At 42.3% G+C, this 505875-nt stretch overlaps 22 protein-coding genes and 3 long non-coding RNA genes across 46 annotated transcripts; 12 read left to right on the top strand and 13 right to left on the bottom strand.

Moving 5' to 3' along the window:
• Window positions 1-10953: 10953 nt before the first annotated feature.
• On the bottom strand, window positions 10954-11273 carry LOC114840969. The gene is made up of 2 exons (XR_003782959.2): window positions 11226-11273; window positions 10954-11062 (listed from the first exon to the last, which is right to left on the bottom strand). It is a non-coding gene; the product is annotated as an uncharacterized LOC114840969 (long non-coding RNA).
• Window positions 11274-15682: 4409 nt separating this feature from the next.
• Window positions 15683-16440, bottom strand: LOC114840970. Its single transcript, XR_003782960.2, has 3 exons — window positions 16329-16440; window positions 16089-16186; window positions 15683-15993 (listed from the first exon to the last, which is right to left on the bottom strand). It is a non-coding gene; the product is annotated as an uncharacterized LOC114840970 (long non-coding RNA).
• A 141-nt stretch (window positions 16441-16581) lies between these two features.
• LOC114840957 lies at window positions 16582-19035 on the bottom strand. The gene is made up of 5 exons (XR_003782945.2): window positions 18855-19035; window positions 17446-17510; window positions 17250-17355; window positions 17023-17062; window positions 16582-16682 (listed from the first exon to the last, which is right to left on the bottom strand). It is a non-coding gene; the product is annotated as an uncharacterized LOC114840957 (long non-coding RNA).
• Window positions 19036-20591: 1556 nt separating this feature from the next.
• LOC105008717 (galectin-3-like) lies at window positions 20592-23900 on the bottom strand. Of its 2 annotated transcripts, XM_029125637.2 has the most exons (6): window positions 23807-23855; window positions 22725-22782; window positions 22461-22472; window positions 22158-22246; window positions 21089-21257; window positions 20592-20988 (listed from the first exon to the last, which is right to left on the bottom strand). In XM_029125637.2, the coding sequence occupies exons 3-6, from the start codon at window positions 22464-22466 to the stop codon at window positions 20833-20835; spliced, it is 420 nt and encodes a 139-aa protein (XP_028981470.1). In that variant the 5' UTR covers window positions 22467-22472; window positions 22725-22782; window positions 23807-23855; the 3' UTR covers window positions 20592-20832. The 2 variants fall into 2 exon arrangements, with proteins under 2 accessions (XP_028981470.1, XP_028981469.1); XM_029125636.2 differs by lacking the exon at window positions 22725-22782 and having other exon boundaries at window positions 22461-22471; window positions 23807-23900.
• Window positions 23901-71109: 47209 nt separating this feature from the next.
• On the bottom strand, window positions 71110-78481 carry dact1 (dishevelled-binding antagonist of beta-catenin 1). The gene is made up of 4 exons (XM_010868072.4): window positions 77719-78481; window positions 75510-75639; window positions 74587-74742; window positions 71110-73808 (listed from the first exon to the last, which is right to left on the bottom strand). Exons 1-4 carry the CDS (start codon window positions 78064-78066, stop codon window positions 71749-71751), a joined length of 2694 nt encoding a protein of 897 aa, XP_010866374.3. The 5' UTR covers window positions 78067-78481; the 3' UTR covers window positions 71110-71748.
• Window positions 78482-98275: 19794 nt separating this feature from the next.
• kiaa0586 (KIAA0586 ortholog) lies at window positions 98276-190070 on the bottom strand. Of its 3 annotated transcripts, none has more exons than XM_010904956.3 (31): window positions 188942-190070; window positions 188781-188839; window positions 188488-188554; window positions 188307-188376; window positions 187067-187238; window positions 186721-186921; window positions 186377-186509; window positions 185961-186119; window positions 176470-176602; window positions 149982-150204; window positions 148551-148703; window positions 145828-146051; window positions 140727-140799; window positions 137567-137800; window positions 136368-136545; window positions 136063-136245; window positions 130071-130249; window positions 129843-129929; window positions 127263-127361; window positions 125207-125397; window positions 124937-125058; window positions 123681-123862; window positions 123414-123582; window positions 123015-123171; window positions 122183-122457; window positions 120602-120678; window positions 120328-120453; window positions 119743-119938; window positions 117853-117995; window positions 117656-117749; window positions 98276-98702 (listed from the first exon to the last, which is right to left on the bottom strand). In XM_010904956.3, exons 1-31 carry the CDS (start codon window positions 189249-189251, stop codon window positions 98551-98553), a joined length of 4821 nt encoding a protein of 1606 aa, XP_010903258.2. In that variant the 5' UTR covers window positions 189252-190070; the 3' UTR covers window positions 98276-98550. The 3 variants fall into 3 exon arrangements, with proteins under 3 accessions (XP_010903258.2, XP_010903257.2, XP_019909611.2); XM_010904955.3 differs by having other exon boundaries at window positions 145828-146054; XM_020054052.2 differs by lacking the exons at window positions 117656-117749; window positions 117853-117995 and having other exon boundaries at window positions 145828-146054.
• Window positions 168266-170914, bottom strand: irf2bpl (interferon regulatory factor 2 binding protein-like). The gene has a single exon (XM_010904954.4). The coding sequence runs from the start codon at window positions 170606-170608 to the stop codon at window positions 168599-168601; it is 2010 nt and encodes a 669-aa protein (XP_010903256.1). The 5' UTR covers window positions 170609-170914; the 3' UTR covers window positions 168266-168598.
• A 113-nt stretch (window positions 190071-190183) lies between the features above and the next one.
• Window positions 190184-191837, top strand: timm9 (translocase of inner mitochondrial membrane 9 homolog). 2 transcript variants are annotated; one of them, XM_010904953.4, is made up of 4 exons: window positions 190184-190308; window positions 190766-190823; window positions 190917-191012; window positions 191204-191837. In XM_010904953.4, the coding sequence occupies exons 2-4, from the start codon at window positions 190785-190787 to the stop codon at window positions 191333-191335; spliced, it is 267 nt and encodes an 88-aa protein (XP_010903255.1). In that variant the 5' UTR covers window positions 190184-190308; window positions 190766-190784; the 3' UTR covers window positions 191336-191837. The 2 variants fall into 2 exon arrangements, with proteins under 2 accessions (XP_010903255.1, XP_010903254.1); XM_010904952.3 differs by having other exon boundaries at window positions 190191-190283.
• Window positions 191838-192629: 792 nt separating this feature from the next.
• arid4a (AT rich interactive domain 4A (RBP1-like)) lies at window positions 192630-226512 on the bottom strand. 3 transcript variants are annotated; one of them, XM_029125365.2, is made up of 24 exons: window positions 226425-226511; window positions 225328-225377; window positions 224876-224986; window positions 222508-222573; window positions 221727-221817; window positions 218418-218497; window positions 218229-218326; window positions 217098-217230; window positions 216691-216770; window positions 216431-216507; window positions 216124-216302; window positions 209453-209525; window positions 204773-204867; window positions 204215-204312; window positions 202833-203109; window positions 202405-202697; window positions 201480-201650; window positions 201067-201335; window positions 200857-200925; window positions 197787-199448; window positions 197101-197205; window positions 196761-196970; window positions 195443-195589; window positions 192630-194708 (listed from the first exon to the last, which is right to left on the bottom strand). In XM_029125365.2, the coding sequence occupies exons 2-24, from the start codon at window positions 225331-225333 to the stop codon at window positions 194605-194607; spliced, it is 4494 nt and encodes a 1497-aa protein (XP_028981198.2). In that variant the 5' UTR covers window positions 225334-225377; window positions 226425-226511; the 3' UTR covers window positions 192630-194604. The 3 variants fall into 3 exon arrangements, with proteins under 3 accessions (XP_028981198.2, XP_028981200.2, XP_028981199.2); XM_029125367.2 differs by having other exon boundaries at window positions 194605-194708; window positions 218244-218326; window positions 226425-226512; XM_029125366.2 differs by lacking the exon at window positions 226425-226511 and adding an exon at window positions 225496-225944 and having other exon boundaries at window positions 194605-194708.
• A 1229-nt stretch (window positions 226513-227741) lies between these two features.
• Window positions 227742-241525, bottom strand: psma3 (proteasome 20S subunit alpha 3). Of its 2 annotated transcripts, none has more exons than XM_020054056.2 (10): window positions 241425-241525; window positions 237199-237281; window positions 236296-236419; window positions 233554-233655; window positions 232201-232347; window positions 231844-231909; window positions 231705-231751; window positions 231522-231589; window positions 228317-228381; window positions 227742-227962 (listed from the first exon to the last, which is right to left on the bottom strand). In XM_020054056.2, exons 1-10 carry the CDS (start codon window positions 241461-241463, stop codon window positions 227918-227920), a joined length of 786 nt encoding a protein of 261 aa, XP_019909615.1. In that variant the 5' UTR covers window positions 241464-241525; the 3' UTR covers window positions 227742-227917. The 2 variants fall into 2 exon arrangements, with proteins under 2 accessions (XP_019909615.1, XP_010903253.1); XM_010904951.4 differs by lacking the exon at window positions 241425-241525 and adding an exon at window positions 238036-238169.
• Window positions 240561-295634, top strand: mipol1 (mirror-image polydactyly 1). 9 transcript variants are annotated; one of them, XM_034297610.1, is made up of 16 exons: window positions 240561-240667; window positions 242907-242998; window positions 260524-260614; window positions 261461-261540; window positions 261672-261746; window positions 263231-263394; window positions 263665-263903; window positions 264658-264798; window positions 266601-266706; window positions 269030-269159; window positions 272090-272123; window positions 272431-272601; window positions 276709-276816; window positions 281569-281663; window positions 289818-290072; window positions 294354-295634. In XM_034297610.1, exons 9-16 carry the CDS (start codon window positions 266664-266666, stop codon window positions 294418-294420), a joined length of 903 nt encoding a protein of 300 aa, XP_034153501.1. In that variant the 5' UTR covers window positions 240561-240667; window positions 242907-242998; window positions 260524-260614; window positions 261461-261540; window positions 261672-261746; window positions 263231-263394; window positions 263665-263903; window positions 264658-264798; window positions 266601-266663; the 3' UTR covers window positions 294421-295634. The 9 variants fall into 9 exon arrangements, with proteins under 9 accessions (XP_034153501.1, XP_034153502.1, XP_034153505.1 ...); XM_034297611.1 differs by having other exon boundaries at window positions 263324-263394; XM_034297614.1 differs by lacking the exons at window positions 261672-261746; window positions 263231-263394 and adding an exon at window positions 245891-246131.
• A 4892-nt stretch (window positions 295635-300526) lies between these two features.
• On the bottom strand, window positions 300527-303527 carry foxa1 (forkhead box A1). Its single transcript, XM_010904945.4, has 2 exons — window positions 303331-303527; window positions 300527-302364 (listed from the first exon to the last, which is right to left on the bottom strand). Exons 1-2 carry the CDS (start codon window positions 303400-303402, stop codon window positions 301123-301125), a joined length of 1314 nt encoding a protein of 437 aa, XP_010903247.1. The 5' UTR covers window positions 303403-303527; the 3' UTR covers window positions 300527-301122.
• A 3674-nt stretch (window positions 303528-307201) lies between these two features.
• ttc6 (tetratricopeptide repeat domain 6) lies at window positions 307202-345613 on the top strand. The gene is made up of 31 exons (XM_013137340.3): window positions 307202-307836; window positions 309299-309373; window positions 309516-309689; window positions 309812-309942; window positions 311532-311711; window positions 313558-313711; window positions 314036-314140; window positions 314641-314736; window positions 314827-314913; window positions 315036-315430; window positions 315603-316281; window positions 316527-316656; window positions 316948-317123; window positions 317386-317522; window positions 320667-320836; window positions 321143-321263; window positions 324780-324927; window positions 325012-325094; window positions 325746-325822; window positions 325992-326149; window positions 326443-326577; window positions 327000-327149; window positions 327932-328072; window positions 328711-328824; window positions 328977-329096; window positions 329270-329343; window positions 330330-330540; window positions 333204-333356; window positions 336996-337169; window positions 337589-337814; window positions 342644-345613. Exons 1-31 carry the CDS (start codon window positions 307228-307230, stop codon window positions 342775-342777), a joined length of 5517 nt encoding a protein of 1838 aa, XP_012992794.3. The 5' UTR covers window positions 307202-307227; the 3' UTR covers window positions 342778-345613.
• Window positions 345614-346216: 603 nt separating this feature from the next.
• On the top strand, window positions 346217-347668 carry sstr1a (somatostatin receptor 1a). The gene has a single exon (XM_010892972.2). The coding sequence runs from the start codon at window positions 346409-346411 to the stop codon at window positions 347513-347515; it is 1107 nt and encodes a 368-aa protein (XP_010891274.1). The 5' UTR covers window positions 346217-346408; the 3' UTR covers window positions 347516-347668.
• Window positions 347669-352629: 4961 nt separating this feature from the next.
• On the bottom strand, window positions 352630-354958 carry clec14a (C-type lectin domain containing 14A). The gene has a single exon (XM_010892970.4). The coding sequence runs from the start codon at window positions 354576-354578 to the stop codon at window positions 353319-353321; it is 1260 nt and encodes a 419-aa protein (XP_010891272.2). The 5' UTR covers window positions 354579-354958; the 3' UTR covers window positions 352630-353318.
• A 38741-nt stretch (window positions 354959-393699) lies between these two features.
• On the bottom strand, window positions 393700-420729 carry sec23a (Sec23 homolog A, coat complex II component). The gene is made up of 18 exons (XM_013137426.3): window positions 420622-420729; window positions 418777-419012; window positions 418465-418609; window positions 417309-417625; window positions 416740-416884; window positions 414489-414647; window positions 414160-414275; window positions 413751-413874; window positions 413342-413422; window positions 410842-410931; window positions 402364-402470; window positions 401570-401723; window positions 401134-401211; window positions 400796-400957; window positions 399365-399451; window positions 397363-397518; window positions 397218-397283; window positions 393700-395972 (listed from the first exon to the last, which is right to left on the bottom strand). The coding sequence occupies exons 2-18, from the start codon at window positions 418995-418997 to the stop codon at window positions 395883-395885; spliced, it is 2298 nt and encodes a 765-aa protein (XP_012992880.1). The 5' UTR covers window positions 418998-419012; window positions 420622-420729; the 3' UTR covers window positions 393700-395882.
• LOC105023620 (histamine H2 receptor) lies at window positions 404357-406644 on the top strand. Its single transcript, XM_034297475.1, has 2 exons — window positions 404357-405928; window positions 406348-406644. The coding sequence occupies exons 1-2, from the start codon at window positions 405235-405237 to the stop codon at window positions 406503-406505; spliced, it is 852 nt and encodes a 283-aa protein (XP_034153366.1). The 5' UTR covers window positions 404357-405234; the 3' UTR covers window positions 406506-406644.
• A 429-nt stretch (window positions 420730-421158) lies between the features above and the next one.
• Window positions 421159-429615, bottom strand: srp54 (signal recognition particle 54). 6 transcript variants are annotated; one of them, XM_010892966.3, is made up of 17 exons: window positions 429523-429615; window positions 428919-429032; window positions 428708-428805; window positions 428275-428366; window positions 428103-428187; window positions 427399-427503; window positions 427236-427302; window positions 427087-427144; window positions 426836-426986; window positions 426488-426636; window positions 426127-426227; window positions 423587-423673; window positions 423422-423495; window positions 422822-422930; window positions 422538-422708; window positions 422189-422284; window positions 421159-421703 (listed from the first exon to the last, which is right to left on the bottom strand). In XM_010892966.3, exons 3-17 carry the CDS (start codon window positions 428783-428785, stop codon window positions 421612-421614), a joined length of 1515 nt encoding a protein of 504 aa, XP_010891268.1. In that variant the 5' UTR covers window positions 428786-428805; window positions 428919-429032; window positions 429523-429615; the 3' UTR covers window positions 421159-421611. The 6 variants fall into 6 exon arrangements, with proteins under 6 accessions (XP_010891268.1, XP_019909367.1, XP_010891266.1 ...); XM_020053808.2 differs by having other exon boundaries at window positions 428708-428821; XM_010892964.3 differs by having other exon boundaries at window positions 428915-429032.
• Window positions 429616-429851: 236 nt separating this feature from the next.
• zgc:109986 (uncharacterized protein LOC553566 homolog) lies at window positions 429852-432726 on the top strand. Its single transcript, XM_010892963.5, has 8 exons — window positions 429852-430014; window positions 430553-430674; window positions 430838-430976; window positions 431128-431249; window positions 431618-431728; window positions 431826-431932; window positions 432170-432260; window positions 432376-432726. The coding sequence occupies exons 1-8, from the start codon at window positions 429918-429920 to the stop codon at window positions 432490-432492; spliced, it is 906 nt and encodes a 301-aa protein (XP_010891265.1). The 5' UTR covers window positions 429852-429917; the 3' UTR covers window positions 432493-432726.
• A 939-nt stretch (window positions 432727-433665) lies between these two features.
• Window positions 433666-452403, top strand: baz1a (bromodomain adjacent to zinc finger domain, 1A). 2 transcript variants are annotated; one of them, XM_010892960.4, is made up of 27 exons: window positions 433666-433811; window positions 434147-434296; window positions 435501-435779; window positions 436905-437054; window positions 437267-437365; window positions 437520-437607; window positions 437855-437989; window positions 438235-438310; window positions 438467-438633; window positions 439306-439401; window positions 440272-440410; window positions 440522-440668; window positions 441004-441099; window positions 441310-441534; window positions 441668-442012; window positions 442251-442832; window positions 443090-443262; window positions 445725-445852; window positions 446021-446071; window positions 446247-446416; window positions 447362-447436; window positions 448740-448987; window positions 449221-449420; window positions 449534-449868; window positions 450141-450322; window positions 450712-450799; window positions 451451-452403. In XM_010892960.4, exons 2-27 carry the CDS (start codon window positions 434184-434186, stop codon window positions 451621-451623), a joined length of 4560 nt encoding a protein of 1519 aa, XP_010891262.2. In that variant the 5' UTR covers window positions 433666-433811; window positions 434147-434183; the 3' UTR covers window positions 451624-452403. The 2 variants fall into 2 exon arrangements, with proteins under 2 accessions (XP_010891262.2, XP_010891264.2); XM_010892962.4 differs by having other exon boundaries at window positions 450144-450322.
• A 368-nt stretch (window positions 452404-452771) lies between these two features.
• Window positions 452772-456678, top strand: cfl2 (cofilin 2 (muscle)). The gene is made up of 4 exons (XM_010892959.5): window positions 452772-452939; window positions 454550-454857; window positions 455139-455215; window positions 455529-456678. Exons 1-4 carry the CDS (start codon window positions 452937-452939, stop codon window positions 455639-455641), a joined length of 501 nt encoding a protein of 166 aa, XP_010891261.1. The 5' UTR covers window positions 452772-452936; the 3' UTR covers window positions 455642-456678.
• A 9726-nt stretch (window positions 456679-466404) lies between these two features.
• snx6 (sorting nexin 6) lies at window positions 466405-472801 on the top strand. The gene is made up of 14 exons (XM_010892957.5): window positions 466405-466530; window positions 466683-466733; window positions 467451-467555; window positions 468248-468358; window positions 468600-468721; window positions 469107-469230; window positions 469596-469691; window positions 469874-469979; window positions 470741-470816; window positions 470941-470980; window positions 471173-471259; window positions 471433-471592; window positions 471769-471854; window positions 471945-472801. The coding sequence occupies exons 1-14, from the start codon at window positions 466420-466422 to the stop codon at window positions 471996-471998; spliced, it is 1329 nt and encodes a 442-aa protein (XP_010891259.1). The 5' UTR covers window positions 466405-466419; the 3' UTR covers window positions 471999-472801.
• Window positions 472802-473253: 452 nt separating this feature from the next.
• On the top strand, window positions 473254-475711 carry eapp (e2f-associated phosphoprotein). The gene is given in 6 exon segments (NM_001303941.1): window positions 473254-473422; window positions 473663-473847; window positions 474055-474159; window positions 474535-474652; window positions 474864-474989; window positions 475149-475711. Coding segments are annotated over 6 exon segments (918 nt in total). The 5' UTR covers window positions 473254-473351; the 3' UTR covers window positions 475462-475711.
• Window positions 475712-485899: 10188 nt separating this feature from the next.
• Window positions 485900-488872, top strand: sptssa (serine palmitoyltransferase, small subunit A). Its single transcript, XM_010892955.4, has 2 exons — window positions 485900-486286; window positions 487849-488872. Exons 1-2 carry the CDS (start codon window positions 486184-486186, stop codon window positions 487950-487952), a joined length of 207 nt encoding a protein of 68 aa, XP_010891257.1. The 5' UTR covers window positions 485900-486183; the 3' UTR covers window positions 487953-488872.
• A 3196-nt stretch (window positions 488873-492068) lies between these two features.
• egln3 (egl-9 family hypoxia-inducible factor 3) lies at window positions 492069-499167 on the top strand. The gene is made up of 5 exons (XM_010892954.4): window positions 492069-492745; window positions 496014-496133; window positions 497186-497322; window positions 497506-497579; window positions 498015-499167. The coding sequence occupies exons 1-5, from the start codon at window positions 492380-492382 to the stop codon at window positions 498047-498049; spliced, it is 732 nt and encodes a 243-aa protein (XP_010891256.2). The 5' UTR covers window positions 492069-492379; the 3' UTR covers window positions 498050-499167.
• Window positions 499168-505875: the final 6708 nt, after the last annotated feature.

Below are 505875 nucleotides of genomic sequence, written 5' to 3' on the forward strand. Positions count from 1 at the left end.
TGTAAGGACTTAGATATAATGACAGTAACACTATATAATAATAACTATAAATCAACCGCAGTCTTCCAACGTCAGCTCCCTCTTCCTGGTTTTCTTGAAACTGAACTTAAACCATCTTCCTCAGCGAAAAGCCGAGCGCAGTGGCGCTCCTGATTGGCCAATTCTAAAACAGCCAATTTACCTGCCTACAAGGGTCGTCCTTCGTAACAATAAGGGGGAAAAAAATCTATATTCGTAAAATTACTTTCATGAAATATTTTCATTCTAACGATTATGCTAGATTAATACACTGCTCCAAAAAAATAATGGAACACTTAAATCACACATCCGGTCTCGATGAGCGAAATATATTTAAGATCAAAATCTTCAAGTGTCTTAACTGGAGCCCAGTGGTTGCAATAAGGTATATCTGGAGACCGCAATTCGGGGGCGTTACTTAATATGGGGGTTCCTGAATATTAAGTTACACCCACTAGATATTAAGTTGCGCCCACTGATGCTCGCAGTTGGCCAGTTTAAATGGGGGTTCCCGAATATTAAGTTATGCCCACTGATGCTCGCCATTGCCCAGGGACATTCTGGTTTGACAGACGTTTCAACGCTAGGTGTCATGTATGGGTATGACGTCATTACGCTAATGGAGGAAGAAGAGTTAACTAAAGTTACAACTTAATCTCAGATTTCATACAATATCTTTTGTCAAGATATAACACTAGGTTCAAGCGGTTCAAGCATTGATATAGAAAACAAAAGTGTATTTGCTTTGATTACATGTTGAAAAAGCACTCTAGACTGATTGTGCTTGTACCAATTCTGTTAAATTAAATGGTATTTTCCAATGCCCCACCTGCCCATAATGACCAGTCGCCCCTGACAGTATAGTATACATCCCCAAATTTCTGCTTTGGCAGGGATGTCTCTCATCTTCATCCGCTTATCCGTATCGGGTTGCATGGGCAGCAGCTCCAGCAGGGGACCCCAAACTTCCCTTTCCCGAGCCACATTTGCCCTCTCTGACTGGGGGATCCCGAGGCGTTCCCAGGCCAGTGTTGAAATATAATCTCTCCACCTACTCCTGGTCCTACCCCAAGGTCTCCTCCCAGCTGGATGTACCTGGAACACCTCCCTAGGGAGATGTCCTGGGGGCATCCTTATCATATGCCCGAACCACCTCAACTGGCTCCTTTCGACGCAAAGGAGCAGCGGCTCTACTCCGAGTTCCTCACGGATGGCTGAGCTTCTCACCCTATCCCTAAGGGAGAAGCCAGCCACCCTTGTGAGAAAACCCATTTCAGCCTGCTTGTACTCACAATCTTGTTCTTTCGGTCATGACTGAACCTTCATGACCATAGGTGAGGGTAGGAAGGAAGATTTACCAGTATATCGAGAGCTTTACCTTCCGGCTCAGCTCTCTTTTCATCACAACGGTGTGGTAAAGCGAATGCAATACCGCCCCTGCTGCTCCAATTCACCAGCCAATCTCCCGCTCCATTGTTCCCTCACTCGTGAACAAGACCCCGAGATACTTGAAATCCTTTACTTGGGGTAACGCCTCATTCCCTACCCGGAGAAGGCACTCCATCGGTTTCCTGCTGAGAACCATGGCCTCAGATTTAGAGGTGCTAATCCTCATCCCAACCGCTTCGCACTCGGCTGCGAACCGGTCCAGTGAGTGCTGAAGGTCACAGACCGTTGATGCCATCAGGACCACATCATCCGCAAAAAGCAGTGATGAGATCCCCAGGACACCGGACTGCAACCCCTCCCCACCCCGACTACGCCTCGATATCCTGTCCATAAAAGTTACAAACAGGATTGATGACAAAGCGCAGCCCTGGCGGAGGCCAACACCCACCTGGAACGAGTCCGACTTACTACAGAGAACCCGAACACAGCCCTCACTTTGGACGTACAGGGATTGGATAACCCTCAAAAGGGACCTCCTCACCCCATACTCCCGCAGCACCTCCCACAGTATCTCCAGGGGGACCCGGTCATACGCCTTCTCCAGATCCACAAAACACATGTAGACAGGATGGGCATATTCCCAGGCCCCCTCCAGGATCCTTGCAAGAATAAAGAGCTGGTCGGTTGTTCCGCGACCAGGACGGAATCTGCATTGTTCCTCTTCAATCTGAGGTTCGACTATCTGCCGAACCCTCCTTTCCAGTATCTTTAAATAGACTTTCCCAGGGAGGCTGAGTAGTGTGATACCCCTGTAATTGGCACACACCCTCTGGTCCCTCTTTTTGAACGGGGAACCACCACCCCGGTCCGCCACTCCTTACTTTCCCCGACTTCCACGCAATGTTGAAGAGGCGTGTCATCCAAGACATCCCCTCCACACCCAAAGCTTTCAACATTTCGAGACGGATCTCGTCAATCCCCGGAGCTTTGCCACTCTGGAGTTGTTTGACTACCTCAGTGACTTCTGCCATGGAGATTGACGATGCTTCCCCATCAGCCTCCAGCTCTGCCTCCACTATAGAGGGCGTGTTAGTGGGATTTAGGAGTTCCTCAAAGTGTTCCTTCCATCGCCCAATTACCTCCTCAGTTGAGGTCAACAGAGTCCCATCCTTACTGTACACAGCTTGGATAGTTCCCTGTTTTCCCCTCCTGAGGTGGCGGACGGTTTTCCAGAAACATCTTGGTGCCGACCGAAAGTCCTTCTCCATGGCTTCCCCAAACTCCTCCCACACCCGCTGTTTTGCCTCTTTCACAGCAGAGGTCGCAGCCCTTTGGGTCTGTCGGTACACTGCAACCGTCTCCGGAGTCCTCCGGGATAACATATCCCGGAAGGCCTCCTTCTTCAGTCGGACGGCTTCCCTGACCACCGGTGTCCACCAAGGTGTTCGAGGGTTACCGCCCCTTGATGCACCTAAGACCTTTAGACCACAGCTCCCCGCCGCAGCTTCGGCAATGGAGGTTTTGAACATCGACCACTCTGGTTCAATGCCCTCAACCTCCACAGGGATGCCAGAAAAGCTCTGACAGCCTGCCAGGCTTTCAGAGCAATCATGTGAGGGCTGGATTCAAACTGCAAATCAAAGTAAACAATTGGAATCACAGGCACTTGCCTGAATTTCATCACGACAACTCATAATGGGACTTAGAAGTGTGTAAGGCCCCACGTGCCTGTATGCACTCCTGACATTGTCGGTGCATGCTCCTGATTAGACGGTGGATGGTGTCCTAGGGGTTCTCCTCCCGGACTTGGATCAGGGCATCAGTGAGCTCCTGGACAGTCTGTGGGGCTACTTGGTAGCATCGGATGCACAATACATAACGTCCCAGAGGTTCTCAATTGTATTGAGGTCTGAGGAACGTGAGGGCCCGTCAATGGCATCAATGCCTTCATCATCCAGGAGCAGCCTAAACACACTGGCTCCATAAGGCTGGGCATTGTCCTGCACCAGGAGGAACCCAGGGCCCATTGCACCAGCGTAAGATCTGATGATGTGTCTGAGGATTTCATCCCGGTACCTAACAGCAGTCAGGGTACCGTTAGCTAGCATGTGGAGGTCTGTGCTATCCTCCAAGGATATGCCTCCCCAGACTATCACTGACCTACCACCAAACCAGTCATGTTGGATGATGTTGCAGACAGCATAACAACTGCATGGTGCTGGGCTGTGAACACAGGTCCCACTAGAGGACATCGGGCCTTCATGACACCGTCATGGAGTCAGTTTCTGACAGTTTGCTCTGAAACATGCACACCAGTAGCCTGCTGGAGGTCATTTTGTAGGGCTCTGGCAGTGCTCCTCCTGTTCCTCCTTGCACAAAAGAGCGGATACCGGTCCTGCTGCTGAGTTGATGCCCTTTTATGGCCCTGTCCAGCTGTCCTTGTGTAACGTCCCATCTCCTGGCATCTCCTCCATCCTCTTGAGATTGTTCTGGGAGACACAGCAAACGATCTTACCATGACACATATGGATGTGCCATCCTGGAGGAGCTGGACTGACTGTGCAACCTGAATGGGCTGCAGGTACCGCCTCATGCTACCAGTAGTGACAAGGACACTAGCAAAACACAGAACTATAAAAGAATCAGTCAGGAAGGATAAGGAGAGAGGAATTGTCTGTGGCCACCACTTGCAAAACCATTCCCTTTTTGGGGGTTGTCTTTCTGTTGCCTCTCCAGTGCATCTGTTGTTACTTTCATTTGCACCAAAACAGGTAACATTGTTTCACAATCACTTATGCTTCCTAACTGGAAGGATCGATATCCCTGAAGTTTAATGGACTTGGTGTTATACTGTGATGATTAAGTGTTATGTTAATGTATTTGAGCAGTGTATAATATAATTTATAATATAATTATTATTTTGCATAAGGCTTAGGGATAGGGTGAGAAGCTCAGCCATCTGTGAGGAACTCAGAGTAGAGCCGCTGCTCCTTTGCATCGAAAGGAGCCAGTTGAGGTGGTTCGGGCATCTGGTAAGGATGCCCCCAGGACGTCTCCCTAGGTGTTCCCTAGGTGTTCCAGGCACGCCCAGTTGGGAGGAGACCTCAGGGTAGGCCCAGGACTAGGTGGAGAGATTATATTTGGGAACGCCTCGGGATCCCCCAGTCAGAGCTGGCAAATTTGGCTCGGGAAAGGGAAGTTTGGGGTCCCCCGCTGGAGCTGCTGGAGTTGCTGGAGCTGCTGGAGCTGCTGTACCTGCGACCCGATACGGGATAAGCGGATGAAGATGAGATGAGAGATGAGACTATTGTTTTGTACCATTTTTATTACACTGAGTAGCAACACAAATGAAGGTAACCACTCGTACACTTCAGCAGTGTCAATTAGCTTGTCCCCAGTATATTCCATAATCCATACAAATAAATTGTTTGCAGTATAGAGAACCTAACTACATTATTGAGTTACAGAAGATTGGGAATCTATTATTTATCTTTTTTTATATGTTTTTATATGTCAAGGGAAATTTTTTTACCTCCACATTTAGAGAATAACCCTACAAAGACGTCACAATTGGATAATGAAGTGTGTGGTTGTATATTAGTTATTGAATGATCAGGAAAACCTTCCCATGGAAAGTGCAGGAGGGTGTGTTTTGTTTGCAGACAACTGCAACCACAAAGATGTAATATTGCACAGCAAAAAACACAGTCAGTATCTATGGCTTATGGGTGTGGGTGTGGGTGTAGGTGTGGCAGAAATCTTGTCTAGCGGTTATGTTAATGTCAAAGGACAACACACTTGGAATGACAGCTCTGGTTACCACAGGGTAAAGGTTTGTCACAGGGATGAGCTTTTTTTTCATCCAACCATTCTAATTGTAGATTTGGAGTCTTTTTATAAGGTTCTCAATGATTGTTGAGGAATCTAGTCAATTCACGAACTGCGAAAGTGCCTGGAAAATATTTCTCCAGGCACTTTTACAGTGTGTAGATAACAAAAACAGAAAATACACCAAGATTTGTCTTACGTTCTGCTACCCCTTCTCATATAACATTTGAGAATGAGCCAGGTGATGAGTCATACATCATATTATTCAGGACCCCACCCTGCAGCATACATACCATGTGCGTGAAAAAATTAGCCAAGAGCATATAGCATAAATAAGAAAATTACAGACAGCTAACACATTTTTCCAGTAAACATACAGTAATTTTCATTGGACCACTTTTGAGTTTCATGCGCTAACATTTGAAATAAAGTCTTGCTGAAAAACAATTAGAACTAATATTGACAATGACACTAATTTAGGTAGCCTGAATATAAAACATGAAACACAGACAATGAAACTATAACAAATAGGCTTAGACAAGGTAATCCAGTGCCCACTGGAAACCCAAAGTAGGCTTTATGACACTGCACATACATTCAAGAGTTCTGAATCCCTACAAGCCATAAAGCAGGTGCCAATAAGATTGAGAATAATAGAAAATGTTAACCTTAATGAAGTTCACAGCAGTTTATTTGTGGGCATCGAACCGTTTTTGCATAATGTATATTTTATTCCTTCTGTTTCCATGAGACTCGGTCGGTAGGGTAGTTGGTTTCCATCGTGAAAAGATTTTCAGTGACCTGACCAAATTATTCTTTAGTTATGTTGAAAGTTGCATCCTATCAACTTTTTGTTGCACTTGTTTTCATCGGGCACGTATATAAAAGAAGTGCACTATGGGGATCCACTTGCAATGCATACAAAAACATGCATTTTCCGACCTCTCATGAATCTAGTCAGTTTTATGTAGCCAGTTTAAGTAAATGTTTATTGGAAGATAATAGATTAATTGTCGTGACCATTTTACTACCGTTAGCTACCGGAACCTCATGTCAGTTGGGCTACCGGCTAACAGGTACATTTACCTCAAATTGTAATGAATTTTGCTTTTATGAAGTTTATAATTAGTCAATGTCTCAATTCAATACTGAGATCATAGTTAAAGGTGATGTTACACTACATTGTATTATTTAAAAAAAAAAAAAAATTAGAAACACATCTGGATATAAAGCAAAAAGTACAACAGCCCCCCCACAAAATTTGACCTCAATAGTTTTTTACACCGAATCTAACCTCTATGACATCATAGGCTGCGTTTACACTTGGCATTAACATGCAATCACCTAGATCTGATCAAGCAGATCGGATCATTAGCCAATCAATTTACATTTGTTCATATTAAGTAGCCTCTTACTGTATCTGGATAACTGATATAATTTCTGTTTTTGCATATTTAAATTAGGTCTGTAGCACGACACCAAATTAAGAGTAAAGATGATACAAATTAAGCAATTGCTTTAACTCACTCACTTTACTTTATGCAATCTCTAGTCTTAGATCAAATTACGTTTTTTGAATTAAGGAAAAGCTGATCATACAAAAATAACTGGGTTGATAATGTTAAACAAGTCACATCTTCGATCATCGGGGATAAGCTGAAACAATAAAAACATTCAAAACATTCAAAAATAAAAAGATTATTCCTCTGGCAAAGCAGCTCACATTCTTCATAAATAACTGTTTCACATTTTTGTATTTATTGTAAGGGATTTATATGATGTCCACCTGTGAATGCATACGCTATGGCTGGATTGTGTTTACATTACACTAAGATCCAATCACAATGCGTCCTTGACTACCTCCAAACCTAGACACAATGATTGGATAACATTCCGATCAGAAGTGCATTTACACTTGTCTTCAAAGTGTATGTGGACAACATCCAGATACAGGTCGCATGTTAATGCCAAGTGTAAAAGCAGCCATAGAAAATCCAGAACATTATAGAAACATAAAAGCAGAATGTTTGGCTTAGTTTTGTATATGGTATAATTATGTAATAAAAAATATTTATTTCCCTTATTTGTATAGTTTCTTGTGAAATTATCATTCAGCTTCTTCCATAATGTTATTGTGTAAGAATACCAATTTAAATAATAGCTATTTGTAAATGTATATATTTGTTGTTATATTTCAAATTCTGTACTGCAGTACAGAGCCAAAATAACAAATCATGAAAAATTTTCAATTAGGTATACTGTAGGTATATACTCTCACTTCTGTAATCTCAACCTTGTGAAAATGTAGGCTTTCAATGTGTATTTAAAGTGCCCTTCAAATGTATTAACTTTAACTTTTTTTTACCACTCCCAGTTCTATCCAGCAGCAACAAGACCCGGTCTCCTCTGGGTCCTCTGACACGCTCTGCTTCTGGCAGGGGAACGCTCTCACCCAAATATCCAAGTAACTATAGCATTACTTATAGCTTGGTGTTTGAATACTTATCAATGTATAGATAAGCATTTGACTGATTCTTGATTCTCCAGCAGGTCTCCAGATCATCCTACTGCTTGAATGCAATTGGTTGCCACGTAATTATATTTGTAAATGGTTGCCACGTATTTATATTTGTAATTGGTTGCCACATATTTATATTTGTAATTGGTTGCCACGTATGTGTGTATATATATTTGCAATTGGTTGCCACGCGTGTATATATTTGCAATTGGTTGCCACCTGTGGGTATATATATATATATAGATATTCATTCATTTGCAATTGGTTGCCACGTGTATAAATATATTTGCAATTGTTTGCCGTGTGTGTGTATATATACATAAATATATATACACGTGGCAACCAATTGTTGGCAACCAACACACACACACACACACACACAGTATGTGTATATATATTTGCAATTGTTTGCCACGTGTATATATATTTGCCTTGTATATATTTTACTATTGACTAAACTTCTTTCTTGATTTAAACTAAGCAGCTTCTGGCATTCATTGATATTATTCACTTGATCTGCATGTTTATGTGAATTGTTTTTTTTAACATATAACAATAGGATATTGGTAATTATGACCATAGAAGCACGAGAAAAATATATACAGTACATACTGTAAATGTATTATACCTTTGGGAGCAGTCCCCCTTCCCTACAAAATTAAACACACAAAATAATTTATTCAATTCAAAGGGCTTTAATGGCATGAAAGTTTCAAGAATAATGTTTTCAAAAGAATCAAATTATGATTTGTCAATATAAACACAATATGAACATTAACAAAACACTAGTACAACTGGGTGAGGAACAGCCAAACTCGGCTAACAACATTGGATAAGACAATTAACTGTCAAAAGTTATACTGAGCACTACAAAAAAGGCAGACAGCCGTTTTCAGATGTGCTGTCCAAGCTCTTTTAAAGAAGCACAAATAAACTGACAATGTTGAGGACCGTAGTGATTATCCAAAGAAAAACTTGCTGCAGCAGATGAAAGACACATTATGCCACAAACAGCATCATCCCTTGTTTTTGGAAGATGTTTAGCAGTGCCATCAGGTCAGAGCTGCAGAAAACCGTTGAACCCTGGTACACACATCTATTGTCTGGAGAAGTCTGGTCAGAAGTGGCTGTCATTGAAGATTTGGGGCAAAAAGATGTACCTCCGACATAGAAAATAGGCCAAGAGACCTGGATATGCAGGAAAATGAGAGCAGGTGCTCTGGACTTTATGTATGTAAATGTATATGTGTGTGTGTGTATATATATATATACAATTAATATATTATGGGTTAGGGTTAGTTGTGTACATATTTATACTTAAGAGTAGGCCTATACTAGTCTGTACAATGTGTACATCATATTGTATGGATGTATTATTCATTTCTTTGTGTGTGTGTGTTTTCTGATACATGGTTTAGTCTATGATTAAGGAAGGATGAATGGGTACATACTGAAATCAATCCCATTAACAGTTATGGGTCGTATTTAGGAACATAGTTAATTCACTCAGTAATTATATCTCCGATTTCATTTAATGAAGTTAATATTTACCGATCATTGCTGCAAATATAGTCGTTGCTGTAAATGTATTCTACATTATGGGAGTCCATTTCCCTCCAAAATTAAACACAAAAACTTATTAATGCTGTTTCTGTCACTCTCCCCCCCAAAAAAGTATATTGTATGCATTTAATGTTAGTGTAAACATAATAATCAATGTACATTATGCGTCAATATTTACCTATAATTGCTGCAAATATAGCTGCTGCTGTCTGTCCCGCTTAAACTCATTCAAACTGGTTGACAGCGCAGCTCTGTTTGGAACTAAGGAGAGCTACATAAACCACGTGACTGCGTGGCGGCGAGATCATAGTGTGTCGCAACCATAGACATCATATATAAAGGCTAGATACCTTGTCCGCGCTAAAGGCTAATGGAGGTCGACGTCCGCACATGGCGGCCATCTTGCCACAGGCCGCTCGCTCACTTGTAACATTGGGTTTTATGGTGCATGTACTTTTAAATAACCATAACTTGCTATTTTTTTTAACGATTTTCAAACGGTTTGGTTTGTTATAAACGTCAGAGATAAAGTTATGACACTGCATACATATGAACAATTAAAACCATGGACTTCCATATGAAAATATCATTGAACAGAACCAGATAGGTGTAATGAATATACAAACAAGGTATGTATGTTAAATCAATAAATAGGCTACAGAATGGCAACAAGACATATACACTTTTGTACAATTATAAAATTACTATTATAAAATAATTTTAATACTACATGTTTTTTCTTTATGCCGGATAACAAGAATCTCTGAACTGACCACATTTCAGCCCTCTAGGTCACTTGATATGACTTTAGAAACAACTGAGCCTAGCACCAGGTCTTGTGAAGCTGTGTGCAAAAGCAGATCAAAATAGAATGAAATTGAGTACTTTAGACCATTATTTGCCAAGGTATGGTCATGCGTATTGTAAAATGCCCTATGGAAACTCCCCATAGGACTTTGTCAGACAAAATGCTGACAATAAAATGCTTACTGTGGGGCAACCTCTTCGTGTAGAAGCATAATGAAATCAAATCAAATGAAAGGTAACACTGATGTTACTTGTAGACTATTTGGATTGTATGTCAGGTGTTCTGATATAGAATGACTACAAAAAATATGGAATAATTACACAAGTCTCTATTTTTAAACTATTATAAGAGTGACATTTGCACACAAAAAATAGGTACATGATTCCCCTTTACAAATATAAATAAATCATTTATATATACAAATAAATAAATGCTGTAGAGAGCACTACACTACTGTTGAAGTAAAAGAGGACAGTACCTTGAAACACACATACCTTGGGCTAATGCCCTTTGAAAAGGAAAGTTTTATTAAGTTTTTGTTGCATGTTGTTGCTCTGTAAGCTGAGGATTGTAATTCTGGCGATGTGGTGCAGCCTTAACTTAAAAAACAGGGACAGAATTATTTTTAACAGCCTATGGTGGTGGATGTCTATCCCAACACAAACATCCTCTGAACCGATCCTTTTTCAGACAATGTAAACAACCTCAAGCAGTTTAATGGGCTGTGATCGTCTGGTACTGCCTGATGACTGCCGAATGACCCACTCTGCTGCCCTGACGACACTCACGGTTCCCTCTGATGGAATCACCAGACCTCCATTGTTTTTTAAATTCAGCAGGTGGTAGCTCTGGTCCTTGATGGCAGATGCAGCATGTCACCAGGCTGGCACGGCTGACATCACACGAAAGCTTCTTCAGAGACCGTCGCACAACAAATCCTGAAATTTTAGTTAGCAATATAACTAATAACAATAATCATTAATAAGCATGGGGAAATTAAGGAAACACTTCCCTTTTTGGACAATCGTGAGATTGTTTTTCCCCAGATTGTGACTATTGGCACTGAAAGTTAGTGAAGGCTAACTTTCAGTTAGCCTTCACCTGAAATGTACATGAGAGAGTTGTCCACAAGACCATCGAAGTGGACGGGAAGGTAGCTGTGATCATGTACTAGGGCAGGAATGTCAGCAAACGGGGATGGAAGATCTTCTCCTCCTGCTGCAGAGGACACATCTACAGCTGACAGGCTTGTAGAGGTGTCGATGACAGCTGGTAGGGACTCTGTGTCATCCTGTGCCGTCACATTGCCTCTGCATGGTTTAACAACCCCACACTGGGCCATCAGCTTTACATCCTAATGATGTACTTGAACTGGCTGGCATTAGGGTTTTTATTCTTTTAATGAAAAAAAAGATATACAAGAATAGTACACAGATATTCAATACATGCTTTAAAATGTTTTATGCTGAAATTTTTTTTACAAAAAAAGACTAATTAGAAATAGCCACCCCTGAATGATCTTTCCACATAAAATAGTTTGAATGACATTATCATACAATTCAGACTGTATCAGTGAAGATAAGTTCTGCAAACAAATAGTCAAACACAGGCATTTTTCTAAATACTCAAAATGGTTTGTGACACTTCCAGATATTGTGTGTCTTAGGGTTAAGGTGTGTCTGCAGAAAACACATGTTACCAAAAGTAAAAAAACATATGGACCGACAAACTGAAAACAATACAAGTCACTTAGTGTTGCGGCTGGTAAATATAAATTATGAACCCTACCAGATACTCTGATGGAGTTGAAGAGAAGCTCCAAGTGGTCCTGGCTGAACCTGTAGGTCAGGACATATTGCTGTCCTTCAAGCAACACAGGAACCAACCGGATTGAAAAGCATGTGCAACTTTGCTGGTTAGCAGCTAAACTGTAACGTTAGCTGCCATAGGTCTCACTCAAAGCTTATTGTTATTAGCCAGCAAATAACTACAACCACATCCACAAATATTGTAATTTAGACAAAAGACTAGTTGTCATAAAATCGTTATTGGTGTCAGTAAAACCTCTATAATCGAACAGCTCGTTTGTGATATCTGCCTTGATAACTTGCGCAAGTAGCCGTGATCCAACTATGCTGCACGATTTAGACGTTTTTAGAAAAGAAAAGCTGCAATTTCAACATTTTCAAGCATTCAGAATTATAGCCACGTTAATAACGTTTGTAAGAAACCAAACTGTTTGGAAATCCGTCAAGGTTTCAGCGAGATAAGAGTATTTGTGTTAGTGCTGATCACTCACCTTATATTAGGTACCACAGAGCCCGACAGGAAGCCTGCATCTGCGTCTTGTGAGCAACATTAAAGAAACACTTCCGGGTCACGAAAATCTGGAATTTTTCAAAATAAAAGAGACCAACGAATTACTTAAAAACTGAGATAAATTGAGTGTATTAATTGTTTGAGAACACGTACCTCTCAAAACATTGACAACAATTGAAATATGATCATATTTAAGAGTAATTTCGATAAAAAAGTGGGTGTTAGTGGGTGTTAAAACACGTTCCAAGGGTAAAATTCAGACAATGCCAATGACAGAATATGGAATACATATTGCCTCATAACTAATAAACTATTGAATATTCCACAGAGAAAGCAGTGTAGGAAATGTCCAGGAGAATGTGTAGAGTAAGACAAACCTGTCTAATCATGGGGAACAGTGTGCTACATCTAGCAACACAATATTTCCACACCCTCTTTTTCCACAATGTAACTTAATGGCCAATGGGGTGGGCGGAGTAAAACACCAGCAACAATTGCAAATACAGAGTGCCCCTTGATTTATTTGCATATAATCATTCTATAGAGTGTCCTGAACATTTCCTACAATACATTCACCACGGCGTGTAGAATAGTTTTTTTTTATAGGCCAATATGTATTTCATATCCATTGAGTTACATTGTGGCCAATAGGATCTAGGATGGGTGGAGTAAAATGCCAGCAACAATTGCAAATACATAGTGCCCCTTGATTTCTTTGCATATAATTATTCTATAGAGTCTCCTGAACATTTCCTAGAGTACATTTTTACAATATACACTAAGCAAAGTGTCAAAACTGATACATTTAATATTATTACAGTTTTTTACAATCGCTATGACAGTTTTTTCAATACATTTAACAAGTTTGCTAAACTCTTAACGCACCAACACACCTAAAACACACAATTGGCAAAACGGTTAATTTCATGCTCAAAATCACACATTGTAAACTAAACTCCAAAACTAATTTACAAAATACAATAATACACTAACACAATACACTATGTCTAACAAAACACTGCAAACATGTTTCAAAATCAAATAATTATTCAAAACACTAACACATGTTCTCTTCCAACAGGAACATTTAGTCAATCATAACACAATGACAAAAAAAACACTGTCATCAGCTGAAATTACAGAAACTGCATTATTTTATGCATCAGGTCTGCCCTTATACAATAGACAGTATATTGTATTGATCATAGATTGTGTTTTGCACTGCAGTTTCTTTTGATGCCTCTCTACATTTTTGTTTTGTTGGGTTTAGTAAATGCATGCATTTTGTTTCTTTTGCTGCAGAAATTCAATACAAAAAATGAATGACCATCTTAGAGTAGCTTTATAGAATGTACAGTTTATGAAAAAAAAAAGACAGAGACAGAATTGCTGCAGTAAAGACTTTATTTGTAAAAGGACATTGCTGCAAGATATACAAACAGAAAAAGCACTGGAAAAATAATAACAAAAACAAAGTAATCTTCTAATCTGCCCGGTCTTCTGCATTTGGCCACATGTTCTCATCCTCTACCTTGCCCCACTCCTCTCCCTTGTCCTTGCCCCACTCCTCTCCCTTGTCCTTGCCCCACTCCTCTCCCTTGTCCTTGCCCCACTCCTCTCCCTTGTCCTTGTCCCACTCCTCTCCCTTGTCCTTGTCCTTGTCCCACTCCTCTCCCTTGTCCTTGTCCTTGTCCCACTCCTCTCCCTTGTCCTTGTCCCACTCCTCTCCCTTGTCCTTGTCCTTGTCCCACTCCTCTCCCTTGTCCTTGTCCCACTTCTCTCCCTTGTCCTTGTCCTTGTCCCACTCCTCTCCCTTGTCCTTGTCCCACTCCTCTCCCTTGTCCTTGTCCCAGTCCTCTCCCTTGTCCTGGTACTCGTCTTCCTCTCCGTCGTGCAGGCATTTTTTTCTTTCTTTCTTTCTTTCTTTCTTTCTTTCTTTCTTTGTGTTGCTCCATATTGTTCCTTTTCCACACAATATCAGCCCAAAGAGTACTCTTTTAGAACATATGATCATGCGATTGAAAGAACCTCAACACCTGAGTGTGCTTCCTAGATGGGAATCAGCTGTGATTTATATATTTGCATAACTTCAATAAGCTGTTTCTCATTAGCAATGGAATAAGATACAGGGAATATATTTGTGTTTCAATTCACAATATAAACAGCTGTTTACCTTGACTTTAGCCTGTAAGGTTAGGTTTAGAACATGGTGTTATCTGTTCTGACATACAGTGTGAAAGCATTTGTAAATTTGACTGTAAAATTACATTGTTTTGGTCTTGGTTGAGCTTGTGTGTAAAAGAAGTTCAAGCATTTTAAATTTGTGTTAACTGTATGCATTTTGTGTCAAAGCAACAAGAAATGTGTTAATTGTATAGCCTACAAAGATGGATGTTGTGCTAGCCATGTTAAGAGTTTAGGAAACTTGTTAAATGTATTGAAAAAACTGTCATAGCGATTGTAAAAAACTGTAAAATCGCGTTTTACCGCGGACTACTATTTTGAAGGCAAAATCCGAAAACCGGAAGTCTTATTGTTGCTACGGAATCTCTAATATTGCCAATAGGGTCTAACTGCAGCTTGCACCAGTCGCTCAGGCCGCGCCCCCCGCTCACGCCGCGCCCCCCGCTCACGCCGCGCCCCCCGCTCACGCCGCGCCCCTTTGTTTTCTTTTCCTTCAAAATAAAAGCCCCCTTCTTTTTTTGGTTGTACAAAAAATTTATTTATAATTGTGTTTTTCTGGGATGGAACTACAGAATGCAATTAAAAAAACAAACAGTTCATGTTGTATTGGATTAGTTTTTGTATTTGCTAATGTATAATAAATTGAACTGCAAACAACAAAACTATTTATTTAGAAGTAAGCAAAAACACATGACAATAAATAATAAGTCTTAATAAGTGGATGTGGATGTAAGTTATGTACTATGTGACAGTACTGTCACAGTGGGCTGGTCACAAGAGGACTAGAAGGCTCTCTCTGGGTCGAAGCACTGAAAGAAAAATCCTCTACTGCAGTTTACATGTGATTCCAAAGGACTTTATGCTGATCAGTATCTGTACGTAGATGTAGGCCCTTTAATCCTGTGGGTATGGAAATGTCAGACTGTCTGTCTTATTATATTAACAAATGATAAATGTACAGCACTGGGTAGAAATCATATTGGTGCAATGCATTCAATAAACCGGATCACCAGTTGTACACACGATCTCCCCAGTGTTCAGAAATGGACTCAATATTCAGAGGATTTGAATTTTATTCCACATTGAACAGGATGTTATTAAAACCAAAAAAGCATAAAGTAGACTCTCAATAGATGTTAGTTTTAACATTTTTAAAATTATACAAAAAGTTCACCCAAAGGTTGTTTAAACATATGACATCTCTTTTTTGCCATAACCAATTAATTAACAGTCTGTAATAACACTGGAGAATTCAAAATTCAATCCCAAGTTTCCAGCCACAAATTGTCACGGGGGCCTGCAGCTTGAAAAACACCCAGCTGGCTCAGGGTTGTCTGCCAACAGTTAGTATACGTGTCCGTTCTCACTGAAAGAGAAAATAAGTAAATAAATGTAGCAAATACATATTCAATTATTTTTTCCCCCACACCCCTTTGTTACACACAAACACCTTATTTTTACCTATTGCATTTGGCGGCTAAAGTGATCGCAGTAACCTGGATGTGGGTCTTCTGAGTAAACTGCTTCAAGTACACCCCTTTGTCCTGTTCTAACATATCCTGTAAAAGAAAAAGAAAAAACAGAATGATGATTATACTGACCAGTGACCACTAGACTCAGGATGTGGTCTAAGCGTAGTTATGACATCAATACTGAGTATAATGACATAGATTCAAATCCATCCAGTGTTAAGATGTTTACCAGGTGTGCAGTTTTTGAAAAGCATTCCACATTCACGACAGGTGTCCATGGAGTACATGGTGTAGAATTATTTTCTTTAGGACTCAGAAAACCTGCTCCATGTAGCGACACCTGTGAAAAACAAATTATCAATCAAAAGTGAACATTTCTAAAAGGTTAGTGAAAACACACGTGAGGTACTCAAGTATTGTATACCACAGCACCCTTTATTTAAACACTTAGTGTCAAGCCACTGAAAATGTGCCCGTCTCCTGAAGGAGTCAGTGGACCCACAAGAGCCAATCTTAAGTATGCCTTATCTCCTTCCTGTAGTACCACTTCATTTAGGATTACAGAAAGCACACATGTTGGTAACTGTAAAATACAGGTCAGGCAAAATCAAGCATAGTAAAGACAACACACTGACTACACTATTGCCTGTACAAATGGCAACAATCATAGCATAGCAGAAATATGAAAATTAACAATTATTGGTGAGAACATCTATCATAACGCATTGCCCTGATATTGATATGACTGTACTAAGGGATGTATAAGCATGTGACAGGGCAATTATTGTGCATAAGGTGCTCTATAGTGTGTGTCATGGTGGTAGTGCAAATAAGTCCAATAGTGCAAGGATAAAGGGAGGTGTTGTGCCATGTTTATTGGCTAATATAGCCAGTAAAAAGTGTAAGCAGTAAGTAAACATTACCTCCAATATGATGCACCTGTCATCCTTTTCTAATCGAAACCTTTTGAGGAAAATGATATTATATAAAAAAAGAAAATTATATAATAAAAAAAAAACGTAAGGTTGTTTTATATATATAAAACAACCTTACGTTTTTTTTTATATATAAAACAACCTTACGTTTTTTTTTATGAATTAATCAAGACCGGATAAGGCCACTGGGTGTCCTCTGCCATCATCATGCTCACCTCATGTTCCCTCTTGCTGACCTTTGGGACCCTGTATATCGGCTGCAGTGAACCTTGGAGCAATGCTCTGGCCTCATTAGTCCAGTATGCAAACCTCTGTCCATGGCTTTTGAGTAAGATATTAGTAAAATAATAAAAAAAGTAAACTAATGTAGAAGCAATGTATTGTAGGAAGTAACATCTAGAGTTGTCTTACCCGTCAATCTGGAACCGTTCCATTAGACTAATGCACCACCATTTTCGGATGCTTGCCATGTCCCTCTAAAAGAAATAGAATATTTAAGTTGAGGAGGAATGTTCATGTTCGGTCACAAATCACTATTTGTCTGCAAACCATTGGCATGTCAATTACAGCAGAGTACAAAAAGTTATAGAGCCATGTTAAATAGTCCCACAAACAGTTCTTTGATGTGTGGTTAATACTGTAGTGCAAAGTACTTTATAGATCATGCTTAGTTAGACTTCTGGAAATTGTAAACAATTAACCAAAGTCAATGTCATGTTAGGGTGGATTTAAGTTCCTCTTATACTTGCTCCTATGTGAGAAGAACAATAATGAACCAAAATGGAGCCTCTGTGCTCAGGCTGAGTGCATACTGTAAAGTGTAAAAGGCAAAGATCTGTGAGGTTATATCATTTTCAGATAATAAAAAAAAAAATAACCCAAAAACCTTTAATCAGAGACTAAAAAGCAATTTACCATCAACATTAAGATGCCACAAGAATTTACAGTAGTTTGATGAGGGAAACCCTGCAACAATTGGGCAAAGTGTTAAATAAGCAATATAAAAGTTTTTGGGTCAAATCAGAAATATAGACATGTGCATCCAGGTACATAAGTTGTTGGAGAGATGCACCTCAATGTCTTTGCCAAATTTAGTTGTCCACTGGCCCAGTGCAATGTGATGAGCTAAGTCACTGTCAAAATCAATCAAAATTACAAATTACACACCTTATACTTGTAATAGTATCAAAAAACTGAAGACAATTCATATTACTCGATTCCCTTATATTCAAAATACCACTGTATGCTATTGAAATAGAAGAGTTACAATAGCCACCCACAGGGCTTAAACAAAATAAACTAACTTATATAGCCATTGAACAAGGCTAAACATTAAAACAGCCTTTGAACAAGGCTTTACTTTCATGCTTATGGAATCCAAATACAAATCATAGTACCCTGTTGCAGACCTGTTGGTTGTGAATTTTGTTATTGGCCAAATCTGGACAATCTGTACCTGCATTTTTGGAGTACTATGAATTCTATAGGATTTCAATACTGAACAAGCCCCAGAACAGGGCTGATTTTTGTCATGTTACGAAACCTAAAGATGGTATGGTAACAACGGTTGCAAAAGCCAAAAATATCATGCGAAGTACCTCACTCAAACTAACACACACACACACACACACACACTACGCTAGCATACATGTGCATACACATAGGTATTTTAAGCTGACGTTAGCATACTTTTAAAACACCCTTTTAACTATAAGCAATCGTCAACCTGAAATCAATAGCTATCGGTAGTAGCCTAATATAAATTTTAAACAAACCGTAACGGGCTAAATAACTCCATATTGCTATTATCAGTAACTTACCAGGTGCTTCCCGGGAGTTGTTGCCGCCATGACTCAATATGGCAATATGGTCCATCTGCGTCTTGTAAACAAACCGTACATGTCTGAAAGTCGGAAGTTGCGTGCCAGCGGGGGCGCGGCGTGAGCGGGCGCGGCGTGAGCAGGGGGACTGGCGTGAGCGACTGCTGCAAGCTGCAGTTGGACCCTTCTCAATGTTGCCAGCATGACGCTAATGAAGCCTGCCTGTGACAAGATGGCCACCGGTGATGCCGGAAGTGACTGCGCCTTGAGACGTCTAGCCTTTAAATAAGATGTCTATGGTCGCAACTCTCTTTTTCAATGGCTCTGGCCCCACCTAGCCCCGGTGTAGCCGTGCCTGCACAACCAGTCGTGTAAACATGGGCCAGTCTGCAGCTTATAACATTTAAAATAAAAAATCTTATATGTAATAAAACTACAAACCATATTTGCGCATGGGTTTGATACGCGCTTGTAGAGTCCTAAACCAATGATAAATAGCAGAGAATCGCAGTTCAATGCTATTTAGCTGTTACGAAAATACACCTGATACCCATTTTCATAAGCGTGGGAATAACTGGGGTACGTACGGAAATAATAATCAATCAGTGCAGCCAGGCCTGATTTCAAGCAATACCTTGACACATGGTTTACGTTATGAATTAGTTAGACTACTCTATATTAATAGTCAACAGTCACACACAAATGTCACTTCAACCCGTGAATGGCAATCAGAGTAAGTTTAAGCTTTACCCATTTAACTGTTGGTCTGACGGCCAAAAACGATTTTTATATGCAACCTCACCTGTAAATCGACCCACCCAAACACATTTTTGCCCGCACACGTTCATTAAAAATAGCCCAATTGATCTAGAAAATACCCCATTTGGGCGTGGCCACAGGCGGTGGGGATGTATTCTGTACCTCAATAAAGGCATGCCCACTGTGAAGCATTTTCAATTGTTAACCCTGGTTCCTTAGTTGTCTAAATCTACCTTTACGTGGTATCTGACAAACTTGTTTTAAGGTTCAGCTGCTACTGTTGTATTTACATGTAGACTGGCCATTATTTGTTTTTCCTGCTCTATCCAAGTAATTGAGGCATTTTCATTCTGCAAAAACAAAAAATATTTAGTTGTACCTGCATTTGTACAATATAAACTATTTGACAAAACGTAAAACAGTCACTATTTCGTAAAACAGCTAAATAGGGAGGCCCCTACCAGAATTTTGCCAATACGAACTCTGTTTGACAAAAAGTTGAATATCTAGGCTACAGTACCCAATGGCATCAGTCGTTTTCTTGTGGTTCTTAAACATTTGCAAGTCTTATCTCTACCACCTAGTGGAAAAGATTATACAAGCACCCAAAGCCCATACTGGGAGAGAAAAAACATACCCCTATGGGTGAATATGTAACAATGATGTCATTTTCTGATGTACTTTACTAAGCCCATGTTTCCTGGACCTCAAGTAATCAAGTTTTTCTTTTTGACCTAGCACTCACCCACTTGATTTACTAATCAACCTATCAAGTCTTTAATTTGAATCAGGTGTGTGTTTTTCTTTTTGCCCTACCACTCACACACCTGATTCAAAATAAAGACTTGCTAAGTTGATTAGTCAATCAAGTGGGTGAGTGCTCAGGCAAAAACAAAAACCTGCACCCCTTGGGGTCCCCAGGAACAGGATTGGGAAACATATTACTTGAAGAAAAAAAAAACACCACAAAGTTAATTAGTCACTTCAAAATGTTGGGAAACTCCTTTATTCGAAGATTGTAATCATTTTATGCATTTCCACACAAAGAATTGATTGGTCTGGTCTAGTAGAAGTACAGAATATGATAGTCATAGATAAGAGCAGAGGACCCAATCTTCTGTATGTTTCTGTTTAATCTCTAGGTTGCGGGACTCATTCATATAACCTGATAGAAATGACTAGAATGGTCAAGCCTATGACTGGAACCAACAGTTAGATATTAGATAGAGATGATATCCACAGATGTTAGGGTGATATCACAGTGGACATCCAGCATCTTGATCGACGCGAGGTCATGAATGCGATTTTTGAAATCGATGAATTGAATGTTGTTCACTGCCACCTTAAACTCCATGTCAGTGCACATGATCTTCATCTGTAAAAACACCGGACCACAAATATAGAGAGAATAAGATCTTGAAAGCCATTGTTCTTTCAAATCCCTGATTGTCTGAACAGGTAGATATATTACTCACCTCAAAAGGATTTCCCTGAATAAATGGGAAGTAGGTGTTGTGTCTCTCCTCTTTGCCCCAGCGACCTCCTATCATACTGTTACACACAATCGTTTTCTTGCCCATTTCATCGAAGCGGGGGTTGACATGTAGGGCAATGTCATTTCCTTTGGACAAGTTCAATGCGAACCTACAGGAAGATAATAAGTGTTTGTTACAGATGCAAATAACATGACAGCTCAAGTGCCAATCTGTTTGTCCCATCATGCCACCTTCTTGCCAGTCATTTTCATACTAAATAATTTGTTTGGCATGAGAATGAGCAATGGTGTTGGCACAAACAGATCTGGGCCCAGGCTAATAACATGGTGGTAAACCTAGGACTTTGTGAGGTTTGCATCAATACTGCACTTAAATGGTAGTTTGGACTCAAGTCTGACAACAGAAGCATGTTTTGTGAGGAACTAGTGTTGTGCGAGCCCTCATAAGCCCAGGGAGGTTTCCATGGGGGTCTTTGAGATTGTGGCCATATTTACTGTACGTTGGTTAGTAGTTCTTATAATTTCCATTGTACTGAACGTCACAGGTATTTTGTTATTTACTCATCCATTGTCCTTACGAGTGAAAATGTAATCACTCTTTTGGGATTACAGTATACATTCCTCTGTCCAAGAGGGCCCCCATTGATTTCAATTTAACAGCAGCCTAGTTTTTTTTAACTATCCACATGTAATTATGCTTACATTTTCTGGTCAAATATCCATTAGTCTTTGTTCACCCAGCAAGCAGGGTTCATTCTAAAGACCAGTGGACCATTATACAACCTCCAGACATTCAAAGGGCCGTCCTAGTGACAGTTGTTTTGTTTGCACAGTAAATCCTGGAGGAGATACTAACGGATCACAAATTCTGAAGAACAAAAGGGCCAACCGCACTTTGATTAGTCATTATACTCGAAGAACTAGCCTGGTCACAGATCTGTTAGTGTTATCAACCCAACACATTATCATGCTAGACATTATTCACAACAGAATAGATCTTCACAATTTACCACAAACCCCGTAAACAATATTATGCAGTGAAAACTGACTTTTTGGCATTCGGCTTAACCATTCCTTTAACGGTGATGGTCATCCCATTGTAGCAGCCCCTAGGCAGGTAATGTTTCTGTGGGACACTCTGTTGGGGAAATAAAAATGAGTTTGATAAAAATAGTTAATTTTGGTCCACCCAGAGCATCAGCAAGCTACAGGAGAAAGATCATGGGGATGAGAGAGACATGGTTGCTCCTGTGTACACATTGAATGCATCCACATTTCTCCTTTATGTTAGATGAATGGATAGTCTTTGCACCAAAATAATATGATAGATTATTAAGAAGATTTCCACTTACATTCATTTTATCTGAAAAAGATTAAGAGATTTTGATTAGAATAAATGTTTTGTAATTTATTTACAACTACAGTTTATTATAAACTATTGCAGTGGTATTAGGGCCTACAGGATAGTTTCACAATAACAGAAGGATGCAGAGACTAAATGGAAGGCATGACTTGATTTTGACTGAGTAGGCCAGGAGATGCTGCAATGAAGTAAGGCCTTATCCAAAATTGGACATTCGGGAGGAAAAACGCTGACTTGGGCCATCTGCCAGTACAGGTCGACTTACTCATGGAGACAGACCAGTCAAAACACGAATGTTACTCACCTGAATTCTAAAAACAAACACAACATGCATCCGGACCAGATTAATTAAGTAGTCAAGCCCAGGGAAGCGGCAGGCCACCCAAAAGGCAAAAAAAACTCAACAGCAATTGATTTATGGGCAGGAGGGACAAGCAAGAAGGGACTCTGGTCTGCATATTGACCAAACAAATTAAATGCTGCGCAATATTTTTATTCTTCAGAACTGGATGAAAGATTTAGGAAATTACAAAGGAATAAATAAAATCTGTGAATCTTCCAAAACAGAGATTTACAGGAATTTCGCAACCCTATACCCTCACCCCACCCATTTAGAATTTCTACATCTAGACCAGCACACATTAATAGCTTCAAAAGTAGACTAGTCAAGGTATTCATGTCAGTATACATTTGAACATTTGCATAGTTCCTAGACGTAACTAACAATTATAATGATCATAATTAGGAAAAAGAAGATTCCCCATTTTAGCTCTATTTACATTTGTAAATCTGCAAATCGTCGAGTAAAATTACAGAGACATGTTAAAACTGAGGAACTGCAATAAAAGCATGAAGAAAATATCGAACAAGAAATTACACAGGGCAACAGGTAGGCAGAGGATCGTTTGACGTGTCTAGAATGTCTGTCGTGCCTGGAGGAAACACGCAGTATATTACTGCAAAGAGAGTTTGTAAGAATGTTCACAGCCTCGTGGAAAGTTAGGGATAATATGAATGGCAGGTCTGTATTTTCTGTAAAACCTCTAGTGTCCTGTTTTGCGCTTACACTGATTACATGAGCAAGCAATTATTCATTCAGATCTTTGATATGACATTGAAATGTAGCCTAGTTGTAGTGAATGTTGACATACGTTTGGAAAACAATATGGCAAAAAAAGTGTTTCCTGGTATAAGGAACGTCCTTTTTTGCTCTCCTACATGAAAGCAACCGTCAATGTGCCCATTCCTGCAAATCAATCGTATTGCAATGAATGCATGAATACATATAAACAGCTGCAAAATGTATTAACCAACCAACTGTATTTATTGACGTACCTTGTGAATCAATAACCCTTGTTACAACTGCATAGGTAAGCTCCAGTTGACAGAGGGATGTGTATCAGGGCATTTATAGACTAACAATGTTTTCCCACAAGGCAACAGGTGATTTCTTTCACCCCCTAGTTCCTTTACAGGAGACACACCTAAAGTTCCGAGCTTAGAGGTAGCTTTTACACCAGAGGTCTCAAACCGGTTCCACGGAGGGCCGAGTGTCTGCAGGTTTTCGCTCTCACCTTGTACTTGATTGACTAATTAGGTCACTAATTGATTCGTTTGTACCCCCACCTGGTTGTTTAGGTCTGAACTGGGAACCAATTTAAAGGAAAACCCAAAAACCTGCAGACACATGGCCCTCCGTGGAACCGGTTTGTGACCTCTGTTTTACAGGGTCGTTCTTGATTTACCATTGGATTTTTGTAAATAATCTATAAAGTAAAAAAATCTATATTCGTAAAATTACTTTAATGAAATATATTTACATTCTAACGATTATGCTAGATTAATACACTGCTCCAAAAAAATAAGGGAACACTTAAATCACACATCCGGTCTCGATGAGCAAAATATATTTAAGATCAAAATCTTCAAGTGTCTTAAGCAAACTGGAGGCCAGCGGTTGGGATAGAACTCCACGGGCAGCCGTTCAAATTAACGAAACAACCGTTCAATTGAACAATAAAAAGTATTTTTAACTTAGGCAAAGGCTCATTGTACGATTTCATTTTTGTTTATCATTACAATCAAAAATCAACTATTACATGAATTATTTTAGACGTACCATGTTTACAGGTATCTGTTACAAACATCTTTATAATGCTATTGTCTTGGTCTATTTTTCTGCACATTTTAGAGTGGCCTTTTATTGTGGCCAGCCTAAGGCACACCTGTGCAATAACCACGCTGTCTGATTAGCATCTTGATATGTGACACCTGTGACATGGATGGATTAGCAAAGGAGAAGTGCTCATTAACACAGATTTGTGAATGATATTTGAGAGAAATAGGCCTTTTGTATACATAGAGAACGTCTTAGATATTTGAGTTCAGCTCATGATAAATGGAGGCAAAAACAAAAGTGTTGCGTTTATAATTTTGTTCAGTGTACATAATCATTGTAATGAATGACATGGTCTGTTTTCATCTGCACCAATGAAGCCAACTCCAATGGTCTAGCTAAATTTAGTTAGGCTAGCAAAACCTCTCTTGTTAAACATATATCATTAGCTAAATTAATAACAAAGTTAAGGAGAAGATCACACCCATCAAACCTTCTCCACAGCAACCCAGGCTGTCAATGGTGGATCCTTTAAACAGTAGGAATGGTTTGCCTGGCATTGGGAAAAAGATTATACAGCTCTGGACAAAATTAAGAGACCGCTGCACCTTTTTCTTTCCTTTCCAAAAAAAAGTTGAAAAGGAAGGTTTTGAGTGAGGAACAGAAGGGTTAAAATGAAGAGACAACAGCAAATTGAACGCTTCTGTTCCTCACTCAAAACTTTCCTTCTCAACTTTTTTGGAAAGGAAAGAAAAAGGTGCAGTAGTCTCTTAATTTTTTATTACATTTATTATTATTACATTTGTCACAAGATTCTGTGTTATACTGACGTCACTACGTTACACTGACCACCCATACAACCAATGATAATTTAGGTCAATTAGCACTCAACTTCGCTTTGACAATGAATAATTTCTTCTCCTTCACCTGCCAAACATTTTCATTATTAACCTGTAACCTAATCTAATATACAGATAGCTGTCTGTACATTTGTACGCTTTCGTTTTGGTAGCAGTGTGTGTAAGGGGATGTATTCTTCATAAAGTATACTGCATAGTACACATCCCCAATGTTCTGCTTTTGGAAGGGATGTCGCTGTTTTAAATTATGTAAATAACACAGCAAGTCCTGTATATGGGTCACAAGTGCCTAAGACTTGCAGTTGTTTGCATACCTTTGTTTTCCATGTTTTGTGAGGTGATCTAAACACTCATGGGCTGTGAAAGTAGAAAATGTAATCGACTTGTCCTTGCTCCATAGAATTCCCAGTGTTAGCTGCCATGTTTTAACAATATTTTACCTGCCAGGCTTTCAGAGCAATCATGTGAGGGTTGGATTCAAACGGAAAATCAAAGTAAACAATTGGAATCACAGGCACTTGCCTGAATTTCATCACAGCAAGGATATCTCCCCAGACCATCAATGACCTACCACCAAACCAGTCATGTTGGATGATGTTGCAGACAGCATAACAGCTGCATGGTGCTGGGCTGTGAACACAGGTCCCACTAGAGGACATCGGGCCTTCATGACACCGTCATGGAGTCAGTTTCTGACAGTTTGCTCAGAAACATGCACACCAGTAGCTGGAGGTCATTTTGTAGGGTTCTGGTAGTGCTCCTCCTGTTCCTCCTTGCACAAAAGAGCAGATACTGGTCCTGCTGCTATGGCTTATGGGTGTGGGTGTAGGTATGGTAGGAATGTTGTCTAACAGTTATGTTAATGTTAAAGGGCAACACATTTGGAATGACAGCTCTGGTTACCATGGACACAGGGTAAAGGTTTGTTACAGGGATTAGCTTTTTTTTCTACTAATTGTATATTTGGAGTCTTTTTATAAGGCTCTCAACGATTGTTGAGGAATCTAGTCAATTCGTGAACTGCAAAAGTGCCTGGAAAATATTGCTCCAGGCACTTTTACAGTGTGTAGATAACAAAAACAGAAAATACACCAGGATTTGTCTTACGTTCTGCTACCCCTTCTCATATAACATCTGAGAATGAGCCAGGTGATGAGTCATCATATCATTCAGGCCCCCACCCTGCTTTTCTTCCCAGCGCAGTGCCAGGCACAACTAACACATACCCACTATGTATACACAAACATATTTCATGAAGCTTTACATTAACACACGTTACACCCTAGTATTTCAGCTGTATTCGTTGCACCTTGTTGACCATCAGAGTATGTGTTCGATCATATGTCAGAGTATGTGTATGATGCATATCAGACTCAGAACCACCTTTTATTGCCAAGTTAATTCACACTCCAAGTGGTAGACACTATTGAGAAACAAAATACACTACACTGATACAGTGTAGATTTTGTGCATCTATTTGCAGGGCGATGAGCACAAGTTTTGAGTGCAGATTTTTGGGTAACAGTTTAACGTGGCTTAACGCGGTGACCATAGCCTAATTAGTCTGTAAGTCTTGCTGAGGACCTCAGCATAGTGAAAGAAACAATTCCAAATATATTATTTTTGTCATGTTTGAAAAAACTTGGGTGACCAGGTTACTACAGGAGTAGTGGGTGATTATCTTTTCTGGACTGCAGTTACACTGTGTTATGAAAGACCTATAGAAAATAGGTGCCAGTGACACTTTCTGCAGACTGTACAATACATTCCAGTTTCCCTCTGCAGCAGGTCGATGCAGACCAAGACTAGATGTTGAGGAAGGAGGTGACGAGGGACTCTACAATTGATTCTTATATCTAGATGTTTTGTTTTTTCACCTTCTGTAAAATTGCCTTAACAGTTAATGAGATATCGTCCTCGCCATTGGCAGTTTATTGATATATTGCATAGCAGACAGAGTGGTCAGCACACTTCAGAGCTGTATTACCTTTCTGTTGCTAGTCCCTGCCATGACCTGTCTATCACTTCATTATTGACTCCAGGCATATTTTTTCTGAGGATTTCAATTACAGATCCTAAAAATAACTGTAATAGGATTAAGATAAAATCACATCCACTTTAAGGTTGATTTACTCAGAATTTATTCTTGAACTTACACCATTTCTAGGAATGGGACCAGTGTTGGACAAGAGCTAAAAGAAACAGCCATGCTCTGGTTCCTGTAGTATAAAACACAGTATCAAATCCCATCTGGAGCTGTCGATAGAGTAGAAAGGCTTAGTAGCTACAATGTTTACAATGTCTTTATCATTTTAGAAACTGTCAACTTAGCCTATTATCTCAATTTGTCATAGGTCTCGGTTTTTCTGCATATTGCCTCCTGATTTAAAAAATGGTGTCCTTTTCTGGAAAACCCTGACATTTTGGGATAATTATTCTCTCCTAGGGAGAATCCTTTAGATGTCCTTGCTAGTAGGCCCACTACTACCAGCTGTGGAAAACCATGGCCAAATCAAGACCCACCACCAGAACAATTTTATTTTTATTTTTAAGTGTCTTTTAAGATTGTGAAAAGCTCTATATTATATATAGAGAATTTATTATGAATAAATGTATTATTAGTGAAGTACAGATGGCATAAATTCATGAAGGAATGTCATGATATAAGAATAACAGGGATGGTAAACAGTTTAAACACTAGATGGCACTATAATCCTTCAAATGACTTTAAGATGACACTTGAGCAATTAGCGGAATACTTTTCCCACTCAAATTCCTTTTGCATTGAAATTTGGATCTATGTAACTTCACAGTGATTCGATGCTGCTCAGTGTTTGTCGTTATTATCTTCACCGTCTTTATAATGTAAGAACATCCTGCATTAATACCCTCTGTATGTACAGTAAATTGCAATGTCCTGCACACGACAGAGGTACAACCACAGATTAGGGTGCATTGTAACAACAACATACTCAAACAAACATTTCCTTCCCACCCAATGACAACATTGTGGACACCAAACCTCCTCCCATGATGTATTGACCACCCTTACCTATTGTTGAGTGACTCACTGTATCACTCCTCTGTGCTCTCAATTTATTAAAACAAAGTCCATGTTTTAACATAACAGTGCAAGTACGCCATTTTACAGCATGTGCAATAGGATTCATGCATGTCTGTACCGACACATGCAGAACGGTTCAAGGTATTTCTGCAACCTGGGAATGATTCACCATGAATGTCATCTTTGGATGCTACTTTCAGACCGGTTGTCAAAGCAGAACATGTACAGAAAGAGGATGGCTGCGTCTGGAATGACTCACTATTATCTAGGGCACTATGTCGGACCAAAACCCTATGGGCCCTGGTAAAAGTAGTGCGCTACATAGGGAGTAGGTTGTCGTTTAAGACGCCAACACCGTAGGAGTGGTTCACCAAGAAAAGCAGCAACATTGCCTAAATAGAGGACTGTCTTGTCTTGTCTGTACCATAATAGAAACACGGTTATTGCCGTGAAACCTCCTTCGGCCCTTTAAACTGAAAGAGCCAGTGTCTGTTAGCTTCCTCCCAACACCGGAAGAAAACACACTGCGTTCCAAGATATAGATCACATCTAGACACATCATTTCCGTCTGTCTATTAAACTAATGATGGGAATAGCATGTTTGTTTAAAGCTGTTTTAGTGCCCCTTTGGCCATGGGCATCCCACCTGGCACCCTGTCACCTATTTTAGGCACTGGAATAAAGAATACGGAGGGCACTAAATAAAGAATAGGGTGCCATTTGTGGCTCAGCCAGTGTGTGACCACAAAAGGCCCCTAACAAGCCCCGTCTAATTGCTTGGCTGAGATCTCGCTTCCATCTACACGACAGGAATCTACACAGAAAACGTTGCTTCGTTTCCATTCTCCTGCCATAGCCGGCTGATGATAAGCATCAGGTCCTCCAGAGTGGAAGACAGAGACAGAAATAGAGGGGGGGTGAGAGAGAAAGAAGAACGCGCGTGAGTGCGTGCCTGTGCCCGTTCTAGAGTGCTTGCGTGTGACTTGGCAGGGGGTGGAATACGCCAGGAGTTCGGTTGGCCATTTCCACGGCACAGAAAGGTCCTTGTATACATACGGCCCCAACTCCTGTAAATACAGCGAGCGGTCTCTCTCACTGCTGGCCGCATGCGCCCCCTGGAATTCCTCTTTGTTTTACTTGGAGGTTATTCAAGGGAGTCATGTGTCCTTGCAGTCAGTCAGTCAGTCCGTCAGTTATCCCAACAGTGTGATTCCCCCTGGTTTCTCAGTTCAGTCTATCCAGCCAGGCAGCTGGGAAAAGCGTCCTGACCCCACAGTGCGACCCAAGACAAAGCGTTTTTATTTGGTTTTTGCAGAACCTAACTCTTAGCTTTGCTGCGCTCGGATCAATAACCCCCTGACACACTGTTCTCTCTATATCCGCTGTCTAGTAGCACAGTAGCCTACATGTTTGTCCCAGTTGCCAGTGTGTGCTTTTGTGCAAATTCATTGTCAGATGAAGCTGTAACATTTTGCTGGCTTGACAATGACACCAATTGACAAGAACAAGCAACAGAGCTGGGGTCAGGCTGGTAGAGCGACTGGGGAGTTTAGGAGGGCAGTGTGGTAGGGGAACAATAGCAGTGCGGTCCCTAAACAAAAATGGCCTGCAACCAAAGACTGAGCCTTGTGATTCTGCTGCACAGAACATTATTACATGTTCCGTCAGGAATTGGGATGAGGGGTTCTACTAAATGCTGGTTTAATCTAATGCTCAGCTACTCTGCTTCACTGTTGGCAAAATGTGGACTAATGACAAAAGCAGAGCTCTGGTTCTTTCAGCGAGGAGGCAAGAGGGGGAACCCGCAAAATAAAGGGAACGATCATTGTAACTGCAAACTGGGGACCGGACAAATACCAAGGTCGAATGGTACAGTCATCAAACACATTAGTTTGGCTTTTGTCTGGGCCAGTACTCACAGTGCATTATTCATTTGCATAGCATCTAACCTAAAACCAGAATGAGCCTCCACTGCTCATATTATCTCTATGCTTTTGCACAGTCTGCAAGTCACTTAATCACACAGGCCGCTTTAATAGAGGGGAGAACAGTCAAGTCAGCCTACTCTTCCTGGCCCAAGCGTTGCATCAGGAGCTGCCTCATCAGAACATGGCTGTATGTAATGAATGTTATTGCCGTGGTGTTCTCCACTTGGCCCCAGAGGTAATGAACGGCTCCCAACACACACTGGGTGCCGCAGTCAACTCAATTATACATGCTGTGCGGTCTCTGTCGGCGTGGAAACGTAGACCGCACCTCAGGTTTTGGTTATTGCTGCGTGTTGTTGAAACAGGTAGAAGAGCTCCAGGAGGGATGGACTCCAGTTTGAATGGCCCGTGAAGCTCACCTGACATTTCCATTGGACAATTGTGGAGAAACAGTGACAAACTGCCCAGGCATCTGCGGAGACATGTTAAGGTTTAGGTGATATGTCAGCACAATCCTGTGCTAGCTAAACCTTCCTGAGTTTCGCAGTGATTTCAAGACTGAAGGATTTAATTGTGTTTTTTTCATGACACTCGGCAAAAAACTATACAGGCACCATTTATGGTCTTACACATGCTTATTATGTATTTAATTAGCATTTGGTGGATGTAACAGAGATGTGTCTCAAGGGAAGAACCACAGATCGTTCAAAACAGTATCATTAGCGCTGTTGAAAAAATAATTGATTGCAATTATTTGTATTTACAAAAAATTATTTAAGGGTATTTGGAAAGTCTTCATCTTTAATACTTTCATTGATAATAGATTTGGTTTGATTCAAGTGGAAAAACATTGGGGTTGACTTGTTTTCATGAGACTAGACATTTATTTAACAGATGTGAAGTTCTGCTCGGTTATTCAACCAACTGCTGACATCAAAGGAAATCTAACGTTACCATATTTTGACTATTTGTGTGCTAATTTTTATCCATTTTAAATACCCTGTACTTAAAGTTACTGCTTAAAAATAGAACCACATTTTTCCTGAAGAAAAATATCAAAGAGTTTTTTTTTTTAAGTTAAAGATGTTTTGGAAGATTTACTTTTTGGCATCTGATTAAGGTAATATTTCTATTAGAAACAATATCAGATCAACTATCAAACATGGTATGTCTAGGATTTTGTCACACTCTCCTGTGTTTAAAACCTTTTGTTTTAACAAGCGCTGAATGATAAAACTACCACCACAATCATTTATTCCTGAGCTTCACTACTCTCCATATGAATGGGTGATATTTACGCATCGCCGCACAAACACACAGAAAGCAAGCTGTCCGGCAAAAACAATGAGGACAACCACAGCATAACACATAAACACACAAGAACAGAAATAAATCGGACCTGATTAAGCTGGTCTGGACTGAGATCAAATCCTAATTTATTAGTACTATATGCCCCAAGCTTGCACAATGCAACACTCATTGAGCATTTATATGTTTGAATTAAAACCATCTTAACCTAATATGGCTGGGACAGCGGACAGGGGTGTATCAATGCAAGCCCAGAATCTAGACCACTATAATTATGATGTCATATTCTTGATTTCAATCCTGCTGGATCTTTCTCAGTGTTCACCAGTGCCAGACGTTAGCTGTCAGAGGCACATTTAACCCAATGCTGCCTGGAGAAAAAAATACAATGAGGCTTGTGTGTGTGTGTGTGTGTGTGTGTGTGTTTGTGCCTGCGCGGTTTCATGTGCGATGGACACAGAGAGAGGGAGCGACCCAGCAGATCCAAGCCTGACTAATGTCAAGACGGTTGATTGTAGTGTCACTCAGGAGGGCAGGCAGCTCTGACATTGGCCCACTGTGTGTCTTGCAAATGAAGGGAAAAAAACACGGAACAAGCGCTTCTCCTGAATCGTGGGCATATCAATGGGAATGTGACTTTGCAAGGTCAACTATTCCACAAAGTAATACTGTCTTGGACAGATTAGAGATAAATATATGTTTGCAGTGTTTATTATATTTTCATAAACATAATGGTTTTATTATTGTTATCAAATTTCTCTGTGTATTTTGTTTATACCTAAGCAGATGAATAGATAAATCCCTCATCTAACACGAAAGGTTTCTATAATATAACAACCTGATGGATGTCAGTTTAATGTTACCACACCAGTCTCTTATAAAAGTTGCAAAAAAATATTATATTGCCAATATACCATGGCTAAGAGCTGTTCTTGGGCATAGTTCATTGTGGAGTGCCTGAACACTGCTCTTAGCTGTGGTGTATTGGAAATATATTGGAAAGATACTACAAACCAAAAGTAATGCCTTATATACTGGTTACCAACACAATTAGAAAAGTTATACAGTCTCATATACCACATCTATCAGTCAATCAGCATTCAGAATCCAAACCACCCAGTTTATAAAATAGTATAATAGTGTTCAATCCAGTTACCATAGCTACCTCACAGCGTGGCCCTGGGCTGTCTTTATATGGGCTCTGAGCACTAGCATAATCGATTGAATTATATATCCGTGTATCGCATCAACCGACTCACTGCTGTGCAAAAGACCCCACATTGTCTTAAGAAATCACGTTTCTATTGACTGAGGCCTGTCCCAGAAATGAACCCTAATCCCCAAACTGCGAAGGCGACCAAATGTTCACCCATCAGTCTCTGCCTCGCTGCTCCGTTCTGAGAGATTATGCCCCCGACGCAGGGGCCTTGTGAGCGGGAGGGAGGCTGCGATGCGACACAGAAACATAGTGTCCAACCCGCTTCATGTCCCTGCTAGTGTAGGGCTTCAGTAACAGAGTGATAGGCCCTTGTTTCCTCTGCTCTGGGTAGTGTGTGTCTCTTGTCTGTATGTGTCTCCTGTTTGTGTGCATGCCTCACTGCAGGGGATGTGTGTATTTACGAAGTGTGCATGTGTGTATTTTACGCATTGTTTCTTTGTACCATACATTGTGTTCATGTGGTTGAGGAGTTGGCTGTATGTCTGGATTTGCATTGCAGCAATGTGCGCATGTTCCTTTAAGCTGTGGACCTGAACAAGGTCATTGTTCCTTTAAGCTGAGGATGCATGACTGCACTGCCCACTCATCTGATCTAGCAGCCCCTCATAGATATGCTGAACAAACTCCCCCACAATCTATTCATTCTGATAGGCCTGCCTCTGGCTCTTTATGGAGAAAAACCCCAAAATAAAATAACTGTCATTGCTAGCTTTTCGCTGTAGCCTTAAAAGGCTACTGATCCGCCATTTTATGGCAGCGCTCACAGAAATTGATAACGGGCCTCATTATCACTCATTGCCAGTAATATCGCTGGGATGTACCGCATACACAGGAATCCTTACCTCAGTGTGTGTGTGTCTGTGTGTGATTAGCTGGGTACATGTGTTTGTGTGTGTTTTTCATCCAGCGTAGGGTCAGTCGACAAGTTCACTCCCTGGGTATGATGAGTCACCCGGGCTGTTGTTCGCCCGTCCTTGGAAGACGGGAGTCCAATTTAATTACTCACAGAAGACTGGCTGCTCCCCTCTCGTCTCCACAACAGAAACATGTAGGCACTAATTGCAATCAAACTCGCAACAGACTAATAATAAAACCATGACCGTGGTATAATGCATCTGAACATGAGAGGAGCTCTCCGGTGCACTGATTAGTACGGGTATAAAAGGGAAAAGCAGAGGTAATTAGTATTGGATTAGTTATTCTAGTATGGTGAGTAGTGATTGGATAAAACGTCAGTATAGTATCTGGTGATTGGCCAACACATTGATCAAGACAGATATTGTGGAAGCACTGGTCCAAATAATCAGCCTGTAGCAGGGAATCATTTAATTGTTTAATCCATACCGATACAATGTTCTGGTTGGCTAACCCGTTTTCATGCTGATTTGAATCAAGGCCTATCTCTAGTTGACTTCAGGGCCTTTTTTCTCCGTGGAGGGCCTAAACTAGGAACATTTGGATTCTAATCCTATAGTCTGTGATCATTCAAGGTTATCTTTGAATGATTCACCAAATTAATAAACATAGGCTTTTTATTCCATGTTCTCACAAGGCCAGTGATGTGTACAGCTGTTGATATTGTCTTTATCATCATCATCTCAAGATGTGGTTTGCTTGGTTGTATGCTTGGTATGAAAACTTACCCACAATGCAATCCCTGAACACCATCAATAAATACCCAGTGGCTGAGGAATCTGATTTTTTCCTGTATATTTAGTCCTTCAAACCCAAGATTCAAAGGTTCCCAAAGCATTTGCACATGTGGATTATGTTAAACAGCACACTGAATTTTGCATTTGTGTAACAACCTATGTCCTGCTCCCGTCCTGTCTATTTGTATTTAATAAAATCTATCTGATTAACACCAACTGCTCTGAACTTTTGAACACTGTCAGAAGTCAGAAGGAAAGGAATTCAATTTTTTTTTATTTCACATTATTATTCATGACTCAATGTGGTCCCTTTGATCAGTTGTGACCCGACTCTATTAACTTGTTCTCTACAAGTAGGACAAAAACAATGGCCGTATTTGAGAGGATAATATATAATGGGAAAAGAAAATGTTTGTGATCTGTCAGCCAGTAGTTGTCTGCAGCCAGTTTGATCCCCTGAAACATTGAATATATGTAGTGAATAAAGATCAGCTCCCAAGACAGAATAAAGACTGCGTAAAAAGTTTGCAGCCACGGCTTAAAAAATATTGCTTGATTCGTCACCTGAAGCTTCCTGTTGATTTTTTATTTTACACATATGCAAAGAGAAGCTCCTTTAAAATCCATCATACATCTTCAGGAGATCCTCTTCCTCTAATGTTGTTTTATCTCGGTGCTAGCACTTTGTCTGAGCTCTCAGACAGACCAGCCTTACGATAACAGTTGCAAGTCTCATCAGTGCTAGTGATGTAGTCTGCTGATTGCACCTCGATGCCAGGTCAAGAAATCAAAAAGAAATAGGCTTGGCTATCTCGAGCAACTTGACCCTGTCTGTCTGCAGCAGTTTAAAAGGGTTTTAATCTTTAGGACTGAAGACGGGGCAGGTTTGACGTTTGGAATTCCTGGGGAGCTTGAATTTGTGCGACCTCAGAGACATTGGATGTAATACAATGATACTTTTTTGGTGGTTCACAAGCGTTTTTCTTGATCCTGATCCTGTCATTTCTTTGAAAGACCTCTTTCTCACATACATTCCTAACCTTTCCTTCTGCACTCAGCTTGCCTTGCATGGGAGCATATTTCTAAATTGAAGTCAGATCATTATCGTTAAAGTGAAGAGGTAAGATGTATTCCCCATCTCCTTCTCCCATGCCATTGTTTATGAGTTGGTGATTATTTGATTATACGTTTAAGACCAAAAGGAAAAGAAAACGCCTGTAGTTCAACTTCATCATAGTATAACTGTTAAGGAATTAAACATGATTGAATGTGTCACAAAGAAAACATTTACTGTACCAAAAAAAAAAACAGTCTTAATACTTTCCCCACAGTATTTCTCTGTTTCAGTGTTCAGGGGTACTTTGAGTAGAAATCCAACTGTTAAATGACTGTCAACTTTGTTATGACTTGGATACAAACTCAATGTGGGAGACAGTTAACATCTGTTCTTATCGACTTCTTATCGTCTTAAGGGTTGGCATTTACACCACCGCTTCACGTGTTAGCCCACCTTCCGCAGGACTTTCTCTTTACCAGATCGATATACTTTGCCTCCCTACTGGTACATTTTGGCCCATGGTTTGGTAACATCCACATGAGAATGCCAAATTCATTGTTTGATCTGATTTGAGGCTTTTCCAAATACGTTTGTTGTATTACCCTTTACATCAGGGCTGCTCGACCCTGTTCCTGGAGATCTGCCGTCCGGTAGGTTCTCTCTCCAACCCCAGGCGTGACTAACCTGATTTAGCTTTTCATCCAGCTCGCTATTCAAATCAGGTGCGCAGAATTAGGTTTGGAGTGAAAACACACAGGATTGTAGCCCTTCAGGACCAGGATTCAGCAGCTCTGCACTGCATCATTTGGAGAATTCAAAATGTTGGGATTTTATACCAGCATTGTACTCCTTTGTTTCCTGTCGCGATATAGACAGCTTGCTAACACTGTTGCCTATGGCATTATTCCGAGAGACTCCGTTTAGCATTGGTTACTGTCCATACCTGACCTAAGGCCTACTCCTGCATTGTCCAGGGGCCACGCGTCTGCCGACGGGGCTTCATATCCCACACAGACCGTGGCAACGTTTGTTGGTCGGCTTATCTGGCACCCAGATCTGTGCAGCCGGGTTATCTACTTCCCCGGAACCTCAGGTAATGGTGGACACAGCAGACGGCATGGCACCAGCAGACCCTGTTAACCTTGCAGTCTCATAAAGCACCTCTGTTGGTGCTGCAGCATGTGTGTGTGTGTGTGTGTGTGTGTGTGTGGAGGGGGGTGGGTAATATGGAACGAAATGATCTGGAACCACTACCCCCCCGCTCCACTCTCACTTCCTCACAACCTGCTCTTGGCTGCCAACCCTGCCAGAGCAGGAGTGAAGAGAAAGCACCCAATGAACTATATGAATCGTCCTTATTCTTAGTCTTACCTTTGGACTGTCAGCTCTGAAAGGACTCACTGGAGACGAGTTGGGCTCGTCTAAAAAACGCACGATCCTATCCTGACGGCGGATATGTGTTTTGGTTTGTTGTTGTTGTGCTTACGCCTTTATGTAAATTAAATTAGATGGCAAATGGAGGCTGTCACGTGCTGAAGTGAACTCAGACGAAGTGTAACCAAGTGTCTCTTACTGCTACAAGGTTAGTTCATTCCACTGTTGCACTGAATGGCCCGACTGTATAAATAGCAGACTTCAGAAAAGGAAACCATTGATAATGAGTCACATTAATCTTTATTTGAAATCCTCAAGCGCCAGATTGCTCTACCGATGTTTGTGTTCACAGTGGATATTCCATTTACGTCATAGCTCATATTCTCCAATTACACTGTTTCCCAAATGACACGGTATAATCTTTATTGTGCCCTCGTTTTTGACAGGTTCTGGTCAAAGCCTATGCACTTGAAAGGGAATATGCCATTTGGGACAAACCCTGTGTGCTATCCAAATGTGTGCTCTGCATTCCATGACGTTCTGCGGGTGAAAACGGGCTGAAGATATTTTAGTTTTCATTTTTTCCAGCTGGGCGAAGCCAAGGATCTGCATTGAGTTCATCTGTAAAGATCTTATCATCCGCAATGTTTGTTTTAGCGTTCGTGGCAGCTGCAAGAATTTACCCCTGCAGGAGTGTGCATCAAAGTTGTTCTCATTGTCAAAACATCTGTTTTCCTTGCAGTCGTGCTCATGGGGTGTTGGGAGGAATTGCAGATTCATTTGAAAGGGAACAAGTTCACCTTCAGTGGTACAATTCTACATTCTTTTTAACTGCCATCCTGCAAAGGCATATTTTTAAAGACTGTACACTTTTACTTTTAGTTATCATTTAGAAGCTCTTCCCCAGAGCTGTAATATAGCTAGATGGGACAACCATTTAATTTTTCCTTGTGAAAGACTTACAATCAAATATAGTCTGGCATCCCTTGCTCTCCGACCCACCCAGAGTGACCTGCGTGTGAAGATACCGTCTAATGTCCACACGTCTGAAAGCAGTGACATCCACATGGTCATCTCAGATCCCTCTGATTCTGGAGGAGAAAAGAAGACAGCGAGAGACAGCTCCCCCTTTCATTCATCAACAACAAGACCGCAGGAGACCTGTTGCCGCTGGTGAACTTCAGACAACTGTCATATTGTGCCAGGCAGAAAGCCATTGTCTTTGTAGAAGAGGAGCAGATTCTATGTGCTTGTCAATCACTTGACTTTTAACCAACAGCACAGTCGGTCGTCCCCGTGAGAGTCTGAGAGGAGAATATCCAGATGGTTTGCGTGCAGGGAAAAGTAAGTTCCCACATCACTCAACTCAAGTCTGTCAGTGTGTCAAAAAACCTCAAGTGGAAATAAAAGTATTTTTTGTTTGTTAATGTATACGGTTTACGGAACATGCATTATTCTGTTGACATGTTTGAGTTTTTGGAAATGTGAGTGGATTGAATTAGAGGTATAGCAGGAGGCCCTGACAGGCCGTTTTAATGGACGGTTCCCGTTGACTGAATATGTTGATGCTCAGCTTAAATGAAGCTTGAAGTGGGACAAAGTGGCGCTGCTATCTTCCCTGTCGTTTTGTCCGAAAGAACAGAAGGCCACATCTTTCAGCGCAACCCTTGAACATTTCACAGAGAAGGCTTTGTTGAACTGCATGGTTGGTTTGAAGAAATTCATTAAGTATAGGTCCATGTCAAGGAAAACAGAGTTTATGCTGACTTCTCTTTCTAATATTGACAAAAACAACAAAACCTTTAACACATTGGTGATGTAGCCGTAAATGAATTACTGGCCAGTCCAGTGGTGTCGATGTGGAACCAGTTAGTGCTGATTGAAGGTTATTCTCACATCCGTGCCAACAGCAGCAGCTGAATCAGTCCCATTTACAGATGTAGATTGTAAACTGAATAAACAAAGTGGACTGCAGGCCTTTGTGTTATATAACTTGGCTCCTGGGCTTTGAATTATCCAGTTGCGTAAGTACCTCACCATTTGTCTTCCAGGGAAATGTGTAATTGTGTCAACATTCTTATATTTAGGAAGAAATTAAACAATGAGAACCACGGTTTAGAATTTATCAACTGGTGTAGTCAATCATTCTGTAGTTATCTAGCAGTCTGTCATGACTAAGAAGAATGGAGATAATCCATTAGACTAGCTTGTCCAAGGAAGATCCAGTGTGTCTGGTATCTACATAACACTTTTATACTTAATAGCAATGTCCACTTAATTGGAAATTGCGTTTACATTTTGATCTTCCAATGTACAGATTGAATTGAATCAGTAGTCATTTAATTGTGCCTCAATACAGATGATTGCCATTGCTTCATTCCAGATAATTTCAATCCATTCTTCCCAGAGCCGCTGTGAAGGATTTGGATAAAATCACCCTGTATAATGGTCTTCTACAGTAATCAGCCCAGATTGATGAAAACCAAGTAAACTGATGTTATAGATCTCAGCTGACCACATTTAATTACATTTACCAATAAATACAGCAGCCAGTAAAACTAAAATAGAACAGTTTGATGAGAGCATGTTTACATTCCAAATGGTAGCCAGTTCCCTTTTCAGTTCACTACTTGTATCCATGCCCATAATGTGCTGTTGGGAATAGGGTGCCATTTGGGACAGATGCAATATAGAGATGAGTTGAGATGAGTTGGATGCAGAAGTCCTCCAGTATTCCTATCTGCTCTCTGTTTACACTGAGAAGTGTCCTCCCATGATCAATTACTGGGCTATCTGGAAGACATCGTTATAGCATGTCAGTGACTGATGTCTGTGGTCACAAAGCTGCCATCTCATTGACAGACCTACGTTAATGACAGGAGTATGGCTGTGGTGGAGCTAAATTATTTGGAAGTGCTGATGTATTCAAGACATAATGGCAACATTTTATTTATTCCAGTAGGTACATGGAAAGGCTGACCCAAAGGATTCAACCATTTTTATAACATCGTTCAACTGTTTGCATCATATCCTTACATTCTAACCCCACTCGCCAACAGATGTTCTTGGTACCACCTAGCTACAAATTTTGACACCTGGTGTTAATGCTAATTCCTGTAGGACTATGAAAATCCTCTGGGGAATTTTCATTTGGTTAATGGCTTTCAAATCCAACAGAAGAAAGAGCTCACTGATAAGGTAAGTGTTTAATCCCATGATCCAACTCCCAAGATCCCTTTGTCCTACAGACAGAAATGTTGGTTGTCTTGCATTTGACTGGAATGAAGGAATGTTTTAGAGCCGGAGGGTGGTGCTTGGTGAGTTTGTCATCCAACCAAGGACAGCAGACTGTCTGGACTCTGGAGGTCTGGCTGAAGGACAGTTGTCTTCCCTCAACTGGGAGTACAACCAAACCTCAGACCTCCCTAAGCGCAGATGCTAGACTGACAGACCAACTAGACAGACAGACAGACAGTAATTAACAGTAATTCCTTGCCAGGCTGATTGCAATAATCCTAGCCTTTGGTTACTTGCTCATTGTCATAAAACATAACATTTGCAAAATAAGGAATAGGTTTTTCAAAAAGAAAGAAAAGAACAGTAAAATGTTCCTTTTCCCTGGAATCAGACAGAAAATACGAACAATATAAGCTACCACTGCATTTTAAAATGAAGGCACACACAACATTGTGGTTGAAATCGGCTTTATCATTATCACTAAATAGAAACATCCTGCGAGAGACACAGGACAGATTCCCACTGAATAATTCTCTGACCCTTGACCTCATTTTCTACATTGGGAAGACCACCTCTGCTACAGCCTAAGACAAGGGGCCAAATTGTATTGAATTTAGATCAATCATTGACTCAGTGTCTTAAAAAGAGGTGTTTTGGATGTTTTGATATGTGCGGATATTCCTCAAGGCAAATTAATTATAGTTAAAATTTGTCCCCAAATTGGCAGGGGGTGTCATTCATTTCCATTTACAGCGTTGGTGTTGGTAAACTTGTGAATACTCGCGCAGGCGAAACACCTCTGTCCAACCCCATCCCCCTACACATTTACGGGTACTCTGTAGCAGCGACCCTTCCAAGAGCTTTATCCATGCGTGTGTACGTGTGTGTGTGTGTGTGTGTGTTATGTTGTCCATGGTGCTCAGGTGCTGATGAGCATGCGGTATCTGAATGCTGCAGTGAGGCGATCTGCCTGGGAGACAAATGACTGCAGCAGAGACTACGATAACATCTCAGTGCTTGGAACAGCAGACATCGACTCTCTGCTGTCCACACACACACACACACACACACACTCACACAACGTTGACAGAATATGGTAGAGATGGGCTATTAATGTGAAAGCTCTTGATACAGTCCTCGACTAGTGTGGTTGTGTTGGTTACCATAGCTGAATGCACTGACTGGAAATAAGTCCTGAATCACATACTACTCCTTCCACTAACCACGGCCAACCACCCTAAAGCTTATCATTTATTTATTTGGGTTACATAATGTGTTATAATCCGTTATACCTAGTATTCATTAAGAAATTACATTGTACTGTGTATTTACATCACTGTTATGTAGGCCTAAGGATTTATATTGGGTAAAATTGGGATTTATTCACATTAGAACAAGTCCTGTGTTTTGTACCATTTTGTACCACGTATTTATCAATTGTGTTGAATTACTGTTACTTCAAAGGAATTATTTAAATCCTGGCAAGGGGCTAACAGTACCATTTTGGTTACATCATTCCCAGTAAATACCAGGCCAATGCCAGCTCCAACAGCACTGTAGTACAAGACAATAAGATATTTTAGAAGTATTGTTCTTGTTGGATAAAATACCAGATAGCTAATATAGATATTGCGGAAAGATCTCTCCTATGCCTTTAATAGATTGTATCTGAAAGCTAATTTAGACCATGACACTTCTTGCTCAAGGAGCTATATTAGAAATGCCATTAAAAATGCAATCTATGAATTAAAAAACATTGTTTGATTTATTCTTGCATTTCATTTGCTTGCTAGCCCCAGCAGATTTGGGAACAGCCTGAAGAAATAGAAAAAATATATATTGATTGAGAAAGGCTTTACTGTGACAAAGACATAAATCCAACGGGCCAGGGAAAATAGGGTCAGCGCAGAATCATTCAGATGATGTCATCCAGAAGAAAGATAATAAAACTCTCATCTGCAAATGTCATAGAAAGAAAAAACACCTGTCAATCATTACCGCAGTAAGGAGCAATCTAATAATGTTATATACACTACTGAATATCAAAGACAAATCTGACACATTATGCAATAGTGAATATCACTGGAATCAGATGTATTGTTTCCAACTTACCACCCCCAACAATTCACACTAGCCAGTATCATTCAGCTAATGGAAGTTGAGTCATTCTGAGATTTAGGCTGCAATTCTGTCTAACCCACAATTGCAATGATTACTGTTTTTCTACAGTACCCAAAGCCAGTGGCATAAATTTGCCAAGAGTTTCTGCATCAATACTGCAATGCAGGTTTGATTAAGCCTTTATATAAAACGCACGCACGCACTCCACACACACACACACACACACACACACACTAATGCACACACAAAAAATCATCAAGGTCTGTCATCTGTTGAGGGCATTCTCATATTCCCTGTCTGTTCCTAATGGCCGGTGTTACTTCTCTCCAGGATCCCATAAGAACCCTTTGTGACACATAAAGAAGAAAGCTTAGCGCACGGCACAGCTCTGCTTTGATCGTCCACTGCACTGTCTGAAGAGCAAATGGTTTAATTAGTCCTTTATTGACTATGGCTTTTCTCTTAGGCCTTGTCTCACTTACTATGGCTGCCATCGGCCTCATTCTTTGTGGATTAACCCTGTTTTGTGCAGTTTAACTCGCCATTGTCCTTGAGTAATGGGAACAGTTCTTAAGAAGACCAAAGGCCCCCCCCCCCCGGCCCGACAATGCCCCCCTCAGTGCATTCGCCTGCAGATGCTGGAGGAACCTCAAAGGGAGACCTTCCTCTCCTCCAGGTCTTCAAAGGCCTCTTCGTCATTCAACATCACTTTCCTACAACCCCACCCCACACACACACACACACACACACACCGGTTCCCCCTTCCAATCGCACTCTAACCCCCGAATTTCAGATCGCCACCTCAGCTACCCCTCTCCTGCTCCCGCGACCCCCCACCTCCTCATCCCCTAGAGCCCATGGGACAGGAGGGAGCTCATCAAGCTCTCAAACCAGGCTCTGGAGACTGATAATGAGTTTGCAGCTCTAGGAAGCAGGGAGGGGGGTGGAAAGGTGGGGGAGACCTAGAGAGGAAGACATATAGACCTAGAGAGGAAGACATATAGACCTAGAGAGACAGACATATAGACCTAGAGAGACAGACATATAGACCTAGAGAGGAAGACATATAGACCTAGTGAGGAAAACATATAGACCTAGAGAGACAGACATATAGACCTAGAGAGACAGACATATAGACCTAGAGAGGAAGACATATAGACCTAGAGAGGAAGACATATAGACCTAGAGAGGAAGACATATAGACCTAGTGAGGAAGACATATAGACCTAGAGAGACAGACATATAGACATAGAGAGGAAGACATATAGACCTAGAGAGGAAGACATATAGACCTAGAGAGGAAGACATATAGACCTAGAGAGAAAGACATATAGACCTAGAGAGACAGAGGAGGGAGGGGGGGGTGTACAGAGCATGACAGGGCATTGTGTGTCATCTAGTCATTCTGAGGAGAGTGGAAGTGAGAGAGGACAGGACTGAAGAGAACATCTTGCTCCCTGCCTCGATCACTCGCTTAGCGACTTGTCTTTCCTTATCTCACTCCCTCCGTCCCCTCAAAATCAGCACCCTGCCTTTTACAAAATGGTCACCTCCTAATGTGGAATCCAGTCAATCTGGCTGGCCTTTCATCTCCTGAAACCTCTAATGATCCCCTTTAATGAGGGGACCTTTGCCATGGTAATGAGGTCTCAATTGCCAGTCTCACATTGCTTTTCCATCAGCAGGGGCAGTAGTATCATGAGTAACCATCGGCACAGTTTTCACTACTCAGTATCAAAATGAGCACACTTTGTAGGGCATAGGGCTGAATTTGGGATGTATTGTGGTGTTGGGCAGAAGGCACGACTGGTGTCCTTGCCTCCCCTATCCTCTGATCTGCCTGATCACAATGCAGATGATGACATGAAGACTTATTTAGGACTCCAAGGCTAGAAGTGGGTTCTTCATAGATTTCATCTTTACAGTACAAATGTATCCTTATAAGGAGTTTCTGTGCTCACATTTTTAAGCCCCAGTTTTTTATGATTGTTAAGTGGTCTGGTTTGGGCCGTCTCTCTGATTCTTTCAATCAATCTAATACAGTGCTACAGCGAGCCGTAATATTAAAAAAATATATGTTTTGTTTTTGTTTTGAATGCCTCGCTATTTCTGTTCTCAATCCCACTTGTTAGACAACCTCTGGTTCTGACGGTCCCTGTATGTTTGAGTCTGGGTCTGTCTGTGGTTAATCAAAGTCTGTGTGTGTGTGTGTGTGAAACAGTGAAAGATTTACACAGCTGGCCAGGCCTGTAGGTATGGACACAGCATGCACACACACACCCAACCTACTGGAGAATGCATACATACAACTCCCACAGCAGGAACACACAACTATTCAGCTCTTGGCCGTTATTATGGGGTGGATTTCCATGCATTGGACAATCCTGTTTTTTGGCCTGCGTGGATGGCACACGTTGATTAACGTGTTGATTAACACGCATTTAAGGTAACATTCTTATTAGGACAACAAAACCGCAGATTCAATTCGGACAAATAGGTATTTTGTTCAGGCAAAACAAGTATTTTAATCAGTCAATCCCTGAGGTATTGTTGTAATCTACGACCTGGCTTACAGAATAAGAGATGGAGATACATGGGATTTATTTCTAGCACACCCAAGTAGAATCTTTAAATCCACCCAGTGTTGTTTATAATACAACACCAAAAAAACGGACCATAAAGATCTCAGGAAACAAGCCGGGGAAACAGCCAGTGTCCCTCCTAACCCAGTCAGATCATAAAATCACTGGGTTCTCGTTGGATGGTTTCCCCCCTAAACAACTCTAGTGTCTTGCTGGAGGAGTTGGGGGAGCCTGCGTACAACAAGCAGCTGCATCTCCTGTGAATCCCTGAAAAGAAAACAGAGCCCCCCTACCCGTCTCCCAGGGAGAGAGCTTCGACAGGCAGGCAGGGTCAGAACCCAGGCAACACCTGAGCCCATCATGGAGATTATCAAAACAGACCCGGTCTCTAGAGCCTGTTTGTTTACATTATCTGGGGTGGGCCCTCTTCCTCTCTACACAACCCCAAAATTGGTCCAGTTCTCTCCTGCAGGCTGTGTACACACAGACACTCACGGTCAGCACTGAGGTACGCCGTCACACACACGTTGCCATGGGCACGCTTTCCTTTTCCTGTGACTGACAGGGTGTTTCTTCACTTTGTCTGGCTCCTTGGTCTCTCGTGTGCCTACAAGTCTGCTCGCTAGGACGCCAGTCACCCAGGGAAGACCTGTGTTTTAAACACTTAATGTTGATTTAACGATTCAGTTATAAATGGATTTGACAGTTTTCTTACAAAGCAGGTCAAATCAGAAAGGGAGTATGTTTGTGAACTGTTCTCAGTCGTTGTGGTTGTATTTTTCAAGTAAAAAACAAAAATCGTCAAACTTTAGATTGCCAAGAGGTAAGGGATTGAGAGATAACGGAGCGTAGTAGCTCAGGTGGGGAGAACCTTGACTCACCTGGCTGAGACCTGAGGACAGGCTTTAAATCAAACAGCTATTAGTTGGTAAGGTGGAGTTTATAATTTATCGAATCCCACTGACATCATACTTTATGCAAGTTTTATTGGTGGGCTAATGTTCTATTTTATACTGTCTGTGGGGTTATTCAAATTGTCATCCTATTCCCTATAGTCTTTTTTTGATTGAAACCCTATGTGATGCAAACTGGATCTGCTTGTTTTCAGCTCCAGATTGGACTACTTATCTGTGTGTTGCTGGTCTCCACCTCAGCTCAGCTCCCTGAATTTCCTGGGTTTTGCCATGCTGTATCTGATGAAGACCCCCCTTTCCCAGTCTGTCCTGACGTAGCATTTCTGTAGAAACGATCAGTAGGATTGCGTGTCGTTCAGGTCTACACTTGTGTTGGAGCTATTGCTTTTCTGTGTGTGACTGAGGCTGTGAATGTTTCTCCTTACTGATTTATACCTGTGTTAGCAAACCCCTCCCGCGCTCTGTCCATGTACTGATGTAGTGATCAAACCCGCCCCTTCTCTACCTCAGGAGAGAAGCAAAAGGAAGAGCCCAGATCACCTGGATCTATTCTTTTATTTCATGTTGATTTGGAACTCATATTAATTTTTTTAGCAATGACATGGTAGCAATCAGTCTAATCGTATTTTTCAGGGACAGAACATCAGCCTTGCCTTCTTGGGGATTTGATCTAGCAAACATCTGGTTATTGGTCAGATGCTCCAACCCCTCAAACTAAACTCTGGACCTCAAAGCAGGTTCCACTCCTCGTATTTTGGCCTGGGACTATTTAGACCTGGGACACCAGGCGGGTGCAATTAAAAGATGAGGTAGAACAGAAGAGCAGCAGGATCTGGGCCTCACAGGGTAAGTGTTGGATACCCCTGCAGTGTAACCTTATTAACTGCTAGGCAAAATGCTGCCTTTGATAACAGGCCAATTATAAAAACCTCTACAATTATCTGACAATCCCATGTGTAGGTGACTGGTAACCTAGTTGTTAGAGCATCTGACCAGAAATCAAAAGATCGCTAGATCAGATTGCAGAGCCACTAAGCAGGAAAAGTATCAGTGCTTCTGTCCCTGAACAAGGCAGTTCATCCTAATTCATTTCAGCTTGTTGCTGTAAATGAGAATATGTTCACAGACAACTTGCCTTGTGAAGAAAAAGAAAAGAGTTATTAAATGACTGACCCTCATTAGTAATTTATTTTGTGTAACTAGTTATAAGTGAAAAAACTATTTTTGTCATTTTTACCCACCATAGCAAGCATAATCTAGCATGCATAATGCTCTAGCTAGCAGTAGCTGGAGGTAGTCTCTGTGCTACATTCTAATTTTTTAAAGGGAAAACTGGCTTTGTCTAATAATGCAACGCTGATTTGCCAAACCGTTTTGATATTTGACACAATATCAAGTAAGACTAATTCATTTTAGATAGATAAATATTAAATAAATATAACTTATCAAAACATACTAATTTTATATTAGCAGAATACAAGTAAGTACAGTTACATGAACTCATTAACCTAATATTTGGAGACAGTGTTTAAAAACATTAAGTGATGTGAAATATTAACATATGAGTTTGTACAACTATTATGATTTGCATTCTACTGACGTTTGTCAATGTCAATCAGTTACACAGGTAACAAATGCACAGCATTGAAGACACACAAACATCTGCTTTTACAATGATCTCAGCTCGCCCAGAAACACCCACACATTCAGTCCTATTGATCATTCCACCATGCTGGGGAATTGGTCTCTTTGTGCAGTTTGCCAATTACTGTCTATCTTTGGGAGGTGGCTTTTAAGATCCCTGATAACAAGTAGAACCTTCTTTGTCATGCGAATGCCATTTCCATGCTCCGAGTGGCCTTTTCTCTCCTGTGGGTATAAACCTCATGGAGTCCTAACGCAGCAGCATTCTGTCCAGAGTGTTCCCTCTGAGCAGGCGAGAGTGCACTGACACCGCACTGCATAGGGAAAAGGGTGTCATTTGGAACACTAGCTGGCTGTTTGTCTCTGGCCTTTCTCCAGACCTGTCACCTTCACCTCGTTGAGCTCGATGGGACCACAGCTGTGGCTGGCGGCTTTCGACTGCTGTTATCCCACTGAAACTTTCCTGTGTACTCATAACCTCTGATTGTTAATTTACTTTTTGTGATTTTTTGGGGGACTTTTTGTTTTGTACTTCCATGCCATGCTTTTTGTATTTCCATGCCAGTAAAGGCCCTTTTGAATTGAGAGAAACGGAGAGGGCGGGAGAGGCAGGCAGGCAGGAATGTTGTCTATTTTGGGGATGTTTGTGATGAAAGCTCCGACAGCATGCAGGTCCTGGATCATGTCAGCACTTCCCTCAGAGTGCTAATAAGAAACATGCCGGGTGTAAAGCTGAAAGCCTGCCCTGCCCCGTCCTGTCCAGCCCTGCCAAGTCTCTGTGTACCCCATGTGAGGCGAGCCATGGTCTGTTGGTGTGCCTGTGTGTGTGTGCGCGCATGTGAGTGTGTGTGGCAGAGGTATTGAAAACTAAATCAATGGTAATCTACACAAACCTTTCAACATCCAAGGTCTGTCTGTCTCTCCACTGCCAATCTATGGACCTGCTGTTGCTATGGCTCTGATCACTGAAACATCCACCCACTGCCTGGGAGAAACCATGGTTACACTTCAATGTTGGAAGAAAACGGGTGAGGAGATACACTTAAAATGGTCTGTTTGAATAAGCACATTCTACTGAATAAATGAAAAACCAACTTTCTTGATATTCAGTTCTTGATTTAAAGGCGATTTTTTAATTATTCATTCATTCAGAGCAGCCAGTAATTGCTCCACTGTGAATTCTCCCAGTAAATTGTGCCCCAATAATGATGAATAATTTACATCCTTCACCAACGTTGACTAAATCCCATTACTTTTCTTTTACCAATTATATGTTTAACATGATTGCATTTTTTTGTCAGATGTTTCCATAACTTTCGGGTTGTTGTACTGAACGCATGGCATGAAGCACGTTGAAGGAATTTTCCACTGTGGCCTCATAAATCACCAGCGCCGGCGATTCCAATTACAGGAGGGTTTCTGAAGACCCTGATGAAGATGAACATCTTATTGTGAAACACATATGGGGCAGCTAGGTAGCTTAGCTTTTAGAACATCTGACCGGGAACACAAAACATTACTTGATGGAACACAAGGTAAAAAAACTAAAAATGGTATCTGTCATTCTGTACCTGAGCAAGGCAGTTAACAATAATTGCCGAAAACACGAATGTGTTCTGCAGTGTCCTTACCTGGTGAAAACATAAAAAAAACCTGTGAGCAATTATGGAGCAAATGAAAGCCCAGGATTTCGTGGGAAATGCAAATGTTCGAACAAAGTCATTGCATCCACACAGCCACGCCTCAATACCTAACATGTTATAGTCAATCTTGACTAAAATGGCAGCCAAATATTATGGCTCTGGCAAAACCCATTCATAAGCAGCCATGGACTCATGTTAAGGGCATTGTAGTCCACCGACCTGGAACCTGTTAAGTCAATAGCAGTCATCACCACACACCCTTTACCACATGTCAACCTTTAACCCTGAGCAGAACTCTTGAGTTGCGCTAACCGAAACCTGTCCTATGACTTCCATTTAAAGTCTGCTAATATGCTCCATAGATCTACTCACCACAGCCCTAAACGGGATTATTCATGCCAGCCCACTGTCACCCTACTACTTGTCCACCCCCCCCTCCCTCCCTCCCTCCCTCCCACTCTCTATGTCTTGCGACATCTGTCCCTGGGCTTGTTCGTTCGTCCCACCTCCCCCCCCTGCCTCTGTCCGAAACCAACTCGCTGACCCCGCCCAGCCCTCAACCTAACAAGCAGGGGGACTCCCGAGGGGGTAACTACCTAACCTGGTTGGGGGTCACCCAACACTCTTGAAAGGGTTCACTCGCCCCTCCCCTTCCCCCTGAGTGGGCTCTAAACAGCAGGCCAGGCCCAGCTTGTCGTCACCCTACGCCTGCATCAGACGACACGTAAACGGCCAGTGCTCTTTAATGTCTTAGCCTCTGCTCGCCTCCGCTCTCCAGAACCGACACCTCCACCTCCACATTACGCACCGAGTTCAGGAAGTGCCGGGTGTTAAAGACAAATATTATTGCAGGCAAGGGCCTCTCAGTCATCTGCCTTTGTCTGCGTCTCAAATGGCCCTTTACTCCCTGGATAGTGTTCTGCTAAGGCCGGAGCCCTGTGGGTCCGGGTGACCAGTGGCACACCATCTAGGGAATAGGCGGTCACTAGGGATGTAGGCTTGCAGCTCGTCTGCAGGCTGGTGTGTCGCTGGTTACAAGCTGGAGGACATCACTCAGAGGTGGCCGGGACAACGGAGCACCATCTGTCCAACGGTGGACCAGCAGCACTTCATTTGGTCAAGCGCTCCCCTCCTCTGAGATATTGATGATGAAATATGGCCACGCCAAACACCATGAATAATATATCGGAGAAGATGGCCACTGAATGGCACGGTCAGGTTTATAATGGTAAATAGGCATTACCCCACATCTACCATCCACTGTAACAGGGCCACCTACTCATTTGAGACTGTCTATTGGGTCTCAGATTTGTACAGTGCAGCTTCTTCTGGTTTACGACTTATTTACATCATGTAACCCGTAAGATAGTACTCAGCTTTACATCATTTCTGGGGCACAGACAGGTCACTCAATTATGGTTGTCATAGTTTCTGGCGGTCTCTATACATAATGAAGCTCGTTCCCCCCAAGACAATATGTGAGTGCCTCTGACAGGGAGGGGTCTCTCCATTACATACAGAGAATAAAGTCTTCCTTAAACAGCCTGATGATCAATTGCTCTGGTCTTGGTGTGTCAGTGTGAAATGAGAGGTTATTGCAGTTAAAAGTCTGTGTGCCTCATTCCCACTTTTTGACCTTAGACAGCACTTATTAATATTTCAGGGGGGTGAAACTGTCTCGTAGGTCCTCAAGCAGCTGCAAGGCAATCGGTTCCACTGGTGTGAATATGTCTGTTGTCTTTCCAGAAGATAGGTGTGGACGTCAAGTCCCAGGGCTCAGCAAATAGCTGGGATTACTGGGCTCCCCACCCAAACAGCAACCTATCCCCTTTGTAGCGCACTACTTTTGACCACATGGCTCTGGTGCAAAGTAGCGCAATATACGGGGTGCCGTTTAGGACGGAGTGTGGGGCTCTATTACGGATGGCTGGAATTACACCAGCATTAATTAGAGTCAGGACCCATGGTACACTTAATCTTCATATGAAACTGAATTAATCAGCAAACGTCCTCATATCCTGATACCTCTAGCCCTGTCTGGCTGTCTGTTCACATCCATTCACCCGTTACATACATAACCCTGTGGGCCTTGGAACTAGCAGGCTTGCTGGGTTCAAACACTACTTAAAATCTTTCAAATACTCTGAGTGTTTTCTCCAGTCTGTCTGGAAAGCCAGATGGACGTGGTTGACACCCATTCTACTGGTCTGTTGAGCCAGAGTAGCTCAGTAAAGAACTGGCAGTGTGTTTGAAATAGTTTCTGATATTAGTTGAACCTCACCACTGGAAAAGAGAGAAGTATTGAGCATGTGATTTACTGAGTGGAGAGGAATTGAGCATCATATCATCTGGTCTAATCTTTGCCGAATTAAAAGAATATGCCCTAACCTCCGCAGGCAGATGATTTCAAGAGGAGCTGGGGAGCAGAAGAGGGGGAGACCAGGAGGAGAAGAGCTGGGGGAGGTGTAGGAGAAGGAAGAGGAAGGGAGGAGAGCTTGAGAAGGACAGAAAGGAGAGGAGCTAGGGAAAGGAGAAGGGGAGGAGTGGAGCTGGGAGAGGTGAGGAGTAGGAGGGAGGGGAGGATTATTATACACACATGGTTTTATGTCTGTCTTAACATCCTCTCCTGCAGGCAGCAATCACTTTTCATCTTTCTGTTAAGGCTTTGTGTGTGTGTGTGTGTGTGTGTGTGTGGTTTTGAGCTAGTCCAGAGAACCCAGTCAGTCGTATGGCCCAACGTTGTCACAACAGCCAGGTCGGCCTCTCTGGCTAATACGGTTAATACGGTGATTTAAAGCCTTTACTGTTTAAGGTTACAGAGCAGAGCAGGACATTTAAGATAATTATTCATTTCTGCTCAATACTGTTGTGTAAGGCTGGAGTCGTGTGTGTGTGTGTGTGTGTGTGTGTGAGGTTTGGGTTTAAACTCTCCCCAGATACCAGAGGACACTGTTCTAAATGGAACCCTATTCCATATATATTGGTAGAACAGTGCCATTGAGAAGACAGTGTAGGAGTATGAAGTCAGTGAAGGGACATGCTGACTTGACTCTTTAAAGGTCGGGAAGTTGGAAGCCATCAGGTCTGGGATTCATTTTCCAGGACCTGGAAGGAAATATGGACCCATCTACTGACTGCCCTGGGCCGGGTCTACAGGAACAAAATGGACCAACACTTGTTTTCGATTTCCGTTACTAAACCTCCCGCTATGTTTTTCTATTGTGTGCTCTATTGACTGACCATGGCCTGGTCTGCTGGCTTGGTTTGCCTGTATGTCTACTTTCCTGTCTGTATGTGCAATCTCTCCCATGCAATCTGTGGGTTTCCAAGTGAGCTTGTGAAACTAGATTCGGACGAAGTGGTTGGGAGATTAGATGGATTAGCTGCTAATAACACAGTGCTCCTTGGACTCCCCGAACCATTCCCAAACCCCAGATGGTGGAGTTGAGCTAGTCTGTTAAATCACTTGAATTACGCTAATGGCCTCTATCCTTTATCTGAGACTGTTCCGTCAGTGACGACCAAAGTCAAAGGCCTCACAGAAAACGTGTGCCACAATAGAAGGAAGTTGTTTTTGGGCACTGAAATCTTGCTGTCTGTTGCTGTCCCCTGAGAATTTAGTTGATGTTCTCTTCCCTCTCTACCCCCCCCCCCCTCACCACCAGTCCCCCACTGTCTCCCCAGACAGACCTCCACCCCCCCCCACCCCCCACCTCCCGCCACCAACCATGTCAATGAAAACAGCAGCGTCAGCTCCAACAGCAAATACACTAAACCAACAGTTCAGTTCATGTTGACCTGTTCACTGGACACTTCTGGACTGTTACAGTCTGAATGGGGCTTAGTCTCCAACCCGGTCTCATCCACTGTGTCTGGATGTGTGTGTGCTTGTGCACATGTTTGAATGCGCGTGTGTGTGTGTGTGTGTGTGTGTGTGCGTTTTTGAATGTGTGTCACTGTCACTGTTCCAGCAGTTGCTTCCAGCATGGCGTCTGTGGCGACCAGATAAAGCAGGTGAGGGTGGTGTTGAATCGACTCCTGCCCGCTGAAATAATCACAGAGTGGGTCACCTTGAGTCTGCAGAGCATCCTGGCGAGGAACTGATTGGTGGAGCCCAATGTATGGCTATAAATACTGGCAGTCAGGAGGAATCCTCCCCTCTCTGGGAGACTTATGGGAAACGGGCCGGCACTGATGAGACGACAGTCCCTTGACTGAGAAGACAGACAACTCTGTGTGTTATGCAGGGCTGGGGAGAAAATATAACGGGATTTAAAATGAACGGGGGGGGGGGGGGTGCGCTGGCAGACACATTCACGTATCTGTCCCGGTTGTCCGTCTCATGCTCTGGCACGGGTGTCCATCACGATGGTGCTTCTGTCATTTAGTCATTTAATTCCTGGTGATTTGGAGGCAGCCTCACAACACACTGCCTAGGGGGCCTGTCAGCGCTCACCCAGGAGCCAAAAACAGATCTCCTTCATTAACCACCAGGCAATAGGATCATCAAATATGCATAGAGTCATTTTCCCTGCAAATAGCAAAGACAGACAGACAGACACATACATGAGATGAGAATGTATGGGCCGAAGCCTGGAGACTTCTCTCCTGTCTTTGGCACTGTGTTACTTCGGGAGACAGACAGCTAATTTAGGTCTGCTTGGTGAGACAGACAGGTAGTTTAGGTCTGCTTTGGGAAACACAGGTACTTTAGGTCTGCTTGGTGAGACAGACAGGTAGTTTAGGTCTGCTTTGGGAAAAACAGGTACTTTAGGGCTGCTTGGTGAGACAGACAAGTAGTTTAGGTCTGCTTTGGGAAACACAGGTACTGTAGGGCTGCTTGGTGAGAGACAGATACTTCAGGTCTGCTTTGGGAAACACAGGTACTTTAGGGCTGCTTGGTGAGACAGACAGGTTATTTAGGTCTGCTTGGTGAGACAGACAGGTAGTTTAGTTTTGCTTTGGGAAACACAGGTACTTTAGGGCTGCTTGCCATCTGGAGTGGCTGGCACTCTGATGCATACTTACCCATACAAATCCCATGGGGAGATTCATCCAACCCTTTACCAAATTACCATTCACACCTGATACCCAAGGTAAGTCCAGCAACTAAATTCTCCAGGAAGAAGCTGTATAACTGGTTGAATACCATTTGTTTCCTAGTTGAAATAATACACGTCTATATGAGATCAGATCCTTTATTTTTTTTAAATAAGCTGCAGCGGAATTATTCATGGTTGGTCGCTGTGTGTATCTAGATGGAGGCTGTATGTATCTGGTTGATGTGGACCTGACAGGTAGATACTTAATTTAAAAACAAAGGAATAACTAATCCCTGTCCTCTGACTGACCCCAACTCTGCCCCTGGGAAAGAAATCCCTCAAAAGAGAAGGTCCTCCCCCTTCTTCCTTCACTCCACCCTGCCTTCTCCCTCTCCTGGGCTGACTATCACCAGACACAGATAGAGCCATTGCCAAAGTCTTCACTGAGATTATACACATTTGCTGTTAAACCGATTCAGAGCACTGGTCTGCCGGTTAGATATGAAGGAACTATAGAGAGATCCTGCTGGATTCCAGTTCAGCTGCCCCATAGCCAGACAGTCACGAGAACCAACCTGCAAGACCAGAGATCACAGATGAGTGGCTGAGAGAAGTCAGATGGTTTTGATAAAGAAACCCTTGAACTGATAACCCCTTGGATGATTACCACTGAAGGGCTGTGAGGGATAGCCAACAGACAGAGGTTAGGTTACTGACCCGGCTAATAATGAAACCAGGGCTTCTTATCTCCCTCTCTGGCCCCCAAACCAAAGCAAATTCATCTAAAAAGAGGAAGTGAATGTGAACCCCAGACCGCATGCCAATCCTCACATATGTAGGGGTTTGTCCTTTCAGTCCAGAATCTGGGGTGCATTTTTAAAGCAACAAATGGAAGAAAATGGACTCCGTACTTTAATGAACACAACAGGACGAAAACTGTGAAGGTTTGGAAGGAATAAGATGTTAAAAAATACTTATCACAAACATTTAATCACCCAATGGGGAAAAGCATTTGTTTAATTTAAGTACTCAAAAAAATATGAAAGTGCTTTAAGTAACATTATTTTAATGACTGTGTGGACTCCATCCAATATCAATATTACATTTCTTCACTTCTTTACTTTATGAACATGTGTAAAGGGACTTTCCCTCCAGGCTTATATCATCAAAAGTTAGATGTAGGTTTAAGGCAATACTCCATCTTAACTTCTTCTCCAGATCTCTTGAAGGTTTCCAACTTTAAATGTGGGGCGCCCCAAGAAATGCAAACAGTGTCTCTTTCTCTCATGAGTAGCCAAATCTTTACTGGCCACTTCAAAGCTACTCAGTATCTGATTCCTGCTTCTTCACTCATACTCACTGTTTCTCCTCGACAAAGCAATCTTTTCATCATAACCCAACCCCAAACCTCTGCAAATCCTCCCAATAAAGAACTAACCACATTCAGACATGGAATAGGCACGAAAGGCTAGTTGCATGTGTTTTTGATTGATCCTCTCGATGGGAAGAAATCTTTGATATTCTTAAGTCAGTTGAATTAAATAGTTTGTTAGGCAGCTGTAGTGCAATCTACTTTGCGCTTTATTTTTTGGGACCACTTCCCGTGAAAAATCAGGCAGTCCCAAACAGCACCCTGTAACCTTTACAATGCACTACGTTCCCTCAGTGGACTATAGAGTCCTATGTCCCAGAGTAAAACAAGCATTTTATAGGACATTGGGTGCCATTTGGCAAGTAATCTTTTGCATGTATGATTCCTGTTACCGTCAGACCCATTTCCCAAGAGTCGAAGAGCCAGTTCAAAGGAGTGGTCAGTTGAGAGCTCCCCTTCCTCCCTCATGTCTTCAATCCCTCCCTCTTTCCCAGCAGTCTCTTCCTGGCCACCTCTGTTTTGTCACTCCTCCTATCCTCCTCCTCCCATCCTCACAGTTAATCAACAATGGCTTTCCCCGTCCCAGGCTTCCACTCACATCACCCCCTGCTAAGACCTCACAGTAGGCAGGCCAGCACTGCCCCGTGTGCTACCTCCAGGACACACAGGCTTCCAGAGGACTTCCGAATAATCCCCAACTGAGTTCTGAGGTTGAGATAATAGCACTTTTTAAAAGGCCGTAATCCGAAGTGAAGAGCATATTGTTCGAATAGCAAGGGTCATATGGTGAGAAACCCTTATGGGAAAAGGTTGTGTTAAGAGTGCTGTTCAATTATATTGATCTGATCTTGTTTTTAAGTGTGAACCATGTTTGAGTGTCACACCACTGGTAGAAATCAATAAACCAGCAGGACTAGATCTGAAGGGGGCTACAATACCGGGCACTTTTTTGTGTTAAGCCTTATAAAATTAGTAGCAACATTTTACATTTCTAATATGTTCCTTTTGCTGCCACTCTTGTCCAAAGAAACGTGCAGTGACTACTTAAAAAAAGCCAAAGAAATATGCAAACCTTAAACATTTCTGTTATTTAATGGTCTCAGAACAAGTAATTTAACTACCCTTATTGATACTTAACCACCTCTAAAGATGGTTTCTAAAAAAATGTCATCTTCTCTGTGGCATCTATTTATTTTGCCAACAGGTGGATTGAACCATGTACAACTGTAAAGTAACAATGCCCCCCACCCCCTTCAGTCACAGTGTTAAACCATATACAACTGTACAGTAACAATGCCCCCCACCCCCTTCAGTCACAGTGTCAAACCATATAAAACTGTACAGTAACAATGCCCCCCACCCCCTTCAGTCACAGTGTTAAACCATATACAACTGTACAGTAACAATGCCCCCCACCCCCTTCAGTCACAGTGTTAAACCATATACAACTGTACAGTAACAATGCCCCCCACCCCCTTCAGTCACAGTGTTAAACCATATACAACTGTACAGTAACAATGCCCCCCCACCCCCTTCAGTCACAGTGTTAAACCATATACAACTGTACAGTAACAATGCCCCCCACCCCCTTCAGTCACAGTGTTAAACCATATACAACTGTACAGTAACAATGCCCCTCACCCCCTTCAGTCACAGTGTTAAACCATATAAAACTGTACAGTAACAATGCCCCCCACCCCCTTCAGTCACAGTGTTAAACCATATACAACTGTACAGTAACAATGCCCCCCACCCCCTTCAGTCACAGTGTTAAACCATATACAACTGTACAGTAACAATGCCCCCTTCATTCACAGTGTTAAACCATATACAACTGTACAGTAACAATGCCCCCCACCCCCTTCAGTCACAGTAGTAAACCATATACAACTGTAAAGTAACAATGCCCCCCACCCCCTTGAGTCACAGTGTTAAACCATATACAACTGGACAGTAACAATGCCCCCCACCCCCTTCAGTCACAGTAGTAAACCATATACAACTGTAAAGTAACAATGCCCCCCACCCCCTTCAGTCACAGTGTTAAACCATATACAACTGGACAGTAACAATGCCCCCCACCCCCTTCAGTCACAGTAGTAAACCATATACAACTGTACAGTAACAATGCCCCCCACCCCCTTCAGTCACAGTGTTAAACCATATACAACTGTACAGTAACAATGCCCCCTTCAGTCACAGTGTTAAACCATATACAACTGTACAGTAACAATGCCCCCCACTCCCTTCAGTCACAGTGTTAAACCATATACAACTGTACAGTAACAATGCCCCCCACCCCCTTCAGTCACAGTGTTAAACCATATACAACTGTACAGTAACAATGCCCCCCACCCCCTTCAGTCACAGTGTTAAACCATTTACAACTGTACAGTAACAATGCCCCCCACCCCCTTCAGTCACAGTGTTAAACCATTTACAACTGTACAGTAACAATGCCCCCCCACCCCCTTCAGTCACAGTGTTAAACCATATACAACTGTACAGTAACAATGCCCCCCACCCCCTTCAGTCACAGTGTTAAACCATATACAACTGTACAGTAATAATGCCCCACACCCCCTTCAGTCACAGTGTTAAACCATATAAAACTGTACAGTAACAATGCCCCCCACCCCCTTCAGTCACAGTAGTAAACCATATACAACTGTACAGTAACAATGCCCCCCACCCCCTTCAGTCACAGTATTAAACCATATACTACTGTACAGTAACAATGCCCCCCACCCCCTTCAGTCACAGTGTTAAACCATATACAACTGTACAGTAACAATGCCCCCCACCCCCTTCAGTCACAGTGTTAAACCATATACAACTGTACAGTAACAATGCCGCCCACCCCCTTCAGTCACAGTGTTAAACCATTTACAACTGTACAGTAACAATGCCCCCCACCCCCTTCAGTCACAGTGTTAAACCATATACAACTGTACAGTAACAATGCCCCCTTCAGTCACAGTGTTAAACCATATACAACTGTACAGTAACAATGCCCCCCACCCCCTTCAGTCACAGTGTTAAACCATATACAACTGTACAGTAACAATGCCCCCCACCCCCTTCAGTCACAGTGTTAAACCATATACAACTGTACAGTAACAATGCCGCCCACCCCCTTCAGTCACAGTGTTAAACCATTTACAACTGTACAGTAACAATGCCCCCCACCCCCTTCAGTCACAGTGTTAAACCATATACAACTGTACAGTAACAATGCCCCCTTCAGTCACAGTGTTAAACCATATACAACTGTACAGTAACAATGCCCCCCACTCTCTTCAGTCACAGTGTTAAACCATATACAACTGTACAGTAACAATGCCCCCCACCCCCTTCAGTCACAGTGTTAAACCATATACAACTGTACAGTAACAATGCCCCCCACCCCCTTCAGTACCAGTGTTAAACCATATACAACTGTACAGTAACAATGCCCCCCACCCCCTTCAGTCACAGTGTTCAAACCATATACAACTGTACAGTAACAATGCCGCCCCACCCCCTTCAGTCACAGTGTTAAACCATATACAACTGTACAGTAACAATGCCCCCCACCCCCTTCAACCCGCAGAAATAAACGATTGAATTCTTGTTCACAGGGAATGAAGAACACCTTGAGCGTCTGCCCTTTCCTGAACAGTTCAATCATCTCTGCACCCTCCACCTCCTCTTCCACCTCCCACCCCACTTGATCCGCAGTCGAGCATTTATACGTTATTTTTAGCTCCCTTTGGAGCGAGCCTGAATGGCGCAGAGAGAACATGGAATCACTTTCACTGTTCATCTGAAACATTCAGAAATGTGATTATCCAGTAATGAAAGAATCACCTCTGTGAAGAGGTTAAGGCATTAGCTTGGGAAGTCTGCAGCTCTTTGGTGTGGCATTAGGACCACCATGGCCAACTGTAGGAGTGACCACCATTCTGCTTGGCTCATGACAATTTGACGAACCCCGACAATTATATTAAGACAGCAAGAGAGTAATTTATGATTTTCATAGATTTTCTTTTTTAAGTCCTCCGAAGCACATACAGCCAAGCAGGTCTGCTTGTCACAGTGCTTGCTCAACCAGGAAGTAGGCCATAGAGTGCTAGAATGGGACATTGTAAGACAACACTGTCCGACCATCCTTCCCCCAAACCCGAACAGAGCTAGTCTTTCGGAACATCCAGGTGTAGTTATTATGCCATGACCTGGATATGGACCCGGGTTACAGTGTCACCGCTGCACTGCCTTGCAGTGTCTTCAACCTTTGCATCACCATGAACTGAATAAGTTCTGAAAGGACGAAAACTATCCTCAGTATTTCCAAACAAACACTGTAGGAAAAGGAGCAGTATAGGATAGCCAGGGCTTTCCAATCTAATTCCTGGAGGGACGAAACAGTTCTAGTATTTGTTTCTACCTGGTAGTTAATAGCACTCACCCAGATTACTGGATCCTCATTAGTCCCAGATTAAAAGGAGAGGATGAAAACCAGAAGTGTTGATTGAGATTGGGCAGCCCTGGCCGCTAGACTTTAAATTCCTAACCTACCTAATTTTAGTTCAGTCAACTTTAACACGGGAAATTCAAAAGCCAATCATTCTGTCTGAGAGAATGATATGCTAAGACCAGAGAAAGGAGAGTGGAGCAGCATAAAGTCACCCACGGCTGTAATGTAAAAACCGGAGCCGAGATTTGAAAAAAAAAGAAAAATCTTTCTCCCCAGTTTGCTTGCTTGCATAACTGCTCCATGAGTGCCTGATTTAGAGAAGAGAAGAAGGCAGAAAACTGCAGGAGGCCCAGTCTCAGGCCCCAGCCAGGCTGGAAACCTCTAGCAAGGCTTGATCGAATGTTCTCTGCACAATGGAACCAGTAGAATGGTAGCAAAATTCTAAGCCCCGCCCATTTGGCACTGGCCAATGTTAACAGTGTGCTATTTTTTCAAATAGTGTTGGAATCCAGCTCTCCTATTTCCTGCCAGGCTACTCAGGGAACTTCCATTCAAACAAAAGAGTGAAACATTTTTTTTTACTTAAGAGAACAACTGTCATAAATAAATCATAATAACTGAAAATGATCTCCTGAGAAAAGCCTGTTATTATAGTGACGTCTGTGCTAAAGGATGGAAGGGGCATATGCTGGAAAACATGGTTGAATTATAATTAAACTAATTGTTAGGGACCAATTGAGGAAATACCCGAACCTCTCTGGCAGGCTTCATTGGGAAGGAGGAAGGTAATGATATATATTTGTACTGTACACACCTACATATACATAGAACAGTCCCAAGTCTGCAGTTGTCCTGGAATGCCTTTTCTTCTATTACTTGTATTGTTGTAATAAAGTGCAACACTTCAAGCATATCCCGTCAAACTGACACAGAAAACAGAAGAAGCTCCTGGAGGTCCCGAGGAGTGCATCAAAGAGCATGTTTACAAAGCAAAAGGGAATATGGGAACTAAACATTGAATTAAATGGGGCTGTTGAATTGGAACATTTACACATGTTCAGATGAAGAGAAACTCAGACAAGGTATAAAGGAACAGAGAAAACAACTCAGAATAATTTGACAAAAATATGGAAAAGAAGCTTTTGTAGTATTTGGACACACTATCCATACTTACAAACATGTATTATTTAGAATGGTAATGACTATTGTTAATCTGACCCACTATCAAACATGGACACACATTTGCACCATATATAATACCTCTACTATTTACAATTGATCCTGCTGCTAAGTCAGTACACCTGTCTACTTACCTTTATCTCTGTGCCCCTTCAAATGATTGTGGTGAGTTTTATTTCTAGGCTGGGAACATTCATCGTATTCATTCTGGTTTAATTTGGCCTGGATCCATTAACGTGCCAGGAACCGTGTGCTGCCAATCCAAGCCCTGATACCAGGATGAGAGATCCACTCTCGTGTCCACTTCAATCAGTTCTCCACCAAGATAACAGCCCTAATAACATCCTTCACATATTTCTCTAACGATTCACTTTGACTGAATTCATTCTTGCTGTGAACTAACCAGTTCAGTGGTGGAAATCTGACTGGTGTATTTAAAGAAACACCTAAAGACATATTCCAGTGTTACACGCTCTCACACCAAACTAAGTTCCTAAAACAGAGATGGATGATATTAAAGAAATGTAGGCCAACATAAGTGAAAAATGATCCATACCGGTAATTTATTCCGACTTCAGTGTAGAGCATTATTGTTCTCCCAGCGTTAATAAATAGAAAGCAGCCCAGCCCAGCCATATTGAGGATGTGAATACCAGTCATTAATTCACATTAGGGACAGATGGGACAACTTCCATTGAACTGCTTCTAGTCCAGCAGAAGGGAAGGGCACTCAAGATCCTAGGTTGCAGAGCCAAATCAGTGTCTCAAATGGCACCCTGTTCCCGTATAGCGCTCTACTACAGTCCAAGAAGGGCAGGATTGAGGGAATAGGGTGCAATTTGGGCCAAAGGCCATCCATGTTAGCGGGCTGTTCCTAAGGGCAGCACCATCATTAGTCATCATCTGCGGCAGTCTGATTATCATAATGAGTGGGTCCCTGTTGACAGGCAGACTCAGAACACAGGAGATAAGGCCTGAAGTGGACCCTCCAACCACCCTTCACAGGAGGAGTACTGCTCCCATGCACCTCTCCAACCTCCACTCAACCACCAACCAAGTCTGTTTATGGGGGTGAGTGCAGTGCTCTCAGTCCACCACCGTTTCGGCTAATTACGGCACTGAAAATAGGCGGTCATTACCAAGCTGAAATATGTAATTATAGCTATTAGGTCTGTCCCATGACCAGTGACTGACCACAGATCCTGCATCATTTTTAAAGGTTCAGTTTTCAGGAAATAAGATCTGCCACATTAGATCACCAATAACCATAGAAAAGCAATACATGGGTTTCTCCTTGCAAACCAAACCTGCCCAAATAATGGAAATGTTGTTGGCTAAAACTTTCTTCTTCCTGAATAACCTCTGGAGGGAATTTTGTCTGCAGTAGAGGACCGGAAACTGGAGAATGAACTTCTCCTCCTGTAGACCCCAGGTAAAGACATGATGTAGATTGGTCTGCATTCATTGGTAAACAATCATTCGAGTAAGCTGCAGCCTTAAAGGAGGTCGGGGAGAGGCTGTGCCAGAGGATCTCCTCTGCTGCTGACTGACCTCACCTTTGATGTTGACCGACTGTCACTCCTAACTGGCCTACGGTCAACGGAGCTCTCCATTCACCCCACCTGGTTTCAGCTACTATTTGAAATCTTTCAATTAATTTGAGTTAGCTTCAAGTTAAAAGCTGGCGTCAGCCGTCTCTGGAGTGCAGGGTATGTTTATCACTTTTAGGCTCTTTCTGTTGAATGAAACATGCATTTTACATTATTTTGAAGTCATAGAACCCTGGTCTGACACGCACAAACACTCACGCCACACACACACACACACACACACACACACACAGTCAATACGCACAGGTGATGTTGCCACTGTCAAACAGATGAAACGCTGCTGCTGCATTCCTCCTCTCAAACTAACAGGATTAGTGTATCTATTCAACACTGAGGGGCCAGTCTAACCCGACACCTTTGATCCTTCATGCCATGCTGGCCACATAGGAAAATCAACTGGATTGAGGTCACTGGGTTTTGAGACATTATGGGATTGGTTCTATTATTTTTTTTCCCGATGTGAAGTGAAAAGACAGCTGAGGAGAGGAGGTCAAACCATGGCTCATGACATCATCACCCGGAGAGAGAGAGACATCTGTGATAGGAACGTTAGTACATCTCGCCTGGCTGGAATGAGAAGGGCTTTTAACAAGACTCTGAAGTTCTGTCCCAAATGGCACCCCATGCCCTAAGTAGAGCTCTGTGGAAGGAGCGGCTGGCCCTTGGGGATGGAGCGCAGAGTGACCGCAGGCTACAGACCAGTCTGCCAACACTAATGGCTCTCTGTAGTCTTCTTATCTCAAAAGACATCAGTAGTTGAGCGTTTTGCTGTTCACGGTCCACTTACTTCCCATAAATGGCATTGTTCAGACAAGTTGAACCAGGTGAACACGTCAGTGGAACATTGAACTAGGTAAACCCAGGTCAGTAGAACATTGAACCAGATATACCCAGGTCAGTAGAACACTGAACCAGGTAAACCCAGGTCATTAGAACATTGAACCAGATATACCCAGGTCAGTAGAACACTGAACCAGGTAAACCCAGGTCAGTAAAACATTGAACCATATAAACCCAGGTCAGTAGAACACTGAACCAGATAAACCCCAGGTCAGTAAAACATTGAACCAGGTAAACCCAGGTCAGTAGAACATTGAACCATATAAACCCAGGTCAGTAGAACATTGAACCATATAAACCCAGGTCAGTAGAACACTGAACCAGATATACCCAGGTCAGTAGAACATCAAACCAGATATACCCAGGTCAGTAGAACATTGAACCATATAAACCCAGGTCAGTAGAACACTAAACCAGATATACCCAGGTCAGTAGAACATTGAACCAGATATACCCAGGTCAGTAGAACATTAAACCATATAAACCCAGGTCAGTAGAACATTGAACCAGGTAAACCCAGATCAGCAGAACATTGAACCATATAAACCCAGGTCAGTAGAACATCGAACCAGATATACCCAGGTCAGTAGAACATCGAACCAGATATACCCAGGTCAGTAGAACATTGAACTAGATATACACAGGTCAGTAGAACATTGAACCAGATATACCCAGGTCAGTAGAACATTGAACCAGATATACCCAGGTCTGTAGAACATTGAACCAGATTTCAGACCCATTTCAGTAAAACATTACATAAGCCAAGTGGCATTTAAACCACAGTGCTGTAAATCACCACCAATTTGTGCAATTTGACTCACCTACATTTTTGTGAAATAATCACGTTTCATGTTTCACACATCCTCTTGTCCTCATAGTGGAAACTTTGATCACGTTGCTGGTGGTTGGATTTTTACTACCATAACGGCACTAAGCTTCCTACCCCGAGCCGAGCCTTCTTCAGTCACACCACAACGTCCATTAGGCATGGCCTCTAATTAAGAAGTTATAAAGACGTCTAAAACGCACTGCAGAGCAGAACAGTGTCCCCCTAAACCGACAACATCAGGTGGAGCCACGGGCAAAAGCATCCTCAGATGTGGCCGAAGCCAACCGGTTCTTCTCATCTGCATGTGGAGAAGAGTCCTGTTGAGAGACCAGTCCTCCCTCCCTCTACCACCTCACCCCCAGAGGTCTAGCTGACCTCTCGGAGGCCCCATCTCCCCTCCAGGGTGCAGACAACCCCTCCCACGGTGTCCACGGCACGACCCTCAGCCTCCTGATGACACACCAGGGAGAGACCGGAGAAAAGTCTATTAAAAAGACAATGCGCTTCACCATAATCACCTACGACCCCCACCGTCCTTCATCCACCCCCCTCCCCCCTGCCTCCACTCCTCTGTCTCAGACAACAGGCCTGGAGCAGCATTCTAGCCAGAGGTCAGCCAGGGTGCTCATTTAAATAGAGATGCATTAATCCATTTTCTAGAGTTATGACCTGTCTCAAGAGCTTTCACTTCCTAGTGCTAGTTCCACCTAAATAACTGGCCCCATGAATCGAGACACGACAGGAAAAATAAAGCCCTGCTCTCCCTCCCAGCTACTGAGAAACCACTGATGAGCATGATGATAGAGAATAAACACAGAAAACAAAGACAGAGAATAAAAACGAAGGAAGATCCCAGTGTGCAGCAGTTCTCGTTAGTTCTGACAAGAACAACTACTGAGAAGGCTTACAAAGAATGTTCCAGTTCTGGCTAAGCACACTTTCTTAGTTTTCCAGAGCGACTTAAGTTCCACCATTGTTTTGGGAAATGCAAATAAACAACGGATAGTTCATAAAAAATTACAAATTTGTCATAAAATTCCATTTGATGTCTTCATCTAATAGCTCATCTGGCGGGTAGTTAAAGACCGTAAAGACATGTCAGTGGATGTTGTGGTTTTTGCAGAAGGGAAGTTGTTCATCTGGGGTTTTAGTTTTGTGATCCATTCCTTCCTGTGATTTATAGACTCAATCTCTCCATCATATCTTTCCTCCATTTCCTCCCATTTAGTTTATGGCTGCTGAGACTGTTTGAAGATCAATGGGGAAAAGGCAGACTGCTTTAGGCCCAGGGAACGACGGAGGAGCCTACTGACAGGGCCAGAGCTGCCCCAGGTTGTCTATTTCCCTCTGTATTTCTGTCTCTTCCTTTCTCTCTGTGTGTGTACCTAGAGCTAGGTCTATTCCTATCCTTCTGAGGCAAACCATTGAAGGCAGGCAGACAGGGAAAACCGTCCGCTAAGCCCATGTTGAGCAAACACAGGGCTGAAATGAGTGACAGACGTGCCCAGGCACCCGGCAGGGAAGCTGTGAGGGGCTGGAGAGAAAGACCAACGGAGCTGAACCGCTAGATGAGCAGTGCAATCAAGAGGGCTTGCTGGAGAGGGACAGCCACCCACCAGAAGACTAGGAGAGAGAGAGAGAGACTGGCTGTCAGAAGGTTCATTCCAGCAGAAATAACATCCTCCAGAGACAGTCGTTTAACATGCATGTTTTACCGCCCAGGTCCATTTTCCCAGGACAGACACAACACCACACATCTGCTCAACGTAACATCAGCGTTGTCGAGGACACTCCAGATTTGTATTGAGTTTCCAGGGTTCCAGGATCCTTGGTTGTCTTTCATATTCTTAACAACGGAATGGCTACTACATAGGGAACAGGAGGAGACACATATGACTTCAGGGGGTGACCTCACCCCTCACCTGCCAGTCTTGCTTCCAGACAGACGATGCTCCTGATGTGACCTGTTGACTGGGAGGTAATGGAAAAATCTCCAGCAGCAGGCAAAGCTTCACAAAATAGCATACACATCCTCCACAGACACTGACACCTACAGGGTGGTTGGATGTGGAATAATTGGAGTACGTCCCAAGCCCCACCCTATTCCCTACATTGTGCACTTCTTTACCCAGATACCTGGTCGAAAGTGGGGCACAACCTAGTGTGCACTTTTGGACTCAGCTTATGCAGGCTACTGGATCCAGATGTGGATTAATAATATTTCTTCGATAAGAGATAGGGGTAGATGGGTGGTAGCGTCCCAGGGACTCCTGCCTGCTGTGGCTTTGACATGTGTTTTATTACATGCCTGTCAGGCATTTGCTACCTACCTAACAATTAAACGGTAACAGTAGCTAGAGATCCTGACAAGGCAGTCTCATTGAGGCTTATCAGAAACTGGGTCTTTCATTAAGAATATTACATACGCTTTGGCTATATGTTTTCCAAAATATCTTGAAATGGGAAGAAGGGCAATCACATTGATCATTCATTTAAAATCCTCTTCAATCTGAGATGGCCGATAAATAATCGGTTTAGAAGACTAAATAAGAGTTCCAAGGGTATTGAGGAAGAAGTTCAGCAGGGTGACATTTGTTTTTTTCCATTGACTGCAATGTGTTGACAAAAATGTCAGCACTGTGAGTCGTCGTTTCTCGTTGAAAGCAATGTATTGTAAGATAGGACAAAACTGTGACATTTACCTTTTTTCAATTGACTGCATCGCAGTCCTAGAGACCAGACAAATGTCACATGGCTGACATTTTACTTAAGAAAACAATTAACTGACAATCCTCTTTGCCCAACTGGCTGCAAAGCATTGAGAAAAATGAGAACCATACTTCAAATTCTTTTGCCAATGGAACCAGACAATTTTACTATTTTTGAGGAGAATTTTGCTTGAAATAAGTGAAATAAACAGCCAATGGAACAAGACAAATTACACAATATTCAAGGTTTATTTTCTAGAAATAAGCGGAATATTCAAGCTTGTTAAGAAAAATATGCCTTATTTAAGGATGGTAGGGTTTCTAACATGAAAATAAGATAAAAATACTTGATAAGCCATATAATCTTTGCAGTGCATGAGACATCTTTGTCATTTTGGACTGTGGTTCCCCTTTAAGTTGTTTTTGTTGACAAACCAGTGGCCAAGGGAACGTGTGATAGTGACATGATCAAAGACAAAGAATATTCTGGGGCTTTTCTGGAAGGCAGCAGCAGCAATGAGAACTTGGCCAGTGTGATTATAGACAGACATTGGAAGACAGATTAAAAGAGATTCCATTTCATTGCCACGGAGCATCTGAACTTTTGCGAACCAGAGCTATAAATAGACTATAAAGCCCTGTCCCACCAAGGACATAATAAAACCTTGATTGATACTAATGAAAACACAGGCTCTCCACTCCAATTTACTTTTACACTAAAGGCTCCTCTTAATGACAGTGTAGAAAGCTTTACAATACTGACTGGACTGGCCATAAAAAAGCAGGCCCCGGATCACCACATCTGAGCCCTTGGCTTTGGGAGCCTCGTCTTTTCAGTTGGAAGGTCACCAATTCAACCGACGAAGATGGAAGGACGTTCCTCTTAGCTGTAATTTCCAAATCATTCGACAACAATAGCCTCTCATTACAGGACAGCGATAGAGAGTAGACAGAGATGTCCCTTCCTTCACAACAGCTGGTCCCCAGAAGTCAGCATACACTACATGCCAATCAATAACCATCTCTTTTTCTGTCTCTACCATCTCACCCCCTCCCTAGGAAAGTTAACAACAAAACCCTGCTTGGACCCTGTCGCTTCAAATATGTGCAGTGTGTGTTTGTGTGAGTGTGCATGCGCGAGTTGCCCCAACCAGTTGTCTAAGTATTATGTTTTCCAATATGGCAGTGCTGTGAACTAAGAGACAAGCCCATGTCTAAAAGGGTAGCGTTCTACCTGCGTTCCAAATGACACCCAATTCCTTATATAGTGCACTACTTTTGACCACAGGCCATGGTAATGGACTGCAGAGGGACTAGAAGGCTATTCGGGATACCAAATTGTATCCAAAATCTCTCTTATAGCCTGAGAGTCACTGGACCCTGGAGGGTCAACGGAGACCATGTCTAAATCAACAGCCAGATGCCACACATAGTCCACCACCTCAAACCCCCCACCCCACCCCCAATCTCCCTTTTTTCAGTTCTGTTGACCTTGAGCTATGGCTACTTATCTAAATATACCACACCACCAAAATGCTACCCACTGAGCAAGGAACATTGAAAAGATGTTGAAAAGACGTCTTTCAAATGACATTGCTCAGGGAGTATTGAAGTAGACAGGCCCAACCAGGTACTGAGAATGACAGAAATGTGCTAACTTCTACTGTGAGAACTAAAAGTGAATATAACATACTCACTTAGGTCAAAAATGGATGCTGAATAAAGTCCACAGTTGCCTGCAAAACCAGGAAATGCTTTGTGGGTTCTTGTCAGCCATCTTTACAGGTTGTGGTGATGGTCGCCTGACAGGGAGGACATGTTGTTTCTGAGCATTTAACCCAATGGCATTATTTGATATACTCCAATTTAAGAGTTCCAAACACTTGGTATTCAAAAAACAGAAAAGGTCAAATCATCTCTCACAAACAACCACAACGACCTGGTTTTGATAAAGCTGTCTGATAATAAAATAGGACAACGGAAACATCCAGCTGTGTCTGATGTAGAGCTGTAGTCATTAAAACAGTAGGTATTTACCATACATTCATTCTGTCAGTCCTGTGGATCCAGTCTCATGATATCTGTTTTTATGGTAAGTGTGTCAGGATGATTGCGGTCTAAACAACAAAGTTAATTGGGATTACATTTTTGTGTTTGCGACCGAATTGTTCATGATGCTGTTACAGGAAATGTCATGATTCAGTATGTGGTTCAGACTAATTGTACACTCACTACGTTCAGAAAACACAACTCTCCAGGATTGCCTGTAAATGACTTATTTTACAGCCTGGTTAGACCATGAAGACATAATGAGAAGGATGTCTGAAACCATACTTACACAGATTAGTCCAAGATGTTAGCTTCCATGCTAGTTTGGACATGGGTAAATGTTTGTGACATCAGGTGTTAGGCCTCTAAACCAAGTACAAATTAATTATTATACATATGTAATGTGTAACAAAGAAAATTCGACACATTTAACATTATATCTTGTCAGAAACCTCAATGTAGCCCAATCCTTGGATTACATTTTTTTGCAGATGCTCTTATGCAGAGTGACTTACCAGAGCAATTTTGGTTAACCGTCTCATTCAGAACAAGTTGTTTTTTTATCTGGCCGACTTGAGGATTCAGTCTGTTAACCTTTCTTTTACTGAGCAAGTGCTCTACATACCAGGCCATTGTCTAAATGAGCACTCCACGTAGTCAACAAAACAGAGTCTGGAGATACAGTCCAACTCTTCATTACAATCTTTAGGCCTCTGATCAAAATAAGTGCACAATATTGGTAATAGGATGCCATTGGTTTCATAACTCCATAACTTGCCTCCATCAAAAATGACCTTTCAGCCAGAAACAAAACAATAATTCTTCATGAGAGGCATGTGTTGTTGGCTTGGCAGGGATTTCATAAGAGATTTGAAGTCTAAACAAAGTTACCATGTGACTGGGATCAAAGCTAAACCAGTGAGAACTGAAGGAAAAAAAACAGAAAATCTGGGTCAAATGTTTTGATTAGTTTACTGGTTCCTAACAGACACTACTACATTCTTGCAGGGAACAACGCATACAGGCAGACTCCCACAGACTCTACCTTGGCTTCCATCTCTACTGGAGCCAAGGTTACCCCATGTAATATATAGATACTCAATATGTAAACTGGATATTTGCCCGGGGGACCTGATGCCAACATTTATCTGAGGGTCAAACAGGAATGCCTGATGTAGATCAGTACTGTTGACACATATCTCCATTCCCTATAAATATACTTCACAATATTTTGTAGATAATTAATTCCCAGAGAGCAGCTTAAAGTTCACTTCTTTCTCTCTCTTTCCTCCAAACTCTCACAGCCGAGAGAAGTTGTGGATTGGAATCCTGAAAACAGAGCCTGAGCGGGCTGACTTTCGAAGACATGGAGACGGTGTTGTATTAACGCTGTGATGTGATCAGTGAGCTTAACGTTTGAGCGACAGATTGACACAACAAAGACAGAGAGCATCATGAAACAAACACAGACAGGACTGTTTAAAGGTATTATATCTAGTTGTTTTAAACACTATTTAGTTGCTTATTATGGAATTCTTCAGCATTGCAGATTCTACAATGATCAATGAAAGGTGGACGAGGTTCTGGAATATGCTTCAAATAAATAAACGAATAAATAGGTAGAATTGGGATGTACTGTATTTCAGTGCGCTAATAAGCTTTTATTAATAGGCTATGAAGGTGTATAAGGTTCTAGAATATCCGAAAGGAGGGATTATTATTTACTGAGACAAAATAAAAAGTCACAATCCTAGCTGCAAGACTTGATTTAGAAAACGATAAAGAACCACATGCTACCTCCATTCACAATTCAGAAGGGAAGATGACCAAATACTGATCTTAAAGCAGACATTTAATAAAGCATAAAAAGGTTAAGCACCAGTATTAACATACATAGACATTATGTACAACAATTGGCAATGTACAGTTTAGTATCAACAACAGATGGTAAGGTAAAGAAGTTGTTCATGCATATTGTATTTGTACATACATCAAATCATTACCTTTGTATTACGAGCATTTGAAGTTGGAACGTCTGTTTTTGAAAGACTGTCTATGCAGCCAAGAATATTCCTTACAGCCACTTAATACCGTGTTTTTTTCAGAACTTTCACATGTATCCCAGAAGTACCAACCAAATATATTACACTTTAAATAGCTTTAATCCAAAAAGTAAATCAGGACCATTAAAAGGCTTTACAGATATTTTGCCATGTACTAGAGCAAGTAATAAATACAAAAATGGCTACAATGGGGCTACTCAGATTTTACCCCTGTCCAACGTTAGTCAGAAAGTGCAGGGAGAGAGACTTTGCTGGACATTGTATACAAATCCTCATATCCCAATTAAACGAGTCTTTAAACGTCTCTCAGACTGATTTTAGCGCAGTCTAGGCACTTGTTGTTGGGCAGAGAGAGGGGCCAATTTGATTGGCTGTCACTTCTTTATGCCTGACACCCTAAAGTCCCTCCCTCATACAGTCGTCATAAGTTTCAGCGAACCCGCAGATCGGAAGCGAAGGATCTTCTTCTTCAAGTTGTGAGAGGCCTTAATCTTGACAAAGGCCTTAGCCTGGGTGGCGGTTACCTCCTGAGGCCCAGTGCCGTGCCCCGCAAACTGGGGCCAGTTCACCCCGGCGCTCTCCTCAGAGTCACTGCTGGTGGTGCTCTCACCTACAAAGTCCCCCTCACTCAGGCTGGACTCGCTGTCTCCAAAGCAGTTGGTGGTGTAGTTACTACGCTCATCTTCACTAGTGTCCATGACGGTTGAGTGGAAGAGCGAGGCACACTCGGCGGAATACTCAGAGTCGCTGCCAGCCACGTAGGTGTACGGGCTGGTGAACTGCACGCTGGAAGGCAGGTACATGGTGGTGGTGGTGGTCGTGGACACTTGGCCGATGAGCTCCCTCTTTTGCCGGCGGTGGGCTCTCCGAAAGGCCTCGTCGTAAGGCACCTCGGCGACGGCCCTCAGTCGTCCTCGGTTGTATTCCGCTTGTCCGCTTGTCCGCTTGTACTTGGGTTTGGCCACCACCACTTCCCTTCCGTGGTGGCCTGGATGCCTGGACACCGTGGACCTGGCTGTGGACAACGTGGCCACGTGTTTCTCCAGGACGCGGCCCTCTGGGATGGAGGCTGGCACGGTGCGCCTGGCCCGGGAGGACGCCCCCCTCTTGGAGGATGGTCTGTGTACGTGTTGCGCGTCCTCCGGCTGATGCGATTTCCTCGACCCTCCAGACCGGTGACCCTTCTCCCTCCCCCCGGCCGCCTCGGATGAAACGGGCTCGGCATGGGCGTGCGTACCCCTGTGTGGTTTCAGGGAGGCGCCCTTCACCTTGACGATCTTGATGTTCTTGCCCCCCTTGCGGAGCTTGACGGTCTGCCTCTGGGACGGGATGTATTGAGCGCTGACCATGTGACTGTGTCCTTCGTCCTGGCTCTGAGAGGAAGACCCCACACTGCCTAACTCCAGCATGGGCCTCTCTTTCTTAGTGTGCTGGACGGTCTGGACCGAGACCGGGACACTTTTAAGGCTTTTCTTAGGAGTGCCTGCTTTGGTGAGCTCTCTAGGAAGTGTCTGGGAGTGTTTAATAGGGATGTCTTCTGAAGTAGCAGGGTGACAAGGATGCTTGCTCTCTTTCGGGGAGGAATTGGCATTAGGGGCTCCCAGGCCCTGGTTGTCTTTAGACTGAGGAGCGGTCGATGCTGAAAGTACTTTATTGGCTGACAACTCTGATCCCTTCTTTTTAACCTGGTTGTTGGTCACCAGGCTGGTTTGACTGTCACTGCCGTTGATCGGGCCACATGCGTTCTGAGGATGGCCCAAAGACTGGGACGCCGTCCCATTGTCCGACACTCCTTTGCTCTCCACCGACCACTGTCTATGCGGAGAGCCTGTTCGTGGATCAGTAGTACTGGCGCCTCCCGCTTGTAAACACGTCTGCCAGGCTGGTTTGAGGTCAGGAACCGGAGCGGTCCACAGTCCATGTGGCGCTGGCTGCTGTTGCTGACAAACACTGGCCTGTCTCACGCACAAGCTGCCCTGCCTCAGGATGCTCTTGGACGGGTCGGTGCTGATGCTTGTTCGTGGTTTGTTGGTCCTCATGGGCAGAGCCCGCCTCTGAAGCAGGCCCAATATATAACTGTCCAGTCTTTTACCCGCGGGCATTTGGGTCGCAGGCCATGAAGTGCTCTGAGGCACCAGAATAGGCTGCTGGTCGAGTTTGTGACAGTCGACGAATCCCTCGCCGCCGCTGCCACTCTTTGACAAACCCCCATCCTCTCGGAGTTGGCCGACCAGAGACTGGAAGAAGATGGGGCTCTGCACAGCCACGGCGTGGAGGGGGCTGGGGTAACGGTACACGTCATTGCCGTTCTTGCCGATCAGGTCGCAGTGGTACTTGGACTGGAGGTCTTGACTGGAGGAGGCGTCCAGAGGGGGTGGGAAGGGAGTGGCGGAGAGTGACGTCTTAACCGCACCCGCGATCTGCTGCTCCTCACAACGGCCCTCGCACTCCGCACAGCTGCCCAGCTCGTCTGGAAACCCAGGAGACCCAAGATTACAATCTACCGTAGAACAACGATTACAGTAGTAACTACAACCCCTAGTAGTCCCTATGGGAACCAGAGGGAAAATACTACAGTATAAAACGGCAAGCGCCACCCGTTTCCATAACATTTACTAATTTCGACAATAATGTCACTCAGATAACGTAGGCGCGTGGTGTTGACAGGGTAAGCACAGCAAAGCATGTGACCTCTTACTATGATAATGAAGGGAGCAGTTGGTTTAGACGTGTTAATTTGCCTTTTGTTTGGGTCTTATCATCATAGGTGTGGCTGGTTAGAGCCATCTGCCTGGCTGGGAGACTGGCTTAACACAAATGGCACCCTATTCCTTACACAGAGGGTCAAAAATGCACTAGGTAGGGAAAATAGTATTATTTGGAACATAGTGGTTTTTTTTTTTCTACTGCACGTTTGAAACACATGCGTTGCCATGGTAAACTACACCGAAGAAGGTACTGGAATAAAAGACGACACTGAGCCTGGAGTTATGCGGACGGTGAAGGGGGTGCTCGGGGTCTATGGAGAACAAAGCAAAGAGTGTGTTGTTTACACAGCAAAGGACAACAAAAGGATTTAACCAAGCTTGTTGCTCCCAAGACAGACCACGTGTGACATCAAACAGTCCACAGGTGCTGAGCAGGGCTGGGGTCAATTCTCCACCAATTCGGCCAGTGAGCGGAAAACGTAATTGCTCTCAAGCCTGTTGGGGCCGTGCCGGACTTGGCGGTGAGGGTTTCTCTCTCACCTGCAGATTTCAGCCTTCCCTCTGAGGCACACAGCGATGTGTCAAGAGGGCTGCAGAAACAGGTGCTGGAGCGACAGCTGGACAAACACTCGCTGAACACGGAGTTGGAGGAGTTGGAGAGGGACCCTGAAGCTCCGTCGCTCAGCTCATAAAATCCTAGAGTGAGAATAGAGAGAGAATAGAGAGAGAGAGAGAGCGCGAAACAGAAGGGAACATTTTAACACATTTATTTTACACACCGCAGGCAGGGAGCTGTCATCCAACAATTTATTACATGACAGGCTGCAGCTATTAAAAGAATTAAGGCAGAAAATTTCAAGCACTTAAAAAAACAAGGCTTTTGTGTAAACAGGGTTTAGACTAGTCTTGAATAATGTTCCTTCAATTTGCAGCATATCCTACCCTACATCCGCTCTGTAATTTCCTGGCACGCTTTATGATATGAAGTAGACTGTTGGAATGCTAATTCCATAGAAGCCCTATCTGAAGTTTGATGAGACTAGTTTGCATTAATATCCTAAAATCCACAGTCTCCTTTGAACAGCATGACATTTCGCGCTAAGATTCAGCGCATCCACACTTCCCAAACTGACCTTCTACATAAGGAATGCGGAATGTATACAACTCATCAGGGAATACAGTACCAGGCAGAGTGTTCACACTCCGTATTACCATATTAGTACTCCGGGCAATGAGGAGGAGAAAACTGTTAGCCCATTCCAAACCAGTGATGGTTGCATTGTCAGTTACTACGAAGTCCTCCGGCCTTCAAAGGATTAGATCTAGAGTATAGAGTTCTAGAGTATTCTCAATGACCCAAGTTGAACTGGTTCTAAATTGGCAGAGTTTACAGATTATTTCCAGTTTCCACAGGGTGACATCCTGCGGGAGAATCTATGACTGTTTTGCAGGACCAGACTAACCTGAGCTCGGACGGCTGTCAGTCTCCATCTGGTCATGTGACGCCTCAGTGTCCAACCGGAGGTCACAGATCTGCCGGTCTAGCTCCTGCAGCTGATTGATCAAACCGGCATCTCGTCTTCTTAAGCAGTTCTGGGGGGAAATGGACAAAGACAATGCAGTTAGTCTCAGCGGTAACATAAGCTGGGTTCCTGGATGGAAGTCTATGTCTGTTAGCCTGAGTCTTTTTGTGCTACCATGCCAACTCCTTGGCATTTTAGTGTTATCCCCAAACAAATACGTCACATTTGCACTAGACAGTAAGCAAATGAGTCGGCAAGAGAACAGTGCAACTTGGGACCAGGCAGATATATAAAGCTCCATCCAATGTGATTTTATATTGTCCTGGACCAGTAGGAGCATGTCCACCCTGACACTTTTGGCACCATTTTTTAAAATTAATTCCATAGCATTGAATGTTGATCACTGAAAGCAGGCCTGTAGATACTGCACTGCATGTCTTCAACATCTTGACTAAACCATGTCGATCAGAAGCCATTAGTCTCCCAAACTAAATTAGAAGCAGGTCCTGTGGGAGAAAAACAATTCCTGCCTCAAACATGCGGGATATGTGGAACAGGCCTGGGTCACACCTCACAGCAACCAGATCATACGGTGCTGTTTCCATTCCGCTTTATGGAATGTTTTTAATGTAAAGAAAACACTTCAGGTTCAGTTAAAAAAAATCACATTGACTGAATTTAGGAAAATTATGTGGCTTGCCAACAACAGACTAAGGCCGCATTCTGAATTTCCCTTCCCAGGTAGCTGCTAGCCTTGTCGGTAAGCCAGCTATCCTCTGTGCAATTTAACTACCATTTGCTCTATGACTGAGGCCAGTAATGTGACACATACAAATCCACACACACAGATTCCAGGCTATATTGAGCTGCAGGACTTCCTCATTCTATAGAGCAGGGCAGCAGTAGACTGGCAGACCATAAACTAGGCCTCTGACAGGAGGCAGTGGGGGATTTATGTGCTCTGAACATGGTATGGCTTCAGAGACCATTTCCACACAAAATAACATTTGGGAAGGCCAGAGGTAGACCAACAGTTGTTTAGCAGATCATCAATACCATCAGACTGATTTCCCAAGCTGATTGGACAAACCATTAAAGGTTAATCAGTATCTTGATTTTTTAAGAATGTGTGACAGTACAATGGTAGGCTATAAGACTAATAATACATTATTTAATGAAGCCCGACATTCATTAAATTCTACAGGTAAGGAAATAATACAACCATTTCCAAAATCGTTCACTATTTTTGTCCGTTTCTGCCTTTCAGCTAAATTGAAGCCAGGTGTGTTTTGGTCTGTTAAATGGCCTAATTTCAAACAACCAGCCCATAACTCCCAAGCATCCTTTAACAGCAGCGGGGGGTGGGAGATCGGCTTGTAAAAGTTAATTTCAGTCTCCTCATTCATTGTAACTCATCAGTAAATCTCATTCATGAGGGTGGACCCCCTCGCAGACCACATTAGTACATAAGGAATGTCCTTCTCTCTTCAGGAAGTTTGATTTAAATAACACTCATTCCTGAATAATAGCCATCCTGCTATTCTTTCCATCATTTAATCTCTGAGAACCAACTCTGCTCCGTTTGACCATCAATTGCCTGAGTTGATTCTAGTAAGATGAAAAATTGAAAGACTTATTGGAATCCTTAATTTATAAAAATGGAGAGACTTTTTTTCTCTTTATAAACATCTTGATAAACCTTTCCTAAATGTTAAACATGATAAAACAGTGAAACACGGCTATGTCGCAGCACATTCTACTAAGTACTAAAACAGAAAAGCTGGAAAGCTAATTTAGAGGCCTCTTTTCACAGACGCCTTATTTGTCGTTTGACAGTCTTCGCACCTATCTGGCTGGCACTTGCGTCGAGAAGCACGAACTCAACGTCGCCAACTTATATTATTGTCTTGGCAATGTTCCGCTATGTTGTCATTTTCCCTCGAAGTGCGTCCATGTAGCCGCAACTCCGTGAGAAAATTGACCTCCGGTTAAACAATTTGGATGGACTTGATCCAACAATACATGAACAGTGACTTTGGTAGGCAATTTCACCACAGCTTTTTAAATCGACCAAAATAAAACTCGAATAACCTAGCCTAATGATTTTATAACATATGCTATACATAATTGTGTAGAATAGACTACATACCAATTGTTTTCTTAATAATAAAATGTTTTCTTCCAGAAGTTTTTCCTCGGAGTTCAAATAATTCTCCTCATGCGTAAAGCTCAGTGGACCTTCCCCAGTTGGTAGAGCGTCCTCCTGATGATTCAACAAATTTCTGACCAGTAATTCCTGTCGTTGTCTCAAGTATTCCAGCTCTCCAATACCCGCTAGAGCAGCTTCCAATCTCTCCCGAGTTCGCAACCGATCCATTTCTCCCTCTATTCTTTCCCTGGAACGGGTATCGCATTCTCTCCTATCCCGCATCTGTAATATGCAGTCCTTAGAGCCCAGCATCTCAGCAACAACAGCAGTTTGCTTCACTGTATCCATCCAAGAAACGAGGGTGATTTACAACATGTAGCTTAACTGGCAACAGTGGGCACGTACATTCAATGCGAAATGCCTAAAAAATCAGGATCCACATTGAAAACGCTGAACATTAAAAAACATGTCCAAAACTTTGTTGAAGTCTGTATAAGCAGCTATATCAACAAATCCGCTTAAACTCAAAGTAAATCGTGTGCGTAAAATCGGCGCTTTTGTTATCCAAACTGTAACGGGGGTCTTCACACTTCAATATAAATCTGAGTTTTTCAGCTTGCAACAACAGGGAATAGTTGCATGATTAAAACGACAAAATTGACAATGTAAAGTCAAATATAGAGTGTAGCAATTTTCCTGCCAAGCAGCTCGCAGCGTTCTGAGGATAGTGGTGGGTAAGGTTGGATCACATCTCTCTTTGGAGACCAATCTACTTTTACCGTGGTAGCAACATGTCCTAGTGCCCGCCCGACGTACATTTCTCACCTTCTATCTTCAACCGATCTCCCTTTCCGTGACACAAAAATACAAGAATGACTTGAAATTTTACAATTTTGCTATATGATTGTATTTATTTTCTCACAGTTTCGAAATGTTTAATTAAAAATGCTTTTAATTAGCCTAACTACAAGAACGGAGATTCTGTAGTGAGCTCTGTAAGTCATTGCATCTGTAGCTTATTACATACAGTATACATTGCATATTTACAATATCAAACATTTTAATGAATTTAATAATGGCAAAGTATTAATTGAACAACCAACTGTCTCTTGGAGTAAGTGTGAGAGGTAATTAGACTAGGCCTACTGAAAACTCTAATTTACAATTAAAATGGATTCACATGAGTAGGACTATGCGTGCATGTTACACCTCTTAATAGCATTTGATTAACAATTCGTTATGAAATTACGTAATGTTTATTAAAGTAATTATGTGAAAAGGGTGTGCCTTCTTTCAGTGTTAATTAGGTTTTGTTTCTAGAGAAGAGGGCGCCCTCCTCTGTTAAGAAACCACGAAATAGAACAGAGAGCTTCTACATTGTACCTCTAGCCACTGCACTAAACCTCTGGTTCTTTATAATATATTATAATTATAATTATAAGTAGCCTGCTGTTGCAACGAAATATATAATACATTCAGGCATTTTTATGCATTCAATTGAAAGAGTGGAGGGGGGGGGGGTTCCTATCACTCCGAAAAATACTGAGGTCTTGAGTGGCAGTGCTCACTTGAATTAATTACAATAGACTGTCAATTTGGGAGGCAAGTCAAAAAAGGCAGGCTATACACTCTTTGCCAACTGTCGGCCCCTTTCTCCTCTCCAATTAGCCCTGCCTGGTTTGTATTAAAATTATTAACACGTTTTGTTATATATGTGAGATTGTATAACTTTTTAAACAAAGAAATGTTTCAGGTAGAGTATGTATAGCTATGTAATTAACATCTGTTTAATACCAACATTGCTGTGAACACACATGTATGCTGATATTTTACATCTATGGAACACTTTCTACTTTGCTCTTTTCCACAAATTCCAACACTATCGTACCTTTATTAACATTTAAAAGCAGTTCCTACCAAACAAGATCATTGTATTTGTTAAACCTAGTGGTCCCTTCAATTTCCACCAAGATTCCTTGACAATATCTACTATTTCTCTCTCCTCCATCACCTCACCTTCTCTCTTTCTATATCTATTATTTCTTTGCTTCCCAAAGTTTGGGTGTAAGTCAAAAAAGGAAACTCAGAGTCAGTCGCTGTATTTATATATAGGAAAATCTTTCTAAAAATATCATTATTGTATTTACTGGTATCCTGTCAAGGGTGTAGAAGTAGGGGGACCAATTTTGTAGGTAAACTGATCACCACAAATAATAATAAAAAAAAATATATATATAAAAATGTCATCCCGCAATATCAATTTCCTAACCTGCATACAGTCAACAGCCAATAATTTGATTGAGGCATTTGTAGTTACACTTAAATGTAGCTAGTTATTAGCACTACAGTCAACTCTAGCTAGGTCTGTGTGGCTTAGATATTAGCCAAAGTCCTAATAATTTTGATATTAGGAAATTAAACATTAACACATTAGCTGATGTGTGTTCAAAGAACCACACTGGATTGAAAGTGTTACATTAGGCATGTTAGCTACCCAGCAAAACCAGCAAAATCATTGCTTTTCTGCCTGGCTTCATTCACTTCATAACACACAGTCATGATGACGGGAATCATACAAGCAGACAGAAATCTAGAATTCTACAAAATCTTGGCTTTAGAATGTATTTTTCTATTATTTCACTGCATTTAAATCTCCTTGTTTTCAATGGAAGATATGGGCCTGGCCCTGATACGAATGCAGGTTGCACCCCTGCACCACACTAAGCCTCTGATTTTATTTGACTCTTTTTAATAGTTGACATACTAGTAACATCAATGACAGTATGAGTAATTGTAAACAGTAAGCCTATGGCGTCTGTGTAATGGCTGTATTCCAGAGGATGAAAAACACATTATAAACAGATTGGTTTAAACCCTGATGGTAGACCATATACCACGGGATGACTCACTGTTCTATTTGCATTGGTAATCAGTTTATAATGGCAATAAGGCATCTCAGGGGTTTGTGGTGTATGGTTTATATACTACGGCTAAGTGCTGTATCCAGGCACTTCACTGTGCGTCGTGCCTATGAACTCTTAGGTGTGGTATATTGGCCATGTACCACATCCCCCTGAGCATTATTGCTAAAACGTGGATTGGAACTGACCAGTTGACCAAAATGATAATAATGATGAATAATCCTAATGATTTATTTATGATGCAAGCTGATTTGTAGATCTGTCAATCTGTAGTTGCCTGCAGTGGTATGAAACATTTCGAACACAGCCTATTGTCTTCTTGTCACAACCAGAGGAGCTTACATAGCCAAGATAACCTAGCAGATGATATTACCCCTCCATGAACAACAAGCCTTCCTTTCAAACCTTTTCATCTAAGGAGTTTGCATGGAAAGAAAGCATATAGGATTTCAACACAGGCCTCCATCACTTTGTGGTGCCTATTCTTCATACTAATGACGTCTGTATTTACCCAGGGATGGTCTCAATACCATCCTATCACAAAGGCCAGGAAATCATGCCTGAGGATCTTTTGTATAGACATTTTAAACATACAATCAACAGTCAAGCCCAGAATATATCTTTAGGTATATAACCATTGTAAGTATCTGCCTATCCCCACAAACAACTTATCTCTAACCTGTATTTTTCAACATGGTTCACAGTGTGGGTTGATCCAGGCATAAACACAATATGTTAAGAATTGTTCAAGAGAACATGAAATCATGGTAGGCCTATCCGTTTTCTGTATGTGAAAAGAATAATAATGAAGTAAAGCCATGATGGAAAACCCCTCTGGCTGACTCTTCTCTAAATTGGAATCATGATTTGCATAGCTGATGGATTAGCTCAGATATTTAGAAGCCAGCCTTTCCCATGCAGGCTAATTAAAACCACAGAAACCCATCTCTAACCTGGTCTAGTCAGTAGACATCACAAAAGCTTCCCCTCACAAAAACACTTTGAAATTAGTTGAAGTGATTTTCTGCTTGTGGAGTCAGGAGGATAGAGAGGGGAAAAATAGAGACTAAGACATACACACATACACACACACACACACACATACATACACCTGTGGGAGGAGTTTTTAGAGAAACTAAAAGCTAATCCTTTTCTTTAAACATGACAGGGGATTTAGGAAATGGGATTCAAGGATTGCTCCATGAGAACCAGATGTTTGACACTTGTGACCTAAACAAACATCCTCTGGACGACATGTCATCATCCAGCTAGCAGTCCGACATGGAATCCAACAAACAAATGAAACAGTCTGAAAAACCGAGAAACAGACAGAGTGAGACAGACAGACATGCAGACACACAGAGGGGAGAAAAGGAGAATCAATTTAAAATTGGCAACAATGAACCATAAATTCAGTTTGTCTCTAGAGTGGGTTATTACCATATAAGGAAAGAGGGTACAGGAAGTGCCTGGGGATAAACACAGCCACCTTAATGAGATCTGTCAGTGAACTGTGGGTCTTTGTGCTACTCTTTAATCAAATCCCATTGCCAAACAGCTAGAAGAACCCAAGATTCACCATGGAGCACCAGGTCAGATTACACACAGTGCTTAAAGTCCATGGAGCAGCATCATATGGCTCATGCATGGTGTGTTTGGTTTACCGTGCTGCATATCAGACCCTTTATGACAAACTAAGTTATTTGTTTCAGTACTAGATTTCACTGGCTTTCAGTTAGCTGCGTAATCACAAGCCAAGGGTTTGAATCCTGCTTGTGGTTTAGTGCCGTGTTCATGCGAAGGGCAGTGCGATTCCTTGAGTCGCTCTGGCCACCTGCGATTTCCACCTTTGTTCCTTCTGGCACATAAATATTCCAGTACAAACCTGCTGGTCGAGCAGGGAATGCGATGAAAAATGAATGGCATCCGATGTACTTCAGATTATGTATAATCTCGACATTGACTGTCTCGGGTCAGTTGCTGCAATGAAGTGGGACCTTCATCACAAATAAAGGGATATAGGCAGGAGTGTCTGAACTCCCACTGGTATGAAATGAGGCCATGCAGGACCAATGCTCAACTCCAACTAGTGGTGGCATATATGTAGGGCAGTCAACATTCAATGTGGCACCTCATTGACAGCATCATCATTTTCATTATCATGACTGTCAAAATGCCCCATGTCATACTGGCTAATTGCAGATGTACAGACAAACGCAAGCATGCATGTGCGTGTGTGCGTGCGTGCGTGCACACACACACACACACACACAAACATTTCTCCACACACAGTTTACATTTCTCCTTTAATCACAGTGGTGGATAGCCTAATGTATTTTTTAAGGACCATTTAACGAGAATAAGAGAGGCATTTATGTAGCACTGGCCAGAAAACACAACAATACAAGTAAATGCATCAAAGGCTAGCTGTTAAAATCAGGGGTCCTGCTACAAATGTATCTAGAACAGCACAGTACACATAGAAAGTTTATTTGCAGGAGTCTTACTGTTACTGTACTGCAGACTCTTTGTTATTCCTTTAAATCCACTGAAATGAACACTGTAATTGATGATTCATTTATAAATAAAATGTTTAGAAACAAATATGTCTGCTTACACATTTTTACTATGATTACATTCCAAAGTCCATAATGTGTTTGTTTACATTCTAAAGTCAGTAATGTGTTTTGATTACATTCTAAAATCCATAATGTGTCTTAATTACATTTTAAACACCATCATTTGTGATAATTACCTTCTAAAGTCCATAATGTGTGTTATGTACATTCTAAAGACCATAATTTGTCTTGACATTGTTTTTCACTGAAAGTTTGACTCCTGGCAGTCAATATCAGACTGTCTCTCTAATGCTGACTGGACAAATAGAGTGACTCAAGGCTGTGAAGGCTCAGCCATGTTGTCTGACCACAGTGAGACACAGATCACACTGAATAGAGAAACTGAACAGAAAGTCTTCCTCTGTACAGTTGTTCTATTATTGATCAAGAACTCACACCAATGCCATAGAATGCATTGTCAGATAGATACGACAACACAAAGCCAGTGTCAATGATAGAATGCATTGTGAGATAGATACGACAACAAAGCCAGTGTCAATGATAGAATGCATTGTGAGATAGATACGACAACACGAAGCCAGTGTCAATGATAGAATGCATTGTGAGATAGATACGACAACACAAAGCCAGTGTCAATGATAGAATGCATTGTGAGATAGATACGACAACACAAAGCCAGTGTCAATGATAGAATGCATTGTGAGATAGATACGACAACACAAAGCCAGTGTCAATGATAGAATGCATTGTGAGATAGATACGACAACACAAAGCCAGTGTCAATGATAGAATGCATTGTGAGATAGATACGACAACACAAAGCCAGTGTCAATGACAGAATGCATTGTGAGATAGATACGACAACACAAAGCCAGTGTCAATGATAGAATGCATTGTGAGATAGATACGACAACACAAAGCCAGTGTCAATGACAGAATGCATTGTGAGATAGATACGACAACACAAAGCCAGTGTCAATGATAGAATGCATTGTGAGATAGATACGACAACACAAAACCAGTGTCAATGATAGAATGCATTGTGAGATAGATACGACAACACAAAGCCAGTGTCAATGATAGAATGCATTGTGAGATACATACGACAACACAAAGACAGTGTCAATGATAGAATGCATTGTGAGATACATACGACAACACAAAGCCAGTGTCAATGATAGAATGCATTGTGAGATAGATACGACAACACAAAGCCAGTGTCAATGATAGAATGCATTGTGAGATAGATACGACAACACAAAGCCAGTGTCAATGATAGAATGTATTGTGAGATAGATACGACAACACAAAGCCAGTGTCAATGATATAATGCATTGTGAGATAGATACGACAACACAAAGCCAGTGTCAATGATAGAATGCATTGTGAGATAGATACGACAACACAAAGCCAGTGTCAATGATATAATGCATTGTGAGATAGATACGACAACACAAAGCCAGTGTCAATGATAGAATGCATTGTGAGATAGATACGACAACACAAAGCCAGTGTCAATGATAGAATGCATTGTGAGATAGATACGACAACACAAAGACAGTGTCAATGATAGAATGCATTGTGAGATAGATACGACAACACAAAGCCAGTGTCAATGATAGAATGCATTGTGAGATAGATACGACAACACAAAGCCAGTGTCAATGATAGAATGCATTGTGAGATAGATACGACAACACAAAGCCAGTGTCAATGATAGAATGCATTGTCAGATAGATACAACAACACAAAACCAGTGTCAATGATAGAATGCATTGTGAGATAGATACGACAACACAAAGCCAGTGTCAATGATAGAATGCATTGTCAGATAGATACGACAACACAAAGCCAGTGTCAATGATAGGCAAGGTTAAACATGTTGGTTAAAGTCTAATAGAAAGGGACCCCTAAACAGAGAGACAAACAGAGACAATCCCAAAATACATTATTTATGTTATGATTATGATTTTAAGTTCTGATTAATATTTTAAATGAAGTGGCTGTCACTTTCTCTGATTGTTTAAGGTGTGTATGTTTGGTAGTTTTAAGCAATGTTTGGTGTGTATGTTTGGCAGTTTTAAGCAGTGTTTGATGTATATGTTTGGTAGTTTTAAGGAATGTTTGGTGTGTATGTTTGGTAGTTTTAAACAGTGTTTGGTGTGTATGTTTGGTAGTTTTAAGCAGTGTTTGGTGTGTATGTTTTGGTAGCTGAAGGCAGAATTTGGTGAGTATGTTTGTAGTTGTAGTCAGTGTTTGGTAGTCACAGGCAGTGCTTGGTGGGCATGATCCAACCTTTTAACATAGGGGCAGAAGAAAAAGTATATATATCAAATGTCAACTGATGTTTATACAATTTAAATATTAAAATGTAAAAATAACTAAAGGGTTGAAGGGTGCTGGGAGGGAGAAATAGTTGAATCAAACATTTCACATGAGTCCAATTATAAACCCAAAATCCACAGTGCCCTATAGATTTAAGCAGCAATCAGCAGTTGAAACAATAACAAAGGGTACTCCCTACCCCTGTTTCTGTAAAACGTTGAGGGGTGATGCTAGGTAAATGCAACCACTTGAAAATGAATTAAAAGAGCTGTCAATACAAGAACTGGACTGAATCAAGTTTTGAAGATTTTAAGTGTTTGTTCACATTGTCTTTGTTTACAAAAAATGTAGTTAAACAAGCTGAAATGTTGTGTCCTGGTGGGGGACACCAGTTTGAGACACACTTAAAGTAATATTGTTCAAGAATCAATAGATAGATACCAGTAAGTAATGTGTCCAAAATGTGATGTAGCATCTCTCCAGATGGTCTCTCTAAAATAACACTGTGGAAATAGATGTGAGCCAGCTAAGCTGATTGTGGCCAACAGAAGTTATTTCTATGATTATTAAACTTGGTCCACGTCTTTTTCCTCTTACCACACAAATGCTTACTAATCAAAATGTTTCCAGTTACTGTATGAATCAACGTCCGGCTGACAAGCGGTCGCATCCCAAAACCAAACTAAACAAAAAGACAGAAAAGTAAACATGACTGTTGTCATATTACCTCATGAATAGTTTTCCTTCCAGAAAGCATTGTGCAGGCAGCTCATTGTTCTGGACAGAAAACCCATCCACGTACACACACACACACACACACACACACACACACAAGTTTGTACAGCTATCCTCATGGGGACCAGAAAATAGAAATGGCATGCTCCCTTGCCCTAATCCTAACCCTAAACCTAACCCTAAACCTAACCCTAACCCTAATCAAACCCTAAACCTAATCCTAACCTTAACCTCAATAAACATATAATTTATGCCTAAAATTGACCTAGATGTAATGCCTAACCTTAACCATAAACTTAACCAAAAACACCTGGACCTTAAAGAAACCCCAATTCTAACTAGAAAATAAACTGTAAGTTTTACCCTAAAACTAAACCCTGAACCGGCAAAAGGTCCCAATGAGTCAAATTTGTTCTGGTTTTACCATACTCATTGGGACATTTGGTCCCCATGAATTTAGTAAGACCCAAAACACACATACACACGCACACACACGCACACACACACTGTGGTGAGCGAGCCAGTTAAGCAATTCTCCAGCACCTTTTAACTGTCAGCCTCCCCACCATTAAGATTATTAATGGCTAGGTAGTGGTGTGTGTGTTAGGATGTGTGTCTGTGTGTGTAAGTGTGTTAGGGTGTGTGTGTGTGTCTGCATACGTGCGGTGTGTGTGTGCTCTCCGGGCTGTTTGGCATTTAGCCTGAGGGGGGCCATTCCATACAACAGAGCCTGGAGTAGTCCCTCAGGGGTCCCTGCTCACTATCACTCTCACTCCCTCTCTGAGAGTGAGATGGGTCCTAATCTGGGCTGCATTTCAAAGCATCTCTCTGTGGAATGGTAGCCTTTCCCAGATAATCAGTTCAAAAAGCAGAGGGAAAAGAGAAGCTTTCTGCAGGGAGATGGATGGAAAAAAGGCAATGTGAGTCTTTGGATGGTGTACTGACAGTATTGTGCCTGACTGGAGTGTTACAGTGGTTGCCTGGTTGTAGCGTAAAACAAAGACCCTAGTCCCAGCCTGGCGGAGAGATTAGGCCCTCTTCTGAAATCTCTCTCTTTTTTTGCTTGTCCTTGTCTTTCTTTTTCTCTTATGCCCTGTTTGCCTCTCATTTTACTCGCAATTAGCCATGGTACAGTGGATATAAAAAGTCTACACACCCCTGTTAAAATGCCAGGTTCTTGTGACGTAAAAGAATGAGACAAAGACAAATCATGTCAGAAAGTTTTTCACATTTAATATGACCTATAATCTGAACAATTCATTTGAAAAACAAACTGAAATCTTTGAGGGGGAAAAATAAAAAAATAACCTGGTTGCATTAGTGTGCACACACAAACTAATACTTTGTTGAAGCACTTTTTGATTCTTCAGCTTTATAACAGACGCCTGAAGGTTTTGTTCCAAAATTGCCAGGTATTTGGAACTGTTCATAATTCCCTCCACTCTGACTAAGGCCTCTGTTCCGGCTGAAGAAAAACAGCCCCAAAGCATGATGCTGCCACCATCATGCTTCACTGTGGGTATGGTGTTCTTTGGGTGATGGGCAGTGTTGTTTTTGTGCCAAACATACACTTTGGAATTATGGCCAAAAAGTTCAACCTTGGTTTCATCATACCATAAGACATTTTCCCACATGCTTTTGAGAGACTTGGTGTTAGTTTTTGCAAACTTCAGCGGGGCTTGGATGTTTTTCTTTGTAAGAAAAGGCTTCCGTCTTGCCACCTTACCCCATAGCCCATTCTTATGAAGAATACGAGAGATTGTTGTCACATGTAGCACACAGCGAGTACTTGCCAGAAATTCCTGCAGTTCCTTTAATGTTGCTGTAGGCCCCTTGGAAGCCTCCTTGACCAGTTTTCTTCTCGTCTTTTCATACATTTTGGAGGGACATCCAGTTCTTGGTATTGTCTTTGTTGTGCCATATTTTCTCCACTCCACTGTGTTCCATGGTGTATCTAATGCTTTGGATTTTCTTTTTTACCCTTCTCCTGACTGATATCTTTCAACAATGAGATCCCTCTAATGCTTTGGAAGTTCTCTGTGGACCATGGTTTTGGTCTGAGATGCACCTAAGAAAATGTCAGGAAAATTCCTACTGGAACAGCTGAACTTTATTTGAGTCTTTAAATTATGGCAGGTGTGTAATGACTTCTATTTAACATGAGTTTGAATGTGATTAGTTAATTCTGAACACAGCCACATCCCCAGTTATAAGAGAGTGTGCAAACTTATGCAACCAGGTTATTGTAACGTTTTTATTTTTCCCCCTCAAAGATTTCAGTTTGTTTTTTAGTTCAAGTGTTCACATTATAGGTCACATTAAAAGTGGAAAAAGTTCTGACATGATTTGTCTTTGTCTCATTCTTTTACATCACAAAAACCTGGCATTTTAACAGGGTTGTGTAGACTTTTTACATCCACTGTAGCAGTTTCATCTGAACAAAGACAAGTGAAGATAAAGGTTTTACAAACTGCTAACCAGAAAATCTATGGTAATGTTTAATTAATAAAACCACTTGGGGCCTTCCTCTACAGATCTACAGAAATCAGTAGAAAGGTGTATAGAGTTAGGGTGTAAAGAAGTGGAAAACTAAGGTGTATAGATTTAGGGTGTAAAGAAGTACAAATCTAAGGTGTATATATTGAGGGTGAAAAGAAATAGAAAACTATGGTGCATTGATTCAGTGTGTTAAGAAGTAGTAAAAAAGGGGTATAGACTTAGGATGTAAAGGAGTAGAAAACAAAGGTGCATAGATTTAGGGTGTAAAGAAGTAGAAACTAAAGTGTATATGGTTAGGGTGTAAAGCAGTATAGAACTAAGGTTTACAGCACTTGACACTTTATTCTCTACATAGTGCATTACCTTAGATTAGAGCTTGTGGGGCTCTGGTGAAAATCTATTCTTTATAGGGGAATAACAGCTCAGACAAAATATATGTAAACTTTGTGATTAATAGGGTTTTCACCCATAATAAAAAGTCAAAATATGGAATTGTTTTAAGATGGCCATACCACGGATCATTCAGCAATTTAATTAATAATTTTAGGACCTACTGTATTTCAGTTTGTGGAGGCCAGACCAAATATTTGTATAACTAAACCAATATAGCTCAGAAGCTGCCAATTCCAATTGAGGGTTAGTGAAGCCTTGTGGGCGGAACAAAGGAAAGAAGGTGGGCATAGCCAATCACAAGCTAGTGAGATCCTATTAGCTAAACAATATTGGCAGGTTCTAGCATGTTTCAAAGGTAAATGCCAACTCTGTGATGTTTGCATGCATAATAACTGAATTTGTCTTGTACTCTGATATAGGATAAAGTCTAAAAACACACCATCTATAAAAAAATGTATAAGAAATAATAGTTCCATCAATGTTAAAAAACTGTCCCAGTTCTGCTCTTAATCACCTACATAACTATCCTTATTTTAGGCTGAACATTTACACCCTAGGATTATATGCAATGACTGTGAAAACAATGATCTTGACCGAGAATAGTAAAAAAACGATTGGTCTTCCTTTAAAGTCTAGCTAGCTACAAATCCATTTGTTGCTGCTCAGACTTGCATGCCAAATTGCCCCCTTCACCATTAACTGGAATTTTAATTCAATCAGAATACATGCTAAAGTCAATAAGTAAGTAGGTCTGTTGAAGGTGACTATATACAAGGTCAATTGAGCCCCAATTGAGAACAGGATCACAGCTTTAAGAGTCAAAATTCATAGCACCCACATTTCCAGTTGTCTAACAGATTCAGTTATTCCCATTCAAAATCAAAGCAAACATATGTATAATTATGATCTTATGGATCAATGTTGGTTTTTTTATGGTTTCTCTGAGAAATGAAAAGCAATCGAGATCCCGAAATTGATGTCGGTTTTTAGAAACTGATGTTATTTTTTAGAAAGTCTGATCCTTCAATATGTCTTTATATATCTCTTAGGCAGAGATAGCAATAATCAACTTCGTCCTTAACATCCAGGCCACTGAGCCAAGCTGGGTGTGAAGGGGTTAAGTCTTTCTGTTCTCCTAATCCTCCCGGCGTTTCCACTGTTAGGTTACACAGCCGCCGACGCCATCGTCATGGCAACACAACCTCACCAGCCTCCCTTCCTCCCACGCTCTCTCCCCCTCCGAGTTTCCCGTCCTGGTCGTTTGTTTACAATCCAAAGGCAGGGAAGGGGCTGAGAACAGGTAGATGAACAAATCCCTCAGAGGCATTTGGCTGCTCATCAGTAACTCCTCCTGCTACTACCGCTGGCTGAATCAGACAGCATCCTTCATCATGGGGCCAGACTTGGCAATCAGGTGCTAAAATGGAGGAGGAGAAGAAGCTTGCCAGGAGCCAGAAGACTGGTTCAGCGATGACTCGTAGTTCCAGGAATGGGGGCCGGATTGGCGTCCGGTCTGGCTCCTGAAAACATATTTTAAAATCACCTCTACGAAAGGACGGGTAGTGGGCTGTGTGAGGTCGCACAGTGAAGTAGTGGACGTTGTCAGTGGGGTTTAGGACATGCAGAAGGACTGCTGTCCACAGATGTACCACAGAACACCTGCATTATCAAGCCATTTGTGCCATGACCACCTAAGCATTTCATGTTTCCAAACATTTTAACATTGGATGCCTGGTATTATGATCATAAAGGTTTCAGTGTGAGGAGGGTCTATGTGCTGGTCTTCAGTGAAGTAAATCATGACAGCGCGTTGGAGATTGCATAAAAGTCTAATAGGGTCTAGCTCCCGTCTTTATGCGTGACATTCAGCATATCAATCAGCATGTTGCATAAAGACACATTCAACATGATCCCACGGAGAGATGTAGAAAACCAGTTAGAAAAACATGAAAAACATTCCTCTGAAGCAAGAATATAAAGGTTATGCTTGCTTGACATTCATTATGTTAATCTATATACAGCTTTGGAAACCACTCCTAAGATGTTTTCAGCTAGTTAAATATTATCAAAAAATTTTATGTAAAGAATTGTTTTTTTTGCTGTGTTAAATATTTTGCAGAGTGAGTTGTCTTTTGTGTCCTTGATGTAAATCCTTTCTAAAGTCATGAAAGATTCAAGCTGGAACGCTGTTATATATGTTTTAAAGTATTGATTACTTCTCCAGGAATAGCAGAGAGAATGCAGCATTGTTCTTTAAACCCGTTGTGTCTACCTAGAGAGTAGAAAGAGCATCTAATATTAATTCTATTTGAGACAGGATCTCCAGAGATGGGTGAAAATAGGTTATTAACTCCTAAAGGGCCTCTACAAAATTTGAACAAAAACAAAGTAGTTATTTAGTTTAAGCCATTTTATTTTTAACATCTACATCCATTGTTAGAGTGCTATGATATAAGCTGGCTAATATTCAACACACAGTTTTCATTAGCCGGTTTCTAGTGCAAGGATTTCTGTTGTTTTATTTAGAGTCCAAAACCTCTAAACCATAAAATAAATGTATTCTTTTAAATTCTAAATCTTAAAACTACTCTTGAATTGTCTCAGATACAAAACTATCTCAGATAATGTCCAAATTGTGCCTTCAGATATCTCAATTTCCTCAGCCAATCTCATACTTTAGACGTTTCCATGAGGACTAACCTGCCTCAACATGCCTTATGTTACTGACGGTCACATCTACAACATGTGGAGTCATGCAAGACACAGAAAACATGGCCCCCGTGGAGTATAGGTGTGAAAACATCCCTCTTCCTTCCAACTCTCTGACACATGGAGCAATGAATTACCAATATAATCAGCAAAAAAACAAGTGAAGGCTCCTTTTAAGAAATGTTTTAATTGATTTATGCTAATAGGATGCAGAATTGATTTACATACACAGCACAAAGCATGTTTCACACGAGTAAGTTGTCATCTCATGGGACAACACCACAGTCAGATAAATGAATATTGCCTATTCTTGAAGTAGTATTCTGTAGTTCTGTATCCTATTTATACAACCAACAGTTCATTTTGTGAGTAGAATATTATAGAGAGACACAAAAGCATTTCCACTAAAAGGTTAAAGGTTCAGCAGCACAGGCTGATATGGGTTAAAGGTTCAACAGCACAGGCTGATATGGGTTAAAGGTTCAACAGCACAGGCTGATATGGGTTAAAGGTTCAACAGCACAGGCTGATAAAGGTTAAAGGTTCCGCAGCACAGGCTGATAAAGGTTAAAGGTTCAGCAGCACAGGCTGATTTGGGTTTACTGCCTAGCGGATTCTGATTCTACAGTCGGGGCCAACTAGTAGGACCATTTCTATTCATTCTCTATATTCATTTCATAAAGCTTATTTTTGGTTCCTCTATGTTAGGTTATGATGTTAAGTTCCATTCCACATTGGTGCGTTCATCACTCAGCCTCTGCCATCCATTTGTCTGTCCCCCCCTCTGGCTCCCCCACACCTCCAACACTGTAATTAAGAAAGCTGTATGCTGGTCCTGCAGTAGCAGATTGGAAGCAGTTCAGTGGGTGATACAGACACAGGAGAGGGCGATTAACGATTAATACAATTAAGCACAGCAAATCTCCAGCACACACATTAAATAAATTAAGAGCAACCGGTAATCACTTAAGACCAAACATTTGTGAAAGCTTGCAAAGAACAGTGAACAGCATGTGAACAGCTTTCACAAATGTAAAGGGGAGCTAAAATTCAAAAACGGCTGGGGCTGACTGAGAATGCATTTATTGTCGTAATGATGTTCCAAATTATTACAACAACAATGTGATTTGACAAATGACTCCAGCAAATTCTAGATATTCAAAAGCAGCAACTACAGTACTGTACTTCCCTTGTGAATGTACGTTTTTATTTGAAGAGGCCTCCAGACACTTAAAGCACAAACGTTCTACACATGCCATACAAACAGAGGCTTCTTTGTATGTATTCTGTGGATAGCCAACATCCAGGAGTCACTACAGCTGTAGAAAACAGCTGCCTGTTTAGGGGTTGGGTTGAACCAAGGCAGGAGGCAGGGGAGTGGTGGAGAAGAACATGAAGGCCCTGACTGTTTTCTGGCTTCCTCTCCTCTCAGCTGGTCTTCCGTTTTCCCTGTGTCTTCCTCTCTTTCCGGACAAAGAGAATCCTTTCTTCCAGAGAAAAGGGGCAGCGATTGAGCGCCTACTGACACGCATGTGGAACGGTTCCCTCGCAACGGTTCAGCGTTACCGTGAGCTCACCAGGAAGCCGAGGACCACTAGAGGGGAACATCCACAGGCGCTGGTGTTGTTTTACGGTTAGGATCACTATGGACACGTATCTTTACAATCTCTCATTGACAGACCCGATGTCTTTCACACACCAGGAACCCGCCAATGAAATCACAGACACAGAGGCGTTGTGGAGACACGCCACAGGAGACACTAACCCCCAGTGCTAGTTATTCTGTACGTTGCATTAAACACAACGTAGTTCTTCCAGTGTACCGTGGATTTCATTAATGGAAGACGAGATAACCGGTGAGTCGCATGTGTCACACTGCACAGGCAAAACTAACGTGGCGCAAACTAGGTCCGGCTTCACACCTTCCAGTCAAGCGGCTATGGATCCAGTCCAGTAGCTCTGGCCCTCCTGCTGGCTTCATCCCCATTAAAACACAGCCATAGCCAAAATGACAAGGGCACTAATTCAAGTGAGCTCTCCACAAAAAAGCGCTCTATTCCCCATGTAGTGCATTACTTTTTACACAGGGCCAAGAGAGCACAGTTTAAAACAGGCAGAGAATAGAATGGCATGAGACGCAAGCATCAAATCCTAATTCCAAATGACTCTTTAAATGAAGTCCACTTAATAGACCATTTACTTGCTATTGCGAGAATCATCAGAGTTTGAAATGTTTGAAAAAAGAAAAATGTTTCCATACATGATTAAATAAAAAACATTTTTTAAGTACCACAACAGATTGTTTCCAGTGTAATTCGACATTCGAATGCAACAATGATGACATGATTACTGTGACCGTCGGTTTAACAGGGCCTGCAGAGAATGGTCTTGCTGTGTGGTCTCATCTGTTGAGAGAGCCGCCTGCAGCAGTGTGGTGGATATGTTCAGATGCAACACTCCTTCATTTGTTCATGTAAGCCAAAAGGAATTGTTATAAATATAAAGACTGTTGTACTTTATAGGCCAGCCCACCCACAAACAAACACCAACACAAACACTCCGACAAACAAACACACAAAATATTGGAAGGCTTCTTCATCTCAAAGGAGGATAATCTTTGTTACAACATCTTCAAACTAAACACAGAGCCTCCTCCAAGGCTTAAAGCTCTCTATCCCACCTCAAGTATGAATCTTTAATGTCCTGAGGAAATTGAACCTTCATTTAGTCCAATTAACCGTCTCACAGTGGGATTCTGCGGGTGAAATATAAATGAATAAAAAGCTTCAAAGCTAACAAAACACTCCAAAAATCTTCTAGCAACCAGAAATGGAACTTCCTGTGGGAAAAGAAGTTGTTTTAAGTGTAAATGCGAGTCTAATTAAACACAGATTCTACTGTAAGGGTCTTATCTGTAAGGATGCCAGGGACTGTGTCTAACATTTCTTGCATAGCGCACAAAAAAATTTATATATATATATATATATAGTTTGAGGTCACAAGGAAATGTCTTTGTTTTCAAAAGAAAAGCTTTTTTTTTTTGTCCATTAAAATAACATAAAAATGATTAGAAGTACAGTGTAGACATTGTTAAGGTTGTAAATGACTCTTGTAGCTGGCAGATTTTATATGAAATATCCACAGGTGTACAGAGGCCCGTTATCAACAACCATCCCTCCTGAGTTCCATTGGCACGTTGTGTTTGCTAATCCAAGTTTATCATTTTCAAAGGGTCATTGAAAACCCTTTTGCAATTATAGCACAGCTAAAAACTGTTGTGCTGATTCAATAAATCTGACCTTCTTTAGACCTCTTGAGTGTCTGCAGCATCAGCAATTGTGGGTTCGATTACAGACTCAAAATGGCCAAAAACAAAGAACTTTCTTCTGAAACTCGTCTGTCTATTCTTGTTCTATTGCAACTGAAACTCTTGACGTGTACTACTCCCTACACAGAACCAACCAGTTGATAGAAAGAGGACTGGGAGGCTCCGGTGCACAACTCAGCAAGAAGACAAATACATTAGTGTCTAGTTTGAGAAACAGATGCTTCACAGGTCTTCAACTGGCAGCTTCATTAAATAGTGCCCACAAAACACCAGACTCAACGTCAACAGTGAAGAGGCAACTCTGAAATGCTGGCCTTGTAGGCAGAGTTGCAAAGACAAAGACTCAGACTGGCCAATAAAAAGAAAAGATTAAGATGGGTTAAAGAACACAGACACCGGACAGAGGAAGATTAGATTTTTTTTTTTATAGACAGACAAATAAAAGTTAGAGATCACAAAGAAAAACCTTTATGTGCTTGATGCCATCTGTCTATGATGGTGAAGGCAATGTTATGATCCGGTTGGTGCTTTGGTGGTGGTAAAGTGGGAGATTTGTACAGGGTAAAAGGAATCTAGAGGAAGAAAGGCTATCACTCCATTTTTGAACACCATGCCATACCCTGTGGTCAGTGCTTGATTGGAGCCAATTTCCTCCTACAACAGGACAATGACCCAAAGCACAGCTCCAAACTATGCAAGAGCTATTTAGGGAAGAAGCAGTCAGCTGGTGTTCTGTATATAATGGAGTGTCCAGCACAGTCAATGGATCTCAAACCTTTTGAACTGTTGTGGGAGCAGCTTGACCGTATGGTACGTAAGAAGTGTCCAATCCACCTTGTGGGAGGTGCTTCAGGAAGCATGGGGTGACATCTCTTCAGACTACCTCAAAAAATTGACAGCTAGAATGCCAAAGGTCAAACAAGGCTATACTTGCAACAAATGGAGGTTTCTTTAATGAAAGGAAATATTATTTAAATATAAAATCATTATTTCTAACCTTGCCCATGACTATATTTCCTATATATTTTATTATATTTCTTATTCAAACTCATTTCATGTATGTTTTCATGGAAAACAATGACATTTCTAAGTGACCCCAAACTTGAACAGTGGTGTACATTGAAGATTTTTTTCAGGATGGAGACAGAGGTAAAAGATAAAGAGTTCATTTTCTGAAAGAGCAGTGAGCTGGATTCGAACCCATGCAGTAGCTGTATGTGTGCACTGTTGGCAGTGCACTGTATAGAGAACTGTGTACCCGTGGTTTATGTCAGGGTCAGAAACCTCCATGTTTTCACTGTCAACGAACATCTGAAACTGACATGCTTCTTCCACTAAGGGAGACTTCTGGCGAAAAGCTCAGATTAATAAATGATTGGGTGACATGTCTGATGTGATACAGTGACAACTCTGGGCTGGGAACTGTCCAGTTGTCTCAACTGGCCTGCAGTGAGGTTACTTGGCTCCGGCTCTGCTTGGGCTGCTACGGTCATTGTCACATCCAATATACGAAGGAGCTGTTGAGACAGCATGAGGCTGGGTTCGCTGGACCTTGGTGGGTAAAGAGAAGTGCCGTCTTGTCCCGGGTTGCAGTGCTTTCTGGTGAGCGAGTGTGAGAGGCAAGTGGTCAATGTCACGCTCAATTCCTTTATGCTTCCCTCGTCCTGCCCCTCACATCTGGATTTGATAAACAGCTGGGCTGGCTCAGAGAAAGCTGAAGGCCCTGGGATGGGGGTGGGGAGAGAGAATGCGAAGCAACTGCTCTGTGCTGAACCCTTGGCCCTCAACCTCTGGTCTTCACAAAAACATTTACAGTTAGAGCTTCTGGGATGTACAAATATACACTGTGTAGTTCTCTGTGCTGTGCCACGCTATTCATGTCCTGTATTGTCATGTTTAATGTTTTTTTGTGTACCCCTAAAAGAGTAGCTGCTGATTTTGGTATTAGCTAATGGGGATGCTTATTCAAATAAAACAATGAAATAATGCGAGCTCAGAGATTGGCTGTAGTTTGCAATTTTGCTTGCTAGCTTCTGCGGTACTGTACTGTAACGGGACACCACTCAGCACAAACTTCTGTCACGGTCCCAGATGTTTCCTTATTCCCCTATTTAGTTAACTAATTTTGACTGGAGTCAACAAGAGAATAGGGTGCCATTTTAAACACATGCTTTGACTTTCTGTAATAAAAGCTCTTCTCAACAGAACAAAAAAAAACTTGCATGAAATATAACTACAACTTCAAAGAAGACAAGAAAAAGAGGAAGAGGGATTGCTGGAGAGAGAAAAAAGGGAGAGTGAATACGAGCGAGATTGCTGTTACTGAGGTGCAGTTTCCTGGTCAGTGTCATTCCAGACCATCTGCCGTTCTGTCTTTAATCTCATTTCCTCCTCCTCTTTATCAATGTGACTTATCACCCCTGGCCTGACAGGAAGCCACTTTTAACCCCAGTCCGCTCTGCTTCAACCTGGACATTGCTCAGTTTCACTCTACTTAATCATTCAGAGATGGAGTGATCCTCAGTTTGGATTGCAGGCTACTTCAGAGACAGTAAGCAAATTATATCACAGTTTGGCAGGGACCAACTAAAACCAATATCACCATTTGGCAGGGACCAATTAAAACTCTTACCACTATTTTTATTTGGTGGCACTAGCGTCAAACGCACATTTATTGTCAGTTTAGACCTGTTTAAGTTAGCACCACTTTCAAACGGTAGCAAGGATTGGTTGTTTATATTTGTGTTAGATGTGCATAAAATCCCCAATTGTATATTCAATCGCGAAAGAAAAGAAAACTGAATACTGGTAAACCTCAAATGTTGTTATTGTTTTGTACCAATAGGATACCCTTATCCTTGACCAATAATGCAATCCAATGTCTTTCGTATTCTGCCGATGTTCTGACTTTTTCCGGAAGCATTTTATAATGATTCATATCCCTGGAGTGTGAAGTATTAGAATTAAAATGTTGGAATGTAAAATGTCATTTACATGAGGCAAGAACGAAGTTAAGATATTCAACAGATGTTTTTTTTCAAAACAAAAAAGTATCAACTTTATTGGTATTAGAAAACAGTAAAAAAGACACTAAATAATTGGTTATTTCTATTTAAAATACATTGATTATCTGAAAGGTAATTTGGTCCAAACACATCACTTGTTACAGAAGTGAATATTTCATCAGTCAGAGGATTTCTTGGTGCCCAACACTCTTCAGATCTGGTAATGAGGCTTTAGTAGGGCCACCATCGATCCTCTGATGGGAAGGAGATGGAGGTGGTGGGACGTTTTAATGGAACCTCTGTGATGCCTCAATAATGACTACAGCAGCTCGGCTGCACTAGAACACATCATTCCCTGACGAGTCTGTGTCTCCGGTTTCTCCTCCTTTGGTGCTGAGCCCCAGACTGATAGAGACCTCCTCTTCCTCCTCCGGGCCGCTGGAGGGCAGGCGGACAGCCACCGCTCTGGAACACAGCTGGGCCTGCTCCCCTGAAACACAAACACACATCACATGATCCCCGGAGTCATTCACTCTCACCGGCCCAGTGATCACCAGCTACAAGCACCAGCCCTGGCCGAGCAATAAGAGCTGCTCAGCACCCCGTGGCGCAATGCACCACCTACTGAGTCACTCAGAGCTGGGCAGGTGCCAGCAGTGTTGGGCAGGGTCAGCGGTGTTGGGCAGGGCACAGCGGTGTTGGGCAGGGCACAGCGGTGTTGGGCAGGGCACAGCGGTGTTGGGCAGGGCACAGCGGTGTTGGGCAGGGCACAGCCAGAAGAGGAATGGTAACCCCTCTGAGCCTCTCTAGGTGTCGTCCAAAAATGTTGGCATTCTTAGGGAGTTTTTCCTAGCCACTGAAAATCAACACTACTGTTGTTTGCTCCTTGGGATTAAGGCCAGGTGTTTTGTAGAAGCACTTTGTGACAACTGCTGATGTAAAAAGGGCTTTATAAATACATTTGATTGATTTTGATTGAGGGTCAGAGGTGTTGGGCAGGGTCAGCGGTGTTGGTACTGAGAGACCAGGGGGGCCGGCAGGGTGTCAGATGAGCCTGAGCTGGGGGACCAAGCCGTCTCACTAACACCACCGACTGGTGGCAGTTTTCACAGGGTTCATTCCATTGGTTCACTAAGGTTAGTCGATAATAATTCTACTAGTTAGTAAATTGCATGTCTGCATGCCACTAATCCGTTGGTACAGTTTCTGGGTCTGTGAATAACCAACTGTGAGGTTGAGACGGTAGACTGGTGCTTGAGACGTGCAGATGGGGGGTTGATACCCACCGTGGACACCCATGAGAAAATAGATTATGGCAAGGTTGTCATCCGCTTTGGTTTAAAGAGTCCGCTAAATGGCGTATATTATTATCATATAATAACAACCAAGGACCACATGTTATTACGCTATCTGAGGGAAATATTCCAAACCAAAAGCCTTTCACGGCCACTCAGATCAAACACAGCCACATCACAGTTGGCCCCCATCTGCTCAATTCATGAAGTACATTATGAGGTTTGGCCTTGACATTTAAAGCCTTACAGTTGACTTACAACTCGCTGACATGAGACTCTGCTACATGTAGAAAAACCTTGGATGAATAAGAACGAAGCTGCAGAACATTCTGACATGACCATATTATTCACTGTCTTAATCTCTTTTCATATCACAAGGTTCTGCAAAGTGGTACTGAAGTGAACTGAGTCGTTCACAGTCCAGAATCTAAATAAGCATCAGTCTCATATAGGTTTTATAGTGTCTCTCAGGGGTATCACTCAGTTAGACGGTCTATTAACATAACATACACAATCAAACAATACTTATATTGATACCTCAAATACGCCAACTAATTTCTCTTGGCAGAATATACCAAGAAATGTTTTTTAAGGTCTTACTGATTTGAATGGGGTCTTGCTTTTCTAAAGTTGAAACACAATCCGTCCCTGGAGCAGCATAAACCTTAAACGCATCAAGAGGGTCAAGCTAAGCCAATCAATACGATGACAGAAGTGTTCAGTCCCAAAGCTGTGCAGGCAGCTCTCACCGAAGCCACCCATGTTTTGGCCCAGCCATCAGACCAGCCAGGGAAGAAACAACAGCCGGGCGATATGAAAGACATCACTGTTTCTAGACTCGGTGGACCTCGTGGGTCGGTAAAACCCTCCAAGGCCTAGATTCTCGTATTGACAGTGGATTTGCAAAACACCATTTGGAATGGCCCGAACACAAGGATATCTGTCTCGCCTGGGCCGACGGGCCAAAGTTCAGGCTGCTTTCATTTCCTCTATGAGGGGGATGATAGGAAAAGTAAGGGAGATATAAATAGAGAGAGGTAAAGACAGAGGGAGAGCCCTGTGGATACCTAACACAACAGACCCCACCCTACCGCAGTATGAAGAAGACAGTGGGAGTTGGAGAATCAGGAGGACCAGAGGACAAAACACAAATAAACAGGGCAAAGCTGAAAACTGCCAACATTTACTAGTCAGCCTTGGTATGATCAAATAAACAGCTTATCATAAAAAAATATAAATAGATATGATGGCTTTTTAAAATTATAATTGGGACTCAAAAGAGGTGGAGTAAGTGATTTGAAAGGAAAAGAAAAGGGGTTTTGATAATATTTTCCAGCATCATGGCCTCCTCAGAGAGACCGGTCCCTCCCCTGATTGAATGTGGACTGAAACACCAATGGCACCCTGACCCCTACATAGCACACTACTTCTGACAGAGTCAGACCCCAAGAAGTGAACTACATTCAATTGGTGCCATTTGGGAAACAGACTAGCTCTGGCCTTTCTACTGCTGGGTCCTCCAGAGACCCACCACAGTCTCCTGGATCCCAGAGCACTGCCAAGTGTTTGAAGTGCGAGCAGGAAAAGGGAATGATTTCACTTTCAGTGTGGGCCTTCTTAACAAATATTCACAGCTGCGTGAAAGATCCAAATTTCACTGCCAAAACAATCAAGACACATGGATAGAGGCAGGCAGGCAATCATACAGGGCAGAAAGCCAGACAGACAGGGCAGAAAGCCAGACAGACAGGGCAGAAAGCCAGACAGGCAGGGCAGAAAGACGGACAGGCAGGACAAAGACAGAGAAGACAGAAAGACAAACAGGCAGGTCTGAAAGACAGACAGGCAGGACAGAAAGACAAACAGGCAGGTCTGAAAGACAGACAGGCAGGACAGAAAGACAGACAGGTAGGCAGGGGAAAAAGACATTGCTATCAGAAGAGGAGCTCATCTGTCCTCAGCTTCCAAGCACATGGGAGAGTTTGGGTCTTGGTGAAACATTTGGATTGTGATTACACGGCCCTGACTTCTCCCCTATTTTCCAGTTATAAAATGCTTGTAGGGCCGTGAAGAACTGATCGGATGTCACTACAAATATTACTCTGCAATGTTTCGGTGTTGTTGATTCAAGTCATCTTTCCGAAAAAGTTTCGCTGAGGTTTCTTCTCACATACTTGATGGCTGTGGTTGGTCATACGACATTTAGACAGAGAACACTTTTTAGAGGTTGCTTTGGGTCTTCTATTCATCAAATAGCTAGGCAAGAGCCAGCACTCTGTTCCCTTTATAGTGCACTACCACAGAACTATGGCTTTACCCCAAAACAAGGTAACATTTAAAGGAAAAAGAGTGTATTTTGAGACACAGAAATCTTGAGTTGAACACTGTTATAGTGAAGTAGAGTTATCATTACCGACGACATTCTGATAAAAAGGAAATCATTCCATTGAAGGTTAACCTTGAGAACCCGCATTGCAACACAAATGTCATTCATAGAAGTGGGTTTTCACAACAACCTTGAGGCTTACTAAGAGTGGCAATGGGAAGTAAATCGCAAGCGGCCTGAATGCATCTCTGTACAAGTCAATGGGGAGTTACCCTTCACCTAGCAGGGAGAAGAATATGACAGGAGGCTGATAGTCTTGAGGCAACAACACATCAGCCACAGCTAGCGAGTGTGTGCAGAAAGAAAACATGCTAGCGGGGAACGCTAGTCTTCCACTCCCTCTTGGCCTTGAGCAAACCGAGCAAGAAATGAAATATTCATTCGGATCCTGTATTGGTTTTACCCTTTTGTCTTAGACACTTACATATGTAGAAGACAATGTGGTGTCAGATACCACAGATCCATTAAAGCCCATATTTGGACAGGTCTTTACAGGTAGCCAGCTCTACAGGAGTAAAAGCACTATGTTTTATTGATGCGGTGAGTAGCCGGTTTTTCATGGTCTTATGCAAGATGAGTTTAGTGTATCCAAGCCCTCTCTGCCGCTCTTCCTTATCCCCTTTGAACTACGAGTGTGAGATAAGAAAAAGGATATCCTCTCTGTGAATGAGTGCCAAGACAAAAGGAGCGGGATTCATCCCAAATGGCACCACCCTATTCCCTACGCAAGGCACTTGTTTTCACCAGACCCTACGGGGCCTTCGTCCTAAGTAGTGTACTAGAAAGGTATCAGGGTGCAACCTGGGAAACACTTGCTTTCTGTGAAATGAACTATTTCTCATACTATCTACCAGACACTGCCTGCTCGGAGCTTCCTGTAGCGGTAGCAGTAAGAGTAGTAGCACTTATCAGCAGGAGTTGGTTTCTGCTGATATGAAAAATGGCCCAGCAGCGGATATGCCCTCGAGTTGACGAAGAGGGAGATTTCCCCTTCACTTAGAATGTGAAGGACATCTTTGAAGTCCATGTAATGAATGTGTCAGAATTCTAATGATTTCTGCTAACTGAGAGCTGAAAGCTAAATGGGCAGTCCTCCAAGTAATAAATGACCGCAAACCACACTGACTTACGATCAGAAATGTCAGCGAAGGTCTCATGTATTTATAGGTGTTCAGAAGCATGACAGGGACACTGTCAACTTATCAAATGTTAATTCCTGTGATGGATTCCTCCACTGATCTATCAGATATGACGCTAGCTAGCAGGTGTTGACTTTCGGCGCAGGGTTAAAAGTCTGGTTGCTGTTTCATGTTGCTGTCAACGTAACATTCAGCTCTCCTTTTTCTACAACCGACCACAGGTGCATAAAAGGTGAATCCTGTGACCTAAGCTTAGCACGGAGCACATTTTCTTCTTCTTAGACACTACAACAACAGTCTAATTATAAAGCAGTCATTCCTGAAGAAACAATTGGTGTCGAAGAAAATTGATGCTGCCTTGTACTGACCTACATTTCTCATCAGAGCTTGACATATAATTGAGGAGTTTTTAATCAGTGACGGCTTTGGAAAAACAAACACCTGATACCCAACGAGCGTGACAACTTATGACTGGTGGTGACCAAAGGTGGCTCAGGTGCAGACAGGTCAAAGTTCAGCGTATAATAGGCCACCTGTATCCTAGATGGTGCAGTTTGTTGGACCAAGTCCCATAGGATGAAGACATTCAGATCAGAACCCAGGACAAGAAGAGCACCAGGATTAGGAATGTCTAAGTCAAGTCCGTCTGAATGGTAGTTCAGCGGTGAAGGTAGAAAACGGGATTGTAAAAAGAGATGCACGCAGGCACAGGACACCTGGAAATACTTACGGGGTGTTCTCCACCCTCCACTCCGTGACCCAGAGCTGACATATGAGACACTGATGATCGCCTGCCTACCTCTCCAAGGAACTGACCGGAGAGGGTGCGGGACACTGAGGCGTTACGAAAAGTTCTTCCTCTTTGTTTTCTGATGTCCCAGTTTAATAGGTCTTGGAACCGATGATGTGCATTGTTGAAAGAGAGCCTTCGATGATAAACTGGACAGTAAAACTGAAAAAAACCCTCACTGTTTCAATCTGCCATGTTTTTTTGGCCTGAATATCTGAGAACAGTAAATTTATGGGGAAGGGCTGACAAGAGTTTCTGCACTTAAGTCATTACATCTTTCATCAAAATTCCATTGCTCAGTGATATCTGCCACCAGTGTGAACCACATCAATGCGAATGGGAAGTTTTCCACGATCAAAATGTAAAAAGAAAACCAGAATAAATCCCGCAGCCTAGAAAAAAAACCTCTGTCATTCTAGTCAACTATGTTTGGTGTCATGAAGCTAATCTAAGTTGGCATTACACAAACATGAAAATGGATAACCACAGCCCCACAAGATACAGGAGAAGCACACAGCAGATATTGTCAGAACGAAGGCCATCCTGAGACTGAACGAAGGTACAGACTGGGCTCCAGCTGTCTCTGTGTCTGGGCTGGAGGGAGAGAGAGCCATGGAAACCGGTGAACCCCTGACCTGGCCTACAGGCATGGCTGTCTAAAAAGGCAAACATATCCAGCGACTACAACCGACAACACACACCGCCACCCGCCCACACGCATGTTATCCTCTACCCTGGACAACAACAACCTGGAGCCCAGGAGGCGCCCGCCTAGCGTCACTCCCAAATGAAAGGAGGGTAACACAAGGGTATTCATCTGTAAGGGTGGAAACTGACTAAACCAGCGGAGACGAGTGGAGAGCCCAACCCTGGAGGTGCAGCACAGCTGGGGGAGGACAGTCAAGGAGTAAAACGACTCCCAGCCGGGGTACAGCAAGGGGATTCGGCGTTGGGGAATGAAGCCATCTGGCTGACGGTGATAGCGCTCCGCTAGCGCTCCCATTTAAACCTCGGGTCCGGAAAATCCACGGATCCTTATGGCCTAGAAAAGCTAAATGTGGCGTAATGTAACAATGCACTGCGGCAGAGCTGCTGCAGTCCCCTCCAACAATACCACCACACTCCCCGCTAATCCAGCGTCTGACAGAGACCCGGATTAGTGCCGTGTGGCAGGGCTGGGAATAGGACTTAAAGGTGCACAGAGAGGGGAGAGCCCGGTCTAGTATAGTATTGGTTGCTGACTCTATAACCAACCTTGGCAAGTCTAATTGAGATCCTGCCTTTCATTGTAGGCTACAGCGCATGGAGGACAGCTCTTTCCTGGACAGACTAGGTAAATATGAATGGTATAGAAGATTTAACATGAATAAATGGCATTTGCGGGATAACGAGAAGCGTCGGACAAACGGCAATGTTCAAATGTTAGGACACCTAATCCAACATCTCCACATGGGAGGCTTAATGTAGATTTAACAGGCCTCCTGGTGAGGTTCTGAGATACATATTAACTACTTAATCTACCTGGAGTTTAGGAGGGAATGTGCCAAATGTCACCCTATTCACTACAAAGTACACTGCTTTGGTCCTTTGGGCAACAATGTTAATTCCAATTGGAGACGCTTTAGGGTCACTGCATCTGTCCTAAAGAAAAAAAAGTATAGCTCATTCTCATTCAGGCCAGGTCACCCCTGGTGTAAGAGGAGAACCCCATTAAGTCCCCTTTCCCCTCAAGACAAATCAAGTCAATCAAAAGACTTCAATGGCTCTTTTAACCAACCCTTTTCTCCCCGGCTTGTTTACACCAGTGAACAGGGAAACTGTATGTGCTGTTGATTGAGTCATTGTGTTGTAAAGAAGGGCAGCCAAACCCCCCCGGCCTAAGACCGAAGCCCCATCAGCCTCCACACCAAACCCTACCTTCACGACACAGAGAGCACAATGAGAGCCACGCTAATTGAAAGTCAGAGGTCACGACCTCCGTCATGGGCCAATGAGCCCCTCTCTTGGGCCGCCACACACAGTTTGGGTTGACTGGTCAGGGTGCGGGCACGGTTGGCGAAGGGGGTCTCGTGGTAAGTCCCCATGGTCGCATGGCACACATCTCCTGCAGTCACCGGGCTGAAAGAACAGGCAGCTGTGTGGTTATAAGAGCCTCGCAGCAGGGGAAAGATGAAGAGATCTGCATTCTCCCCAAGGCTTTAACCCCCCCTGCCTCAGCTCTATGGCTATGGAGCAGGCATGAGTACAAGGCATGAGTACAGGAGAGACACTTATTCAACGGGCCTTTTGGTCATGTCCCTGTGTTAAGATACTCAAAGGAAGAACTGTGAGAGAGAGAGAGAGAGAGAGACACAGATGTCCTGTGCAGCAGCCCAGTCCTTACACTCAGTCAGAGGTCAAGGAGAGTGGAAGAGTCCCCCGTGTGGAGGCCAATGGGTTGGGGGTGGGGGGGGTGGGGGGGGGGGGTCACTGAACTGGGTCAGCCACAGGGAGCAGAGACATGGATAATCCCTCTTCATTCATAGAGCCCCTGCAGGCCGGTCCAAACCAAACCTACAGTACATCCATCTTCCTCTGACACACACCGAGACACATTCTCTACATACCATTACCAATATACCAGCCACACAGTACCAATCAATCAACAAGACAAACAAATGTGATGACCTGGGCTGTTTTCAGCGAGACATTTAGGGGGAAAAAATCTCAAGAATACAAATAACTGACAAACTTGTGACAATAATTTATGATACAAATGGTACAATACTGTATGTGGAAACAGGCAAGTGGTCAGTCAACTCCTCACAGGCTGAGAGAAGGCCAGAGAACTGCTTTAAGTAGGGCTTTGTTCTAACATCTTTATACTTCAGAAAGGTGGTCCAAAACCAGATCTAAAGAGATCCCCCACTCCAAACCCCCCCAGTTCCACAGCAGACCCCAGCCAAAGAGTGTCAGTTATTTTTAAACCTGTTTTAAGTGGGTTGGTCTGTCCCAAGAGACACCACAAGGTCCTTCAGAACACATGACTTGAGAAAAGAAGAAACCTCAACAAGGGCTAACCCAGTTAAAAGGTAGCCAGCTAAATGAAAATTTAGTGGCTCAGGATCTGTCTTCTCTTTGACCGTTAAAAAAAACAAATCTTGTTCACTAAACATCCAGAGGGTTCTGCACATGTACGCATCACGATCTACACATATTCATTCTCTGTAACCTCTTTATGTAGTAGACTAGCTGCAGCTTGTCCCCTCTAACTTTTGTTATCTGCTGAAGAATTCCTTCAAGTTTCTCACACGCTTCTCTTATTTCGTCAACATCATAATATGTCCCTCTTCTCTGCCTCATATTTTTTGATGAAACTCTCCCAGAAAAGAGAACATTAAAAGATTACCCTAGCCAGTGGCCTAAGGAGAAAGACAAGCCATTCAGAGAAGTGTTCTTTAATTGGAGCAAGGATAAAACAAACAGTAATCGGTAGAAGGGATTTGCCTAAGCTAGAGATATTTGTAGCTTCAAAATGTTTTCATGGGCAGACTTACCTATATTGTATATTGATTGCTAATCGTGTTATTTGTTTGTTTTACAGCTCGGCCATTTGAACTGAGGGCCCTACTTGGCCACTATGAAGGGAGAAGTGTGCCATTCGGGACGTATCCAGGGTTCGGTAACATCAGTGCAAAGGAAACCTGATCCGGTGTCAGTTTGACAGCCTGACAGATGGAGGGTGAACTGGGAGTTATGGTGGCGGTGACGTCCAGGTAGGTACGACAAGCTGGGCCGGGCCCCGTAGAGAGACAGCCTGTCCATCCGTCCATCTGGGCTCATATCCCAGCATATGGTGTCTGTCCATGATAACCACACTGCAGCGGCGCAGTAACCAATGCCTGCCGTGTTATGGACCGCAAAGACTGACTGAACACTGGTGTATCATGTTAAGTGGTGAGCCAGTGTGGAGCGCGCTGCGTATCTGGAGAACAGGGCTTTCCTGGGCCTGTGGGCGGGGAGCCCAGTTCTCCCCCACAACGTCTGCCATCAGGACCAGGAAACGGGGAGAGAGACATCTGTCTGGTCTGTACACATCCACTTTAATGATCTCAGATGGGAAATGAACAAAAGTAGCAGTATGACTCTCCAATTGGGTCTCAGACGAAGCCCTATTCTCCATACAGGTCAAAGAAATCCCATCAAATAAGCCCCTTGGGGAATAGGGTGTTGTTTAGGACACATGCCTAATTTATACCTGGTGCTGTAAAGACTTTATAACTTCTACCATTGTAGAGAGAGAAAGCCCTGCTCAGTCAGTAAGTGACAGCTTCATAAAGTGAACCGCAGCGAATTTCCATTATGTGGATCTAGACCAGCTAGTTCAGAGACTGATGTATTCCTCATAAAGGGAACAGTGACATGCTGTTTAAATAGAGAGAATATAGAGACATTTATTAATTATTCCAATTGGACTCTTAATATCTCACCCAGCACAGCCAGAAGAGGACTGGTCACCCCTCTGAGCCTGGGTCCTCTCTAGGTTTCTTCCTAAAAATTCAGCCTTCTTAGGGGTTTTTTCCTAGCCACTGAAATTCAACACTACTGTTGTTTGCTCCTTGGGGTTTAAGGCCGGGTGTCTCTGTAAAGCACTTTGTGACAACTGCTGTTGTAAAAAGGGCTTAATAAATACATTTGATTGATTGATTGAAATAAAGGAGGACATCGCTGTGTGTGTCTGTGTGTTATTATTGGTCTAAAATCCAATTCACACTGCTGGTAACCTAACCTGGGAGCCTCTCATTGTATGAGTCAGTCTTGGCCATAGAACTTTTTGTTTTATTACAATTGCGAATAGCATAAAATCCCTGCACAGATACTTAATAAAAAAACACAAGCTTAGCACGTCATTTTGCTGGTCTCCATGAGTTACAGGGCTATGCATGGCTCAGGGTTAGACTAAAACGCAGAACTGGAGTTAGGTTCAGAATCAGGGTTTGGGGTTCATGTTTACAGATACAGTTAGGGTTAAGTTCAGGGAAAACAGGATTTTGAAACCCTATACATTGCCCCTGTTTTGAGTAGCCCAGTGATTGGCATTTAAAAAAAAAAATATATATATATATATATATATTATAAAGCCCTTTTTACAATAGCTGTTGTCACAATGGGACAGTGGCCCAGCTCGGAGTGGGCCTGTGTTTCAGCAGTGGTGACAGTACAGGACAGGAAAGACAACGATGATAGATTCAAGATGCTGCCTGAGCTGGGGAGGTGGTGGTAGAGGAGGTGCTGGTGGAGGAGGTGATGGTGGAGTACGTGGTGGTGGTGGTGGAGGAGGCGGCGGTGGAGGAGGTGACGGTGGAGGACGTGGCGGTGTTGGTGGTGGAGAAGGCGCCGGTGGTGGAGGAGGCGGTGGAGGAGGCGGTGGAGGAGGTGGCAGTTGAGGAGGCGGTGGAGGAGGAGGCGGTGGTGGAGGAGGCGGTGGAGGAGGAGGCGGTGGAGGAGGAGGCGGTGGCGGAGGACATGGCGGTGGAGGAGGTGACAGTGGAGAAGGTGGAAGAGGTGGTGGAGGTGGTTGTGGAGGAGGAGGTGGTTGTGGAGGAGGTGGTGGTTGTGGAGGTGGTTGTGGAGGAGGTGGTTGTGGAGGAGGAGGTGGTGGGGAAAGACAGAGAGGCTCTCACAGAGAGGGCTGCCTGCAGGGAAACGAAGAGAGCGGGGGGGAGCTTGATATAAACCAGATGAGGAGAGGAACAGGGTTGTTCAGGACAAAGGAAAACACCCTGTCCGGCCCTTTAAACAAAAGCCAGTCCAGAGCTCAGCCAGGCGGTCAGACAGGGCAGTAGCCACCCCCCACCGCACCAACACCTACTAATCTCCAACTTATCCAGGCTGACGTTCAGCAAAGTAAGGCTAAGGAGGTCTGAAGAGTTTCTGGTTAGACCCGGATATGTCTCTCATTTCAAGGGGAAATGATTGGCTTCTAACTGATCCAGTTAGCTAACAAAAGTCATGCTGCTACTGGCGTGGCTAACTCCCTAACTATTCAAACACACCAGACGGGTCCTAAATGGTGCCCTATTTGTTTTATAGTGCACACTGCTTTTGGATGCAACCTGGTTGTAAGTAGTGTACTACCTGTGGAACAGGCTTCCACTGGAGAGGCCTCCCTGGATTCCCATGAGAGAGAGCTGCCATATTGCCTGATGGTAATCCTGATGGCCCACCACATCTGGCTCTGCCTGGACTTTCTCCTGGCCCACATCAAAAAGGGGGGGGGGGGGGGGGGTTAGGGGTGCCAACTCATCAGACATGGCTGAACTGAAAGAGGAGCTCTTCCATTAAACCTGGCCGCTCCTCCACCTGCCGGTGAAAGCAGAGCCCCTATCCTTCTGGCGCGTGGCTTAGCACCCAGGGGCCTGGAGGGTTCTGGCCGGTCTGGGGCCCCGCTGATCAAAGCCCGCGGCCGGGGGGGGGATTGGGAAGTGTCCCATCTCCGGAGCTTAGATGAAGGGCCAGGGGTGAAGGGGTGAGGTCTATCAGCGGGAACACACGGCCCGGGACCGCTCTATAAAAGCGGCTTGGGTTTCACCGATGCCTCCGACTCCATCTGTGAGGAGGAACATTATCTACACCCCCCCCCCCGTCCTGCGCTCCACGTACCACGCCACAGAGGATGAGAAAGCTGCGTGGATAAGGTTCAGGCATTACACAGAAGCATGGCCAATCTTCAAAAAACCTTAATGCAAATACCACACTCTCCTAGGTCACCCACTGTCAATTTAGGTTGTCGTTTCACAATGCTGATGTGTTTTTGTATTTTTAAGAAACCCTTTTAAGTTGATGGGCATCAGGATGAAATAGATTGCGTGTCTTGTGAAATGCATTTTTCAGAGTCTGTCGGCTAACAGCTATTAAAACACAGGTGTGTGAGTGTGTGTGTTCGCTGCCTAGGCAGCTGTTCTGTATGTAAGGATCCATCATCCCGACAACACCAGAGAATCAAGGTAATTAACAGTGCTTCTGGCACGCAATTCCTCAGTTCCTGAACTCTTATTCAGGCTCTGCTTTAGCAATTAACACAACTTCCACTGTCCAGAGGTGAGAAGAAGCTATTTGACACGCAGTCGGTCTGCGCCCCGAATGGCAATCCATCCCCTACCGAATGGTCTCTTCTCTTTCACCAGGACCTGTTGATGAGGACCCTGGCTGCTTGGATCTGAACTTCACGCCCGTGACGGAATCCTTGGCTTGGCACAATGAAAGGATATGCCAGGGCTGGTCAAGCCAGGCGGAATGCCTACCGCTCCCTCGGCTTAAACCAGCCACATTCCGCCTGCATGCTATTCTATACACTGCACTAATTGTGGCTGGAGACTGTTGGGCCGTGGTGAAGAGTACTGCTCTAGAGTGGGAATAGGGCGCTGTTTGGGACGCAGATTTCTCTCCCTCTGATTCTCTCACATACCCTGCAAACTGCAGCTGTTGCCTGTTAGACATAACAGTGCAGCTGTGGAGGACGGACGATGCGACCAGGCCTGGATACATGTGTGTTCGAAGTGGAAACCTATTCCCTACAAAGTGCACTATTTTTGACCAGGCTCACATGAGAAGCAGTGCACCATGTAGGGAGTATGGTGCCATTTGGTACACGTCCCTGTTCTCCTCAGTTAAGACCAGACAGCTAGCAGAGCAGACATGATAAACGGACTGAGTACATCGAAACAACAGACAAAAGCACGTCTCTGATGATTAGCTGAGCCACGCCACGGTTGTCGAGCCACAAGACTAACTGCTCAGGCTTATTAAAGATTTCTCCAGAGCTTTAGATCCTTTTAAGACAGCTTGTTTCAATGGTGTCTGCGACTGGGGAGTAAGCTGACGCAGAATACTGTTGGTCACAAGCATGAGTCAAAGTGGTGAGGGAAACGTGTCAACTGATTCCGTGGAGGATCTGTGGAAAGTTTTCACTCCTATAATTTATACAACATAAGCCGTCGGCTGGAGCCTATAACTGCAATCGAAGCAAATGGCTAAGTGGCGGTTTTGCAGACACACACTAAGTCTAAAAAGGTATTTATAAGAGAAATCCACACAGAGAAGGCTTCTTAGTTCTCCTCGATCATTGTTGGAACAGGCTCGGGATGAGAAAAAGCCATCGCTTGAATAATCAGATTGAGTCTGAATAACAATCTATCCAGCTACAGAAGACAGAGAAAAAAGGTTTTGGGCAATGTTGCTTTACCTGGAAATGACTCCAGCACTGTCAACAGGTTAAATTGAGCAATGCAGCAACATCAACAACGGAGCAAAAGCGTTCTAACACCACTAACCCTCAGGACATCCTTCCCATTACACAGAACACACAGATGACAAGAGTCAACAGGTTCAGCGGTCCGCGCGATTATACAATCATTTTCCAGAGTCGTCCGGGTCTCTGCTAGTGCTGTGCCCAGGGAGGGCAGTCGTGAGGCACTTGGTCTCTGCAGGACAGAGGACGGGAAAGGAACCCAGCCGCCCGTGACGATAAACACACGACTGGAGCGCTGATGTCACACCTGATAACCTCGGGTGAACGACTCATCCCGCTGCCACGCAATTTGTGGTACACACACACAGACGAGGGCATGTCAAAACAACCGTTTAACGGGAGAGCAATCAGAAGACGAGGCGGTTGTGGCTGGCGAGCGAGGCAGCGGAACGTCAAACAGCGTTTGGCCTTTCCGCTGTTGACGGGTCGCCATCCAGATACCCGTTCATTGCCTGCCTCAGGTCCTGCCATCGGGACGAGCAACTCTGTCTGACAACTTTCCATCTCTCTCTCTCTCCAAATGTCTCCAACTTTGTCCTCAAACGCTCTCATTTTCTCCAGCTCAAACCTAATCTCTTGCAAACTCGCTCTCCAGCCTGCCCCCTCTTCCCTTCATCTCTAACTCCAACGCCTCTCTTAGGGCATTGGTTTTGTGCTGGAGTTGGACTCATGTGGACCAGGTTCTGGGCTGGTGCATTTGTTTAGAGACTTCCAGAGCTGACATGACTCCTTAATTAAGCCGTCACGAGCGTTGTGACTTGCAGCGGTGCTTCGTGTAACCATCGGCCTGGCTTCGAGACAGTGGAACAACCTCCTCAATGGCGCAGCTGCTCGCTGGCGTCCCAAGCGGTACCCTAATCCCCATCACAGTGCACAAGTCTTGATCGGGGCCCGTAGGGGATAGGGCGCCATTTGGGACACGAGTCTTGACTCAACTAGGTCAGTTTCAATGCGACAGTCAAAGGGAATCAAGTGCGCTGAACGAGGACAGATACTGTATATCCCTTCAAGGACTTCAGTAAAACGAAAGGGTTTATGTTTTCCACAGTCAGTAGAGGCCTGGCTATTGGCAGGCGGAGTCAGTCTCTGGTGGGGGAAGGGGATGCGACAGATATTAGGAGCGAGGGGGGACAAGGGGAGTCTGGCTGGGGTGGGGGGGGGGCTGCCGGGCTTAGGGGCATGACTCTGTTTATTCAGAGTGTTATTGCAGATCTTTGCATTTGGCCCGGCTGGACCTAGCGCCAACCGCAGCTCAGCGTGAGATGGGGTGGGGGGCCCAAGAGAGCCTGGCTTGTCTTTTGTTGGTTCCGCAGTGGATTTCATTATGGTCACTGGACTTCCTGTTCCAAAACACACCGGAGCAGCACTGTCCATCCTGTCTGGCCCGGCCTGTGCTCCATTTTAAAGTGCAGGCGATTAATGCGCTTGTGCAAACCATGTGAAAGTCTGAGCTTTCGGCTAGAAATGCCAACACGAGAGTGGCCGATAAAGCACATTTCACTGCAGAGTCTGTCTGCTTCAACGTCAAAAGGTTATTTTGTCTGGGCTATTGGCCGGGGAAGAGAGTTGTTTAAAAGAATGCACTTAACTTGTATGTTTTTCACCTCAAAGCAGAGGGCAGACATCTACTCAGCTACAGGGTAAATAATCAGTCCTCAGCTCTCCCTGGGAGACTGCGAAGAGCCATACACACTGTCTAATTTCCCAAACGGCACACTATTCCCTTCAAAGTGCACTAAAAATAGTACTCCACATTGACAATAGGGTGACACTAGGGTCATTTGGAAAGCAGGAACGGTCTGTCAAAATATTTACTGTTTGTTTGCTTTTACCAAAGACTGCTCCCTGGCCGGGAAGAGAAAATACCAGCAGTCAGACTAATCTCTGAGCAAGCAAAAATACTAATAACCAAACAGACAGGAAGATCAGTGAGGGGAGTTAGGTCAGTTTACTCAAAGCCAAGAGTAAACACGATGGAAAAGTAACAAGGCACAGTCTGATTGGGTAAACACTGCTACATGTACACAAAAGGAAATCAGGGTGGTGCCTCAATAAAGCCTAATATCCTAGAAACATTACACTGAGCATTGTATGCAAATGACTCCTCTAATAGTTATCTTTCAACAAGTGACTTATGGCAACCTGTAACTCAATTGGATAACGTCTGTGCGTAATTCGTCTTCAAGTACAGATCACATCTCCGTAGCAGATCGCCTAATTGAGTCGGAGGGCTCTTTGAAAGTCGAACCTCCTCGAGATAGCCGGTGTGGACGTCTTTGATCTGGACCAGGAAAAACGAGCGCAGCTTGAAAACCGCTCAGGTTCTACAGGCGTATGGGTGCTCTCCAAAAAGGCCTGTACAATTCAAAACGCTACACTTTACTGGCTGCCAATGACAGGCTGCGGTAGGGAAGGGCCAAGCGCCAGGGAGCTGAACCACACTCCAATCGTCGCACCGTCCCAAACCCACATGATGTACTGTAGGTTCAAGTGTTCAGCCAAGAGCCAGCCTGCATTCAGGGCTTCAGACCGGGCTCGGCCTGACTAGTAAAACACCCTATCAAAATGGCCACTGTACAGTTCATGCCCAAATATAATTAAGAAAACGTACATCATTTGGCGCCAGGGAGCCAGCGGGACACAGCGTTTCTCAACAAACGGTCCAGTAACAGCGCGTACGGACGGCAATGAGTTTGTAGCACGGATCATTATGCGTGAAAAGGAACTTGAAATAAAAATATACAACATCCTGGAGGTTTTCATTACGTTTTTTCAGAAATAATTACTTTCACGTCCATTCTTGATTGCGCGAACGATGATCAGTAGCAGAGTTCGGAAAGCCTCTGGACTATAGGATGGTTCTGTCAGATAGAGAGCCAACACTGATTTAACACTAATCCATTCTTAAGTGTTCCTCTTAATTATGGTCGAAGGAAAGTAAGAACAATTCCATGCAGGCAAAAAAAAGGGCTGCTGTTACAGTCATAATTGTAAACAAATGCTGCTGAACATTAAATCCACATCATCCATATTGTACAGCCTGAGCAATGACATGGAATCACTGCGGGGAAATAGAAGATCGGTTGTAGGGTTATCTTCTCAGTGAACTCCTAATGAAGCTTGGAGCAGCAGACGTTACCCATACATAACAACCATTGTGGATGTATCCTCTCAGACGACTGCAGGCCGTGGTTAAATTAAGTCTCATTAACTACTGTCTCGTTTACGTTTAGTGCCTGGAGTGATCACTAAATTGAGGCCAGGAGGCACTCTGCTTGTTGAATTCCGGTCTTGTAAACAGGACCTGTGTCCCAAATGGCGCTCTATATACCCATGTGGCCGTGATCTGTAGTAGTACACTACATAAGGAATAGGGGCCATTTGGGAATCAAGCCAAAGTTACAGCGATGAGAGAAACCAGACAGACAGCGTTCACTGTGCCATGCCCAGTCTCAGGGTCACGTTAGGATGTGACGACAGTGAACCACGCGGCAACTAGAAAATCAAACCTCAGATTCAATAATTCCTCCAAACTAATGCTAAACAGGCCCACACCCTGTTTAACTCATCCAGGTTCAAGCTCAGAACGCACACAGAGAAACGGGCCTAAACTGTGAGTGAAGTTCAATGTAAGCGTGTCTTACTCAGTGGGAAATACGGCCTACAGCACGAAGGGAGGCCAGTCAGGAGGCGCCAACTCACTGGTCTTGAGGAGTACTGCACTTCCTAGACCACACCCCAAAATGACACCCCACTGGGTACACTTCCTGTGACCCCTCAAGTAGAGCATTAGACATGGAATGGGGGGGGGGGGTCATTTGACGCAAGCCAACTGTATCGCCTTGAAAGTACCTTCATGGGCTGTTCCTTATTGAACCCAGGAGGGGTGGTTTTATTTGACCACCCAAATGAAAGCCCTCTGTTGTGTTGACAGTCAAGCACAGTTAATGCTCAACATACAGGGTCAGATTAAATTACAGAGTGGTGACATAGTCATAACATAATTATATTACCAGAAAATGAGTCTGTTAAGATTTCATTTTTCATTCAGTCTCATGTTTAATCCCCTAACAGAAAGAACTTGTCCTCTCCTGGCAGAGTCCGGCTCCTCTCTAGGTTTCTTTCTGGAGTTTTTCCAAGCCACTGTGCATCAATTTGTGTTTGTTTGCTCTTTGGGGTTTTAGGCTGGATATCTTAATAAACACTTTGTGACAACTGCTGATGTTAGAAGGGCTTCATACAATTAATCTGATTCATTTACAGCTCCAACAACAACACAGCTGGGTTGAGTAGAAAATGAGGCGTCAAAGCGATTAAAAAGATCTAAACGGGAAACATAAAAATGCAGGTGGACACTTTTCTCCTTTTCCCAGACGCCTCACTGGTGCAGCAAATTGCAGCAGAAACCAAATCCTTACAGCAGAGTAGTAACACAAAACACACACTGACAGAAATATCCAAACACACGGACTGAATTACTTTAACAGATTCAGCCATGGGTTTAGGCTGGCCTTCATCGCAAAATACACAACATGGCTAGGAGTTATCATCACAGACTTAGAGGCTTACAGAACAGGCCGGGAGAGGGTTTCATCTGAGAGAAAGCCAGATAAGGATAAACTAATCCAACTGATGAACCAGATCAGGTTTCATGCATGTTCTGAGGGATTCACAGCCTGCTAAGCAAGACAGATACGTTGTATGGTTATTTAAAAATGTTCTAACTTCTCAGCAGACTCTCCCACATGCGGTAGGTTGTGTCTAACTAGTTTTAACACAGTGACACAGTTTCACTCCCAGTCTCTCTACCAGTGACATCCCACAAACTTAGAGGACCCCGGCTCCAATCACCACCACCGGCTTGTCCAAGTGGCACCTTATTCCTTATTCGCTGAGCGACATTTCAACAGAGATCCTTATTCCACCGCACAGAGAATAGGTGCTGTTTGAGATGCAGCATATGTCATCCAGTCCCTGTGTCACTGGGCTCCCTCCCACCCTCCACGCTGAATGACTAATGCCGTCTGCCCTCTTCTCAAGCCCAGTTGTGGAGCCACTGAGGTGTGTCCGGCCCAGCGTTTACATTATTGAGTTGTAAAGCGCTGACTCAGGCAGTTCCCAACCCCTGAGGTTTAGCTGTAGCCAGGGAGGACAGGACAAGGCAGTGATGTAAGACAAAAGGGTTTACACTCTCTGGGGGGAAAACAACTGCAGTGGCCTGACTGGGAGACAAAGGAGAGGAGAGAGGAGAGTGGAGAGCGGTGCATGCCGAGGCACAGCGCAGACACACCACTGCCCTCTGGTGGTCAGAGGAGAACGGAGGGAGAGGCGGCGCTCTGCCAAAGTCCCTTTACGTTGGCTTCACAAATGCACCGCTTGTTTCTAAGCTCTACTCATTTGCACCCACGTTTTCCTTTCAGGTTTATTGCCACTGAGTTATTACCCAGGCAATGTGGTCCCTGCCAGCGACCCCGACGCCACGACGCTCCCCTTCACAAGACCCAACTAGTTCGTACAATTAAACGGGCCAGGGGCCACCCTACCTGGTATATCTGCCGGCTCTCCGTTGGTCTCTTGAAACCTTCGGACCAGGATAGGAGCGGGTCTGCGGGAGGGAAGCCTGGACAACCCGGCTGACTGAACACCGAAGAGAGGCGTGTTATTCTCATCTGTGCGCCCGCCAAGAAAAACACATACTGCGCGTATGAATATTCGGTGTGCATAAACGTGCGACGCTTGCCTTTGGTGTGCTCTGGGAGATGGATTCCCGTGGCGGCGGAGGTGATACTGAGGGGTCCGGGTGAGGGGGGGCTGGCATCTCTTGCTCCACATCCAGGGCTCCTATACGAACCGGCCGTTGGGTGTCCTGGTAGCTTGTCGAGGCTGTGACATCGGCAGAGACGTTGCGCCAAAATCAGGACACATTCCTCACGCTCAAAAGCACACACCTTACCCAGTCTAGCTAGAACCTCCCCCGCTAATTAAGACGTGGTGTATCATTTCCAGTGTGGTGAAGTATTGTGTGAATATCGGGTGCCCGTGCAGCGCGTCTCGCAGAGATGGAGCCCTGCAATTCAAAATGCGCTCGCACGGTTACAGGCACGTGTGACTGTTACCAGATTATGAAGGGCCACACAAACAACCGTTCATGGAGCCAAAACAAGGGGACGCTTCTCAGAACCAACCATAACATAGAGCTTGTCGGGAGTGTTTCATGGCCTGTGTGCGAGTCAGCTCAGGGATATTCAATCACCAGACCGCTGGTGTCAAGAGCTGCCCTAAAGTGTCTCCCAAATGAAACCCTAACTCCTATAGCGTCCACTGCTTCTGATCAGAATGCCAGAAGTGAACAGAAGTGCACTAAAAAGGGAATAGGGCGCCTTTTGACATTGACTTCTTCCTCTGTTATTAATACAGTCCAGTCTTTGCTACTTAGACAGCCCCCCCCCCACCCCCGCCCCCCGGCCGCCCCCACCGCTCCCAGTCTCCAAGCAACATTTGGGTCTCTCTTTACCGTGAGTCAGGCAGATTTTGAGTTGGGTAAATATTGGTTTTGGCCAACACAGGAAATAGCTAGGAATCTGCTATGATGGTGTTCTGTCTGAGTGGACTCATAACTTCGACCCAGTGTCTGTAGAACCATGTGAACACAGAGTAGCATTCAGAACATGAGACCGACGCCCGAAACAGAACCCCTCGTTGCTTTTCATGCCACTAGGTAAATATTAGAGTGTTCATTTCACACTTTCCCAGCCAGATTTCAACTTCGTATGAGCTGAAACATCAGTACCCAGTTTTTTAACCACTGATCAGTGCTGTGCTGTGTTTTTAAGAGACATTCTGAGGGTTAAGTGTGCACATCATGTTAGAACAGTACTGGGAAAATGAACGGACGTCATTCTAGTACACGGTCATAATCTACCCCTTTCTGTTGGATCTTAACTGTCACTTATAGTTCTGTGTTGTAAGAGTGCTGTAAGGGGTTGCTGGCTGGTCAGTGTATAATCATTAGTAAATATATGCAGGGCTGAAGAAGTACAGATGTGGTTTCCACTGGCCTGGCGCCTCCGAGCTCTCAGCCCCTGATGGAGAATCCAGCCTGTCTGATGTCCCCCATGACTCAGAGCACAGAGATCATTCTCTCAGCACCGTGGCTCTGCCGTGACAACATCTCTAGTTCTCGTCACCTCTTCTCTCCCCCTTTGTCCAGGAAACACTGCGTACACCCTCAGAGCTGTACCGTAAAACGCCACAGAACAGCAATCATCGACGGGTGAGAGCAGGAGAACATCCTCCAAAATTACCCTGAGAAGTGGTTTCCATTGACAAATAAGACAGTCTTTTTAACCACGTGTTTCCAACTAAAACTGATTGGAGCTCCATGACTGGAGCTAATATTTATTAGTCTTGGGGGGACGCATGACAGTAGCAGTTGGACTCCCAACGCGTTCATATCATAAAAGCGTCAACCGATTTACGGAGGAAAATCATGCACATATCCTTTTTGACCATTGAGACGGTTCGGCCATAAGCCTGTCACCTGAGGGCGGAAAAGACAACGTGCGCGGCATAACCCGAAACTGTGAGAGAAACAGCTGAGAAGGAAAGACTGTAGGGGTTCCAGTCCTACCTCCAGACTGCAGGGTGAGCCGTCCTGAGGAGATGTGTCCCTGCCTGGAGCTGGGCTGGGGCTCTCCCACGCTCCCTGTCCTGGGCTGGGCCGTAAGGGAGCGTCCTTTCTGCTGCCTCTGCCCTGCTGGGCGCAGTCTGGGTCTCTGGCCCTCGCTGACCTCCCCCTCCTCCTCCTCCTCCTCCTCCCAGGACCCCTGGGGTTTGGGGAGCACAGCAGGTCAGACAGTCACACTTTATGGACAACCTCCCAAGGTCTGATAATTTCAGCAGGACCCTCCAGGGCAAGGGCTTTCTGTCTAATCTGTCTGCATGCTAATAGTCTGTGATGACATAAAAGTATTGCGAAATGCAACAGATGTGTATGACTGAATTTCTCTTTCAGAAATGCAACAAGGTCATTTTGACAAGAGATGTAGACAGTATACTATCAAAAACGGTAAACCCCTGCCACCTAGAGGCGTAACTGTGTCACAACAGAGAGATCAGATGTGCCTGTCAGAGCTGCGACAGGACAAGTAGAAACTACAGGAGTGACACCAGAAGCCTCCAGTAGGTGTAGAGAGCAGTGGGGTTTAACAGCTACCTCCGGGTCAGGGCGGGCCTGGTTGACGACACCCTGGTCCATCTTAGCCAATAGCGCGAGGAAGGGGTCGTGGTGGGTGGGAATCACATTCATCCTGACCTGACCTTCACTCGGTGGGTCATAGTCCTTAGTAAGACGAAATGAACAGTTAGTGCGTTTGACACGTGCAAGACCCCTTTAAACATTCGATTTCACATGGCATGATGATTTCTAGGGTTAAGTGGCAGGGTTTGGCTTGTGAACGAAAAGCACCGGCGCCTGTTGAGTCACTCACCATGTCCTGAACCTCATGCAGTGAACTGCAGAAGCTGTTGACGCCATAGGGAACATAGCAGCCCTCCTCCTCAAACACTAAAGGGGCAAACAGAGGAAAGGCCGCTGAATCAACTCGGCAGACCCTGGGCTTCTGATTCAGATGAGCCCGTCCGGGGAAACTGTTAGACAGGGGTCCTCAGAAAGGGGTTTGGGTGTACTGTACTGTTCTAGGCCTGGCTTGTGTGGGTGTTTCAGCTGGTGTTATCTAACCGTAGAGTCACGCTAATTGACCTCATCAAACTTCCATGTGAGGCTGTAGTCTGTACTCCACCCTTAGCCAAGAGAGGCTGGCATGCTATTAATATTAGCCCTCCTCCTGTCAATGTTAGCACAGCGTTTGTTGTTAAGTACAAAGCGTGCCGCTTATTGGTTTGGCAAGATAATAGTCCCAGTATAATGAATGTGGACTTCAAAGTGACCTGTGAGCCTAGAGTGAAAAGGAATACAATAGCGAATGAACATACGCTAGCGTTCTCTTTGGGGTTGCTTAGAAATGTCCTTGTATTTTTTTTGTCCATTAAGATAACATCAAATTGGTCATAAATACAGTGTAGACACTGTAGATGTTGTAAATTATTGCTGTAGCTGGAAACGGCAGATTTCCTAAGGAATATCTAAAGGCCTTCAAGGCAGAGTTCAACAGAGTACAACCGTTTCTGTGTTCTTTCGCCAATCTTAATCTTTTCTTTTTATAGGCCAGTCTGAGATGTGGCTTTTTCTTTGCAACTCCTAGAAAGCCAGCATCCCGGAGTTGCCTCTTCACTGATGATGTTGACACTGGTCTTTTGTGGGCACTATTTAATGAAGTTGCCAGTTGAGGACCTGTGAGGCGTCTGTTTTTCAAACTAACGTATTTGTCCTCTTGCTCAGTTCAACACCGAGCCCTCCCACTCCTCTTTCTATCCAGGTTAGAGCCAGTTTGTGCTGTTCTGTGAAGGGAGTAGTACATAATTTTGCACGAGATCTTTCTTGGTAATTACTCGCATGGAAAATAAAATTTCTCAGAACAAGAATAGACTGATGACTTTCAGAAGAAAGTTCTTTGTTTCGAGCCATTTTGAGACTTGAAATGCTGAAGATACTAAACTAGTCTTAAGAAGGCCAGTTTTCTAATGATCTGTTAGCCTTTTAAAATTATAAACTTGGAATAGCCAACACAACGTGTCATTGGAACACAGGAGTGATGGTTGCTGATAAAGTGCCTCTGTATACCTATGCAGATATTCCAGTAAAAATCAGCCGTTTCCAGCTACAATAGTCATTTACAGCATTAACAATGTCTACACTGTATTTCTGATCAGTTTGATGTTATTTTAATGGACCAAAAAAATAAAAGGCTTTTCTTTTGAAAACAAAGACTAAGTGACCTCAAACTTTTGAACGGTAGTGGACATGCTGGTCCCCTGCGAGGACCCAACCCACAACCAGAGCACCAACGACTGACCGACACGGGAATGTATAAAGAATGGGTGGCATTATACCGACGCTCTTATTTCTGGGTGTGTGTGTGTGTGTGTGTGTCACGGCGGTGTGATCTCACATCGTGCGGCTGCCACCTGGCTGTAACTCAGCAGGAGCTCTCCCTCTGAGATGTGTCTATGCGCCGTGTCCGTCTCAGTCACTGTGGAACTACCGCTGCTGCTCTCCTCCGATGAAGAGGAGGAGGAGGAGGAGGAGGAGGAGGGGGTCTGGGGCCCAGGTGGGTGTGGGGGTGGTGGGGTAGGTTGGGGTTGGTGTAAGGTCTGGGGGCCGGAGGGAACAGGTGGAACTGGGGAGGCCACGCAATCAGGCTCCTCCTCAGCCACTGACATCACTCTGAAGAGGGAGAAGAGGTCAAGAGAAAGAGAGAGATGTAATAACAAGTTAAGTTTAAAACCAACTACCATCTAGCCTACATTTCAAACAGGCTTGTGTGGTGTTTGGTCTTTGTCATTTTGACTGCACTGTAATCTCCAGACAGCAGGGGGAGCTGTGACACCATGCAGGGCACAATACACTCTTCACTGAGGAGAGGTCCCAATGTGGTTCCACCTTCCAGAAGGACAGACAGACATGCATGCAGACATACAGGCAGGCAGACAGACATAAAGGGCAGGCAGACATGCAGACAGACATACAGGCAGGCAGACAGACAGACATACAGGCAGGCAGACAGACAGACATGCAGGCAGTCAGACATACAGGCAGGCAGACAGACAGACATACAGGCAGGCAGACAGACATGCAGGCAGGCAGACATGCAGGCACTCAGACATGCAGACAGACAGTCAGACATATAGGTAGACAGACAGACATTCAGGCCAACAGACATGCAGGCAGACATACAGGCAGGCAGAAAGACTGAGATTCAGCCAGACAGTGGATTTACTCACAGTGGCTTGTCGTGCTCCTTCTGCTCCAATGCAGGGCTGTGGGGCTGCTCTTCAGCCAGGGGCAGTGAGGATTGTCCCCAGGGGTCAGGAGGCTCAGAGGACGGGGAAACCGCCAGGTTGGTGGGGACTGGAGTGGAGACGGGGGTTGTTACTGGCTCTGAGATGGAAGAACACATGTACAACATCACATTGGCTTGGTTAGACATGTGTTAGTGCTTTCTGACTGTGTGACCGGCCCAGGAAAACTCTAGGTCCTATCCTATGACCAGGGCCCAGAGTTTTACCTCATGAGGATATGAAAAGCTCTGGGCTGAAGCAATTTACCACTTTGTTACGATTGTAGATGATATAATCTACCGAGCGTGATACGTCATGGAAATACAGGATGTTTGATTAGACCTGGAGGAGTGGAGGTGTGGGTGTCAGGTGGCTGGGTCTCTCTGGGAGACTGCTCTGGGGTTCCCCACTCTGAGGTCTGCGGCGTGGCCAGTGGGGACAGTCCTCGGCTGGGGGACCCTGGGCTGACACTGGGTTCTGGGGTTGGCACCGGGGTTGGCACCAAGGGCTCCTAGAACAGCACATTATGGAAAACCAAAAAGACAAATTCAATTCAAAAGCGCTGTCTACGTTCAGGGGTTTTTGACTGGCTGACCAGCTGTACATTACCTGGCATGGTGTTGGATCCTGAGAGCTGGCTGGAGGTACAGGTGGATCCGCTCCTCTTTCCCCCAGCATCAGGGCCACAGTCTCTGCCAGGGCCTCGTTCACGTAGCGTCGGATCAGCTCCGAGTCCACAGGAACGCCGGCGTCCACAAACAGCTGCAGGCCCTCTCCACCCGCGGCCTCCACTGGAACCACACGGGTGGTGTTCAGCAGGGCACATTGTAGCAGACGCTTTTACAAAAGTATACCATCATCCGTTCTCTTTGGACGGAGGCAAGTTCCTATTTGCCTCCCAACAGCCTCAGTACTTAACACCTACCATTCCGGGACACATACGTTTTGATACTTGTTTTACGTTGCCCAGAAAACAAACAGTATTTTCCACTTATTCTTCTCACTGTTGCGTCTAAGTGGAATTAGTGGACTCAGTGGAAAAAGTGCTGACAACACTCCAGTGACCACCGACTGGAAGCCTCATCTGCAGATGTGATACATCATTGATCTTTCTATTAGAAGAGAGTGGGAGCCTTGGGTTCCAAATGGCCCCCTACTCCCTATTTAGGGCACCAGTGGGCCCTTGGCAAAAGTAGTGCACTATAAAGGCAATAGGGTGCTATATGTGACAAACTTTGAATCAATGGCCCGCTAACTTTGCTGGCAGTCCCTCGGTTAAGTATTCTGACGGCAATCTGTACTAACGCCAGGCGAGGAGAGGAGTAATCAATGTTAGAAGAAGAAGATAGAATATTATATTGGGGCTTTGACATGCACTCAAAGAAACCATGAGGACCAGCTTTAGATGAGGCAAAGAAGTACAGACAGCAGAGCTTCAGTACATTGCTATTGATCTGGACAAAATCTAAAGGGCGGTCATGCACTCGAACCAAGGGCATGAGTTCTAGGTCCCCTGTTCCGTTTAAAGGTCAGTACATTTTAAAGCACAGATAACCCCATTTGAAATCAGTTTTAAAAGCCCCGGGAGGGAAGTCTTGTGACTCCTGAACAGGAGCATTGTGGTTGGTGGCTAGACGAAGCCCCCGGGTCTCAATGCGCGCACGCATGCACGTCCTTCTGGAGACGACATGACCTGGACCAGTCATCGTGTAGTGAAACCTGGCTCTCCCACACCAGCGCAGGACAAAGCTTCGGTTAGGTTTCGTTGCGTGGGCCGAGTCTCCTCCTTCTGTACGGGCGGTTGGGTGGCAGAGGTCATGCGGGTTGACGCAGAGTACAGTGTATGCCGTGTAAACAACCCTCACCTATGTCTGAGGTAACGCTGCCGTGCGTCTCGGAGTGGGCGGGGCTTGGGTCCTGGGCGGGGTCAGAAACGGGGGGGCGGTACATCTCTAAGATCATCCTGGCCATCAGCTGCTGCTCCACCCTGCACAAACAAACCAATAACCGCCTCTTCATAACCTCCCTGAACCCGGCCGAACTCAGCTCACCCGCGGGGCTGACCTCAAATGACACTATCTTCAAGAAGAGCCACAAAGTATGTTACACTATGTATAATGGATGAAGGTCCTGACCAGTCAACCAGCCTGTTCTCCAGGGTGGCTCTGTGCTGGATGGAGCTGAGGACCGGGTCTTGGGGGGGTAGGGAGTCCACTGGGTAGAAGGGGAATGCGGGACCGTGGTACATGGCAGCTGGAGGAGAGGCCCGACCGTTCAGCTCTATTGGACCCTCTAACACCTCCTCAGCTTCAACGTCCTTGGGATCCTGACGGTAAACAATGCAAATAATACATGTCCATTTTAAAGGGGTGGGGGCGGGCAGGGATCGCTAAATGAATTCAGTAGCACAGGGGTTCCCCACTGTTCCCCCCAGGGCCCCCACTTTTCACGTCAGAAAATCGAACAGAAAGCAACCGTCAGAAACATGACGGAGGGTCATGATGAAAATGAGATTTGGGGTTTTGGATTGCTTTCTGTGGTTTTAATGGCGCTCGTTTAAAATATTTGGTCACTGGTTTGGATTACTGGCAGATTCTTCTAGCTGTAATGATAGGTAAGGCTGGGTCAAGTTGGCTCTCCTATCCAATTTCCCATGGCTCCACTCCAGAGGGGGGGGGGGGGGGGTGAGAGGGAAAGTGGGTTGCCTAGAAAGGAGGCTGTGTGACCGTTTGAAGTTTACTGCTTCATTAAAACGTTGAAATGAATAAACACTGCTAGGGCTGAGGCATTCGGAGTTGGGGACACAGAGCAGGATTGTATAACTCGACCGCCCATGTTCACTGATGTCTCCATCATTTTTGGACTGAAGGATGTGTTTTGAATGGTCTTTATTAGGTTGTTGGGAAAAGTTTAAGAGTGGTTGCAGGGAAAGAACACAATTGAATAAGGGCTTAATTGCGGACAATTGTTCCAGACCCAAATTAAAATGTTTACAGCTTCAACAGTTTTGGAAATGTGCGTGTTGCTGGAACAATATTTCTCAATCTAAATGACCACAGTCGAAACCATTGGGAGGACTGAGTAACCAGCAGTGATTCAACACAGTGGTTGGCAGCTGAACTCATGCGTTCCAAATGACACCACATTCACTATCTAGGGTACTCCTAAGACTAAAACCTTCCCTGTGTTATGTTTAGTGCATTATGTAGAGAAAACTGTTCTGTTGGGGACACATGCTGCATTTCAACTGGACGTCCAAATTCTCGTTTGCCTCGACTTTCATTATTTCTATTGCATATCAATGCCGCAAAAAAGCTACATTTCATTCGGCCATGACTGAGTGTAGTTCACATCCTGGCCAAAAGAGGGCACTGTGGAAACGCACAGATATTCCTCGCTTTCTCTTCTGTCTGACAGCCATGAATTCTGTTGTTCTCCTAAGTCTTCATCCACACTAATGACGGCGGGAGCATTTCCTATGTTAACTAAGTGCTTGCCCTTGTATGACCGTGTGGTTCCTGCCTTAATGTCCAATTTGCTGCAGTGCTGTTTTGACTGCCTGTTAGAAATGAATATGGAGAGCGTATGGCATTGTGTGGAATCCCGCATTGAGGGATGGCAGATCTACATAACATACAACTTCCCAGCAAAGCTTCTGGAGTTCTGCTGGACAATATAAGTGCATCACACAAAGAGAAAATGCACAACAACCGTTTCAATTGGCGGTGAAAAACGTATTAAGTGTGTTATTGACCAGAGATCCTAATGAAATCCACCTCCATTTACGATTCCTTTCCATTTGAGAAAATTAATTTGACTGTGTATCTGACAACGAGTAGTCGTGAGGAGAATTATAAGCTACACCGCGCCAGTGCTCTGAATTTTAAATCTCGACGGCACGCAGAACTGACTGTAGTAACAATAATATAAGAATCCGTTCCTTCTACGATATCTCAGCGAGCCTACCCAGGAGGTTAATGTCTGTGCAGATTGAAAGGGGTTAAAAGCATTGGAAGCGGTGGACCTGATTTCTAGACGCCCTTGAGCTGGTGACTCAGATGTCACGTCCATACACTGTGGCAAGCTCTGCCAACACTAAAGCTCATGAGCACACAGAAACACACACACACACACACACACACAAAAACACATATACACACACAAATGGATTTTCAAATGGACCATTTATACCTGGGTAATGTCAGCAACCTCCAGGAAATGTGTTCCGGGGAAACCATTGTCCTCTGCCTCATCATCGCCCCACTGTTCTTCATGCTTCCCCTCCACAGGCTGCAATAAGACCATGGATTGATTACGCTACTTTATTTAGCTACTTTCTATCTACTGGGAAAACAAGAAATAATTAGCACTCCTTCCCTCAGCTATGGTACACTTGCAGTTCACGCTATAGGGTTGACAAATGCCTGGAAAACCAATTATTATTGACAGGGTTGTGTTGACAGTGGAAGATTTGTGTGCGGCTATTGACCGTAAACAATAAAGAACTACACCCTGGGAGAGAGGCGATCATTCATCCTGCTTTTCATTTAGAAAGTACAAACCAATCAATCCGACGCAATAGGCCAATCTGAATGAATGCTAGCCTCTCGCTAAGTCTCGCCTGTCTCAACGCTGAATCTACAGTAGAGAGTATTAACACCAAGTTCCAAAGATTTATATCAGATGACTGCAAGAGGCCACAGCAAGAGCACCATTCAGCTGTCTCCCTGATAGGCCAACCTAGTATGGGAACCATTCAGCGGTGTCCCTGATTGGTCAATACAGTATGGGAAACATTCAGCGGTGTCGCTGATAGGTCCATACAGTCTGAGCACTGTTCAGTGAGGCTCTGAAGGGCCAAGAATCAACATTGTTTATTATGTTTAAATGACCTCACCACGGCTCAGGTTGTGCCACAGAAACCTCTGAGACGGCCAGGCTTCATTGACACACCGTCACACCGCAGAGGCGAGAGAGTCAAGCCGAAAACACGGCATTATGGCAGCCGGAGCGGCCAGGGGCATCGCAGTGAAAAGTGCTAGGCTCATACACGCGACACGGAACGCACAGCCAGGGTGTGAGAAGCCACATCGGCAGTGTCCACCCTGGACCGCGACCACAGCCATCTGCAGCCATATTGGCTCCCAGACACGACGGTCTGAGTGCTGCAGAGAAAGGCTCAGAACCAAGCCGACACATTATTCAGCTCACAGTCAGCAGAGGGGGTGGGGGGAGAGATAGGTGGCGACGGACGGGCCAATGGAGTGAGAGACACGGAGCAGGTCAATATCGGCCCGGTGATTCACCATCTCAGAGGCATGGCGGGAGAACATGCCTAAATGGGTAACAACACATACCTCAAAACACTTCACCCACAGGCTGAAGACCGCTGTTTCTCAGTAAGTAATTCATGTCTACAGTGTTCCAAACAGAACCAAAGTACGCCGGCGCGAAACATACATTTTTAATCTGGAGAATGTAACCCAGTCAGGGTGGACTGGTAAAACATTGAGTACATAGTAAAAACATGACTCAACCGAAAGAGTTATGACAAAGCACTATCTGCCGGCAGGGAGAGAGCTGAGAACACGTTCAGACCTCCAGCGAGTACCAGACGTCAGACCCCAGGAATCGTTAAGCGATGCTCCTGGCCTTAACCAAAGCTGAAATCAGCAGAAGTAGATCGGGCCTCTATTTTGGTTCCGAGTAGGAGGATGGATGTCGGCTGGGTATGACGCTCACTGCAGCAGGCAGGCGTCAGACCCGGCTCCACGGCGCTCCTCTTTGTCCCCGCGTCGACTCACTCCCACTGCAAAACGGGGGAGAAGCCGCATCGGTTGCCAGGCAACCAGATGTGTCTGCCCGACTGGGGCCGAGCTGAGCGCGTGAGAAGAGGGGCTGTCTCCTTCAGCGGGAGCAGCACTGCAGCGTATCCTGCCCCCACGACCTCATTCCGAATTCACGTCCACGCGCTCACGCTTCCCAGCAAAAAACACAGCGGGAATCTTAATAATCTTAATGTGGGCGCAACGGCGCGCAAGCGCAATGCAGCGCGGCCGCGAATCAATATCTCCGATCAGCGTCCCCCAGGGCCTGGAGCGCGGCCAAACAGCCGCCTGTATCCACCTCAGTGGGCTGACAGCAGCTGCTAGAAGGGAGACGTTACGGGCCCTCTGCCAGCCGCACATCACAGCCAGGCCAGCACGGAACCATTACTGGGGAAGCCAGCGGCGTTGTAGATCACGCAGAGAGGTGGGAGACTAGGAGCGTATACCAACCCCCCCCCACCATCCAATTTCCTACACAGTGTGGTCATTTCGACCAGGGCCCACCAGGCGTTGTTTGGGACTCACGGCGCGTGGAAACGCTGGCAGGGGAGTGGCCCCGGTGTCTCCAGGGCAGACATGGCGACAGGCGCGAAGAGCCCCGCACGTGGGCCCTCCCCACGCTCCCCACACGGATACTACCACACCTCTCAGTCAAAGTGCCTTTTGTAGCCCGGGTCTGCGAACTCAGCAAGAAGGGAGACCCGCTCTGGGAGGGGGGCGGGCGTGTGATGGGCTTGTCCAGAACACTAGCCATGCTACAACCGCTTGGGTCACCGGAACGCTCCAACAGCCGGTTGACGGATGTTCTCTGGAGCCGGGGACCATTACTGTACAACGTTACATTATGGTTCTGCATAACGCCGGGCCCTCACGTCGCTGGGGGCTGGGTCATTTCAGTCTGAGGGCTGATATGTCACCCAGGGTTTATATGACAGCACCGTACCTGTGTGTCTGGAGGCGGGTCAGCAGGGGCAACAGGACTCGGGCTGGAGCTCGGGGATGATGGTTGGATGCTCACACTGGGCTGGACCTGGCGTGGTCAGACGTCGGCAGATTAGCATATAGAATACACAGCAAACACAACTGGCCAGTACATACGGGATGATGCGGACGTGCCGGACGATATCAGGGCGCCGTGACGCCAGTGCCCCGCTGATGGGATGACCCTTACTTGGATTTGGAGCTGAGGTCGTCTCCTCACCCGGTCGGACTTCACCTCTAGGAGGGCCGCGTTGGGTTCCCAGGAGGCACGGGCCGGTCTGGGTGGGTCGGAGGGGGTCACCACCAACGGACGGTCACTGACTAAGACACAGGAAGGCTGGGGGGCAAAACCATCCACTCTGGGCTGGCCTGGGGGGAGGGGTACATTTTAAACACTACTGACTCATCAAGACAAACAAAACACATTATTCACTCGACTCGACTAAAGAACAGTAAAAGGATGAACAAAGCCCAAACCCAGATATTTATCGGTAGGTGTGCAGGCATTCGTATCACGCCGGAGGTCGGATGAACATGGCACTGACCATTAGCAAAAAAGGAAACGGAAGTTGTTTTATCTTTAAGGCACCAGCCCATGTGAACAGGTGCCACAGCACAGCAGCCAGATGCACTCGAAGAGAGAGGGGGACGTCTACAATTCTAACCCTCTCACGTACCCTCTCCCATATCTCGCCTCCAGCTCTCACAGTTTCTCCCTTTGGTGCAGAGCAGATAATATCCCAGGCCTATTTACACAACGGGGGTGGTGGTGGTGGCGGGGGGGGGTGATGGTGGTGGTACTGAACAGTGAAGAGCAGTACGTGCTGGGCGTCCTAACAGGAGAGAGAGAGAGAGAGCTGCTCTCCTCCCACGGCTGGCTCCATGGAAACACACCAAAGCACGTCTGTCTCTCACTTCTCCTGAACAGCTCCGGGGTTTTGTTAGGGAAGGAGGTTGCGAAGGACATCCTAACGAAGGGCCCGCGTGGCCCGCCACTGCTTGAACCTGGGACACCACCCGCAAACGCCGGATCCGAGTGGGGTGGCGGAGTTCAGGAAAAACAGCTATTGAGTTCAGCCGGAGTTACGTTGTGTGATATGTGCTTGGACTGGTTGGTGAAGGCTTCTCGAGGAGTTCCTACTGTTAACATACACTTGTGGCCACAGAGCCCAGCCCAAGCCTTAATAACCACCACCCTGACCACCGTAATATAAACACACAGGACCCCATTAACAGAAGACTGCAGAGAGCAGAGCGGACTAGAGTTAAAGCAGTTGTTCCATCTGTCAGTCTGAGGCTGGGGAAACATAAGCTTTATGATTTCCAGAATTACGCTGAAGGGCATCCAATGCAAACAGTAGCTTCTTTAATTTATTTATTCGTTTGTAGCAAGCACACAGATTCCAAGCACACAGATTCCAAGCACACAGATTCCAAGCACACAGATGTGTCCAAACAACCGCTCCAAAAAAAAATTCTCTAGCATATCCACTAAAGCGCGAGATGGGGCCACTTAATTTAAGCATTGACTGCAAAAAAAATTGAATAAGAGACAGAAACGTCTTCCTGTACAACTTCCTAAAAGAGGTTTGCGGGAAGGGGCAAACTGCCCTGCAGTGTTGAAAGAAAGAGAGCCAGTCAGTGAGTGAGCTGAGCCACTGTGTGTCTGGGTCTCAGGGAATAGAAGCGAGTCGGAACATATACAGCAGATGAAAGGGTTGGCAGGCCCCTGGAGGACTTCTCCATTCCCAGCCTCCCTCCCTGGGGATTAACAGCCAGAGAAGAAGAATTAGGTCAGCTCTAATCTGTACCCCCGCATCGTGACACAATGTCTCTGACTGGTTAATTCACACACAGACTGCCTGCTCTGTTCTTCGCTGTCCAAGCCGCTTCCAGCTATACTAAGTTACCATCCTCATCAGATATTAATGGGAGAGACAGAAACTTTCAGCTGAGGCATAGTTATTTAGGAATGGCAGAATCAAGTACAGCAGCAGCACTGCCAACTCTGTATTACATCTCTATTCCACTACTTTCTGTATGCCTGACAACTTAAACTGAATTCTACTGCTGCTCCGTTATTCACATCATACTTCAGTCAGAGACTGCCACTGTTGAAGTTGTTACTGAATATTCCAAAACATTTGGAATAAGTTAACAGGGATGGGATTGTCTCTATCCAACAAAAACCACCAATAGCGCGTTTGTAGGTAACTGGTTTAAAGCTAGATAGCATAAGGTTATTATTTGTGTATTTTCATTTGGCTTGACAGGTTGGCTTCACACAGACTTATTCTGTGTGAAAAGCTTAAAATGTCCAGTGGAAAAGTGGTAAACCTTCCTGACAGAGGACTCAAGTGCATCTTGCGCCCACAGTCAATGAGGAAGATGGTTTAGGATGCAAAGCAGAATCGAAGCGCCACAGTAGGAGAACTTATTGGCATTGTGGAGAGGCGTCTGCAAACCTACAATTAGATCCCACCTCCGTGTCAAGAGCCTACTTGGAAGGGTTGCCAGAAGAAAGCCTTTACTGAGAGCAACAAACAAATATACAGTATCTCACAAAAGTGAGTACATCCCTCACATTTATGTAAATATTTGATTATATCTTTTCATGTGACAAAACTGAAATGACACTTTCCTACAATGTAAAGTAGTGAGTGTAAAGCTGGTATAACAGTGTACATTTGCTGTCCCCTCAAAATAACACAACACACAGCCATTAATGTCTAAACCGCTGCCAACAAAGTACACCCCTAAGTGAAAATGGGCCCAAAGTGTCAATATTTTGTGTGGCCACCATCATTTTCCAGCACTGCCTTAACCCTCTTGGGCATGGAGGTTACCAGAGCTTCACAGGTTGCCACTGGAGTCCTCTTCCACTCCTCCATGACCACATCACGGAGCTGGTGGATGTTAGAGACCTTGCGCTCCTCCACCTTCCGTTTGAGGATGCCCCACAGATGCTCAATAGGGTTTAGGTCTGGAGACATGCTTGGTCAGTTCATCACCTTTACCCTCAGCTTCTTTAGCAAGGCAGTGGTCGTTTTGGAGGTGTGTTTGGGGTCGTTATCATTTTGGAATACTGCTCTGCGGCCCAGTCTCCGAAGGGAAGGGATCATGCGCTGCTTCAGTATGTCACAGTACATGTTGGCATTCATGGTTCCCTCAATGAACTGTAGCTCCCCAGTGCCGGCAGCACTCATGCAGCCCCAGATCATGACACTCCCACCACAATGCTTAGTCTGCTTGTCTTCAGCAAACTGTTTGCAGGCTTTCTTGTGCATCATCTTTAGAAGAGGCTTCCTTCTGGGACAACAGCCATGCAGACCAATTTGATGCAGTGTGCGGCATATGGTCTGAGCACTGAGAGGCTGACCCCCCACCCCTTCAACCTCTGCAGCAATGCTGGCAGCACTCATACGTCTATTTCCCAAAGAGTTCTGAGTGGAACCTGTCCTGTAAAACCGCTGTATGGTCTTGGCCACCGTGCTGCAGCTCAGTTTCAGGGTATTGGCAATCTTCTTATAGCCTAGGCCATCTTTATGTAGAGCAACAACTATTTTTTTTCTTTGCCATGAGGTGCCATGTTGAACTTCCAGTGACCAGTATGAGGGAGTGTGAGAGCGATAACACCAATTTTAACACACCTGCTTCCCATTCACACCTGAGACCTTGTAACACTAACAAGTCACATGACACCGGGGAGGGAAAATGGCTAAGTGGGCCTAATTTGGACATTTTCACTTAGGGGTGTACTCACTTTTGTTGCCAGCGGTTTAGACATTAATGCCTGTGTGTTTAGTTATTTTGAGGGGACAGCAAATTTACACTGTTATACAAGCTGTACACTCACTACTTTACATTGTAGCAAAGTGTCATTTCTTCAGTGTTGTCACATGAAAAGATATAATCAAATATTTACAACAATGTGAGGGGTGTACTTTGTTTTGCTAAATGACATGGCATTGCTAAATGACATGGGCACTGAAACAGAAATATATCTCTGGTCAATCACACCAGCACTGACACAAGGAAAACCTCATAACTACCGTCAGTCCCTTGTTAAGGTAATCAGGAACTCCCCCAACCACCAGGACATTTTATCCAAAACATCCGGATGATTCCAAAACTCATGCAGGGAATTTTATAACTTGGCTAGTGAATATTCCATCTATTTAAAACCTACTATTAAATGGGGAAGGTAGTCCATCTCCTTGGCAGAGGAGTGTGCACCAAAAACGTAATTGATTAAAAATACATTTACGAATGAAGATGTGTAATATTGGTTGATTCTCTTGAATCATCAATGACTTCAAATATATTCCACATGATGGAAAGTTACAATATACCTCACTGCTTGTGTTAATTTAATACAAGCTTTTCCTTGGCTCATCTTTATTTAGGGCGCCAATAATTTTGGAGGTAATTGTATTTCTCTCTGACTTGACACTGTAGGGAATAGGCTGGTGGTAACCATTTACCACCATTATTATCTTCTAAATTGTGATGGTATGTAATAACATTAAAAAAGTACGGTCTAACTCTACACAGGGAGGTTACGTTAAACGCTATCTACCCATTAACCAGGGAGGTGAAAGCAGTGCACAGATAATAACATTGATTATGTGCTGCTATCAGAGGAAGTTATTGTCCGCTATTAAGACACTTGCTGAAAACAGATGATTCAGACTAAAATGGCTATTTAATTTGCAGAAAGAAATCTCTTGTACTGGACAACCTCAGACAGCTTCACTGTGGGACAGCATTATAATGCCGGGTTGGTTGAAATCAGGTGCGCCCCATTCAGACAGGCCTTTATTAAATAAAGAATGAATCAGCCTTTATTGCCGTTGAAAGGGAATTATCAGGACGCTCCCCAATAAGTCTGCCACGCTAAGTCTGTGTGTGTGTGTGTGTGTGTGCAAACCACTAATGAATGTGTAAGTCTATAATAGGGAGTACAGGAACTTAATCTCAATCTCCCCAACACACTAATGAGAGAAAGACACTGCATTGCAGATGCTACCTGACGTCGTTTGTTCTCTCAAGCTGGAAAAAACTACCAACACAAGAGGTCAACAATGCAGAGAAGATGCAAATTGCCCACCGCAGCTTGAATCAAAATATTTGATATTCCCTTTCAGATACAATGCATCATTAATTTAACTCCGCTGCTGGTGCGTTACCGACCAGCTCATATCAGAAATGCTCATTTCTCATTTTCCGTTAGCAGGTGCGGATATTTCACACAGGATAATTATCAGATATTAGCAGATGTTACGAAACAAAGATTTTATTTTTTCTCTAAATAGTAATATATTTTATTTTTTATTGAACAGAAAAACTTATCATCCAAGAAAACAAACGTATTATCCAAACCTTGATTATAATTTAAAAACTGTCTCCGAAAGGTTTCCATAGTCCTAAACTTAATTACATTAGTGAACGTATACGAAATTAAATGAAACCTGTGATAACATTTTCTATATTTGCTAGACTTAATAAGCAAAAATACTACTGTTGGAGTAGATAGTCTATCAGACTCAGCCATTAAAAAAAATTAGAGCCATAGAATGCATTCATTTCCAGGTTATTCTTTAGTTTATAATGTGATTAAAATAGAATAGAGGCTTGGAATTAGACAGAAGGAGAGAAGCTATAATTAAGCTAATACTAATTAAGTGCTTTAGTTTTCTTCTCTTCCCTCACTATTACTTTCTGCCAGTGTATTTGTGTGGGTGAGAGAGTGTGTCATCCAGTGACATTTGAGCTGATCGAGGACTGAGATGAACAGAGTGGCCCACAAAGCAGGACAATCCAATAATAGGTCCGTCCAGTAGTCATGTCATTGTGATAAAGGCGCTACATATCCTGTGAGACACAGCCAACTAACAGCAGGGAGTCGGTTATTAACTAAATCAAAGGTATTCCAGCCCTTTCCTCTGGCCTACCCAGACAATTCCTGTGACTGTTTTAACCTTAAACCACGGCACACATGATTAAATCAGTCAAAAGCACAAGGATTGGTGAAAACAAATTAAATCAGGTGCAATGGCTCATGGTTATAACGAAAACATGTTCGGAAAACCCTCAAGTAAAGGGATACTTTATGTCAGCACAGTGGGGCTTGTCCGGGTGGCGTGAACAGGGCATGTTACCCCCTGGTGTCGACGTCTTACCCAGCGGGATGGCCACAGGCATGAGGTAGCCCTTTAGCAGGGTCCCGGGGTGGTCCGGGGCTCCCCCACGGGTCGGGCTGAAGATGTACTGAGGTTCAGCAGGCGCTGCGGCGCACATGGGGGTTGAGACTGACCGCCCAGCCGGGAGAGAGGTCTGCGTCTTAGATGACTTCATCTTCACCCCTGGAGGTCGGGGGGGGGGGGGGGTAGAGAGAGTGATAAGGTGTTGAAGAAAGGGATGTGGCCGTCATAGGAACGCTGGCGCGAAAACGTTAGCCTGTCCGAGTATCTGGTGAGTAACTCACCTCGCACACTCTCAACCACCCTCGGCCGCGGAGCTTTGGACTTGGGGGAGGGAGAGGTGTAACGAAGGTAGGGCCCTTTCTTTAGTGTCCTCCTACGGCCTTCGTATAAAGCCTTGCCGTAGAGAGTCACCAAATAACTTTCAGCGTCCTGTCCAGATTTGATCTCTCCACACCAACTCTGTAATAAGAACAGATCGTAACAAGCACAAAGCTTGACCGGATTAACGTTCTTTTATGATTGACGGACACTTTGCTCAGACAAAAGCAGTTTTCAGTCGGACGTCTCAAGTGCCGTCTGTGGCTTTGTCTTTTGGTGTCCTGGCAATAAAGGGAGAAGCCGACAGGTTTGTACACAAAGGAACGGCCATCTAGACAACCAGGCCACAAGGTAAACTAAACACTACCGGTTGCTAGGTTATGTATGTTGTTACGGCACTAATGGCAACAGGGCAGCCATTAAGCAACCCACAAAGGCATGTGACGTGGAGATAAGCAGCCTTGTCCTCGTTCTGGTTTAGGTTTTATTCTTCTTATTTCAACTAATCAATGCGGGTGGAAACATATGGGCAGTTATAACAGCTCATTTGGTTAAATAGCCGTGGCGGACGCTTCAGAAACGCCGTGTTCATATCCAGATGGGGAGATTAGCCAGACAGGCCCACAGACTGGTGTGACCACTTTGTTGTTCAGGCCCCATCGATGAGTCAGTCAACACTAAAAGGACAAATAAATTACAAAGGCAAATACAGGGTTTTAGAAAGGAAATGGAAGAAAGCAGGGACAAAAGATGTGTTCAGAGAGAGACAGAGAGAGGGACTGGGGTACCAGGTCGTTTGCTAATTGTGACAGGATGAGTGAAAGGGGATGTTCAGTGCTGCACCGCTTCAGAACCACCCAAAATGGCACACTACTTTTAACCAGTGCCCTGGTCAATGGTAATCAGGCCTGGTTTCCTCAGGGCGGCACCGGCGCTGTGTTCAACAGTCATTGTTTGGGGCAGAATAGTGGGAAGTGTGGTTGGAGGGGAGTTTCGCTCCGTTTGGCTTGGAAAATGCTGCCCTCGTCAATCCCAAATCCTGCTTAATGGGCGAGCTGGACCTGCAAGTAGTGCACTAAACAAGGGAGCAAAGTGAATGCGGTCCATGTGAGTGTGTCATGTCGCTCACCACCTGCTGTGATGGAGATGGTCTCAGACTCACATTGCGATCAGGGGTGTGTTCCTTGTCCAACCCCTCAGTGTTCACCGTCTGTCCTCTGGATGCTCCCGGACTGGGTGGCCCACCAGTCTGGATCCTGCCCTTCACCCCTCTGTGCTTGAAGGTGGTGGAGTCTTTCTTGGTCCCTCTTTCTTTGGCTAATGGTATGGCAGCAGCCGTAGACCCTTTGACTTTAGCTCTCCTCTGGGAAACAAGGTCTTCCATTGCAATATCGACCTGGAAGTGATGACATATAGTATTGACATACATATGTATCGACATATAGTACACAGTATCGACATACATATGCATCGACATATAGTACACAGTATCGACAAACATATGTATCGACATACACTCACCTAAAGGATTATTAGGAACACCATACTAATACTGTGTTTGACCCCCTTTCGCCTTCAGAACTGCCTTAATTCTACGTGGCATTGATTCAACAAGGTGCTGAAAGCATTCTTTAGAAATGTTGGCCCATATTGATAGGATAACATCTTGCAGTTGATGGAGATTTGTGGGATGCACATCCAGGGCACGAAGCTCCCGTTCCAACCACAAAGATGCTCTATTGGGTTGAGATCTGGTGACTGCGGGGGCCATTTCAGTACAGGGAACTCACTGTCATGTTCAAGAAACCAATTTGAAATGATTCGAGCTTTGTGACATGGTGCATTATCCTGCTGGAAGTAGCCATCAGAGGATGGGTACATGGTGGTCATAAAGTGATGGACATGGTCAGAAACAATGCTCAGGTAGGCCGTGGCATTTAAACGATGCCCAATTGGCACTAAGTGGCCTAAAGTGTGCCAAGAAAACATCCCCCACACCATTACACCACCACCAGCCTGCACAGTGGTAACAAGGCATGATGGATCCATGTTCTCATTCTGTTTACGCCTAATTCTGACTCAACCATCTGAATGTCTCAACAGAAATCGAGACTCATCAGACCAGGCAACATTCTTTCAGTCTTCAACTGTCCAATTTTGGTGAGCTTGTGCAAATTGTAGCCTCTTTTTCCTATTTGTAGTGGAGATGAGTGGTACCCGGTGGGGTCTTCTGCTGTTGTAGCCCATCCGCCTCAAGGTTGTGCGTGTTGTGGCTTCACAAATGCTTTGCTGCATACCTCGGTTGTAACGAGTGGTTATTTCAGTCAAAGTTGCTCTTCTATCAGCTTGAATCAGTCGGCCCATTCTCCTCTGACCTCTAGCATCAACAAGGCATTTTCGCCCACAGGACTGCCGCATACTGGATGTTTTTCCCTTTTCACACCATTCTTTGTAAACCCTAGAAATGGTTGTGCGTGAAAAACCCAGTAACTGAGCAGATTGTGAAATACTCAGACCGGCTCGTCTGGCACCAATAACCATGCCACGCTCAAAATTGCTTAAATCACCTTTCTTTCCCATTCTGCCTTAGGGTGTCAGGTTTGGGGACCTCACGATTTCGTCTCTACTCTTTGCGGATGATGTTGTTGTGTTGGCCCCTTCAAACCAGGACCTTCAGCATGCACTGGGACGGTTTTCAGCCGAGTGTGAAGCAGTGTGGATGAGAATCAGTACCTCCAAATCCGAGGCCATGGTCCTCAATCGGAAAAGGGTGGCTTGTCCACTTCAGGTTGGTGGAGAGTGCCTGCCTCAAGTGGAGGAGTTTAAGTATCTAGGGGTCTTGTTCACGAGTGAGGGAAGGATGGAACGGGAGATTGACAGACGGATCGGTGCAGCTTCTGCAGTAATGCAGTCGATGTATCGGTCTGTCGTGGTGAAGAAAGAGCTGAGCCGCAAGGCGAAGCTCTCGATTTACCGGTCAATCTACCTTCCTGCTCTCACCTATGGTCATGAGCTTTGGGTCATGACCGAAAGGACAAGATCCCGGACACAGGCGGCCAAAATGGATACAGACTGGGCGATCCCTTAGAGATAGGGTGAGAAGCTCGGTCACCCGGGAGGAGCTCAGATTAGAGCCGCTGCTCCTCCACATCGAGAGGGGTCAGCTGAGGTGGCTTGGGCATCTGTTTCGGATGCCTCCGGAACGCCTTCCGGCCCCGGATAATCGGAAGATGATGATGATGATGAGAAATTGAACAGGTGTTCCTATTAATCCTTTAGGTGAGTGTACATATGTATCGACATACATATTTTTCATCCAAATATATTCCCCTTTAGATTTGTATTAGATGACATTTTTCCCTGGTTTTTCCACCCTTGGCATTGTCAAAGGTCAAGACTTGTTTTCCAAAGCAAATCTTCCCAAGTTGTTAGCGTCTAATCACATGGCTCATTCAAACAGGAAGTACTCACCAACCTACGCCCTTTGAGGAGAACGCATTCACCAGCCAACACCTACGGTTGACCATGGAGGCACAAGACCAACCACAAGGAGTTGCTAGAGCATGACAAGGCAAGGCAAACGCTCCAGCTAACGTGTACGGCTCCACGCGACGCCCTCTGGCATTTTTGGTATGACGCAAACAGGATTTGAACTCCTGGCCGCGATGACGCAGCTGAACTGCGAGGCACTGACTTTACTGCTGAGCCATTCAGGAGCAAGAACATTATGACTTTAATTTAAACACATTTCTTCAGTTTCAGCAGATTAATTATATATATTTGGACTTAAGGACCTGAAAGCCTGGGGATATTCAATTGATCACTGTGCTGCAAAGTCTGGAAGTAAAATAAATAGCCTGTGTGGCTGCTCAAACTCTGCTTTTTTTAGGGAGCATTACTCTTCGTCTACCACAGTGAATTTGTGAACCTACGATCGCCTCCAAGTTTGAGTCAATCCTCAGATGTGCCAGAATGCAATTTTGAAAATGAAAAAAAAATAAGTTTGAATTCTCTCTGCTGCAAAGCCTAGGAAAAAAAAAAGGCCGTCTGAACTCAGTCCCTCCAGGCTATTGTGGCCGAGAGACTTCCTTTCAAACAGCACGTAGCATCCACGCCAAATTGCATGGATTCCTTCGGTTTCTCAGAAGACTAAGGGTTGAAAATAAGTTGAAATACTTACCTAGTTTTCCAGATCACAATAAAACTCTGGCAAACTACTGATATCGGTGAAACGTTATATTAAAGCCTGGTGTTGTAATACGACCCACCATTATGGAACCAACCAAATTAAACGATTCATAATGATCTTGTGAACGACTCACCTGGATATCCTCACTCAGAGCATTGATCCATGCATCCACGGTCTTCTTAATCCTGACCTCTTTTGTAGTGTCCCTGAAAAACACAGGAACACAGAGGCTTTAGCATGCGGAGCAGCAGCCAATCTTCCTACTCACCAACGGAACGCACGCTACACACCCCTTATCCCCAACCTGCGTAACATGAATCACACATAAATGCTCTTCCTCAGGACTGGAAATCATACCAACCTCAACCCATATAACAAAGTACCTCATTTCTCCTGTAAGAGGAAACACTATGCGTCTTAATGACATGAGTGCGTGGGCCATTGTTCGCTCGACCTGTAATCCCATATCCAGTAGACAAGATCCCTGACGGTCTACCTCTTTGAACACACAGTCGGAACATGCATTTAGGACAGTTTAACCCCAGCAAAGAAGGCATCCTCTATCTTGACTACACTACCTGGTAATCCTATATCATCGTGATTGATGAAAGCAGCACATCAATGTAATCAGAGGAAACGTCTCAAGAGCTACATGAATATAGAAGCAGAATAGAAGCTACTGTGCTGTAAGTAATGTCTGTTAAAATCCTCAGATATACAACTCCAGAAAAAATCAAGAGACCACTGCACCTTTTTCTTTCCTTTCCAAAAAAGTTTTGAGTGAGGAACAGAAGCGTTCAATTTGCAGTGGTCTCTTAATTTTAACCCTTCTGGTCCTCACTCAAAACCTTCCTTTTTGGCATTTTTTGCACTGGTCTCTTAATTGTTTCCGGAGCTGTATTTTAAAGAATTCAGATTCTCTCTCCTGGTCTTTAGAGTGATACAGCACCAGGCCAAAAGCCTAGCCAGCCAGCTATCCAGACAGAATAAGAGGCTATTGACAGATGCATCCCAGAATCAATGCAGCAACTCACTGAGGAAAGCCCACCAGGGCTGCTGCTGTGTGTGTGTGTGTGTGTGTGTGTGTGTGTGTGTACACGTGTCTGTACACACGCGTGTCGGTATATGCCACGCAAGGCACGGAAGAAGCTAGCTCTCTGCGGACGCTGGGGAGAGTCGCTGTCTCTGGGCAGACAAACGGTGTCTCCATTTCCCTCAGATCCTGAGGAGTGAAATGGAGAGGTCGGCTCTCTGCAGTGAAGTGAACAGCTGGCAGGAGCGGGAGGGCAGAGGACGCTTGACTAGAGGAGGAGGTAGGGATCATTTTACCTTCCATTTCAAACATTTAGCAGACTCCCTAATATGGAGCAATTTACAGGAGCGGGTGCATATATTTTTACATATTTATCCTCATCCCCCGTGGGACTTAAACCCACAACCCTGGGGTTGCAAGCACCAGGATCTACCCACTGAGCATCGCCGGTAGAGAAGAGCAGAGAAAACAAGAGAGATGGTAAAGGAGTGCAGGGCCTCACACACAGAAGCAGACCTCATTAGCCCAACCCAGATGAAAGCTCTGTGCCCTGCTGAGTGCCTCTCTGATTGTGTGTGTTCTGGGATGGATCTACGCACCCAATCAGGTGATGCCTGCAGACTCTCCAGTGGCATCAGGGAAACATGTGACCTTCAGTAAATTAGTGGCAGTGAAAACACACCTGCATTATATTACGGCAAAATGCCGAAAGCCTCCTGCCAACCTTTATTGTGATAGGCTAGTCCTCTAAGACCTATCTTGCACGTCTACCTCGGATACAATAGCTCTCTTTACAAGACGAAATGTAAAACAAATGGAAATCATAGCTGAATGTGGAGGCTTGAGAATCATACGGCCAACATGCTATGACTCTTACAGATAGGAAGTTACAGGAGCTGATGATCCTTATCTTCATGTCTGCAGGCATAACATGCTCATCGGAACAGCATCAGGAAATTCTCTGGAAATATGAAAACTAGAAACAGTGTTTCATTGTCTAAGAGCGGTAAGGCAGACAGCACAGACCATTCAACTGTTCTGTAACCCAACACACGAAAAACTACCCACAGACAAGGCTGCCTGAACCCCTAAAAATTCCAACATCTGTCTCTGCCAACTGCCAATGCTTGTGGATGACTGACCGTCTGCTTCCAATTTCCAGACAAGGGAAATCAGGATTAAACTTTAGGCCAGAGACAACATGTGTCCAGCAGTGAAACACTGAAGAAGCCAAACACAAGAAAGTACGAGGGTGGCAATCAGTGTATTTTAGCTCATGATTGCGAACGGCTGCCATTTTGTCGGCGATTAGCATACAAGCTGACATTTCAGCTCCTGTTTTTTGGGTTGTTATAATGAGGCGTTGAGAGTGGCATCCCCCGGAGCGGGCGTTAAAACCTGCCAACATGGCGTTAGACGCGGGCCTTGTGTGGCCGTCGGCCGTGTGTCGGCGCCGCGGAAACGTGTTCACACTACCTCCTGTTTTCCTTCTCTGCCTGTGCTCGGCACCGTTAGCATTCACGGCATGTATAGAATCCATAGAGTTGGAATTTGAATACCATCTTGGCCTTACTGAGAGAACGTCGCGTGACTCAATCAGTGAAACGGCTGCCAGGCTCAACATGATGATATTGCTGACTGCTACCTCAGAAGCAGCCTGTTTTTGGACCCGAGGCAGCCCGGCCTTCTCCATTTCAATTTTAAACCACCACTTCTGCACTCTGGAGAGACCGAGAACGGCGGAAAGGGAGAGAACAGAACGACAGAGAGAAAGTGCTCAGCCTTGGGTGCTGTATCACGAGTCATTAGGCAATCTCACCCAGCCGGAACCCTCTAAATGTCACACTGAAACTACAGGCAGGAAAATAAAACCACTCCACCACCACTATATGGATCTTAGGAGGACTAGAACCTCTGGACCAAGCCTCAGGACTACCTGGCCTGATGACCCCCAACTGACCCAGCCCAAAGTCCTCCTGGTCGTCTAGCAGATCTTGTTTCTGCCTAACGATTGTCAGTGCCCACCTGGTCGTCCCTGTCCTTGTCCGCTTGGTTGTGCTGCTGATCTGGATTTTTTCTAAACACTCAGGACACAGTCCACCTGTATTGAGTGAACTGCTGGTCATCTGAACATGACAGATATAGTTGGGGAGCAAAAAGTTAATGTACTCTTACAGACTTCACACGACACAACCAGAAGAAGACCGGCCACCTAGGTTTATGGATGCCACTGAGCATCGTGTTGTTGCTGTTGTTGTTGCTCTTGAGCTTTTAGGCTGTGAATCTTTAAAAGCACAGTTACAATTGGTGATGTAAAATGACTGATTCAATATATGAGGAGAAATGGGTATGTATGATTAGATTATTTTTTTGAAGGGCAGTACATCGGTCTTTGCATTGTCCAATTTGCTCTGTTTTGTTGTTGTTTGTTTTGTACTTGTTATAAAGCGTCTTTACATGTGCGAGAAAAGCACTATATAAGTTTAATGCATTATTATTAGTAGTAATCAAACACAGAAATCAGACATCTTCTGAGTTCTATTTGAGATCATCAACGGTCTCCACATAATGTTTGCATGATCCCACCCCCGGTCAGTTCTCCAGACAGAGACGATGTGTCAGGTTGACCTTCTGGATGTTACTATTGGGAAAAGGAAAACAATCCTTCACGAACGAAAGGAATTACATTAATCTCCCTTCCCGTTAATGAGGTGCACCATTTCTCAGGGAAAAAGCCCTCCAAAGTCCGCCAACAGTCTCTCCGGCACACTGAGGACGTCTTGAGCTTTTCCCCCGCAAGTCCTGCATCAGCTGCTGTGCAGTGGCTCGCCACTTACCGCAACAGCGTGGCGATTTATGCAAGGTGCCGTCGACCTCCAGAGGCTCAGCCACGGAGGAGCCCTCCGAGCTCCTAGTCACTTCAGAGTATGCATATCACATTGAATTTATTGGGTTGAGCGGAGTGGCTGAGAGCTGGCAGGGCAGCAGTCATCACCAGCCCTGAATGGCATCCTACCGCCTATGTAGTGCGCAGGTAGCGGAGACGTAGGGCGCAGTATTCAGGGGATAGTGTGTCACTTGGGATGCGGTCGTCCTCTCCTCCCGACCGACAGCTGCCTGTCACTGTGATTGTTCTGTTTGGCTTAGCCCTGCGCAGCCTCCAGTGTGCTCTGAGGCCAGCTGTCAATCAGGCAGGAGATACGCAGCTCTCAGCTCGCTACAATGGAGCTCGGCACAGGCAGCCAGTGCCCTGAATTCTCCCAGTTTGCCCTCTGCACATTTCAACAACAACCCAAACTATTGTGAGGGTATATATTATATTCAGCGAGTCTCACCAGGAATAGATTTGCTGAAATGAACATGCTGTACTGCTGTGAGTCTTCTTGATCTTTAAAATTGCTATCTGCGTTTTGCGGGCGCTACAAACTAGTGGAGCAGTTACTTCATAAAAATTGTTTAAGAAAAGTGCCAGTAAGGACATTTCTTCACCCCACCATTTTCATCATATCCAATTGTATCTACATCAATGTCTCATCGCAACCTCTCCAACTCCATCAGCACTAAGCCAGTATGCTATTTTTCCACACTTATCTTCTAACCAGGAGGCCCCTAGAGGAAATTATCATAAGCTTAATCAATACCTGTTATCAACACATACAATGCCCTCCAGAATTATTGGCCCCTTCAGCAAAGATAGGAAAAAAGGCTATGAAAAGTAATTGATCTTTATCAACTTGATCTCACACTTAAAATGTGAGAGAAATGTAATCTTTGGTAAGGTAAAATTGTTCAAAGAAATCCTAAAAATATAATTGACACCACTGCATTTAGTAATGTAACACCCTCCCCTTGCCAAGGGCAACACAGGGTCTTCATTTATATTTGACATGGTAAAACACACAACCAGGCATTTGAGAAATAGTTGAAACTGCCAACAAGATTTTGTGTTCTTTGAGCTTCCCATATTGATAGATGAGTTTGACATGTCACCTGGTATTTAAATCCCGGTAAAACCAGAAGTTATGGATGACCTATTAAGCTCCTAATAACTCAGAGTAATTCAAGGAGTCAGAGGTAAACTTCAGCATGTTTGCCAACCCTGAATAGGTGGCAGTATCTTTTCCTCCTGGGCTCCAGGTGGATGTTGGTTAAGATTATAGGAGTGCATGTATGGACATGTTACAGGGTGCCTCTGTGTTACCTGTTGCAGGAGAGAGCCTCAAACTGGGAGTGCAGAGTCTCTCCATCTTTAGCCCTCAGCATGGCTTGCAGATTTTCCTCCAGCGTCTTCTTGTGCAGTCTGACCTGCCGGAGGACCCTCTCAGCATCCTCAAACATGGATGGGCACGGCTGGCTCTTCTGCTGCAGGGTGAGGGAGTGCCGGGAAGGAGCAAGGCCAGGACGGAGGACCACATCTTCCTGAGACTGCTGGTTGGAAAATGTAAGATTTTGACAACAAATACACAGGTCGGTACAGAGATAGCCAGTAGACAGAGTACACCAAAGTACAGCAGCACGGTAGAGAAAATGGATGGCTGCACATGGCCATAGCTTTCTTTATAAATTAGGCAGACAGATGTCTAATAATTGTTTGATTCATCATTAGAAGGGGTAAAATCTATTTCCATGGTGGTATGATTGTTAGTGCCAGGCACGCCAGTTCCAGTGACTCAGAAACACATTTCCTCCTGGGCTTTTAACGCACTGAAGTGTCTAGGGTTTACAGAGAATAGTGCAACAAACAAAAACATCCAACCAGCCGCAGTCCTGTGGGCAAAAAAAACTTCCTGATAAGAGAGGTCAAAGAGAATGACAAGTCAGGCAAGACTAGCTTCAAAACAGGAGCACTAATAATAATTAGAACGCAATCTAACGGTGCGTGCAGAACGGCATCTAAGAATGTGTGCAGCAGACTACCACATTATCTGCCAAAAAAGAAACTACTCTAGTTGGTATTCAGTCAGAAAAAGGGAACATTTCAGGAATGGAAAAACATTGCCCGGTTCCATCAGCCTCACGCTGTTGACAGAATCAGGATCTGGGGTGAGTAGCATCACTCAATGGACCCATCCTGCCTGGTGGCGTATTGGTTAGATTTTAATCGCATGCTCCGCAACTCTCTCCTAAAATCCCATTGGATTAGAATGCCACCGGTCCCACCCCACTGCCATTCTCCTCCAACTAGTTTTGAGAAGGAGACGAGGTGGGAGAAAACAGGAGAATGCCGTTGAGTTCTTCCCTATGTCTGTATTCTTTCACAAGTTAGTTTCAGCTGACTTGATTAGTCGAGTGCTGCTAGCTGAGGGTGGTGGTCCAGGACATCATCTGTGACACACCAGTTTATCCCTCACAGATATATTTCCTATCGTCTCACAAACATCAGGTTTGCGCAAGACTGACTTTATACCCGAAATTATCCTATTTACACAGTGTAGACTACTTTGACATTTTAATAAATGTTTCTGACTCATATCAATGTAACGTGCCATTTTAAAGTACAACATTCAGTTTTCTCCACCCATAAACGATATTTAAATAAATATCCCAGGGACCATTAAAATATCTGAATATGTAGCTCCGACTGGTTCCACACATTGGTTTATAAAACCGTCACAAGCACAAACAGGTCAAAACGTTTGTTTGAAAGAAACTCTTCCACTCCCGTTGGATCATATAATACAGTAGCTATAATAATTGTCACCGTAAGACAGGCAACGGTGAGAGACAATATAAGCCAGGCTATCTGTTGCATCCAGTCCCAATCCTCACTACAAATCCCTCGTTCTGCGCTGATGCGAGAGAGACCGGGAAAGATAGGGACCTGGCTGGTTTAACGGTTATCTATCTCAATATTCCTCTCTGGTTGCGGTTCCCTTCATCTCTCTCTCTCACTCTCTCTCTCTCTCTCTCTCTCTCTCACCCTATCACGAAGCATCCCTTTCTTCCCCGGCCCAGGCAGGCAGATACAGCGAGCAGACCTTGGCTGTTTCTTTCATCTTCCCCTCAGCGCGTTCTCGTCTAGTATATAGATATATATATATATTGTATAAATGTATCAGTGTGCCCTGCCTGGCTGTGTGGGGGACGAACAGACGACAGCCTGCCTGCCTGCCATCGTTACCCAGCAGAGGCTTGTTTGTTGTCGCCCGTTGCTGTCAAAAATAATGCAATATAAAAACCATTTACACTGTTATCAGACACCAATAAACTCCTTTAGTGTGGGAGGTATTTGTCACATTCTTTTCAGTGAGAATGGCATTTTCACAGCAGCTGTGCGCTGCGGTGAAGGGATGACGTTCATTAATGCCTCCTCACATCTCCACTACTGACAGCAGTTCTGTCTTTCCGTCCGAAATGTATGTGGCAAACTGAAATAGTCTAGCATGCTACAGCGCATTTCCTACGCGCCACGGACATCCCAGAACCTCTTCAGGACTGCATTGTGGCAACACCAGAATGGCCAAAGTCTCAACGAGACACATCCAATAGAGTACCTGTTGGTTGTACCATCACACGACGGTCAGCTATCAACCAACCAATGGACATTATTACGCTTTCTCACTACAGAAAAATCCAATAAAGGTAAAAAAAATTAAAATAAACACCTAGAAATGGGCTTGGAAGAATCTCTTTGTGCTGTAGCTATAGACTCTTCTCCATTTTCTCATCTGGTCCATGTGTACAACAGAGATAACAACAGCACTCATTTATCGGTTTCAGTCCATAAAATGGTGCCACAGGTGAAATTGCTGGGATACAAGGGGTGGCATTGTGTCTGTCCACTGTTCGGCAGTGGCTCACTCTGGATGGATGTGCAGCAGAGCGTACAGCACAGAATGCAGGGGGAGGGGGGGGGGGGGTCCTCCCTAACTCATGAAGCAAGCACTGCAGAGGCAGGCAGGAGGGGTTGCTATGGGAACCTACCATGGAGACGCAGGGAAGAGGCGGGTGCGTGGTGGGCGGCTTGCTGTTGTGGATGCCTCTGCCGGCGCCAGCGCTCGTGGCGTTGCTGGTCTGGGCTGATGCTTTCTCTCTGAACGTCTCTCTGCTGTCCACGGCAGGAAGGGCAACGCCAGCCTTGAGAAGAACCACGGAGGAGGAACAAGAAAAGGGCTGTCTGTCATTTTAGAGGACCAGATCTGGCTGGATGACATCAGACCGTCTGTGAGGTGCCGGCTATAAGTACCGATGTTTCCATCAGGACCAAGACATCACACATAAACGTTATACACACACAGTAATAGAAAACGATGTGACCGTCTGGCCATGTTGCAACAGTGAACGACCACCAATGAACGATCATGCCTGCCATTAAACCCCACAGAAAAGGAGTGCAGACCCAAACGGCCCACTGCTGCTGTCATTTGATCCACAGACAGAGCCAGGAGACCTGGATGAGACTGCGTCCTGAGAGCAGACAGAAAGACAGACAGGGAAACACTGGCAGGCCAGAGACCATTCACACCCTACATCCTCAATCATATGCTAATGTGTCATTTGCCGTGTGCTACATTGTTCTAAGCTGATGGAATTTTTCAGCGCCGGCAGACGCGTGCTCGGAAACTCAATGCCTGGTTGCCGCGTCGACAGGGCTCAGAGTGTAATAGATGGGAACAGGCAGGCGCCGTGGCTACGCGTTCGTGGGCAAGGATGAAGAAGTGCTGTAATTTATTAAGGGGAGAGGCGGGGGGTGAGGAGAGGGGGGAGAAACAATTGGAAATTGCTGTCTTGATCATTGGAATACCAGACACACTCGTGTCTTGGCTTAATTTCATCAGTGGTAAAGGTCCCAATTAGATTAGCACATTCCCACAGATGAACATAGACGGGAGGATGACATTGGCCCATTTAGGGAAACAGGAAACATCCCCATCTAGGGTGTGTGTGTGTGTGCGTATGTATGCGTGTGTGTGTGTCTGGGCACTTTCCGTCACTCTGAGCAATACGTGGGTAGAGGGATAATCTCCTTCTCCAGTCTGAATGTCTCCAATATGCCAATAATAGGTTTAGGGGGAACTGAGCAGCGCCAGCCGCTTATAGACTCTCTGCATTAAAATAAAAAGGAACGAATTGGAAAAGGCCACACACAACTACCGTAATGAAAAAATCTTTGTGAGACGCCACGGCAGTAGACCAATTTTTCTCCTGACCTTGATTATCCTTGAAACTGTTTGACAGTAGTTTGGAGTTCCTCAGGGCTCTGTTCTCCAACCACTCCAAACACTTGTTCTCATTATATATGTTACGGTTACGGTTATCCAAGGAGACTAAAAAAGTGGAGGGACAAAAGGTGTATAGCCTGACTGCCAGTATATTTTGGTTAACCATTCCTCTCAGTCAGTCAGTTCATCTCACCTGCAGCAGGGTCTGCATCTCTGTTCTGAATCGTCCCAGGTCCTGAAGCATATCATTGGCTCGCTTTACGGCTGAGCTGGGTGGTTCAGGAACGCCAGAGGATGGTGTGAGGCCAGGCTGGTGTCCTTGGTGCTTTGTGTTACAGTGCTTCACCAATTCGGCAGTGACCAGCTCTCTGACTCCAGAGGGAACATCTGAGACCTGCTGCTGATGTTGGCCTTCCCTGACAGCAAAAGAAAGCACGGTTGTTAGTGGGTGCCACTGTTTCTTAAGATAATGCAAATAATATATTTGTGGGCAAGTTCGGCTACCCTAGTGTTACTCTGACTTCATTTCAACCAGAAAATGGTTTTAGTGACATCATTATGACTAGAATTTGTACATTAGGCTTGATCAGCTTCCTGCATTAGGAAAGTGGAGAAGCAAGCCAGCCTTCCTGCAACCCAGCCGGGAGAAATGTTTGCCCTTCAGGAAAGACAGCCAGAGTGGTGGCACAGCACCAACACGTCTCACACACAGGACAGCATCCAAGCACCCACGTAATGGCACGCCACTACGAATGAACTCAACTGTGTGGAGAATGTTTTGCTCATTCAGAGGGCGATCGGGCCAGGTGTCTTATTATGCCACGCTTGGTCGGGAATCTGCTACGCCGCGAAATCCAAATGTATTAGGCTGTTATTAGTCCGGAAAAATATATTTATAATAGATGGAGTTTCAGCCCTTTTCCTGTACAGTGGGCCCCATTGTTTATATATCAGTTTTATATGACTGGCAATGGCCATAACATGTAATCTGTCTAATATTGGAGTGGTGGCCACTATTTACACTGGCACGGATGGAGACGATAATGAGCGGACTCTAAGGATCTGAGAGAGAGGTTCACGGAAATGCAGTCAGGAGCCACTCTCCTACTCAGGGTGTGTGCATTTCAAATGAACTGTTTTTCTAGCGTCCGGTTGCTAAACGCTTGTGTGTTACGAACACTGAAAGCAATTGCTCAAACACTGCATACTTTGTCCCCTTTTCTTCTGATGGCCGATAGCATAGCATCTGACCGGTAACCAGAAGGTCAGTAGATCGAATCCCTGAGCAGATAAGGTGAAAAATCGGTCATTCTGCCTTTGAGCAAGACAGTTATCCTTAATCGTAACAGCTCCCCACCCTTCTCCAATTTTCTACAGGCAGGCACAGTGCTGGATTGAAAAAAAACTCTAAAGTACAGCATTTAAATCACAATAAGCCCAAAGATTTATTTTGTCGGGTAGAGAAGAAACCTTCGTCCTTAATTTCCAGTTTCCACAACAGGCAACGTACATTTTCTTGTTGCTTGAAAAGGGCACCTCCCAATAGCACCCTAACCAGAGCCCATTCCTACAAACAACCATACGTTGACTAGACCAGAGCCCATTCCTACGAACAACCATACGTTGACTAGACCAGAGCCCATTCCTACGAACAACCATACGTTGACTAGACCAGAGCCCATTCCTACGAACAACCATACGTTGACTAGACCAGAGCCCATTCCTACAAACAACCATACGTTGACTAGACCAGAGCCCATTCCTACAAACAACCATACGTTGACTAGACCAGAGCCCATTCCTACAAACAACCATACGTTGACTAGACCAGAGCCCATTCCTACAAACAACCATACGTTGACTAGACCAGAGCCCATTCCTACAAACAACCATACGTTGACTAGACCAGAGCCCATTCCTACAAACAACCATACGTTGACTAGACCAGAGCCCATTCCTACAAACAACCATACGTTGACTAGACCAGAGCCCATTCCTACGAACAACCATACGTTGACTAGACCAGAACCCATTTCTACATACGGAATAGGGAGACATATAGAACGCATGGTCCCCTATTTGTGGCTCAGACAGATTCCAATTCCTTGACCCAATGAATCCCTCTTCATCAGTAAAGGTGAAACTGCACCAACTGGGACAAGTCTTAACAGCTGAAGGAAAGAGGAAGAGAACACAACACTGTATCTCACAAAGAGAGACTAGCTGACCAGTGTGGCTCATACTGAGCTGTGCTAACAATGAAAAGGTTAACCGAGACAGGCAAAGGCAGCAGCCATCCTCTGGGCAGGTTGTGTGTTTATGTTTGCCAACAGAGCTCAGGACTGCTGTGTGGGTTCCAATCAGCGAATGAAATAAACTGCAGCCATCCCCCAAATGCGGGTGTGTTTTGCTATTGGCAGGGGCAGTGTTCACTGTTGCAGTTTCCTAATTGTCTGAGGAAAAATAGCACAGTTTCACTCGACAGTGTGGTCAGGTCATGCACCCAATTCCATGGATTCGCTAACAAATGAGATAAAGTAGGAGTTGTATACAGCGATGTATTGACTAATCGATTGGTGCATAAAAGAAAATAGGTGTATTTTTCCTAGAAAGACACCGCCGCACATCCCTGCAAACTGCTTATTTAGTTAGATAAACCATTTCCTGAACCGTAAAAAAAAGTTTCAGTTGCTCGATTTAGCATGACACACAACAGGTTAATAAGAATGAATATGTTAATCTGGGCACAATCTGTATTTGTGTACATGTATAAGAAAGTAAGGCAGAGCATAGTATGTGTGAGAGATAGACAGGGTGGGTGTATGACAGAGAATGTGTACATGAGAAAGAGGGAGTTGGTATCACTCTGAGGCAGGGAGAGTATGTGTCAAGTTATATGGAAACTAATGGATGTTTTTTTGTTTTCCCATTTACTGCCACAATGACATGCAAATCATTACGGGTTCATTTCTGCCAGGGCTTTGGATATGAGCAAATACAAATTTGTTAACAGTAGCCTACTCTGTATACCAGTGTGAAGTAGAATTCCATGTTAGTATCAGGGACATGTTGTGTAGCACCTGCACAGTACGTATCAAACATGACAACAGGTGTCCAGGGAGACGGGGCAAACAGAATGCTAATGACACTAGGTATAATGACAGTTGGCGGATTTCCAATAGGAAATTATTTATCATGACAAAAATACCCTGAAAATAAACACTTTTTGTGTGCCTAAGCACAGTTGTGCATTTGTTGTGTGATTCATGCCATCCTTTCGTTGGAAAACATAATTTGGCTCATAAAAAATTCTAAGTGGCTGAATTTAATTTCATCACCTGGTTTAAATACTGCAGCCAATGGTCGGCACAGAAAAGGCTCTACACCAGATCTAGCAACCCTGGACTTCTTTCTTATCACCTAGCACAGTAGCACCATGTCCAATAACCAGTGCCCCTAAACAACACTGGCCTTCAACAGGGGCTGAGGCTTTTGTTTATGCAACTCAAAACGAAGAACCTTTTAGAATGACGCTCAACCTGTCAAAGGACAGAGACTACTGGGGTGTGTATTGCGTACTTTAAATTCCACTAGTGTAGAACACACACTGGGTATCCAGGCTAAAACTGATAGGTATTACTCAGAACGGCAACTTCTCTACTCAGTAGAAGTCCTCCACAGAGGTAGAACAGCTGGCTTTAACAACAACGGATCATTAAGCATTCATGCCTGTAAAGTGGGATGGGAACATGACACACATTTACATTTATGTAAGCAACTGAGGGGGGAAAAAAATCATGCATAAATGATACAGCGCACACTTCAAAGAGAACGAAAATCCAACCTCAGACCATCATAGGACTATTAGATTAATTGGTCTAACAAATTACTGGACTAACACGGAACATGTTCTAAATGTCAATCACACTCGTCCTCATGTCTGTTCCGCCCTCGGAGGGAAGTGCGGCCGGGAATAAGTAGTAGCTCGGGTTCCTTCCTTTCCCTTTCGGGGGTATTCTGTTCCAATAAATAAACATGAAGGCAGAATGTCACGCGGCGTCTCGGGTAGCACTGATGTATTCCACTCAGCGAGACGTCTTCAATCAGCCTTAAGATGCCTCAAAAGGAGCTAATCCATTTGAAGAACGGCAGTGTGGCTTGTTGATGGCAGCCTTTTTGATCTTGCTCAAATTGATTAGGGTGGAGATACCGGGATGTAGAGACAAAGTGTCCCTTTAGAGGTCACCATATGCAAATGACTCTGCTCTTGCACTCTCTCTCTCCCTGCGTTTATAGGAAGTGTGTTCACATAGAACAGATTATTCAGTTCAATCGGGCTGTCTGAAAAGAAACACCAATGCACTGTTTAAATACGGTGGCGCCTCCTATATAATGAATTGGTGCCTGTTTCAGAACAAACCATTACCTAATAGCTGATGTTGTTGACAGGTCTGTATGTAGCCATGTTTAGGTGAGTGTTAAAAAGGGTTAGAGAAACAATGTCGTGATAGCTTGAGTAATGGGAAATGTACATATGTAGTGGCACTGGTTTGTAAATTCAATACGGTCACTAGATCAATAATAGCTCATCTTATCACACAATACACCATGTTAAGTTGCAGACAGGGATTTTCATACTAATTGATCCACTAATTACAGCATGGTCCTTATTAAACTTATTAAACCAGCATTCACCTCATTGTTATTATTTTTGGTAACATGGCAAAACCCTTAGGCCAGTGTGCACAGAGAAAAGCCTAGTCTGACTAGCCATCTTCTGGGGCAGAAGAGGACACAGATTGATGCAAGTTATTACACTGGTATCTGGTGGACAAAAAGAGGGAAACTCCCTCGAGCCAAAAGGGCTGAAAAAGGTGTTTCTGAAGGAGAGAGGACAGTGTGAGATGTGAAGGATGACAGACTTCCCGCTGGTTTCCCTGCTTCTAAAAAGGGGGAAGATCCGTTGCCATGGTGAAGAGACGGTTTCAGACATCTCTCCTCGCGAGTGCTGCAGAGAGGTGTCGACATTCCGTAACCCATTCATAAGCCAGATATTTACAGACACGCCTGTACACATGCAGAGCGAGGTTGAGGTGAGTGACCTGGAAAAATTATCAATGACGTCAACTACTATATACGCTGGGCCAGCTTTGAGAACGTCTGCCCTTTCAGGGCCACGCATCCTCCAGCCAGCTCTGCTTTCCCCGACCAACACTGCAATTATTTTTGGCCTCTTCCGAAATCTATCCCCATCCCGTCTCCCGTTTCTTCAACGCTCATTACTGCCACCGCTACCGGAACAGTTGCTATTATCTTCTTTCTGGAGCCTCGCCCGTGGCCCCACTGTCCCCCCTCTCTGCTCTGAGGTTTCCTGTGTATCTGGCGGCAGGCTGCACCATCCCCCATCCATCACCCCGTGGCGACCCATCCCCTGGCCTGCCTGCCTGCCGCCAGCACCCCAACCACACACGCCCCAATCTCGCGTAAATGTCAGCGTCAAGCAGTGCCCATTTGAATTCCAAGCCCTCTAAGTCCATATAAACCTGAGTTGAGCAGATGTGACTTCCTCTCCGTAGTTTGCCTTGGCCACCTGATGCCCTGGTGGCTATTCTTGGACGGGGCCACTCCTCCGGCTAGGTGCCGTTCTCTCAAGGCCTGCGTCATCGGGCGACGTTCGGCTTGTTGAGCCTGGATGTCTGCAGCGGCAACTGCCTTTGTAGTCCAAGCCGCCCCCCGCCCCCCGACATGGGTTTCATTAAGACCTACAAAAGCATGGGTTTAGTTTTCCTCATTTGTGCTGTGAAATGTGGAGCCTGAACTATAAAGACCACACTCTGACCACACACACACACACATTATTCATCCATTTCATTCACCCACAGAGCTTTGGGCACCTGATTATGGCTATTATGGGACCCGCGGCCGGCTGTAGAAGTACATCAGACCCAATTAGGGCATCACTGATTTGAATGGGAATACCGATTCTAGGGATCATATTTCTATGCAACCGCCAACGCTTAATGTTGGTCCCTGAAGGGCCAGGTGGGTGGAGAGGTGATGTCATTCATTCCCACTGACTAGTCGCATTGCCTTTCTCAGCCGGTTGAAGCCTGATGCCACCCTCACTTTGTTGCCCATTTTTACCAGTGCATTCTGGAATAAAAATACCGTACTTTGGCCACACCTGTTAGAGCACATTTCACTCAACCTCAGCACTCAGGGCAATATGAAATGGGATATCATGAATGGTTATACAGTCATTTATTGTACTGTACTGATAAAAGTAAGGGTTTTCTGAGAAGCACCCACTCAAAGTAATTTAAAAGCAATTTCCCATGGACATGTCTGTGCTGTCGGACCTCGAGGGTCCCGAGCACGGCGGAACTGACTGAATCCAATAACCATCGTCAAAAAAATTGATCTTTCAATCACCGCCCTCAATCCTACATCCAACATGTAGGACTCCCGAAACGACAACCTAGGGCAAGCCGAAGTCGATTCCTTTCACTTCCTCGGAAAATGAAAATCTGAACGTGCGTATTACACACACAAAACACAGTAAGCAGACCTAAGTCCCAAGACACTCGGTGGTGGGAAACTGCCGAGCAGGTTTGTGCGAGGAATAATGAATGAGGAATAATGAATAATGCCCGTATAGCGGTTCCATCCTGTGTGCAGAAAACCTTCACTGGGAGTAAATGGAGCCAGTATTTTTAGTGATAAAGATGAAAAGGGGGGAAGTAAAATCAATGCTGTTGTCAAGGTCACTGTATAAATTAAGCAGGCTCAACATAGAAACTGCATCTCAGGGGAACAACGCAGCATGCAGGATCTCTAGGCTGCTGCGCACGCACACACGCACACACGCACGCACGCACGCACACACGCACGCACACACACCCCCACACACACACACACACACACAGAGCTCACACACACACAGAGCTCACACACACACAGAGCTCACACACACACAGAGCTCACACACACACAGAGCTCACACACACACAGAGCTCACACACACACACAGCTCACATGCACGCAAGCACACACACACACTTCACACACAGCTCACACACAGACAGATAGATAGACAGAAACCCGGTTCAATCAATGCAGCCATCTCAGTTATTCGTTTTCATCAGTAATTCATGGTAATAACAGTGTAGAACAGTATTCCATTATTCTACTGAGATAACAAAAACGAAATATTTACTTGACCTGGCCACATTTAGAAGTCAAGCCTAAATGAGGGTGTGTGTGTGTGTGTGAGAGAGAGAGAGAGAGAAAGACAGCGTGAGGATGTAGGGTTGGTGTGAGGCACTGAGGGAAAGACTGAGAACAAAAAGGTATTTGGGTGCATTAGTATTCCACTCACTGCTGCGTTCTGTCCACACAGCCCTCCCCTCATCCTAGCCCAGTGCTCAGCAGCTCATAGCGCGCACACGCATCCGCGCACACACACGTTATTAAAGCGCATCCGTCCGTCAGTCTGCCCGATGGACGCTTCCTCATTAATATTTATCTGTGTTAATACAAAGCTCATGCATTTTTTTTATTAATATAAAGGTCCTTTTCTAATAACAATGGGAACACGCGGTCCAATAGATGCTTGCCATACATATTTATGTTTGTAGAGGACTGTTTTTCGAGGGCGTGTTTTTTTCTAGTGGCAGGCGGGCGGGCAGTAATTTGGACATGGCGCCTGTCATTTCCTCAGCCTCCCTCCCTCAGAGCCTGGCTGTCCCCTTGGCACACTGCTACTTATTCAAAGGAAATGTGGATTTCGTTTTTCTCTCCCCATGCAGAAAGTCATAAGTAAGCATTCCGCCGTGGCGCAGGATAAAGAGGCTGGAATTATGCAGCGGGCCTAACGGGTACGTCCTAAATATAAACCCATTCAGCAGACGCATCACAATGGGGATTCACTGCCCATACCCCATCTCCGAATAAGAACCCGTTCCATTCCGTCCCTCCACATTGTGCCTCTGGTTCCTTCTTTTTTAGGCGCAATCTTTAGAAATTACGGTAGCTCGACAATTTGAAAATGTACTCCTGACACATACTCAACCCGCATCCCTCCCTCTCCAAGTCATCTGCTCCCAATTCAAATGGATGAATAATTTAAATGCACTCTCCTCAAAGCTGATAGCTATTAACAGGGATGACTGTCTTTAAGCACTACAACAGCACTGACTGTCTGCTGAGCCAGTGTGTTTACCTACACTAATATGAGATGGATGGAGTTAGATAGGCCAAAGGACAATTGTGTATTTGCATTTCTAAATGCCTAAAAAGCGCAATTCATTAACCCCTAACACACAGAATTGCGGAATTCCAAAATGGTAAAATCCTAACAGCATCCACATCTGCCCATGGTGAGGGAGCCATGTGTTTTGACTATGAACAGAACAGTACAAGCTTATTTAATAGCTGCAGAGCGGTTTAATGGGGCAAGCAGGCAGGGAGGGTACGGCCTAATATAGTGAGTGAGAGGGCTGCCTGCTTATTTAACAAGCTGTCTGGGAATGAAACTGACTGGTTGGGTATGGCAGGCAGGCAGACAGAGTTATATCACCAGATTGCAGGAAGAGGACCTGAAATCAGGCCGGAGGGCTGCAGAGCCCCTCTTCAACATATCAGATCTAATGCAAACTGGAAAACGCACTCCTCAATGAACGTCTTCACAGCCCTGTGCACCCAGCCCCCAATGCTCTGCTGGGCTGGTCAAACACAACCACCAGTCTATCCAAAGGTGTCTGTCCTATCATCAAGAGCTGTGGTGATTCATTCGTTGGTCATGAACTTCGGAGGATGAAAAGGTCAGTTTTTTTCCACCTTCTCCGATTCCATTTTCACTCCGTCTGTCATTCCTTGTTTTTCTCCACCTCGGCATGTCATCCTCTCTCCTGAATTTCAATTTCCTCTCCTCCCCTCGCGGAAAGACAAACAAGCGTATTTTCCATGTAAGAGGCATCTCCTAGTCCTCCCCATCACCGACGGGATGCAGCCGCGGCAGCAGCGTATTAGCATAGCTCGATGGCGAGGCTAGGGAGCCATTACCTAGCAACAGAGTTGGCTGCGATTGGCTAGGAAGACGTAAACAGGCTAAGTGAGTTTGGGGCAGACTGGGACCAAGCGGCGAAATGAGGAAGCAGGGGGCTATTTCTGCCCGTGTCATCCTTGATCGTCACATCAAAATGACATTGGCTGGCCGCTCCTCCCCCACACCAAGAACAGAGCAGACACAGAGGAGCAGCTCACAGCACTGACTGTAGCCGAGGGGGTTAGCCGAGTGGAACGACATGCACAAGTACCACCGACAGCCGAGGCAACTCGCTGACTGAGTCTATCCTTGAACGGCTAAAACGGATAAAAGTGAACAGAAAAAAAAACATAAGCCGCATTATACCAAACTACCCGGGCGATTTCAGAGCCACACTATCTCTAATTTATTCCCCCTCAGCCATCATCATCACAACACACCTAGCTAATATCTTCAGAAAGCTGTGCCTGAGTTCCCTCTTTCCACTTGGGTAACCTAAGAGTGTGTTAACCAAACAAGCCCAAACAGACTGGCCCTGTCTGGGCCATATTAGGCAGACTCCTCTGGTCTGTCTAACAGAATTGGGCCAAAATTTGCTAAAACTGCAGCTCCGTTAACAATACTGGCAGTAAGGACAGGCACCCGGGTGAGTAATGTGTCAGGGTTTTTCCTCCTACTAGCACCAACACAAGCAGATGATGGTGATGCATGCACACACACACACACACAATCCAGGCAGCCAGTAGAGCTGTTTGACAATCCACTATTTACTAAACTAGCCCCTCAATCTGTCAGTATTCTGCAGGTGTCCAAGACACATGGGGTATATTGACAGCCAAAACAGGTGAGAATACAGTCGGTATTCCAGAAAGGCTTAAAACTTGGAAAGTTCACAGAGGTGCCTGTCCGTTGCCTAGTAATGCCGGAGAGTGAGGGCCACTGTCTTCAGGTAAACAGAACACAGTCTGTTGGGGTTGAGAGGGGGGTGAGAGGAGAGGCAGGCAGAGCGGGAGAGAACAAAGCTCCATTAATCATGGTGGGGGGAGGGAGGCTGCTTTACACTGGCTGGATGGTGGGCTCACTACCACAGAATGGCCAGTAGGAGTCCTCCTGGCAGTACACACAAGCCGCTCTGCATTGACAGCGTATGAGACGTTCTGAATGCTCAGTACACTGGCTGGCAGCGCTCTACAGAAAAATGGGCCTCATGAATCTGAAACATGACCTCAGATGAGCAATGACTATTTCACCTCAGGAAATAACTAACTAAGCCACATGTTGTCAGTGCCCCAAATGGCAGGCTACTCTCTTTGTGAGGCACTACTCCTGACAAGGGCCCACTGGCACTTTATAAGGAACATAATTGGATGTGGAACATACACCGTTTCGACTGCCGCAAACAATGGGAGGACCGTGTTCGGTTCGTCTGTAATGTCTTTTACGCCTGGCTTGTGCTGGAGGAGCTAGATACATGGACGTGTTTGACAATGAAGGGGGCATCCCTGTGCATTGAGACCCATACATTGTATTAATATGATTAAAAAAATAGGCCAACAGTCGCATTACAGAACATAGGCAGCATTATCATCTCCCTCCTTCCAGGCTAGAGCAGCACAGAAAAAAACTAAAAATAACCGATTCATCTTTCATATTCAGAAACCATCACAAAACCCCTCATTATAATCAGATGCTGTGGTAATCTGAAAGATGGCAGGGATCACAGGATGTAGGCTATCATTCACATTCTCAACCGAATACATTGTGGAGGGAGAAAACTGCCAGCAGACAACTACTATCCTTTTGAGGGTACTGAGGTGTCAAAAAAAACATCCACGCCGTCCAATCAGAGCGGCCCGATGGCTACGTCGCCACGGTAACAGGCACCTAGCGGTGGCTCCATTAGGTTAGTGTGCAACAGTTCATGACAGAGACAACGCTGTACTCCCTTTACTGCAGGTAGCCATGGGTGCCAGCTACCTGTTGTTGTGATTTAGAATTGTGCGTGTGAGCGTGCGTGCGTGTTTGCATGTGCGTACGAAAAAACAATAAGTAATAGCTTAATGCTTTCAATCAGGAAATTGAATTCAATAATAGCCTGCTGCTTGAAAAGTAATCCCTCCCTTGCAATCAAAATAACCACATGCAGTATACAGACGGTATTACTTGGCAGTTAGGTAACTAGTTATACAGGCACATTAGTTAGCTAACTGCCAAGCATTCCTGTGATAGACGGCAACTGGCACTTCCATCATTCGTCAATGACCGTTACGAGTTAAAAATACAGTTCTGTCCAAATTAGCGCAGTACTACAACATTGTGTCACCAATACAGCAAATCACAGATTCACCTAGCATGAAATCACTACGTTGTGATGGACATATTTCAGTTGTTAGCCAACCAGGTTTTTGGTACAAAAGGTTCAGAATCAGCAAATAGCAGCGTACAGTATATCACATTTGAGGTGAAGCTTTAAGTCAAAACTAACCACCATCTCATTTCCTTAGGAGTGTGGGGTTGAAGCAAGTATTTGACCAAACTGCTGACTGCTGCGGGACCGAACAGGCTACAGTCTTTAACTAGACAGGGAAGGTATGGCGTTTTGTCTCTCAGGTAAAAGGCCATATGCGTCTGGGAGTGAGGGGGAAACCCTACTATGTTCAAGTCTAAATCTCTACTTGAACACACTGACAGTCTTTCTGAATACATCATGGGCTTAAAGATCAATGTTATCGCCATAGCAGCCAGCCACAAAATTCTAAATTCTGCAAGAGAATTTAAATAGGATATATCTACTATTTAGTACCCCGCAGCATCTCCCGAAATTCAACAGGAAATAGCAATGTTTATTGGATGATGACAGAAACCCCACGGGGATCATTGAAACTCTCCCTTTCAAATGCTTTTGTCAGCTGTATGAGGATGTGTGAGAGGAAGTCTGACACATCTGCCGTTTGACAGCAAAGAGACAAGACAGGCAGCTAGCTATAGCACCTCTTAATTAGCATCAGCCATCACAGGCCCATTCATTCACACAACAGCTGGGTGGAGGACTGGAGGAGGCAGAGAGATGGAACAGTTCACCCTTGACCCAGGTGACGAGGGACTCGGAGGGAGGTGACTGCAGCTGTGCGACCGCACTCATCCACGGACAACGCAGCGGGGGGTGGGGTCCGTGGACTACTGGCTCGGAGAGGGCAGGAAGGTGTCAATAGAATGAGGCAACATGCTGCTACCCACCACGCGTCAAAACATTTCTCATTGGACTAGAACGGAAGGTGGTAAAGGGCCTGGCTGGCCATTGCTGGGCGGGGGTGTAACGCGGGCACAATCCTATTCAATATTCAATCCCTAATCTGGGTGTGGAACATTCTGGAAACAGTGCACTAACACTTTCTATGACAGGCCGTTTGTTTGGGAAAGGGCTCTCACACCGTATCGGGAGCTTAGTTCAATCCATTCCAAGGACTGAAAGCCAAATGAAATTCAGTCAGTCGGGGTGGATGTTTTTTTTTTTTTTTGGGGGGGGGGGGGGTTGTCATTTCCCTCTGAAGGCTGTTTCTTTTACGGGAAGGTGTGCTCCATTAACAATTCACAGCAAACAGAGAAAGGGAAATTTCAGGAGAGTGTCAGAGTAAACTTCTCTGAGGGGGGGTTCTAAATGTCAACAAGAAGCCACTGAGGCCTGGCCTTAAATATGGAAATGCTGCCATGCCTGAGAAGAGACACAAAGCTGTTAGCTTCCCTTCTTCAGCTGTTGCAAATCCTTTGGAAGATAATAGGGTGCTGACATTTACCTACTGGATGCGAAAGAAACTATGCATAGGCTACATCCGAGTTACCTTGAGGTTTGGTGCGGCTATAGGACGGGAAGCGCTTGACACCATTGATTTCATTAACAATAAAGGCGTTAAAGTTCTCTTAAACTAGGAAATGGTGTGCTCTTTGTTTAAAATATTTTCATTTTGTGGTTATCACAGTGATAGACCAGTCAAGGCGAGAGACAAAGGATACTCTGATACATAATCAACTGACTCCCCTGATTGGAGCATGTGCTTTCAGTTGCATGCAAGCCTTTCTAAATATGGATTACCTAAAGACAAAAGGAGAGCCTTACATTCAAATAAGTCTGTGCGGAGAAACATAATGAAGGAATAGAAGACATGAGCTGAGAAAAAAAACAAGCAAAGAGGGAAAGGGGGGGTAATGGAATAAGCCAGACACAACCAGTATTATTGAAGGACGAAAGCAGAAAACATTCTCCTGTGTGAGGTGAACGCTGAAGGGAACAGTGGGCTCCAGTAGTATACAATGTTCATGGCAGTCTGCCGTATGAACTCTGTGCTCCTGGGGGTTGGGGAGAAACCCGGGCAGCACGTGGATCAGTGCCCCTTCCCTTGCTTGTGGCAACAGCCTAAGATGGCTGCCAGAGCCTGGTGTAAACAAGGCAGAGAGTGAAAGCAACATTTCTCAAGCCTGCATTCCGGGAGCTGCAGGGGCAATACAGTGTTGAAGAGAGACTTAACCCGTTCCCTTCCCCAGCTTCGACACGCTCAACACAGGAGAACTATTACAGACACTTTGAAAAACACAAGGAAATGCTGCACTGAGCAAATAATAGCAGTAATTGAGTTCAGGCAGGCCAGAGAGGAAAAAAACTAAACTGAAAGGGCTAGCAGTATCGGCAATAACACAGAAACCATCTGGCCTTTTTATCAGTATCTGGATGTCCAAAATCAACACCCCTTGATTTGTACCCCAATAAACCCCGGTCCCCTCTGCTTTTGGTTAGAAACTTTTGATTGGCGGAAGTGGACTGAAAATGAAACATCTTGAGCACAATGGTTATCAGCAATGCACAGTTTACAAAGCCAGAGTAGATTATGAACCGTTTCTGACAATCAGTCAGGTGAAAACCAAATTGTACTGAGATGAATAAACACACATTCAATTCAAATATTAAAGAAAAAATATGTAATTATAGGCATACATTGCAAAACATTTTTGATATTCAGATAAGCGATCGAAGGTGATTAAAAACAAGGAAAATCCCCATTCAACGTCAATTTATTTGTCCAGCCAACCATCAAAAAGAGTGTGAAGACAAGACACCAGCTAAAACAAAATGACAGAGAGAAAAAAACTCAGCCATTCCTGCTCCGTTTTCGGTCAGGAGAGATAAGTGGGAGGACGAATGCAGAAAAAAAGTGGGGATGAAAAAAATTAAAACAGTCAAATAAATTCCTCTCTGCGCTGCGGCTTTGCTTCTGCACAAAGGGGCGAGAGGGAGGCACACGCTTGCTGCTCCCGGCAGCTCATTCGCCACAGAGGAATGTTTCAGATTGCATACATTAACTGCGAAGGGGCCCAGGGCTGTGAAAGATAGTGCTGACATCATCGTCTATAAATGGCTGGGCTTTGAGACACAGGGAGGGAAAACAAAACAGGAAAAACCACGCACCCCCCCCTCCCTAAAAAAAGAGCATGCTTGAGTCTCAATGAGACTCAAGCAAATACAGTGTTTGGTCATTTTCTAGGAGTATAAATGTAGAGGAGATTTTAAAGCTGACCTTTTTAAAGCATTTTAAACAACCTGCAAGACGTTACGCACGTCGATTATATGCACGGAGTACCGACATGCGTGGCATGTGCCGCTTAGTTGTCGCCATTTGTATAATGCAGAATTACCGCCACTAATACACGGTAACAAAAACATGCAAAATTGTATTAGAAACAAAAGAGCAACAGCGTTGAATGAAGACACATGCAAAATGACCCAACGTGAGAGAGAATAAGTGTTTTGGGGAAAACATCGACCAACCAGCATACGGAGGGTTAACCTCCAGTCTGCCGCCTCCCTCCCTCACTCACTCACTCACTCACACCCCCTTTGTGTCCGCAGCACATTCCTGAATAAATGATGTTTTGAACAAGGCTGGTAACCCATGGCAACAGCAGAGCTGCACAGTGGTACTGCAGAGTAACCTTTGGGAAGGCAGTATTTTTAACCGCTGGAAACTTCTCCTGACTGGGGGGAGGGGGAGACTGGCTTCCCTGGCTGGCCAACAGAAGGAAGGCAGACTGCAGTGATTTGAGAATGTAAACTGAAAAAGCCCAGTTTAAAAGCCCAAATTACCCCAGACTAGGTTTGTTTGAGAAGAAAAAAATAACATTTGAATGATATGTCTGGTACAAGGTCACGGAAGGGCTTATTCATAATAAATCAAACCCAGCCAGTATCCTGAAGCCTTTTTAACCCATGTACTGTTGTGCACGTTACAATGTGCCACATGAGGTCACATGATAAGCCGGAATAGACTGAATAACCATTCATTATTTTCATTTTTTTTATGTGAATACATTTTATAATACCTAGGCTAAAGAAACCAAGGGTACGTAACACTGAATGAATGTGGAACAGAGGGGTCCGTCTGTAGCACCAGCAGGACCTCTTTCGCTTGGCCTCCCCTCTAGCCTAGCCTGTGTGATGAAGCAGAAACCCCCTGCCATTTCATCTCTCCATCCCATCCTCCACTTTCCCCTTGCTGCGGACCCCACCGACAACAGCCTGCTTTCCTGCCACTCCCCATGACACCGCAACTGCTCTGCTCACACCAACATCCATGGTCACAGTGCTAATACTTTCAGACGTGACCAGTGCAAATCCAATAAACAGCAAAGAAAGAGGGCATGTATACACAGAAATATAAGAAAAGGTGGTTTGCTTTCTCTTCACATCGATCATCAGCTGACACAAACTATAGAATGTGTTTATTGAATAAAGTGGGATGTTTTAAATCTTGCACACAAGCTCATTCTATACTGCAACCAAGCCTCTCGTTCGTTACATCAGCCGAATTCAAAGGTCTACAGGAGAGGGAAAGACAGATGTTTCACAGACAGATTTAAGACAGTGGTGGTGAGAGTGTGTGTGAAGCTGCATTTGAATGTAATGGGTGAGGAGTCTAGTGAATTCTAAACAGGTCAAGAGAGAGAGAGAGACCCCTCCCTAAGGGGTGCTGGAGTGAGTGGAGTGCCTCCCTGCTCTCTCCTTTGCATGCATGCTGCAACCCGAAACCCAAATGAGTGTTGAGACAGCCAAGGGCACCTTAACCATGGAAGGCCTGCCCAGCTCTGTTCTCTTCTAGCATGACAATAGAGACATGCTCTGTCCCAAACCAGGTGCTTGGCTGCCTCACAGCCACCTGGTATAGACAGGCCGTCCGAGGCTGAATTACTGCAATGCACCATAAGTTGGCTTGCTACAGTTCAACACGAAAATCCTAGCCCACGGTGTCTATAGGCCTGTTCAGTTCGGGGGGTATGTGCATGTTGGTGAAGGGAGAGATTGTTATGGAGGTTGGACGATATCGTCTGGGAGATCAGAAGGGAAAGACAGAGTGAGAAACGGAGCGTGAGATGGTAAAATGTGTTTTTAAGTCACACTTGTCGAAAGGGCGGGGGAGTGTGGGGCTGGCGCTCACTCTCTCCCTCAGACAGCTGCATTCTTCACTGCCGTTTGAGCTGATGAACCAATTTCTGTGAACTACATTCGATAAACCCAAGACTTGAGCAACCATGTCTTCCTCTGGCGTTAAACCAATTATTTTGACCATATAGAAGTATTCCCTAAGTGGTTAGAATCCTACTTTTAAACAGGGACAGTAACCAGGATACAGAGTATCTAAATATAACGATGACAGTTGGGTCAAACCAGGAACTACGCCTGGAAGACAGGAGTCTCTGAGGAGAAGTCATTCTAACCTCTCTACAGAACTGCCTGATAAGTACTCCATGGGCAGGGATGGCCCATGATATTTTACAGCACCTAAAATAATCCCAGACTGGAGCACAAACTCCCTAGAAACTGTAACAAAAATCAGGCTAATGTTTAGGCCTGGGTTACGTCGGGGCTGCTGCCTTCACACTGCCAGTCAAATAGTCCACAACAGGCGTCTAAAAGCGCCTCATCTCTATTTCCAGTATAGTATGTACATCTGTTGTTGTGCTCGGGAAAAGGATACTGGTTTGTACTTTTTTTCCCAGGACATATATAGAAGCCATTGTCTCTTGCATGGAAGGCTCCAACTGGGTTTGGTTGGTATGTATGGGGTAATATGACCCCCCCCCATCTGTGCACTAGACTGGGAACCATGCTGCCGGCGGCTGGAAACTGACGTGGACATATGACCATTTGTCCCCATAACCCGGAGCGGCGCTTGGCTGTAAGAATTTACTCACGACTACATAAGAGGCACGCATCAGCAGTGATCAGTACATCGGTGTTATCAATGGCAAAAATGAGGGAACCGTGTCACATGAACGCCTGCATTGCAAATGAGGAATGTCTTCCCTTGGGCTACAGTCACACACATGCACACACCCACACACGCATTAAACATGAAGAAGTCATAGTACCATCTGAGCATCCACCAATACTAACATCAGCAAGAGCCGGCCTTAATGAGAAGCATGTCTCAACAGCTGAGTTCTGTAAGCACAGGGAGAAGAGCAACATGACAGCCAACGCCAACTTCTTGTTGCCTTGATGAGAAGCAGTTGTTCAAATCGCGGGCATTACCAGTGTAAGCAAAACAATCTCTAAATCCCATAGATGCATCTCGGGCAGCCTAACCAAGATACTGACACAGTAGGAAAGGGAAACACTTAAAACAGATGCATTTAAAATAGCTTTGGACATGTTGGAACATTTTGCTGAATAGAAGGTAATGGGTTGTCTGTAAAGCATCTACAGATGCCCTATAAGGTGTCTCCAAGTAAATGTTTACCATAACGTTACTTTAATATACTGACAATTGTTATGATAAGCATGAAAGAAATGGTCAGAGCTTTATATGAGTTCAATGCTAAGGTGGGTTTGCAGCATGTGTGAGATAAAAACTATGATGAAATAATGGAGGGACCATATCACCAATTAAAGCCAATCTTAGATAATGTAAATTGTTACAATGCTTTGATTGAGCAGTATAAAGCCCTTTATAACACAACTAAAAGATTTATTTATCACAGCGACCCAGTGATTGTAAGAGTCTAAACTTGTTAAATAAACTGACATTTCACCAAGGGTTAATATCAATGGAATTTATTACAATTTACTCAGCTTCAAGGCACGTTACAAGTCTTCTGTAACTACAGAAATGTATAAACAAAGTTTACGTTCATGTACAGCATTTAGCTCTACCTTTTAAGCATCCGTGCATCATCAAAGCAAACGGAAAAAGAAATGAATTACACGTAGTAAAATATTTTCCATCACACTAAGAGATATTTGCTGTAAAAAACATAAAAATGAAAAATATCAAAGAAACAAAGAAAAAAAAAAAGTCCTCAGAATGATTGGTACCCAATATAGGAATTAAGCAAATTTTCTAAAAATGTAACCTGTTATTGAATATTTACTTTGAGTAGTTTAATTTACTTTACAGACATATATTCATTGGAAGTTTAAACTGGCCTTTTATAATGAGAAGTGCATGAGTTCAAGGAAATAAAACTGCAGCAATTATTACAAAGTTGAAGTGCATTGACTTGTCACTGCCATCCAAATACAACACACCCGTCAAAACACCCTCCATAAAATTAGGTGACATGACATCACATACTGCACAGTTCCTTTGTTTTAAAAACAGAAATAGGAGGGGAAGAAAGTCTCTGTACATCGGTTATTTTTGTCAGTTTTGAGTATTCACACGTGTATACTGTATTCGACTAAAATTCACGTTTCTACGGGAAACCATAGGACACATCTATGGGTCTCTTTCCTTTTTTACTTTAACGTCTCCAGCTAATATTGTTGCTATCTCACCTTGCATGAACGCCCAGGGCACGTTAGAACCTACCAGGGGGCATTTCTCTCCGCTAGGACAATACACCTCGCCAGTTGCTCCCTGCGCTTTGATGCTCTCTCGAGAACAAGGGAAACAGAATTTATGGTTGGGAACGGAGGGACACTGAACGAAATGTGTATCCTCTAAACGTTCGTGGCAAATGGTACAACACAGAGGTCCGTTGTTTGCCATGGGCGAATCGGGAATGTTTTGCGCGTGGACCTGATCCATGGCAGAATGTGTACTAGACTGAGAGGGAGCCCCGGACAGATTGAGCTCTCCGTTGCGAGAAGCCAAACGCCTCTGACCAGAAACAGAGGCCGGGGAGACCGGGCTGCTGCTGTTATGCCTGGTCGATGTGGTGGAGTGAACGGAGTTGTTGTCCTTCGGGGAGTGCGCATTTCCCAACGTGTCTGCGACAGACATAAGGGCGGCCATTGGAGACTGTCCATTTTGGGGTGCTGATTCAGGGGGTGTGGCGCGACTTGAATGAACAGAATGGCCAGGTCCGAGCGGCGGGGGTCCCCCGTGTGAGGCACCGAATGATCCGGATGCCATGGTTAGTTTTAACGCCTCGCTCTGACTAGCCATCCACTGCTGCCTCTGTTGTTCCTGTTCAGATAGTTTCAGCGCGCTCTCTGCAGAGTCAGGTTCTGGGGATGCTTTACGTTTACGAACGCCAGTCCTCGGGGCACTCGCAGATGGCAAAGCACGAGGGATGTTAACCAAAGCAGTGGGCAGCAAAGGACAGCTGGCATCGATGTAGGGCTGAGGCAACATTTCAACACCCAACCCCTCTTTAAAGAATCGGACCGACTCCGGGAGCAAATCACCTAGGAGGCGCCAGTCCCCAGAACCATGTTTTTTCTCATATTCCAAATATTTAAAGCCAGAGGAGAGCCCTCTGCCAAAGTCCTTCATGCAGTCCTGATACATTTGTTTGGCCACCCCCGACGCGCTTGAAAATACATTACCAGATCCACTTGGGTACTCGACAAATATTTTTAATTCATAGTCCATTCCAGGCTTTGACACAGCATCGAAAGCAAACACCCTTCCCACCAGTGAATGGTCCTTTTTAAATCTCACATCAAATGGCGAGCTGTTTGAAAGAGTAACCAAAGTGTCCCGTACTATTTTTGGTTTGTTTGCCCAGTCTTCGTTTCGGTTTCTTAAACTTTCACTAAGCTCAGCCAAAGCCTCAGCGTTACGCTGTTTTTCTTTCAGATCTCTCTCTTGGTCAGTGCTGGACACCGAGCCTGGACGTTTACCTTGTTCTGACATGGACTGGGATGCCATGGACAATGAGGGACCCACAATGGATGGAGGAGGGGGGCGACTGGACAGGCTATGCGGGGCTATGGCTGTTGCCGATGAGGGTCCATTCAGCATGGTCTGTGGGAGAAGGTTTGGGGGAACATTCATTTGGCCTGGGACCGCAACGAGACCGTGGCTTCGACGGGAGTTCGGGCTCTGTCGGTTCAGTTCCGGGGGACCATCGTCCGGTTTGGGGAACCCATTTGGACCACTCAATCCATTGGGAAGTCGGCTAGCATGGGCGCCAATACTTGAGTAGTCAAAGCGAGGTCTTTCTGCGCTCAGAGAGTAGCGATCCATCGCTGATTGTTGTTGTTTAGAGGGTCCGTCCACATGGTTTATCTGCACCGTTTCCTTGGCTGATATTGCCGCCTGTGTTTTTATTGTGGGTGGTGGTGGAGGACCGGGGGATCTCCCTTCTTGGAAACCATGAGCTCGTTTCAGGTGGCGTGCAGTTTCGATAACAAACTCGATCCGATCCGCACCTTCATAATTCACACAACCTCTACACACTGCCTCCGTAAAATCCCAAATCATAGCCCATGGCATACGGGGTAAATCGCACAGGTAACACGACTGTCTCCGAGATGAAGATACTTGTGCAGAAGACATGTTGAATGTCCCTTGGCTTGGTTCTTTTTCTCCAGATTATTTGTTTGCAGTTCTTTTCAGTCCGTGAATTTGTCCCACAAAAGGAACCAAATGTTTCTCCTCCTCTTCTGGTGCCAGTGAACAGCGGTGTTGTGTTGTAGGACTGAAATTTGCTTTACACGCGCCTCACATCCTGACTTGGTTTGTGATTTGGAATTTTGATTGTGCCTCCACGTCTCCTCTCCCCACTTGGAATGCCACCTGGCTGGAGCAGTGACGTAAGCACCACGTTCCGCAGTTCCTTGGAACAAATGACATGCCACTTGTTGCTTTCCTAACGCGCACACTCAAACCACTCCCTCCTAATCTTCTGAATGGACTGGGAGCTAGGCAATGGGCTACACGAGAGCACGTTGCTGACCAAATTACACGCAGCTGAATAAGGGTTTGTACAACATTGACATTTTAATGTACGCTACTGGAAAATGATGAGTATCAATTTTAGTCTGCATTTGATTTAATATGAATGTATCCATCCGTATTATTCAAACGTAAATGTCGTGTTTCAAACATGTTACTTTTGCTTATGTCAGCAAAACCAAACCATGAATACGATTCAGAATTTGCGTTATATGATACAATCACTTTATGTAGGAGTCGTGTTTGTTTACAATTCAGGGATAGAATGAAAAAATACAAATAGAAGAAAAAAATAGTGCACGAAAACCGCCTGGATTTAATCGACGTCCATGGAGTGAAAGACTATAACTTCATATATATTGAACTTCTGTGCAAAATATGTTGCTTATCTATTCCTTGCAATGGATATGCGTGCTTACAATAATTGTTTCAAATAAAATAAGAACAGTCTGTTAGCTCAAATAAATATAGCGTCTAGGCTGTCGTGTAATATCATCTGTAATAATTACACTTAGTTAGCTCGAGCTAGGGGTTCCCCGCATTTTAGTTGTTTACCCACTGTATATGCACTGACGAGTAGTCTGCTCTGCGCCCCTCCCGCTCCATCCCTTCCTCCCCAACCCCCGTCTCCCTGCCTGATAAACAAAACCCAGTAGGCAGGCAGAGCAGAATTTCCCCGTGTTATACAACTGGGAGAGAGAGGGAAGAAAAACAGGGTAACGCAGCAGCAGGAGGGAGAAAAGAAAATCCTTTATTGCGGTCTCCACATACCGCTGGCACCAAGCTGCATGGTGGGGGCGGTTCCAACCAGCCAAGGGACCAAGTATGGGCTTCGTTAAAGTCGGTGCCATGCTCCCACTTTCCCAAAACAAAGTTGCTTTAACCGCACCAATAGCGTGCCATGCTGTTGGGCTAAATGGGTACCGTGTGCACTGTCCGGGACATTCGGATGTAGTCGTACATACGATGTTTTGAGTAAATGTTAGGCAAAAAAAAAAAAAGAATATGAATGTATGAGATGTTACATATGCGAAGTAAGACAAATAAAATGTATGTATTTCAAAGTATCGACTGCCATTTTCTTGGCCATCCCATGTAAAGGTTTTATCTCCGGGCCCATACAGTGGCGGGGGAAGCTAGAAACAACAACAGAGCCAGAAGAGAAGATAGATTTGTGTTTTTCTTCTGAGTCCGTGCCAGACCGAGCAGGCTGAATGACTAGCAGCAGCAGCCAGGTTATGTGGACAACTCTTCCTCTGTGCTCCAGGGATTGTGACAGACAGCCAAATGAAAGAGACAGCCCTCATCAGTCAACAGAATTGGAGCAGAAAAAGACGTGGGCCAGTGAAGAAAGTGTATTTCTTCCATTTACTCCAGCACTAGGCCCATGTGCCAGATGTCTGGGCTCAATACTATTTCAACATTATCAATAGTCTGAGAGTGGAGAACAGTACAGATAACTGCATTGAGCCCAATCTCACATTTCTAAAAGGTCTGAATGATCCAAAAACAATGTGGAAAAATAGTGCTCTCTGTTTTGGACATTTGGACAGAATTAAAACATACTGAAACAAAGACTATGCTACGTAAAGTAATGTGAAAAGGTAAAGCCCTTGGATAGTTGTATTTTTTAAATATAGAATCAGGAAACATGGACATTGAGGTTAATTGCAACCACATTCATTGATAAAGGATCACACATGGAGACAATTCCATAGCACTGGCAATTTACATAGGACAGGTCATCCCTCACGATTCACCCCAAGAGCTGACCGAAAGATGCTTCTAAAAATCTGTAATATCCCCAGGGTAACATCATGGGATCTACAACCCATTTAGCCACAATCGATGTCGAAGAGCAGGAGTCAAATGACTGAGACTGCATAAACCTGGCCCACCTGGGAGGTCAGGAAGGAAGAAGCCTCTGCTCAAAAAAGGATATCAAAACACATCTGACATTTGCCAGACTACACCTAGGTAACAACCACAAATACTATAAGTGCGCTGTGGACAGATGAGTCGAAGGTGGAGTTGTTTGGCCGCAATTGCCAGACGCCATGTGAAGCGGGCCATGCAAGCAAGAACACCCTTGAACATGACACAGCTGAAGCAGTACTGTGAAGAGCGAGCATAAATTCCTCCCAGTCAATGTAAGAGAGTGATATTTACAAGAAACAGCTACATTAAATTATTTCAGCCAATGGGGGCAGTACCGGCTTTTGAAGCTAGGGGTGTCCTTACTTCCACATTATGACATTGCATTTCTGTTGATTTTTGATGAATAAATGATTTGAAAGTATAACATGTGTTCGGTTTTTGTCAATGTTTAGTGGATTCTGGATTCTTTGCAGTGATAAATGGTTATTTTGGTTTTCTCATGATATGTGTAGCTTTCCTGAGGCACTGAGGTCTGGTTTTGAACACTGCAGGACCACCAGACAGGGAACTCTTCCTGAGACCTACCTGACAGTATTTAAACTGACAGTATTCAGGGTCAGTCGGTAGGCACACCAAATTAAGCCACTGCAATAGATAAAAACTCAGAGGTGGAAGAGGTTGAAAGCAGACCTTGTGTAATGATCTGTTTTCAGTCTATCCCCCAGTCGGCAAGTATTTTGGTGATACATGTACCTTTGTATACGGTTCAGCCTACATGTGCCTGGACCGTTTCTTAAGCATAGATGCAGAGCGACAGCCATCCTTCCATTGTTTAAAATGACAATGATTAATGAGCATCCTCTCTGTGAAACTTTTTGAATGGTGATGCAGGACCTTAACGTCACAGTACTTAAGAGCACTTTGGCAGTCACGTTGATTCTAAGGTGGAACTTTACCAAATCAATTCCTGAAAGGAAATGTATCTGCTTGGTTACCAACATGCCATTTGGATACCTTTAATACAAAATACAGTATGTAAATAATTTACGGCATGGACAAATTCGCAGGGTTGACCAGACATGTCGCACATGTGAGCACAGCAAAATACATGGATCATTAAAAGATGAACAAAGAGTAATTATTCCAAATATATTTATGAAAAACAGCCTTTGTTTACCATATTTGTGCATTCATCCTCCATCAAGGCACAACTTTGCATAAGTTAACAATACAAAAACAGCAATATGGTAGAAAACAACAACCTCATGTTCTAGTAACATCAAGCTATCTTAATGTCAATGAATGTTGAACACGTGTTTCCTCCTGTCCCTAAATATATTTGGCTCACGTTTTATTTTAGTATATGGCCACTGTCATGATTGCATGTGACAAGGAGAGACAAAATCAATTTGTGGTGCAATGGTGGATGAACACATGCTCAGTTTAGCCAAGGTGTTAGTATACAAAGGCTTTAAGGGTGGGATTTGTTTTGAAAAGTTGCTTTCCTTTAGGAGGTTGTGGAATGTACTAGATCTTTACTGAATAAATTAGTGGATATAGTCATAACTCTGCTCTGCATTCATTATTTTGCACTGTACTCTGCAGATAATCAGATAATCAGTTGGTAATAATCAGTTGGTAACGAGCTGAGATTAGGAGTACACTCTTAAAGGGAGTGCTCCTAATCTCAGTTTGTTACCTGTATAAAAGACACCTGTCCACAGAAGCAATCAATCAGATTCCAAACTCTCCACCATGGCCAAGACCAAAGAGCTCTCCAAGCATGTCAAGATTGTAGACCTACACAAGGCTGGAATGGGCTACAAGACCATCGCCAAGCAGCTTGGTGAGAAGGTGACAACAGTTGGTGTGATTATTCGCAAATGGAAGAAACACAAAATAACTCTCATTCTCCCTCGGTCTGGGGCTCCATGCAAGATCTCACCTCGTGGAGTTGTAATGATCATGAGAATGGTGAAGAATCAGCCCAAAACTACACGGGAGGATCCTGTCAATGATCTCATGGCAGCTGGGACCATAGTCACCAAGAAAACAATTGGTAACATACTACGCCGTGAAGGACTGAAATCCAGCAGCACCCGTAAGGTCCCCCTGCTCAAGAAAGCACATGTCCAGGGCCAAAATCGAGCTCTTTGGCATCAACTCAACTTACCGTGTTTGGAGGAGGAGGAATGCTGCCTATGACCCCAAGAACACCATGCCCCCACCGTCAAACATGGAGGTGGAAACATTATGCTCTGGGGGTCTTTTTCTGCTAATGGGACAAGACAACTTCACTGCATCAAAGATGGACGGGGCCATGTACTGTCAAATCTTTCCCTCAGCCAGGGCATTGAAAATGGGTCGAATACTTATTTCACTCATTAAAATGCAAATCAATTAATAACATTTTTGACATGTGTTTTTCTGGATTTTTTTATTGTTATTCTGTTGTTATTTCTCACTTTTCAGATAAACCTACCATTAAAATGATGGACTGATAATTTCTTTGTCAGTGGGCAAACGTACAAAACCAGCAGGGCATCAAATAATTGTTTCCCTCAGTGTAGACCTGAAAACCATAGAGGTTCTGTTCTATAACTGACTGGAGTCAATTAAGACCCTGATTGGGAAACATTTTATGTTCTTCACAATGTCGTAGAATTGTCTATGTAGTAACCATACCTACCATTTAATAAATATCACTTTCAATATTCAACATACAATTATAAATTAGCAAATTCTTGGAAGACTTCAAAACAACCTCCACAACTCTGCACATAGCAAAGCAAAGGCTTTGCCCCCCCTTTCCTGAAAGGAAACTGTGCTTTCACCATAGCCCCTCATGCATACAGAGAGTCATTCACACACCAACTTGATACCACTCTCTCGCTTGCTCTCTCTCCCACACTATGTGGAAAATTTTGTGCGGCAGCCAAACAGTCAAGCGCAGGGGTTAATTTTTAGCTTCCTCCAAGCGCCTGGCGCATTGCCAGACCAATGAATTCTGGGAAAAGGCGAGTCTTGCCAAGTACAAACTGCCAACATTAAGCAGGCCTGACAGCGCCTCTCCTCCTCCAAACTTGGCAGCAGTTCAAAGTGCTCTTTCATTTGAGACTTTGGCAGCCTGCCAGCAGCATGCAGATTTACTTTACCTACTCTCTCTTCTTGCTTTCAGATGGAGCTGATAAATGCTGCTGTTGTTGTTGCCATGGGAATAATTCGGAGCTAGGCGACAGAGTGGTCCCGTGAATAACCACCTCTCATTTTCTCTCTTCGTGGCTCTTTCCTTTATGCAAATATTCTTTACAATTGAACCCACACACAACTTGTTAACCTATGGTGTTCTTATGGTTGGGAAAACAAAGCCTTTGTTCCATCAATGCAGAGATTGGTTTTCAGGGACCTTCACACAAGTCCTATTGTCCTTTGTCTTGTTTTGAACAGAATATATACTGTAATAATCAAAGATTATGAGTCAAAGATGGATCGTCAAAATTCCAAGCAACACTTCACAGACAAAAGATCCAATGATTCTTTAACGTTTTGAAAACACAGCAACCCCTCCCGCTCCCTTCTCTTACCTGGATCGCGCCAGTCGCTGGCAGCCGTCGGCTGGCGTTGCTATAGCAACCCCAGTAAGAGATTGCTGCGTGCTTCTGGTTGCCAAGCTGCTGCTGCTGTTGTCAGGGATGGCCGTCGGAAGTCTGCCATTTCCTGCAGAGACGGAGAGACGGCAGTAATCAGCCACTCGGTCTCCGACACCTGCCTCAGTCCAGTCAGCACTTTCCCTCCCCGCTCCCAGTATTCCACACGGGGACAGGGCCTTTCACAACACATAATGAGCCAGGGGCTCCGCGGGGCCTCGTGGGTTTCTAATGACATTTTAAGCACAATTCCCTTTCTTCTGTGGATATTTTACTAGTGTTAGTTTAAAACGCTGATTGCTGTAAATTATGGACAATATATGGATGAAGCTTTGAAACAGTAAAATGTCAGCCAGCCAGGAGGTCCAGGGTTAAGAATTTCCTCAAAAGGTTCACAAGATAAATGTCTCTTCTTGAAAACATTATGACGCTACATATACTATCACAACACTACTGGTGTGCTGACTCTACGCTGGAGAGGCATTGAATTCTTAACGTGCATCAGTGTTTTTCTACAGCGCAGCGCCGTCTATTCCATGCCCAACGCTTGCTGATATTTTCAAACAAATTCCAACCCACTTTCACAGCTGCTTAGCCTAATGACGGTAGACAGACACAGTGTTTATAGATGCTTAACCTTAATGGCGTTAGACAGACACAGTGTTTACAGATGGGAAATATCACATGTATTGTAGGAGGCTGTGGAAACAAACAGCCTTCACCACTGCAATAAATAGAGAGAGGCGAGTGCCTATTACATAGATACAAACAAAGCAACATACTTGCAGAACGTCTGGAAAAACTCTGCCGACACAAAGTAGTGCTCTGTACGCATGTCTAGTGCTCCCACACTGAGCAAAAAAGGTGCATTTAGTACGGTAAAATAATTAAATATTTGGCCTCGAGGGGGCAAATCTAATTCTGTCACTTTTGATGTTTCTGTAAATATACTGCTTGTTTTCCTACCAGACGACATGCACATTCCTTTCAGCCTACATTTAAGGCTGGCTTTTATTTTGAATGTTACCGCCCACCAGCCTGACAATGTTGATTTATCCCAAACACCTGGCTTCTTCCTTTGTGAGTTGCGAATGACAGGGAGGTTTTCGTTGTAGGCTGCTCTTGCCCACTATGCCATGATGGACCCAACTGACATAGTATATAGCGGCTGCAAACGTATGCTTTTGCAGCACCACTTTTCTTAGATTGAAATATCATAAACCATTGGATCATTTGTCATGATTCACTTCATTGTTTTCATGACTTTGACCTCTTGCAGATTTACTCCCACTCCCATTATGCAAATACAGATTTGCAACCTTCAGAGGGACAGCCAACTGTGAATTTCCCATCTAGGATGGAACGAAGGCAGAACGGAGGTGGGATAGGCCACTGGTGGGCAACTGTAAGTGCTGGAAAAAAAACCTGGGTTGTGGAGAAAAAAACAGCGGTTGGAAAAGATAACAGCAGCACGGTCTGAATGACAGGAATGGTAGCGTGGTTGGCACCCTGTAAGATAGCAACACAGGCCCCACCTCACCCCCTGTTGACCAGGCTGTCAGAGAAGGACATCACACTTATTATACAGTCTGCCATTTCTGCTGAAAAGGGCATCTCTGCAGGGGCCGGACACCACTAGAAGGCAGGGGTAGGAAAGTAGATTTTGCAGGGGGACGATATTTGTCAGATGGTCAGGTGGCCAGGAGAATAGAGAATAGTTTGTCATTTGTACACTGTAAATTGACAACTGTGCTGGAAAAGAGATGAAAAAATGTCAAGTTATAACATTGAGACACAATCAACACTTACATTGTCTCATATTACATATGGGAATATTTAGGAACAGAATTCCTGAATTGAAAAAAAAGCTGAATAATTGATTTTGCAGTCTTTTCAAAGTATGTGTAGCTGTAGCCCAAAATGGTGGCTGGAGTACTGGTAGCAAGAGCTTTGGGCCAGTAAATGAAAGCTTACCGGTTCTAAACTGATGAGGTAAATATATCTACCATTGTGCCCTTGAGCAAGTATCCTAACTCCAATAGCTCCTGTAAATTATTCTAATTTAGGGCTTCAGTTAAATGGCTAAAACACAAAATTAAAGAGTAAAAGGGAGTGAGAGTGTCAAAAGAGTGACTGGGTTTCTTTGCCATAAGAAGTCTCAATTACTTGAAGTCCACTTGTGTGAAATAAACGAGTCCCACAATCTCAGATTAAATCCACCTGGTTGTAACCAAAAGCATATCCAAAAACCAAGTCATGATGTAAAAAAAGAGTAAGCCACACTTAGAAAGTTCCCTGGAACACAGTTAAATCCCTTAGATGTTTTTTTGTTGTTGAAAGAATGTGGTACAAACATGGCTATGCCTGAAGCAGTCTGTCCACTGAAACAGATCGAGCAGACAGGGACGTTGGTAGCCAACTGTCTGTATATTGAAGAGGGTCATGGACAATGCCCTTGCTGAAAAACTGTCATCTATTGACCTCTGAGCAGAGAACAAAACGTAACATTTTGGCTTCAAGGCAAAACCTTTTGTGGTGCAAAGGAAACACTTCTCATCTCTTTGAGAACACCATCCTCACAGGAAATCATGGTGGTGGAAGCATCATGTTATGGAGATGATTTTCATCGGCAGAGACTGGGAAATGTTTCAGATCTGGGGGCAAGATGGATGAACCCAATAATAGGAAAATCCTAGAGGGAAAAACAGTATCAGTCTGCAACAGACCTTGGATATAACAGTGATCCTGAACACACAGTCAAGGATAAACTGGTTTAATTTTTTTAAGTGCTAGTTACCTTTTGTTTGACAATGAAACCATATTTTGCACATTTAAAATGATGTTCCTCAAATAAACCCCTTTTCATTCCAGACTGTAATGCAACAAATGAGAATGCTTATGCAATCCAGTGTAGGCGTTTTACATCGGGTTAAAGTTGATTACCGTCGTACTGGAACTGAGCCAGATGGCCCGTTCAAAGCCCACAGACAAATCGTCACTAAACAAAAACAGTGTCATAAGCGTGGTAATAGATCCTTTGTTTTCACAAGCTAAAGTGAGCGCTTTGGATAAAAACGCTTTATCTGCCTTCCACAAGAAAAACAAGCGTGAAAATTCTAATTCATTTAATTGAAAACAGTATGCGTCAGGTTGCTTAGTCGACAACTTAATGGCGTGGTGAAGGGCTTCCGCCCGATGCCAGATCACAGGGTACCTGGAACAAGCTTAATAAAACTACCTCACTGGTTGTATGGAGGTTCTTCGGGCACATTGGTTCAAGTAGCCGATGAATAGCTGCAGAGATGGTGTATACACTGCCACGTGAAATACTGGCCAGGTTGGCTAACGGCGACACTTGACAGAGACACCCAGTAACAAGCCCCTGAAGTCGGCAGGCCCCTCGATACAATTAGGGTTCACTGGTCACCATGTTAACTACAAGCTTCAACACTGTAACACAGATGCCCAGTAACAAGCAGCTCTGTCTCTTTAGTTTCCATTCCATTCCCTCTACTATCCGTCACGTACCAACCCTTTGACATTGATAAGAAGTGTCAAGGACTGGAACTTTAGCCAAAGAGACTGGTACTCAGACTACCTTTGGTAGGCAACATAAAGCAAAGGCCGCGGGATATAATTCTATCAAGGAGACGCGGTTAGCAGTACTCGCGCTAGTGAAGGCCACTCAGTCAGGCTCAAGCGAGGCAGAGAAAATGTGCGCTCACAGTTCTGAAGTGGTGGCATTGTTGTTGACCAACCACAGTAGAAAAGAAATGTGATGGAGATGGATCAACATATAACTCTCAACAGCTGGACCAGGGAGCTAGCTATTTGTTGTACCTGAAAAGGCCTTTAGTCTTATACCTCAGGGGCTGTAATCAGAGATCGGTATCCAAGTAATCAGAGATCGGAGTTGAGTCATAAAACCCAATTCGAAAGCCTTGAATCAAAGTAATTATACTATAAAACACTTAACTTCTATGTAATTCAATGGAATGTTTTCGGTCATCTGGAAGAAATGTTAAAACATGAATGACAGATTGTCTTCGCTTCATTATGAGTCTACCAAAGTTTATAAAAGCTATCCAAATGAAGACCCTGGTGAGGATAACATTAGGCTGATATATTTAAATGCAGATCAGAAAAGCAATTACATCGTCCTGTGTCCCAACTGGCACCATATTCCCCAAATAGTGCACTCTTCTTCAGCATAGGTTTATGGACCCCGGGCAAAAGGGGCGCACTACGACAAGGTATTTTGGAGGTAATTACCTCATGTGCTCTGGCTCTGTAACGGACGGGGAGGAAATACCCCTCAAAGGACATGATTAGACCAGAGTCTGTGTCATTCATCAGAATTAGACCCAGGCGAATAGATGAATGCTATAACTGTGTGTATGTGTGTGTGTGTGAATCCAGGTGACTGACGATGAAATACTTGAAGATTACCTCACTTTTTATGAAGAGAATATTACCGACCCTCCCGAGGACACATGTATGTAGTGCAGTTGTATTCAAGTCAGATTTGTGAACATGAATCGATTACGGGAGGAAGAGAAGAGAAAAGCAACTACAATGTGAGATGGCGTAACACAAGTCATTAGTGAGCTGGAGTTTAACTACATCAAGCAAGTCGCTCTACAAAATTACTATGGCTTTCTGGGTCCAAAATGTATACCATGGTCATCATGAATTACAATGGAACAGTCCGCAGCTATGTTTGCTGATTTCCATAGTGAGATATACCAAAATATGAGAAATGATTGATTCTGAAAAGTAATCTCATTATGCCAAAAGTTCACATCAAATAAGGCTCCGTCCTGTGCATCGACAAACGTAAGCAAGAGCATCCAATAACAAGTGGCCCGAACCATGTCATTTCAGGGCATGGGTGGTTTTTACATACGGTTTGATGATGTGTTTGAAACACAAAGACACAATCTAAAAATAGCCACTTCCAAAAGAGAGAGCAGCCTGGCAGCTGGAGGGGAATGAGAGAGAGGGGAAAAATTACAAGCACAATGAGTAGAAATAGCATGGTTGCCATGACAACTGGTTTGAAGATACTACCAGCAACAAAATGGTGCCACTTCAGACATCTTAAGTTATAACATCCTCTCTCTCCCACTCAGACATGGGCTAATCATCTCAATATCACACCAGTCACACCAGGTACAGAGCACAGGGTGGAACACCAGGTACAGAGCACAGGGTGGAACACCAGGTACAGAGCACAGGGTGGAACACCAGGTACAGAGCACAGGGTGGAACACCAGGTACAGAGCACAGGGTGGAACACCATGCACAGAACACAGGGTGGAACACCATGCACAGAACACAGGGTGGAACACCATGCACAGAACACAGGGTGGAACACCATGCACAGAACACAGGGTGGAACACCATGCACAGAACACAGGGTGGAACACCATGCACAGAACACAGGGTGGAACACCAGGTACAGAACACAGGGTGGAACACCAGGTACAGAACACAGGGTGGAACACCAGGTACAGAACACAGGGTGGAACACCAGGTACAGAACACAGGGTGGAACACCAGGTACAGAACACAGGGTGGAACACGATGTTGTGCTGCAATAGTGATGATGAATCGGCAACAATTTTACTGTAGAGACTAGTGATTGCGGGCAAAAAGAAATCAATACCGTTGCATATCGGAAATGTTACTTTTAACAACATCTTCCTCTTTAGCTTTCGACTATAACGGCAGCAGAACTCAGTTCTCTTCCCCTCAAGGCTTGTTGTTTATATTTTCTTAGGGAAAACCAACTAGTGCTTTTATTTCAATGATTGGTCACAGATTTTACTTAACGGTTCTAGCTTGTCGTCCTGCGGCAGACGTATGGTGAGTAACATGGTGACAACATGTTGGGAACAGCAAATCACACAAAAAAAGACATAAAATGGAATTGCTCTAGAAATGGCACCGAAGTGGGTATATCGTGTTGTGGAGTCCCTGGCAATTCCAAGACTACCCGAATGACCTGACAGTCCATTAAACAAAAAGTCACAAACAGGAATGTACTGAATACAAATGCCAAAAGCTTGTAACCAATTCAGAGAATTCCCTCCAACAGTATTGCTGGCTCCGTGCTGGCCAAATAAAACCTGTCAGTTGGCCAAACAAAGCACGCATATCTACCAGTCAATCTAACAAGACTAATGCATTACCCAATTCTATGGCATTCTCTCTTATACGCCCACACGCTCCCACACTCACCGATACATACACTGATGCTGTCTATGCCATAATTAACTCTCCATTCACTGCCACACATCCATCACCATGGTCACAGGCCGCACAGCTTCACTCCCGAGAAAGCAATTCCACGTTGTTGTTGTGTGGGTGTGTGTGTGTGTGTGTGTGTGTGTGTGTGTGTGAGAGATTGGCGAGCACCATCCTAGAGAGGGGGGGCCGATTAGATTGAAAGGAAGATTGTGTGAGGCTTTCGGAGCGCAGCGTCTAGGCTGTAGAAGAACCCAGCAGTGACCTTTCCTAAACAACGTGTAGCTTGCTGCCAGCACACAAATTAAAAGTTGAACTGAGGACAAAGGAGGACAAGCCAGTACCAGCCTGCTCCTGGAGGTTAAACGATACAATGGACAGTAGTACTTCTATCACCTTTCTGAAGGTACTTCTTTAAAGACACCATTGCCTGTGTCTCCTATAGGAAATGGCTGAGGGCGGAGAAACCACTTTCTTCAACCTTTGTGCTCTTCGTACAGATTTCTTAACATGAAACACATCAAGAATAACCTTTGCATCAAAGAAAATGATATATATTTGGGATATGACACTCCTAGTTGGCTATCGATAAACCAAACTCGGCTGTAATTCTGCAAAGCACTGAAGGGAGCAGTCTGTCTTTTTGCCTGTCTACATATGCACAGCCATGCAGGAATCAGTGACATTGTATTCACCTGAATGCTTTCGCCCTAATTGAGTTTTACACCAGCAGAGAGGAGCAAAGCTAATCTTCCCATCCAACTGAATGGGTACTGGCAGGCCACATAGTTCATCAGCATTACTGAGATAATTTATTCATTCAGTGCATTGTGTCAACCTTTTAAGACCACCACCCTTTTACCTATACGGTAAAAACAACACCCTTTTACCTATACGGTAAAAACAACACCCTTTTACCTATACGGTAAAAACAACACCCTTTTACCTATACGGTAAAAACAACACCCTTTTACCTATACGGTAAAAACAACACCCTTTTACCTATATGGTAAAAACAACACCTAATCTACTATATTGTGAAAACACCACTCTTTCCCCTATACTGTAAAAAACAACACTGTTTCTACCATAACGTGAAAACACCACTCTTTCCCCTATACTGTAAAAGAACAGTCAGGGGTGTTTTTTATGGATCTCATTAGCATGTCCAGTGTTCAGGAAACGACTACATTCTGAGGTTTGTGTCTGGGGAGAACAGAGGGAGAACAGGAGGAGAACCGGGGGAGAACCAGCAGGACCCACTGGCCATTGCAATAATCCCAACGTCTTGATGCTCGTCCAACGGAGCCAAACACTGGAAGGTTGTGTGTGATTACCACCAAAATGAGACCGAGATGTGACTGACGGCCAAAACGTCAGCTGCATTTATGGCATTATGCATTTATCGTTGTCCCCCACAAACAGCACAAACAACATGTTATTCGCAGGCCTTCTCGCAACTAATGCAATTATACACAGACAGAGAATAATTCCAAACACACCTTTGACTTAGTATGCAGTGCAGCCAGGGCTGTTGAATAATGCAGGATTTTAATCCAGTGGGTAACATTTGAGGTGTTACCAGTAATGCAGATCCTGACAGTACAACGCCCGCTGACCTGACTGCAGTATGTGTTGACAATGGTCCAATGGAAATGTGTGCCGTTGGCATCGACATAGAATGACTAATGACTTAGATTTAAATGATGTGATGATTTCAAAGAGGGGAGTGCAGAAGGCAAATAGCTGTTAGTTCCAAGAAGCGAGGTGGTAATGTATGTGTTTTGTATTCCATGGTGTCACGAAGGTGAGAGAGAAATATAAAGGTTCCAAATCAACAATAAAATAACTATGTGAAATTAGAGACAATTTTAAACCTGTTTTCTATTATTTTGAATAAACACTACCGTTTTATAAAATCATCAGCAAAACGACCTGCCTCCTGCAAAGCCAGAATATTTGACACTACTGCCCTCAAGTGGTGTAAATACAAAATTCACATACAATACCATTCGAAAGGGGTCACTAAGAAATGCCTTTGTTTTCAAAAGAAAAGCTATTTATTTTCCATTAAAATAACATCAAACTGATCAGAAATACAGTGTAGACATTGTTAATGTTGTAAATTACTATTGTAGCTGGAAAGAGCTGATTTTCAATGGAATATCTACAAAGGTGTACAGGGGCCCATTATCAGAAACCATCAGTCTTGTGTTCCAAAGGCACGTTATGTTTGCTAATCCAAGCTAATCATTTAAAATGGCTATGTGATCAGTAGAAAACCCTTTTGCAATTATGTTAGCACAGCTGAAAACTGTTGTGCTGATAAAAGAAGCAATAAAACTGATCTCCTTTAGACTAGTTGAGAAACTAAATCAGCATTAATTGTGGGTTTGACTACAGGCTCAAAATGGCCAGAAACAAATAACTTTCTTTTGAAACTCATCATTCTATTCTTGTTCAGAGAAATTAAGGCTATTCCATGCAAGAAATTGCCAAGAAACTGAAGATTTCGTACAACATTGTGTACTACTCCCTTCACAGAACAGCACAAACAGGCTCTAACAAGAATAGAACGAGGAGTGGGAGGCCCTGATGAACAAGTGACAAAGAGGACAAAAACATGAAAATGTCTAGTTTGAGAAACAGATGCCTCACAGGTCCTCAACTGGCAGCTTCATTAAATAATACCTGCAAAACACCAGTCTCAACATCGACAGTGAAGAGGTGACTTTGGGATTCACATCCAAAGGTAAGATAATCGTACTCCCTACAAAGTGGACTAGTTTTGAAAGGCTGTGCACTATAGGGGGAATACATTGCTTGCAGAATGAAGGACGTTAGAGGCAGTTTTGCATCCCAATGCTAACTGCTAATATTAGCACCATAAATAGATATCCAGAAGTAAAAACGTATCGAACTAACGGAACAGCTACACGAGAGATATTAAATGTCAGACGTTACCATAAAAAAAATTGCCATTATGGAACACCTCCACTGAAATCAATGACAGCTGCTATACCGCTTGTGTTGGCAGTGTCCAAGAGTCAGAAATTGCTTAGGTTTAATTCCGGATGCCTGACGTACAGGTTTATTCTGACTTGTGAATGGGATCCTAAAAACATGAAAGAACAGCAGGTCTCCAGGGACACGGCTGGGTAACCCTACTTTCCACCAACCTTGAGCAGGGCCAGGTGTTTTCTGTGTGTTGGAGCAGAGCTGCTGTGTACTGTCATGGGTTTTGGAGGTGTTCCAGCATGTGGGCTTTGGGATGACCCTGCGAGGAGCTGGGGTCTCCAGGGGGCTCTTACCCCCTCCTCTCCACTGCCTGGATGGTTCTGTAGAGAAAATAGACAAGACAGACAGACAGCTTACACATGAACTCTGTATATATAAAAGCGGCCTCCATGAAAATGGAAAACTATTGCGTCATATCTTACCGACCAGGATAACTTTAAACAGGTACTATTTTATTTCATAACAACAGATCATAATGTGCTCTTGGTCTTTTGGTTCAGGTAACTGACTGAGGGAAACAGCAGCATACTTGTTGCCAGATCCAGGGAGGGAGAGTTTGTAACATCAAGGTGGGTACCGTGAACGTGACTGGACGGGTCCAGTGTAGCCTGAGGTTCTGGAAGCACAGGTGCAGCCGGGCCCGTGTTTGGCATGGAGGGCGTGGACACAGGGGCAGTCACTAGACCCAGAGCAGAGCCCAGGAGACGGTTCTAAGAGGGGGACAGGCGCACAAAGCAGTCAGGATGGTTGTTGAACAACTACAAACAATCAAGTATGAAATAGAGGAAATGGGCAATAGAAAAACAAGTCCCCTGAACCACACACGCTGCTTCAAACCCTATAGAAATGCTCTGAGCTGCGACAGAAGTAAATCGCCAGGAGGACGGAGACTTGAAAGCTCAGTGCTCCCTCCTACGGTACCTGCAACTCCATCTGTTGGCTCTGGACCCACTCCAGGTGCTGCAGTCTCTGCTGGGTTAGGGCATTTAGCTGCTCCTCAAGCTGGATCACCCTTCCTGAAGCCCTGGCCTCCTGAACTTTACCTGGGCACCAGTCTGACTCAACCAGCCTCCGTAGCTCATCCGACACCTGGGTGACTCGCACCTCCATGTCACTCTGAGCCTGTGAAGGAAGTCAGAAACAAATGGGGTGTCCCTGGCGAGCAGAATTTCACTAAGCGTGTAGGCTTCAGGAATGGGATTTCAGCTCTCTCAAATGGCACTGTAATCTCAGGAATACGTTGGGGGAGATGGGGCTTCGGCAGTACCTTGAGGAGCGGGGCTGTGGCGGCAATGGCTGCAGCTGTCAGAACAGCTGCAGTGGAGGCTGTTCCCTGGTCCCCTGACAGGACTGAAGCAGGCTGCCTTTCTAGGCTCGGTGCTGGCCTCTGGTCTAGGAACTGCACTTTCACCTCCCGCCTCAAGGGGGCCGTCTGAGATCTTAAAGAGAACCGTATCGAGCGGCGTTGTAATGGCTGACGTCAAAAGATTTGTGTTATGATATACACTACCATTCAAAACTTTGGGGTCACTTAGAAATGTCATTGTTTTCCGTGAAAACATACACAAAATGAGTTTGAATAGGAAAAATGGGTAAATAAATCTGAAAAAAAAGTAACTGACAAGGATAGAAATAACGATTTTTTTATAGAAATAATAATCCATTAAACTTCACCTTCATCAATGAATCCTACATTTGCAGCAATAATATCCTTGCAGACCTTTGGCATTCTAGCTGTCAATTTGTTGAGGTAATCTAAAGAGATTTCACCCCATGCTTCCTGAAGCACCTCCCACAAATTGGATTTGCTTGATGGGCACTTCTTATGTACCATACGGTCAAGCTGCTCCCGCAATAGCTAAATAGGGTTAAAATCCTGTGACTGTGGTGGCCATTCCATTATAAACAGAACACCAGCTGACTGCTTCTTCCCTAAATAGCTCTTATATACTTTGGGTCATTGTCCTGGTGTAGGAGGAAAATGACTCCAATCAAGCACTCTCCACAGGGTATGGCATGGTGTAACAAAATGGAGTGATAGTCTTCCTTCTTCAAGTTCCCGTTTACCCTGTACAAATCTCCAACTTTACCACCACTAAAGCACCCACTGACCATTACATTGCCTCCACCACGCTTGGCAGATGGCATCAAAAACTCTTCAAGCATCTTTTGATTTGGTTTCTCAAACTAAACACTAATGTATTTCCCCTTGCTCAGTGGTGCACCAGGGCCTCCCACTCCTATTCTGGTTAGAGCCAGTTTGGATGTTCTGCGAAAGGGAGTGGTACCCAATGCTGTACGACATCTTTAGTTTCTTGGTAATTTCTCATAAAATAGCCTTCATTTCTCAGAACAAGAGTTTCAGAAGGAAGTTCTTTGTTTCTGGTCATTTTGAGCCTGTAATAGAACCCACAATTGCTGATGCTCCAGATACTCAACTTATACACACACAAATACCTTTGTCAGGTAAAATTTTTTAACTTCCCAAGGCGTTATGCCAGTTTTACCTCTGTTTAAGAGCTGCCAAAACTGCCTCTTTGCCACCCACAGCATATCGGGATATTAACAGCTCTTGGCCTATGAGAGAATCCACAAGTGCAGTAGGCTTAGGATACAAAATGGCATAAATGATTGAGGCAGCACATAATCATTGACAGCATACTGTACAACGGATCAGAGGTTACCTACCATTGTCCTTGCTGCCCTTTTGATGACCAGAGGGAGGACGTGTCACTTTCATATCTATATAAGGCACCTGGAAATGACATGAGAGCAGTTCAAACCAGATTGCACTTTTGTGCACAGCTCTAGAGGGCACACATTGACTTACATATAAACCAACCTAAATATTTTACTGCACAACCTGGAATTATAATTTAGGAGCACCAGCTCAAACATTTTTCAGTGTGCACTTTCTTTGTGGGGCACTGTTGACTTTACAAACTCCTCTCAGAAAAGACAAGATAGAAGACATGTCTTACTTTGGATTCTTTCTCTGGGTATCTTTTTCTCTGACTCTTTATGCATGCTTTATTTCCATCTGGAAAAGACAACATCCAAAAGCAAAATGTTGGACAGACTGTAATCTATTGCATGTATTACAATGCAACTACAATACAATATAAAAGCTTCATTTGCATACCTGAGCTTAAAACTGATGGCAGGTTTGCTTGCATGGCAGGGGGAATATTCCTATGTACTAGTTTCCTTGTCTGATTCTGCTTTTCAGTGTTTGGTGGCTTGTCAAGTAAAGGGGATTGGGCAAAATCACGCAACTTATTTACTGTTATCTTTACATTGTCTCTTTTACTATCATAGCTCTGCTCAGGATAGTGAATCCTAGTTGCACGAATCAACACGTCCCCAGCGTCAGAACTTGAAGTGGATTCATCAAGGTTTATATTATTTGCAAATTTCGGAAGGTCAGATTCGCTCAGAACAGTATGAGCCATATCTCATCAACTCGCAGACACCCAACCTATTAGCTAGTAGTACATGTCATAAAGCCAGCAGATTACTTTACATGGTTTGGTTACTATAATTTTAATGATACCACCGAGGCCGGCCATGCATTACACATAACATAAGTTTTACTTGCCATGGGATCTTGTAATAGATACTGTATTTTAACAACCATTGGTGTTCTTTTGTTTAGTAATTCGATATTTTAAATATCCCGCTTCACGATTGTTTGTTGACGCGTTAGCTATTTTGATTGCTAACGTAAGTTAGCCTGTAGCGTAACGTTATTCTACAAAATGCACTCTGAAAGCAGACCACGACAAAACTCGCTATATAACTAATCTAAACCTGTGTAATAGTACACAAACCTAATCGGTTGAGAAATTATTTCCACCTAAGTTTAGAATCGACAAAATACAACATGATACAAAAATCAACGCAGCAACTGTTGACCTAATCAAATGTTGCTGTCAACAATAACTTCCGGGAAACAACCAATCCTCGGAGAAACATCGCTAACTGATGCTGGGTATTGTTGAGGCACCGGGCAAATTTATGAAAATGCGAAATTAAACATATGCTATATATAGTTAATAGGTATGCAAATGAATTATACAATTACGGAAGTGTTAACAAGTAACGCAAAGATGAGGAACTGAATGTTGTCTGTTATCTAACTACCTTGTATTAAACCGGAGTGTTTATGATGTTACATTAAGTTATACTTAATTTCAAACTTAGGTTATTATATTCGACAATTTACCTTTCGCTTTGATCCCAAAACAGATTAATTTAACAAATAAAATTGTTCATGGTATTATGTAAATTACTTTATGCTTCAAGAACAATCTCTAATGTCCAATTACAAACGTTTAAAATGTCTCGAATCTGAATTGGTGCCGCAAACACTACTGTCCCCTTCACAACATGTCACATGTCCTTCGGAGCCTTTTTGGGGGTGTTGACTTCGTTGGGTTAAAGAAAGGTGTATTTTTTTCTGCGAAGAAAAGCATAATAACCAGGTGAAAATTCAATTTGATATCAAATGTATGTCATATATTCAGAAGCTTTATTTAACCTGCAGATATGCGTGCTACAAATTAGTTACCCCGTGTCAACCTTACCACACTGCTAGCTGTAGCTGCACACTGCGTTAACGGTAACGTTATGTTAACTAGCTAACGTTGGCTAGCTAGATAACACAACAATAACCCTATACAGCAGTTATGGATATATGGACATATACAGCAGTTATGAATATTTGGACATTTATGAACGTACGTTCAGGTGTACTGGCTTTATAGCTAATCCGCTATATCGTGGTATGTTTTGTATTGCCTTCCACCAAAACCCCTTTTATGAGTTAGGGTTCTTAAGCTATCTTAGAGTATACTCAGCTAGGAATAGTTAGCGACAGAGAGTGAAAGTACGTACTGTACAATCGTATAAGGATAGGGCTGTCAGTCAGTTACGTTAATTATTAGGTGTAACTTCAATCCAACAGAAATCTTCTCTGAATAACCATGGCTGCCCAAGCAACAGAAGCGGACCAGATTAAACAGGTAAGTACATTTTTGATTGGTCTCATACACAAATCAATCTGGGTTAATCTAATTAAATTTTGATTATTTCTGAAATGTTGTTTGTGTTAACAGTTCAAAGAATTTCTTGGCACCTACAACAAACTCACAGAGAACTGCTTCATGGACTGTGTTAAGGATTTTACCACTAGGGAAGTGAAGTCAGATGAGGTAGGTTATTGTCCTTTGTCTTCAAGAATGAGGTTGTGTACAAGGGTACTGGCAGTGTTGCTTTTCAACAACATGTCATCAGGGTTCCCGTATGTAGTCCGATGTAAAATTGTACGAAGTTAGCTTATTACATTGGACACTGGTGTTTTGAGCATGATATAGATGTTATGTACCTGTGTCCCCCACCTCAGTCCACCTGCTCGGAGAGTTGCCTTCAGAAGTACCTGAAGATGACTCAGCGCATCTCCATGCGTTTCCAGGAGTACCACATCCAGCAGAACGAAGCCCTGGCTCAGAAAGCAGGCTTAATTGGACCACGGTAGAGAGCAACAGCTCTTTACATGGGACTGATATGTTGCGCCAGGAATCACCATCCTGTCTGTTCACAACAAACCTCCACACCGCCACGGAGGGGTCCTTAATGAATCAGTGGACGACTAACGACAGACATTAACTGGTCTGTGTCCTGGCCTACCTCACCTGGTTCTTTGGTGGGGACAGATGACTGCTTAGACACTTCTATTCCAAAATCTGTCATGAGCCCTCCTGGATAAGACAGATAATGACATCATGTTAAATTGTGATCAAGGCTGAACGGGATATAAATATACAAAAAAATACCCTTTGTTTTTTTGTGGTTGTGTTTATGAAATAGTCTGTGATTGTACAAATGTTTATGATGGACATGGACTATTAATAGTTTGGCATGGCCATCCTGTAAGAATATTCTCCATTAAGTTCGCTAACTCAGTGTCTCATACAACTGACCGACCATCACCCACTTTACCTTGTGCGCTATTCAATAAACTCAATTATACAGTGGCATACTGCAAATTCACTGGTTGTTTTCAACAAAGCTATACAATGGGATTGTGAGTGTTCTGATGTTTGACCTCTGTACAAATTAGAAGTTGATGCCATCTAATGGTAATGGATGGTCACTACAACATAAACTTTATAAATAATGAAATAGCTCAAAGATGTAACTGTCCTCATTTACAAACTTGTGATCCTTCAAGGATATTTGCATATAGATGCATTACCATCGTCCCTCCCAATAGCCCTGAACTGTTGTATATTGGCAATAAGCCACAACATTGAGGTGCCTTTTTGCTATTACAAACCCAACACCAATTTAATCTGTACACTGACTGTCATGCCCTTGGAGTAGTCTTATGATCTAGTTGCTTTGAATAATGATTGGCTGATAGCTGGAGTTACACCACTTTCTACTGTTCTAAATGCATTGGTAACCAGTTTATAAATGTGATATTTGGGCAATTAAGTGCTATTTCCTGGCACGCCAATACTTCATTCATAAGAACAGCTCATAGCCTTGGTATATTGGCCATATACCACACTCCTCAGACCTTACTGAAATAGTGATTCATCTATGATTAAGGTTAATTCAGACAATCCTAGCAAAATGCCTTGTGATCCCCAACCTGGTAAAAGCACAAGTGCTACTTGAATGTTCCACACCCATCTCCCATTGACATATTTCCCTAAAGTGATAGCACACAAGTAGATGCAGCACATCCACTAGAGCCAGATTTCTGTCCAAGTGACAAGTCCTTCCACATGTCCACTTAACTGAAATTCAGTATTACACAAGGGAAGTATTTAAAAACTTTATTAGAAATGAAGAGAGCTCTGCTTATTTTACATAAAGATACAATGGCTTTATTCAGGGACTCTTAATTCCTTCTTTCTTTCTTCCGGGAATCTTTAGGTAAACTTAGATTTTAAAGGAAGTATGTTTTTCCACAAAGAAATCAAGTGTATAAAGCATACAATGATCAATGTTCTGAATGCTTTCATTCTCTAGGGTTTCATTCAGACGAATGCTGATACTCACTGGTTCAGTATGTACAGTCTAATGAAGTGTGCACATATTTCTACCAACTTGACATAGAAAAAGGAAAGGGTTTTAATATACTGGTACAAAGTTGAGCTTTAGAAAAATTATATAAATCATTCTTTACAGTCTTTGTAAAATGTATTTTTCAAATACATGGTTTTGGAAGATCTATATACAAAAGAAAGAATCATAAGAAACCCCTGGGCGTAACATACATGCTTCTTCTGCAACTGTTTTATTTAATTGGTCAGAACTCAATGTCCAAAATAAGAATGAATGCTTTAAATTATAACAAATACAAGTACCAATAAACAGTGACAAATTGTAAAGGCCACCAAATGATGGTGTTCCCCGAAAGTCATCTAGGGAAAAACAAACATGAAGAGAAGGTCGTGGGCCCTACTGAACATGGGGTGGGGTGGCATATGTACTGCACAGTAGCTACCCAATTGAAACATCACAGTCAAAGTCTGCTTTTAGATGAGCATGTGACATTATTTCAACATCATACTTTCCCACGGTCCAAACTATTGAAGGTAAATGTCTCTATATTGTAAAAAATACAAAATGTGTCAACTGACAGAATAAATATATTTAACAATGCAAGATACCTTTATTTTACACAATTTCAGGTCTAGAAATCTTTCATTAAATAACTTCACTGCTGTGATATATACTTTTTGAAATTTTCCATACTAAAATAAAAACTCTGCAATTACATATAAAAAAGACAAAATACACTTGCAAAGGAAATTAGTCCACTGAAAACAGTTTCTCCTGTGTTCCACTGTAAACCTTTTTCTTTTAATATATAGTTTTTCCTTTTCTTAAAAGATAACCAAAAAATAGTTTGCATAATTCATCTGTGCTAACACACTGCAATAGTGGAAGACAACGGCTGCAATTTTCAGTAAACTATATTCCCTTTCGCAATTGAATTTGTCCCATTTTTCCAAAATAGGGCACTCTGCTGTAACGTGTACTTTGGCAGTTCTGACGGAGCAAGAGAACATAATTGACCTTTTTCGCAAACCATGTCCAGCTGGCTCAGTGACCAATATTAACATATCTAGGGACTCTTTACATTGTAGATTAGATACATTGTATTTGTCTTGTTGTGTTTGTCTGGTTTTGCTGACAGGCCCGTCACTGATTCATTACTGCATCCGGATTGTCCCCGTTCGGGGGAACCAGGAGGTTGTATCCGTTTCTGCGGATCTGACAGGGCGGGAGAACAAAAGTGCCATGGACTGTTCCGGCAAGTCTAAAAGGGGTCTGGGCTAGGAGTTTGTGGGGTCCTTAGTTTCCTTTACATTCAACTCACATGGATCCATATCCTGACCACACTGCGATAGGTGGACTATAATGACCACAAGACGAGAAAGTGCCGGAGGTGGGAGTGGCCAAGTGGTGGATGGGATATGATAGGAGGGATCTGGGTTTAAATGAAATGGGGGGGGGGGGGGGGGGGGGCAGTCGAGTGCTTCTGGCCGCTTGCTGTGGTGTGTAAGTACGTAGGTGCACACCAAAATGTCAGCCCTGTGCCCTACATAGTGTAATTTCTTTGACCAGGTCTCAGGCCATCTGACCTAGGCTTCTGGATAAAAGATATGCACTACACAGGGAACAGGGAGCCATTTGAGACGCACCCCGTGTCTCCAGGTAGGCAGCGGTATGCTGTGAAGGCAGGCGGGGCGGGTGCCATTGACATCCGGGGGAGGAGGCGTGTCATCACCTGCACTCGACAGCCACAGTGTTCTGAGTGGGAGAGGCGGAGGAGGGGCTCATCCCGGTGTCTGAGGAGCCGGACGACGTTGACGCTGTCGTGTGGGACACTGGGAGGGAGGAGAGGGAGAGGTTAGACATCAGAAAGCATCGCTGGGAGGGAGGTGAGGGAGAGGTTAGACATCAGAAAGCATCGCTGGGAGGGAGGTGAGGGAGAGGTTAGACATCAGAAAGCATCGCTGGGAGGGAGGTGAGGGAGAGGTTAGACATCAGAAAGCATCGCTGGGAGGGAGGTGAGGGAGAGGTTAGACATCAGAAAGCATCGCTGGGAGGGAGGTGAGGTTAGACATCAGAAAGCATCGCTGGGAGGGAGGTGAGGTTAGACATCAGAAAGCATCGCTGGGAGGGAGGTGAGGTTAGACATCAGAAAGCATCGCTGGGAGGGAGGTGAGGTTAGACATCAGAAAGCATCGCTGGGAGGGAGGTGAGGTTAGACATCAGAAAGCATCGCTGGGAGGGAGGTGAGGTTAGACATCAGAAAGCATCGCTGGGAGGGAGGTGAGGGAGAGGTTAGACATCAGAAAGCATCGCTGGGAGGGAGGTGAGGGAGAGGTTAGACATCAGAAAGCATCGCTGGGAGGGAGGTGAGGGAGAGGTTAGACATCAGAAAGCATCGCTGGGAGGGAGGTGAGGGAGAGGTTAGACATCAGAAAGCATCGCTGGGAGGGAGGTGAGGGAGAGGTTAGACATCAGAAAGCATCGCTGGGAGGGAGGTGAGGGAGAGGTTAGACATCAGAAAGCATCGCTGGGCTGAGAGGCAAGCGTGAAAGACGAGCAATCCTACCTTCTCTTTCTTTCTTCTTTAACCTCTTCCGCCTCCTGTCTATGGAGGCCACTTCCGACTTCAGTGTCATGTAGTACTTCTTTATATCCTTTAGTTTGTCTTGCAAGAAGGATATCCTCTCAGCACTTGTCATGTTGTCCAGTTCATCTGTTCATAGACACCAAGGCTCTTATTGAAATGGTCTGAGACTGACTGGACTAATAAAAATGACTTCACCCATTCAGCTATAATACTACGCATACTTTCAACTCAAAATATTTGATGCTTTTACACAAGGCCAACTAACAAACATTGACGATTGCATACAGTGAGATACATTATAGCATTTGACCATTTATATAAAATATGGGGGTAAGACAACAATAATGAACGAATTAGCCCCATGGAATCACAAAATGTAGACATGAAAATGGGATTTTCAAAAAATATTAAAATGCACTGAACTTAGTAGGGAATCAAATAAATGTCAAATTAACTTGCCAGTTAAAGTTGATAATTCAACAAACTGAATGCATAAGTGATTTCTATGTCCTGGAATGTTCCAAGGAGATAACAAGATTCCCCCTTTTCTGGATGTGTGTGTCTGCAACCACGTCTCTGTTAGCGATTAGACTAATGAAAACCATCTGAAAGAAAAGGTTGTGGGGAAATCCTCTCTTAAATGTAAACTTCATCACTCTATATCAACATATGGACATGGTTATGCCAGGACACCAGAGTGAACTCTCCCTTTGCTGCCTGGGGCACTGAAGTCAGAGGAGGACGTTGTGGGTGGCGTTACTTCCCGCCTGGCTAGCCAGGTCTGGGGGTACCTTCACAGTCCCAGTTGTAGACGTTAGGATGACCTGGCCCATTGGACCAAGCCTCAGGACTACCTGGCCCAAACTACTTGGGTTGGGTTACAGATCAAGTTGCTGCCTGATGATTCCTGTGGCCACTACCCACAGCGGAATCTTTCCTCTCTAGGAGTCTTCCAAGTTTCAACCTACTAGGGAGTTTTTCCTAACCACTGCACATCAACTCTGCTGTTGTTTCCTATTTGGGGTTTCAAGCTATGTATCTGTAACATCACGACAACTGCGGATTTAAAAAGGGCTTTAAAACATCTGATTGATTGATAGAATACCAGATGTTGAAGTTTCTGCCCATCCAGCTAAGAATGCTCTAGACTGAGTAAGCCTTTAATAGAATTTAATAGAATCATTTTACATTGAAATGGATTCTAGTGCTTGTCTAGGAAACCAGCTCCTGTAATTATTCAACACAAGGTCAGTGTGATGAGATGATTAGTGGCTGACAATTGGATAGTTGTACTTACTGAGCTGTAAAGTCCACTTGTATGTGCGCGGGGAGGGGAAGGACGACTGCTTGTCTTTGTGCTTGTCCTTCTCTAGCTCCTTACTGTGAGGAGACACCACCCCAGGGGAACGGGACAGCTTCTGGCTTCCCTTTGACATGGACTGTTTCACTGGAGTCAGCTTATTGGAGGAGTCCATGACAGCCAGGTCCTCACTGTCACTGCTGTGCCCTGTAGACAGACAGACACAACCAACTTTTAGTCCACCTTAGTCAAGAATGATTGAAACACTGACACACACATACACACGTTTCTTTTTTGCAGGCGAGTGGAAGGAAAAGATGGAATCCATGTGACTTACCTGCTCCGTTCTTATCCATTTTGGACGTTGTGCTCGGCCGTTTCTGGTTGCGTTTCTGTTTCTTTGCAGAAGAAGTCATGTTGCAGTCCATCAACCTTTTCTGACCTGTTGGTGGAAATGAACATTATGAATTTGGGATGTTTCTTAATGAATGAAACCAACTGACACCCCAAAACCTAGATTTAATTAAGCAAACGTGTAGAAACAAGTGTTTGATAGGTAACCAAGTGTTTTTAGTGCTCAAAGAACTTTGACAGTTTTTAGCTCTACTTGACTGCTTTGAAAAGAGGGGCAAGTTAAGTGAAAAACCAAGTCTCAGTTCCAGTCCCTCAGATGGTCCGGGGCTCTGCCCGGTATAATTATTCATCTGATGGACTGAGAATCAAAATTCATGTATCTTTTTAAAAGGACTTTCTACTTCCCAATGGAAAAAGGAATGAGGCTGACAATCTGAAATGTTATGTCCACTTCCCAAAATGAGCCACATAACAGTATATTGATGAACATGATATTGAAATAAATCTAACATATCATGAATATACCCACTGCCCTTTCCTGCTTCTCCCCTTATCATTCTTGTCTTTCCAAAACAGTCTTCACACATCCATAAACCAAACATGTATAAAATTATATAGAAATGTGTCACCAGCATATAGAGCTTTTTATAGTCCTTCCATATGACCCACCTCTATCCTTGGTGTCCCTCTCTGGTAGTGACATGCTGGAGTTGCTGGAGCTGGTGCTGGCTTCAAAGCAGTTGGAGTTAGCAGACTCATTATCCCCTAGCCCCTCTTGTGACTCCCCGGCTACACTATCCACCTCAATGGTGACGTCGCTCTCACTTTTGGTGCTGTGGGACTCTTCAGGGCTGGGGGCCGAGGTGGGGGAGAACAGAGGCGCAGTTCCCTCAGAGACCGGAGGGTGGATGTGGGTCTGTGAGTGGTGAGAGTTGGCGGTGGATGGAGGGGGAGCATGGACCTTCCCCTGACTCATCATCATCAGGAGGTCTTCTGCAGAAGTCTTGTCCTTCTCGTCCAGGTCGTCCAGATCCACTTCGTGGCAGACCAGCGCCTCAGGGCCAATCTGGGGAATCAGCTCCTCTTCGGCCCCCACGCACAGCTGTTCTGACTGCGTTCGACAGGATACACCATCTTCTTCTGGGCTTCTGCACTGCACCTCTGGAGTGAGGGCAGGCATCTCCGTTTTCACTTCAGCTGGCGTCAAGCGCTCCTCTCCTTTCAGTCCCCCAGTCTCAATCGTCTGCTCCGGGGAGTCCGAGGGCCGCTTGACCGGGGAGTCTGTGGGCCGCTTGACCGGGGAGTCCGTGGGCCGCTTGACCGGGGAGTCCGTGGGCCGCTTGACCGGGGAGTCCGTGGGCCGCTTGACCGGGGAGTCCGTGGGCCGCTTGACCGGGGAGTCCGTGGGCCGCTTGACCGGGGAGTCCGTGGGCCGCTTGACCGGGGAGTCCGTGGGCCGCTTGACCGGGGAGTCCGTGATCCTTCTCCCAGGCGAATCAATGGGCCTCCTTGCCGGCGACGCCATGTAAGTAGTATCCTCCCGCTTGTCCAGGCGCAACTTCTTGTCCGACGTCTTCTGCTCAGTGGCTTTACGCTTGGTCACAGCTCGGTCTTCCCTGCAGATCTCCTCTGTGGCTGAGTCTGTGTCGGAGTCCATAGACGGGAAGTCGCTGTTAAGGAGGTGCTCAGCAGGGAGACAGCGAAGGATCACCATGGGCTCATCCTGCCTCTTCAGGGGGTGGGGGCAGGGAGACGACTCCGTCTCAGTGTAGTTAGGAGTGGCGGTGGGCGTTTCAGAGTCTGTGTTGTTGTTCCTCTCTGGCTCTCTAGCGTTACTTCTACGTGCTGCTTTAGACCTGGGGGATTTGGAGGTAGGGAGGTCCTCCGCCTTAGGTCTGTCTGGTTCAGGGCTCATAGGGGGCACCAGGGTCCGTTCCTCATCCAACTCCTCTTCGTTTTTCCTCTCCTCCTTCAGCTCGATTATCTCAGGGAGTTTTTTCTCTTGCAGGTGCTGGTCCTCGGGCTTGACAGGGGACTCATTCTGTGCTCGGGGCTCGTCCTGTTCGGGGGGATCAGTATTTTCCGGCGGCTCTACCTTTTCCCTGGTCTCCATCTTTGCTGGTGGCTCAATCGTTTTCAGGGGCTGGGCTTGTGCCTCTGCCTGGGCTGCAGCTTCGGCCAGTGCCGCCTCTGCTCTTCCCCTCTCCACCCTGCGGTCCTCTTCCTCCTCCTGCTTACGGGCCGTGGCGGGGTCCGTCCTCTCTGCCCACGCAGGCTTCGATTCAGGAGAGTCCTCAGACTCACTGTCCTCTGAAGAGTTCCCTGATTCTTCTACAAGAAATAAAGACAGCAAATATACTTTTTACAGTTAAATAATCCAGCCGACACTCTAATCCATCTCCAGTAGGGAGTGCAAGGATTTTTGTTTTGGCCACCTATGGGACTCGAACCCACAACCTTTAGCTACATGGGATCCAAATCCATGGTTAACTTGCCTTTATCAAAGGTTTAAATAATCATTACATTAAAAACTAATGGACAATTTTACTAACACAGATTAACTCTAGTCAAAATCTAGCTTCATGGAAAACTTCCACAGAACAAACATCTTTAGTTAAGGTCATGTGAAAAAGTATGTACACCCTCAGGAAAGATGTCAATCACGTTTATTAATAAAGGTAACCCAAAATAAAAAAAGACAATGTTTTTAGTTTGAAATAATTAATGCAGTTAAAATGAATGGAAATAACCATCACAAAACAACTGCTAAAATTCAGGGGGCACAAAAACGGAAATTAAAATCTAACTTTGCAGGGTCCAGCCTTCCATAAAAATTTGATTGGTCTTATGGGTGTGTGGTAACACATCATGCCAAGATCAAAAGACCTATTTAAGGCCTTAGAAAGATTGATGCCCATGAATCCGGGAGTCGTCACAAAGCCATTTACAAGCAATTCAAAGGACATTATTCCAGTGTCCGACGCTTCATCTACAAATGGAGAATATTCCAGACCACTGGCAATCTACATGTGAAAGGTTGTCCCACCAAATTCATCCCAAGAGCTGACCAAAAGATGCTCATAGAACTCGAACTCCAAGGTAACATGAATAGATCTACAGGCCTCTCTTGCCTCAATCAATGTCAAAGAGCAAAGAGACAGACAACTGTTAAAAAATGACTGCACAAATGTGGCATACATTGGAGGTCAGGAAGGAAAAAGCCACCGTTCCAAAAAAAAAAAAATCAATATCATTGCCTGAAAACACTTGGGTAAAGATCAAAATGATGTGGTCTGGACAGAAAAGTTATCTGAAACCCTGCCTTTGAACAGAAGAACCTCCTATCAACCATACAGCATGGTGATGGTGGCATTTTGGTGTGGGGCTGCTTTGTTGACTCAAGGTCTGGCTAATTTGCAATCGAGTTAACCATGAATTTCATATAGTACCAGAAAAGTAATCTGTCAAAAAACAGAACTGAAAATGTCTCCTGAAACATGACAATAAAATTTTTCCATACTAAGAAATTGTATTTTTGTTGACAGCAAAAATGGTTTCAAAATAATTTTCTCTGGCATGTTAGGAATTTAGCACAAAGAAAAAAAATAACATTCCATTACTTTTTCATAATGATGGTATCTGTGTTTGGTACAACATGGCCTCATGCAGCAAGAAATGATTACTAGTTATCCTACCCCAGTGATATACTGCATCTACATTCCCAGGTATGTTGACCTACCATTGGAGTTGGCATCTCTGTCTGAGTCATACATCCCAGACGTTCTTCGTGTTCGTCGACGAGGAGTGCCTGTTCACAGACAGACATACTTAATGAATGGAGCGGTCACAATTTACTTTTATGACATGTCATACAACCAAATCTGTCCATATATAGTCCATTACAGTCTGAACATTATTTGCCAACACCGGGTTTTGGTATGTCTCTTACCCTCTCCGTTGGGCAGGGCTGACGCTTCGGATTTGCTCTTGCTGCTGGAGCGCCCCTCACTGCTGGGGGTCTTGGAGACGCTGCGGTTGGTGTTGGGGGGAGTGGTTCTGAGATGAGGACGTCCGCGCTTCACCCCACCCAGCTTCCCCTGCTTGTCCTCCTCCCTCTCCCCATCTTCTTTGTTCTTGACTTTCTTTTTCTGGTTCTTCTTTGTTCCGCCCTTGTCGACAGGCCAGATGATCCGGTCCGCTTTAACCCACTCATCATACCTGTGTAAGCGAAATAAAACCACAACCGCTTAACGCTCCGTCAGACTATACACCTAAAAAAAACAACGCACTGATTGCACTATGAAATCCCGTCCCCGTCATGTCTCCAAGCTGTTTGAGAGCGGAGGCGTTACCCATGGTTACCTGACGTTCCAGCCGTAGTAGTGGACCAGATAGAGGACATCTCCCGCATCATCGTTCTCTGCCTTCTTGATGTTGGCTTCGTAGATCTTCTGGGTCTTCCCTCGACCGTATTTAACTTTCACCTTAGTCCCTGTCACAGAGTCTTCAGAGTCATCCTCCTCACCCTCACCCCTGCACACACACACACACACACACACACACACACACACACACACACACACACACACACGGGCACACACACACATACACACATACACACACGTCTCAAATTAGAGCCAAGGTTAAAGGGAATCCCTGAGAGTAAGAAAAAACTAGAATCCATTCTTGTTCCCATACACAGAATGCGGAATCTTGCCTAATTTGCATATTTAAGGTTGTTTCATAATAAAAAACTGGAACTAACCTAAACGTTGTTTTGCTAAAGTAGTCTGGCCTAAGAACCCTTCATGATCAACGAGTCCTCCAACAGACCTTTGGGCTCACTAGAGCCACCACAAGACCCTTAAATTCAGTGAAGACACTCTTCAGACAGTCCTACAAGCACTACAATTTCCCAAAATGAAAACAGGCCTCATTCATTCATTCACACAACAGCATAACATTTGGCAACAGGTGTTCATTGCGAGATAATTAATGGAGAAGGAATACCCGTTTGCTTCCTGCTTAACACTGCCGTGAGCGACTCACTATAGCAGCACATCCAATAACAGATCAAACATTAAAGGTGAATCACAAGACAAGCATGTTAACCACGTATGACATTACATCTGCTAATGTTCCCAAATTCACAACATTCTCTTCAGTTCAACGGCTACTGCTTCTGACAATCACAAAATGGAGGAACTTGAGATGGACATATACTTCATGCCTGGAGGTGACATAAACTCATGACATCTTAAAATTGTGCATTAACATTCCACCTTACCTCTCTCGGACTCTCCTCTCCCTATCCTCCTCATCCTCTTCATCATCTTCATCATCATCGTCCCCATCTCCCTCAGACTCTTTGTCTGACTCCTCTAGGCGTCGGCTACGTCTCTTTCCCGGGTTGTCCCCTCCATCTGGCCTGATACAGTCTCTCTGACCTCCTGTCTCCTCTCCGCCAGGCTCCCCAAGCCCCACACCACTCTGCTCCTCCTTCTCCTCTTTAATCTTCTCCAGCTTTGCGGGCTCCTTCACCTCTGCTTTGACCGGGGTCACGGTGCACCGTCTTCTCCCCTACAGCAGAGAATCGTGTCAAGTGATTAACGTTTGTGCCGGAGGAACCCAGGCTGCTGGCAGGCCAATCTCCCTACAGCTCACAGCTCTTTCTTCCGTCCCTCAGACAACCCAGGTTTGGAAACGCCTACTCACCCTATGACAGGATAGATCTTTGCGGCCCTCTTTGTCGCTGTCGCTCTCTGACCCGGGCTCCTCCAGAGCAGGCTCGTCCTCGGTGGCTGTAGCAGGCTCTGTCTTGATGGTTGCGGCTGAGCCCTGGCCCTCCTCCTCCTCCTCGTCCTTGGCCTCGGGGAGGTGTGTGGCTTTCTGCTCTGTTTGGGCTGGGGGGGCGGGACACGCCTCGTTGTGGTGGATGGTCCTGAACACGATGGAGGCGGAGCGACAGTACTCCTCAAAACCATACAGGTACCTACACAAACACAGAATAAGCACACGAGTTCTAGATCAGATTTTATGAAGTTGTTTCATAGTCATCTGTTTTTAGGGTATAATGGGTGCAACCTTTATTTTATATCAGCTGTGGTGTTTACATCATCCAATCTACTTGTTTCCTAAATTAGCTTTGGAGTGAGGGGAGGAAGTGGTTTGGAGAACTGTAATGGCAGCCCATAAAGGGCTTCACCCTACAAGGACAAGGGGGCCTTCTAAGTATCCATCTCTATTCAGTTGTCACAGTGGTAGTACAATATGTTGAAAATGAAGTCCAACTTAAAGTCAAATCATTAGAGGAAATAGGCACGTCGATTTCAGAGCATGTTGGCTGCCACAACCAGCATATTTGAATAATTAAAGCTTTAACAAGTACAAAACCAAAAATAACATTAACTCCCAAGTGCTAGTTAGCTCAAATAGAGCGTTTGATTATAACCAGCACTGGAAGAATTGAATTCATACACATTCAAGCACTAGCACATGACATTTGCCGTTGAAATACAGGCACTGTAGAAAACACATTGCACTGAATAACAGTAATGAGCGCTGAACATGGTTCAGAATGAATACACCACCCTGACTGGATGTTGGGAATTGGTAAAAAGGCAGGTTTAGATTCACTATGGGAAAAACAAATTCAGGTCCAATTAGGGGACTGTGCTTGTTGTGCCTCAGCAGAAATCTGCCCATATTTTGATCCACTGCCATAGATGCGTCTTAAAAGATACACCTATGATGATAAAAGAAACACATTTGGTTGGGTTTTGGTGGCTATAATTGTGAATTTATATACTTAGTTAAGAAACCATCATTTAAAATATCTGCTTATCTAATTATCTAAATATCTGCTCAGCAATTCAAGATGTGAATGCTGATGTAAAGCATCACTTTGGTTACATAATGACTCATTTGAAGCACACAAAATAGTAATATTAATCCAATGCATTTTTCACAGCAAGATCACAAGAGCTTTAAAGCAATACTGTTTGAATGGTGTTCAGTGTTACAGCAATAAGTTTTGATGAAAACCACGTGGTAAAGAGCTCATCAGCGGGAAAAAAAACAACAAAAAAGACACCTACTTTCTGTAGGCAGTCTTCACATTGTAGGAGGCAGCCGAGTTTAGGACGGGAATGCCAAGGTCCATGTAGATCTGTTTCCACACAGACCCGCTTTCAATCTGCAAGAAGCAACAAAACATATGAATAATCAATCATGTCGGCTAGGCGTTTTATGAGCAGTCACAACAGACGTGGACAAAATGCTATCAACATCCCTTGATCCAGCGCAACAGTCCAAATGTTTCAGTCAGAGCTCAGGCCTCATTGTTGTCGTCTTTGCCCTCACGGCAGCTGACGTTAAACCACCAGCCAGACCACCCCTCCATGACCTTGACAGTCCACTAAAAAGCTACATGCTGCAATCCTGCTCAAATGAAGAGAGGCGAGGCAAAGCTGGAGAGAACAGATTGTTCACATTAGACGATGAGACCAGACAGTCTGCCTGCGTGCCGCTGCAGTGAGGATGACTAGAGAGAGGGGGAGAGAGAGGGGGGGAGAGAGAGAGAGAGAAAGAGGAACCGGGGGAGGGAGAGGGAGTAGCAGACGAGAGCTCTAGCTGTACAGATGAGATGCACTCACATTGTCACAGCCCCCCTGGTGGTAGACCAGCCTGAAGAGCTTGAAGAGGTTCAGATCCTTGTAGCCGAGCACGGGAGGCTTGTTAATTGGCGTCCCTGAGGAGAGGGCGAGAGGAGCGGTGACGTCACATGGAGAAGCAGCAGTATGTCTAAGGACATTGGGATCCTTTTTATTTCATAGGCTATCGAATGACTGAGAAGGATGCGTTGCGTAATGACGAGCTGCAGTAAAACCTGAACAGAGGATGGATGGGGCATTCAGAGCCTGAGCCAGGCCAGGGAGAGAAAGTGTGTGTGTGTGTGTGTGTGTGTGTGTGTGAGAGAAAGAGAGAGCAAGAGTAAGCCCACAGGGTGTACCGATGTGTCTAGTGCAGTGGTTTTCAAAGCTCTCTTTGGGGAAAGACCAGATGCTCCACAACATTGTTAAAGCCCTGAACTAACACACCGACTCACTAACCCACAGCTTGATGATCAGCAGAAACAGCCAATCAGGTGGCTAGCTCTGAAATGGTCTGAATACATGGAATGCCCCTGAGGAGAGGTTGGAGAATCACCGCTCCGATGCAACAGCTAGAAGGTGCATGCCTACTCCCCACCTGCTTGCAACCCCTCTGGCTTCAAGTCCTTGCGGTAAACAGGGAAGCAGCTCTGTGCACACACTTTTTCATGCCAGTACGCAGCCTCTCCTTCGCCAAGACAACTTAAGGTAACTGGGTGTCTCCGCGGCCCCAGGCTAACTCAGCAGGGGATCCCAGAGATGTGATGTGCCAGTCCACGACACGTGGACACGCCTCGCCACCGGCCCGCCACTGCCTTGTGGGTCAGTCTGGGAAGACAAAGGGCAGGGGGAGTACACCCTGAGGGACAAGCAACGTGTCGGCGCTGTGCCGGTGAGTACACGGAATAAACGGGAGCCCTGGCAGCCTCAAGTACTGACGGAGAGGTGCCGGGCGTCCCAGGATTCCACCATCTCAAAAGGGCCCTTGGGACGTGCCCACACAAAAGACCCTTAACATCCTGTGTGCAGGTGTCCGCCTCTGCCACGGTGAGACCAGCATCCGCAATCTGCCATGTCTGGTTAAGGGAGCAGTCATTGTGTGCACCAAGAGTTCTGAGACGTCTGAACACCAGGCCCAGGGCTGTCATGTTTGCCGGCAGCTGGGACCCAAGCGGCAACAGCTCTCGGCAGAACCCCATTTCATTTAGGACCCACAGGGCTCAACCCAACAGGGGAAGGGCGTAGAGGACACAGCATCAATGTTTCTCACTCAGACCTTCCTGAATAGGATGACACACCTATTGGGACATTCCAATCTATTGTCAAAATAAAACAATACTCTCAAACTGGTAACATGGAATGTAAGAATTCTACTGGCAGCTAACTGAAGAACGCTGGCAGACAGCTCTGCAACAGCACGGACACTGATCAACACTGAGAAACCAGGCTCCTGGACAGAGGCTCTCTGAAGGAGGTGAACCAGACCTTCTAGACAATTTTCTAATGATTCACCAATACGCACCAATCTCCTGTTCAAACATATGAATAGGTATCCAGGAGGCCACATTTTCTAAATCCAGCATGAATGGGTCAGAAAATGAATTACAATGTTATGAACCATTGGTGGACAAATGTTTGACCCATCCTGCTCTGAAAATACCTTCAATCTTCTAACTGAATTGATACAGTCTCTACTTCAGTACCTTACGGACCTATCCACACAATGCAAGTCACTCATCTCAAACTCTGATAACAGTGCAAAACACAGCTCGGCAGCTCAGGCCGTATTAGTAGGGTGATTTTAGATGGATTCCCGGGGTCAACTGAGACACGTAGGGGTATACAAGCATACATAATGTCTTGCCGAGGGCACATCTTCGTTCATTCAATTGCCATGTTCACCCCAATAAATGCTATGGGTTATTTTCCTTGAAATAGCAGTGAATGAGTCGAGTGTTAGATGTCAGGGGTGTCGTTGTAATGCCGTATTGTGGTCTATTTTCACTTTTGCCAGATGCACTGTGTGTGTGTGTGTGGGGGGGGGGGGGGGGGGGGGACTGAAATTGGAAGGGGGACAGTGTAACAGGTTCTGTCTGTTTTAAAGGTGTGTCAGAGGCCAATCAGTTGGCCCTACCATGCTTTCAATTTGTATTTTTTACATAACTTGGGAGAATGATGTGTCTTACTGTTGAGGACCGGCGTTTTAAAAATGTCCTTGATTGTCACATGCAGAGAGCTAAAACGTCCATTAACCAGTGTCTTTATCCAGCTGTCGCATAGCTCAGTGGTCAGAATGGCGGTCTCTGCATACATAGGTTGCGAGTTCACAACCAAGTCAAGGCAATCCTTTATGATTTTGGAAATTAACACTGTTGTTAACATCAGACAATTCTGCATAACTGACAAGAATGTAAATGCACATCTGCTAGAATGATTAAATGGCTTGTAGGATGTTACGGAGAATGATCATTACAATAGAATGTGGTGATGTTTTTTGTTTTAATGTACTATAAAGTAGGGATGTGCCGATAAGAAAATTATTTTACTGATACCGATAGACGATATTTATAAGACAATGTCAGTATTTTGTCATTTCTGTACCAGTCCTGTGCCGTGCCGCCACTGTAAAATGAACACAGAAAGCACAGTCTGAAATTTAAAGCAATTGGCCGATACTGATTGTGGGCCGATACATCGATGCATCCCTACAATTAAGCAACTGAATGTGGTTCGGTAATGTAGCATATTGTTTCAAAACATGGGTGAATAATGCGTCTTTCTGTTGAGAGCGAGCATTTTCAAAATGACCTTGATTGGCACAAGTATAGACAGGAATCGATTAAACAACTCAGGAAGCCCTAAAAACCCCATGAAACTGTGAGATCAATGGTTAGACTGGTACTATGGTTAAAACATCAGCAGCCAAGGACAGTATGTTTACTGATGCCTTGTTCACTATTCTACTGAATTAGAAAAATGGGCAAATTAATTACATAACTGACTGATCCAGGATCTCAGAAACATCCTCCCGGCTGAGCTTCTGACACTCAACAGTATCTAGCGTTTACAGAGAATGGTGCAGTAACCAACCACTGTGGATGAGAGAGGTTAAAGGACGACAACAAGAATCAGGCAAGCTAACCGGAGAGTCAGACAGGAGGAGTAAAGACAAAACAACACTGGTGTGCAGAACACCATCTCTGGATGCACAACTTCTTGGTCCTTGTTTCAAATGATCTCTTGTAACAGCCAGAGTCATTGTGAAGATGAATGTCTTTCGTCTTGTCCTGTGCTATATTCTGACCCGCAGCTTGGCCCTCCCTCCCTACGACTGGGTGGTATCACTGGGTGGTATCACTGGGTGGTATCACTGGGTGGTATCACTGGGTGGTATCACTGGGTGGTATCACTGGGTGGACACAGGCTGCAGGCTGATAGTTGTGCGATAACTGAATAGTGCATCGATCACTAGCTGATAAACATACTAGTTGAACAATCTTGTTCAAAGGAGAGCATGACGTCAAATAAGCTTGGCACACAGTGTGCCGTTTATTATAGGGAACAGGATAATGGATTTTAGTCAAAGAATGACTTACTGTCTAATACTGGAATAATCACACAGCACCTGGGACAAACTAAAAACTTTTTGCTGGTGAAGAAAATATGAATGGCTGGTAGATTGTTTTCTGACAAAGTGGATGGAGAATTTTCACATGTTCACATGTATAAAACTTAACCGCAATAAAATGCTTGTGATCAGGCAGTCATAAAGAGCAAAGCTTTTCAAAAAGCAAAATGTATTTTACACAAACATTTATCAATCATGATAAGGATATTGTCACTTCCTTTGAGTCTAAAACCATCAAAATCATACAGCAGTCCTGTACACAAGAGATGTTTGAATGGCACATGAATATTGCCTGGAAGGGCAGTTCTGGTTGCCAACTGGGTAGGCCTCATTTCTTCACAAATATTTTATAATATTCACCAAAATATCTAAACATCTTTCTCATGCCTTCATAATTAAGGCAGTGCGATTTTCTAGACATTTTAGGGTATGAAAAGGATCCCTGAAATGGTATAACCTAGTGTTCTGTTAAAGATGTCTGCAGTAGACTGCTAACTGTGTTTTTATTTATAATATCAATGGAAAGCTAATCTAGGAGAAATTAAAGGCATTCTGGTCACTAATCTGTACACACCAGTCTGCATGCCAGGGCTGATTACTGGTCAAGACAAACATTTTCGGTTCTGAAGCACATAAATCAACTATTTAACAGCTAACCTATTAAAACAATAGGTACCCTAATTCATTATATATTACATCCCCTGCGTGAAAATTGTCTCAACTCCCGCCACTGAGAGCCACAAACAACACTGCTAATACAGTCTGCAAAAACAACTTGTATCAGTCAGAATGTAAAAGCCATTGTGTGTGTGTGTGTGTGTGTGTGTGTGTGTGTGTGCACACGCGTTTACGACTGTCAGTGCCAACAGTCCTAAACTGTCTCCACGTCTCTCTGAGACGTGCACTCATTCAACCCATGTCAAGACTCCAAACCCTGATTTGGTGTGGATGTCCACCATGTGTCAGTTGGAGACTACTGGGGAAAGGAGTGAAGGAATGCACCAGTCAGGTATAGGGCACCACATAAGGAATAGGGTGCTGTTTGGGAGGCTCACCTCGGTCCTCCATGAACTTATAGAGCTGCTGCAGGAAATGGTCCCTCTCCTCCGGATCGGACTCGTCCTCAGGCTGCAGGCAAGGGAGACACATAAACCTTAAATAAGCTAACTCAGCATCAACCAATGACATCGTGTTATACATTTTTTTATAAAAAAAAAAATATCACAAGGTGTTTTGACAAGGTCTCATGACAAAAAAAAAGGTAAATAGAGACCAACATGTCACCAAAAATGTGTTTGCAAAGCATTCTTAGAGTCAGTGATATGTTGCAGTTATGGTGTAAAGTACTTTGTGTGCCTGTCGTTTTAAGTAGAAGGTTCTCTACCTCAGTAGATTTCCCTTAAGGTTAAGTGACCTTAAGTCAATAAGTACTTATTCAAAGCATGGAGAACAGTTGTTTTTACATCATCTGTTAAAATCTTATGCCTCTCACAGCAGTGTCAGTAGGTATTAATGTCTGATGTTCATTTACAAATGCAGTTTAAAAAAAATTATCTATAAAGAGCAATTTCTGATTAAGACGTTTACCAACCAAACCCTCTGGTAGAAGTTGAATTACCTCAATCTAAATCACATTGTGGAACCAATAAGCATAGTAATGGACTATATGTTAAAGTAAGATCATACGTTTGGCCATAATCATTTGTTGAATAATTCATGTGTAAAAGGTATAGACTAAAAGCGTTAATTCTATTCATGTTAACACAGTATATATTTAGGAGTGAAATAATGTTTGTTCTTTATATTTTTCAGTGTCACCCTTTCCTTTTCAATAACCCTGTGGTTTGAGAGAACGGTCTTCAGAGTACTTGATGAACGAAAGACGTTTAGCTGACAGTCAAGACATGTATAGCACACAGTTGACAGCACAGTGAGCTATTACCCCTGTTGTTTGTGTAACTTACAGTGCATGCAGGGCTATAGATGTCTGGCTCTGTACATATGCAATAAATTACCACAGAAGAAACACTGCCAGATTAAAATGAAGTTTTAAATAGAGGAACGAGAGAAGAATGTACATACTAGTGACGTATATATAGTGATGGCCATTAGAGGCTTCATTACCATTCTTCTAGCAGCAGGATATTATGCTAGCAGCGCTAACTCAGATTTTCTTTTTCAAAATAAAAGCCATCATTGAGATATAATAGGCAATATAACAATCTCGTCTGTCATTTTATGTTTGATGTCCACTCCAATGTTGTTCTTGTCTATTCTTTATTACAGATTAGATTGTTAACTATATGGCCTTATACATTTCAATGATGGCTTGTTTGGCCATCACTACATATATAAGCTATGATGTGTGTGAATTACATCTTAAAAATTTCGTTTTCAAAAAACAAATTAAATCGGAATATAAAATATGGCAAAATAAAATAGAAAATCTCAGTGACAAGGTTAGAAATAATGATTTTTAATTCAAATAAGTGTTCTTCAAAGAATCCTCCATTTGCAGCAATTACATCCATGCAGACATTTGGCATTCAAGTTGTCAATTTGTTGAAGTAATCTGAAGAGATTTCACCCCATGCTTCCTGAAACACCTCCCACAAGTCAGATTGGCTTGATGGGCACGTATCATACAGTCAAGCTGCTCCCACAACAGCTCAATAAGGTTGAGATCCGGTGACTGTGCTGGACACTCCATTATAGACAGAATACCAGCTGACTGCTTCTCCCCTAAATAGTTATTTCATAGTTTGGAGCTGTGCTTTGGGTCATTGTCCTGTTTCATAAGAAAATTGGCTCCAATCAAACGCAGTCCACAGGGTATGGCATGGTGTTGCAAAATGGAGTGATAGCCTTCCATCTGCAAGATGCCTTTCACCCTGTACAAGTCTCCCACTTCAGCGCCACCAAAGCAGACCATGATATTGCCTCCACCATGGCGTCAAGCACTCCTCCAGCATTTTTTCATTTGGTTTCTCAAACTAGACACTAATGTATTGCTTAGTTGTGCACCAGAGCCTCATACACCTCTTTCTATAATGGTTAGAGACAGTTTGTGCGGTTCTGTGAAGGGAGCAGTACACAGCGTTATGATATCTTCAGTTTCTTAGCAATTTCTCACATGGAACAGCTCTAATTTCTCAGAACAGCCCCAACTGGGCTGTTGACAACCAGGGTCCGAAATTAACACCCGCCAAGCGCCAAATGCTGGTAGATGTTATGTTTGGCGAGTAAAGGCCATATAGTTAATTAAATCAGTAAAAAAAGAACATACAAGAACCTTGGAATGGACATTAAACATAAAATGACAGACTAGACTGACAGACTAGATTGATAAATATATTGCCTTATATATCTCAATGATGGCTATTAGTTAGTCTGAGTTAGCGCTGCTAGCATATCCTGCTGCTAGAAGAACAGTAATGAAGCCTCGAATGATCATCACTAAGGCAAGATGTCACATCTCGATAGCTACAATGGATTAGCGTCATGCAGGTAACACTAGGGATTCAGCAGCAACAAGACCTCCGGTTTTCGTATTTTGCCTTCAAAATTAACATATGCAATGTGTAGTGTATATTGTGTAGATTTTCAAAGGAAGAACTACCTGGGGTACAATATCAATTAAACTAATTGCTATTTTAATAATACTATACAAGGTAAAGAATATTATATGGTGGAGCATATTGAGAAATGGTTAGAGCTGAAGTTAATAAAGAGAACTTTTCTAATATAAAGAAACTGAATTGTGATGTTCTGGTTGTTAATGTGCTTTTGCTCATTAGCTTTGGAGAGGGTTTGTGTTATAAATCTATGAAGCAATTAATGAACAGTTTTAGAGGATGGTAAGTTTGCCGACGACTCTTATTGTTTCACTTCTAAGTCAGAAAGACTGTGGGTATGGTCCTGTTTTATCAGATTTTGTTGAGTGGTGTGAAACTGCTTTTTTTTTTAAACATTAAATGTAAACAAAACCAAAGAAATATAAAATCAACTTTGGCAAGTCACCTGTGTCTCTTCCTTCAGCTTTTATTAACAACAAGGTTGTGGATCAGGTAGAGAACTATAAATACCTGGGGACGGTCATTGACAATAAGTTGCGCTTTGAGTCCCAGGTAGATGCTGTTTGTAAGAAGGCACATCAACCTATGTATTTTTATCAGAAACTTAGAAATTGTCATTTGGATTCTACTTTTATGAAAATGTTTTATTCCCCTAATTGCCCTAAATGACCTTAGCGAGGTGTACAGGGTCAGATGTGGGAGGAAGGCTAAGGCCATCATTGCTGACCCTTCTCACCCCTTGTGCCAAGAGTTTTTATTGCTTCCTTCTGGGCGTCGTTATAATGTTCCACGGGCTAACACCAACAGGTTAAAAAAAAATCCATGATCCCTAGAGCAATTAGTCTTTTAAATGAGTATATTTAATGTACTATTTTATGTGTTCTATTGTTTTGTGTTGATGGTATGTTGTATGTGTCTGCTGGCTGTAAACAAAATTGCCCCATGGGGGTTTATAAAGCTTAACTAACTGTGTGTGTGTGTGTGTGTTTCTGTGTGTGTGGGGGGGGGGGGGGGGTACTTAGGTTATTTGGGATTGTTAAGTATTGTCAAATAATGTTAAGAAAGTTGACACGGAAGAGATACTGGTGTGCGAATTGGAGGTTTGGAGATAAAGACGTTTCAAGAGGCCAGCTACAGTATAATGCTGAGGCTGTGGTGAGGAGTTGTTCTGTGTGTGGCCAGTATGCTGAAGATATAGCAGAAAAAACAAATTTGTCATTGGAAATAAAATGTTTGTATACAACATAATATAGGATGACCACATTCTCAAACCGTGACCCTTAAGTGTATCGCACATTAATGCACACGCACATGTATGCACTAACGCAGGCATGTTGGTCATAGTACATGTTTATAGTTTGTGGAGCTTTGATGAGAATTGTTGCTTTACTAAGCAGTTCTACGCAGTTGTATGTTTGTCTCTGACTCATATGTGGAAATAGCATTATTACTATTTTGATTGTGGTAAAAACCAGGACAATTTGGTAGGAAATGTAAATAAAAAAATAAAATATATAATAAATAAAATAAATCAGGACATGAGTGTTTTACAGATATTTGTCGGGACCCCGGACACCCAGCTTGAAACCAGGACGTCTGGTCACCCTAAGATAATACCTTATCTCAAATTAAATGTACTGAAATTAAGGGATACGTGACACAAAAAGGCTATTTATTATTTTGGACGGTAAAAAATATGCTTGGCCAGTGGATTTTTTCATCTACCAGTCCCCTTGGCAGATGAGCTAAAACAAATTTAAAAAAAGTTAGTTTTGGACACTTTGATGCGTAGCCAAATTGAAAAAAGGAATTACGACCACCTATCATGTTGTGAAGAGGAAGAAACCATTCATGGACTACAGCCATGACATTCTGTTGAATACGGATAGAGAAACAACAAGAACATGGCTCCAACAGTAAGCGTCATGTTAACTACGCCTGCCTAAGCGCTTGCTAGCTGTGACACAAGACATCCAGTCAACCAACTAGTGCAGGTACTGTATTGCACCATATTAATGTGACCATAAATATATTCACTTTTATTTTCATGCTTTTATGTCACATCAAATAAGCAAGCATCTTCATGAAATGATAAGGATATTTAAAGTAGCTAATATTTTGATAACCATTTATTAAAGAGTAATGTGCATTGCATCATCTTATTTATGTAAACAGTAATTGCTTGTATCAGATCTCACGTCTCATATCACATGCAAATCTGTGGTATAAATCAATATTCTGATATGATACTTACATAATGTAATTGTTCTTATGAATTTTACAGATATATAGTATGTTTTGCCAGACCCCATAAGTAGCTGCTTTATAGTAAGCCTAAAACAAAACCATTCATGGTTATATTACGACTATTACTGGTGGATTTTTGTAGGATGTATCTGTGCAAACTTTTCGGGGTAATATAGGCTAGATCAAAACCCCTTGGGCTGTAAAAGAGTAGGGGTTTGCACGATTCTCTCGTCTTTTCACCTGACAAAAAAAGTTATTGTCACCTATATTGATAACTATTGTATCAATGTCATTCTCCAATGAAAGAAAACTAATGTTTTTGTGCCATGAAATGAAATAGCTTCGGCAGTATAAAGTTCATATTCAGTCTCACGAGCATCTGCTCAATTCTTAGGACTATTCCTAGGAAGTTAGGAGATGTAAGCCTATTACTGGCTAACACGCTGTTAAAACATCCAGTGGAAAAGCCATACAGTTCATAGATGCCATTAGTGATGGAGGTAAACTTAATAAGAAACAATAGCCAGTTTAACGCAGTGCTTAATGGTGTCTAGCGAAACATTAAAACTTGGCATGATGTTAATTTGTGACAAAATTATCTAAATGTCACTTGGGAGACCTGGGTTCAAATCCAGTGAGGGCAACAAACAACATGTATCACTTAATTGCAGGCTGGCTGAACTAGGCTTGTCTGGTTCTAATTCAGTCTGGGCCAGTAGATTTCAGTGAGAAAAAAAGTTAGCGTCGGACCCTGCTAAAGAACAGTTTTATTGCTTTTTTCATCATCAGCTGTGGTAACATAACTGCAAAGGGCCTTTCTAATGATCAACTAGCTTATAAAAACGGATAAACCTGGATTAGAAAAAAGACAACGTGCCACTGAAACACAGGACTGATGTTTGCTGATAATGGGCCTTTGTATGTCTCTGTAGATATTCCATAAAAAAAATCAACCGTTTCCAGCTACAACAGTAATTTACAACATTAACAATGTCTACACTGCATTTCTTATCAATCTGATGTTATTTTAATGGACAAATAATTTGCTATTCTTTCAAAAACTGGGACATTTCTAAGTGACCCCAAACCTTTGAACTGTAGTGTATACCAAGACTGACAATGTCCTCCAGGTAAATAAATACTCAAGTTAGTAATTTGACCCTTGAAAAGCAAAGCCATTATGAAAAACAGTAGATGAAACCTTAAACCTACAATGAAACCTTAAAGAGTCACGTGGACCTTCCCTACCAATAGGCCAGCCGCCTCTGTTGGCCCACAGCCAATCCCTACAGTTTCTCTCTGTATCATAGGAAGTAGCTGCTGGTTGCTATGGGAACAGGCTTTGAAAACCACACGAAGGGCCATTTGTTTAAACTCTGGGAGCAGAAAGAATGAACCATTGTTGTTCCTGAAGGGGCTTTCCCCACACACTCAGGATTTCTTAAAAACACCCTAGCCCCTATGGGCCCTAGTTAAAAGTAGTACACTAAAGGGGAATAGGGTGCCATTTGGGAAGAAGTTTGGCTGAATCAAGGTTGATCATTAACCAATATGTCAGAGAAAAAATGCAATGAATGCAATGTGCAATTTCATTTTCAGTGCTGATGTCATTAATGTAAAGTACAGCAGTGTTTACATTAGTGAGTGTACTGACCCCCATCTGAAACATAACATGGCAAAATGAATATGCAGCAGAAAAATGAAAAACTCCATACTAAAGTAGCCATTCCACCCATGACCAGCACGTTGTGAAGGCAATTGTTAATAGAATATTTCACACTTTAGTATCAAGTTGTAAACAGGGACAGAAAAGCTTCCTTCATAAAAGTGCACTGATTGTCATACAAGAAACAAGCGGTTTACGTAAAGGGTTGGCTTAAACTCAGACAAATGGCTGTTCTTACCTCATTACTGACATCTTCTTTTTCCTCGTCTTCCTCCTCCTCCTCTTCCTCTTCCTCACTCTCCTTGCCTTCCATTTCCTCATCATCACTGCTGGAAGATTCCAAGATCTCACTCATGTCCATCTTCCAACTGTCAGGAACCACTTTGGTCTTGAGGAAATGCACTGCCCCATCTAATCCTAAGAAAAGAGTGGTCCAGAGTTAGACCTACAGACCCATTTCAAATCAATTGCGTTGCTTTAACATCACACCATTCACACCTCTAACTGAAATGATGTGTTGTGCTCCCTTGGTGAGCCATCCTTACCTTTCCTCGACGAGTATTCAGGTTTAGAGAGGACATCTATGTTCACTTCATGAACATCCTTTCTCGCCACAGTGTGACTGAAACAAAGAAATAAAATGTGTGTTCAGTTCAAACGTCACCAACTTTGTAGATAGGCAACAGTAATTTACATAGTACATGCCTTTGAAACCTCTTTGAAGAGAAAATTAATGAAAGACACGTCTGTAACCTTGGGATTCTTCAAAACTCTATGAGGTAGAAGTAGGATGACCAAAACTTACAACTTGGAGTCTCCAAATGATCTGACTAGACATTGGTCCTTCTTCACCGTCAGGTCATCATTGCAGCTTGGTGATATCACCTACACAGAACCAATGCAGAAAATGGCTGTGAAAGACCAATCACAACAAAGGACTGTACTACAAGGACCCAAGGCCAAAGAGGGCCACTGTCAATTTGCTTCCAGTTTCACAGTAAGTTCTTCGGGTGACCCTAAACACTACATTTCAATTAGCAGCTAAGAGCAGCTAAATGCGAAAGACTTGAAGTGCACTGATTCGCACAACTCATGAATGTGTGAATGGTTGCCAACAACAAGGGCCAATCAATTCTAAATGTACATGGACTATGGAAGGGATGAGGGGGAAAAAAGAATGTGACTGGGGTCTACTGTATACACGTGACTCACTAGGGCCAGGTACCAGCAGGTCCGGTCGCTCCCAGGCTGAATACTGGCCACTTTACCCAGCAGATCATCATTTAACCTCCTCCTGTCCTCACTTTCATCCTCACTTGAAGAAGACTCTTTTTCATCGTCCGCACTGAGGGGAAAAGAACAACACCGTCAGAACAACATCTACTGGTGAGAAACTACAGGCTTTCCCCATCAAAACATTTAGTCTAAATAAAAACCTTTTATACAATAACAAATTGGTTTGACGTAGCCCCCCTCTACCAACTGGGGCACTCAAAGCGCATTACATAGTAAGGGGGAAACTCACTTCATCCAACACAGATGTGGAGAGGTGACGAGTGAGATATGCGAATTGAGAATGAGAGGGGTGGCTAGAGTTGGTTGGAATAGGGCCACGTTGGGAACTTGGCCAGGAAACCAGGGCTAACACCGCTACACTAACAACACGTGCAACAAGATTTTGTTGTGAGAAAATGAAGACACCCATCTAACATTTTACCTGAAAGACAGCACCCCACACAGGGCAATGTCCACTTGGCATTTAGACCTGAGGGAAGAAGGCCCCCTACTGGCCCTTCAACACCACTTCCAGCAGCATCTAAACTACCTTCCAGGGACCAAGAAGCAGATTGGCACAGATCCACATTCTGCAGGCACTCCTGTTGAGGAACTACACTTCCTCTCCAGTTAGCTTACACACAGGTTTATGGGGCAAACTACATAGCTAAAATGCAGCAGGTGTTGTCTGTCTCACACAAACAAGCACAGTAACATATCCACATTCATACACTAACCCTACAGATGTGTAGTTACTGGTCTTCTGAAAATTATTTTGGTGATATGGGCTCTTTAGTTTCCAAAACCAAACTGTAAGTGTCAGCGTCGAGACCAATGATCAGGGCTCTTAAAACACCCAGGCCCACATAAGTACGGTCAGTTAGTGTCTAAGAAACAGCTTGATAGAAATGACAAATCACACTGGCAAAGGCAGGTAATGGTGGTTAGGTCATTAAACTACATCGGCAGAGGTTCTAAATAGCCGATGGTCAGACAGTTTTAAAAAGTTACTTAGTGGTGGGGAGTAACGACTGGGCTTAAAAGGAAAAGTGAAAGGGGTTAATTTACTGAGCCTGAGATGACCTCCGTCCTCCGCGGTTTCCCTTCTTCCCGATGACAGGGGTGCCGAAGTGCTCTGGGTTCGTCAGCGGAAGTTGGTCCAAGGTCTAGATGGAGAAAGGTATTGAGGTATCAGTGCAACATAAGGAGGACAAAATCAAATGGGAGGCGTGCAGAGCAGAAGACCGGACCCTTTACCTCGCTTTCTGCAAAATGTCTCTCTCCCTTCAGACAAAGTGATGTCCTGCGGAGCGTCTTCTCGTCTCCGTCGTCAAACACTGGAAAGGTTGTGAGAAACAACGTCTGTTCAAATACTCAAACTTCATAGACAAACTGTCATTAACCAACAAGCAGTTGACAGCAAAGGGGGAAATGTAACCAACAGACACGTAATGAATAACCCTTAAAAGGACTACTCCACACTAAAACGGGACTAACGACAAATATCGTCAATTTGTCTATACTCCGACAACTTTTGTTGACTTAGTTAGAAGGTCAGTAACCTGTTTCTTCTGCAAGGTAGAACATCTGTAAAACTAGGGCTGCACGATTAAACCAAACTATGATTGGAATTGCAATATTGACATGCAATATCCAAATGGCCAGCTTCGGCGAGCTTGACCCTGTTAACATAATGGAATGTAAATGATGGTACCTCTTCTGATGAAACGTGCTAGACTTGGTTCATTCACTACACAGAGGGGGCTCTGTCTGTTTGTATGGCAGGCACATGAGGCCTTAACCCCAAACATCAACTTGGTGCACAAGAAGGGCACATTTGTTGTGGTATGAGAGAAGGGAGGGAATTCCCCGGCAGCATTTCCATCAATGGCCCCATGGCCGGCCTTAAAGGCTCACAAAATAAGTTGTGCCCGCTGTGTCCTTTCTCACCTGCTGGGTGGTCACACTTATGCCTCGTTTCCACTGGTACCAAACAATGTAGTTTTACCCTTAAGTCCATCGACACAGGCCAGCGCCAGTCGGCCAGTAGGCCGTGGCCGAGTAGCCCGGCTCTCACTTGCAGCCAAGCTCCGGACTTTAGGACTTAGGGCGGGGTTTGCGGGTTGATGAGTTAGGTGCTGTTAAAACGCGGCATGATGTACTATTCGAATGGCAATGTGTTTCATTTCCTTTAGGTTTTTCGTAATGGTTTTCATCTGGTCTAACAAACAGATCCCTGATAAAATAAAGAAAAAAGCAACAGTAAAAGGAAGCAAAGACTCAGAACGGAAAGAGTTGACCGAATGTGACAGGATGCCATTGACTCAATAGAAAAAAAGGAAGAGATGAGACTGAGACGCAGTCTGCAGAACCTATAACAAAGCAAAATTACCTCAGTATTCTGCCAAATCCTTCCATTAGACGGAGACAGTTTTGACAAAACACTTTTTAAACTAAATAATGAATACACTGGCTTACAGTTGCAGGGTCATGGGTGTAAAACGGAGAAGGAGCTGGTAGCAGGAGTTTGAGGAATACATTAGTTTTATTACTCAAGTTCAAACACTACTGTAAACAGAAAAACACCCGTAACCGGAAAACTAAATCACATTGATATTTTACCCCTCCCTCCCCACCTGAGTCCCTCCTTAACTCCTTGGTACCAAATGTATAGGGGAAACCGAAAAGTCTGGAGCCAACATTAGTATAAGTGTGGCCCTGGTACTGGGGTAAAGCGCCGGTGGAAATGCGGCATTACACAGGGCTTTTGTAAGCACATACTGATGATTAAGTGGGTACACTAATGGAACACTTACACACTATACGTAATTCATGACAGCAATTCACTTGCACGTTTTGCTCTGTATGACATAAGCGGCATCCCTTCCTGAAGCTAAAGCTGCATGACAGATCCGGCATCCCTTCCTCAAGGTAAATAGCCCAAAAAAATACCCCTGATCTCAAAACAAAAACGTCACAACCCTAGACCAACAATATCCAGTAAAGGCACTGATGTAACCAAATCTTACAGTGGCAGCACCGGTACGGTTATTGGAGAAAAATAGCAATATTGGCATTTTAGTTCATTTTCTACATATATATCTGATTAGGCTTATAGCATTGGGATGTAGGTCAGTTTAAGAACGCAATCATGGCTACATACAGTTTTTTAACATTTTAGTTAATGTCTTGATTTTGCATATTTTTTAACATGACGAATAAGAATTAGTGATGGGAAGTTCAAATTCTCAGACTCTGATATTTGTATCGTTCAGTGAAAACAATGGCATATGACAGGTGTGTTGATTTTCACTAGCATTCTCTCACTCAGGTTGCTGATCGTTCTACCTCTCCTGCAGGTTCGTTTTATAAACGTACATAAGGGAAATATGTAGCTTCGTTGGTAGAGCATGACGCGTGCGACACCAGAGGATTCCCACGGGGGACCAGAAATGTGACCATTTGGTCACAGCCTGGAGCCCTATAATGTTGTTGGTCGTGTCTAAAACCTGTCCTTTCCCAAAACACACAAGTAGATGATCTGTTAAGATATCGGCTTGGGGCAACAGGGCCAGGAAGTTGGTTTAGCTCGTCATCCATCAGATTAATGTTCAAGAACCCAGGTCTGACGTCAAAAGAAAAACCCAAGGCACCAAATCGTTGCTCAGAAAACTGAGAAAGTTCCTGTTCACTGTTTTCAACCTGGTTCTAGAATTTATGTTTGTTATTTTACTTATTCATTTTGACACACAGAAACCCAACCCAAACTGTTCCATTACTATCCAGTGCTGCTCCTTACAAAACAATGTCAAAGGTTTATAGGGTGTTAATGGGGTATTGCTTTGTCTTGCTAAAGACATGGAGCTCTGTAAGTAGTGTTGAGGAGTTTAAGAGCAGAACAGGTGATTACATTGTTACTCAATAGAAGGGTTAAAGCCTGATGCTGAGAAAAGTTTCCATAGCAAGAAAGGGGTTAAGTGCACTTGCAACAGCCATAAGATGTACCGTGATTGGGACTTACAACTAGTTTTTTTTAATAATTATCTTTGTTATCTATTTTACTCAGGTCCTTGTTGGATATTTACTGACTGCACATTTGTTTTGACTTCTGTCCCATCTGTGTTTTGGTAAAAAAATTTAAAGAAAAAAAAAAAGGGGAGGGAACAGGAAAAAGGTAACCACTTGAATTCAGAGCAATGAAAGCTTGTTTTAACCATGTTCTGAAAACTATACAGTGTTTACATTTATTACTAACAGACTACAACATTGTTGGCTTAGGGCAGTGTTTCTCAACCCTGTTCCTGGGCGCCCCCCTGCCCTGCACATTTTAGATCTCTCCCTGCCCTAACATACCTGATGTAGCTCATGAAGGACTTGATAATGAGCTGATCATATGAATCAGGTGTGACAGAGCAGGGAGAGATCTAAAACATGCAGGGCGGGGGGGGGGGGCCAGGAGCAGGGTTGAGAAACACTGGCTTAGGGTTTGAGCATGCATGTAGAAACTAAGTATCCCTGACTTAAAGGAGAAGAAAACATCAGTCGGTGTGTTCTGGCTGTCCTTACCAACAGTGTACCAACTGGCGTCTGTCAGTTTGTTGATGGTGGCCTCACTACAGATCCCTTCCGCACTCTTCACCTCCACTGTGGAGCCCACCTACAGAAGAACACCAGGGAAATGACAACAGCTTATACACTGATCTTTAGCCATTTTATGCATGAAAAAGACAGCAAAGTTAGGAATGACGGTCCAATGTTTTTGCTAAAAGAGCAGCAGGTCAGAGCAGAACCCACTCCGCAGCAGTAGGTCTGATGTTTTACACCATTTCAGTAAGAACTTAAAACACAGCTCAACCAGAATCTCAGATCAAGACTTCTCTAAATAAAAGAACTTAATGTGCATAAGCAGAGTGAAAGATCATCACGTGTTTAGAACAGTGAAAAGGGGAACTACGCTTGACTTAAAAAACAGGACAGGAAAAACTGAAGCCACAATGAACCTTCAACCAACTTTGAAAGTGTACCAGACAGGTCTTGAAATGTGTTTGAATAAAGATGCAGTAGCATTGATGCTACCAGGGTTACCAGTATGATTTACCAGGGCATTAGTCACCTATGACCATTGCAGTACACCACCAAAATACTTCTGTCTGCAGTGACTGTAACCCCAGTGAAAAACCTGCAGTGACTGTAACCCCAGCAAAACACCAAAGAGATTATCATGTGGTTAAACACTCGCCTATAAGAATAAACATTTTAAAAAGGGGGAAATATACTCAGGGTCCAACTCATTTTCCTTCCGCTCCTGTGTAGTTTGGGGATGGCAGTTACAGAAGTTTAAACTTACACGTAACGGTCCTTTGACTTGGTCATCTTGGACAACTTGCGAGGTGGTGTCTCCTTTGAGCATCACCTAGGGAGGGACGAGGGAAACAAATAGAATGAGAAACACATTCAATTTAGTTGTCTAACAGACAAAACTCTTTCCCTTCCGGGACTGCCCCGAAGCCTATACATATATAATACAAACTGAAAGTCATGAGCACACTATACGGATGGATGAAAAGAAGACAACGGAGGGGGAAAAGTTAATAAAATACATATAGAAAAAGCCAATGTCACTCGATGAGCAGAGAGATGGGTGACCTTTAGTATCGACCAGTTCTCGACTTCGGGATAGTCAGTTCATTTTGGCAGCGGGTGCTCTTGCACATGGCTGCCTTTCAGTCAGGAGTTGGTCTCTGACTGGTGAGTTGGGGAAGCTGACAGAGCCAATGCAGAGAGCAGTGTCCTCCGTCCGTGGATTCAGGACAGGTTCAGCAGTGCTTCAGTTGAACCGGGGCAACTTGGATAGCAGTGAGGGCCACAAACATTTAATAACTCATCACAAGGGGCAGCATTTGTAACAGGGGAGGGGGGTGAAAACTTTAACCACAAAGGCATATTTGAGGCTGCTTTAGCCACAACCTGAAGAGAGCATGGGACAGGTGGATATATGGTGAAGATCACTGATAGGACCTTGCAATGAGCAAGGGGTCAATGACATTATTCTTGCCTGCACTCATGCGTCAACTGTCTACAGCCAGCTGTGGTGTACTGTCGTTGACAGGTCAGCCAGCTGTGGTGTACTGTCGTTGACAGGTCAAGTGTAAAGTAGAAGTGTATGTAAGTGTACAGGGTAATTGGGTCGAAAGTTTGTCTGCTGCTTTTAAACAGAAATGTAGTGTGGGTATTTAGAGTGCTACGTAGGTACAGTATGAGGCAATAACTTGATTTTCATAAAAATGGAGATAGACCGTTACGGTCCTGAGCTGTACTTGTTGAATACACTGAGATAATCCACTTGACCAAGTGTTGACATCTCAGGCTGTGCTATCAATTACATCAAGGAAGTGAACAGCCTACAATGGTAAGCCACACCTCCAATAAGCTCCTGCCAATATGAGAGGGAGTGTAGGCAGCCTGTTTGCAGTCGGTGACAACTGCAGAGCCATGCTGAGAGGGAAGGTCTGACACTCAAAGGGTTTAATGGCTAGTGTTTTCAATGAGAACCCAGGTGGAGACCTCTGAACCAGTAGTTGGGTTTCCATCAAAAGACAATTTCTTCAACCAGCTGATAAAACAACAGTAGGTATATGCTTATAGTACGACCAATGACAGTGGCCTTCACTCGCCAAATCACTATTCCTTCATTGTCCAACATTTCCATGTGGAGAAAGTTCAGCTGGGCTACCTACCACATCCCACCTAACAATTATTCAAGGGAACTCTGACATTGTGACAAATAATGGAAGAGCTGAAGCAAAGGAGAATGATGGAGAATACAGGAGGTTGGACCACAATGCTGCAACCTGGCGATTGGTGGGGAGTCATCTGGTCTTAAAACAATAACCATCACCTGCCCTGAACTAGCTGTAAAGGTCAACAGTTCACCAACTCCACGTTTCCACAGTGGATTTTGAGGATTACAAAAGCACTTGAACTTACATTGCTATCCATTGTGCAAAACGACTACAGAAAACAGGCCATGGTTATTTCATGTCTGAGCATTATCAGTCCTTGCAAATATAAACCATGTATTTGACCAAAATATTAAAACCAGAAGGTTGTAATAAGTGTGATCATGACAATGGTATGGGCACAATATCCAAACATTCAATTACCTAGTGTATAATGTAGGGCTCCCATTTCATGACTAAATTAAATTCTCGGAGTGTGTACCTGGTAAAACATAGGTTGTTGCAGAATACCTAATTTTTTTCCTAAAACAAACAGACCCAAGCTGTTCATAGAACAAGTCTGTACTTGAACATGTTACTGGCAGACAATAGCTAGAAGAGGAAGGCGTTTCTACTAGAACTATACAAAAAGCATAACTTTATAAGATGGGGACATCAACATCTGCCAATACATACCATTCCACCCACTCCCCTTTTGTCACCAACATTCAAGTGTGTCCCAAACAGCACAATCAATTCTACATAGTGAACTACATTTGACAAAACTAATGAGGAATAGAGCATAGGGAATAAGGTGCAATTGGGGTCGAGACTTCTATCCATCTCCTATAAAATTGGTGGCAATGCCCTCCTGTGCAAATGATTGTTGGTTGTGAAGCATTCAAATTGCATTATCGGGTGGTGTGCCATTGACAAAGAGGAAACAGTTTTGGATTATCCATTTGAGATGGAGCCATTGTTGTGTAGTGTTCTTACCTTAACCTTCACCATCCGTTTAACCGTCTTGATTTTTGCTTCACAGAATGCACCTCTGTATTTGGCGCTGACATCTGTCCCCACAGTCAGGTAGGCAGGCTCATCTGCTGCCTGTGCGAAAAACCATTGTACTTAGGAACAAAACATAACCACTATTGAAATAAATATTCATGAAGCATAAACAGAAATTGTGACAGACACTAAATTTACTGTAGAGATTTTTTCACTCGATAACGAGGTGGTGGTGGAAAAACGCTGTCTTAAAATAGTAATATAGTAAGTATACATTAAAACGAATGAAACATGCCTGCCACTGGAAAACCATCAAGCTGCCATATATTGTTGCCAACCATATACAGTAGACAGTTGTCCCCGAGTCTCTTTGCAAGCTAGTGAAAGAGGCGTCGGCTTTACTGCTGTTTTCAACAACTGAGAGTAGCCAAGTGACTTACCTTCATCGTAGAGGCTATTTGAGGGAGTCCAGCTCGATTGATTTCGGTTGCTGTAAAATAAAAAAAATAAAGGAATTGCAGATTACTGAAAATGTGTCAGAACTGCCATGATCTGGACTAAATTAAATTCAGACGAAAATGTGTAAATATGCTAACAAGCTAACGAACCAGCTCAGTAGCTGGCCAGTTACTTCTAAACGCATTCTTTTCTAGCTCGATGCAGCCCCCTCCCTCCAGATTCACAAAAATGTGTGGCTAGTTTTACTGTTTGCTGATTGTTAAAACTGACAAAAAATATTCGAAAGCTTTTTGAAAGTATATGATCAAATCATCTACACATCCCATCGTTGGCATATTACAAGGACGTTGCACACAGACAACAAACAGAAATAGTGCGTGTTCCTTCCCGCTTTGCTCGCAAGCTGAGTGTGTCACGTCGCCATCATAGCTCGCCGTGCTGCACCATGTCAGGCTGAGGGTTCATTCCAAACTGCTTGTGAAATACAGTCACACAGATCAGCTGGCTCCAAAAGGTGTACCACACAGTCATCATAGACTATGATGTTTCAGTAGAACACGAATATAATTGTTTTTGGAGTCTTTCTATGAAAGTAAGCAACGAAATAAGCTGTATCTCAACTCAGGAGCTAAATTTAGCTAGCTAGCTAACTTAACCATGCTAGGTAGCTAACTCTGTTTCTCGATATGGCGATTTAAACCGCCTTGCTTGGTAGTCATTGAGTTGACCAGCTTGTTCCGGCAGACCCATTTACAGTGTGGCTCTCATTTGGATAAAAGAGAAGCATGTAGGTACTTCACGATGTTAAAACAAAAAGTATCAGTACAATAATTATTTATTTATTTTCAGTTTCACAAAAGGCGCATACATTTCTTCACTGCAAAAACAAGCCGACTGGTCACTGCCATTCAATTCCTTAATACCAGTCTAGCTAAGGTTAATCTTGTAATAAAAATAACGCCAAATTGAGCCAACTCTCGTCCGATAGCCAACAAAACAGGTGTCACGTTATAATAAATAGCTTCAGCTGTTAAAAGTTTTTAATTTATTTCAGAGGAATATTAATATTTTTACTTACATGCAGCTACGCGACTGCTCACCACTTGCTAGGGTTGCACAGCAATACACGAATAACAAGCTGTTGAGCCGAAGCTGTGTTTCTCGAAATCCGATTGGCTGTTGTGACAGCGGTGGTCAAGTCACAGAAATATGATTGGCCAATACGTGCTTCAAATTCTATAGGGCGTATCTTCTCTGTATATATGTTTTGTAGACATAAAATCGGCGCTTTGAGGGAATTGTTGCTATTGGTCCTTACATCCTGGCCTTTTTCTACAACCAGAACGCCCCAGTAGGAAAATGTGATTGGCTTTACATTTTCCGATGTTTCAATCCTATCCAATAGAAACATCTTACAACGGACCGCCTATTTTTGACACTGGCTTCCTTGTCATTCCAAGCTAGAATGGAAATGGATTGAATGTGAAAACACGTTATTTCTACGTCTACGCTGGATGTTGCTAGCCGTAACTTGTATTTTAACGAATTGATTATTAGCTATTTGTTAATGTGCTGGGTAGAATATGCTATGTACGTATTAAGTACAAATATCGATTTGTTTGCGGTTGAGTGCAATGGCGCCGAGTAAATGTTTGTAGGACATGGTAGGACGTCAGAGCGGGGAAGTTTGTTACGTAACCGGAAGCATGTTCAGGTAAACGCTAATGAAGTGATAGTTGTTATATCTTGACTACAGTAGGAGTGTAAGGCCAGCAAATTAATGTAGCACACAATGTTGTATGAGAAACTGAATACTGGGTTCTTTTGACTAAGTTTACTCAAATATGAAATTCCTAATTTAAATGTACTAGGTTGACTTTCAGTATCACACGAATCTGCACCATGGCATATGTTCTTTATGTACTGTTCTGATTCAATTAACTCAGCAGTCAATCAGATTTAAGAAATTGTTGGCACGTCTTTGGTATATAGTATATAATTATCTCCAGCGAGATGAGGCCAACATGCAGAGCCACAGAAGTCCATCTGTAAGGTCAATGTGTAGACATTATCATAAATATTTATCAGACTCTTATCCAGGGCAATTCACAGTTGTTAGGCCAAACAATTTAATACTAGGTCCCCATCTAACCCACAATCCTGGCATGAAATGTTTATAAGTAGTGAGCAACACAAAACGAATGCCCTTTCGGGAATCGAACTCAGGCCAACACTTTCCAAACATAATTCACTAAAAAACCAACTTGATGTTTTTACATGACTGGCATTACCAAATTTCTTAAGGTATTACAACACAAAAGACATACACAATGGCAAATAAATCATAATTGAAAGAATATTGTTTCAAAGAAAGGTCAGATGCTTTTAGCATAAACAGTATTCAATTTCAAATTTTATTTCAAGACTGAAATCCATCGAAACAAAAAGGTAAAGAAATGACATGAATGGTCCATTAACTACAAAACATACAAAATAACTTCCATCTGTCTCTTTGATAGCTGTCCTGTCAGTAGATGAATTTGGAAGAGTGATGTAACCTCAGAAATAAGTTTACATGTTTTCTTCATCAGAGTCATCTTCCTCCTCTAAAGAATCCTACAATGGAAACAAGAAGCCTTGTGAGACAAACACCAAATGGACCCATTCAATAGGTCACACTTATGTGATGAGTAACTTTGCCACATCGGTTAGTTGGTGATGAGGTGGAATCGTGATGGCTATATAGGGACGACTGCCATCAGAAGTGCCATGTTAAACAAAGCTTTATTTAATAACATGCATGGTAATATGGGAAATGGGAATGAGCATGACCAAAGCATAGAAAGTATAAGTGAAAATAACAAAAACATAACAGGAGATCCAAATCTGAACAAAATGGTTCATGCATTGTCGATTTAAATCGAACAGATCACAAAGTAGAAATGAATGACATGTAGTCATGGTCTATACCTTAGCGTACTTCTCGGCTTCCTCCCGGACATCTTTTGGAACCAGCTCATGCTTTCCATTTGTCACTGGTGAAGGGAAATTAAAAGTAGTAAGTGGTGTCGCTCGGTTTAAGCATAACATCAGATGCAAATGTTTTCCACTAGACCTGGTTTTGGCTTGTCTGCTCAAAACCAGTGACAGTTGAGCAGCCAACAGAACCCAGTACTGCACATGCTTGCCATGCATCAATGATGACCTGGTTGACTTTACATAGCTGACATCATATGAGTGGGGTTCAGACATTGTGTGAAGACACAAACAATAGCTAGGCTGGCAATTACTGTGCCCCTGAAATCCTAACTTTGCTTCAGACCTGTCATGTGGCTTTTATTCAGAAGTGGCTTCACAACTACAAAGGCCTGATTGATAGTGCTGGATAGAATGGTTGTCCTTCTGACAGGTTCTTCTGAAGCACTGTCATTAAAGTGGCCATTAGGTTCTTGGTTACCTCCCAAAGTCTGATTACTTTGTTGGCCTAACTAGTCTTGGTTGTTCCACACTTCCATTTCAAAATGGATCCCACTCTTCCGTGCTTCAGCAATTTCTTTCATAAACATCCACAGACAAAAATAGAATACTACCTCTGAGGGTAGGAGTGAGTGTGGGACAATATACAGACCAATGTATGCCTTTCAAAATCATTTTCCACATGGACTTCAGTCAAGTTGTAGAGACATCAAGGATGATTCAATTACTCAAGATGTACCTGAACACAATTGTTCAAAGGGTCTGAACACTTATATACAGTTTTGCTGAGTAAAATATTTAATCAATTATAAATGAGGTCTGTAACACAAAATCTGGGAAAAGCGAAGGGGTCTGAATACTTTCCAAAGCCACTGTAAAGTTGTAGTTTACAGTTTAACAGCCCTGTCCACTGTTCAATTTGCTTGCCACCCTTTTAAAATACCTCCAAAAAACAGTCAGTGTTAAGTGTGCTTGATTTAAATGTTTTCATTATAAATACTTGTGGGTACAAAATACAGCCTCAGTAACATTAGTCAAATGCAATACAACAGGAGACAATAACCTGACTGCCACACTTGCAAACATTAGAAACATTTCAAAGTTAGTTTGAAATTCTTATCAGTAAATTAAAACAGTGTATTCACTCTTTCCTGATAGTACACTACATTGTAGCTTGTCCTGTCACGTAACTTGGCACGTTAGCGCCCTACTTATCTCACCAGGTGGTAGTGATTATATCCTGGGGGAAAAAATCTTGAAAGGCCTGAAGAACAACTTTATATTCCCATACAAATTATATTTGATACAATAGATTAACCCTGACCAATGAAGGAATATTTTAAAACTACAAATTCAAGGTTTACATTCAGATTTTTCTGAAAAAATAGTTTCCGGAATGTTTCACATTTATGAGCGTTTTAACTATAGTTTTATTTAGATGAATGAGACTTGTTACCAGATTTGTGTCAGAGATAAAAAAGCCTTAGCTCAGCCTGCATTTGGTACACCTTATTGCAGCGAAAACTTATTTGCCAGTATGAATCAAAAAGTATATTTGCATATAATGTTAATGTTACTTAAATATAATAGTTTAAAAAAAATTGTTGTCCAAATAGGCTAAGTCTACTGATACCTGAAATGTTAAAAAAAAGAATCACTATAAGATGGTCAAAGGAAACATTATAGGCCATTCCATTAAAACAACTACTGTGCACACATTCTTATAATTCTTATTGTGACACAGTTCAAACTATTTTTTGGTGAGGCTCAGCTATCAGAAACTATTTCAGTACACAGGCAAGTGATGAATCGATGAAGTAGAAATACAGTTTCCTCCATTTAATCTCCAGTTTCTGAACATTTTGGCTTCACTGTGGATTACATCAATGACAGTGAGGGACAGAGTTACAGCTAACTCCTAACTCCATGATGCCTCTTTGCTAGCCGTTTCCTTGAGTTTGTAGGTCTGTTGTTACAAACTTCCCACTAAGCCTCATTTCAGCACAAACGTTATGTACAGGGAAAGCCAATCTAAGCCAAAGTTGTCAATTTCTTTACCAGGCCTGTATGACGCTTGTTACCCTAGTCAATTACAGCCGATTACATTACCCTGGAGTAGCAGATGAGATGTACTGTGCTACAGGCACAGGCGCATCTATGGCGTTTATTCCACCAAAGAAAACATTTTACACATAGTTACAGCATATTTCTTTAAACAGAAGAAACTGGGAAGCAACCTATCAGAATTTGTCCAAACAATACTGGTTTGATTAAATTCCTCACAGCAGCAAAGTGGTTGTTTCAGAATTTTAGTATAGGCTTGAAACATTCTTGGTAATGGAGATCAGAAATACTCCTGGTGTTCATCCCATGTTTCTTATCGGGGTCTCATTCAATGCAATAAACTATAAAGTAGAAACCAAACAAGAAGGGTTTGGTTTACCACATGCATGTGGAATAAAAAAACCAAACATAATTAATGAATAATCACACATTTACGTTTTGAGAAAATGTGTGGATGTTTTTGATTGATGCAGAAAATGCTGTTTGAGCGCGCAGTCTAGTTCCAGGATATCTTCTCTCATTGTACCAAAACTGAAGTATCACGTCAAAACTAAAATATGCGCCGAACCGTGGGTTTGGTGAACCGGTACACCCCTACTTTTAGGAAATTGCAGTGTTAATTTTCAAGCTGCATTTATCTTATCAATATACTAAAACAATTAAAATGCAATTCTACACTTCTACAAATCGGAAAAAATATATTTGAGCAGACAGTGGTGAAGGACCTAGACAGACGTTAAACCCTGGTCTCCGGCAGGGAGATGTCCATGTGTATTGAGCCGCGAGTGTTACCACTTGACTACAAGTATGAGGGATTTTAATCACAATTTGTGTCAGTTATGATGCGCATGGCATTCTACATTGAGCTACATATCAAACCAGTCAATCAGACGTGACCTAGTTCATTTGTTTATTAGAACATGCAGTTGGAACTCTGCTTAGTACGCTTTCACCAAAAGCAAATTTGGCACAAACAAGTGATGGATAATGTATAACTACATCAACAATGTCTAATGTTGTATGTATGATATGCCACGTTTAATTGGATGATATTCTAAAGACAGAAAACTAACTTTAGGTGGTTTTTAAAGTTTGTAAGTATGGTCCCATTATGTAGAAGAAAAAGCACCATTACCTTCTCCAACCCAGCTGAGTTCCAACTCAAAAGCTTTGTCTTTTACTTCATCATGAACAATGTAGATTCTATAATATTAAAAGAAGCATTAACATATTAATAACTCATTAATACTCAGTGCCTATGCCAGAAGGCTATTGAAGAGAATGAACAACAGAGTTGGCAAGTGTCCCGTACACTTACATTTTCGCTACCTCTTTTACCAACTCCCTACAGGTCATGTCTTTCATCTGTTAACAGTAACACAAGTCAATTATTCAAGCAAGCATGATATTTAATTGTCTTATGAAACTGCACAACTTTACCAAAATAATACACTTACCTGAAGCTTTTCAATTTCTGTCTTGGCAGCTTGCTTGGCTTTTCCAATAGCACATCCCCAGTAACCCTTTACAAAACAAAAGAATGTTGAAGTGGCAACCTTGAACATTTCCCTTTACTTGGCTTAATGTTGAGCCCATCAACTTTTAAGGCTGCATGATCAGATTTTATTTCTGCAATCCAACATTCCCTTCTGAATCCAAACACCTAAAAGGACCCATATTTTACCTGTTCTTGGTTTAAAGTCACCTGTTAAATATAAAGATCTCCATTGACAATCACTTTCTTGGACTAGTCTCAATCTGTTTCCAGGAAACTGTGTGGAAAAAGTTGGGTGATAAAATAAAACCAAACTCACATATGAGATTCCAGAGGGATCAACCATGTACAGCTGAGGACCATCATCTTGATCGTAAGAGCCCAGAATGAAACTGCACCCAAACGGCCGCACCGCGCTATATAACGTGTAGGCGTGGACGTACATAGCCACTCTCTCTGACAGATGCTGTGAACAGAGAGTATACACAGTCAATTCAAGGAATGTGACGATTATCTACAGGACTTTACTGGTTGAAGGTGAAATGATTTTTCAAACAACATTTGGTAGATCTGTGATTACATGAACATTATAATAAGGACAAGCAAAACAATTCAGAATGTTGATAAAACCGGTTAACCAGCTGATTTAGTTGTGATGGCCCTAATGGAATAGACCAAACAGTCCCCCAGAAGGAGGCTGTTGTAGCCGCAATGAATAAGTCAGAAAACAAAGGCTTTTTAATTTGAGTGCCAGAATTACTTCTCAAAAAGCTTTGGTACAGAAAAGGTATAGGTTTGTTCGTTATGGAGTTGGGCGATGTTACATTATTACCACCAACGATTGGCAGTTAAATTATAAACCTCCAGAAGCCCCACATTCAGAAACAACTATGTTTAGAATAGTTTTAACACTTAAAAACAAACACGGGCTTTGCTAAGAATGTATAAGCATAATAATCCTTAGGCTGAGACACAAAAACTGTCCTTTCTAATCCAATCCGACAATCTTTTATAATTAAGGGATTAGGACTACTGGCATGTCGGGTGTATTCGTATCTTGATAGTGACAAGTCATATCAGTCAACGTATACAACTCCAGAAAAAACGATCCGCCTGTTTGGTTCCCACCTTGAAAGGGGCAATATGTCACATCTTCAATCCATCTGGATTCTGGAAGCTAGGTCAATTGCAGAGACACCAGTTGGCATTCAAACAAATTCTTCCTTTACAGCACACTCGCTATACTCACTCTCACTTTTGGTTGAACTTACAAAAGCTTAAAAAGTGTTTTGGTATTAAGAAAAATATAAATAAATTTAGATCGCACAATTATAGCATACATTTTTCTATACTTGCTTTTTCATTTGACTGAACCATGTAGAATATTAGCAACCAAGAAATGACAAAAGATGTTGCTTGCCCCTCTGCCAATGTTTGTCTCTGGGCTCGTGTCTATCGCCAGTGGCGGAGAGTGCGCAGCTTTCCATTTGACAACAGATCCAAAAATGCACTTTGGTATGCAAATCATTTCTTGTTCATTAATGTCATTCCAGACATAGTCCAACCCTAGTCCACGATTAAGCATTAACATGTGTTAATATGAGGAACAGAAGCATTATTTAAAGAGGACTCCAAGGTGAATGATGATCATGGGTCATAGAGCCCTTTTTACCTTCAGGGGTATGTTGTGTCCATAGTTGGATCTGAAATTAGAGGCCTCCTCTCTGGCAACCTCTGACAGGGATCGTGCATCAGCCAATAGTCCAGCCACTGCCTATGGTAACAAAGTTAATGGTAGTTAAAGAAAAAGTAAACAGCAGAGCAAGGATGACTCACAGAACAATGAAGAGTGTTAGACATTTTTGTTGGAGCATACCCTATTGCACTGTACTTATCTGCAATACCTACAATGCTTTCTTCTACTTTCCTTTCCTTGAGACACCTTAATATATAATGTACAATGTGAAGCAGACTTGATTAGGATTCCGTGAGATGAACACTGGTGGGAAACACTAATGGGGACTTAAAGGGTTGCATCTGGTTAGGTTGTCAGGTCATGTCAGTGTTTCCTCTATAATACTTCAGCACCGGCTAAAAAAAAGAGAAAAAAAACTAACATTTGAAGATAGTAGAAAAGATGTCTATGCTGCCAAAGAGAGACTCCAAAATGTTCGGTTGGAGACTGCCATTGGCCATCCCACCACGCTAACCATTTCAACCAAATTCACCTAAAAGCCTTTTTACTGTGACATTAATACGAACAAAATGAAACACAATGTCTCATTGACACAGCGGTCACTGCCTCTTAGACCAGCGCTCTCATTGCACGGTTCAAATCCTGATGGAGGCATACCAACAATTCGTAGGGCGACATATAGTTAATGTTCTTCAACAACTCCTTTTCCTTCTCTGTTGTAGTCCACTAGAAAGCAAAAATGCTGCCAAATTAAAATGTACAACTAAGATGGAATATACTACAATTTTGGTCAATCAATACCACTTGCCATTGTAAAACTAGCTGTTCTTCCATGAGTTCACAAAACAGTTGGAAAAGTGCCAACATTTACAAAAATGTATTACAATGTCTGCAAATTCTTTTGTTAAAAAAAGAATAGCCCAATATTTTATTATGTTGACTGACATTCAACACAGCATGGCTAAAATATTTTTTTTTATGTATTCATTCAGATTCACATGCAAACAGTAAAAGAGCCCATTACAGCCCTAGTTGCATTTTTTAATTGTTGGGTGAGACTGAACTACACTACCTATCCAAAATATCTTGTCTATGTGATTAAAACCAATAAGTGGCATGTCTTCATTAGTTATCGGCATTGTCTTACAAACTCGGGGAAGGCATATCCAGAAACCACTGAAGGATGTGAAAACATTTCCTAATGTCCTAAGCTAAATATAATGTATTAGTTGTTCAGTCTTGGTAGATGATTTAAACACACTACCCAGAAAGGCATAGGCTGGAATGTGTCCAGTGATAACGTGTAGGGCTAAATGGTCATAAAACAATAGCCCAAATTCACACTTTGGCTTATAATAGAGATTTTCAGAAATGCTCTCTTGCTTTTTACCAAGCCTGTGTGCATCTTTACACTTACAACTTCAAGTCTCTGGAGAACTGTCATCTTTGATTTTAGTAATGCTGTTCTATAATCTCTTATTAAATTCATATTACATTAATTCGTTGACTCCTTGGAATCATCTACACTGCTCAAAAATGAAATGTTACACAACGGTCAATGGAAACCAAAATCACCAACCGACTGAGGGCTGGATTCAAACAACTGAAATGACAGGCTGTTCCAATATGCATGAATGTCATCACTGCAACTCATACTGTGACTCGTGAGTAGTGTGTATTGCCCCACGTGCACTCCCAAACACATCTGGGCATGCTCCTGATGAGACGGTGGATGGTGTCCTGGGGAGATCTCCCAGATCTGGATCAGGGAATCACTGAGCTTCTGGACAGTCTGTGGCACTACTTGGCAGCATTGGATGCACCGATACATCTCATCTGTGATAAGAACTGGGCGCCAATGACGAACCTGCCAATTCTGGTGTTCCCTGGCGAATGCCAATCGAGCTGCACAGTGTTGGGCTGTTAGCACTGCTCCCACTAGAGGACATCAGGCCATCATGCCACCCTCATGGAGTGTGTTTCTGACAGTTTGGTCATAAATATGCACACCAGTAGCCTGCTGGAGGTCATTTTGTAGGGCATTGGCAGTGCTCCTCCTGTTCCTCTTCACACAAAGGAGCAGATACCGTTCCTGCTGCTGGTTAATGCCTTTCTACAGCCCTGCCCAACTCTCTTCGAGTAATGGCCAGTTTCCATGCACTTGAGACTGTTCTGGGAGACACAGCAAACCTTGCAACAGCATGTATGGATGTGCCATCCTGGAGGAGCTGGACTACCTGTGCATATCCCTACAATTTAATTGACTTGGTATTATACTGTGATGATTACATGTTACCTTAATTTTTTTGAGCAGTGTAATAAAAAGTCAAAATTCAGTTCCACCACCACCAGTTTCATTTTACCATAAAAAAAAGCTCTACATTGATATTATACTATTAAATACACTTTAGTAATCTATAATAAATGCATCTTTGCCAGAAAATATTAATTTAGCAATATTAAATTAACACTAAAATGAAGTTCACCTCTTCAACTGAACACAAGGTGAATACTGGTAAGATGCTCTTAAAGCAAAATCACCTGCCGCCCTAATCAGGTAAGGGCAGAAACCAAACTATGCACCACATTGGGGCACAAAGACCATCGTTGTGAAAAACTGGGGTTTTTCCATTCTGCCAAACAAAAAATTGCCCCTCCTGTTTTGTTGGCAAATATTCCACCCGTATACTGTTTCTGTGTTAATGAATAAATACATACCATTCCTACATGACGGTCAACGTTGAATATGCGCTTGTTTGAGCCTTGTTCATAAAGTTTGGAGAGAACCAATTTCTCGACACCAAACACAACCCCGTCCTTGCATCGGATCCCAATTGCTGTGCTACATGAAGAAAGCAAGGAACAACAATTAAGGAATTGAGTCACAAAATGTAATTTGTCCATGGAACTGTTATTTATCCCATTATGTGGGTACTGCATTGAAAACAAAGTGTAAAAATATCAATATTGTAATATGCAGTGGCTTAGGGAAGTATTTGGACCCCTTCACTTGTTGTTTTATAGACTTTATTTATAATTCATAAAATGTGCATTTCCAATTAGACAACGACTCTAAGGACACTAAAGGCTGTAATCACTGTCAAAGGTAAAGGGGTCAGAATACTTGTATGAATCTATTGAAACTAATTTTAGTATTAGGCTGTAACATAACGAAATGTTATGACATTACATAACCAAATGTTATGATATAACATAACCGAATACTTTCTGAAGGCACTGTAAACACGTGAAAAAGTACACCCTTTGCAATTAGTTTTTTTTTCTTTTTACATATTTGGACACAAAATCCCAACCACATTCATTGATACAGGTTAATTAATTTGACAAACACTGTGGAAGCATAAGGGACATGAACAAGAAACAGCTACATTAAGTAATTTTAGCCAAAGGGGGTGTAGCTGTTGAAGCTAGGGGTGTACTTTTCCAAAGTATAAAATTGCATGTCTTATGATATTTGAATAACATAATTTTGCATGTCATTTGTTAATTAGGATATCTGTAAATTATGTTGAAATTAAGGTTACAGGTCCAAATATGTTGTGAAAATACAGCTTTTCAGGTGGTTTAGTCACTGTTTCAAATGACAACACACACACACACCTGCTGTTTTCTACTGCCTTCATGGCATATTCCACCTGGAACACTCTTCCATCAGGGGAAAATGTTGAGGCAGACAAGTCATACTAGAAAGTAAGAGACAAATGTAATGTTATGGCGATTGTGCTGTTGAAATAACACACTAAAAACTACTCTTAATACTTTAACATGAATATAACAAACCTCATGGGTGTTTGTTTTAACAATGCTATTCATTACAATACCATGGAAGTACTCTAACTTCATATGCCAAAATGAGAAATTAATTTTAAAAACACGGCCAGTGTGTTTAGTTAATTCGCTAAATGGCTTTGACAATGGCTGAACTTGCAAATTATTGATGTTGTGACTCTCTGACCCAGTAGTGAAATTAAATGTACTGAAAGATACTGTCAGACAGAGCAACAAAAAAAACTAACACCAGCCATTTGGTTAAACTGGTTTCAATTTCGATTTAGCTTAGCAAGCTAACTCAACTTAGCAAGCTAACAAACTAGCCTGCAGCGGCAGTGCAAGTGACTCAGCAGGCATGACAACATGGCTAGCTATCAAAATTTGAAAGAACAGCTAGCAAACTAGTTATGAATTACCAATGACATTTATTTAACCACTATGTGCAATTACAGATCTTAAACTAGATTTGATGTGTTATTACTTAAAGTAAATTTTCTATTCAAACCTACAAGTATAAGAGCAGTCAGAACAACCAACCAACAGGCTAGATAGCTACGATTAGCAATTTGCTAGCCAGTCCAAAACTTGCCGGGGCTCGAAGTATAGGAATATTTAATTTGATGGTATAAAAACTATGAAGAGCAGCATCTTAGCTATCATATTTACCCCAGTTCCGATTGAACTCATCGTGGTAAAAAGACTCCAGAAATCCTTTACAGAAACTTAATTTGATGTTTCAACCAGGTTTCAGCACATCCCAGTCATTCACCCACCGACCAACAAGAAAATGGCTTTGTGATGTTCGCCAGCAGCAGCCGTAGAGAACAAGATCAAATACTGCCATCTATTGTGATGGAGTGTAGTAGCTGGTATTATCATCAAGGATAAACTTAATCATCAAAATCTTGCTATAACACGTTTTCATAATTACCATCCATACTTGCTCCATTTTTTAAATTTGACTTCGTAAGTTTGATTTGTTAAATGATTACTAAGAAGATATATGTGTATATATGTGCTCAGGTGTTATTTCAGTGTTTTGAGTGTGTTGATTTCACTATTTAAAAATTAACATAGGGTCAGGTTTGCAGACACAGATTAAGCCAAGACTTGAATTAAAAAAGCAAGCTCAATGAAAATATCCAGTTACATTGGCAGCCATACATGACCAAAACATAAACCAATATGAAATCAGTTTAAATTCGAGATTCAACAAACATTCACATTCGTTTCTCCGTCTATAGAGAGTCCATAATTTAGTATCATTATGGACTCTCATCAACATCAATCCATATGCTAAACACTAAACCACACTTCATATTGTCAAAAAGATCTTTATTGACATTATCACTAATCAATGAATCAATTGAAGAATGTTAAATTCAGTATTTCTTCAATATCTTTTTCAGTGATTGTCATATGAACTTCAAACCTGGTGTATATTATTCTAAGAAAAGATGGCCTACTTGTTCAAGCTTTGTTTTGGTGGAAAAACACTATTGATTTATTAATAATCAATCAATGGAAACACCTTTAATTTGGCGTTTCTTAAATTTATTTTTCAATGATTGTCATAGGAACTTCAAACCTGATGTATATCATTCTGAAAATAGATGGCCTACTTGTTCAAGCTTTGTTTTGGTAAAATTTTTGAATTTATTAATAATAAATAAAACAATATAAAAAAAAATTCTGTATTTCTTCAAAATCTTTTTCAATATTGGTCATAGGAACTTTAAACCTCGTTTATATAATTCTAAACATAGCTGGCATACTTGTTCAAGCTTTGTTTGGGTGGAAAAATACTATTGATTTATTAATAATCAATCAATCAATGGAAACACCTCTAATTCGGTAATTCTTCAATATCTTTTTCAATGATTGTCATAGGAACTGGCCAGTAATGTCTAGAATAATATACACCAGGTTTCAAGTTCCTATGACAATCATTGAAAAAGATATTGATGAAATACCGAATTAGAGGTGTTTCTGTTGATTTATTTATTATTAATTAATCCATAATAACTTTCACCAAAGCAAAGCTTGAAAAAGTAGGCCAGCTATGTTTAGAATAAAATACACAATTGTTTGAAGTTCCAATGACAATCAATGGAAAAGATATTGAAGAAATACAGAAATAATGGTGTTTTTATTGATTTATTGATTATTTAAAAAAATATAATTACTTTTTCACCAAAGAAAAGCTTGAACAATCAGGTTTTAATTTCCTTTGACAATCATTGAAAAAGATATTGAAGAAATACTGAATTAAACATGCTTTCATTAATTTATTGATTAGTGATAATGTCAATGAAGATCTTTTTGACAATATGAAATGTGGTATAGTATTTAGCATATGGATTGATGTTGATGAGAGTCCATAATGATACTATATTCGTCTTCTGACATTTCGGCAATTACCTGGTTTACTCTTTTACCTCGGTCCCTAAATGTGGAAGGGAGCCTGAACGGAGGAACGAATGTGAATGTCTGTTGAATCTCGAATATAAAACTGATTTCACCTCTGTAAACCATAACATCCCTTTCATTAAAATTTGAAATGTGTTATGCTGAGAAATCTTTTTCCTACACACATTCCTCTTGCCATCACTTTTAGCTGTTTTCCACTGCAGGTACCTGTTCAACTTGCTCAACTCGCCTCGATTCTACCTGGTACCATGTTAATCTTTGTCTCATCTGTCCACAGAAAGATTCGGGACTTTGAAGGTTTTTTTCCGATATTCATACCTATCAGTCATTTTTTGTCTAATTAATAGCTGTGAGTTGAGAGGATGCTTAATTAGAAATGTTTGCACTTTAAAACAATTCCACACGCACAAGCTGGTAGAATTATAAAAATGTTAGAGTACATTTAGAAAAGCACAATTTCATGTTATGCTGTAACTGTTTTGTAACTGTTCATATTTTCAAGCATTTGAAAAGTTTTTTGAGCGATGCTGTTAAAAGTTATCACGTTGTCACTATGGTTAAATAATTCCCAATTTACAACTTGGTACAAACTACAACGTAAAACATAACGTTCATCTAGCAATTATAAAATGTCATAAAAAACGTTCTGTGCTAGTAGGGAAAGGTCGCCTATTTTACATTATTGCATTTTATTTAATTAGACCAACTTTTAAATGGTGGGGTTCTTTGGTTGAGTCTGATTGAGATTTATTCGACTGCTCCTGCTGGACAAAAGTAGCGCAACAACAGAATTCCACTTGGAGTGTAAACTTCCTCAATACCGAATATTTGGCACCACTAGTGGTATCGGTTACTTAAAGAATTACAGGTAATATTTACTAACACAGATAAACAACTCTCTGGTTACATTTGATATTAATCTTTAATAAGGTAATACTATACTGGCTTGTGAAGAAAAGGTTAAATAGATAGGTAGCTAAGTTAGCGAACTACTTTTCAATGAAGCTACCTAGCCAACTAGCTAGCTTTGCTTGCTAACATTTGCCACAGCTATCGCTTGACCCAGGGAGTGGATCTTTATTTGACCTTTGCTGCTGAGAAATAAGACAAAAAATATGACATACGTGCACACGGCAGTTTCTTTGGTTCCGAAAAACAAAACTGAGCACGAAATACCCACACTAACTTAATGTTTGGTAGCTTCCAGGTCAACTATGAAACGTTATTAACATGCCACCATAACACAGGCATGCATATTTATTGTAGGTTAATGCATATAATTCGTACTGTAGTCGGCTGTTAAATTGCGGACACAATTGGTATCTGATTTCTGTATAATGTAGCCTAGCAACTGTTAGCAAACCTGAATATTTTAATGGCTTCCAATGCCTACTTACTTTAAAGCATAGTAGGACAATGTTCAACTAACTGGAATTGGTGTTGTTTACATTTTAGATATTTAAGAAAATCTATTTTCCATGATCGATTTACCATAGTGAGTACATACACTTTTGTACTCTCGTTAAATGTATATTTTCAATTCCCACAAACAATTTAAATGTTTAGTGTAATAAAATGCTAAATTATTAAGATAAATGATAATCTCCATGAAGTATTCAAACAACCTGTATGCCGCCATCTTGTGTCTTTAAACCTTCTCTCATCGATCGAGACAGGTGGGATCCATCTCAAAGTGCTGCATGTCACGATCAGTCAGTGAGATGTTTTAAAGAGGCAGGAGTGCAACAAACACATGGCCGGAATACTTCAGCGATCAAACATTAATAAATTAGTATGATGTAGCATTGTGTGTGGGAGCCCATCTTATTGTAAAATTAGTTTTTTTGCATGCTTCTTTCCCATTGGCTGTTCTTGACAGGTGAGTTGAAAAGTATTTCATTCATTAAACTTGGACGTTCTTTCGGATGCTGTAAAGGGTTGTCATGTGTTGTATCACATTACAGTGAAGATGACAGTAGCTATTCAGTATCGATATAGCACTGTGGTGGAATTACAGTTTGCTAATGGCTACTAGAATTAGAGCTTACGATGTTAGAAATGCGCTACAAAGAGCTAAGTATAAGATTTCTAGCTTGGAAAACGAACTCTCTGTCAAGTAAGTACTAAAGCAGCTCTGCTGCAGCTAAGGGCACCCTGCTTGGCCCCTGAGTTGATATTTTGCATGCCTTTAGGTGATGGAAATTATCATGAATTTTAAGGTTTCTTTTTTTAATTACGTATGATGGAATAGTTGTTCAGTGTTTGGGTATAGTATTTAATAGTTGTAGGGTGTAAAATACAATGAAATTAATGACATTCTTTTGCTAATATGGATGATTGTGAATGGAACAATTGATGGCTCAACAATCAAACAGCCCGCAGTAATTTATAGCATGTAATAAATATATAAAAACTTCAGTGTACCTTATTTTTCAACATATTGTTCAATTCATTGCATAATTTCAAGCTATTTATTGCCATATGGTATTTGTCCAGATCTCCCGACTCTACAAAATTTAGTGTAAACACGTAATGACACACATCCTGATATTAAAGTATGCAAGTTGTCAGTCTGTTGGCCATTGGGATTGTCAGCCTATACTGAATGACAAGAGTTGAGATCAACATGAGAAATGTTGGCTAATGATATTTGTTCTGTTAGTAATTTGACACCTTCCCTCTCAAATAACACGATTCAGACACCGCTGTAGACACTGAGAAGGTTCTTGATGCCTTTCCTTAGAGGGTGGGCGCTAACATAACATCAAATTGCGCCAGTTGACACAAACATTTTATGAATGTGTCCATATAAATGTATTTAGAAATCCTCGTTAAGGTATATTCTTTTGGCATTTCTATATCCACTGGGAGGATAAAAGCAGCATGGTTATACATTTGTTTTAATTCTGAGACCGACTCATGTCAGTCAGAACTCTTTGTTAGTGAGATTAGTCAGACGCATTCACCTGGGAAGCATATGACCTCCTTAATTTGCCCCATGAAAACCTTTCTTGAGCCAAACAAGTCTTTGATTCTTTTCTTATAACAAAATGGATGGAACTGAGAGAACCTAACATTCTCACTTGTTTATTCTCATTTATTCCAAGGGAGAGCTGCTGCTCTGAGAGTGAAGAGGAAATCAGTCTGTCATGGACACACAGCAAGGAACTCAAAGACTCCCTCGTTGATATGTACAAAGGTGAATAAATCTTTCTGGTAATTTAGTGACAATTACTCTTCAGATAATTCTCTGCCCTTTCGTTTTGTTGTTTGGTTTGTGGAGAGTTAAATTTTTCATTTTAAATGTAAAAATAATTTTGCAGACACTTATCCACAGCAAGTTACAGTAGAGAGCAGATACTTTTAATCCTGGATTTATATCAGAATGGTCAAGGATGATAAACCCAGATTTATAGCATGTCCATTCTATGATAATTAGAACACATTTTGAAATGTGACCTAATTACAGGAGCTATTAAAACTGAACCATGTTTTTATTTTTATTACTGAGTTTGAAAACTTAGTTTTTCCAAGAACTGTATTTCAAAAAGCAATTGAAATGTTATTCTTAAATCTCTCCTCAAGAGGGCGTACTTGCTATTTCAAAACATTACTTGAGAACTTCAGAATGAAGGAATACGGAGAGGAGGATGGTAAAAATGTCAGACCTTGCAAACACCTATTGAAAAATTTATACTGTGGGTGTATATGTAAAATCTCTTGTTAATTGTCCCATTACTTTATATCCTTGTTTATAAATGTATCTCTTAATGGGAAACATTTGCATTGTCATTGATTTGCTTTGCTACTAATCTCAGAAATATACAGTTGTGCTCAAAAGTTTCCATAACCTTGGAGAATTGGTAATGTATGTACCATTTGTAAAGAAAACATGAGTGAGCTGGCAAAACACGTCTTTTATTTCTTATGGGATTCACATTCAACTGTAGGTCATAACAGAATGGCACAATCATAAAACAAAACATGGCAACAAAGAAAGAATGAATTGAACTGACCCCTGTTCAAAAGTCTGTATACTGTTAGGTCTTAATACTGTGTATTGCTTCCTTTATCATCAATGACAGCATGCATTCTTTTGTAATAGTGGTCTATGAGGCCCCGAATTCTTGCAAGTGTTATAGCTGCCCATTCGTCTTGGCAAAATGCCTCCAGGTCATGCAAAGTCTTTGGTCGTCTTGCATGAACTGCACGTTGGAGATCTCCCCAGAGTGGCTCCATGATATTAAAGTCAGGAGACTGATGGCCACTCCAGAACCTTCACCTTTTTCTGCTGTAATCACTGGAGGGTCAGCTTTGCCATGTGCTTAGGGTCATTGTTGTGCTGGAAAGTCCAAGAGTGTCCCATGCGCAGCTTTCGTGCAGAAGAATGCAAATTGTCTGCCAGTATTTTCTGATAATGTGCTGCATTCATCTTGCCATTCTAAAGATTCCCCCTGCCTTTAGAGCCCACACACCCCCAAAACCTCAGTGAGCCACCACCATGATTAACAGTGGGGATGGTATTCTGTTCACTATAGGCCTTGTTGACCCCTCTCCAAACATAGCGCTTATGGTTGTGACCATAAAGCTCTATTTTGGTCTTGTCACTCCAAGTTATAGTGTGCCAGAAGCTGTGAGGCGTGTCAAGGTGTTGTCAGACATATTGTAACCAGGCTTTTTTGTGGCATTGGCGCAGTAAAGGCAACTCGACCATGCAGCTCATTTTTGTTCAAGTATCGTTGTATTGTGCTTCTTGAAACAACCACACCGTCTTTCCAGAGCAGCCTGTATTTCTCCTGAGGTTACCTGTGGGTTTTTCTTTGTATCCCGAACAATTCTGCCAGTTTTGTCTGCAATCTTTCTTGGTCTACCTGACCTTGGCTTGGTATCAAGAGATCCCCACATTTTTCATTCTTAATAAGTGATTGAACAGTACTGACTGGCATTTGAAAGGCTTTGGATATCTTTTTATATCATTTTCCATTATAAAGTTATATTACCTTGTTACGCAGGTCTTTTGACAGTTCTTTCTTGCTCCCCATGGCTCAGTATCTAGTCTGCTCAGTGCATCCATGTGAGAGCTAACAAACTCATTGACTGTTTATACACAGACACTAATTGCAATTTAAAAAGCCACACGTGTGGGAAATTCACCTTTTAATTGCCATTTTCTCCTGTGTGTTTCACCTTGTATGTCTGTAACAAGGCCAAACATTCAAGCGTATGTAAACTTTTGATCAGGGCCATTTGGGGGATTTCTGTTATCATTATGATTTCAAAAGGACCCAAAAAACTATGTGATAATAAATAAATGCCAGAGTATTTGCAAACTTACAGACCTAGGAGACCGTTGGTATACATATATACAGTTTGAACTCCATATCTTACTATTTATTTTTCATATATATTTTCCCAAACCTTTAATTCTGGTTATTGTATGTAGAGGTGTGGTGGTATTCAAGTTTTCATCATTATAACAGTGTATGAAGCTGAGTAGTTTAAATAATAACTTGTGTCCTTCCATAAAGAAGACATCTGTGGTTGTCAAGAATAGGATCATGTTTCTGGTGTGACCAGTCAGGATTTTAATGGATTGTGGTATCTTGAGTAAAAAAATAAAATGTGTATAAAAATAATCCACTTTAAATTTAAACAACTAATACCAAGACAAAGTATGTAGAAATAACGAGCATACACTTTTTTTATGTTTAATTCTCTGAACATTATTAATCCCAGTTTTTCAGTGTAAAGCTGCATGAATTAGCAGTGCTGTTTAGCAGATTTGTTTCAGCTTGCCGACATTGTTTATCGAGAATTTGAGCAATAGGGAGTTATTGGCAATAACAATTGCTACGTTTGACCAGATAGGATTTAGGCACAACATTTCTAATGCAAATGCAGTGTCGCCACCGAGACAACCTGGTCCAATTTGTGTAGAGAACCCTTGGTTTTGGGCTTTGCTGCATGACCGACAAAGAGATCCCCAGGTAGTAGATGCAATGAAGTAGTGCAGCAGTTAAGACCTGCCCTAAGGCACCTTGCCTATGTATTTTCCCATTACAGCTATATGGGCCTTGTGTTATTTTAACAGGCCTGCCCAGCCGGCATCTTTGTTGTGTCGGTGATATTCTGATGGATCCTGTTTCATGTCTGCTCGTCTGACCGCATCCTGGTGGATGAGGGTGGAGCCCAACCCGAAGCAGGATGTAGCACGACACAAATCCTGATGTTAATATAAAGGGCCTCAGCTAGGCGTGTCGACTCGTCTGTGACCAGCACCTCGTCAGAACTAGCTCATGTTAACACCAGCTGTCCGCCCTAAGCCCATGCAGGTACTTCGTCAGAGCACAGCAGACATGCTCAGATAAAGACAACACGCACAGCTCACAGGCGTATTCACGCCGAGGTGTCCGCCTCTTGTGTTAAACCTCTGTGAGACAGGAAACCATTGCAGTATCTCAGTCGAGTTTAATCTGTCTTTTTGGCTTCATTTAATCTCTAGTTATTACCCTTTTTCTATAGAGCCTGTCTTTACATCTCTTCTACTGGAGGCCGTTCATCATTATTAGGCCTGTAAGCAAATCCCTTGAATTCTCTTTAGAACTAAACCCTGTTCTGTGTGACTCACTTTAATAAGGCTGCCATGCAAGTGGAAGAATAGGTGTCAGATATCTTAAACATTTGGAATATATCCATGATTCTGTCCATCTAAAGTTAAGCAACAGTCACAAATGAAGGGTTAACCTAACATGTTATCTACTGCAAAAACTGTAATGGAAGTAATATTGCTGGTCAGAAATCAAAAGCATTGTGACTTTGAAGATTGCTAGTCCGGAGTTACTGTTTAGGCCTATTTTCTATTCTATGTGGCATGTACCCCACACTGAGTTTCTGTTGCCCTTGATCATCAATTCCAATTAGTTGAGTTTAGTATAAAAGCATAGCGCTTCATGAGTTTTAGACCTATTCAATTTCTCAACAAAGTAGCTTGCTGATGGTATTTTACATCAAGTTGCAGTGCTTCCGTGGCATTAGGCTGAAGCAAACATTATGGATTGTGGCTATAGCGTGCAGCATTCACAAGATAGCTGTTTAATTCCTGTCTGTCCCTGCTGATTGCTTTCATCCACACCAGTGAATTGTGTCTTCAAGCCCAGGCCAATCACGACCCATGCAAAGTTTCCTAAGGAGTTTAATAGTCTTTCTGAACAGGGAGAGAACAGTTCCAAATATCTTTGTTCTTAGCAGGTGGACGGACCTCGGCCCTAACCTACTCTCCGCTGCTCTTAGGATCAGTCTCCCAGACAGGAAATGTAGTGCTTACACCCATTGGGTCAGTGATACTGGGAGCAGCTGGTGGCAGTTTGGAAGAACCAGTGCCTGACCCTCTGAGACGTCCCCCGACACCAATGCACCATCCACCCACCCAGCCTCACACTGACACCCTCCTCCTACAGGCCAATTCACAGGGGCAAGAGGCGCGATATCGGCACGTTTGGGCTACCATGTGGGTCTGATTGAAGTGCTGAAATCCTTGGAATTGAGTGTGCTATGGCCTATCAGGGTGCCCGGCACCCTAAGTGGGTGGTCTCTCCGAGCGCTAGGCAGGCACTCGGTCATAGGGATTCCTCTGGCCCCCTTTGTCTTCTTCTGTTGGTTTTTGGAATAGACACAGGGTGGGCACTGTTAAAACGGTGACGGGGGAGATTATTCCAATCTGTGAAAGACCAAGAGAACACACACTGACTCACTTGCGCACACACATACATACACACAAACACACATTGTTTTTGAACAGGTTTAGGATGTTTTTCTGGTTCAGTAAATGAAGCAGATTTGTTGTTAATTCAAAATGCACGTAACTCAAAAATGTCGAAATGTTTAAAACATTTATTTGAATGTCAATTCAGTGAGACCTCACCAGCAACTCTGACTTGGTTTCAATGTAACACCGCCTGACCGCAGCCCCAGAAAAATCTGTTCAGTTATTATAGATTTCTTTAGTTACCTTAGACTAATTTTGACTTTTTTAAGGAATGGTTACTGAATTACTGATACAGATCAAAGTTGTGTCATAGGGGAAAAACATAATTAAAATCCCACTTTGAAAAATACCTCCAAGATGGAAATCATGTTTCCCTAAAGAGCAAATGAAAACGTTGCATCAGTGCGATCAGTTGCTCTTTAACTTTCTTTATTGAAAGTAGTTTCGCCAATAAAACGTCTGTGGTGAAGATCGAGAGCATTAGCATGTCGTAGCTTCAGACACCTGCCGAGGGGGAAACGGTATCCAGTCCAATGTCCTGTTAAGGAACTGGAAAGGATTCACTAAGCAAGCAGCCTATTATTAACTCCCTGCTGTGACTCTTAATAACATTGCAGCAATTTAGTGCAAATGCTGCTTTGCAAGACCCCCCCCCCCCCAACTCAAAAGGCAAAGCCCCCTATAACAGCATATGAACCATAGAGGAAAATAAACAAGGCTTTGTGTTGAACCAAACATGCTTTGAAAATTGTTTGAACAGAAAAGGAATTCAAATGGTCACTGCTGTGGCCCCTGCACAAACATCAAGTGCTAATGAGAGCGGCCTGGTTGTCATCCTGCTGCCATCAGGCCTGTGTTCTAATGGTATTGGTTGTCTTTCATATACTTCAGAGCTGCTGTCACGTAAGCTTTACTGGAGCACCAGTTGGGATCCATTGGCATGTTTGGGAATTTTCCATTGGTTCCACTGTCAGGCTAGATCACTCAAGGCATTTCAAATTAAACCATTACTCGTTGAACCCAGGATGGTTGTGTCGGTGAGATCATCTCCGCTCAGGGTGTATGGAAATAATGGAATTACACTTTCTCACTTTTTTCACTTTAGGGTGTCGTACAATAGAGTATAGTTCATAATTGTAGTGGACATTACAATACTGTCTTCCACTTGGTCTACTGTACTTTATTTTATTGAACACTTTGGATGTGCATCTGTCAACATTTTGGGGCTCATGGGCCCCACATGGAAATTACCCTTTTTTATTTCTCATTATTATTATTATTAGATACAACAATTTCTAACAAGGCATCCTAGTCTTTGAAACGTTTTTCCTTTTCCGTTGGAAAGATTCCTGGAATGCTTGAGGTTGCAAACCTAAATAGCACACTCTTCTACGTAGTACACAACTTTTCCGTGTTGACCCTGGTCATATTAGTGCACTATATGGGTAACAGGCTGCCACTTAGGATGCTGGTTGAGTGTTGATTCTAGAGCTGGGCCACTTGTCTCCTGCTGGTTGTTCTGAAGGATAGGTCGAAGCCAGAGCATCCCTCATCCTCTACAAAGCGCTTCATTTGCATTCAGTCCCAGTGAAGAGTAAAATTTCCTGTTTTAAAAGCATGTTAGTAGAGGGAATTTCTCCGTTCTCCATTGCACTCCAGTAATAACTTGTGTGTATGAGTGTGCACTGTGAATCCTCCTCACACTGAAAATTGGTGCCCAATGGATGCTGTGCCGTTTGAAAAAATCTTTCAAAAACGGATGTTATTAAAGTTTGACAAATTTTTAATCTTCGGTTGCTGATTAACAATTAACAACCTTGTCCTGCACCTTTCAGTAATTTATTTTAAGGCTAACAGTAAATAAAAATAGAACTGTTTTAGTCTGCTCCCAAACCTGTAGATGTCATGTTATGGCACCATACAGAAGAGGGATGCATTCAAGGAGTTGGAATAGAGCGAGAAAGGTGAAAAAGAGGTAAGGAGGTGAAACTGCCTGCCAAAGCATGCCAAGTCATGTGACCCTGAGTTGACTCCTGGCGACAGACTGGTGGCTGCACCCACCTGACCTCTGAGTAGTTTCTGTTGACTAACTAATAACATGCCTGTTCTTGTGACAAAGGCTACATCACTCTACTGGTTTCAGTCCTCGTTTACAATGAATCTTTGTTTGGTATGATTATGACACAACATTACACTGCACATATCATTAAATATTATCTCACAGCTTTTGCTTAAATCTACCACTGTCCAAAAAACATGGATTTTCATTTCATTATTCAATTGATCTATTAGGCCTACTTAAAACAACTGGTGTTAATACAGAATCTAAAGTCATTTGGAAATGATCTTTTCCAAACAAGAACCAAATATGCCAGAAATTATTATTTACTGATGAATAAGCCGAGGTCGGTCTCCTGTTGAAAAATTATTGGAAGATTATCATATTCCGAATTTGTGTATATATAGCGAGGGTACTCAAGTGTTGAGAAGGTCAGGGCATTAAAATGTCCTAGGTAGTAGCAGTCCGCATGTCATTTATTGGCTTAGTTATGAAACCCTACCCTCGCAAATTAAGCTATGCCAAACTGTTGAAACAGTACAACCCTGTTGTTGGCGGAGAGCTCAGTTAGTTTTCCTATGGTCGAATCCTGTCTATGTCGCATAGACAGTGCCTTTGGTAAAGTATTTAGAACCCTTCAATTTATCCACATTTTGTTGTGTTATGCACTTATGCTACTATCCATGTCCAAGGAACTCTGTAGATCTCAGTGATGGCATAGATGTATTCCCTGTCTCTGTCTGGCATACAGTGGCCTCCATGGCTATTAGGATTGTAAAGTCAAAATTGTTTTTTTTTTGCTTTGTGCTCAAGGTATACATTACTATGCAAACGTTTTAGTCAGGTGTGGAAAAAGTGCTGTCAAGTAAAAATGCTTTAAAAAATAGGCATGTTAATAGGTTATATTCATCAATTAACAAAATGCAATCCCTTCACAAGATGTCCAGCAGTGCCATCAGCTCAGAATTGGAGGAAAACTGTGGAATCCTGGTACACCCATCTACTGTCCGGAGAACTTTGGTCAGAATTGGCCTTCCTCGAAGACTTGCAGCCAAAAAGCCATACCTGCAACGTGGAAACGCTGAACAGCGGTACCCGAAGTGTGTCTGTGTGGCAGCAGTGAAGCATGGTGGCGGTTCCTTGCAAGTTTGAGGCTGCATTTCTACCAATGGAGTTGGGGATTTGGTCAGAATGAATGGTCTCCTCAGGGCTGAGAAGTACAGGCAGATACACTCATCATCAAGTCTGACTGGGATTACATGAAGAGGGGGAAACAACTGAGGCTGCCCAATGGCCTCTGTACTCTAGTTTCGTAGTTGTATGTATGTACGCAAACGCTACATGAGCAGCGTTCCATCGTGTACTATTACTTCGATGTTTCAGTATCACAGAACCTCAGAGGATCTTTGGTGTACTGCCCCACGATTTCTGTTGGTTATGCACCTTGCACCTATGCGTACACTCTAGGCCAGGGGTTTCAAACTGGTTCCACGGAGGGCAGAGTGTATGCTGGTATTTGGTTTTTCCTTTCAATTGGTGCCGCACTGAGACCAAATAGAACCAGATGAAGGAAGATCTTAACTAATTAGTGACACCATTAATAAATCAAGCTCAAGGTGAGAGCAAAAACCTGCTGACAATGGGCCTTCGTGGAACTGGTTTGACACCTGTGCTCTAGGCCTAGTGAGACGAGCACAAAGGGCGGCCCGAAAGTATGCAGGATACATGTGGGAGCCATCCTGCATATGCATACACATACTTAGCATGAAAGATGTATTAGCAGCTTAAATCCACAGAACTGTGGTTAGTTGCCCAAGATGTTTGGGCCAACCTACCTGCCGAGTTATGTCAAAAACCGTGTGCAATTGTACCTAGATTAATTGATGCTGTTTTGAAAGCAAAGGGTAGTCACACCAATTATTGATTTGATTTTGTTTTTTCCTCTGTTCTCTCACTTTGCATTTTGTTAATTAATAAATACACAATTACATTTTCTATTTTTGGAAGCATTCTTACTTGACAGCATTTTCACACCTACCTAAAACCTTTCCACAGTACTTTATGAAAATATGATTAAAAGATTATGGAGCAGAAATATGGACAGTAACCTTTTATTTAATTCTGTTTTAATACGTTTTGCCAACCAAGAAAAACAGCACTTTCACAGAGCATAATTATTGGGACAGTTCAACTAAACGCAAAGTAGTAATGCTAGTATTTAGTCGCAAATACTTTGCATGGAATAACAGCAGCGAGTCTTATCATCCTTTGGGATGCTTTGTCAAGCCATGACCATTGCCATTTTTAGCTGTTTCTTGTTTTGGGGAGTTTCTGACTTAATTCTCATCTTCAACAAGTTTTTCCACTGATGGACTCCTAGGTTGCATTGGCAGTGTGTTTTGAGTCATTGTCCTTGTTGCATTTTGAATCACAGCCCAAATAGTCTTCTGGCAATTTCTGGTGCATCGGTAGCCAAAATACTTCTCTTCACTTTAACAGACTTAATTATCTTCCTCCCGTCTTTCATTACATCATCTATAAAGTTGTGTAGTGAGCCCTTCTGGGGCAGCCATGCCTGCCCATACCATGACACCATCTCTGCCATGCTTCACATATGGGGTGGTATCATTTGGGTAATCTGCAGTTCCTTCTTTTTCTCCATATTTTTGCATTCCCATCACTCTGATAAAGGTTCACCTTTGTTTAATCTGTCCATAAAACTCCTAACTTCCATAACTGTACCAGCAATTGTCTGTACCTTCTAAGAAATTGTGATTTGAAATCAGTGTAGCCTTTGTAACTACCGAAGTCTTCTGCAAACAGTCTTCATGCACTTTTACCATAGCATTTATTTTGCCCAACCTGGCTGTTGCTGATTGCTGAGGACACAAGTGGGTTCCTTCTATTCCAGGACATTCCAAAATTGTTGGTTCTAGTTGATTTCCCGTTTTTTGTTTTAGCACCACAATCACTTGCTTTTCTTTCATGTTGGATTATGCCTACAGACACCAAACGCAGACTTCAAAGGCTGTAACTACACGTTCACAACTAATTTGTGTGAACAATTATTGCAACAGGAAACACCTGATCACTTACAAACACGTGTCTGCCAAATGTCCCAATACTTATGCTAACATAAAATGGGGGGGATGGAACTCTGACAATGTAAGTGTTGAAACAATGGACTGAAATAATAAGTGACATTCTGTATTGTTGCCTCATTAATCTTTTAATCGTATTTTCATGTGCCTTGGGTCTACAGAAAAAATATCAGGTTTAACTTACTTATGGAGGGTGCTTTACTTCCCAGTAGCACAGTGGGATCCATCGGTGTGAACTGAAAGTAGTCTGGAACCACCAAAAACGGTCCGGACAAACTAAGTAACCAGACAAGAAAGGTCTTGCTCAGGGAGGTGACCAAGAAACTAGGGCAACTTTACTAATAGATCTTCAGAGTTTCTCTGCAGAGATGGGAGAACCTGCCAGAAGGATAACAATCTCTGTAGCAGTCAATCAATCAGGCCTTTATGGTAGAGTAAATCGCATATGGCATGCTACCTGAAGGACTCACAATCGAACTGTGAGGCCTGAATGCTGAGTGCTACCTATAGTTAGAACAAGGTACCCCTCATCACCTGGCTAATAGCATCCCTGTGGTGAAGCATTGTAGTGGGAGTATCATACTATGGGAATGTTCTTGAGTGCCCCAGACAAACCCTGGACTTGAACCCCATTGAATGTTTGTGGCAAAACTTAAAGACTGCAGTTCAACATTGCTCCCTATATTATCTGTTAGAGCTTGAAAGGATCTGCCCAAATCCAGGTGTGCAAAGCTGTTTAGAGGCATACTGAATATGTTTTAAAGCTGTGAAGGCAGGCACTACTATAAAGTACTGAATATAGGGTCTATATATTTATGTACCTAAGAAAATAATTTACATACATTTAAAAAACAAACAAAGATGGAGAACATGAAGAGCTCTAAATATTTTCCAAAGGCGCTATATGAGCATCCCTAGGATATGGCTGTTTTCTAAATGGTTAATCTGACACAGATTTAGTCTGTTGTAAAGTATTAGAAAGGAAGGGCCAGGGCTGTATTCCTAATGGCATCCTATAGACTTTAAAGAGCACAACTTTTCACCCTATTGGCCCTACTCTGAATATGGTGCCAGATTTTTGCAGCTATCTGGAAAACCAGTTCCAAAACCCTAGTTTCTGACTCAAAAGACTGTCTGTCTGCTGATGAGTAGCCTCGTTAGTGGTCTGGTTGATGCTGGATAGATCAGTCATTATTCAGGCTTTACATTCTCAATAAAGCCTCTGCTAAACCCTAAGCGTAGAATGTATAATTACATCCTATCACTGTGATTCAAATAAGCACATAGGCAGATTTTTAATTAATGTCACTCATCCAATCTACACTGTCTTTGCTCTTGTGTTAGCTTAGCTGATAAGATTAGTCTTCCTCATTGGTCCAACAGTATTAAGAACAAGTATTTTATAGTGACAAAGGCCATTCACACTGTCAGGGGTTTGTGTTATCATGCACTTTTATCCAAACCTTGATTCACTGTGTAAATGGTGTGTTTGGATAAATCGTTGTAGACAGCACTACAAACAGATTTAATACTGATTCAAATGTAACCACTTTTGGTATTTCACCTCGGATGTTAATCCCGGCTTTTCGGTCACCAGTTATCAGATTTCTTTTGAAGAGCTTACAATATATTTTTGAGTACTGGCAAGGTATAGATAGCTATACTTTTCAAGTTACTTTCACAGCGGGATTTCACAAAAATCCCATAAGCCCATTGTTAGGCCTACATTCTGAATGCCATGCATAATTTTCCATGAAGCAGTTTTGGTAAGGGGTTTACTATTTCTTCTAGTCGCATTATTTGCCAAGGATTTGTTTGGGATCACCTATACATTTCCATTATATTTACAATAGATAATAATGCAGTAGGTAAAATCAGACATTCAGATATTCAGTCCTTGATCTTGGAGAGCCTGCATGAGGGTTGATGCTCTAAGTTATTCATATCTGAACAGGACTGGGAACGGTGGGCTTGCTTCCTTGGCTCCAGGCATTTTCACAGCCAAAATTAGCTGGATCTTTGTGAAAATGAGGCACTCATCCCGGCTGATTTGGCAGGTCATTTCTCCGGGCCTCCCTTAATGCTGGGGGATCAGCGCTTTCAGTCCCGTTGACAAGACAGCCTGTCACACAGAATGGATCCATCCAGCAGAGGATCTGCAGTGGTGCGGCTTTCTCTATGACTTCCCCCATTCCGTGGGGCTCAATTCAATTAACACTATCACCAAGGCTGAGCCTCCGATAGATAGAGATCACATGGTCCAATTTTTCTCTCTCAGGGCTCCCAGTCCACCATCAGAGAGGTACTAAGCCCAGGTATAGGCCTAATCAGGGCGAAGGCACACATTCACACATCATGATTACTGAGGTTAATTAGACCGCTCTACTGGGTGGATGTAAACTTTTTAAACTTTTTGAAGTTTTCATTTTACCGTAACATTTAACTTTGGGACACATTCATTGTAATTCTTATTAGAGGTGACATCTCTGCTTACGTACAACATAATACTGATGGTTTTTGTCACTATTACAAATTGTTAAGCAACCAATATCCATTGCCTTCCCAAGGTGAACATCACTACTACCTCACATTGAGTTACAGTGGCTCTCAAGTATTTGCCCCATTGGACTTTTCCAGATTTTATTGTTTCACAGCATGGTCAGTTATAATTACACAAAGTCGATGAAGTCAAAGCAAAAAATATAATCAAATAAAGAAATTTAAAACTCACTGTGTAACTATTCATCCCCTTTTCTATGACACACCTAAATGAGCTGTAGTACATCCAATTGTCATTAGAAATCACGTAATTAGTTGATCAGAGTCCACCAGTGTGAACTCTGTGGTTTCACATGATTTCAAGTTAAATTCACCTGTCTGAGAGGAACCATAGTTGGTTAGTCAATTTTTAAAAATAAACCTATAAAGACAAAGGAACCTTCAAAGAAGACATTGGGGAAGGTTCTTGAAAAGCACCAATCAGGGGTAGCATATAAGAACATTTCTAAGACATTGATAAGCACTGCAGTGCAGTCATAATTTCTCCATTGTTAAGTAATGGAGAGAATTTGGCACAACCGTGAATCTTTCTAGATCAGGTCATCCTTAAATACTGAGTAACCACACGAGAAGTGTGCTAGCCAGGGAGGCCACAAAGAGGCCTGTGGAAACTAAAGGAGTTATAATCTTCCAAGGCTTAGCTAGGAGACACTACATACTGCAACAATAACCAGGGTTTTTCACAAAATTGGCCTTTATGGAAGAGTGGAAAAATAAGAGACTCACCTTGAGTTTACTCGACAGCATGTGGTAGACCCTGAAATCTGCTGTGAAGCATAGTGGTGGCAGCATCTTGTTGTGGGGATTCTTCTCTGTCAGGGCATGGAAAGCTTGTGAAGATAGAGGGCAAAATAGATGCAGCAAAGTGCATAGAAATCCTGGAAAAAAACCTACAAATTCATTAAGAGACCTGGGACTTAGGAAAATATTTATCTTCCACAAAGGAGTGGCTTTAAAACAAAAAGTTAATATCTTGGTGTGTCCCGGTCAAAGCCCGGACCTTATCTTATTGAAATTATGGAGAGTTGAATGTTGCGGGTCACCAAAGTTCCCTAACCAACATAACAGCAACAACTTGAGCTATTTGGTAAATAAAGGTAAAAAAGTGCTGTGTCCATATGTGAATTGTTGGTAGAGACTTATTCAATTAGACTCATTTCTGTAATTGCTGCCAACAGTGAGTCTACCAAATATTGACTAAAATGGGTTACTTCTTATAGAATCAATGATATTTCTTTGTATTTGTAATTAATATAAACATATTGTGGATTTTACTTTTAACTTTGGCTTAAAAGTAAACCGTTACAAAAACTCCACTAAATAAATACATTTAGATTTCATGTTGTAATACAATAAAATGTGGAGAAGTGCAAGATTGGGTGAATTCCTTTGAAAGGCACTGTGCACTGACATAAGACAATGACAAATATTTTTATCAGTAACTCCCTCGGTGCTCTTAGAAGTTGTAGCCACACATTTGTCAGTCTTAGAACGTAGACATGTCAATATGTATGTCACTTAAATTTGAAAAAATGTGCCCTTCAAACAAATCTAGCTAGCTACAGTCTGTCACTGTCTCGGGGCATTTGTGCTGTCACCTATCGTGACTGAGAAATGATTTCAACAGAAAGCTCTGCATCACTCCTCGTGGTTGGCCTTTGTTTGTTACCTCTTTGATCAAATCTTACACAGCTCTTGCTCTCTCCCTGCCCTCTATTTATCTTACGGAAATGGTTAACATTGCATGCAGATAAATATTTGTCCCGTCAGTGGTCCTCAAGTTGCGAGGTTTCTTTTTGCCTGTTTATTCAGTATTTTGTCAGTTTTGTCATTGGATGAAATATGGTTTGGGAAGGTACAAAGTTCAGTTACTGCACAAAGGCTGAAATGTGTCTTGGCTGGCTCAGTGTTTCATTGTCTATACATTTAATGTCATGGAATTCAGTCGTTTACTCACCTCCTTTTAAAAGAGTCTTTATAAATGATCTGTTTGCTTTCTTTTAAGAAAAGCCCCATGTCCTAAAATGTATCACTGGCATGCAGAACTATGTAAGAATCCTTTGTGTACCGGTTTCATGTGGAACTATGGAGAACCCTTCGTGCATGTTTTATGTGGAATGTTGTTAAAACATAAATTTGATCATATATTGGTCAGCATTTTGACAATGGCCTTAAGTAATGTTTAGACACATTCGGCCGGTGGTGTTTAATATTTTCAAAAATAATTGGTTTGACTTTGAAATAGTAAACGTAATACTTGAAATTAAGTAATTTGTTGTTCATACCGACTGACACAAATGAGAAATCACTTATATTTTTTTATTAAGCACTATAAAAAAATATTACTGTGGTATTGCAGTTTTAATAGCATCGTAAGCGCAGTGACGCGTAGGACAGACAGTCTACTTTTTTGGGAGCAAAATAGGAACAATGTATCCAAATCTTTTCATCCCATTGAAGTCAAGTCCATCCTCAGTCCATCCATGACAATCAACTGTCTCAGCAGGTGCCCTCTCATGGTGTTACTGTCTTCCATCCCGGGTAAGATGGCTGTTTACCTAACCAGCAAATACATTCTCCATCCATCTGGATTTTACTGGACCAAAAACCACACAATTAAACCTGCTTGGAGTTCCTCTCCACATTAATGTCTGTATCAAAATTCATAAAGAATACTGGGAAGATGTGAGGCCTGAGCTGGAGGATTCACAGGGATTTTGTATGAATCCCATTTAATCAGGATAACACTGTTATTAATATTCATCAAGTCAGCTGGAATACAAATGACAAGACTGGAATCTGGAAAGTTTTTCAGTAGAAAATGTATTAAATGCAGCTTAAAAAATTAATGGGATTTGGTTTATATTAGGGGGTGGGTTAGAGGGAATACAAACCCCGGTATTGGTTGACTGAGATTGGGCTTAGATATTTCTTTTTGAAGAATTACATCTTTGACAGACTTCAAAGGCCTTTTCAATGAATGCAATGCATGAATGGTCATTTAAAAGGATTTAAAGACATTACGCTGCAATAATTGTACATGAATAATAAGTAGCTCACAGTGGCAATTAGCTCAAAGTCTACAAGGCAAGAATATCAAGATCACAGAAAGACAGTAAAGGACAAAGTAAATGAGAAGTTGTAAATGAGGGCTAAAGCTGGTTTCATTTTTCATCAATGTTGTCATTGATTTTAATTGAAAAAATTTAAACCAGTGCTCTCTAACAGCATTATTTCTATTATTTCATCTATTTGTTTTCTAAATCAGTTAATTGATAAACAGGATTATAAATCTTAATCCAACAAATGAACGGATAGCTCACAATAGGAGTTAGGATTGTCTTAAAATGCATTTCTGATTTCCTGTTGACAATACCAATCTTTTGTAGCATGATCGAAAGTGCCACAATCACCATAAAGGATTGACTACATTGCCCTTAGGTTGTTATTAAATTGATACTCTGTATTTCCAAAATCCAAATGCAGCATACATTTTTACATTTTGTAGGGAATGCATTATTATTGGATCATATTAATTTCATTAGGCTTAAGTCTTTGTTTGATGATTCCTGTGTGGAAAGCCACGTCTGTCAATGATTCAATTCACATTTTGATTTTGTCGGGCTGCGCCCTTTGCCGTTCCAATCCCATCTCCGTTCTTTTCTTCCCCCCCAAACCAAAACGACAAGAACATCAAAAGGTCAGGTTTGTATGCTCTGTGTTTTTCTGCTTTTCCTTTATCAAAGCTACTTTCTCGTGTTAAAGGATTCACGTTAAAGGATTACCAATCTCCTGAGCCACACCTACCACGACTACCAGTGCTACCAGCTCAAAAGTCCTTCTCCAAAATCCTCCCCCTGAAAGACTAGCTTTTGCCCAGAGTCTATCACTGGGATTAATGGAGCCCTATGGTTTGTCCCACAAAAAGCCAGTTGTCGGTTCACTGTGCCTCACTGTGTCAGAGCTGAATGGTGTGTGAGCAGTGTGTGCTGGCTTACAACGCAGGGATAACGTACCACTGGCATCTGCCCTAGAGGTCACCAATCCGCCAAGAACCCAACCTCCCAAGAACATTCTCCTTTTTCCCTTACTTTCCTTCTCCGTCTCCTGTTCGTTCTCTGTCTTCGCTGGCCCTTTTTCCCATTATTTGTCCGTCACTCTCGGCGGTATGTGGACCCCCCGCTTTAAACCACGTCACGGATTATGACAGTGGAAAACAAGCATTTGTGTATGATCCTTAAATCCTCTATCCCTTGTCTTTATACTCCCACTTAAATACCCCCAAACTGAGGGCCTCACACCATTTCTGTCCTTAGCCCTTGCCATGGATTCTTCATTTGTCGTATCACAACCAGGCTAATTGTTGATTAGACGTGGCTGTGTGTGTCTATATGTCTTAAACACTAAGTTTTAAAGGCTGTCGTGTTCCTCTGAAGTCACCCCACAGTCAGAACCCTAGCCCAGCTCCAACCATGCCTATCAAGGGGTTCCCTTGAAGTTGCTTACTGCAGTCAATGTGTTTTCTAATTGCCTCTTCTCTTAGCCCCTTCACCACTAGATGGTAGCCCTCTCCTACAGTATTCACACACACACACACACACACACACAGGCGCAGGGCAACAGGCTCCCTTCTTTCTTGCTCGTTTAGCTCTCCCTTCATCAGACAGTGAATGTCAATGGTTCCCTTAATTGCTTCCAGTCAGTGTATTTGTTGCTTGCTTATGAATAAGCTTGCATTTATAGGAACCAATATAACAGCCATCGTTTAATTACACCTGAGTAGAGGCTGAACTTTAATTGGTGCGGCTTCCTAACATGCAAGGAGGATCTGATACAGGGCTTGAGCGGTATTAAACGCTTGTTTACATTCCAGATAGCTAAAAGCATGAAATGATATACGCGTGACAGGATTATGATTTGTTAATTGGCGGCCCTGATAAACTGTAAACTAGGTCCGTGGTAAATAGTGGAGAGACAGGGGGTAGATGATGAGAGCAATGACTTAAATAAAGAACCATTTCACTCTGCATATTAAAGCTGTCACTCCTATTTTGCTGTAACTCAGGGAGGTTATTAAAGATTGCCTATCTGAAGCAGAAAGACCCCTGAGATCATATTGACAAGCTATAATTAATACTAACCTTTTCTCTGGGCTAAAGTACTGCAAAGTGCCTGCTATGGAATGTATTTTTCCTTTAGAAATCTGAACTTAATCGTACTCTTTCCTATATTCTTTTCAGCTAATCCGAACGTCAATGAGGAGCTGAAACGGAGACTACCCTCCCCAGTACGTCATCAGAGCTCAGAGACCACGCTGTTGCCACAACTTGGGTAAAGAAGCCGTTGGATTATTCTCCTGTGCTCGTGCCTACTTGTTTGGTTATGGCTTTTCACCCACATGTGACAATTCAAAGTTAGTTGTAGTATTATGGGATGTTTATCAGTGATGCTGTGATTGCTCACTATAATATTGACTTATTTGCCAAGTTGTGTATTCCAAATCCTAAGCGAACGTTAGCTACAGTGGTTAAAATAAAACAAGGTGTTCATAGTCTTCTAGTTTGTTCATCCTCAGTTTAGTGCAAAAAACCCAAAATTAGAAAGGAATCCAGTTTCCGTGGGTGGATTGTGTACAGTGTGCACATTGTCGATGTGTTTGGTACTAGTGTTCCACAAAACGGTGTCTTTTTTGTAAATCGTGTTTAACATGATTTTTATTGCGCCCTTCTTTTGTAAATCAAAGGGTGTTTTTTATCTCAATAACATCATTTATGGAACCCTCATTCAGGCTCAGTTTCGTTTGTAAATGTCCTCATGAAGGTTACAAATTGCTTGGGCTTTTTCCCCCGACCCACATCATCACTCTTCCATGTAGTCCACTAGTTTATACCAGAGCCCTGTGAGTACGTGGTCGTTTGAGACACTGTCCCTGTTGCTATCTGAGCACAGGCCATGCTCCATTAAACAGACTACCATCGTTGCACTGTAATATTCATGCATTCCCCAGATTGTGAAACCATTTCGAAAGTACTTTTAGGGTATTTTTAGTTCTTTCATAAAAATTCTACAATTGCATACGGGCACATTTTAAGCTGTCCAAATGTCGTTGTTGTCAACACCAGGTCTCTTCAGAATTTCCCTTTTTTCTACTAAAATTTTTATCTCGCTTTATTTCAGAAGTACCAACTCGCGAGCAATTTTGTGCCTACCGTCAAATCAACTTGGACCAGAGGAACCTAGAAGAGACCGGCCACAAGGTGTCTGGCTTTTCTTATTTGTCGAGACATTTAGTCAATGGATATCTCTCCTGTGCTCTTAACTGGGCTGGCGGTATTTATCTGGGTTGTAGTGCCACATTATATGCCTATGTTGTCTATCAACGTTCCAGTATGTGGCAGTCTGTGGAAGTGAATGGAGTTATCAGCATGGCTGACTCTTTCTGCCTGTTTACCAGCTTGCTTAGGTATGTTTTTTTTATGTCATACATCAACATTTATTTAATGTGTGTAGATCAACTCCAGTTATTGTGTCAGTCTGCCATCTAATAACCATTAACTTGTCCATCTACGATCATATTGCACTGGCACTATTTGGATTAACTGGTTGTAATGACAATGGAAGATTGAGTATTTACAAACCCTTCACCAAATGCTCCTGAAATGTAAATGTATTCAGCTCCTCTGCTCAAATATACATTTGGGCTGTAGCTAAAACACTTGAAGCCCTGCTAGCCAAACAGCTATTAATAGCTAGTCCGTACAGTTATTAGCGGATGACATTTTACGGTCAGCAAAGTGTCGCTTTGCCGTGGTGTCTATAGAGAGACAGAAAGGAACTGAAAAAGATGTTTTCCCACAGGCTGACCCTAGACCCCTTTTCCCGTAGTGACCACATATCGTCACATCTGCCCCTCGCCACCTCCGGGTGCGTTGATGTTGCTCACCCTTGAAAGAAGAATCTCCTTCAGTTTTTTTCCCATTGGAAACATACAGGCCATCCATCCCTGTCAATTTCAACAGCACTAACTCTCACGATTCGTGAAGGAAATGCTACTTTAAACACATTCTATTACTTGGTGGGAGAAGTTGTCTTCGCGGGGACCTGCCACAGCAAGAAAAAAAAAGAAGCCAAGGTTTAGGAACAATGTGTCTGAAAAGTCCCATATTTGCTGTGCAACAAAGGGGTTATATAAGCGCGTTTGGTGTCATTATTCATGGTTGAATTTACTGTTTGCACTGGTGAGTCTTAAAGAGAATACTAATAACTGTCTGCTACAATCCAGAGAGGAGGACCCTGGCAACAAAGCTATGAGGTGGAGGCAGGACCTCCCTGATCTCGACTTCAAACCTGACCTTTCGCAAAATAATTGTCAGTGCTAAGCTGGAGCTTTCTTTTGGACATAGAGGCGGGCGGGACGGTGCTGCTCCTGGGCTTCTCCGTCACGACGCATTCATTAACACCAATAACTAAACTGCCGCTTTAAAACCAAGAAGAAAAAAACGTTTGATGCAACGTTTTGATGCTCTTTGAACCAGCTGATGTTTTTGAATTAGACCCCGTTTAAATTACATTTATGCTGAACTTGAAGCGATGAGCCGGTTTCTTACTTAATGTTTATTTCACAATGGTGAAGATCATTAGGCTATAGGTGCGTCAGAATATGCCAAGAGGACAAGCTTTAGAATGGGATATCTAGGCATATAGAGATGCCGAAGACTGGCTTTAGAATGAGATCACTAGCCTATAGATCTTATGGATGTGTGCCAAGGAGACTATCTTTGGAATGGGATCACTAGCCTATAGATTCTGTGAGAGCATGCCAAGGAGACTAGCTTTAGAGCCTGATGCTTGAACTGGGGGCTCTCTTTATTTAGTTCCCTCTCATCTTCTCCTTCTCTCTCTCTCTCTCTCTTCTGTGTTCTATCTCTCTGTTCTCTGTCCCTGTAGTCAGACTTTGCTCTCAACAGAAACATTGACAGAGCACCATGTAGTTCTCTGCCAGCACCAGTCACTCAGCCTCCCTGCATTCTCTTGTGAAAGATCCTAGGTTCCGCAAGAAGCCCCCTCCACCACCCATCCCCAAAATAACAGAAAACAGGCCATTCCGCCAGGTCATAATTCACTGGCACTTTAAGTAGAACAATATTGTCACGGACATTGTTAAGGATGTAGTTTCATTTTTTAACATTTCTATTCACACAATTCTAATGTCTGTATCTTTTCCACACCATGCTCATTTACACATGCTTTGGTAATTTACACACTTTGTGAGGTGCAACAATATTCCTAGAACTCGTGAAATGCATTAAACCAGAAGCTCCCAACATTGCTCATGTTTTTAGCATTTTGTACCCTTATTAATTTAGACTTGTTCACATCAGTCCCCCCATATTTAAGACCCATCGAAGAACCAAGTCAGACCTCCAGCCCCCCCCTCACCCCAGGACCACCACAAGGCCCCGGACACAGCTAAGAGAATAGACGAGAGGGCCACCAGCCAGAGCCCATTCACCCTGGACGGATACAGGTCAGCGGGTCACAGCCAGGGGTCGAACAGCAGTCCTCCAGTCTACAGAATAAACCTAGTCCCTCCTGACTCCAACCAAGCTCACCAATCAAGGTCAGCTTTCTTGAAGACCAGTCCTCTAGGTTTTTATATACATACGCGTATATTTAGGACCTTTAATTACACATGAATGTGAAGGAGTGTCTGTATCCCCTGTAATTATTATTATTTTTTATCTTAAGCTTAACAAACACGTAACACATTAGATTTTTTTTTGTATATAATAATTGCTTACACACAAAATATATATTTTTTATGTCAGGACCTAAATGTATGACGCAGTACACAAACCATTTTGATTGTGTAAAGCCATGGAGTGCATGTTAAAGGTGATATAATAAACTTCGGGTAACAAAGTGTTTCTGACTGGCCTCAACCTAGGTTTATAGCTTACCAACTGTATCTTAGTCCTGTGTCTAAATATTCAATCAAAGGTCGCACAATTTAGCATCTGATCTTAGGATGAGATAGAAAGGCTATAATATGTGGCATTTCTGCATTCTCAGCTTCATCTTTAATAAGAATTGAATCATTCTTGAATACAGGAGAGAAGTAATCTATATGGCAATACACTGCCGTAATACCTTAATATTACCTTAAAGGTCAACTGTATGATTTGCCTAATATAACCGAGTAAATAAAGCCACTGTAATATGCCTGAAAGAGTTGAAATTGCATCCCCTTGTGTATTTGATAATTGCATGTCTGTTTTCATAGCAGACAGCGCTATAACTCATTTGTGTTGCCGTTCGCGCTCAAGTTTAATATTGTTGCTCTCTAATCAAAATATATTTCTCTCATAATACAGTATGCAAGAAGACCAAGGAACACACCAAACTTAGCAGCAGTTTCATTTGACTCCAAAAAGCAAAGCCCTGTCCTGGACAAAGAGAAGAATATTGCCTTCCTGCTGAAGGAGTTGGATTCACTCCGAGATCTCACTAAAAAGGTATAGGAATGTGCTTGCCCAGCTAGATTCAGGTCCTTGCTAAATTTAAAGAACACGTGGTTCCTGTGTTTGTTTTTAAAGGAAAACTGTGTAACAAAATGCTGTTTTGTTGTCTATTGACAGAAGGCAATATAGACATGACTGGGGCCAAAAAAATAAAATTCAACATAGCTTCTGAAGATTAATTAATGGGAAAAATATCTATTCGTTAAATTTCCTGACAAGTGACTTTTTTGGAGGTGAGCGGTGTTCATCAGACAGCAATGATACGCAATGCATATCTCCTTTTCGTACAGATCATTATGTTATGTCTGTCATAGCTGGCGACTGCTAAGTGTCCACTTCACCAACCGCTGTAACCCTTTCCCTGTCCAAAGCATATGTCTGGTTGGTTCCTGCCGTCCGGTCCTTTGTTTGGTCTGGAGCACGTCGTGTCCCTCTGTGCCCAGGCTGTCTCCTCTGCAGCTGGGAGGCTGAGAGGCTGCAGCCACTGTAACGTTGTAATTGATGCCTCTTGTTTGCAAGTAGCTGTGACTCCTGACAGAAAGTCAGGAACATTTCCCAAGAGTATGTTTTTGTTGGCGGAGCTGTGAGAGCCAGCTCCGAGGACTCAACTAAGGCATGTTTTCAAAGAGTGGGGGGAAAAAACACCAACTCAGGGCAAAATATTTAAGAGAGGAGGTCCAATCTGTCATTAGGCCTTGTAAAATATCAATTCCAGACCAGATTTGTAGGAGTTCAATTGCAGTGCTTCTTTTTTATTAGTGTCTGAAATAATGTGACGTAGCGGCTTTGTTGTATCAATTGTTAGATAATGCCTGGGTGATGAAGTCACTTCTATAATACATAAGTTGTTTGTGGGGATCTTATGCTCTCTAAATTTGTATATGTTACGAATTGGATTTTTAGCATACACTCCTTCCAAAAGAATACATTGTACGTTGTAATTTCATGAACCCCAATTTGTGAGCTGGACGTAATGTCTGGATACCTTCTGAAAGGGTGTGAGTGAGGCTAGGTAGTTAATACAGTACGTCTGGGTACTGTTAAGGTCTAATGTTTTGTTACCAGAAATCCACAGCATAGTCCAAAATGTAAGTTACCAAAAAAGAGTTCAAGCCAATAAAGGTTTAAATATAATTTAAAATAAATGTCCTTTGGTTACCACCCCAAAACTGCACTCAGTCCACACTTATACCACAGTTTACACCACACACATCATTACAGTACTATCCATTCTGTAGCGCAATAAGTGCCGCATACAGATTAAATGCATGCTATGTCTTGCTTCTCTATGCCAGGCGTCATGCAATCTTATGCCTTAAGATGTATCTTTTTCTATGACCAGCCTGCCTTCTACAACACATTACAGGTTAAGTGACGGTTTTCATTGTACATTAGCGCTTACATTTAAAAAATGTTTTACTTCAATACATGAGCGCTACAGGCTTGATCACAATTATTCTACACAGTGGATTACTTCAGTATGTTAATATATGTATATGTAAAGATCGTTCTTGGTGGTTCCTTAACAGTCAGCTTAGAATTTCTGATACGTTTCTGTAGAACGTACCAATACTTTCTGACTAGCTGTGTGTAAAGCTAGTTATTAAATATGTTTGGATATCTTCTGACAGGCTGTGTCTCAGCACTGGTATGGTCAATTATACTTTACAGTTGTTCATGCATTTATGAAATCGACGCATCATTTGTTTATTATTTAGTGTAATTTTTTATTCTCCCAAGCATATAAATGACCATGGCCAACTTTGGTGTCTGTCTGTTTCTGTACTGTTTGCTAGCTCCAGGACAGGTTGGCCATAAGGGAGAAAGAGTTGGAGAACAGGGTGGTAGATGCTGAGCTGATGGAAAGCCAACTGGAGGCCCGGGTCTGTGAGAAGGCTGGAGGTATGGGGGAGTAAGGCCTGTGAGAAGGCTGGAGGTATGGGGGAGTAAGGCCTGTGAGAAGGCTGGAGGTATGGGGGAGTAAGGCCTGTGAGAAGGCTGGAGGTATGGGGGAGTAAGACCTGTGAGAAGGCTGGAGGTATGGGGGGAGTAAGGCCTGTGAGAAGGCTGGAGGTATGGGGGAGTAAGGCCTGTAGAAGGCTGGAGGTATGGGGGGGATGAGGCCTGTAGAAGGCTGGAGGTATGGGGGGGGGATGAGGCCTGTAGAAGGCTGGAGGTATGGGGGGGGTAAGGCCTGTAGAAGGCTGGAGGTATGGGGGGGATGAGGCCTGTAGAAGGCTGGAGGTATGGGGGGGTAAGGCCTGTGAGAAGGCTGGAGGTATGGGGGAGGGGGGGGGGGGTAAGGCCTTTTAGAAGGGTGGAGGTATGGGGGGATGAGGCCTGTAGAAGGCTGGAGGTATGGGGGAGTAAGGCCTGTGAGAAGGCTGGAGGTATGGGGGAGTAAGACCTGTGAGAAGGCTGGAGGTATGGGGGAGTAAGGCCTGTGAGAAGGCTGGAGGTATGGGGGAGTAAGGCCTGTAGAAGGCTGGAGGTATGGGGGGGATGAGGCCTGTAGAAGGCTGGAGGTATGGGGGGGGGGGTGAGGCCTGTAGAAGGCTGGAGGTATGGGGGGGGTAAGGCCTGTAGAAGGCTGGAGGTATGGGGGGGATGAGGCCTGTAGAAGGCTGGAGGTATGGGGGGGTAAGGCCTGTGAGAAGGCTGGAGGTATGGGGGAGGGGGGGGGGGTAAGGCCTTTTAGAAGGGTGGAGGTATGGGGGGGATGAGGCCTGTAGAAGGCTGGAGGTATGGGGGGGGGATGAGGCCTGTAGAAGGCTGGAGGTATGGGGGGGATGAGGCCTGTAGAAGGCTGGAGGTATTGGGGGGGATGAGACCTGTAGAAGGCTGGAGGTATGGGGGTGGGTGAGGCCTGTAGAAGGCTGGAGGTATGGGGGGATGAGGCCTGTAGAAGGCTGGAGGTATGGGGGGGATGAGGCCTGTAGAAGGCTGGAGGTATGGGGGGGATGAGGCCTGTAGAAGGCTGGAGGTATGGGGGGGGGTGAGGCCTGTAGAAGGCTGGAGGTATGGGGGGGATAAGGCCTGTGAGAAGGCTGGAGGTACTAAGATATCAAGGGTAAAAAACAATTACACATTTGTTTTACATGCAACTTGAGTATCAAAACGAACTGTCTTAGCTTCTAACTTACAAATCATATTTGTTAACGTAATTTAACCGCTCCCAACCTTCACTGAACAAATATTTGAATTTAGCTAAGCAAATAACTTTTTGAGGGTTGCTTTTAAAAAAGAAATTGAGCCCTCACAACCCACCTAATAATTGAAGAAAATACCAGAACTATATTGAGCTGCACAATTAGCAGCTCCAATTGTGCGTTTAATCAATTGAACGTGTGTGTCGTGTAACCTATTTGCCGTCCTCATTTTAATATGATTTGCATGGCTCAGGGAGGCGATGTTTAATGAGCAAATTCCAGCTAAAATGCAATATTGATTTTCTTACTGAACTTTGTAATGGCTTACGGCGTGGCTCACTGTTTATCATTAAGCCATCTCAGTGAGAGGGGAGAGGAATTAGCTGTTGATGGATCTCCAGGCTCTTTCTTAGTGGGATTAACAAAGGGAACTGGAGACAGTGGTAATCCCAAAATCTGATGGTTTTAAGGCAGGCAGCATAAAGCACAGGAATTTAGGATCTGGGTCAGGTGTAAGCTGAAAGGAAATCTCTCCCTGCCAGGCTGTAGAGTCTGTATCAATAAGAAAAGTTTTCCCTCTGAGAGTGGGACAGACAGAATTACACATAGTAATCATAAGAGCAAACTGGATTTCTCTACTGTCTAACTCTGTATGATGTCATCAAAGTGTTAGAGATGGGGTTAAGGACCAGCCAGTGTCTTAATCATTGTGACATGATAAGTACTTGGTGATGTTTTATCAAATGTAGATGGACGTTCAGTCCCTTAGGTAAAGCGTAGCTGGGTCTTTATTGCTTGGTGCACCTATATGTCCAGGCTCTGGGGAGACCACTGCCCCACTTCACTCTGTCACAAAATGAGTTTGACTGGCGATAATACACAGCACTACGGCGTTTCAGTGGCAATAACCTCCTTCCACAGGGAGCTTAGCATTGTTATTGAGTAGTAACTGATGGTCAGAAACTAATAACAACCCCCCCCCCCCCCCCCCCCTTTTACCATTTCCCTATTTTTTTTTCTTCTTCCTACTTCTATTTCTGTCTCTCTCTCCTTCCTTGTCACTGGCACTCCCTCAGCCCTGGTGGAGGAGATCTACCAGGCTCAAAGGGACAGGGACCAGGCAGTGATGGCACGGCTGCGTCTGGCAAACGAGGAGAGGGACGAGGCCCTGCTCCGGGCCAAGCACCTGCAGCAGGCGGCGTCCGAGTTACGTACCGAATCACCACAACGCACGTCATAAACCACAGCACACCACACAGCAGGGCTGGGATCAGCTCTGTTCTCAGTTCAAGAACTGAACAGGCCTTTTCATTTCGAGGTTTCCTCAACCCAAAACCCATTCTGCTTAACTAACTCACCTACCTCCAATTCTCTGCCTCCAAAGTTGTTCCGTTGCTTTTCAATGATTGAAAGGGAATTCTAGTCAATTTCCCAAAATGAATTGTTGTTGTTGCCCCCCACCTTGTCCCACAGGGCCACTCTGATCAGACGTCTCTCCTTTCTCCATTGTGAATGTCTCCCAAAGCCTTAACAGTACAGAGAGACAATGGGGGACTGTTATAAGCAGAGAGTGAATGAGACAGTAGTGACTGGCATTCTCTTTTGGCAAATCTCAGCTATATCCCCTCCCTTTTTCGCTTTCGTGTTCTGTGAAGGTGAGGAAGGACAATTTGCTCCCAGCTCTAATAGGCAAGTTTGCTTCCTCGCCATTGCTTAGACAATTCTGCTTTGTTCTTCGTGCTGGTTGACAAGGTAAATGAATATAGTGAGGTGGGGGAGGTTCAATATCGACTGGGGTTTGGAAATATATCGGAGGGGTGTGACATTTCATAAGAGTCCCCTCACTCTGCGTGCAAGGTTGTCTGTCAAGAGTTGCACAGTATAGGAAATCAATCAAGTCCTTCAAACCAGCAGATCTTTACCAGGCTGTCTGAAGAGGGCTAATTAATGTGAATTGTTTTGTGTTTAGGTGGTTGTTGGACAAAGTTGGATGGGGTTGCGAAGGTACCCGGACATTTAAGATGAAAGCTGTGTTGTCCATCCTGAAAAGATGGCAGGCATGAAAACAGGCAGGCAATGATTGCTGGTGCAGTTTAGAAGTAATTACATTCCTACTTATAGGGAATATTTAATGTACTGTCCTAAGCAAATCTTTAATTCCGTTGGCTTTGGTATTTCAAGCTCCATTTAAGAAAATCATAGAATCTTCCCATTGTTGTTTTGTGTATTTATATGGTATTATTCACTATAAATTATTTTGTGTAAAACATATTCATCTCATAGATTGACTGGACTTCCTAGTTGGCATGAAGATAATGAAGTTATCCTAGTATTATGCCAACTAGCCTGGCAATTTAATTAGAAAAACATCCCTTTTCATCTCATCATGCTTTTCATCAGTCCCTCCCAGATTTCCTCCTAGAAGGAAAGGGTAATTGATAGCCAAGCAGAATCCCATTATCTGGGCTGAAATATGGAAAAGCATGTTCTAACCCTTTATTTTCCTGAGGGCAGGTCATTGGCAGGCCCACTATGATTGAGTATGTGCCTATATAATGGGAGATGATCCGTGTAATGCCTTTGTAAATGAGCTGAGGGGTTGTTGTTTTTCGCTGAGAGGAGAGGACCAACGATCGGCCGCTGGGGACAATCTCATTGGCCCTTTATAAGGAGAATGACAGCCAGGGTTGGGAGACAGGCACCCTAGAATGGTACGCTATTCCCTAGTACATTTATAAGGATAATGACATCCAGGGTTGGGAGACAGGCACCCTAGAATGGTACGCTATTCCCCAGTACATTTATAAGGATAATGACAGCCAGGGTTGAGAGACAGGCACCCTAGAATGGTACGCTATTCCCCAGTACATTTATAAGGATAATGACATCCAGGGTTGGGAGACAGGCACCCTAGAATGGTACCCTATTCCCCAGTACATTTATAAGGATAATGACAGCCAGGGTTGAGAGACAGGCACCCTAGAATGGTACCCTATTCCCCAGTACATTTCACCAGAGCCCTAATTAGTAGTTCACTGTTAAAGGAGAAGGAACGTAGTCCGGGAGAGCTGTCATGACACAGTGCGAGTTGACATGGAAACTGTGTTGACATGTCCTGTCCTGGTTTATGAAAGAGGAACTGATGGGCTATGCAATGGTCTGTACCAGCAAAACGTTAAAAAGTAAACTATTCTTCATGTGAGATTTAACAGAAGTGTTTTGGCTACAGCCTTCAACCAATAGGATTCGTCTGAACTCTTCTGTTCCTAAAACAATACTTTAAAACATAAAGATAATTTCAGTGACTCTTTCCATTTCTGGCTTTATTTCTATAGAAGAAGGCTGTTATTTATATTGTATGAGTGTTATTATTTTTTATTACAATTATTTTTTTTCCTACATGATCAATTTATGATTTTTTGTGTAAACTTACTACAGATACCACGTTCCATAAATGTATTACACAATATTTATTTTATTGTAGTGTCCCCCTGGTAAAGCTGTTTATGTCTAGCTGTTAGCTTGAAACTACTCAGGGTATGTTGGTTAAAGAACATCCATTATCTATAGAAGTATCAGTGACCATACCAACATACTGCTAGATCTTTTAATATTTTTGATTGTTATTGTTTGGAGTGCTTCAAGGCAGGTTTGATACCCATGAATCTCCTGACACATGGCTGTAATTACTGAAGTCTTTTCTCTGTAAAGGTGCTCAATACTGCACACCTGAAGTGATTCAGCCTCTCTTCTCAGCACATATGAACAATTGATCCCAGTAGTCATATATAGCAGTAAACATTAATAACTTAACAGTCCTCCGTGGCGAATATACTGGGCGTTATTGGGGGTCTGCTGACACTTTTAATATGTCGGGGGTGTCTCCTGTCGTTCTTGATCATCGACTCTTAAAACCAACCGACAGAACTGAAGGCAGTTATTGGATGTGAGGAAGATTTGGGTTGGGATCTCATTTTGCCGCTCTGAGGAAAGGAAACTGATCGAGTTAACTGATGTGTCTTCTTTTTCTATATATCCTCTCCTCTCCACACTCCTCTCTCTTTCTCTCTCTCTCTCTCTCTCTTTCTCTCTCTCTGTCTGTCTCTCTTTCTTTCTTTCCCTTCCACTTTTCTCAGGCTGGAGAATATTAACCCTGAGGAAAATGATGTGGTAAGCCCTCCCCTTAGGAGCTCATGTGGGCTCAGTTTTCCTCACCAGAATGTTCTCTATGAAAACCTATCAGGACATAAAGAACAGCCAAGCACATTTCAACACTATAATATTCTTTTTTGGATGTTATGTTGTCTCCTTTAAAAGAAAATATGATAAGAATAACATTCTTCTCATTGCCTTATGAAGGCTTGACATTTTCAATATTAATATATTAATGTTGCATCTACATATGGCTGGTTGTTTCCTTTTTTCACGTTAGCCCATTGTTGCTGAACTAGAAATTGTGTGTGGGTGTGTTTGTCAGGACCTTGAGGAGCTGCTGAACAGGGTGAATAATGCAGACTCAGCGCTGGGTATCGATCGGAGCGGGGCCGTGATTGTAGACCGGCTGCAAAAGGCCCGGGAGAGAAGGAAGAAGATCATAGCGGAGGAGATGAACGCTGTTATAGAGGAGAGAGACAACGCACTGGCCAGGGTGGGTCAGACCGACGCCACACACACGCCACGCCACACACACGCCACACACACCACGCCACACACACACCACACACCACACACACACCACGCCACACACACACCACACACACACACACCACGCCATACACACACCACACACACACACACCACGCCACACACACACCACACACCATGCCACACACACACCACACACACACCACGCCATACACACACCACACACACACCATGCCATACACACACCACACACACACACCACGCCATACACACACCACACACACACCATGCCATACACACACCACACACACACACCACGCCATACACACACCACACACACACCATGCCATACACACACCACACACACACACACCACGCCATACACACACCACACACACACCATGCCATACACACACACACACATTCAAACACAAAGTCATTATAGTGGACTTCCACCTTCCATTGTGTCAGTGTTTCCCACATTCTCCTCAGTATTTTGAAAAATTACCAATAACTCCCAAATTGTTGACATCTCCCCCTTTCCTCCTTTTTATGAGACCCTTAGATCACTTTCTATTTAGTCACACAGACACACACACACAGACACACACACACACCCAGTGGTTTATTCTGAAGCAATCTATTTGATTTAGTAAACCAACCAAGTGCTTGATTCACATACGAGGTTATGGTAGTGTTATGGCAAATTGATATATCAATCTTTCAACGATTTTAAAAACAAACAAGCAGTCAGACAAATATTGACATCCAGATATTATCCCTTAACATTTAAACGTAGGCCCGGTGTTTGCTTGGATATCTGTGGTGTTGGTTCATAGACTACACTTCTCATGTAGTGATTGTCAGTGTTCTGTTTAACAAGCAGGTTTATTTGAGAATAGTTATGCAGTCAGACCATCATCTTGTGCCGATATTCCAAACAGGTCCGTGTGTTCGCCTACATAGGACAGAGAGTGTCACACCCGCGCAGCCCTGCTGTCCCGTGTGTTTGCCTGCGAGCAAACGATCGATCAAGGGATACCGTAAATAAAAATGTTTAGGCTGATTGTAGCTGGCTGGTTTGGGCCATTCCCAGGGATGCAAGGATGTTTTGTGTCGGATTAGTTTTACCGTTCGGACAGTCACTCCTCCGGGAAGACGAGCCGAGAACGTCAATCGTAGAGCCGAGCCGGCGGCAGGACGCTGCGGTGCCAGGAGGGGTGGATTCATCTGGGTGGGTGGTCGCAGACGGAGCTGCAACCTGTTGCTTACTGGAGTTAGAGGCGTTTTCCCCTACCGTGGATTTACCAGGCATATTTATGATTGGGTTGGTTCCCGCCGTGTAGGGGAGCTGCATGGGTCACTGTCCGGGTCATCCCGATGTCGGGGCGTTAAAAGGCAGGCATCGGACATGTGGAGAACAAAGGCCTGTGTCCCAAATGGCCCCCTGTTGTTCTGCATAGTGCACTACTTTTGACCTGGGTCCATTAAGCTGGATAGGGACTCGGGTGCCATGTCGGACTGACACTGTACAGTATTTAGACTGAACAAATGCAGCTATTTCGAGCTCAGGCTGCTCTGCAGCATCATCTCCCACTGGTCTAGAGCAAGTCTAGTTCCACAGCCTGTAAACTCTGCTTCCTACTGGTCTAGAGCAAGTCTAGTTCCACAGCCCTGTAAACCCTGTCTCTGTGAACAGTTAGAATCGTATTATATTTCTGTTGTACTGTGGTCCTCTGTTTCACTGTGTTCTGAGGTTGAGCTACAGAAGAACCACAGGACTGGAATGAATACAAAACGATGTCCCCTCCTGCCGGCTCCTCATCATGGTTTCAGTCTTCTCTCTGTTCCATTAGGCACCTTGTTGTCCCAGGTGTCCACCAGTACGTTTTTATGAGGCTTTTTTACAATGCCTAAATCCACTGTATGTGGAGTCGTTACAGAAGGAAAAATGAACTTTGGACTTTGGGGTCCTGTTCCTTTGTTCAAAATACAAGCTGGAGTAATAAAATGACTAAGTCAAAGCCTTACATGGAGATGTTACGCAAGAATACCAAACTTTTGATGTCCCTTTGTTTAGAATACAAGCCGGTACAGCCATGTTTTAAGCTCCAGAGAAAGCGAAAATACAAGAGCCTAATTCTGATTCGGGAAATGTGTTGATCCTCCACAGATTTGTTGAAACATCCCACAGCACACATCCTATCAGTCACTTAAAATCTAGTAATCAGGCGGATGGGCAGGGGTCTTCTCAGTGCTTCTGACTTGGACACAGGGCTGAGCGGGAGCAAACGGCAGAGCTCAACCTTAGACTAGAACCGAATCACCATAGAACCCCAGGCTAACGCTGCATCGCATCCTCTGGAAGAAATATCGCCCCGGCTTTTTGCTGAGGGCAAGAAATGTCGCAGTTGAGGCAATTTTAAAAGTATGTTGCAAATGCCTGTTCCAAGTCCCTGTGAGGCGGAGATAGGTCTCCACACTCTATCCTGGAGGATTTCTGAATCCCCTGGCGCTCCTCCTATCCTTCTCTTCATCTCGGAGGGATTAGCCCACTGCGACAACCAGAGGGCCACCACATCCACCAGCCTGCTAGAATATGAAAAGCTGGGTGAGTGTGGAGAGGAGGGGGAAAAAACAGAAACACTTCTGTTCTCCATACCCCCAAGTGTTCCTGTTCTGTCTATAGAATGAATGCAGAGAGAGCCCAGGTTCCAGATGGGTTCCCTGTGCTCTGTGTTCCCTGGTAGACAGGTGTGTATGTTCAAACCCAGAGCTGTGGGTTTGCTGTTCTGATGTCTTTGGTCAATGCAGCAACGTCTTCCAAGCATCAAATGCGACTGAATGACGAGCCTCTGAGGAAAGTGACGTGTGATGTGTGTGTTTGTAGTGCCAAACATACATAGAGTTGGGTAATCACTGTCTGTTCCCTGTTTGACCCCGGATTGTCCAGCCTGTGTGGAGAAGAAAGATGCTCTCCCGCTCTCTGTCCTCTGATTTAAATAGTTTTAGTACAAAACATCTGTTGCCTGAAAGACATAACTCACCCTGACACTAAAGAGAGGCTCTGTTTTGTCTGGACGGGGGAACTATTATTCCAGACTGCAGAGGAAGGGGATTGGGGACGGGAGCAGGGGCTCCTCTGCTGTGCCCGCATGCTTTTGTTTGTGGGGGCACCTTAGGTTTCTTAGGCAGCTGGATGTCAAGAAATTGAGACTTGTCAGGGAGCGAGAAAGAGAGATATGGTTTACATTCCTGGTAAGTGTCCTTTAGTCTTGGAATGTGCACATTGAGAAGAGCACATATGGACTGGTTGAAAACAACCCAGGCTTATAATAATACTGAGACATTCTGACTGAGCCGCCCTCACTGCTGCTAGGTGTTTTTATGGTCTGTCTGTATGTTGCCATGTCTGTCTGTCTGTATGTTGCTCTAAGTGTCTGTCTGTATGTTGCTCTAAGTGTCTGTCTGTATGTTGCTCTAAGTGTCTGTCTGTATGTTGCTCTAAGTGTCTGTCTGTATGTTGCTCTAAGTGTCTGTCTGTATGTTGCTCTAAGTGTCTGTCTGTATGTTGCTATAAGTGTCTGTCTGTATGTTGCTATAAGTGTCTGTCTGTATGTTGTGCTAGCTGACTATGTTTATCTGTTGCTCTGTCTGACTAGTTTGCATTGCCTGTGGGAAAAATGCCACATAATTACTGACAGTTTAGAATATTGAAAATAAGTATATTGTTTAGACTTGTAAGAACTCATTATTGTAGTCAAAGTACAGCATTTTATTAGATCAATAAACCAATTCAAAGATATTAAATATTTCTTCCAGAAATCGACTAGTCCTATGAAAACAAAACATCTCTGATCTTTTGAAACGGCTATAGCAAGTCAGCCGTTTTTGCCTAAAATATACAGTACCTTCTGCATTTCTCTTTGTAATGACGCAAAGAAATCTGCCTGGCTCTTTGCCTGCCAAAAAGAAAATACTGGCTGACAGAACATTTAACACAGCCGGCCTAGCATTCCTGGGCTTTTCACTGCACTGTGACGGGCCAATTCCCTACTGATGTATTCAAAGTGATTCTTTCCCCTTTTCCTCCCTGGCCCTTCTTGCACAGTGCCAGCGGCTGGAGCAGGATCTGGTTCAGGCGAGAGAGCAGAGCCAGACTTCAGCAAACAACTCGAGACACCTGACTGCCGAAAACAATCAAGAGCTTGTTCTGAAGGTAGGTCTTCCCCACCAACCCCCCCCCCCCCCCCCCCCCCCCTTCGTCTCTCTCACCCAAGACTCGCTGCAAATTTAGGGTCCAGAAGGTGCTGTGTTCCCTCTAAAGTGCACTGCTTTTAACCAGGGAGCCTTAAGGGAATAGGGTGTCGTTTGAGACACTGGCCAGCAGTGTGTGAATATATGGGTCTGTGTACATTTCCGTGCCCAGCTCAGTGCTGCTGTTTGCCAACAATTGTCTTTATATATGGCCTCCCCCACTACTACCACAACACTGCATGTCAGTGTCTTATTTAGACGTCAGCCTCTTAACCCAAACCAGCCCTGCCTCTGCCCCACACGCACCACATTTCCACATCTCTCATGTGGAATTGTATTGTTTTTCTGCCTGTATGTTTTCTTGTATCGGCCCTTATTTGACCTGGTGATCTAAAGTTAGTGGAGATTTAGAATGACATCATCATCCAGGGCTCGGGCCGTAATGTCACACACACACACACACACACACACACAAGCACGCGTGCCAGCGTGCGCATCCTCTCCAGCGAAAGGAAGGGTAAACACATGCCTGTTTGATTTCCTCCGTTTATCTGATGAAGCGGTGCCCTTTATGCTTAATGCAAAGAGAGTGAGCGTTGTAAAGGCAGTCTTTAGGCAGGGTTGGCTGGGTAGACCACATTACACCACCAGTCAGCCTGGACTAGCAGGGTTGTCTGAGAGCTCTCGTGATGGGCCCACCTACAAGAAGGATTCTGGGTCCACATTAGATTAAGCTGCTATCTGTTATGGCTAGTGCTGTTTTACTTGCTTGCAGACTATTGGCCCATGTAATGTCACTCCTTTTCTTTCCCTGACTGAGCTCTTGATTCACCACCATTTGGAATTGAACGGAAAATGCAATACATCAAAACATAACTTAAATGACCCATTGCAATGTGTTATAAATTGATATTAATTAATGTAGGCTTTTTGATATTCCTGCACTTTGTGGTTGGGCTTGGAAAATTTGGAATCCTATTTCATCATAATTTTCACACTGTTTTACGAAAGAGCAGTGAAACAGACTTACTCAGTGTTTGTCGATGGAAAAAACACTTTTAAGAATAAGGAATATTGGTAGTTAATTTAGTCTTTAGCTTCAACTCAACTAGGAGATCCTAAGTCCAGTGTTCTGCTCTTTCCAAAGGCTGCTGGCAGTATTTTTAATCTACCTCTTTATTTCTAAGAAGGTTTCTTCAATATCCACTGATGGCTTATTAAGAAATATATTACATTTTGTTATTAATGTAGCACTTGGTTTTTCTATAAATCCCCTTAATTATAGATTGGCTCCTGGGATTACAGACCAGAATTTTTAATTTAAAATGAAATGGGAACAGCTGTCGTAAAATTAGTCAACAGTGCTGGGAACAGATCCACAAAACAATTTAAAATCTCACAGGTCATTGATTCATCATTTTTACTTAGAAGAAACGAGCTAAGATGACTTTAAAAATAATAAAATAGAATGGCCACTGTGATATTCCTCACCTGCTCTTCTTGATGTGTAGAAAATTTATTCTTGTTAAATCAGTCAAGGGCTTCATTAAACAATTCTTTGAATAGTCATATTGTCAATGCTTTTTTTGTATAGAATGTTAGAATCAGGAAATACAGCCAACCTCACCATTCCCAATATATTGACATTTTAAGAACCCCAGACTTGCATTTGATCCGGCATCTACTTAACTGATCGTTTCTCCTTCTGTCCTTCCACATTGGGCATAAAAGTGTGCCATTAAACCAAATCCTCTCCAATCACATCTAAGGAAAGTCAAGCACAAGTGTTGTGGAGGAGCAGGCTGAATCTGTGCTCCCAGGGCCAGAGGAGGAAGCCGTTGTAATGATTAACTGCGTTGGCGAGGCGGGCCGAGGAGAGGAGCATTGCAGTGCGATTACTCTGGGCTGTCAGTGCTTGGAAGAAAAGCTGGTGTGCAAACACAGGTGGCAGGGCTGCCACTACAACAGACCACTTGAGATGACCTGAGCCTTGAGTGCAATGAGAAGCCCTTACCCTCTCAACCCCCAGCTCTCTCCTCTCCACCTCTGCCATTTCAGAGGGCCCTAAAGTCATAGACATCTACTCAGCTCAAGACACACACACACACACACACAGCTTTAGGGACCCACTTACTAATCGTCCTTGAGAAGACTCTAGAATTGGTTCTCTCACAGGCACTCGCAGATGAAAGAGCATAAAAAGTGTGTTTAAAAAGCTTAAAATGGGATCTGATATACATAGCATGACGCTGCTATTTGGTGAAAACGTTGTTGTGAAGGAACAGTCTTTGTAAATGTTGTTTTGCGTTATCATTGAGCCCTCTGCTCAGTGTGAATGCACATGCATTACTGACTTAGTGACACCCAGCTACTATCTCTGATGGATGCCCATTAAACTATATTCAAATATATACTTAGTCCAGATCAGACAGTAGTTTCTTATTTTATAACCGATCAGAGATTCTAAGTGATTTATCTTCCTAGTTCCTAGGCAGAAATGCCAGCCAGAACCTGCTGAATGACTTCTGCACTGAAGCACCACCAGCAGCTGTCTGCCCCACAACCTGCTGTACTGAACCTCTTAAAGGTCAGGCTGGTTATTCTCCATCACAGGAAAGCCTGCCTTCATCATCACAAGAGGTTAACCCGCTACTCTGTCAACCTCATTTGGATATTATTCTAATGAATGCTGATATAATACATATGATTAAAAGAAACAGTCTTTGAAGTGGAACTCTCCTCCCTGTTGGAGAAAAGTACATATTGACTTTAGAGGTTGGCCTCTTTTTGATGTTCTCTTTGCCTTGGGAGACCTTGGTGCCAGTAATTAGAATGATGGTTCTGGAGAACCGAGGGGAACCTGCGTGTACTTAGTTAGGCAAGAGGTGTTTATAGTAGCAGGTCAGACACCAGCTCAGTGCTCAGATGGTTTCAGCCTGTACAGTCCTTGTTTTTAAGTCATAAATGGAGGTGCTTTTGTGTTCTCCCACCACAACATGTTTGTGAGAATGTTTTGGGGAAAACTGGAATGTAACACCTAAATATCTTCAATAAGAACAGATTTCCAGACCCCATGTGGTGCAGAGATCTAATACACCTCACCGCCACAATGCCCGGCAATCCAGAGAGATCTAATACACCTCACCGCCACAATGCCCGGGCATCCAGAGAGATCTAATACACCTCACCGCCACAATGCCCGGCAATCCAGAGAGATCTAATACACCTCACCGCCACAATGCCTGGCCATCCAGAGAGATCTAATACACCTCACCGCCACAATGCCCGGCCATCCAGAGAGATCTAATACACCTCACCGCCACAATGCCCGGGCATCCAGAGAGATCTAATACACCTCACCGCCACAATGCCCGGGCATCCAGAGAGATCTAATACACCTCACCGCCACAATGCCCGGCCATCCAGAGAGATCTAATACACCTCACCGCCACAATCCAGAGAGGACTGCGAGCATTGGCTTAGGGCCGCCCGGGGTGGACAGGCAGCTGTCAGACAGGGCTGTCTGGTCGCTCTCTAGTGACTCCTTGCATTTGAGCTCAGTTGTGGTTGTCGGTCGGGGGCATGTGTTCTCCTCCGTCGGTTTGGTGTCCACAAATATTTCCTGGTTGAGCGGTGGATAAGAAGCAGAGTTGCTTGGCGAGGTGTGTAGGGGTAGTCACGTCTTGGATTTTGACTCTCCCAAACCTGCTGTGGGCTTGTTGGGATGAAACAAGGCCCTTATGGGGAATCAGAACATCGTGAAATTTGGAAGAGGAGAAATTTGAGGTAAAAAAAATCACAACTTTTTGTCCAATCCTCTCCCCTGTCAGAGATGAACACGAGCCCCTCAGCTCCCGCTCACCCCTCCTCCCTATCACACAGAGGCTATAGATTGCGGTCATTACAGTATGGCCCTGCCCGCCATGTTTACTTAAAGCTCCTCCATTGTTCCGTCCGCTCCCAGCTGTTGAGACCATCAAATACATCTGTTTCAACGACTGCTAATTAGCAGGGCCTTTTGTGAGCTAGGTTTAACCACACGGTTGCCCAGGACTCTCCCTCTCTCTCTCTCTCTCACACATACACACATGCGCGCGCGCACACACACACACACACACACACACACACACACATACACTCACGCACACAACACACACTGTTTACCCGGCATTCCCCACTCCCACCCACTGCCTCGACCAGGCCCGCCGACCTCCCTTTGAACGGTAGGCCCTCTGAGTAGGTGCTGAGTGGAGAGACAATAGAGTGAATGGGATCCCATCAGAGCAGGCTCTTTGTGGTGGAGACCCTCTGTGTGCGGCTGGGGCTCCTGGTGCTCCTGGACTCAATGCCAGAGCGGGTTATAGGCATTGCCTCCTTGGCCTCAACAGGAACACTACTGTGAGAACCCATAAAGCAGTAACACCTCATTTGCATTTTCACATGATTTGATTTGGACTCAAGTAACATTTCCAACGTGGCAAAAACAAATGTGCGATGCACCTTCATTTTCCAAACAAGTGTTAACTGTGCAAGAGCGCGAAAGAGACAGCACGGACGAGTAACGTTTATTAAACCACCCAGAAGGAGGACAGACGGTGCTGGGAGTTTTTTTCTTTTTTGGTCAAACACGCGTGACTATCTGCCTCTTGTCGGATCTTTTCATTTTATTTTTGTTTGCATCACTCCGTACAGTCTGTCTGTCTGTTGTTACTAGGAGGATGTGCAGGCGATCCGGAGGGAGAGAGACAGGGCCCTGGAGCGCAGCCAACAGCTAGAGGAGGAAATACAAACACTGCGCACGTACACCAGGTGACACACACACACACTCCCTTTAAAAATTATGCACCTTCAGTGTCTGCAAGGTGAACCTAACAGTTAATATTATAGACAGTGTTATAGAATGTAACAGTTAGTACTATAGACAGTGAGTGTTACAGAATGTAACAGTTAGTACTATAGACAGTGAGTGTTACAGAATGTAACGGTTAGTACTATAGACAGTAAGTGTTAGTACTATAGACAGTAAGTGTTAGTACTATAGACAGTAAGTGTTAGTACTATAGACAGTATGTGTTAGTACTATAGACAGTATGTGTTAGTACTATAGACAGTATGTGTTAGTACTATAGACAGTATGTGTTAGTACTATAGACAGTATGTGTTAGTACTATAGACAGTAAGTGTTAGTACTATAGACAGTAAGTGTTAGTACTATAGACAGTAAGTGTTAGTACTATAGACAGTAACAGTTAGTACTATAGACAGTGTTATAGAACATAACAGTTAGTACTATAGACAGTGTTATAGAACATAACAGTACTATAGACAGTGTTATAGAACATAACAGTACTATAGACAGTGTTATAGAACATAACAGTACTATAGACAGTAAGTGTTATAGAATGCTACACTTTCCCAAGTGGATAGGAATCATTATGTCCATAGTATATATCATATGAATATTTGGTTGTGTGCTGTTTGGTACACACACATGATTTCTGTTGTGGTTATTGAGCTCCGTAAATGGGATATTTAAAGGCACTGACATAATTGTCTGCTTTTGTGAGACTAATGTATATAAATATGTTCAATCATATGAACTTTCTTACTCGTGCATTTGTCCATGGTAATTTTGCCCCAGTACTACTGTCAGTGGCGAGAGTCTTTGTCATGGGACTACTGATAATTCCCCTTTCCTTTGGGTGAAAAGGTCTGATATATCACGGCACCTTTTTAACTTCTTAATAAAAAATGTCTGCACAGCAAGACGAGTCATTGCTTTCCCTCTTATTAAAAATGGCGGAGAAACATGTTTTGATTCAGCGCTCTGTCCATCTATATTAGGAGCTGAAACTGGTCCTTATTATTTGCTCTAGTTTGAGTTATCTAAAACAAGTAATTAGTCCCTGATTATATTATTCATTTATGAGAATATGTTATAAAAGGTTTTGGGAAATCAAGAAAAAGGAGAGCATGCTTTTTTTTGTGTTGGGCTTTAATCCGCCTCTGACAGTTTGTGCCGTTTGTCGTTCAGTGAGCCAAATGATTGTGTGACGACGCTTTCAAAGAAAGAAATACATGTGGGACACATGACCTTCCAGCGGTGCAGTCCCTCCACCCAAAGTTGTGTCTTTTCCCTTGGCTCAGAAAGTGGCCAATCTGGTCTGGTAACCCGCATCCTGTTATTAATGTATCTCATGTCCTGATAGTTTTATGTAGTCATTTTTATATCTGTATGCGTTGGAGTGTTTGGGATTGGTTACCACCAAGTGACAGATTCCTGAGAATACTAGCATTTTCTGAGCACCCCCCTCCCCCCGATATTCACGCCACCCCACCCTGGCTTTGAGGAGACTGAAGACGACATTGTATTCTCCCTTCTTCAGACGATTTGCATTGTGTGAGAACGGGAGGGGGAGATAGAAGAGGGAGCCTGTACTGGGTCCTATCAGTGCTCCTGTGGAGATGAACCTTTATGTGGGGAGCCATCCTTCCAGTCCCAACAAAGCCCAGATGAGAAGATGCTACGCTTTGCTCTGTGTGTCTGTTTGCTCTGAGGATTCGCCGGCCCTGGCCATTGTGTCCGCGGGATAACACGCACACCCAATCACATGAAAGAGAGGCGGTAGACGTAAAGGAAAAAAGGCCCAGAAAAAATGCATGGGAAGAGGAGGCAAAGGAGCGGGGGGCCAAAACTGCTAGCGGATGGCTAGCCTACCACGTCAAAACAGACTCTCATTATGGGTTCCGTGTTCAGAGAAACCCTTGTCGAAGGAAAGCAAAAATAGAGAGAAATTGACTAGCTGTACTAGAGGATTGTTGGAGCCTCAACGGGTGTGCCGACGGGGAGGGAGACGGCGACGTCCATGCTTTGTTTGACACCCAGCCAGCCAGACCAGGGATACTTCCCAAATGGCTCTTTCTTCCCTACATAGGGTACTATCAGAGACTTAATGACCCTGCTCAAAAGAAGTGCATTACATGGGGAATAGTGTGCTGTCTGGGACTCAACCCAGGGCTGCTGAACGGAGTCAGTCGGACAAAGCAGGACACGTATTAACACTCCATCTTTGCTCCATCCTCTCTGGGGAAGGCTGATTATCACGGTGGCTGAGTGCTTCACGCTTTAACACCTACAAACTCAATAGTCATTAGCTAGGCTAGCAGGTTGGATACAAGAGCGTCTGCCTTCCTTGGGGTTTTGGTACTATGGCCTTGCTACACGCGGCCCTGCGCAGTGATCTCCACAAAACACTGATGATGGCAACGCCTATTGTCACCAATGAAGAAGCACGCCTGTCAACTCCCACTGTCCCCCATGAGCTCAATGAATGTCCACTTCACTTTCAGATGTTCATTTTAATGGGACACACAACATACCATCCCCATCGATCCTGCCTGAGTGAAACCTGGCTATAGTGAACCAATGCTCCGGCTCGGGGCTAGCCCTTCCCTTCGGTTCTGTGCTGCCTAATACATTTACCAGATTGTCTGAGAGCCATCGCAGCGAGCTAGACTCCACTGAGACAGAAACACAGGAAGTTATTCAGAATGCACGGCAGCGTCCCTGCAGGACCCCAAACGCCAAGCCCTAATTGGTTTTTGCCCCTACATCATAAAAGCATGTGATAGAAATGCTGTCAACCCTCCCACCGCCTGACGGGATCACACTGGGAATTATTTCTTTCTGCAGTAGGAAGAACCAAACAGGCCTGGTCACAGATCAGTATGACACACAAAACATGACAACAACCATGTTAGTTATGAAGAGTACAGTACTGTGCACACATCGCAGGTCACCTGAGGAAGTTATTATAATATGGTCCTAAAAACATTATAAGTTGCATACGCTAGGAGACTTGGTAATATGTTTACCATTGTAAAGAAAACATGAGTGAGCAGGCAAAACACGTCTTTTATATCTCATGGAATTCACATTCAACTGAAGGTCATTAGAGAATGGCAGAATCATAAAACAAACATGGCAACAGAGATAAAAAATGAACTGACCCCTATTCAAAAGTCTGCATACCCTTAGTTCTCAAATACTGTGTATTGCCCCCTTTAGCATCAGCATGCATTCTTTTGTAATAGTGGTCTATGAGGCCCCGAATTCTTGCAAGTGTTATAGCTGCCAATTCGTCTTGGCAAAATTCGTCTTTGGTTGTAGTGCATTAACCACATATTTGAGATCTCTCCAGACTGGCTCGATGATATTAAGATCAGGAGACTGATGGCCACTCCAGAACCTTCACCTTTTTCTGCTGTAACCACTGGAGGGTCAACTTGGCCTTGTGCTTAGGGTCATTGTCGTGCTGGAAAGTCCAAGAGCGTCCCATGTGCAGCTTTCATGCAGAAGAATGCTAATTGTCTGGCTTGTATTTTCTGATACATGCTGCATTCATCTTGCCATACATTTTCACAAGATTCCCTGTGCCTTTAGAGCTCACACACCCCCAAAAAATCAGTGAGCCACCACCATGCTTCACAGTGGGGATGGTATTCTGTTCACTATAGGCCTTGTTGACCCCCTCCAAACATAGCGCTTATGGTTGTGACCATAAAGCTGTATTCTGGTCTTGTCACTCCAAATTTCAGTGTGCCAGAAGCTGTGAGGCGTGTCAAGGTGTTGTCAGGCATATTGTAACCAGGCTTTTTTGTGGCATTGGCGTAGTAAAGGCTTTTTTCTGGCAACTCGACCATGCAGCTCATTTTTATTCAAGTATCGTTGTATTGTGCTTCTTGAAACAACCACACCGTCTTTTTCCAGAGCAGCCTGTATTTCTCCTGAGGTTACCTGTGGGTTTTTCTTAGTATCCCAAACAATTCTTATGGCAGTTTTGGCTGAAATCTTTCTTGGTCTACCTGACCTTGGCTTGGTATCAAGAGATCCCAAAATGTTCCACTTCTTAATCAGTGATTGAACAGTACTGACTGGCATCTGCAAGGCTTTGGATATATTTTTATATCTTTTTTCATCTTTATAAAGTTCCATTACCTTGTTACGCAGGTCTTTTGACAGTTCTCTGCTCCTCATGGCTCTGTATCTAGCCTGCTCAGTGCATCCACGTGAGAGCTAACAAACTCATTGACTATTTATACACAGACAATAATTGCAATTTAAAAAGCAGCAGAAGGGAAATTCACCTTTTAATTGCCATTTGCACCTGTGTGTGTCATCTTGTGTGTCTGTAACAAGGCCAAACATTCAAGGGTATGTGAACTTTTGATCAGGGCCATTTGGGTGATTTCTGTTCTCATTATGATTTAAAAAGGAGCCAAACAACTATGTGATAATTAATGGCTTCATATGATCACTATCCATAAAAGAAAATGCATATTTTCTAAATCAATGCCAAAATTTCACAATTTCTGCAAGGGTATGCAAACTTGAGCACAACAAGTTGACGTCTTGTGAAAAGGCTTATTGACCACAGGTTTGTTTCCAAAACCTGTCCTTGCATTTGGCTCCCCAGCCATTCCATGTATTTCTTTAATTCCACCAGCAGCACACCTTATTTAACTTAATGAGGTAGTGGTAAGCTGAACCAGGCATGCCGGTGGTGGAATTAATTAAATATATGGAATGGATCTGCCTTTGAAACAGTTAAGATAACACAACTTGACAGACATAAAATCATAGTTATTTATCAACAAGGCAATACTCTGCATGCGGTAGCCCCCAATCAAGTCGTAGACAGATCACACAGTGGAAGACCCCAAAAGTGATCTGAATCTGATCAACTGTACAGAAAGGCAAATTCATTGAGGGACAGAAGGAAATCTTGCAAACTGCTTGCTCAACATCTGGCAGAGTCATCTGGCACAAAAGTACCATTTACAACCGTGAGAAGAAGTCCAACATGAAAAGACCTTGTAGGGCGTGTTACCCCCAAGAAACTTTGATCCCTGTACTTTGATCCCTGTCTGCAGCCTTCTATGAAGCAGGGCGGTGTCTCTGTTATAGTGTGACCTGGGACTAGTGGGTCCAGTATCCTGGCTTGGTGTCTGATAATAGGTGAGGTATATGACCTGCCTGTTTATTAGCACTGACCTGCTGCTTTATTTGTTCAGAGCCCTAAAAGATACGTTTCTATTAAAGGGTGGTTACATGCTCGGCCCTTGATGGCAATCCTCCTCCACACATTAACCATATGTCTGTCCCAAATCCTACCCTATTCCCTTTATATTGTAATACTGGTTCAGAAGTAGCGCATTGTATTTTGACTAGGGTGCCATTTGGGACACAAACCCACCCCTAGATTTCGAGGGCAGGTTTGTTGTGCTCTAGCGTCTGTGCTGTGTTATCTGATCAAGTCAAGTTAATGGTTAACTTTTCTGTAGTGCAGACCCAGAGACTGTTCTCTTTTCTGTAGGTCAATGGCAGAAACTGAAGCAGGAAGCCTCTTTGTTCAGAAACACAGAATGCACAGTCATAAACATTCTACAGATAGACACACAAGAACCACAGCGGGCAGGAGATAAGAATGAGGAATCTGGAGCACAGCATCACATACTGTAAATACTGTACTCTGTGGTAAAGTCAACTGAGATTACTGTACTGGGCCTACATCTCTCTCCAGCCGGGTGTTCAGATGAAGCTTGGATGGACAAAATGTGATCAGATCAATATTTGGATGAAGGGGTCAGATAAGATAATCCATAGTAAAGCATTGCTCCCCTGCCCTTGTTTGTCAGAGTCATCGGACCTTCACACCCCATGTGTTTGCCTTTAATTAAACACTGCACACAGCCTTTACATCACTTCCGATACCCATCAATAGAACCCAATTGATTCCAGTCCGCTCCGAAAGAGATGAGGAAGCATTAAACCGGAGCTTCAGCCTCTCTGCCCTGAAAGTCATTAGAAGGCACGGCAGGCCAGAAAGACTTGTATGATTCCAAAAGCTATGTACACACATCCACCCTGGATGGAGGCCATACACCTCAGGTCATTAATCTAGATTAGGTTGTCAGCAGTCACTGGTCACCTGACCGTAGTGTTGCTCACAGTGCTAATGGAGGATAAAATGGCTATTGTTATCTGAGCGTATCTTATTATCTAGATTTTAACCAGTACTTACCCCTCAATGATGTTATTTTTTTAGTTTTAGTGCAGTTTGTTATTTAACTTTGATAATATAGTTTTGTCCAGATCCCAGTTCACTTGAGTGGCCTGCACCGACCCCAGACCTGAACCCACTAGAGCCTGTTTAGGATGAGATGGGACGGGGTGTTGACATGATGAATTTACCGACATTACATCAGCATGGACCAACGTCCCTGTGGAACATTTATGACACCTTTTTAAATCCAGGCCCCAAAGAATTGAGGCTGTTCTTCAGGCTCTGACACGGTACTGGATGGTGTAACTGAAAATCTGGCTACACTGTCTATACTGCAAGCTGATGATTTTTTAAATTCACTGCCTTCCTCTAAATTGTTCAGTTGCCTGAATCTTCCGGATTGTCACTTTCTATTTTATCTCTCTGACGTAATAACATTGACAAACTCAAGCTGAATTAGGCTAAATTTAGAATCAATTATTGGTCAGATGGGGACTGATGCAATGTCAAGTTACCCAATCTCAGTTTTTTTTTTTATCAGTGTTTAATTGGGACTTTTCAACTTTTCCAATTGCTTGGATATCTTCATATCCAGTTGTCCAAAAAAGGTCTGTTGAAATTGTTTTGGGTTAATAACTGAAAACTTTGGATAGACATGGGCATGGATATTATTCTATAATAGATTATAGTTGCTGCAATAGAGTCAAGAATAGAGTTTCACAACCCAAATAGCTTTTGTCCCAAAGGGTGCACTGGTCTCTTTATTGCGCACTCATTCTGAACTCTTTCAGCCCTCACTTCAGGGAAGAATACTGTACATTACCAAGCTCAAGCAACCAAAACATAACCACTGAAGTCTTTTTTTGAGAGATCTGTAGGTGTCTATATATCTATTTCTCATCTCCCTGGAAAACACCTGTCTGCTTTCACCTTGAGCTCCTCTGTGTCAGTCAGTTTGACGCTTTCAACAAGTCCGTCGCGCTTACACATTCAGTAAGGTTGCTGCGCTCAGTCAGTCAATCCTGTCAGTAATATATGGTAATATATTCCACTGACATTCCACCGCATTATTGCTCCCAGATATTGTCTCTTGTAGTGACATAGCGTTTGAATATTAAACGTGTCTCTTTGCCACAGGGTGTTGATACAGAATAACGTTCCCTATTGTCAGGTAAACTGCAGGCATGCTTTAATTGGTTAAGGTTAAGTTTCTGTCTGTTTGTGATAGAAATGTGTCCAGCGGCACTCTGACTGGAAACTCCAAACTGAGTGGAGCAGATGTGTTGTGGGAAGCCTGTTGAGGTCATCCTGACTCTACAACAACTTCAGTTCACATCTGGGCCTGTTTACCTGCTGCCGGTCACAGCGTTGCTGTATTATTTCTGTCTGAGGTTTTGTTCTGTCCACCGCGTTTGACAGAATTGAGGGTCAGTATTCCAATTAGAATTCATAAGATCATATCATTGTCTCAGTGAAATGTAATGAAAGAAGCAGTTTGGTTGTGGCTTAATAACCGTCCTAAACATTTCTTACCCTTCACCCTTATGTAGTGCTACATGGCACTAGTGAGCTTTGATTGTTCAGAGGCAAAACAATGTCCCTGAATATTTGCATTAAGTTCAGCTTTCCCGAACTTTGCTCCCACCTCGTTCCCGCTCCCACGCCACCCTCACGTTGCCCAACGGTCCCACCCCCGCCTGCCAGGATTCCCTTAATTGAAAAATGAATAGGGCTTCATTGTTTCGTGTCCATTCAGTTAAGGCCCAGTCTATCTTTTGCTGTTAGTCGCTAGTTGTACTTCGTACTGTATCTACACGCTACCTACACATTACATTTTTGTAACGTTGTGGTGACGAGTTAACATTGTATAAAGCGTGTCTCATTTATCTCCCTCCAGCCTGAACCAAGCCCAGTGTGAGACAGCAACCAGCAGTCGGAGAGGGCAGACGAGCTCATCTCTCTGCTCTCCCTCCCAGACCCTCCATACCAAGCCACTCCAGCCCAGGGAGAGCCCCTCTGGCCTGGCCAGCTCCCCCCAGCAGCAGCCTCTCCTAGCTCAGCTCCAGAGACTGGCTGCAGAACACCAGAGCACCCAGGCCCAGCTACAACAGTCCCAGGAAGCAGCGAGGGAGGCCAGCGACAAAGTTCACAAGTGAGTAACTTACTACGGTACCACACTGATTTAACAGACCACTTAGTAATGGCTAGCCTTTAAAAAAAACGACCACTAAGTCTACTTCCCATCCCGTGAAATGAACGCTCATATGTACCCCTGCCAGTTTCACCTTAAACAGATACACCCTGAACCCCTGGCTTGTTGCCCCATGACAACAACATGACAGCAATGCTCCTCCATCAACCCCCGCGAAACGTTTCCCCACCACGTCCCCAGAAACACATCATGGCTCTCCCTGAACCCCCCCCCCCCCCCCCCCCCCCCACTGAACAAACAGCCGTCACCCTGCTCATCTATTTGCCTGTTGAATTAACAGGGGTTGGCCGGTGGGGGGAGGTGGGTGACTGTGTGTCTCCCCTCCCCCACCTCAGCCCTCTGATTGGGATGGGGAAAAGAGGGGATTCTGGTTTGGTATTATGTTTATTCTATCTTCACCGGAGGGCCTCTGTTTTAAATGGATTCTTTTTACAAAAGATCACACAACTTCTCTGCGCGTTGTTGCGCGACACACATTTCAGTCCTGGGTGGCTGCGGGCAGGGTGCTACGGAGTGGGAACGCTGCGTGAGTGCAGTGCTGTAGCTGATGTTTCGCCAGCCAAGGTTTTTTTTTTCTCACCCATCTGGCTCTGTTCCTGGTGGAGGGCAACAGGTTAGTGCTGACAGTTTTAGAGCATGGTCTGGGACCGGGGCGTCAGTCTGACCCTTTCCCAGAAAGATGCCTGCCGGGGGGTTTCGTGGACGTCAAGGTGTGATGGGCTGGCTGAGAGACTGCAGCCCAGGCCCCGGTGGAGCAGGCCCGTCTGAAGACCGATATCTGACCCCAGGATGGACGGCCGACCCCGTTCTCGCTCCAGTCACAAGCGGCGCGCTGTACCGCACAGTGGATAGGGCGTCATTTGGGCCGCACCACGGTCGCGGGGGGATGGGTTAGCGGGGAGGCGGTGAGGGGCAGCTCTGATGCGATCCCCGTCGCACGGTGGTGCGAAGAATGCTGGGGGAGCCCCACCCCCCCCGAGCCCACAGCCTGCCAGAGGAAACAGAGAGGCGGCCCAGAATGTGGCACCTGAGTGGTGGGGCCAGACGGGGCCGTCGGGCCCTGAAGCGCCATTGATGGAGGGGCTGAGCAGAATGGCTAATGGTCTGCCTGACTTGGCCTTGGAGGACGCCAGAACATACAAAGACCCTCTTCATCAGGAGGTGGTGGTCCAGTGACGCTGCTTTCTGGTGTCTGGCTCTTCATCATCATCATTTCTCTCTAAACCCTCTGATTCTTTCCTGTGGACTGGTTCCAGAGAAGATTACATATCTCCTTGCCTCCATTTGCCAATTATGAGGATTAGGTTTCTATTTCGTTATGATTAATGGTGGCAAATTATGGAAATGGCAATTTCTGCATCACTTTGAACCAGTTATTATTATAAACTATATTGAATAATATTCTGAGCAGTTTCGGAGGTCTTAAATGCTGTTGTACCAAGCGCTTCCAGGGAAGGCTATCCATCTATCACGACATACCCACTCCATTACAACACAGATTGTGATGTTTCTGCTGTCGAAAAATTCTGGTTTTGGGTTGTTTAGAAATTATGCGAGGAGCTGCGTGTTTACCCAGTCTTATTCCAGCTATAATTGTTGGTTTTGCGACACTGCGAATCCTTAATCAGGATTTATATTTCCTCTGGCTCCTCCCGGCGTGTGTGTTTGGGTTTACCGGCCACCCTCTGTAAACAGTGTTGTTCCAAACCCCCAGCGCCACACCAGTACACCTTGGACAGACACGCGCACTGCCTGGAACCGTCTAATTGTGCAAACGTGACGGAGAGGCTAATGCACATATTTTGAAGTGCAGTGAAGGGCTCGGCCGTTAGCACCCAGGGTGGGGGGGACAAGGTGTGCACGTCCTTGTTTTTCCTATACTTGGGAGGTCCCAAAAATCTGATTATGGGGACAGTTTGCCGGTCCCCTTTGAGAAAAAAAATCTTTTTTGGGGGGGGGGGCGGGGGGGTCGTTTTCGAGTAAAAGTTAGAATTAGGAGGGGGGGTTGAGAGGGAGTAAGAGATTTCTCGCAGTGTGAAATAGCTGAGTCGTGATGCAACACACAGATTGAGGGCAGGTTGGGCGGGCGGGCGGGTGTGTGTGTGTGTGTGTGTGTGCTTGGTTTGCATGTACATTGCACACTGACCAAAGCTAATGTGTCAGACCTTCATGCAAGCGTGGGTGCTCACCAAGCTGTATATTCAGTCACGGCTGCTAAACAGGCAGGTTTATGGGGATGATGATAACAAATGGAGAATACCTTCACCCCTACTCCCAGATACTACTTGGTTACCAGTCACACAGTAGAAACGATGGCAAGACAGACAACACACAGGGTCTTCTCAGACCATTACAACTAAAATAATCAATGCACCATGTTTCAAAAAGGAGAAGAACCTAGTCCCTGGAAAAGATCAAAGATTTCTCTTTCTTCTTTGTTAGAAGTGTTTGTTATTTCTGGGTTGTGTGTCTCAAGTGCGATACACATGGACAGTAAGAGGAATTCAAGGACACTTCATTGGCGTTAACCAGCGACTTGAGTCAAGGTTCAATCTCAATGGTGAAAAATGCCCAGCACATAATTTTCTACTTGTGTAAATACAATAACTTAAGATTTATCTTGTGATTTTTGATCAATTTTATCTGAAAAGTCAGAGTAATAATTATTTTGGAGAACTCTTATACACCTACCGGAGCAGTGCTGTTGCGTGCCTGTGTGAAGCCTTTCCACTTGTGACACGTGTAATATTTCCATCTCCGCATCCCAATGGCAGCCTGCCTTCCCTACATAGTGTATTGCTTTTGACCCGGGCCTGGTCAAACATAGTGCACTAAATGGTAAATAGGGCACCATTTGAGACCCCGACCATATCGGTGATATCACCGTAAGGACGAGGGATAAGATGTTCTTGGAAAGAGCTTTAAATCCTTCCCCTATAACAAGAAGCCTATTCTGGGGTTCAGTCCTGGCTTTGTATTCTAATTTCATTCACAGTGGGAGCTCTTCATTGTCTAAGTGCTCCCAAAGTTTTGAATTCCATGGAAGAATGTTTGCAGTTGAAAGAAAACTTCCGTAAGCTCATCAGTTATTCGAACATATGTGCATTCGTTTTGTTCATTGATCTAACATTCTTCCATGTGACTTCTTAGGGACTTTTTCCTAGCCACTGAAAGTCAACACTACTGTTGTTTGCTCCTTGGGGTTTAAGGCTGAGTGTTTTTGTTAAAACACTTTGTGATAACTGCTGTTGTAAAAAGGGCTTTATAAATAAATTTGATTGATTGATTGATTTATGACAGATGGGCAATTTTTTTTATCTAGTGCATTTTTATCTATTTAGCATTATGCTCTTCACCAATCAGTGCTGCTCCTTAATGTCCCATTTAATTAGGCTTCAGCTGATTCCTTTAGGGCTATTAAAACCATGGAACTATAATATTATTCAACAATTGGTGAAATTAATTCTGATTTGAATAGAGACAGAATAGTTTTATTTCTAGTTGGATGCTTTTGAACTAAATAGCTAGAAATCGTACTATTTGGCCAGTAAAAATAATATACGATTCCATTCATGTTTTTATTGGTCAAAACGTAACGCCCAAATTCTTTAAAATCACATGGGTGTTTCAGTAGCAGACTCATAACAGTCTGGGCCAGATCAAATATGAATGTGACGACCGTACGTGTTTTGGCCAGCCGCTCGCGTCTCGTTTCTAGACAGTCAGAAAAGCTACATGACCTTTCCTGTCTCTGTCACCCAGCCTTCCACTCCATAAGAGTTCCTCTCCTCTCTCCCGCCCAATAATTCCTTGTGATGTCCATCCTGTCAGGGAGTCATTTGCTGTGTGATGCTCCGGTCCCTTGGCCCAGAAAAAACACGGACTCCTCTCAATTTGAAGAGGGGTGTATTTTCAGTGGGTTTAGTTTGTTTTAGGTTGTGTCTGACTAGCTGCCCTCTTAAGGAGGGGTCTTGCCGTCATCCCTGAAAACACTGGTGTGTCCGTGTGTTAGTTGAGGCTCCACAACAGGACAGGTGCATTCATTCCTCACACTCTTCCCTCCTCTATGCCTCCCTCCCTTCCACTTTTCTTCTGTCCCCCCTATTTTTCTCCCCTAGTTTCTAAGTCACCCCCTCCTCCCCAGCATCTCGGTTTTCAGGCTCACTCAGCCTTCTCCCATGTCTTTAGGTCATTGACGTTAGTGTCTTTGTCTTGGCGCAGGTTGGAGCGGCTAGTGGAGGTGCTGAGGAAGAAGGTGGGGACCGGCAGCGTGAGGACGGTCATCTGAAGGACGTGGCCAGTGGGGGAAGCAGCAGTCAGGCCGTTCAGTTCCAGGCCCTAAACGTGGCACCCTATTCCTTAAGCAGGTCCCGGTCCCTATAGACGCTGGTTTAAAAGCAGTGCATTGTTAAGATAATAGAATGACATTCGCTGTGGAGCAACCTGACCCAACGACCAGCCCAATGGCCACATCTGGTGACCAGGCTGACTCCCTGCCCATCCAGGCCTGGTCTGCTGCGTTCAACGATGTGTACACACACCCAAGTCTTAACTGGGCAAACAGTTGTTAGAAGAGCTGCACTCCAAAGCCCCATTCCAGGCTAGGCTCAAACTGAATCGTAAATGTTTAACCGCTTGGGCTGTTGGTTTGCCGCGGACCACTTCTCACACTAAATTTTACATTTTACTGACAATCTTGTTTTGAATGTTTCTCTCATTGCCTTGTTTCGGCATTGATGTTTGTGTTGCTGCCTATCTTTGTTACCTGGTAAATACCTGCCTGCTTTACTGATAAAAGTGGCATTCTCTTTGATATCCCAGATCAATACAGTGTGCTGACATATACAGTATATGACTGAAAAGGTTAGTGCTGTATTGTAAAGGTTGTTGGTGCTGCCTGGATTTCACATGCTACCTTGGGCCAAATAACATTTGTTTTATTTGGTCAACTCCATGATGCTATCGAATCACGAATGGATGTTGGATTTGAGGAACATAATGTATTAACTTCCAGTATTTGTGTTTGCATCTGTTGTATTTTAAAGTCATAAATGCTGTTATAGCTCATGGACGTTTTATTGTGTGTAATATAGGAAATAAAACAAACATTTAAATTGAATGCTGTCTTTGGCCAAAACTCTAATGTAATAGCTTTAAACTGAAGTCATTTAATGCGTTGTTTATATATATTGGTCAATCAGATATTTGGCTACAGAAGTGCCCTTTCTTATGACAAAAACTACAGGAGTGTGTTAGCTGGAGTAGCAGAGTAGGCTGGATACTAGATCAGTGTCTGGCAAGTGGGAGTTTTTTTAATGTTTTGTGATTGAGAAAGAGGCAGTGTGACCTTTTTTGTGTCCCAAGGGTTTAATCTAATAGCTCAACACTATCGACTTTGTGTAACATTATACTTTTTTTTTCCAACTTGGTTAACACCATTAAATCCCTATGGAATTGTATGAATAATTGAAAATAAAATTCTTAACACTTCTGTTTATCTAAGGTTTGGCTCTCAAAAATGTCATCAATTCCTAACAGGTCTTAAAAAGTAGAGAAAAACTATATTCGTTTTGTAAGATATATGTATTACTTACCTAAATTACCGAACTTCATTATTTGTTCTCTTGCGGACTAAATTGTTTCATAAAGTATTATTACTTTTGGTAAGTTTTAAAGTAGGTGAGAGTATATAGAGGGGGGAACATTTTGATAACTCTAGTGGTCAATTTTTTTTATCACTGGCTTGCAATATTATTTTGGCTATTGTCATAAGAAATGCTTATTGGACAGATTTTTTCAAAAACTTTAGCAACATTGATAAATATGTGCTTTAGCGAGTGAGGTGCGAAGAGAGTTACTTTCCATGGATAACTAATTTAGGAGTTTCGTTTTCCTTTTTCTCCCTCATTCTCCCTCACTTGCTTTCTGTGTTGGCCCTCTGTGTTCCATCTTTGCATACTGATAGTTTATAAACATAAGAGGGCCAAAGAGATCTGGCGACCTTTAGTACAGACTACACACCAAACACTTACATTCGCATCGTTTACGTTTTCTTTACTCATATTGATGAGTTGCCCCTCACTAGTACCCCTTTCCTCTCGGTTTCGTTCGATAAAACAGCTAGGGCCGTGGTAAGACTTGTGTACCCAAACATGATCGATTATGTACTCAGAAAATGGGTTGTATGCACCGTTGCCCTCAAGTTGCTATCCAAAGAAGGAAGGGGTAGGATAGAGTGGTCTAGAGACGCGCGAGTTGCGGTGTTTTTACCCTCCCCTCAGAAAAGCTCCAGCGACACTGACAAGCTCGTCGATTTCTCTTCGGCTGGTAACCGTGGAGATCGCACAACTTGGGTGTCCCCACTCTTAATCCCACAAGGTCCTCCCAATGTATGTTTCTCCGTTAGATAATCCGCCTTGTTCTAAATACGGAGGCTAAATCTTTCACTTTGTTGAAATCTGAAAACTTTGATATCCCTGGTTATCCCCAAATCGGCTACGCCTCCATTTGTGCGTTGGATAGGCATGTAGTCTATAGATCTAGCCTACATTTTAATTATGTTTATAGTCCACAATCTATATTCACTAGGCCTATAGAATCAAAATGTGTATATATTTTGCAATGTTATGTTTGAGTGTGATCCTTTACTTCCCCACGTCTATTTTTCTGTCTCCATTTTCATGTAAAGGATTGCGCACGGGCGCATCAAAAAGAAGGGGGATCCCTATTAAGGCTTACCCAATTTTGAGAACCAATCGCAAGATGACATGACTACAAAACAACTTTTTATACGCTTTAATTAAAAACGTGTTCCGGCAGCCCAGTGTTGAATAGCCTTCGGAGAAAAGCGTGACAGATCATGTTGCTATAACGACACGAAATATGTTCATTCCTTTCCCTTTAATGCCCTCCATCCATACGTCCAGCCATATATAACCTACCTTATGAACACTATTCTAGTGATACTGTAGTTTATGGAACCTGAGGCTAAATTACAAAAAGTTCACGACGCACATATTTTATATATTTTACGGGCCTAGTGAAAAGCATTAAGTGATTTCTCAATGATGAAAACAAATAATATAGTTTAATCTCTTGCTGTTGCATATAGGTTAAATATAGCCTGATTTAGCCAGTTGTTCTTGCGAGATGAGTATACAACTATGCCATGCATCTAACATTTTGCTAGATTACGTCGGCCTTGTGTGTCGTATTAATAAATTGTTGAATTTATTATCTGTTTTATGTTGACAAATAGGCCAAGGCCTACTGTTAGAAGAAACAATTGATAATTCAGAAATATTTAGTAGAAGCCTAGGCTATTTAATGTGGATACATATTTAAAAACTTCAGTTTGTCTTCATCCAAAACGTATATAACTAATAACTAGTCTGTATTTTCTTTTGTTTGGTCAAACTTTTCCCGTTAATCTGCCGGAAGAGCAACCATAAAAACAAACCAATTGGGTTGTCCCTTATTGTGGCCTCCAATGGATTAATGAAGACACAAAACATCACGGTCTCGTAGCAGGCAGGGTAGGCCGAGGGACCACCAACCTGACATAGTCGATGCATATTGAGGATACAAAGACCTAATAAACTTCTCCCGTATAATTTTTAATGGAAAACCAGCTGCTTCTAAAGCTGATTTCGGATAGAGATCTCTCCCTCTTCTCCCTCGGCCTTTGAAAGCTCCTTTCTTTCGTCTGTGAATCTGAAGGGGTATTGCTTTGCTCTTTTCGTTGGCCAAGCACAATTGTGTTATTGGAGATAATTAATTCAATCCCCATCAAAAGGTATTAGAAGCGCCTTGGCCCTGTAGTGGCTTTCTAAACTCAGAATGAAAAGACGGAGAAGAAAGGTCTACGGGTAGGCTCGCTGATGGTCGCTTTTGAAGTAAAGGGCTCTGCGCATTGTTGTCGAAATTCTTGTCCATAAGGCTGAAGAAAGCGCCAGGGCTTTTGATGGTGAAACGAGAAATGCCACATAAGTTGGAATACAAGCCGCTGGTTGAAATCTTTATGCTGGGCACTGCCTGCTGATAACGTATGTCACACATTACTAAAGGTTGGACGGTTTCAATAGTTCAGTGCTGCCTGCGTGAGAGAAAAACACCAAGTAACCAAGGGCCTTTGAATCTATTTCTATTATCAGTAATAGTAGTATTAATAATACTATTATTGTAGGATAGTAATAAACAAGAACATGCGGTGCCAAATTGTAATTATTGATTTGATTGCAACAATTCGCATAATAACGCCAATCTGCTATTATCATTTTTAAATTGACCCTCAAATGTGATAATTTCGTCTTGCTATCTTATGGGCAAAAGGCGGTTATGCCCACAGGATACAGTATGTTTTAATTGGGTTAGCTTTATCAGATAAACGAACATAAAGGCTATCAACATGATGAGCTGTCTCAGTAAATTACAAATATTGCGTCCTAGATGTTTTTTAGAACTCCATTGCTTCTTGTTAAGTAAAACATTAAAATATGTTAATGCTAAATATAATTTTTATTTAAATGATGACCTAATAGCAAATATTAAAATCATACTAAATTAAAAGCCGTCAGGTTTGCGCGCTGTTTTTATTTACTGTTTGACTTTCGACACAGGGTGGTTTCCATTCTGAATCTCTCACACTGAAGCTTTTCTTAACAGCTGGGTAAACTAATGAACAAGACTTGTCTATATAGGCTAGTTAAAGGATTTCTCATGGAAACGTGGATTCCGGCGCCCCACAAACTGGGGTTGATGTTATTGGAATTGGAACACTTTGCAAGAGAAGTTTAAAAGAGAAAAAAATACAATAATGTGTTAGTGCATTTTGGTTTATCTGTCTATAAACTGGACAACGCTTTATGATTTTGGAATAACAATAGGCATAATACCCCTAGAATTATATACTTTTAAATAGATACAATAGGCCTATAAAGTAGGTTAACTATTTATTCATTTGTATTGTATAGTCCGTTATTGAAAAAGAACACCTTGATCTAAAAACGTTCCATTATGAATTAAACAGATATGGAACATACAATTTAGGTCATATCTGCAGCTAAGCAGGTTTTATGGAAAATTAATTACATTTGTTGTTCATGCCTTCGTTTATATTCTTACAAGCGATTTATGTTATGCCATATAAACACCGTTTTTATGGCATAACTGTAGAAATGTAAAATCAATTCACCACTGACGAAATCATATTGTAGAAATCAAAATCGCAATATTAACTTTAACCTATTTCTTCAAGGAAAAATACAAAAAGTTTGCCAAACAATTTAGCCTTTTAATTATTTCCAGAGATTTCAAGTGACCAGCGATGAAACGAAATTAGTCACCATTTAATATATTATCGTTCAAAATTGGTTCAAATAAGAAACAATTGAAAGCGTATAGATGTTAGTGTTTTTAGATGGATGTTATTATTGTGAGTTTATCTGAAGCAACATAAAGAGTAGGCCTATATGTGCAACACATGTTCAGCCAGGCTTCTCAGTTGTTCCAAACACTCTTAGTTTTAGATATATTACATCCAACTAGCATGGCTTCAAAAACAATTTATTATATTTATATTTCATTTTCTTGAATTTGTTTTCGTGGAAATGTATCCAAAACAAAGAGCAAAGGCCTAAAACTAACGGTTAATGTCTCCTAGATATTTTCATGAAGCTCAATTCAATTCTCCACGTTATTTGCGCTTCGGGGGGCAATTACATGATAATTAAACACATTTCACGGTTACTCAGCCAAAATGTGTGTCTACAAAATACCATGATCAAAGTCAAATCTGTTCAGGTTCACGAGCCGAATCATGTAGGGTTACGGTTCACAAAAAGATGCTTTGGCCTTTCCATGATATTGTTAAAAATCCATTTACAACACGCCCGAATCCTTTATGAAGTAAAGCTCTGAGGCTATATTTCTGTTTGGCTTAGCCTTGCTCACTGATCACTGAGAAGCGTCAACACAAACAACCCTCAATCCAGTTAACATTTTCTAATTTTCAGGGATGTCACAACAATATTGACAATTATTTTGAACGCAATTGTGTTACATTCATGATATAATAATTGTATGCATTAGTTTACAAAACTGAACAACAAACGCTATGCATATTGGCTTCATGCACCCCTCTGACTGAATCTGTTGGCCCTATAATTAATAAATTACTTTAAGAATCGTATTAAAAACATTTGAAAGGTGTAGTTTTGAAAAAATAAAACGTATAATTAACTTTATTCCTAAATTATTTGGATATGCGTTAAACGCGCCATTATGTGGTATAAATTAAGCCTCGTGCACAGAATAACTTACAACAATCCGTGAATAAATCGTTTTTGTTTTATTTGAAAATGAACAAGAAATAAGTTAAGCACATGCAAAGACATCAAAACAAACAAACAAAACGCTAGGCTGCACATAAAATCACCCATTTTCTGGTTTGAAAAATACCACAAAATAAAGACTGGAATTTTTCTAGAAGAAATACATATTTTATTTATAATGCATTTCCACATGGAATTTAAAATTGTAATACAAGATTGGATTGAGTTGGAAATATGTTTGTCAGATATTTAGCAAATAAAATCAAAGCAATGCATAAAATGACAACATCCATTAAAAATGTAGGCTATATCTGGAACAAACAAGTGTTTTGAGCTTCGCCTGTGTCACGCGTTCCAAGAGACCTTGTTGACCTTCATTCATGCACATAGTAACACATGGACATTTTCATTGTGAGACTACAAGTCCGGGGAATACAACAATATTCTACAAGCTCACAACTGTTTTAAATACACTAGTAATGATTTACAACTGGATATACAATCATTCAATGGTAACACTTTATAGTATAGACCTATTGTATTTTACTCATACTCATTCTTATACATTAAAGAACAGTCCTTATGCACCAGGTGCATGCAAAAATAAGATAAATGTTTTCTGTCGTCCTTCTGTGGAGCACTATAAAAATTTGAAGATACTAAGAAGTGTTGAGGACTGGTCTGGAATACACACCTTGATAGTACGACGCATCTATTGTGGATGGGTCCATAGCTCTGCCAGCCATGGACGCGCTGCCAAGGGGTAGACTGGAAGACATACCTGAACCATAGCAGGAGTATTGCAAAGCTTGCTCGTAGGCTTTCAAGTCCAGTTTGTGCTGTTGCTCGGAAGATGACATTAAATTATTTATTGAAAACGGGTGGTTGAAAGAGTAATGGGGATCCTCTTTAAGGTGCAGATGGGACTCGTGCGCCATTGAGTGCAGAGGTAAAGGGAGAGAGGACAGGGACGTGGCCGAGCTGGCCACCGGGTGGAGAGGTGGCCCGCTGCTTTTGAGTTCAGCTGCAGTGCCACTGCTCCTGTGGTCCATGCTGTGAGGACTGGAGGACTGGTTAGAGGTGGATAGGGAGTTTGAGTCCACATGTCCAGTCTTGCTGTTGGCGTTCTCGCTTGAAGGTGACCCAGAACCGGACAGATCTTTCCTTCCGTCTCCTTTACTTGACGACATCTTTCTGTTTTCGCATTTAAAGCGCTTTTGCCGGCGGAGGTAGCAACCGTTCTCGAACATATTTCCAGAATCTGGGTGCAGGGCCCAATATGAGCCTTTGCCTGGCTTATCCGGTGATCTAGATACTTTAATGAAGCAATCATTAAAAGAGAGGGAATGACGAATAGAGTTCTGCCACCTCTGTTGGTTCTGTCTGTAATATGGAAATAAATCCATTATCCACTGGTAGATTTCACTAAGCGTGAGCATCTTGCTTGGTGCTTGCTGAATGGCCATAGTTATGAGAGAAATGTACGAATATGGAGGCTTTGCGTGCGGGTAGCTTCTCCTAAACGTCTTGTTGTCCCTTACTCGATTCAGGTTGGGCTGAGTATAGGACATTGGGCTCATGGTAGGGCTCATGCTTGCGTATGGATTAAGAGCGTTCATGGACGCTTGCTGAGCCGACATTGCGCCCATGTTCGAGGGGCTAAGGGCAGTGCCCATTGACGATACCCCTCCACCTATTCCGTTCATAGCACTGGACGCGCTCGGAGGCATGCCTGCCATTGTCCCGGGGCTTAGTCCGGCTCCCAAGCCAGGATTGGCGTAGGACATGTTGAAAGAACCGGAGGTCATATTTCCACTGGTAGACATACTCATGTAACTGTTCATACTATTCATGGAACTCAGTCCTGCATTCATGCCGCTGTTTGCCATGGGTGAATATACCTGTAATAACATGAGATAGTGATTATTGCATTGGTCTTCCAAACAATCAAAGAGCTTAAGATAATGTGTAGCCAAAATAATTAATCTTAATAGTAGTTGGCTATTGACACAAACTACGTCAAAAATAATTAACGAATTTAATTCGATTGAATTAATTCCATTTTATTAAGAGCAGCATGAAAACAGTGCTGTGCAATTTAGTCTATCTAATATATCACAAACGTATATTTGGGCATTCAATGTGATTTATTTAAAGCAATGTAATCATTTAGATTAAGGCTGCCCTAACTCTTCTGAAACACTTCAACCAGTGCGAATTCAGACCTGTGGCACCAGGTGAGTGCAAATAACTACTAAGTAGAAACAAAATCCAGACGGGTTTTTACCCATCCTGACCGAGATAGGGCATCACTGATTTGGATGAACATTTTATGTATTTATTACGCACAGACAAAACATCAAGCCAAGTTTACACGAATGAAAATTGTATTAAACATTTAACTGACTGCAATTTCCTTTTCGAGTAGCATGCATTGACAACATGTCATGTTCTCTTTGCTGAGGGCTGGTCCTGAATATCAAATTCCTATTTTAAATCTGCATGCGTTACTGTTTTAATGTAGAATAATCTCGAATTATATATAATACACTTATTTGTTTAAAGTGTATTCGACCCTTTCAGTATTCTAAACTGTGAAAAACTGAAACGTGCGCTGCTGCCACCCGGCGGGTTTGTCAGTTTCTCTTTCTTTAGGCTATATGGGTTACATCAGGCTGCATATTAAGTCTATGCCCAAAACAAACGAATATTCCATGAACAAAAACACTGTGCCATGGAATCATTTCAAAGAAAGGACCCTGGATACATTTTGCTAAAAACATGGATTGTCAAAACAAAAAAGTAGAAATCAGCCTGTGGCAGTGCTACTCTGAAATCCAAATCTAATAAAACTAAAATAAACATACCTCTTGTGCGTCATTGTAGTAGCTGCTCCAATCTGGTGTTTCGTGACCTTCCATTTTCACTGTACCCAACATTATGGTGGAAATCCACAAATCGTAAACATGCAGTTCCTCAGACTGAAGTTTTCGAGAAATGTATCCTAGGAAACTGAGCGCCGTAACTGGCGGGATGTTGCAAGAGGGCTAGAGTAAAGAAGTGAGGCGATGTTGAATGCAGTGACCTGTGAGTGCAGATCTTCCCCTATTACGTAGGCGGTAGCTTACACACCCACCCACTTTTTCAGTGTTCATTTGCCCTGGCTCATTTCCCCTCACTGAAAGTCACTCTTGTGCCCATCATTTGCCAGTGGTTTTTCTTTAAAGAAAAAAAATACCCATGTAGTGAAATGTTTATCTACAACATCTCATAAGGTGTGTAAACTTTCAATGGATCATGAATCATGGTTTTAAGAAAACCCGAGCGTTATGGAATTAGGCCCCTATCCAGTAGTAAGGATACTGCATACAGTGGACAACACAAGATAGAAACCAAATAAAGTGTGAACTAACATAGTACATATTTTTTTATTATTCTAAAAATATAATAAAAACAAAACCTTTTTGTATTATGAAAAAGCATAAAAGGAATTTTATGGTAATACAAGAAACAAACTGCATTAAGAACGTATATTGTGCACACTGTGGGGAAGAACTTGTATTCCAATAAACGAATCCATGCATGATTATTCTGATTTTCTGGTTCATGATTGTGTTTTTCCACATTACGCAATGTTTATTTCTTTACTGGAATTTCGTTTATGCGCAGACTATACCCGCAGTTCTTCATTTAAAAAAAAATCTCTCCACAATGGAGAGGACAGATGTTCACATCTACATCCGCGTGAAAAGAGATTCACTCTGATAACTACTCTAGGCCTTCAAGGGGTTGCAGACAGATCCTTCGATTTTAAACCCGTTAATGAGCGATTAACAGCGATAATTTTCGCATTACATGGGATTATCTCAGGGTGATCTCTGATGTGTTAGGGAGAGAAAATCGATTCGTTCAAGGCAACATTTCACAAAGCATTGGAGAATTTGAATTTTAATTCTAACATGATAGCCTATATTGTCAGGCCCAGCAGGTCAACAGATGAACATGGTTGTTTACAGATCATTTGGCTAATTTATTGGCTTTATTCTGTCACCAGTCTTCATGATCACCCTGCGTAATGTTTAAGTTTTTTATTTCACAGCAGAAAATTTTTATGGGAAATAAGATTAAAGCCCCCAAATGAACACGGGATGCCATCCTAATGTCACATATCCTACATTTGAATATGCTGGCCAATACACAGTAATATTTAATTAGCTGTAATAATCGGCCAATCTCAGCCCAGGGATACATAATAAAAAGAGAAAATAAAAAGTTATAGGCCTATGTCAAATTGAAATTGTATATTAATTCAGTATAATATAAATGGGGGCCCTTCAGCATTATGTAAAATGTTTTTTACTGGAATGATAACCTGGATTATAAAGTCTGCACCCACGTGGTGTCTTGTTTTTTTTTTTGTCCCGCCTAGTTGTGGGTTTTGGTTCAGGGTTGCCATGTCGGTTTGTTAAGCGACTTGGGTCTTATTTTTTACAGGAACTCGCTTGGAAATATAGACTGTCGATGGTTGCGTTTTTTAGCTTGTTTCTAAAATGCACATACTTATTTCGGCTTTTGTATTGTGGCACACTAAAACTGAGAGCGAGTTTAAATAAAAGCTGTCCTGACCTACTGTAGCCTACAGTCTGTCGGGTCTAGTCCAGCTCGCTACTGTACGTCTGCCGGCCACTACAAGCAGTGTCTGTTTACCCTAACCCAATTAGTTCAGTGGCTAGAAGTGGGTTCAATCAATTCACTTTTGTTCGCAAAAAACGGCAAATGCGTTCCCTTTTTCGACACAGATGTGTTCACAAACATTATAAAATATAGTAGCCTACCAAGTGGTAAGCTAGTGAAAGAAACGCTCGTTTGAAATCGAATTCCACCATTAAGAGAAATACGTTTTTGTACGTTTGCTGAATTAATATTTTCTCCCACTTAAATAGTACCCTGACTTAAGTGTGTGTTGAAAAGGCGTTGCTTTTTGGGGCTTTCGTCTGCATCACCAAGTTGCTTGTTTTGGGCTTTTGACAGGTCCGGGTTTCTGGTTTCTTAGGCGGTTTCTGGCAACACTGGTTTGGTTGCTAGGGAGATCCTCACAGCCGCCACAAAGAAAATGGTGGTTATCAAATCCGATCAAATCTACAAGAATATAGTTTTCAAAACATTTTACCTGGGTCACTATTTTGCCAACCCATTTAGGAGATGACAACAACCTGTTTGGTATTCAGATTTTTAAAAGAAACTATTTCAACAAATTTCAACAAAAAGATGTGACTTGTCACTTCAACCTTTTTTGAAAAAGGTAAGCGTTGGAGTTTTCTAAAATTACTTACAGTAGTAGCTGGTTAGCAACAGTAATCAGCTGAAGCCTGGGTACAGAAGCAGTCACTTTTTGCTTACACATTAATGTTTGTTGCGGAATAGACCCATGCTTCTAATTACTGGTACAGTACTCAGTCAGCAGCCTAACTGAAGCGGTTCATTGGCATCATTGTAACGTTATTTTTTTGTTTATTTTTTAAACTTGCCAACTAGACATCTTGAGGGAGTGTTGTGCTTGCCTGACGACTCATACTGCAATCTTACGCTGCCCCATATCGTTCTCTAAATTTGCTAATGTCTGTGGGCGTGGCGTAGAGTTTCAACAGCTGCGTTTGTCTAACCCGCAAGTGTACTGAAAATTTTACTTTTTGGAACGCAGTAATAATCATCAATTGCTTGATCATCATCAGTTATGGAGTAAGCCAAATCAAGCATAGTCTTTATGTCACTGATGTAATGTTAGCCTATCACTTATTTTAGATTAAAATAAAATTGATAATTGATTCACTGTCCACAAAACGTATAAATTATGTTCCCACATCACCCATTGAAAGATAATTCCTGTTACCCAGAGCCATCTATTAAGGAATACATATACATTTAGTACAAACATTTTTACTAAATTGATTCAAAATGGCAGACCATTTCGACTGATTGTGCTTTAGTCTGAATAGCTAGACGTCCAGTCAACTCCAGTAGTTCTTACTGCAAATGTTTTGCCGTGTCCCTCTGTCCTGTTGTTTTATTTTTAATATACAATTACTGAAACAGACTGTGTATTTATTTTACTATCATATAATATATAATTTGTCTGTATTGGAATTGGCCAAGAATTGTTATCAGTGAATCCCTGTTAGATACTGTATATTATTCTACTCTTACCACCTCCATCTTCAGTGCTGAACTTTTGCATGCTCTTTTTAATAGAAAAGAATCAGAGCAACATGCTGAGAAATAAGGTTTTAAGCCACAGTGAGGAGCTAAAGCTGAAGAAGGAGTTAGAGGCTCTGCGCAAAGGGTCCCAGCATGACTTCCTACAAATGAAGCAGCTGTACAACTTCCATGCAACCAATAACACACTGACCGAGCCACAAGACTTTCTCCACACCCTGGAGCCATCAGAACTAGAAGATGTTACGAAGGGACCCAGTAACACATCTGGCGCAGTCCAAAATGAGACCTCTCCGATGTCTGCAGAGTCGGTAAGCCCAGTGGAGTTCAATGCAGATCTGCTAAAATCCCCACCTGCCTCCTCACCACAAAGTGCTCTCCTACCAGACATCCCTAAAACCCAAAGACTCACACGTATGAAAGGCATCAGTGAAGCCAGTGTTGTCAGCAGTGCCATCGATTCTGTTCATGTGATCCGGTGTCCTCCAGGGCAAACGCTGTTCCCAAAGCAGGCCATAGCTCTGCTAGCAGGGACTACCAGAGCTGTGTCTATGTCCATGAGGCCACAGCCTCCCTCTAAGCCCAGGTCAGAGAGGCCGGCAACAGGGACCAGGACGTTGGTACACAAGAGCAAGCAGGAGTCAGATCAGGTGTCTACCTCAGAGAAGGAGGCTAAAAGGCACGTCCATAGGTCAGACTACCACAGCAGAGCTCTGAGCTCAGACAGCACCCACGAGAGCAGGAACAGTGAGGACTCGGGCTCCGACCAACACCATGAGAGCACCCCGCGGAAGGTCAAAAAAAAGAAAAGAAGGAAACATAAAGACAGGTCTACACCTAAATCGAGTATGTCCACTGATAATAGAATCTCAAAGAGCCTGAGGAGCACCACGTTCCCCAGCTGTGTCAAGTCTACCACAGAGCTGCTGGATGAGGCCCGAGGCATCGTTGGGGCCACGGGATCAGAGGACCAGGAGGAGAGAGAGCCAGAGGAGTCAGAGGTCATGGCCATGGGATGTGTCAGAGGCAGTGTGACGACAGTAGATGAAATAATTGCCTCCTTACAGAGAGGGTACAGTGATTTGCCATCTGCCTCCGATCAGATGATGAAGGAGCTGATGGAGAGAGTGCTGGGGGACAGCTACAATGCAGACAATGAGGTGACAACATGATAACAATAGCATACCAGTTGATAAAATGCTAGAGGGTTACAAAACGTATTTTGACATTCACATTGTTGGTAGAGATCTTCAATAATGGATGTTGTTTAATGCAGTTCATATGTTCATTGTCCTAATAGTGGAACTTCTATTGATTAACCCTCAGAAGTATTGTCCTTTTTTATTTTAGTTATTATTTTTTACTGTCCAATGATGTTTAGCAAAAGTCAGGTGAAGACGTTTATATCTTAATGAGAGTAGGGACTTTCTTTGAGGTGGCGTCAAAATACCTTGTTGGTATGGAGGTGGTGTCTAATTGCCATTGACCCCAAAATAGATTTGTGTAATATTTCAAGCAGGTTAATTACAGCTTCAGTTGATCTTAATTATTATATATGCCTTAGCCTATCTAAAAGTTCCTTATGACTCAGATGAACTTGAAAAAATATACAGTGCTTTGAAAAAGTTAATACCCCTAAACAATTCTGTAATTTTACTGAATTACTAATGTTTCTCTTACACTCAAAACCAATTATTGAATGGTGACGTTGGTTTTATGTTAGGAAAAGTAAACGTAAATGTAAATAAAATAAAAATGGAAATGTGTTGCTTGCGTAGTAGGTATTCAGGCTCTACATTAATATTTGGTAGAACCACCTTTCACTGCAATTTCAGCTATGTCTTCTGGTATGAATCAGCTTTGCTTATGTGTTTATCATCTGTTGCGCCAGTTTGTTCAGGTTGGTTGGATGATGCCTGTGGACTGTAATTCTTAAATAATAAGACTTTTTTCAGGTAAATGTAGAACATGTAGCTTTTTGTTCTTGAGCCACTCCAATTTTGCCTTGGCCTTGTGCTTTGCATCAGTGTCCTGTTGAAATGTTTCTTTTCTTAAGATTTGTAAGGGACAGAAGCAGGTTATATTGCAGAATTTTCCATTTTTTCTCCATCTACTCTTCCTTACATTTTCACAAGATGCTCAGACCCTGCTGCTGAAAATCATCTCCACAGCATGATGCTACAACCATACTTCACTGTAGGGATGGTGTGTCTTGTGCTGTTAGATTTGCGCCACACATAGTGCTTGGTTTTAGCCAAGACCTTTATGCGCTTTTCGTCAAAAAGCTCTACACTCTAAAGCTCTTTGGTCCTAATTTTACTTCAGATTCATAGCCAGACCGATGATCCTTCAAGAGTGGGATTTATATCCAGAAAGTTGACAGCAATGTGACAGAAAATGTGACAGCAACCATTTGTAATTTAGTCATATTGTTCAGGGTTTTAAATACTTTTGGAAGACACTGTATAGCACTGCGATGATAATTCTGTTTACACTTGTTTTTGAGAAGAATGTGGATTTCTTGATTAAAAATGATCTCAAGTAAAGATAAGATCAAGCTGGTAAAAAGACGATGAACAACAATTGTAACAATTTCTGTATCACATTGAATCGTTTTTAAAGGAAGAGAAAACAGAGGAAACCAAATCTGACACATCCAAAAAGAAAGAAGACAAAATTTGCAGTGTACAAAAACAGGTAATGCAGACACTACAGTTTATTTCCTTTTTTCATGTGGACTCACCGTGGCTTGTGACAGTTTTAAATGTTAATGTATTTTAAGAAGTGTCTGTTATTAGGGTTGAATAACAATAACAAATGCCTTATTCTGAATTACTAGGGGACTCCTCAGAGGTACCTGGGTCCACCGAGGATGATGTCGGTTAACACACCAACCCCTCCAAGACCTGATGAGTACCCTAAAGTCACATCAGGGGTCTACAAGATGGCAAACTCACTGTCAGAGAGAGAGACAGACAAAAATGATTCTACAACATTTGCTCTGTCACAGAAGGTACTGCTTGTATTTATTTGATTGTCATTGCTTGCAGTTCAGCAGCTTAACCATTGATCATTTACTTGCTATTTCTTTCCCATAAATATTTCAAACACTCATTAAAACATTTTCTGTCAAAGGTGACTTATACAGATTCAATTACGGCTGAAGGATATTCCATTGCTCCTTCTCAGAGACAAAGGAAAGTGTCTTCACAAAGGAAAACCATTCAAGGCCTTTCCCTTCTTGCAACATGGACCCCAAAAACACAGTAAGCATCTTGTCAACTTGATCATTCAAGTTGTAAATTAAATGTCATGCTGCACTGAAATTTTCTTTTCATTAAATAACCCCAAGACTAACTGCTTGTGTCACATAGTTCCACCATATCAAATAGTTCCACCATGCCTGATATTAGATTACGTTCCTTTAGTGGTTTATGTGGCCTTTCTAATGTTGCGAACTTCCACTTGTTTTTCCCCTAACAAACATCCCTTGTCCCTATTTCGTCTTCTGTCTACTGTACTCAAGTGGAAGAGGTAGGTTAATTTAAAACATGACTGTGCATTATGCCTGCTTTTTTGGAGGGAATAGTTGTCCAACAACCTTTTCAACTCACTATCACAGTAACTGTCTCGGACCTTGACTTTTAAGTGCTGGCGTTACCTTGTAGGACGTAAGCTCAGTTTCTGGGAGTGTTTCTTTTAGTGAAGTGGATACTAGACTCTCATCTAAACTCCCCAACCCATTCTCAGAGACCTATTGACACAGAGACTAATTATTACGCTCCCGGCCTAACGCTCTCTCACGACGGCTCTTGGTCTGCCTGGAGCCTGGTGCACCCACACACTTCCTTATCACTGACTCTTTACTCACCTCAAGATACAAGATTTACTGCCGCTCCTGCTAAGTGCACAGTTGGACTTGTGCCACCCCTCCCACCCCATTCACCCAAAAAAATAAAATGGAACCCGTACAAGTGCCATTTAATTCAAGACTTTTTTCAGAGCTTTGGTTCACTGAAAGGTTCCTGCCGGATGTAGATGAGAGGCTTTATAAAGGGCCAGCCTGTCTGATGATGGATCGCGTAAAACGCTAAATGCACCTCTCAAGTCGGCTCCTCCCCCAAAATAATGGAATGCAAATTCATTGAAAACGAGGCGTACCACCCCACGTTGACCTTGCAGGTTTGTGTGCTTCCTGAGCTGAGGTGTACCTGGCTGCCCCAGAGTGCCAGAGAGATGATGCATTCGAGGAGTGGCAGGCTACAGTGAACATGTTAGGCTCCAATAAATTTCCCAGTGTCTGTCAGGTTAGAAGCTGTAGTCAAGAGGTGGGTGGCGTAGGGATACTGGGCCTCTTCTTCCGAGCACAAAGAGGCCACACACAGACTCTCCAGTTGGGTTCAAAGAGTGGTGGGAAGTTATGGCAGGGAGGATCTGAGCAAATAAACCTCTGCCTCGTCTGCTTACGCCACATAGAATGGTTCATCTGTTGGGACCAGACGCAAGACCACAGTATGGCTTGTAGAGGTTTCCAATATGTGGATTGTTGTTAACTGATTGACACGTTTGAAAATAACCCGGGGGGGGTTGGTTCTAAGCCTGATTTTAGCCAACTTTTCTTATCTGTGAATGTGCGGGTTTGTATGTACATTTGTATATACCGTCTTTCATTGTATTCTATGATCCTAACATTAAAATACTGGGGAAAGTAACCATTAGACTGCTTATTAGATTCTGTTTACCTTCTCATTGGTGTCATTGTCATGCTAGTGACAAGGGGTTGGCATGGTGACTGACTGGCTAAGTAAGCATATCACAACATTACAGTCATTACTGCTGTGTTTCACTCCCACAGTGCAGATGATTACAAAACCATTCACCACCTCTGTACCATGCCAGTCAGACAGGCCCTGCCTGTGGAGCTACAGCTGGCTTCCCAAGTCTGTCACACCTCCAGCCTACTCACTGCACAGCCACAGTTTCACCAACAGAGGGCAGTACTACAACACATCGCTGCCCAGCCTGACAGACACAGGTGAAACCCCATCTCTCCCTGTGATACAGGGCATGATGCATGTGTTTGTTGTTCTATTCAGTTATAGTTATAACGTAAATATGATCCTCCCCTTTTTTTCTCCCTCTGCAAAATGCCCTCCAGTTAGGCAGCTGTAAGTCAGCCTCATCACCTGTAAAACATTTTATATATATACAGTATCTCACAAAAGTGAGTACACTCCTCACATTTTTGTAAATAATTTGATTATATCTTTTCATGTGACAACACTGAAAAAATGACACTTTGCTACAATGTAAAGTAGTGAGAGTACAGCTTGTATAACAGTGTACATTTGCTGTCCCCTCCAAATAACACAACACAGCCATTAATGTCTAAACCACTAGCAACAAAAGAGTGTACACCCCTAAGTGAAAATGTCCAAATAGGGCCCAAAGTGCCAATATTTTGTGTGGCCACCATTATTTTCTAGAACTGCCTTAACCCTCTTGGGCATGGAGTTCACCAGAGATTCACAGGTTGCCACTGGAGTCCTCTTCCACTCCTCCATGATGACATCACAGAGCTGGTGGATGTTAGAGACTGCGCTTCTCCCGTTTCCGTTTGGTCTGGAGACATACTTGACCAGTCCATCACCTTTACCCTCAGCTTCTTTAGCAAGGCAGTGGTCGTCTTGGTGGTGTGTTTGGGGTCATTATCATGTTGGAATACTGCCCTGCGGCCCAGTCTCCGAAGGGAAGGGATCATACTCTGCTTCAGTATGTCACAGTACATGTTGGCATTCATGGTTCCCTCAATGAACGTAGCTCCCCAGTGCCGGCAGCAATCATGCAGCCCCAGACCATGACACTCCCACCACCATGCTTGACTGTAGGCAAGACACACTTGTCTTTGTACTCCTCACCCGGTTGCCGCCACACACACATGACACCATCTGAACCAAATAAGTTTATCTTGGTCTCATCAGACCACAGGACATGGTTCCAGTAATCCATGTCCTTAGTCTGCTTGTCTTCAGCAAACTGTTTGCGGGCTTTCTTGTGCATCATCTTTAGAAGAGGCTTCCTTCTGGGACAGTAGCCCTGCAGACCAATTTGATGCAGTGTGCGGTGTATGGTCTGAGCACTGACAGGCTGACCCCCCAACCCCTTCAACCTCTGCAGCAATGCTGGCAGCACTCATACGTCTATTTCCCAAAGACAACTTCTGGATATGACGCTGAGCATGTGCACTAAACTTCTTTCGTCGACCATGGCGAGGCCTGTTCTGAGTGGAACCTGTCCTGTTAAACTGCTGTATGGGCTTGGCGGCCTTGCTGCAGCTCAGTTTTAGGGTCTTGGCAATTTTCTTATAAGACTAGGCCATCTTTATGTAGACAAAATTATTTTTTTCAGATCCTCAGAGAGTTCTTTGCCATGAGGTGACATGTTGAACTCCCAGTTTGAGTTTTTTGTGAGTATGAGGGAGTGTGGGAGCGATAACACCAAATTTAACACAAATGCTCCCCATTCACACCTGTGACCTTGTGACACTAACGAGTCACATGACACCGGGGAGGGAAAATGGCTAATTGGGCCCAATTTGGACATTCTCACTTAGGGGTGTACTCACTTTTATTGCCAGCGGTTTAGACATTAATGGCTGTGTGTTGAGTTATTTTGAGGGGACAGCAAATGTACACTGTTATACAAGCTGTACACTCACTACTTTACATTGTAGGAAAGTGTCATTTCTTCAGTGTTGTCACATGAAAAGATATAATCAAATATTTGCAAAAAGGTGAGGGGTGTACTCCCTTTTGTGAGATACTGTTTATATATATATGTACATACATATATATATATATATTTATATTATCCCTTCACAGGATAGTAAATGAAGGTGTGCCCTGTGTGGAGTTGACTGATGGAAATGACTGTGTGAACCACCTGCCACCTGAGACTTCGAACAGCTTGGCTGACTGGCAGAGGATTGCTGAGTATTATGTCGAGAAGCCCAGGATTATGGTTTCCGGACAGGCGGTGAGGAGGGATGTCATTGCTAGGATGTTAATTTTGACACTTTTTTCCCCACAACGCAGCATGGTTTTGTTGTCCACCAGGTGGCACCAAACACAATATAATGTAAATCATTAGACCCAACAGGTTGCTTAATAAGAGGTACTGCTTCCAACATGAAAATAGCACCGTACCTAATCAGAATTGTGAGACACTAGTCTATTTTTCAGTCCCAGTTAGATTAATAACTAATACCTTTTTTAATATAATGTTTGAATTTAATTGGTATGAGTATGCTCCCAGTTCCTCCGTATATCATACCAGCAGCATTTCTTTCATTCCTCCCAGACCTCTCTGTGTTCCAGTGAGCTGAAGATGTTCTGGCACCCAGCACCTCCGAAGTTCAGCTTTGCTCCTGCCTTTGTCAAACACAAACTCTTTCCCAAGTACCAGGTAGTGTAGTCCTGTGCCAAGTATTCGGATGTTTACAGACATTTCCCAAAACGTTACTCTGCTCTATCAATTCATGGCTGTGCTTTAGTTGAGAGGTAATGTTAACAAGGTGAAATTGATTACACCTTTTCACCAAAAATGTGTTGGTACAATAGAATATATTTTAATATTTCACATTTCTTAGCTTTAGGTATATAGTAGATTAGCTAGTGGATGAGTGTTCCAGGAGTTTTGGCCTCTAATTCAGGTGTCTTGACTTGTGATGTCAGAGTGTGTGCTCACACCCTAATGAATGAGGTGACTGATATTTGGTCTGCATGGAGCAGTCTGACAATCTCCGCTAACCAGAACGCTCAAAGCTCACTGGGAGCCGATGTCAGCCTAGTTTCTGAGGCTAATCTTTTTTTGAACAGCACCAGGATTGTATGAGTTGACTCTCCATCTTTACGGTTAATTATACCTCACCATACTGCTGTGTTTCTATGGTGTTTGTTACTCAGGCAACGCAGAACATCCTATCAAGGGAAGAGCTCTATGGTGATCTGCAGGACCTGGTGGAATCAGCCTTGGATCTGACTGAGCTATCCCCCTCAGTGGTCAGTGTGTGCCTTAACCCCCTCCCCTGCCAGAAACACCCAACCCCCCATCTCTACCAGGTCTAGCATACGTTTTGGGCCTTTCTACAGGAAAGAATGCAGTCCAGAAAGTTCGAGTCTATGATAGACCTGAGAGTTACTGAGCAGTCGCCTCTAACCTCTTTTGACAAAGAACAGGTGAGTGTATGTGAAATGCCACGTTGTTCGGTAACATGGCAAAGCATATGTGTTAATCCATGTCAGTGCGAAAAGCAGAGGTTGTGATCATGGTCCCCCTGTTCACCATCTTCCCCATGAAGAGGCCCCGCTCTGCCCCGCACCTCATCCCAGAGCCTGAGACTTTCCCCAAGGTACCGTGTGACTTCATCACCATCACCAGAGAGCTAGAGGTGGTACGGCAGCAGCAGGGGTCCTCAACCGTGCTGACAGAGGACACCACTCCCCCCGTCCAACTTGGGGCCCACCTTCACGTGCCCCCGGGGAGTACTGACGCCGAGCAGCTCACAGCAGCTCTCAGCGCCGGCCAAATCCAGTTGAAAAAGGACAGAGGTAGGGTACCCCAGGGGAAACCCCTCAGAAGAGGCAATATTCTCCATTCTAAGAAAAGGGTGAGCAAAGGCAGGAAGAAACTGAGCCCTGCCAAACTGGCCTACGTTCTTAAGAAACTGCAGGAGCCAGCACATGCTCTCTCCAGGTAGGAAGCCGTTCAATACAGTTGAGATTACAAAGAGATGACAAAGTCAATATGGAAAAGACTAGTGGACAGTTATCTGGCTACAGACCCAGGTTCTCACTGTTTTTTTTCACTTCATCCCTCCATCTGTTGTTCTAATTGTGTCTGTGTTGTCTGTCTTCTGCGTTCCCAGAAGTGAGTCTGTGTCCCAGCTGCTACCCATCAAACCGACCCCATGCCCCTCAGAAGAACCCCCCTTCCCTCTGCCCTTGACTCGCTACCCAAGCCTCCCCCTTGTGCTCGACTTTGAGAGCTTTGCCACGGACCAGGGGGGCATCCCAGACACGTTCCCTCATTGGGAGTGGGCGAGGGATATATGGGACGCCTGGTTTGATGAGCTCTTCCCCCCGCCAGCAGAGAGCTGCAGCACCTCCATGAAAGTGTCTGAGTCCTCCCAAAGGGCCCCTGACAGCACCTCCAGGAAAGGGTCTGAGTCCTCCCAAAGGGCCCTCAACAGCACCTCCAGGAAAGGGTCTGAGTCCTCCCAAAGGGCCCCCGGCAGCAACTCCAGGAAAGGGTCTGACTCCTCCCAAAGGGTCTCCAGCAGCAGCCTCCAGAGCAGACCCTACAAGGCTCTGAGGAAGCCTGAGGAGAAGGCCTTGATGTTGGATGAGATCCAGGCCCTGGACAGGGTGGACCTTTCTCTGACCCTGGACCAGGGGCTGACCACGGCCGACTTGGAAGGCGAGGTGACCAAGTTGACCCTGGCTATCACCCAGCAGGACAAACCCAACGCCTTTGACCTTTGTCGCAGGGGTGCGCTGCAGAAGAAACTGGGCTGGCTCAAGCAGGCTCTGGAGGATCTCAATGCTGTACGTTTAGTTAAAATTGTTGTGAATATAGAGGTATTGTTTTTAGATAGCGAGCTATAGAGGGCTGTGTTATGTTGGAATACTGTAATGATAGTCGAAAGCTTGTCAAAACAACTAAAATAATTAGTGTACTTATAAGTGTGTTAGCTAACAAATAGATTTGACCTGATTTCCCCGCTACCTTCATTATCCTCCTCTACACCAAGCTTCTGATGATAGATGACATGTTGTTATTTCCAAACCAGGCCATTTCCCTAGAGCCCTACCTGCTGGATGCTTACTGGCAAAGGCACAGCATTTATCTGCTCAGAAACAACTACAGTAGGGCTTTGGAAGACCTGAACTTCATCATCAAGCACAACAAGAAACATGCAGGTATGCTCACCTCAGACCAACATCCTGACTGTTCAGTTGGTTACTGTGGAGATTTTATATGGTAGTATTTGGTTCTGCCTGTATTATGGTAGTGGATGTTGGTTCCGTTTTGCCAATAGGAACATCGTATTACTCTACATTGTGGTGTTAGTTGATTAACTAAGCCAGTGCTGGTGAAGTATCCAGGTCAACTGCTCTTATGGGTTAAGCGCCAATTTAATTATTGTTCTCAAAGTGCTGCATTAGGCTAAATGCACAGGATTATTACATCCTTACGTATGTGTTTTCCAGACGCTTTGAAGTCTAAAGCAGAAATCTACAAGCTGATAGGAGAGACCACCCTGGCGATCATTAACTACACACTGGCCATCAAATGTAGACCTGAGGATGATGACAACTACTTCAAGAGGGCTGAGATGTATGAGAAGCGGAGTGAGATGCTTCTGGCCATGGAGGACTATGCCAAAGTAGGCCACATACCACTGGGCCTCAGAACATTCCGGTAGAAATATCTCTCAGGATATAGTCTAAGTTCAATATAATCATTTATAGTGGAAAACCATCTAACAGAGTGGCATTGTGTTTTGATTTTGAGGAGATTTCACCTCACTCAACAGCTAACCCATCGGGGTGGTCGGTTGAATACCTCGTCTCTTTTCACAAGTCACGCAATAAGGGCTCAACAGGAGAAGACGGCCGGTGTTAATATGTGTAATCTTTATCTTCCAGACGTTCACCGTCAACCCAAAGAGAACAGACGCTCTGATCATCCGTGCCCTGTGGTACTTCAACAGCTGTAACTGGATGTTGGCCCTGTCTGACTTCAACCTGCTGCTCCAACATGAGCCTGGCCATGCTGTCGGCAGGTAGTCAGTGGTCCCAAATAACACCCCCTTTTCTATCTAGTGCACTACTATTGACAAGATATAGATCTGAGGTACCGGGACCTCTTAAACCAGGCCTAGAATGCCGCAAGGAGGCCAGACGAGATTGGAGGTGTGACCTCGCAAGACTAGCATTGGCTAAACGCTAAAGGCTACCGTAATGTAACCATAGCTCGTAGTAGTGGGCTACTGTCCTTTCCGTTCAGTCTGTCTGTCATCAAAATATAACGTTAGCATTTTAAATATTTCCGGAATAATGGTCTGTCACCATGTCAGTAAATGTAATCTACTGCTTGCACTCTGAGTAGAGGGGTGTGTGGGTGCATGTGGGTGTGTATGTGTACCTCTGCTGTTTTCGTAAGTACATGGGATTTATTGCGTCGTTTTCGTTTTTTACCGTAGTATTTAATTGGGAATTTCGCTGGTATTGGTATCGACTAATAAATGTCTGGTATCATGACATCCCTAGTGGTTACTGTCTGTTCTCAAATGAAGTGCTTACATTTAAAATGAATTGCACATAAGTCTGTTTTCAAATGTAGAATACAGAATAACAGCTCCATGTCCAAACGCACTGAAATTATTTATGCTTTTAACCCATCAAATACTAGTCTGTTCTTCTCAAATACATTTAATAAATAGGATGTTTTTGTAACGAGGACGCGTATGGAAGACAGGTGCCATCCCTCCCGACGTGGTATTCGGCGTGCGTCATCGCCGGCCTTCTAGCCACGCCGCTCCTCCTCCCACGGCACTGTCATGTCTTGTTATTGCACACACCTGGTGTCCATTCCCTCATTAGGTTGCCTGTATTAGTTCCTGTGTTTCTGGGTGTCTTTGTGAGGTATTGTTCTATGTCTGGTGTTGTACAAGAAGTTTACACGCTTGTTGTTGCGCTTGAGCGTTGGATTTTCTGCGTGCCATTTAAGTATTAATATACAGTTACGTTAACCGCCTCCCTGCGTTTGACGCCTTCATTCTACGGACACCACAACGACACCCATTCTGACAGTTTTCTTAAGATCTGCCTACAATACATCAAGGTCTTGTTGTGATGGTATTCAGTGCCTCAGAAATTATTCAGACCCCTTCACTTCCTCCACATTTTGTGTTATAGACTTTATTTTGAATTGGTTACATTCAATTTGTTTGCCATCAATCTACATACAATACCATGTAATTACGAAGAGAAAACACATTTAAAAAAATGTGAGCCAATTTATTTCATGTGCATAAGTATTTCTGTACTTTCTGAAAGGACCTTTGCCAGCATTCACCACTTTGTCTTCTTGGGTTTGACGCTTTGGATTTTGGTAGTTTCTCCCATTCTTCCTTGTTGATCCTCCCAAGCTCTGTCAGATTGGATGGGGAGCGTTGTTGAACTGGGATCTCCAGGTCTCCCCAAAGATGTTCAATGGGGTTCAAGTCTGGGCTTTGGTTGGGCCACTAAGAATGTAAATAAACTTGTCCAGAAGCCACTCTATCACTGACCCTGTGCTTTGGGTTATTGTCGTCCTGAGAAATGAATCTTCACCCCAGTCTGATGTCCTGTGCTTTATTGATCAGGTTTTCTATAAGCACCCCTCTGTATTCTTCCCTCAGTCCTGACCAGTCTACCATTCCTTGTCACTTAAGCATCCCATTGCATGATGCTCCCACCATCCTGGTTCACCTTAGAGATGGGATCATCATGCTCTCAGAGGTCTTAATGCAGCATGGCATATTTTATACTTAGAAGTGGCTTCCAACGAGCCACTCAACCATAAAGGCCTGATTGATGGAGAGCTGTAGAGATGGCAGCACTCCATAATTTCTGACAGGTTTTCCCGTGTCTGCATAGCTTGGTTTGTTTTCTGCTCTGACATGCACTCTGAAGATTAGGACCTCATAGACAGGTGTAGGTGTTCGATTCATAGAAATTCATAGAAAAAAAAAATCATTAGGTTTGCACACATTTCTTGAAACAAGTTTTTGCTTAGTACATCATGATGTATGTTATCATGTCGTGTAGACTGATGGCCAAAAACTTGTAAAATCACTTATAAATAAATAATGCAACAGAATTTGGAGAAAGTGAAGTGTTCTGAATACCGTCCGAATGCACTGTGTATAATTCATTTATGTATTTGACTTTTTCGAGTATAAAATATCCAAATGTTTACTTCAAGGGCTTGTATGCGTGGGAGCCTAGAGATGCTAAATGTGTTTCTATTAATTAACGGTAAATTACAGTGAGACCAGCAGGCATTCATAGGAATATTACAGCCAGACAAAATATAATGACTGCCATGGCTCTAACTCTCCATGTTCTAAAACAATTACCTACTCTATTTGCCCTAAAAGCTTAGATGTCTATTAAGTGCTATATACTGGACTGTGCTGCACTTTACACTTCTGTACTGTATTGTCCTCTACAATACGGTTCTGTGCCATACTTACATTTACTTTCTTTGGGTTGAGTTTCTTTCAACCAAATACTGCATATTTGGTCTTTAACTACTCATGGTCTAATCTCACTGAGTCTGGATCTTGGGACTAATGTCCTTGTAATGATCCTGGAAATAAACGTAATACTTGGTTTCCAAACCACGGGCAAATCAATTTCAAGATAATCACCCAGTTAACTACTTATAAATGTGCGCTGTGTAGAATACTGCCTCTAACGTTTACAAGACTGAATTTAAATAATAACCCAACTTAGTTTCCTCCTCCCTTACCGAATGAGACAGGAATTGTATTTGCTAATCCATGGTGGTTTAGGGTGGGAGGAGTAGTAGTGCAAGTGTCCACAGTGAGTAAGAGGAGACTACAACTCAATGCATGCTGACAGACAGACTGCTGAGAAAGTTTAAATGTAGAATACACCAGGTGCCCTGATAAGGTTTGTGAAAAAAAGTATTTGGAAGATTAACTTAAAACATTAACTGTAGATGTCTTCAGGTCGTTAATGCTTCTATTTATACTAATAGTACCATTCAAATTTTAGGGTTGACCCCTTTAAATGGTGTAAGCTCCATACATGGTAATATTGGTACTAAAAATAGTTAAATGCATCTTAAATCCATGAGTCCTAATTTTCCTGATTTTAATCTATGGCGCCTTGTTATAACCTGAATATTACCACAGGATGTACAGGGGCAGGATCTATTCCAAGCTTGGTCAGTACCAAGAGGCCATCGAAGACTTCTCCCTGGCAGTTCACCTGGACCCCAACTGCTGGCTGGGCTTTTACCACAGAGGCTGTTTGCTGAGGAAGACAATGCCAGATAAGGCACTACGAGACCTCAGCACTTCAGGTATTACATAACGCGTAGATGATTACATACTTTATTGACCCAGTGTCCCCAGAGGGGGAAATCATTTTCACAGTCCATTACTTAGAACCAAACATGGGCAATACCTCACCTAAGCCCCATGTCGGTGACTTGTCTTCCAGGCAATGTGTGCCAACTTGACAGAGTGGTTGCTATATTAGTTTACAGTAACCCCCAATCTGAGCTTTGATGGGCTATTATTGTTGCTGCCTTGTGTGCTGGCTTGGGCACACTGTACTGTGAGACCAACAGAGATACAAAATGTTCTATTTAATTATGTTTCTCCAGTGCTGATTAATGACTGCCAGGAGAACCTGAGTGCCTTCCTGCACAGGGGTCTGCTCTACACGGAGCGACGGCAGTGGCAACAAGCCGCGTCTGACTTTGAAGCAGTGATTAAACTTGACAGGTAATACCACTGGGACAGAGTCTTCATTCTTCCCTCTGAAAAGAGCAACAGGACTTTTAGAGGGAGGAACAGTGAACATTGTGAGTGAGTGAAGACGAAAAGGGTGAGAAAGAGGACGTTTTGAAGTTTGACGTCCAATGAGACTCGCAAGGTCATACTGAATGATGGAACAAGATTAAAGACATAGGGTAGCTTCTGTCCTAGAATGTACATTCTGTTTCAGGTTCCACCTTTAAAAAACAATGCAGGGTTCTCGTACAGACATGCATTGGGGATGTTAACGTTGTGGTGATTTCCACATGCAGTAGAGAGATAATAACAATTAGCCAGTTCAGTTTGACATTTAGTGTTACTTGCTAACATGCTAGCTAATGAAAGTTATGTGAGCACCATTTTAGTTAAGACAGTCATGCTGACCACCTGCCTGCATTAGCTAAACATTAGCCTATTCAAGCTATTAATGTGTTGAGTGTTCAGTCTGGGGCACTGGGCCAGCCAAATTAGCTGAATTCCAAAATAATAATAATAATAATAATACATTTTATTTTTATAGCGCTTTTCTTGGACTCAAAGACACTTTACAATGCAGGTAGATAAAAACAGAACAAAACAAAACAAACAAAACAAGACAAGATTAGACACAGGTGAGAAGGGAGGGGGGCGTGGGGCTACGGATAGGCAGAGGTGAAGAGATGGGTCTTGAGGTGGGACTGGAAGATGGTGAGGGACTCAGAGGTGCGGATCTCTTGGGGGAGGGAGTTCCAGAGCCTGGGAGCTGCCCTGGAGAAGGCTCTGTCCCCAAAACTGCGGAGGTGGGATTTATGGATGGAGAGGAGACCAGCTGAGGAGGATCTGAGGGACTGTGAGGGTTGGTACGGGGAGAGGAGGTCAGTGAGGTATGAGGGGGCCAGATGGTGGAGGGCTTTGTAGGTGAGGACCAGGATTTTGTAGGTGATCCGGTGGGAGATAGGAAGCCAGTGGAGTTGTTTTAGGACTGGAGTGATGTGGTGCCAGGATTTGGAGCGGGTGATGAGTCGGGCTGCTGCGTTTTGTACCAGTTGGAGTCGGTTGATGTTGGTAGAGCTGATGCCGAGGAGAAGTGAGTTGCAGTAGTCCAGTCGGGAGGAGATGAAGGCGTGAATGAGTCTTTCAGCAGCAGGGGGTGTGAGAGAGGGTCTGATTTTGGCGATGTTGTGGAGGTGAAAGAAGGAGGTTTTAATGACTTGATGGATGTGAGGCTCAAGGGAGAGGGTAGAATCAAAGATAACGCCAAGGTTGCGGGCCTGGGGAGATGGGGAGACAATGGTGCCATCGATGGTGAGAGTGGGGTTATTTGTTTTGCTGAGTGTGGATTTGGAGCCTATGAGGAGGAATTCTGTTTTGTCACTGTTGAGTTTGAGGAAGTTGTGTTGCATCCAGGTTTTAATAGCTGACAGACAGGAGTTGATGTGGGAGAGGGGAGGATTGTGGGGGGATTTGGTGCTGAGGTAGATTTGGGTGTCATCGGCATAGCAGTGGAAGTCCAGGTTAAAGTGGCGGAGTATCTGACCAAGAGGGAGGATGTAGATGATGAAGAGGAGTGGGCCGAGTACAGAGCCTTGGGGAACACCTTGAGTGACTGTGGCTGTGGCAGAGGTGTGGTTATGGAGAGAGATGAAGTGGGATCTGTTGGATAGATAGGAGTGGAGCCAGCTGAGTGCAGGACCTTTGATACCGAGGTCTTTGAGTCTGGTGAGCAGGATGTTATGGCTCACGGTATCGAAGGCTGCACTCAGGTTGAGGAGGATGAGGATGTTGAGGGAACCGGTGTCAACAGAGGTGAGGAGGTCATTGAGGACTTTGAGGAGAGCGGTTTCAGTGCTGTGGAGGGGGCGAAAGCCAGATTGGAGGAGATCTAATTGGTTATTAGCATGAAGATGGGTTTGTAGTTGTGTCGCGACTATGCGTTCCAGGGTTTTAGACAGAAAGGGGAGGTTGGATATTGGGCGGTAGTTGTTGAGGGAGGAGGGATCCAGAACAGGTTTTTTAAGGATTGGGGTGACAGCGGCAGTTTTGAAGGCAGAGGGGACAGTTCCAAGGGACAGTGAGGAGTTGAAGAGGTTAGTGAGGTAGGGGCATAGGACGGGGAGGCAGGACATCATGAGTGGAGTAGGGAGGGGGTCAATGGAGCAGGTAGTGGGTTTGGAAGAGCTGATGAGTTTGGAGATTTCAGAAGGAGTGACCGGGTCAAACTGGGAGAGGAGGCAGTGAGGAGGAGGGGTCGAGAGGTCAGGAGATGGAGTTTATAGGCTTCATGATGGACTGTGAGGGATGATTTCTTTGTCAGACGTTCAAGTTGGCGGCCAGTTTGTTTCATTTTCCGGAGTGCAGGTGTGTACCAGGGTGAAGAGGTGTTAAAAGTGACAGATTTTGTTTTGAGGGGGGCCAGAGTGTTGAGGGAGGTAGACAAGGTGGAGTTGAGGTGGTTTGTGAGATCATCAGGTGAGGTGAGGGTTGAGTCCAGATGAAGAGTGGTGGAGAGCAGGTCAGAGAGATGGTGGGGATCGATTGATTTAAGGTTGCGGAAGGTGATTTCTCTGAGGAGGCGGGGGCGTGGGGTTGGAGAAGGGATGGTGAAACGTATCAGTTTGTGATCAGAGAGGGGAAAGACGCATGGATGGAGGTCGAGCTCCGGATGGTTACTGGAGCAGACCAGGTCGAGGATGTGTCCTTTTTCATGGGTGGGGAGAGATGAGGCTAGTGTGAGGAGTTCAGTAAAATCAGAGAGGAAGGAGGGATTTGGTTTAGGTGGCCGGTAAATGAGGATGACTGTCGTGGAGGAAAGAGCTTTGAAGGCTAGATATTCAAACAATGATACTGAGGGGAGGGTGAGGTCTGTGATCCGAAAGTTTTGATTGATGATAACAGCGAGGCCACCTCCACGGCGGGAGGGACGGGGTTTGCAGATGTAGTTGTAGCCAGGGGGGGATGCTTGGTTGAGGGAGAAGAAGTCATTGGGTTGTTGCCAGGTTTCAGTGAGCAGAAGGAAGTCCAGAGTGTTGTCTAGGATTAGTTCATGGAGGGCAGGGGCTTTGTTGTTGAGCGATCAGGTGTTGAGGAGGGCAAAGTTGGCATTGTGAGAGGGTGGTGGGATGGGGGCAGGCTGGAGAGATCTGAGGTTGTCCTGGTTAGCAGTGCGTGTGGTCGGTGGGGTGTAGTCCCAGTAAAATGGTGAATTCCGTCCCAGTAAAATGCAATAATAACAATAATTTATAGAATTGTCTTCTTTTTACACAAAAACAGACTAGCTCAATAGTAAGTGAAACATGACAAATTATTCAACAAATCATGATCATTTGCAGGTAAGAAAATTGAGAATTCTATAACATATTTGCTATTATTTTGTCCAGGTAAAGGTGGCTTATTAGTGGATATGGTGAAAAGCTTTATGTCTCTGTAGGCCTGTAAGTCTAGAATTCATATTAACCGATGTGAGTTTTAGAGAATGTTTTTCTGATGTGTTCTTGTTTCTTCCAGGACTGTGGCTCTGGCCCATGTGAACCTGGGCTTGATCTACATGTTGAAGGGTCAGAACACTGAAGCCATCCGAAAGTTCAGCAATGCTTTGAGGGTGGAACCCACCTACATCAGAGGCTACATCTGCCGTGCCCAAGCCTATCACAATGTATGCATTTGAAATCTCTCAATGCAGCCAGCAGAATGACCTGCTTCTTAACTTTTTGAATGTATCGTATTTTTCACCAAACAGATAAATGATCTGAAGAGAGCGCTGAAAGATCTGGCACAAGCCATACATATGAAACCAGATGATCAACAGTTGTATATTATGAGGTAAATACATGTCCCAAAGATGTGATGTGTTGCCATCCAGTGTACATGTTCTTCATCTGTGGAAAGATATAAAGCTTACGTCTTAAAGGGACATTTTGGCCATAAAGCCTTTCATCTATTACTCCTGAGTCAGATGACTGAGTGGATGCCATTAATGTGTCATTGTTCAGTATCAAGGTAGTTCAAAACAGTTTTGAGAGCCAGTACAATTAGAACAATGATTGAAAGTCAACAGGAACAGCTAGCAGGAAGGACCGCAACAACTTGAGGGAAACGTTACGGGGGGAGGAGGAGCTGTTAGGGTTAACTGTCTTGCTCAGGGACACAACAACGTATCTTCTACCTTGGCGGTTGGGGGATTTGAACCAGGAACTTTTTGGACACTATTCAGATGCCCTAACCACAAGGTCACCTTGTCACTCCATCATCTAGATACTGTGTCAACTCCAGTAAGAATTGGTTCTTACGTCTAGCTTCTACTTTACTGAACATTGAAACATAGAAGTGGTATTCACTTGTTAGTCTGAATATAGAAAAGCAGAGGGCCTTCATTGCCAAAATCTCTTACCACTCCTTTAAGGCCAATGATTTAGTTTAGAATCTGTTACGGTTGTATGTACTGACAGATTCACATGTCTCTCTGCATTCCAGGGGACAGTATCTGTGTGATATGGAGAGGTTTGACCTAGCCACATTCTGTATCCAGTACGCTGCAGAGATGAACAAAGGTAGAACAAATGCAATGACCTCTCCTAGTCTCACCCAGTCTGACAAGCCCTTTCATCTCACAGACGGATGCTGTAAGAGCGCTACAGACCTGATACTGGGACTGGCTGTAATGTAAAACAGATCGGGGACCAGGCTGAAACTGACCGCTGATCTTTCCCCCACCACCAGCTCTAGGGTCATCTCCCATCCAGCAGGCGGTTGTCCAGTCCTTCCTTGGGAATGAGGATAAAGCCATCACCTGTCTGGAGGCAGCCGCCAACAGCCAACCCTCACTTCCCATCCTCATTCTGCTGGGGAAGACTCAGATGAAGGCCCGCAGGTTCATGGTGAGTAGTTGGGTTTTCTGTTAGCATGCCCTGTCCTCTATGAATGATCGAGGTTACAGGTGTTTAAATGAGACCTATGTGATTTGACTTGCTTGCCTTCGTCATTCCAGACGCTGACTCAGTCTGTGTTAATAACTTTTGAAAAGGCGATCACTGGAGCTAACATACTGGTGTTGGTCAGCATGACATTTCGACTGCGCTAACCGTGTTCTGACATGCTATGTCATAAGGGGAGTGTGGGTGTATTGTGGTGTGTGTCTGTGTGTGTGTGTGTGACTGTGACTGTGCTGTAGGAGGCAGTAGAGAGCTTTAGGAAAGCCCTGAGGCTGCTGTGCCCCAGCGAGGCCCGCCTGGTCAATGTCCCTGAGGCTGCAGAGGTCTTCTATCTGACAGGAGTCTGCTACATGACACTGTTCCGCTGGCTGCAGGTAGATGAACCAGGAACTGTCAGGTCTCATATCGTGGGTTATTTGAATGCATGGCCCTCCAACAGGCTGGTCCCAGATCTGTTTGTGCTCTTGCCTAGTGTTTGGCATGTCAGTAAGTGGCAGGGAGTTGACAGTATAATACAGCACAAACAGGCTGACACTCAACCTACACCAACACAACTCTACAGACTCCAGTGTGTTCTCTAACCATCAAACCTCAAGCTCCCTTTCTTTAAGCAATAAAGTAATCATGTTATATAACTAACTGGTTAGGTATAAGCTATTATTTGATGTAGTCTGATAGAGTATATATAATACAGTATATGTTGTTATTTTATATAGTATGTGGCACTGTAAATGTGAACTAGTTTTACCATAGTCACTGTCCCATATTTAGATGATTATTTTACTGTGTCTGACAGGCTTTTGAGGCCTTCAGCAATGCAGTGAAGATCAACCCTGATTATGCTGATGCATACCACCAGCGAGGCCTCTGCCATATGCACCTGCAGCAATCTACGAGTGTTCAGGACTTTAACAGAGCCCTCTCCATCAACCCAAACCTCTTCCAGGTAGTTCCCCAGGACATTAACAGAGCCCTCCCCATAAACCCAAACCCCTTCCAGGTAGTTCCCCAGGACATTAACAGAGCCCTCCCCATAAACCCAAACCCCTTCCAGGTAGTTCCCCAGGACATTAACAGAGCCCTCCCCATAAACCCAAACCGCTTCCAGGTAGTTCCCCAGGACATTAACAGAGCCCTCCCCATAAACCCAAACCGCTTCCAGGTAGTTCCCCAGGACATTAACAGAGCCCTCCCCATAAACCCAAACCCCTTCCAGGTAGTTCCCCAGGACATTAACAGAGCCCTCCCCATAAACCCAAACCCCTTCCAGGTAGTTCCCCAGGACATTAACAGAGCCCTCCCCATAAACCCAAACCCCTTCCAGGTAGTTCCCCAGGACATTAACAGAGCCCTCCCCATAAACCCAAACCCCTTCCAGGTAGTTCCCCAGGACATTAACAGAGCCCTCCCCATAAACCCAAACCCCTTCCAGGTAGTTCCCCAGGACATTAACAGAGCCTGCCCCATAAACCCAAACCCCTTCCAGGTAGTTCCCCAGGACATTAACAGAGCCTGCCCCATAAACCCAAACCCCTTCCAGGTAGTTGCCCAGGACTTTCACCATCCTCCCATCATAAACAGATCAAGCCTGCATACTAAATTGTATTAGACACACGCTAAATTGTCAAGCCTGAATGTGTTCTTGAAGGCTCTATTGATATCGGCGATATCGGAAACCATATACTGCACTGTATCCGTACTGAGTGGAGTTTTCTTATACATTTTAAGGTGTATCTGAGTCGCGCCGCTTTTTATGGCGCTAAAGGGCGATATTCAAAGGCCATTCTGAACTGCAATGAAGCCATCAAGATCCAGCCCAAGAGTATCAGGGCCTATCTGTATAGAGGAGCACTCAAATTCTACCTGGAGGTGAGATTCATGGAAGGCATTGTGGGTATGAATGTGATAGTGATTTCCACTTCAGTGTACTGTATTATAATGCACCTCACTGCTTCTAACTGACAGTAATTAAATGTTTTACTTGCTCTGCACCTGTTTCAGAGTGGTCACATAATACTGTGAGTGACTTCAGGGATAGATTAACAATTGCATCAGTATTGCGGTTGCCAATAATTTCATAATTTTCTGTTTGTGCAGTATAAATAAATTTCCTTAACTGCTAAATACATCACTTGTAGTTTGGGAAGGGTGTCTTTCATCTGAGGATTGAGACTGGTTATGACTTGTTATGTGGAAGACTGAATTTTTATAATAATATGTATAAATAATTACACAGCATGTCATTGAACAGTATACCTTCACATACCCGTACTGTCATAACATTCCTTTCTGATTTTGTCTTTGGGCTCTCTCCCTTTCTACTGCACATCGTTATTTCTTTTCACCACTGTCTAATGAGGTACATTTGTGTGACTCTCTTGTCAGCTTTATCAAAACTTTCTTCTCTCCCTGAGCCTCTGGTGTTTCGTCATTGAGTGAGTAGAGCTACATGACTGCACCGTTCAGTACTCTTCTTCTTGTTTCAGTTTCGTCTGGTTTTGTTTCAGGCGTACAAAGGGGCTGTGGAGGACCTGACTATGGCCTTGAGGATTGACAAAACATGCTCATTTGCACACTACAACCGTGGAGTGTGTTTTCAACACCTTAAGGAATATGAATTGGTTGGTGTCTAGTTTCATTTTCACCTTTGTTGTTTCCAAAGACGTCTTTCTGCTGGGTTTCCAGTCAGAACATTGTGTGTTTTCTATTATTCAGATCTGTTTTGCTAAACGGTCTCTAGCGTCATACACGTGGTTTTCCATTCATCTCGTAGGCTCTTCAAGACTATGGGATCGTCCTGCTCCTGCCTAGCAAGAAAGAGATTGATCTGAAAATCTTGATCAACCGTGCCCTTCTCTATGAGGAGATGAATGAACCTCACAATGCCTTACAGGTAGTGTCCTTACACATACAGCAAACTAGTCAGTCCTTAGCACAGACTACAGCTATGTCAACAGTGCAGGTCACAAAGCCCACGACAGAAATATACACTTAGCATTAAAATCATCTACCTTTGGATCTGTTCCACCAGTGAAGTGTCTCAGATGTACTGTCTTTCTCCCACAGGATTTCCAAGCAGCCTCCTTGAAAAGCCCAGAGGATGCAACTATCTTTCACGCCCTAGGCATCTACCACCACAGGTCTCATCCCTCACACACTCAGTATATACAGCCTAACAGCCTCTCGCTTCTAACAGTTCATACCACCTACTGACATGTTAATCCTCCCAAGCGTCTCTAACAGTTCAGGGTTTGATTGTAAATCCAATAAACAGCATGCAGGGCCCACAATTGTGTTCCAAAACATGCTATTTATTCTATATGTCATGGTATTCATAAGCTCCTCTCAGGTCTCCACAAGGGAATCCAGTTTTAGAAGAGAATTCATATTTGCGTGTTGCCTGAAGGCCAGACTGTAATAAATGCAGTGTGACTGTTTATGGGATTTTAATGATTGGGGATTTCATTGAACTGTGATGGTTATTGTTTGAACACACTGACCCGCAAGCCAAACTGATGTATCACACTGGGTTTTTAAGACACCCGACCAGCGTGGACACATTTTAATCAGGCTAAATGTGTTGGAAATGGCAGAATCCATTTAGATGCTCTATACTATCGCTGTGTTCAGAACGTAGAAGAATAATACATAATACGCCTTTAGTGAGATTTTGTTAAGAAAAACTGCGGGGCCACAGTAAAATTCCCAATGCTAGGTAAAGGTTCCAAGTCATATTGTTAGCAAGTTGTTCACAACAAGTTTCAGCATCCCTGTGAGACTGCTGGGGAGACAGATGCAGTGCTTTTCAGAGGGAGAGAGAGACCGGTAGAGGGGTTGCAATCAGCAAGGTCATTCAGACAGGCTCTATTGAAAATGAAATTACTTCCTGACAGAGTCCTTCCCCCTTCCTGTGAATACATGCTTTAAGATGGGGGCATTGTAGGAAGTGGTGCTGGCCTAGAAGAACGGGAAAACTGCCATCTATCCAATTTGTTGGAAACGCTAATCATTTAGAGAAGAGTGTTAGTGCACTTTGACTAGAGCATTGGTTGTTACACAGCCATCAGTCAGTCTAAACAATTACTGTTTTTCACAGGTTATGTTAATGTGGTTTAATGTCCTCTAGGCTGGGCCAGCTCCAGGAGTCAGTAGAAGCCTTCAGCCAGGCACTGCAGCTCAGCCCGTTCTTCCTAGAAGCCTATGTGGGGCGGGGCAACGCCTACATGGACTACGACCACGCCCAGGCTACCAAGCTTGCCCAGAGGGATTTCCTGTCTGCCCTGCATCTCAACCCCCTCTGCTCTAATGCACGAATCTGCCTGGCCTACAACTTCCAGGTAACAGATACCATGCAACCTTTAGCCTAGCCCTGAACCTTGAACCTAGCTTCTTGTCCACATCCTGGTTCAACCCAAACCTTAGCCTCAACCTTAAATTTAAAACTGAACCTCAGCCACAATCTTCAACCTAAATCTGAACCTCAACCTTAAACCTAACACTGACCCTCTACCTTAAACTTAACATTGAAAGTCAACCCCTACCTTAAAATGTACACTGAATGTAATGCTCAACCTTAAACCTAACACTGAACGTCAACCACAACCTACTGCTTGTTATATTGGTATACATAGCTCTACAGTCATATTATTAGTAGAATCCAGTTAGAGAGCAAAGGATTTTCCTCTTATAATTTGTGGTTCTACAGACTCTATCCCCAGTGATGCTAAAGGTAAAATATTGTCAAATGGAATATATATTTATTTTTAGTTATCATTGCATGTCAGTAAAAGCGCTGTGTTTGCTTATGTAATAAAAAAATTACATTGTGAAATTATTCATACCATGTTATCGAGTGTTAAAGAGCAGACAACTTTCAGCTCTTGTGTTGTTCATGATAGGACAAAGAGGGGGAGGATTTTATTCAATTCAACCTGGCCAGACGCACTTACAGTGTTTGTACGCCTTCTTGTGTTTTCACATCATGACCAATATCTATTTTATTACTCACCCCCTGTTGCTAAGATATGCATTTGTCGCTATGAGTAAAAAAGAACTAGGCAGTTCTATAAAAAGGTATCTGTCAACCTGTATTCAATTCTTTGTCCCACAGCCAACTAACCCTTTTGCAATCCTTTTTCTATAAGTTTGAAAACTATGCCTTTTCAGGTAGGATGACATTTTACGATGTCTCAAATTTGATTTGATTTGAGTTCTGTATGTAGGTAGTAATAGAAAGGCAAATCTGACTCCCTAACATTTAGGCTTCCTTATGCAAAAAGGTTATTTTTAATTAATTAGTAAAAATAATAAAAGGATTCTCACAAAAAAGCACATTTGTATCCATTTCAAACAGAAACAAAATGTGAAAAAGTCAAAGGGGCTGAATACTGAAATCCACAGAAAGTCCTTGGCTGAACACAGAATGTTCGCCTCCAGCTAGCTTAGTTATAGAACTCTTTAAAGGGGCACTTTGTAAAATCCTGCCTCGTTTTCTTTTTTTTGTCTTCCCTTACCAAACAAGATCACAGCAGTATTAGCTAGTCCAAGCCACTTTACTGTGGGAAGGATAATACTGCAAGTATGAGGAGATTAGATGCAAACTGATGGACGGACCGGCAAGACATTTTAAACGAGGAATACCTCAGGCACTCAGATTTGTATTTTTGAAAAAAAGGATTTGAAACATTAACTTAAAACATTAACTGCAGATGTCTACCCATCATTGTTTGTGTATATACAATGGATATAAAAAGTCTACACACCCCTGTTAAAATGCCAGGTTTTTGTGATGTAAAAGAATGAGACAAAGATAAATCATGTCAGAAATGTTTCCACTTTTAATGTGACCTATAATGTGAACAATTCAATTGAAAAACAAACTGAAATCTTCGAGGGGGAAAGATTTTAAATAAAAACCTTACAATAACCTGGTTGCATAAGTGTGCACACCCTCTTACAACTCTGATTAATCACAAATAAAGTTCAGCTGTTCTTAATTGCATCTCAGAGCAAAAGCCATGGTCTGCAGAGAGATTGCAAAGCATCAAAGGGATCTCATTGTTGAAAGATATCAGTCAGGAGAAGGTTACAAAATAATTTACAAAGCATTAGATACACCATGGAACACAGTGAAGACAGTCATCATCAAGTGGAGAAAATATGGCACAACAGAGACATTACCAGGAACTGGACGGCCCTCCAAAATTGATGAAAAGACGAGAAACAAACTGGTCAGGGAGGCTTCCAAGAGGCCTACAGCAACATTAAAGAAACTGCAGGAATTTCTGGCAAGTACTGGCTGTGTGCTACATATGAAAGCAATCTCCCTTATTCTTCATATGAATGAGCTATGGTGTAGGGGTGGCAAGACTGAAGCCTTTTCTTACAAAGAAAAACATCCAAGCCTGGCTGACGTTTGCAAAAACAAACATCAAGTCTCCTAAAAGGTGCTTCAACAAAGTATTAGTTTAAGGTTGTGCACACTTATGCAACCAGGTTATTGTGAGTTTTTTATTTTTCCCCCTCGAAAATGTCAGTTTGTTTTTCAATTGAATTGTTCACGTTGTAGGTCAAATTAAAAGTGGAAAAAGTTCTTTGTCTCATGCTTTTACATCACAAGAACCTGGCATTTTGCCAGGGGTTTGTAGACTTTTTATATCCACTGCATGTTAGTAGCATAGTAAAAATCGTACATATTGCCCCTTTAAAAGCTTTGAGTTAGATTTCATCTAGTCTCACTGTACCATATATCCCCCTGATTGACCATAAAAACAAAGCATCCACCACACAGTTTCGGGGGGAAAGAAATTGCTCATTGCATCCTAGTATAGTTTTGATGCAGTTTCCTCATAGTGTGGAAAAACTGGGAAATAAAATGTTTAATGGCAGTGGGCCTTGAAATGTAAATTGAGCGAAACTGTGATTTAGTCATTCTTCAAATTGATGAGTTGGCAGTTTTAGACTTGGTACACAACTCTAGTCTGTCCATCTGCTACTCCAGGTTTTCGGCTGCTTCCAGAGAGCCTGGAACCAGTTCACGGTGGCAGCAGAGATTGACCCTAAGTGCTGGAAGGCATTTGAGGGGCGAGCTGTTGTCAACCTGCAGATGGGCAACACATATGCTGCCTTCCTGGACATTAACATGGCTCTGAAGGTATCCCATTGCCCACGTACAGCATCTAGCATGACTGACGTTAGTTAGATGCAGTGTGCTTCATAATTAAAGAAATGTCAAATTTGGTCCTGCAGATCCTGTGGGCAAATCCAGTTTCCTGCTTGGGTAATGGATTGCCCCTTTAAAGAGAGATAATTGTCTGAATATCCTCACGGTCAGGACAGTGTATTATTGTCAGTGTTTCTACAGACAGTTGAGTACACTTGGGGGAGGCTGCTGTTTATTACATACTTCAATGTGGAGAAACAACCCATGTAGGCAAGACATAGAATTTTGTTGAATAAAAAAAAAAAAAAAAAAAAAAATATATATATATATATATATATACACAGTGGGGAGAACAAGTATTTGATACACTGCCAATTTTGCAGGTTTTCCCACTTACAAAGCATGTAGAAGTCTGTAATTTTTATCATAGGTACACTTCAACTGTGAGTGACGGAATCAAAAATCCAGAAAATCACATTGTATGATTTTTAAGTAATTATTTTTGCATTTTATTGCATGACATAAGTATTTGATACATCAGAAAAGCAGAACTTAATATTTGGTACCGAAACTTTTGTTTGCAATTACAGAGATCATACGTTTCCTGTAGTTCTTGACCAGGTTTGCACACACTGCATCAGGGATTTTGGCCCACTCCTCCATACAGACCTTCTCCAGATCCTTTACGTTTCGGGGCTGTTGCTGGGCAATATGGCCTTTCAGCTCCCTCCAAAGATTTTTTATTGGGTTCAAGTCTGGAGACTGGCTAGGCCACTCCAGGACCTTGAGATGCTTCTTACGTAGCCACTCCTTAGTTACCCTGGCTGTATGTTTCAGGTCGTTGTCATGCTGGAAGACCCAGCCACGACCTATCTTCAATGCTCTTACTGAGGGAAGGAGGTTGTTGGCCAAGATCTCGCGATACATGGCCCCATCCATCCTCCCCTCAATACTGTTGCAGTCGTCCTGTCCCCTTTGCAGAAAAGCGTCCCCAAAGAATGATGTTTCCACCTCCATGTTTCACGGTTGGGATGGTGTTCTTGGGGTTGTACTCATCCTTCTTCTTCCTCCAAACACGGCGAGTGGAGTTTAGACCAAAAAGCTCTATTTTTGTCTCATCAGACCACATGACCTTCTCCCATTCCTCCTCTGGATCATCCAGATGGTCATTGGCAAACTTCAGATGGGCCTGGACATGTGCTTGCTTGAGCAGGGGGACCTTGCATTCGCTGCAGGATATCCATGGCGGCGTAGTGTGTTACTAATGGTTTTCTTTGAGACTGTGGTCCCAGCTCTCTTCAGGTCATTGACTAGGTCCTGCCGTGTAGTGCTGGGCTGATCCCTCACCTTCCTCATGATCATTGATGCCCCACGAGGTGAGATCTTGCATGGAGCCCCAGACCATGGGAGATTGACCATCATCTTGAACTTCTTCCATTTTCTAATAATTGCACCAAAAGTTGTTGCCTTCTCACCAAGCTGCTTGCCTATTGTCCTGTAGCCCATCCCAGCCTTGTGCAGGTCTACAATTTTATCCCTGATATCCTTACATAGCTCTCTGGTCTTGGCCATTGGAGTCTTTTTGATTGAGTGTGTGGACAGGTGTCTTTTATAAAAGTTCAAACAGGTGCAGTTAATACAGGTAATGAATGGAGAACAGGAGGGCTTCTTAAAGAAAAACTAACAGGTCTGTGAGAGCCGGAATTCTTACTGGTTGGTAGTTGATCAAATACTTATGTCATGCAATAAAATGCTAATTAATTATTTAAAAATCATACAATGTAATTTCTGGATTTTTGTTTTAGATTCTGTCTCTCACAGTTGAAGTGTACCTATGATAAAAATTACAGACCTTTATATGCTTTGTAAGTTGGAAAACCTGCAAAATGTATCTTTGTCTCATTCTTTTACATCACAAGAACCTGGCATTTCAACAGGGGTGTATAGACTTTTTGTATTCACTGTGTGTGTATATATATATATACAGCTCCAGACAAAATTAAGAAACCACTCCACCTTTTTCTTTCCTTTCCAAAAAAGTCGAAAAGGAAGGTTTTGAGTGAGGAACAGAAGGGTTTAAATTAAGAGACCACTGCAAATTGAACGCTTAGTTCCAAGTAGAAACATTTTGGTTCCAGGGGGAACCACTTTGGTTCCAGGTAGAACCCTTTTGGGCTCAATATAGAACTGTTTTTCTGCATGGAACCTAAATGATTTATACTTGGAACCAAAATGGTTGTATGTGGAATTGAAAGGGTTCTACCTGGAATCACAAATGGTTATTCAAAAGGTTCAATAACAGCTAGAGTGCCCTTTTTAAATATTTTTAAAAGTGTAACTACAGTGTTTGTGCTTTGTTTACAGTCAGTTAGAAAATATAATATTTGTGATTTGTTTACAATCTTTTTGGAAATAGAATGTTTGTGCTTTGTTTACAGTCAGATAGGAAACAGAATGTTTATGCTTTGTTTACAGTCAATTAGGAAACAGAATGTTTAGGCTTTGTTTACAGTCAGTTAGGAAATAGAATGTTTGTGCTTTGTTTACAGTCAGTTAGGATATAGAATGTTTGTGCTTTGTTTATGGTCAGTAAGGAATTAGAATGTTTATGCTTTGTTTACAGTCTTTTTGGAAATAGAATGTTAATGCTTTGTTTACAGTCAGTTGTTTATAGTTAGTTAGGACATAGAATGTTTGTGCTTTGTTTACAGTCAGTTAGGAAATAGAATGTTTGTGCTTTGTTTACAGTCAGGTAGGAAACAGAATGTTTAGGCTTTGTTAACAGTCAGTTAGGAAATAGAATGTTTGTGCTTTGTTTACAGTCAGTTAGGATATAGAATGTTTGTGCTTTGTTTATAGTCAGTAAGGAAATAGAATGTTTATGCTTTGTTTACAGTCTTTTTGGAAATAGAATGTTAATGCTTTGTTTACAGTCAGTTGTTTATAGTCAGTTAGGAAATAGAATGTTTGTGCTTTGTTTACAGTCAGTTAGGAAATATAATGTTTGTGCTTTGTTTACAGTCAGGTAGGAAACAGAATGTTTAGGCTTTGTTAACAGTCAGTTAGGAAATAGAATGTTTGTGCTTTGTTTACAGTCAGTTAGGATATAGAATGTTTGTGCTTTGTTTATAGTCAGTAAGGAAATAGAATGTTTATGCTTTGTTCACAGTCTTTTCGGAAATAGAGTGTTAATGCTTTGTTTACAGTCAGTTGTTTATAGTCAGTTAGGAAATAGAATGTTTGTGATTTGTTTACAGCTTTTTTGGAAATAGAATGTTTGTGCTTTGTTTACAGTCAGTTAGGAAACAGAATGTTTATACTTTGTTTACAGTCAGTTAGGAAACAGAATGTGTATGCTTTGTTTACAGTCAATTAGGAAACAGAATGTTTATGCTTTGTTTACAGTCAATTAGGAAACAGAATGTTTATGCTTTGTTTACAGTCAGTTAGGAAATAGAATGTTTATGCTTTGTTTACAGTCAGTTAGGAAATAGAATGTTTATGCTTTGTTTACAGTCAGTTAGGAAATATAATGCTGGCAGTTGAAGACACTGGTGCAAGAATCCTTCCATATTCAGTGTGTCATCATGTATAATAATGATTTTGTTTTGTGTTTTAATCTCTCTGTAGCACTATCCTGTGTCTGATCAGCTGCTGACTAACCGAGGAGTGATCAACCAGTTCATGTGTGACAGAGCCAGCGCCATGAGGGACTACCAGAGAGCCATATGTCTCAACCCCAAGTACGCCCTCGCCTTCTTTAATGCTGCCAACCTCTACTTCTACAACAGGCAGTTTGACCAGGTAAAGTGGTATTTCACTTATTGGATTTCAGTCTGATGTACTGCTAAGTGTAAAACATAGTTCCCGAAATGCAACAATTAAGAATTTTGTGTGTGTAGAGGGTCTAGTTTTTTGCATCTACTTTTTATTTTTATCATTTACTCTCAGTGTAGCTGTACCCTATAGGCCTAACAGTACAGTACAAATATCCGTACCATTACAATAATGTGTCTCTATACAATTCATACTGCAGAATGACTGCTTTACCTCAATTACCCACAAAATCCCTGCTGAGAGTTTTCTAGAAACTGTGCAGAAGCTGTGTGGCGGAGAGTCGCTTTAACAGCCTCTTACACACTGTGCAATGTCTCTCACTGTATTCAAACAAGTCTTTTGCTCATCTCTTCCCCGTGTGCTCCTGTACGGCGCCGGTGATCCAGGCCTGCGAGCACTACAGCCGGGCGTTGGAGCTGGACCCTGGGGATGAGTCCGCCCTTCTGAACAGGGCCATCACCAGGGCTCTGCTGAGGAATGTTCCTGGGGCTCTCCGGGACTTCACCGATGCTCTGAGACTCAACCCCTACTCCTCGCACGTGTTCTTCAACCGAGCCAATCTCTACTGCTCCCTGCGCCAGTACGAACGTGCAGAGGCGGACCTCAGCCAAGGTGAGCGCTGAGAAGCAATGTTGCGCTCATTCTTTCCGTCTAAGTCCGTTGGGTGGCTGCTTTTGTGTGGGTCTTTATGTGCTGTGGGGAAGAGCACATCTCATGCCAACAACTAAAATTGAGTTTGCAGGCGCCTAGCACAATCACAGTGTACTGAATCAAATGTCCTTCAGACTAGGGTTTCCAATGTCCCAGCTGGAAGTACCCAGAATCAGATGTAAAATCCATATTTGACAAAACACGTTTTCTGGAATCGCAGGAAAATTACCATACCTTTTTGCAACCCGGGATATAAGAATATTTTTATGCTGTGTTGTAGCCAGACTACGAACCAAACATTACAACTCTGCAGTCACCATGCTCCAGCTCACTGAGCTGATGAGTATGTTTTCCCAAATGACACAGGATTAGTTTCAATTATTGTGGCCAATGAGAAGGCTTTTAATTAACTCTGGATGATGAATGTGTGACCCGACAGGGTGCTCTGACAGCCTCTATGTTGTCATTTTGTCAGCAGGACAGGTCTGTTTGACACACTGCCATTTGGACTGTCTCATGCCATTATTTAACACTTGCATTGTAAATATGACAACACAGAGGTGTCATGTTGCCACGTCTTGTGTAAGAAACTGTCAAATAAGGCACATACTAGGCTTATGTGGAGACAAGCAGGGGCGACTGGTCATTAGGGGCAGAAAGAACTGCAACAAAAGTATTATTTTAAGATTTTAAGATGACTTCCTATAATTTATTATCTATTAACATACAGTGGATATAAGTCTACACACCCCTGTTAAAATGCCAGGTTATTGTGATGTAAAAGAACGAGACAAATAGAAATCATGTCAGAACCTTTTCCTATTTTTATGTGACCCATATTGTGAACAATTCAATTGAAAATCAAACAGACATTTTTGAGGGGGAAAAATGGAAAATAATAACCTTAAAATAACCTGGTTGCATAAGTGTGCACACCCTCTTATAACTGGGGATGTGGCTGTGTTCAGAATTAACCAATCACATTCAAGAGCAAAAGCCATGGTTCGCAGAGAGCTTCCGAAGCATCAGAGGGATCTCATTGTTGAAAGATATCAGTCAGGAGAAGGGTACAAAAAGTTCCAAAGCATTAGATATACCATGGAACACAGTGAAAACCGTCATCATCAAGTGGAGAAAATATGGCACAACAGAGACATTACCAGGAACTGGACGGCCCTCCAAAATTGATGAAAAGAGGAGAAGAAAACTGGTCAGTGAGGCTTCCAAGAGGCCTACAGCAACATGCAGGAATTTCTGGCAAGTACTGGCTGTGTGCTACATATGATAGCAATCTCCCTTATTCTTCATATGAATGGGCTATGGTGTAGGGTGGCAAGACTGAAGCCTTTTCTTACAAAGAAAAACATCCAAGCCTGGCTGACGTTTGCAAAAACAAACATCAAGTCTCCTAAAAGCACGTGGGACAATGTGTTATGGTCTGATGAAACCAAGGTTGAACTTTTTGGCCATAATTCCAAAAGGTATGTTTGGCGCAAAAACAACACTGCACATCACCCAAAGAACACCATACCCACAGTGAAGCATGATGGTGCCAGCATCATGCTTTGGGGCTGTTTTCTTGAGCTGGAACCAGGGCCTTAGTCAGGGTGGATGACTACCAGGCATTTTTGGCACAAAAAATGCAGGCGTCCATTAGAAAGCTGAAGATGAAGTTCACCTTTCAGCACGACAAACAAAAAAAGCACACATCCAAATGCACAAAAGCATGATTTCACCAGAAGAAGAATAAGATTTTGGAATGGCCCAGCCAGAGCCCAGACATGAATCCAATTGAACATCTGTGGGGTGAAGAGGGGTGTGCACAGGAGATTTCCTCGCAATCTGACAGATTTGGAGTGCTTTTGCAAAGAAGAGTGGACAAATATTGCCACGTCAAGATGTGCCATGCCAAAAGAGAGCTGTAATAAAATCAAAAGGTGCTTCAACAAAGTATTAGTTTAAGTGTGTGCACACTTATGAAACCAGGTTATTGTAAGGTTTTTATTTTTCCCCCTCAAAGATTTCAACACATGTAGGCAAGATGTAGCGTTTGGTTTAAAAAAAAAAAAAGAAATAAAAACATATATATACACACACAGTGGATACAAAAAGTCTACACACCCCTGTTGAAATGCCAGGTTCCTCGAAGATTTCAGTTTGTTTTTCAATTGAATTGTTCACATTATAGGTAACATTAAAAGTGGAAAAGGTTCTGACATGATTTATCTTTGTCTAATTATTTTACATCACAAGAAACTGGCATTTTAACAGGGGTGTGTAGACTTTTTGTATCCACTGTAGCATCTTCCTAAATTGCATATCATTTGTGTTTTGGTCCCTGCCTTGCTGCTTCACACTGCGTTCTGCCGATTCGAGTTCACAGTAGTAGGCCATAGGCTAAGCATGAACGTGGGGCTAGCCCCTCTCTCACAATGCAATATACATTGTACGTGTGAAAATATTAATACGGATGCTCAGTATGTTAGTGTGATCCATGTAGATCACACAAATTTGATGCCAAGTGGGGCTGCCAGCCAGTAGCCCCACCACAGCGTAATTTCATATTTCAGCTCTGATTGGCTGGCTGTCTGTCTGGCGCCATCATTAGTCGGCAAGAAGAGCAAGAAGGGTAGATTGTCTTAGCTGGCTTGTTAGTTTCACAAACGCCAGATAACTTGAGAAAATGAATAAAGTGGATTTTATACTCGAGCACCGGTTTGAAACCCTTAATTTGGAGGACAAACTTGAAGTAAAGTAACTTGTTGTCCATCAGCCACAGGATATTGTCATCACTCAAACTGCTGGTAAAAGTTACTGCAGGTTTAACGTGGAGTGGTTTTTGAAGAAAAAACGGTTAGCATACAAAAGAAGGCACTCTTCTGTTTTCCATGTCTGCTATTTGGTGGAGATGGTACTTGGTCGAGGATGGGTTACAAAGATTTGAAACATCTTTCTGAGAGGATTGAAGAACATGATAGCAGCAGGAGTCATCTGGACAATGCTGTGAAATTGGGCTTACTTGGAAGGGTAAATGTCGCAGCCCAAGTTGACAGTGCATACAGGCGCTCCATTGAGCAGCATAACAAACAGGTGGAGGAAAACAGGTACGTTCTCAGTTGGATCATAACATGTATTAAACTGTTTGGAAAATGTGAAACCGCACTGTGGGGGCACAACGAGTCGGTGGACTGGAATATTAAGATGCATTTTTGAGACTATGTGTGAGGGCGATTCAAGACTTCAGAGGCACTATGACGCTCAGCCCATCTTCAAAGGGACATCTAGCACTGTACAAAATGAACTGTTAGACTGTATGTATGAAGTGTACAGGGAGGAGATAGCCAAGCAAGTGGACAAGACATAATTTGTTGCCATACAAGCAGATGAGACAACTGATAAATTGTAAATCACAAATGGTGGTTGTGTTGCGATACATGTTGCCTGACAATACAGTGACAGATAGGTTTTTGGAGTTTGTGGAAGTCAAAGATAAAACTGGACTCAGCCTTTCTAATAGCATCAAGGGTGTGCTGGAACCACTGAAGCTGGGAGAAAAGCTGATCGCTCAGACTTATGATGGTGCAGCTGAGTGGAAACGTCCGAGGGGTACAGACGCTAATGAAAGAGACATACCCACATGCCCAGTTTGTTCACTGCTATGCTCACCAGCTGAACCTGACCTTGCAGCAACTTTGTTCAGCAAGGATGAGCATCCTGAAGGTGTTTGCAGATTTAAATTTAAAAGAGTGTTAAATAAACACATCAGTAGCAAGAGTGAGTTTTGTATCTTTACTGGTATGTATCCTATATTTTGAAATGGTTTATCCTATATTTTGAAATGTTTTACATATAAAAACGCCACTGGAGACAAGGCATATTTTCTCTCTCTTCTATTCATTCTCTCTTCAATCTGCTCTCTCTATCTCCTCTTTTCACCCCCTCTCTCTCTCTTCACTCTCTTCCTCAAAATGCACCTCTGTCTTTATAGTACTGAGTCTACAGGTAAGGTCTCTCTGTTGTCATTACTCTGAGTGACAGGCAGAGACTTTGTCTGACGACAAAGTTATTCTTGTGTTTTTTCGGGATCAAAATAACTGGACAATAGGTATAATAGCATTGAAGAGAGCAAAAGACAGCAGTGCTCTAACGCCTCCCACTTGCAGACAGACAACACCAAGAACAAGAAGAAGGTCACTTATATTTAAATGGCAGCATAAGTTTCCATGGTGATTATAGAAAACCTATCATAATAAATTGTCAGTGGCACAGAATTAGGCCAACACTTGTATTTCATTATCATGTGGATTCATCCAATCCATGCTATCGTTGTAGGTGTTGATGGAACCAACCCATTTGTGCTTATAATTTAGAGAAAATCTCTTGATCAATTTCCGTTCCACTAATTAAATTAGCTATTGATTTTTAGATGTTGTTGGAAACATGTTGACTTGATTGTAGTGGTTGAAGTGGGATTGCATGGAGCTGAATCAACTCAAATGATTTGGTTTTAGAGGAGACCAAGAACATTCATTTCATAAGGTGTATCTGGGGCAGTGTTCTAACTGTAAATACTATAGCTAGCTATGATTAGACAGCTGTAAACTCTCTGGACCTGAACTGAATGTTTCCACATTTTATAGATGTATTAGGAACATACACTTGACAAGCCGATGTTGTTGCAGGTGTTGCAAAAAGCTGGTGTCTTCGGGTTTTAAAACAATACAGCTTGTAATTTCTTTGGAGGGCGATGTTTCGGTTAGGGTTAATGTACATCTATATGTGTTTGCTAGCTCTTCTACTCCAGCCCAATGATGCCCTGGTCTACAAGCTCCGAGCTGATGTCAGAGGTCATCTGGGCTTGACTGACAAAGCGGTGCAGGACTATCGAACAGCAATAGAGCTCCAAGAGGCACTGGAGGAATGAGATGAACGATCGCCATAACAGTGGTACTATACCATCTATCTCTATGATGTTGCATGACATTCAGACGCACTGTTTCTGGTTGACCGATTGTAGATGTCATTCAAGTAGTATGCTTTGTAATATATTTTGCATCCAAGTGTTTCTGTATTTTATATAGTTAGTAGTTATATGTTAAGACATGTTAATGTTATTGTAATTTCAGAAAATGTCCAAAGTATGTCTACAGCAATAATTGCAAAATGGTGTTTAACAGCATTACTTCCCCACCAGTGTTGTTATTGGCAGTGATATTCGCCTCTTGATTTCTTCCCCATGGCCTTGCATTGTTGTCAAAATAGAAAGTTCTGAAATTTTTTTGGCAGTGTTAGCAAGTCGGGACTGGGGTGTGTGGCCAATATAGAAATAGTTTCCATTACCTGGTTAAATAAAAGGGGCACACCTCACAGTTCAATTTGTGTGTATGTGAGAAAACCTAAACTAAATGGGGAGGAGAATAATCTAAAAATCTAAAATGTCTGTGAAAAATATTTAAATTGACAAAGAATATAGCTTGTGCAGCTGTTGAAAACTAGTGGATGAAACCAAACGTAAGTTAATAATGTGATTCTGTACTCTTATGGAGTGGGGGTGGGGAAGATTTGTTTTGATGAATGGTATAGTTTTTGTAATTCACCTATCTTTCAGTAGGGGGGTGAATCCCATAGGTATGTAGAGTGATGGTTTGAAAAAAGAAATAGCTGATATACGGTTTAAAAAATGTATTGCTTTGTGACAAATTCAATATCCATTAATTCCCTGAGAGCCTGTAAACAGGCTGAATCAGAGAGAGACAATTTAATCTCAGCCTACAAAGGATCGCAACAAACGCACAGATTGTACTTCCTTGAATTTTGAGCTTTTTCCCAATTAAGGATTTGGGTTCTATCTCGCCTATCCAAATCAGCTGATCCAGTCACCATTAAACAGGAGTTGTGTAGAGAAAGCAGAATGTGGGAGGTTTACGGACTATGACAAACACCTGCCAAGTGAACTGGCGTACGTCCAGGAGTGAGAAAAAGAGAGAGAGTTAAAAAGCGACAGAGTGCGAGAGAAAGAGGAGTGTGAACACAACCATCTGTTCAACTCACACACTGAGACAAGGTGTGTGTGTGTTTGTGTGTGTGAGGGGGGGTGTTTGTGTGTGTCTGTGGGGGGTTGTGTATCTGCAGTGTGTAGTATTTCAAGGGTAATCAGTGATTCTCTTTACAAATGCTTCCAAAAATGATATAGCCGAAATTCTTCTCTTTTCCAGAACCTTGTTCTTTGTTGTGTTCTAATGGAATAAGGTTGTTTTTGTTCTACGTGCGCCCTCGCATTTACACAATTATGTCAGCCTTTTGAGGTGAGTAAATTTAAACGTCATCAGGGAGTTTGGTATTGTCACTGCCTCACAGCTAGCTGCATCTTTGTGAGACCATGGTTCGAATCCTGGATTAGCTCAGGGGACCCACAAGGGGAGCTATAGTTTGCCAGCTTCACACAGGTTTCTGAGTTGCCTTGCCTTGTTACACTCCAGTGGTTCCTTACGACGGGCTCTGAGCTCAATTTAGGCACAGGGCCAAAGAATGCTTTCTATCTAAGGTTTCCGGTCTAGACTTCCTGGTTGATTGAGCAGCTTGATAAGAACCAGAAAGGTATCGGATGTGCTTTGGAGGACACATATCTTCACATTGACTGTCCCTAATCCCCTGGAAGTTGCTGTGATGAGGCAGAACTTAATAATGAATGGGAAATGACAATGAAATACATTGAAAAGGGGGTTATATAAATGTTTTGTACAATTTAATTTATTTCCTGTCCACTTGATATAGATATCAGTTCAACGTCTAGCTTTGATTCTCCATTATTGGATTTCTAACTGGCATGACTTCCTTGGGAAATCAGCAACAATTTCAACCATGTCATTGGCTGTGGATTAAAAGATGTAACAAACGATAAACATATCACTTTGTTCCTAGTAACTAGCACCTAATGTAATTTTAAGATTTGAAGATTAAACCTCAAGCTGTCCCATAGGAGCCAGCAACATTTGGCTTTACTAATTAAACAGTTTACTTAATTGTATTTTTATATTCTCTATAGTGTTAGCAATTTCATAGTCTCTGTGACATTCCCCTGTAATGTTGAGATTTTACTAGCTACCTTGTCCAGCTGTTGAGGACTACATGGCAACAAATCCTCACATAGTCCATACATTTTCTACTGTGTTTGATCAACAGTAATAGAAATAGAGCAGATTTGTATTTTCCCCTCCTCGCTGGAGTCTGGCTAGGTCTGCTTTCTCTGTCTCAATGCCTTTAGACTTGGTATGAAAGAACACATTTAAAAAAAAAAAAAATGTATTCCCTTGGAAGGTGACAGTGTCTTTGTTAAATAACACAAATGTCAACCTTCAACTTGTGCATTTGTATGTCTCATACATTTGTAAATAGTAATAATTTGTGTTTGACAATGAAATAATTGATGAATCACTGAAAAAGACAAGACTCTGCAACAATTTGACAGTGGACATTGAATGTGAGTGTTACGACTTTCAGTGACAGTTTTCTAATTCAGATTCCAGTGGTATGTAGAGTGGATGGGGTATATTCAGCTGTCTTGGGTTTTAGGCAAATTTGCAGTGTTTGCAGCCTCTGTTACTCTGGCATAGCATATATTTAGCACAGGTATTTCCGTGGACCTCTTCAGTGTTATTCAATGTTTCAAATCTCTTGCTGCTGTTTGAAAGTACCTCTTCCCCATTCACTGTGTTGGCCCCTGTAAAGGGGACTACATCTCTGATTGTTTTATGTTGGTATTCATTGGGCATGGTGATGGTATCTGCACTGTAACAATAAAACATTTTGTTCATATGCATTATGTGCAACAGATATTATGTACAAGGCCTAAAACATATATACAAATATTTTGATGAAGTCTATTGATTAGCTGTTGGTTTCAAGTGCCCCAGGTCATATGGCCCAGTTTCTCCAAAGCAACCATTTTATGACTGTATTAGCACAAACCGCTACAAAGACACTCATACTAGGTTCAGGCCCTCCCATTGTGTGTTATAGTGACCCCAAATGCGGTATAAAAAGTCTTTAAAATTACATATGTTGGTTCAGATACAAACATCATAAAACTGTAAAATAACACTTGTATTTGACTTCATGAAAATCTTTTTTGAGACCGAACTTTGCTTACCACGTTTTTTTATGGTTTCTTCCTTCGCAGACTCCATGAAATTATGACTGATAATGAGTTACAAAATATTCACATTATACATTTTGTGTATGATTTCCAAGAAACAAGAGGTAGCTCCCCTAAACCCATGGCAGGATTTTTTCCACACTCCCTTATGCTATCGATGAGGACCTAGCTTAGACTACACCACAACGTCATTTTGAAATGTCTGACGCTGCGTCTCTGAAATGACTTCAAGCTTCAGCAGCTATCCGTGGTCCTGAAAAGCACTGCCCGTGCGCTGCTGCATCGAGCAACTACCGTGAGGAGGTGGATTCTTAGGACAGTAGCACGGCTGGAAATGTATTATTTAACAGAATATATATATTTTTGATGATACTTCAGGAATTGAAAAACCACAACCAAAATGATCCCCAACAACTCATTCAGGAATCTAACGCTGGAGGACGTTTTTTTTCTTATGAACAACTCGTCTGGGAACGAAACGCACAGCGAGTCTCACGGTAGCGCAATCCTCATCTCGTTCATTTACTCGGTTGTCTGTTTAGTGGGACTGTGCGGAAACTCTATGGTTATATATGTAATTTTCAGATATGCCAAAATGAAAACTGCTACCAATATTTACATTCTGAACTTGGCTATCGCGGACGAGTTACTTATGTTGAGTGTCCCCTTCTTGGTGACATCTTCACTCCTTCATCATTGGCCATTTGGCTCCCTTCTCTGTCGCCTTGTTCTAAGTGTTGATGCTATTAATATGTTTACGAGTATTTACTGCTTAACTGTATTAAGCATAGACAGATATATTGCAGTTGTGCACCCTATCAAAGCCTCGCGGTACCGGAGACCCACAATAGCTAAAATAGTCAACTTTGGGGTTTGGATATTTTCTATCCTAGTCATTTTGCCCATTATTATATTTTCCACGACTGTTCCAAACTTGGACGGTTCGGTCGCTTGTAACATTCAGATGCCAGAGCCAATGAACCAATGGATGGCCGTGTTTGTGATCTATGCCTTTCTCATGGGCTTTCTGTTCCCAGTCATTGCCATCTGTATGTGTTACATCCTCATCATCGCCAAGATGAGAGTGGTGGCACTGAAGGCAGGCTGGCAGCAGCGCAAGAAGTCGGAGAGGAAGATCACGGTGATGGTGGTGATGGTGGTTACAGTGTTTGTCATCTGTTGGATGCCTTTTCACATCGTGCAGCTTGTTAATGTGTTTGTGGAGCACCATAACGCAACACTCATGCAACTTGCAGTGATTTTGGGATACGCAAACAGCTGCGCCAACCCGATACTTTATGGATTTTTATCAGACAATTTCAAACATTCGTTCCAAAGAATTTTGTGCCTGCGCTGGATGGAAAATGCTACGGAGGAACCGATAGATTACTATGCCACGGCTCTGAAAAGTCGTGGTTACAGTGTGGACGAATTTCAACCGGACAACATCGAACGTGATAGCACTTTTAGAAATGGAACCTGCACTTCAAGGACAACAACACTGTAGTATATTAACATACATTTATGAAAAGCGGTGATCAAGATTAATGTGACAACTGGGTTTTTGGCTAATTAGACAGATACGTCGTTATTTATCTTTGTTTTCTTTCAATTATTTATATGAACGGAATTAAAATGTTTCATAATCAAACTGTCTTACTACTGTTTGTGTTAATGCGGTCGTGGTTCAGGTGACAGGGGATAATGTTTAACCAATAAGTAGCGTAAAAACCCTAGACACACGGGCACAGGGCTGTAGGCTATAGGCTGTCGGTTTGCAGCGGTATGAGCTCATACCCTAGAGAAAGTATTAAACCCCGCTATCTATTAATAATTGATTGCAGATATCTTGGATAGTAAAACAGGATGTGCAATTTGATTTCAAATGATTCATGCTCATTCTTTATTATTAATTATTCATTGCATAAGATCAAAACTTTAGCAATTGATTCTGCATTTAAAAAGGCACAACGACACATTTAAAAAATGCACCACCCACGTAGAGTGAGGTAGAGCAGCACATGTTGTCTCGTCACTACGCCCTTTCCCATAACTTTGTTCAATACAGAAAATGGACAATAATAGTCACAGTGAATAGGCCTATGCCAGATTATTGAAATATAATCGATTGTGATATATAACAAACGGTACACATTTATGTGCTGTGGTCACAGTTTATCATTCCGTTTAACCTTTATAAAACATTGTTTTATTGCTTTTAGCCGGACCGCGTATGCGGAGCCGGGCTAGAAGATTGAATGTCTCTTACTGAGTCGGTCTGTCCCTGACTGACTGACTGACTGAGTGACTGACTACCCCTTTTTAAATAGTAGTGATTAGAGACGCGGGCTACGGAACAACGGGTCCCGCGATGGACTCAACACACGATGCCTGAGGTTCAGGACAGACAAAAACTTAACTGGCTATAAATGTATATAGCTACGTAATAGGAAGTCGAAAATAGAACAGTTTTGGTGGATATAAAAATTTGTTCAGGAAAGACAAACACTTCGCTGCCTACACGATTCTCTCGTCTTTTCACTTTACAAAAAGGTCAGTTATAAATACAGTATCTCACAAAAGTGAGTACACCCCTCACATTTTTGTAAATATTTAATTATATCTTTTCATATGACAATACTGAAGAAATGACACTTCAATGTCAAGTCGTGAGTGTACAGCTTGTATAACAGTGTAAATTTGCTGTCCCCTCAAGATAACACAACACTCAGCTGTTAATGTCTAAACCGCTGGCAACAAAAGTGAAAATGTCAAAATTGGGCCCAAAGTGACTGCCTTACAAGGTCTCAGGTGTGAATGGGGAGCAGGTGTGTTAAATTTGGTTTTATCGCTGTCACACTCCCTCATACTGGTCACTGGAAGTTCAACATGGCACCTCATGGCAAAGAACTCTCGGAGGATCTGAAAAAAAGAATTGATGCTCTACATAAAGATGGCCTAAGCTACAAGAAGATTGCCCAGACCCTGAAACTGAGCTGCAGCACGGTGGCTAAGACCATACAGCAGTTTAACAGGACAGGTTCCACTCAGAACAGGCCTCGCCATGGTTGGCCAAAGAAGTTGAGTTCACATGCTCAGCGTCATATCCAGAGGCTGTCTTTGGGAAATAGACGTATGAGTGCTGCCAGCATTGCTGCAGGGGTTGAAGGGGTGGGGGGGGTCAGCCTGTCAGTGCTCAGACCATACACCGCACACTGCATCAAATTGGTCTGAAGGGCTGTCGTCCCAGAAGGAAGCCTCTTCTAAAGATGATGCACAAGAAAGACACAACCGTTTGCGAAAGACAAGCAGACTAAGGACATGGATTACTGGAACCATGTCCTGTGGTCTGATGAGACCAAGATAAACATATTTGGTTCAGATAGTGTAAAGTGTGTCTGGCGGCAACCAGGTGAGGAGTACAAAGTGTGTCTTGCCTACAGTCAAGCATGGTGGTGGGAGTGTCATGGTCTGGGGCTGCATGAGTGCTGTCGGCACTGGGGAGCTACAGTTCATTGAGGGAACCATTAATGCCAACATGTACAGTGACATACTGAAGCAGAGCATGATCCCATCCCTTCAGAGACTGGGCCGCAGGGCAGTATTCCAACATGAAAATGACCCCAAACACAACTCCAAGACAACCACTGTCTTGCTAAAGAATCTGAGGGTAAAGGTGATGGACTGGCCAAGCATGTCTCCAGACATAAACCCTATTGAGCGTCTATGGGGCATCCTCAAATGGAAGGTGGAGGAGGGCAAGGTGTCTAACATTCACCAGCTCCATGATGTTGTCATGTAGGAGTGGAAGAGGACTTCAGTGGCAACCTGTGAAGATCTGGTGAACTCCATGCCCAAGAGGGGTAACACTAACGAGTCACATGACACCAGGGAGGGAAAATGGCTAATTGGGCCCTATTTGGACATTTTCACTTAGGGGTGTACTCACTTTTGTTGCCAGTGGTTTAGACATTAATGGAAATATTTTGAGGGGACAGCAAATGTGCAAGCTGTACACTCACTACTTTACATTGTAGCAAAGTGTCATTTCTTCAGTGTTGTCACAAGATATAATCAAATATTTACAAAAATGTGAGGGGTGTACTCACTTTTGTGAGATACTGTATATCGTTACCTATATTGATGGATACTCAATGTTATTCACGAATGGCTAATAAGGTGTTAAAACGGCCAGTGGTTAAAAGAGGATTTGTTCAGAATAGACAAACACTTTGCTGGCTACAACCTTCTGTAGCTACGGGAAGCCTAAAATGAAACTGTTAACTTTAGTGATGGCCAAACGAGGCTTCACTAGCATTATTTTTGCAGCAGGATATTATGCCGGCAGCACTCAGATTTTCATTATCACAATACAAGTCATAATTGACGTTTAGAAGGCCATATAGTTAACAGTCTAGTATGTAAAAAAAGAACAGAAAAGAACAACATTGGAACGGACATTAAACATAAAACTACAGACTAGAATAACAGACTAGATTGTTAACTATATCGCCTTATATAATTCAATGATGGCTTTTATTTTGAAAAAGAAAGTTAGCACTGGTAGGATAATATCCTGCTGCTAAAAGAACGGCCATCACTAGTTTACTGTTATATTTCGACTATTTGTGGTGGATTTTTGAATTATGTCTTAGCATTTCTTCAGGATAATCAAACACTTCGCTGGCTACACGATTCTTTCGTCTTTTCACTTGACGTAAAAGTCTGTTATCGTCACCTATATTGATACAGTAGTTATTGTATCAGTGTCATTCACGAATGGGAGATAAGCTGTTATAACGGCCAGTGGCAAAAGTCATACAGTTCATAGATACTATTTGGGGTGGAGGTAAACTTAATAAGAAACGTTACTAAGTTTAACACAATGCGTAAAGGCGTCTAGCAACATATTACTGGATAATACGCTTTTAAAACGGCCAGTGGCAAAAGTCATACAGTTCATAGATACTATTTGTGGTGGAGGTAAACTTCATGAGAATCGTTACTCAGTTTAACACGATGGTTAACTGTTTCTAACAAAATATTTAAACTTGACATTATGTTAATGCATGACACCATTATAAAATGGCAAAATGCTATACTGACACCCGGCAAATGGTCAGCTCTGTGGAGTTGTGGTTAAAGACACAGCCTTTCACGTGGGCAACGTAGGTTAGAATCTTGAGAGGCCAGCCATGATCAACACTTTCTATTGCGGGCCGGCTGAACTAGGCTTGCCTGGTTTCTTGTTGTATTCTGGCACCTATCTAGGTTTAGGGGGGATTTTAACCTATTATGAGCTAGATGGTTTGAGCCCTGAATGCTGATTGGCAGAAAGCTATGTTATTTTACACTGTATACCATGGGTATGACAATAACTTTAACAATAACTTTATAATTCACTTCGGGGGTTTGTGATACATGACCAGTATAACACAGCTGAAGGCTTTGTCTACCCTCTTGCCTTATTCATTCATTCAAAATGGCACAATATACTGCAGGCCTAGCATTTTGCCGAAGAACATGCATTTATTATTCCAAAACTGAAGCTGTAGTTGAAACATACCTTTGTCTTCCTGAATCAAGGAGTCCATTTAAAGTTGTTTTTATTTCTTTATTTGGCAAATAATGATCCTTGCCTAGTTCTGTATGTGTGTTACGTACAGTATACCTCTTGGAGTCGGGACCGCACTACCACTACATGGGGCTCTTATACAGCTGTGGGGAGGAGATTGCTTGATGAGAACTGGAACCCAGGGGGTTGCAATAACAGGACGGAGTGGTCACTGAAGTGCGGGTGATGAGCTTGATTGACACCACCTGTAAAGCACAGACACTGAAAATAACACCCACGCATGCAAACATAAAGCAATACAGAAACTGGGGAACGTCACAGTAACTGATAATGATTTCCAAAGTTAGCTCATCGCGGCGGCAGGAAAAAGTCGCCAGTGTGTTTGATCCAACCTTCACTCCTGTTTATATTTTATATTGTTTGTTGACCTCTATGTTGCTCACTGAGTGTATGAGGTCCTCTTCTTGCTGTGTTGCAATACACTTACAAACAGATTTAGAATCCAACTTCACCCTCTGACTCTTTTACGGTTCAACTTTATATATTTTTCACAATGAATTACTGCTGGGACTACTGTTTTTACCATCAGGAAAAAGTCAAATTAAGGACCATTCGACGTAGATGTATCACATAAAATGTGTCTAATTTCTCATAACTGATTATTATTGAACACATTTATTATGTTTGATGTGAAGGGAACAATTTATTAAACATTTGCTGTGTTCAACAAAGGTGTATGTAGCGCTGCTGTGGGTGGGGAGGGGGATTTATCTTGTGATGTAACATACACTGTTGCTCTCGTTCTCTGTGAGAGTGATGCACTCTTCAACAGATATTCCAAGATTGCATTACATTAAAATGTGAAATATTTATATGGAAACACTTACAGCTCGGGCGGTTTTGTCACATCTAAATGTGCCGTAGTTACTCTTTAAATCTGTCAGGCAGAGAGCAGATAGAAAATGTGTTTACCATAGGCACTACCTTTTCTGTGGTGCGGATGATTTACAAAGCCCTCTGTAAAACAAAAACGGCACACTGTCTGCTCAGACTTAATTCATGCTTTATTTTAAAAAATAATTAAATCATGCTTTTCCAAAAGTTGTATCTTCTGTTGACAAGATATTCTTTCTTTTTGAACTGACAAAAAACTTGGTTCATGGGAAGAGGCCAGGCCTGTGATGCATTATATCAGGACTAGAACATTCCAAAATACTGATGCGGCTAATTCATTTTGTTGTTACATCATGTTATATCTACAAAGCACATTCAGGGGTATATACTGTACACATTCATAGGCTTATAGGGTATATACACAACCCTACAACAAAAAGGTCTATGCAGACATTATATACTGTAAACATACATAGGCTTATAGGGTATATACACAACCGTACAACATAAAGGTCTATGCAGACATTATATACTGTAAACATACATAGGCTTATAGGGTATATACACAACCGTACAACATAAAGGTCTATGCAGACATTATAAACAGCCCACATACAAATCCTCAATAAAAATAATCAAGGGTTTAACTTTCACTCATTCAGAAAGAAATGAACACCAAGTTGTCTTAAGTTGTGGTAAGTCTTTTCAGTTCATGGCATTTCATTCAAGTGTTTATTAACATCACGTGGGTGATGAGAGAGTCTGAACTTTTAAACATTGCCACTTAATCTCCAGGAGTTTTTGCTGTGATCTCTATTCATACATCTGCTGCTTAAAGTGTCTAGTTTTCATTAGAATTTTCCAGCGAGTCTCTTTTTAAGGCCTCTGCTCTCTTCATTGATACTTTCTCAGTCTTTTTCATGGCCAGTTTCTGTGATCGCCTCCTGAGGCAAATCTTAACAATAGCTAACATTACAACTACTACAACGACCAAGACCATCACTGCTATCAACCCAGGTATGAATATGCTGACTGCCCTCTTTTCCTCCAGATCAACATTGTTTGAAGATATAATGGAAGTGGTTGGGTCAGATGGAGAACTGAGAAAAGTCCACTCATTTTTTGTTGGCTGAGGAGTTGTACTGTAGTCCAGATGGGTTTCTCTTCCTTCAGAAGTAGCACTAGTTTCTTGCGTTTTATTACATTCCACCGAGTCATCATATAGGTTTCCATCTTTATCATAGCATTTACAGCGGTGTGAGCCCTCTGTGTTGACACATTCAAATTTGCAGGGCTTATCTAAGCATTCGTTAATGTCCACACAATTTCCGGAACTGTCTTTCCTATAACCTGCTTGGCACGAGGCACAAATTCCATCTAGAGCTGATCCATCGCTACGTTCCCATTTCAGAGTCTTCGCAGAGCAAGTCAGTGTGAAGACATCCCCAGACCGACATTCCAGGTTCAGTTTACGATTATCATTTGGGTCTGCCCTGAGTGATTGTGCTTCAGGTATGTGTGGGGTAGGACACTCCTCCGTGACAGCTTGCTTACAAATGAATGGACGCTCCTTCTTACAGGAACCTGAAACCAACCCCCAGTTCTCTTTATTAGTTTCATTTAACTTGAGGTAAACACACAATAAACCTGTGCAGGTTTGTGCGGGCAATTGGTTCCATCTGCCCAATTTTGTATCACTGCTGTTATCCACTGTCCATTTGAAACCTTTCAGAGGTTCATCCAGTTTCACACAATCCAACTTTCCTTTCTTCAAACCCACCCAGAACTCAAATGGATCTTTTGTGGCTGGCGTGTCTGAGATAAATTTCAAAATCTTTGTGGCTTCCTCCAAATTGGCAATTTTAGTTAGGAAACCGTTAGATTGACAGACTTCTAAAGCTTTATCGAAGGAGAGAGAATTCAGATGAACAGTATAGGTTTCATCATCAGGAACACACAGAACGACCAGCAATAAATTCCAAAGGCATATCAGGTGGTATTCCATTCTTCCTACTCCTACCTTCGATCTGACTGCGGTGGTTCTCAGAGTGGTGACCCTCCTGTTAGCTGCTCTTGAAACGCACTGGCTGACAGTGTTCATGTTCCTTATTCTTTCTCAGCTCCACTGAAGAGGCCCACTCAAGACAACAAGCACAGGAAGTGTGCTCAGACTTGATACAGCTACACTTTTCCTCTGCCGAGGGGGCGGTGGCACAGGCAAACAATAGCAAATTTGAAACTAATCACCCCAGTACAGAGCATGCGGTAACCATGGCTCTAAGATCTGGTGATGAGATGTAAGGAAAACACATGTTGTCCAGGTCGTACCAGCCTGACTCTAGTTACTGATATCCTTTGACTCTTTGAAAATGTTTCTCTGTCATATCGCCGGCCATTCTCTTTTCAGTGTTGGAGCTGCAGAATGTTTTCCTTCACTGAAAAGATAAATGTAAAACGAGACAGAGATTCGCGCCTGTGGATGCAGAGATCCAACTGGAAAAACAAAGCTTGTGAGAGAATATGCCACTGACGCGCTTTCCGGCTATCAGGATGTGACGATGAAGTGGACCAGTGATTCATCCCCCTCAGGGAATTGAAACCTGGCTAATGTGTGGTTAGATTTTCATCAACAATGAAACACTAAACTCACAGTCATTGTCTCATTGCAAAGCAACTTTACTTTGTGAGGCCACTGAGGTGGGACCACCGCTTGGGAAATATATTTTTCCAAGTGAACTAACTAAATGAATTCAGATTTTTCCGAGTGTTTCTTTGTCAGAAAGAAGCAGATGCTTCCTGGGGGAAGTGGCAGACAATAGCAGGAAGAGACGTTGAGCTTGAGGGCCAGACAGACAGACAGGAGCAGTAAACAATTTGTCCTTCCAATAAAAAACATCTTGTTCAGAAGCTGTATTTCAAGCACGCAGAGTAAGATTATGAAATTATAAAAATTTGGATCAGGTCCCGTGTCTTCATATCATCTTATTGGATTCTAGATCGGCACATCTATTGTGAGATGCTCGATGTGGTTTTACATGTGTGTTGTTGTTAAATGTTATTACTGATAATGTGTTATCTTACTTTTTTAAATAATAATTACTGTTAACTTTTAACTGCACTGTTGGGAGTAGGAAAACCAAGCATTTCATTGCCATAACTTGTTATTGCAAAAGAAAAATACATCTTTTGAACTTTGAACTTGAACAACAGATGGAGTCACTCCTCCGTGACAATTGTCCCACTCCACGTGTATCTCCTGGCATCATGACGCTGTGCTAGTACACTGTTCCTTTTTCAATGTGAATGACCCGTCTGTCTGGCAGTCGTAACTCTCATTATGTAACAACCCAGTGATACTTAGTTGTGGTGTGACGGGTGGGTAGTGTGTGTCACAGTAACAGCACATTTCAGTTACACAGTAGCCACCTCCATCTCTCCAAAACAGCACTCCCTACGATAGGCAGTGATTTGATGAAAATGATTTGGTCTGGACTGTGATCTACCGGTCGAAAAATGGATGTAGTGATGTGGTAACTCCCCGTTAATAGAAATGGCCTTTTCCTGCAACATGTGATATTTTACATTACATTTCTGTGAATACAACTTGACCCACGTAGTTTAGTGGAACAGCTGAATGATCTATTTATAGTCTCCTTCCATATGGAAAATCCCAACTTGCAAACAAATAATTGGCTTGGAAGACCAAAATAGTTGCGACAATCGATACTATCTGATTGAAACAGACATATCTCCACACCCCCTCCCCAAATGACCTGTCGCACTCCTGACAGTGATAAGTCTGCGAACGGATGAGGTCCATTTTAGACCAGGTGAAATCACTTTTTAAGATCTAATGTTCATTTGAATGGGGCGATCATGTTAATGTAGTTCCGCTTTGAACAATACTAGCATACCATAAACCTTTCCGATAAATTCAGTTTCATTTTCAACCGGGAAAAGCAATAGAGTTTTAAATAAACTTCAATTATAAAGACATGAGCGGTCCATAATAAACAGAATAAAAATCCATCTGGTTTAATGCAGGTTGCGCAAAGCACCTTTGAGGCAGAGCCTAGATAAATCTACCTTCGTATAAAAGGAACCACTCATCAGGAACAAATGTTCTGACATCAGTGTCAATAAACCCTGTAGGAAAACCCATATTTGGAATGACTGTTTCCTACAGCCCATTATTCCATCAGCACAGTGTGACAGTGTGCTGTGTGAGGCGGTGTGCTCCAGCAGGTTGTCTCTGTGGGATGGTGCAGCAGTCATGAAGACTGACTGATTTACTGGGTGGAAGGTGGGAGGCAGCCCAGTCATGACTCAATGAGACGACCCCACGCTGACACCATCCAAGCTGAAGCCATCCATGCTGACATCATCCACGCTGACATCATCCACGCTGACACCATCCAAGCTGAAGCCATCCATGCTGACATCATCCACGCTGACATCATCCACGCTGACACCATCCAAGCTGAAGCCATCCATGCCGACATCATCCACGCTGACATCATCCACGCTGACACCATCCAAGCTGAAGCCATCCATGCCTACACCATCCACGCTGACATCATCCACTCTGACATCATCCACGCTGACACCATCCACCCTGACTCCATCCGTACCACATGGTCACAACATCCCTGGGATTTACTCTCAATTGTCCCTTCCAATATGAAATATTCCCAACAAACAGAGAAGGGAAATAATATACTCTCTGGTTACAGGTCAACCTGGTTTCCTATGTTTGTGTGTGTTTTATTTTCAGAAGAGAGATGTCTGTTTATACAAGGAGTCAGGCAGATACAGAGAGATGTCTGTTTATACAAGGAGTCAGGCAGATACAGAGAGATGTCTGTTGATACATGGAGTCAGGCAGATACAGAGAGATGTCTGTTGATACATGGAGTCAGGCAGATACAGAGAGATGTCTGCTGATACATGGAGTCAGGCAGATACAGAGAGATGTCTGTTTATACATGGAGTCAGGCAGATACAGAGAGATGTCTGTTTATACATGGAGTCAGGCAGCTACAGAGAGATGTCTGTTTATACATTGAGTCAGGCAGATACAGAGAGATGTCTGTTTATACATGGAGTCAGGCAGATACAGAGAGATGTCTGTTTATACATGGAGTCAGGCAGCTACAGAGAGATGTCTGTTTATACATTGAGTCAGGCAGATACAGAGAGATGTCTGTTTATACATGGAGTCAGGCAGATACAGAGAGATGTCTGTTTATACATGGAGTTAGGCAGATACAGACTCCTGTGTCTCCCGGATGCAATTAGAAGTGTGACCTCCTAATTGGACAGAACACTGGCGGTTAGGTAGCCTCTCAACACATGAATAAAATATGATGACATTTAATGAATCAATACACAATGACAATGAGCCTTGTGGGTAAACACATCTGCTGACATTGACTTAATGAGGAATGGTATTCAGGAGTGACTGGAGGTATTTATGTATAGAAAAGGTGGTTCACTTTTTACTTTAGTAAATTTTGGTTGCTAATGTAGTTGAGATAGCCTGCAACAATTGGTGCTGATGGCAGGTGTAGTTGTATTGTTATTTTATAATAATTGTAAATCCCACATAGTTGGCATTAGTAAAGTTTCAGTTTGCCTTTGTTTTGCTAACAATATAACCTGAAGATGATCTCAGATATCTTTCATAGAAATGGAGATTAAGCTTTCGAGACATTTTAGCTCAGCTGATAATAAGAAATATTATTTAATATCGATGTATTACAAACAGTATTCGGTTTGTTAGAACCAAGTGCTTTTGCCACTGTATTTTCCACAGTAAGACCTGGGACTGATCTGAGATCTCTGTCCAAACACTTCCAATATGGGTAAGTGCTGTGGGAAACGCTTTCATTCATCAGCCGGATATTGACCCTTTGTCCTCGAAATCCAGTAGTACTTGAACGGTGAGATTCCTGGTGGGGATGAGGAAATGAAATAACCCCAGCTGTGTCTGGTAGCAGTCTGACCAGATGACCCTTGTAACATTCCTCTCTTCGCATCGAACTGAGCCTCTTTTTATTTAGTCTGTGCCTGTTAAGGAATCTCTTAATGAAGCCACATCCTTTCATTTTGTCAGGGAAGTAAAATGTTTAATGTTGCCCCAAGTGGCTCCATTTTGGCAATAATTATATCACCACAGATCGCTTCCCATGAAACCTTTCCCGTCCACCCCCCTTGTGAACAGCCCAGAGAGAAAGAGTGACTGGGACTATTTATAGGTGTAGCATATCTATCCAATGCGGATTAGCCCTGGATATTTAATTACAGTTTACGTCGTCTGCCTGTTGTGCTCCAAGTATGGGCTGGTGAGTTGTGGGGTAGAGAGGGATGGAGAGAGGGATGGAGAGAGGGATGGAGAGAGGGGTGGAGAGAGGGATGAGCTAGACAGGATGATAAAGTGAGAGAGGGAGGAAGAGAGTACGGAGATAAAAAGAGAGATTTGGGGAGAGAGAAATGAGGTGTAACTATACAGCTTTATCAGTACAGAGAATCCTGATGTTTAATTTAACACGCCATTCCAAATCTCGAGAGGGAGCAATTTCTCTGAGCTTAAAATGTATCTTTGATATTCATCTTTGGAAAACCATTCAAACGGGAAATAAATGTCAGAGATGCAATATTAAATACGCTGCTGAATGGAGACTGATGTATTTGCTCCCCCTCTCTTTTGACATGCATAAGCTAATTGCGTCTGTGTATTTAGAAGACGTTTAACACTTTTTTAATGTTCAAACTGTACCAATGCAATTTTAACCCTCTCGTCAACAACTCAAATAAGACAGTAAATGTGGTGAAAAGACATGAACTTGTAGGATTTAACTTGCTAGAGGAAAAAAAAGAACACAATTGGTGAGGGATTTATGATGTCACTTAGAAGCATTTATGTATTTTTTAATTTAAATTGTATTTAACGAGTTTAGACACACTGAGATTAAAAAGGCCTTTTCCAAGAGGGACCTGGCCAAAAATAGCAGCATACAGAATTAACAGTACATTAAATCACAGATTACCACAGTTCCTAGTGATACTGTACATGGGACATGTACAAGTACAGTATTGATTAAGTGTCAAAACACTTAAAACCCCAATTTGAATATCTATCACGGATTTGGTTTTACATTTAAAATCACTAGATAATTTAATTACAAAACCTTTTGTAGCTCATTCCCTGTGGAATCTGCACAGTACTGGATATTTTGTCCCCCTGTTTCTTAGGACCCGTCAACAAAATACTGTTTTGGGAGCGCAAGCAACGTTTATCATTAGTCTGCTGGGCAATGTACAGTAAGAGCACTGATAAACTGGGAGCAGCCTAAGAATGGTAAATAGAAATGTAATCTTCACAGAGCAAGTGATGGCCAGCCATTTTCATACAGCTCCGGAAAAAATTAAGAGAACACGGCACCTTTTTCTTTCCTTTCCAAAAAAGTTGAAAAGGAAGGTTTTGAGTGAGGAACAGAAAGGATAAAATTAAGAGACCACTGCAAATTGAACACTTTTGTTCCTCACTCAAAACCTTCCTTTTCAACTTTTTTTGGAAAGGACCGAAAAAGGTGCAGTGGTCTCTTAATTTTTTCCGGAGCTGTATATAGGGTACAGTGATGGGTGAGAGCTTTAGAGTTAACAACAAACCTCAAAGCCCCATAGAATACAGTGTCAAGCATACGTAATGAGGACATAAAGGCATGCATGTACAAGCCATCACCATAATCTACTACAGGCAGAAAGGTAACATCCACAAGGTGTTTTCTTGCCTCATAAGAACAACAGGACAGGAAATAAAATCCCAACTTGAGCCTGAGCTTTTTCACAAGCTGAGCTTTTTCTTATCAGCATTTAAAAGTAGCTTCAGTCGACAGAGCTGAGCCTGACAAAATGTTCAAAGCAGACCGCAAATCTTCTAAAGCCTTTTTGAGTGTTGCTACACAACAATAAATGTGTGTATAGTCAGCATTAAAATGCAAACAAGCATTTGGCACATGCTTGCCAACATTATTTACATAAATAGTCAACAACAAAGGTCCTAGAACAAAGCCCTGTGGCACCCCTATGGACAGGTAACAGCATCTTGCCATCAAACTGGACACATTAGGCTCTGTTTGTCAGGTAGCTGTTGAACCCTGAAACTGTTTGTTAAGATAAACCCATATTCTTAATATTCTGCAACATTCTCATAGCATGATGCTCCCACCACCATGCTTCACCATAGAGACTGTATTAGCCAAAGGATGACTTGTGCATTGAGTTTGGTCTCATCATACCAGATAATATTTTTCTTCATGCTCTGAGTCTTTCAGGCGGTATGTTATTTGCCTTTCACTTAGAAATGGCTTCCACTAGCCACTCTGCCATATTGGCCTGACTGACTGTCCTTCTGGTAGGTTCTACAATATTAGCAGAGAAACTCTGAAGAACTGTTCGAGTTAGAATCAGAATATATCAATACACAAGTGTGTATTAAATCACACGCAGTGACTTAAATCTGTTCTAAAAACTGCTTTTTGCCGTACTTGTTGAATTTCAAAAGACAACCTAACCAACTCTAACAGAGATACTTGTAAAATAACAACAATGGCATGTGAATTGCTTGTATTCATAAGCCTCAAAATCCAGAGGCTGACATGTCCTAACGTGACTTTAATCAGCTAAAACCGAACAGTTCAAGACAAGTTCACATGAAATGTAAAGGTAAATAATTTATAAACCGACACTGCATCAAATAATTATCTGGTGACCCTCAAATAACTGACATATAATTCCTTTGAAGTTTGTACATTCAAGTTATCGATGAAAGGTAATTATAAAACAGGCTCAACATCAAAGCTGTTGTAAAAAGAAGTTTGTTGAATTCATAATGTGTTATCCTTATGCTTTTAACTATCACAAATGAATGTCCTTTATTTATTTTGTTCATTTACATGTTTTATTGCTGTGCTTTCAACCATTTAAAAGCACTGAACATTACAAATGGGAATGTAGTTTTAGATTATATATTTCAAAAACCCCTTAATGATGATAAATAATTTGTGTCCTGTGACGTCGCCCGGCATGGCGCAGCCGGGGCCCCACCCTGGAGCCAGGCCCGGGGTTGGGGCTCGTTCGCGAGCGCCTGGTGGCCGGGCCTTTCCCCATGGGGCCCGGCCGGGCCCAGCCCGAACGAGCGACATGGGGCCGCCCTCCCGTGGGCTCACCACCCACAGGAGGGACCATAAGGGGCCGGTGCAGAGAGGATCGGGTGGCAGTCGAAGGCGGGGGCCTAGACAACCCGATCCCCGGACACGGAAACTAGCTCTAGGGACGTGGAATGTCACCTCGCTGGCGGGGAAGGAGCCTGAGATGGTGCGTGAGGTTGAGAGGTTCCGACTAGAGGTAGTCGGGATCACCTCTACGCACGGCTTGGGCTCTGGAACCACACTCCTTGAGAGAGGATGGACTCTTCACCACTCTGGAGTTGCCCATGGTGAGAGGCGGCGGGCTGGTGTGGGTTTGCTTATAGCTCCCCAGCTCTGCCGCCATGTGTTGGAGTTTACCCCGGTGAACGAGAGGGTCGTTTCCCTGCGCCTACGGGTCGGGGATAGGTCTCTCACTGTTGTTTGTGCCTACGGGCCGAACGGCAGTGCAGAGTACCCGACCTTCTTGGAGTCTCTGGGAGGGGTGCTGGAAAGTGCTCCGACTGGGGACTCTATCGTTCTACTGGGGGACTTCAACGCCCACGTGGGCAACGACAGTGACACCTGGAGGGGCGTGATTGGGAGGAACGGCCCCCCTGATCTGAACCCGAGTGGTGTTCAGTTATTGGACTTCTGTGCTAGTCACAGTTTGTCCATAACGAACACCATGTTCAAGCATAAGGGTGTCCATCAGTGCACGTGGCACCAGGACACCCTAGGCCGCAGGTCGATGATCGACTTTGTTGTCGTTTCACCTGACTTGCGGCCACATGTCTTGGACACTCGGGTGAAGAGAGGGGCGGAGCTGTCAACTGATCACCACCTGGTGGTGAGTTGGATCCGATGGCGAGGGAGGAAGCTGGACAGACTCGGCAGGCCCAAGCGTACTGTAAGGGTCTGCTGGGAATGTCTGGCCGAGTCTCCTGTCAGAGAGATCTTTAACTCCCACCTCCGGCAGAGCTTTGACTGGATCCCGAGGGAGGCTGGAGATATTGAGTCCGAGTGGACCATGTTCTCCACCGCCATTGTCGAAGCGGCCGCTCGGAGCTGTGGCCGTAAGGTCTCCGGTGCCTGTCGAGGCGGCAATCCCCGAACCCGGTGGTGGACACCGGAAGTAAGGGATGCTGTCAAGCTGAAGAAGGAGTCCTATCAGGCCTGGTTGGCTTGTGGGACTCCAGAGGCAGCTGACGGGTACCGACAGGCCAAGCGGACTGCAGCCCGGGTGGTTGTGGAGGCAAAAACTCGGGCCTGGGAGGAGTTCGGTGAGGCCATGGAGAAGGACTATCGGCTGGCCTCGAAGAGATTCTGGCAAACCATCCGGCGCCTCAGGAGAGGGAAACAGTGCCCTACCAACGCTGTTTACAGTAGAGGTGGGCAGCTGTTGACCTCAACTGGGGATGTCGTCGGGCGGTGGAAGGAGTACTTCGAGGATCTCCTCAATCCCGCCGTCACGTCTTCCATTGAGGAAGCAGAGGATGAGGGCTCAGAGGTGGACTCGTCCATCACCCGGGCTGAAGTCACCGAGGTGGTTAAGAAACTCCTCGGTGGCAAGGCACCGGGGGTGGATGAGATCCGCCCTGAGTACCTCAAGTCTCTGGATGTTGTGGGGCTGTCTTGGTTGACACGCCTGTGCAACATCGCGTGGCAGTCGGGGACAGTGCCTCTGGGATGGCAGACCGGGGTGGTGGTCCCTCTTTATAAGAAGGGGGACCGGAGGGTGTGTTCCAACTATAGGGGGATCACACTTCTCAGCCTGCCCGGGAAAGTCTATGCCAGGGTTCTGGAGAGGAGAATACGGCCGATAGTAGAACCTCGGATTCAGGAGGAACAGTGTGGTTTTCGTCCAGGCCGTGGAACACTGGACCAACTCTATACCCTCTACGGGGTGATGGAGGGTTCATGGGAGTTTGCCCAACCAGTCCACATGTGTTTTGTGGATTTGGAGAAGGCATTCGACTGTGTCCCTCGCGGCATCCTGTGGAGAGTGCTTCGGGAATATGGGGTCCTAGGTCCTTTGCTAAGGGCTGTCAGGTCCCTGTACGACCGAAGCAGGAGCTTGGTCCGCATTGCCGGCAGTAAGTCAGACTTGTTCCCTGTGCATGTTGGACTCCGGCAGGGCTGCCCTTTGTCACCGGTTCTGTTCGTAATTTTTATGGACAGAATTTCTAGGCGCAGCCAGGGGCCGGAGGGTGTCAGGTTTGGGGACCACACGATTTCGTCTCTGCTCTTTGCGGATGATGTTGTCGTGTTGGCCCCTTCAAGCCAGGACCTTCAGCATGCACTTGGACGGTTTGCAGCCGAGTGTGAAGCGGTGGGGATGAAAATCAGTACCTCCAAATCCGAGGCCATGGTCCTCAGTCGGAAAAGGGTGGCTTGCCCACTTCAGGTTGGTGGAGAGTGCCTGCCTCAAGTGGAGGAGTTTAAGTATCTAGGGGTCCTGTTCACGAGTGAGGGAAGGATGGAACAGGAGATTGACAGACGGATCGGTGCAGCTTCTGCAGTAATGCGGTCGATGTATCGGTCTGTCGTGGTGAAGAAAGAGCTGAGCCGCAAGGCGAAGCTCTCGATTTACCGGTCAATCTACGTTCCTACTCTCACCTATGGTCATGAGCTTTGGGTCATGACCGAAAGGACAAGATCCCGGATACAGGCGGCCGAAATGAGCTTTCTCCGCAGGGTGGCTGGGCGATCCCTTAGAGATAGGGTGAGAAGCTCGGTCACCCGGGAGGAGCTCAGAGTAGAGCCGCTGCTCCTCCACATCGAGAGGGGTCAGCTGAGGTGGCTTGGGCATCTGTTTCGGATGCCTCCGCAACGCCTTCCTGGGAAGGTGTTCCGGTCCCGTCCCACCGGGAAGAGACCCCGGGGAAGACCTAGGACACGCTGGAGGGACTATGTCTCCCGGCTGGCCTGGGAACGCCTCGGTGTCCCCCCGGAAGAGCTGGAGGAAGTGTCTGGGGAGAGGGAAGTCTGGGCATCCCTGCTTAGACTGCTGCCCCCGCGACCCGGCCCCGGATAAGCGGAAGATGATGCGATGCGATGCGATTATATATTTTATTTTAAAAATTACATTTTGCAGGATTTTGTGTCCAGAATGTAACCATATTCATGTTATATTCTCTAACCCTAGATTTATCAGTTGAAAGGAAGAGTTTACTCTAAAATATAAATTATACCTTTATAGCCAAACAAATATTGCTGGACTAAGTCAGGTCACAGCTTAAGTTTGGTATTAAGTAGAGTTGACAACCGAATTTCTTTTATAAACATTTTCTTTTTACAAATTAATAATTGATATGTTGGATTTATGTCTCCATCTGAACAACACAAATTTATAAACAGATTATAGTTCTTGGCTGTAGACTTCTAAAGCCCAAACAGTATTTTTCCTGATAATGGATATGATGTTGGTTGTTGATGTTGGTTGTTTCAAAGTGTAACGTCTGATCCACATGGCACAGCGGCTCCGCTTCCTCTTCAGCCCTCCACCTCGCTGGTGTATTAACCACTGGCAGGAGAGTGATGGCAGCGGTGCATCCCGAGGACACACCTGTTTCCAATCACTGTTTAGTTGTGTTTATATTCTGTTGTTCACAGAATATAAACACAAGGGTGGTCAGCAGACTGACTTCTGGAATTGTCAGGTATCGACTTGATCTGCTGCACAACCAGGATGACTTTGGACAGGGGCAGCAACAGGTCTTTAGAGTCTGGTACTCGGGAGGTGTAGGCCAAGACCTGATGTCCTCCTAAGTTTAAACGGAACATTTAGAGAGTGCATTCCTTAGATTTACAAGGATTTACAATGGAGAAGAACTGACCCTTCACCTCCGGCACAATAATATAGCAACAAAAACCTGGGGGCTGAGACAGGGGGTCCAGTGACACTGTGGTCCTATCTGGGGGGAGAAGATCAATATCATAACGCATTGTCCATTCAATCCATGTCAATGCAGAGGTGGATTATGCAGATTGAGGAGTGTAAAGCCAGACAAAACATAAAGCAAGGAGTTTAAAAATCACTTAATGGAGAACATTCATAACCAAACACGTTTTTGAGCTTCAATTCTAGAATGTATTCTATTTATAGCAAAGTGACAGACACCTTTTAGTCCCCAGGTGTAACCATTTCTCTGGTACACAGAGGCATAATGGTGATAAGCTAAACATTTTGCTGCAGGGTGATTTGACAGCAGAGCTACTTGTTAGGGAAAAGTAAATGGCATGTACACATTTTAGGTTACTGAATGCAATATCACTGACTAGTAATGCCAGGAAAGCATCTTTGTACAATATTGTACCGATTGTCTTGATAAGGGGGTTGATCTGAAATTCCAAATCTGGTCCATTATGGATTCTACTTGAACAATCATTTCTAAGTGGATCAAAACACACAACACAGAGAGATTACTATCCCCCTTAACAACAGAGAATGTGTTTGATCTTTGTCCCTTATACACAGAGTAGATCTGTATTCTAAACCATTTATATTTGTATAAATTAACTGATGCTTTTAACCAGAGCGACTTACACTTTGTACATTTGTCTTAAGATAGGTAGGTTGGACAGTGATAGAACCTAATAATGTAAAGTACATTTTATTCAATAAAGCAACTGTCATCAAAGTCAACTACCAGGAAGAAAAGAAAAGTTTAAGCATTAGTTCATGAAAGAAAATGCATGGGCTTTCAATTGTTTAAAGAAAATGGGTCGGGACTATCCTACCTTCAGGGGGAGCTAGATAACTTATCCGAGTGCCAGGACAGAGAAGACATTTGACTGGGCTGAGAGGGAGTTGTCTTCCCTTTGGGACAGAATGGCCAAAAGGCCGGAGGTGGCAGAACAAAGAGCTTGGTTTGTGATGCTAGGGAGGGGCAATTCCCCTTGCTACGTAGCCAGGGGGAACTGCCTACCAACAGGATATAGCCCTGCCTATAATTAAAGTGCAACAATACATCAGCAACCGATATCAGATGATTATTTCTGACCGATTGTGCTTTCGTCTGATTAGCTAGTATTCCAGTCTGCTCGAGGTACCTTTATTATATATTTTTCATTATTCTGTCTTGCAGTTTGGTTAATCAAGTCTAATACCTTATTTACCACATGTATAGCCAGGCATTGTAAAAGATACAATTGCAGAAATATAATTTATATAATGTATAATTCTCTTAAATGGGGTTATTTTGTCTTTTGTTGTTAAAATACAGTGCCTTCGGAAAGTTTTCAGACCATTACATTTTTTTAATCCAGATTCTGATGAGTTACAGACACAAAAATATTTATAATAAATAAGTTGTTGCCATAAATTTACACACAATACCCTATAATGACAAAGCAAAAAAAACAAATTTTAAGTAATTTGTGCCAATTCAATGAAAAATCTCTCACGTATATAAGTATTCAGAATGTTTGTTCAGTAGTTTGTAGCAGCACCTTTGGAACTGATTACAGATTTGAGTCTTCCTAAGTACGCCTCTACCAGATTTACAAACTAGGATTTCGGCAGTTTCTTTTTTCCTTGCAGATCCTCTTCAAGGGACTATGATCTTTAAGTCTCCCCACAGATGTTCAGTGATTGTCTGTGCTTTGATTCGGTCACTCAAGGATATTCACAGACTTGTCTTGAAGGCGCTCCATTGTTGTCTTGGCTGTGTGCTTCGTCATGCTGAAAGACTAATCTAGACCCCAGTCAGAGGTTCTGTTTGTTTTGCTCCCTTCTTCCTGCCGTCAATCCTGCCTTGTCTCCCAGTCCCTGCCACTGAAAAACATCCCCACTGCTTGATATCCTCACCACTTTAATATTCCAAATTCCACAGTGGTGTTGGTGGGGTCTTACCAACAAATGGTGAATCTTATCTAGTTACTTTTTATTTTTTTTTGAAAAAGCCATTAAGAGCAATGGTTTGACATGTAAAGCGAGAATAGGAAATTTACCCCAATCATTGACTGGAAGTATTTTCAACTAATTATTACTTTAAAAAACGTTTAGCTAACAAAAAATAGTATGCTCACTGCTCAAAAAATGAAGGTAACACGTAATCATCACAGTATAACACCAAGTCAATTAAACTTCAGGGATATCAATCTGTCCAGTTAGGAAACATAAGCGATTGTGCATCAGTGTCACCTGTTTTGGTGCAAATTAAAGTGACAACAGGAGGAGGCAACAGCAAGACAACCCCCAAAAAGGGAATGGTTTGGCAAGTGGTAGGCACAGAAAATTGCTTTCTCCTTATCCGTTTTGTGTTTTGCAGCATGAGGCAGTAGCATGAGGCGGTACCTGTAGCCCATTCAGGTTGCACAGGTAGTCCAGCTACTCCGGGATAGCACATTCATATGTACTGTTGCAAGAAGGTTTGCTGTGTCTCCCAGTACAGTCTCAAGTGTATGGAGGAGATACCAGGAGATGGGCCCTTACACAAAGGGAGCTGGACAGGGCAATAGAAGGGCATCAACCCAGCAGCAGGACTGGTACCTGCTCCTTTGTGTAAGGAGGAACAGGAGGAGCACTGCCAGAGCCCTACAAAATGACCTCCAGCAGGCTACTGGTGTGCATCTTTCTGACCAAACTGTCAGAAACAGACTCCATGAGGGTGGCATGAGGGCTCGACGTCCTCTAGTGGGAGCTGTGCTCCCAGCCCAGCACCGTGCAGCTTGATTGTCATTTCCCAGAGAACACCAGAATTGGCAGGTCCACCATTGGCGCTCTGTTCTCTTAACAGATGAGAGCAGGTTCGCACTGAGCAAATGTGACAGACGTGAAAGAGTCTGGAGATGTCATGGTGAACGTTATGACTGCTGTTAGGTACTGGGATGAAATCCTCAGATCATCGTCAGACAGTATGCTGGTGCAGTGGGCCCTGGGTTCCCATTGGTGGAGGACAATTCTTGGCCTCATGTGGTCAGAGTGTGTAGGCAGTTCCTGGACAACAAAGGTACAGATGCCATTGACTAGTCCATACACACTACTGAGTCACATAATGAGTTGTCGTGATGAAATTCCCGCAAGTTGGAACAGCTTGTGATTTCAATTGTCTACTTTGCTTTCTGGTGTGAGTTTGAATCCAGCCCTCAATCAGTTGGCGATTTTTGTTTCCATTGACCATTGCTATGTTATTTTATTCTCAATGAATTTCACAATGTACAGTAAAGATTTTGATCTTTAATATATTTTCTTAATCGAGACCCGTGTGATTTAAGTATGCAGTGTACTAATTTCAGTGATTTAAAATGTTTGCTGACAGTATATTTAATCTGTCCCATAGTAGTTAGGATGGTCTAATAATATATTTTCTTCACTGAAATACTAAAGTACTATAGATGCAGTAAGTTTAAAATGTTCACTCTTATTTTACCAGGTAAGTTAACTGAGGTTACATTCTCATTTAAAGCAAATAAGTAAAAAAGTGTAAATTGCCTAGCTCGGGGAGTGAATCTTTCACATTGCAAGCTTGGGGATTTGTACAATAAAGAAAATAAATGTTATTTTATGGTAATTTACTTTAAATGTAATTTTCTGTATATCACAATTATTTAATTAGACATCAAACCCTCATTTAATATTTGTCCTGTAAAATAGCTGGAAAAGTCTGTTATGAGGAAACACAAGAAAGTTTTTCCACAGACTTTGTTTTGCTGTCTTAACTGTTTGCAAATATTCTCTAATAAAAATAAACTGTATAAATAAGGAGTATTTCTATTTCATTATCAATATCTCAGCATGCTTGGGGCTGTTCATTTAGTTAATGTTTGTTGTAATTGATAAGACGGTGACAGAGCTCTGTTTTTTGTGCCATCTTGTTATTTATGTACAGTGTTAACCTTTGGAATGTTTTTGTGGATTATGGTCATGTTTGTGTGACAATTCAGTTTGGTGTTCTTTGCTGCTTTATAAACTGTTCAGTGGTGTCTGACAAAGCAGAGCTCTGACTCTTGCATATTTTTAACAACTTTGTTTCTGGTAGACTTTGGTACATCAAAACAATAATAACTAATGTATAAATACACTGTAAAAAATAAGGGGTGCCAGGAAATGTCCATTGAAAATATGGGACAATAATTACTGTCTTTTTACAGTTCATCTATGTTTTTCATCTGACAGTACTTTTCTGTTTTTCAGCTGACATTATCCGGCATCCCTGCTGCCAGAAAACGACAGTTTTTTTACACTTACAGTGTAGGAAATAACCTGACCGTGGGTCAAAAAGCTTTATAGTGACACCAAAGGACACACAAGTACAACAGACCAAGGACTACTTGCAATAGCAAGCAAGCAAGTTTATTTATATATCACAATTCATACATTGAAGCAATTCAATGTGCTTTACAAAGAAAAATATATGAAAACAATAACATAAAAACAAATACTCAAATGAAAACATCAAAGCAAATGAATACATCATAATAATAAAAGTAAGATTAATAAATTAAAATATAACAAAAGAAAATAAAACAGGCCATCATGACCAGGAAGAAAAACAAACAATAAACATCTCTGGATTTCATAGAGTGCCCCCTACTGGCCCCTTCCATAATACTTCCATCAGCACCTGGTCTGTAGTTGAGAAAACCTTGGTATTTAGCATTGTGGTTCAGGTCTCCCAAGATGTATGGTACTAGAAGTACCTTCCTATAAAAACATGGGCTATCAATGTTTGCTCATCAATTTTAATCTGAGTAATCAGGATTGAGTAGATCTCAGCTATTACAATCAGAATTACATGCAATTATTCAGAATAGTTCTTCTGTTTTGGAAGGTGAATTCTTTTCCATATCAGAATTGACACACTTAAATATCTGGATGGGCTGATGGGTTCCTTGTAAAAAAAAAAAAATTATCAGAGGACTAAGAATGCCAGGGCTAAGACCTTTCTGCCTGGCTGATATCTAGTCTTAGTCAGTAGTTAACTAGCAGGGGGTCAAGGTCAGTCTGTCCTATTTATTAAGACCATCCTGCCTGGTTGGTATCTAGTCTGCAGTAGTCAACCATCAGGGGGTCAAGGTCAGTCTGTCCTGTTTATTAAGACCATCCTCTGTGGTTGGTGTCCAGTCTGCAGTAGTCAACCAGCAGGGGGTCTAGGATCAGTCTGTCATGCCTGGTGGCATTTATCATGTCTTATTTGCAAAGGGTTTCATAAAATACATTTGACTTATTGTATCTCACTTTTGAGAGGCACAAAATGGCTATTGGTTTGCATTATTCTCGCTGGGCTTGAATAAATTTCAACATTCACCATGTATCTTGAATGAATGCTTGGTCTTGTCATCCTCATTCTGGATAAAAACATCTGCTAAATAACTTAAGTGTAAACCTCTCTGCTCTGTTATTCAATAGTCTATGTCAGAGTGCTTTACAGTCCATTACTGCAGTGGCAAGAAATATACATGTGGATCACATGGATGTTGGCTGGGCTGATTTGAGCCTGACTATCTGAAGGATTAGGGTTTGTTGCGTCATCAGATAACGCAGTCAGACAGATCTGATTCATAGCTTTCTGGGAGACGCCCACCACCCATTTGATTAATTGAGGCCTGGATTTCTCTTGATTGGTATTTGGCACAATGCGTACAGGATTTGTTGGCTGAATGTTAACCCATTTTCAAAGCATCCTTCTATGTCCAAATCTGATCTGCCAGAAGGTTTTTTGCACAATGCAGATCAACTGTTGATAAAGGACTAATATGAGGACTGTACTGTCATATCATTTTGTGAAATGATGCCATGGCTGTCTAGAATATGATCAGTCATCCTGTTTCTGTACCACTATACATTTACGACCTATTATAAGAGGATCCACTGTAGCTCCACATTTGTCAGGGGAAAGATTACTATATTAGTTCAGAGCTGTATGGAAAACAATGTTTTACCCAAGCAAATATTTTAGTTATAATTTTACTTCTCCAGCCTGACTGGAAACATTTAGAATTATATTAGTGTATTTATGTACGTTGTTAAGTAATTTCCAAATGTTCTTATTGATTTCGTGAAGTGCACCACAGAATAATTACATGCCAACCATTAACCTAAATATCCATCACAATTCAGGCATTATCATAAATCCAAAAGCTGTAAGAAAGTAGTGCACTATGAAGATAATAGGGTGCCACTGGGACTCAGTTAAAGTCTGCATTAGTTGATAGTGCTGTCATTAACCCATTAACCTGCTGCTATATTTGGAGTTTGATGAGTACTGACAGTCAAAACATTTCTTTCCCTGACTGTACGCATCAAAGCCTTTTTGCATTAACCATCTTTTTCAGAAATGTGTTCTAAACAACAAAATTACATATTAGCTTGCTTTGCCTCTTTATTTCAATCCTGATCTATATTATTTAGTGGAATTCTGCAAGTTACTGAATTCAGACTATAACCCATGAGTGTGGGTTATAGTACAGTAGAATGAATGAGGCTGTCCCTGACTCAGGTCTAATCAAACAGTCATCGCCATGTAATGAAACTGTGATATCATAGAGCTGCTTTACATCATTACCTTCTATTTTTCTCTCTCTCTCTGGGAAATGCACACAACGGAGCTTTGTCATTCTGTACATCCAGGGCCATCACCAGGAATCCTGGACCCCCTGAAAAGATATTTGCCTGGGCCTTCTCACTTCAGGACGACATTGACCGTATGCTCAGTGGGCCCTGCCAAGCCCGGGCCCCATGAATCTAACCCACATTTCTCTGTGTTAGCTACGGCCCTGTGTACATCCTCACCAACAACAGACCCACAGTGCTGGTACGGTTGGAATTTGAGCTTCCTGGTTAACTGCCCAGATTTAACTCACATATCTTCACACTCTACATGAGTCATACTGATGCACATGAATACTTCAAAAATACCTTATCAACCTATACAGATAATATATTTGAGGTTTAGAGATTAGACTCAGGCACAAATAAATGTGGTTTTTAACAGAATTACAGATCAACAAAATCTTCACATAATATACAGATGGGTGACAAATTAAAGGAAAAACTTTTGTAATGAGGAGTTTATGCACTGCAACCCTACTATAATATCCCACTCTGTGTAGTTCAACTATAATATCTCTTTCTGTGTGTTCTACTATAACAGACCTGGGCAAGATAAGGCCCCCGGGCCGGATCCGGCCCGTTGAGTCATTCTATCCGGACCGCGATACATCCAAAACTTTTAAAATAATAAAAAAGAAAAAATACCTGACCAGGTCCGCATATTACGTTACTTTATTTAGTGTTGCATATTTATTTATTTTCAAATTAAAAGTCCCGTGGCACTCCCAGTAGTAAATACAGCAGTATCATACTGTCTGTTTAAAATACCTTAAAGTTGAAACAAGGTATTTGCGTTGCTATGATACGGACCAGCACCACAATCCACGCCCGGAAGTTATCATTTGTACGTACTATACGCAATTGATGGCTAGCGATCTCTGGAAATTAGCCCAAGAAAAGTTGATAACGAAAGCAAGGTATTTAAAAAACTATTGACAGGAAAATATTTATTTGCAGATGTCGCAGGTAATGCAACATATTATTAGCTAAATATGTTAAGCTAACGTCACAGTTTTTAAAGAGTACAATTTGCAAAGGCACTTCCAGAGCAAGTATGCAGCGAAATACTAAAAATGTCACCCGATGCTACAATTCAACAAGTCCAAGCCTCACTGATGAACATCTTGCAGCAGCACCGCACACTGCTTCAACAGTACCGCACACTGCTTCAACAGAAATGACTCCTGACTTCACCTCACTTGTCAACGCCCATACGAGGCTCTCCTGTTCATATTGAGTGAGTAGCCCTAAAAGTTGATTTATTGGGTCTGGGCTGCTGGAATCGCTGTTGTTAAAAGCACGTAGTACAGCAAATATACTGTGTGAAGTTAGATGACGGCAATTATACCAACATTTATTTGAGTGAAAATCTTCAGAAGTGATTTCATAGACTTATGTCTGCCCTAATAACTGTTATACCTATATAGCTGTTATACACTATACCTTATGTAATGTAGCTTACTCTGTTGAGTTCAAAGTTAAGTTTTAAGGCAAATATGTGTTGTAAAACTTCTGTTGAGTAATAACCCTAAAAAGGGATTTTTTTTAGGCCTTTGCCTGCCAGTTGTTAAAAGAAAATATTTTAAAAACATTGTTAAAGTAAATTAAGTTCAATTATGAAAACGGTGTTGCATACAAAATAAATTTGCAAGTTAACAGAGTTAGCTATGTTGTGTGTTTTTTAGGCATGTTGGTTAAAAAAGTAATCTGGCCCACGATGCTCTCTGGCATTTTCAGTGTGGCCCACCAGTGAAAAATATTGCCCACCCCTGTACTATAATCTCTCTCTCTCTGTGTAGTTCTACTATAATATCCCTCTGTGTAGTTCTACTATAATATCCCTCTCTGTGTTCTACTATAAAATCCCTCTCTGTGATAAAATCCCTCTCTGTGTTCTACTATAAAATCCCTCTCTGTGTTTTACTATAAAATCCTTCTCTGTGTTGTACTATAACATCCCTCTCTTTGAAGTCTTAAATGGTCGGTTTTTGACAGTCTGATCACATCCGGCATTGATATTCTCAGACACCTCGGAAAGAGTTGTCTTCTGTTTTTGCTTACATATTGCAATAATGCACGAGCATCACGACTAATCTCATGTGCGTTTTTATACCATGGTTTCCAACCCTATTTACAGATGTCTGTCCCATAGATCTAAATTCAGACGTAACTTTAGTCACTGTTCCTGTGCCAGTTGTGCAGTCTTTGTGACTGAAAGCCCTGTGATCCGTGCCCCAACTATGAACCCCTCTTTCAAAGTTACTTAGATCCTTTCGAGGCCCTACTCAGCATTTTTCATACATGCCACAGAGCGTGATAGGATGTTAGTTGCTTAATTATATCATGCAGGACACCTGAATGGGAGCATCTGCATTCAGCGTGTTTCGCCACTCATTTAGTCAGGAAAATTACATTGTATGATTTTTAAATAATTAATTTGCATTTTATTGCATGACATAAGTATTTGATCACCTACCAACCAGTAAGAATTCTGGCTCTCACAGACCTTTTAGTTTTTTTTTTAAGAAGCCCTCCTGTTCTCCACTCATTACCTGTATTAACTGCACCTGTTTGAACTCGTTACCTGTATAAAAGACACCTGTCCACACACTCAATCAAACAGACTCCAACCTCTCCACAATGGCCAAGACCAGAGAGCTGTGTAAGGACATCAGGGATAAAACTGTAGACCTGCACAAGGCTGGGATGGGCTACAGGACAATAGGGAAGCAGCTTGGTGAGAAGGCAACAACTGTTGGTGCAATTATTAGAAAATGGAAGAAGTTCAAGATGACGGTCAATCTCCCTCGGTCTGGGGCTCCATGCAAGATCTCACCTCGTGGGGCATCAATGATCATGAAGAAGGTGAGGGATCAGCCCAGAACTACACGGCAGGACCTGGTTAATGACCTGAAGAGAGCTGGGACCACAGTCTCAAAGAAAACCATTGGTAACACACTACGCCGTCATTGGATTAAAATCCTGCAGCGCACACAAGGTCCCTCTGCTCAAGCCAGCGCATGTCCAGGCCCATCTGAAGTTTGCCAATGACCATCTGGATGATCCAGAGGAGGAATGGGAGAAGGTCATGTGGTCTGATGAGACAAGAATAGAGCTTTTTGGTCTAAACTCTACTCCACTTGTAGGAAGAAGAAGGATGAGTACAACCCCAAGAACACCATCCCAACCGTGAAACATGGAGGTGGAAACATCATTCTTTGGGGATGCTTTTCTGCAAAGGGGACAGGACGACTGCACCGTATTGAGGGGAGGATGGATGGGGCCATGTATCGCGAGATCTTGGCCAACAACCTCCTTCCCTCAGTAAGAGCATTGAAGATGGGTCTTCCAGCATGACAACGACCTGAAACACACAGCCAGGGCAACTAAGGGAGTGGCTCCGTAAGAAGCATCTCAAGGTCCTGGAGTGGCCTAGCCAGTCTCCAGACCTGAACCCAATAGAAAATCTTTGGAGGGAGCTGAAAGTCTGTATTGCCCAGCGACAACCCCGAAACCTGAAGGATCTGGAGAAGGTCTGTATGGAGGAGTGGGCCAAAATCCCTGCTGCAGTGTGTGCAAACCTGGTCAAGAACTACAGGAAACCTATGATCTCTGTAATTGTAAACAAAGGTTTCTGTACCAAATATTAAGTTCTGCTTTTCTGATGTATCAAATACTTATGTCATGCAATAAAATGCAAATTAATTACTTGAAAATCATACAATGTGATTTTCTGGATTTTTGTGACTGAAACCTTCCTTCACAAAGTACATGCTTTGTGAGTGGAAAAACCTGCAAAATCGGCAGTGTATCTAATACTTGTTCTCCCCACTGTACATCTTACATATATTTTTGCATGATCATTTAGAGAAAATGTATGATCCACACACATGAACAAAATCATACAGTATACACATTTTTAGGAACAGACGTTAGAGACCTGTAAATACAAATTATGCACAAAAATGTTGAATCATTTAGATCTGTAGCAATGAGACCAGTGTAGTATATTGTTTTGTGAAAAACTAAATGTTTCTGTATCTGTAAGAATTTGTGAATGGACGATATAAGTTCAACTATGTTGTTTGAAATGATATGAAACAAGGTTTAAAGGGATGATCTGGGATTCAAAAAGCACCTTTTGGTTCTATTTTTACAGTTAAACAGCTGGAGCTATAAAGATGTAACCAATCTCATATTCATATACAAAGCTCTGAAAGCAATGATTTATCACCCAGATCAAAATGTTATTTTGCTTTCTACTAATCCCAAAATGCCCCTGAGGACAGGCTTTTAAAGTCATGAATCAGATACATACCCACTTACAGTGGATATAAAAAGGTTATATATATATAATGCCAGATTTTTGTGATGTAAAAGAATGAGACAAAGATAAATCAGAACTTTTTCCACTTTTAATGTGACCTATAATGTGAACAATTCAATTGAAAATCAAACTGAAATCTTCGAGGGAAAAATAAAAAATAAAAACCTTGGCTGTGTTCAAAATGAACCAATCACATTCAAACTCATATTAAATAGAAGTCATTACACATCTGCCATCATTTGTGATTAGTCAAAAATAAAGTTCAGCTGTTCTAGTAGGACTGACATTTTCTTAGTTGCATCTCAGAGCAAAAGCCATGGTCCGCAGAGAGCTTCCAACGCATCAGAGGGATCTCATTGTTGAAAGATATCAGTCAGGAGAAGGGTACAAAATAATTTCCAAAGCATTAGATATACCATGGAACACAGTGAAGACAGTCATCATCAAGTGGAGAAAATATGGCACAACATAGACATTACCAAGAACTGGACGGCCCTCCAAAATTGATGAAAAGACGAGAAGAAAACTGGTCAGCGAGGCTTCCAGGAGGCCTACAGCAACATTAAAGAACTGCAGGAATTTCTGGCAAGTACTGGCAGTGTGCTACATGTGACAACAATCTCCTGTATTTTTCATATGAATGGGCTATGGGGTAGGGTGGCAAGACGGAAGCCTTTTCTTACAAAAATTTGTTATGGTCTGATGAAATCAAGGTTGAACTTTTTGGCCATAATTCCAAAAGGTATGTTTGGCGCAAAAACAACACTGCACATCACCCAAAGAACACCATACCCACAGTGAATCATAGTGGTGGCAGCATCATGCTTTAGGACTGTTTTTCTTCAGCTGGGACCGAGGCCTTAGTCAGGCTGGAGGGAATTATGAACAGTTCCAAATACCAGGCAATTTTGGCACAAAACCTTAAGGCGTCCGTTAGAAAGCTGAAGAGGAAGTTCACCTTTCAGCATGACAATGACCCAAAGCACACATCCAAATCCACAAAAGCATGTCTTCACTAGAAGAAGGTTAATGTTTTGGAATAGCCCAGCCAGAACTCAGACCTGAATCCAATTGAACATCTGTGGGGTGATCTGAAGAGGGCTGTGCACAGGAGTTCTGACAGATTTGGAGTGCTTTTGCAAAGAAGAGTGGGCAAATATTGCCTCGTCAAGATGTGCCAATAGACTCCTACCCAAAAAGTGCTGTAATAAAATCAAAAGGTGCTTCAGTAAAGTATTAAGGGTGTGCACACTTATGCAACCAGGTGATTGTGAGTTTTTTATTTTTCCCCCTCCAAGATTTCAGTTTGTTTTTCAATTGAATTGTTCACGTTATAGGTCACATTAAAGATCTGAAAAAGGTCTGACATGATTTATCTTTGTCTCATTCTTTTACGTCACAAAAACCTGGCATTTTAACAGGGGTATGTAGACTTTTTATATCCACTGTATAAACATATTTGTTTGGCAGGTAGGTTAAATGATGTGCAAGAAACAAAGGATAAAATTTCAACAGACTTTTGCCACACACAGACTTCACAAATGGGGTTTTGTTTTTCTATCACTTGACAAAAACCTGAGACTGAAATTAGAGAATATTTCCAAACAGATATGACCTGGACTACATTTTGGACTAGTGTGTCATCTAGCATAGAAGCTACTACATGCATGTTCTCCCCGCAAAGCAATTGTGAGTTAGACTTTGGATCTTAGTACATACGGTATGTTACAGTGAGTGGCCCAATGGGGGCGCTATAGTAATCAATTGAAAGGCATTTGTCACAGATATCTCAGACACCACTGACTCGATTTGGATGACACGTGGATAAATGATGCATTTAGCCATTCAAATACAGAATTTACATAGTTATCAACAGAAATGTGCAAGTCACATGCGTCTCCATACGAATGGAGAGATTTTTAAAGAACTTGGTTGAATTATACGTTTTGCCATGAGATCTTATCGTGACATAAAATTGCACTTTAATGTTGGTCATAACTCTTAGTTTAATATTTGTTTCAGATGTATGGACAAAAGTATTTAAAATAAAATGATTCTTTACTATAGTACATATTTAGACAATCATTCAGAATATCTCTACATGCCCTTGTAAATCAATTCCAAAGCTAAATATATGTTTTTTTTTTATAATATGTCCAACCTCAAGGGGTTACATCATAAGACCCTGTCAAAACTGTAAACATGTATCATGCTTTAGGATGAATTGACGCTGTGCCAAACAATGGAGAAAGTGCAGAAATGCGCTGTAATAAAATGTTATCCTTGGACATAGAAATAACACACTGTGTTCCATGAAACGCTAATTAAAATAACAAAAACAAGGATGACCCACAGGTCATTTGACTCCACAAAGGAAGGAAGAAGTCACCAGGTCCGCTGCTGCTAGTGGCAATGCAAATCCATCATGGACGCTGCAGGTCAAGTCATTATTATTCACATTCATTCTTGCAAAGATGAATATGCTTCTGAAATGACCCTTTCCATCACAGTAGTACATTCTATTATAAACCCTATAAAGAATAGTCTAGTCCCCTCAGACATAGGCTTTGTCCCAGATGACCTCCTATTCCCTGTAATGCCCAGGATCTGTCCAGGGTTATGAAGAGCCGTGTGGCGTATGGGTGGTGCAATTTGGGATGCGGACTGATCCGTCCCCGGTTCTCTCCTCTCCCAGCCACTCCCTACCCCCACTGTTTCCTGTGCCTGTGCCCAAGGTCAGCCTTAATAATGACAGACTCAGCAGGCTCCTGCCATCCCAGCCTGGCTCTCTGTGCCCGGTTATACCCCCTTTACATCACCGTCCGGAGTCCCTTCAGGTGCCGCCCAAACCCCCCTCTATTCAAGGTAGTGGGTAGAGTGTGTCAGCTGGGACAACGCCACGGTCACACCACGTTCACTGCAGCCATCCTTCCACCTACACCAAGTCACATAGAGACAGGCAGAAGGCACAGTCAGAAGTCTATTACTGGGCAGGCAGCGGAGAGAGAGACTCATCACTATGTATCGCATCATCAGCTTGGGCCTCATCGTGTATTTATGGCCCATTCGCTCAGATCCAGTTTTATTACTGCCTTTTTGTCCCATGTGAAGCACCTCACACTATTTATCATAACTGTTCTTCAGGGTCCAATGTGTTTGCTGGCTCATAACTAGACTAGATGGCGTGAATGGACAATTAAAGATGAAAGATAACATGAAAGCCAAGCCTCAAGGTATCTGGTGTGGATGTGTATTTCCCCATAGTGTACCTGCACAGTTACCAGGGGTAGATGCAAATGCATTGAGCAAATGCTTGTAAGCATTTAGATGAGGTGAGCTGAGTTGAATAAAACATTTAAAAATACGTATTTGAATATATAAATGCAAAACACTATGCAGTGCTGGTAATGTGGATATATTTCCTTACTGATGATTGTTTGGAATGACATGTTCATTCCAGGAAGCATAAGGCAGCAGTTTTTCTCGTGTCACTTACAGTATAGAAGAATCAGAACCACACTACATACAAAGTAAACCTGAATTCATATATATATATTTTTTTTTTTCCAGCTGTCATCTACTGAGTTTGCCTAATGCAATTAAACCATCAAAAGTTCAAAATACTACAAACCCCACCTATCTGGGATTCCAAACAGGTTCAAGTAAATGCTTAAAACATCTTGAAGATGATTCCCAATAATATTTGAACCCAGTTCTGGTGAGAGGTGACAGCCAGGCTTTGTTGAGCTCAGTAACTGTAACACATAGGAGCTCTTCTTCGCTCACTGTGAATGAGATGCAGCACTGCTCTAAAGATACACATCTGTGCTGCATAATTTTCCTCTGCAGGGCTTTGAAATGTTCACTTTACAGTGTCTCTGCCTCTCTAATCAGTTGTTCCTGTGCACGGATGTACCCGCTACGGACATGGCGAAGACATGATTCGTAATCAACGGAGCGTCCCTGAATATAAAAATGTCAGTATGTTAGCTGGAGAATGACTGCCTGGTTGTTTGTTTAGACATTGTGTCAGGGGGTGATATGGGCAAGCATCTTGTGTCTATAATCACCAGTGGTGTTTCAGCGATGTGAACATTAAACACAGCATTTGTTTTGGGCTCATTCCTCATGGTATCAAAGGTTTCTTAGAACACCATGGCATTACCATAGAGACAGCAAAGCACTGCACAAAAACTGGAGAATATTTTGTTTTCTTCCTCTACATTTTGAGTAGTAGGGGATTGGTTTCGCTATGGTAACAGACACTGTTTGAGGTGGAGATGGTGGTATTTATAATGCTTTGTGCCTCCTGTTGGTTCACTTTTGAGTAGTGTATAGCCTAACTGGGTAAAATATTTGATTTCACAGATTCAACGCATCTAAGTGGCTAATTAACAAGGTTGATGAGTTCATCTTAACTCAACCATATATCCCCATGTGGCAAAGGAATTAATGTTTTGTGCAACAGGAAGGAGCAATTGAATGCAAGCTACACATAACAAATTCAATTATTCCAACATCTCTAGCCTGTCTATCTGGATGACAGTGTTGACATGTTGTGCTTCTCCAACTCAGTTTTCCACCACAAAACACTAATAATTTCACACAAAAAATGTACAACCTTGTTTCCAAAACATTTGGGATGCTGTGTAAAATGGAAATTAAAACAGAATGCAAAGATGTGCAAATCATTGAAATCCTATATTCAATAGAAAATAGAACAAAGACAATATACCAAATGCAGAAACTGAAATTTTGTATTGTTCCTTGAAAAAAAATAAGCCCACTGTGAATGTGATGCCAGCAACACAATTGGGTAATGCAAAAAAAATACAAATCTGGTGGAATATCACACAACTTTTAATTGGCAACAGGTCAGTAACATGATTGGGTATAAAAAGAGCATCCCAGAGAGAATGAGTCTCTCAGAAGTAAAGAAGGGGAGGGGTTTACCACTGTGAAAAACTGTGCAGGCAAATAGTGCAACAATTTAAGAATACAATTTCTCTATGTAAAATTGCAGGCCTGCATTAAAAACCGACATGAGTCTGTAGTGGAAATCACTCCATGGGCTCAGGAACAATTCTGAAACCCATTTTCTGTGAACACAGTTTGTCACTGCATTCACAAATGCAAGTTAAAACTCTACCATGCAAAGAAGAAACCAGATATAAACAAGATCCAGAAACGCCTCCATATTGTCTGGGCCTGCGCTCATTTAAGATGAACTGAGGCAAAGTGGAAAATTGTCCTGTGGCTTGACAAATCAAAATTTGAAATTATATTTGGGAATCATGGACACTGCATCCTCTGGCAAAAAAAAGGAAAGGGACAATCTAGCTTGTATGCGTGCCCAGTTCAGAAGCCAGCATCTGTGATGGTATGGGGGTGCATTAGTGTACATGGCATGGGTGACTTGCACATCCGTGAAGGCACCATTAATGCTGAACAATATATACAGATTTGGAGCAACATATGCTGCCATCCTGACAGGGACGCCGACAGGAATCCAAGGAACTGAGACAGAATTGAAAATTTCGGACCCCAAACACAGGCCAAAAAATGTATAAATAGTAATGATATTACTGTCCAAAAAACATTATTGTTTAATGTTTTAATTCATAACTAGGCCACATTCAAATCACTTTGTTTTCAAATCAGGTAATTTATTAAGCTGTGTCACATCTTTTCAATTCATTACCTACTCAGTCACAATCAGCCATTACTTTACTGCTACACATTTTAATGTTCTCTTTTAGGTTTGTTCTTCCATTTCTGTGCTCCTTGTTTTGGTAGCATGGTGGCAATGTTTTTTTTGCTTCTTAAGTAGGATTTTTTCAGTAAAAAAGATTACAGCATTTTGCAATTACTCATCGGTCAGAAAACGGTTCCGCACCAATGCCCAATAGAGAAATGTTAGCTTAGCGTTCCTGGTAGCTAGCTATTGAGAGTTGGTCAAAAGTCTTTCACTTCTTTGCTGCATTCATAGTGTATACTGTAGCAGACAAGGGAGGAATTGACATTTTGACATCCTGGTCTCAAGCTGCCATTATAGTTTCGTACAGAAAGCAAACTTCGCTCCCTATGGACAACACATTTGTACTGGTACTGGTGTTAGGATATCCCTCTGATTGGTGTAGGTGTTAGGGTATCACCAATTGGCTGTTGGTAGAATAAACCGTTTCTTACTAAGTTTACCTCCACCACAAATAGCGTCTATGTATTGCGTTAGCCACTGGCCGTTTTAACAGCGTATTAGCCAGTGATAAGCTTTACCAGTATCTACTAACTTATTGGAATAGTCATAAGAATTGAGCAATTGCTAGCAAGTCTGCCAAAGTTATTTCATTTCATGGCATTAGAACATATTTTTTTCTTTCATGGCAAAACAACATACTTTTTTCTTTCATTCGTGAATGACATTTATACAATAACTATCAATGAAGGTGAGGATAACAAACTTTTTCATGAAGTGAAAAGACGAAAGGATTGTGGAATCTACCAGAAATAATTAATAAATGTTGTTGCTCTCAATAGATTCAAACTTAGGTCTTCCACATGAGAGGCACTGTCTTTAACCACTACGCCACGGCATTACACGTTTCAACAGTCACTAGACTCCATTGACGATTGTGTTAAACTGACTAATGTTTCTTATTTAGTTTACCTCCACCACAAATAATTATATTTAAGCCAACCAAATGGGCCCCCCAGGCCTGGGCCCGGGACAGCGTTCACAGTTGTCCCCCCCTGTCGGTGTCTCTGCATCCATGTCTTTTTCACATTTCACAACAGCATGGCTCCATAGTAAAAGAGTCCGGGTGCTAAACTGGACTCATTATGAAATGATAAATATGACAAAGGAGACCAAGAACTGTTGAGCAGCTGAAATATTATATCAAGAAAGAATAGGAAAACATTTCACTTTCAAAACTACTGCATTTGGTCTTCTCAGTTCACAAACTCTTATAGAGTGTTGTTAAAAGAAGAGGAGATGCAACACACTAATAAAAATGCCCCTGTACCAACTGTTTTGAAACGTTTCTCTGGTTCAACATTTGATATGTTGTCTTTGTACTATTTTTAGATATAGGGATTAAATGATTTGCCCATGAATGTATTCTGTTTTTATTTGCATTTTTATTTGCATTTTACTGTGAACTGACTATTCTTTAAAAATGACTTATTTACAATTATGGAGGGAGGAGGTGATAATTCATTTTATTTGGGGGTTCCAGTGGGATAGTTTGCCCTTATTAAAACAAGTAACCAAAATGACATTAAATGATGTAAAAGAATAAAAAATATTAGTTGATATTGATATCACATTAATTATATAATAATATGTTCCTAAGTAAATAGAGCAAATTAGGATAAAACTCTGGTGACATTTCTGGATTAACTAATTAAAAAAGATTTCATAGGACCCTATAAATGGACTTGCATGCCTGGGTTCGGCATGTACTTCATGCATTTATGTGTCTTTCAAATTCATTTTCTATTTTTCCTCCTTTTCGAAACTAGGCATACAGCATATATTTTCACAAGAAACTGCCGAGAAACCTGGCTGTTATGACAAAAAGTATTCAAACAGACCATACAGGTGGACACAGATTCTAAGGAAACAGCTGTAATCTCAATTAACGGCTTACCTCAAGGCCTGTAAACACTCTGCAGTATGACAGGTGTCAAGGACCAGTGCTGCTCTTGCCCCTACCTGAGCTACTCTCCATCGTCCGGGTAATCTTTGACCACACAAGCATTTTGGAGCTAAGGGGAAGGAGTATGGGTGGGAAGTTGATTTTGGGGTGATGCTAGGCAATGCTGCTCGGGTGATGGAGCAAAACCTGCACACATTGGCATTTTGATATCTCCATATGTAGCTGTTTGTAGTCCAGGATACATTTGGCCAAGTGCAGTGCTTTAAATAATCTCCTACAATGTGTAAGGTTTGAGCCAGCCAATTAAGAGAGGCAATCATAGATCCTGCTTAGCTCCTGAAAGGAACCGTCATTCTGTGAATATTTGAAAAGTAAAATCAAGCTTTTCTTTGAAACCAATGATAATGCATATTGAAGCATTTTGGAGGGGCTGTATCTTATCATTCCAGACATTTAGAAAGAAAACTAGACAAATGAACTAATTGGGTAGCTAGTATGCTTGTCATTGGTTTAATTTGGTTCTAAATATGACTAGATCCACAGGTTAATCTCTGTCAGTTGTTTTTCGACATGGGGAAGGTCAGAGAACACACAAATGAAATGAGACAAAAGGTTGTTGAACCTCATAAATCAGATAATAGCTATAAAAAGATAGCTACATGCCTGAAAATACAAATGTCTACCTTTAGGGCAATGAAAAGAAAATATAAAACAGCTGTGGCTGTTATAAACCTGCCTGGAAAAGGATGCATGTGTATTTTCCCACCAGACACAGTGAGAAGGATGGTTCATGTGTCAAAAAATCACAGCAGGCAAATTGCAGATGTTACTTATATTTTGGGGTCACCAAGTCTCCAAAACTACAATTAGACACCACATCAAAGCCAACAAGATTTTTGGAAGGGTTGCCAGAAGAAAACCTTTGCAGTAACCTAACTTCCAATGTAAGCCCCTGGAGTTTGTTACATGTCATTGTTGCTTTGATTGGAACCAGAATTAAGCTTTTGGCAGGGTACATGGCAACATTAACTTCATTAAGTACAAGGAGATTTTTGGTCAAAACCTGTCTACCTGTACCTGCAGGCAAAAAGACTGTATCATAGTTGGATCTTCCAGTCGGACAACAATACGAAGCATACCATCAAATCCACATTAACATTGTTAGCTGATTATAGGATAAGTCTTTTGCAATGGCCTTCACAGTCCCCTGACCTAAATAACATAAAAAACCTATGGTGAGCTGAAGTGGAGAGTGCACAAAAGAGGACCAAGGACTCTGAGGGACCTGGAGAGTTTCTGTAAGGTCTTAAATTCGTTCCTGTTTTCTCCTACCTCATTAAACATTATAGGAGACGACACGTACACGGGTATGTTTTAAAACTGAGGTTTTTCTATGTGTTTTGGCCTTTTGTCCGCACGCATACTGCATTATAGGTCACTGAAAACGGACCTTTTGAAAAACTCCTTCTTGGGTGAAGATATTCAAGAACTCCTTGTTCAGTGTTGACATGTAGGAAGGAAGAACTGAGTTCTTGTCTTGTAATCAGCCATTTGTGCCGTTATTTGTTTGATATTAGAGTGTGAGTCATTGTCTCCTTTGTTGGATGTCGAATTGTCCGCCTTAAAAATTTGTTTGACATCAGAGTGTGTGTAATTATCTCCTTTGTTTGACATCAGAGTGTACGTCATTATCTCTTTTGTTTGACCTCAGAGTGTGCGTCATTATCTCTTTTGTTTGACATCAGAGTGTGCGTCATTATCTCTTTTGTTTGACATCAGAGTGTGCGTCATTTTCTCTTTTGTTTACATGAGGCAATTTTGTGCAATGGTGGACGTAGCCAAAATAGTGCTGGTTTAAAAAAATACCTGTGTACGTGGACTAGGCCTTAGATTTATATGTTTTTTTAGTTCAGGTTTTACATTGGGTTACCTTTATCAATGAATGTAGTTGGAAATGAGCTAAAATATCCATGTGTCCAAATATGTAAAAAGAAACGAGAACTTTCCAGAGGGTGGACTTGTTTTTTAAAAACTGTACACATCAATTAGATTTTGTTCATTACAGTTTCTAGGGGTGTTAATAATTGTGGCATACATATTTTTGAATACAATTTTTTATTGATGATAATTTGTTTTTCTTTGAACATTTATAACTATATGCAATATTTTTCCTAAAAATAAATTGGGCAGTGCATTTCAACACTGTTGCTGGAAAATGTTAATTAAATTTGTAGGTGAAACTGCTAATATACAGTGCTGTGAAAAAGTATATGCTCTCTTCCTGATTTCCTCTATTATTGCATATTTATCACACTGAATGGTGCCAGATCATCAAACAAGATGTAATATGAGACAAAGAGAACCCCAGTTAACACAAAATTCACTGTTGAAATAACAATTGTATTTATTTACATCCTACACTAACTGGCCCTGTGCGACTTGTATTTATTTAAGGACAACAGTCATCCTACACTAACTGGCCCTGTGCGACTTGCCCCACCTTAAGCTTCAACAACTGTAACCAAACTATTCCTATAACTGGAGATCAGTCTGTCACATCGCTGTGGAGGAATCTGAGCCCACTATTCTCTGCAATTGTAATTGACGGAAATGACAAGACATTCTCAATCAACATGTTCTGGTAGATAGTTACACTTCAGCTTCAGATCAGGGACTAATGACCAGACATTCTCCATCAACTTGTTCTGGTAGACAGTTACACTTCAGCTTCAGATCAGGGACTAATGACCAGACATTCTCCATCAACTTGTTCTGGTAGACAGTTACACTTCAGCTTCAGATTACGGACTAATGACCAGATATTCTCCATCAACATGTTCTGGTAGACCGTTACACTTTAGCTTCAGATCACAGACTAATTACCAGACATTCTCCATCAACATGTTCTGGTAGACAGCTGAATTCATGGTTCATTAATGTAGCCAGTTCAGCCAGGAAGCCTGAGTAGTTATTGGTCAGCTATACATCACCTGGTGCAGGATCGCTCTTATCACCATGTCAGATGGCAGCTTGTCTATATAAACATGAGGGTAGTCACTCAGTCGGTGTTGAGCCTGTACTAGTATAAGGGTACACACCCACCCCACCACCCCTGCTTTCACCTGTTAGATTCTCTGTTCCTTGTGAGGGGTGGATCGGTACTGCGTACCTTGCTCATTGCCATGGGAATTGCATAACTTATATCAAAGGTTTGTTATTGTGGTAGTATTGTATACACGATCATGTGATGGCAATGAGTTATCCTAAAAGAGCAGAACCTAATGCCAAGACTTGCACATACAAGGCTGTGCATAAGTTCTCTAATAAATGGTTAAACTCATACGTGGTGTTTTCTGTCTGGACTTCAACGATGGCAAGTCTTCCAGGCCCTGAGGCAGCAAAGCATCCCCACACCATTAGACTACCACCACCCTGTTTGTCTCTCCCTGTTGTTCGCTGGAGTCCCAGAGCCTCAGAAATGGCTTTATAACCCTTTCTAGACTGATCTATTTCAACAACTTGTTGAAATAGATCAGCCTACTTGACATTGATGGTATGATACTAAATGTCATGATTAGATTGGTCAGTAAATGAATAGAGAACTGATGTGTAAAAATATAATTTGCAGTCTGGAGATCAAGGAGATCATTCTGTCTTATAACTATTACAATGCATATATTATGTTTAATGAATGTTGTTACTGGACAAGTAATGAAATTATGAATATTCATGCACACACACACACACAAAGCCCCTTTGCAAGCTTGTCTCATGTCTCCCTCGATTGTGAGAATCCTCTTGAACTGTGCAGTCAGCTGTGAATCTGACACACGCTGCGTTAGATGTTGAACTGCTTTAAGACAAGGTTAAGTTCACCTCATCAGTATAAGATGAAAGTACAAGTTTCCTAAAACGCTGTGAATAGTTTGATACTGATGAAAATGATAGTTTGCACAGTGGCACCTCTTGGAGAAGTCTTTAAATACAGCCAAATGTTAGTAACAAAATATATGTAAAATCTGAAAATGTAACCAAGAAAATATATTTAAATCCAGCCAAATGCTAGTAAGAAAACATATAAGTCCATAGGCTCTGGTGTATAGAACACACTATACTATAGGCAATAGAGTCCCAACCATCTCATTAGGGCTATGTGTCCAGACCCCCATTAACAACCAAAGGAACTAATCTCAGGATTACCTGTCATGCAAGGATTATAGCACAGCAGTCAATTAATTTAGCATTTCAGTGTGTATCTCCTGTGTATCTGGAGGTGACATATAGGCTGCAGCACATGTTCTGTATGTTGTTAAATATGGGTCTAATTTATTTATTTGTGATTATAATACTTAAAACACTAAATTAAATGTATCTATACACAGATTACATTATTTTCTATGTAACTTATCTTAATCTAATATGCCAGTCATATTATTTGAGGTCAGTTGATTTTTTAACTTCTCTGGATCTAGAATGAACTGAAACAAGAGCGGGTTTATGCCAATCCGGATGTAAAACCCCTCTTGGTCAAACAGTTGGCGTTTAAGGACTCCCAGGACAAATGTACCTACCTGGGGTTTTTAATTAGCCTTTGTCTCAACATTTGTTCTAGTTTGTTTTTCATTTTGTTCATGAACATAGGCCTTTCTCCTCTCTTTGTGTAACCTCCTGTATTGATCTTTAATGTCACCTCATACCTTAATGCCCATCTATCCAACCACTGACTTATGTCATGCAATAAAATGCAAATTAATTATTTAAAAATCATACAATGTGATTTTCTGGATTTATGTTTTTGATTCCGTCTCTCACAGTTGAAGTGTACCTATGATAAAAATTACAGACCTCTACATGCTTTGTAAGTAGGAAAACCTGCAAAATCGTCAGTGTATCAAATACTTGTTCTCCCCACTGTAACAACGACCGAAAGCACACATCCAAATCCACAAAAGCATGGCTTTACCAGAAGAAGAGGAACGTTTTGGAATGGCCCAGCCAGAGACCAGACCTGAATCCAATTGAACATCTGTGGGGTGATCTGAAGAGGGCTTTGCACAGGAGTTCTGCCAAGTTTGGAGAGCTTTTGCAAAGAAGAGTGGGAAAATATTGCCACGTCAAGATGTGCCATGCTAATAGACTCCTACCCAAAAAGATTGAGTGTTGTAATAAAATCAAAAGGTGCTTCAACAAAGTATTAGTTAAAGGATGTGCACACTTATGCAACCAGGTGATTGTGAGTTTTTTATTTTTCCCCCTCAAAGATTTCAGTTTGTTTTTCACTTGAATTGTTCACGTTACAGGTCACATTAAAGATGGAAAAATTCTGACATGATTTATCTTTGTCTCATTCTTTTACATCACAAAAATCTGGCATTTTAACAGGGGTGTGTAGAATTTTTATATCCACTGTATATACATATTTGTTTGGCAGGTAGGTTAAATTATGTGCAAGGAACAAAGGATAACATTTCAACAGACTTTTACCACACACAGACTTTGCAAATGGGGTTTTGTTTTTCCATCACTTGACAAAAACCTAAGACGGAAATTAGAGAATATTTCCAAACAGATATGACCTTATTTTTCCCCCTCAAAGATTTCAGTTTGTTTTTCAATTGAATTGTTATAGGTCACATTAAAGGTGGAAAAGATTCTGACATGATTTATCTTTGTCTCATTCTTTTACATCACAAGAACCTGGCATTTTAACAAGGGTGTGTAGACTTTTTATATCCATTGTATGTATGGTCACTGTGGGGATGACTTCTGTTGGGGTGTTAACATATGTATGGTCACTGTGGGGATGACTTCTGTTGGGCTGTAAACATGTCTATGATCACTGTGGCGATGACTTCTGTTGGGCTGTAAACATGTCTATGATCACTGTGGGGATGACTTCTGTTGGGGTGTAAACATGTCTATGATCACAGTGGGGATGACTTCTGTTGGGCTGTAAACATGTCTATGATCACTGTGGGGATGACTTCTGTTGGGCTGTAAACATGTCTATGATCACTGTGGGGATGACTTCTGTTGGGCTGTAAACATGTCTATGATCACTGTGGGGATGACTTCTGTTGGGCTGTAAACATGCCTACGATCACTGTGGGGATGACTTCTGTTGGGCTGTAAACATGCCTATGATCACTGTAGGGATGACTTCTGTTGGGCTGTAAACATGTCTATGATCACTGTGGGGATGACTTCTGTTGGGCTGTAAACATGTCTATGATCACTGTGGGGATGACTTCTGTTGGGCTGTAAACATGTCTATGATCACTGTGGGGATGACTTCTGTTGGGCTGTAAACATGTCTATGATCACTGTGGGGATGACTTCTGTTGGGCTGTAAACATGTCTATGATCACAGTGGGGATGACTTCTGTTGGGCTGTAAACATGTCTATGATCACTGTGGGGATGACTTCTGTTGGGCTGTAAACATGTCTATGATCACTGTGGGGATGACTTCTGTTGGGCTGTAAACATGTCTATGATCACTGTGGGGATGCCCAGTGGTAAACTCCTCAGTGTTGTTGGATGACACGTGGAACATAACACACTTCTGTTTTGACAGTATCTTACCATAGCTTAGTATCCATTTTATCCGACCACTTCCTTATTTAAGTTTTTGCATGTAGGCAGGAATGAAAGGAAGGAAGACATTTCCCCCTACCTCAACAAATTATTTGACACATGAGTAATAAGGATAACAATGTGTGTCTCTCTTGATATTCCACTGACCTTTGCAACCGTGAGGCCCATGCCATAAATTTCAAAGCCATTCTATCTGGTGAACTACATTTTGATGAATCCCCCACCCTAAGCATAGTGACAGCTGCCAGCTCAGTGATGGGACTGGTTGTTTCTTGGGTAGAAAGATGGACATGCATTTAGACAGATAGGCGTGGACAGGACAGGACATGAGAAATGGAGGAGGATTTCCAGGAGGATAAAGTACACATTCTGAAGCCACCAGAAGTATGAATATAAACATATAAATAAAACACAATGTTACAAAAAGTTCTTCTAAAACAGGGCTGCCTGGTCATATACATGATCACAGTGTTATTTATTCAGTCTAATTACTTAGGCAATTGTCCCCTCTGGTTTTTGTTCAAAGGCCTGGAGGATCCGCCTTAATGCTGCGGCCCTATGCAACACCACAATGTTGGTTGGCTTATAGGAAACGGTTCCAGACATTTCTAGCGCTCATGAAGTTGTGTGGCAATGACATTTCATCCAAGTTATTGAAAGCTATGTGCAAATGGATATCAGATCAGTTGTTTTTCTTGAAATGTATGGTAGCTAAATAAATCCAGAAATGGGTATATATGTGTTTTGCTTTCTCAGCTTTCTCAGGGTTAGATGTCAAGTATACACAAGAGAGTATCATAAATGTCAGCCCAAACAGACATCTGCTGAAACTGCTGAATTAATAAAATAAAGGCCTGAGGGATAGTCTGAAACACATGGTCATGTGTTCCCAGGGGACTTGAGCTGTGGTAGAAGCTGGCCCAGAGCATCTGCTCTTTCCTTCTCATAGGGAAATGAATCTATCATTACATTGACATACATAGGGCCCATCGAGGGAGAGTCTGTTGAAAGTAAAACTAATCAACCACTTCGTTTGTGAGACATCTTTTAACTGCCAAGGCCAATTCACGTATCAGTGGTGTTGTTTTTCCACCCAAACTGTGGATTTACCTCGTCTGGTTGTAGCACAACCAACTGAAGTCAATGGAAGCACTGAAAAAGAAAGATAAATAAGTTCCTTTATTGCTCCTTTAAATGTTTTAAATGTTTGATCAGATTAAATTAGAACACATTAGGATAGATCTTGGGCCATTCATTAATATCCTTTATATGCACTTAGGGACTGTTTTTAAGTGGGGTTCAAGTTCGAAAGCACCATCATTCTCTCAAGTTTGCTTATTGAAAGGTTAATCGTTTTGATACTTATCTTTCTGAGATAAAAAGTATTGCATAACAGAATCTCTATCCCTGAAGATATTCGGTATTATATGAAATAATGTTACATAGTATTGCTACCAGCATTGCAGTAGGACCCCAGTGTGAACAACACCAGTTCCTACAAAGCTACAGCAGTGAGATGTGAATCCTTAAGAACATTTGAAATGCTTTGACCGTCCATTCTTTAGTGTAACTTCAGAGAGAGTATAGAAACCAAATTACCAGTATGTGGAAATTATTAACTTCAGGTTTCACAGACAAAGATGTATCATAGTCCTGAACTATCTCTATTGAACTGGATTTTTTAGTCTGTGTTGATGAAACTGTACCTTAGAGTAGCAGTTGTAAAAATGATCCTTTAGCGTCACCTTGCCTCCGCTGAACTCCGATGATAATGCTGCCTACTTTATTGAGCCCTCCAGTTGGTTGGCTGTGTTCAAATACAGTACAGCATTTATCCTATGTAAACCATTGGTTAGGGGTTTAGCACTGGAGTGTTTATGGGGAGAAGCTATAAAGCTAATATAATCAAGCTATATTACTCTTTCCTACTCTACACAGAGGGTTGCATGACCTGAAGATGACCTGGGTTGAAAGCTTCCCCCTGATCAGTGGGGGATGTTCCATGGGCACTAATAGCTTCCCAGAAGGTGTAAGAGCATGGAATTAGGTAGAAGTGACAAAAGCAGTATTGCACATTTGGGGACATAAAAAAAAGAAAGAAAAGGACTGTCAGCTTCTACAATTTGACTGTACAGAAGTAGAAAGTGACTCCCTGGTTACAAAAGGACACAACATGTGCCTGTGTGAGGAAGTCTGCATGCGTGCGACTTGGTCAACCATTATTACCCATCCTGTACATATCAAACCCGATGGGTTATAGGTTCACTAGAGCCAATACTGACCCAAATGGAGAATTGTATTTGTGACTTTTAAATAGCCTCAGGCAAAGCAGGGAAATGTAATTTAACCAGTATTGTATTTCTATGATTTAACTGCATTGATTACATTTTCATTGGTAAAATGAATACATAAAATATAGATGTATAGATCAAAACAGTTTTTTGGAATCATCTATTGATGCTTTTGTATTTTAAGTGTTTGGCATTTTAATTGGATCCATCCTGATGAAAACCTTCTCATGATATAAATACCAGTTTTATTTTCTGTTTATCATCTAATTACCAGGAGTCCAGCCAAGACATTCAACCATACTGAAACAGTGTTTTAATTAAGGCATGAGGGGGTGTGGCATATTGGCAATATACCACAACCCCCCGAAATGCCTCATTGTGATTATGAACTGGTTACCAATGCAATTAATCCAGTAAAAAGTGCTGGGATGTCATACCCATGGTATACGGTCTCATCTACCATGGCTGTCAGCCTTCAGTGATGAAAGCAGCCAGATTATAATGTTTTACTGCAGCTGGGCAAGTCCAGGTCACTCTGTTGCTTCCATGTACGTTTCATCAAATCACCAGGGACAAGGTCATAAGGTATGTAGTCATAAGGGGCTGTTTGTGACAACTTTTTATTATCCTTAGGTCATCTGCCCTTAAGATGTTTCAATTGCAATGTACTGACAATACATAACAAAAGTGTTGAATGTCTTTAGCATTCAATAACAAAATGGCCAGACTCTACTGATGTCTGAGCTTGTCAACCTTTGATTCGTAACCTGTTCATTACAGTATAATGCTGGAGGGTACATGGGTTTAAAGACAGTCAATGGTTTTATAGAAGCTTGTTAGAGCATTATGACAAATTGGCTCTTCCTAAAGCTTGACATTTTTCCAATGTCATCATATCTAGGTTTGCCAAATGCAAAAGCTCACAAAAACATTTCTCAGCCCGGCAATTTCGGGGAGTAATTCTAGGTGTTTGGAAACCAGACTCCATAAAATAACAGCAGATACATTTGAAGGACTTTCTGCAATGACAATCTTACTACAATAGCAGTGGTATTATTGCATATTAGAAAGGCCATTCAGTAAACCCCCTCTGTAGAGATAACCTGTGTGAGGGTTCGGTGAGATTTGCTGCACTCTGTTGGCCATTGCAGAGAATAGATTTCTATCATTTAGCAGTGCTATTTTCATTTTATCCTGCTTCCTTTCAATACGCTTTTGATCATCCTTTCTTTGAATGGCTAAATCTCAAACCAACCTATGTTATCAATTGAGAAATTCATGCCATTTCCTTGAACTTGTCTTCTCTTCAGTTCTCTGATGGTGCCACATCTTTTCAAAGACGACAGCAGGACATAGGAAGCAAGTTAAAACAGAAGGCAAACTTTCTGGCTTGGGGGCCACATCAGGACTTTAAATAATAGAGAGACACATTTCTTTTGTAATTTGTTAACCATAAATGACTTGCATGCAAAAAGGGCAATAATTAAAACATTTATATAGTAGGTTCATTATAATGTCTAAATAATTGAAATTCAGATTCAGATGCATAAAGGCTGATGAGTTATGCTGTACTCCCACTCAAAAAAAAATTATTACCTACCGCGGGCCAGATGTTCACCCACCCCTGCCTTTAAAACAGATTACTACCAGTAAAAAAACAAACAAAAAAACACAATTACAGTCAAATCAGACAGTGTGTTAAAACAAACATTAACAGGAAAGGTATTTTATTAGAAACAACAGAAATAACACTGTTAGTAACAAGGCAGAAATGAGACCAGATCCAGAGAAGAGAAGGCAGCTGCAAGTCTGTATTGTGGAGCACATTGCTACTTCCACACTCTGTATAGTATACTAGCATGTTTTGGGCCACAATGACTGTTTGATTATGAATGACTAGAATGAATTAGACAGCACACACCAAAGGGTCTGAAATAGCCTATTATTCTGCGGCGTATGCAGGGCGAAGAAGAGAAAGCACTTTGCTCTAATTAGATTCAGTTGTATTGGATTCTCCAATCTGTAACAAACAGCTTATAGGAGCCACCAGTTGGTCTCTGTAGCCTGCAGCTATGACAACTCTGGGCCATGATATGGTTTGTCTCTGCTTGACGTAAGAAAATCTTTTTAATTGAAACAAAATCAAATATAGAGTACTTGATGCCGTGCTTTAATAGATATGGCAGACGTAGTGTGAGAGAAATATCACAGTGAAATATGAACAAAATGTATCCAACTTGATTCTGGGTTGGTTAGAGTTCTGGGGGGGGGGGGGAGAATGTGTACATAAATATCATCATTGTACCATTGATATACTGATGCGAAACCAAATATCGAGCCAGTAGTCAACAACTCATTGACCACAGCTGAAGCATGAAGGCTATACTGCAGCTCCCATCTCAGTACGTTCTCTGCATAGTCACTATCCTGTACAAAGCGCTTTGTTTTCAATATAAAAGGGAGAAAGAGGAACAAATGTCCTGTTTGGGATGTCGACTTTTCCATGTATAGTACAGGCTGGCTAGTGTTGAGCCAACCTAGGTTCATAGAGCATTTGGTTTCTTCCAAACACGTTAAGCATTTCACTGAGCCTGCCCAAGCGGGTTTGTTACTGGCAGGGTTAGGGGCTATTTTTCGGTCTCCATTGCACCCGACAATCTCAGTCAAGCAATGAGGATGTCTCGGAAAGAAGAAATACAGTCTAAACCCAGGTGGGCTATTGGGTGGAGGATGAGGGTGGATCCATGTCTGTGGTACTCAGGTACCATGGCTTTCTTCTCCAACTCAGGCAGCACTGGACACAGCCAGCTTCTTCAGATGGTCCATGAACACCTGAAGGCTGACGTCATCGGTCAGGATGGGCGCTCCAGACTCCTGTACCAAAACAGATTCAGTTAATCTATGAGGAATCTACTTACACCGTTTCACAATAAACATTTGTGTATAAAATTAAGATGAGCTGTAGAATAAGCAGGTAGTCAACTACAGCAGTTGATTTGGGAACCACTAATACCTCAACCTAATAATACTATTACCATTAGTAACCATTACTACCACTAATACCTCAACCAAGTAATACTATTACCATTACAACTAGTATCCATTACTATCACTAATACATCAACATAGTAATACTATTACCATTACCACTAGTATCCATTACTACCACTAATACATCAACCTAATAATACTATTACCATTACCACTAGTATCCATTACTACCACTAATACATCAACATAGTAATACTATTACCATTACCACTAGTATCCATTACTACCACTAATACATCAACCTAATAATACTATTATCATTACCACTAGTATCCATTACTACCACTAATACATCAACCTAGTAATACTATTACCATTACCATTAGTAACCATTACTACCACTAATACCTCAACCAAGTAATACTATTACCATTACCACTAGTATCCATTACTACCACTAATACATCAACCTAGTAATACAATTACCATTACCACTAGTATCCATTACTACCACTAATACATCAACCTAGTAATTCCATTACCATTACCACTAGTATCCATTACTACCACTAATACATCAACCTAGTAATTCTATTACCATTACCACTAGTATCCATTACTACCACTAATACCTCAACTATTATCATAACTAGTATTACCACTACCACAACCCCTACTGTCAATCAAACATTAAAAAAGAATCACTGCAACAATAATAGTAAGTCTTACACTTTTTGATAAATATGTACTCCGTATCCATCAGGCTATGGCCAGCAAATACATATTTTCCTTCAATAGGAGTTGTTGCTCCTCAGCCGGTAAGTATTTATTAAGGTCTCTCTGGGTTTGATCATTAAAATGTTAAATACATTGAGTCATTTCTTTGAAGAATGAATCTGGCAGGAATTCTCTTATATATCTCACCCAACATAGTGACTTTCAATAGTACATTAAGATCCGTGTCACGTTGAAACAAAGCAGACTGGTCCTGGAACACCAATCACTGCGTGTCCAGACACACAGGTGCGAGCACCATTCAGAGACAACGGGCTCAACCTTTAAATGACATTCTACTAATAACATGATGTAGTGAACAGATTTAACGGTCCCTGGACAGAGGAGTCTTACCTGACCCCACGCATACATGTTGTTGTGGGTTTGTGATGGATTCACTTTAGACAGCAGGAAACGAGCCTACAAGACAAGGACAAGTATGTCAATACACAACGTTGAAACTTGACAGTTGTGTTTGTGCGTGTGTGTGTGTGTTTACCTGTGACCCTCCGTGCTCTGTGTCTATGTAGCGGGGCATAGGGAAGCGGCTGTGGAGGATCTCCTGGGCGTCGTCCACTGGAGCTTGCAGTAGGTGGCGGAAGTTCTCATACTCTGGCATCTCCTGGTAGCCTGCCTTACGCCACTGAGAAACAGTCTGGACAGAGAGAAAGGGGGTTAGAGAGAAATGGAAAAACAAAGATGGGGGGGGGGGGGGAGAGAAAAAAAAGAGCGAGGGCAGTTAGAGACATCCTGAAAACAGGAAGTCGGCGAAGGAGCTGATAGGATTTCCTCTCACTAAAACCAGATACAGCCTTATTTACAGTATTTGACAATAACACCATTTGTTAACAGCATTTGAATTCACTGAAGACCACAAAAACAATAGAAAGCCCTCCCAACACGTTTGGGTTCAACATTACACAATGTTTTTCAAGTGCAAAACTGTCACAGCCTAGGTTGCTGTGGATGAGGATGATGCCAGATGATGGAGTTGGCTTGCTGAGCCTGATGTTGCCCTGAACTCAGCCCTTCTGCAGCCTGGAGTTCATAGTTCCCTGCAACGACAGTTCCAACACCCACTTGGGTTGATGACTCCACTGCTAACGTTAGAGCATAAATAAAGCTCATCGCATAAGAGCCCAGCGTTGTAGTCCTCATCACAACAAGCCCTCTGTAATTACTATAATCTAGTCAGGTCGGAATGATGAAAAGGCTGCCTGGGCTACAGCTGCATCTTTTAAATGCAAGTACTAGCCTGCCAAACTGGACGAAAATGATCACTCACGCGTTTGTATGACTATCCTCATGGGGACCTGAAAATAACAATTGCATGCTTGCCCTAATCTTAACCCTAAACCTTAAACCTAACCTCAAAGTAACATTTATGCCTCAACTTTACCTAGATGTAATGCCTAACCGTAACCCTAAACTTAATCAACAACACCAGAACTTTAGAGAAATCCCAATTCTGAAAAAGGTCCCCATGAGTGCAATTTATTCAGGCTTTACTATACTCATGGGGACATTTGGTCCCCATGAGTATAGAAAGACCTAACACACACACACACACACACACACACACACACACACACACACACACACACACACACACACACACACACACACACACACGTTTGTACAGCTACCCTCATGCGGACCAGAAAATAGAAATCACATGCTCCCTTGCCCTAATCTTAACCCTAACCCTTATCTAACCCTAACCTTAACCTCAATAAAGTAACATGTATGCCTAAACTTTACCTAGATGTAATTCCTAACCTTAACCAACAACATCTGGACCTTAAAGAAACCCCAATTCTAACTATAAAATCAATTGTAAGTTTGACCCTAAACCGGAAATGGACTTTTGCCTCATGGGGAATTTGACCCAATTAGTCAAATGTTTTCTGGTTTTACTATACTCATTGGGACATTCGGTCCCCATGAGTTCAGTAAGAACACACACACACACACACACACACACACACACACACTTAAGGTGCCATGACAACCACAAATGTGATTTCAATTTCCACAGGAAACACAGCCACTCAATAAGTGCCTGTCTCAGTGGACTCTTGACCACTGAAACCCACTTTGACATTATATTGAAGTTCTGCCTGTATTCAAGATGGACTCTTGACCACTCAAACCCACTTTGACATTATATTGAAGTTCTGCCTGTATTCAAGATGGACTCTTGACCACTGAAACCCACTTTGACATTATATTGAAGTTCTGCCTGTATTCAAGATGGGCTATTGACCACTGAAACCCACTTTGACATTATATTGAAGTTCTGCCTGTATTCAAGATGGGCTATTGACCCCCCCCCCCCCCCAACCAACCACACACAGTATGTGTCTGACACCTGAATCAGAGCAGTGTGACAGTAAAATGGAGGATAAAGGGTGTGTGTGTGTGGGGTGGGGGGGGGGGGCTGCTGTTAAACTAACACAGCGTTGTAGGGTGTCTCTGAGTGAGTGCCCTGACGAACGTACCTCTCCATGGTAAATGAGGATCTGGAAGAAGGTGTCCATGAGGAGGATGCGATCGGGTAGGATGCTGCTGCTGTCCAGTAACACAGGCTGAGCAGGGGAAAGACCAAAACACAGATGCTTTGAAATCACCTGTCAATACAAACTGGAAGGAGGATACTGAACTCAGGCTGAGCAGGGGAAAGACCAAAACAGAGAGATGCTTTAAAATCACCTGTCAATACAAACTGTAAAGAGGATACTGAACTCAGGCTGAGCAGGGGAAAGACCAAAACAGAGAGATGCTTTAAAATCACCTGTCAATACAAACTGTAAAGAGGATACTGAACACAGTCTAATGGGAGGGAAATGAAACACCGTTTCAAACCATCGCCCTATAAGATTACACAAGGTTACTTGAGGATTAGTGGGGTGGGTGAATTCCAGACACTGACAGGAACGTCACAATATTGACATTTTCTTAAAAAAGCTCAAGGTCACAACGCCTAAACACCAATCTCAGGCACAAAAAAACAACCCAAAATGAATAAAATGGAAAGACAATAATAGATCTACCCTTTATAGTGTTTTGGACATGTTAAAAGTCACAGAAAAAATAAACAGCGCCTTGATTTATACTTGAAGCCATCTGTTTCACAGGCTGCAAGGAGATGGAGAAGAAAACCATCCATTAAATGTTTAACATGCAGAAGTGGACCAAGTGGGAACATTTGATACCCAAACTGCCCCCTATTCCCTACAGAAAAAATACTGTTTATTACAGACCCTGGTGAAAAGGAAAGCATGGACTAGCGTTCAATTTGGGAAGCACCCTAGATCGCCGAACTAAACAATAAACACCTGAAGCATTACATCTCCAGGTTACAAACATTAGAGCGGTTTCAGAGCCAGAACACTTCCACTTAACCACTAGTACAGAGGGGAGTCCCAAATGGAGCCCTAACTCCAGCCTGGTGCACTACCTCATACCAGAAGCCCCTGGTCAAAAGCACTGCACTACATAGGAAATAGGGAGTCATTTGGGACCGAGCCACCGCTAAATGACTTACCCTTTTCAGGGAGGTGTATGCTACACTGTCTGTCTGAAAGGTGTTACCAACCACACTGTTGATATCTGCACTGAGGGAGCTGGTCTGGAACACACTACTGTACTCACACACTACATTAAGCAGCGCAGAACCTCAAGCTTATCTGTAGTAAAAGGACAAAGGCATTAGTGCTCTCCCAGTCTGTTGATGTGGCCAACACTGCTACGCCTGCAGAATGTGAGGGGGAGGGAGGTGGGAGATTCAGAGAGACTGAGGCGTCAACGTTTAGTTGGGAAGACTAGGCGGTACAGTGTAAGCCAATGCATCTATTAAACGCATTCATGGAAGAAGGGAAGACAAATGTGATTTTTTACATGGTTACACTGTGTGTGTGTGTGTGTGTTACCTCTGGTGGTCCGTTGAAGGAGTAGGCGTAGAGAATGGGCTGAATCATGATGAGAGACTGGGTCAGGTCCTGGCGCATGAACTGGTGTCTGTAATATGAGCTCTCGTCTGGGCTGTTGTTGAACACTTGCAGGAAGGGAGATCTCCTCAGATGGAACATGAACTGAGGGACAAAGGAAAAGCCATGCTACTATAGCTTGAATGTTCCTTTCTAGACATTGTACTCTGCCCCGAACTATGTGTTCCCGCTAATTTAGCTTCAAGAGATTCATCATAAACCTGTGTACGGTCTACAAATGTCACTGAAGAGCTAATCAGACATTTCACACAATCACTTACCTGGGGATAGAGAGAAAACGTCTCTGAGAAGCGGAATGAGTTGGGGTCATCCTTATGATAATCTCCAAACTTCTGACACTGGAACAGAGCGAGGAAGAGGACATTCAAACCTGCCCATGTAACTGTCTGCCAGGGAATCTACTCATACAATCATCAGTCATTTCACCCCATCATTTCCTTAGTCCATATCTACTAAAATTGCTACTTTCCCTTGTCAGCTAGAAATAATGTAATTGTTTCATTTCAGTGTTTTAAAACACTAGTCCATTTATGAAGGCAGTGGGGAGGAGCTAACAGTAGCAGACAGCGTCGACCACCAATGAGCCACGTAGGGGGTCGGAAGCCCTTTGCGACGGGCCAGCGTGATGCCTAGTAACGAGTCCTGAGGGGATATGAATCAGCCCTCCATCCTGTGGTGTTGTTCTGTCGCTCTTACCAGCCGGATCAGCTGACGGTCCAGCCAGCGCAGCACATCTGGCCCCTCCTCGGTCTCAGCGCGGTACACCGCCAGCCTGGCCATCAGGATGGCCGACGCCTCCTGGTCGAACGAAGCCGCAATACTCTGGATCTGTGTCCCGGCGTCCGCCCAGCTGGGGAAAGGACAAACAGTGAGACCTTTGGGTTCAGTTTAAGGATCTCCTCCATGAGAAGTAGTGAACCTGCGTTAAATAAGGGACGTTGTGTCTGATTTCATATGGTTACGGTAGCCTTGGTCGGCACCAGAAAAGCCATCGTATAATTAGCCATGTGATGTCCAAACCATACTTCAACTCTAGGAACATTTATGTAACTTTTATTATCTGGGAATGATTGCTTATCTCTATGAATTTCCTCTCTCCATTGCCCTTCACATGCTGTGCATTATGCTGAATACACACAGGGCAGAAGAGAAAATACAATAAAATACTATAACAAACATGAACTGCAACATCAAATATAACACAAAGTGACCGTCAGTACCTAACAAACACATATGTGCCCCTTAAGGCCAACCAAGATCTCTTCCCATGATGAAAGGATCAAACACAACCCACTTTGCCCTTTCTGCTATGACAAGGTGAGCTCCTAAAGGCAGTTTCACATTGGAATGAAAAGCAGTAGCCGAAACCTGAGGTGTTCAGGGACTGAAAAGATGTGCTCGGAATGATCAAATCAGACTTGAAAGAAGGTTTCTGTTAAGTTATACATATTGATGGAAAGTGAGCCAAATGTGTGTGCGCGTGGATTTACTTTCTGGCTGTGGTGGTGACTCTGATGCGTTTCTGTCCACTGGAGTGTTGGTACTGGGTGACATACTGGACCGCCCCTCGTCCTCCTTGGGGGATGGGTGCGTTGTGCTGTGTACAGGAGACCAGCACTTAGGTTAGGAACGAACCATTACACATCCCTTATGTTTTAATAAAGACATGGTGACCATTAAAACATCCTTCTAAAGACATGTTGGCAGAGCCATTTCAAATGTTTTATTCAAAACGCAATTGTTAAAGCACAATTACAAGTGAAAAAAGGTAGTGTTTTACCTGTTGAAATATACAGGTGCTGGTCATAAAATTTGAATATCATCAAAAAGTTGATTTCAGTAATTCCATTCAGAAAGTGAAACTTCTATCAATTCCTTACACACAAACTGATATATTTCAAATGTTTATTTCTTTTAATTGTGATGATTATAACTGACAACTAATGAAAATCCTAAATTCAGTATCTCAGACAATTAGTTACTTAGTTATTTAAGACCAATACAAAAAAATTATTTTTAGAAATGTTGGCCAACTGAAAAGTATGAACATGAAAAGTATGAGCATGTGCAGCACTCAATACTTAGTTGGGGCTCCTGTTGTCTGAATTACTGCAGCGTGGCATGGAGTCGATCAGTCTGTGGCACTGCTCAGGTGTTATGAGAGCCCAGGCTGCTCTAATAGTGGCCTTCAGCTCATCTGCATTGTTGGGTCTGGCATATCGCGTCTTCCTCTTCACAATAACCCATAGGGTTAAGGTCAGGCAAGTTTGCTGGCCAATTAAGAACAGGGATACCATGGTCCTTAAACCAGGTACTGGTAACTTTGGCACTGTGTGCAGGTGCCAAGTCTTGTTGGAAAATGAAATCTGCATCTCCATAAAGTTGGTCAGCAGCAGGAAGCATGAAGTGCTCTAAAACTTCCTGGACCTCAGAAAACACAGTGGACCAACACCAGCAGATTACAATGCACCCCAAACCATCACTGACTGTGGATACTTTACAGCAATGTGGATTCTGTGCATCTCCTTTCTTCCTCCAGACTCTGGGACCTTGATTTCCAAAGGAAATGCAAAATGTACTTTCATCAAAGAACATAACTCAGCAGCAGTCCAGTCCTTTTAGTCTTTAGCCCAGGCGAGACGCTTCTGACGCCGTGTCTTGTTCAAGAGTGGCTTGACACAAGGAATACAACAGCTGAAACCCATGTCTTGCATACGTCTGTGCGTGGTGGTTCTTGAAGCACTGACTCCAGCTGCAGTCCACTCTTTGTGAATCTCCCCCACATTTTTGAATGGGTTTTGTTTCACAATCCTCTCCAGGGTGCGGTTATCCTTATTGCTTGTACACTTTTTTTCGACCACATCTTTTCCTTCCCTTTGCCTCCCTATTAATGTGCTTGGACACAGAGCTCTGAACAACCAGCCTCTTTAGCAATGACCTTTTGCGTCCTGCCCTCCTTGTGCAAGGTGTCAATGTTCGTCTTTTGGACAGCTGTCAAGTCAGCAGTCTTCCCCATGATTGTGTTCCCTACAAAACTAGACTGAGAGACCATTTAAAGGCCTTTGCAGGTGTTTTTGGTTAATTAGCTGATTAGAGTGTGTCTTCAATATTGAACCTTTTCACAATATTGAAATTTTCTGAGATACTGAATTTGGGATTTTCATTAGTTGTCAGTTATAATCATCAAAATTAAAATAAATAAACACTTGAAATATATCAGTCTGTGTGGAATGAATGTATAAATTATACAAGTTTCACTTTTTGAATGGAATTAATGAAATAAATCAACTTTTTTGATGATATTCAAATTTTATGACCAGCACATGTAAATGAAACGAGATGTCAACCAAAAGGACATAACAGAATCCAAATGTCCACTCGACCCCCCCCCCCCCCCCACCCCACACACACAGGCTGACAATGCAAGAGGTCAGAGGTCACCCCTTCCCAACAACGAATTATACAAAGTATCATTGGGTGAATCTTCTTTTTTAAACATCAATGCCTAAATTATCCTAACAGATTAATTTGTTTCTGGGGCATGGATGTGGGTGGTGCAGGTGAGGTTCATTTAAATTATTCAAATGGCTTGTCCTGTACAAACCGCCACACATAACCGCCACTGTCTTACACAACAGACTCGAAGCGGAAAAACAACATCGAGGACTGAAATAATTGGGTGATATGAGGTGGCTTAATAAAACAGAAAGGCAATAATTAACGATCAGGAGCTTAGACCAAATTGGAGGCATGCTCTATACCAATTATCCCAGAACACCACAGAGCAAAATGGCTCATTAACTATGCTGCAACCATTACAGAAGAGGAGAGGATATTGGATCTCAAGCGTTTGTTTACACAGGCAGCACTGCTCTGCTCCGACCTCTTTCTCCCTCTCTCGCAAGACTGGGCATCCACACACCAGCTCCTTGACTGTTTGCCTCCGTATTTACACCATTAGGGCCGAATGTTTCAGTTCTCATGGTTCTGCCGCTCCACCGAGGGGAGGGCCGCCGTCTCTCACTGCCCGCCTCACTCTGGTACAGACAGGTTACCAGCGAAGCCGTCGGCTGAGCCCTTGTAGTGAACACCACAGGGCGGAGGACAGGAGGAAAGCTTGAGGACGTGGAGACGAGCCTCCTTCCCAGAGCACGGCGGGAGACTGACGCATCCAAAACAGCAACCGGTGTCCCTGGAGCCCCTGAGGACTGGCCCACGACACACCCAGCGGAGCCTGACTACACACGTCAGCCTCAGCCCACCCGCCAGTCAGCCAGTCAGACAGCCAGCCAGATCGCATGGGCTGTGTCGGGAGCCAGCCAGCCCAGGGAGGACGTCTCTTCCAGTGTTAGTCTGGGAGGATGCAGCCGGTGGCCCTGGTCTATGCAGCTCTGATGGTGGTCTCCAGTGTGTGCTGTGTGTTTGGTAACGTGGTCCTACTGCTGGTGGTGTGCCTTAACAAGGACCTCCGCACCGAAACCTGGGCCCTGACCCTGAGCTTCTGCCTGAGCGACCTGGCCCTGGGCCTCTCCACCATCCCCTTCGGAGCCTACAACAGTCTGCTCCGGCCGGAGGGCTACTCCAACGACGGGCCCCTGTGCCAGGGCAGCGCCTTCCTCTACCTGCTCCTTCAGCTGGCCTCCATCCACTCTTTGACCTGGGCCACCATCGACAAATTCACAGAGATCTGCTTTGCCCTGAGCTACACCACTATCTGCACGGCCAAGAGGACCCGGGTAGTTCTGGTCTCGGTCTGGCTCTACAGCCTGGCCAACGCGGCCCTGCCACTGCTGGGCTTCGGTCACTACACCTACAGCTGGACCAGGTTCCTGTGCACCCCCAGCTTCCAGCCGGTCTACAGGGGCTTCAGTATGCTCTTCATCGCGGTGGGGATCATAGCTCCCATACTCATCATGTGCTCCATGTACGTGTACATAGTGTACATCGCGAGGAAACAGGTGCGGCGAGGCACGTTCGTTTGCAACGACCAGCACTGTTTTCACGTTCCTGCTAAGAACTACTTAAGGAGCTCCATGGTAATGGTGGCGACTGTGGGTGAGTCCCGTTGATGCGAACATACAAGTTCTACCTTTGTGAGTAGCACAGGGAAGTTGTTACTTTTCACTGATTTCAAACAAAGCAAGGCAGAAACCTTTGAGACAGACACAGAGCCTATCATACAAGGAATAAAAGCCCATTAGATAAAGGGCAATAAGTGGCTGTTATTACAGAACTGATTCTGCAGGCTACATCGGTCAAATTCAGACTTTGGAATTTCTAATAAAACGATAAATTATAATACATTTTGAGTTTTGATCTTGGAAATATAAAAGACAACATATGTAATATTCCTGTAACTACTACTGAAAACATGACCATTCAACACGACTGCTCTTTGTGGGCTCTGACAGACAATACAGTTTTCATGAATCTAATTACTACTAATGCCCTTTCATTATGGTCTCCATTGTAAGTGTGCCTGCTGGTGTGCTGGCTACCTTACATCACCACCTGTTTTTACGAGACGTTCAGTGGGCGTGACCCTCCGGCAGCAGCCTCGGCCGTGGCCACCTGGCTGGTCCTCTTCACCTCCGCTCTCAACCCGTGGATCAATTCCATGACGCAATCGTAAGTAATTACCAATAGCCCCAGTCACTCAGAGATGTGGAGACACTTCAACGCCGATGTCTCCAGACATACAGAGGCTTTCAGAAAGTATTCAGACCCCTTCACTTTCCACAGAGCTTGTTGTGATATAGACTTGTTTTTGCCATCCATCTACACACAAAAGCCTATATGGAAATGCTCTGTAGACCTCTCTTGTTGACACAGAGACATCAGAAGGGTTATAAAAGAAAAACTGTATAAAGCACAGGAAGTTCCCAGGAGCACAGGGTGCTCAATCATTGTAGAACGTACGAAGTTCAGAACCACCAAGACTGGAGCTGGTAGCCCAGCAAAACTAAGCAACCGGGCGAGAAATGCCATGGTCAGGCAGGTGACCACTCTAACAGAGCTTCAGAGTTTCTGTCAGAAGGACAACCATCTTTGCAGCACTCCAATCAAAATTGACAGAAGCCACTCTCTGAAAGACATGAGAAAGATGATTATCGGATCTGAACTAAAATGTAGCTACTAGGCCTGAATGTTCCCACTAAACACCTGGCTAACACCCTCCCCGGTGAAGCATGGTGTTGGAGGCATCATACTTTGGGGATGCTTCTCACCACCAGAGACTTGGGAGTCTGGTCAGGAATGATGGAAAGATGAAAAGAGCAAAATAAAGAGAGATCCTTGCAGAAAACCTGATCCAGAGAGCACAGGACCTCAGACTGGGGTATATTGACAGCATATTTTTGACATGATGTCTGTAAGACAGCTAAATGTGAACAAAGTGAAAGGGTCTGACAAAGGAACTGTATAAAGCCCCTGACTAACATTCTAGCACATCGATTACCCTATTTGACCAAAGTCATAGACAACTCCATGACTCAGATACGGAATAACAAAGAAATAATACATTTTGTGGTTTACTCACTTATTGACAAAAACATCACCCTAAGTCTAACCTCGCCCTAACTCCATATCAAGTCTTAAAGTTCAATCTGGTGCAAATGATAAAACTTAATAACATTAAGGTCCCTTCAATAGCTACTGGGAAACCAATATCAGAAGGAATGAAGAAGCTAGCTCCAGTACATTTCTAAATTAGGGCTGCTGTGAGCAGGGATAGCTGAGAGCTTGTGATGATCAAATTGGCTTGTCAGTGTGGGAGACGAGCTGTGGAGCCATGAAGGCTGAGTGGCTGCATCACTGGTTGTGGTTAATGGTGGCTTATTTCCTCCCTCCCTCCATCACCCCCTCTGATTCAATCTGTCTTCTCACCGTCTCTGTGTCTTTTCTCACACTCTCTTCCTCATCTCCCGCTCTCTAACCTCTCCATTTCTCCCCCCCGCCTCCCTCCCTCCCTCCCCCCTCCCAGGCGATACAGAGCGGCTCTGCGGAAAAGCCTGAATAAAATCCGGAAGGTGTTTCAGCGCCCTCTGAAGAACCCCCGCCCACAGAGCACCCCCGTCCAACTGGAGATTGTGAGTCATAATCAACAGCACCGCAACCTCTCCTAGCCATCACTCTCATCAGATAACTACAAGCCAGGGTGACCGGAGGCTAAGCACATATCAGAGGTGTGTAGAGGAGAGTAAAGACACCGTTGACTGCTCTACAGTGCCCTGGAACCTGTCAATGTAGAGCCGTCTGTTGATCTAACCTAACTACGGACTCAAATGGAGAACTGATTTAATGTGTCATTGTTTCTGACTGCACTGTCTTTGCTAAATAAATATAAAGTAACGGATAAAATGAGAAGTTGGGACTACTCAACAGAGGAGGACTGTATTCTCAGAGGACCCTTGTGTTCTCGGTACAGGAGGCAACCATGTTCTGTAGGAATAAGGACGGGGGGGGGGTTATGGTGGTCTTGGGTACTTGAGTAGCCATACACCAGGCCTTCAATACATTGACTGTCCATACACCTGTTCACAACAGACATGATAGTTTACAGTGACTGAATACAGCCATCAAAACAAAGGATAATGATGGATAGATTTCTTGGGCAACACTTTGCCAGACTAAAAATAATAAAATGTATAGACTAAATCGATGAGAAGCATAAATGGAAATACACAATTTATCAACGACAGTCGGAGACCATTTTATACTACTAGAGGATTATTCTTATTATTTTTAACAGGGGCCAGTATGGTTTCCTATACAAACACGCCCCCTGGTGGCGTGGTCATTAACCTCTAGGCGGTGCCTGTGGGCAGCACTGCATGAGAACATAAGTCTAGCACAGCTCGAGACCACCAATTAATCACATGACCCTTCGACCTCGACGTGCCACTAACATTTTTGCTCTACCTTATATTTGTAAAGACTGAAATGTCTGCCTGCCCTATAGGATAACGTTTGGGTGTTGGGTGTCAAGACAACTACGGTCTCCTTTCACAGAGAAATTACAAATGCCTTTGAACAATGCATTCCAATTACAGCTGCCGTTAATAAATACGTTGATAACTGATTAATTTGACAATTACTACTGCAATTAATTGATTAAATCGGACTACAAATTGTCCAGCGTTAAATGCAAGTGTATTAATGATAGGGAGTTTCTTCTCAACTTGCACAACGTTTTGATAAATAATGAACCATAAAGAAAATGCCGTAAAAAGGATGCTAAAATACCTAAACAGGAATTCACCCAAAATTACAGTTAGGAAGGATGAGGGAAAACAATGCTGGGAATCTTAGAACAGGCAACAAGTACAACATCCCAGTAATTCAAAAATAAATATGCAGACTGGGGATGCATTTTAAGTTTAAATGACACTTAATGGTATGATCCCTCACATCAGTTGTAGAGTTGCTACAGCAACCATTACATTAATGCACAACTCGACAAGCATTTGAAAGGAAACTGACAGCATGATGACGAAATAATATGGAGGTTCATGAAAATCAGACAGTTGTTATAGACTAGGTCCATCTTTCAATGTTAGCTTTTTCTTTAGCTCTGACACACCTAGACGCAACTAATTGATAACTCAATTGGCTGGCATCTATTTTATTAACAACATTATTGATTTTATCGATGAGTTGTTGCAGCACTAATTCTGATTATAACATTTAAAAACCCAATTCAGTGAAAATAGATATCCTGTTGTCAAAACTGAAGTGAGGAGGTTCTTGATTTTTATTTTTTTATTGTTTTTTATTAATTAACTACATTTTGAGAAATTTGGTATGGGATTTATATCCAGATGGTGCAAAATGTGCACCAGCCACCGCAATTGTACAGACTTCATTTGGTACAACTTCAATGTTTTTGGGAAATCTCCATTGAACAAAGAAAATCTGACAATTGAAGCTGAATTGTTCATGAAAAGGATACACTGAAATGGCAGCAAGGTAAATAAAACAATGTATTCATTGAAAACCCTCAGTTGTTCATCACCTGTTTTACAGTTAATGGCTCAGTCAATAGTTGTTCATCCTTTTAAGGAACTTCAATGAACTGTACCACTTGACTTATTGAAATTATAAACTTAGAAATGCCTCAAAAGCTTAGTTCAACTGTCATAATCAGAACCCAAATAAGGCTGTTTAACTCCAAAGTTGGTAAACAATCACTGTATAGCGTTAAAATATGAATACAAATGTTTTTTCATATCATGGATGGCCAGTATACATCGCACGATCTATGAATTTAAAAGTTTAACCTAGTTCAACTGCAACTGCTGACTGTTCAATGAAGCACTGTGGACAACTATGATACATTTTATTTTGTTTTTAATTGCTTGACTGCATTTCTTCCCTGGTGTGACGGAATCTTCAGCTGGTCCTATCGATTTAACAACATCAATAAAATGTTTGTCTCGAGATCGATATAGCGGAGGCACAAACACCTTACCACTTTGGATGAAGTTTAATAAATAAAATGTTTACACTGTACTATTTAATAGTTTAACAAACACCCTTATCCAGATCAAGTAAACATGGCTCTATGAACATGGCCCTTCATATTAACAAAACAGCCTCAGTCTCCGACATTTTGTGGGGAATGGGGTCATTTCAGACCTATTTTCAGGTGTTCATGCGCGCTACATTTTTCCTTGAGGCAACTTGGACATCTAATACCCACTAGTCATTGTGACTGGCCATATCTGTCAGTGAAGGTCAGACTTGAGTTTCTTAATTTCTGTAAAACCATATATGGCTACTACCAGCTCATCTCCCTCTACCGTCCCAGAGTTATAGCGAAGCCTTGCCTCACTTGTCCTAATTTTGAGTGAATGCCGTTTGAGGGTGAATGAAAGCAACATTATAAACCGCATTAGCAACCATAATGCAGAAGGACGTGGCTGGCTTTAGAGGCCACAGCTCAGCCGCTGTGTAATCCGAATGCATACCTGATTGACCACCTCGAAATAAACTGCCAGGGTGGTGTTAGGGTCAAGACCACAGATCTTCCACTGACAGGTGCCCCCTGTTCCAATTTCCTGTAAAGAAGTGCATGAACAATTAATTCCAATCAGAATTATTGTTCTAGTTGGGTTAAGAAAGTGTTGTTGCAGAGAATTAGGGTGCAATATACTCTGGATTAACAGTTTAGAAACTGCTCATAAAAATGAAGGGAACACTTACATCACACATCGGGTCTCAAACCAAATATATCAAAGATCAAAATCTTTTCTGTATATTGTGTTATTCGTTGAGAACAAAAGGATGGAACAATGGTCAATGGAAACCAAAATCACCAACTGATTGAGGGATGGATTCAAATTCACACTGAAAATCCAAGTAAACAATTGAAATGACAAGCTGTTCACTGCAACTCCTAATGTGACTCAGTAGTGTGTATGGCCCCCACGTGCCTGTAAGCACTCCTGACAACATATGGGCATGCTCCTGATAAGAAGGCGGATGGTGTCCTGGGGGATCTCCTCCCAGACATGGATCAGGGCATCAGTGAGCTCCTGGACAGTCTGTGGCGCTACTTGGCTGGGTTGGATGCACCAATACATAACATCCCAGAGGTCCTCAATTGGATTGAGGTCTGGGGAACGTGAGGGCCAGGAACTGCCTACCCATTTCATCCCAGTGCCTAACAGCAGTCAGGGGACCAGTGGCTAGCACGTGGAGGTCTGTGCGACCCTCCAAGGATATGTCCCCAGACCATCACTGACCCACCACCAAACCGGTCATGCTGGACCATGTTGAAGGCAGCATAACGTTGCAGGCAGCATAACGTTGCAGGCAGCATAACGTTGCAGGCAGCATAACGTTGCAGGCAGCATAACGTTGCAGGCAGTACCACGACTCCCGACTCTTTCACGTCTGTCACATGCTGAACCTGCTCTCATCGGTGAAGAGAACAGAGCGCCAGTGGCAGACCTGCCAATTCCGGTGTTCTCTGGCAATGCCAATGGATCTGCACGGTGCTGGGCTGTGAGCACAGGTCCCACTAGAGGATGTCGGACCCTCATGGAGACTGTTTCTGACAGTTTGGTCAGAAACAGACTCCAAGTATGTTGCTGGAGGTCATTTTGTGGGGCTCTGGCAGTGCTCCTCCTGTTCCTCCTCACAGAAAGGAGCAGATACCGGTACTGCTGCTGGGTTGATGTCCTTCTACGGCCCAGTCCAGCTCCACTTGTGTAACGGCCTGTCGCCTGCTCTTGAGACTGTACTGAGAGACACAGCAAACCTTCTTGCTACAGCACGTATGGATGTGCCATCCTGGAGGAGCAGAACTGCCTGAATGGGCTGCAGGTACTGCCTCATGCTACCAGTAGTGATAAGGACAATAGCAAAACACAAATTTAGAAGAATTAGTCAGGAAGGATGAGGAGAGAGAAAACCATTCCCTTTTTGGGGGTTGTCTGGCTGTTACCTCTCCAGTGCTCCTGTAGTCACTTTCATTTGCACCAAAACAGGTGACATTGATGCACAATCGCTTATGCTTCCTAACTGGACTGACTGATGTCCCTGAAGGTTAAATGACTTGGTGTCACACAGTGATGATTAAGTGGTCCCTTCATTTTTTGGAGCAGTATTGTAAAATGTTCAATAACATAAAAGTAGAAGTGAATCAAAACAAGGTAACAGTTCTGTATACACTGATGAGCCAAAACATTATGACCACCTGCCTAATATGCTGTTGGTCCACCACATGACGCCAAAACAGCGCCGACCCACCGAGGCATGGACTCTACAAGACCCCTGTCTGGCATCAAAACATTAGCAGCAGATCATTCAAGTCCTGTAAGTTGTGATGCGGAGCCTCCATGGATCTGACTTTTGTTATTTTTTAGATCTATTCAGATTGAGATGTGGGGAATTTGGAGGCCAGGGCAACACTGTGAACTCTTCATGTTCCTCAAACCATTCCTGAACAATGTGTGCAGTGTGGCAGGGCGCATTATCCTGCTGAAAGAGGCCACTGCCATTACGGAATACCATGGCCATTAAGGGGTGTAACCGGTCTGTTTAGGTAGGTGGCATGACTCACACTGACATCCATGAATGCCTGGACCCAGGGTTTCCCAGCAGGACATCGCCCAGAGCACCACACTCCCTCCACCAGATTGTGGTCTTCCCACAATCTGGTACTCTCCACTGCTGACTGGGAGCACCATACAAGCCTGGCTGTTTCAGAGATGCTCTGACCCAGTCGTCTGGCCATAACAATCTGGCCCTTGTCAAAGTCTCTCAGGTCTTTACTCCTGCATCTAACATGTTGACACTGATTGTTTTCTTACCATCTAATCTACCCAGACCTTGACATGTGCCCTTATCAGATGATGATCAATGTTATTCGATTCATCCGTGAATAGTCATAATGTTTTGGCTCATCAGCGTATCTGCTCATGAGTATAACAACATTGGTCTACATATTTGATGTGGACTCACATTTTCAGATACACATGGTCCTTTGGAATTTAATGACACACATGGCCCAATGGCTCCTGAAATCTTGATCTCTCGAGATGTCTGAAATCAGAAAGGACAAATCAAGATTCTCTCATCACCTTCACAGCATAAAGTAGAGAAATACACTATATCACAACAAATGACATAAGAAATCTGATATTTCTGAAAGTTGAATCCATGTGGCGCTGCTCCAACATCCACAGGCATAGACTACCCTGAAGAAATGCATTGGGAGGTGTTTTGGGTAATAAGCCAGTGTGGACATTGGAACACAAAGGCTGCTTCTGACACAGCACCTTATTCAGTGATATAATGCATTACTTAGTGGTACAGTGAATATGTATTATGGCCCCATTGCAGATACAGACATTGTATGTAATGGCTGTACCTTAATCTCCAGGGTGCCTGCAAAGGCCATCTTGAAGGATCCAGTCACCTCTTTGGTAAAAACTCTCTGGAAGGTCTGTTTGAATAGTGACGTGTTGAAAGAGTCCGCCATCACCATGTAGCCCCTGCATATACAAACACATGTACAGTATGACTTCAACTACGCGCCCAAACGCAAGTGAATCCTAGAAATCTTTTCTCGATTCATCACGTTTCTTCTCCTCCTCAAAGCAGAGATCAGATGCTCTTCTCAATGAGAAACCAGACCGAACCACGTAGCGGTCTTCCACATCGCAAACTGTTCCCTGACCAGGATCAAACGCAGTGCCCTATTATTGGGGACAGGGGGCCATTTGGGAAGCAAGCCTGTGTTCACCACAGACACAGACAGACAGACAGAGAATCCTCACCCAGTGTGATTGGAACAACACTTCATCTCCAGCAGTCCTGTCTGGTCCAGAGCACAGGCATAGATGTCTATGATGTGGCCATTAGTGGAAGCCCGGCTTGCCAATGCCTCGTAATGCTGAATGAAGGAAATAGCTTTAACCAAAATGATACAGAAAACAGGCCGGTGTGTCTTTTTGATGACTAAACACACACACACACACACCCAGGTTGTGCAGAAGAACACTACCTCATCCAGGTTGTGCAGAAGAACAGCAGCAAAAGACCTGAACAAAGTTGGTCAACCCATCCAAGCAACTAGCGAAGCGAACAAAGGTTGAGGCAAACTTACTTTGGTCGCCTTCTTCATGAACTTGGCGTTATCCTTCTCAATGTCATGCCAGGAGCGGATAGGGGTCTTCAGCTCGTCTCCCACCACCATTCCTGGGCCCTGAGTGGCTGGCCCACCGATGAAGGTCATGATGCGTGCCCCAGTGTTGGGGAAGGTGCACTGAAGGGGAAAGACCACTGTGAAGCGGAGTACACAATGCGACCGAACAGACTGAAGCCTTTAATCCTGACCCATTCCCACGGTGTAATAGGTTTATAGCTCTAACAAATCCCATTTAACACAGAGGAACACAGGGAGAAATGAAATGGAATGAATATACAGAGGCTGACTAGGCCAGTGTTTTTCAACCCTGCTCCTGGAGGCACCTTGCCTTGCATGCTTTAGATCCATGAAATATGAATGACAGATGACCTATGCACATTTACCGTTGTGCTCATAAGTTTGCATACCCTGGCAGAGATTGTGAAATGTAGGCATTGATTTTGAAAATATGACTGATCATTTAAGGTTAGTGATCATATGAAGCCATTAATTATCACATAGTTGTTTGGCTCCTTTTTAATCATAATGATTACAGAAATCACCCAAATGGCCCTGATCAAAAGTTTACATACCCTTGAATGTTTGGCCTTGGTGACACACATAGGTGAAAATGGCAATTAAAGGTGAATTACCCACACCTGTGGCTTTTTAAATTGCAATTGGTGTCTGTGTATAAATAGTCAATGAGTTTGTTAGCGTTCATGTGGATGCACTGAGCAGGCTAGATACTGAGCCATGGGGAGCAGAAAATAACTGTCCAAAGACCTGCGTAACAAGGTAATGGAACTTTATAAAGATGAAAAAGGATATAAAAATAAATCCAAAGCCTTGCAGATGCCAGTCAGTTCTGTTCAATCACTTATAAAGAAGTGTAAAATGTAGGGATCTCTTAATACCAAGTCAAGGTCAGGTAGACCAAGAAAGATTTCTGCCAAAACTGCCAGAAGAATTATTTGGGATACAAAGAAAAACCCACAGGTATTCGCAGATGAAATACAGGCTGCTCTGAAAAATGACAGTGTGTTGTTTCAAGGAGCACAATAAGACGATACCTGAACCAAAATGAGCTGCATGGTCGAGTTGCCAGAAAGAAACCTTTATTGCGCCAATATCACAAAAAAAGCCTGGTTACAATATGCCCGACAACTCCTTGACACCTTCAATACCAAAATAAAGCTTTATTGTCACAACCATAAGTGCTAGGTTTGGAGAGGGGTCAACAAGGCCTATAGTGAACAGAATACCATCCCCACTGTGAAGCATGGTGGTGGATCACTGATGTTTTGGGGGTGTGTGGGCTTTAAAGGCACAGGGAATCTTTTGAAAATGTATGGCAAGATGAATGCAGCATGTTATCAGAAAATACTGGCAGACAATTTGTGTTCTTCTGCACAAAAGCTACACATGGGACGCTCTTGGACTTTCCAGCATGACAATCACCCTAAGCACAAGGCCAAGTTGACACTCTAGTGGTTACAGCAGAAAAAGGTGAAGGTTCTGGAGTGGCCATCACAGTCTCCTGGCCTTAATATCACGGAGCCACTCACTGGAGATCTCAAACATGCAGTTCATACAAGACGACCAAAGACTTTGCATAACCTGGAGGCATTTTGCCAAGACAAATGGGCAGCTATACCACCTGCAAGAATTTGGGGCCTCATAGACAACTATTACAAAAGACTACACGCTGTCATTGGTGCTAAAGGGGGCAATACACAGATCGCTGTGAAGCGGAGTAAACAATGCGACTGAAACCTGTAATCCTGACCCATTCCCACTGCGTAATAAGAACTAAAAGGTATGCAGACTTTTGAACAGGGGTCAAATAACATGGCAACAAAGAAAAAAAAACATATTTTCTGATTGTGCCATTCTGTTATGACCTACAGTTCAATGTGAATCCCATGAGAAATAAGACATGTTTTGCCTGCTCACTCATGTTTTCTTTACATATGGTATATATATTACCAATTATCCAAGGGGTATGCAAACTTTTGAGCACAACTGTATAAGGATTTTTACAGGATCTAAGGGTACTTCTCATTAAAGTCCAAAAACCGATGAAGGAACTGCCCCTTGAAGTGCAAGACAAGTGATAAACTAATCGTTGAGGTAATAGGCAGCTTCATATTTAAGCATGAGCACATCTAGCTAACTTTGAGGGACACTTCTGGTCGGCAGTGAGTTTATATTTCTGTCCTGGTCTTACCTCAAGCAGGCCAACAGCGATGGACATGGCCGACCCTAAGGAGCGCAGGGGCCGTTTGCCCTGAGTGACAGGCCAGGGATCTCTCTGCAGCTCTCCAAGAAGGTCAGTCAGGTTCATGTCGATCTTCTGAACTGGCTGGAGGAACCTACAAAACAACAAGATGGAAATAAGCCATCTTGTTGTGTCCCTAATGTAGTTCTTATGTATGTACTAGCATTGCCATGGTAAGTGTATTTTGCTGATTGTAGCAATTAAACCAACCGATCAATCAACAGTCCACCATCATAAACGTAATACCAGGTAAAACAATGAGGTCTAAGGACAGGAGTACTGGAGGAGGTATTTTATTTAAATTTTTATTATGTTATTAGAAAAATAAAAACATTTGGGACAGCAATAACGTTCAACAATTGTATATTACTTTTCACAATGCAAAATGTTAAATGTCTGACTGCAATATTAGGCCCTTCATCTGTTAAATTTCACTCTGCGAAAGGTGGTCCTACAACGAGCTTCAGACTGATTTGGGGGACCCCAGAAAGGGGAATATAGTATGTAAAGTGTTTTACCTGTTGGAGAGGGGGGCCTTTGGAGTTTGTGGCCCCCTTCCTGCCTGTGTGGCAGTGGGTTTCGTCAAGCCCAGCATCTCCTGGAGCTGCTTGGCATTGAGATCTTTGGTTCCGCGGAAGACGTAGCTCTTGGAGATGCCCTCGCAGCCCAACTCGTGGACCTGGACCATACGTCCAAAGGTGATGAGGCCCACGAGGGCCGTAGGAGGCAGCAGGGACAGGGACATCTGTAAGGACTCCTTCAGAGCCTGCAGGTCCTCGTCCTCCATGCAGGTGTCCACCACGTACAGAAATACCAGGGGCATCTGGGGACCTCTCTGTAGGGGCCAGGAGGGACAACTCTGAGTCACAGCTGAGGAGGACTGATTTCATGTTCTGAGAAAGACTGAAGTACGCAGCTATCTGAAAATACTTTAAATCTTAGAAAACAAAGGCATACCTAATTTAGATTTAATCAAAATAATAACTAATCCATGTGCCCACTTCTTCAAAACCTATGGGCTGGCTTCATTGAAACAGACTAGACTATTCTAGGAATACAAATACATTCCGATGGATATTGTCCACTGAGCTAGATTTAATCCTAGACTAGGCTTAATCTGTGCAAAACTGGACCTATATTTTCTACTGGTCTAGTTAATACAACATGAGCCATTTAGCTTGCATGAAGGGTTTCTCCTGAGCAAAAGCGCCACCTACAAGCCGAACAAAACCACAGTTTTGAGTATAGCTACACCTGAATATGTGTGTAATAATTCCCCACTCTATGGGCCGGTTTCTAGGACACAAATTAAGCCTAGTCTTGGAGAAAAAAAACAAAACAATCAAGCAAAACAATGATTCTCCATTTAGCTTGATTTTTTTTTTTAGACCAGGATTAGGATTAACCCTGGACTGATAACGACCCAGCATATTGCTTGTTATAGCTTCACCATGCGGCCAATTGGCACAGTATTGCATGGGCTGGTGTTGACCAGTGCCATTTATAATAATGCCATGTCGCACCTTTCTACACCTTACCATCTCACAGGAATTTGCACTTTAATTTTCAACAAATGAAACTGAACAACAATCCTAACAAATACAATAGGGATCAAGCAGTCTCGTAATAAGTCAGTTGTTGTGATTTTAACAGTCTGATCAAATGGAAACTTACCTGTACCACATATTCAATAGTGGAGAACTGCGGCAACAATTCGGCTGGCTGGTTGACCTCCGATATCCCAGCGTAGGTAGGTGGAAATTGATTTCTCTGATAGCAGAAGTTGCAAGCCCACAGTTTGGCTCTGTAATCTACTTGGCTGGATTAACAGACAAATTGAGAGGGATTATTTTTTTTATGTTTATCAAAGGGAGAAGGACACCACAGTTATGCTATATTTACTTTATCAGTGTGCTTTGTGAACCATCTGTAGACTGACCAAGGATATGTACAGTACAAATGATGGAGGGTGGTTGCCTCACTTACCAGAGAGGGTTGAGGACAGCACGGCAGGTCGCCCTGCTACACAAGACGGGCTCATACTGAATGGGGGGCAGGTCTGTGCGCTCCTTCAGAGGTGTGAACAGAGACGCCACAGGAACCACCATGCGAGTGGCCTCCAGACGACTAGAGGGCCACACATTCCAGCTAAAACGTACTCCATCACGCTCTTCGTTCTGGGCGATGAACTCCGGGAAGGTCGCCATAGCACCTTCTTAGAGCTACAGACAGAGACAGTTACAGCAACAATTACGGTGCTGTGCATAGTCAAGAATACGTTCTATTTGTTTATACTCTGAAATGCCTTGTGATTAAGAACACCTCTTGGCTGTGCCATATCGGCCATATACCACATCATCTCATGCCTTATTGCTTTGATATTATTGCCTGGCTTGGGCGTTTTTATTAGCCTATTTAGTGGTATTATGTATTCACTAAGATATCCTTTTGGACTTGGAGAATGACATTACACTCCAGCACGCTTACTAAGAACTGAAATGTGTCATATGAATAAAGGGGCAAAGAAAATGCAGCAGACTGCTTTGAGGTAATCTATAGGAAATTCTGGCTTAATACATCGGGCAAAGTTATAGTCAGAGCTATCCACAAAGCATCTCAGGAAAAAGGTCCTAGAAATCCTGTTAAAACTGGTTTTCCAGCTGTGGGAGAAATACCCACCTCAGAGTAGGTTAATAGTAAAACACGCCCCAAAGAAACTCTAAGCCAGGAGTAAAATGTTATTATGAAAATGCATCAAAGCCAGTAACCACAACTTTGAGTTAGCACCAAGGAAAGAGAGTGACAAAGCTCTTGTACAATGTTGCATATTATGGGGTATAACCCCCTGGAGGGATGCTTGGCCAGCTGCATACTTCACAGCACAGGTCAGCCAATCACAGTCAATGCACATTAACATTTTGCATTGGTTAATTGCAGCCTTATAAAATCTATAATTTGTCCCCTTTAGAATCATTGGCTAATATTTTGCATTCATAACCTAAAGCAATTGTAATCGTCAATTTTAAACGTGATGTACATTTTACAGAATAATAAAGTATGAAAGGTTGTGTTTTTTATTTTACTGTTTGGTTAACAGTCATAAAATCCTGACGGTCACTCAGCACTAAGTTTTAGAAACTATGTACGTTAAACTCGGGGATTTCATGTATATTTTTTATACCAGTGTATACATCATTTTGCTGGCTATTATTACTGTTAACCTCCTTGTATTGAAACGATTCTTCCCTTCTGGCACAACATTTGATCAAGTCAGATCATCAAATTATCAAAAGGATGCAAACAAACTAGCTAACTAGTTAACAAAGCCATGTCTTTCAAAATACGAAGGTCTGGGCTTTTACCTAACAAGTTAGTATCTAAGGAATTGACCTAAATCAATCAGTGAACCCATCAACAGACTTAAGTTAATGACAGAAAGCAGGACTAGTATCAGAGTTAACTATTTTTGATTCAATGAACAGCCACTTTATCCGGCTAACCCACCTAAAGTTACAACCTCTAAGTACTGTATTAGCGAACAACAACGCCACACAATGATCAACAAGACATTTTCATTATATTTTACGGAAGGATAGCCAAAGACAAGCTACACAGCTTCATGAAATTCATGCTTTCACCATGTTAGACCAGCTAACTTAGCCGCTACGCTAGCTAACTTCATTACCCTCCACCAGCGAATGCCAACAATGTTAAATGTGTCAATAAAATTGTCATGCTTTAGCCATCCGCCAGTTGTCAGTTAAGAAGTATTACATTCAAAATACATACATAACATTATGTCTTAGTCAATGGGACCAGTTTTATATTTACCTGATATCTTCAGACTGATATCACAGTGAACAGCGCCCCGAACAACGTAGTTAAGCAGCTGACAACGTAGCAGAAAAAATGGCTGCTAGAGCAATCCGCAGTAATGCCACGTCAAGAGGCGAGTCCAATCATAGGCCCTCACCCAAAATAGTTTGAGAAGTTTCATGACAGGTTACACATTTTATGTTTTCATGTTCTTATTTTCTGAGAATGTTGTTTGCACTTTGGACAAAGTGAATGACCAATGTGTTACTCAATGACGTAGCGATATGATGTCGCTTTCAAATTTTCAATTAAGGCCATATAATAAACACAAGTGGTTCTTATAACAATTTTCGTTCTTATACTAAATTTCCTTGAAATGTGGGGTCCCGTCTGAAGGAAGAACAATTACCATCAAGCATATATTTTGCAGTCATCAGATCCTAGTACTGTGGTATAATCTTTATGACTGTTTAAAATAAGAACATAATATGATAGACAACCAAAAATCATTAATCAAGCAAACTAACAGAAAAGGAGACACCTGCTTTTTAAAACATTGCAATAGAAATTTTATTATAACAGTATGACAAAAATAACAGCCACAAACTAAATTAATCATATCTTTTGCAATCTCTCCAAACCAGGGATGTGTCTATTTGGATACACAAGAGAATTACTTGTAAAATGTTAGGCAACAAAATAGATGTTGATAATAGCCCCTACTGGTGTCAGACCATTTACTTCCATTTGGTGCCAAACGAAACATGACCCAGGAGGTCACTCCCACTACGACTGCTGTATCTTTTTTGTCTCATTTACAATAAATGTAAAATCACAGAACTGACAAGTAAATATGCTTCTATATCATTTATACACAACCATGTCCATGAATTATATTACTGGGGCAAAATAACTCTCCTCTCACTCCTTTCTAAATCATCTCCAGACTTCATTCTTGTATAATCAGAAAAACTACTTTTTATTCAGTTGTTAAGGCTCAGCGGTTCACATGTTGTTGAATCCCATCATTCCTTTCATGTTGCCAGCAGCACCCTGTTGGAACTGTCTCATCATGGACTGAAGACCAGCCATTCCACCTGAAGGAGGCACGAGACAATCAACATAATTCACGGGGCTTTGTTTGACTCTAGACACAGGCAGTCTCAAATGAAATATTGACTGATTGTTTGGGTTGAGGTGATTTGTAGATCAGGGCTTCACTGAATTTCACTGCACAGTAACTATATCCCATCTATGCCTTTACATTTGGACTGTTCTAGTGTTATCAAGCAGACACCATTTGTGAAGTGCAGGGATAAAAGGTGGTTCTTAGATAAATAGAACCTGCAGCCATTCATGCTCCACCAAAGACTATGTTTAGATCCCTGCAGGACCTGATAAAAGTCCCTGAAGGATCGAAACATTGTATTCTTGTAAATAAGTATGTGGTGGAGCATCTGAGTATATTACATATGGACTGACCAGGCAAAAAGCTATGAACCAATCAACAGTAAGTACACAGTATTGTAATAATGGGAACAGTAACGGTACTTATTGTAATGGACAAGAAATTGAAGCCTACCCATATGGTGGAGAACCCGTGGGTCCATCATCTTTGCCATCTGTTGGTTCAACTTCGCCATCTGAGAGGGGTTGACATTCTTGGACATATCACCACCTGTGAACATGTGAAAGTACAAGATAAGTGTTATAAAACAATGTCGGAATCCAAGTATCTAGCTGAAATGCCTTTCGTACACAATTTCTATAACTCCCAAGACTGCAGTGTGAGTGGCTCTTGAAGTGTAGCCTAATAAACTACATGCTTTCTCAAATGCTAGGAGGTAGGACTATATAATGTCATTGACTGACGGACGGTTAACCACAATCATCATCATCACTATTTTTAGGCACATCCAAAAAGTGCATACCTTTGAATAGGCCCTTGATGCCACCCATCTTTTTCACCATCTGGGCAAACTTGGTGTACTGGGTAAGAAGCTCCTGGACGTCTCTGGTGGCAACCCCTGAACCCCGCGCTACTCTGGCAATCCTGTTCGGCTGCTTACTGAAGAGCTTTGCACCATCCTTGTTGTCAAGTTCTGCAATTAACAAAGGAAGAAGTAGAGGTCAGAGGGGAAGTATGCGTCTTAAACAAGCCTTTAGTTGGTGTCGTTTACTTTTGTCCATTGAGGAAACTGGAATACAGATTTACCTTGGTCGTTCATGCTGTCCATAATTGTCATGAGTTTCTTCAACCTGGCCATGGACTCCTGCTCATTGCCTTTGCTCATGAAATCTGTTCCAAAGCCTGGGATCATACCCTGGTGACATGAACAGCAGAGAGAATAGCATTAGTGTCTTTCAGTACAACACATGCGATAACATATTCAATATTCAGCGCACAATCATTTATGACAATCTGGCCAACTGAGAAAAACCAGATGGATACATTTGACCATGTGTCTGAAGAGCTTTATGCTGAGACATCAACAATTATATTGCAGTCACACAACCCCCCAAAAAAGGAGTTGCTGAACCATTATAATAAGTCAACCCTTGTGGACTTTTGCTTCCTCCAAACTGGACGATGCTGAGCCAGTTTGCACTGCCAAGCCTTGGAGGGGCCACAGTTGGTATGGACAAATCATGGAATGAACACAGGTAGCAGTGACGTGACGCAGCTGCATTGCGATGCAGGGCCTTAGAATGCTGTGCTTTATCTAATGTAAAGCCCCATAGATTATATACTTTACTGTGTAGCCCTGCACTTTACTATTTTCTGTAGGTATCAAGTTGCGGTTTTAATTTTTACCATGATCTGGCCGAAGGGACCCATCTTCATGATGTTTTGAAACTGCTCGTACATGTCACGGAGAGTGAACTGACCTGTTGGACAAATGGGTCAGTGTGGGCTACAGCAAAATGACCAATTCTGTCCAGATAATTAATGTAAGGCCTGTGATGACAGGATCATCACCATGTTTCAGCTTGTCAATCAACTCCTCATTGTCATCCAGTTTGAGTTCGTTGACTTTGTCAATCAAACCTTCAATGTCTCCCATGCCTGAGGACAAGATACACAACTCATTCAACAAGGGGTGAGCAACACAGGGAAAAATTCCTTACATATACATACAGTTGTGCTCAAAAGTTTGCATACCCTTGGAGAATTGGTAATAGATGTACCATTTGTAAAGAAAACATGAGTAAAGAGGCAAAACATGCATTTTAATTCTTATGGGATTCACATTCAACTGAATGGCAGAATAAAAAAAATTAAAAAAACTTGGCTACAAAGGGCAAATGAATTGACTTAATACTGTGTATTGCCCCCTTTAGCATCAATGACAGCATGCATTCTTTTGTAATAGCTGTCTATGAGGCTCCAAATTCTTGCAGTTGGAATAGCGGCCCATTTGTCTTTGCAAAACACCTCCAGGTCATGCAAAGTCTTTGGTCGTCTTGTATGAACCGAATGTTTGAGATCTCCCCAGAGTACCTTATTGATTAGGGTCATTGTCGTGCTAGAATGTCCAAGAGCGTCCCATGTGCAGCTTTCATGCTGAAGAATACAAATTGTCTGCCAGTATTTTCTGATAACATGCTGCATTCATCAATTTTCACAAGATTCCCTGTGCTCAAACACCCAAAACATCAGTGAGCCACCACCATGCTTCACAGTGGGGATGGTATTCGGTTCACTATAGGCCTTGTTGACACCTCACCAAACATAGCGCTTGAGACCATAAACATAGTGGTTGTGACCATAAAGCACTATTTTGGTATTGACACTCCAATTACAGTGTGTCACAAGCTGAGGTGTGTCAAGGTGTTCTCTGGCATATTGTAACCAGGCTTTTGTGTGATATTGGCATAGTAAAGGCTTCTTTCTGGCAACCTGACCATGCAGCTCATTTTTGTTCAAGTATCGTCTTATTTTGCTCCTTGAAACAACACACTGTCATTTTCCAGAGCAGCCTGTATTTCATCTGCGAATACCTGTGGGTTTTCTTTGTATCCCAAATAATTCTTCTGGCAGTTTTGGCTGAAATCTTTCTTGGTCTACTTGACCTTGACTTGGTATCAAGAGATCCCCACATTTTACACTTCTTAATAAGTGATTGAACAGAACTGACTGGCATTTGCAAGGCTTTGGATATCTCTTTATATCCTTTTCCATGTTTATAAAAGTTCCATTACTATGTTACGCAGGTCTTTGGACAGTTATTTTCTGCTCCCCATGGCTCAGTATCTAGCCTGCTCAGTGCATCCACATGAGCGGTAACAAACTCATTGACTATTTATACACAGACACCAATTGCAATTTAAAAAGCCAAAGGTGTGGAAAATTCACCTTTAATTGCCATTTTCACCTGTGTGTGTCACCTTGTGTGTCTATAACAAGGCCAAACATTCAAGTTTATGTAAAGTTTTGATCAGGGCCATTTGGGAGATTTCTGTTATCTGCAGTTTAGGAGATGCTCTGACCCAGTCGTCTAAATCACAATTTGGCCCTTTGTCAAAGTCGCCCAGATCCTTATGCTTGCCCATTTTTCCTGCTTCTAACACATCAACTTTGAGGACAGAATGTTCACTTGCTGCCTAATATATCCCACCCACTGACAGTTGCCATAAATACGAGATTATCAGTGTAATTCACTACACCGGTCAGTGGTCATAATGTTATGGCCGATGGGTGTATCAGTGTAATTCACTACACCGGTCAGTGGTCATAATGTTATGGCCGATGGGTGTATCAGTGTAATTCACTACACCGGTCAGTGGTCATAATGTTATGGCCGATGGGTGTATCAGTGTAATTCACTACACCGGTCAGTGGTCATAATGTTATGGCCGATGGGTGTATCAGTGTAATTCACTACACCGGTCAGTGGTCATAATGTTATGGCCGATGGGTGTATCAGTGTAATTCACTACACCGGTCAGTGGTCATAATGTTATGGCCGATGGGTGTATCAGTGTAATTCACTACACCGGTCAGTGGTCATAATGTTATGGCTGATGGGTGTATCAGTGTAATTCACTTCACCTGTCAGTGGTCATAATGTTATGGCCGATGGGTGTATCAGTGTAATTCACTACACCGGTCAGTGGTCATAATGTTATGGCCGATGGGTGTATCAGTGTAATTCACTACACCGGTCAGTGGTCATAATGTTATGGCTGATGGGTGTATCAGTGTAATTCACTTCACCTGTCAGTGGTCATAATGTTATGGCTGATGGGTGTATCAGTGTAATTCACTACACCGGTCAGTGGTCATAATGTTATGGCTGATGGGTGTATCAGTGTAATTCACTTCACCTGTCAGTGGTCATAATGTTATGGCTGATGGGTGTATCAGTGTAATTCACTACACCGGTCAGTGGTCATAATGTTATGGCTGATGGGTGTATCAGTGTAATTCACTACACCGGTCAGTGGTCATAATGTTATGGCTGATCGGTGCACGCATGCACACAAACACACAATTATTTAAATGGATACAGAACTGACCGAGTAGCTTGCTGATGAAGGGCTGGGTCTTAAATGGCTCCAAGTCGTCAATGTGTTCTCCAGTACCAATGAAAATGATGGGACTCTTAGTAGCAGCCACTCTGTAAAAACAAACAAGAATAAAATACTGCCAATCTGTATTGGCCAAGAATTTTCTTATCGATGCATCCGTATTTCTGACATTTTTAAAAGACGGGCTTTGCCTCCACTGTTGTGACTGCAGTGTGAGGCTTCACCATTGGGCTAAAAGGACAAAGAAGAGCTTTGAGTGATCTGAGTTTAAGGGGTTCTACAGCAGTGAAGGAGCTCAATTTACCATACCTTGGATGTATTACTGAAGCAAAGAGAGCCATTTACTTACGCACTAAGAGCACCACCACCTTTGGCATGACCATCCAGCTTGGTCACTATAACGGATGCAACTTCTACTTTGTCTTTGAAGGCCTTGGCCTGGGCTTCACAAGCCTGACCAATGGAGGCATCCATCACGTACACAATGTTGTCTGGTTGCTGAAGGACATAAATATATGCTTGATACAAGGTCATGCATTAATTGTTCAGGAACAATCATGACGATTTAAATTCCCAGGCTGGCAGACAGATCAAAATGTATCCGGGGATTAAGTTTGGCATTAGCTGACAAATGAAGAGATTCAAGTACTGAATGGTTCATGGATTAAAACTGACAACGGGGCAAAATACTACTCACCACTGCATTGGAAACCTGCAACATTTCCTCAAAAAGAGAATCTTCTTGCTTGTGTCGGCCACTGGTATCAACAATGATTATTTCAAAGCTTTCGGTCTTGAACTTTTCCACACCTTCTGCAGCTATGACAACAGGATCCATCTCTGTGTAACTGTGCGTGCGGTAGAGTTAAGTCCGTGCAAATATTAGAATGACAAAGAATATATGCATCATGTAGAGCTCAGAGTAAAACAAATATTAATAGCACATACCTTCCATAGAAGGGAATTCTAGCTTTTGTTGCATTTTGCTTTAACTGATCAAAGGCACCTGCAGAGACATAAAGAGTTTGTTGTTTTTAAGTCATTTCTCTATTCATGAGAATGAAGATAAAACATAGATGCCAAAAATTAAACCTTACCAGCTCTGAAAGTGTCAGCGCATATCAAACATGTTTTCCACCCTTTTCTTTGGTAGTAGTATGCCAGCTGTTTAAAGGGTTTCAATACAGCACATTAGTAAAGTCATCAAAGAAAAACACCTGAATGAATTAACCTTTAGGCTGAAATCAAGGGATAGCTCACCTTGGAACATGTTGTGGTTTTCCCACTGCCCTGAAGACCAACAAACATGATGACGTTGTTCTTTCCCTTTGTTGGTGTCCAGGCCTTGACCCCTGGATCCACTAACTGATAGATTACCAAAAGAGCCCAATCTTAGACACTCGCACCCCAACTAATGCAATTGACACAGAAGCACTGCATTTTTATCAAAGATGTGACTAGAGAATGTATGGTGTCTCTTCTTTAAGAAAGAAAAGTAAATCCAAAGTATGTTACACACCCCAACATCTACATGAAATGTATAATATGCTGTTGATTATCTATGTCCAAAGGAATGCCTTGTCATATGTGGTCCTGCAATACCGAACTAACCCTGTACTGAGTAAATCACAAAATTTAAATATATATAGACTACAGCAAAGTGTTGCTTGTTGATTCAAGCTAATGACTGGTTTGACAGTACAGTACATTGCCATAAAGAATTACTGATGTTATAGCAGTCTCATTCCAAACACCTCAGAATATCAATAGACTACAATACTTCTGAAAACCCCCACTATGGAAACCACAACAACAACTGCCAGTCATCACATCCATCCACATATTAAATCAAACCATAACACATGTTACTTTAGAATGGACTGTCACTGAACAAAATGTGCCACGGTATTCTTATTGTTAAAGTTCACACCACAATAAAAGAAAAACATAGTAATGAGACAGACCTTGACCAGCTCCTTAAACACAGAATGCTGAATCATTCTCCTCTTGTTCAGCCCAGAGGCCATTTCCTCCAGGTCAATGGCTGATCTGTGGACAGAGAAAGAATTCCATGTTGTAAACACAATGCAACTTCTAACTGTATAGTACAATGTGTGGCTGAATATTATTACATACTTGACATTTTCTCTGAGCTGCTTAACCAACTTGATATTGACATCAGCTTCCAGGAGGGCAGCACATACTTCTTTCAGCATGGCATTTAATACCTACAGAAAATAAACTTGATGCTTAAAATCTTAAAAGCTGTTTGTCATGGTATTTGAGACTGTATTTCACAGGTGAAACATCACAATTTTTTACTGCTGTAATTGCATTAGTAACAGGCTTACAATAGCAATACTGCATCTCTGGGGTTTGTGGTATTTTCTCAATATAACGACTAAGCGTTGCATAAGAACAGCTCTTATTATTGGTATATACCATATCCCTTTGTGCCTTATTAAATAGTCTTTCGTGGAAGAAAATTGACTTATATATAGGTAACAACTATTTAATCCGGAACTACACTTTGCCGACATTTCAACCAAAAACACGAAGTTTGTCATACCTCCTCATTGATGATGGTGGCATTGCTCAATGATCGCAATGCTGAGGTTATTTTTCTTCCCAAGTCGGCTAACACCATCTTGGCAGTTGTTGTGGTAACTGACAGGGGAAAATACTGTAAATAAAAAGCTTGTTCATAAAACTTCAAAATAAGTTAACTACTATGCCAACCTATGCAATAATAACATTATGATAAATAGGGACTTACCTACTGTAAATCAGTAGAGAAATACGGCCACTTCGGCTACAAATGTAAGGGGGAACCCCCTTGTTCCAAGACGTTTCGCTCTTACTGGTTATCAAACAGCACTGGGAGACTTCCTAAACTGAGTATATAGATTGCATGAGGAACATATAAGTGAAATAGCAAGATTACAGTAGTTAACAACAACAGTAATTAACATTTAGTTAACTACAACACTGAACCGTAAAGACATGATGATGCTGGCAAGATGTTTGTCAACAAGTATTCAAAGGTATTAACTAGCTACCTAGGTAAGTAGCGTAAATAAGTACTCAGAACAATTAACAAGCTACCTAGGTAATAATTAGCGTAATTACCAAATAAAACACTTGGTAGAATTCGTGTAACGATATAAAGAAACAAAAGCATCAAAACAGCTTGTAAAACTAGCTAAAATGCTAAAATTAGCCAGTTAACGTCAGCCTGCATCGACAACACGACTACAGTATGTGCCGTGATTCTCCTAGCATATGGAAACCGCCAGCTTTACTATGTCATTTGCTATTTGGAATTTAACCATTTACAAAACAATACCGTTCTACGCGTTTTAAATAGAACAAAAGGGTCGTTACCTAACGTTTACCAAATGGCTTGATCAATCTAATGAGAAAAGCAATGAAATGTACGTCATCTAAATCCGAGATATCCCAGAATTCCAATCAACTTCCGGGGTCATGTTTACGTCTTTGTGATCTATGTGTTCTAAGGACGTCTGAAATGTTTACCTATATAAAATAGTAAACAGTAATTGTATACAACACTTTTACAATTTACTTTTCCACTGTCAGTATGATATGTGATATATATTACAACTTTAGATTGGACAAATCAAATAATATTGCAACCTCCTCCACGTATACTTCTCCAATTATAGTGCTTCCTTAAATTTCGAATAGGAACCTGGTCAGATTTTTTTCACCCACGCTTAAGACCATTAAAGCGTGCATGGAGCAAAATATTGGTTGAAATGAACTTTTCAGACGCAAAAAACGAAATCCTTAATTTACTCTCAAGAGTAAATTCCAAGGACCTACCGAGTTTGATTGACTGGATGAAAAACTCTGGTATTTAAACATTACATTAGCTAGCAATCTTAAGCCTTGCTCTTGAGAACCCTAGGTGTATAGCATCCACTGATTTCTCAAGCGATAGGCTCACTTTGAACTACAGTCGCGAAGCTCTATTTAGAAACGTATATAATACAACCTTGAACATGTATTTCAGTGAGAAATTGTATTTGAAATACGAATACCATCCTGATTTCAGTGTAGCAAAGGTGCCCTGTGAACTACAATCCTGGTTGTATTCTCCATTGGCCCAGCTTTCAGGGGTTTTATATCAGTCTAACACCAATCGGAAGCGGGTGTTATTCACAACCCTGTGGCCGATTTATATATATTTTTTAATATTTCAATTATATTGCTGATAGTTTTGACAAGTCATGTAGGGAGCGCTGGGGCACTTTCCAGAGATCTATGCATATACGCTATATGCTAGTTTTTACGTCTACGAATTAGATTCTTCGAGCCTTAATAAGCAATGTTCATGTTGCAAATGTTGATCCGACTCCACAACAATAATTGGTGGCTTTGTTTCTTGCAGATGAAGTGGATGATGGATTAGTTGACAATCAAAAGGTGATTCTTAAAAGTATTTCAGAAGATATTAGGACATGTCTTCCTCTGGAAGCTGTGCTCTCCTCAGAGTCCTTGGCAATTCAGAAGGTGGGTAAATGTAATTGTTTTGATGATACTAGAAACAACTACACAGGAACCCATTTACCAGCTGGAAAATAATTGTATTTGGTGCAATCTTTAAGAGGAGAGTGTAATTTCCTGCTTACAGTAGTCTTAAAGGTCCAATTCTGTATCATCAATTATGATTCAGACTCAACAGAAACCCCAGCCCACAATTCATGTTGATGCTTTCCTGTATGATGAGGAAACAGTGGATGCACTCTGTGAGGAAGGCAAGATGAGCCGTAACTACTGCCTGAACTGTGGTTCACACAGAACAGCTCCTTTGGGTGAGATTGTTGACTTGCCTGGGCTATCATTGTAATTCCTTGATTTATGATGGTCCACTGATATTTAGTAGACATGGAAGATGTGGGTTAAGTTATTACTTTCATGTAGCAGTACTGTGTCAAAATACATTTTTCAAGTTTCTATTTTCAGAGTTCATCTCTCATTCCTTCTCTGTGTTGGAGCTCAAGTTCCTGTTTCAGCATGTCCTACCAGATCTGACTGGATGTCTGGTGGTGGATGTGGGTTCCAGACTTGGGGCAGTACTTTATGGGGTAAATTACTTTGTTCTGTCTATGGCATTGACTAACACAGTGTTTCTTAAATCTCTCCTGGGGCCTCCCCGGCCATTCTATGTATTAGATGTTTCCCAGAGCTAGCACACCTGAATCACCTTGTTAACTAATTATCAAGCCCTTGGCTGTTTGATTCAGGTGAGCCAGATCACGGCTTCATCTAATACATGGACCGGCCTGGAAGGACCCAGGAGAGGTTTGAGAACCACTGGACTAATACATTTAGCAATACAGTAAGGTCAGACCTCATGTGAACATTATGTGAAAGATACAATGGAGGAAATTCAGTGTCATCAAAGATTTGACACAAAAGTATTTAACCTTTCCTTAATCTGTTTGTACTTAAGGGGTATTTGTACAGCTCTGCAGCCCGCCTTGTAGGGGTAGAAATCAGTGCTGAGTTTGTCAGGCTTCAGAATATGGCTGTGGAGAAATATGGCTTCAGCGACCGAATACAGGTAAGACAATCATTAGTATTATTCTATTTTTGTCTCTTTGTATTTTTTTAACAGTATAAACGCCAAAGCTTTGTCTGATTGCCTTATACTTCCCCAGGTTATCCATGGAGATATCAGTACTCAGGATTCCCTGATACAGAATGCAGATGTTCTCATCATGAACAATGTGTTTGAGTATTTTCTACAGCCCACTGACCAAATTAAGTAGGTAAACATGGGACAGCACACCAGGGGTGTATTCAGTAGGGAATATTGTTTCAAATGTTTTTACAACCAGAAAAAGAAATGTCAGTTTCTCATTAAAAAAAACATTTTGTGCCAATGGAATATGACCTAGACCTTCAAGAAAGTTGTGTAATTATTAATTATCTCACCATAATCAGATAAAATACATGTTCACTTACTGCATACTCTAATGTTTCACTTTTCTTGGTTATGTAGAGCCTGGCATTTTATTGTTCAAAATTTCCGCAAGAAAGGTGCTCTATTAGTAACAGTTCCAAGCATCCAAGAAGCTCTTTCTTTGCTTCAGGTAAATAATGTTTTCTGTTTTCGACATTTTAAGGATTTAACTTTTCCATGCTGATGTGTTAATTCTAGTGTTATACATTGATACTTTTTAATGCGTGACTGTGTTAATATTTTAGGGAGCATTCAACCTCAGCCAGTGGGTAGAGGAGGTTCCTCTAGATTACAGTGTCTACTTAGGGAAGGACAGTGACGCAGACGCACTCAAAGAAATACACCTTTATAGAGTACTGTGACCCTGATTTGAGTGAAGACCAATCACAACTCCTGCTTAGACTTTCTGTGCCTTTTAATTTGACTGTGCTAATGCATATGGATTCCCTCATAAGATTGGGCATTACCACAAGATATAAAAATCTGTGCAGTGACCTGCGACATTAAATCTTCCAATATTACTCAAATAATGTTTTGTCGTTTTCAGCCTTTTGTGAAATGTGTGAAATTCTTTAGTAAAAAAAGGGGTAAACTAATTGTCTACTGGTTCTTGTACATTTCTCACTAACTTGTACTCCCCAAACAGTAACATGGGTAGCATTATTTTGCAGAACATTGCACCTGCTCTGAAGAATGTCTGTGTCTTTGTTGACCAACAACACATTTACACGACATTTTAGTCCTTTAGCAGACGCACTTAATTTGGATTGTAATTACTACCCCCTTGAGGGATTTGACATAGTGGGATTAGGTAGCTTGGTTGTGATGTTCTCTAACTATTATCAGACAGACATCAAGTTATTCTCATATTTGAACCCTTCTCAGGCTGTTGTTTGAGTGTTGAGACCACTGTTTATTAAAATGTAATATTCTTCCTGGAAGCATTGCTCCTTGTGGCATGCCAAAGTGGGAGTGGGATGAGTGATGACATGCTTTTTGTGAAAATTATGATTAGTTGTTAAAATGAAGTCTTATAGCTTACTTTGTTTTCAAGAGGTTAAGAAACTTTTTAAACCGGGTGCTTTAAATCCTGAATACACTGTTTACTTGTTTAAAAGCAATAAGACATCTTTGGGGTTTGTGTTATATGGCTAATATGCCACTGCTAACTTCTAAATCCAGGTCCTCTGTGATGCTTCTTGCATACTAACAGCAATTATTAGCTGGGGTATTGTACTGGTAATATCGACTGATCAGTCAGTCTCAAGTCAGCTGCAAACTCTTTCTAACTTGTGTTTCTTAACCAGTTAAAAAAGTTTTACTACTTAAGACATGATATTATATACTAATTATTTTACTATTAAGGGCATGCACATCCATTTTCCAATAAGTTGAATGATGTTTTGTTTCAGCCGGGAAATGTTATATGCCTCTAGTCATTTAATGTTAAAGGAACATGAACATCATTGGTGGTGGTGAAGCGACTGGCGGGATACACAACCAATGGGAATAAAAGAGGCTACACTGCCACATCCCCCTACGCGCTTCCTGATCGGTGAACTAGAGCGGATCAAACTTCGCGTCAACAACACGCAGTGTCGGTCCGGTGGAGAAGTGGGACAGTCTGCGGACTTTTTGTATTTTTCTCCCGCGGATTATAGTTTTTTACGTTACACAACCGGTAAAACCTATTGAATGCTTCCTCTATGCGAATTTATTCATACGTTTCGGCATTTTTATTCATCATATCGGATATACATTCTGTTAATCATTGAGCACATTTTAATGTGGGTTGGTTGGGTTTAGCTTCACTTTTGTATGTGACTGGGAAGCGTGTCATTAACAAAGGCTGGATTTCCCCTTGAAACTTCTCGTAGATTATCACATAATTTTATTCAATATTCGGGTCACCGTCCTCATGTTTTAGTTTATTGCCGATGTTTACTTATGTAAACTTTTGTTATATAATTATAGTGCTACTGTACAGGGTTTTATTTTTCCCTCCTTTTTTGAAAGTATCAAAGGACATCAGTGGAGTCGAAGATAAAGAAAGATGCCGCTTCTACACAGAAAGCCGTTCGTCAGACAGAAGCTGCCATCAGACCTCAAACCAGATGAAGAAGTGTTCCTTTGCAAAGTCACACATGAAATCTTCAGGACGTATGAGTACGTGAAGTCAAACCGATACAGTAGCACATTTCAATTTACATTGAGTACTGTATATAGCAAATCTGTATGCTATCAAATCACCACCCGTTCAGTTATAAACTAGTAAAGTTTCACCAAAGTGACAGCAAACGATAGCTACCTTGTTAGCTAGCTCATCCATTTTGCAGTGGTGGGAGATAGTTTACGTACTGTATATAGTTAACTAATTAGCAAATCATCAATACTATATAGTCTGTCTGACTTATTGTGCTTGCCATCATCAGTTTAAATGTGTCGTGGACGTTATTTATATCCACTTGTCCGACTGTTGTTGTTTGACAGGTGTAGCTAACATCGGCTAATTAGCTGGATCAGTCCTAGCTAAGTATGTACACTAAGCTGTTAGTACTGAACTCAGTCAAGAGTACCTAGCTAGCTTACCAAGTAGTTAGCAGCAAGCTTGGCCTGCTAGCAAACTGGTAGCTAGCGTTACAAAACACATAAGACTTGCATCGACTTTAGTTGAGTTCAGGTTATATATATATATTTTTGCCATAGTTTATTTATTATAGCTATGTGAGAGAACTGTTTAATTTAACTAATCAGTCTTGATCAAAGTTATGAAATGGATCCCTGCTTAGAATTTTACATATCGAAGGATGAGACTCAACTCCTTTTTCAGCTCGCCTGAAAAACGTGGTCATTGCTATTGTTGTACTGTAGCTATGAAGATGAATCGGAACCAACTTGCTGTCTGTTTATATCTAAGCAGTTGAAAATGATTTATTTTAGCAATTGCTACACATAAAACAACTTATTTTTATGTAGGACAACATGAGGCTTCTTCAGGGTCTCGAAGAGTAAACGACGGGCATTTGAATTCCCATTCCCAACACGTTAAAAGTTGTCATGTTACTGTACAATTAGTAGAGGGAAGCTGTCTTTCATCATAATTTTAACAATATACAAATGTCTTGTGTATTTTTGTAGGATTGTTTTCTCAAATTGTATTTGTTCAACATGTTTTGAACAACATGTTATATTTATGGTTGTCTAAGGGAAAATATGATGCAAAGCTGATAGAATAGGTTCATTGACTTAAATTTTTCTGGGCAAAATTGGCAAGCTATTTCATGACATCCCACGTTGGGATCCTTGTCTAGAGTACACTTGAGCGAATATGCAATGCCTTGTACTTACTAGTACAACCATCTCCCAACAGTGAGTTCTTTGAGAGGACCATCCTGTGCAACAGTCTGGTGTGGAGCTGTGCGGTAACTGGCAAACCAGGTCTTACGTACCTTGAAGCTTTGGAGAGTGAGAAGAGAGGTCGTCAGAGCCTGCAGAGCTTCCCCTCCGCCCTGGTGGTGCCCTTGCTACATCTCACAGCCCTGACATACCGTACCCGGCTCCATGAGATCTGTGACGATGTCTATTCTTATGTAAAGGAGAGGTTTTTTCCTGGGGAGATTGTGGACGTTGTGAACCGCTCCGGTGCCAGGTAAAGTGTCTTTCCACATTTCCACCCCTAGCATGATCATTTTGCTGTACTGCTATCTATGTTTTTACCCGCACTGGTGTTTCTTTTATCGATAGAATGACCTCCCCTACCGCCATAACAAATGTTGTTGGTTTTCTCCGTATGCGCCAGTCATCAGTTTTACGTTAAATGACTTCCTACTTATTTAATCAGTTTTCTTTTTCCTTCTCAATCATTTGGTATTTTTCACATCTTTCTGAACAACTGCAATGCCTTTTAATGTGTTTATGAGCCTCTGTGCTTTGATAGATTGTCTTTAGCCCGAATGAGTAGAGTTGGCCATGAGGTGTCATGCAAGGGGGACCAGTGCAGCCCTGATATGACAGGACACAGCCCTGGGTGTGTCCTGTGCTTGCAGGGGCTCTTTTCTCCTTCAGACCGAACCCTATGTCTTCCAGCTTTGTCTATATACAATGTCCACTCACTTTGGCTTATTTAACAAGAATCCTCTCCCCAACACATTACAATAAATGATGGAATCTGCTGTAATTTCGATAAATCATTATAAGGGACCCTTCTGTTCTGAGAGGAACTCAGTTGGCCATAACGGGCTGACCTTGCCATGAATAGATAACACAACAGGAGTGAGTGAGTGGGTGGAGCTAAAGCGAGTCCTGTGATTGGCCAAGCATGCACAAGGAGTTGCCCCAGACATAACATAATCACAACATGGCAATAGGCACCAGAGAGCCAGGCAGACAAGAATCAACATGGACCCAGCAGGGGAGGATGGAGGGGAGGGGGCGGAGACACGGCTCAGGGGAAGCGTGCATGTGCTGAGACAATTGCCATGTGGCTTCTGGCTAGGCTTTGAGGGCTTTACTCGGTCATCAACATGCCCTGTCACAGTTGTTCCTGCTTAGCCAGATGTGCTTAAGCTGAAGCCCTGTAAGCAGGTTCAGTATTAGTAGTCTGGTTTTTGGGTTAGGTCAGTAGGTTGGGTATTAAAGCAAGCATGTCCCGGTCTCAAAATGCCTCTTACCATGGTTTATTATTACCATGGTTTGTTGCCATTAGTTACTCCACATATTTGAAATTGGCTGTGGTTTTTATTCATTTAGATTTGTTTTGACTGTTACATTCCAGGCAGCTGTGTGAAATCCTGGATGTGCAGTCTCCCCACCATTCTAACGGGCCAGTCAATGGCCACGCCAAGCTCCAGATGGATGGGGACACCATCGTCATCAGTGACAGTGACGAGGACACCCCTAACAACCCCATATCAAAGGCCAATGGGTCAGTACATAACCCTGCAATGCTAGGCTGCATCTTGAACTACAATGGTTTCTATGTAGTGCAGCTTTTTTAGTGTAGCTACCGAGGACCATGGTTGAAATTCATGGACTAAATGGAGACTAGCCTGCCTTTGCGTATGCATTGTCTTTGTCTATCGTCCATGTTGGCCAGGGTAAAAACCTTTTTTGGTTATTTTCCCCTTATATCTAAAGCAAGAAGAAGAAACCGGTCAACCCGTCTGTATTCAAGTACAGAGTGCGGCCGGTCAAGGAAGGCAGTGACCCCGTATTTACCCGGGCTGGTCAAATCAGGTGAGTCTATAACCGCCGTCTCGACTCAACGAACACATACACTTGCTGTTCTTGTACATTTCATGATACCTTTCTGTTTTTTGCTCTTATGAGAGGTAATCCTGTCTGCCTTGGAACCACTAACCATTATCTTTGCCTTGACCGCCTATTTTAGCCGAAAGAAGAACACGTTTTCACGGGACAGACTAAAGCTGCTTCTTAAACAACACTGTGAACCACAGAATGGAGTCATCGTTCTAAAGGTGACTTGACTTTGTCTTAATGTGACTTTGACGTAATCTGGAATTGGTGTAAAATGTCTGGCGTGTTCCTTTTTAAGCGTCACTTTTTTTTTTTTTTATGTACATAAGTGTTCTTGGCTTAACTTACATGAAGTAAAAGGCTTATCAAAAAAAAAAGTACCAAACAGACTAATTGATTAATTTCAATTGAGTAACTGTATGCTGTGATGTTGTGGCTGACAGTTTGATATTTGTCTTCCCTGCTTAGGCCTCAACTGTTGCCAAGTACAAGTTGGCTGAACAGCACTTCTCCCAGTTCTTCCCCGATGAGCCTCCTGTGTTTGTCTTTAGTCCTCCTCCTAAAGGGCGGGGCAAGCCAAAGAATATCTCTTCTCCTGGAGCGGTGAGGATTGGCAGCATTTGCATCCCATATGGCCTTATGGGCCTTGTTCACAATTGGGATGCCTGCCATATGTAGAGCCTTTGTAATGCATTACGGGACGATGTTTTAATTTGAACAATGTAGACCAAATGGTACTGTTGTAAATTGTAAGCTTGTAATAACTATGCTATTTTTGTTGAACTTGTGAAGGCTGCATGTATTTTGAAGCAATTATTCTTAAGTCAACTGCTTTTGATTTTCTCTAGTTGGGAAACAACTTATTGAAAGCATCCGAGGAGAGGCTTCGTCTGATGCAGCAGAAGGAAGAGATGATGAGTATATGTAAGTGCAAAAACAAGTGTTCTGTGTTAGCATGTCAGTGCTAATATAACCATTTCAAGAGATTTATATGAATGAAGAAAGGTCACAACTTATAACTCCAGAATACGTACAGTCACAACATTAAAAACATTCTTTGGTTATAACTGTCTTGTTCAGCACATGAGAAGTCCAAGCTGAAGAGAGAGCGAGAAGAGAACCTGGAAGCCAAAAAGAAAGAAAAGGAGGACAAAGAGAAGAAGAGGGAAGAGATGAAAAAGATTTTTGAAGAGGAAAAGCAGAGAAGGAAAGAGGAGAAGGAACGTATGAAAGTGGAGAAAGAAAAGGTGAGTTGACTTGTAACTTGAATCAGTGGTTCTCCAGTGTCACCTGACGACACCCAGTTGTCTCACAATTTCAGATCTAAGTCATCAGAATCAGTAGTCAAGGATTTGATGATTATTTGACTAGTTAATTCTTGTGTGCCAGCTTTGAATACATCTAATAAAGGAATTGCTGGTGGTCCTCAGATGAGGTTTGTAAACCACTGGCAAGCATTTAGTTGTATTCAACCTGGTTCACAGTGGATTTCGGAAAGTATTTACAACCCTTAACTTTCTCCATATTTTGTGAATAGTCTTAATTTATAATAACTTTTTTGCCGTCAACCTAAACACAATACCCCATAATGACAAAAATGTGTTTTTAGGTGTGTGAAAATAGTTGAAAAACTCAAACACTCAAGTATCTTATTTACTTAAGTTATTTGCCGTAACACTTCATATGGAGCTCCGCTGAATCGTTTGTCCTGTGATCCTGCTTGATGTCTTCAGATGGCATCCATCTGTGGAAAATTCCGCTGGACATTTTTTATAAGGGGATGCGTCTGCATAAGGTCCCACGCTTCACAGCGCATGTCGGAGGATTCTTCTATTTTTTTTACTTAACCCAACATTTGTAAAAAGTTAACCCGATGGCACTGTAGAATGTTCTGTGCTTATCATTGCCCTCTGTTGCAGGAGAGGGAGAAGCTGAAGGAAGAAAAAAAGAAATATGCAGAACGACTAAAGATATGGAGCAAGCCCAGAGAAGACTTGGAGTGTGAGGACCTCAAGGTGATTACTAAAATCTCTTTAGTTGGATTTGATTGTCCCCCTCCTCCCTATTTGAAGTTTATTTAGGATGTAAGTTGGTTGCTACCCTAAGTTCAGGCCTGTGAGTGCTTTATTGCCCGTTTCTATGGTGAACATAAGTTAACAATACTGTATTCCTCAAAACCGGTATGGGACGCAGATCCCTCGTTTCCACAGGTTTTACCCTAAATACCAGAAATGATTCTGTTTTCATTGACCAGTGGCTGTGGCCGGGTACAGTGCCTCTCACTTTGTGCCATGCCCCAGACTTGAGGACTTAGGGCGGGGTTTGTGGGTTGATGCGTCACGTGCTGTGAAAACGCAGCATGTTGAGCTTTTCGAATGGCAATGTGTATCATTTGCTTAGATCGGATGAAACCCATCACGAGAAGACTAACAAACAGATCCTTGATAAAATAAAGCGGCAGTACAGGGAAGAAAAGACTCTCAACTGAAGGAGCGACCGTCGGTTGTACGATGCCATTGACTCAATTGAAGTATGGAGGGGTTAGACTCTGTATTACAAACAAACTGAGCATGGTGTTGTTTGATTGCCATATACATTTAGCCTTTTATTTCGTAACCATTAAGCCAAAGTTTACTCCCCCCTCCCCATCCGAGTCCCTCCTTAAGTCTTTGGTACTAAACATATGATCGAATACCGTAAAGTCTAGAGCCAACGTTAGCATAAATCACGGTGTAGCCCTGGTTCCCGGGGTAAATCACCAGTGGAAATGTGGCAAGAATCTGGCGGAGGATCCCAAATGGTATCTATAAGCTAGAAATTCTACTGAATTCAGTTATTTTGTTTTGGTTCTGGTGACTTGACTCTTACTGACTCCCTCTGTCCAGGATCTCCCAACCCCTGTCCCAGTGAAAACCCGCCTGCCCACAGAGCTGTTTGGAGATGCCCTCATGGTTTTGGAGTTCCTCAAAGCCTTCGGCGAGCTCTTTGACCTCAAAGACGAGTTCCCCGACGGCATCACGCTTGGTAACAGAAAACAATAATTGGTTCTTAGTTTCCATTTTTGTTATTTTTAATGTTATTACTACTGTGTGTCACTTGTTTTCTTACTATGGCAACCTTGTTTGTATGTTGCAGAGGTACTGGAGGAGGCTCTGGTTGGTTCTGACCCTGAGGGGCCACTCTGTGAGTTGCTCTTCTTCTTCCTGTCGGCGATCTTCCAGGCCTTGGCGGAGGAGCAGGAGGAGGTTGCCCGTGACCAAGTGGCTGAGGCTGAAACCAAAGGTAGGGACAAACTCGCCCTCAACAACGCCAACGGAAACTACTGAGACAACTTCTGATCTGAAACGTAGTGGGTCTGCCTAATATGTACCTGACTCTGAAAGGATCTGGTTTGTTTGTGTTGTTGTGGAAATCTATATATCAACCTAAGCTGGATCAGATCTGACCCGTGTGTAGTATGTGAAGCCAACTTTAATCTATTTGCATGCTAAAAAGGAGTATAATTGAATTATGAAAACAAATCTTTCTGTGTTGTTCCATATCTTTATAAAATGCTCAGACCTGGCCTGTGATTCCAATTCCAAACGATTTGGGTGGGTGAATTTGTCTTGTTCTAGATCTGAGTGAGGTCCTGGATGATGATTCTGACCCGACCCAGTCCGCCATCAGTGCTGTGGCTTCCCTGGCTGCTGCCTGGCCTCAGCTCCACCAAGGTGAGGGGAGGCCAGCACTATTAACGTCAGTGTTCTGACCCATGTGTTTATGTGCTGAGAGATTGATTACACTGCATGACAGTGGTTCTGTGGTGTTACCGGACTTGTTACCATACTGTGGTCTGCACTGACTGCAATATATCTGCCTGGCTCTTCATTACACTGGGTTAGTCCACAGAATACTAATACAGGCTGTGTCTCTGTTTGTAGGTTGCAGTCTGAAGCAGTTGGACCTGGATAGCTGTACTCTGTCAGAGATCCTGAGGCTGCACATCTTGGCATCGGGGGCCGATTGCAACTCCGCCAACGCCAAGTTCCGTTACCAGAAACAGGGGGGCTTTGGCTCTATGGATGACCCCTGTGTTGAGCTGAGACTGGCCAACCCAGGGCTGGTCAAGAAGCTGTCCTGCACTGCTGTCTACGACTTGTTGCCAGGTTAGATGGATGGGTGTGCACGCACGCACTGTTTTGGAGCTGCATGTTGTTGGGAAAACACCGGAGTGATCGTAAAGCTTGATACCTTGTCCAGCGTGAGTGTAACGGATCTGTTGTGTTCTGGTGTTCCCAGGTGAGAAGCTGAAGATCCTCCATGCTCTGTGTGGGAAGCTGCTGACTCTGGTGTCCACCAGGGACTTCATAGAGGACAGCGCTGACGAGCAGAGGCAAGCCAAGCAGGAGCTCCGGGAACTGAAGGCTGAGCAGCACCGCAGAGAGCGGGAGGAGGCCGCTGTCAGGGTACGCAAGAGGAAGGAGGAGAAGTTGAAGGAACAGGAGTTGAAACTGAAAGAGCTTAAGGAGAAACACGAGAAGCTAATGGAAGAGGAGGGAAGAAATGGCCACCTCAACACCAGTACTGAGAGCCTGAAGGATGAGCATCAGACCGAGGACGAGGACGAGCAGACGACCAAGAAGAGTACGTTTTCGCCATTGGTCCTCGCCTGCTTAGAATACCTTTACATTGAATGCTTCGTACATCGTGCTCCTCCTTTTTGTTTTTGTGTGGGGAACCGTACAGTAGGTGGTCTTTGTGGGGGATGTTCTACATGGTTCTATTTAACTACCAGTTGATTGTGTAATAGTCCCCACTAGCTATCTTAAGTATTTCTGTGTCTGCTGTTGTGATAAGTTATCCTTTGGTTTCACTCCTAAAGGCAGCGATTCCAAAGAAAAGCAGCTGAAAGAAGACCCCAGGGAGGAGGTGAGCTCACGTCTAAGCCCGGAGGAACTTGCTCAACAGCAGCAGAGGGAAAAGGAGCTTCAGGAGCGCATCCAGAAAGCTGCAGCCTGTACCTACATTCTCCCCCTGGGGCGCGACCGCCTCTACCGCCGCTACTGGCTCTTCCCCTCCACCTCTGCCCTCTTTGTGGAGGACGACTACTTCGGCCTGACTGAGGACATGCTTGAACTCCGGAAACCAACTCTTGAGCAAGAGCCACCCAAGGCTGAAGAGGAAGACATGGAGCTGTCACACAACAAATCTGGAAATCCGGAGGACCTCTCCCAGACAGGCCCTGACTCCAAACCCGTCCAAACCCGCTCTGCTCCTCCAGTGAACCGTCCTAACCAGTGGGCCTTCTACAGCTGCCCCCAGGAGGTGGAGGCCCTGATCGAGGCCCTGAACCCACGAGGCCACAGGGAGAGCACCCTGAAGGAGGCCCTGCTGCAGGAGAAGGAACGTATCACACAACTCCTCAGTAGTCCTGCTACAGCCCCTGACTGCCACCCCCACCCAGGTACTGACTGCCAACACATTGACCTTTGTAGTAGCCAGATTAGTAGGGCCTGTGGTTGGAGAGCCTCAACCAAATTGCAAATCTATTGTCCACATCAACATTTGTTTTGTCTCACTGCGCTTCTGCTCGCAGTCACTTGAAGAGTGAATGATTGATTCATCACCCCCTGACTGAAGTCAAATGTCCTGGGGGAATGTGTGGAGCGGTCCCACTAGAGGATGAATGTGGGGTGTTCATTGTTTGCCTGGTGTTTGCAGAGAATAAACCGGAGGCTGCGGTTAACAAAGCTGCCTTAACGAAGTCCAAGGTTGGCCCTGCTTTGTCTGAAGGCACAGCAGCTCCTGCTGAGAACTTCATGGCCAACAGGCTGAGGGACCTGCTGCTGGATATAGAGGACCGCATCTACCAGGGTACACTGGGGCAAGTCAAGGTATGGTCCATGGCACTTTCCTTTAAAAAGGAGTTTTCCTTTTAATGTGAAATGACAAAGCCAGTTTTAAATGTTAATTAACATATTCAGTTTCAACAAAACTCTTTCAGCACTTAAAGTTTAAATGTCCTCTTATTTGTAGGCTTAAAAATATAATTGGAGTTTTTTTTTTCTTCTCTAGTAGAACCACCATGTCAACCATGTGTGTTTTGCTTTGTTGAATACCCTATCATGCAGATGCTTTGTGTAATGGAAAGCTTAATGTTTCACTAAGCCAGTAGATCTTTGTTCTCTGTGGCTGAGGGGTTAGAGGCTGTGGTTTTGTCCTGGTCATCACTGATATTGATGTTTTCGCCAGCACTGACATTTCTATTTTAAATACTGTATTAGAGAGGCCTCATCCAGAAGCGTATGCCCCAGGGTCTTTTAATTCACTGGTAAAGTAATGTAAGATAGACTTGAGTTTTGTTTGGCTTTGTCTTTCTCTGGTGCCAACAGTGTTGTGTTGAATAGAAGAACTGTTTTCAGGTAAAAAAAATAAGACACTCTTGGCAGTGCATATGTGAACTCCAGAAGTGGGATGAGGGACTTGCTGAGTGACTCAAAAGGCCTGTCTGTGCTCCAGACTGCAACCAAATGTTCACATTTTGCCACCCTTTTTCTTTACTCTTAAAAAAATTGGTTGTCCATGCGTCTTCACTGAAACAACAAATCCTATTTTGAGTGGGCTGCACCTCGTCCTCCCCCTCAGACCTGAGGGACGTGATGCTGTTTACAATGTTGTGAACAGTCATGTTCCCACTCTATCCAGTGGGTGTTAAAGAATATTGCGTCGTTATAATATATATACCGCAGTTCATTTTGCCTCATTCCTTACAGAGCAAAACCCTTATGTCTTCAAGTTCAACACCAATTTTGTTTCAACCGCGTTTACCTTAAAACCGTACTAGCAATAACTTTCTCACTCCTATTCACAAGGAGGGTTGTGTATATAGAATCATGGCTAGTTATCAGTTGGATGTTTGGTGGCAGTGGGTCTTGTGGTGTTCTGGGTGTTACTGGCTAATCAAAATCAGTCAAAAGATATGTTTACTGAATGACTGAAAGATCTGAACCAGTGAAGATCTGAACTTTCTATCACTAGTCCTTATTGGCCATGTTGAGATCTAGCATGCCAAATCAGAAGACATTTTCTAAAATGTAAGATTATAACAACTCAACCCATGGGGTGCGACGTAATCATGTGTCAGTGACACCAACTGACAGACTCCATAGCACCAGAGCCACCAGTGGAAAATGGTTAGTTTGGAGTCCTGCATGCCATTTGCCGCAATAGGAACTGGTTTTGTCTTCAGAGAGCACTAAAGTTTTGCTCCAGCACCTTCTTGTTTCTCAGGAGCTCCCTCTTGTTTGGCATTCTGAGTAGATGCTCTGAATGGTGAAGCCACGTCAGTAACATCCACTGGAATGGGAGGCTTCCGCCAACTTCTTGCAAAGGATTTGAAATAGGTTTGAAAGAAATGGGGTATTGTCTGAAAGAAATGGCAGTGTGATGTTGATTACACCTATATACACATTTTCAACATAATCCTCAATATAGTGTTCAAGTGCTGCTCTTAAATATTGTTTAAACATTTAAAAGAAGCTGTAGGCTGTAGATGGAATATGATAATTATCTATACTTTTAAGTAGGCACCATTATGATAATGTATTAATTGAAGGGCCTTTTAAAGCATGGAAACCTTACTGAAGGTGTCCAAAACATTGGAGTCTTTAAACATGCTGGCCTTTGCCATGTTTGCACCATTGATATACAAGCTTTTCATTTAAGCTGCATGGTCCCTGTAGAAGTGTGAGCTTTGCCACCACTGACCTTTTAAAGCTAAAACTATTGGGCTTGGTTGCCCTACTGGACCATTTCTTAACTTAGTGTTGGCTCAAGATTTGGTAGAAATATGTTTGTGATAGAATCTTGTCTTTTTGTCTGGTTTGTCTGCTTTTAGAAGCGGTTTTTCTGCATAAACACATCTGCTTGCCAGGCCTGTTTGGCTGGTTGTGGTTTTAACCATGCAGTCATTGTGAAGTGGCCAATGGTGTTTGTTTTATTTTATTTGTATGATTTAATTTTGTTGCCTTCAGTATTGTCACCAATCAAACACTTTTTGAACAGGAAGAGCATTTGATTAATCTCAGTCAGTGGTTCAACCCAAGACATTCCCATACCTCCCATGTGCCCTTTTTGGGCATCAAATAGACACTTCAGCAGCGTCCTGAAGCCCTTTTTCGTCACAGCCCCTGCTTCTAAAAAAGCTGTCTGTGAGGGGATACCTCTGGATTGTCCTCTTGTATTGCATCGCAGACTCGAAGCATATCGCAGTGCTTGTCGTGTCATTACTTCTTCAGTAAATCTTCAGTGAATGAAAGGATTGGCGTTTGTCCGACATGACTGCTTGATCTTGTAGGTGATGGATAGGAGTGCGTGGAGAAAGGCACTAGAGGATGGCCACTATGAACTACTGAGCCCTGAGCTGAAGGAGAACGGAGATGTGGAGAACATGGAAATAAATGATAACAATGTGAAAAAAGAAAGGTACGTGCTCTGGGTCTTGACCAGGAATGTTTGTAGTCTGTCATAAGGTCCACCAGGAGGTTAGATGGATCTAAGGAGGCTGGTCACATTAGCAGTTTTGTAGCTGTGGTTACATCAAAGTAACAAAACTGCTAAATCAATAAAGCGTTTGTCTTTCTACAAATATAGGTTACAGATTCCTGTGGTCAGGTTACAGGAGCTGAGGGGAGACACCAAGAGGTTAGCTATATCTACATTGATGTGCATTTACAGTGAGCCCTCAGTATGGCTGCATTCATTGAGGAGTTCAATGACCGCTACCAGCCACTAAGAAATAACCTCTGTTCTGAGGCATCGCAGGATCAGTTTATTTCAACCAGAAGGTAATATCTTTTTTATTTTTGTTGGTGTGCAGGTTGCATGTGTCCTTGTTAAGGTTTCAGGAGCTGAAGGAGGAGAGTGTGAGCGCAGCGTCCACCACCCCCAGCACCCCTCAGCTGGCCAACCACACGGTCCACTACCTGGCCCAGGCCCTGGCCCACATCCAACAGGGCATCGAGAGGAAGTTCCTGAAGGCTCCACTTGGTAAGCCAGCAGACCTCATCCTCATGCAGTCCTCCTCTTCCTGTAGAGAGGAGGACTGAACCTTGACTGCATCAAGATGCTGGATAGGTCATCGTTTTTTTTGCTATGCTGTGCAACATGGTTTGATGCCCTAATAGATCGTAGCAATGTATTAAAAATAGGATAATGTAAACTGTATTGCGCACAGGGCTGAACAATTTGGATGAAAAGAATTTCGTTTTTTATTTTGGCTGTATACTGCAATTAAGATTTTCAGACACTTACCTATTTCAAGGTACCCCGTCTAAAACATTGTCATGTGTCCTCATTCTAAGAAGAGGCTTTGGGTAGTTGCCTGTGGTTAGGCAAACCTTCTCAACCACTCCATGATCTGTGTCAAGGATGTAGGGAAGGTAGTGACCGTGAAGCTGAGCAGGCACATGAAAAACCAATGACGGATTACACTCGCATGACACCAGGCAACCAGAAACCGTGGATATTTGCGAGTAAAATTAATGTCGCAATTTTGATCATAATTTGAATGGGACTGCCTTAATTGTAAGTTGCTCAAAGTATTTGCGGAATGGGCATGGATACTGCCATCTTTATGGATTTGTACTATGTTCCCAAATGGCCCCCTGTATCTATTATATTGCACTACTTCTTACCAGGGCCTATGGGTATCAGGGTGTCATATGGGATGACTATAGAACAGGCTAATTGAAAGTCTTTTAACCTCGGGCAAGATGTCGCTCAAAAGGATCTTCTGTATCAGAGGATCTCGTAACGGACCTTAGTTACATGGTAGGCTGGATGATGGCGCCATCTGCTCTGACCTGTATATTTTCATACATTAACTGGTAAATAATGTTTGTATATTTGTTACCTTTTAGCATTTAACGCTTTTCATTTCTGTTAAACGTGTCAACTGATATCCATGGATACAATTGTCATTCATTCCTACAGGTGATGAAGAGGCTAAAAAGGACCAGAAGGTGAAAAAGAGAGACAAGAGGAAAGATGAGGATCAGAACAGTGAAGGTAAGGTTAATGGCAGGAAAGATGAGGCTCAGGACAGTGTAGGTAAGGTTAATGAGGGCCAAATAAACACTTTCTTTCCTGACATGTTTACCTGGTCTCTTGTTGTTTGGTTTATTTTTCTATATAGTTTTACTCCAGTGAGACTCGCCTAATGAAAGAAGATAACAATCAGTCATGGGAACCAGAATATAAAATTCAATAGATGTATTACAAATAATTTGACATAATAATGTTTAATGCTTTCCCCTATAGTCAGTCGTGTAATGTCTAACTGGGTCAGGGTCAAAACTTTGGCAGAATAGGCTTAATTGTTTTTGCCCTTAAATGTTTTGTTTGTGCTCCTGCTGTGTTTTGTATATTGGACACATCATTTGAGGTGATGATGTCATCAGGAATAACATGCTCCTACTTGACTCAAAATAGTCTCATTCGTTTGTGTTCCATCTGTGCATGTTTGTGCTGAATTTGTTTAATATTAAAGAATACTTTATAGGTCATTCTGAGGTCACTCAGCCCCCCCAACATGTTCTAAATTCACTCAAAATAGGCTAAATCATTGGTTCAGTTTTAAAATCTGTTTATGCTGCTGTAATTGTTTTTAGATATTAAATAGAATTGTATAGGTCATTCTGTAGTTTCCATTCGTTGCCTCTTACTCATAGAGGTGAAGGCTATTTTGCCTCTTTCCTTGGTTTCACAGGCAAAATATGAACCTCTTATCTAGCTGCCTGTCTAAACCTAAAACACCGGTGACAGCATTGCCTTGTGTACAATGTATCTAATAGACCGTCTTCAGTCTGGGAGATCTCTCTCGCTTGGAAAATCTTTACCATTTCACTGTCAGTACCGAAACAAGTATCTTACTACAGCGCTAGTAGCTACCAGAAACTTCTGCCCGAGATCTGAAGAACAGGTTTAAGACCTCACATGTTAAGCACATGCGTGTGGTAAAAAAAAATCGTATACTAATCTGACGCCTGGCTAATCAGTTGTCTGAACGATCATATGACTTGTGTCCTGAAGTCCTTTTTCTGTCGCTCCCTATGGGGCGTCTTGTTCAAAGTCGTCACTTTTAGACAAACATGGCTGTTCATTTGGTCTGGTAACTATGACGACTACCATGGAACGCTGACCATGGGGAATAGGAACGCTGTCATTTGAACTGTCCAAAAAATCTAAGATCTAATGACGTGAATATTTGTCTAAACCTATTTATTGTAGCTGGCCCGCATTGTGAGTAAGTTTACGCTGCTAAACATTTAGAAACACTTGTGCTCAGTCCCGTCATGTCTTTGACCCTCAGATGGTAGTGACAGCGGCCGAGGTGTGAAAACGGTCCAGGAGCGCTGGAGAGAATCCCTGCTGGGCTGTTCCAGCCTGTCCCAGGTCTTCCTACACCTCTCCACCCTGGAGCGCAGTATAATCTGGGCCAAGTCCCTGCTCAACGCCCGCTGTAAGATCTGTCGCCGGAAAGGAGATTCAGAGAACATGCTGTTGTGTGACGGCTGCGACCGGGGACACCACATCCACTGTGTCCGTCCCAAACTCAAGGTAAGATGGTGAAGCTGTGGATTCCCCGTTTATTAAAATTGTATAGGAGGAATTCACTTAGGTTTGAAAGACATAAGGGGAATTCCATTTGGTAAACAAAAAGGTGACCCTGATTTAAAGCACCACAGATATATCCTTTGTTTCTTTATAATAGACTTTGTATTGTAAGGTATTATATCCTCAGTGTGCCCGTGCCGTCATCTGAAATTCTTCTTTCGCGCCACGTTGTGCAGGCTGTCCCAGAAGGGGACTGGTTCTGCCCGGAGTGCCGGCCCAAGCGGCGAGCCAACCGCCTCACCTCCCGCCAACGCTCCTCGGTCGACTCTGAAGAGGAAATGGAGGAAGAAGATGGGTCTGAGGAAGAGGAGGAGGAAGAATCAGAAGAGGAGGAGGAATCGGAGGACCAAGAGACTGAGGAGGAAGAGGAAAAAAGGTGTGTTTTGAGTGTCACTAGTTATGTTCGTTTCCATTAATCAAAAACAAGCCGGCCAATGTTTATTCAGATATTTGAAGCTTGCCTGTCACTTATGTCTCCCTAAACTCTAGTGTCACTAAAAAGGGACGCACTTCTGTGAAACCACCTGTGCCCACTACCAAACGAGGTCGGCCAAGTAGCAGGACCAACACAAACTCATGTCATTCCCCTCCTCGGAGCCAGCAGACCACCCCCAAACAAGCCCTGTCAACAGGGAAATCCTCTAAGTCCTCAGGGAAGAAGCCCAGCCCGTTCTCCAACAGCAGACCCCCTCCCCGGCCTGGCAGCAGAGTCAGCTCCCGGCTCAGTCAGGAGATACTGGCCACCAACGGCACTTCCAGCAGACCAGGCAGCCAACCCACTCCTTCTCCCTCTCAGACAGACTCTCGTAAAAGACCCATCTCTCGTAAGAACATTTGAGACACGGGGGAGTTTGACTTCTTGGAGAATTTTATATTGCTGTAGATATATTTTATTTGTATTTGCAGATAATCTCCCCCCCAAACTAAAAATCCTCTATACAGAACATTTCAATTTAGCACTTTAAAATATATTTTTTGGGGGGTGGGGAGGGTCCAACATAATATTTTTTCTGTTAGGGATTTCTTTTTTACCGCCCAGTGCAGTCTCTTGGTTAAATGAATTTTTCCTCATTGCTGCTCCTCTTCCTTCCTCCAGCAGATGTCTCCCCTAAGCCTAAGATGATACTAACGCCGTCAGTCTCGGGTTCTTCGTCCAATCGCCGCAGCTCAGGGAGGAACCTGGGAGTCCATGAATTGTCGGCCTGTGAGCAGCTCACTGTAGAGCTGGTCAGACATGAAGACAGCTGGCCCTTCATGAAACTGGTGTCCAGGACACAGGTAACATTTCATTAAAGAGTATCACCAAAGAATCCCAGGGAAGCCTGATGTTACCAGTTTTTTTTTTTTTATAGAAATTGTTACATTTCATATTAAGGATCCTGAGTAGGTGGTTGCATTACCCCATGATTTAGTATAAAATACACACACACTTTCCTACAACTAGCTGTCAACTTTAATTATTGTTTTTAACTTCCTGTGCAGGACTAATTAATTGGCCATCAACATGAAATGCATGTTGGTTTTCGGATTCATTAAGAATGTAAACTTTGGTCAATTAGACCATGCTCATTCATGAGAATATTTCTTTCAGAATATTTATTTTCCCAAGTTGGCTGGCTATCACTGGTCTTTATAACCCCTTAATATGCCTTTCCTGACTGCTGCAGGTTCCAGACTACTACGATATCATCAAGAGACCTATTGCATTGAGCACTATCAGAGAAAAGGTCAACAACTGTCAATATAAAACAGCCAGTAAGTTTTGTTTTGCTTTTACTGAAACCTGCACGCATTAAAAGGCTTGAGCCATCTTCCTGTTCAATTTAGTGGAATTTGTACTGAGCCAATTGTAATTATTGTGGCTGTAAGCGTTCTTCTATATTCCAAAAGTTTGGATTTCAAATCAAATGATCAAATCAAATTATTAAGAGGTTAAAGTATAGATTCTCAGCTTTTGAGGCTGTTTGCGTTTCATCATGGAAGGTTGTTCAAGGGATTTGTCATTTATGCAGGCACAAGAAAGCTGTAAATGTTAAGTCTTGATTGTAAGCTATGCTTCAGGACCAAAGGAGGTGTCAAGGAAGGTACTGATGTTGTTATTGCTTTTTTATTATTATTTTGAGGACACAGAATTAGAAATAAATCCAAAACCTACAAAAACTTAACGCTTACTAAAACGAGTTTCTTTGGAAGATTAAAAAGGAAAGCACTGGTGAGGTCAGAAGTTGTGGAAGCCCTGGTAGACTCTCCTTATAATCCTGAAGTTTTACAGTGTAGCGCCAAATGACACAAGTGCATTATGTATTTTAATTCAACATGCAATGCTAGTTAGTTTCCTGCTGATATGTTACTGCATACCACCAGATTTGATTATTTCTAATTATCCTTTTTCTCCTTTTGTCTCAGTGGAGTACATTGAGGATGTGGAGCTCATGTTTGCCAACTGTTTACAATACAACCCTCGTCACACCAATGAGGCTAGAGCAGGAATTAGGCTCCAAGCCTTCTTCACTTCTGAGATCTCTAAACTGGGGCTGCTGGACCGGACCTCTCCCCCACAAAAGCGGTCTCGCGTGTAACGGTGATTGACTGAAACTGCTGGGACTTTTTCATTAGTGAACCCAGTTTAAAAAAAGGTTTGAATACAATAGTTTCTTGCAGGACATTCAGGTTTGCTTAATCTTGTTTCTGGTAAATACACCATGCAATGGACTTTTATTTTATTTTTTTGTAAACATTCCCAAAAAGCTTTTTGGTAGTGTAAATGTCATTGTTTCCCAAGATAATGCAGCAACAACTAACCTTCTGTGAAAGTATTTGCACTGAATATTTGAAAACCAGTCCTTCCTATGGTATTCACTCAGGGTAAACTAATGGTTATTTTGGAGAAACAAAAATATTTTTCAGTGCATTTAACTTCTATTTCCTGGCAGCATTTCTAGACTACTATTTTTGTGCAATTTGCACATTATTTTCCTGTGTGACTACTTCAGTTAATTTTGATTAACTTAACATGGTCAGTTTTTTTATTTATTAGTTTCACATTTGAACCAGTACAAAGAACAATATCCCATCTTTCAGTGAAACACTACACTGGAAACCAATATCATTTATTTCCTGTTATTCCTTGGTTATTTATTTAGTTTTGAATGTAATAACTTGCTTTATTTATAATATTTTTATAGAACATGCTTGTTTTGTTTTTGTAAAGAATGATTGACATAGTTCTGAGTTCAAAATGTAGAAAAACTGTTTTGGATAGGGTTTAAAATACTGAGTTGTCCCAGCTGTCTCTTGCTTTGTATTTGCCATTGTGTGTACATTTTCTATATGTAAATAAATGGATTTGTTTAATATGTCTTGCAGGTAGTCTGTCGATTTTGTTTTACGTGCTGAATTAGTAAATGTGACGTCTATACATTACATGGGTATGGTTTTCATCTGAGTGAGAATTGGCTACATTTCTGGTTGAGTCTGAAAAACGACTGTTTGCCTGAGTTGGCCAGGGGTGTGTATTCATTCTGCTAAACAGTTGACGTTTCTTTTGAACAAATGGATGGTCCTGCCTGTAACGTTATTTTTCACTAAACTAAAACGTGCTATTTAGTTTAATACACCCCTTAGTTGAGCATATACAAATGCAAGTCCGCTATTCATCCGATCGACGTTGTCAACCGTATGTCACAGGACATAGTCATCCTAGCTCTTCCAATCACATTCCCGATCCCGCCCGCAGCAAGTGCAGTACAGTTAGCTCATACTCGCGAGCTCCTTGCCTCCCCCTTTCTCGCTCTCTACACCCCCGGTCGGGTCGTTCACATTCCTTTCGCTATTTATCCCGAAAGATTTCTCCACACAATAGCATATATAACCGGACTGACGATCGGGCAACATGGTAAGATTTATTTCCGTTTCTATACGTTTTAATTAATTTTTTTTTTTTGTGGGGGGGGGGCGTCAGTTCAGATTTAACTTTTTGTAACTTTATTGATTTGGGATTTATTTGACTTGGCTACGCTTGCTTGCTTTCGCACCACTGACATGTTTGATTGCTGGTTAGTTGGGTGGGCATTCCACACTGGTGAGCCTTTTAAGTAATGTGTGTTTAATATTGTCCAGTGTATTACCGTGATTTGTCTTGTATAATCAGTTCCAATTTAGGATTGCTACCGGGCCTTCAGCCTCAGGCGGCCATTTTAACCTAATTATAGAGCAGTCCGCTATCTAACGGTCGGTACTATCATTGCAAGTTAGCGAAACTTTTAGATTATGAGGCTAGCTAAGTTGCCTTGCTAACTAATTGCATACACGCTGGCAATGCCTTTTATGTTTATTTACACAGTAAGCTCGATAAGATACATGGCCGTTACAAGTTTTGTCCTGGTTTATTGCGAATGTTTAACAGTTCGCTTTAGTAAAGGCAAGATGTTCCCATACTCGTTTACTTTTGCTAAACATGCAAAACGTTTCTTGACATAATTGACTTGGTTCCCAGTCTAGAACCGTGGTCATTCAGTGGTCAACGAGTCTCGTGGCGTACAGTGTTGAGACTGAGCCAGATTTTGCTGCTAGCAGCAGTGGCCGCACCAATGTGTTGGAATGTCCTGTTGCCTTTGGCTTGGCTTTCTGGTCTATGTCTTCATAGAGATAACACGTTGGGCTGGTGATAACCTTTGTGGGGCATTTAAAGTGACTCAGCAGGTGTACAGGCAAGTAGTGTCACAATAACATAATGTTGATCCATTATAACTGTGTGTCAAAGGAAAGGATGGGTGTGATCAATGCACCAGTCATTTGTAATTCCTCCTGCATGAGTCATGTACTGGAACTATGTGTAAAGGTTTGTTTCTCTAATATCCTCTCAAAGAGACCTTGTTAGGTAAAGCATGTGCCAGCCCTGTGTTGTAGGTAGTTAGATTCCTGTCCACATCAGAATCCGAATTCACATTCACAATCTGCTGTGCCTCAGCAGCAATGTTCCCTTTTTACCAGAGAATAACTAACACACTGGTCACTTTATTAGGTACACTCATCAAGTCAGCCTCAACGTTTGACACATTTTGTGTTCAGAGATGCCCTTCTGCACACCACAGTTTTAAATATTGGTTATTTGAGTATTTTTGGTCTTTCCGTCGGCTTGAACAAGTATGGCAATTCTCATTGTTCACTGGATATTTTGTAGATTTTTGCACTATTTTCTGAACATTTACACAACTAGCTTGTGAATATCCCCTATCGGTTGTTTATGAAATGCTGGGACCGTGTCTGGCACTAATACCATTACACAGTTGAAGTTGCTTAAATCACACGTCTTCCCCATTCTAATGTTAGGTCAAACAACATCTTTTGACCATCCCTGCATGCTTTACATATTGAGTGGCAGCTACATGTTTCACTGTTTGGCTTTGTATTAACCAGAAGAGGCTACATCATCTAGATGCTACATCATCTGATTCATAGGTTCCTAAACCACACCTGAACCCTTACTGTTCCATCTTTCCCCAGGCCTCTGGTGTCACTGTCAATGATGAAGTCATTAAGGTCTTCAATGACATGAAAGTCAGGAAGTCATCCTCTACAGAAGATGTAAAAAAGCGTAAAAAGGCTGTGCTGTTTTGCCTCAGTGATGACAAGAAAAAGATTATTGTAGAGGAGGGCAAGTGGATCCTGGTCGGTGACATTGGGGAGTCTGTGGATGACCCGTATGCCTGTTTTGTCAAGCTTCTACCTCTCAATGACTGCAGATATGGCTTATATGATGCCACATACGAAACAAAAGAATCCAAGAAAGAAGACCTGGTATTTATATTTTGGTACGTTTTCCTTTAATGGTAGTTTAGATGGTACAAAGCCACTGTCAACAATGTTTTTTAGAAGCCCGTCTTGGCTGGGGTGGTGTTTGAAAGTCATCCTGGATCTGACTTTTCACCCCATTCAATGGGAACTGGCACTGAATTAGTCCATACTTGTTGTAATGTAAAGAATTGCAGTATAGCGAGGTTTGAGGAACACAAACATGGATGCTTCTTTGACTTGTGCGATATGATTGTGAAATGAGAAAAGTATTAAATGGTTGTCATTCTCTGTGTTCCAGGGCACCTGAGGGTGCTCCCCTGAAAAGCAAGATGATATATGCTAGTTCGAAAGATGCCATTAAAAAGAAGTTCACAGGTAAGTGAAAATAGCGGTATCCCACTATTATTCCTGGAATTTGTTCAGGCGATGTCAGAATTGGCATAGCTAAACCGTTTTCTTTTACACAACTAGCATGTCTAAAACATTTGTGACCATTTCCCAGTCGGTGTTCTCTGAATAGGCTGTTTCTATGGAAGTTATTCAGTATACCATTCCCGTTTAAACCCATAGACCCATATTTGTTAAGAATATGTGGTATCAAGCATTTCCTGGAATTATGTAAGTGCCTCATCGGTTTTCAGTATTCGAACAGAAGGGAATCAGCTTGATAAACCCTTTTGTTTTTCAGGTATCAAACACGAATGGCAAGTGAATGGATTAGATGACATCCAGGACCGTGCCACCCTGGCAGACAAGTTGGGAGGGAACGTGGTGGTATCACTAGAAGGGTTACCATTGTAAATGTACTGTTCTATGTGCCATCTGGATTCCAGACGCTTTCATCTAAGCAGCTAGTGTTTATATCATTTGATCCTAAAGGAATAGCTTTAGGCTTTTTTGTCCATACTTTTTTTTTTTTTTCCACATGAAGGAGATCTCATTAACATATGCAACAAAAAAAATGATATTTTGCCAGCTGACTTTTTCAAAAAACAATCCTGGTAGTTTTTTGAAAAAAAAAAACTTCAAGGTATGATCACACATGTGTTTTTGCCAAACAAATATGAACAGAAGCACCATACTACCTGAGATGAATAACACTCCCACAACAAAAACAAAGTTAAGCACTGTTTTTGCCACTTTGCAAATGTGATGAATAGATTCTCAGCAGTGTAGGGACATGGGAACGCTTTCTATGCCTTGACAGTCATATTCATTGCCCAGGGTTACAGGTACTAGCAAGTATTTTGCACTAATGAGGTTTTTCATATGGCTGACTTATTTATTTGAACTGTTATATCGAATCCAATATGTTATTCGACATGGCAAAACACGTAACAGACTACGCATATAACATATACTAAGCACTTTTTTTGTTTTTACACTACAAGTTAAGACAAAAAGGTTTGAGAATAACTAAAGAATATCTGTATTTATGTCAACTATATAGAGATGTTACCTCAGTTTTCATTCCTGTTATGCATATGGACAAGAACAGATACATATTTGACTGTTGAATTGTTGCCTTACTTTCATTTGAATGTACAGTACACCACAGTTAAACAGAGGGGTGGTGCTTGCAGTTTTTTAACACTAAAAGAAAAGTAATTCAAATATACCAGTAAAGATGGCAATACATATGTGCATTTGGAGCCTTAAGTGGAACATTGTTTTTGAGATCGGGTGAGGAGGATGCCACTTTGCAATAAAACCTTGTGGCAGATTACAGAAAGTGTTCTCTGTCCTGGGTTGTTTGTGTGTATCTGATGTGTTCATCAGGAGGGTTGGGCAGCAATAAAGAAATGCATGACAAATTTCCAAACAGGAAATAGAAAGGATCTGGTCTTTCAACCTGACTCTGATTTGCTACATTGCATTGGTTAGTGTTTCATTTATTTGAACCAGACGTAGTGAGTGACAATCATCTGTCATCTGTTCAGGGAAGTACATGTTAGCAAACATTTAGATGGAGACATTATTTTGTTCATGTGGAACTGGGAATTGTTTCAGCCCCGTGATATTTTCAGATGTTTTTTTTTTTATGTATTGTATCTTGGGTGCTGTGTGGTGCTCTTTCAACATTAACACTAACAATTGCATCTTGCAAATTTGATGTCGGTATCTTTTACCCTGTAAATTCTCGTGAGCAGGCTGATGCGTCCCTTCATTTGAGTATGGCGAAGTGTGTTCCAGGAGAGACGAGTTGTGTCTTCCATTGCAGCTGGGCTGAGGGCCAGGCCGGCTGTTTCTCCCGTGGAGAATTTGATCTGCAGGCAGGGAGCAATCCTCTGCTGGTCAGAGCTATTTATGGCCAACACATGCTTTTGTGTCTTGTCATCGTTGTCCACAAATGGCAAAACTGGACAAGCTTTCAAAGAGCAATGAATGGGAGGCCCTGTTATAGTAGAGCAGCCTACACTTGATCTCTACCAAGAACTCTTTCTACACTCAGAACAGAATAGAAGGAATATGGTAGATGTTGTACTCTGCTGACGGACAACTATCTGACTCAGCTAGCCGCCCACTCTGGCAGTTGGGATAAATGGCGTAGATTGGTATTGATTTTACCCCCAACGACACTTTGAAAATGCTCTGTATGTAACATTTTTGAGTGACTAGAATACAACTCAGTAAGCAATGAGAAGTACTCGGTTGTGTCTTCAGAAGTGCCTGGAACTTTCTGGTCTCTTGGTTGAGGATATTACACATGGCCTTGGATTCTGCTTTATAGCATCTATATATACAAGTCAGACAAACATGGGCTCCCAACCAAAAACGCAATAAATATTTACCTTGAACAGGCCTGAAGTACAGGCATGTTGCTCCATTCTGATCAACTACGGGTTGGTATTCCAGGCTCATAATCACCGCCGGTCAGAGCTTGCACATTAGGCTGTGGGAATTAGAGAGTTGTAATGGCAAGCAAATTGCTTTGTCTAGCTCAGTTATTTACATTCAAATGTAGTTTTTCTTATTTGCATTTTCAAAGCACATTCCTAGGTGCTGAAGGCACCTGGGGAAAGAATGCTTTTCCCAAAGATTCTGGCACTGTGTGGCTGATAGCGAAACCAGAGTGTGCTAGATAATGATGACGGTAATGAAATGTTTGGATGAAGGGCGGGTGGAATGATACTAGCTGGAGTACCCCATTTGTTTTATTATTATCTTTGACTTAAAAAAGTAGATGTTAAACAAAGTGCCTGTCATCCAAGTGAGCTGAAAATAAACAAGTGACCTCTCATTACCTTGAAACAAGTCTCCACGCTAACAGGCTGATCACAACTAGCTATTGTATTGCGTGTCGCCTATAATTATAGACATATGTAGCAATTTATTGTCCAACTTATTAGTGACATTTTCTCTGAATTTCTTTTAACATTGCTGCTGTTTACTACCTGAGTATGGCCTTTTATCAACTGCGTTTTCCTTGTCTCCTGAAAACCACTGAAGGAAGGGACTGCTAGCTTTCTCATTCATTGGGTTTGAGAAGGAGCTGAGGTAAGAAATAACAGTTGATAAAAGGCCTGGGAGATGTTTTAATTCTGTTTATATTATGGTTTATTGAAGGAAAACTATAGTTCTCAGCACCCAAAGAATAGCCTGAATGTTAACATTGACATTGTTGTGTAAATGTAATATGTGACATCATTCACACTAATCAACACAAGTCAGACACTGCTCTCAGCTTCCACTACAGTACCAGACCATAGTTTAGAAGATCTTGATTTTGTCTCTTTACAACTCTCTCATCTCCCGTCCCAATCTCTCCCAGTCTTCATCTCAAATGATGAAAATCAGAGAGTCTGGACCAGAGATCAAATTAAAAAAAGAAAAGATTAGAGAAGAGCCGGACAAAAATTAAAGTTGGCCTCTAGCTGTTCTTATGAAGCAACAAGGTGTCACACTTCTGTACCATGTCAAAACATCTTTCTCAATTTCTGAGGATTGCAAAATGGAAAAACAAGTCATGCTGATGCTGTGATTAGGTTACATATGACACCTCACATTCTGACGGTAACATTTGTTTTGCGTTTTTGTGTTTTTTTGCCATTACAACATATATGTAAGTACATCAGACTCATTAAGTCAAGCCCTTATTTAAATGTTGCTGAGAATGGCCTCTTTCAGATATTTTCTTCACTGGGGTGACGAAGCCAAATGTTAGCTGCATGTAAATGGTCATATATCCAGGATATTGTCCACAAAGTCATAAATCATATTTTGTCAACTTCAGATCCCATTTGCTTGGCCTTTGTGTGTCATGGACAGATCCTTATGATAATATTTGATTGTTGTGGTTGCAACTTTATTGCACATCAACCAGCTTGATTCAAGGGATCTACAAAAACGAAAACATGTTTAGTGTTTTAGCAGATGCTCCTATCCAGAGTGAAATACAACAGCAATGTACCATGAAACTACAGGTTGCTGGCCCATACTATAACCACGAAATAGTGCTTATTTGCCGCCCCATACCATTGATCAGGAATATTCAGCTCTGTTCCTGGATGGCCCAAACACTTGTTTTTTTACCTAGTGGTTAATTGCGCTTATGTTGAGTCCCGGGTCTGATTAAGTTCCTTAATAGGAAGAGAAAAACTGGAAGTGTTGCAGTCTGCAGGATTGGAGTTCAATAGCCCTGAAATAGTCCATTTGACCAAACTGAATGGGAGATTTTGCTAGTCAGATTTACCTCAGATTTTGTTACAGAGCTTCTCGGCATCATAAAAATAGCATGTTTCTAGGACACACAGTTCAAGACTAAATTCACCATTGTGTCAATGGTCCAATAGAGAGATTTCTTTCTGCTTTTACCCCTTCAAATTTGAAAGGTACTGTGGACTGCCACACTGTCCACACAAACATTCTATGTGGGTTTGACATAAATCAAGGGATGTACATGCAGAAAATAACCTAATTTGTGGGCTGTCCTCTGTACATCTTTAGGATCTTCTAGCATAACAATGAACTTCAAATCATCCCTCCCGATCCACACAAACACAGATTTGACCATGGCATTCTCTGTCCCATGACCTTTACTCTATTCAAACCTGTGGTGTGAGCTGAAGAACCTGTGGTGTGAGCTGCAGAACCTGTGGTGTGAGCTGAAGAACCTGTGGTGTGAGCTGAAGAACCTGTGGTGTGAGCTGAAGAACCTGTGGTGTGAGATGAAGAGAGTCCAACACTGAGGACCAAACTGAAGGATCTAGAAAGTTTCTTAATGTATGAAGTTCTCCCATCTCATCAAACATATTAAGAACTGCTCTAATTTCATATTTCATATAAAATGTTATTTTTCACTGCATTGTGATTGAAGGTTTTCTGTTACATTCATCAGAGCTGTGGGACCAGTGTTGTGTGTTAATACAAAAGCTAAGATAAATAACAGATAATTAACAAAATACGCACACAAGTATTCAGACCTTGTTTATTTTAGTTAAATGTGAATAAAAAAATAACAATTCACTTTGGACAATGGTATGCAAAGACTGTATAGAGTCGCTCCTGTGACTCAGTCCAATAAGAAAAAAAATACATACAAAGAAGAAACGATGCAAAATGGTGATCTTATTATTCCTATTTCATGTCATGAAATACAGTTTTGTTTAGATGGACACTTTGGTTTAAGGAAGAACTCCACAGTCTTAGGGAGCTCCACTATAAACCCCACAGTCTAAGCACTGTAATTTTATTTAAATTTAGCCTATGTTTTTCTCCTGTCCAATACCCAATAATGGCCTTGCCTCATAGTTGCATCCCCACAGCATGTGTAAGATGGTCAAAGATCCTCACAGGCTTCCTCTAAGCATACGGGTGCTGGTCATGAAATTAGAATATCATATAAAAGTTGATTTATTTCATTAATTCCATTCAAAAAGTGAAACTTGTATATTATATTCATTCATTACACACAGACTGATACATTTCAAATGTTTACTTCTTTTAATTGTGATGATTATAACTGACAACTAATGAAAATCCCAAATTCAGTATCTCAAAAAATTTGAATATTACTTATATGACCAATACAAAAAAATTATTTTTAGAAATGTTGGCCAACTGAAAAGTATGAGCATGTGCAGCACTCAATACTTAGTTGGGGCTCCTTTTGCCTGAATTACTGCAGCAATGCGGCGTGGCATGGAGTCGATCAGTCTGTGGCACTGCTCAGGTGTTATGAGAGCCCAGGTTGCTCTGATAGTGGCCTTCAGCTCTTCTACATTATTGGGTCTGGTGTATCGCATCTTCCTCTTCACAATACCCCATAGATTTTCTATAGGGTTAAGGTCAGGCGAGTTTGCTGGCCAATTAAGAACAGGGATACCATGGTCCTTAAACCAGGTACTGGTAGCTTTGGCACTGTGTGCAGGTGCCAAGTCCTGTTGGAAAATGAAATCTGCATCTCCATAAAGTTGGTCAGCAGGAGGAAGCATGAATTGCTCTAAAACTTCCTGGTAGATGGCTGCGTTGACCTTGGACCTCAGAAAACACAGTGGACCAACACCAGCAGATGACATGGCACCCCAAACCATAACTGACTGTGGAAACTTTACACTGGACTTCAAGCAATGTGGATTATGTGCCTCTCCTCTCTTCCTCCAGACTCTGGGACCTTGATTTCCAAAGGAAATGCTAAATTTACTTTAATCAGAGAACATAACTCAGCAGCAGTCCAGTCCTTTTTGTCTTTAGCCCAGGCGAGACGCTTCTGACGCTGTGTCTTGTTCAAGAGTGGCTTGACACAAGGAATGAAACCCATGTCTTGCATACGTCTGTGCGTGGTGGTTCTTGAAGCACTGACTCCAGCTGCAGTCCACTCTTTGTTAATCTCCCCCACATTTTTGAATGGGTTTTGTTTCACAATCCTCTCCAGGGTGCGGTTATCCCTATTGCTTGTACACTTTTTTCTACAACATCTTTTCCTTCCCTTCGCCTCTCTATTAATGTGCTTGGACACAGAGCTCTGTGAACAGCCAGCCTCTTTAGCTATGACCTTTTGTGTCTTGCCTTCCTTGTGCAAGGTGTCAATGGTCGTCTTTTGGACAGCTGTCAAGTCAGCAGTCTTCCCCATGATTGTGTTGCCTACAGAACTAGACTGAGAGACCATTTAAAGGCCTTTGCAGGTGTTTTGGGTTAATTAGCTGATTAGAGTGTGGCACCAGGTGTCTTCAAAATTTAACCTTTTCACAATATTCTAATTTTCTGAGATACTGAAATTTGGGTTTTTCATTAGTTGTCAGTTATAATCATCAATATTAAAATAAATAAACACTTGAAATATATCACTCTGTGTGGAATGAATGTATAAATTATAAAAGTGTAACTTTTGAATGGAATCACTGAAATAAATCAACTTTTTGATGATATTCTAATTTTATGACCAGCACCTGTATCTCCTGAGGCCATTGGCTGGTACACATGCACTGAGTTAATGCGTTCCCCAACAATACAGTCACAACTGAGATTGCAGAGCCCAATCTTTGAGGGGAAATTTCACCAATGTTCTGTTACCTACATATGTGTGTTAATATGGTATTAACATATGTGGCATCAAATTTGTGAATTTCCCTGACTGCGTTACTGCAGTGGTAGAAATGGGCTTCTACATTTCCTGGTTGCAAACGAAACAGTATTCAGAATTTATAGCAATGTGCAGCTCTTCTAGTAATTTGGAATCATTATAAACTGTGACTGTTTCACAATCTCAAAAAGAACTGTCAACTAGTGAGTTCTTGAAAATCTGTAAAAACTAGTACAACCTCTATCTTCAGAGCCATTGCAATATGAATCAAAAATACCCTGAAATTAACCTGATTGTCTGTATTTTAACATTTTAACTTTTTAATAAATTATTTGCATTACAGTTTACCCACCTTTTTTACATAGATACAATGAAAGTAGTTTTCTTTTCTTAGAATTTATTCATCTATATTTATTATTTATTTACTACATTCCCAGGGCTAATGTAACATGCAGAAAGCTACCATGGTTGCATTTAAAGGTGCATTCCCTTTGCATGATCGTCCATCTGATATGTCTTTTCAGCTAAAAAGTACCACCTTGCGAAACAACCACTGGTTTTGAAGACATAATAAGAGGTGACAACTACTTCTAGCCTATTAAAACAGAGAAAGCAGGGTATCCCCCTACCCAAACAACCTCCTGCACACCTGAACCTCATTTTGATTGTGATTGTGATCTAAGACAAGGTTAGGTCACTTAGAAAAAGTGAGATCACCTTTGTAGAACAATGTGCTTTTGAATGAGCTTGGCACTTTCAATGGGGTGATCATGTCACGGGAGTGCACCTTTAACAAATATATAAGCCTGATCTACTGTGCTGTAAATGTAGAGTATTGATAGCTTGGTAAAAAAATGTGAATAGCTTCCCCAAAACTAGTGTTTAATGCCATCTAGTGGTAATTATATACATGCCATGCTTGATGTGTACATCAAGCATGACTGGTGTTTAATGCCATCTAGTGGTAATTATATACAGTTCATGCTTGATGTGTACAGTGAGCGAAATAATTATTTGATCTCCTGCTGATTTTTGTATGTTTGCCCACTGACAAACAAATGATCAGTCTATCATTTTAATGGTATGTTTATTTGAACAGTGAGAGACAGAATAACAACAAAAAAATCCAGAAAAATACATGTCAAAAATGTTATAAATTGATTTGCATTTTAACGAAAAAAAATTCAATACCCTCGGCAAAACATGACTTAGTACTTGGTGGCAAAACCCTTGTTGGCAATCACAGAGGTCAGACGTTTCTTGTAGTTGGCCACCAGGTTTGCACACATCTCAGGAAGGATTTTGTCCCACTCCTCTTTGCAGATCTTCTCCAATTCATTAAGGTTTTGAGGCTGACATTTGGCAACTCAAACCTTCAGCTCCCTCCACAGATTTTCTATGGGATTAAGGTCTGGAGACTGCCTAGGCCACTTCTTCTTGAGATAGTGCATCTTCTTGAGCCACTCATTTGTTGCCTTGGCCTTGTGTTTTGGAGTTACTGTCATGCTGGAATACCCATCCACGACCATGTCCCTTTGATGCAGTGAAGTTGTCCTGTCCCCTTAGCAGAAAAACACCCCCAAAGCATAATGTTTCCACCTCCATGTTTGACGGTGGGGGCATGGTGTTCTTGGGGTCATAAGCAGCATTCCTCCTCCAAACACAGTGAGTTGAGCTGATGCCAAAGAACTCGATTTTGATCTGACCACAACACTTTCACCCAGTTCTCCACTGAATCATTCTGATGCTCATTAACAAACTTCAGACAGGCCTGTACATGTACTTTCTTGAGCAGGGGGACCTTGCAGGCGCTGCAGGATTTCAGTCCTTCATGCTGTAATGTGTTACCAATTGTTTTCTTGGTGACTAAGGTCCCAGCTGCCTTCAGATCATTGACAAGATCCTCCTGTGTAGTTCTGGGCTGATTCCTCACCGTTCTCATGATCATTACAACTCCACATTGTGAGATCTTGCATGAAGTCCCAGACTGAGGGAGATTGACAGTTCTTTTGTGTTTCTTCCATTTGCGAATAATCGCACCAACTGTTGTCACCTTCTCACCATGCTGCTTGGCGATGGTCTTGTAGCACATTTCAGGCTTGTGTAGGTCTACAATCTTGACCCTGACATCCTTGGACAGCTCTTTGGTCTTGGCCATGGTCTGATAGATTTCAAAATTCAATTTCAATTCTGTGGACAGGGGTCTTTTATACAGGTAACATACTGAGATTAGGAGCACTCCCTTTAAGATTGTGCTCCTAATCTCAGCTCGTTACCTGTATAAAAAACACCTGGGAGCCAGAAATCTTTCTGATTGAGAGGGGATCTAATACTTATTTCACTCATTAAAATGCAAATCAATTTATGAATTTTTTGACATGCGTTCTTCTGGATTTTGTTGTTGTCACTCACTGTTCAAATAAACCATAAATCATTAAAATTATAGACTCATCATTTCTTTGTCAGTGGGCAAACGTACAAAATCAGCAGGGGATCAAATAATGTTTTTCCTCAGTGTGTGTCATGAATAATAGACAGCACAAATATTTAAATTAATTCCATAACAATACTTTCAAGATTAGTTGTAGACACGCCTTTTCCCTCCTTAAGACTGATTTCAATTATGTTTTTCCTGTTTTCCTCCCTTCCCAGACCTAGTATCTGCAATAGAATTTTAAGTCAGCTGTTCTGAACACGTTTCACAATATTCTGCAGGGAGGTAGGTCAAGAGGAAGATCAGTAACTTCGATTCTGTGCTATTGTATTCTTACAAAATACTGTCTTTGTGGTCAGGTTAGGTATAGTAGTTTATTACACCGAACAAAGACCCTCTGAATAAAAAAAAGTTCCTTAAACTCTTGATGATACACACGTAAAATTGGCAAAAGTCATGGAAACCCTGTTGTTTCTGAATCAATTGGTTAATATATCAAATGATCAATTACCAACAGATTCAGGTGTGTTTACTCAGAAATATCCTACCATAGGTCTTCAACACTCTCCTGGGGACCATCATAAACTTTTTAACTCATTAAAAAGCCCTTACCTGCTGAATCAGGTGAGCTATTTCAGGGCAAAAACTAAACTGTGAGATGGCTGGGGGGTCTCCAGGAGAGGGTTGAAGACCTAAATTACCCCTACATTATGTATATACATATGCAACACAAAACTATGCCTTTCTTCACAACTGTTCATCTGTTAGCTGTGTGACCTCACTTGACTTCAACACCAGTGGCGTCACTAAGCTGGTAATTATGGTTCTGCCCCGGGTGTTTTGATCCAATTCCAATAATGTAAGTAAGCAACAAGGCGCTGGTAGGGTTTAAGAGCTCATTGGCAATATATCACAAACCACAGAGATGCCTTATTTCTCTTATAAATCGGTTACCAACGCAATTAGAGCAGTAAATAGTGATGTCATGTTATAGACGTAGAATATGGTCCCTCATAAACCGGGTGCTTAGAATCTTGAATGCTGATTGGCTGATAGCCATGGTATATGGTAGAAATAAGGCATGGGGGGGTGTGGTGTATGGTCAATATACAACAGAGCTGTTCTTAGGTTACCAATATAAGTGGAGTAGTAAGTAGTGATGAGATGTCATAGCTGTGGTATATGATCTCGTTCTAGGCTATGACATTACATCACTTCTTACTGCTTTAATTACTTATGCAATTCTCTGACACAGATTCTTGGAACTATCCATCTCATTGTGCATGGTGTCAAAATACACATGCATTCTCTTTCAGGCAGATTTATCACAGTACCAGTTCTTACATTCCTTAATTATTGCCCTAATACTGGCGATGTGTATTTTCAATGTGGCTGTCTTTTTATAGCCATTGCGTGATTTGTGAAGGTCAACGGCATTTTGTGTCATTTCATTATTGTTCTATAGTACATGTTTACGGATTACTAAAGTAGATTATGATGTTTCTAGAAATGAGCCTATACGTAATCGTTTCTCTTAGTGTGCACTGGTTGTTGTTGAAGGAGCATGTGACAAGCATTTATGTTAATACTGATATTTCGTAAAAATCTCTATGGCGGGTTTGAATGAATCTCATCCTAAATCCCACTTTGGATGAAGCTCCACCTCTCAGAACCCACCGCGGCATCGTCACGTCACACGACTTCCTCACTACTCCACCCGCAGCAGCCATGATGGTAGGTGTTATTCACAATTTACTCTAGCCATGTAGCTCATCTTATTTTTTTATATGAGCAATGATCTGGCATTCATTCATAAACGGTTATTTGCGTTTTGAACGTCACTGTGGCTAATGCATGCTGTTATATGCCGCTGTCTTTTTACATAGCAAGAAGGGCTGGACGATGGTCCCGATTTCCTCTCGGAGGAGGACAGAGGAGTAAGTTTTTTTCTTAGATTTTTTTTCTGGATTTCTTAGCTATTTGCTTTTTGGTCACGGCAGTTAGCTATATTAGCTGTCTGTCCTATTGGTGTTCTGCCGCAATAATTACTTACCGCTTGATCTGATCAGCTGTTAGACAGGTGACACGGTGTTTAACAGTCAGTAACAACACGCGTCACATTTGTTCAGCGTTACTAGCTGGCTAGTTGGCTAGCCAGATTCACCACATCAGAAGTCAGTTTACTTCCTAACTGGACAGCTATATGCAACTGTTTTAATTTATTCGCTACGTTTCTTTTATCGGCTCACTGTTCGCAAGTACATTGCCTTTGCTAACTAGTAGGACACCCGTATAGTTATCCACATTTATTTGCTTACTGCTATTGTTTTGAAGGCCAACTTGCTTGCTATCAGAGCTAAGATGTGCAGTGCACACTGCATAACTCATGAGAGGCATACTTTGACTGAGCTAACTAACCGTTTCATGTCATTGTTGGATCCAGTTGTAGCAAGAAAGCTTCTGTGAACATAAGTTGAACGTTTTACCTACTTATTTGTATATGGTTATCCCTCCCTTCCAACACGAGGAAAACAGTTGTCAATTGTATTATATGTAAGTTAGCCAACTGTAGTCTGGTAAACGTGATGATGTAGCTAATTTGCTTGTCAGTAAATACAATACTAAATACTAACATCTGTTACAATCTTTTACAGCCTAGGGCAGTCAATGTTGACCTCCAAACTGATGCAACACTTCAAGTAGATATTTCCGATGCATTGAGTGAGCGGGATAAGGTTAAATTTACCGTCCATACTAAGGTAAGACGGTTTAGTTACTTATCCATATTTCTTAAAATTTTCCCTGATATTTGGCAAACGAAAGTGTCTGGGGTGTATTCATTCATTTGTATTCAAACCAAATGTTTTAGTGTTTTGTATTTTCTATTTTCTATTGAACAAATTTAGCTAGTACCCTCTCCGTTTTGTCATTTTTAACAAAAGAAGAAAAGACCTGCAACATTTTGACTTAATGTTCAGTTGAATACATCCTAGCAGTTGCTACTATAGTGACATTCATGACAATTTACTTGCTGTTATGTTCCACAGCTGTTGATCTCTCCAGATTAATGTTGTCTGCTTGAAACGTGTGCATTTATGCAAATTAAAGTTTGTTCTCATGGAATGCAAATGAATAGAGAATTCCAGTGGCCATTACCTGCCCCTGAGAAGTGCAACCTTATAATGTAATGGTTTATTTTTCTGCAGCTGATTTTATAAGTCCTCCGAGGACTTGGGAAATTCCAATAAAATAGGGTTAATCATTGACTTGACTCTACATGATCAATGTGATCATGATGACAGATCAAAGCTTGTTTATTCAAGTTCTAATTTCCAGACAGATGTTTTCACATGAGATATCTACGTTCCACACACATTCTTCTGTATTTGTCTCTGCGTTCTAGTATCACCTGTACTACTAATAACTTGTAATTGCAATTGTTGTTTCCCAGAGCACTCTTCCTAACTTCAAGCAGAATGAGTTCTCAGTGGTGAGACAGCACGAGGAGTTCATCTGGCTTCACGACTCTTTTGTGGAGAATGAAGAATATGCAGGCTACATTGTAAGTACTGAGCTCCTTCAGTGTAGGCACTGCAAATGGCACTCTAAATGAAATGTACCGTATAGGGAATTATGTTCTACCTCGGGCACAGTTTTTTCATTCAGGAGGTGAAAAAACTGGTAAATGTTTTTGGGGGAGTCTGCTTATTGTCAATCGCCTGTCTTGTTCGTACTCCCTGGTCCCCTGTAATAATAAAGTTAGCACTTTCCTGATTTAAACGTAATAGTGATTTTCACTATAGATTCCCCCAGCCCCACCAAGACCTGACTTCGATGCTTCCAGAGAGAAGTTACAAAAACTTGGGGAAGGTGAAGGTTCCATGACAAAAGAAGAGTTCACCAAAATGAAACAGGAACTTGAAGCGTGAGTGGTTTAGATTTAATGGTTGGGTTAATTTTAGAGCTTGGCGATATACATATAATTCATTTTAATTTATGATTATTGAAGTTATCCGGCTTATATGCTCCTCCAATCAGGCAGAAGGCTGTGTTCATAACGTCACAGCAAATAGATTCACAAAGTTAGTCATTATTTAATGTGCTTCGTGATAGTCTTTAAAAACCGATCAATGATATTGCAAAAAAGATGGTTCAAATGCTTTATAAAGTAACATTGTGTCAGTGTTTTCTTCCTACACAACATGCCCCATGCTGCTCTAACGTAGTGTTTTATCTGCATAATGGCTTGGTTGGGGCACATGCATTCAAATGACTGCCATTGGTTAACATTTTGGCTAAATGTTTTTCAGGGAATACTTGGCTATCTTCAAGAAAACAGTGGCAATGCATGAAGTGTTTCTTTGCCGTGTGGCTGCCCATCCTGTCTTGAGGAAAGACCTGAACTTCCATGTGTTTTTAGAGTACAACCAAGACGTAAGTTGCATCCTGATTACAAGACCAGGATTCCGATTCATTTCAATGACTATATGTAGGGGTCATGACTATATGTAGGGGTCATGACTATATGTAGGGGTCATGACTATATGTAGGGGTCATGACTATATGCAGTACAGCTATGGACCAGAGTTACCATTGACAGCCTTGGGATTTGGATTTAACGTGTCCTTGATCTACTGCAGGGCTGTTACATAGACCACTGCACCACTAGGGGCCTACTTGGCTTATGTGTCAGGATTGTATGAATGTTTTAGTGATCTAAACCCATTTGTGTTGTTACTCATCGACCAGCATACATTTGGTCCTCATCAGTTTCTCCTTACCTGATATTTTGATCACAGCTGAGTGTACGAGGTAAAAACAAGAGGGAGAAGATGGAAGATTTCTTCAAGAACGTGGTGAAGTCAGCAGACGGTGTGTTAGTGGCTGGGGTGAAGGTGTGTTCGGTTCATGTGTTTTTGTAAATCCATACAGGAAGCAAATGGGGATTGAACTTTGAGTCTTACATTTCAGTATTTGGCCATTGCTCAAAAACATTGTTTGCATTATTAATATTTGTAACATTTGTTTCCCTTAATTTGTATATGTATGAAGTCAGACATTGTGTTTTGAATTTCAGGATGTAGATGATTTCTTTGAGCATGAGAAGACATTCCTTTTAGAATACCATAATCGTGTCAAAGATGCCTCCGCCAAATCTGATAGAATGATCAGGTCTCACAAAAGTAAGTCTCTCCTCTCCAACTCAAAATCTCCACATACTAGGTAAGATTTTGGCTATATGCATGTATGCATTTTGATCAGTAATCCAGATTAATGTAAAATAAATTATCATTAAAAGTAGTTAAATGCTTAATGAGTGGGAATGTGTGAGTCACTTTAGGATGATGTTTTAATGTTTGTGGAAACCAGCCTGTCTGTCTTTGTGCTGTGCGTTGTATTTTACGTCTATTTTTTGTTTTACATTAATTCGCTGACAAATATGGAAATGGGTAAGTTTGTGCTGTTATTTGTTTATTTGGAGCTGGGTCAGTCAATCTTACAATGTTGGGGATGACCGTGGACTCAAACGTTCCTAAACACATTCTTCCTGGAAAGATTTTTATATCAAAGAGAAATTAGTTCCATAACTTACAGCAGTGCTGACAAAGCTTCAGAAATGTCTCCCTTAGTAGAGCTAGTCCTCTGTCATCCCCTGTGATGAATACACCTGTTAGTCCTAAACTTGAGTTCGGGAAGTGATGTCCTTACGTTTTGTAGTCTACCAGATTTCCACAGCATTAAAACATGATACCACAACGTTATTTGAGAAGTGACTCACTACATATTTAGTGTTTGCAGATAAAACATTTTAATGGAGATTATTTGTAAAAGATGTATGCTTGCATTCTGTAAATTATTGTCTGACCATCTTTGTTGAAGTGTACAGGTTTTGAGGTGTTATTTGGAATGTCACGGGATGTTGTGTGACTTTTCTTTGTTGCAGGTGCTGCAGATGACATCAATAGAATCGCCTCCACACTGTACACTTTAGGAACCCAAGACTCCACAGATGTGTGCAAGTACTGGACTAAATTATTTCCCCTTTTCTCCAAACTGTCTGCTACCTGCAATGCATAAACTTTATCTAAGAAAAAAATCTGAAAGAATTTAAGAAATAATAACTTAAGGAACTTTGTTTTCCAGATTTTTCTTGAAAGTCTCTGAGCTGTTTGAGAAAACACGGGTATGTTATATATGATGTAATTTTGTAAACTTGTTGGGTCCCAGAAATTAACACTGAAGCATTGTCAATTAAGTGAATAAGTACATGTACATTATAGCCCAAAACTACACATCAACTACACAACATTGAATCATCTAACGATTGCAATGTATATCTTGTGTAGGTTTACATATTTTTGCTGTTCTCTTACAGAAAATAGAGGCTCGAGTGGCTGCGGATGAGGACCTAAAACTTGCCGACTTACTAAAGTATTACCTCAGAGAGTCACAAGCTGCTAAGGTAACTAATGAACCCTGCTTTTTCCAATCATTGAACAGCTATGATCAGGTAGGCGGTTTTCTAAGGTATTATTGAAGCATTTCCTAAAGAAACTTCTCATCAACCTGGCGTTTCATCAGACAGAGCTTAGATGTATTCATTAATGTGCTATATGGAACCTGCTTTTTCTTTAGGATCTGTTGTACAGACGAGGGAGGGCCCTGGTTGATTATGAGAATGCAAATAAAGCTCTGGACAAAGCCAGGGCAAAAAACAAAGATGTGCTTCAGGCAGAGACCAGCCAGCAGGTGTGCTGTCAGAAGTTTGAGAAAATCTCAGAGTCTGCGAAGCAAGGTCCTTAATCCACTCTTGTTTTTTTTACTTAACATTACAATTTGTTGAATTGTTATACTTTTCCAAAAAATATCTCAGTTGAAAATGTAATTGTAGTCCCAATTTTTCCTTGTAGAAAGTTATACCATGTAAGGGATTTTTACATCTGATAGTGTTCTATTTATTCTGGAATACAGAGCTCATAGACTTCAAGACAAGACGAGTAGCAGCCTTCCGAAAGAACTTGGTGGAGCTTGCAGAACTGGAACTGAAACATGCTAAGGTGATTTGCATTAAACATAGTTGTCAGCAAAAAATTATAGTATTTCCCACCTGGTTACGGCTAATTTTCTGTCTCTCTGCATCTCCACAGGGTAATTTACAGTTATTGCAAAGCTGTCTCGGGGTCCTCAAAGGAGATACTTAGATGTGTACTAAAGGTTCACTGTACAGGGCATTCCCTGCTTTGGTCTTGTCTTAACAAAGAAGATGGAAGAGAGCATATCTGGGGTCAGTTTGTTTTCAGGATGTCTGTTCGTAGTCATGACTACAACGAGACACCAAACTTCCTCCACAAACCCTGGGAAAAACGTCAGGAAGCCGCTTTGGAATACCTTCTATGTCCACACAGCACAAGAACCTTCATTAAATCACTTCAACTTTTTAATTGTTAAAAATGTCTCCCAATTTATATAATTTGTCATGTTTGTCCAAATTAATTATTTGTTATTATTTTGCTTTGTAATGAGGCCAATAGTTTCAGTAAAACCATTTCTGTGATGCTGCTCAGTTTGAACTTGAGCTGATTGTTACTATTATTAAAGTGTGTCACTAAAAGCCTTGTACATGTTGTATTAGTTCTTACTCAACTGCTAATGATTGTTTTAATCTTTACTAATACCTTTACTTAAAAATTCATACAAATGATGTTATTGTTTTTTCATTCCAGACAAGTAATGCTTCGTATGTTTGCCTTAATGTAGATTAATCCTATCAAGTATTGTAAAAAAAAAAACAAAAAAAAAACAATACCAACTAAAAAAACATAAATGGATCAATTTCTTTGTTTTCCCCAGATTTTTTAAAGTGCACTGTATATGACTGGTTTTTTTCCACTCTGTGACCAAAGCTTCCATTGTATTAGATGGATGAATGCTGAAACAAATTATAGTACTGATAATGATAACATGATTATGAAAATATGAATAATAAATGATACTGTTTACCTTAGAACCACCCTGAACATATTTTATTCAATGTTTTGAGTAGACACTGTTGTCCATCTACCTAGTTATAAACACTTATAGGCCTTTGAGCCTGAGAAACATGGAAGGGATGCCAATGGAAAATTACCTTTAATATCCTATACACAATTTCTGCTCTTCATATCAAGGTTAAACGATAAAAACGATTAATCTTATGCAGTTTGTATTAGGTTGTTTCATCTAAAACATTTCTGACTTTTTTATTTTAGATGAATCACTGACATTTAACATAAACATACAACATTGTATATTACAAGAATGTTCCTTTGAATTGATGGGTCTTTATTTTTCCTCACCTTTATATGTCTGCTTAATTATAACTGGATTGGGAACACCCTTTATGTAACCAAATCCACAGTTGCCTACCTTTGAACCCTTGTGACTTTTACTTTGAAAAACGCAAATCGGAAGTACTATGACATCATGAGGATGTTTGCTAGATTCTAGTTTTCTATCTAGTGTTTCCTAACTTATCTTTTGTAGCTTAACTGTTTTTTAAAAGTTTGAAGTACAAAATGAACAGACAGGTCGACTGTGATGCATATGAAATAGAAGAGCCGAGTGACGAAGATCGAGCAGAAGACAGGTAATATATGATTGCATGGTTTGCCGTGGGTTAGCAAGACTTGCTAATACTCGTTAGCTACGTAAGCTGGTCGTTCAGTGCAAGTAATAGTAGCTAGCTAGTACAGACCTTCGATCTTGCTAGCTTGAAGTTTAACAAAACCGTACGAACAGTACATGTGTAGTACAAGTGTCAAAATGCAATATTTCGATACATATTGTTTGTACATTTTGAAGGCCTGTGTTATTGTTGTATTTCCAGCTCTGAAGATGAGCTGGATGTGCTCTTGAATGGTACCCCGGATCAGAAGAGGAAGCTCATCCGAGAATACCTAACTGGGGAGAGTGAGTCCTCCAGTGGGGATGAGTTTGAGAAAGAGATGGAGGCAGAGCTCAGCACCACCATCAAGACTATGGAGTGCAAATGGACACCGTCTATCGCTACAGGTGGAGTTTTCTTCTAGCGTCAATAGTGTGCAGGGGGTGGGCATGTCATGTGGGGTATATGAAGACCAAGCACAATGTTCTGTCGTGAACATTGATAACACTTCATCTATTCTTACATTTGCCTTTTAGATTTAGTACAGATTGTCAATTTTATAATTATTAATAATGTTGTATTGCACTACTCATTTGTTATGGTGACCATTTCAGGGGAGGCTTCCGGTACCAATGGCAATGTTCCAGCACCTGGGTTACCGCTGCCAGAGTATTATGACAACATTTATTTTGACTCAGATGAGGAAGAAACTGCTCCAGGTGAGTGTTTAACCAAACATTGTGATAGTATTGATGTCTTGGAGAACAACATCAGCTAAATGACTATTGTTTATGTAAATGTTTGGCTGGTGTTGGACTTCTTCGGCACAACTGACATGTTCTAAACGTTTTTAAGACAGCAGTACATGTGCACCATAGGTAATGCCTTTGACCCCAGGATCACCTTTATGGGGCTTAGATTTATGGGGCTTCTGGTCGGTCGGGAGTAGTTATATCCGCCTCTGACATTGTCAAAACAATACTACATAGATGTCAACTGGATTCCTTCTATTCCTCAACCTTAAAAAGACCATCTTATTTTGTTCTACTGGTGGTGCAACTGGAAAGCATTGTGATTTTTCTTGTCTTCTGCAGGCAGTTCATCTGGTCAGAAACGCAGGAAACAGCGATCTATCCCCACCAACGATGAACTGCTGTACGACCCTGATGAGGATGACCGGGATCAGGCATGGGTGGATGCCAAGAGGAGGAGGTAAACCATCCATCACGCAAAATGTCACACAAGTCATTGTTTTCCTTATCCAGTAAATGTAAAAAAAATAAGAAAAAGATTTGGGGTCATTTTCCCTGACCCAGAATAATAAAGCATACTCATTTTAGAATCTCCACTGAAAGTGCTTGATGAGTAGTGATGTTTGTAGTCACAGATGCCAAATATGTTTGTGTATTGCGAATTTGATTAGCTACAATGTGAAGAGAAAATTGCCATCTTTAAGAAACCAAAAAGCGCAGTCTGAGAGACTTTCAAGCAGTGACGCTGTGCTTAACTGCCCAGCATGTATGACCACGCTGTGCCTTGACTGTCAGAGGTAAGATTTTTGGCTTCTAATATAATCTACAACCACATTCACAGAATATTCCACATAGCCAAACATTACACCCACTATAATTGGAAAGGTTGACATTTTTTTAACCGAAATAAAACGTTTGTGTGAGTTAACCTCGTTTTGATCTTGTTTTGTCCAAAGACATGACAAATACAGGACCCAGTACAGAGCCATGTTTGTTATGAACTGCACAGTAAACAAAGAAGAGGTTTTACGGTACAAAACGCTCAGTGAGAAAAATCTGAGAAACAGAAAGAGGAGGAAAGGGCGCCAACCTGAGTCAATGCTGTCAGCGTCTGCACCAGTGGAAGCCACAGATTCAGGAGCAGCGCTGGGGCCGGGCGGAGAGGAGGTCTACCATCCTGTCCAGTGTACAGAGTGCTCCACTGAGGTGGCAGTGCTTGACAAAGACGAGGTCTACCACTTTTTTAACATTCTCGCCAGCCACTGCTGAAAATAGATATTGTTGATGTGATCTTTGTGATATCTCGGATAAGACTTTTGGTTCCTGTGTGTGTATTAGACAGGCATGTAAAGTGTAAAGGTTTTGCTGTACAGCCACAATCTTCAACTTAAGATGTTTACCCCTATGGTATTTATTTTGTGTGGGTTTTATTTCAGGATAACAAATCAACTTTAATTTTTCTGAAGTTGTACCTGGTCACCACAGATCTTTGCTCATATTAAAAACAACCGTTTTACTTTCATTTTATTTGTGTAATTTCTTCCAAATTCAGCATAAATTCTGTTTATTGCATTGAGCATAGATTGAGAGGTAATATTTTAACTGGATGTCATTGTACATGATTCAATGACATCCTAAGTATTTGGACAGTGACACCTTTTGCTCTTTTGGTTCAGTATTCCAGATATAATTCAGAAGTTATGGTGGCTCTTAAAAGTATTTGTTCCCCCATGGATTTTCCTTATTCTGACACCATGAAATCAAAAGGGATTTTTATTACTTTTTGCCAACACAAAAAAGAGATGACAAAGTGAAATACAAAACAAAATAATTGATTGCATAAGTATTCACCCCCTTTAGTGAATGTTTGATTGAGACACATTTGGTAGCAATTACAGCCATGAGTCTATGGCCATGATGTGGACCTTTGGTGATCAGCGGATGTTTTCGTCCAGGATTTCTCTGTACTTAGCTGCATCCATTTTCTCTTTATTCATAAGCTGTCTTTGCAGAGAAGCGTCCCTATAGCATGATGCTGCCAGTACAGTGCTTCAACTTTGGGACGGTGTACTCCGGATCATTTGGGGTGTTTGGCATGTGCCAAACGTTGAGCCAGAAAGCTATATTTTAGTCTCATCAGACCATAGACCACTTCTACTTGGTCTCAGAGTCTCTCACATCATCTGGCAAACGGTAGCTGAGATTTGATGGGCGTTGTCTTATTTTCCTTCTCTCACATATAAGGGTACTTTTGTGAAACACCTGTTGCAGTATGCAGTGTCTCCCAGCTCGTCCATGGAAGACTGTAACTTTGTTTCCTTCCTGGCTAGTGCCCTTCTCACATGGTAACTCAGTTTTTGAGGGTGTTTTTTTCTAAACAGATTCACAGCTGTGACATAGATCCAGAAATATTTGGACATGGACACGATTTTCATGATTTTGCCTCAGTACGCCACCACAATGGATATGAAATGAAACAACCATGATGCCATAGAAGTTCAGACTTTCAGCTTTAATTCAAGGGGTAGAATATTTTTTTTTAGGAATTGCAACCATTTTCATACAGTCCTACACACCCTTCTTTCAGGGGCTCATATAAATGGACAAATTAACACAATCATGAATACAATTTTCATTTTTAATACTTTCAATCAAATTTTCAATCAAATGTATTTATAAAGCCCCTTTTACAACAGTAGTCGTCACAAAGTGATTTAACAGAAACACCCAACCTAAACCCCAGAGAGCAAACAACAGTAGTGTTGAATTTCAGTGGCTAGGAAAAACTCCCTAAGAAGACCGAATTTTAGAAACCTAGAGAGGGCCCAGGCTCAGAGGGGTGACCAGACCTTGTCTGGCTGTGCCGGGTGAGATATTAAGAGTCCAATTGGAATAATTTATAAATGCATGTGGGCTAAATCAAGAGTCTATTTCAATTTAGACTAGGTCAGAAGTATGGACAAGGACAGGGACAGCAACCGCCCCCCAAACCAGGTACTCCGAAGGTGTGGACCAGGACCTAATGTCCTCCTAAAGTTTAAAACTGGAGGAGACTGGGAAAATTCGGAAAATGCATTCCTTATATCAACAACGATTTATCGTGGAGAAGGAGAGCTTAGTGGGGAAGGAGAACTGACCCAATCCCCCAGCACAATAGTATAGCAGCGTAAGACCTTGGAACTGAGACAGGGGGGGTCCGGCGACACTGTGGCCCTACTCAGGGGAGGCCCCGGACAGGGCCCAACAGAGAGGAAATCAATCCATCCACACTGCCAGGCATCAACCAAAGGGACACCCACCAACCGCAACCACCCTGAAAGAGGGCAGAGTATTGCCAGCAGAGTACAGCCCAATTGCACAAGTGCGCAACAGAGAGACAACAACAAGCCAGTGACTCTTCCCCCGAAAGGCATTGGAGGGAGGGCATCCCAGTGGTGACGAGAGCCCACCTGGCAAGACAGCAAGGGTGGACAGTATCAAACCTCCTGGTCACCTTCACGCCCCCGGGCCAGGCTACACCTAATCATAAACCATGCTGTAAAGTTGAGTTTTTAGTAGACACTTTAGTAGAAAGTTTGCACTGAGTTTGCATTTCAAACCTTAATTGGCAGATCATTCCACAGTAGTGGAGCTCTATGAGAAAAGGCCCTGCCTCCGGCTGTTTGTTTAGAAATTCTAGGTACAATTAAAAGGCCTGCATCTTGCGATCGTAGGTTACTTGTTGGTATGTATGGCTGGATCATTTCAGCAAGGTAAGTAGGAGCAGGTCCATTTATTGATTTATAGGTTAAGAGTAAAACCTTAAAATCAGCCCTAACCCTAACAGGCAGCCAGTGTAAGGATGCTAGGACAAGAGTAATGTGTTCATATATTTTTGTTCTAGTTATGATTCTAGCAGCCGTGTGCAGCACTAATTGAAGTTTATTTATTGATTTGTCTGGGTAACCGGAAAGAAGAGCATTGCAGTCTAACAAAAGCATGGATTCATTTTTCTGCATCCGTTTTTGATAGAAAGTTTCAGATTTTTGCAATGTTTCGAAGATGAAAACAAGCAACTCTTGAAACATATTTTATATGTTCTTCAAAGGAGAGGTCAGGGTCAAGGGTAACACCAAGGTTTTTTACAGTTTTTTGGGATACGACCACGCAGCCGTCGAGGTTCACAGTGAGATCTGCCAACAACGCTATTTGTTTTTTGGGCCCTAAAACGAGCATTTCTGTTTTTCTTGAATTTAAGAGCAAGAAGTTCTCTGTCATCCACTTCCTAATATCTGAAACGCATGCTTCCAAAGTAGCTAATTTTGGGGTTTCTCCATGCTTTATTGAAATATATAACTGTGTGTCATCAGCATAACAGTGAACATTGACATTGTGATTTCAGATTACATCGCCCAGAGGCAGCATATATAGTGAGAACAGTAATGGGCCCAGAACCAAGCCTTGAGGAACACCAAAGTATACCTTTGACTCAGAGGATATGCCATCCACACATACGAACGGATATCTTTCAGATAAATAAGGAAGCAGGCTAGAACAGTCTCTCTAAGAGAAGGGAGTGATCAATAGTGTCAAAAGCAGCACTAAGATCAAGAAGCAACAGGATGGATGCGGAACCTTTGCACTTGTGAAGGTAACAAATGACCTTCTAATGGCCTCAGACAGTCTCAGTGCTATGATGGGATCTGAAACCGGACTGGAGCATTTCATAAATGTTATTTGTCTTCAGGAAGGCATTCAGTTATTGGGAAACACGTTTTTCTACGATTTTTGAGAGGAACAGGAGGTTCGATATTGTCTGGATCCAGATTTGATTATTTTAGAAGAGGCTTAGTAAGCTGATCGAGCAGATGTGAGTGCTTTTTGGTATTGTAGTGTATTCTTTTCAGGCTCGTCTGAATACTTCCAACTTTGTGGAGCGCCACTTTCGCTCCAATTTTCCGGAGGCTTGCTTGAGTGCTCTAGTATTGTTTGTGTACCAAGTTTCTTGTTGCGTATTTCTTTTGTTTTTAGTAGTGCAACCGTGTCTAATGTATTTCACAGTGTTGAGTTTAGATCCTCGATTTGATCATTTACAGATGTATTTACTCTGTCGTTAATGAGCAAACTTGTAAGAATTTCAAGGAATTTATTTGTAGACTGAGAATTTATAGTACGGCTTTTGAAACTTGTTTGGGGGGGGGGGTATTATTAGATCTGCAATATCTAGTTCTCGTGACAGGACTAGTATCTAAGGTGGGATTGTGGCAATGTGTTGGACCGGAGACATGTTGGATAAAACCCATTGAGTCAATTATGTCTTCAAAGGCTTTTTGAAGAGGTTCATTGGACTTTTCCATATGAATATTGAAATCGACAAAAATTTGAGGTTAGACAAGAATTCTGGAAACTTTGAGAAACATTGTGTATGGCCCGGGGGGCCTATAAATAGTAGCTATGTAAAATGATTTATCGGCCTGGTTAACTTTCATGAGTAAAACTTCAAAATAATATGAAAATCAGTGATGTGTTTGAGAGTACATTTATATTTACTGTCATAAATATTAGCAACACTCCCTCCTTTTTGGGATGCACGAGGGATATGATCACTAGTATAACCAGGAGGAGAGGCCTCATTTAGGGCAATGAATTCATCAGGCTTTAGCCACATTTCACATAAACCAATAACATCTAGTTTATGACCAGAGATGAATTAATTTACTCCAACTGCCTTGGGAGCAAAGGATCTAACATTTAGGAGTCCCATTTTGAGATGCGAGGTGATACAGTCATTTTGATTTTTATTTGTGACCGAGGTGGGGCTTTATCTTAATAAGGTTGTTTTTGTTAGCACGACCTTGTTTAACTTTTCTCAGCCTGGAACTAGTCACAGTGGCAATAGGTAAAACTGTACTAACTACTCTGGCTATGCTATCGACAGACAACACTATGCTAGCAGGCTGGCTAACAGCCTGCGACCTGACCTGCACCCTATCTCATGATGAGGCTATAGGAGTGAGACTCCTGTCAATGTTCCTAGATAAAAGAAGAGCACCACTTCAGCTGGTATGGTGTCCGTCGCTCCTCAGCAGATCAGGCCTGGCCCTATTTCTGGGAGAGTCCCAAAAAGAAAGCCAGTTATCTACAAACTCTATCTCCTGCGACAGGCAGAACTAAATTTTCAGCCAGTGATTGAATTGCGCAAGTCTGCTGTAGAGCTCGTCACTACCCCTAGCTGGAAGGGGGTCACTTTGCAGGCAATGACTGCTTGAAGTCTGTAACGTATGGACATCAGCAGATGCTGGTTTTCCTCCTTTGTGATGCTGTCTTCAGTTGTTTGTTCGTGGGTCTTTCTGCCATAAGTTGTCTTCAGCAAGTGAAATGCATGGTTGATTGGGTTGAGATCAGGTTGATTGACTCCAGGGTTGCTTTCGCAGTATGTTTTGGGTCATTGTCCATTTGTAAAGTGAACTGCCGTCCAAAAAACTTCTCTGAATCTGAGCAGACATTATATCCCTATACACTTCAAAATTCATCCGGCTGCTTCTGTCTTCTGTCACATCATCAATAAACACTAGTGACCCAGTGCCACTGGAAGCTATGCATGTCCATGTCATCACACTGCCTCCACAGTGGAATGCTTCATATCATAAGCCGTTCCAAGCCTTCTCCAAACTTTTTTCTTCCTTTCATTCTGGTACAGGTTGATCTTAGTTTCATCTGTCCCAAGAATTATATTCCAGAACTGGGCTAGCTTTTTTAGATGTTTTTTGGCATAAGCCTAATCTGGCTTTGCTATTCTTGAGGCTTATGAATGTTTTGCACCTTGTGGTCTTGGAAATGTTCTTATATCCTAACCCTGATTGGTGCTTTGGAAGAACCTTATTCCGGATTCGGTTTGAATGTTCCTTTGTAGTTTTAATAGTATTTTTGAGTTCCTGTAGTTTTTGTTAGGAATTGTACTAACCAACCGTGGGACCTCCCAGAGACAGTATTTTACCTGGAATCATGTGAAACCCCTTTGATTGCACACAGATGGACTCCATTCAATTAATTATGTCAATTCTAAGAATTAATTGCACCACTGCCCACTCAGACATGTCATAGCAAAGGGGGTGAATACTTGTGTAATCAATGATTTTGTGTATTTGTAATTTATTTTGAACAATTTTATTTTACACTTAGACCATATGGACTTTTTGGTGTTAATCAGTGGCAAACACTTCTATATAAATCCATTCTGATTTCATGTTTTAACATAATAAGCTGTTGAAAAGTCATGTAGATATATGTTATTCTTTGTTTCATATGTCTACAATACAATTTATAACCAACTTATGGTGTGTAACTTGCACTCCAGCATCTGTACTTTAACTATAGTTTTATCTGTATATGTATTTAGAAGACCTACTGCAAACATAACACACACTTACCTTCTGATCTATGAGGCAGTTGAGTGTGTTATTCTTCATTGTAGTGAGCATTCTTCGCTCATCCACTGTAGAGCTTTCCTTGGCCTTTGAGGCTGTATACTATTACTGAGTTTTTCCATTGCTCCTTTCAAACTCATAATGACTTTACTTGCATTGACATCTCTTTGGTCCTCATGCTGAAAGACTCCGAAAGCAAAGCCTAGAATCAAGACTATACATTGCGAGTTCTCTTGTGCCTGCGCAAATGATGGCATGAAACACATGCTGAATAACTAGAAACACATGTAAAGCCAACTGTCTAATATATTTGGACTATGTAAGTGTTACCATATCCTTTCAAAAAGGATATGTAGACAAATACAAGCTGAAAATCAGTAACTTAACCTTGCAGTGTTTGATTTCAAATCGAACCATTTGGAGTTTCATACCAAAAGAAGAACAAAAATCCATATTGTTCATATAAGTGTGGAGGGCATAGCTGCTTCATAGCAGATTCTCCCCTTTCAGTACATTTCAGTTGGGTTGACTGCCAAATGTAATTATTACAGCAGTAATTTATATAACACATTGAATTAAGTGTAATAAATGTGTTTGTTTAGAGTGTCTTTCACAATTAATTTATACAAACATTTCCTGAATATTCACAGGGTAGAATGGGTATGTCACATAGTAGTGGGACATTGCACAGGCAGCAGATTTCGAAAGTATTGTAACATAGCTTTATATTGCTTTAATATAGAAAATCTATATTTTCTTAAATGGTAAATACAGTGGGTAGTTAAATAAATCATATATACAGTATTTTATAAATAGAGCTCCTAGAAATATCCTGCACAAAATCCTAAAATGTTAGCAATTGCAGTTGCAGAAGCAAAGGTGCTAAAAAAAGTGGAGACTAAAAGCTGTTTGTAGAGGACTAACAGGGTCAATAAACAACCAAGAGGACCATAGAATGTGAAATAGTTCAATGTCCATTGCTTTACATACTGTATACTGGATAAATGATTAACTGTCACTCACTAAAATGTTCTTTACATTTCAATCTCTTTATGTAGCGGCAGATGTTAACAAGGCTAGCTTTACATAGCAATACATTCTGTTTGAAACAGCACAATCCTCCTAGGTGTCATCCTCAGGGAGGACATGTGGAAAGAGATCCATGGGAATTAGATCATGCCTAACATCACACAGTACACCAGATAGTACAGACTGACCCAAAACAAAGTTAACAACAGTTGGATCATCTCAATCTAGAAATCGTCACGTGAACTCAACTTTGGCAGAGGGTGAGGTAATCTAGATTTTTACAAGACAAGTGCGTATCAGCACATACTGTACGACATTGTACATCATTTTCAGGGACCTGTTCTGGCTCAACAGCACCACCTTTACATTCAGTGTCCAGAATTCCTGGAATGCATTTTTGTTTGTTTTTGAGAATTGGATGTGTGGGTTTCAAAGGGGTAAAACAGATTCTGATACACAGATTTAAAGTGGTGAACTTTTATTTAGTCAAACCACCAACAACCCATATTAAGACTTTTAATGAGAGTTCCACTGTAACTTTCTGGAAAACCCAATGGGTCTATTTGCATATGACTCATAAGACTACTTATTATATCACTGATTTCAAAATAGATAAAAGAATAGGTGGTGGTAGTAAGACACCAGGAACCTGATCAGGTACATTTAGAGGAACTATAATGGTGAAGGTGCATGAAGATGGAAGAATTCAGATATAACATCAATCGTTACCGCACTCGCCAGTGTTATTAAACTACGGTGTGCAACATGACCAAAAAATCTGCAAAATCTCCTTTTTAATTATCTAATTTCTACTTAATTTCCATAGGAACTACAATTGAAATCATGTATACTCTGATAATGTCAATGGAAAGAAATGTATAATTCAGATGACACATTGTTGGTGATGCACCTCTCCACCAACAAATCTGAGTTACTCCGTCTGAGTTACTCTGCCAAGTCAGACAGGGTAACATCTGCTGCATCCTGCTCAAAGATGCACACATATAGACAGCCCATGAAGGTGAGGTACAGGGAATGGGCTTGGTAAACCAGCAGTCACATGAAGTACCAGATGTCAAGCATAATGATCAAGTCACTACCCGTCAAACCATTAGTGTACTCTCTCGACCCACTACAATTTGCCCATACTGAACTAACAGATCTCTGGACAAAGTTAACATGGACCTCCACTACATTCAACAACCTGACACATCATTGTTTAAAAGGACTGTTAGTGGACCTAATCTCTGTGTTCATCACCATCCTACACCATCCTCCCTAGAGTATCTATCAAGTAACTAGGAGTTTGCTAGATTTAATTCCTGAGCCAGCAAGGTGAAAAATCTGACATTCTGTTCCTATGCCAAGCAGTTCATTGTAATTGCTTCCATGTCCCTGTTATTTGCTGAAAAACATTTGTTTTCTCAGTCATATTTAGCTGGTGAATTAACATTAATTTAAAAGACAAAATCTATTGGTGGAATGTGTCAAGTTCCATGGAGTTGTGACTTCCTGACCAAGTACATCCAACACTTGAAGATGTACCCTATTATCTAATTTTGATTCTATTTTACTTGAGAATTCTGATTTGAACCTAGTTTGTAGTCTTCCTTAAAGAAATTATATATACCTTTTTCTAATGGTTTTATTTCATTTATTTATCCTTATTCACAATTATATGAGTTTCTCTATTGTCTAATCTACGATTATTCTATATTACATTGACATTTTCGTGTTTACTTGTGTTTCTATTTATGCCATACATTCTATTGTTAAGTGTTTTATTAACAATTGAAAAAAAACTTTCCGCCCCCTCCTTCCGAGATTACATTTTGGGGAGTGGAACCAATATATTTTAGCTTAATATCTATTGTAGAACTGATGTATTGATACCTTTGCGGGTTATAGTGCATTTAAATGTTAAATATATCCAATAAAAATGGACATGGAGAACCATTAATTAAAAAAAAGTTAGCAATCACTTTAAAAAAGCAAAAGGATTGATAATGCTTTTTTTCAAACCAAGTAAATTGTTTTCAATCACTACAACAGCAATGTTATATTTTATATATATTTTACATACACATACATTTATTCATAAACACAGTGTTCTTGAAAATGATTCGACTCCTTGGTAAAGATCGTCAAATGTCTATGAATTTTTTTTTGTTTATACTAAAAATATTTTTAAAAATCGAATATATGTTTGCTTTTATTTTGTCCATCAAAGCAAGGAAGTTAACTTTGAGTACATTTATTTGTGCTGTTTCAAGCATAATTTTTTTTTGCAGCAATGATGATGAGTCGATGGATTTTGTGAGATTTTTATTTTAAAACAAAATCATAGGGCTGTTTAATTATGTTAAACAGAATGTACAATACTTTTGAATATCAGAATACTTAGAAATCAGTGCATTACAGGGGTATATTTTGAATTTATTTGGGAGACAAAACCTATGAGGAGTCTTCCAGGCTTCAACCCAATTAATGTTAAAGCCTGGATGTCCCAGAATAATTTTCTGTTCATAGGTTAGAACAATGCCCATTGGATCCAGAATATCTAGAAGAAGATTGATATTTTTGTCATACCATCCATGCTTTTATCTCTAGTAGGGTTGACCACTGTAATGGCCTCTTAACTGGACTCCCCAAAAAGACTAAAACAGCTGCAACTCATTCAGAATGCTGCTGCTAGAATGTTAACCAGGACCAAGAGAACAGAACACATCACTCCTGTTCTTAAATCTTTGCATTGGCTTCCAGTCAGTTAGATTTCAAAGTGGTGCTTTTAGTTTATAAATCTCTGAATGGTTTAGGACCTGAATACATTTCTGATATGTTTGAAGAATATAAACCGAGCAGGGCTCTTAAATCCATGAACACAGGTCAGCTAGTGGAGCCCAGAGTCCAAACTACACATGGAGAAGCTGCGTTTAGCACTTACGCTATACACAACTGGAATAACTACCAGAAGATCTTAGACGTGCCCCAAACGTATACATGTTTTAATCCAGGTTAAAACACTTCTCTTTTCACGTGCCTATGACTGAGCACTTAAACTTAACCACACTGTTTAGCCTTATAGCTTCCTGTGTTTTTATCCCGTTTTTATTCTTTTTATATTTTCTTATTCTATTTTTTCTTATTATGATGTTTTCATTTGAGTAAAATGTTTCTCTGTAAAGCACATTGAATTGCTTCGATGTATGAATTGTGCTATATAAATAAACTTGCTTGCTTGCTACCAGGTTTAGAAGAATAATGTTCTATTTCTAACAATCTCTGTTGTTCCACAATACAAATATGTGGGGAGAAAAGTTGTGCAGGAAGCATAGTTTCCATGATAGCAGAGTTTGTTGGTGAAAGCGTGAAAGTTCAATGGGTAATCTGTTGGGCAAGTAATTCCATTTTGGTAGAAAACGGAGACCTCAAATTTCTTAAGTATGTTATGTGGGCGGAACGTTTGAGTCATATGTCGTCTGATCCAACGACGTCATTGTTGGATCAGGAAATACTCGGCGACCAGGAAAACGAAGAAAGAAAACAACTTTAAGTTATGGCTTTTGAAGATGTCTGGAAGAAAATATCCTGGTTGTATTACCAGTATATTCTCGTCACGGCTTTATACATGTTGGAGCCTTGGGAGAGAACCATATTCAGTATCCTTTTTGGTTTGACAATCGAAAACAACTGGTTAGGTTAGCTAGTTTGGCCAGGCTAGCCGGAGAACAGAATATATCATTCGAACAGTTAGCCAGTATTAGTTGATTATATTGCTAATTATCAACATTAAGCGACAAAATGACGTTTGGCTACTGCCTATAGAAGGACAGATGTTACTGTTGGTGCGTTCAAGACTACTTCGAAAACCGCACAATATAACCAAAATGATTGTATAATGTAGAAATATTGTCCCATTTAAAAAATTTGAATCAAACAAGGAAGCTCTAAGCAATTAACGTTTAACTCGTAGGTTCTCATGTGGGTCATGAAGGTCCATCAATTAGTCACACTTTTACATGTAAGGCCTTATTCGTCAATTTACTTTGTTCAGGTAGTCATTGCATATTGTAGCTGTCGTTAATGGCGTGTGAGAGAATAGCCACCGCCAATGGTATCCATTTTAAAGTAGTCCGTTTTTTATTGTACTACTTCAATGAGCTGGCAACTTAACTGAAAACTGCCACCAGTGTTTAAACAGGTATGCATACAGAACATGTAGTATAAAGACAGAACAGGTATGAATCCACGGTCTGTAATTTACTACTATCTAAAATGTTTACTCACAATGCCAGTTTTCAATGTAGCCTATATGGTGGCCAAGGAGAGAGAGTTACCACAGAACTACACATGACCTATACATTTCTTCTGCACATCTTTCAACACTCGTTTTACCAAATGACTTTTTGTTTAGTAATTTCTAAAACTTTTACAAAGGTTTCTTCTTGAGTGTCAAATATTTAGATGAAAAAGAATCGGGTAGAAGGGCCATTGTCTTTTTTTTTTTAATCAAAGTAATAGCTGCAGCTTCCGTTGAAAAACATCATGTTCAAAAATGTAAAATACCTTTTATATTAACCACAGAATAGCAGATTGACAGATGGGTCTTATGGCCTGCCCATATCATAAATCAGTTGTTAGTTGCTTCCAGGTCAAAAATCTTAAGGCGTTGAGTGGTACATGGTGCCCCAAATCTACTGCTTACGGCATCAACCACTTGCTTCGAAGCAGGGGGATGCCCTTCTCTGAAAAGTTGAGACAGCGTACCTTTTTGAGATTAACTAATGCACACCCACTGGTTTCTCAAATGAAGAAATTGCAAATAAGATTTAAAATTTAGGATCAATAATCGGATTTATGCAACAGCATCAACAGTTGTCTGTTAAATTACTACATAATTTGAAACCGAACATTACAGATTGGACTAAATAAGGTTACACAGATTACTCCATTAGCTATATCCAGCCCCGCAATGTCCAGTCACACTCAGGGTGTCAGTGGTAAAGTCAATCTACCGCAGTTGCATATTTCATATTGTGGCCATTCATGTGTCTGTCAATCAACATAATTAAAAAATGATGAGTAGGAAGTCCTACCCGGTTGACCAACATTATGAAGGTCCTCAAAGTTCAGTTAATCTGTGTTCTGGTTGGGCTTACGTCTACTGTAGTCTGTAATGCTTAAATGAATTATTTGCATGTTTCTTTAACTTGTTTCTCAGACTCTATCCTAATATCTGTAGCAGGGATGGCAGTGTACACTGGATATGTATTCATGCCTCAACACATCATGGCCATACTGCACTATTTTGAGATGGTTAAATGAGGAATCACACCCACGCCTGGATTTGTCATTGACTGCTGTCACCGTAGAATTAGAACAAATTCGGATTCAAATTCTATGGATGTCATGTGGGCCTGGAGAACAGATAGAGAGAGAGAGATGATCTCGTTCCATTCCTTGAACTGTTTTTTCTATACTCGTTATCATGGAAGCATGATCAGTGTTTGTGGACTGAGGGGGGGGACGATGACGACACAGATTAGTGCTGGGGCACATCTGATGTTCTAGGACATTAAACCATTGTTGTCTTAACAAGTTGCTCTAGCGTTTGCACAGCAAATGTAAGTTTTGTTTCCTATTGTGCGGATATCCTTATTATTCATTTGACCATTCATGAAAATCCCTCCTGTAATTGTGATTGTATACATATCTGTAAAGTTTTCAAGTTTGTGTTCATTAGCATTTTGTGTTGTTATCAACTGATCCGTCTCAGGCTGGAACACCTCATTTGGAGAACACTACTGAAGCTGTGATATTCTAATTTCTTTAATAAATCTACAGAAGTGACCAAATGAGTCCTAAATGCCTGAGTATGTCCCAAGTATGATTGACTTAAGTTTTGTAAAACCTTTTGATGTTAAATCCTGTAATGTTAATTGTTCTGTGAATTATAATCTCTTTTTGCCCTGGTAAGATAACGGAAAAGCAAGAAATATATAAATGTAACTGCCTATAAGACTGAGTGAAGTTACTGGCATTCCTTCATTGATTCCATGAAACAGCTCTTGCTATCTATTTATGAACAGGTGATGAATGTACAATTAGATGCAAGTCAATCTTATCTGTTTTATTTAAAAATGAATGTTTCATGAATGATGTGATTCCAGCAACAACTGTCTCACCTTATGCCTACAGTATATTAAATGTGTCACTGCTTTCAATAAAAAGGTTGGTGGGAGTGGCTATAATTATGTAATAAGTCATGTTCGGCATGGCACTGTAGTATACACTCACCTAAAGGATTATTAGGAACACCTGTTCAATTTCTCATTAATGCCATTATCTAATCAAATCACATGGCAGTTGCTTCAATGCATTTAGGGGTGTGGTCCTGGTCAAGACAATCTCCTGAACTCCAAACTGAATGTCAGAATGGGAAAGAAAGGTGATTTAAGCAATTTTGAGCGTGGCATGGTTGTTGGTGCCAGACGGGCCGGTCTGAGTATTTCACAATCTGCTCAGTTACTGGGATTTTCACGCACAACCATTTCTAGGGTTTACAAAGAATGGTGTGAAAAGGGAAAACCATCCAGTATGCGGCAGTCCTGTGGGCGAAAATGCCTTGTTGATGCTAGAGGTCAGAGGAGAATGGGCCGACTGATTCAAGCTGATAGAAGAGCAAATTTGACTGAAATAACCACTCATTACAACTGAGGTATGCAGCAAAGCATTTGTGAAGCCACAACACGCACAACCTTGAGGCGGATGGGCTACAACAGCAGAAGACCCCACCGGGTACCACTCATCTCCACTACAAATAGGAAAAAGAGGCTACAATTTGCACAAGATCACCAAAATTGGACAGTTGAAGACTGGAAGAATGTTGCCTGGTCTGATGAGTCTTGATTTCTGTTGAGACATTCAGATTGTAGAGTAAACAGAATGAGAACATGGATCCATCATGCCTTGTTACCACTGTGCAGGCTGCTGGTGGTGGTGTAATGGTGTGGGGGATGTTTTCTTGATACACTTTAGAACCCTTAGTGCCAATTGGGCATCGTTTAAATGCCACGGCCTACCTGAGCATTGTTTCTGACCATGTCCATCCCTTTATGACCACCATGTACCCATCATCTGATGGCTACTTCCAGCAGGATAATGCACTATGTCACAAAGCTCGAATCATTTCAAATTTGTTTCTTGAACATGACAATGAGTTCACTGTACTGAAATGGTCCCCACAGTCACCAGTTCTCAACCCTATAGAGCATCTTTGGGATGTGGTGGAACGGGAGCTTCGTGCCCTGAATGTGCATCCCACAAATCTCCATCAACTGCAAGATGCTATCCTATCAATATGGGCCAACATTTCTAAAGAATACTTTCAGCACCTTGTTGAATCAATGCCACGTAGAATTAAGGCAGTTCTGAAAGCGAAAGGGGGTCAAACACAGTATTAGTATGGTGTTCCTAATAATCATTTAGGTGAGTGTATATTGTTTTAGTATATTTCTGGACCCATGGATCTATAATATTTTCTTCAACACTATTGACAGATGAAAATAAGCTAATACACCAAAAGGCCCCTATAATAAAACGCTAGAAGTACAATCTTACATGGATACCATGTTTGGGGGAGGGACTTGTACAGGAGACTGTGTACAACAGGAGTGACATACTTTTACTGTTTTTGTCTTGTTGGTAAACACTTCATAATACCAATTTGTCACATACAGTCATGTGAAAAAGTACACACATTTTTTTACCGGGATATTTAAGCTAAATTTCAACCACATTAATTGATAAAGGCAACCAGACTTATCATGCAACTTTGCATAGCGATTGCACTATAAGGGAATAGTTGGTTTGAATGCAAACTGGTGTTGCTGTAATTCGGCTAACTTCCGCTAGGTGGAAGGAAATTAGGGATATCTCGAAGTTTGCATGAAATCCGCTTTGAAATAAAATATTTTTAAAATACAATACTAATGTTTTACCCCTCGAATCAAGTAAGGCCCAGGGCACCACCAGGAAGCTCAGGCACCTTATTTTAAGTTGCTATTAATATGTACAATTTACATTATTATAATACATGGGCCTAACGTCCTGCTCTATGAATTTTGTCATCAACTATTGAATGTTTTGCACAATTGTTATTGCATATTTAATTTTATAAGGATTCAGATGAAATTAGATAAACAGATCTTTAATAATAGGCATTAAATACAATTAGAATATCTTTAGGAAATATTTTGTTGTTCTTTATGAAACATCTTCCTTGATGTCTTGCGTGTGTACATAAGTGCATGTGTGAATAGCCAATATTTGTGTTAGCCCAAGTCCAGGGCAATACTGGAAAATCTGAGGGCAAAGAGCCAAAAGGATGTGGGCAAACATGCACCACCGTGTTTTCACGTGAACAAAGCCAAGAACAGAAGTACCTGAGAAATAAAATGTATTAAACTGGCAAGTTGCTCAGTGTTGCTACATGCTTTTATCAACCACTGTGTTAATAAAGCAGCACTCTTTCTCAGCATGTGTGCACTTAAACAATTCTTTAGCCATACAGACTGAAGAGCATATAAGGAATGACATGTTCTAGAATTTAGAAAAGCATTCTTAGTGGACATACAGGCTTCACAGGCACAGTTTACAACCAGGGCCACCCACTAAATCAGATTTTTTAATATGCAAGTTTTTAATTCTGTGTTTGTCTTTTTACCAATAAAATACCCCCAAAAATATTCAAATTAGTGCAAAAGAATGACATTCAATGTTATGGGATGGGAGGCCAAAACTAAACTAAAGCCAAACACCCAATAAGACAAATTAAAAAATGCGACATATTTCACAGTACTTCTGTTGTTCAATGTCACCATGCCACTGCAGTCAATTTGTTCATTTTGCAAACATCGCAAACAGCAGGGTGAAAATAAGACCAATATATGTCAAAAGGTCAACATTCATTTTAAACAGCATATGTCTGTTAATTCTTTTAATACAACAAACTGCACCTAGGTTAACTGTTATTATTCAGGTAATACCCAGACACTTTACGGGAATGGAACGTGTCGAGGTTTGTCACGTAGTCAACTAAATCTTTTGGTTTTAGGCATGTTTTAGTACGTGCTGTGAACGGCTTCGAGGGCTACATGCGCCTGGTGGAATACTCAATGGCGGAGGACACGCCTACAGAAATCCATTTGTATTTGCACTTTTATTTAATAGTAATTCCATAATAGATAGCTGTGGAACACAATATTAATTATACAAATAGAAATATACACATTAATTAGTTGTAAATATTTTTTGTAATGGTGCCTATGTGTTTCAACTAAATAGAAATCAGTCATAGAGGGCATTCAATAAAACTAATGAATTTCCTATTGACTCCGCCCCTCTAGTTCTACCACACGCCAAGCACGTTCTGTATTTATATTTTGGAGCGTCTTTCCGTCAAGTGCTACAACACATCCTGCACGTATTTTAATTTAGATGCCTTCTCTTGTTCGCTGCTTGTTTATACTTAAGACTTAAGACGTGAAGGCGTTACTTCACGTCTGTTGAAAACAATTGAGAAACTTTATTCGTTAAGATATCATTCTAGCCGTTTCTACATAATAAGCTATTGAAACATAGTCTAGACACTAGCCTAATTAGAATCGGTAAACCTATCTTGAAGTTGCTGTAATATATGCTAACCATCGAAGCTGAGTTAAGCTGAATTAAATTCTTCATAAATCGTTAAAATGCCTCTTCTGCAACATGTAATGGACACTGACTTGGAGCGGTTAGCCCTGGACCACATTTTCCCATCCCTATTGGACCAAGGATTTTTTTACGTGGATAACTTTTTAGGAGAATTTGTTGGACACTTTGTTTTGGACCAGGTGAAAGAGATGCACAACTCTGGAATTCTGCAGGATGGACAGCTGGCTGGATCTGGTCTGAATTCTGGTATCTCCAAAAGAAACATTCGGGGTGACAAGATAGCCTGGGTCAGTGGAATTGAAAGGGGGTGCGAAGCAATTAACTTCCTCCTTACATTAATCGATAAGTTGGTTTCTCATTGCATCTGCCGACTTGGAAAAAGTGTCATTCGAGAAAGATCGAAGGTAAGATGAGTGACGTATTTTATTTGTAAATTCGCCTAAGTGTATTCATTGTTTTGAAGGGTGTAATTAGATCACTGTTTTGATGACACTCATGTACGGACTCTGCACTGCCCACATTATCTACACCGCAGCTGTGTCCTATTCTAATTTGTGATTCTAATTGTTATTGCAATATTCAAATTAAAATATTACTAAACCTTATCCAGCATTGACTCTGACCTAAGAGGTTCTTCGAAATCTAATGGAAACTAAAGTGTTAGACAAGAAGGCCTGAGGGGTAAAATGTGACGTGTTGTGACAGACCATTCAGGTATCACAACACTAGACCTTACCTTACCGGCTTTTGCGTATAGTTTGACTATTAGAGATTAATCAACAAATATTTAAAAATGAAAATTTCTCCCAAACGACATTTGAGGTAAGCTTTTAAAATTCAATGTTTTCACAAAAATGACTGGGGCGTTAAAACCTGTGTTGAAAGTTAAAATATTGGGATTTCGTGGGTGGAAGAGACAAGGTATAGATTGAGAAATGTAAAAATGCCTATGTATAGGCATTTATATTTAAAGGTTATAACGTATATAACAGTAATTCCAAGCTAGGATTAAATATATTAAAGCCCATGTATATAAGGCCTGTTATATGACAGCTGTTTTAAGTTAGTATTCTGTTTATATCACATCCAAACCACATTTATTTGTTACGTGCCAAGGATTCCGCCGGTATAAACAGTAGTCAGATGCTTACTTTCTATTTCTTAACAATTCAAATTTATTTAGGAAAGTGTCTCTTAAGAGTATGACTATGACTTCTGAAACATACTGTGTTAATTTACATACATTTTTAGTCTACTTTATCATCTTAAAAAGGTACATTGTGACTAAACAAGAACTGTAGAACACAGGACATTTGAAACTTGTTGTGTGTTTTATGTATATTAAAAAGGCTTCTTTTAAAATGTCTACTTTTAACCAATACAGCAATTCATTGTAATCAACATATTTCAATATCAATTCATGTGACTGCAGGATTATCTCGCTGTTCAATCAATATTTGTCAAATTAGGATTCTGGACCTACATGCATTGCTTTAAAGGTACCTTATTAAACATTTGTTGTCACCATATTGTTAAAACCATAAAAATCTGTACCACAGTAGTCTCTCTCGGGTAAAAAAAAATCTGCTTAATTACTTAATTGCAAATGTACTGCCAATCATTTGGATTTAGCAATCCCCCTCCCTAACTCACAAACACGTACTCTGTGATGGACACTCAGAGTGGAGGTCAGGAGGTTATGGGTGGTACCTGACACTTGACATTGCTTATAGCTCCCTGTGCTCTCAGGAAACAGAAGCTTTAAGCAGGAAACAACATGAGAACGCAACACTACACCACATTTGGTTATAGTCTGTCCATCCGCTGCCCTTTCTCACATGCCTGATTCCTGCTCCAAGCCTAATTTAGACAAATCCAAAACAGCTGGAATAACGTCAACAACCTGTTGTATTGTCAACACTGATGTGAAATAAAAAGAAAAGAGAGGAAAATGATTGGTGAATCTGTAATTAATTAATGTTTAAAATTGTTATGCAGGTGGTTTGAGAATTGTATCGTTGTCACCTTTTGAATTCATTAGATTGTTCTTTGCATTTATTTGACTGAACCTTTTTTTTTTTATTAATTGGAGATTAAGTTGAGCTGTGATCCAGCAACAGAACATTTTGTTAAAATTTTGAAACTGAAATGGTTTTTCCTGTTCAGTAGGTTATGAAGACATAATATACTTCATATTAAAAGATGACTAAGTGGAAATCAAAAGATGACTGGTGGGGGGGACTGAAAGGGAGTGAGGTTTTGCGGGCAGAGCATTACTAAGTGTGGTCTGCTGGTCCACGCACAACACGTAGCACTGTCATTAAACCTTCAACACCCTGGCAGCCAACCAGCTGTGTGTGTGGAGTTTCCCTTCTGCGCTCTCGTGTTGCTTCACGTTTTCACTCCCCTTTGACAAAGCATGCGTACGTGCTCCCACTGTAAGCTGTACACACTGGGCGCGTCATAATGCGTCTTCCTCAGCACATGCCAACAGGAGATATGGTGCTGTGCAAATAAACGAAAGGATCACTATGTCAGATATGAGCCATGTGATTTTGTTTTCAAAGAGGGATTTTTATAGAAGATTTAATATGTAAAGGAATAGGAAATGCTGCTGCTCCATGTTAATTTGACAGCATGACGTGATTCCAGTGTTATTATCGTCTATTGTTTTTTTCTTTGCATGTCTGGAGCTTTTCTTCCTAAAGGAACCTTATATGTGTAGCCTGTGCGTGAGCTTCTTAAGCTTAAAATTCCACATCCTGTTTTAAATGTCACATGCCAGATGGCTATGACAAGGAGTGGCAAGGTTTGGAATGTTGACTAAAGCAACTTAGGCTACCTTATATGGACTCTTCCTGTTGAAACTGAAAATCACAGGATAAGGTACATTTAGTTTTTCTTGACTTGAGGCCGCCAATCTGTCCTTAATAATAATTTTGATTGTGCATTTGAAGAAATGCTGGGTTTATTAACCATGGCCTTGACATGCAACGCTTTTCAAGAAAAGACTTAGGCGACAGACATGTCGGTTTTCTTATCGCTATGAAGCTGCAGAATGAGTGGTTGACAAAACTAGTTCATGGTCACATGCTTTTAACATATATGAAACAAAAACAGATTAATCCATTGCAAAAGATAGATGGTGGTCAAGTAGCTAGTAAACAAAAGGTTGCTGGTTCAAATCCCTGAGATGGATTAGGGCGTCTGCTGAATAACAAAAATGTCAAATGTAGAACATTTACAATTACGTTCCTTTGTTGTCCAAACCCCCCCTATCTGACCCAGTGTGTCCTCTCTTGGTCCTTGACTTCAAGTCCCTTCATTAACATTGCTTTGAGTTTTCTTGGCTTTCTTATCACAAGATAGATTACCAGAGTTTGGTTAATTGTGTTTCCTTGGACTGCTGACTGCATGCACGTAGGCCAGGCCTGCTGAAACCACAATGCTCCGCAAGCAACACGCACACAGGAAATGTTCTCCAACCAAGATATTAACCCATGGATGTCTTCCCAATCAATTTTTGAATTTAAGTTAGTATTTTGCTAAGGACACTGAATAAAGCCCATCATGTTTTTGTTTTTTTCTGTTGCGTAATATCAACTGATTCATGTTGATCATCAAGTACGCAATAAATATGTGTAATTAACTAACTGTGTTTTTCTGTTTCAGGCTATGGTGGCGTGCTATCCAGGAAATGGGACAGGCTATGTGAAACACGTGGACAATCCCAATGCTGATGGCCGCTGTGTCACCTGTATCTATTACCTGAACAAAAACTGGAACTCTAAGGTGAGCTGCTGATTTATTAAAGATGTATTCATTACATAGCAACATGTATTACACATTGTTAATATATATTTCTTAAAACTTTATTGAATATTTATTACACATTTATTGATATTTATAAAAAACATTGAATATTTATACACTTATCTATGCATTTCTTAAACATTATAATTAGATTTATTTTCACCTATTGTAAATATAGGTGCAATCAATGTCAATGGTTTAGAAACACACATTCAATAAACCATTTTTCAGTAATTACTTACATCCCTTCATAATGGATTTTTGTTTATTTTTACATACTATAACAATTTGAGATTAAACTTAGTCCTGAAATAAAAACAAAAAATAGGTTGAAACTCAAATTCAACATATTTTGTTGCCATTAGTCTACACACAATAACATATAATCACAGTGAAAGTGAAAACACATTTTTAGAAATTTGAAATTTAGAAAATGAAAAGCAGAAATATCTCTTGTTCATAAATATTCAGGCCTTTTGCCATGATACTCCAAATTGAGCTCAGATGCATGATCTGTCCTTTGAGCATCATTGGTGACTCTAGAACTGGATTGGAGTCTGTGGCAAATTCACTTGATTGAAAATGATTTTGAAAGGCACATATCTGTCTATATACGGTCCCACACTATATAAGGTCCAACAGTTCATATCAAAGCAAAAGCCAAACGAAATGAAGTTGTTTGGAACCCGGCAGGATAAATGGAGCAAAATAGAGAGAAATCCTTGATCCAGAAAACCTGATCCAACCAGAACATCTGTGGGGAGATCTGAAGATCGGAGTTCAGACATAATTAGTGACAGAATTAGTACTGAAGAGGTACTGAATATAGGGTCTGAATACGGTACATTATTATAATAATAATAATAATATTATATCGATTTTTTTTATTATTATAATTTTTTTTTTCTCCATCAATTATACTTTAAATCTATTGGACAACAAAATGTGGGAAGAGTTCTAACTAGCATCTTTGAGCTTGAAGTTCCCATTCTACGAAGCTGAGTTAAATACTGTGTCTTTGTTTTTTGCAGGAGCACGGGGGAATTCTTAGGATTTTTCCTGAGGGTAAATCCTACGTTGTGGACGTTGAGCCTCTGTTTGACAGACTGCTGTTCTTCTGGTCAGATAGAAGGAATCCACACGAAGTGCAGCCTTCATATGCAACAAGGTCTGTTTGAAATAGTGTGCACTTATTATTGGTTACTCTGTGAATAAATGACACTGTTATTGAGTGTCTCCATACTGTTGTTTAGTGTGTTGTTGTTATTATTATAATACATATTTCCATTCACTTACCAAGCTGTACAGTAGTTATTCACTACTAATACATTTACATGTTGCTGTGTTTCAGATATGCTATAACAGTGTGGTATTTTGATTCAGAAGAAAGGGCTGAGGCAAAGAGACGTTTCAGAAACTTAACAGGTACATTTTATGAAATTCTTCACGTACAAGATGTGCTCCAGAGCATTTAGGCCTGTAGGTTTCAGCACGTGGTCCCTGTTTTTTTCCATTTGTGTTTTAATTATGTCATCCATTTTGCTTACTTGACAAATGTTATGAATCAGTTGGTAAAATATTAATTAGTTGTCCTAGGGTGTATCAAGTTGCTCCTACTCCTGTATATTAACACTGTAATTACTACAGTCCTACAGAAATTACATTGTTGTTATATAGTGCTAACATTAGGTTACAACATTGTCCAGCCATTGGAAATGTCTGCTTTAGGTTGAATGCCAGGAGCCGCTTGTGCATTTGCTCTTATACAGTGCCAATGTGTAATGAACCGCTATGCCAGTGTTGATTAGTGGATCTGATAGAACCTAGGCCTTTAAAATGGTATTCATCTGCTTGTTTCAGCCTCCAATCAGGACCAGGAACGAAACGCCCCATGAACTTTGACCTTTAATGGCACTCTATCTTGTCTGACACAATTCAACATTGGATCCCCAATCCTTTGGACTGTCATGGGCTGACTAAAAGTTTTCACATTTTGGTCTAATCGCTGTTTGGACTGTGGTTGCACCTAAAGCCAGAAAAATGAGCAATGCTACAAAGATATGTGGTTTAGATGGCTGATAAGATATATGTTTGATGGCTTTCTACATAGATATATATTTTTTATCAACTTATTTGCTGCTTTTCCAATATGACCGGGGTACTAATGTTTGTTTTTTAAGTATCCTTGATCTCATATAATACTGCACTAGGTCCTTAATATCTGAATGCTCCTGACACCCAGCAATTAATTCATGTCCACGAACATAAAAACAGTTGTTTTTGTTCATATATCTGAGGCTGTAATGCTATTGTGTGAGCTCTTGTTGTACCACTTGCACTGATCTTGTCCACATCCTGATTGTGCTGTCCTTTTATGGATAACATAACGCATGGTATTCTAATAATGACCACGTGGTGATCAGACCTTTGCCTCTGGAAGAAGTTTGGCTGTTTATACACTGGCTGCCCATATCTGACAATTCTTTGATTAACACGTGACCAACACTTGACCAATCAGATCAAGTCTGAACAGATGTGATTGTCACATGTGATTGAAATATCTAGTACAGTAAGTTTTATGATGGTAAGGACATTGGGCTACTCACGCTGTGTCCTAAATGGTGAGAAGGAACACTGAGTTTAGCCAAATACTTACTAGTTTATTACACATTAACAATCATTATAAACAATTGTAAAGTTATGAGTGACTACTAGGAATGCCGTCATTACTGATAGCACAATATCTGCACTGTCTGCTTGTAAAGGTTCAGCATTATGTCTTATGAGAAGAAATAAATTGTTGATGCAATATTCAGCTTTTCATTGAGGTGGTGAATTATTTTTTTTTTATTGTGGAAATGCAGGAAGGTACAGTATTGTGCAAAAGTTGTGTGTGTGTGATGGTTGACCGTAAACCAGTACTGGTGGATACAGTGTACTACGATGAAAAACATTGGGTGGTTTTGTTCATTTTGATTACTGAGTTTAATGTAATAAAACAGTTTTTCACGTCGATTTCGTCACTTCTATATTTTGTAATATGCATATACAGTGCTTTCGGAAAGTATAAAAAATATAAATACAAAACAACGAAATATCTCCAGTATGTACAACATATCTCAGGGATGGAGATGGACGTGGCTCTGAGGACTCGACGACACAGTAATGATCATAACAATAGTGTTTTGGGAAATGTCATGCTTAATTCAACTGCACAGACAGTCTTTCATCAGAAATAAGATGGATCTGAAAAATATGAGAATAATAGGAGCTTTAAGGTGATATCCTTATTTGATAAATATCAAGTCTTATTAAAGGTTTTCAGTCTATGTTAAAGGGGGCAACGTGTTGAATTTTTGCATTGTAGTATCAGTAAATGTCCATAACATTGCTGTACCATACCATACCCATACCATCTTCTTCCGCTTATCCGGGGCCGGGTCGCGGGGGCAGCAGTCTAAGCATTGCTGTAGTAATAGTTAATTGATAGTGTTTCAAACCTTTCACTCTTCAGATACTATGTGGGTGTGTACCAAAGCGCATAGTAATATGCTGAATTTATTTTGGCCAACCGAAGGCTGGTCACTAAAGCTGCTGTTACCTACCTGGCTACCTGCCAAACCTTTTCAAATATACTCAATATAAACTAATTGGTTAAATTTTACTTTAAGAGTTTACCAACGCAAGATGTTTGTTTACTTTTTACCCAACTTTTCTACACCGGGACATAATTAACGGAACCACTCACCCCTCCCTGAACACCTGAAGCTAAGTACCATTATTATGCCTTATCACTGTAATTGTTTTAGCTACATCACGGAGGAGAACTATCGTATTCATGTAAAGATAGCAGAGTTAGAGGCCTGGCTTCAGACGCAAATGTCAGGTAAGGATTATGTTAGTGTAGAACTGGAAAATCTGCGTCTGTGCCACCAGGAAGAAACAACAGTGTTGTTAGCACCCCGGCACAGCTCCTGCAGCCAGGCAAGAACTTACTCTTGATCGCTGGGAAGAATTGCCATCGACCAGTTAAACCTGAGTCTTTGCTAAATCCAACTGAGACTTTCAACAGGTTTTCCCCACTGGATTCGTAGTCAAGGACCGAGCCGTCTTTGGAGGGGAATGATCGGCAGGCGTGTTCTACCGTTGGCCCGGAAAAACTGAAAACGTTAGTCATCAGCGATTCCATTACCTGCAGTACTAGATTAAAGAATCAGCCGGCGATCGTATACTATTACCGGGGGGGGGGGGGGGCAGAGCCACCGACGTAGCTGCAAATCTAGGGCTGGTGCTAGCGAAGTCTAGAACCGGCAAGTATAGAGAGTACATAGATATTGTTATTCATGTTGGCACCAATGACGTTAGGATGAAACAGTCAGAGGTTACGAAGCAGAACATAGCATCAGCGTGATAACTAGCTAGAAAGATGTGTCGGCATCGAGTACATGTCTCTGGCCCCCTTCCAACAAGGGGTATTGACGAGCTCTATGGCAAATTTGCGCAACTCAATCGCTGGCTTAAAACAGAGTTTTGCCCATCGCAAGAGGTAGAGTTTGTAGATAACTGGCTTTCTTTTTGGGACTCTCCCAGACATAGGGCCAGGCCTGATCTGCTGAAGAGCGAATGACTTCATCCTAGCTGGACTGGTGCTCTTCTTTTATCTAGGAACATTGACAGGAGTCTCACTCCTATAGCCTCACCATGAGATAGGGTGCAGTTCAGGCCGCAGGCTTAGCCAGCCTGCTAGTATAGTGGAGTCTGTTGATAGCATAGCCAGAGTAGTTAGTATAGTTTTACCTATTGCCACTGATTCGTTCCAGTCTGAGAAAAGTTAAACAAGGTAGTGCTAACAATAGCAACCTTATTAAGATAAAGCCCCACCTCGGTCACAAATAAAAATGACTGTATCACCTTGCATCTCAAAATGGGACTCCTAAATGTTAGATCCTTTGCTCCAAAGGCAGTTGGAGTAAATTAATTCATCTCTGGTCATAAACTAGATGTTATTGGCTTGTGAAACATGGCTAAAGCCTGATTTACTGCCCTAAATGAGGCTTCTCCTCCTGGCTATACTAGTGATCATATCCCTCGTGCATCCCGAAAAGGAGCAGGTTTTGCTAATATTTATGACAGTAAATATAAATGTACCCTTAAACACATCACTGGTTTTGATTCTTTTGAAGTTTTAGTCATGAAAGTTAACCAGGAGGATAAATCGTTTTACATAGCTACTATTTACAGGCCCCCCAGCCAATACACAATGTTTCTCAATGAGTTTCCGGAATTCTTGTCTAACCCTGTAGTTATGGCAGATAGTATTATAATCTTTGGAAATTTCAATATTCATATGGAAAAGTCAAATGACCCTCTTCAAAAAGCCTTTGAAGACATAATTGACTCAATGGGTTTTATCCAACATGTCTCAGGTCCAACACATTTCCACAATCACACCTTAGATTTAGTCCTGTCACGAAAAAATAGATATTGTAGATCTAATAATTTCCCCCCAAAATCCTGGATTATAACTGTTTTATTACATTTACCGTTAAAACAAGAAATTCACATGCTCCGCAAACAATGAGTTTCAAAAGCCATACTATAAATTCTCGGACTGCAAATAGACATCAACGACAGAGTAAATAAATCTGCAAACGATCAAATCGAGGATCTAAACTCAGCACTGCGAAATACTTAGGTACGGTTGCACCACTAAAAACAAAAGAAATACGCAACTAGAAACTTGCTCCCTCGTACACAAACAATACTAGAACACTAAAGAAAGCCTCCGGAAAATTGGAGCGAAAGTGGCGCTCCACAAATTTGGAAGTATTCCGACTAGCCTGGATAGACTACACTACAATACCGAAAAGCACTCACATCTGCTCGATCAGCTTATTAAGCCTCTTCTAAAATAATCTGGTTTAAATCTTATTTATCTGAAAGATATCCGTTCGTATGTGTGGATGGCATATCCTCTAACAAATCAAAGGTATGTTTTGGTGTTCCTCAAGGCTCGCTTCTGGGTCCATTATGGTTCTCATTATATATGCTGCCTCTGGGTGATTTAATCCGGAATCACAATGTACATTTTCACTGTTATGCTGATGACACACAGTTATATATTTCAATAAAGCATGGAGAAGCCCCAAAATGAGCTACTTCGGAAGCATGCGTTTCAGATATTAGGAAGTGGATGACAGAGAACTTCTTGCTCTTAAATTCAAGAAAAACAGAAATGCTCGTTTTAGGGCCCAAAAAACAAATAGCGTTGTTAGCAGATCTCACTGTGAACCTCGACGGCTGCATGGTCGTATCCCAAAAAAATGTAAAAAACCTTGGCGTTACCCTTGACCCTGACCTCTCCTTTGAAGAACATATAAAATATGTCTTAAAAGTTGCTTATTTTCATCTTCGAAACATTGCAAAAATCAAAAACTTTCTATGAAAAACTGATGCAGAAAAACTAATCCATGCTTTTGTTACTCCTAGATTAGATTACTGCAATGCTATTCATTCCAGTTACCCTGATAAATCAATAAATAAACTTCAATTAGTGCTGCACACAGCTGCTAGAATCCTAACTAGAACAAAAAAAATTGAACACATTACTCCAGTACTAGCCTCTTTACACTGGCTGCCTGTTAGGGTTAGGGCTGATTTTAAGGTTTTATTGTTAACCTATAAATCAATACATGGACTTTCTCCTACTTACTTCGCTGAAATGATCCAGCCATCTCTACAGCATGGTCTATGATGAAGTGTAGTCTGGCCTAGGGGCATGAAGGTGACTGTCCACCCTTGCTGTCTTTCCAGGTGGGCTCTCATTGCTACTGGGATGCCCTCCCTCCAATGCCATTCGGGGGCGGAGTCACTGACTTGTTGTTGTCTCTCTGTTGCACACTTGTGCAATTGGGCTGTACTCTGCTGGCAATACTCTGCCCTCTTTCAGGGTGGTTGCGGTTGGTGGGTGTCCCTTTAGTTGATGCTTGGCAATGTGGGTGGATTGATTTCCTGCCTGTTGGGTTCTGTCCGGGGCCTCCTCCGGATAGGACCACAGCGTCACTGGACCCCCCTGTCTCAGCCCCAAGGTCTTACACTGCTATATTATTGTGCTGGGGGAGTAGGGTCAGTTCTCCTTCTATAAATCCCTGTAGATCTAAGGAATGCATTTTATAAATGTTCCCTGTCTCCCTGCCGTTTTAACCTAGGAGGACATGAGGTCTTGGCCCACCCCTGAGTACCAGGCTTGAAAGACCCATTGCTGTCCCTGTCCAAAGTGTTCCTGGTTGTGTTGCAGATCAAGACGAAGTTTAAATAGACTCTGGACTCAGCCCACATGCATTTATTAATAATTACAATTTGTACTCTTAATATTTTCACCCGGCACAGGCAGAAGATGACTAGCCACCCGTCTGAGCCTGGGTCCTCTCTAGTTGATAGTCCAAAAGGAACCTCATAGCTTTAGCTGGGGTAGGGGTTCGTCAACAGGTGGGAGATGAGCAGGTCAGCGGCACAGTTCATTCTCCATTTAAAGCATCTGCTGCACTTTGACTGACTGAAGATCTCCATTGCCTTTGTCTTCCAGTAGATGAAGTTAGTTGTTATGATACCATTCAATGATGACAGCGTGCACTATGTTAGAAGAGCTGATTTGTCATCAGGTTAACAAAAAAAGGGAAAAGCCTATTGATACAAATGGGTATTTTGGTCCTTACTCCAGGTTCATGTCCTCACGCTGACCACAGCAATAAACTGCAGTGTAACCGAAGCTCCATGTCCAGATGACACCGTAGGTGTTGGTTATGCAGATCTCTGTTTGTCCACTAGATGCCACAACTAGCTTCCTTTCTCTTCACAGCATTTGGAAGATGTCAGCAGGAGGGGTGGGGATCAGAATAACTGTTTCAACCTAACTTCTAAAAGAATAAATCAAACTGTATGCCTATTACCAATACCAATTATCATCTAGTGTTAGTCCTACTTACAGTGTAGATAGTGGCCATGCATCATTTTATTGTTAACAAGTGGTTGGAAATTTAACTTCCTTTCTGATAACCCAGGTCAAGAGGGTGGGACGTCCTACTTCATTGGCTGGAGTCATATCAAACTGGAAAACCCGGAAGGATTCATTCAAGTAGGCCATAGCAATATTTACAGGCTTTGTAATATTAATTCCATGCCCATGCTCTTTGAATTAAGAAATGACAGATAACATTGAAGTTGAAGTCCTGGTTATAGTTGTAGGTGTTTTTTAGTGCTACAGTGCCCAAGACCAGTCTGTTGGTGTAGCTTAGTTCTGGTTCTGATCAGGGGGAGATGAATACACTCACATACATCACACTACAATTAGTAAGTTGTTCTGGAGAAAGTGAATGTTAATTATGTAAATGTCAGTGATTTGACCATTGAAAAGGTAATATGCATATACATTAAGGATTGTTATAAATAATATACATATAAAAAAACGTGGTGAGAGGTCGATCAATCATTCAGCATTTTCAGCATAAAAGTGACCAGTGAGCAGATCGTCAACTAAGTTGATAAAAAAAAAACACTCATTGTACCTTGACTACATTGTTGTAAGAAAGCATGTGAACATCTAAATTAGTCAGCTCAATAAAGTGTATTAAAATTAATATTTAGACTTGTATTATTCACATTTAATGACAAAATCAAGTTTGTAAGTCAACAAAGTTGTTGGATGCATTTACAATTTTCTTCATGTTGTGTTTTGTGTTATTTTGCCCAATTCTTTCTTTTGCCAAACTACTGTTTAATTGTGAATAATGACTGAACTACTTTTCTTGTGAGTAAATCTTTCTGAAAAATTCTAAATTAAGCCTGACCATGATATGATCAAGAACAAATGTCACTGAATCATGATGTGTAAGACAGCTACAAAGGAAAACGCATTCAGTAAGTCAACAGCAGCTTGCCATTGCATTAAACGAATATCGGACCAAATAGTACAATTTGTGCCAGGTTACCATTATTCAACTGAATAATATAGATGTTCAAATACCTTTTCCAAAATGAATGTCATTTTGGATCAATTTGCAAAAAGATAATTATGAAACCGTAAAATTTAGGAGGTGTTTACATACAAATAACACAAAAACAATTGTACTTTTTAATTTCTTTATTCAAATTGATCCAATCTCAAATGCATTTGTTGGTATCAGGTTCACTTAATCTATTAAGGACAATCTAAACAAAGTAAATTAAATATTAAAACATAGATTTATCTGCTTATTAATTAAAAGGGTTTATCTTTTTCCACATAGTCCAAATGAGTCAGCTTTCTACTGTACAAAGAGAACACTGAGTGTCTGTTTTTACAGTTATTAAGCCTTGTCCTGGACAAAAAAACTGAACCTCATTGGAGAATCTCTATTGAGCTGGATTATTTAGTCCAGGTGTAGGCTTAATCTGTTTCTGCAAAACTGTCCCTCAAAGGTTGTAAATCAGAATCAGAAGTCTGGTGTGAATGAATGAGTTCTGAGATGGGCTGAAGGTCATTGGAAAAGAGCTTCAGGTTCATCATTTCCTTCTGCCCTGTGATCTATCATTTATAACCCTCATTTAAAATAGACTCAAATATTTAAAATTGTCTGGATAACCTTATTGGGCTTCTGCTATGATATGACCTCTCCTTCCTGCTGCCTGAAATCATGGTAAGAAGATTGACAGACAGTTATAAGTTGGAGTTTGAGACACACAT

The sequence above is a fragment of the Esox lucius genome, chromosome 15 (assembly GCF_011004845.1).
Source record: "Esox lucius isolate fEsoLuc1 chromosome 15, fEsoLuc1.pri, whole genome shotgun sequence".
In the NCBI taxonomy this organism is placed as follows: Eukaryota; Metazoa; Chordata; class Actinopteri; order Esociformes; family Esocidae; genus Esox; species Esox lucius.

Bases quoted from the DNA above. Each gene is read 5' to 3' on its own strand.
- LOC105008717 (XM_029125636.2), bottom strand. The intron at 21,258-22,157 runs GTCAGTTTTCAC...ATCTTCCTGTAG, and splicing joins GTTAAGCCGAATGCCAAAAA to GTTCGCATTGAACTTGTCCA. The intron at 20,989-21,088 runs GTGAGTAATATA...GTGTTTTTACAG, and splicing joins TTCAGGGAAATCCTTTTGAG to ATGAAGATCATGTGCACTGA.
- snx6 (XM_010892957.5), top strand. From the start codon at position 466,420: ATGAATCTCATCCTAAATCCCACTTTGGATGAAGCTCCACCTCTCAGA. The intron at 466,531-466,682 runs GTAGGTGTTATT...CTTTTTACATAG, and splicing joins CACCCGCAGCAGCCATGATG to CAAGAAGGGCTGGACGATGG. The intron at 468,722-469,106 runs GTGAGTGGTTTA...AATGTTTTTCAG, and splicing joins ATGAAACAGGAACTTGAAGC to GGAATACTTGGCTATCTTCA.
- clec14a (XM_010892970.4), bottom strand. From the start codon at position 354,578: ATGAACACTGTCAGCCAGTGCGTTTCAAGAGCAGCTAACAGGAGGGTC.
- sptssa (XM_010892955.4), top strand. From the start codon at position 486,184: ATGGCTTTTGAAGATGTCTGGAAGAAAATATCCTGGTTGTATTACCAG. The intron at 486,287-487,848 runs GTATCCTTTTTG...CTTGTTTCTCAG, and splicing joins TTGGGAGAGAACCATATTCA to ACTCTATCCTAATATCTGTA.
- baz1a (XM_010892960.4), top strand. From the start codon at position 434,184: ATGCCGCTTCTACACAGAAAGCCGTTCGTCAGACAGAAGCTGCCATCA. The intron at 437,608-437,854 runs GTGACTTGACTT...TTCCCTGCTTAG, and splicing joins ATGGAGTCATCGTTCTAAAG to GCCTCAACTGTTGCCAAGTA. The intron at 446,417-447,361 runs GTAAGCCAGCAG...TCATTCCTACAG, and splicing joins GTTCCTGAAGGCTCCACTTG to GTGATGAAGAGGCTAAAAAG.
- arid4a (XM_029125365.2), bottom strand. The intron at 216,508-216,690 runs GTAAGTTTTGGT...TCTTTGTTTCAG, and splicing joins TCATTTGGAGACTCCAAGTT to TCACACTGTGGCGAGAAAGG. The intron at 201,651-202,404 runs GTAAGGTGGAAT...GTGTGTGTGCAG, and splicing joins GAGAGGAGAGTCCGAGAGAG to GGGTGAGGGTGAGGAGGATG.
- foxa1 (XM_010904945.4), bottom strand. From the start codon at position 303,402: ATGTTGGGTACAGTGAAAATGGAAGGTCACGAAACACCAGATTGGAGC. The intron at 302,365-303,330 runs GTATGTTTATTT...ATGTTATTACAG, and splicing joins ACTACAATGACGCACAAGAG to GTATATTCACCCATGGCAAA.
- irf2bpl (XM_010904954.4), bottom strand. From the start codon at position 170,608: ATGTCTTCTGCACAAGTATCTTCATCTCGGAGACAGTCGTGTTACCTG.
- ttc6 (XM_013137340.3), top strand. From the start codon at position 307,228: ATGTCCATGAGGCCACAGCCTCCCTCTAAGCCCAGGTCAGAGAGGCCG. The intron at 317,124-317,385 runs GTAGGCCACATA...TTTATCTTCCAG, and splicing joins CCATGGAGGACTATGCCAAA to ACGTTCACCGTCAACCCAAA. The intron at 329,344-330,329 runs GTCTCATCCCTC...AATGTCCTCTAG, and splicing joins CTAGGCATCTACCACCACAG to GCTGGGCCAGCTCCAGGAGT.
- egln3 (XM_010892954.4), top strand. From the start codon at position 492,380: ATGCCTCTTCTGCAACATGTAATGGACACTGACTTGGAGCGGTTAGCC. The intron at 492,746-496,013 runs GTAAGATGAGTG...TTTCTGTTTCAG, and splicing joins TCATTCGAGAAAGATCGAAG to GCTATGGTGGCGTGCTATCC. The intron at 496,134-497,185 runs GTGAGCTGCTGA...TGTTTTTTGCAG, and splicing joins ACAAAAACTGGAACTCTAAG to GAGCACGGGGGAATTCTTAG.
- mipol1 (XM_034297614.1), top strand. From the start codon at position 266,664: ATGGAAAGCCAACTGGAGGCCCGGGTCTGTGAGAAGGCTGGAG. The intron at 266,707-269,029 runs GTATGGGGGAGT...GCACTCCCTCAG, and splicing joins GGTCTGTGAGAAGGCTGGAG to CCCTGGTGGAGGAGATCTAC. The intron at 276,817-281,568 runs GTAGGTCTTCCC...TGTTGTTACTAG, and splicing joins ATCAAGAGCTTGTTCTGAAG to GAGGATGTGCAGGCGATCCG.
- psma3 (XM_020054056.2), bottom strand. From the start codon at position 241,463: ATGAGAGAAGGTTTAAAGACACAAGATGGCGGCATACAG. The intron at 233,656-236,295 runs GTATGTATTTAT...TTGTTACCATAG, and splicing joins TTGACCGTCATGTAGGAATG to GCAGTGGCTGGACTATTGGC. The intron at 232,348-233,553 runs GTAAAAAGGGCT...CTCTGTTCACAG, and splicing joins GACACAACATACCCCTGAAG to CATCTGTCAGAGAGAGTGGC.
- srp54 (XM_010892966.3), bottom strand. From the start codon at position 428,785: ATGGTGTTAGCCGACTTGGGAAGAAAAATAACCTCAGCATTGCGATCA. The intron at 426,228-426,487 runs GTAAGTAAATGG...TTGTTTTTACAG, and splicing joins GGTGGTGGTGCTCTTAGTGC to AGTGGCTGCTACTAAGAGTC. The intron at 421,704-422,188 runs GTAGGCTTCAAT...TGCCTCCTTCAG, and splicing joins ACGGGTTCTCCACCATATGG to GTGGAATGGCTGGTCTTCAG.
- sec23a (XM_013137426.3), bottom strand. From the start codon at position 418,997: ATGGCGACCTTCCCGGAGTTCATCGCCCAGAACGAAGAGCGTGATGGA. The intron at 414,648-416,739 runs GTAAGACCAGGA...TTTCCCCTTCAG, and splicing joins TCGCTGTTGGCCTGCTTGAG to TGCACCTTCCCCAACACTGG. The intron at 413,875-414,159 runs GTGAGGATTCTC...TTGTATATGCAG, and splicing joins TGTTGTTCCAATCACACTGG to GGGCTACATGGTGATGGCGG.
- timm9 (XM_010904953.4), top strand. From the start codon at position 190,785: ATGGCTGCCCAAGCAACAGAAGCGGACCAGATTAAACAG. The intron at 190,824-190,916 runs GTAAGTACATTT...TTGTGTTAACAG, and splicing joins AAGCGGACCAGATTAAACAG to TTCAAAGAATTTCTTGGCAC. The intron at 191,013-191,203 runs GTAGGTTATTGT...CCCCCACCTCAG, and splicing joins GGGAAGTGAAGTCAGATGAG to TCCACCTGCTCGGAGAGTTG.
- zgc:109986 (XM_010892963.5), top strand. From the start codon at position 429,918: ATGAACTTTTCAGACGCAAAAAACGAAATCCTTAATTTACTCTCAAGA. The intron at 430,015-430,552 runs GTATTTAAACAT...TGTTTCTTGCAG, and splicing joins TGACTGGATGAAAAACTCTG to ATGAAGTGGATGATGGATTA. The intron at 430,675-430,837 runs GTGGGTAAATGT...ATTATGATTCAG, and splicing joins AGTCCTTGGCAATTCAGAAG to ACTCAACAGAAACCCCAGCC.
- kiaa0586 (XM_010904955.3), bottom strand. From the start codon at position 189,251: ATGGCTCATACTGTTCTGAGCGAATCTGACCTTCCGAAATTTGCAAAT. The intron at 187,239-188,306 runs GTAAAACTGGCA...GTTCTCTTTAAG, and splicing joins TTGGCAGCTCTTAAACAGAG to ATCTCAGACGGCCCCCTTGA. The intron at 120,679-122,182 runs GTGAGATCACAC...TTGCCCCTTTAG, and splicing joins CCAGGTGGCAGCCGCACGAT to TGTTTGAGGAGGAGGGCTGC.
- cfl2 (XM_010892959.5), top strand. The intron at 454,858-455,138 runs GTACGTTTTCCT...TCTGTGTTCCAG, and splicing joins GACCTGGTATTTATATTTTG to GGCACCTGAGGGTGCTCCCC. The intron at 455,216-455,528 runs GTAAGTGAAAAT...TTTGTTTTTCAG, and splicing joins CATTAAAAAGAAGTTCACAG to GTATCAAACACGAATGGCAA.
- dact1 (XM_010868072.4), bottom strand. From the start codon at position 78,066: ATGGATACAGTGAAGCAAACTGCTGTTGTTGCTGAGATGCTGGGCTCT. The intron at 75,640-77,718 runs GTATGTAGTCTA...ATTTCCCCCCAG, and splicing joins TATTATTAAGAAAACAATTG to AACTGCTTAAGAAGACGAGA. The intron at 74,743-75,509 runs GTTAGTCTGGTC...TTCTCACTCTAG, and splicing joins TGACAGCCGTCCGAGCTCAG to GATTTTATGAGCTGAGCGAC.
- sstr1a (XM_010892972.2), top strand. From the start codon at position 346,409: ATGATCCCCAACAACTCATTCAGGAATCTAACGCTGGAGGACGTTTTT.
- LOC105023620 (XM_034297475.1), top strand. From the start codon at position 405,235: ATGCAGCCGGTGGCCCTGGTCTATGCAGCTCTGATGGTGGTCTCCAGT. The intron at 405,929-406,347 runs GTGAGTCCCGTT...CTCCATTGTAAG, and splicing joins GGTAATGGTGGCGACTGTGG to TGTGCCTGCTGGTGTGCTGG.